At 42.5% G+C, this 576,716-nt stretch overlaps 3 protein-coding genes, 1 long non-coding RNA gene and 1 pseudogene across 8 annotated transcripts in view; 2 read left to right on the plus strand and 3 right to left on the minus strand.

The window, feature by feature from the left end:
- Nucleotides 1–199,082: 199,082 nt before the first annotated feature.
- On the plus strand, nt 199,083–348,103 carry PLXNC1 (plexin C1). Its single transcript, XM_030323379.1, has 31 exons — nt 199,083–200,162; nt 221,619–221,759; nt 233,672–233,806; nt 237,225–237,325; nt 258,113–258,227; nt 266,675–266,828; nt 270,273–270,360; nt 272,498–272,600; nt 272,742–272,843; nt 283,617–283,756; nt 286,457–286,636; nt 289,031–289,118; nt 291,674–291,877; nt 292,001–292,186; nt 293,991–294,093; nt 297,374–297,475; nt 297,780–297,883; nt 302,061–302,099; nt 302,339–302,463; nt 303,763–303,961; nt 308,872–309,018; nt 322,234–322,411; nt 324,905–325,008; nt 335,138–335,192; nt 337,643–337,674; nt 337,772–337,879; nt 339,019–339,182; nt 341,099–341,246; nt 344,123–344,263; nt 344,356–344,430; nt 345,619–348,103. The coding sequence occupies exons 1-31, from the start codon at nt 199,098–199,100 to the stop codon at nt 345,721–345,723; spliced, it is 4,731 nt and encodes a 1,576-aa protein (XP_030179239.1). The 5' UTR covers nt 199,083–199,097; the 3' UTR covers nt 345,724–348,103.
- LOC115519440 lies at nt 338,023–344,127 on the minus strand. The gene is made up of 2 exons (XR_003970515.1): nt 343,943–344,127; nt 338,023–341,334 (listed from the first exon to the last, which is right to left on the minus strand). It is a non-coding gene; the product is annotated as an uncharacterized LOC115519440 (long non-coding RNA).
- A 1,029-nt stretch (nt 348,104–349,132) lies between the features above and the next one.
- Nucleotides 349,133–471,204, minus strand: CEP83 (centrosomal protein 83). 3 transcript variants are annotated; one of them, XM_030323398.1, is made up of 17 exons: nt 470,720–471,122; nt 446,820–446,900; nt 434,605–434,878; nt 433,814–433,964; nt 425,446–425,538; nt 423,206–423,337; nt 397,640–397,891; nt 394,315–394,446; nt 387,953–388,067; nt 386,552–386,696; nt 386,289–386,438; nt 373,240–373,315; nt 370,299–370,456; nt 368,290–368,419; nt 353,563–353,666; nt 350,447–350,636; nt 349,133–349,502 (listed from the first exon to the last, which is right to left on the minus strand). In XM_030323398.1, the coding sequence occupies exons 3-17, from the start codon at nt 434,775–434,777 to the stop codon at nt 349,398–349,400; spliced, it is 2,106 nt and encodes a 701-aa protein (XP_030179258.1). In that variant the 5' UTR covers nt 434,778–434,878; nt 446,820–446,900; nt 470,720–471,122; the 3' UTR covers nt 349,133–349,397. The 3 variants fall into 3 exon arrangements, with proteins under 3 accessions (XP_030179258.1, XP_030179257.1, XP_030179260.1); XM_030323397.2 differs by lacking the exon at nt 446,820–446,900 and having other exon boundaries at nt 470,720–471,204; XM_030323400.2 differs by lacking the exon at nt 446,820–446,900 and having other exon boundaries at nt 349,412–349,615; nt 470,720–471,204.
- A 968-nt stretch (nt 471,205–472,172) lies between these two features.
- Nucleotides 472,173–477,557, plus strand: LOC115518775 (annotated as a pseudogene).
- An 82,171-nt stretch (nt 477,558–559,728) lies between these two features.
- Nucleotides 559,729–576,716, minus strand: part of TMCC3 (transmembrane and coiled-coil domain family 3) — a 60,628-nt gene continuing 43,640 nt past the window's right edge. For all 3 annotated transcript variants that reach the window (XM_030323402.1, XM_030323403.1, XM_030323405.1), the window contains exons 2-4: nt 572,355–573,271; nt 568,172–568,307; nt 559,729–562,941 (exon numbers count right to left, since the gene is read on the minus strand). In XM_030323402.1, the coding sequence (XP_030179262.1) occupies nt 562,639–562,941; nt 568,172–568,307; nt 572,355–573,271 (1,356 nt within the window). In that variant the 3' untranslated portion in view covers nt 559,729–562,638. The remainder of the gene's footprint in view (nt 562,942–568,171; nt 568,308–572,354; nt 573,272–576,716) is intronic.

The raw sequence follows: 576,716 nt of genomic DNA on the forward strand, positions 1-576,716 counted from the left end.
CACACACACACACACACACTCACCTAACTTTGCATGTAGACATTTGACTGTTTTTCAGAACTTTCTTAGATTCATCATGAATATAATGTTCTCCTCCTGATAATTTTTCTTCATAATCCATCTTTAAAATAAATTTGGCATTTTTCGGAGTTAAAGATTTTGAACTTTGAGCACCCACATATAATCAACTGATCAACTTGTGAAGACTGCTTTGTCTCTGAGGGAAGGAGAAGGAGTGCACAGAAAGATGAAAGCAGATTTCCTGGGGCCTTTGGCTCAATGTTAGCCTGATTCTCAGAATCTAGATTTAGGAGACAAACAAAATGTCAGCCTGGCCTCTGTGGTTTCCTCTCCATCCTCTCTCTTCTTAGAGGTCCACTCAGTCCTTGGAATTAACATCTGCCAATCTCAGGAGACTGTATAATTGAGTAAAAACAGACCCAAAGTGGCAACAGTAAGAAACTTGGAATTAATACATCTTTGGGGCCAAAATATTCAGCTTAGTAAATATAATTTGATAAACACTGGATATAATTTAATTAGGCATAAGGACAAAGAAGGGAAAAAATAAAGTTCTCCATTGTGAAGAGGGGCTTAACTCTGGTACACACTGGAACTAAAAGTATGAGGCCAAATTTGGAGACAGAGTCGAAACCCCTATGTAAGTTCAAGAGATTTCTTAGACTTGTCTTTTACTTCTACACACAGACTTATTTAGTGATCTTAAATGTCTGTGAAATCTAGTATAGATGGCTACACTTGGCTCCTATTGGAAAACATTCAAACCCTACACTTTTGACATGTAAAATATGAATGTTATTCAACCTAAATAGAGAAGGAAGGATATTCTTCTCTTTGCGTCAATGTGGATAGACCTAGAGGCCGTGATGCCGAGCAAAATAAGCCCAACACGGAAGGACAAATACTGCATGATTCTACTTACATAAGGTTTCTAAACTAGTCAAATTCATAGAAGCAGAGAATATAATAGGTGGTTGCCAGGGGCCAGAAGGAGGGGGAAATGAAGAGTTGTTATTCAGTGGATACCAACTTTCAGTTATAATAGATGAATACATTCTAGAAATCTGCTGTACAACATAGCGCCTACAGTTATTATGGTATTGTGCACTTCAAAATCTGCTCAGAGGGTAGATCTCATGGTACGTGTTCTTACCATATAAACAAACAAAGCCACAACAACTACAACACAACAACAACAACAACAACAACAAAGAGACAGAAGGAGACTTTGGGAGATGCTGTGTTGGATGTGTCTATGACCTTGACTGTGGTGATGGTATCCTGTATTTGCGTAGGTTGAAATTCACCAAAATGTACACATTAAATATGTGCACTTCTTTATATATCAATTATATTTCAATAAACCTGTTAAAAATTGATACTTCAACAAAAGGGAAAAATAAATAAATATGAGGTATGACTATAAGCTAAATGTAAAACTAAATTTCCTTCCACTCTTTATTCAAAAAGCATTTATTGAGAGCCTACTATGTTCCAGGTACTGTGATAGGCACTGAGGATTCAGAGACAAGTAAGAAATGTCCATACCTGGTCTCAAGGAGCTGGGGAAATTCAGAGAAGCACTCATATAGGGATAATGAGATATAATGGGTGGTACTGGCCATGGGGGATGGGAGCAGAAAGAGAGGGGTAAGTTCTAGGAAGGAATCACAGAAGTCTCTCCATGGGTTTCTCAAGACATGGTAGCTGCTTTCCCCAACGCAAATGATCCAGGAGAAACAGAGCAACCAAGACAGAAGCCCGAGGGTTCTTTATAACTAGTTGAGGAGTTATGTATCGTCATTTATGCCATATTCTATTGGTCACACAGATCAACCCTGGTGCAGTGTGGGACGGAACTACAAAAAGTTATGAATACCAGGAGTAGGAGTTCACTGGGGATGGTCATGGAGACTGGCTACCACAGTTCTCTAGAAAGAGGTAGGCAGAGGACATGAGTCAAATAACTGAGCCAACAGCTAATAACACCCATTATAGGTTTTGATTTAAAATGAATGGAAGCACATGGCTTAGGCTTTGGGGCCTAAACAGAACCTCTCACTCCTTCCTGAATCTAAATTTTGACATCTTAGTACCCTCTAGAAGGATGCGGGGGGGGGGGGGAAGATTACAAAATAACTAGTGATTTGATTTATCTCCCTGGGCCCTTGCATAGAGGAGTCAGAGAGTAAGAGAGCTGAACCCACATGCCCACACAACTGCATGAAACAGAGAAGAGAGAGAACCATGCCTAGGGACCACAACCTTGCCCTGGTCACAGGCTCTGACCACTCAGACTAGTGAGTCCTCTTCCCTTGGGTTGGGGGTAGGAGTCTAGGAAGAGGCAAGATGGCAAGAAGGAAGGAATTGAAAAATTCTTGTTTCCTGTGCTGAAGGCAATGTCATTGGGTAATGTCTGTCATTCATATAAGGGAATTGAAGTGTAGAAAGATTAACTAAAGTTAATGAAGCCTATTTCCAAGAAGCCATGAGTGAAAATCCCAACTTTCAAAATCAGCCATAGTGGTCATATTGGATCAAAGAGACCATAATTTCTGTTGATCTTGTCATGTACTCCTTTTTTGGGGGGGGAGGCATTTTTACTGTGTCACAGGTATTTAGGTTATACATTAAAATAACTGAAGATGCACTTTCGAGAAATAGAAACATGGGAGAGAACCTGGAATCATTTATTGCTACCTGTTCTTTGCAGAAGTAAGGAAATTGCCATCCCAAGAATTAATGTTTGGGAATGAGGCTTAGGTCTTTTTCACCCCAAGTCTGGTGTTTTCTCCTCTTTCTGCACTATGAAGGGGTTCCTGAACGTATGCTTCCTCCAAGACTGGTTCCTTTTCCCCAGCTGAGCAAGAAGAGTGCAGAGTATGGTAGAAAGAGCTCTGGTCTTACATCAGAAGCCCCATGTGAAGTATCAGCTCCATTCTGCATAAGTGTATATGATCTAGGCATGCTCTCCTCAGTTTCTTCTTCTAAAAAATGGGTATAGTAATATTTGCCAACCTCTCAGGATGGTTGTAGGGACGAAACGAGGTACTATTTGTTAAAGATCTCTGTAGGGTGTAGGTACTAGGCAAAGGTAGGGAATCAATGTTTGGAAATCTAAATCTGTAAGGTGTCCAGCTGCCAAGCTAAAATGGCCATGCCCTGGCTTCTTACATTTCACTACCTCCAGAATTTTTTTGACTCTCTATTCTTAGGCATTGTATCCCCCCGCTCCTTGTTTCCACTGATGGTGGTCCAGCTGAATTCTGGACCCCGAGTTCAAATACTGAGAGGTCAGTGATTCTGTTTTCTATGTGGGATGAGGTTTTCCCCTCCCCACAACCACAAGAATAAGCAGAGCATGTGAGTACTACTTTGGAGGGAAAAAAGCAAACCATCGTATCATTTAATAGGAATCTAAAAAGTTTTAGCTTCTTGAGTATGGATATTGAGACTGACTGGCAACTGCTTCTGCCAACAGTCAAGATTTATTATCATAGAAAATTATTTCAGTCCACAGAGATTCCATAGGGACCAGCGTATGGTCATGGGTATAATTAATAGCAGAACTGTTTGGGAAGGACATTAGCATTTATGCGGTGCTTCCCACACTCAAGGCAGAGAGTAAGGAGAGAGATTGGTGTCATTCTTGCTTTCCAGAGGAGGAAGATGAAGTTCGGAGAGGTTAGATAGTTGTTCCAAGGTCACGAGCTTATAAATGGTGGAGTTAAGACTTGAATCCAGGTCTTTGCACTTCCTATAGTCTCACACCAGGGAAGGTCCAAAGCATTTTGAATCTATTATTTACTTGTGTTTGAAAATGAGAGGGGCGCTTGGGTGGCTCAGTCGGTTAAGCATCTGACTTCGCCTCAGGTCATGATTTCATGGTTCCTAAGCTGGAGCCCCACGTTGGGCTCTGTGCTGACAGCTCAGAGCCTGGAGTCTGCTTTGGATTCTGTGTCTCCCTCTCTCTCTGCCCCTCACCCACTCACACTCTGTCTCTCCCTCTCAAAAATAAATAAATATTAAAATTTTTGAAAAGAAAAAGGAAAAGAAAATGAGAGATGTGTGGAGAAACACAGTAACTAAAATAGCTTAACCAATTGCCCAGAGTTTGGAAATGTCAGGTAAAAGCAAGGTCAAAACATTGATTAAAAATTTTTAAAAAAAAGCCTCACACTTCTGCCTCTTGATACAAGGCACAGATACACTTTTAATGACGGCTCCTTTTCTGACATTGTCCTCAGGGGAGATTTCAATTTAGGGCCATTAATAAGTGGAGGGTATAGAAAGTCATAACAAAATACAGAGGACCTAAAACAAGGATTTGAAGCCATGTCTGGCAAGAAGAAATTGAGCTCAGGAAGTTCTCAAATACATAGAGATTTATTTTGTTTCACAGCTTTTACCAAAAAAATTCCCAAAATATGTGGACTTCTAGGAAGCAGAGAAGTTAGCAAATTGCCAAGGCATTAATAGTCAGTTCTTGGTACTGTTAGAGCACAGTCTGACTTGCACATCTGACTGAAATATTTTCCTTAGCAAGCATACTCTTTCCTGGTAGTATTCTTAATGTTTCTGTTAAAAGGTGACTCATTCTTTTGGTAGTCTGGTCACTCTAGTCAGAAAAATAAGAATTTATTGAGCATATACTGTGTGTCTGTCTCTGACCTAGATTCAAGGAATACAAATGTAAACAGAATAGAATATATGCTAACTTTCATGGGGTTTGCATCCTGGTGGGAAAAGAGGTTAAGTCAACAACATGGAATTATAACATGTGCATTACAATAGGACTTAAACTGAGAACAAACTGAGGGTTGATGGGGGGTGGGAGGGACGGGAGGGTGGGTGATGGGCATTGAGGAGGGCACCTTTTGGGATGAGCACTGCGTGTTATATGGAAACCAATTTGACAATAAATTTCAAAAAAAATAAAAAAATAAAAATAAAAAAACAATAGGACTTAAAATGAAAGTAGGACAAGGTGCTGTGGAAATGCAAGAGAGAGGTATCCCACTCAGTCTTGGAAAGTCAGTGAAAGCTCCCTGGATAAAATGCCATCTAAGCTGAGGCCCAAAGGATGAATAGGAATTAATGGGGTTATATTAGGGCTCACAAGAGAAACAGAATATATATATATATGTGTGTATATATATATATATATATATATATATGTATATATATTTGTATATATACATATACACACACATTAATACATGAATATACATATATGAATATATATATGAATATACATATATGAACGTGTATATATGACTATATATGTATATATATGTATACATATACATATACATATTCATATATATATTCATATATGAATATATTACCAAAGGAATTGTCTCATATAGTTATGGAGGCCAAGAATGAAGTTATGGACGAGGACAACTGGGGGTATAATTCAGTCTGAGTTCAATAGGCCTGAGAACCAGGGTAAGTGTAAGTCCTGGTTGAAAGATGGATGTCTCAGCTCAAGCAGAGAGCAAATTCATCCTTCCTCTACCTTTTTGTTCTATTCAGACCCTCAGTGGATTGGAAGATGCCCACCTGCATTGGGTCAGTCTACTGATTCAAATGACAATTTCTTCTAGAAACATCTCACAGACATGCCGAAAAATAATGTTTCACCAGCTCTCTGGGCATCCCTTAGCCCAGTCAAGTTGACACATAAAACTGACCATCACAGGGGCTATATATTCAGCAGATGGAGGAACACATACAAAGGGATGAGGCAAGAGTGGAGTGTGTTTGGGGAACTGAAAGAGATGCGTTTTGGGTGGAGTACTGAGAGTAGACGTGGCTGGAAAGATGAACTGGGGCTAACCTTGCATACCATGGTCAAGAGTTAGGACTTTATCCTAACAAAAATGGGAAACCATCAAAGGGATTTAAGCATGATAGAAGACAATCAGACTTATGTTCTAGCAAGATCATCATTCTGTGTGTATGTATTTCAGAAAGACCTATTTGGTGATTTGGAGCATGAGACACAGGTTGGAGGACAAGATCAGAAGCAGGATAACTAATAGGCAGCAATTGTCATCATCTAAGTCAGAGATGGGGTGGTCTAGTCCAGGGTCACACCATTCGACCTGGAAAGAAGTAGATTCAAGAGCTCCTTAAAGGGTGGATTGAGTCTTGACATGGATTAACCATAAGAAATGAGGTAGGGACGCAGTCCAAGATGGCTCCCAGATTTCTGGGATGTATGGATGGGGATGCCATCTCCTGAACTGTATGCTGCTGAGGGAGCAGGTTTCAGAGAGATGGGGAGGAATGCCATCTAGGGAATTGCTGGAGGAGTGTATGGGACACCCAGGTGGAGCTGTCCAATACAAAGTAAGAACTATGGGTTGGAATCTGAGGAGAGAAATCTGAACAGGGGTTTTTTGAGACATTAGCAAATGGATGGCAGTTGAAGTCAAGACTAACATCACATTGGCAAGGCTACCTTCAGCAGTCTTGTCGTCAGAGAAGGTCTAGAAGCTCCCATTTTTTTCTTGGTTTGCACTTGTCAGACCACATGCATGTCATTAAGACAGACAGTCATTCTCAAGTCACTTTCTGTTTTTTAAAGTAGTCTCCCTGTGTCCCTAGAACTATTGGTTAAGGTATGTAGAGAGAGGCAACGCACACTTTATATATACATGTCCAAGGTCCTGAAGTGCCAAGCTGTGACAGAGTTCAGCTCTGGTTCCTCCCTGAGCTCTTTCCACTGCACTCAACTGCCTTGAGGTCACCCTTCCTGACACTTTATAAAGAATACACTCAATTCCCAGACAGCCATTATGGACTGCAGTTCATAAACCGCTAAAAGATTTCACCCAAGAGAAGTGCAGGGACAGCCTCTGCCAGGCTCAGTGGCTCTTGGCTCCTGCCGTCCTTACCCCACACCCTTGTCCTCAATGCAGCATTTCCCAGCCTGTGTTGGCCTCAGCACAGATTCACATGGCCCCTCTCTACCCTCAGCACATCTTGGAGAGAGGTCTTGGCCCCATGGCTCCTAGGCTCTGGACACATGGTCATTCACTGGTTGTAAGAGGTGGCCTGACCAGCACCCAAATGCTCAAAAGGTGGGAAGAGAAAGTTTTCCTGTTGGTCCAGGAAAGCATGGTAAATGGAGAAGAGATTTAAAAAGATCACTTGGGCTTAGGGCTTTGTTTTCTTTTTGTTTGTGAGCAGTGGAATTCTTTTTCCCAAGGAATTCTTGAATGGGACTCCAATTTATAAAATGGTTTTTAAAAAGGGAGGGGGGGAGCTGCTCTGATAGAAGCAGGAGCCCTGGGGGCGGAGCCAGCCACCTCACCAGATACGCACTCACCAGGGCCCTCTGCCCAGTGGCTTCCAGGCTTCTTGGAACACTTTGTGTTCCAGTCATTTAGTCCACGCCCTCAGGATAGTGGATGATACAGGAGCATGGGAGCATGGACTTTAGAGTCAAACTCCTCTGATTTGAGTCCGGTCAACCTGCTTATTAGGTGTGTGATTCAGGACAGGTTATTTCAATTTTCTGAACTGCAGTCATCATCTGTAAAATGGGGATTGTAAGTACAGAATTACAGTGAGGGTTAAAACAGAAAAAATATCTCAGGTACTGAGTACCGTGCTCAGCATTTAGCACATTCTCAACAAACAGGTATTATTATTGTTAGCTGTCAAACATTTGGATTTTTAAAGACAGGCAAGAAATTTGGATTTTTATTTATTTATTTTTAACGTTTATTTATTTTTGAGACAGAGACAGAGCATGAACAGGGGAGGGTCAGAGAGAGAGGGAGACACAGAATCTGAAACAGGCTCCAGGCTGTGAGCTGTCAGCACAGAGCCCGACGCGGGGCTCGAACTCACGGACCGCGAGATCATGACCTGAGCCGAAGTTGGACGCTTAACCGACTGAGCCACACAGGCGCCCCAAGAAATTTGGATTTTTAGAAACAGGCACGAAATTTGGATTTTTTTGTGAGACTCTCCTAATTTTTTAATGTAGGCAAGTAATTAATTTTTTTAAAAAAAGTTTTATGAGCTAAATAAGATGCCCTCTAGCAGTCAGTTTGGGGCCACTGGAGTAAATAGTTAATACACCATTATACATGGTACGTACTGTGTGGGATTAAGCACGTGTGAGGATGGGGCTCAGATGAGGCTGAATTGTCCACGAGGGGGAGGGGCAGGAGGCTGAGCAGCCAGGAGGGAGGAAGTGGCCCAGAGCTGTGAGTGGGTCTATGGGCAGGGGATTGTGGGTTGCGGTGGTTGGTAGAGGTTGGACCCTGTTGTCCTGCTGTGGGGTAGATGGGTGTTTCCGGGGGTGGTGGGAACATTCTCTTCCCTGGCCTGCCGAGATGGGACCAGGATTCACAAAGGAAAGGCTGACCCCAGCACTTCCGGGCTGCACTCAACTCGGGAGTTTCCACGTGGACCCAGACTCTATTTGAAATATTGATGCTTTGGTCATCATGGCATTATTATTTTTTTTTTTTGCATTAACTTTGAGCTTTTAAAATATCGCATTAAAATATACGTATGTCCGTTACTGAGTTTCTGGGTGTCCCCTCACATTTTGTGCCCAAGTCTAGCACGTCACTCCCTTCACCCTAGTCCTTGCCCGAAATCCCAGACCAGTCGTGGATTAGGGGATTGTCCATGCGGCAGGCTGGCTGTCTGAGGCCAGTGCTTGGAGCAGGTGGACTCTGGGGAATGCAGACTGATTCTGATTGTAGCCAAAGCAAACAGTCTCTAGGAAACAAAGCTACTGGAGGAGAGGAGAGGAGGAGCGACACATTCCACAGGCAAACAGGAACTGTGTCCAGAAGATTTATTCTTTTGGATTCTTGGCACTTCTTTCTCCAGTTCTTTGGTAAGGAAATGCACAGACTGATTTCCAGGGGATCAACTGTGACTCTCGCCTCCCCGAACTTGCAAACAGCCTTCCCCTTTGTTCCATTATGAAAGGTACAGAGATTCCATTCAGAGGAGCTCAGATGTTCAAGGAGAAAACTATTTCCCCTGAAGCATCTCTCCTCGGAGACTTCCATGAAATCCCAGCTCTGGGTCTGGAACTGCCTGTGGGGCCCAGCCCTGCAGCTTCCAGGTCAGGGCCAGATCTCAGGTCACTGAGTCCGTCTGGGAAGCCACAGGTCTGCGAGCTGTGGCTTAGTGCAGGCGGAGCCACTAGGGGAGCTGTCTCTTCTGTGGGGCAGGTGGCGGCTGGAACCTGCATCCACTCCCAGAAATCCCACCTGCCTTTGAACTGAAGGACAAGGCCTGGAAGTTTGGTGGAATCAGTAGGAGTTCTAGATGAGTTCAGCTGTTTCAGACATAGGAAAAAAAGAGACCGTGAGGTTGAACTTCATATCTTCCACCCAAATTAAGAAATCAAACTTTCCAGATAGGATCAAAGCCCCCTTAAACAACTTAAATGTCCACCTTTGGGAGAAAGGATATTATAAATGCAGGCATGTTCTAGAATATTCTACAGCAGGTAAAACAAATGAATCAGAGCTATGTGTGTCATCTCAGATAAATCTTAAGTACATCGTTGAGCTTGATTCTTTCTCCAGATGTTTCCTGGGAAACTGGAACTGACTTGCTCTGTGAGGGCTCTTAGCTTAGAATGGGACCTGATTGTCCCCACCTGCTTCTCTTCCTTCTTCCTTTCCTGTATTCCACCCTCCCCACCCCCAGATTCTCTTCTCTTGCCTCCTCCAATCTTGGGTTATATTCTTCCTGCCTCTCCTGTTTCTCTCCTCCTTTCCTCTTATTTTTTTAAGTTGTTATTTATTTTGAGAGAGACAGAGCATGAGCAGGGGAGGGGCAGAGAGAGGGAGAGAGAGAATCCCAAGCAGGTTGCAAGAGGCTGGGGACACACACACACACAGCCTGACTCAGGGCTCCAACTCATGAAACGGTGAGATCGTGACCTGAGCCAGAATCGAGAGTCTGTTGCTTAACCGACTGAGTAGCCTAGGCACCCCTCCTTTTCTTTGATCTTAATGGGAGAGGCCTGGGGTAGAGGTGTGGGAATGCAGGGAGGTGTGTGTGTGGGGGGGGGGGGTGGAAGTGGTTAACATGTAGCTCGTACCAGACTATATTAGGTGCCATGCACACATTACTTCATGGTCATTCCATTATTATCCCCATTTTAAGACTGAGAAGACTGAGACACAGAGAAGTTGGAAAATGGGCCAGAGCTCTGCAAGCGTGAGCAGCTGAACTGAGACTTGACTTCGGGTCAGAATCTAGACTCTAGCTCCTCCCATCTCCCACCACACAGCCAAGGGGCACAGCCTTTGCCTCCCTCCTGCTTTTTCTCTCCTTCCCTCACCAAAAACGTCCCATATTGCCCACTATTACAAGTACCAGTATTATTGTTACACTTTCTGTTACACATTTCAAGAATACCATAGGTTAGGGTTTATCAAATGCTTTCATGAACAAGATTTTATTTGGTCCTAACAACCCCTGTGAGGAAAGTGTGGCCGATATTAAGACCACTTTGTAAGTGAGAACCAGAACTCTGAGAGGCTGGGGACACCCTGCAGGCCATGTAGCCATGGGCTGATATTCTGTCCCTGACTCTGAGTCCCGGCTTCTGGTTACTCTGCTTCACCGAGACCCTCTAAAGCTGAGACCACTTGAAGTCAAGTGCTGTTCACTGGAGACACATGATGCTTGTGAAACCAAATCCTGTCTTTAAATTTTGATGTGTTGTCCATCATGGATTTTTTTGGCATTCATCTTGGGGTTTTTAAATATTGCATCAAAATCCTATTTCTATTATTTATGTGATTGCTGGGGTTATTTGGTGCCCTTAAATTTAGCCCTGGGGGTGATACCTTACTGTCCTCACCCTAGTCCCAGCCCTGTCTTTACCTCGTTCCAGAATTACCCTGTGTTTTTAATGAAGCAAGCATGTGCCAGTTGGTTTTATAACAGTGCCACATGGCTGCCTTTTCTGACCCGTCTCCCCAGGTCCCCTTCTGGGAAGCCTGTCTGATCAGAATGATTCCATAGAAGTCAGCGAGTACCTTTGGTTGGTGCAGGGACAATGATGCCTCAGAAAGAGGAGGACTGCTTTCTTCCACGGGGCCCTTGCTGTTAGTGGATGCTCAGTGCTTTGAGCTAGTTAGAATAATAAAGTTGTTTTCTGGGAAGGGACTATTTGGGAATAAACTTCCATGGGTTCCTCCTCCTGTACCCACCAGCCCCCACTCCCGGCTGTCAGCCTTTAGGGAAACAGAAGGAACAGCTTGATCAGGGTTTTTCCTAGAAAAGCCCTTCGATGGGCCCATTATGGAAAACCGAGCTGTTTTTTGTTTTCTTTGATTAATCACGCTGTCCTATTTCCCAAAGCGAATGTGGCCTTGGGTCTTCCAATGAGCACAGCCGCAAAGGAAGGGCCCAGGCTCCCTGGAGCGTGATAAGGACACCAAGACAGGGGGAGGTGGGGCGGGACACGTGTAGTCCTGTCCTTAAGGACTCAGCTCTTTGAGGAAGCTCAGGTTACCCATTTCCTTTGTGTTTTTTTCTGCCAGTGCAAAAGGAGAAACATTAGCCTTTAAAGATTTCTTTATAGTTCCTTGAAAGCTGGTGGGATGAAGTCAGCCAGAGAATTATATAACAGCAAAACTCATTTAAAGCAACAGTATCTTTCTATAGGGCTGTGGCATTTCATTGATCAGTCTTGGTCACTAATTATGAAGAAAAAGATGCTAATTTTGTGAAAAAAAAAATAGAGGGGCACCCGGTCACACACTCCCGCTTCCTTACCTTCTATTCTCTCACTGGAGGGATGCAATTCCTAGGGTGTTGATTAAAAAAAAAAAAAAAAAAAATCCTCTTCCAAGGAGGACAAAAGGAAATCATGTTCATTAACCTCAGGCAGCCACAGCATACCTAATCTTGTTTGAATTCGGAAGAAAAATAAGGAAAGAAAAAAGCTTTCTAAAGCACTCGTTTGTTGTAATTTAAGAGTCTTGGGAATTTTATAAATATTCAGCTATTTTTCTCCTTTCAGAGGAAGCCAGGCCCTTTGAGGTAGGGAAAGACTCAAGCATCAGATATTCTGCTGCTATGCTCATTTATGTGACACCTTTTACCTCAAAGTGCAATACCAGACGTTACCTCAACTGATCTCCACACTCCTCGCATTTGTCCTTCTCTCTCTACCCATTTTAGAGACAAGGAAACTGAGGCCCAAGCATTCTGTGACTTGCCAGGCACACACAGCTCAGCTGGAGACCAAATTGTGAGATCTCGTCTCTGTCTTCACCGGCATCACCCGGCAGAGAGTCCCCATCTCCTTTCCCCTACACCTGCCTTCCAGGGGACATGGAACAATCAATGTCTGGAGGTATTTTTGGTTGTCACAACTGGGGGAGGGGCGGCACAGGAGGAAGTGCTACTGGCAGCTGGTGGATGGAGGCCAAGCGTGCTGCTAAACATCCTAGGATGCACGGAAGGCTCCAGTAAATCAGTATCCGGCCCCAAATGTCGCTGGTGCCGAGGCCGAGAAGCCCCGGTCCGCTCCCTGCTCCGCATCAGAGGGAAATTCCAACCCCTGCGAGTTGCCTAGGTCTCCTCTGCCCAGCGACGAGCTTGGCCTCTCCCCTGCGACTGCTACAAGAGTTAAAGGCGCTGTCGAGCGTGCCCTTTGGCGGTGGCCAAGTGTCCCCTGCAGGGTTTACTGCGGGACACGCAGTGCATCAGCCGGAGCTGATGTGTTCTATAATTTATAGTCACAGGGCGTCTGTCTTCATTTAGCAGCAAGCCCGCTGGCAGCCGCCCTGCCCTGCCAGGGAGGAGGCGAGCTCCGCGGAGGCCCGCCCCCCCCCCCCCCCCCCCCAGCCAGCCACCAGCCCGTGGTATTTGGGGACGGCAGTGGCTCAGGGGCACCTGGGAATAGGCCGGCGGAGATGGCACTGAGCACGCGGTCTCCCCTTCCGACCCATCCGTCAGCGGCAGCCCCTGCCAGAAGATGGCCTATTGAACATTTCCAGGAATAGCGCTGCCAAGCCTGTCAACTGCTTTCTTGGAAATTCACTCAGTAAGGATGGCGGGCCTCCAGCAGGGAGAGCAGAAAGCCCGGCCTGGAGCGCGGCACTCAGAAATGGCAGCGCCTGGCTGCAGGCCTGGTCCTCGCCCCGGGGCAGGGGAGCTGAGCGCGCTCGCTGGGCCGCGGGGCCCAGCGGCTTCCGCAGTCATCTGGAAACGTTCTCAGCGCTCAGCGGAGGTGGTCACGCCTTGCGGAAGGCCCGGGGCCCTGCCAACCTCCTGCAAGTCCGTGACCTTCCCATGCCTGCTGTGTTTGTTCAGACAGCGGCAGGCAGCGAGCCCATCGGGCTGGGAGGTGAGGCAGTCCTTGTCCGAAGCGACCGCCCTCCACTTCATCTGGGGAGCCTCGGCCAGCGCTCCTCCGGTCAGCCTCGCTCCCAAAATAGGGCCAAAGGAGCATCGGGAAGGGGCAGGATTTTCTGCCCGTCCCTCCCAGCACTGTCCCCCGGGCACTCTGAAGATGTGGTAAATAAGAGGCAAAGATGTGACATTGAAAGAAAAATCTTGTAATTCACTCTCCTTCCCCTCCCCCGCTGCAGAAGTGACCTTTTCCCTTACAGAGGCCAGACGTTCCTGTTGAAGTTTCACCACTGCCATTGAGCCAGGCCTCACAGGGGAAGCCCCTAGTGGTGGTTGTGGTGATAGGAAGGAGGGGGACCCCGCCTAGGGGCTCTCCATCACCTGCGATGCGAGGAATTGCTAAGGGGCTGCCTCTGGTTACCTGGTCTGCTCTATTAGATGTGTAACATCCGGACAGGGGAATAGGTCTTTCCATTATCTCCAGTGGGGAGCGGAAGAGAGCGACCAAATGTTCTACTTTTCTGTGACTATTCAGACACACACACGCTCGGGCTGTGTCCCTGTGGGACATTAATGGTTACAACAATAGCTAACATTTACTGAGTGTCTACTCTGGGCCAGGTGGATGGGAGTGGGGGTACCTTATATATATTATCCCAACTGACGCACTATGTTGTATGTGTGTGTGTGTGTGTGTGTGTGTGTGTGTATTGTATGTGTATATATATATAGATAATATGTGTGTATATATAGATATATAAAATGTGTGTGTGTGTGTATATATATATATATATATAATTTTTTTTTTTACTATTTCCCTTATTTACGAGAAATCATGACCCCAAAAAGTTAAGGTGTCATCTCAAAGTCAATCGATTAGTCAGTGCTGGGGCTGAGATTTGCCTCAAGTGTACCTGACTCCCAGCTCACCATTCATCCCTGCAGTTGGACTGCAGAGTCCAAATCCCAGCTCACTAGCTGTGTGGCCTGGGGCAAGTTACTTAATCTCTCTGTGCATCTGTTTCACTGTCTGTAAAATAGGGATAAAATAGGACCTATCTCCCTGAGTTGCTGTGAGGGTTTAAGGAGTTGGTACATGTCAAGCGCTTCGAACCTGGTACTTCACTTCCCTGACTGCACCCGATCCTTCAAGAATTTTCTGAAGTAGCTAATGTTATTATCCTTACTTACATATGAGGAAACTGAGGCCCGGGGGGCTAATTAACCTGTTCAAGGCAAGTGGGAGAGCTGAGATTCAAATTCTGACGGGCTAATTTCCTAGCCTACCGTGGCAGAGTCTACCTCCAATCTGTATACTTCTATGCATTCATTCTGCTGTTTCTGTGTTTTGCAACTGGGGCATTGTGCGGGCACCATTTTTGCATACTTATACTCGTGAACGAGGTACAGGATCTTTCTTACAGCCACGAAATACTTATCCTTCATAATAGAAGACTCGTTTTTTTTTTTTTCTGAATTTGCTCTCTGTCGCTGTTGATAGTGACACTGGTAGTGAGGCTCAGCAGGCTGGGCGAGGCTATGCTGCAGTAACAATAAGCCCAGAAATCTCCATGATGAAGCAGCAAAGGTTTATTTCTCCCGTACAGAAAGTCGAGGGATATTTTCCTCCAGGCATTGACTTTGGGGTGCCACACAAGGCTTCCGTGGTCACAGCCAACTGAGAAGGAAGGAGTGGAGGAAGCACTCCCATTGACTACCATGGTCTGGCGTTGACACACGCCTCTTGTATTCACGGTCCACTGGGCGGAAGAGTCACGTGGCCTCAACCACAGGCAAGTGAAGAAGTGAGGGGGAGCACATGGATTCCCCCTGCCCCCTGCCAGAGCCCTAGTGGTCTAGGACCAAACCCAGCTTGTAGCCCCAAGTTAAGGACAACTGTTAGGAACTTTGTTAAACAGGTCATGAGAACCCTTTTCTTATTAATTACAGTTGTGTGTTTATTTGAATTGAAACCTCTTTATTTGTTCATGCAGTAAATGTTTACTGAGTGTTCCCTTTCTGCCAGGCACTTTTAGGCTCTGGGAATACATCAGTAAATGAAACAGAACAAAACCATTACCTTCATGGAATTAGCATTCCAGTAGGAAATGGGGGAAGGTAGATAATTACGCCGGAGACTAAGAAAGCAATATAATAAGTATTGGTATGTGTGATGGAGAAAGATGAAACAGGGAAGAGGTATCAGGGTGTGAGTGTGTGTGTATTGAGGGGGAACTTTTATTTATTTTTATTTATTTTTTTAAGTTTCTTTTGAGAGAGAGTGAGCAGGGGAGGAGCAGGGAGAGAGAGGGAGAGAGAGAGAACCCCAAGCAGACTCCGTGCTGTCAGTACAGAGCCAGATACAGGACTCGAACTCTCAGTCTGTGAGATCATGACCTGAGCTGAAGTCAAGAGCCAGATGCTCAACCAACTGAGCTGCCCAGGCACCAAGGGGGGCATTTTTAAATAGGATGGTAGGGAGGACCTTCCTGAGAAGGTGATCTTCGAGCAGATATCCGAAGAATGCAAGACAGCTCTGGGGTAAAAGCATTCTGGGAAGAGGAAGTAAGTGGTGCAAAGGCCCTGAGGCAGGACAGTACCTGGCACACCAGAGGATGTCAGTGTGGCTGAGGCAGAGAGTGGTAGAAGACAAGATCAGGAAGGGGGTGGGGGTGGGACCTACAGAGCCTTGAGGGCCTTGTGACCTGTGTAAGGACTTGGCTTTAAAACCTCCATCACCTCCTTATTGCCTTCAGGACCGGGTCCTGCCTCCTCCCACACCTCCCAATGCCCACGCTGTACTCTTCTCAGTGGTTCTAAACCTGGGGTGGCATCAGGATCCCCTGGGGGTTAAAACCAGAGTGCTGTGGTTCACCCTCAGAGTTTCTGTGCGGGGGCTTGCGAGTCTGCAATGCTAACAGGATCCCAGATGACAGTGATCCTGATGGTACAGGGGCCACACTCTGAGAACTGCACCTGCTCTGGGACAAGCAGCTCCCTCTCACTTCTGGGCCTTCCCACTTCCTCAGGAAAGCTTGCCCATGTTCCTGGACAGCGCCGACTGCATGATCCGTAAGGCCCAGTGCAAAATGAAAATACAGGCCCCTTGTTCCCAAAGTAGGTAAGAAAGGAGAGTTAAAGGCAAGCTATAAAGTTTTCCTTTGAAAATATTTTATTATTTATAAAACGTAGTAAGAATGGTAATGACATATGAATAACAATATAAATTTTTTAATGGCCCAAACATGTTTTGATGTCATCATTTTATTTTATATAAGACAATAAATAGTATGGATTAATATGATATCAAGATTTTTCTGGCTTACTTTCATACATATTCATTCATTAGGTCATAAGCATTTTTACTTTTACCAACTTCAATTTCAATTCATGCAATTGGAAGTTATATTAGTAGCCATCAGTAAATGCAAGGTCACAAAAACATTTTGATAAATTTAATCTTGACAGTTGAAATCTACTATGACTGGGGAAGGTAAGCATATTTTATAGTCTGTGACAACACTGGGATACATTTTCCATAAATTTTTTTGAACTGAATTTTAGTACATCAGAGGTAATGATTCCTATGGAACTTTTTTTCCAAAAAGAGTTAACTCTTCATACAAATCACTTGTATGTTCTGAGTTGAATATGTGAATTTATATTATTTATAAGCAAAAAATAAATACAACTTACATAGTATTTATCTTATGGAAATCATGTTAATTCTATGATTTTTTAAACAATTTTAATGTTTATTATTTATTTTTGAGAGAGAGAGAGAGAGACAGGGTGCAAGCAGGGGAGAGGCAGAGAGAGGGGACACAAAATCTGAAGCAGGCTCCAGGCTCTGAGCTGTCAGCACAGAGCCCCACATGGGGCTCAAACTCACCAACCACAAGATCATGACCTGAGCCACAGTTGGACACTTAACCAACTGAGCCACCCAGGTGCCCCTAATTCTATGGTTTTTTGATATACAAATTTAATATTTTAATGTTAATATTTCCTCTGACAATTCCTGCAGTTTTTGGAGGTCATACAAGAACCAAAAGCAGCTTCATGATTTTTATATAAATTCAAAATGCCTCCTTGTGCATTTGATCACTGTATCCTCAAATACAAGGAAAATTAATTTTTAAATTATCTTCCTTGTTATTGTTGGTTTATCTAAAACTGTGTGAAGATACTGTTCTATTCTGTTAATTAGGACAGTCTGTAAGAGTTTTTTTAAAAAATCCGCATCTAAGCCCATGGGTATTTGGTTTGCAATGTCGCACTAATTTTGAAACATAGAAATTCTAAAATCTTTGAAGAATTTTAACAACTCCTTGATATCCTTTATTGCAATGTCAGTGCAAACATCTGTTTTGTAATAGTTTGTTGACAGACTTTACTAGCTGAGCCCCAGCAGTTCCCGTCCTGGTACTCGGAGTAGACAGTTAATATTTGCAGGTGCTCTGGGGACGGGCTCTGGCGACAGACAGGCAAGCCGGTCTTCTAGGGTGCATCGCAGCGCTGCCCTTCAAGGGAACCCCTCTCCTCTCCCACGGCTTCCACTGATGCCCCGTACCCCCATCCACTGCACCTGCTGCTGCTGAAGTGGACATCGGTCTAAGGCCCAGGTCCCAGGCGGGGCCGCCCCTCAGAACGCCGCGGGCCTCCGACAGCCCCAAGTGTGCGCATGCTCACCAGACGGCCAGGCCAGCTTCTCGCTCTGCACCAGGCCATGCGTGTGGGCTTGAGCCTGCCGCTGCGTTCACCAGCACCTGGCACAGCGCCTCTTTGTGCATGCATGCTCCATTGTCCCTGCTGACTTCCCAGATTCAAAAATAACGTTATCAAGAATTTCAAGACTGCTGCGTCAGAGCATTAAACCAAGGACGGGGTCCCTTCTGAGTGGGCCCTGTGTGACTGCACAGGCCGCACACCCTTGGAGCTGGTCCTGCTCTGGGACCAAGTGACCTACGCTAGTTTTGCCCACGGAGCATATAGTACTATATTAACAACGTAGCGTCTGAAATGATTTAATGTCTGTCTTCCCCCACTAGCCGGGAGTCAGCAAACTCCGGCCCGCTGGCCAAATCCAGCCGCTGCCTGTTTTTGAAATGCACTTTTACTGCAGCAGGAGGGCACTCATTTGTTTACCTATTGTCCATGGCTGCTTTCCTATGCTGGAGTAATGCCACGAGGGGTGTTTGGCCCACAAAGCCTAAAACATTTGCTCTCCGGTCCGCTATAGAATTTTGTTGATATAGGATTTGTAAAATTCCTGAAGGCAGGAATCATGTCTGCCTAGAGTGCTGTATAGAGAATGATCAGTCAACATTTGTTGAAGAGAAAATACTAAAGAAAATGAATACATGAAGAGCCTCCTACTTTCCAAACGTAGTTTATCCTTAAAATATCACGTAAATTTGACGATACATTTTTTTTTGTTTTTATATAAAAATTGTGTTTAAAATTTCTTCCCGTACGGTGAGCTTGGCTCTCCAGGGAAATGTCAGGTGTTTGTTTTGTGGCTTGGCATACCCCTTGATCCACCGCCACGTACCTCAGCCTGGAGAAACACAGGCACTGAATATCATTCATCATTTAATAAATATTTATTGAGCAAAGCACAGGGTAAGGTGTCACGACAAGAGTGACACTAATTCACACTTGAGTCTTCCCAGTAAACCTATAGAGCCTATGGACCAAAAGAGAAAAGACTTGCAAATGTATGTTATACACAAATGCAAATATGTAACTACATGGTAAAAAGTGTTAAGGGCAGATGGAAATTTCTAGATCAAATGCTTTGGGCTCTCAGAGTCAGGACACATTCCTTTTTTGCTGTGAAATCAGGAGCGGCTACTTGCCAGTCAATTTGTTTGGTCTCAGATCCAATCCCTGTCCTATGCTTTGCTCTGCAGCACAAGGAGCTGACTCCTGCAAACTCCATTTCCCTGGCTGCCCTGCCGACTGGCTGCAGCTAGAGTCAGCAAGTGGGAGGCCACAGAGAAGGACCAGAGGGCTGGGGGAAGGGAGAAGCCAGGCTACTTCTCACCTCCCTCTGAGCCTCTTTTCTACCTGTACAATGGAAAAACCAATAGTATGTTTTCACAGGTTTTTTTTTTTTTAATTTTTTATGAGAATTAAATGAGATAAGGCATGCAAAATGTTTATCCCAGTACCCGGTGTGTATAACAAGCCTTTGAAGAACAGAGCTGTTATTGCTTTTAACCTTGCTTAGGTAAGTGGGAAAGAGTGCAGTGATCAGTTAGTGACGCCTGCTAAGAGTGAGGTGGGGGAAGTGGTGCCATGTGAGAGGAGGGGTTACCAACCCTGAGATTTAGGAGCCGTATTGTGGAGATAGACTTGATAGGGGCTGGCAAACGGACGGATAGACTCTTGTAAGGTGTTGGGAGAAACCTGAGAATTGGGACCATGATACCAAAAGTAGGCATAGACGACGCATGAGAAAGAATAGGTCTGGGGGACAAGATTATGGATCCGTTTTTAGACCAGAGTGTTGAGCTCTTTCCACTTGGAAACACGCGCGCGTGCACACACACACACACACACGAACCAAAAACCAATGATAAACTTGAGGATACCTCAGGCAATGTGGCTTTTTGACAGAGATAGACTTAACTTGCAGTGAGTTAGCGAAGAAAACCATCTCAGCAGCTACACATTCGGGCCTCATGGAGAATTGGAAAACGATTCAGGAAACCATAGCAACTCCAGCTACTGGAGTGCAGTCTCCTCTGAAGAAGAGAAACCACTGTTCTGTACGTAGCAATTCTCCCTTGCTCAAGACACCCTCTGTTTCTGCTTCTCTCTCTTCCCAGCTTCCCTCTCCCTGCCTGTCTCTGTGGCTATATTCACTGTGTGTTGCATTCAGGCTTTTAACAGGGCTGTGTGCTGACCCCGGGCCACCTCACGGTTTCCTCTTCAGGTCTGGTCCTTATCAGATGCCTTTGACTCAGCACGGAAGTTGTGGCAGGCACGGCGGCCTCCCAGTGCCTCCCAGTGTGAAGAGCCACGTTTCTCAGAAGGAGCTGTGTAACTGGCTTCACGGCCAGTCTGGTGTGGATACGGTTGAGTGACTTGGAGATGGCCCTGAGATCTCGGTGAGGCTGAAAAGTAAGATTGGGTCATGGTGGAGGGACCCCTGAGGATACTTAGTTACTTCTGATGTTCCACGTCTCCTAGGAAGTTGATCATTCCAGATCAAAATCTGTCTAAGATTTAGGACAAAGATGTCAGAAATTATTTAAGAAAAAGACAGTCATTTTAACGGAACCCAGGGAGTTAGACAACATATATCGAAGGGATCTTCTTGCTGCCCTATAGTCACTTGACTGATTTCTCAGAGGAAAAACTTAGAAATTGGTTTGGAAGGGTGGGTGTGGTGAGGTTAGAGTTTTCTTACTGCCTTGAGAGCTCAGGAAAATAAACAAAACAACCCAACCCTCTGTGATTCTTCCCAGAACTCTTCACATCCAAGACATCCATCTTCACGTTGGAACATGAGGGACCCAGAGCTTACAGCACGCATATTCCAAGTTGACACAAGCTCACTTACATGAGTGGCTTTAAAAACAAAGTGAGGAAGGAAAAAAAAGAGCAGAGAAAGAGAAGGCACAAAAACCAAGAGGAAAAAAAAACCCTGAGTGTTTTGAAAATCTATCCTTGTTGGAGACAGATGGAGCTGTGAGGGGCCGGGTGGCTGCCTGCTCTTAAAATCCCAGGTGTGGACGAACAGGATAGCTCTGCAGACATCCCCGAGAGGCGGTATATGTGGTTTTCTTTTAATCCTTAAGAGAGAAGTGCCCCAACATGCACCGTCTTTTCCTAAAACAACTTAAATTAGAAAGAATAAATGCCACAGACTATTGAAGAAGTGGAAAATTTTACGTGAAAGAAAAATTAGCCGGTATCCTTGCCTCTAACCATACCCCCTTATTATATAAGTACTTTTATCATCCTTATTCACAGGCATATGTAATTTTTATGTAATTGTCATCAGAAGCGTTGGGGCTCACCTAACAGAACTTCTGGGTCTGGAGCTGACGCTAGCATTTGGCATCTATGTGATGCCAGCTACTTAAACTCTCTGGGCCTCAGTTTTCTCATCTGAGCAGTAGGGATGATAATCCTACTTGAGGATTAGATGAGACTTTCCAGAGGGCCTGGTTCAATGCCTGGCACAGTCCCAGTCCATTGTAACTGCTGTGACTGTTCGTCATTAAAATACGACAGCTCTGTAATCCCAGGTTAGCTGGTGCAGGGGGGTTAGCAGGTTGTGAAGTCTGTGTTTGCCACCCCATTTTTTCTCTTTTGCCCGCAAGGCTGTGATCCCCAGTCTCCTTCCTCAAGCTGCCCCAGCCTCTGCCCAATCCAAGATGAAAGAAGTAACACACGTCGGTAGGTGAGCACCCAATATGTGCTGGAAGGACCCGTGCTAAGACTTGGGAAAACAAAGCAATAAAGCTAGCTGATCCCACAGAGAAGTTGCTGGGCTCGGGTGCTATGCCAAGTGCTCCATGGGCATCAGCTGAACCAGCACCCTACAAGGTGGCCGCCGTGGTTTTCATGCAGTTGAAGAATCAGTTTCTCAGCAAGGTTACTGTTAGGGGCTGAGGTGTGTGTCCCCAGAATTCATATGCTGAGGCCCTAACCCCCAGCACCTCAGCCTTTGACTATATTTGTAGATAGGGCCTTTAGAGAGGTGATTATGTTGAAATGAGGCTATTAGGGTGGGCCCTGATCCAAACTGGCTGGTGAACTGATAAGAGGAAATTTGGCTCAGGGATGTGCACACATGAGGAAAGGCCATGTGAGGACACAGTAAGGAGGTGGCCACCTGCAAGCTAAGGAGAGAGGCCTCAGAGGAAACCAAACCTGCTGACCCCTTGATCTTGGACTTCGAGCCTCCAGAACTGTGAGAAAAATCAGTATCTGTTGCTTAAGACACCCAGTCTGTAATATTTTGCTATGACAGCTCTAACAGACTAATATAGTTACATAACTTCTAAAAGCTTAGGGGGTATTCAGCCTTAAAAAGGAAGGAAATTCCACCACATGCTACAACACAGATGTACCTTGAGGACATTACGCTCAGTGAAATAAGCCAGTCGTAAAAGGACAAATACTCTGTTTCCACTCAGATGTGGTCCCTAGAGTAATCAAATTCATAGAGACAGAAAAGAAAAAAAAGGTAGTTGTCAGGGGCTGGGGGAGGGAAGAATGAGGAGTTATTGTTTAATGGGTATAGAGTTTCAGTTTTGCAAGATGAAAAAAGTTCTGGAGATTGGCAGTGGTGATGGCCGCCAGCAATGTGAATGTACTCAATGCCACTGAATTATACACTGAAAACTGGTTAAAATGGTAAATTTTATGACATGTATATTTTACCCAATAAAAACTTAATTTAAAAAAAGCTTGGGGGGGGGCTTCCACCCTGCCTAAAGTTCAGTCTCCCTGAGATCTTGGCTAATTGCTGTTGGAGGGATGAAGGAAGGGAGTTGGAGGAAGAGGGGGGGTGGGGTAGGGGAGACAGGACTCTGGGATGCAGAAGGCTGGCTTACTTTGGCTGCCCTCTCAGAAATGTGCCGGCATGCCCAGATGAAAACTGTCCTGGCCCCACCTGCTCTCAAATGCCAGAATCATAACGCATGCCCAGCACCTTTGCCTTTGTCAATAATGATGATAGAGGAGAACATGATTTCCAAATGTGAGGCTGAATTCCCTGAGGTTTTTTTTTTTTTTTTTCTTTTTACCTCTTTTTGTTTCCCAGCGTCTCCTGGGCCTGCTCTTGGTCACACACAGAAAGAGAACACATGCTCAGTAGTGGTCAAAGCATTTTTCACATTCTTCCACAGCAACAACAAATCAGAACAGCCTTTCCTTATAGTGTGGGTTTCCCACCAAACCTAAGACCTGAGGAGTTGGGGCCCCTGGTATCTGCCCACTGGTTTGGATTGGCTGGATCAATATGGCCCTAACTAGGGAACCCATTGGCATTGCACCCATGGACTCTGAGAAAGGCATATGATCTAGGTTCTCTCTCTCTCTCTCTCTCTCTCTCTCTCTCTCTCTCTCTCTCTCTCTCCTCTGCCTTGACCCCGCAGTGTGGACCCTCAAGGTTTGCTGTGTACTTAGTGCAGGACCTGTGAGTAATAAACCTCTATTCCAATTTATCTTGTGGCTTACCATCTGACACCCTGTGCTACACTTAACATATGTTCATTTAACAAAGTCATAGCACATGGACAGACCCAAACTGAAGGACACCCTGTAAGTGACCTTGACATCTTCAGAAAATTTCAGGGGTCATGAAGGACCAAGAAAGGACTAAGAAACTATTCCAGACTGAAGGAGACAAGACACAACCAACTGTAACTTGGTTCTGGACTGGTTTGTTTTGCCATAAAGGACATGACTGGGACAATTGGTGCAACTCAAATCCCCATTTGAGGATCAGATTGTAATGGTATATCAATATTTATTTCCTAACTTTGATGGTTGAACTGCGTTACACAGGACAATGTCCTTGATTGAAGGAATTACATACTCATTCAGGGGCGATGTGCCATCAGATTGGCAATTTTCTACCAAATTTTTAGGAGAAAGATAATTCTTTGTACTGCTGTCCAAAACTTCTACGAGTTTGTTTCAGAAGGAAAAGAGAAAGGAAGTGGTGTTTGGAAGTGAGTTTGGTTGGGAGGGAGGTCAGGGTCACTGAACTTGTTTTTCAGGTGGTTTTAAGCACAAGCCTGAGAATTTCAAGTTCAAAAAAGCTGGAACTTGAATCATCGCTTTGAGAGCTCCTATAGGGATCTTGGTGGAAATGGGATGGAGGGATATCAGATGAACAAGTTTGTACAAAATCTTGCTACTCAGGTAAAAGAACTGGCAATGATTCAGTATATAAGCTTTTAGGTGTGTGTGTGTGTGTGTGTGTGTAGAAGCTTCTTTTATATGCAAATCCCATTGTACAAACTGGTTATGACCTCACCAACTTAACAACATCCTTCTACAACATCATTTTTAAAGGTTAACTAGTATATATCCCATTGCATGTGAACTTTAATTTAGTTTACTAATTGCTACTGGGGTTGGATTTGACATTTCTTGCTCCGTGCCTTAGATTTTTGGCTCATACTGTGTCTTAATGTGAAAGGGGAAAAAAAGAAACAACTTGCCAGGTTCTTTCTGGGAGGACTTGTGTTGTTTCCCACTTTCCCACAAACAGAATCGGGCTGTGAGAAGGAAGTTTCCAAGAGTGTTTAAGATCCTACCCCTAAACAGATGAGCTGGGTTCAAATACTGACTCTCCTCTCACCACCTGTGTGAGGTTCGCTGGTTTGCCATTAACCATTAGCTAACATCTCTGTGCTTCAGTTTCCTCATCTGCAAGATGGGGGTGAAGTGAATAGTATCCATCTCACAGGGTTATTGATGCATTCATAAGCTGTGAGTAGCCGGTACATGGTAAGCGCCCATTGGCGTTGGCCATTGTTAATACTATGAATAGACTTAAGCGACAACTTCTGAGGTCTGCAGAAAGCTAGAAAGACATCAAGTTGGGCAATCTCCTCCCCAGAAAAGGAAATAGTCCTGTGTTGGTGGCAAGAAGTAATTATGATGGAAAAAACATTTTCCAAGGTCTGGAGCTGACGTGTACTCCTTGTGACATTTTAATCTCTGAGTAATACATTCCATTGCCTGCAGAGCTGTGATTTTTCAGTTTATTGCTTTTTCCTCTTCTCTCCTCAAACCTGGATTCCTCTTCCTCTCGGCTCCAGCCTGTCTCCAGCAACCATGGACTGTTTCTGGACAGTCCCCATTCTGGAGCCAGCTTCTTTACTCAACACAGGCAAGGAAGCCTGAAGCCCCAGAGTGGCACACTGCCCTCCTTGGGGAAAGAGGCCCAACTGTGAGCTCCATCTATCATGTCACCTTTCATGCTGGTGACAGCTGTGCAGGGCAGATATATCACTGAGACAATCTCCATTCTAGGGTTGTGCAGAGGGGATTCACGCGTGGGGCTTTGGAGTTAGTGAGCCCCGCTCTGGTTTTGTCACTCACTGTGACACCTTGAGCAAGTTCCTTAACTTCTCTGAGGCTTAGTTTCCTTATCTCTAAAACAAAGGGGATAAAAAGCATGCTGGGCTTAGAGAGTTTGGGGGAAGATTGAATTAAATTACATATATAAAACAAGTATACGGCATAGCACCTAGAGCATAGAACATACTCACTAAATGGATTACTACTGTTGTTTTATTTAGAGTTGAAAACACGGAGCCTCAGGGTAGTCATATTTATTATTATATTTTGCAAATGAGGAAGCCCCTCTACACCTTAGTGCTTTTCCCACTGCACATAGTGGCTCACCCCTCTGGCCAAGACTACCATTCCCCTGCCTTTTATGGTAGTAGAAATTTTAGATGGGCATAAGGGCTCCATTTCCCAGCATTCCATGTGGCCAGATGTGGTCACATGACTAGTTTGGCAAGTAAAATGTGTCTGGAAGTGACATGAAGCTTCCTGGTTAGGTGAATACAAGGGAGGGGTTTGCTTTTCCTCACCTCTTTCTCTCTTGAAATGACTACATGAAATTTTACATAAAGAGGATATAACCTTCTGTGTTGTTTAAGCCATTGTATTTTGGATCTTTTTGTTACAGCAGCCAAATCTGCATAGAGAGGGAGCAGCAGAGTTAAGGGTAATAGGACCTTGGCTAGGAGTCCAGAGACCTAGGTGTCCTAGCCATACTTCTCATTTGTCACATGACCAAAATATTCATTCACTTCCTCATCTTACAACCTTTAGGCGGCAACTGCACTTGACAACAGCAATACAGAGATAAATAGGACATAGACCAGAAACAACCAAATCCACCTGCAGCCTTGATGATGTTATGCATGTCAATCCTTGAGGGGAACATATTCTCCTATAGAGGATACAGATTCAGTTCCAGATACAGCCCGGGGCTCTCAGGTAATTTCTCCATGGGTCCCAAACCTTCTCAGGGTTCTCAAGTGGGTTCCAAATCTGTTAACATAGTTATAAAAATGCTCAAAACTTTCATAGGTACTTAGACACTTAATAGTTGCAAGTCCTTGGCAAGATATTGAACCTCAGCTCCAGTGGTTCAATGTCAAATGAAAGTAATGGTACATAAAGGATTAAATGAGAAAACACGGGTAAAATACTTACCACAACATCTGACATTTGGGAGACAATAAGTGATGATGAAGGTGGAGGCTTGATTCTTGGCTGCTCTGGAAAGCGGGCTGTGGTATGAGCTGGCCAAGGAAGGCCCTCTGAAGAGTGGTCATTGCCATTGCTCTGCCCACCATAGATGCCATGAGGGCTTAAATGAAGTTGTGTTTGTTGAAACACTTTTCCAAAAGGGTGATGTGGCAAGTGGGGCAAAGTCTTTGTCAACATTCAAACCTACAGCATTTCATGCTCCCTGCCTTGGTCCTCCAACTGTTTTCCTTGTCCTTGCCAAGATCCCATCTGATGATGCCTGCTGCACTGCAATACTTTGGTGTTACTTCTGAGAATTTATGTTATTGACTGATTATCATCTTGTCCCTACATTCATGGGGATCTGTCTATATACATATACAATTAATCAGAATTCAGGAAAAGGAAAAGTTTCAATCTAATCATGACAATATATGGCCTCTCTACATTTGGATATTCATAACAAGTGACCAATTTTTGAGTTCTAGAATGCTGACTTTCAATACAAGATATCTTGTACCATATATATATATATATATATATATATATATCCTATGAAGTAATGATTATTATCCTGATTTTATAGGTGATGATACTGTGATTCAGAATGATCAGGTAACTTTTCCCAGAGGCAAGGTCTACATAGAGGCAGGTCTACCATGACCTAAAGCTAATAAAGCTTAAGCTCAAGCCTCTCACTTACATAAGCCTCTTACAAGACCTGCTATTGATTTTGAATTCATGCATTTGTATTATTTTTCTTTTTTTTATTTAAAAAAAATTTTTTTTCAACGTTTATTTATTTTTGGGACAGAGAGAGATAGAGCATGAACGGGGGAGGGACAGAGAGAGGGAGACACAGAATCGGAAACAGGCTCCAGGCTCTGAGCCATCAGCCCAGAGCCTGACGCGGGGCTCGAACTCACGGACCGCGAGATCGTGACCTGGCTGAAGTCGGACGCTTAACCGACTGCGCCACCCAGGCGCCCCAGTATTATTTTTCTTAAAGAGCTCCCCAGATTATACAAACTTTAGGCCCTACAAAATCTAGACCTATCCCTACAGAGTTACACAGATGGTAAATATTGGAGCCAGAATTTGAACAGAAATCATTTCAACTGAGTTTATAGTCACTGTAATAGTTCATTATAGCTTGTTAAATAGTGCCATTGACATATAAGTTTGTGCCAGTAGGCCAATATTGGTCTATAAGGTTGGGATTGGAATGTCCCAGTGATATGCCCAAATGATATGCTGGGTAAATTTTATAAGGTCAATTTATTGGTATCAGCACTTCCTAGTACTGTCCAAGACACTACACTGTGATAATGACCATAATATCTTGGTTTCACAGGGCGTATTCCTTCTGACATGCAGTGATTACATCCATTTTTCTTATGGGGCAGAATCATCATTTCCATCTTCTAATTCCTAGTTGAGCCAAGGAAGCAAACACCTTAACAAGAGAACCAAAGCAGAGGATGAGGGGGACTGGTCATGAGCACATATGAGACACCTCTGGGAATTCCCAGATATGACTCAGTGGCATGCTGAAGGTACAGAGCAGCTTGCCTTTAAAATGTGAGTAATTCTTGTGGTGCCTAGGTGGCTCAGTTGGTTAAGCGCTGGCTTTGGCTCAGGTGATGATCTCACACTCTGTGATTTCGAGCCCTGCATCAGGCTCTGTGCTGACAGCTTGGAGCCTGAAGCCTGTTTCACATTCTTTTTTTTTTTTTTTTTTAATTTTTTTTTCAACGTTTATTTATTTTTGGGACAGAGAGAGACAGAGCATGAACGGGGGAGGGGCAGAGAGAGAGGGAGACACAGAATCGTAAACAGGCTCCAGGCTCTGAGCCATCAGCCCAGAGCCCGACGCGGGGCTCGAACTCACGGACCGCGAGATCGTGACCTGGCTGAAGTCGGACGCTTAACCGACTGCGCCACCCAGGCGCCCCTCACATTCTTAATCACCCTCTCTCTCTGTCTCTCTCTGCTCCTTCCCTGCTTGTAATCTGTTTTTTTTTCTCTCAAAAATACAGTGAACATTTAAATTTTTAATTAATTAATTAGTTAATTAATTAATTAAAAATGTGAGTAATTCTTCACTTGACTCCACTCTTTCTGCAGCCTGAAAACTTCTAATTGATCTCCTTCCTTCCCTCAGATCTTCCAGCCTCAGATTCCTTCATTCCTCTCCTCTGAACAGTCACCATCTTTCAGACTGAGGATCAGCATGGCAGAGGGATGTGGAAAAGGGGAGATGGTCACTCTCATCCAAAGGCACAGGAATGGGAAGATGGGGAAAGGGTGCATGGGGCCACCTTTTGCCTCCTGTTATAACTCAGGTCATTGTTGACAATTGAACTGAATGCTAATATTGCAACATTAATCCTCCTTTTTAGGATGGTTAACCAGAGAACTGTGGGATTCTCCCTCTCTCTCATCTGCTCTCACAGGGTCTATCCTGCCTAACAATCTCCCTGCATGGCTTAAATCACCTCCAGAGCTTCACTCACTGAAGAAAAACAAACACACCTTGAAGTTTCTGATTTCCCCTAATTTAACCCCGGGAAAAGTTCCATCTCCGCACCTTCACTATCAAGATTTTTCCTGTCTTATCAGTAAAATGCCATACAAGAACAGTAAAAACTGTGCCTCACATTCAAAACAAATCACTTGGTCTTAAGATATGGAGATGATGTTTTTCTAATCCCTTGAGAGTAGAGATAAGACTAATTCTGATTTTCCAGAAAGCAGGGTGAAAGTTGGCTAAGGAGATGGGCAGAGAACAACCTAAAGTATTCAAGTCCTGTGCCAACTACTCTAAGCTTGACAAGGGCATGTGGAGAAAAGGCAGACCTGCTTGACAGGGTCCACATGAGGGGGTCACACAGGTGAGGGGTCCACCTGTGGGGGTCCACAGGTGAGGGCATTCAGAGGAGACAACAGCCCTACCCCGGTCCAAGAGACCCATGGTGATCCACCAATGGGGGCACTGTTGTTCCACCCTCAGAATCTGAGACAGAGCTCTTATATAATATGCCAGTGCACAGAACAGCTTCCAGGGGTGGATTTCTGCCTATTTTGAGAAGAAGGCTTTGAAATTCTGAACATTCTACATTATAGATAGACCAACAATCTTTTCCCCCCACCTCTTTAACGGTCAAAATTTTATCAGTTAATGTGTATACAGAGGGAAAAATTAAGATGAGTTTATAATAAAAAGAAATAGTCTCTTGCCCTATTTCTCCCTACCTGGTCCTTTTTGTCCAGAAACCATTTCTCCTTTTAAATTTTAAAGTTTTACTTATTTATTTAGTTAGTTTTATTGTGGTGGTTATTGCTAATTTGCTATATTGCCCTTTCATGATTTATCAGCTTTACACATTTTACATTGACTTCTTATTAAGATGTGAGAGTTTTGCTCACTGGATCCCTTCTCTAATCCTATGACCCTTTATATATTCACATTACTATTTTCAGTCCCAGCTTTTGTAATTTAAAACACTACAACTGAATTTCTATTTATCTTATCATATCTTATCAGCTGAAGCCAATTCTTCCTAATTCATGCAAAAATTGGATTGAGGGTTAATGAGGAGGACAGACACCCATAGAATCAAAGAGGCTGAAGAGTGAAGCTTCAGCAAAGTAACGATTAGGGGTTGTTCTGGGAATCTAAGGTTGTTTTGAAAATTGATGCACTGTCTCTTTAAGGCACCACCCAATGTGAATTAATGGCCATTCTTAATTTACCAGGAAGAGAAAGTCTGAATGGCTTATATTGGGCCACATGCCCACCCAAACGTGTGGATTGACATTCTCATTAAGACTGCATGTGTTGGTTGAGGAGGAGAAATGACCCAAAGGAAAATTGAGGTGGTATTTTAGAAGATGGGGGTAAGGATGCTGGGTACTACACTCCTAGATTTGTAAGATATTATTAGTACATGGTCACCCTTTCCTTCCCATAACCTCTCCTCCCTTCCTACATCTCTCATCTGAATTGGCAGCTTTACACTAACAAGAGTTATTATATTTATAGTCTTTGCTGTGCATGCCCTTTGTTGGTTTTAAAAATTAAAAATCATTAAACAAACTTTACAGTATTATCTTTCTGGAGGAAGAGTAATGTGCTACGATAACAATCATCTAATAGTTTTTTAATTTTTCCTGGAATTTCTAATTGACTTAATTTTTTTATTTTCTGCCTTTATCATATGCTTATGTTCCTAAAATGTCTCCAGCATAGTAGCTACTTTTTAGACTATTCTTCCCCAGAGACCTTCTCTTGGCACTCTCCATTTACCTCCTCTGATTTAGACTGATTGTCTCCTGGGACTGATAATTAGCTGGTTTTTCCTTCCCTCCCATTCTCCTCTAAATTGGACACACCATTCCCTGGATCTTATGACTTCCTCTTTCTAGATTTAGTTCCTCATTTTACTGGAGCACATCTTCTCTAGTAACTCCCAAGTGAACAGTGGATAGCAGATAAACTTTCTGCATATAAAAAAATCTATTCTGCCATTATTATTTAATGACATTTTTTCTGGGATAGAATTCAAGTCAAAGACCATTTTCTTTCAGCATGTGGTGTTGTTGTACCAGTCTGTTTCTTTCTTGGCCATTTGTAGATGACTTCTTTCTCTCTCTGAAATTTTAGGATATTTTCTTTATCTTTGGTGCTCTGAAATTTCTTGGAGATGTGTCCAGGAGGGGATCCTTTAAAATTCACACCGTTCAGTGGAAAAACTCTTATCCTTCATCTTGGGAAATACGTTGGTATTATTTCTTTCTCTCCCTTTTCTCTGTGTTCTCTTTTTGGAACTCCAATGGGTCAGATGTTGGATTTTCTGCACTGATCCTTCATGGTGCTTATATTTTTTTCCTCTCAGATTTTAAGGAACTCATACCAAGTGAAGGAGACAGTGGTGCTACAAAGCATGAAAGCATGGTGCGTATAGTTGGATTGCTCACTCAACACGTTCTAGCTTGCCTTTCTCTGCTACGCAGACTGGAAAACTGAAACCTAACATTTCATAGACCACTTGTAGCTGGAGTTCAGGCATGTGGCCTGCGTTCTTCCAATGACATGTTCTAGTACAAGTGGCGGCAGAAATGATCAACATGAGGAGGCAGCCTTATACATGGAGGTTGAATAATCTGATGAGACGAGGGTAGAGGTGCCCAGTTCTGAGGTGGCTGTAGCCAGCCATGCCTGTCTCCTCAGGACACTTTGGGTGATTAGTGCTAAGGATCAGAAGCAGTAGCTGCCATGACTTCCCCAAGCAGCTAGTGTGATCAGGCTCTTCCCTGGCTATTATTTCTGGTTAGGTAGTATTGAGACCTGGTTCTTGATCTCTCCTCCAAATTCTGTGAGTCCATCCCCCCCCCCATATCCTTTAACAAATCTCTTTCTGCTTGAACCAGCCAGAGTGGGTTTTGTTGTTTGCATATAGAAACCTTGACACGGAGGTATGTACAGGAGACTATGGCAGAAGACACAAAGCGGACTTCCCTACATGAAATGAAAGGAATGATTTCACAGCATGAATGGCAACTGAGCAGAAAATTTTAGGATGAGTAGAAGTTTACTGAATGGACAAAGGTAGAAAGAGATCTCAGACAGAGGCACAAAACTGAAGGAGCTCATACATATTCACTTCGCCATTTATTCATTCATTAAATATTCATGAATACACACTATGTTCCAGGGACTGAGCTAGATTCTAAGTGTACAACAGTGAGTAAGAAGATAACCATGATTCCTGCCCAGAGTATGTTTGTATATTTTCAAGTTATGCATGTAGATCATGTTAACCTGTAACAATTTAGATACGAACGTCATAATAAAAAATTGTGTGTCCCTTTCACATTAAGTACTTGTCTCTTTGGAGGTGATGAAGAATATTCTTACCTGCCTTTCTACAAGTAAGTGGTGGTGAAATAATCCTCAGAATGCTGTGCTTAATTGGTTCTATCCCGGTGAAAATGATCATCCTTTCCTGAATTAGGTAGGACAGTCTTGTCTATCCTACTTAACCAATGTCCAAAGTGACATGTGTTGGTGCTACAGAAAATCAGAGCTATAGGATAGGCATTGAAGACAGGGGTACAATATGCCACTGCCAAGGCCTACTTTTCCATGTCAAGTCTCATGGGAAAACAGTCCAGTTGTGGAAAATCGAAACTACTCAAGCTGCCCACTGTCACTGCAGTCTCTTGGCTTTGTGTCTTGGATTCCAAATGGCCAAGCCCAGTCACGGCACGACATACATAATTGGGGACAACACATAATTGGGGCTGATGCTCCTAGATGAAAGGAAATTTGCTGCCAGCCACTTTCTGTGCGATAATGAATGATCTTTTTACCTGGAAAGATTGATGCCTTGGCTGGGCTTTTGATTCATGTAATGGCTTCAAAGATAATGTCGCTTCCTGATTTCATATTATTGTCTATAATATCAATTTCCATCCCTATTTTTCCTTGGCTTTTTCCCTTCAGGGAACTGGCGCAGTCATGTATTCATTATTCAAACTATGGGAACTGGTGGGGAGCCAATGGCAATGGCAATCCAAGAGGCAAATTCTAGATTCCAGTAGCCAGTTGCAGAATCAAATTGTCAAAGATTTCATTGCTGGGACATTTTGTGAAGCTGATCTATAATAATGATAATAGTTAATATTTAAAGAATGCTTTTGATGTGCCAGTAGCTATGATTAAGCGTTTATATGCATTTTCACCTTTAACCTTCTCAGCATCACCATGATGTAAGTATTCCTATTGTTGCCATTTTAAGATGACAAGGTTGGGGGTGTTCAAACTGTCAGCTAATAAGTGGCAGAGCGAAGATTAGAACTCAGGGTTATGAAATCTAAGGCCTAAGCTCAGAACCACTTCACTCCTTTGTCTCCCTTCGAGAGCAGGGGTTTGTTCTGACAATTTGTCTCTATTTGACATCATCCCTGGGATAGTTGGTCCAAAACTAAGATTTTCTTGAGCAAAAAAGGTTTCGTCAAATCATGAATTGAACTTAAGACCAATTAGTTTCATGTGCGGGCATAACCTAAAATGAAGCATTACCAGCTCCTCCTCTGATTGGCCTGACGGGCATAAATTTTGCCTAAGTTGCAAAATTTATAACTCTAAAATATGCAAAATTTATGCCTCTGAAATAGTTCGGGTTTTAACTCAATAAATGAAAGAAAGAGCAGTGGGACACTCTTAAAATTTAAATGGTGAATATATCCTCTCTGAAGTACCATAATGTTACAAGACGATGTTTTACAATGCTCGATGATAACCCATTGGTGTTGCTACTATTTTCATACGTACATTAATTTCCAAGATGTTTAAATGGCATATTACACAAACTCAGCTGGGTTCTGATCTTTAAAAATCTGGAAATGACGGAAATGGTTTTCTGGATTTAAGTGAGAACATCCTCGCTGCTAAAACAACCCTTTGATTAGATTCATTTCTAGAACTGCATTACTAACACATGGAAATGGTATAAATTTGCTGCTAAACCATCTGCAGATGGTAGGGGTTTTTTTCCCCCCCAGTAAACACCCAGGGGCTGTGATAGTGCTCTTCAGAACAAATAGCATTCAATTCTGTAGCTTCTTCATATTTTGCATAGTAATGGTCTGCTCACTGAACTGGGTCCCTAATTCTTGAAAATGAAGGCTGTTTAACATTAGCGCATCTTGAAAACTGAGAGCTTTGTTTCGTGGTGAAAAATGGTCGGTTTTCTACTGCGTCTTATTTGGCAAAACAAGGAATAGCATGAATCCGAAGAAACAAAGTGACAGACTGCTGGAATTGCAGGCTCCTAGGAGTTGAGAAGTGCATTGTCAGCCAGCCCAAACCTCTTCTGCAGTCTCTGAAAGACGCTCGTCTCCTGCATTCTGGCTGAATATTCCACTGATAAGGTCCTCACCACCCTGCTGGACAGTTCCGACAAGAGTTACGGAGTACCTGCTGTATGCCAAGCTCTGTGCTAGGTACTGGGGATTTGGAGGTGAACAGTTTACCCACGATTGTTCCCCTGGTCCCTGGCCTCATGGAGTGTATGGTCTGAGGGCGGGGCGAAGGTAAGTGAGCAAGTAGTGATGGTCTCTGTGGGCTGTTTCATTGTCTGTTGTTGAAGGGGGGGTATCCCAACCTAGGACTATAAGGATAGCTGAATACATGCCACTCAACACTGGACAGGTGAGGTCAACAGCAGTTTGTAAGTCACATATACTCACAGCCTGGGGGAGGAGGACACTACATGCCATACAAGGCCACAAAAAGGTTGCACTAGGAGACACAGTGAATCTTCAGGGCTGTGAGTGGCAAGATTCGTAGTATTGAGAAGGTGGGGTGCCCTTGGTTCCCGCAAGGAGATGTGATTGGCTCGTTTGAATTGTTCCATGAGGAGGCAGGGAACTGAAACCCACTAGTCAGAGAGAGGCAGGAACTACACCTGGGCCATTGGGTAAGGAGAGTCGTTCGGCTGTAGCAGCAGAGTGGGGAGGGGAGCTTGCCGGTGGGCCAGTCGAGGCCCTCCCAATTTCACCAGGTGTCCAGGAAGCACATATTGCTGAGCATCAAATTCAGGATCTACACAAGAGGGGACTCTTAGGAGGGTCAATTAAAATGTGACTTGGGGTTGGGTCTGGGGAGGTGAGGTCAGGGCAGACATTCCTAAGAAAGGTACACTTAAAACTGAGACCTGAAGAATGAGTTGGAGTTAGACATCCCCAAGGTGGCTTGGGGTGGGGTGTGTAGACGGAAAAGCACAGTCACACTGGGGTGAGAGAGAGCCTGGATTGTGTGTAAGGGAGGGTGGGATGGGGAGGGGGAGACTGAGACAAGTTAGTCTGCCTTCATCAGGCAGGCATGAAGAGAGAGCAGTGAGAGATGAAGCAGGAGAGTGTCAGGGGGTCAGTCACATAGAGCTTACCCATCCATAGCATCGGACAGGTAACCTCAGAGACCCATAGGAAGGAACTATAACAGGGTGGTGCAGACTGGGAGAGCTGGATCCACCAGGGAGACTCTCCTCAGCTCCAGACAGTTCTTTCCATGTGAGAGCATGTGCCCAGCGTTACCAGATGCCCTGATCTTCCAAGGGAAGCCTTCCATTTTGATTTGTACACAAAGTTTTCAAAATTATAAACATTGGCTTCACTTGAAATCTATAAAAGCACTGTGTGAGCCAGGCAAAACCTACCATCCCACAGGCTTCTGGTCTGCAAGCTCTAATGAAAAGCCTTGAAAGCCAGGAGAGAGTTGAGATTTTACCCTAAGAGCAATGGGGATCTATTGCAGAGCTTTGGAAGAGATAAGGGCAGGATTGCACTTGTATTTTAGAAGGATGGCACTTTCTGAAGACCAGATGGGAAGCTGAGATGGCAGTACCCATGCTTGGCCTGGGGGAATGTCTGTGAAGATGGAGAAAAGTTGTTTTCATGCAGGAAATATGCAGGTAGAAGCAATAGGCATGGATGTCAGGGGGAAGGAGTCAGGTCTCTGACTTACCACATCATCAGATAGAAAGCACCTTCTTACAGCTTCTAGATATTGAAGGCCACCAAAGATTCACCCTGAATCTTCTTCTAATTATTCCATATGTAGGGGGTGAGGTGAGTAGTAATTAATGGCATGGGAAATGCAAAATTCTTTCAGCCTAGAACTTTAAAACCGGAGCAAATATGATTTGGTGGGGGCGGGGGAGGGTGGCAATAAATTTACTTGCCCAGCCATAGGCCAAGCTTTAAATGAATTTTCATTTTCTGAGTTCTCACAAAGTGATTCAGGGACTGGGTTACCCCAGAAGTCTGCTGACTGCCATAGGGATTCCAGGCCATAATTAGAAATGTACGTATGCCATATACAGTTCACATTGTATGGTTAATTTAATTTCTTATCAGATGTTCATATGAAACTGAGGGTGGTAGGTTCTCTGATTGAAACCAAACACAACTAATTTAGCCATTTATCTATATTACAAGGAGTTGGGAACTTGATGCAATTGCCTTCTCTCAATAAATGCCCTTAATGGTATTTAGATTTTGCCCTCAGAATCAAATGCTGTGTGTTATGTCAGCCTCTCAAGCACAGGTAAATAAGATAGCCAGTGTCCTGCTTGGATGAAGGCGGGAAAGTGCCTTAAAAGGAATCTCTTTGAACTGCAAACTCCCAAAATGTGAAGGACAAGGGCAAATTTAGCAATTACAAATGGCAGTTCCTCCGCAAAGAAGATTCTTGGAGGTTTTCTAGAAAGACCAGAATCCCAGGCATTTATAGAAGAAGAGGAAGGATGAAAAAAAGTCTAGAGCACATAGGAGATCCTTGGCGTGTCCTGGGCCAAGCATGAAAACCAAACACACATCAGTGGAATCTCCTTCATCCTTAGAATGAAATGGAATCAACCCTAAGTGCTGATTATTTTTTATTTTTCTTATTTTATTGTGATGTTTTTCCTACCAAAATAAATTCATTGTAGGAAATTAGAAAATAGTTCATTATGAAAAACTAGAAAAGCAGATACACTGAAAGAGAGAGAGAAGATAAAAGGAAAGAAAAAAGGAAAGAAGGAAGAAGAGAGGGAAAGAGAGAGGGAGGAAGAGAAAGGTCCAGTAGTGTCACCACCCAGAGGTAACCACTGTGAATGTTGGATGTATATCTTTTCAGTGTTTTTTAGTGGATCCACGCAGTCTTTATTTTTTCCCAAGAATGGAATTCTACTCAATAGGATATTAGATATCAGTCAACCCACATAGGTAACTTAATTTATATCATAAGTCTCCATCTTCTTGGGGGATGGGGGTGTGGATGGAAATGTGATCTCAGTTCAGTCCCCCCTGCCAGATGCTCCAGGAGTGAAGGAGCCAAGGCGTCCGGGATCCCTCGGCTGGGTCCTCACTTCCCCCACGGCCATCTCCTTGTGTCTGATTCTCCATCCAGCAGTGTTCAGTTGTCAGTACGCACAGTGTGCCGCTGAACCCTTCCTTGTTCTAATTCCTGATTGTCCAGGGCCCCCTTCATTTTGGCTGTGGCTGTGCCCTTCTTGGGTCCTGCTCAGCCACAAAAACCTCGGGGAGCCTGTCTCGAGGAGCCCTTTTGATTTCTCCCCATGCTCAGACACATAGGTCAGTTGGCCAGGGCCCAAGACATGCTCCCTGGTTACCCAAAGTCTTCTCCACACACACATCTCTAAACCTTCGTGCTTCATCCCCTCCCCAGGCTGCGCCCAGGAAGAAAACGTGGGCTCGCCTTGGTCAGAGTTCTGTAAACGTCCATGCAGTCATGATTTCTCTGCTTGGTGTGTCCCCTCCACCCAACATCTGAAGAACATTTTGTTTTCTTCCTTCTCATGGGATCTTGCAAATCTGCTGTTCATGCTCTGATTTTTGTTGTCTTGTTACTCCTTTTGAGGGCTTAGCTTTCGAAAGAAAAAGTCAGGAGAGGGTCCCTGCCGTTCAGTTCTCACTGCACAGGCAGAACCTCAAAACAGCCTCATTTGAAGGGTGAAGGGGCCACAGGACAAAATTATCAGGAAGGTGAAAGAAGGCCAGCTAAAATTTTAGAGTCAGGTCACACCGCTCACGCTTATAAGACCCGAGGCACTGATTCCTCCTAACAGGACAGGAGCTTTTTAAGAGGAGGCATGGGGTGGGGGTGGGGTGGCTGTCCCTTGGCGGCTCTTTCTACGCAGGTCTTGTGGTTGTTGCTCTTGCCTCATTGGATGCAAACACAAAGGGGCTTCCCGGGTCCTGGACCTTGAGCCCTGGAGCACAGAACAAAGTACCCATCCATGAAGATCCAAGTTTTCTTATCTCACCTCGCACCCACTGTGGGGCCGGGGAGGCCAGAGAAAAGGATATGATCTCCTGGAGGGAAATGCACCTTCTAACTACAATGTAAAGCGGATTCATGCAACTCCCTCAGCCAGGCTCCTTTTATTTCCCTGACTTGGAAGAGAGGCTGGAGGTTCTTACTTATCTTCTGCCCCAGAAGGGGACAGTGATCAGGGCTTGCTCCTGCTCCAGCCTTAAAGTAGAAACCACAGCCTTGAGACTGTGCCAAGGCAGCCAATTAAGGTGTTGACGACACTTCTTAGGAATGTTTTTCTAGACGATTAACTTTGATCAAAAGTCTAAGCTTCTCTTGACCAGGCAGCACACATAGAAATCTGGGAGAGTCGCTTGGATAAGAATTCTCGCCTTTTGCCCACTTCTGCCAGTTTTCCCAGGATCCTGTCTGTGGGCTCTGGATTGAGAGGGGGTGTCCCAGTGGGTCTCATCCTGGTCACCAGAAACTGTAGAGGAAGAAAAATTTCCCTTTACCCTTTACGGGGAATGCTTAGCTGAGATCCCTTTATCTGAAGGGCACCTTGTAAATGGATAAGCTGATCTAGGTTAAAGGCTCTCAGCTGTGGCCACTGTAATTTGAAGGTTACTTTTGGTAAGCTTAACCTGCTTGGTCAACCTTAAAACAAAATTTGATTCACCTGAGCCCTCACAATGGCCGCCTCCACCTCAGTCCAGTTGAAGTCAGACCTGGTTTAAAGAAAGAAAGGCTCAGAGAAGTCTGGAAGCTTCCAAGGCAAAAGCTGCAGAGGATCTGAGAAACACTTCCCTACCCCCTCCTGGGGCAGCGGGCTGCAGGGCCTCAACAGGTACCCATGTCTGCTTCCTCCTGGGGGTTGACGGGCGTCTCCTTTCATTCCATCTTCTTACACCAGAACTGTTAAAAGATAAACTGAGGCATATTAAAAATTTTAAGAGTTTATCTGAGCAAAAATCAATTTGAATTGGGCTGCATCCAACCTAGCAGGTAGAAAGGAGCCCTGAGGAACTGTACAAAATGAATGACTTTCATAGGCAGAGGGAGCAGGCACAAAGAAGGTACACTAGGAAAAAAATCAGGTTGCTCATTGCAACGTTACTTTCCTTTAGGGGATATCGGGGGTCTATCGGGCAGATTATTTAACACTGTTTAGGTGAATCGTGATTAGTTAAGTTTGTATTTCTGGGAAAGCTAAAACTGTAAGTCTTGGTTTGGTGATAGGGGGCTCAGCATAGGCACCTCTGTTTTGGGCCTGTTGTCTTGTTTTTAACAGTGCTTAAATACGATTGCTTTGGGGCACTAAATTATTGGCACCATTATATTATTATAAATCATTTTTCATTTCCTTAAATGCCCTTTCCAGACATCTGTTGGTTTATCATTCTGGGCACAGAAAATGATGATCCATTTAGTGGCTGTTTAATGCAGATTCAGTCATTTGTCAGAAGATCAAAGCTTTTCAGAGCTAAGCAGCTGATAGATTAAAGGAAATCCTTATTTCATGTCGCATACAGTGTGACTTCTCTTTAAGTATCAGAAAATGGACATTTGGAATTTGTGTTCTTATCATAAAAATGCTGTCTTGCTTCTGAGAAAGCAAGTTACCCGGCCACCAACATATATTTGTACCAAGACATGGAGTGGGGTGTAAGTAGGAAAGCCTGTGATCTTTCTTTTCCTTTGTAGTGATCCTCACTTATGACTTCAGTGACTGTGTTTTAGTGTCTCCTCTATACCAGGTATGTGCTGAATGCTGGGGGCACAGATATGAGTGAAGGCCACAGGAGTCCCTGCCCTCCTATAGCCTGGCTGGGAAGACAGGCAAACGTGGAAGCAATTACCTTAAACTGTAGGGAGTGTTACAACCTGGGATGCTGGTAGAGAATAGGGTGGAGGGACGCTTACCCTGCCTAGACATCGGAGAAGGCCTCGATATGTGAACACCTGGGGGACAAGCAGAAGTAAGATACTGACAATGGCACAACATGTACTAAAGACGTGAGGGAGGGTATGGTTCCTAGCAGGAAGTGCATGGCAGTTCAGCCTGGCTGGAACAGAGAAGACGACATTGCCAAGAAGAGATGGCCAAAGGGAGGCAGTATCCAGATCACACAGGGCCTTAGGAGCCAAGGAGATGCTGAAACAAGTGGAGTTTGTCCTAGAATCTAGGGACCATAGGAAACCATTGGAGGGTTTCAGGCGGGAGACTCGCATGATTGGATTTGTGTGTTTGAAGAGTCCCAGGAGGGGACTGGTAAACCTGTGTATTGGTAAATCTGGAAGTCTCTCTGTAAAGCTGTTCTCTTTCTCTCTCTTTATAGTGAGTTATTACTTATACAAGGAAAAATGCATAAGTGTGCATATGCATTGAGCATCTCTGGAAAGGTACAAAAGGAAGGCACAATGGTTGCCTCCCAGAGGGGAGCTGAGGCCTGGGGGACAGAAGCAGGAGATTGACTTTCCACTGTGCACTTTTTTTTTTTTTTTTTTTTTTTTTTTTTTTAAATTTTTTTTTCAACGTTTATTTATTTTTGGGACAGAGAGAGACAGAGCATGAACGGGGGAGGGGCAGAGAGAGAGGGAGACACAGAATCGGAAGCAGGCTCCAGGCTCTGAGCCATCAGCCCAGAGCCTGACGCGGGGCTCGAACTCACGGACCGAGATCGTGACCTGGCTGAAGTCGGACGCTTAACCGACTGCGCCACCCAGGCGCCCCTCCACTGTGCACTTTTTAACACTTTCTGATTGTGGGTATGTTATCCAGTTAAAAAGAGTTGTATTGAGGAGTCTGGGTGGTTCAGTAGGTTGAGTGTCTGACTCTTGATTTCAGCTCAGGTCACAAATCCACAGTTGTGGGATCAAGCCCTGCAGTGGGCTCCACACTGAGTGTGGAGCCTGCCTAAGATTTCTCTCTCTCTCTCTCTCTCTCTCTCTCTCCCCCCTCCTTCTGCTCCTCTCCCCTGCTCTTGTACTCTCTCTCCAAAATTAAGAAAAAAAAAAAAAAGGAATTGTATTAAATCCGAGCATTCTGAAGAATTCTTTAAAGGGGATAGAATCCAGTTCCCAAGATAATGAATGGAAGAATCCCTTCTTCATTGTCCCTGACAGGTGGGAGTATGACTGTGTCCAATTTCAGGACTGAGCAGTCAAGTGTCTAAAATTCATTCTGACACAGAGCTAAAGTCCATATTCTAGAAAGCTGCTCCCTCCACTCCCCCTGACCCATCTACCTCATGTGGGTGCTGCTTCTTTCTTTGTGGTACTGAGGAAGCCTCTTCCTCTCTCAGTCTAAAACATTTGCAGAAAGCTATTGCAGTTTTCCATAGTTGGAGGTCACAAACAAAAACTGTCCACGCTGACAGGTAACATGAATGAGTAAAGCAGCCACACCAAGACCAAACAGGCAGTGCCCCCCTCTTTCCCTGGAGACCAGGGCATACAAGGAGTGGCAAGCACCCTGCCCAGGAGACTGAGACACAGCAGCTCTTCTCCAAGGAAATACTGTTATGGTGGAAAGAGGGCCAGATGTTGCCATATCTTCCCGGGGACATTAGAAACCGATAAATTTATTTTAAAGACCTCAACTTTAAAATGTTGACAACTAATTTTTTTTCAAACACTGTGCAAGCCCAAACAAAAATGTATATACAGCTGAACAGGACCCATAGGCCATCAGTTTGCAGTGTGTCCTGTCCTCTTTCCTCCAGGTACCATGAGAAGGTCTCTTTTTCACTGAGCCTTTAAATGGGGGACCTGATGCTATCTGTTGGTAGATAGTGTAGGAATTGAACTGAATGGTAGGACACCCAGCTGGTGTCAGAGGATTGCTTGGTGGTGTAGGAAACACATCCACACTGAAATTGGTATATTTCTTAATTTCTGTCACAGAATGATGTGCTAAACAGCACATAAACAGCCATAGACAGTAAGTAAATAAATGTTTGCTTATTGCATGTATTCCAATAAAACTTTATTTATAGAAATAAGTGGTGGGCCACATTTGGTCCATGGGCTATAGTTTGCTAACCCCTCAGTTAGAGAAAAAAGATGTGCCAGTTTTTCTTTGCCTCTCCAGATCCACTCTATAGCTTTTCCCACCCTGCTCTCTGTGCCAAGAGGCTGGCCTCTGCAGACTGTCACTCCAGCTCCTTGCCCTCTGGTTTCTGGTTAGGTTTGGCCAATGGGAGGCCCTGGAAAGAGGTCAGGAATGGAAAGAGAGGATGAAGGAATTTAGTGTCTCTACTCCCTCCCTTCTGGGCTGTGCTTTGGTAATGGCTGTGTTCCTCTATGTGTGGCCACCACTCTGGTGGTTTATACCCAGGGCCATGCCTCTCACCCAATCCCAGCAACAGCTCCCTTCCCTTAACCCTTCAGTCCAATGGGGTGGCAATGGTTTCCTACTGGTCCTAGTTCTGGGCACTTCTCCATCCCTTGTTGATTTCTTTACCATTGCCCACATCTCGTCTGTGGTCCCTTCATTAAACTCTCTTCAATTATCCCTTTGAGCGTGCTATCTCTTCCCTGCTGGGCAGTGTCTGAGTGTGTCCTTAGAGTGGACATTGAGTGTTTTTAGGCATAACAGTACTGATTGCACCCTCAGAGCCAGGATGCAACACATGATCTAGACATGGCCAATCAGGACACTGACTCACCCAAGCCACAGTAATTGGTTTCCCCAATGTTCACATGAACCCAGTTGTTGCAATTAGAGGGAATAACCATACTTACATAGGAGATACCAACAAGTGTTGTCTATTTCACTGATTTGAGCCTAGCAGAGCAGGAATTTGGAGCTTCCACTGGCTATTTTATGAAGCCTGAGGACAAGCTCTAACACTAAAGAAGGCAAAGTCTGGAGGTAACCATGTTTTAGTCCCAGGAAATGGATCCGTTCCTTGATGTTTTTGCCAATGAGACAGTAAAATTCCTTTTTTTTTTTTTTTTTTTTTGCTTTTTAAGCCAGTTTGAAATTTCTGCCACTTGCATCCAATACCATAACTTATTTAAAAAAACAAAAACCTGTGACCATTCTATACAGATTTTATTACACGCACTGAAGTATCTAAGTAGGAAACCAGTCCATTTTCATATCTGGATGAGATGCACACTAATACAGCATAGTGAAACCCACACTGGATTTCAGTAGTGACAGAAGCTGGAGAGTGGTAGCCATCAGCCCACTTCCAAAGGGAAATGACAGGAGAAGAGCAGCATCTTGGTGTTTATTGCCTTCCGTACCAGAAAGAAACCTCCCAAGCCATTGTCTCACCCACTTGGACACTTGACAAGAGCAAAGAGAGAAAACTCTTCATCTGAATGAATGGGAAGATTGGTGCTATTATTGGCAAGACAATGAGTTGCAGCCTGGCGTTTTTTAACAGTTCTAAACAAATTATGTATTTGTGCCAGTAACCAGCATAGAGACAACTGGGCATAATAAACATTAAGTCTCAAAGAGATCATCTAACAAATAACCTCAAATATCTTTTGTGGACTCCAAGGGTGTTAATTATACTAAATCTTATTCTATTCATGAATTTATTTAAGAATTTGTTGAGTGAATGTCAGCCTCACGCTGTACAAGGAGGGCAATAGTTTTTCATTTCTCATGCCAATTGTGGTTGTGGCTGCTCGAGGGGCTGTGTTGAGGACAATTGTAAGGCCAAATCTGGTTCAACCAAAATGAGTATCCTAGTCAATTGAAGGTATCTTCTGCAGAAGTGTGAAACAGGAGTACACAAGGTACTTGTCATCCCTGAGAGTTGAAAAGTGAATCTGCAGTGAGAAAGAGTAGATGTGTGATAAGTCACTTCGTGTCCATGTGCCTTTGTTTCCTCAGATTTTTTAAATAGGGGAATTGGGGCACCTGGGTGACTCAGTTGGTTAAGCATCCCCAACTCTTGATTTCAGCTCAGGTCATGATCCCGTGGTCATGAGACTGAGCACCACATCGGGCTCTGTGCTGGGCATTGAGCCTGCTTAAGATTCTCTCTCTTCCTATCCTCTGCCCCTCCCCAACTGATGCATGTGCTGTTTCTCTCTCTCTCTCTCTCTCTCTCTCAAATAATAATAATATTAATAGTGGAATTTATCCAAATAACTTATGAGGTTCCTCCTTGCTTTCCTTATGTATTTATCCATACTTTGATTTGTTGGCTTATGCTTAGCAGCTATGGATGAAATTTGTCCTTGTGTTTGGGGTGATCTCCTATCTTATGAATGTACAGAAGCCAGAACCTGGTTTCTCAGCTTCCTATGTAGCAGGAGTGTCACCATGGAATCTGGGCCCACCGATCAGACGTATCTGTTCTGAATTAGTTTGGAAGCTGGTGACGGCAAGAGATGAGCTCTGCACAGAATCCATCTGGCAAGGAGGAAGGCAGAGACCTCCACTTTGTTGAAGTGCAGTCACAGAGGTGGGAGTGGTAATGTCCAGTGCCAGACTGATGGCAGCCCCAGCCGGGGAGCCTCTGAAGGTGTCACTGGACCAGCTCTGTAGCCCAGGTGGGGGCACTGTTCCTACTTGTTTCTGGCACCTTCCAACCCTCCATCTTCGGGCCTCCTTTAGCAACCTTTAGCTGTTTAATTCTCTGTACAATTCTCTTTTACTGCTGCAATGAGCCAGAGTGGATTTCTTTGTTCTCAAGGAGCTCAAGAACTTATAATCAGGACTGAATGCCTTCAAACAGACATTTTTCTCCTTTAAACATGAAAAAAAAACCCACAATTTTTATGAATTATGAAGAGTATGCTTAGCTAATGGCTTACAAAATGTATCTTGTTGCAATTATCAACAAGATAATTATTGCAGATACATAAATGTATATCAAAAAGGGACATTAGTTCCACTTTTTCTCTTCATTAATCTAAGTACACTAGAGAAATGGAATTCTTTCAGTGTTTATGGTTCATAGTTTTATACTGAGAGAAAGACCCTTCTTATTCATGGCTTGTGTGACTTTCAAGAGTTTATAGGAACACCTGGGTTACATTTCTATAGGTTTCTTTGTTTAATTCTTATGACTGGAACTAAATATCTCATGATGACAGATGGCCACAGCCGAGACTCACTTGACTAATTGTCTTGACAAGGTTTCTTTAGAGGATTTGAAACTTACTCTCCAAAACTGTGTGTAAGAAAGACTACGTTGCTTTATTTTCTTTAATCAACTGAAATTTCACTTCACTCTCCAGCCTTCCATACTATTGAAAAACAGATGTTTAGTAGTCATGTCTTTTTTTTTTTTTTTTTTTTTTTTAGTGTTTATTTTAGTTTTGAGAGAGACAGACTGTGAGCAGGGTGGGCCAGAGAAAGAGAGGGAGACGCAAAATCCAAAGCACGTTCCAGGCTTTGCGTTCCAAGCTGTCGGCACAGAGTCCAACACAGGGCTGGAACCCACAAACTGAGAGATCATAACCTGAGCTGATGTCAGATGCCCAACCAACTGAGCCATCCAGGCACCCCAGTAGTTATGTCTTAAAATAGGCTAAAGAAGCTTTACCTCCTCCATCAACAAGCCATTCTTCCATTCTTTGAAATAAACAATAGATACTTTCTTGATGTTTTATGCAAAAGTGGTATTCATCTGCAAATTCAAGTTCCTTCCTTGGAACCTGATTGTTGCTCTTAAGCTCTTCCCGTATTGACATTTTGGAGCCTAAATGTTAGGGGCTTCTTCCTCCCCTTGTTCTCCTAGCCCTTCTTTCCTAGTAACTTACAAAACTCCCAGGATTTTACAGCAAAACTTAGGAGAAAAAACTTACCAGATACAACTTCTAGTACCAGCCATAATAGAAAAATAGGTATTAGATTTCCCTTTTACTTTAAGCAACTATAATGCTGGGCAAAACGTATGGAGTTGTGGTGGGCATTAGATGACAGGAAATAGAGGGGCATAATCTTTGAGAGAAGGAAAATGCACAGATGAACTTCCCATTCATCCCTATGAAAAATTCAATATGTAAAAAAAATCTGCCTGGGGCTATGTTGTAAATCAAGGCACAGAGGAGTGGGGCCCAAACAAACCACAGTGGTTTTCCAGGTAGAGAAAAGATAGATCAGAATTCAGGGATGCTGGGGCTGCCGGAAGTTTCAGTGTAGGGCACCTGAGAGAAGAGAGGGCTGGAATTTTGAATAAGGATCTCCTTGGGTCTTGGCTGGGTACCAAGCTATACATATTTAGGATGAGTCTTCAAGACGTCTGACAGAGAACAATTATTTGTGGGGTACAATCTGAATGGGAATTCCAGAGATATTTCAGTTCTGATAAACCAGAGAGTGAACCTCAGTAAAATCCCACAGCAATTAGTTGATATTCCAGAGTAATCAAATATTAGGAGTATACCACTTGAACCTTAAAGTAAGACAACTTTAGATCTGCCCTAACAAAGCCTAAAACCAAACCTCCACAAACCCAAGCTAAGCTGCAAATAAAGTAACGACCAGGTGGAACAAAACTCAACACTGACTAAAGGAAGACTCTCAACTACATAGCACATCCCAAAAGTCAAGCTCAGTAACAAATTACTCGATACACAAAGAAGCAGGAAAATGTGATACATACTCAGGAGAAAAAAATAGTCAATAGAAACAGATCCAGAGTTGACAGAGATGTTGGAATCAATGGCCCTGGGATTTGAAACAACTTTTATAAATATATTCAAGGATTTAAAAGAAAGTTGGACATTATGTATGAACCGAAGAAGAATTAAAACAAGGTTTTAGAAGCCATGAAAGGAAGTGTAAATTGTCAGAGTGAAAAATACAATATATGAAATAAAAACTTCACTGAATGGGCTTACAGTTTTGACACTGCAGAAGAAAAGGTCAGCAAACCTGAAGACAGATCAAAAGAAATTATGCAAAAAATTTCAAAGAATTTTTTAAATAAGCACAACCTCAGTGACCATAGGACCATACCAAGAAATCTAATATTTATAATTGTAGTTCCTGAAAAGCCTCAAACATCTCATAAACACCAGAAAACTATATCTAATCATATCATAGTCTACTTGCCTGAGAACAACAATGACAAAATTCTTGAAGGAGGGAAATATCACCTAGAGGGAAATGATGATAAGGGTAAGACCCTCTCATCAAAACCACTGCAAACCAGAAGACCATAGATTAACATTTAAAGGGCTAAAAGGAGGGGGAAAGACCTGTCAATCTACAAGTCTATGTCCAGCAAAAATATCCTTAAAAATGAAGACCTTTCTATATAAACAAATGCTGAAAGAATTCATTACATTAGACTGCAGCACAGGAACCATAAACATACACCCATCAGTCTGAAATGAAATAGTAACCATCAGAAAGATGGAGCTACATGGAGGAATGAAGAACACCAGAAATGGTGAATAGACAGGTAAATTAATAACATACTTATTTATAAATTTATTTAAAAGACAATTAACTATTTAAAGTAGAAATAATGAAGGAGTTTATAACACATGCTTGAGTAAAATATACATTAATAATAGAAGAAAAGGCAGAAGAAAGTGAAGGGAAGTATATAAGTATACTGCATAGATGTGAGATAGTATACTTTAATTCATAGAAGACCATAATTAACAATGTATATTGTAGTTCTTATTAAAAAATAAAATAGGTACAGGTAAAAGCCAATAGAGGAGATAAAATGGGATACTAAGAAATATTTGTTTAATCCAAATGAAGGCAACAAAGAAGGAAAAAGCAAAAAGGACAGACGCATCAACTAGAACACAAATAGCAAGATGATAGAGTCAAATCCAATGCTATAAATAATTACATTAAATATAGGTGGACTACACATGATAACCAAAAGGTAGAGATTATCAAGCTGGATAAAAGCAGGATCCAACTATGTGTTGTTTATAAGAGATACACTTTAAGCATAAAGGTACAGATTGGTTAGAAATGAAATTATGAAAAAAGATGTCCCATGCAAATATTCATTGTAAGCAAGCTAGATGGTTGTATTAATATCAGACATAGTAAAGTTCAAAGCAAAGAATATTGCCAGAGATAAACAAGGACATTTGATAACAGGGCCAATTTACCAGGAATATGTAATAATTCTAAATGTGTGCATACCTAATAACAGAGCTTCAAAATACATGAAGCAAAAACTGACAGAATTAAAGGGCTCAGTAGACAAATCCATAATCATTTTATCACCTTTCTCTCAATACCTGATAGAAAACATACACAAAAACATTCAGTAAGGATCTAGAAGCTCTGATGAACACTATGTTTTACTGACATTTATAGAACACTATGCTCAAAAACTGCGGAATACAGATTATTTGCAAATACATGTGAATCACACACCAAGATAGTGTACGTGCTGGGCCATCTAACAAGTTTCATTAAATATAAAAGGATTTAAATTATAGAGTTAGTTCTCTGATCATATATTTTAAGTTACAAATTAGTAACAAAAAGATATATGAAAAATTTTCAAATCTTTAGAAACCAAGCATCACAACTTCCAAATAACTCCTGGGTCAAAAAGAAATTATAAGAAAAAATTGAAAATATTTCAAGCCAGATAATAATGAAAACAAAACCTATAAAAATGTGTGGGATGCGGCAGAGCAGAGATGGAAGAAAATTTATACTTTTAAATACTTCATTAGAAAAGAAATGTCATTTTAAAATCAGTGACCTAAACTTCTACTTTAAAAGCCTAGAAAAAAAGAGCAAAGTAAACCCAAAGCAATCAGAAGAGAGAAAATAAGAACAGAAACCAGAAAGAACAGAAAGCAATTAAATAGATCAAACAATAGAGAAAATAAAAAGTTGTCTCTTTGAAAAGATTAACGAAATTGATATACCTCTAGCAAGACTGATCAAGAAAAAAAAACCCCAAAATTACCAATACGAGGAATGAAAAAGGGAATATCAGTTCAAATATTTCAGACAAAGGATAATAGAGTAATCATATGAGAAATTTTATGCCAATGAATTTGACAGCTTAGATGCAAACAAATTCCTTGACAAGTACCCATACTGACACATAAAAATAGAAAACTTATTAAAAATTATAATAAGCTATGTAATATAGTATATAATTTTATGTCCTATAATATATATCTTATGATAATGTAATAATTTATAAAATATAGTAATGAAAATCATGTAGTTCCATTATCTGTTAAAGAAATATAATTTATAGTTGAAACCTTCCCAGTAAGAAAATTCTAAGCCAAGTTTGCTCCACTAGTGAATTCATCAAACCTTTAAGGATGAAGTAGTATCTGTCTTATATGAACTCTTTTAGAAAAGAGAAAAAAAAGTGAATATTTTACAGCTCAGTTTATGAGATCAACATAACCCTGACACAAAAACCAGGTAAGGACATTACGAGAAAAAAAAAATACAGACCAATATTCTTCATGAACATAGATGCAAAAATCCTTACCAAAACATTAGCAAATGGTATCTAGTAATACAGAAAATAATATATCCTACTATTGGGTATACCCCAGAAATGCAAAGTTAGTTTCACATTTAAAAACTAATCAATATAATTCACTACTTTAACAGAATAAAGAAAAAAAGTGATAATCTTAATGCAAGAAAAAGCATTTGATAAAATTCACCCATTCATTATAGAAACTTTCAGCAAACTATGAACAGAAAGAAAATATGATAAAGGCATTTTATGAAAAACCCAACATGATTATGCATTACAATTGTTAGAATGTTCATAGCAGCCTTATACGTAACAGCCCCAAACTGGAAACTACCCTAATATCCACCAACAGGAGAATTAAGATATAAATTGCGGTCTATTCACACAATGGAATTCTAGTGAGCCGTAAAAATGAATTACTGATACATGGAACAACACTGCTGAGTCATAAAACATTGTGATCATTAGAATATGTAAGACACAGGGGCGCCTGGGTGGCTCAGTCGGTTAAGGGTCCGACTCTTGATTTCAGCTCAGGTCATGATGTCGCAGTTTGAGGGTTCAAGCCCCACATGGGGCTCTGTGCTGACAGCGCAGAAACTGCTTGGGATTCTGTCTGTCTGTCTGTCTGTCTGTCTCTCTCTGTCCTTCCCCCACTTTCTCTCTCTCTCTCTCTCTCTCTCAAAATAAATAAAAATAAAAGAAAATATATACAAGACAAAATTGTACGTATTGCATGCTTCTGTTTTTATGAAGTCTAAGACAAAACTATGTAGAAAACAGAACAGTTTTCTTAGTAGTGTTGGAATTAACTGAGTAAAGGCATGAGGGAATTTTCCAGGGTAAACGAAATGTTCTCTATCTGGATAGGAGTGTGGGAGTATGGGTTACAAGAAACTCCCCAAACTATACATTTAAGATCTGTGCATTTCATTGCATAAACATTATAGCTCGATAAAATAAATAAGGGGAAAAAATCTTTACTGGATATACCTCTGATCTTTGGTCTACATTGGTTTTCCAAAGCTATGTGGTCACATAAAAGCAAAATTTTCTTTATATCACATCAGAGGGGGAAAAAAAATCCCTCTGACGCCATCTGTAGGTGATTTCTAAGAAAACACCAATGGCTGGGTCACAGCCCTGGAGACCAATTCAACTGGACCAACTAATTCAACTGGACCAAATATTGCTTTTTTTTTTTTTTTTTTTTTTTTTTAACTCCCCAGGTGATTCAATATGCAGCCAGGATTGAGAATTGTGGCTCTAGATATTACCACTTCTCTGGGAGCTGGAGTTTAATTTTCATTCCTTATGGAACTCTCGGCCAGGCCCTCCGAAGCTCTATGTCATTGTTCTGTAGAGAAACATGAACAACTTAGGATTTGAAATAGGAAATGTAATACAGGGAATTGGTTACCCAGGTGATGGAAGGACCAAGAAGCCAGTGGAAGCCAGTGAGGCAACCCAAAGTTGCTAGAAAAAAGCCAATGTTTTGGTTTAAGCAGTCTAGCAAGAAGAGTTTCCCCTTCCTTAAGACAGAGTCAATCTGTTTTTTCTATCCAGGCCTTCAACTGACTGGATGAGGCCCACCCATGTGAAGGAGAACAATGTGCTTTATTCAGTCTATGATTTAAATGTTAATCTCCTCCAGAAACACTGTCACAGACATACACAGAATAATGCTTGACCAAATGTCTGGGTATCCTGTGGCCCAGTAAAGTTGACACATAAAATTAATCATCAGTTTCCCAGAGAAAACACTTGGAGTCATCCTTGACTTCTCTCTCCTATATCCTATGTCAAGTCAATTAACAAATCCCAATGGCTCTACCTTCAAAATATGATGAGCATTTGACCATATTTAATCACCTCTACAGCTACCATCCTCATCCAATTATCTATTGTCTACATGATAGCAATAGCTGTCCCTCTACTACTCTTGCCCTTGGATCCCATTTTCTGTCTATTCTTAATCCAGCATCAGAATGACAGAATTGAAATGTGTCGCTCCTGTCACTCCAGTGTAAAACCCTATAATGACTTCACAGATCATTTTGAATAAAAATGTCTCCCTGCTGCCTCCTCACCCCATTTCTTCCCATTCTCCCCATTGCTCATGCCATTTTGGTCACTCTGTCTCTTTTGCTCAAACATGCCAGCACATTCATCTCAGAGCCTTTGCCCATGCTTTTCCTCCTGTTTCAAAGCCTTCTCCTCAGATATAATTATGCCTCCCTACCTGACGTCCTGTAGTTCTCTGTTAAGCTACAAGGATGCCTTATTCAAAATAGTATACTCCGTTGCCCTTTCTATCACTGTCTGTCTCCATCCTCTGCATTAATTTTCTTTATAGAAGTTACTCTTTATAGTGGTATCTAGAACAGTGCATAGCACATTGACAAGCTAATTAATCTCAGAAGCCAGTCAAAGCTGTTGGCTTAACTATTTTGAAAAACTGTTACCATGGCAAGTTGCTGACTTTAAGCAAAAATCACAGCATTTCTCTAGAGGTAGCAAATTATTACTCTGCACACAATTATAAACCAGAATACTATTTACTAATTTTCCTTCCCCGCCAGGATTCTAGGAATCTAGATGTTAGGAAAGCCACAAACAAAGATAAATAGAGAGTGGGAGAAAATGCTCCTTAAATACCAGTCTTTAAATTGCTGGTATCTACTTCTCAAGCCTGGAGGTACAGCAGTCAGTGGGACCTGTGGAGTGAGTCTCCCCTTCGTGGGAGATGGGTAATGGAGGGTTCTCCCTTTGTACCCCCACTGAGCTTGAAGGGGTGCCTTTATATTGTACCCATAACAATAACAGCTGTTGCTGAATGAGCTTCTACAGCTTGCAAAGTACTGTGGTAGGCACTTTTAGCTCATTTGATACTCATTACAGCCTTAGGAATAATAGGATATTTCCTTGTTTTATAAGGTAGGAGACTGAGACTCAAGAAGTTACATCCCTTGCTTAGGTCACATACTAAAGACGGTGAAAACAGGATTCCAATCTAAATCTGTGTTATTTTATAACCCTCAGAAATCAGGGGAGCATTTCTTTTCCAAAATGTAGGGCAATTTCTTCTCATTTTAAAATAACATTTCTTGAGGATGCTGTGAGCCTTTGATCTCTTTTGTTAACATTACTGAGGACCTTCTGCCTTAGGATTCATGGCCTTCCCAGCATAAGACTGAGAAGATTGATACAGCCTGACCAGTGGAGTCTTAGAGGACATAATTAGCTCCATCATGGCAGCACCATGTCATGTGACGTGCAGCACATGTGATGTATGACATAGACCCAGAGCTATCCTAGTGGACCATGTGACGTCACAAGCTCAACTTAAATGTGTAAATTTTCACAACGCTTTTTATAGGTGGAGCCTTCTCTCCACATTAAGATGTCTTTTCATAATTTTCTCCTCAGTCTGGCCCTGCTCTCATCACCTTAATAACTTACACTGCAAAGTGAGCATCAAGGCCATGTGAGCAGAGATGGCCTCCTCAAGAATGCAAATGTAACATTTGTCCCAATTTAGAGATGTTTGTCTGTATCAGGCAGGGCTCATGTGGCGATGTTATCTCCTTAAGTTCTCTCAGTCTCTTGCTACACACAGCCTCCAGTCATCACCCTGGAAAAGCCCCAAGTGGATCCTGAGCCTCCAGATGTCTCAGACCCAAGGACATTATGGAGAACATTCTGGGTCTTCTTCAACATTGAGCAAACTCCAAAATTTATATAAATCCTAAATATTCCAGTTCTGTCTGTATAACCATACTATCTATGATCACAACAAAACATTTTGGATAAAAGGAATTTGACTTCCTAAAACATGATCAGGGCACCTTCCAGGGCAGCTAAGGGAAGGCAAATACATGCCAGGTTGGCTTGGTTATATACCTTAGTCCTTTCAGCTCATTCCATTTCCATTTGAGGGGTTCCATTTTTTTAAATCTCCACAACACTCGCTTACTTTTGATCTTTTTTGTGGATTACACAGTAGACATTTCCTCTCCCAGTAATTTGAACAGTGGAATGGGGTTATGATTCCCTCCTGGTTCTAGCCAATGGCTTCTGCTGACGACTGCTAGTCTGTTGGCTCCGCTTTTGTATAGTCTTCTGGGTTTTGATAGAGATACCCTGGCAATCAGCATCTTGTTTTCTGGAGGGAGTCAAGTTTGCTCACACCACTTCCCAGATTTAGGTTGGTCTACTCTCCATTTTAATCGCCGCATTCATGAAATCTTGCCATAATCATTTCTTTAACCTCTGCACAATTCCGAGATATTTGATTGTAGTAGCTGCCAAGGTTCTGGCTCATGCTTTAGTCATTCCCTGACTGTACCATTCTGAGACTCCTGGCTGCCCTTCCCATTTGCCTGCACAGGATTGGCATGCCAAAGCACTCTGTCTTATTTCAAGGATTTTTTTTTTCAGTTTCTCTGTAAATTTCATGCTAACCTGTTTTTTGTTCAGCTTCATTGCTTCTCTTCATCTAAAGTTTTTTTTTGTTTTTTTTTTTTTGTTTTTTTTTTTTTTAAACTTCCTACTTGTTGGAAGCTTGCTATCTCAGGACTGTCACATTTCATGTAGAAATCAGATTCTGGCTAGGTGCTCTGATATATTTCTTATAAATCCTCCCTGGTCTATTTCCCCTTCTCTCTATAACCTCCTCAGTTGATGTCATGTTTGGGCCACTTGCCCCAGGAAATGGGAGAGGTTGGATATGATGACACTAAGCAAGCATCCATATCGAGTTGTAGAATGACAGAATCTTAAACCTGGAAGGGTCCTCAAGGGTTGGTTAGTTTAACTTCCTTCCCAATGCAGGAAGTTAATCCACAGTACAGCATCTATAATTCCCTCCTCTTCTTGAATCCTTTCAAGTTAGTAAAATTCAATAGTTGGCTAGGTAAATTGCTCCCTTCTAATTATTGGAATTTTTTTCTTTCATTGAAGTGAACTCTACCTCCCTATAACTACGTCCCATTAGTTCTAGGTCTGCTCTCTGGAGTGATACGGAATAAGTAAACTTACTCTTTTAATATAATAGTAGTTTTTGCCATGTATTGAGTACTTACAAGGTTCTATACTAAGTATTTCGCACATTGTAATAATCAGGGTTCTTTAGACAGAAATTAGCTCTGACTGTTTTAGTTCTGTTTCACTACATAATAACTTATGTGCAAACTTAGTGGCTTAAGAAAATAAACGTTTATTATCTCACAGTTTTTGTAAGTCAGGAGGAATTCAGAAGCAATTTTATGGGTGATTCTGGGTCAAGGTTTCTCTTTGGGTTGTAGTCAGGATGTCAGCAGGACTTAAGTCATCTGAAGGCTTCACTAAGGCCGAGGAATCTACTCTAAGCTCCCTCACATAGCTACTGGCAGAGCTCTCAGTTTTTTGGGTTTTTTGTTTTGTTTTGGTTTGGTTTTTTTGCCATGTAGACCTCTCCATATGATACCTCCAGCATGGCAGCTGGACTGTCCTGGAGGGAGTGACTTGAGAGAGAGAGAGAGAGACACACACACAGAGAAGGAAGCCTCAGTACTTTTATGACCTAATCTCTGAAGTCACTGACAAGTTTTTAATACATATTTATTTTAACCTGATAGTTAAGATGAGGCTTCTGGGCAGAGGCAGACTAATTATTTCGTCTGGAATATTTTAATGGCAGTCCCCCTTTTCCCATTTCCCCCTTGGGTTGACAAGGTGAGAGGCAGTGGGCCCTGCACATGTTGGGGGGAGGTCTGTACCCCAGGAGAAGAACTCTGAAATTATGAATCTCCAAGCTAATATGGGAGCTGGAACATTTACCATCCTCCCCTTCAGAGAAAAGGGAGAGAACTTGGAATTTAATCTTCCTAATCTGGGTAGAAAGGTGTCTACACAGCAATGTAAGCATTTGGCTCCAGAGAAGAAAAGAAAGGTTTTATTATCCTTTCAAGAGGAGTAGGTGGCACCACCAAAAAGGAGACAAGTGGTGTCCTTCTGGCTCCCTTAGAATGTGAAGAGCAAGTGGCCTTGGGGGAAAAGAGAGAGAACTCTTGACCTTTACAGCCCTCCTATAGCTCCCAGTTGTAGCATTCAGACCAGAATTAGAGTCAAGTCAGGCTCTAACTGACACAGGGAATGGGTCAGGCTGAATCTGAATCGCAGAATTTTAGTGACTGAGGCCAGGCAGGGGTAGGCTCACGTTAGAAGCTGCTACAAGTCCTTGAAGCATTTGGAGTTAGTTACCACAGAACATGATACTCAAATTTTTCATCATTCAGTGGCCTTTCTCCAGCCACTCTCTGTTTCATCAAAGTCCCGCTGACTGTTGGTATTCAATGCTCCAGGCATAGTATGTCCAATGCAGAGAACAGTGGGGCCATTAAATACCTCCAGAAACTCTGCCTGAGGTGCTTGTTTGTGGGATGAATCAAACAAAGGAAGATTGTCCTGACAAGAACTTGGGTGTGGATTGAGAAATATCTCTGGGATTCACAGAAACATATCCAGTTCAGTTAAGGTCACCATTTATTGGACGTTTTTATATCCCTAGGTCACTGAACTAATTTGGGGGATGCAAACATGAACACCACATATATTTCTTGACATTTGAAGAACGCACATCCTTGATTCTCAACTCCTTCATCCAACCTCTCCACCAGTCCAACCACATCAACTTCACATGTGCACTTGGAATTCATCCAGTCCTCTCCCTCTCCACTGTCACCTTCCATGTCCAAGCCTCCTTCATCATTTACCGAAAGACTTCTGACAGATCCCCACCCCCTTACACTCCTGTTTGCCTCCAATTCTGTCCTCCCCACCACCTCCAGAACGTACTTTATGAAAAATTTAAATCACATGTTATACACAATATAAATAAAAGATCACTTTCCTGCATAAAAATCCTCCATTGTTATTTAATTCACTTTGAATAAAATTCAAACTCCCTACCAGGGGCCCCAAGTCTCCGTGGGATCTGGAGCTTGCCTCTTCTGTACTATTTTTTTCCATTCCTCACTCACTGTGTCACAACCACCCCAGCCTCCAGTGCCTGGAGTTCTCAGGCGTTACATGTCTTTCATGCCTCAGGGCCTTTGAATATGCCAGCTCTCAGCCAGAAGGCTCTCCCTTGTTCCTCTCATCACCCTAATACACATCCTTGCCCTGTTCTTTACATGATTAGGTCCATTTCATCTTCCAGGCCTTCCTCAAACATTCTGTTTATGCCATCTTATAATTCTCCAATCAAGGCACCACCATTTGTTTCCATCAGAGAATGCATCATGAGTTGTTAATTATATGTTGCTTGTTTATAAGCCTTCTTTCTCCACCAGGCAAAAAAGTACCTTGGAAGAAGAGACTGTACTTTGCTGCCACTGTGTACCTGGGACTTAGCACAATGCCTGGCCAACAGTAGCAGGTTCTTGCCAAGTGATAGTTTAAATGAATGTTTATTTGAATGATCATTTACATAATTTAAAAAATAAATTGTTAATTGGGAAACATGATACCTTTCTAAATGTTTATGAGGATTAAAATATTGTTGTGAAGGTTAAATGAGATATGTGAAAGCATTTAATATAGTGTGTATCATCCCCCTCTCCTCCCTCCCTCCCTTTCTTTTTCTTTCTTTCTTTCTTTCTTTCTTTCTTTCTTTCTTTCTTTCTTTCTTTCTTTCTTTCTTTCTCTCTCTCTCTCTCTCTCTCTTTCTTTCTTTCTTTCTTTCTTTCTTTCTTTCTTTCTTCCCTTCTTTCTGGTACTAAGAAGAACATGGAATTCTCTTGACTACCATTTTCTTTCCTGCCCGTCCTTTCTGCTCATGAATGTTAATTACGAAGAGACTTTATACCTAAATGAATCCTTTTCTTTAAAGGACACGGAATATAGAGGAAAGAAGGTTTTAATGATCTTTTAAAACCATCTGTAAAGAGCATTGCTCTGCAAAAGTGTTCAAGCCTCCTTATACCTGTGAGAAATTCCTAGACAAAGTTGCCATCTGGAATTCCTAATTCATTCTCAAGAAGTAAGGCACAGACCATACCAGAAGTAAATTTAGAAATAACAACAGTCACAACTAGTGCTTAATGAGCCCTTACATGTACAGGCTCTGTGCTAAGCATTTTACCTGCCTTGTTTCATTTGATCTGCCAGCAACCTGAAGAGGAATGTGCTGTGATTACCCCACTTTACAAGGGAGAATATGGGGCTTAGCAAGGATTCTAATGCAGGTCTGTCTGACTCCAGAACTCTCTGGCAATTTCCTGAGTAGGTTCCCATTTTTTATTCTTCTCTTCCTGTTTTGTACTTCAACCTGGCCCGAGTCAATGCCTCACCCTCTCTTGGCACAGCCTTTTAGGTTTCTGTGTGACAACCAGCCTGAAGAAGTGTACCTAGCTCTTTCATGAATTCTCCCTGCTTCATAATCTCCTCCATGGTCTTTCTATCTTCCTTTCTTGTAAACTATTCCACATTTCATAGATTAATAGATTAATCAATAGATTAATATTCCTGAGACATATTTTTGCATACACCTCAACTCAAAAGGTTTTATGGACTCCCCTGGCATTCAGTTCTGATTCTGCCTTTTTTTACTAGTTGTGTGACACTGAGTAAGGTAATGAATTTCTCTGATCTCCGTTTTCCTACTTCTAAGATGAAGATGATTGGATCTACTCTATTAGGACATTAAGGTTGGACAAGATTCTCTGTCAATTGGGACAGGCTAGGTTGTACTCTGATGATAAATGACCCCTCAAACTCTGTAGTTTTGTCCTCAGTCACGCTGTTTCTTTACCTCATGCCTATCTTCTTCACTTCGGGGCTCCAGCTGGTGGAGCATCCTTCATCTGAAGTGTTGGCAGATGTGAGCCAGTGAATGTGGGTGATTAGTCATATAATCTCCAAGATAAGGTAGAGGCCTACCGCTGGCGCTGTGTCTAACGTGTGGTAAATGCTGAAGAAATGCTTTCTTCTTGGTGCGTACCCTCAAGTGCAAAGTGTGCCAGACTGATGTCTAAATTTTATGTGCAGCCTGTACCTGCAGGGTGTGTTGAGTTTCGATGCTGACCATTTTACAGTCCTCTCTCAGTGGACGTGCTCTTTTGATTGGTTAAATTCTTTATGTTTCCTGCCTTCATAATCTGGGTGGGTTACTGTATCCATTTCCTGGGGCAGCCATAACAAATTACCGCAAACCTGGTAGCCTAAAACAACAGAAATTTATTCTGTCACAGTTGTAGAGGCCAGAAGCCTAAAATCAGGATGTTGGCAGGGCCGCACTCTCTGCAGAGTTTCTAGGGGAAAATGCGTTCTTTGTTTCTTCCAGCCTCTGGTGGCTGTTAGCTTTCCTTGACAGGCATCCCCATCACTCCAACCTTTGCCTAGGTGGTGACATCGCCATCTCCTCTTCTGTGTGTTTCCTTTTGGTCTCTTAAAAAGACACTTGTCGTTGAACTTAGTGTCCACCTGGATAATCCAGGAAGATCTCATCTCAAGATCCTTAAAGTAGTCACACCTTAAAAACCGTTTTCAAATAAGGTCACATTCATAGGTTTCAGGAATCGGGATGTGGACGTATCTTATGGGGGTAGCCACCTTTCAACCCACTACAGTTACCAAGTGAGTGCTGTCAAACATTACAAAATTCACGGCTCAGTTGTTGTTTACTGTTTGAGGATGAGGTTGATCTTACATAACCTTTTTCTTTCAATGATCAAGTGTTTTAGATATACCCAGAATTCAGTGAAAACATTTGTTTCCACGATAACACTTTGTGTCTCTGAGCAACTGCATAATGTAGGCCCACAATATCCACAATATCAGGAAAGCAAAAAAAGTAATAATGTTAGAAACAAAACAAAGTACCTTCTCCTTTCTTTATTTTTCTGGGATTTATGCTTCATCAGGTGTAACTCATCAGGTGTAAGTTTTGATAAAAGACACTCTATAGTTAAGGAAAAATAATCATAATTCCAAAGGACTTGACCTATAATTAATTGCATTTTTTAATGAACTATATTTGCCTTACTGATTTTTTGGAAGAAGAATTAAATGCAATTTGTATTCCTTGGGGGAAAAGATATACTTCATACATATATTTCCTTTTTTCTAGTACTTGATAATAGTTAATGAAGCACATTTTCCTGTTCACATAAGTTCTTATTCTTGGTGTAAAAATATATTGACATTTGCTGCCCCTTCCATATCATGTATAAGTGATAAAGGAAGGGCAAGAAGGAAAGAGGAGTAATTTGTTGTCATGGAAATGAATTAATACAAAGCTGGTGGTTTGAACTATCCTTTGAGATGCTCAGAAAGGGGAGGAGAAAGGATGACAACATTTCTATCACTGTGAAGCCTGTAATCTTGGAGAAATACTGACAAATATCTGAGAAGATTTTTGTCCCCTCTCTTTCCGTCCCCCTCACATGAGTATTCAGCCTTTGAACCTACACTGATCTAATAGAACAAGACAAGGCCCCAAGAGTTTTTACCCCTTCTGAGAATGGCATGGCCAAGTAGAATCAACATTCAGTCTCTGTCTTTCCTAGACAAGTACCACTCTCATTTAGATAAAAAGATCAAACATGGAGACATTTACATCAGCTCCCCTTCCTGCCCTGTAATTAGATTGACTGTACAACTTCCAGTGATGCTGCCTTTTCTGGGAATGACCCTAAATCACAGAGTTATCCCTGCTGTGGACTACTGACCCTGACTCCTACCATAAAGTACCATTAGATAGAGTACCAGCCACTGTTCAAAGTGGGACCTAACTCAATTTAGCCAGTCGTGGTCATTTGTCCTTCTGGTCTTGGTTGATTGGTCCAGGAGCAGACATCTGAGCCAAACCAGACCAACCAGGATCATTCCCCAGAACTTTCTAAGCTAGAACTGAGAAAAGATCATTGGCCCATTTTGGAGGTAAAGGTATGAAACATGAAATCTGGCACCCCAAAGTGGTCATGTTGAACACCTCTTCAAAGAAATCCTCTTAAGAGAATGGAGTGTAGTGTAGCAGATGAGAGATGGAGAAAATGTTTACTAGCAAAGCTCAAGTCCCCAGTTCAGTTGTTCCCAAGGTTTAGCTGCACTTCTAACCATTCCACAGTTATGACAATCTACCTGTAATAAATTCCCATGGCTTGACTTGGGTATTTAGAGATGGGTTTCTATACCTGGAAATCAGAAGAGCCCTAATATACTTCTTACCCTATGTGTTGTGATTAAAAGTGTTTCTCAGTCAAGTCCTATGCTTCTCAGGAGATACTAGGGGCTTGGATGACCCAAACTAATGAAGTCAAAAGGCTTTAAATACTGGTGCAGTATATGAGGCTGGCGGGGACCCTGGGAATTCATTACTGGGAATGTCTGTTTTGAACAATTTGTTCAGATCTGCTGAAGACCACTTTTTGTGTCAAACACAACACACCTAAAGGTTACCGACATTAAAAAAAAAAAAAAATCACCTACATCAAATGTAGGCAGTCCTTTGCCTCCACAGAACTCTTTGTATCTTGTATGTCTCCTACTGTACTTCACATCCACTATCATATTTTACTTCTGAAGAGCTCTTGGAGGTGAGTTGGGCCAAATGTCACCATCATTTTTTGAACAGGAGGAGGCAACTGCATTCCAGAAGGATTAAGTGTTTTGTTCAAGGCTGCTGAGTTAATCTAAGAGAAAACCAGCCTAAAAATTGGGTTTCTTGACTCTTAGAACTTTATCCCTGCTCTACCCACATTCTACAGAGAACAAGTAAGTCTTTTGGCTTTTTCTCTGGTTCTGAGTCTGAGGAGCAGAGAAAGGGGGCCGGGAAATGTCTCTCCAGCTGGTAGATGTAACAGACATACAAAGATCATGGGGGACATGTGGGCAAGACTAATTTTGCTACTTTCTCACAAAGTGAAATGGGAGAATTAGATGTGCATTGTTAATAGAGTGAAACAGATTAAGAGTAATGTGGGCTAAGGCCGAGGAGGACAGTGTGATCAGAGGAAAAGCAAAAAGTGTATTTCTACCATCAGTATATGTCTCAGAGAGGATGACATCATGACTGGGACCATTTTCCAAATTGGGGGAAGGGACTTCTCCTTGCCAGGAAGGCTGGGCAGGGCCCTCGAAGGCAGAAGTTTGGCTGCAGAAATTACTTGGCTATATTGTTGGGTGTGGCCAACTACATTTCCCCTTCAAACAGGTGGGAATCAGAGAGGGGTAGGGTTTTCCAATGGTTCTTCCCAGCCACATCCCTAGAAAAAGGAATCACGGAAACTCCATTAGCAGGGCAAGGAGACATAGCTGGAGGGTGCCTACTGCCAGAGATGAAAACAAAGTAGACCTAGGAATATACCCGGAGGCTCCTTTTCCTAGCTCAGAGCCCTGACAGGAGAAAAAAGCTTTATTAATAGTATTTGACTATGGAGCCCCCAAATTTTGGAAATGGGAGAAATGGGACTGCCTTCTGAGTGCTAAACTCTAACATCAATATATTTTCAATGGGATGTAAAAAGTCAGTGGAAAAAGAAAATGGCTTCCAAGGCCTTTGGGCCAGCTGGGAGCTGAAGGTGGGTAGGTGCAAAGGGAAGTGGTGGTTGTGACAGTCAACCGTGGAAACAGAAAAAAGATACAGAGATCAATGCGAGTAGTGTTCAAACCCTACCCAGTGGAGTATGTTGAGTATGCAATACCATTTCTAATGGTAGATGTACCCAGCCGTTGTGTTTGAGTCTTCACATCCTATCTGTAAGACCATCCCTGCATGAGGCGAATGATGTACCAGGTTAGTTTGCCCTGCTGCTCTAAATCTTTGGCTTATCTAATTCCCCCTAAACTAGTGTCACATCCAACAAGCAATCTCCTGATTATTCTCTAGGTTTTGTAGGGAAGGGATGTATTGATCCTAGAGACTTCAGATAGTCTTGGTACTCCTACAAGGTGGTTTCTTATGAAGAGTGAATAACTTGGCATTTTGATTTTTTACACCAGCCTCTTGATCATGAGCTTGCCCTGGGAGATTAACTGCATGGTGTGCTGACAATATCAAGTTTTGAGCTTACCAGACTAATTATCAGCCTGCTGATGATTATAAATTTGTAAGGTAACAAATGACACCCGCTAAGGCCATTTGGGAAAAGCCAGCTAGTCTTTTTATGGTAGGGTGCCCTGGTGTTGCTATTTGGCTAAGAAAGCACATTTTAAACTTTAACACAACACCTTTTGAGGGGGAAATAGGTACAGCAAGGTAAACATAGAGTCTTGGTCATAGAGGGAGGAAGAACACACAGCCTTAAGGTGGTGCTAAAAATGTTCATAGGATGAGTGTGGTGGCCACAAGAATGTGCCTCACAGACCTCCAACCACTGGGACATAGCTGGGACATGGACAAATCCATGTGGTATTTACATAGAGGCCCCAGTTCCCATGGGCTGCTCTCCACCAGTGACTAAGCACACAGCAATACTAAGGCAGGCCCTTTCCTGGGAATCAGGGGACTCCTCTGATGGCTGACTTTGGCATGAGAACTTCCAGACAGCCTTGCCAAAACTTTCGTAGATTGCATGGCAGTCTAGAATGTTTCCATCCAAAGTTCTTTCCCATTCTTCCCTCGGGGTCAGATTTCCATCATGCTCCTTACACATAAGAGTTTTGTCTTAGTATCTGTTTCTCAAGTGCCTTAGCTGAACACAGTGTGGCATGTACACAGTCAGGATCCTGGTAAGAAAGTGATGACACACTCATACTGGGACATGCTGGATAAAGTTTAATAAAGGAATTATTTTCAAAGGGTATAGAGAAACCACAAGGGGGAGTGTAGTTGCTCAGGGCTAGTGAGGCACTATTCCCCATCTTAGGCCCGAAGGAGGAAGAAGGAAGAAGGGGAGCCATTACTGGAATTCAGAGACCAAGAGGACTGTGAAGAAAGATTTGCCTTCTTGGAGCTGGAAACTCCATGAGGGAGGCTGCCTTCTGCAGGGCCCTCAAGGGGAGGATCTATAGGAGGCAATACTCTTGCCTCACTGCCCTCCTCTCTCTAATCTCTTGCTGATGCTCCCATTGTCCCAATTCAGTGGACAGCTGCAGGGAGGGTAAGCCTGTTGATGCAGTCTGTAGACACAGCATCTTCCTGATCCTGCAACTGGGAGAAAAAGGATGGAGAATGAGTCTGGAAAGGCAGGAGAGACATCTCCAGCAAACTGACAATAGTGAGCTTTTGTGTGACAGCAGCAAGCCTTCTCTCCAGGCTTCCCTATAGCAGCAATGGCAAAAGGGAGCCCCAACCTGGCAAATTAAAGTGCTCTGGTGCCATTTCCCTCTGCATCTCTTAGCCTCAAACTCCCCCATGTGGTAGCTTCACTCTCAGCCTAGTAGGTTGATAACCATATCCATTTCTGGTGTCATAACTTGTCCCCAAAATGTCCAGAGATAGAAAGGGTGATCCCTTCTCTTGTGCTGCAGGTAGGCACGAGGAAACCTTTCTAGAACCCCCCCTCCAGGAGAGTCCCCTAATGTACATGACTGCTCAGAACAAGCTGGGGGTTCTGTTGAGGAGGAGGAAGGAGGCTGCTACGTCCATTTCCTACAGAGAAAATGGAGCACTCTTTCTAATACACAAATCTGATCTTATCGTTTCCTGCCTAAAATCCTTCAATGGCTGTCACTACTTTCATGCAAAAGTCCAAAATTTTTATATATGTGCATACAAAGCCTTTTATGCTATGGATCATCTACCTTCCCAGCCTCGTTTCTCAGACTGCCCTCTATCCTGCAGTCATACTGGAAACGCTTGCATTTATACACTAAGCCAGGCTCTCCCCTCTATTGCTTACTTCTGAATGTCTACTGTGTCTTCTGCCTGAAGAACACTCTGCTTCTTCTGCCTTCCTCAGCTCTTTTTGGGGAATGCCACGTTTTTCTTGGCCCTGCCATGTGTCCATGCACCTGGTACTTTCCCCTATGGTATCTGGCTGTATTCAGATGACCAAGAGTCTCTCCTCCTGGGCTCTGTGCTCCAAGAGGGAGAAGTCTGTGCTACTGTAAGGAGCTGTCTGGTGTCCTAACTAAGAGCCCAGGTTCCAGCATCAGGCAGCCAGGATTTGGCTCTGGGCTTCACTACTCATAGTTAGTGATGTTGCGCAAGTAATTTAGACCTTCTGGGCTTCTGTTTCCTCATCTGTAAAGTGGGAACAATAATAATAACTAGTTTATAAGATCATTGTGAGGATGAAGTGAGATGATTCATGTAAAGCACTGAGCACAGTGGCTGCAGTCACAAGCAGAGAAGAATTAGTATTTGTTCTTCGTGAGCTTTTGTTGGTTCCTGCAGCGCATCTTCTCGTGTTCCGAACACTCGTGGATCCTCCTGTTCTAGAACTGGATCACCTCCGTGCTCACAAGGCTCTCATTGCAGGACACACCTGCTTCCACTCTCCCTACCTTTGGTTGTCTCTAGTTTTCTGGCATCTCCCCTATTTTTCTGATCTTTAGGAAGATTACACCAAGCAGTTCGATCATCTCATTGCAAAATGCCCGATTATCTGGCATGTGCTTTTTAATACATTCCTTACAGAATTCACTCCTTTTAGAAGTTAGTTTATTGGTGCAGATGTCATACCAAAACAATAGTAAATTAGAAAAGATAGATATTCACCCCTTCACCTCTGTAATAGCCCAGGTGTTAGCAGTCCTGGGCTCATGTGGCAGGATCAAGGGACAGAATTCTTCCATCATGCCACTTTTTCATCTCTAGAGAATCGTCCTTGCCCATATGGTTCAGATGGTTCATCACATCACCTCAGATGCCATCTAGGCAGCAGGAAGGAGAAAAAAGGAGGAGGAAGGCACGTACCTTCTTAAAAGTACAACCATGGACTTACAGATGTCATTTCTATTTATATCCCATTGGCAAAGACTCATTCACTTGGGCATCCCGCAGCAAAAGAGGCTGAAAAATGTAGTATTTCCATTAGCTGTAACATACCCAGCTAAAAATGTGCAGCTCCAGATCTTTAGGAGAAAAGAAGACAGATGTCGGGGCAAATGCTCCAGCACAGCTTCCTCTCTCTCTATCTCTTAAAGGTCCCTCCAATCTCTCAGATCTGAAACTAGAGAGTCATTTCTACTTTTTCCATTTCTGTTGCAGTCACTCACAAAAGGCCATTCTTATCATATTTTAATCTATGCTATTTTACATCTTAAAATATTTTGTATCAGTTTCTTTCTATTTCCTATTGCCATCCAAATACAGACTCTCATCAGCCCATGCTTTTATTCTCATCAGCCCCATCCAAAGGTCTAAACTGATTATCCTTCATGTCCTTCAGGAAAGGTCATAGTCAAACTCTGTCCATTGACAAATGGCATTGAACATAGTTTTCTGTTGCTCTCAATACAGATGCCCACTGGAATAAATATTCTGACCTTTGGTTCCTCCTTAGGAGGGCATATAAGGAATCACTGATCCTGCCACTTTGACTTTCTGCCCACATCCAGCCAAATCTCAGGGACCCTGGCTCAGCCCTCTTCCTTCCCAGAGAACTGTGGTCCACCAGTTTATATCATTTGTTTCGCCGCCTTTAGGGAGCTATGTTTTGCCATTTTGTCAATCCTTGATCAAACTACAAGAGCCTTTTAACTTGTTTTTCTGAGAATACCCTATCTTCCTCTAATCCATTCTATACAGAGCCAAATTAATCTCCTTAAAACACTGATGTCATTAAAAAAAAATCTCTTCTACTTTAAAATTTCTAAATGGTGGGTCATTTATCACAGCAGAGATAGCAAATGTGTGTTGCCTTGTTCAAGGCCAACCTCACTAATCAGGATGCTCTGTTCTGCTCTACCTAGATGAAGCTGTAAAATCCTTTTCTATAGTTGGTACTACCAGCTGATTGGAACTTGTATGGAAGATAAATCTTATTTATCACCCCTAGCCCTCAAAATTATTTTCACAAGCTGGACTTTAAGTGTGCTCCATCTCTGAATATTTATTGTGTGCACCAAAATCTTGCTGTTCAATATATGTAAACCCTGTTTCCTCAAAGATCACAAGTTCCTCATTCATTTTTTTTTTTCATTAAATTTCTGGGTTCTGCTCACAGAGTTGAGGCAGATACCTTTCATAGGCATTCTCAGGTCAAAGAGGAGATGTTGAAGGTGCTGAAGTCTGAGCTGATGGATGAAGGAAATGAAGTCAGAAGGAAATCTGAACTGTCTTCAAAAAAGGCAGTAGAAAGCTATAATTAAAAAACCGGTGCCAAGTGTGAGATCTAAGGAACATGGCAAGGTCACAAATGGAAAAGCAGAGCTCAGGAGCCAAAAGGATAGGAAGCAAGTCAGGTTGCAGAGTGCAAATTGGGATGAATGATTCACAAGTAAGCTTGTGGAAACGCTTCTTGGAATTGTCAGACCTGCCTCTGTGCAGGACCAGCCATTAATAGAACCATGCATGTGATACACATTAATGCATAAATAAGCAGAAACAGAAATCAAAATAATGCTGTCTGATCTTCTGTTGAAATGCTATGTTGAACAAGAAATATCTGTAGTTTCTCTCAGTCTCCTATCCCAGTTTACACACAAGTATTGACTTGGCAACTTTTAAATTAATGGTATCTTCCTAGACATCTTTAATATTGTATTTAAGCCAGAGTGGAAAAGGTAGCTCTCAATACATGCACTAATAATAAAGCAGACTTTGAAAAAAGTGGCAGATGGAAACAAGAAAGACTCCGCCCCAGGGACTTTTGCAGATTAGATCCCCATGAAGTCTTTGTTGCCCCTCTGCTCCTGCCAAGCCTGAGGGACAGGCTTCTTGCTGCAGCTGCTTTTGCAAAAATTAATGCCTTGCTCCTGCCAAGAAAGCAGGTGACAAGCTCAGCAGCTCTCCTTTGGTTTGGTTTTCTCCATGGCAGGAACATGTGCCCTGTGAGTAGGCATTTGTTTGTGTAATCAGTAGGACTGCAAATGCAAAGACAAGGAGATGAAGGTGAGTCAGGAAGGAAAAAGTGGCACCTGGGAGCGGAATAAAACACCAAAAAGCCAGGGGATGGGAACAAGGTCAGCTAGCATTCACCCATGTTAATGAGAGCAAGTTGACTCATGCAGCCCTGGGAACAGCGAAGATTGTTTGCATGTACATGATGAATCATCTGATGTATAAGTCAAGCCACCAGCTATAATTAATCTTGTGCATCAAAACAAATTTGGGTATTTTGAGCATGAGCTAATGAGATTGACCTGTATGATCATGCAGCACTTATAACTGGGTAAGCATGTCAAGGACAAGGAGGAATCTGGGGGTGCCCTTGGGAAGTGCTTTTCCTCGTGGCCTGCAATCTCACCCATATGGTGCTCCATGTAGGGTGTGAACATCGACAGTGGGTTGGACTGGATGGTATTTGCCCCACCCATGCTGCCCTCAATTCCTCCTTTATTTACAGTGCTATAACGTCCTCTAGAATACAAGGACTGTAAGGTATGCTTATGGTTCTTTCTAGTTTGCAATGGATTTTCATAACTGATTGTGGCATTTAGCATGCTAGAGTGACCAACTGCTGGTTGTTGTCATTCAAATTGGTAGTGGACATTTGTTGGGTTTTGGCAAGCCAGCGTCTATTCCACATTCCCTTGATAATAGTACCTGGTTCCTTGAAGATTGATTCCTCCTGATTAGAGACAGCTTTGCAAGATTACAGTCAAGGTGCCCTGCTCTGTCTCCACTAAGGAACAGGCATATGACCCATGGAATTCATGGGCTCCTTCCCCACACTTTTGATCTTGGCCAGGATGACAAACAGCCCAAAAAAGAGTAGACCCATTTTGTCCAGCAGTAGCTCCCAAGAAAGAAAGGTCCCAAATGGATCTTTATTGAGAGCAGTAGCTGAGTCTATTCTTTTTACTGTTTCATATCCTTCCCCAAATTTTCCTTTTGTTTAAGTAGGCAAGAATCAGTTTCTGCTGCTTGTAACCAAAAGCTCCTAAATGATACAGATTCATGTACCCAAAGTTTCTACTACAGATATTCAAGGAAATGGAGATTATTAGTAAACCCAGCAAATTGATTACATGGACATTGGTTACAAAAATGTCTATGTATTTTACAAGACTCATTACTCAACACCAAGTCCTCTCTTCCCTATCAGCAGTGTCTTGAAGTTTGTCTTCTGATTAATTTGTTGTTTATTTCAAATCCTTTATAGAATATTTCCCAAAGTATAATAAATGGGAAATATATCAGCTGAAACCTTGCTTATCAACAAGTATCTTTCACCCTGACAGGCCTTCTAGGGGTAGGGGTGTAGGGCTGGTAGTACTTAGTTTTCTTATAATGTATGAGGTATGTATTTAACTCTTGGGGTATGAAAAGACAGGCAATCCCTGTGGAAGAGAAAAACACAGCAAAACATCCAAAACACTCTTACATACCACTAAGTAAAAAAAAAAAAAAAAATGCTCCCAATTTATGGCACCCCATCCCAACATCAGAGATATTGCAAAAAATGCAAAAAAAAATGTTTTAAGGTGATAACTTTTGGTAATAAAAATAACAGCTAAATGTATGTAATCAACTACATGATAGCTCTGTTCCAAGTGTTTCACATATATTAATTAATTTAATCCTAACAATCTGATGAGATATATGTTAACACAACTAATATCCATAGTTAGCCAAACAGATGGCTTAGGCTTAGAATAAATTGAAAATGGAGTTATTAATGCTTTTACTCAAATTGACAAATTTGTGTTTTAATCAAAGCAACAAAATTTTGTGGGAAAGTATTGCTTTGATGTTTTCTTTATGAGATTAATTTCTAAGATGTAGCCTTGTGTCATGCTCAAAAATTCATTCTTAGTTTTGTTTCAATCTTTAGAGTTAAAAAAATATACCATTGTTTCTAATCCTTGTTCCATGAATCTTAAAAGGCCCTTGGGCCAAAAGCAATTAATATTTTATTTAATTCCCTATATGTAGTCCTGGTTGTGTAGGATTGAAAAGCAGTGTTACTAAGCAATTCTTTAAAAATATTTTGTGGAATACCACTGTGGAGATGTTGTGTTATAACCTGAAAAAAATCCCAGGGCTCAAGGAACCAGTCTCAACATGGTAAACATTCAAAGAAACACAGTTCAATAACCAGGTGTGATCACTATCTTTCCCTTTCTTGCATTTCTCAAAGAATGCTAAAGGGGATCCAGGTCATAATTCACAACATCATTTCTTAAGTGTTTCTTTTCTCATTCTCCTCCTTCTAAAACTGTCATGCATCTCAAGGCTTCCAGAAGACACTTCACCCTTCTTTTCTTGTATTCAATTCCCCCCAAAAACTATTCTGGGCACCCCCTATCATTATAGGCTGTTCTCTTTTCTTCCCCTCTCACTTTATTTTCATCATTTACAACTTCTTTTAAGAAAGCCCCAGCCCCAGGGTGCCTGGTGGCTCAGTTAGTTAAGCATCTGACTTTTGATTTTGACTCAGGTCATGATCTCAGGGTTCGTAGGATTGAGCCCTGTGCTGGGCTCCATGCTTGGGAGCTTGCTTGGGATTCTCTCTCTTTCTTCCTCTCTTTCTCTGTCTCTTCCCACTCCCCCTCTCAAAATAATGGAATAAACTAGAAAGAAAAGAAAGAAAAGAAAAGAAAAGAAAAGAAAAGAAAAGAAAAGAAAAGAAAAGAAAAGAAAAGAAAAGAAAAGAAAGTTAGCCCAGCCCCCTCTGATGCCATCACTGTTTCTTGCCCTTTTGGTTTTCCACCCTCTGGGAAGGACCATGAGGTGAATATCACATTAAAGGAGAGATGCTGAATACCCTTTGTAAGAAGTTTTCGTAGAGCATGTAGGTCAGGAAATAGGCGGAACATTTCCTTCTATGGTAATGATATTTTGTTTTTTTTTTTCTTTAATTTTTAAAAAATGTACTGTGGTCATTTATGTTGGTAAACATTAGGTACCTCTTGAAGATTTACAATCACGTTAGCATTTTAAAGGTACTGCGAAGTCTTATAGTAAAGAAGTCTATTTATCTTTGTTTTATCCAGTCTTTCTGAAATGTACTTAAAAATCTTCTTTCTCTCCCCCACCCCCTTCCACATACACATGTAAGTACCCATGAATGCCATTTTGGTAAAGTGGCCTTAAATTATTAAAAAATATGTAACAAAATATAAGTGTTGAAGTACACTTATAATATATACATAGAATGGTAGGATGGATATTTCAATGAGGACAGCAATAGTTTGAACGTGATCTGTACTTTTCACAAAACATGGAAAGTAGTGCCACATTGCCTTTCATATTGTAGTTGTGACAAGACAACTTGCCCAGAGTTGTCACCGGCTGAGTCTGTCCAGCCAATATTTGCACAGATACCAGTTGCAGATCTGGTTCTGAACAATAGTTGTCCTTGAATTTGATTTTGCCAAGATGTTTTGTGTTATTACCTCCCTGGGTATCTTGATTTACCTTGGACATCAGCCAGCTCCTGAAGCTAATGTTGGATATTAGCCCATTGGCCCATTTGCTATTACATAAATTTAATGTCATTGGGTATGGAGAGTATGATTAGATTGTAGATGGACTTGTCCATAGCTAGAGGTAATATGTACCTGGGCGTCTGAGCAAGTTTCCATGTGGGATCATCTGGAAAAGATTGGAAAATAGCACCTGAAGCCACACATGTTCACTTAGACATCCAAAGCATTGCATAGATTCAGACAATGGCTGATGGATAATTTGCAAACTGGTGAAGTTTTAGCTGGATCTGGTAATGTTGGAGATCTTTCCATACAAAGGTGTAGAGAGTTATCATTAACTTGAAAAAGACAATAGAGAAGCAATTCTTAGGCAATTGAGGAAGCAGATTTGAATATTATGACTCTTTTATTGCCTACTTTACTTTGAACTGTTGTTATCTAGAGCAATGCTGGAGGCCAAGATACAAGTCCATGTAATTTGTTTAAGGTTTGCACCGAGTCAGTATAAATGATTGCATTCACTAACATTTCCACATGAAATTCACTGGGAGTCATTGGACATCTTTAAGAAATATGCATCTAGAGGCGCCTGGGTGGCTTGGTCGGTTAAGCATCCGACTTCAGGACTTCGGCTCAGGTCATGATCTCACGGCCCGTGAGTTCGAGCCCCGCGTCGGGCTCTGTGCTGACCGCTCAGAGCCTGCAGCCTGTTTCAGATTCTGTGTCTCCCTCTGTCTCTGCCCCTCCCCTGTTCATGCTCTGTCTCTCTCTGTCTCAAAAATAAATAAACGTTGAAAAAAAATTTAAAAAAAAAGAAATACGCATCTAAAAAGTTATTCGACTTATACAAAATTAGGCAAAAAAAGAAAAAAAACCCATGTATGCAAAATATGCTATTGGTTATTATGTTATATCCATATATAATAATCAGTGCTATCTACAAAAGGTTTCCAATTCTCCTTCTGGACATGTGATAAGATTACATCTCTTTGTCCACTTTATGCTAAGTGAGGCCACATGACTAGCTTTAGCAAGAAAATATAGAAACAAATAACATGTCACTTCCAAGCAGAAACTTTGAAGACTAGTGTGTAATTTTCTATGGTCATTTTTCCTTTTGCCTGGATCCTGGAGTGAGTACAATATGGAATAGAGCTCATAACTGACCCACAATAGACACATATAGTGAGCAAGAAACGAAAAATGTTTTTAAGTCACTAAGATTTGTTAACTGTTTGTTACTGTAGCTTAACCCAGCCTATTTTGGCTGCCATACCACACAATGAAACTCTAGACAGTCCATGAAAATCACAGAATAGAAAAATATTAAATAATGAGAGTTTTAACAAACTTGTATTCAGCCATTGCAAACTATGAACGAAATGAGGGTTCCTAGGTGGATCTTTGGAATTTTGAAGTCGGAAAACATTCCATTAAATTGATACCTTTGTGGGTAGAGACTAAAAGTTTACCTTTAGGTTTAACTGCCTTTGGGGAACACTTTTAGATTCAGATCTGTAAAGTAACTAAACATTCTTTTTCCTTGAAAAACAATTCCTTTGTTCTGGGCTGGAGAAAGGGCATTGGACCACTCCTCCAAGAGATGGGGAAGCCTAGTGATTCTCTGCATTGGGGAACAAGCTTGCCCCAGCCACACAGAACCCAGGCCTCAAGCTGAGACCCTATGAGCCACTTGACCTAGTTGCTGGAGGGCCCGTAGTGCAGTTTGAAAAAAATAGCTGAGGAAAGAGTGTGTCCCTTCCTCAGGCTCCCTTTGGACCTATGAATGCCAGTTAACAACAAAGGACAGCTGACTGTAACAGGGCCACTAGGGAGGGTGCAGCCTGAGAGAAAAGCAATAGAAAGCCCTCAGCTAGGGTCATGGTTCAAAGCATTAAAATTCAGACGTCTCAAGGAGATACAGGGGAGACTCAACATCCACCTTCCCATATGTGTGTTCTCATTCTTCCCTCTAGAGGACAATTCTCAGCTTGCAAAATGCCTGAGATACGTTGTCATGATGATACAGCAGGAAAATGGACGTCTACGACTGGGCAGAACTATCTTTTGTGTTCTCTCTGAAGACAAAGGAGGGTGGGCGACAAGTTAAGAAAAGCTCACCACGGGAAGCTTTTCTCTGAGAACGTAAGCAGTCCCAACAGAGTAAAAGAGAAAATAATTATCTGGAAAAGCTATAATTAATAGTGTCAGATTTAACCTTTGTTCCAATATGAGAATGTCTGCCCTAAGACATCACCCAAGACCTAATGCTCTTTCTACAAGAAAGATTGTGCTTAGGTGTGGAAGTCAGGGCTTACCCCATCCAGTGCCCGCCTTCCCAGAGGATGGTGTTCCTTCTAAGGCAGCCTGCCAACGACCCCAATATTAAGCAGGGGTCTTGTTGTTCTGTCTTCTAGCTGTTACCAAGTTAGCCCTTTCTGTCCTGCCTCCCAAAAAACCTATTGCCAGCTCTGGTGCACATTAACCAAATGTAAAATGGTTACTCAAACCTGAGACTATGGTACAAAAATATTTAAAATACAAGTTGGAGAATCCATGTGATTGAGGTGTTCGTGTGAAGGAGTGAAGTATTCACGCATGTGCACTCATTGATGCATGCATGTGCACATGTGTGTACACAAGGAGGGGCGTGTGTGTTTCATAGAGAAATATCCATTCAAGAGAGCATTGACAGGGGCTCTGAGAACTTACAGATGGGGGTGGAAGTGGAAGTCCACATTTCAGTGATTTTTTTTCCTCCTTCACACACAAATGACATTTTTTCAAAAGTCTATTCTGTGAGCAAAAGGAGGAGGGACATATGTCAATGTTAAGTGCTTGGGAGACGAATTATGGAGCAACACTACCCACTTAACTTATCGCAGCTCTATGGAAGATTATAGGGTTTGGACTATTTCTGGCTACACCCGAGCGTCTTGTGAAAAGTGGAAGTAAAGTCGTTACGTGGAATGGGCATTTTATGCATTTAGTAATTTGTCTTGAGCAGAGTCTAGACACCCTCCCGGGAACGTGAGGCAAGGTAGTACTTTGCTACAACCTTCAGTACTATTGAAAGAAGAAAGGCAAAGTCCATCTGGGAGACCCTGTAGGTAACGGTCCCAGGAGTTCTTGGTTTAGGCACTGAAAGCAAAGGGAAAAACGCAATGACCTGGTGTCCCCATAGAGGCCGGGCCTCACCCGCAGGGGGAGAGGCAGCCAGAGCCAGCAGGACAGTTCAAGACCTCTACTAGATCAGGGCACCACCGATGTTCCTACCTGGGCAGACGGAAAACGGTAGTTTAATCTCTCTGAGCCTTGGTTCCTCCATTCAGCGAGTGGGCACAATCATTTTAACACCTGGAATAGCTAAACATTTAGGAAAAACTGCCTATGTGCCAGGAACCAGAGTACACATTGGATTCATTTGTTCTCCCTACCTCTTGTGAGGTAGGTAATATTTGTATATTTCATTGATTCTACGATGTTACTTTTTTCTTTCATTATTTCGACATTATCTGTTATCAGGATGCACCATGTCATTGATAAGAAAGCATGTAAGTCATGATTCGATTTATACTTTTAGTTCTTTTTTAGTGGCGCATAAATTGGTGGTATGTTAGATTCAATGAGGAAACTGGGGCCTGGCCAAGTCAAATAATTTGCCTGGGATCATACAGCTAAAAAGTGGTAGAATGAGCACTTTAATCCTTTAATCCAGGCTGTTTCTAGAGTTGATTTTCTTGTAACCATCTCCCGATTCCTCCACTTACTAGCTGTGTGACCTTGGGCAAGTTCTTAACCTATCTGTGCACCCATTTTTTCATCTGTCAAATGGTCATACTGAGAGTAACTGCTTCATAGGATCATGGTGTGGATTAAACAAGTTCATATAGGTAAAGTTCTTAAAATAGTGCCTGACATATAAGAGCTCAATAAAATTCAGCTGTTAGATTTGATCATTTTAGAGAGAAAGCCAGCATCACTTGTTATAAAGAGAAAGCAATCAGGAAAAAAAAAAGGATAAAGCTAGTAAAAGTATATGTTCACTAGCCTATCCCTAAAATCATCTTGGCCCCACAAAAGAGGTGTTTTCTGTATTTGGGGAAATGCATTTTTCTTCTCTCTCAAACTGAGGGATGAGGTAAAAGTGAAAGGGAAGAATAAACTGAGGGAGTGGTCATTACAGGCCAGGGAGAAGAGACTGGGGGAAAGGAAGGTGGGTCAGAGGCTTTGCTTGAAGAGGTGACCATGGCCTGTGCTGCATGAAACAGCAGCAGAACTGACAGGAGCTAACACGGGCTTTCATTCTGCAGATAGCAACCTATCAGTAAGTCGTAGGGTCAGTTTGGTGGGTCACAACCAGCATGTTTAGAAAGGCAAGGGAGGGGTGCCTGGGTGGCTCAGTCGGTTAAGCGTCCAACTTCGGCTCAGGGCATGATCTCAAGATCTGTGAGTTCAAGCCCCATGTCCGGCTCTGAGCTGACAGCTCAGAGCCTGGAGCCTGCTTCTGATTCTGTGTCTCCCTCTCTCTCTGCCCTTCCCCAGCTCACGCTCTGTGTCTCTTTCTCTAAAAAACAAACATTAAGAAATGCAAGGGAGGGAAGGGGAGTGAACACAAGGCAGGGCAAATATCAGAGGGCCACGTGCAATAACAATAAGCAATGTTCTATGAAACTTGGGTTTCAGTTAAGAATGAATGGATGCGTGTAATGCATTCTGTTGTATTTCTCTCTGTGGGTCTCTGTTCAACAGTTCGAAAGCCATTGGACTATAGTTGTGATTAGACATTGGCCGAAGAATAAACACATGGTGTCAGTTTAAAATCATGTGCTTTATATTGACAACTAAGAGCCCCCTTTCCACATGAGTGCAGCTTTCTGAAAGCACAGGGACTCTGACATATTATAAGACCCCTATGATACAGCCCTCCTTTCTACGTCTCTTTGCCTTGAGGAGACTCATTGCCCCCTACCCCATCCTGGGGCTGATTCTGCCTCTCCTTGGCTTGGCCTGTCTGCATTAGACCTAATTCTGGCCCCTGCCCACCACATCCCTCCTGATGTCCCACTTATCTAAAACCAACTTTCCCCAGGACGGAGCCACCTCTTTTTGATCCACAGAGCCTGGGACCTCCGCGCAGGATGCCTGGTCACCTTGGGAGGCAGAGATGCCCTCTTTTTTTTGTTTATATAAATGTTATTGAAGTATACATAACAAAGATGTGGAGAAGCAACACTCCTCAGGAGTGATATTAACTGAAACCCACTGGGGGCCCGAGTCTGAACCGCTTGATTTAACATTCAAATCAAGGGTTGGGCGGGAGTGTATCCCAAGCCAAGAACCATCTCTCAGATTAGAACTAGGTAACACAGCTATGCAAGAATAGGACTGTTCTGATTTGTATTTAAAAGTGACCAGTGACAAGTATTAAGTCTCCATCGGTCCCTGGATTAAATTAACATTGTTTTAAAATGTGCACATGCAAATTTCAGAATAACATGAGACTAAAATGCCTGCCAAAATTTTGGAAGACTCTTTCACTGGAACATAGAACAAAGCCAAGTGCAAATGGTATAAAGCTAGTCTCATCAAGATACAGGGCATGGCATTGGTTATCTCCTCTTTTCCTTCTTTTTTTTTTGAACAGTTATTAAGAGTTTACTATATCCGACACAGGATTCTAAGCATTTTATACATTTTATACAACAACTTTGCCAATAGAGTACTATTGTTATTCTCATTTTACATATTTGAAAACTGAGACAGAGAGAGGTTAAGGAAATTATCCGAAGATATAAAGCAACAAAGCCAAGATTGCCAGCCGGCCAATCTAACTAAAGAACCCATGTGCTTAATCACTATGTTTTCATTATTATTATTTATTATCATCATCATCATCATCATTAATTGTGTTCACCAAGTTGAAATTTTTAGAGGCTGGCAGGAATGCATTAAAAAAAACCCTCATTTCTTAGAAGGCATTAATGTATTTATTCATTCCCTTCAAACAAACTCTTGGTGTTTTGACTTGTATGTTTAAGTGTTGGCCAACTTTAAATATTTCATTTCTATAAATTTCTACTCCTTGCTATTTACCTATATTTTATATATATGTAATATATATAATGTATGTACAATACATATGCATGTTTCATATTGTGTTATATTAGTTATATGATATATATCCATTATGTATACGTACAATAAATTGTTAGGGTAGGTATTTCTGAGTAAATTCTCTGTTTCTCCTCCTTTCCTTCTAAGGTCACACGAGGCTGTACTATTTGAGCCACATGAATTTGTGTGTTTTCTAACTTAGTTTTATCTTTTAGGCAAAACAGTTACTGTTAATATCAGTTAACAGCGTAGGGAGGCTCCATAAAAAAAAGCACTGAAGGCTTATGTAAAATCGGAGGTTATTAGCCCATCTTGCAAAAGGTAATAAAATGCAGACATTCGCAGATTTATTTATTTTTTTTTTAATTTTTTTTTCAACGTTTATTTATTTTCGGGACAGAGAGAGACAGAGCATGAACAGGGGAGGGGCAGAGAGAGAGGGAGACACAGAATCGGAAACAGGCTCCAGGCTCTGAGCCATCAGCCCAGAGCCCGACGCGGGGCTCGAACTCACGGACCGCGAGATCGTGACCTGGCTGAAGTCGGACGCTTAACCGACTGCGCCACCCAGGCGCCCCGACATTCGCAGATTTAAAATATAGTTCATTAAAATCCTCCCAACATTGAAGAAAGTACCAAACCTGGACATCACGGAGCATGACAAAGATTTCACATGCAAGTATTCCCATAATGGCGGCATTTGAAACATAGCTACTTTTTGTAAGCCCGCGTTGTCTATAATTCAATTAACCATTATCTAGTGATTTCTTGTTGGTCATTATTATATAATTAACTTTCTCCCCTTAACTATTTATTCCTCTATTAATATGAAACAGGAAAAAAAAACCTTTTTTAACATTTTATTTTTTGTAATTTATTTTTTTATTTTTGAGAGAGAGAGAGCAGGGAAGGGGCAGAGAGAGAGGGAAACAGAAAATCCCAAGCAGGTTCTGTGCTATCGGCACAGAGCCCCATGTGGGGCTCAAACCCACCAACAGTGAGATCATGACCTGAGCCAAAACTGAGAGTCAGATGCTTCACCTACTGAGCCACCCAGGCACCCCAAACAGGAAAAAAAAATTAACTTCCCAGAAGATATTCCTTGTTATTTATTTATTTTTTAGAGAAAATTGATTTTTATATGAACATTAAAATTTTTCCCTGCATGTATAGGAATCTAATTATTGAATACATTGAGAAATGAGTGTCTTCTTAAGTTCTGGGAGAAATCTGGGCACAGGTTGGCAGCGGGCAGGGGAAAAGTCGGCTAAATCCCTGCGTTCTAAAGGGAGAAACACCAAGCTGTCTCCAGTCTTAGGCTGTGCCCCCAGGAACTGGGCTGGGAGATGACCCAGTTTCCTTCACACCCCGCTGCTGGGACTCCTCATTTGTACATTCATTTAGTGCCTGCAGCACAGTCTCTGGGATTTCTTTGGAGTTGGTAAACTTTATCTTTGGGTTTAGTTTTTTGAAATGACCAGTAATCAGTTGGGTGAGTCAGATAGGGTGAATCAGGTCAAGTGTGTTAAAACAAGCTATGACTTTGAAGTGACAGTCTGTCTTTCCTTTCTAGCTCATAAACAGACCTTGTAGGAATGAACACACTGGTTCATTAAGGTACACAGGAAATGGTCCAGGGAAAAGGGAAGGGAATAACCAAGGAAAATATTAATCTTTATGGCATGCAACCATGATTAGAACTAGTAAGGTTAACATCACCTTTTCGTGTTTGACTTTAAGGTTTATCAACAAGGGAAAAATGAGAGTAAGGAGCACATTTTTAAAATTATTATTTTAGAGACAGAGAGAGAGAGCAGGGGAGAGGAGCAGAGGGAGACAGAGAGAATCCCAAGCAAGCTCCATGCTCAGCTTTGACCCCAACACTGGGCTTGATCCCATGACCCTGGGACCATGACCTAAGCCAAAATTAAGACACTCAACTGACTGAGCCAACGAGGCACCCTAAAGGAATGCATTTCTATTTCCTCTAATGAAAGCTAAATTCTAGCACAACTGCAAATTCTGAAACGGAGAACCAGAAAGATCTCCTGTGTTCCACTCTCTTGTTAATTCCTCTTCCTCCTCCGTATTGAAGAATAACCAACCCAAATTGGGGGAAGGGCAATGGAAAAAGAAAAGGAAAGTTTAGTACTTTCTCTGTTGCCAAAAGTCACACATGATGTGAAAGGAAAGAATTAGAAAATAGAGAGAAAAAAAGTTTTAAACCTGGCACTGAGAAATCAACCCTGTTAGTATGTTTTGTTGTATCTCTTTCAAGATGTTTATATATCATAGTATATATAAATATATACTTATGTATGTACACATATACACACATATATATACATACACACATAAAAAATACACACATACTCCCTGATGATATAGTTTTGCTTTCTATTAACAATAAAACATGAATATTTTAATGTCAGTGTAATTGTAGATGGTTACTCTGTAGTATTTTCAGAGACAGATAATTTCTTTAACCAACTCCTAATCTTGGACATTTACATTTTTTATAGGTGTTTATTGCTTATGAATAAAATATGAGGTATCCCTACTTACACAGCACTAAGCATTTGTCCAATTTTTTCCTCCCTACAATGAAGAAAACTCTATTGCTTTTTCCTCCTCCTGATAGAAATTGAACAGTCATTGCCAAAAAAAAAAAAGGAAAAAAAAATCAAACAATACATTGAGGAAAAGACTAGAAGTCACCTGAAATCCACCTTTCTGAGAGAATTATTATTAACATTTCAGTGAACAACCTTTCCTATAATTCTTTATGCATTATGTACACACAGGTATATACATATACATATACATGCACACACACGTACACAGAAGGTGTAAAGAGGCATTTTTAAAGGGACTAGTGATATATAATTCTCTATACCTTAGCAATACATATAATGGATGGAAATTCCTTTAAGCCAAGTAGTATATAGAGGTCATTAAGTTTTAATTCTTGCATAATATTCTACTGTAAGAATTATTATAATTCATTCAGCTATTCTTTTATTAATGGACTTTTGATTAGCTACCAGCTTTTTATTATTAGATATAATGCTGCAATAATCATCCTTGAATATATACATGCTTATGTACTAGAGCATTTATTTTTATACAGCAGAATCCCAGGAGTGGGATTGCATGGTTGAATTGTACATGCATTTAAAATTTTTAATAGAGATCATGAATTGCCTTTTTCCATTTCCACCAGTGATGTCTGAGAGTGCCCTTGCCCTGCTCCCATCTCTGCTAATAATAGCTGCTATTACACTTTTATTTTTGCTTCTCTCATGGGTATTATCATGGCAATTTTAATTTCCATTTCTCTGCCTACTGGGGAAAGTTGAACATTTTATCATACTTGTCCTTCTGTCGATTGCTTATTCATATCCCCAGCCCATTTTGCTATTGGGTTGATTGTATCTTATAAATTGTAAGGGAGCTTTTCATTTAGTATAGATAGTAATTTTTTATCTATCAATTGAATTTAAAATATTTTCCCTAACTTGTTTGTCTAGTGACTTTGATTTTCTATCTCTTGCACTATAAATAATACCATAAAGCTTTACTACCTTAACATTTTATGTGTGTGTATATATATATATATATATATATATATACATATATATATATACACATATATATATATACACATATCACATATCCTGTCTTAATTTAAAAGATTTCTCCAATTCAAAGTACATATACTGAAAGTACACTAATTTTTTTCTAAAATGATTAGTATTCATTTTTACTTTCTACTCTTTATCGGGAATTTATTTTTGGAATTAATGTAAACTAGGGGCCTCAAATTAATTTTCTTCTAAGAGTATATCCAGTTGTGATGAGACTACCAATTAAATTTCTCCACAATAAAATACACACATATACACACGTGTGTGCATGCACACACACACACACACACACACACACACACACACTGATACCTAATTCTGAGTTCTCTATCATTTTTACTGATTTTTTGGTACAGTATTGTACCTGTACTGTACCAGGCTTTTAAGTAGTTTTAATATAGTATTTTAATGCTGCTGTTCTTTATTCATCAATTTAAGAGTATTTTATCCCATTCAGAATACTATTCGGATTCTACTGATGTTGCACTAAGTTTATATACTAACTTCAGGAGAACAGAATTTTTTATAATAAAGAGTATTCTTTTTCAAGAACATAGTATAGATTTCTATTTGTTCAGATCATATTTTTCCCTTCCAGTAGGATATTTTAAATATAAATCCTATTCTTTTCTTGTATAATTCATTCCAAACTCATGGATTTTGTCAGTATTATGAGTGGAATATTTTCCTCATTTTCATATGTGTGCTGCTCATATAGAAGGAGCTAATAATTTTATATCTTTATCAAATTCTTTTATCTGAGTTTATCAAATTCTTTTATTACTTCTTCTTGTGTTTTACTAGAGCTTCTTGGTGATAACAGGCAGGAAATTATATTATCAGCAAAAAACTTCACTTCTTTCTTTCAATATTTATACAGTGCATTTTATGTTTATTGCATTTAGTAGATTCTCCAGACAGTATTAAATAATAATGGTGATAGTAAGCATTCCTGTCTTGTTCTTTATTTTAATGGAAACAGCTTTAGCCACATGAATACAGACATATTAGTCACATCTTCCTAGTTAGCCTATGCTGCAGCAAAGCAACCCGAAATTATCCGGACCTTGAGAAACACAAGTTTATTTTTAGCCCACATTATATACTGGCTGCTAATAGGTTGTGGTTCTCTTCCATAAGTCTTTCTTTCTGGATCTAAACTAAAGGCAGAGTATCTGTCTGGGATCTGCCATGCTGCGATAGAAGAAAAAGAGTGATGGCCATATCATGAGATGATCCTTAATACTTCTGCCCAGAAGTGACATGCACCATTTCCACTCACATTCACAGGCCACAGCAAGTCACAAGGCCAAGCCTAATGTCAATGTTGTGGAAAAGAAGAACCCAAACAGGGAGGGCATCAAGTAACTGGAAATAATAATACAATCTACCACAGTCTGCCCCTGGGTCGGAAATATTTTCTTTCCTTCTTTCGTTCACAAAATAAAAACATCTGTTTTTCCCCGAGAAAAACCTTTAAAAAGTCCTAGCCAGTTGTGAGGGACGAGGCCATTCAAGATTTTGTAATAGCTCCTACATCATATTTGGATGTGGCTGCTCTGGATCTTGAAACGAAAAAATGACAAGAAAGAATGTATCCTCTAGTAGTCCCAATGTACGCTGGTGGAAACCAGAGATAGGACAACCTCTATTCACACTCGCCTTGGAAAGGGGGAAGAGTGGAAGGTACACAGCAGTCACCAATCTGTAGTAATCCTAAAATTCCACAGAGGAAATGCTGCAAGGACCTCAAATCCTGTATAAAGGGGAATTTCTTGATTCGTCCTAAATCTCTGCTCCCGACAAGTAGCATCCCAGGCCATTGCTCTCCATCAGAGAGGCACTGTCCTCTCAGAGTTCTTTCTATTTCCATTATTTCTCTTGGTCGTTTTTAAAGGATATTGGAGATTATGTCCTCCCTTGGGGCTCAGCACCTTTTTTTCCCCTCATCTCGCTCTCTGCCCGTAGAAGCTTAGAGATCCAAAAATTGTTTCAAGTCTTGAATAGCCAATGGCCACCATAGGTTGGTAGCTCTTTTAGCAGTACATCTCTCCCCAAAACGTTGGCCAATTCTCTCTTGACTTAATTTGGAGTATTTTGAGCTTATGAACTTCTGTAGGAAAGTCATGATACAGTCATTCTCCACTGAGCCATCCTTTCCAACTATGTGCTACCTTCACCGGTTCAAAAGCTTTCATGGAATGCTTGATGGCCCTAGTCTTGATTTGGTTCTTGTCACACAACTATCTTCGTTGGCCCTTGTTGCTCAGGGTGCTTCCCAATTTGAATTTATACCGGTTGGAGATAATGCACAGTTCCATTTTCCAATCATGCTTGCAAACCAGCCAATTCTTTCCTGAGTTGATCTCCTCCTTGTAATAAGTTGCCAAACCCAGACCATAGCAACCAGTACATACTAGTAGCATTTTATTCCCAAACTTTTCATATGAATTCATAAGCTCATTTGGTCCATTTTCTGCCTGTGGAGACACCACTGGCAATAATTCTGAGAATGTTTGGCCACTATATCATTCAGACCACCATCTTTCCAGCCTCTAATGACAATTTCCTTGCCATAACTGCCTGGCCCTGAGAACCAATGCCCCATATTTTAAGTTTTCTTTGTTGGTTCCTTTTTGTTTTGTCTGTTTTTGGCATCATTCTACTCCTGGTTGGAACTTTTTATTTAGCTTTTGCTATGATATGTTGTCATAATAAACCCCAAAATCTCAGGGGCTTACAGCTAACAGTAAAGCTTCAATTTTTACTTCCTAATATACAGGCTGTGGGTGAGCTGTGGCTCTGCTCTTTTGTCTTCTTATTCTAGAGTCCAGGCTAAGGATCCAGCTTTGCACTAACATTTGCCATCCTTGTAACAGGGAAAATAGCAATGACCAATTCACACAATGGTCCTAATGCATCAGCTCTACAGTGACATACATCACTTCCTCTCATATTCATTGGCCAAAGCAAATAAAATGGCCAGACCATAGCCTCATGATGTCATAATGTCAGTGGGTGTGGGGAAGAATAATCCTTTTGTAGGTGGGACAACAGATAATTAAGAACAAGAGTTTGATCTACCACAGCATGTCACCATTTAGATATGTATTGCTGCTAATTTTCCATGAATAATCTTTGTCATAATCTGAGTACTTTCCTTCTATTCCCATTTTACTTTTTGTGTATGTGTATGTGTGTTTTAAGAAAGTTTCTGAATTTATCCAAAGCCTTTCAAGCATCTATTGATATGATGGAATGCTTTTCCTCCTTTAATTTGTTGATTAATATTTATAAATTTTCCCATATTTAACTATCTTTAAATTTCTAGAATAGACTAGTGTTGATAACTGTGGACTATTTCTTGATAATCCAATGAATCCTATTTAATAAAATGTACAGTGTTTGCATCTGTATTCATTAATGTGATTCGTTGATCATCTTTTCTGGTTCAATTTCAGGCTTGGATATTAAAGTATGCTAGCTTCATAGCGTGAATTGGGAAGTTTTTAACCTGTATTTTTATGGATTGCAATAACTTACTGGAATTATCTATTCTTTAAATCTGTCTGGAACTCAGGCTTGAAATTATCTGATCCTGATGACTTTTAAAATCATTATTTATTAACCGTCTATCTAAACATTTCTGTGGTAATTTATCAAAATTTTCAATTCCTTCTTTGGTCACTTTTGGAAATTCAAAATTTATAAGACAATCTCTTATTTACTGTAGGTTCTCAGATATTTTGTCAAAGAGTTGCATGTATATTTTATTATAATCTTACTTATTTTGTATCTGTGATTATGTCTCTATTCCAAACTTGTATGATTTCACACTCTTTTTTTTTATAATCATACCTGTGAATTATGTATCTATTTTGTTGATAAAAATAGCTCTTGAATTTAGTTCTCCTTTTACCATTATTTTACTTTCTGATTAAGTAATTTCAGCTTTTGTCCTTATTCATTTTTTGTTTCTTTTCTAATTTCTTAAGAAAATACCTCCTTCTTGCAAATGTTTTATCTTCTTAAATAACAGACAATAGCAACTATAAATTCTTCTTTAGCAATCTCTCATTTCTTATGTTATAAATAGACTCATTTTAATTACTTTCTTGGTAGTTTATTATATCAATTTGATCACTGTCCCACACCTTTTGTCTTCAGACTCATTAATTAAACTTACATATTCCCTTTATGGTTCATCTTGTCTACTCCCATGATTTAAGCTACTACTTTTAAACTAATGATTTCCAAATCTCCCAGGGTCAGATATCTAACTTGCCTCAGGGACATGACCAGCTCAGTCTGCTTGACCTCATCAACATTTCCTTAAATCAACAATAACTATATTTTTCTCAGCGATAACTATATTTATTTGTCCCACCATCCATGTAGTTGTTCAAGCTCAAAAGTTAGGATTCATCCTTGACTCCTCCCTATTCCTCATACCCACATCCAGTCAAACACCAAATCCTGGTTATTTTACCTCCTAATAGTTTACCTTCATCCCATCTTTTCCATCCCTGCTGTTGCCACACTTCAGCTACAGCAGATTAATTCCTTCTTTCTGCTGCCAGCCCATTCCCACCCCAAGCATACCCTACAAAAACTCTAGATTGATTTATCTAGACTGTGAATCTCACCATATGGTGTCCTCACTTAAATAGCCCTCAGTGCTCCTTATTTCTAACACAAACTCAACATAGCCTATAAGGCCCTTTATATCCCTGCCTAAGAGAAACCCAATTAACAACACAAATAACTTAGTATGAACCATGTAATGAGTTATTATATTAATGTGCCTTTGTATTTAAAGAGATATGGAGGGTATTGGGTAGAGAAAAGGACTAACACTTATTCTCTGCCTACTGTGAACCACATCCTATGCCAGGGTTTTATCATCTCATTTAATCATTATAACATGCTTGGTGAGAGGGGCAGTTAGGAATGCTTCCAGCTGCAGGAATTAGAATATCTCACTGATGGCAGCTTCAACCACAAAGGCAATTAATTTTCTCATATTATATTAATATAGAAGTTGGTGTTTCCAGCCAGATGATGCCATCAAAGACTCCTAGACCCTTCCCATTTTTCCATTCTGCCATATCTAGAATGTTGGCTTTTCTTCCTTCTCTTGTTTCCTCTTAAGTGCAAGATGGGTAAGGAAACCCAAGGTTTCACAGAGAAAAGAAAAGGATGGGACACCAGTGAGCAATTCCTTTGAGCATAGCCTCTTTAAAAGGAAGAACAACGCCTCCCAGAAGCCCCTAGAGGGTTTCCATTTACATCTCATTGACCACAACTGGTCACCTGGTTACCCTTATCTACAAGGGAGATGAGAGAGTTTGAATTTAGGGAAGATGGGCCCAGGATAGTGGCTCCACACATCCCATTATCTCTAATTTACAGAGAGGTTAAGGTTGCTCAAAATCCTACTGATGGTAAATGTGGCTTCTGGATTGTGAATTGAGTTTTGTTTCCAAAGTTGGTACTGTCTTCTCTACACCAGTGCCATCTCTCTGTGTACTCTAAAAGTAGAATTTCAGATATTTAGACATTATTAAGGGACATTGCTTGGCACCTGCTGGTTTCCCAAAATCACACCACAGTATGTTCTCAGGCATTGGATAGAACCACCCTAGAATGTTCCAAAGATGAAACCACCCTCCTGACTCTTTGATGAAACCACATGTAAACTGTTCCCTTTGTAAGTGGAAATATTAAGGACTACACTAAGGCTGTCTTAGATTAGCCTCTGAAGCATTCAATATATTTAAACCTGTATGGCCTGATTTCCCTAGCCTTCCTGCTCCCCAGTTGAGAATCCTTGTCATATTTCATCATTTAGTTGTGAATAAGGTTTTGGACACAGTCACCTCACCTTTTGGACATTTCACTTGGCCTAATGAAAAGTTTGTAACTTAATTAGTAGTGAACGTTAAACCTTCTCTAATATAGCAAAGAAAAAACTTTCAAATACCTTAGGAACAGGTCCATTTCAACAAAGAATTCCTAAGGAAGAAAAATCTGCACTTGAAATTTTGCATCTGATGCTTCTTTCATCTTTGCCTTAATAAATGAGAAGCCATAGGCAATAGTCCAGTTTTTTGCTTTTATATGACTAGGATTCAAATCTTTTATTAGTTATTGTGCAATGGCTGTGACATCACCATGGAAAGATTATGACTTCAGGTCATAAGAAGTGGAAGAAGTATATATAAACAGTAAAAACATAAAATGTGTACTAATTCTAACTCCACTGGAAATTATTCTTCCCTGACAGTAATTTCCAGTTCTACCTGGTGAAAACTAATTTTCTATAAAAATGAAGCTTCAGACAACTTAACATTCAAGGTTGTCAAAAAAAGTGCTCAGGAACCTGTAGATGGGAATTTTTTTGCCATATCTCAAATCTTTTTTTGAAGCTAACTAATCTTAGTTATTAAAATGGACCAGAAAGACCCGCATCCATCAACAAAGCCTGGATAATCAAAAACGTTCATGCCATTCTCAGAGCACCATTAGGTTAAAAATTACTGCATTGTTTCCAGCCTTACTAATAGTTTTAATGATGTCCTCATTTTTCTTTCAAACTTAGACAATTTTCCTATAATGGAAGCGTATTACTGTTGGAGAAGTAAAGCGCCTTGCATGAAAATTTTCAGCTTTGAACAAGGGGCAGCCATTTTGTTAGTTTTTTCTCCCAAGATCATTCAAATGGTTGGAGTTTCTGTTGTTACATGATTTTTTCAGGTGAGAAAAATGTTAGAAAATACAATTAAAACAGACATATGTATAGTAGGTGATCATGAGACTCTCTGTAATGTGTGGTATGGGGATGAAAGAAATACAACATTATAGAAGCAAAGCCTTCAGCATTCTTCAAACTTAGTTTATGCCACAACAAAATGTTGCTATAGAAACACTAAATCCCCAACAGAATTCCTGGAAGTTAAAGATCTGCCTGCAGATGCTTCCAGATGCTGACTTGCTTGCTTGTTAAATAAAACTTAGCATTTATCACATGGGAGATTTTATCTCAAGACATACTATAAAAACTACCTAGGATATCAAGTACAGTGCTCACAATGGAGAGAAAAGTATTAATATAGTCTGGTAGATGTCTCAGAATTTTGGATTTCATGCCTATCGGCCAGATTGTTTTTTCTCTTTCCTCATCAACACTTGTGTAAAGAAGTAGCTCTAAAATAGGATTGACCCGGGGTGCCTGGGTGGCTCAGTCAGTTAAGCAACCAACTTCAGCTCAGGTCATGATCTCACAGTCTGTGAGTTCAAGCCCCGTGTTAGGCTCAGTGCTGACAGCTCAGAGCCTGGAGTCTGCTTCGGATTCTGTGTCTCCCTCTCTCTCTCCTGCTCATGCTCATGTTCTCAAAAATAAGTAAAAACATTAAAAAAATTAAAAAAAAAAAATATATATATATATATATAAAGAAAAAGAAAAAGAAAAAAAATAAAATAGGATTGACCCTTAATGACCAGATGATGGGTAATCACTCTGTTAATAAAATTGTTCATCCATGTTAAACAGGTTAAGTCTTTCTGAGCACCAGTGAGGAAATCACATTTTCCTGTAGACAGTTCAGGGTCTCTCTTTAAGAGTAATTTTCCCCTAGTAATTATACAGCAGTTTGCTCTCACAAAACGGACTGATTAATTAGGAAGCAGCTAAATGAGTTCTTTAGAAATGTCTAAAAATGTTCTTCTTTTCTAATCCTCCTCAATCAAAATGACAGCTTTTTTTTTTTAATCCCCTTACATAGTGAATGCATAACAACTACAGTGGAACTCAAAGAATCATCACTGGCCTTAGTTAAAGAAGGGATTTTGAATCATATAGAAGAGGACTACTCTATTCATGGTGTACTGTTGACGGATGTCCCCCACCATAGCCACCACCCACTTCTCTGCCTTCCTCTTATCGGGTTGTTTTACCTCATCTGGTAGCTTTGACTTCTATGGGAGAAAGCCAGCTCATCTCCACTTGGGCATTTGTCCTCAGGCTGTGAGCTCAGCCTTCCAACTGAGATAATCACTTCCTTCCTTGACAGCCCTTGCTCACAATCGCAGAATATCCATCCAACTCTTAATAAATGCATATAAATACAGTATAAGGTAATGTCAATTGTGCCCTTAAAAAGGGAGGAGGAGCCCTACTCCTGAAGAGTGGATTGTATATAGTGGTTTTCTTTCCAAAAGTATAGTATTGAAAGTGGGGACAAAAGAGTTACTTTATAGTGGAGAAAACTGATGAATTCTACTTCAAGCTAGGTAATCAAGGTCAACATCAATAATGATAAATCACATTAATAGTACGTACTTTTTAAAAAGCTTATTTATTTTGAGAGAGAGAGAGAGCAAAAGTGAGTGGGGGAGAGGTAGAGAGAGAGAGGGAGAGAGAGAATCCTAAGCAGGCTCCTCCTCACTGCCAGCTCGGAGACTGATGTGGGGCTTGAACTTACCCTGTGAAATCATGATCTGAGCTAAAGTCAGATCCACCCAGAGCCACTCAGGCTCCCCAGTAGTATATACTTTTGATATGATGTGATGAAAAATGGCACTTTACCTCTGTGGTCTTCCTCCCCAAAGCCTGTAACCCTATGCAGTCAAGGAAAACATCAGATAAATCCCAATAGTGGGGCATCCCATGATAAGCCTAACCAGTACTCTTCAGAACTATCAAGGTCATCTAAAACAGGGAGTCTCAAAAACTGTCATAACCAAGAGGAGCCTAGATGACACGATGACTAAATGTAATGTGGTACAGTGGGGCAGAAAAAGTACATTAGGTAAAAAAAAACTAAGGAAACCTGAGGAAACCATGGACCTCAGTCCATAATGATGTATTGATATTCATTCATTGTAAAGAAAGTAACACACTTTTGTGAGACATTAATAATAGGGAAACTGCATGCCAGCTGGTAAATCTCTATACTATCTGCTCATTTTTTTTTGTCGATGTAAAACTTCTATAAACTCTATTAATAAAAACAAGGGAGAGATGGGAACGACCGAGGCACCTGGGTGGCTAATGAGGTATACAAAGCCCAGTGTTTGCCATCATTGAACTTGGCACCAAAGTGGAAATTTGGGAGGGATGTGAGGCACCAAACTCCACTGGGGGCCTGGCCTGGCTGAGGTGGACTGGCCTCAGACGAGAATGAGAACCATGTGTTCTTCAACTCTGTAACTCTGTGCTTAGCTCAGCACATTTAACTTAAGTGCTGATGTTCATCAAATATCCACTATGCAACCGGCACTGCACTAAGTTCTTCAGGTACATTAGCTCATAGGTATCGACCTTATTGTACAGATGAGAGAAACTGAGGCACAGAGAAGCTAAGTAGCTTACCCAAGGATACACAGCTAGTAAATGGCAGAGCCAGCACTTGAACTCAGGCAGTTTGACTTCAAAGTACCATACTGTGCACTACCAACAGTAGGCACAATAAATACTGGCAATATGACATGATTTTCTGTTGTCACATCACACTTTGGGGATGAATCCTTCATTTTGAACATTTGAAATTCCCAAACTATGTTTGGTAGACCCAGATGATCTTCAACATCAGATTTACAGTTCTCGGGTTTGGCTAGGGGAAGGGGTCCCTAAAAGTCCATGGTATATGGCAATTTCTAATACTGCTGAGACATGGAGAAGAATCACCCTGCTGCGAGGCTGGATTGTGAGATTCTGTTTAATAGTAGTCATTTATTTTGGGAGTTCTCAAATCTAATCCCTGCAGACCTAGATCCTCAGATCTGACTTCCTTGACTGCAGCCTTCAGCAGGTCAGCATACTGATGGAGGAATCCTCCTCAGTGGGAGGGTGTAGGGGTAATACTAATGACAAATGTGTAATGGATTTCTTACCTTGATGCCTAATCAAAGTTCCCACAGTACTGGCTGCACAGTCATTAAATGGATATGAGCTCTAATTGAACACATCACCAGATGCTTTTCCTGTATGTTTAGACACCATGATTTACCCAGGACAGTCCCAGGTTATGACTGTTACCCCCACATAATTATTAACAATGCCCTCTTTCACTCTCAAAAGTGCCTGTTTGAATAACTTGTACAGCCACCATATCTATAACACAGAAACAATCTACCACTCCCAAGCTAAAAACTCTAGAGACCATGCCAGCTGCTGTTATAATATGTCTGTGACAGCTGGGCCTCTTGTTCCTAGAGCTTTGGTACAGTGAATTCAACTGAAAATAAGAGTGAAAGAAATCATGGTTTTCAGGGGTGTGATTATTCATTCACTCATTCCATGGGGGTAATGGTTTTGCAACTTGGGTAAATTTCAACTACATTTCTTTTGCAATCAGAGAGTGTAACTACTACAAAAAGCACATTTATTAAAAAAGAAATATACTTTGTGACCATCATCTGAGCTATAAACACTAGATCATTGCCCTTGAGAAGTGACAGATGGCATGATCCTCTATGAGGATGGTCAGCATGGTCACATGTGACGCTACACTGAGCATCAGGCATCAGTAGCTAGCCTGCTGGAACAGGGCCAAGGGCAGGAAATGCTTTAGTTCAAACCCCAATTGTCATTTAAATTTTTTTGCAGTTCTCATACTTGACATACATCCTAAATTTCTTTCCAGGGCTAATATACCTTGTCTTACACTGAGTGTACAAAAATTGATAGTTCTGCCACATCACCTAGCAACATACATCTCTTCTATAGTTCTTTCTAGTTCTCTTCCACCTAAATCCTTCTGCTCTGTCCATCTCTTTATCATTTGCCAGGTTAACAAACTCACTGAAAATTATGGAGTTTCGCTTCTAAAATCTTTTAAGCTAAGGGTCAGCTATTAATTTCTATTATTTTCTTTCTCTCAAGAAGTTTAAGATTTATTGTAATACTATCTTCTCCCCTGGTTACTAATGTGTAGCAGCCACCAAGAAATCCAAGTACACACTCAATTCTAAGCTTCAACTAAGGCTGTTAGTGAAGTGTTGTCTTCTGTGTCGTAAAGGCCTCTGCTGTTGACTGTAGCCAAATTAATTATAAAATATAGACCCAATTTCTAGAGGTGGAAGGTGGCTATGGTGGTGCAATTAGGTGATTGTACTTAATGCCACTGAACTCTACACTTAAAGTGGTTAAAATGGTATATTTTATGTTATGTATATTTTACCACAATAAAAGTTACAGATATGGAACACATCAATCAGAAGGCACTGGGAGACAAGGACCATACATGTGCATCCGTGTGTGTGTGTGTGTGTGTGTGTGTGTGTGTGTGTGTGTGTAGATGCCACCTGGCTTGGCTGAAAAAAATGGAAGTTCTCTCGGCCAAGAATGGAGGAAGGGCAGAAGTCCCTGGAGACACGTTTGCCCATAGTTGGGTGGTCTAAACATGCAGCGAACTTTTATAAGGATAGAAATGGATCCTGTCTTATGAGACCAAATTATTGGCTAAATGCTGTCCTAGAGCTGCAAAAGACAAAAGTGGACAGGCACCATCCTGAAGATGCAAATAGATGGTAAATCCATTCATTTATTCAACAAATATGTATTGTGCTCTTGCCACCATATTTCATCAGGTCTAAGACAATATGAATCACTGAGCCAGTTATGAAGTACACATGTGTTTACTATGTGAATTCCTTTTTTTTTTGTATATCTGAAATACATGTTTAAAAGCTCTAATATTATCACAAAATACCTTGAGTCCAGGTATGATGTAAATTTACTTCATTCACATAGAACCGAAACAGGAAAGGTGTATATAAGATCACAAACAAGCTTGGGAAACAAATGGAAGTTCTCGTTGCAGAATGTAGAACAATTTGGAGACAGGGGGGAAAGAGCAGTTGGCAATTAGACTGCACCTAACAATTTTCCTAGACAATACCTATTTTTTTTTTTGTATCAACTGTTTTGATACATTCAAGGAGAAGGTGGATGGCTGAAAAATCCTAAGGTCCTACAGAAAATCTAGACATGGCATCTTCTGATTCAAAACTCAGGGTTCCTAAAGTTAAAACAAGTACCTCTACAGAAATCTAAAGGGCTACAAATGCCCATAGCAATGGGCTCTAGCACATGAAGGTTGCTCAGTATTATATGTGTAATCCAAAATGAATCACTGATGACCTAATGATTAACTACATGGGGCTTTGATGTCACACAGATTGGTGAGTTAATTCCTCACTCACTTACTGGGGCTGTAGACAAGTTAAAGTTCATTCTCTCAATTCAGTCCCCTGACCTGTCATCCGAAGACAGCATTCAGTCTACCTCCTAGGATTGCTGGGAAGGTTGAGCAAGGTAATATACATGCAGCACCTACCACGTGGTGCTGGGCGCATGTTAAGTGCCAATAAATGTTAGCTGGTACTATTGATATACTTAGACATTTTTTATTTTTTATTTTTTATTTTTTTATTTTAGAGAAAGAAACAGCAAGAAGGTGAGAGGGGCAGAGGGAGAGAGAGAGAGAATCTTAAGCAGGCTCCATGTTCAGTAGGAGCCCCTCATGAGGCTTGATCCCACACCCCTGGGATCATGACTTGAGCTGAAATCAAGAGTTGGGTGCTTAGCCAACTGAGCCACCCAGGCACTCCAGAAATTTTTTTCTTATTACTGGTACTGGTAAATGGACACTAAACAAGGAGTCAGCCCTGGCCCTGACCCTAAGACAGCTGGGTGGCCCGAAGTCAGTAATCCCCATCTCTGTACCCCAGTTTCTTTAACTGTACAACTAATTCTCACCATTCTGTCCCTTTTAAGGGTGTATTCCCTCTCCTATGTCATCTTTTATATTATCCTTGCCTTTGCCTTCTCCCCCATCTCCTCACTCCTTCTTCACCTCTGTCCTGCTTTACTCTGTAAGCACTGAGGCACTTAGTTTCCTTCTCTCTCTGGACAACTACCTTCTTCTCTTAATCCTTCACTCTGCCATCATTTGTTCCTTCTTCCAAGCCTTATTCCACATGGCTTCCAGGATTCATGTTCTAAAACCCAGTTCTGATGACAGCTCCCTGAAGCCTGCAGAGCCCTCTTCCCAGGCAGGCCTCACTGTGCTCAGAACAACCATCCTTCCTCCTCTCTAGCAATGTTTAAGATCAGCTTTGAATGTCACATCTCCTTTCAATTCTCTGGGGCAAAGCTAGATTGTCTCTCTGTGTTCCCACAACCCTATGTACATGTGCCTTTAGAAGCCTTTACTATAGCGTTTTCTTTTAAATTTTAGAGTGGGGGGGGCAGTGAGGGACAAAGGGAGAGAGAGAGAATGAGAATCTGAAGCAGGCTCCACACTCAGCATAGAGCCCACTGTGGGGCTCAATCCCATGCCCCTGGGATCATGACCTGAGCCGAAATCAAGAGTCAGATGCTCAACCAAATGAGCCACCCAAGTCATTATAGTCATTCTTAATAGTGAAGTAGGATGAAACAAAAAATATGTAAAGTTAAGTATTTTATTTGCCTGTACAAGAACTGGAATGTAGTAGGTATTTGATAAGTATCAAAGAAAACTGTTAAGTGACACAATCAAAGACATGGCCCGATTATTTTGGTTTCAAACCCATTATTTTTCCAAGTAGAGAGGAAGAATGGAAGGGAAATCTGTAAACAAATGTTTGTGGAGAGGTAGAAGCCTGAGGTCCCCAAGATTTTCTGTCTCTCATTAGGTTGAATTGGAGTCTGTTAAACTATGGCTATAATACATCAGCAGAGAGTGCAGAATCTCCCCTCTCCTAGGGGAGACCAGTTAACAGATGACTATTGCAGTTTAGCTATGACATGATGGTCACTTCAGCATGCATAGTGTTGGGACTGGAAATGAGGAATAGACACAGCTGAGAAAAAGAAGGCAAAATGACAATATATTGGTGAAGTGATTGGATGTGAGAGTCTAAGGCATAAAAGGTGTCCATTCAAGATGACTCTTGGAACAACAGTGATGCTGGTGACTGAGATAGGGACCCTAGAGGAAGAACTAGGGGAGGTTAGGGTGATTATCCAGGGGAAGGTGTGATCACAACTCAAGGTATTCTTTGCATTCTCCACCCCCATCTGGGCAAAGAATGAGTATTAGTTGAATGAGTGTGGACCATTGATGGGAATCCATGGAAGTGTAAGTTGGAATTCCCAGTCAGATGTAATAGGTGTCTGCCTTCCATCCTTGAACTCTGGGCATTGTAATAGTGCTGAGATCTAGATTGGCTTCATTTGAGATGATACACTGTGAATGGTGTGACTTTGGACATGTCACTTATGCTCTCCCCACTTCAGAACCCTCATTGGTAAAATGGCAAAAATGATGCTTGTCTTAATGGTTACTGTGGGCATCAGAGTGCTAATATACTTGACGACATTTTATGACATATAAGTGATCATTAATATGTCATCCTAATTCACTGCTGAGCTCTAACCTTCTCCTCTGCTCGCCTCCAAAGCAGGGACACAGTGAAAATGAAGAATGGAATCTTGTGGTTGTGTTTCAGGGATTAAACTAAAGGTGGGAACAATTGTTTCCAAAATGTTGTTTTTTGTTTTTTGTTTTTTTTTTTTTCCACAAGCATCATTCCCTTCAATTTCTTACAGTTTTTGGCTAGCAACTATGAAGATGAACGTGGCTTATCCAATCTCAAAAAAACAATGTACTGACAAGACTTCTACCAAGTCCCCATAACCAGGGGAAGCTCCCAGAGAAATTGTGAAGCTGTTTTGCTGTTCCTTATCCCTCTGTGTCCCTGACTACCCTCATGGCAGAATGTGCTCTCCCTTCAAGGGCTCTGCTTCTCAACCGTGGATTCACCTTAGAATTAACTGGGGAACTTTAAAAAGCTCTGATGCCCAGGGTGCATCTCAGGCCAGTTAAATCAGACCCTGGCAGTGATACCTACGCATCAGTATTTTGTAATGATCCCCAGGTGATGCCAGAAGTGCAAGCAGAAGTTGAGAATCACCATTCGAGACATATTTGCATTTTAACCAGGTTAAGTTCCTAAGAACAAAAGGCATACAAAGGATAGAATTTCAGACTAGGGCACTGGCCACTTGAGCATGTAATTCCGGCTGGAGAATATGAGAATATAGGACACTATTATTTGTTGCCCTTCACAAAAGTCCGGTTTCAGATACAGTCCACCCAGAATCAGGTGGGGATTTGAGGCCCAAAGCAACCACAGTCTGAGCTTCCACACCCTAGTGTTTCTAGCAGGGCTGCTGGGGCTATTACTTCATGATAGAGAACGTGTTTATGAGAGGGACCAATAGGTCTAGTGGTTCCCACTCTGCCTGTGTCACTAGTCATTCAAAGCGTCAACTCCAAAGGAACCAACCCCAAGCAACCCAAACTCCTGTGGCTTATAAAGCCTGTCACAGTCTGACACTAGCTGGCCCTTCTAATTTAACCTCCCATTTTCCTCCTCACATACCTTGTATCCCGGTCACATCAGACTCATCACTAAAGCCCTACACAGACCCGTGCCAGTGCATATGCTGCTGTTTCTGTCTCCAGAGCTCTTCCCCAGCAAAGCCCCGCTCATCCTTCGAGAGGCCAATCCACCTAAATGCCACCTCTTCTATGAATGTTTCCTGCTCACTCCCACCCTGTGTTCTCAAATGCAGAAACCCCTCTGCTTCCCAGGGGAGAGGGAACATATTCTTCTTTCTTGCCTGTGTCTCTCCCCACTCTTTCCTCAAGGTGAGAGGAGAGTAATCTGGCTGGTTAGATTTCAGGACAGTGATTGGGTCAGATTCACCAGTAAGCATCAGTGAGTGTTTATCAGCATGTTAAAAGGTCATATGCCCAAGTATAAATAGCATAATGGAGTCAGATCACTTGAGTCTGTAGCTTGCTTATGCCATTTACATGTCAGGTGAACTTGGGAGAATTATTTGTTCCATTAAACTTGAGTTTTCTCATCATAAAATAGGGAAAAAAATTTCTACCTCATAAAATTATATATTAAATTATACTATTCATGTATGGTGTAAGCTTCTATTTCATTGCGTTTGTATCTTTTCCTTTATCATAACTCAAAATTAGAGAAATAGAGACACACTTAGCTTTCATCCTAATCAGGTTGCCCCTACTGTGCTTTGGCCAGGGCTGTCTAGCTGGCGTATCAGCAACTGTCCCCACCAAAAGTACCTTAATTATCATTTTTTTATTAGCACATTGCCCCTTGTTAGTATAGCTTCATCAGGAATTTTGTGGGAGGAACTAGGGTTAGTAGGACAAGAATTCCTGGATCATCGTTCTAGGTACTGAGATTCAGCTGAGAACACTAACAACAAAATAATACTCCACTCATATTCCTTACTTGGTCCTTTTACATATCTTACTATATAGCCCTTTCCATATGAATACATAGTTGTTTTCTTGTCTACTGAAGACACAGCATCCCCTCAATGTCCACTCAGGGTGGCAAAATGGAAGTCTAGAACCATCAGGGAAGAACTGGCTCTCATCTGTGATTTCCCTCTCCTTTTCTGTCTCATGTTCTGAGTCATTTCTTCAGCCCTTTCTTCTAGATTACTAATTCTCATTCCAGCTGTGTCTTTTCTGCTAGTATTTCATCCACTGAAGGTTTATTTCAGTCATTTTGTTTTTCTATTCCAGAAATTCTATTTGGTTCTTTTCTAAATGCTCCTAGTCTTTTTTGATAGTGTTATGTTACTTTCTTGTGCTTTCAATTCCACTTCTTATTTTCTTTAAATATTTTATTTTAAAGTTTGTTTGTTTGTTTGTTTGTTCATTTATTTATTTATTTATTTTGTGAGAGAGTGCGTGTGTGCATGACAGGGCGGGGCAGGGAAAGAAGGAGAGAATCCCAAGCAGACTCTGTGCTATCAGCACAGATCCCAATGCAGGGTTCAAGCTCACCAACTGTGAGATCATGACCTGAGCTGAAACCAGGAGTCAGACACTTAACCTACTGAGCCACCCACATGCCCCTATTTTCTTGATCTATTTTTAAGTTAATTTCTACATCCTATATCCGATAATCCCATTTCCTGAAGTTCTTGGGGAGGGGGTGTGGTCCTCCTCCTACTTCTTGTTTCTGCTGATTGTGGCAGATATAAAATGTTAGCAATTTTAGATTTGCAAACACAAATTTAATTGAGCCTTATCTATGGGAATCCTCTGAATCTTGGATTGAAAGTTTATCTCTCTAAGAAGGACTTTTTTCTCTTCTGTTAAATGCCTAAGAACATTATAAGCCTGGGGTCACTTTATATCAATTTTTATCTTTGGAATTTCCAGGACTAGGTAGTATAAATGTAAATCCAAACCCATGTGCTAAGACATCTATGGTCACTGATTTTGAGTGGATGTTCTTACCCCACTCGAACTTTTGCCAAGACAGAGGGGTAAATGTTTTCTAGCCTACTCTTCTACTGAGTGTGTGCCTCTAAGAGTTTCAGATTTCCATTGCTTCCTCGGTCTCATTTCTGACTTTTGCAGAGCTAGGATCTTGTTTTTGTCCCCATAGAGCCACTGAAACCTTGTTCCTTGGTTGTGAAGTTGGCAAATACCTTCTGAGCTTGGGATTTCAGCTTCTTGTTTTGGACCCCCAAGGATTTCTGTTACTTTTTTCATTTTCACCTTTGCATTTGAGAATACATTTATTATACTTTATCCCACTTTTCTAAGTATGTTGTAGTGGGAGAGCTTTCAAATAACCACTGTACTGCAGATAATGGAGGTTAATAATGTTATCAGAGAAATACAGGAGTTTTTCAATTCTGTTTAATGAGTTTACAGTCTTGTTGGGAGTTTATTTGGAAATATCTTTAGAAAGACATGAAGAAGTATCTTTAAAAGGTTGAGTTTCCCAGACACTATTCAGGTGGGACAAACATGACATGTTTCACTATTCTTCCAAGCCCCATCCCAGGAAGCATAGGCATTGTCACTGTTGTTTGGGTTAAGTGGATACAATACCCAGTTGAGCAGCAAGAACTTAGTGAAGTACATTTAAAAGTTGGAACAAGAAAACCACCTAAGAAACAAAAAAGCTTTTTGAGTAATAGAAGAGAGACTTTCAGGTGTCACTCAAACCAGGATATATTCCTTCCCCAACCAAAGTTGAGAAATCTATCATCTTTACATCGCAGGGGAAGACATCTTATAAGTAGTGTTTTTCACAGAAGGAGTCATCTGGCCAATAGCCTCAGAATGATCTCAAAAATGTGTTCGAAAATGTAGAGTTCTGATCTCCACTCTCAGATATTCTGATTCAGATATTCTGAGGTAGAATCTGGAAAACTTTATTTTTAACAAGCAGCCCTGGTGACTCTTAAGTACACTGCAGTGGGACAGGCCCTGATGTGTAGTGTGCTTGCCTTTAAAAGAGTATGTTGCCATAATTTGAGGGGCCCCACTGATTCACGCTGTGGGAATAGAAAGAGCCAAGCAGTAGAAAATCTGTTTCAGTCCTGGAGGTTGAAAGTCTCTAAATCTCCGTTGTACTAAAACCAAAACTTTGAACCATTACAGAGAGAGACATTACAGACACAGACAGACAGACAGACAGACAGAAAGCCCTCTGTAGTTATTCAGCAGGCTTGATCCAAATACATGCTCATCCGGACTCTCATGATGACAGACTTGGACCACCGTAGAATTAAAAGTGCCTAACAAGAGTCAGAGAAATAGACCCAGGACTATAAAAGAACTGCTGGAGCAAAAGTAAGACTGAAACTTCATTCCGCTCTCCTGGAGAGAATCTGTCCCCAGTGTAATCAGGAAGGGGCTGGTCACTAGTGCCACAATCACAGTGTATCTAAAACCTTGTGTTATTTGCTGTCTATTGTATACAGCATATTTGGTTTAACCATTACTTACCTATATACATTTCCTCCCATGATGGGATTTAATTCTTATCCCTAAATTAAGTCTTCATAAAACCCAAGCTAAAAGAATACCTTCTACAAAGTTTATACAGAGACACAAGAATCTCTGTCCTGTTGCCCAGAGCAGGTACATGTCACATCTACTGAAATGGTGCCCAAATAGGGACCTCCTGGAGCATTAACAGGAAAAAAATAAATGTTACATAACATGGAGTGTGGGAGGGGAAGAGGCACCCATAATCAATAGGATTAGGCAGAAGATTATATTTATAAAAAATAATTCCAATTACAATGGTTTTAAAGGAATGCCATTAAAATGAAGTGTTTTAAAGAGTGCCATGCATTTGGAATCATTTGGGGGAAAATTTGACACATGTCAAATGAAGAAGTCCGCCGTGATGCTGCTTTAAGCACAATTTTTGGTTTACAAATTACATGCCATTTTACAGACAACTAAAGAAACATGATCCAACTGTACTATTCTGTTACCCCATGTATTAACAGTTCCATATGGTTAACATCAGTCAGCTGATTTCTTTAGAAACAATTAAAAGTCTTGCCAGACACATAAGAAGAAACCATGTGAGCATGTTTCCTGCTGGCTGGTGACATTTCATCCCCTCCTCACCACTTTAGTCTCTAACAAATTACTCAGCCCACTGGAGCAGGATCCCTCAAAGGCCGGGAAATGACAGCCTTCATCTGAGACATCCTCTCTTACCACAACCCAAATTTGGCCTTTGGGCAAACAATAATGCAGGAAGAGATCTGTTTTGCTTCTGTGTCACCAAGTGACAGTGTTAAGAAACGAAGCCAGTACGAAAACCAGTTGGTGGGGGTCTTAAAATGCAGCACATCATCCAAGGTAAAGAATTGACAATAAATCCAAAGAGCGTGGACCCACCTTGGAATATTGGTCAGGATAGGCTAAATTTTGCTGCAGCAACATCCGTCCCCCAATCCTAATGAGCTATGATCATAAAGGTTCATTTCTCACTTGTGCTCTCAGTGAGGTGGAGGCAAGTCAACTCACCATCAAAACCATCACTCTGAGTTTGAGGCTGACAAAGAAGGAAAGCATAGACCTAAGATACTTGTGTCCTTGAGAAGGGGCTCTGCTTCCTGACTTGCTGTCCCCACCCCAATCCTGGGGAGAGGAAAAATGGAAACTGCAGGTGGGTGTGGGGGATCAGAATACAGACAGATATGCACATATTCCAGGACTGGGGGAGGGCGCAGACACAGGGCAAGCCTCGCAGTTCCGTGGCCCTGAGCCTTGCCTATGAACAGCAGAGACTCAGCAGAGGGAGGTGCATAAGGCAGACAGAGAGGTGGCCATCTGAGTAGACTCTTGATAGGAGGCCACACGGGAAGGAGGGCATATTAGTGGATGCCAGTATGGACAAATGGAGATGAAGAACAGCCACTTCCCCTCCATTGACCCTCCATCAATATTTCTGTACTTTGGAAGCCCCCAAACTTAGACACAACCTAGGGATTGGGGAAAGGTCCTCAGTTAATGGAGATTTAACATCTGCTTCTGAGCAGGAGAGACCTTTGAAATATAGATTTCATTCCTTCAACTTGATTCCTTCTAAAATTCCACCCCTCCCCTTCCTTGGAGAGAAAGCATTTGAGAAACTAAGTGTCATCCTAAAAGGTTGGTGTTCTGGGTAGGAATTCTATTCTTGAGAATTGTGGGTGATATAAGAAGACTCAAACAGAATCACCCCAGGCTCAGGCCCAAGCACCCTGCCTCCTCTGGTTCTTTCCACTGTTCTTCTGGCTCTGGTTCCCCACAGAATTTGGGGACTTCCTTCCCTGAGTACTCTTCATTTGTCTTCTGTGAATTCTCCACTCCATCTGTAGAGAGCCAGAAAGAATGGTACCCATGAAAAATCATTTAAGATCATACCCTGCTTATCTCTTCTATTTGATGCAAGGGATAGCGAGAGAAAACACTCAAGTTCCTCCAACTTCTCTTTTAACTCCTCACCACAAACCGTTTATTGTCCAAGCTGTGACTGTCAAGCCAAACCTTCCCTTGTAAGCAACATTGATTCCTGGGATCCCCTTGAAATTTTGTAAGAATCTAGGGGTTTGGGGAACCAGAGTAGAATTTTCTAGATTTGGGACGAAGTTGGAAGTGTAGCTCTTGGGGACTTGTGTCTACTGGTGTGATTACATGTCCAGAGATGAGGGACAGAAGAGCTCATGAGCTATTCAAAAATAAATGAGAAAAATAAAAACAATCCAGATAACTATTCATTCAGAAGTTAATTCCTGATGCCCATAATCACTCCATCCAACATAGACTAGGACCCTTGTGGTAGAAGGAGAGAACCAATCTTTTACAATATAATCAAGAAGCACAGCCTGAGTGAGACATTGGATGCTTGGTCTTTTGGTCCAGTCCTAACAAGTATTCAGATGCTTGTGTGATTATAAACCTGAGACCATAAAGTAAACAGTGGAGAACAAAAACAAAACATAGGTTTGGTGTGTGTGTGTGTGTGTGTGTGTGTGTGTGTGTGTGTGTGATCTCCATGAACTAAGGGAAAGCTAACAGCAATGTCAGTCTCAGGCACAGGGTAACTAGCTCCTAGTTACCTAGCTAACTAGCTGCTATTTGTTTCCTGTTGTCATGGAATTGGTTTCCCTTTTTTCTCTACCTTCTCATCTGCTTTTAACCTGCATGTCTCCTCCACCTCAAGGCAAATCCAAACTTGCTTTTCAACCATGGTTTTCACTCACTTCTAGTCTCTGTTCTTTTTCATCACCTTTTTGGGGTATGAAAAACCCTTACCCACTGACTCCCTTGTCCTCTCCAAAGGGAGTCTACTCTTCAGTCAACCAGCTCTGCCTTCTAGAAAAGCTGCTCTGTGGAACCAGAGTCCTATATTTACCTCCTGTGCCTGCTGTACCTAAGTACCACAACTGGGTGGCTTAAAACAACACATACTTATTGTTTCATAGTCTGGAGGCTAGAACTCCAAAACCAAGGTTTTGGCAAGACCGTGCTCCCTGAAATCTATAAGGGACAATCCTTTCTTGCCTCTTCCAGCTTTTTCTGATGGCCACCGGTCCCAATGTCCCTTGGTTTGCAGCTGCATTATTCCATTCTCTGCCTTTGTCATCACCTGGTGTTCTCTCTGTGTGTGTCTTCACGTGACATTCTCCTTTCTGCATGTGTCTCTGTCCAAATGTCCCTCTTCTTGTAAGGACATCAGTCATATTGGATTAGGGCAGACCCTAATGACCTCATCTTAACTTTGTGTCTTACAAGATTACATCTGCAAAGACCCTATTTTCAAATAAGGTCACATTCACAGGTAGCAGGGTTTAGAAGTTCAACATATGTTTTGGGGACACAGTTCAACCATCATAATCTCCATATCCCCATCTCTGAGTTAAAAACAAAGCGCCCTCAGGTGACCGAATCAAGAGAAGAAGTCAATGCAGGCCCAGGAAGGAAGCTAAAGGTCTTTAGTCAGGGAATTCTGGGAAGTTCCCAAAGAGTGGTTTAGAAGGGGAGGAATTGAGGCTCTTGATGGGAACATCCTCTTAGCCCATAGATACTGTACCCTGTAAGGATGAGCACAGCAGAAGGAAAGTCTGGAGAAGGACCACCCAAGTTATAGGACTGGGAGGACTGTGTCAACATCACTGGGAGCTTCTTAGAAATGTAGAATCCCAGGTCCTACCCAGACCAACTGAATCTGAATCTTTCTAAGAGGAGGGTAGGGTAGAAAATGTCTGGGTGTTTTCCAAGCTCTCCCATAATTCTTATGCACGCTGAAGCTTGAGAGCCATTGTTCTAAAGTTTGGGTCCCAGGGCAGAGTCCATCATTCCCTTCTAAGCATATAAGGGCAGTGTTAACCCCAAAAGCATCCCAATAGAAGATGTACAGCCTCTGCTAGGCACTGAAGTGATGGGGAGGGATGTCCTTATCTAAAAGGCAGCCCAACTCTTTGATGGAAAGATCTCTGGAAGCAAAACTGCATTTATTTTGTTGAGCAAAAATTGCATCTCTGAAGTTTCTACCTCTTAGTTAACATTACTCTTTGGAACTCCAAAAGAAATCTGTTCTCTTTCTTATGAGCATCCCTTGAAGGTATTAAAAATGAGCTATCATGTCCTCCAATGTCTACCTTTAAAAAAAACTGTGCTTTTTAATGTAGGAGAAGAAGGTATGACATAAGGGGGTATAAACAGAATTGAATGGAGGCATTGTTCAGTTTGCTGTTGGTGAAGACATTTGATTTGAAGCCTTAAATAATATTAAAGGAGAACATGAAGGATTGGGTTTTTTTTTTTTTTATGTTTATCAAAAAGGACCATACATTAGAAATGACCTTCTCAAATGACAGGAGAGATAAAGATCCCATCTCTTTTTTTCCAGATCCTTGCTCAAAGAGGTGAAAAAGTCTGACATACCTACAAAGCACCCTCCCAAAAAAATTTTTTTAGAAAAATTGTGGGAGATTTCGAAGTGGAAAAAAGAAATTACTGGATATCCTTCCCATGGAGTATGCAGGGATCATCAGATTCTGTAAGTGTGTGCATCATCGTTTGTCTTTGACTAGGCTCTTTATAGCCCTGAAGAGACAGAAGTAAACACATAGGGTACTGATGGTAATGTAGGCAGTCCTTGTCAGAGATGCAAGTTGTGTCTGGTGGGATGTTGTTGGTATCACTCTCTATATCACCCCTTCTGCTAGACTTACGTAAATATATATATATATATATATATATATATATATATATATATATATATATGCGGTACTTTTTTTTTTTAACATTTATTTATTTTTGAGACAGAGAGAGACAGAGCATGAACAGGGGAGGGTCAGAGAGAGGAGGACACAGAATCTGAAACAGGCTCCAGGCTCCGAGCTGTCAGCACAGAGCCCGACGCCGGGCTTGAACTCACGAACCGCGAAATCATGACCTGAGCCGAAGTCGGCCGCTTAACCGACGGAGCCACCCAGGCGCCCCATATGCGGTACTTTTGTAACACCTTGCTGCTTCCCTCATTAATTCATGAGTTAAATAAAGTCTTTGACGTGTGTTTATTTTTTTATTTCAATGGAGTCATGATTGTATCTTATTTTGAAAATGACCCTTTAACAATAATTTTTCTTTTAACTTACCCATCTTTCTACCCATATTTTGGCTTTTTGACCTGCATTCCTTTCATTCTGCCCCCACGTTGTAGATAAGGAAGCTCCTACGATTCCAATGTTTTTATCAGTGTGAACTCAGGAGCTGAGCTGCCTGCACTCAAAACCCGGAACCTTAGTCAAGCTACTTGACCTTCCTGTGCCTCAGCTTCCAAATATGTAAACTGAGGATACAAACAAGTTACATAAAGAAAGCATTTAGGAGAGTGTCTGGGTGGCTCAGTTGGTTAAGCATACAACTTCCTCTCAGGTCATGATCTCATGGTTCGTGGTTTCGAGCCCCTCGTAGGGCTCAGTGCTGACAGTTCAGATTCTGTGTCTCCCTCTCTCTCTGCTACTCCCCGCTCACACTCTGTCTCTCTCCCTTAAAAATAAAGATAAACATTAAAACAAAGTGTTTAGAAAAGTGTGTGGGGGCACCTGGGTGGTTCCGTCGGTTAAGCCTCCAACTTCAGCTCAGGTCATGATCTCATGGTTTGTGAGTTCAAGCCCCGCGTTGGGCTTTGTGCTGACAGCTCAAAGCCTGGAGTCTGCTTCCGATTCTGTGTCTCCCTCTCTGTGTCCCTCCCCTGCTCACACTCTGTCTGTCTGTCTCTCTCTCTCTCTCAAGAATAAGTAAATATTTAAAAAAATTTTTTTAAAAGTGTGTGGAACATATGAAAAAAAAGTCTGTTACTTTTATCACCTTTGCATCACAAGGACAGAGATAATGTCTCTCATTCTGGGACATCTTACAGATCCTAAAACCGTAGCTAGCTTCTCTGTTGCTTCTGTTAATGAAAACCAAATTCTAATTTAGGACTCTTGGTATCACTGCTTTCTCATTTTCTCCTCTGTCAGGATATTATTATCAAGGAGGGATTTATATCACAATTTTTGTCTGAGAGAGCTCAATTTTTTTTAATGAATTGATCAAATCACCACTCACCTTCATAATTGCCCTTCAGATACATTTACTTACTGTGTTTCCTTATTTGGAACAGCAAATTGTAGCAGCCCCCAGGAGCCTCCACTCAAGCTGAGGAGAAAGATCAGTTAGCACAGCAGAAGTGGAAAGACCATGCTATCTTTTAGGTGTAAGATGAGGGATCCCACATGAATGATCCCTTTGGGGGAAGGGAAAAGGAGTTTGTTTTAACTTCCTTAATCTGCTTCTGAACCACAAAGCTCCGTTTTCAGAATTCAGCTGTTAAGTTCAAGTTTCCAATGAAGGTTGTTCCTAGAATAGGATTCCAAGTCTCTGGTCCCGGTTGAATCAGTCAGAATGAGCTTTTTGTTGCTGTAACAAACAACCCTCCCACACTGCAGTGCCTTAAACAACAAAGGTTTGTTTCTAGTTCACACTGTATGTCCCGCACGTATTGACCGTGGTCTCTGCTCCACAGCATCCCCACCCAAGGACACCGTCTGACAGAAGTGCCACCATCCATAATGCCCCCAGACTCACGGCACAATGAAAAGAAGGTGGAAAATCACAAAGTGGCTTTTAAATATTTTGGCCCCAAAGTGACTAACATCACCTCTGCTCACCTGTCGTGGACATACCTAATTTCATGGTGGGGAATGTGCCTCTCCCATGTGTCCAGAATGGAGGGAGCGAACACAGTAATGCTTTCCCACACCATTTGTGGCTTCCAAGCCTAGACTGCCTTACCACCTTTGTTCTAATTTTCTAGCTTCTCCATCAGCATTTGGAACAGGATGTGTAATTCCATTTCACTCGGCTTTGCTTCTAACTTAACAACATTCGTAATATTATCTGAAACCTCAGGGGAGGAACTAAGTTCCTCAGCAGTACCAATTTGCTTTTTTAAACTTCAAGCTTCCTCTAAACAGGCGCCTTTGATATTGCCAGGAGTAAGCTTGTTTTTCCTTCCAAGTTCCCCCTCACCCAGCCCTTGCCTGGGTCTAATTGTAAAATGCATCTGGATGTTTTAAAAAGCTCATTATGTAAATGTATCAGAGTCCATATCTATCAACAGATAATTAAGAAGACTATATACATATTTATGAGTTTGCTTAATATTGCTTTAATGAGGAGATTTACTAGAAATACCAAATCAAGGAGGCCAGAAGAAAAATGATCCTAACAAAGAAGAGCACAAGTGTTCAGCAGTTCTCGGTAGTCCTGAGAGCTGTCAGAACATTCGAAGAACACCACAGACTTCCTGTTAGCCTACCATAAATGGTAGGAAGAAACTGGGGAAAGGAGTAGACAATGTCGCTCAACACACTGAAAATAAGACTATACTTTTTTTGGTTTCAAATAACAGCTATTCGAGGAGCCAAAGTCTTATGTTTCCAGCACCTGCAAAAGCAAGGTCACTGTGGGCACGTGGTCAGAAAGTCTGACATGACAGCCACCAGCTGATTCATAAACTACAGAGACAGAGCCACCACTCTAGCCCATATGGCTCTTCTGTGCAAATTAGAAAGAGGCATCTCCCAGGAGAAGAGGAAAACCTATGTGTCTCTCTCGCAGGCAAAACCCTACAGGTACGTGGCTGAGTGAGGAGAAGGTGCTCTGTGTGGAGACATGAATAACCTTGCCACAGGTAGAGGAAGCCTAGTGCCAGGACATAAAGCTAGGCAAGTGGAGCTAGGGCTAGAATTTGGCCTTCACTTACCCTGACAGCCAGGCCCCTTTGTGTACCACATAATCTGCACGACTCCAGTGGCAGCCTTGTCTAGAAAACTCCATGGGAGCAACTCTCACCAAGACCTGGCGTAAGACTAGGAACAGAGAACCCTTCCTCATTCTATCTACCAACTATCTACCTTTGGCTTATGCAAATGGCACCTCAACCCCACTTTTAGGTTCTCTCTATTGTACTTTTCTTCCCTGCCAACACACATTCCGTTAGCCAGAACTCAGTCATGTGGCTCCACCAAATTACAAAGAAAGCTGGGAAATGTAGTCTTGCTGGGGAACCAGGAAGAAAAGGAAAGTGTGTTTCTTGAACACATACCACTGTCTCTGCCACTGTCCACCTGTCTGTTCCCCCTCTGTTCATCCATGTCACATTATGTCCCTCACGTAGAAAGCACAGACCTCATCCCAAGTGAGACAACCTGAAGCCCATCCAATGACTGCAACCAGCTCCAGCACTAGGATCTCGAGATGTTGTGCAATCTTCTTCATCAGGTCTGGATGTGGCTCCCTGTGATCTGGTGACCTGTGAACTAGAGGACAAGTTGTCCTCTTGCACTACTCCCTACACATCAGTAGAGTAGGAACAGGATATCCAAAATTCAATCTCCGTTCAATAAAGGGAAGAATGGACAAAGCCGTCCTTGCTCACAGCCATTGTAAAGTTTCTTGATTTGATCTAAATCTGGTCTCTGGGAACACTGCCTTGTCTGTCACTCTCGCTGGCATGTCTGAGCCGCATGCTGACAAGTATGCTCTTCTTGGAGGCTCCACAGCTTCGGGACCCTGATTCCTTCTGGAGCAAGTTTAGAGGCTGAGATTATTTTACAAATTCAACAGTCAACAACTTTTTTTCTTTTAAATTCAGAATTTGTAATTTCTTTGGCTTACATATAGTAGATCTCTGTTTTATTTGCATTTAGTCAGTACTGTGTGTCAGGGACTACATCTGCATCCATTCCTAGATATAACTCCCAAAACTGATTTATATCTTTGCTTCCTTACACTTCCCAGTCAGTCTGTCTGTCTCTCACTCTCTCTTGTTCCTTACCCCCTTAAAGAGTGACACCAATCACATCTTCCCACATTCCATTGGCCAGAACTCATTCACATGGCCCATTTAACTGTGATGGAGGCTGAAAAATAGGGTCTCACTGTGTGTCCAAAAAGAAACAGAAATGGGGTTTAAACCCTTATCAATAGTTCTTCCTCATCTTGCCTGGGAGATAGTCATCCTGGCTGGCAGACTCCACTCAAAGCATGTATTTGGAGTAAAGTAAGGCATCTCCAAAAGAAGAGGGGTATTATTTCCAGAAGAAAACAGGATTCATAGTAGACAAAAAAATGGATCCAACCTTGATAGAGGTTAAATATTTAGGGGGGCAGGTAAGCCTAGAATTAAATCTTGGCTTCAACATTTACCAGCCTTTGGTGTCTATCAGAAGGTTAAAAGGGCTCTCTGGGCTTCAGTTGCCTCATCTGTAAAATGGAGATAATAACAGTACTTCCTTCAAGATTGTTATAAACTTAGACGTTTGTCACATACTTAGCACAGTACCATGCAAAAGGAAACAACAGTGTAATGTACAAGCCTCTCTGTCAGGGCACTCAGTTGTGCCAGAAATTTAACTTTATTTTCCTTTATCTGAACTTAACATCTTATTAAATCCCCCTTTCCTTCTGATAACATAAAGTTAACCTCAGTGAATTCATAGGTTCTCCCAGGATCTTTGTAAGTTCCAGGGAGCTAATGTGGATCCAAAATGGCAGGGGTAGGAAGGTAGGCATCTGCTCTTCCACGTTGTTCCTTGTCTATGGTGGCATCCACTGAGATGACTCTGCATATTATTTGGTTTTTGTTCTATTTGGGTCACAGCTGTGTTCTTGCTTCTTCCCAACCTCCAAGCGTCCGCAGATCTGCCAACTCCATGTGTCATGTCTGGGTTACTCCACTACACACAAGAAACACCATTGCTCAGGTTACCCTAGGACCCCAGAAACCTCTATGAGGTTGCCTTGGACCAATCTGTCTTGACTCACTGCACAGATATACCTTCTTTTTTCATGCCTTATTGGCTTAGGGACTTCCGGACTCTTCCCACCCCTGGCAATGAAGCTCAGGTCCTTTCTGTGCTTGGTTCTCCAAACCTGTCTGGGGATTCCACCACTCGGCATCAACCAATTCCCTTCTTCCTATGACTCTATTCAGAAGAACGTTCCCAGTAGTCTCTACGACTAAGCTGTCCAATATAGTATCCACTAGCCACATTTGGACATTCAAATTTAAATTGGTAAGATATGCTAAATTAATTATACCAGCCACATCTTAAGTGCTCAGGAGCCATATGTACCTAATGGGTGCCATATTGGAGAGCACAGTTTTTATTATAGAACTCTTCCATCATCCCAGAAAGTTCTATCAGACAACACCGGTCTAGGATCTCTTCCTTGTCTGGCCTTCCCACCCGCCTCATCTCAGAGTCTTTACCTGGCCCAGTGGAGGGACCTTGCTCTGACATGATCTTTCAGTCTTAGAACCATCCTGCATTATGTCTAGGCCTAGGTTTTGAAACCCAAAAGCCAAGAACTGACTCTTGTTCTCTGTCTTCTTTGGGGTCATCTCTTCTCTGAGTCATAGAGGTTGGGATGACCTTGTTACCAACAGAGTGACCAACTGCTTAAGTTTGCCAGGACTAAGAGGATCCCTGGGACATGAAACTTTCGGTTTGAAAATGAGGAAAGTCCTAGACAATCCAGGACAAGCATGATCACCTTCGTTACAAAGAGCCACAGGTTACCAAGGACTGTGGGGAAAAAACACCAGTCTTTGTATCTCAAAATTTACTTTAATTCTGGAGCTAATATTAATCCTGATGAGGATTTCACTTTTACCACCAAAGTTAGACTCGGGTATTATATTTCCTCCTCTCTTTCTAGAAGCCTTCTTGGTCCCCACACTCCTGCCCCTTTCCCTCCCTCATCCTGTGAATTCTGCAAATTTCACCAGTTCTACCTAGTATTTCTGAGATGCAGATCTTCAGATCACCTTTCCCCTTTCCCACCCTGCTAGGGGAACTGTTTGAGTGTCTAATATTTCACCCCTTTTTCAAGATAAAACTATTGATCCTGAGGTCATACAAAGAGTGAGCCACATAAAAGACTTCGGCAGGGCAAACTATGAGGGCCAGCTCCAAAAAACCCCTTTAGACATTAAACTAAGACCTTCAGTGGATTGTTAATAGCTACCTTTTGGCCCGTTTCTAACTCAGTAGTGACAGTTTCAAACACAGAAGCTATTGTGGAGCTCAGTCATGGAGAAGGGACTGCCACTTGCCTGCCGACTGCCTTGCCCCTTCCATCCTGTCCCTGACATATTCCTGCCCTGGCTTATTAGTTTATGTGAACTGTCTAAAAATACCTTGACAGTAGCAGCTCAGAGGGTTACAGAAGAAAAAGGAGCCATTCAGTAAGAAGACAAATGTTATTCTTTTGCCTGATTCCTTCCCTCAGTGAAATGCAGACCCATGGAGACACCCGTGGAAGTTCTGTTGGAGACTCTGACCCATTAACGTGATTTGTGCTGTCCTCTGCTCCTGGAAAGCCTCTTTTCCTCCATTAGCCTTAACCTGTGAGGTCCAATGCAAGTACAGCCTCATCCAGGAAGCTGCTCACGATTCACATTGACTAAATCATTTGTCTCTACTGCCAATATGACAGATTGGAAGAAGGAAGGTGTATTGTATCACCTCACCCCAGACTGGAAAGGAGGGAACTGGAAAAATGCGTTTTTAACAAACACTTTAGGTGCATTAAAAAAAAAGTTCTAGCAATACAGAAGTCACATGCCAAATTCACCCATTTCAAGTGCATGGTTTGATGGCTTTTAGCGTATTCACAGGTTTCTGTGACCATCACCACCATCAATTTCAGAACACCTTTGTCATTCCAAAAAGAAACACTGTCCCTTAGTTAACACCCATCTATTCCCACCACCCTGGCCCAGCCCTGTGCAGTCGCTCATCTATCTCTGTTTTTGTAGACCTGCCTTCTCTAGACACTGCATATACATGGTCCTTTGGGACTGGCTTCTTTCACTTAGCAGCACGGTGTTTCTTTTTATGCCTGAGTAATATCCCATGGTAGGGACACAGCACATTTTGTTTTCCCGTTCATCAAATAATGGATATTTGAGTTGTCCCGCCACTTATAATGTTGCCTATTATAAATAATACTGCTGTGAACATTTGGGTACAAGTTTTTGGGTAGACGTATGTCTTCATTTCTCATGGCTACATGCCTCGAAATGAAATTGCTGGGTCCCGTGGTAACTCTATGTCTAACTTCCTGAGGAAATGTCAGACCATTTTCCACAGCAACTGCACCACTGCACATTCCCACCTGTGAAATGGGTATGGGGTATGGGTATGGGGTTCAGATCTCTCCATATCCTCACCAGCACTTGCAATTACCTGCCTTTCTTTTATCCTAGCCATCCTAGTGAATGTGAAGCAGTACCTCATTTTCATTTTGATTTGCATTTCACTGATGGCTAGGTGCTTCTTACCTTCACTAAAGTTTGTAAACCTATGAAATACTGCCCCACAGCACAGTGATAGAGTTACCTGTCTTATGGCCCCTACTGGATAGTAAGCACACAGCAGGCCTGGACTGTGTCACATGCCTGCCTGTTTCCCCCCTCGGTGGAATTGTAGGTGTTCATAAATAAGAGCTAACGACTATGAAGGCTTGCACTGTGTCAGGTGTTGATTACACAAATTAATTCACTTAATCGTCACAACAACTCGATGTGGTAGGGACTCTCACTACCGCCATCTTGCAGAAGAGAAAGCCAAGGCATGGAAGAGTTAAATAATTTGTCTGTATTCGAACTCAGGTTGCACGATGCCACACTGTGGACTACCTGCCTCCTGCAGTAAATAGCTACTGCATATATGAATGGATTCACAACTCTGAAAAAAGGAGGAGAAAAGTGGGGGGAGACGAGAAAAGGCTACGGAGGCAGGGCTCACTCCACCATCCATTTGACTGAACAGCCATCTCACGAGCAACTGGGAGCTAGTGCTGCCTTTCTCCCATGAGCAACATCATGACGCTTCACAAAACCTCAATTCCTAGTGAAGGACATAGACAGTTTCATAGGCTTGGGTTTTTTTAAAATCTGACAGACACTAATCCTGAAGTTGCAAGCCCATCAGGAAGCATTTATGGTGGAGAAAGGAAAGAGAGACGTCTCTCATTCTGGTACAGACTTGGGAAAATGCATGCTATCCAAGTATTCCAGGGATGTACTGGCAGTAAGGTCAAAAGGGAGAAAGAAGTCTTTATAGCTCTGAATTGAGCTATTTTATATCAGATGTCTCCTTTTGAGGGTAAACATGCTGAAGATCAGCTTCTAACTGCCACCATTTTCTACCTCCTGTACAGAGTAAACCCCTCAGCATAACTTACCAAGCAGGGCTGCTGAACACCATCATCACAACTTAGGTAAATCAGAAAAAGCTACGCCTTCAGTATGGGCCAGAATGAATGGGTTGGTAAGCTCAGCATGGGCTGGATTTCAGCCCTCATTGGCCCCCTTGGCTGGGCACCATTATGCAGTGCCCAACCTGAGCAGCCATGTATGGTAGCCTGACTACCAAGCACCATACATTCCAGAAGGGTAGGTAACTCTCTGTATATTAGAGTCTAACCCTGGAGAATATGGGAATCTTGGTGATGAGGGAGCTGCTTCCCATAAATCAAATAATGGATTGTCAAAATCTCATAGCTCTTTATAATCCAGATGAAAGAAACAACCATGGGAACCAGCAACAAATGACTGATGGAGGCTTTGTCTGACATAATGGGATGTAAAAGCTGACTAGACCCAGGCATACAGAAGCCAAGCTAAAGCCATAGTTCAAAGCCAAACTCATTCATCTTGACTCTAGCAAGCCAGAGTGCCCTTGGAGTCCTGAAAGAATATGGCACCAACAAGGAACTGAAGGTTTGCAGCTCAGGACTGTAGGCAAGCTGCTTACCATGGAACCACACCAACTTCCAGCAACACATCTTGCTTCTCGGGCAGTTGATGGGGTCATCTAGGACACAGGCTTTGTGAGGTGGCCCCACAGAGATCCTGGCCAATAACCAGCCACCACCACCAAATAATGTCTGCCTCAAAGCATCTCCAGGAAGCAGGCCACAGAGGGGGGAGGGGAGGGCGGGTGAGAAGCTGTATGAGGCACTCAAGCATCTGTCAGAGGATGACAGGAAGCACCAGCAATGGCTGTTAGTGTCTCTCCAGTGCCCAAGCCCACTGATACACAACTCCAAAGAGTGTGGCTGGTGGTGGCTTGCTGAGGGACTGTGGCCACAGATGGAGTAGCAGTATTCAGAGACAGAGACAGAGAAAGAGAAAGATTATGCACGGGCAGCAAGGATGAGCTATATTTTGCAATAGGCAGCACACAAACACAGGCGCAAATCTAATAATGCTAATGGTTATAATAAATTTAAGAATTTATTATTAAAAGTTGCTAAACTTGTACTGTGCTCTTTACTCGTTTTATCTCACTTGCATTATGAAGGCCTACACAGCGGTCTTAAGACATGAGTGTTACTAATTTAAGCTTCTTATGGGTGAGGACACTGAAGCACAGAGAAGCTAAATAACTTCCCCAAGTTCATACAGCTTATAAGTACTGGAGCCTAGATATGGAGACCTATAGTCTGACTCTGAAACCCAAGCTCTTGACTGTAGTCCTGTTTTGCTTCTAAAATGACCAAATAGGTATTAAGGATATGAAGCCACAATGGGCCTTTGGAGCCACTGTCATACATACTGGGCATGTTGTCCTTCCATCCATCCACCCACCTACCCACCTACCCATCCACCCATCCACCCATCCATCCATCCATCCATCCATCCATCCATCCATCCCTCCATCCCTCCATCCATCCATCCCTCCATCTGTATATAAACACATACAGTTTTTCAAGGAATATTTATTTTGCTCTGCTCTTTGTATACATTGTTGTATTTAATGTTGCTAACAGCTGTAGGTTGTTAGGAACAAAACATGGTTCCTATCTATGGGAGATTGTTTCCAAAAATGGCTGCAATAATATCTTTCATCCCTCACATCTTTTGCAATGGGATTCTGTCAATCTTCTTATATACAGGTGGAACCTATTTACCCTCACCTTGAATCTGGACTGCTAGTGATGCTTGCTCTGCTCAGCAGAATACAGTAGAAGAGATACTCTGAGACTTCAAAGCCCAAGGTTTAAGACAACTGGTAGCTTTCATGTTTCTTACATCTCAGTGGCCATTTAATTAGTCTGACCACTCTGAGGCTTCCATGCTGCAAGGAAGCCCAACCTAGCCATGTGAGGGAGAGTGGCCGCATGAAGGAGCACCAAGGCACCAGACCATGGGGAAAGTCTTATGGACCTTTCAATCTGTATTAGTCAGGGTTCTCCAGAGAAACAGAACCAATGGCATGTGTGTGTGTGTGTGTGTGTGTGTGTGTGTGTGTGTATGTAGACAGAAAGATGTATATATAGAGACAGAAAGATATATTAAAAAGAGATTGACTTAGGGAATTGGTTCACATGATTATGGAGCCTAGCAAGTCCAAATCTGCAGGTTGGCCATCAGGCTAGAGACCAAAGGAAGTGCAGATGTTACAGTTAAAGTTCAAATTTATATGGTGTACAATTCCTTCTTGCTTGAGGGAGGTCTGGGTTTTGGTCTATTCAGACCTTCAACTGATTAGATGAGGCCCACCCACACTATAGAGGGCAATCTGCTTTACTCAAAGTCCACTGATTGAAATGTTGATCTTGTCTACAGCCATACCACCCTGAATATGCCTAATCTCATCTTAAATGTTGATTTCATCCAAAAACACCTTCATAGAAACAACAGAATAATGTTTCACCAAATATCTTGGTACCATAATCCAGCCAAATTGACAAATAAAATTAACCAACACAGAGTCCAACCCAACCACCAGCATAAGGCAGTCAAATGAGCCTTGCTGATACCATGTGGAACATAAGAATCAACCAGCTGAGTCCTGCTCAAATTCCTAACTCACAGAATCATGAGAAATAACAAATTCTTGGTTTTAAGCCACTAAATTTAAGGGCCATTTATTATACAGCAACAGAAAACTGACCCAACAGAACTCATAATTGAGTGACCTTAATAAACAAGTAAATAACCACACAGAGGTACAATTACATTTTTAATACACATTAGGATGGAAAGATCAGAATTGTTTCTTTATTGCATTTATTAAACACCTACCAGTAAAACCCCCATGGTGGTTCAGACAGGCACTGACAACACAGTCTTCCTTTTCCAGCCTCTGGCTTTAACTTGAAGTGATAACCAGGCAAATCACCTGAATCTTCTGGACCTTAGCTTCTCCATCTGTGAAATGGGCATGCTAGCACTCGTCCTCCCTGCCTCACAGGCTTTTGTGAAGATAAAGTGAGACAAGAAACAGAAGTGCTATGGTTGCTGAAAAGTCCTTGGCAAGCTACATCACAGCCAGATAAATGCTCCCTTGTGCTAAAATGCAAAATTGTTTTATAATTTATTGCTGAAATGGAAACATCTGGCTAAGGAAACTTGAAGGAAGCAGCAACCTTTCTGACCAGAGCAATTTCATCTAATAGCTGGTCTCTGGAGTCTCTTCCTTCAGCTCTGATTTGTCCATTGCTTTGAGTTGTATTTTGAAATATATGGGCCTTGCTTTTTTGGCACATCTGTTTTTCCTATTTTTACTTTTGACTAGAATACAGAAAGAAAACCTTGTAAGTGGTAAATATCCATTGTTGGGCATTCCAGCTAAACTATAGAAATCTCTCCATGAATCCATTCACTGATATGTCTTTTAATTCTAGTTATACAGCAAACTGGAGCGAGCCAGAATTGTATAGAATTTTATTAGCAACCTCGGCACACTGTGATTAGTCTACACATGAATGCGATTTCCACCTGGGTTGTGAACCAGCAAACCCAGGAGTCAAATCCAGCTATGTCTTGTCCCTGTTTGAAAACTCTTTAGTGACTCCTCAATGCCCTCTGTATAAAGACCAAGCTCTTTGGCACAACACTGATGCCTTCCATGATCTGGCTGTTGTTTCTCTCTCCTGCCTTGCCTCTCACCACTCACATCCTTGGGCTTCGTGATGTGTTAATACAGGTGTCTCCTCTCCAGCCTTTGCATAATCTATCTCCTTCTCTCTAGCGCACCACCCCCCTTCCATCTTTGCTTAACCAACTCCTTCAACCCTTCCTGTCTGACTTTAGATGACCTCTCTGAGAAATCTCTAAGCCAGCAAGACTGGATTTGCTGTCCCTCATCTGGGACGCCTTAGCATCTTACCTCTAAGGTAGTGGCCAATTATGATCCCCAGAAAGTTAAAGGCACAACTCTCATAAAGTACATCATGAGCCTATGCAAAGATTTTTTTAACTCTTTAATGAGGGAACCAGCAGGGTGATAAGGCTGGATCAAAGGGACATATAAGAACCTGATTAAGATGTAGCCAGTGGAAGAAAGAATGTTGGCTTCAGATTGCTAATTTAGACACTGAACTACATGTAATATAATGTCCTGTAGGCAATAAAATCATAATCCTTAGGAGATGTCTTTTCCCATGGACAGAAAATCATCTACGTCTCTGCCAGACAAAAATCATTTACAACTTAACAATTTCCTGCGAATTAAGATCTAATTTTTCAAGGTCTAGACCCTAACCAGTAGTAATCATTAGCCAAATTAAGGGTGTCAGATGGCCTTTGGGCTGGCCTATTAGACAATGCTTTAGTATGACATTGAAAGGGCACACAGTCGTCTTTCTGGATCATTCCGTATTTTTTGTTTTTTGTTTTTTGTTGTTGTTTTTTACCGGTGGCATTAACACTCTCCATTACAACAACTTGTTATCTTGTCTGAAATTCTCAGCAAATGGAAAGCTTGTCAGAGGCCAGGAATGTGTTTTGTTCACTCTTGTAGCCTCTGATCTTAGTTCAGTGCCTAGTATGGATTAGGCTCAGATAATTATTGTTGGATGAATTAAAAGGTTTTTTCTTTGAAGATTCAAGTGCTTTCCCCAAGAAGCTTATCAGTCCCCGTAGATCAGGTTACAGTGATCACAGACCCCAGCCCAGGAACCCCTCTCACCCCAGCCGCCTCCCTGCCTCCAGCAGCCTTAGCCCCTTAAGCATTTCTCCCACTTCTTACCACTGCATGAGCCCTAGCTGTCAGTTGGATGGCCAGATGCTCAAGGCTAGATGAAAGAAAGTCTCCTCTACTGTTTCCATTTCAAATCAAGGCAAATCAGGTGGTTCCCTGTTAAGGCCCCCTGCCTGTCCCCTGTCCCAGCAGGTTGGCTGGAAACCATAGCCTCTCTAGCTGGCTGCCTCCTTCCTTGTACTGTTCCTGAGAGCACACAGGCTGATTCTGTTCCTGGAGTCAGCTTCCCAGGGACAGCTAGTGGGGCTGCAGGCACGAAATGCATCATTCTAAAAGGTGTATGGGGCAGCCCAGGTTTCTCACGGATAATGAGCCTACGTAATTTAAGTCGTAATTTATGCACTTAAACACTTGTTGCCAGCAGGGATAAACTGCCCTGTTTGTGGCTTGTTTTCATTAGCACAGGAGGCAGGTAAAGCACCCTCAACCTGATGGGGGCGGGGCGGAGGCAGGCCTAATTTTTGGTCAGTTGGGGTCAGGAGACGTGCATGAAAAGGGGGAAGCAGGGGTGCCATGCACACTGAACACCTTCAAGTTTTGAGGAGTCTGAAAAGGTCTGGAAAAAACGGACTTGAAATAGTCTGAGAGTGACTTTATCACTTTACGTAACACCTGTGTCAATCTTGTGGGCACCTTGGAAATTTTTCAGAAAGACAGGGACTAACTGGGTTTGGACAAAAAAAAAAAACAACAAAACAAAACAAACAAAAAAACAAAACAAACAAAAAAAAAAAAACACAGGCAAGAGCTTGAGACTCCTTTGGCAAGTGGTGGGCTCCTGTAAGCCCCCGGGCACCGGTGGAAGGTGGACTGGGTGTGTGGAGAGAAAATTAGGAAAGAACAGTAACACGGCAGCAAAGGCTTTGTGTGTTCTTAGGAGCAGAGTAGATCACTGGAACATCTAGAAAGTGGGTGAAGTTTGCCTTTAGAGCTCCCAGTTTCTTATTTCTGGAACTTGTCCCTCCTCCAGGAAACCCTTCTCACACTATACCTTCTCCTCTCCCCCCTATGAAACCCTCGTATTAGCCATTTACCCCTTTGTTGTGAACTGAAAGCTAGGCTCGCTCGCTCTCTCTCTCTCTCTCTCTCTCTCTGCCACTCTCTCTCTCTCGCAGTGGGGTTCATACTTAAGCCTTTTCTCTTTGAAAAAGGAATAGAGTGGCCATATAATTTATCATCCATCTGAGAATATTTTTAGCACTCTTTAAAATTACCCCCAGAACAATAGGGATAAATCAGAACTGTTCCAGAAGAATTCTGGGCTAACTAGAACTAAGTTCATCCTAGAAATGCCAAATCTTGTCTTCTGTTTGAGGAATTGTGGGCATCACTGAACAGGTGGACAGAGGTCTCTGATTTTTTCCAAAGGCAAGGGTAATGGAAGGAAGCAGAAGGGAGTAGAGATGTGTTAGAATGTTCCTAATGGCACATAACAAAGTATCCAGCTATGTTGGCTTAAATTAAAGAGATTTATTTTTCTCACATAAATCACATAACAAGTGGTCCAGAGGGAGGTGATCCAAGCAGAATCAGTGGCTCATCCATGTCAGGGTTTCTCTGAGAATCTCTTGGTCCTCTCCCTCATTATTGCAAGATGGCTGCCAAGGCTCCATACATCGTGTCTTGACAAAAGCACATTCAAACATAGGAAGTAGATGCAGCTTTTCCTCTTAATCTCTTTCTTTTATCACAAAGTTTATATCTGCCCAGGATTCCCCCAGCAGAGTTCCCCTCTAGTTTAATTTACTGATATTGGGTCACATGACAATTTCCAGCACTGCAAGGGAGGCTGTGAAAGTGAGAACTTGCATTTTCTCCCTCTGTGGTGAGCAATGAATTCTGCTGGCCCAGAGAAAGGGTGAGAAAATGGCTGCTCGGTGGGCAACCAAGCTTCCCCTAGGCCCTGCACCAAACCTCACTGGGCCTGCCTAGAATATAATCTTAATCTGGGCTCTCCATGATACACAGAAAGTTCCAAAGCAGACAATGAAGTAATATGCCTGATGAGATCCTGAGAAATACCCCATTGACTGCCATAGTTCTTTCAGGAATGCTTTGTCTTCATTTATGATGGATTTTCTGATGCCCTTGGCTCCTAGGGCTTTATTCAGCTGGAAGTCACTGTCCTCCTGAATCTGACAAGTGATCTCCAAGTGGGGACTCTGTAATCTTCCCAGCATCTCTATGCAATGGGTGCCATTGTTAACACCATTTAACAGATGAAGAAACTGAGTTTTAGCAAATTTTGGTAACTTGCTCAACGTCACTAAATCTCCCAACTCCTTAGTTAATGCAAGTGAAGGGTATAGTACAGGTTTTGTGAATTATTGGTGATTTTACTGGTAAATTTGTTATTTATAATTATTATTAACACTTGCTCTTTACTCCCAAGTCCTTATAGATCCTGTGTGATTTTTTTTTTTCTCTTTCCTTTGTCCACTTTTCCCCTCAGCCACTATGCATCTGCGACAAAGGGATTATTTCTGTTTCTTGACTGTCCTGACCTTGCCCTGCTTTAGGACCTTTGCACTTGCTGTTTCTTCTGCCTGGAATGCTCCTGGCCCAGCTCCTCTCTTGTCAAGTTTTAACTCAGAGAAGCTTTCCCTAGCCACTCTAAGTAAAGTGCCTCTCTTGTTTTCTGTAATAGCACCTTAATTATTTCCCTCATTGGGTTTAACAATGACATTGTCTTCCTACCTGTTTATGTCTCTCCTCCATCCCCATCAAAGCCTCCCTGATATCAGAGACTTTATTCTTGATTTATCCCCTTTTGGCTAGAACAATGCCCAACACATAGTAGTTGCTCAATAAATTTGCTAAATGCTCACATGATTTTAAAAGTTGAGGCCAGGGGCACCTAGGTGGCTCAGTTGGTTAAGTGTCTGACTTTGTCTCAGGTCATGATCTCATGGTTTGCGAGTTCGAGCTCCACGTTGGGCTCTGTGCTGACAGCTCAGAGCCTGGAACCTGCTTCAGATTCTGTGTCTCCCTCTCTCTCTGCCCCTCCCCCCATTCATGCTCGCTTTCTCACTCGCTCTCTCTCTCTCTCAAAAATAAACATTAAAAAATTGGTTTTTAAAAAATTGAGGCCAAAATCCAAGTCTGAGTAGCTGAATAGCCTGTGGCTATAGAAACTATCTTAGAGCACAATTAGAAAACACTGGTCTGAAAATAAAAATAATAAAATAAAATTAAATAAATAAAAAAGAAAACATGGGTCTGATCTAACCCTTGCATTTTAACATGAAAATAAACATAAGAATTTTTCCCTGTAAGATTCTAAAGTAAATTAGTAACAGAGATAAGGAAAAAACATTGGAATTAGAAACTGAATATTCCATGTACAAGCCAAATAGCCTTTGAGAAGCCATTCAAGCTACCTCACCTCAGTTTTCTCATTTGTAAAACATCAGTTAGACAGCCTGCCTCACAGAGTAAGTTTGAGGTTTGCATGAGATCAGGGAGGCACTAGACTCTACCATGGTACCTGAAAGGAAGTGCTTGGAAACAGCTTCACTTGAATTCGATTGGCTAGTATCTTATTGAGAATTTTTGCATCCATATTCATCAGGGATATTGGCCTGTAGTTCTCTTTTTTTGCTGGGTCTCTGTCTGGTTTAGGAATCAAAGCAATGCTGGCTTCATAGAATGAGTCTGGAAGTTTTCCTTCCCTTTCTATTTTTTGGAACAGCTTGAGAAGGATAGGTATTATGTCTGCTTTAAATGTCTGGTAGAATTCCCCAGGGAAGCCATCTGGTCCTGGACTCTTATTTGTTAGGATATTTTTGATAACTGAGTCAATTTCTTCTCTGGTTATGGGTCTGTTCAAGTTTTCTATTTCTTCCTGTTTGAGTTTTGGAAGTGGTTGGGTGCTTAGGAATTTGTCCATTTCTTCCAGGTTGTCCAATTTGTTGGCATATAATTTTTCATAGTATTCCCTGATAATTGCTTGTATTTCTGAGGGACTGGTTGTAATAATTCCATTTTCATTCATGATTTTATCTATTTGGGTCATCTCCCTTTTCTTTTTGAGAAGCCTGGCTAGAGGTTTATCATTTAAAAAGAATTATTCACCATGATCAAGTGGGATTCATTCCTGGGCTGCAGGTCTGGTTCAACATTCGCAAATCAATCAATGTGATACATCACATTAATAAAAGAAAAGAAAAGAACCATATGATCCTGTCAATTGATGCAGAAAAAGCATTTGACAAAATTCAGCATCCTTTCTTAGAGCGACCCTTCTCATCCCTTCTCGAGCGACCCTCGAGAAAGTCGGGATAGAAGGAACATGCTTAAACATCATAAAAGCCATTTATGAAAAGCCCACAGCTAATATCATCCTAAATGGGGAAAATCTGAGAGCTTTCCCCCTGAGATCAGGAACATGACAGGGATGTCCACTCTCACCACTGTTGTTTAACATAGTGTTGGAAGTTCTAGCATCAGCAATCAGACAAAAAAAGGAAATCAAAGGCATCAAAATTGGCAAAGATGAAGTCAAGCTTTCACTTTTTGCAGATGACATGATACTATACATGGAAAACCCGATAGACTCCACCAAAAGTCTGCTAGAACTGATAAATGAATTCAGCAAAGTCGCAGGATACAAAATCAATGTACAGAAATCAGTTGCATTCTCATACACTAATAATGAAGCAATAGAAAGACAAATAAATACACTGATCCCATTCACAATTGCACCAAGAAGCATAAAATACCTAGGAATAAATCTAACCAAAGATGTAAAAGATCTGTATGCTGAAAACTATAGAAAGCTTATGAAAGTAATTGAAGAAAATATAAAGAAATGGAAAAACATTCTGTGATCATGGATTGGAAGAATAAATATTGTTAAAATGTCAATCCTACCCAAAGCTATCTACACATTCAATACAATCCCAATCAAAATTGCACCAGCATTCTTCTCAAAGCTAGAACAAGCAATCCTAAAATTTGTATGGAACCACAAAAGGCCCCGAATAGCCAAAGTAATTTTGAAGAAGAAGACCAAAGCAGGAGGCATCACAATCCCAGACTTTAGCCTCTACTACAAAGCTGTAATCATCAAGACAGCATGGTATTGGCACAAAAACAGACACATAGACCAATGGAATAGAATAGAAACCCCAGAACTAGACCCACAAACGTATGGCCAACTAATCTTTGACAAAACAGGAAAGAACATCCAATGGAAAAAAGACAGTCTCTTTAACAGATGGTGCTGGGAGAACTGGACAGCAACATGCAGAAGATTGAAACTAGACCACTTTCTCACACCATTCACAAAAATAAACTCAAAATGGATAAAGAACCTGCATGTGAGACAGTAAATCATCAAAACCTTAGAGAAAGCAGGAAAAAACCTCTCTGACCTCAGCCACAGCAATTTCTTACTTGACACATCTCCAAAGGCAAGGGAATTAAAAGCAAAAATGAACTATTGGGACCTGATCAAGATAAAAAGCTTCTGCACTGCAAAGGAAACAATCAACAAAACTAAAAAGCAACTGATGGAATGGGAAAAGATATTTGTAAATGACATATCAGACAAAGGGCTAGTATCCAAAATCTATAAAGAACTCACCAAACTCCACACCCGAAAAACAAATAATCCAATGAAGAAATGGGCAGAAAACATGAATAGACACTTCTCTAAAGACATCCAGATGGCCAACAGGCACATGAAAAGATGTTCAATGTTACTCCTCATCAGGGAAATACAAATCAAAACCAAACTGAGATATCACCTCAGGCCAGTCAGAGTGGCTAAAATGAACAAATCAGGAGACTATAGATGCTGGCAAGGATGTGGAGAAACAGGAACCCTCTTGCACTGTTGGTGGGAATGCAAACTGGTACAGCTGCTCTGGAAAACAGTGTGGAGGTTCCTCAAAAAATTAAAAATAGATCTACCCTATGACCCAGCAATAGCACTGCTAGGAATTTACCCAAGGGATACAGGAGTGCTGATGCATAGGGGCACTTGTACCCCAATGTTCATAGCAGCACTTTCAACAATAGCCAAACTATGGAAAGAGCCTAAATGTCCATCAACTGATGAATGGATAAAGAAATTGTGGTTTATATACACAATGGAGTACTACATGGCAATGAGAAAGAACGAAATATGGCCCTTCGTAGCAACGTGGATGGAACTGGAGAGTGTTATGCTAAGTGAAATAAGCCATACAGAGAAAGACAGATACCATATGTTTTCACTCTTATGTGGATCCTGAGAAACTTAACAGAAGAAACTTAATATGGGGGAGGGGAAGGAAAAAAAAGTTAGAGAGGGAGGGAGCCAAACCATAAGAGACTCTTAACAACTGAGAATAAACTGAGGAAGGGGGGGGGAAATGGGTGATGGGCATTGAGGAGCACTGGGGTTGAGATGAGCACTGGGTGTTGTATGGAAACCAATTTGACAATAAATTTCATATTAAAAAATAAAAAATAAGTAAATTAAAAAAAAAAGGAAACAGCTTTGCTTGAATCTCAGGCTGGTGCCCTTCCTTTCCACTATGTTCTTGTGGCCGTGAGTCTCTTCACACGTGATGGGTACATCATTGTCAACAGACAGGTTTAGCAAGGTGGGGTTCTTGCAGACTATGTTTCTCATGTGAGGACTATAGGAAACCCCAATAGTGGGTCTCTAATCATTCATTGTGAATCCCTGTTTCCAAGCTCAGAGCACAGTCTGCTGTATCTGGGGTCTGAGGCCAGCCGATGGAGGATGAACTGCCCCTGTACCGCAGCTGAAGCCATGATGGAGAATATGTGGAGATAGCACCTTGCAGAACCCAGTAACTTCCCAGGGACAGAACTAGCAACCTGATGTGTCAGCATTCTGGCGGGGTGACAGAGACCTGTGAAGGGGAGGAGGGAGTGGGGAGCAAGTCTAGATCAGCTTACTTCAAGGGAGAGGCGGGGTTTCCCCCGCGGGGTCCCCTTTGCTTTCCACAGTACAGATGGCCATTAGCTGCCAGCCCTGGTGAGGAGAGGCAGCTGCAGGTTTTGCATGCAAACTCTCCATTGTCCATCTTAACAAGCAGTAGGGGATTGGGGTCGCAGGCTGGGGTCTGGGTTTAAATGCTGGTTCTGCCTCTTACCAGCTGTGCTACCTCAAACATACAACCTTGACTTCTCTGAGCTTCAGTTTCCTCATCTATGAAATGGGGATAACAATAGCACCTACAGCAACCAGTGGCTGTGAGGTTCAGAAAGCTCTCTGCATAGTTCTTTTTTTTTTTTTAATTTTTTTTTCAACGTTTATTTATTTTTGGGACAGAGAGAGACAGAGCATGAACGGGGGAGGGGCAGAGAGAGAGGGAGACACAGAATCGGAAACAGGCTCCAGGCTCTGAGCCATCAGCCCAGAGCCTGACGCGGGGCTCGAACTCCCGAACCGCGAGATCGTGACCTGGCTGAAGTCGGACGCTTAACCGACTGCGCCACCCAGGCGCCCCAACATAGTTCTTGATATAAACCTGGGTTCGGTAAGGTCGGCAATTTACATCAATGTATACAGTTCTACATGGAGGGAGTTTTTAAAGTCAAAGAATGAGAGGTGGGGGGTACAAATCTCACAGGCAGGTAGCTTTGCTTTCTCTGCTCATCCTTTTCCATTGTGCAACCAAGAAGGCAGGCAAGATTCAGCCTGTACTCAGCCTTTATGCCCACTCCATTGCAAGACAACCTCGGGCTACAGAGTTGGAAACTTTATCTTTCACAGAAATCAGACTTTTGCATTTCAGCCTGTATAAATGGACCATGAGAACACCCCGCAGCCTGTATTTGCTGCATGTTTCTACAGATGCCAGCAAAGGACTTCTAGTAACGGGATCAGTAACCCAAGTAAGACTACTGAAAAACCAAGTCTGAATTTATCCCCGCCTGTCATGTGCTGGTGAACAATGAAAGCACAGTAATGGGAAACTCTGCCTGCTGTCTTGCATGTTTGAGCCAGCCCACCCCTGCGAGGTACTATTATTCGCACTGATATTAATAAATGCTTCTGACACGCAGGAAAGGTTCAGAGTGCTGGAGAGTTGCAAAGCACGCCAAACACATAAACTGACTGCCTCTGGCAGCTCACAGGCACGAAGGATTCAAGACAAGGCCTAAATGGCAGAAAACATGATGACTGGGGAGGGGTCATTGCAGGTGAGGCAGAGAGATCTTCCAGGGCTGTGCTGGAAATGCGAGAGACGAGGCTCAGCCCCCACTCTCTGGCCACTCAACTCATTCGAAGAGCCATTCTTGGAAAATCACTGGAGAGATGATAGAAGACAAGTGACAGTCCACTTTGTCACCTCGACCACCTCTCCTTGAAGGAAGAGGTTAAGATGTGTCCAGCCTTCCAGCTAACTGAGGTTGGGTTGGAGCAGGCATTGCTAATTGTTCCCCAGAGGCTACTCCTTCTTTCTTACTTTTAGAAGCACAACTTTCCAAGTTAAAAACAAATTCTGGGAAATAGGACTCCTCCAGCAGTAACTAGTGACCACCCATTCTAGACTCCATGGCAACAGGGGTAGTGACCTGGCTGAGCTCTGGCCAGTGGGTTGAGAGCAGACACCCTGTGTGCAACTTCCAAATCGTGCTTTTTTTTTTTTTTTTTTTTTTTTTTTTTTGTACGGAAGCTCTCTGCCTCCATTTTTTCTTCCTCCTCCTGTCACTGGCTGGGGCATGGCACCAACTGGAGCAATTGCCTGGGACTCAGAGAAGGAAGACACACAGTTAAAAATGGCAGACCTGGGGTACCTGTGTGGCTCAGTCAGTTAAGCATCCAACTTCGGCTCAGGGCATGATCTCGGGGTTGGTGAGTTCAAGCCCCACGTCTGGCTCTGTGCTAACAGCTGAGAGCCTGGAGCCTGTTTCAGATTCTGTGTCTCCCTTTGTCTCTGTGCCTCCCTGCTCTCTCTCTCTTTCTCTTTTTCTCTCTCTCTCTCTCAAAAATAAATAAACCTTTTTTTAAAATGGCAGGTCTGTCCGGCAGCATTCCATGCTACCAGCTCTAGACCTCTCATCTTCTTTGCTCCATTGGATGGAAGGAAAACAAACTTTTATCCTACTTGAGCCATGATATTTTGAGGTCCTTTTCCTACAGGAGCTTATCCCATGCCACATTCACAGGCCTGGCTTTGGACCCAAGCAGATGTTTACACATATCCCCTTCATCTCGCTCTCCTCTCTCCTTCACCCGCTGGGCTCCAGATGAACTGGGTGCTTTTCTGTTGCTTGAACTCATTAACTTCTTCCTCATCTCAGAGCCCTGTCCTCCAGTATTTATCTGCTGGGGGCGGTGGGGGAGTGGGGGCTGCTGTAAAAAAGGACCAGAGAATAGGTGGCTTAAACAACAGAAATGTATTGTCTCACAGTTCTGAAGGCTGGACATCCACAATGAAGGTGTTAGAAGAGTTAGTTCCTTCTGGGGCTGTGAGGGGAAATCTGTTCCAGGCCCTCTCCTTGCCTTGTAGATGGCCGTCTTCTCCCTGAGCCTCTTCTTATTGGCCTCCTTCTATGTGTGCCTCTGTCCAAATTTCCCATTCAGAACGACACCTGTCATATTGTTTTAGGGCCTACTCTAATGACCTCACTTTTACTTAAATACCTCTGGAAAGACTGTCTCTCTCCAAATAAGTACTATGGCTTAAGACTTCAACCTGTGAATTTGGGTGGCAGGGAACACAATTTGGACCATAATAACTCCACCTCTTAGAATATAAGCTTCTTTTATCTAGTACACAGAAGTATTCAATCTTTACTGAATTAATCAATATGCAAATATTCATAATTTTTATTATATCAACATCATTATCAAGTAGAAATATTTAACTGGCATTTCTATACTTCTATACAGTTGATATTAACATTTACCCGATAGTTAATAATTCATGTTAATAATAATATTGCAGAATCATGGAAAGATCCAAAAATGCAATTCAAATAATTGGACAAAGATTACACTCAGTTCAGTATAATTTTAATGTTGATTTTAATTTATTAATATAAAATTTGGTCATTCATAGATGGGATTTATAATAATCACCAAATATCAAGAATGTTTGTTTTTACTCTAGTCTAAAATAACTTGAGGGTTTAAGTAATGTGCCCAAAATAGGATTTTAATAAAATGAGAATAAAAACAGATAAAGTGGGATTAAGAAAAAATAAAAAAAAATTAAAAAGCAAATGTTCTGACCATTGGAGTCACTATAATTGCTCTAGCACATAAAATTATATTTAAAATTTGGGGCAACATAGTTGCAGATACAAACAATGAGACTGTTTGAAACACATCCAAGAGTCAGATTTATAGCAGTTTTTCAGGAGACAGAAGGTTTTTACCTTGTAGTAACTCAGAGAAATTTCCATAGGGCATAATCAGTAGGGCACAGCTGTCCTTGGATCCTTTAATGTCTTCCACAGAAGTTTCACCAAGAATTCAAACAAGGAATTTAGGCTGTTTCTTGTACCCAGCATTATGATAGTCAAGCAACAACATTAAAACATTATACAAAATAGATGAACATAGAGGAAGGGAAGCAAAAACAATACAAAAACGGAGGGGGACAAAACATAAGAGACTTTATTTTCATAAGAGACTCTTAAATACAGAGAACACACTGAGGATTGCTGGAGGGGCAGTGGGTGGGGGGAAGGGCTAAATGGGCAAGGGGCATTAAGGAGGACACTTGCTGGGATGAGCACTGGGTGTTATACATAGAGGATGAATCACTGGCATCTACTCCTGAAATCATTATAACACTATATGCTAACTAACTTGGATATAAATTAAAAAATAAATAAATAAAAATTTAAAAAAAAACATGATTTAGTGAAGGTAGTTTTTGAGGTGTGTGGTGTAGATACGAAAACTTCCACCCAAGAGCACTTAGAATATATACATGAATAAATAGATAAGGCATCCCTTATATCCTCTCCCCTAAATCCTGTTTCCATTCCACCGGGCTCTTTGCAGGAATGGGCTCAAGTGCAGTGGTCAAAGGAGTCAGACATCTGGAGTTGACTTCGGACTCCCCTACGTCTGAACTGTGTGACATTAGGTAAGTTACTTATGTATAAAATGAAGATGATTATAATACTGATTTTACATGTTTGTGGTGAAGATTAAATAATGTTCACAAATCTCTTAATACCGTCTCTGGCACATGGTAAGCACTCAGTAATGTTAGCAGTTAGTAGGAGCATATTCTTGGATCATAGGTGTGTATATATATGGGTGAGTGGTAGAGTTCACATTCCCTTATGAAAATCAAAGTGCTCATATGGTCCTCCTGCTTAGCTGGAAGACTGTTTAGTGGACGGCTTCGTGTTTATGTATAGGAAGAGCATAGAAGAATCTGTTCTGTTTTCACTGGAATAGCTTGATCTCTGATAAAAAACGGTGTGTTGACTCCATTGACAACTTTCCAACAGCAATACCCTTACTATAATCCCTAGTTTTATTTATTGGCATTTTATTCACCTGATTAAATAGAAAATAGACTTTAATTTACCCAACTATAATTATAACAAACAAACAAACAAAAAACCCTTTGTATAGATAACCCATTTGTTGTACAATAAAGAGTTCGACTTGCCTTTGTCTCTGGTTCCTGGGAGGGAGACTCGAAGTCCTTGAATTCCCCATGTAACAAGAATGTCTTTGTTACTCATGAGCCTATTGGGTCACACCTGAGTTTGAACTGAAAGATGAGATGACTCAGAATGGAAGTTAATCACCAGCAAGATCAACTATGTAATTAGAAGGTTGGGGCTATGAACCAACCTCGCCTCTGGAGGGAGGAGGAAGGCTAGAGATTGAGTTTAATCATGTAGCCAATGATTCAATCAATTATGCCTATATAAGGAAACCCTAATAAAAACTTTGGACACAGATGTTTAGTGGAACTTCCAGTATGCTTGATGAATGCATTGATGTGCCAGACAGGTGATGTGCCCTGATGCCCCGGGAAGAGGGCGCAAAAGATCTGCATTCAGGACCCTCCCAGACCTTGCCCTATGTATCTGTTCCTTTGATGGGTCCTGACTTGCATCCTTTATAATAAAACTAAAATCGTAAGTACAGCACTTTCCTGAGTTCTGTGACTCATTCCAGCAAATTATCAAACGTGAGGTGTTCTGAGAACCGCCCCCCCCCCCCAAGATTTGTAGTTTGTTGATCAGAAGTGCTGGTGGCCTGGGGCACCTGGCTGGCTCAGTCAGTTAAGCGTCTGACTTCACCTCAGGTCATGATCTCATGGTTTGTGGGTTCAAGCCCCGTGTCAGGCTCTGTGCTGACAGCTCGGAATCTGGAGCCTGCTTTGGATTCTGTGTCTCCCTCTTTCTCTGTCCCTCTCCACTCGCACCCTGTCTGTCTGTCTCTCAAAATAAATACATTAAAAAAATTTTCTTTAAAAGGAAAAGAAGTGCTGGTGGCCTGGGAACTGATGTGGGGGCAGTCTTGTTGGGGACTGCACCCTTAAACCTATGGAGTCTGATGCTAACTCCAGGTGGTAGTGGAAGAATTAAATTTCAGGATGCCAGTTGATGTCAGAATACCATCTAAAGGCCCCTAGGCCTTCAGAGCCCCTGGTCCTGTCTGGGGAATAAAGACCATGAGAGGATGTTTGGGGTCCTAAGAAAGGCCATCAGCAACCCCTCACTGCTCCCCCAGCAAGGGATCAGTAGAGCATGGCAGTCAAACACCCCCAACAACATCGCTTCTGACTCAGGTTTTCTGTTTATTGTAAGACAAAAATCCTTCCATTAAGAGGGAACTTGAGAAACCTTAAAAGATTAATGAAACAGTTTCTTTCAGATCACGGGCTCAAAGTAAGCCCATGTTTATGATGATGGAACATCGTAAACATCTTATTAATGGTAATAAATCACAAAATAGTTACTAATTTTTGTAGATTATACTAGTTATTTCCTTGCTCCTTTATGGCGTTTCCTACATATTTCTTCTCTCCCCTTTCTTCTGGTAAAGATTCTGCCTGTCTTCCATTCCTCTGTCACAAGAATGAGCATGAGACCAAGCCAGTCCAATCACACTCCGTGTTTTAGTTAAGGTAGGGCACTTGCTGTAACAACAGGCCTCCAAATGTACCATGGCTCAATTACATTAGAAGTTTGATTCTTGCTCACAAAAACAGTCCTAAGCCATCAAGATCATATTGGGAAAGGGGTGGTTTTGCTCCACACAGTAATTCAGAGATCAACTGTCCTTCGACAGATATTCACAAGATATCCCTGGGCATTAATATCCACTGATAGAATAGGACCAAGAGGATGGAAAATGTACATTGCTTCATAACCTCCATGGCCTGGGAGTTACACATATTAATTTTGTTCACATTCCTCTGATAAGAATTAGTTAAGATGAAGCCATGTAACTAATGGCCTCATCTGGATGCAAGTGGGCCTGGGAAATGAAGTCCTTGTCTGGGTGGCTGCTTCCCAGACAGAGCTCTGTGATTTGGAAAAGGGAGCATGAATCTTGATGGACTATTTAGCCATCAGAGGTTGATTAAAGGGTAGACTCATGATATGACCCAAACTGGGTGAACCAAAGAACACTTCTGATGTTGATATTTGAAAGCTAGGAGAAAAGAGAGATTTTTGTTTTGTTTTGCTTTGTTTTGGGTGGTCAGAGAGAATATCTGAATTTGGACATCTGCAGCCATGTTCTCTGCCATGAGGTGAAGGCATTTGCAAATGAAGCCAGGCAGAGAGGGAGAGAGACAGAGATCGAGAGACACACACACAGAGAAAGAGAGTGAGTCCTGGTGATCTCAACTTCCAGCTCTGGCCCCAGAGGCCCAGATGCCCATTCTTCCCCTTCAGTCTTCTGGGTCACCCTAACTCTCCTTCCTACCCACATGAGTCAGTGAATTCTCCTTTTTATTAGAGTTAAATTTGGGTTTCTGTCATTTGCATCATCCTTTGAGCGTCAGCTGTATGTCAGAAACTACAATGGGCATTTTACACACATTTCTGAATGGATCCCTCAAATGATCAGTGATATCACCAGGTCTATTTCCTAGATGAGGAAATAACACTCGGAAATGTGAAGTACGTAGGAGAGCAAGGACAAGTCTTTGTTGCAACTACTCCACTGCGTCCTTGTAGCACAAAAGTAGCAGGGACAAGAGTAAACTAATGGGTGGGGCCAGGTTCCAATAAAACTTTATTTACAAATCAGGTGGTAGGCTGAACCTGGCCTGCAGGTGGGTGTTTACTGAGGAGGACTTGGGGAGGCGGGGGCTGGGGGGGAAAGTGAGCAATGCTAACCTGAAAGTCAAGAGAACTGTGGTTTGGTCAGTAGTGAAATTGGTGACCTTGAACAAATCACCTGATGTCTGAGGTCTGTTGACACCAGTTCCCTTATTTATTTTAATACCTTCATCAGCCTTTTTATTCTATTGTGTCCATCTCAACGACCACACGCAGAACGCATGGAATTAATTCGTAATGGTTCCATTTTTAAGTTGGAACTCAACCGAGAACTACAAATGTATTTTAATCTTAACTTTGCAAAGTTAAAACATGAATTATTCTTTTTTCTTCACATACCCAGTTCATGGAAGGTGTCAGTCATTCTGTGCGATTCACTTCCTTGGGTGCCCCTGGGACGTGTGGGGGCACGGGCTCCACATTACATGGCCTCAGCCTGCTGTGCTGTGAAGTCTCTCAGTCTCTCTGGCCGCACTGCTCATTTCCCACTGCTGTCTGCTGTCATTTCTCCTCGCTGCTAATCTGCTCCCTAATGACTACTCATTGCTTAGATCAAGGTCCAAGAATGTGTCCTTGTCTGTCCCTGCTTCGAGTAAACTACAACTATGCCCCTAGAGACCCTTTCCTCTGACTTCAAAGTCAAGCTCTAGGTGCTGGGTATTTGGCATTCCTAGAAATATGATCCCAGGAAAGCAGGCCATTATTCAAATGCCTGTCTGTTTACCTATTTAGCAAAAAATATGATACTCAAGTCAGAAGACAGATGTTACAAACCACTCTCCCCTTAAGCGATTAGGCTTCCAGAAACCTTCAGCACGTGAAAATTTCCCATACACCCTGAAAGCCAATGAAAAGAGAGGCAACCAAAAGCTGAAGACCCCGTATTCTTCATCCTCAGGAGCCCCCCCCCACCCCCGCCACCGCCACTGCCTGGGGTTTTCTGGAGAACTCCCACACTTGTGTGTTGTCAACGAGATCAAAACAAGCATCAAGTCTCTTGGGGGATATGTAGAAACAGAGATCTGAGGGTTAGAATGAGTCAAAGAATGTGGGATACTAAATGTTCTCCCTCCCTGATAAAGGACAGGTCGCTGACAGACGAATTGTGTTTTGTAAAGGGCCAGACAGGAAAAATTTTAGGTGCTGTACTGTACATATGGTCTTTGTTGCAAATTGTTCTTCCTTCTCCGGGGGTTGTTTAAACCCTTGAAAAACTATTATTAGTTCCAGGGATGTAGAGAAACAGGCAACACTCGGCCCACAGGCTATAGTTTGCTGACCTGTCTCAGAGCACTGAGACAAGTCCTGGCTTTGCTACTACGTGCTATATGTAAGGGATGGTTAAACTAAACTTTTAAAGCCTCGCTTTGATCACCCATCAAATGAGAATACACTGGCTTGTTGACTGTGATGCTTTATCATGGTGCCTCACACATGGCGGAATTCAGTCCATGCGTGGTGGCCAGGCCTGCTATTTCCTGAATCATCGTGAGTCCGTTTTAACTGATATATACACATAATGGAATATTATTCAGCCTTTAAAAGGAAGGAAATTCTGGCCCACACTACCCCATGGATGAACGTTGAAGGATACTACACTCAGTAAAATACACCTGCCGCAGAAAGACAAATACTGTGTGATTTGTGTACTGTGTACAGGAGATACTGAACATAGTCAAATTCATAGAGACAAAAAAAATACTATGGTGGTTTCCAGAGGCTGGGGGAGGAGAACGGACATTTGTTTAATGAAGACAGAGTTTCACTTGTGCAAGATGAAAAGAGTTGTGGAGACGGTTGCACAACATTGTGAAGGTACTTAATGCCACTGAGCTCTATTTAAAAAAAAAAAAAAAAGTGGCATGTGTATTTTATCACAGTTTCAAAAACACAGAGACACATATCTCAGATACGGAAAAATAAAATGAGGGGAGCAGAGAGTATTGGGGGTGCAGTTTTAAACAGGGCCTCTCTTTCGGGCGTCTGGGTGGCTCAGTCGGTTGAGCGTCCGACTTCGGCTCAGGTCAGGATCCCACAGCTTGTGGGTTCGAGCCCTGCGTCGGGCTCTGTGCTGACAGCTCAGAGCCTGGAGGCTGCTTGCGATTCTGTGTCTCCCTGTCTCTCTGCCCCTAACCCACTCACATTCTGTCTCTGTCTCTCTCAAAACTAAATAAACATTAAAAAAATTTTTTAAAATAAATAAACAGTGCCTCTCTGAGAAGGAGATATCTGAGCAAAGACCTGAGGAAGGGAGGGAGGAGACCACATGGGTTTGGAGGGCGGGAGAGTGCTCTAGGTAGCCAGCCTACCTAAGTGCAAAGGCTCTGAGGTAGGAAGTGTGCCAGGGCACCCGCATCCCCCTTGTCCCCAAGCATACACTGGAGCAGATTGAGTAGGGGAAGATGAAACCCAAGAAGAGTGTCAGGGTGGGGGCCGTGGTGAGGGGACAGGTGCACAGGACTCACGAGCCACCAGAGGCACTTGACTTTTACCCTCAGGGAAATGGTGAGCCACTGTAGAGGTTTGAGCAGAGGAGTTACAAGAGCTGAGCTATATTTGAACAGAATCATTGTGGCCGCTTTGTTGAGGGAAGACCACAGGGACCAAGATTGGAGGCTGGAAACCCAGACAGGAGGGTCTAGAATCATTCGGGCCAGAGATGATGGAGAAGAGAGGAGAGTGCTGGCAAGGAGAGAATTGGTGGGATTAGGGGTATATTCTGAGGTAGAGTCAACAGGATTTGCTGCAGGATTGGACCGGGTGTTAGAGGGAGACAATGGACGACCGCTCCCAGGTGGGGCCTGAGCTAAAGCTGGTTAACTTGGCTTACGTGACACATCCATGTTAACAATGTCATTTCCATCTCATGGTCAAAGGCCTCATAGGGGTCACAATTGCAGGGCTCATGCCTGGGCTAGAATTCCACTTCTGGTACTCAGCAGCGTGGCCTAGGCCAAAGCCCTTGACATCTTTGAGCCTCAGTTTCTCTGTCTATTAATGGGGACACTGATGCTCAATACATCACTTAATGTGAGGACTGCGGCATCCGGTACACCGGAATTGGTCAGTAGTGGGAGCTGTTATTATTTTATCAGCACAACTGGAGTTGGAAAGTGGCCCCCAATGCTTTGTTCTCCACCATGAGTTCTTTTCCTGCTTTCTGAGCAGCTCCTAGCCCATCGATCGTTCTTGGGAACAGCCTTCCATTTTCAAACATTTTAAATATACTCTGTCTCACTGAGGAAAAGTTTTCATCAACGGACAGACTCTTTCCTAAGGGTCAGAAGGAGTTCTGGAGTGGGGGCATGGTTAGGGGTGCTTGGTGACAGGGGTAAGCCAGCTCTTTGAGTGACTTTTGTTTGGTATGGTCACCTTCTAAGCAGCAACAGCGTGCTTGGACCCTTCTTCTCCTCTGGCTTAAAGTGCTGAGTTGAAATGACCAGACCATTGAACATTTATCAAGCACAGCCTCGCGCTAACCAAAGATTTAATTCTAACATAACAGTATGCAGAACCTTTTCCTCTCCCTCTTTTCATAATTTAGAACCTAGACAAAGAGATGGGAAGAAATGCTGATGTCATCACCTAGCGGGCCATGTGGGCGGAAGGTAGGGTGGCAGGGGCTGAAAGAAAGAGCACTGCCCAAGGAGTCTCAACTCGCAGGTACTTCCCAGCTGTGAATCCCAAATCACAGCATCTCTGAGCATTAGAGTCTTTGGCCATAAAATGAGAATAACATCTGCCCCTGCACCTCACAGAGAATCAGATTCGAGAAAGCAGGTGAATATAAGGTGTCATAGGTCATGATATACAATATTTATCAAATTCAAGTGTGTAAACCAGAACCCCAACCATCTTCTGCTATGTCCCAAATCATCGTCTGTGGACTTCCTTCATTAGAATTGTCTGGGGTTGCTTAATAAAATGCTGAATTCTGGGGCCTGGTCCAGCCCAAGCCTCCCCCCACCCCCTCCAACAAGAAATTCTTAAATACAATGAAGCTTAGACCCACTAGTCCAGGAGTCAACTTTGATGAAATAGAAAAAGGGATAAAGAATAATTAAGTGCCCATAGATCCTTGGCATTCAGATAGGTGCTAACCTGTAATAGAAATGATGGACCTTATTCACCACGTTTGAATCTTCCCAATGGGTGGTACATAGAGTATCATTAAAAACAGCTGGATAAGGCCACGTGTCAGAATTTTACATAGGCAATGTGAATTGTTACACACTTCCCTTCTGAAGGGAAATTTTTTAATGTAGCATCTTGTTTTTTTAAAGATGAATTTCCAATGTTCTTTCCACGTGTTTCTTATGCCCCAGAACACTCAGCCTTGGCTTTTCTTGGTACTTGGCTAAGTATCACAAAATCAAGGACTCACTGCTTTTATGCCAGCATTTCAGAACTGGGCCCTTCTCCCGCAGCCATCCCATCACCGTGGCCAAATTAGCAATCACACCTGCACTATTGATCTGGGCAAGTGCCCAGAGGACGGCCTGTGCTGGTGGGGAGCAGGCCCTGAAGTTCCTGTGGCACAGCGACGCGGCAGGACCTAGATGCTTCCTCAAGCCAGATGGGCACCGGGAATTTCTAAGCCCTCAGCCTGCAATCTTTTAACCAGATAATAGGCCCATCAATTCAGCTGCCAGTCCCAAAGCTTCAGCTGGGCATCTCTCCATCTCCTCAGGAGACAATAAGTTTTGTGGACACACAGATGCTGCAGAGTCCATTTGGAATAAATTGAGCATGTGGCAAAGAGGGCAGAGGGATTGTAGGAATGACCAGCTGCACTGGGGGTGGGGGTCGTTCCTCACATGGTAGCCACGGCTCCTTTGCTGCCCTGATCCTGTGGTCCAATGTGGAATGACTGGGGACTTCTCTCCAAGGACACTGCGCATGCACACACACAGGCACAGGGGCAGCGCCCTGCTGCCCCTGGGGCTCGGCCATTTCACTGGCCTCTAGAAGTGAGGTGGAGCAGACACACTGCACACCAAAGCAGAGCCCAGAGCCTGGGGTGACCTTAGGAAGCTAATGCCTCTTCACTCAGATGACACAGAAGTCTTGGGAAAGATGCCAAATGTGTGCCTATGTCCAGGTTGTCTAGATATCTGGGAGCCAGGATACTCCAACGGATAGCTGGCTTGCTTACGCTATTGTTTTGGGTATTATTATCTTCATAACTGCCCTGGACCCACTCTGGAATACCCTTATTTTCCCTATCTAAGTTCTACCCATGCTCCTCAGGGCTCACCTCCTCCACGCTGTCTTCCCCGGGGCCACCAGAGACCTCAGTGACCCTGCCCCCAAGCTCCACGAGCTCCCAACAGTCATCTTCCTCATGTTATTCTGTGCATGTGACTGTTAGGTTCCCAATTAGATTCCATGGCGGGCACCATGCCTGGGTGTCCTTAGCCATCTCCCTCACCAGTTAGCACGATGTTCAGTCACAGCAGGTGCTTGCTGAATGCCTGCTGACTCATTAGCAAGGGCTGGGACATGGAAATAATCTTTAAAAACTAAGTTGGGTAATAGAATAGGCTTTATGAAAATAAGATACTACCTGAACGAATAACGAGAAACAAACTTTGGCAACAGGAGCGCGGTAGGATTATTCCATGATTCTGCACCCAAAAGAATGAGAGGTTGAGAGCAAATGAAAGTCCCTGGTGACATCAGTTTTGGCAGTCCCTAGTGGAAAGTGACCTTGCCAGAGCCCTGCTCCCTCATTCAGTCCCGGAACGCTTTCCATTAATGCTATTAACCCAACACAGCGGTCAGGAGCGTTGCAGGCCAGCCAAACACGCCCAGCTCCAATTGCTGAATCATCTCCATCTCATCTGCCCTTTCTAATATCTTCAAGAAGGAGAAGTAACAGAGGAGGAGAGAGGAGCACCAGGGACTATCCACTTTAGCAAACCCTCAGTAGGAAGCAGTCTGGCCCATTCCTTCCATCCCTGAGAACTCTTTCCATTAAAAATATTTCTCCAATGCAGCCATGTTTTCAACTTCTCATTGTATCCTCAGCCCAAAGGGAAATTTTCAGCTCTCCACCCCCGGCCACTTACCGTGAGCGATTCCCTTCTAAGGGCATAAGTCACTCTTTTCAGTGGACAGCTTGATTGCTTGACATCAGCCAAGAGACCCAGTAACATCCCGACCTTCTGAAAGACTGGATGATCAGAGAAGGCTTCCCTTGCTGTCCCTGGGACTCAGCATGATCAAGAGATGCAAAAGGACCCCAGGACTGAAGACGGAGGACAACACCAAGAAGGAAAGGGAAGTCAGCCATAACCAAAGTAGGTCAATTCAGCCTTCTCTGAGCTGGAAAATTGGAGCCAAGGGAATTCTATTATTAGGAGAGGCATGGTAACCTCTTCTCAAGGCAGGATGGAGGTGGGTTGCAAAGAAGGCTACACTGCCCCCTACTGGAGGCCTGTCAGCATTCAGCTAAGGCTTTCATTTATGGTGGTTGTTATTGCACACCATGGGAGCCATTATTATTATCTGAAACAAACAGCTGAGACCAGATACATCAACTAATCTGTCCAAGGCCACACAGCTAAGACATAGCACAAGTGAGGATGCTAAACCAGTGATAAGTGACTTAAAAGTTCATTTTCTTGCCATTTATCGTTAGAAATAATCTTTCCTCTTTGGACTCCGCCTCCTGCTCTGAGAGTTGGCCAGTGCTTCTCCCTAATGTGGTGGCTCTCAGAGCTAGCTATGTATTAAAATCATTTGGAGACAGGCTGTAGCCTGCCAAGTGCTCAAGCCCCACCTTTAGAAATTCTGATTTTAATTGATATGGGGTAGATCCTGGCTTAGGTAGGTTTTATTTATTTATTTATTTTACATTTATTTATTTATTTATTTATTTATTTATTTATTTATTTATTTTTGAGAGACAGAGAGAGACAGAGCACAAGCAGGGGATGGGCAGAGAGAGAAGGAGACAGAGGATCCAAAGCAGGCTCCAGGCTCCGAGCTGTCAGCACAGAGCCTGACACGGGGCTCGAACTCAAAAACCGCAAGATCATGACCTGAGCCCAAGTCGGATGCTCAACCGACTGAGCCACCCAGGCGCCCTAGGTAGGTTTTAAAAGTTCTCTAGGTGATTCTAATACATAGCCAGCACTGAGAATTCCTGCTCTAGCTGCAAAGAGTTGGGGGCAGAAACAGGTGGTCCCTCAAAACTAGGATGCACTGTTTAATAGAGAATAAGTTTGGCCTCACTAAAGAAAAATCACTCTTGAAGGATGTAGGCTCACTAGTGGAAAGTTATGGTTACACTCTGTGACATTGTGGTAGGGTGAATAATAGCCCTCCCCCCCCTCCCCCCGTCAAAGAGCCCCACGTACAAATACCTTACCTGACACGGAAAAGGGGCTTTGCAGTTGTGATTAAGTTAAAGATCTTGAGATAGGGAGATTAACCTGAATTATTGATGTGGCCCTGAGGTAATCACTAGGGTCCTAAAAGGGATGCAGGGAACTCAGAGAGGATGTAATGACAGAAGCAGAGGCTGGAATGGTGTGAGAAAGGGATCCAAGGATGTGGCAGCCTCTAGAAGCTGAAGAAGGCAAAGGAAACAGATCTTCCTCCTGGAGCCTCCAGAAGAAACAGCTCTGCCAATACCTTGCCGTTAGCCCAGTGAGACTGATTTTGGACTTCTGACTTCCAGATCTGTAAGAATAAATACATTCATATTGTTTTAAGTCACTAGGTTTATGGCCATTTGTTACAGTACCAGTAGGAACGAATACAGCTTCACTTGTCTGAGACTTGGTTTCCCCATCTCTAAAATGGGATCATCTTACTTCTGTAGGGTAGTTGTGAGGATGAAATGCATTAATTAAAAGCAGAATGCTTGGTACAGTGCCTGGCACACAGTAAGTGCTCAATAAACAGGGCTATTATAATCATGGCTAGAGGTCTCATGGGGCAGAGAGTGAAATCACGAAAGGAGATGTGAGAAGAGAGACACACCTAAGTGTCCCCAGATACATTTCTATAGGACAAGGGACTGAGGGGAAGGGAAAGCAAAGTAGCAAAGGCTAGTGCAAAAGAGCAAAGCAGCAGGCCTCCCCACCTTTGGAGGGTGCTCGCACCTGCCTGTTCTGAACATCTCGTCACATTCCCAGCACAATTGGGTCTACCCCCCACCCCCAAAAGTCAACTCCATCATGGTAAGGATTCACCCAGGGAAAGAGAAAAGGGATAAGAATCATCAAGACATCTACGAGGCACGAAAATACGGGTTCCCAGCATTACATTCACAGTCCAAATACAGCCACCAAGTCAATTTCTGAGCTTAAAAACAATTTCAAGTTCTTAAGTCTTTCCAAGAATAAAACATTGTTTTCTACTATTTTGTTCCTGTTGAATTATGTAAAGTCATAGGCACTCTACCACTCATTAGACTTGTGATCTTGGCAAAGGACTCATTCTTCTTCCTCATCTGTAAAATGGGGACAGAGATAACACCACCCTGTAGGGTTGGTTATTGTAGGCAATAAATGCTTTATACATGAAAGAGCATAGTACAGTACCCAGTACACTGTCAAGTGCTTGGCGAGTTAGCTGTTAACATTCTCATCATGGTTATTTTTATTTGGGGGGAAAAAGTGAGGATAGGTGGAGGAAACCCCCACTTAGAAGACTGGACATGAAAGACAGTAATTTTTAATATGCTTTCATCGTTTTATTCCATTTCTTTTAAGGAGCTACAAGAGACAGTGGTCCAAAATAAGAGCCAGATACAGCCACATATTCACTCAGCCAACATTTATTGAGTGCCTATTATATGCCAAGCACTTTTCTCGGAAGCAGGAACCTAATGATGAACAAGATCCATTCCCTAGCCTCAGGGAATGTCCAGTCTAGAGGTGTAAAAAGATATGGTAGATTTCCATTACAGACAGAAAGATACCACAATTGGGGTAGGTAGGGTGTGGTGAAGATGCGCAGAGGAGGGACCTAACCATAGATCTAGGGGAGGGGGCAACAGGAAGGGCTTCCTGGAAAAAGTGACATATAAGTGGCTGAGTAGTTGTTTCCCAGATGAAGGGATAGGGATATGGCGGGGGGTGGGTGGGGGGGCAGGGAGGGTGGTCACCAGCTCTTCTAAAGGCTTGAAGTCAAGAGCAAGTAGTGTTTTTAGGGAACTACAGAGAGTCAATATAAGCATGATATGTAGGGCCAGACCTGGAAGGGAAGGATGGTGAGAGATCTGGCTGGAGAGCTACGTGTCATTCAGACCACAGAGCAACTTAAGAGCCCTGATAAGGAGTTAGGATTTTAGACTGGGACAGTGAGGACCTGTTGAAAGCCTTTAAGCAGGACAGTTTTGCAATAAGATTTGAACTTTAGAAAGATCACTGCCAGGGGAGTAGTTGAAGAGGGACAAGATGAAAATCAGAAGATGAACTGGGAAGTTATTGCAATATTATCATGGAAGACCATGGCTGATGGCACCAAGGTACTGGCGGTGGCATGATCAGGGGTGGGTAGATTTAGAGATATCGGGGCAACGGAGCTGCAGGATGTGTGGCCGGATAAGGGAAGGGGAGACAAAACCTGCCTTCCGTATTTCTGACTTCCACGAAAGTTAGGAACCAGCAGTTTTGAGCGGTGAGTGATACGCTCAACTTTAGACACATTGACCTGAACACGCTGCAGTCCTTCAGGAGCTTTAAGCTGTAACGTGCAGTTGGCAGTTAGATGTGCATCTGGAGTTCAGGAGAGAGATTTGGGGTGAAGACAGATTTGAGCATCACCAGCCCACACAAGTGACCAGGGAGAGTCACTTTTACTCTCCCACTTTTTACTCTCTTACTTTTACTCTCCCTAGATGAGAGTAATGACCTAAGGTCAGAGAGAGGAAGACAGGACAGGCAAAAAAAGGAGACTGAAGCTCAACACCCCACGAGGAAAAGGACCAGGGGAGGGTGGTGCTTGGAAGTCCAGGAAGTGAGTGCTTCAGGGGCAGAACTGGTTCACCCTAGTGCCAAGTGCTTCACTGAGGTCAAAGGAGACAAGGACATGACATTGACAAAATGAAAACCATTACCAACTCTGGCAAGAGCGGTTCCTGTAGAGTTTTGGGAATGAAAAAGCCCAAAGGACATAGGCAAGAAGCAGGAGACAACAGGTGGAAAAAGCAAACAGGGACCTCTCTTTTAAGATGAGGACTTGACATTCTCTGGCAAGAACTTGATCTGAGAAGACGAGCAGAGAGATAAGGCAGTAACTGGAGGAAAGCAGGAGACAGAAGTTTTTCAACATATGAAAAGTGAGAAGAGTGAAATGCTGCTAATGTGGGAGAAGGGGAGAAAGGAAGGATCGAACGTACGTGGAGCCCCAACACTATCAGATTCCGTATCTGCAAACTCTCCTACGTAATCAAATCTATTCGTAACTCCAGAAGCAATATTTGCAGTGCTGACCATACTCATGCTCAGAGCAGGGAAAAGTTGGAGTCTCTCAACGCACATATCCCCAGCCGAGCAAGACAGCACTCGGCCTTCTTGCTTTCACTCCCGTACTGCAAATGAAGACTGCCATGTTTTTTGCAACTTTTGTGCTGTTTGTTAGCGATGTTTCAAATTGTTCCACCCGTGATGCTAGAGTGTTGTCTAGGGTTCCTAAGTGTGAGACAGCTGTGGTGTGCCCTATGGAGAAAACATGTGTGAGAGAGGCTTTGTTCAGGCTTGAGTTATGATGCTGTTGGCAGTGAGGTCAATGTTAATGAATCAACAGTATATATAAAACAAGGTGTCTTTGAACAGAAACACCTGTGAAAGTAGGTTAGGTATGGATTATATATGGATGTTGTAGCCAGACCCTCCCAGGCACCTAACCCTGTATTTTCCTTGGAAGCACTGGTTCAGGACTCACTAATTCAGTGTTCACGGTGACTTTATAGAACATAACTATTATGAATAATGCGAGTGGACTCAATATGGGTAGAAGGAAGGAAGTGATATCAATCAGAGGACATTGAAACTAACATGTGGGGAAAGAGAAAGAAGGTCTCATTTTGTTGTGCTCTTTCTACATTGTACAATCTATTAAGTTAAAGGGGGGGCTTTTTTGAGGATTTCCCAGGGAGTCTCAGATTTTACTTTTCCTGCCTCTTCTAGTGATGCCGAACTTTGTTTTGACCCCTACTCTAAGACAATGTAGTTTAATTTTTACTTTGTCCATACCTGGATCAAGGTGGAAGTTAATTCCAGGCAACTGAGACTTGACTTTACACAGTAATCTCCTTTTTATTAACTCATCTCAGCAGTTGGAAGCATTGGAAAACACTATAAAAACATTGCAAACAAAAACCCAAAAAACACAAAAAACAAAAAAACCTTTGCAACCAAATATGTATCCTGTGGGATACACTTAAGAACCTTTTTCTTCCCCTTTTCTGCCATTATCCTATATTAGAAAAGCAAATCTTCTCCACTCCCAAAGTGAGTTCAAATAAAGGGGAAAGCAGGGGCACCTGGGTGACTCAGTCGGTTAAGCGTCCAACTTTGGCTCAGGTCATGATCTCGCGGTCAGTGAGTTTGAGCCTCACATCAGGCTCTGTTCTGTGCTGATGGCTCGGAGCCTGGTGCCTACTTCAGATTCTGTGTCTCCCTCTCTCTCTGCTCCTCCCCTGCTCAAGCTCTGTCTCTCTCTGTCTGTCAAAAATGAATAAACATACGTGCATACATATATACGTTTTCAATGGTGCTGTGCACATTTTGAAGATGGAAGGGGGACTTCAGACAGAAGAAAACCAAGTTCTCCTACATTGACCAATCCTTGCTGGTCTAGATGAAAGTATAGTGAAGTTCTGATACTGGGGGAACTGACACCTCATATATTTCCATGTCAGGTCACAAAAAGTGGGTGCCTTCTGTTGGCAAGTATAGGGAACCACACTTACTTGACCCCAGTGATGTGTGATTTATGATTTATCAGGGAGGCTGGACCAAAGCTCACTTCTGTTCTATCTGGAAAAAAGCTTCTCTTAGCAGACCGACAGGGTAAACTCATTCAGTTTAGTATGGAACAAAATATGCCTTTCCTTGGCAGATTATAAATTTAACAGATTGGTAATACTAAAGACCTTTTTGATCTTTTTTTAATGAATAGAGTTTATTTTTTTAGAGCACTTTGAGGTTTACAGAAGACTTGAGCAGCAGCACCCCGAGTTCCTGTATTTTCCTTCTCCCCCTCGTCACACACAATTTCTCCTATCATTAGCATCTTGTACATCCAAATGCAGTACAGTTGTTACAATTGATAAACTAATATTGGCACGTTATTGTTAACTCTGGTCTGTAGTTTACATTGACTCACTCTTTGTATGCAAGATATCCTTTTAATACGTTTTAGAAGCCTGGAAGTCATAACAATAAAGCTAACCATTTATTGAGGCATTTCAGGGTCACAATACATCATTAAGTCATCCTGACAGTCCTGAAAGAGGCTAAGACTCTTACTTAAAGAAAAGGAGATGAGGGGCGCCTGGGTGGCTCAGAAGGTTAAACGTCCCACTCTTGATTTCGGCTCAGGTCGTGATTTCACATTTCATGGGTTTGAGCCCCACATTGGGCTCCGCGCTGGCAGTGTGGAGCCTGCTTGGGATTTTCTCTCTCCCTCTCTCTCTGCCCCTTCCAAGTGTTCGTTGGTTCTCCCCCCCAAAAAAAATAAATAAGTAAAACTTTTTTTAAAACCTTAAAAAAAAGGAAAGAAAAGGAGCTGAGGCTTCAAGAGGTGTGTGATTTGCCCAAGTTCACACAGTGATTAAGTAGGAGACACAAGACAAGAACCCCGGTCTTCTTACTCCTTTTCCAGTTACGCTAATGCTAATTTTTAAGGTGCCATTCTTAGCCTCATGTCTTTCTCAAATCCAAGTTTACATTTCTAAGCAGAGGATTACAATGCACACTGCTAGTATTTCCACTGAGGAGCAAACTGTGACAAAGTGAACAATATGGAAACTTAGTCAAAGTCTTGGCAGGGGAGCACACACACGAGCTAATTCATCTTTTGGGCTTAAGTATTCAGGGTCCATGCTTCCTGCTAATTTATGTGTCTGTTTCCTCTACTTTACGGGAAGCTTTGGGAGAAAAGAAACCATGTCTGTCTTTTCTCTTTTAATGTTCATCTATTTTCAGAGAGAGAGAAAACATGAGAGGGAGAGAGGGAGAGAGAATCCCAAGCAGGCTCTGCACCTGCTACAGGGCTTGATCTCACAAACTGTGAGATCATGACCTGAGTGGAAATCAAGAGGCAGTCATTTAACTGACTGAGCCACCCAGGTGCCCCCTGAACCATGGCTGTCTTGCTCCTATTGTCTCTCCATTGCTTATATTTACCTGGAACATAATAGTGCCCAAACAGCAGTTATTAAGCAAATACACGTGTGCATGCATGCACACACACACACACACACACACACACACGGGGGTGGGGTGGGTGGAGAGAGAGAGAGAGAGAGAGAGAGAGAGAGAGAGAGAGAGTTATATTATGAGGGATTGACTCATGTGATTATGGAGGCTGAAAAGTCCCACGAGCTGCCACGGGATCTCGCTCTCCCTCTCCCTCTCCCTCTCCTCTCTCTCTCTCCCTCTCGCTCGAGAGGAGCGGGAGCCCATGAAAGCTGGTGATACAGTTCCAGCTCAAACCCAAAAGCCAGAGAACCAGGGGAAACAATGATTAAGTCCCAAACCAAGTCCAAAGGCCCGAGAACTCGGTGTAGGGTAGGAGAAGGAGGACTTCTCAGCTCGGAAGAGAGCAAATTCACCCTTCCTCCACCTTTTTCTTCTACTCAGGCCTCCGACAGACTGGAAGGTGCCCACCTGCATTGGGGTGGGTAATCTTCTTTACCTGATCTACTGATTCAAATCTAATCTCTTCCAGAAACACCCTCACAGACTTGTCCAGAAACAATGTTTTATCACCTCTCTGGGCATCCCTAGTTCAGTCAAGTTGACACATAAGATTAACCATCCCATTTGGATACGGTCATCCGTGAGTAATAATAACCATACATAATTGTCTCTGGAATCCCTTTTGATATTCTCCCTTTTGCTTTTCTGGTGGTTTTCCAATTACTATTTCATATGGCCTCTTCTGCTTCTTACGATATGCTGGTCCTTACAATTTCAACCACATCCTGTAATTACAGGATAACGTGAATGAACAAATTTCCCAATCATTTTCTTTCCCTGCTATGTAACAAGGTTCAGACACTGCCTACTAGGCTGCTTCCAGCACTGAAATCCACGTGCACGTGGACACGTCGATGCGAGTAGCTTTGGCCTGGGACTTTCCCATCAGTATGAATGGCAGAAGGAGATGATGGCAGGAGCACCAGGTAGAGTCAGGAATCTAAGCTCTGAATCTAAGCTGTGTGTGCAGCTCTTTCGAGTAAATGGGAACCTGCTTCCTTTTGGTTCCTTAACCACAAGAGGGAGGTAATATCATGTGTTCCTAGGACACCCCCTAAAATGATCTTTTTCCCATATAAATGAGCAAACAAGGGATGTTAAAATGCTTGGGTATTTAATTAAGCTGTTTATTAGTTTTAGTAAACATTGACTCCAAGGTCCTAAAGCAAAGATTACAAACTGTTAACTTGGGGGACCATATCGAGTCAAAGAAGTGTTTTGTTCACCCGGCAGTGTTGTTTCTGAAGTTGGAACTCGGCTACTAAAATGTTTAAACTTTCAGAGACTTCACATTAAAATTCTACTTTCCTTTGAAAAAATCTGGAGATTTGGCACCCCAGGCCCACATTGCTGTTTGGCAACTACAGCCAGAGCCAACCGATGATTGCCTCCTGGTGAGGGCATTGGAGCCCTCTGGCTTCCCACAGCCCACACCACCTCCTATCTTATTACACCCAGTCTTTGCCACAGTCCCCACCACTTCCATTTTATTATACCTGCTCTGTTTGACTTAGTTATGTTACTCTCTGGTTCCTGAAGACATTTGAATTTGGCAAGTCATGTTTTATTTTATTTTTTTAAAAATTTTTAATGTTTATTTATGAGAGAGAGAGAGCAGGCAGGGGAAGGGCAGAGAAAGACGGAAACACAAAATCCAAAGCAGGCTCTAGGCTTTGAGCTGTCAGCACAGAGCCCAATGTGGGGCTCAAACTCACAAACTGCAAGATCATGACCTGAGCCAAAGTCAGATGCTTAACCGACTGAGCCACCCAGGCACCCTGGCAAGTCATGTTTTAAAGGGATATTACCCAGCCCATACTTGACTCCATAAACTGCAGCTTGATTGATCCTATTCACCTAATTCCAGAGAAGAAAATCCGTATTACTTGACAATCCGCTAGAACATTAGAACCTCTCTCTTCTATTCAGAACATTTTACTCACTATAAGGAAACCAGTCAAAAGAATATAATTCTAGAGCTAGAGGACATTTTACAGCTCAGCTGGTCCAACCCTCCTTAAGTAGCAGATGAGAAAACTGAAGTATCAGATGGTGAAGATGTTTGCTTAAAGCCCAAGGGCCCAGGACACCTGGGTGGCTGAGTTGGTTGAGCATGAGACTCTTGATTCCGGTCCTGCTCATGATCCCAGGGTTGTGGGACTGAGGACTGCCTTGGGCTTCATGCTGGGTGTGGGGCCTGCTTGAGATTCTCTCTCTCCCTCTGTTCCTCCCCCTATACTCTCTCGCTTTCTCTCTAAAACAAGAAAAGAAAAAACTCAGTGGCCCAATAGAACTGGAACCAAGAGGCAGAACTAAAGGCAGAACCAGCGTCCCAATGGAAAGCTTTCCAGGCTTCTCGTTCTATGGGAAGTCATTATTTGGCATTTTCCCTTTCTTAGTGATACATAAAATAGTGGCATAGCTATTTACAATGGTGTTTTAGAGCCAACATAATATGGTATTTAAAATCTAACTCAGGGGCACCTGGGTGGCTCAGTCGGTTAAGCGTCCGACTTTGGCTCAGGTCATGATCTCGCTGTCCCTGAGTTTGAGCCCCGTGTTGGGCTCTGTGCTGACAGCTCAGAGCCAGGAGCCTGTTTCAGATTCTGTGTCTCCCTCTCTCTGACTCTCCCCCATTCAGGTTCTGTCTCTCTCTGTCTCAAAAATAAATAAACGTTAAAAAGAAAAAAGAAAGAAAATCGGGGCGCCTGGGTGGCTCAGTTGGTTGAGCGTCCGACTTCGGCTCAGGTCATGATCTCGCGGTCCATGAGTTCGAGCCCTGCATCGGGCTCTGTGCTGACAGCTCGGAGCCTGGAGCCTGCTTCGGATTCTGTGTCTCCCTATCTCTCTCTGACCCTCCCCCGTTCATGCTCTGTCTCTCTCTGTCTCAAAAATAAATAAACATTAAAAAAAAAATAAACAAAACCTAACTCTAGACTTTTCCAGGCCCAATATAAGAAACAACTATTTAAACACAACCTCCATACTTTCTGCAGAATTATTATTTTGCATCATGTGTTTTAGGATTTGATGCCTCTAATACAAATCTGCCAAAATAAATCTCAGAGTTCAATGCTACGGAAGACACTTATATCTCTTACTGAATGGCCATGCCTCTCTTGCCAGATGGCCGTGGCCATGGAATCTTGTGAAACCAGCCAAGAAACTCAGAGATAAGTTTTGTGCTAAGTTGCGATAGTCTTCTTCAACCTAGGCTCTCCCTTCTGAATTTCCATTTACCATCTTTACCCTTGTTTGATCATAATGAACATGGTGCTGCTTTGTTCTTTCCAGAAGTGGGGCACAACTAAACAGATAGAATATGGATGTTTTATAGAATACACAAGCTATGGCTGACACGCCCTCTTAGATATGTGATTCTCAATCTTTCTTTTTGCATCTACACATGTGCAACAGACTCCCGACAATGCCATCTCATTACCCACCGTGAATCAGCATGAGGGTCAAGGGAAGAGGAAGCACAACATATTTGCCTACAGGAGCACATCAGAGTCCCTGAGTGCCGTGCGAAGAGCCCTTCGTGGTTCTAACGCATCTCCATCCCTGCTTTTAGTCATCTAACTATGCCCGGTATAGTGACTTACACATAGTCATGGCTTAAAAAAATTATACCTGAAGATGATTGAAAATAATATAAAGTTAGGAATGCAAACTTAGGCATTAACATTTGGAAGAGACCCTAGAAATGAATGGCTTGGAGGTTTAAGCTTTCTTTGCCTTTAGGTGGGGTCATGTTCGCTTCTTGTTCTCGCCAGTGAGAAGTGAACAGAAGTGCTGTGTGACAATTCCTAGAAATCTCTTTAAATGGAAAAGGTAGGCCTCTCTTGTTCCCTTCCTTCATCCTGCCACCTGGAACTCACCTAAGATGGTTAGGGCTTTATCAACTATCTTGGAACAAGAAAATGAAAGTCCTAGTTCAGAGAGTGGGAAACATAGTTGGAAGAATCCAAGTCTCTGGTGACTTTGTGAAGTTGCCCTACATCCCTAGGCTTCTTCCCTTCCAGTCCTCTTTTTTTGTGGAAGAATAAACGCTTGGGTGTTCAAACCACCATGTTGGGGTCTCTCGTACTATCCACCAAACACAGTTCTTCACTGAAATAGAATCATAAAATGATCTGTACAAGGTCATAGATCAGGGAAGGGATGAAGGTCATCAAATGAGCCCAGGCCTGGAGGTCAGAAAGACTCTTTCTGCTCTTTGCTATGATAGTTGTGTCTTTAGCTTGCTTCATGAATTTAAGTAACCCACTTAACCTCTATTTACTCAAGTTTCCTCATTTAAAAAAAGTAGAACTTCCTCCCACAGAGCTATGATGTCTGAATGACATACACATGGGAAAGTCCTTTGAGCTGGTGAAACCATTCATCTTTATTTATAGTTAGTTGTAGTAGTGATGCTCTATGGAACAATCCTTCCATTATCCCATTTCCTGCCAAATGGGTTCAATTCTAGACTCCCATGTCCTGGGCAGTGGTGTTGACATTAAAATGAAACCAGGGTGGTTAACAGAGCTAGAATTGTTGAACTGGAGAACAGAAGTTGGGAGAGAAACAGGCATTTAAAAAGTCTTCAAATAGAGAGGGAGTTGCAAAGAATGATCGGCTGTTTTCTATAACCCCAAGGATAGCCTGTGATTAGGAGAATAAGAATTTCCTAGTTGGGTACTGTTTTGGAGCTGGTTCCCTAGAAGCAGATATTGGTATTCTTATATGAGAGATTTCAGGATAAGGATGTAAGGAAGTTAGGGAAGCAGGTAAGAGCCAGGGAAGAAGACTAAAGATGTAGGCTCAGAGCAAGTCTAGCCTCAGCCCGACCCCAGAGGAAACTCTGGAGACTGAGTAGCACCAAGGAATCATGCCACTTCAAGGCAAGGGGACCAGGCTTGTATACCCTAGTATCAGTTGGTCACTGGTGCAGACAACTCCCGAGAGGGAGGAGGGAGCATAATCTCCCAAGCATCTCTCAGTGAGGAGGCCCCCACTGGCCAGGGACAATTCTTGAGAAACGGTGCAGCTGACATTGGATAGTGGCCAAGACTTAACAGCTGAGGGATGGGTGTACTGGCCCAAAGAATGGGAGCTGGTGGTGCACCCCAGGGTCTCCTATAGGAACAGAACACTGAAACACTAGAGTGGGTTATGGAGGAAGCATCTGACTATTTCTCTAGAGACACTTAAAAATAGAACCAACTCACCTGTCTGGCAGAGTCACAATAAATGGGTTTGCCATGAAGAGATGGGTGGATGAGACACCTTCACAGTAGATTATAGAGGGCTGCGTGTCTGTTTTCTGCATCCTGGGAATTCAACTGCAAACCTTGGAGAAACGAGAATGGGTGGGACTCAAGAGCTCCATCCGGTGAGTGGCCACAAACAGAGGAGAGAGATGAGCCAGGGATACATTTTCTCCTAATTCCTTCTTCTTTCCCCTGTAATCAGTGCCTGCTGTCACAGGCAGTTTGGAATGACCATTAACACAGCAAGCTCTATAGTCAACCCCCTCTTGGTTCAGCTCTTGGGCTAGTTAATTAAGTTTCCTAAGCCTGAGTTTCTCCATCTGTAAATAGGGACAGTTCTTGTGGCAGAGGCAGCTGACTGGTGCAAATTCACAGGGGAAGCCCATGGCTGCCCCATCAGTAGGAAACTACGTTTCCAGTCCCCTTACAGTCACATGTGTCTTATGCTCGCCAGTGGAATGTGAGTGGGAGCGATTGTCTCTCGTCAGAGCGGTTAAAAAGTAGACGGCTCCCCCACCAACTCTTTTTCCAACCAACAGCTGAAAGGAGAGAATTCTGAAGCCCTTAGAGGAGGGCCGAGGCTTAGGTGGAAGGAACCTCAGCTCCTACACTATACAGAAGGCTGCCTGCCCAGGATTACTCAGAAGAGACTGAAGCAAGGGAGAAATCAACTTTTTGTTACGTTAAAGCACAGTGATTGAGATATCTGTAAAGAATGTTAGGCCCCTCAATAATCACCATCCTCTTCTCTCATAAAGTACCCAAAAATGAACATAGAGTCTGGGTAAGGTCAACATGCTGACGTTTCTCAATATTTGGTTAAAGAATATGCAAATGGGGCTGAAAGACAAAGCCCATAGCCACTCTTAAAATCTGATATACAGAAACTCTGGGTCACTGTTGCTTAGCAACCTGGCAGATAATCAGCACTTACAATCGTTAGTTATGAGTATCAACGGAGAAGGGATGTAATTTTTTATGGAAACAATAAAAAAAAAGAAATAGTTAATTGAATGCTTATTGTGTACTACACAGTGTACTAAGAACTTGGTTATGTTACTCATTTGATTCTAACCATAAACCAATTGAGGTATGGATATTATTATCTCCATTTTATGGACAAGAAAGCTGAGGTTCAAAAGATTAAGTAATTTGCTGAGTTAGTAAGGGGCAAAACTGGATTTGAATCCAGGTCTGTTCAGCCCCAAGGCCTGTGTCCTTTCCTCTCTGCTACATAACTGGTTCCAAGGCTGCCCCTCAAAGCCCAAGCAAGGGCTCCAATCACTGAAGATAATCTAATCACTAAAAAGCCATAGCCAGATCCCTACCCCTTGGTAGATTTTTTTTTTTTTTTATCTCCCTAAAGTCAAAAGGCCATCCAAGATGGGAAGGTTGTTCTAAGCCATAATTTTACAGGTCATCTTACTGTGGCATTTTCCAATCTTGTCTTGATTTCAACCCCTCCCCATAAATCAGCACATCATGGAAGAAAAAGAACCAGAAAGCTTATAAGGGGCTGAGCTAGGAGGGATAAGTGATTTTTGCACCAAGTTTAAAGATGCTGTCCTCAGAGGTCCCCTCTGACTTCCCCTGTGAGCCCTTGGCTTCTGTGATTTTCACCATCACCCTTCAGAGCTGAGGTTTCTGGCTGCCAGACATCTCTACACAGGAGGGTAACCCAGATAGGCCCTTGGGCCAGCCCCATAAACCAGATGGAGACAATGTTCCATGTCACCCTGGCAACCTTCGTAGACCATGAGTATACCTGACACAAGGTGGCCCAGTGTGACAGACGGGGAAGACAGGGCTGGACCACTGCTGACAGTATGTGATGGGGGGTTTGGAGTTGGGGGTAGGGGCCTAAAGCACTGTCTCTTCCTAAAGATCAGGGGCACTGTTCTCCCCAGAGCAGACTGGACATGCCTTAGGTGCTCCAGGCTTTCCTATTCCGACATTCATACCTTTAAGCCTCCCCGGCGTGCTATACACACAACTTTGTGTCAAGGATAGGTGCTCTCCATGCTAGATTCTGATCTTATTTCTTAGTAGCAACTCAAGGCAAGGGGAACAAGGAAAATGTTATTGACACTCACACTTGGCATTTCACCTCGTGGATTTCTCCACAGCCCTGGGATATTTGAGGGTGTTATTGAATCACATTTCTCTTCACCTCTGGATTCTGAACCAATGGAGAAACAATACACGAGAATCAAAGATCCCAGGAACGGCGTTCTTGCCGAGAAAGCTGGTTTGAAGACTTGGTTGGGATCCAAGGCCAAAAGAAAAGTCTTTTCTTCCCCTCAGGATTGAAAGTATGCACCGGTCCCAGGGCGGGCAGCAGTGGGACCCTCAAACACAGGACTCGGCAGAGCTGGGGTCGGGGTGGGGGGGGCAGTGCGGATAATGGGTGGTGCTCAGCAAGATCCACTTCATGCACCCTCCCCACTTTCCCAAGGAAGACAAGAAAGAAGGGTCCCAGCCCTGTGGGGAGGGGTCCTCTATTCTGTAGGGATCGTGAGGAGTGGGGCACACAAGCCTGCCTCCCAACAGACTGCTGAAGACAAAGAGAAAGGATCTTCTAATTTTGGAGGCGGTATAGAAACCCTGGAAGCCCCTGAGAATGAAAGCCAATCTGGACTTCTGAATCAACCACACCATCTCCATCTGTCAGCTGCCCCGGGTCTCCTTTTTTACACCAAGAAGCTGACTAGCTTCGTAACTCTTGGCTGAATAGCTGAGACACACAAGCGTCTACTGATCCAAATTGTCTCTGTCAGAGTCCTCCAGCCTGCGCCCGATGGCTGTTTGTCTGTGTCCCCTCTCCTGAAAGCATTATGCAGCCCTAAGTGGAGCTTGACATTTCCAAGTATTGCTTTTCCTGAATTTGCTGCATTTTCCCTTCTTGGGGTAATAGATGGGCTGCTCTGCTTTCCTTCACTGCAGACACAGCTCTGTGGTCGCTGGAGCTCCAGAATGCATTAGCAGATTAGGCAGGGTGAAAATTACAACATCCTGGGCTCCACATGCTTTTCTGATTGGCGTGGTGTTTTCCAATCTGCTAGCATTTCACAAACAAAACATTATTTTAATTACTTTTGGCTATACTGGTGGGTCATATTTTTCCTCTGCCTTTTTTCCTCCTTGGTCCCAAAACCCCTATGCCTGGTCACTGCACTGTCTCCTATAATGACACACTCTAGTTACAAGGAGCACCATAGGAGGCCAAGGACAGGGCCTTTCTGGTCCCATTCCCCGGACCTCGGGATCTTAAGAAACTGTTCTGGCCTAGCATTGCCCTGTGAGGTTGTTTGGGTGCCTGAAGTGTCAAAGATATCTAAAATGGGCTTGACTCACCAGTTTAGTTGATTTGATTTTCTACCCCCCATAAATGACCTTTTACTGAAAATGCTTGTGCATTTCAAACTGAACAGTAGCCCAGGCAGGGTGGAAGGTGCCAGAAGAAGCCACATAAGTGCAGGGGTTGAATGCGGTGGGTTCTGCCTTGTTGTGCAACTGCTGTCTTCTTGACAGGCCAGGCTGCTGCCGGGGAGTCAGAGAGGGCCAGATCACACAGGAGCCAACAAGAATTGTAGGCAAATATCCTTAGGCTGAATACTTGCGATGGTTATCTTGAATTTGTCTCCCTTCCAGAAACTCCACAAAACAAAGAAGGATTTTACATATACGTGATCTCTGCTTCACAGATTTTTTTTCTTTTCTTCATTTTAATGAGGAAATGTCCTGTAAAGAGTCTCTAAAACACCCCCTTAGCCCACCCAAGTTCAGACCATTCCCGTCTCTCACCTAGATTGACCTCAGTTCTCCCCTCTTGGCTCTTGACCTCCAGCCCTCCCTCCCACAGCTGCCAGCTTCAGTCTCCTAGTGCCCGGTTTTAATCATGTTTGTCTCCTGGTTAAAACTTGTCGGAGGCTCTCCTTCCTGCATGGAGTACAAGTGCCCCAGGGCTGGTCCAAGATCCCCCATGAAGCAGCGCGGACTTAACTTTCTGAGCTTCGCCTGCTCCCCAGCACTTACCCTCTGCACAGAGTTCACTCCGCATCTGCTCAATAAACACCTCTGCTGTGCCTGGACAGCCCCCAGCTCCTTCTTCTCTCAGAATCCTTCCCTCCGTTCTAGGCCAACCCTAAACGCCACCTTCTTCCAAAAACCTACCCTGTCCTTCTGGGCAGACATACTTTCTTTGGGTGTTGATGGGGAAACACCATTTTCCATTCTGTTCTCCATCCGTTTGTGTGCTTGTCTCAGCCTTCTCTTTGAGGGCAGTTTCTCTGTTTATCTTGTATTCCCCTCAGCCCTGAGCACAGTGTCTTACACTTAGTAATGGCTCAATAAATAGTAATTGAATTGACTTGGAGTTGGAGTAGTCACTTTAGTAATCACGAGCACTGATCCACTATCTTCGCAAATATTTTGTACCCTACGTTCAGAAACGATATCCATTCAAAATGGCATCAAGGTGGGAAGCTTCTGCTCTCCAGTTTTTATTTTTTATTATTTTTTAATGTTTATTTATTTTTGAGAGAGACAGAGACAGAGAAAGAGCACGAACAGGGGAGGGGTAGAGAGAGAGGGAGACACAGAATCCGAAGCAGGCTCCAGGCTCTGAGCTGTCAGCACAGAGCCCGACATGGGGCTCAAACTCACCAACTGTGAGATCATGACCTGACCCGAAGTCGGATGCTTCACCCACTGAGCCCCCCAGGTGCCCCAAGCCCTTCAATTTTTAGAACAGCTTCTGTTTCTTTCATCAGATTTTAGGAGGCATAGGGACATGTGGGGGCTGGGGGTGGGGTGGGGAAGAGAGCCTAGCAACTTAGTGGCAATTTCAAGGGCTCTGAAGTTAGGTTTGAATCCTTGTTCCATCGTTGGCCACTCGTGTGACCTTGAGGAAGTTCCTCATCTCTTTGAACCTCAGTTTCTCACCTCTAAATGGAGACAAAACTACCTATTTGACGTTTATTTGTGAGAATATTAAATTAGAAAGTTTCTATGAAGCACTCATTCAGTGCCCAGTGTATAGCAAGTATAAATCATAATTCTCATAATCATCCTTATCCTAGCAGAAAATAAATTTCTATAATCATCCTACACTACTCATATTTTAGTCCAGAATCAATCGCTGAATCTTTTAACGGGTATATATCGGGTACCTAGATACTTACCCAGCATGCTACTGACTGTGGGGGCGAGTAGAGATGGAGATCCAGAAATCACATATGACAAGACTGTGATCTGTTTGAATGGACAGTATTGGCAATAAGAAGGTTTATTGCCCTGTGGAATCAACAGGTTTTCAAATGCACGTTGAAACGTAAAGATTTACTTAAACCGAGGTGAGTGACATATAATGTGACAATGAGAAGCCCCTGGGGTTCACTCCCTGCTGTCCTGACCCCAGTCAGCAGACAAGCATTTCTGTTGCCCTGGGGCTGCATGGGCCCCGCCCTCTGCAGGTGCCTAACCCTTCACACCCCCAACTCCTGCGCTTGGAAGTACCCCGTGCTTGGCTTAGCGCTCTTGTGTCATCACCTTGAAACTCTTCATACTGTTCTAGCAGGCTGCACATCTGCATGTTGTGCTGGGCCCCACAACTTACGTAGCCAGTCCTGCTTATAGGAATTGAGGGGTTATGCTGACTTCATTTTCTGCACATCATGTGCTCATAAATATTTCTGAAATGAGTGAATTTCACTTCCACAGTCGTATGGGTGACCAATGCTCATACGTCTGCTTTTACCTAAAGTTTTACACTTGGAACTTACAAAGTTAGGTACATCCGTGCCTCAGACTTTGAATTTTGTCAATAGGACATTTACAATCTTCTACAAAACCTCCATGCAGAAGAAGCAAAGAGAGAAGCCAGAAGAAGCTGGGTGATTTCTCCACCTCGGTGGTTAACACCTGAGCTCTTTTTATACATGTGGTATACATCCCATCACACTCCAACACACACACACACACACACACACACACACACACACACACACACCCCACTCATGGGCACACACACATCTTTTCCTGAGATTGTTTTGGGACCAACTGTCACTCTGAAGTAAACAAATTTATAGCACATATTTAGAAAGCAATTCAAGTACAATTTATGAAATCTGTTGGAATAATAGACAAGTAAAAGATATATTTGAAAAGACATTTCTTTGTTGTGGCAAAATACACATAACACAAATTTACCACGTTAGCCATTTTAAAGCTACGGCTTAGTGGCGTTAGGTACATTCACACCGTTATGCTACTAGCGCCACCATCCATCTCCAGGCCTTTCCACCACCCCCAACTCAACATCCAACAATAACTTCCTATTCCCCGCTGCCCCCCAGCCCCCAGTAACCACTGTCTACTTCCTGTCTCTATGAGTCTGACCACTCTGAGTACCTCGCATAAGTAGAATTGTGCAATATTTGTCCTCCTGTATCCATCTTGCTTTACCTAGCATGTCTTCGAAGTTTACCCATGTAGTAACACGTGTCAAAATTTCATTCTTTCTTTAAAATTTTTTATATGTTGATTTATCTTTGGGGAGGGGTGCAGAGAGAGAGGGAGAGAGAATTTGAAGCAGGCTCCAGGCCCTGAGCTGTCAGCACAGAGCTGGACGCAGGGCTCGAACTCACAAACCGTGAGATCATGACCTGAGCCGAAGTCGGAGGCTTAACCGACTGAGCCACCCCGATGCCCCCAAATTTCATTCTCTTTAAAGGCTGAGTAATATTCCATTGGCAGTACATACCACATTGTCTTTATCCATTCATCTCTCAATGGACATTTGGGTTGTTTCAGGTATATTTTTTAAAAGAAAAAGTCATAATATTCCCTGAGAGTTTTTAAATTTTACAACACGCAACATGAAGTTTTGACGATGGTGGTGGTGGCCAATTTGTCTCAGCACCAGTGAGCTAGCAGCCCTTCTTTCCCACACAGCCTGGGAGATCTTCTGTGATCACAAAGAGAAAGAAAGCTACCAGAAAGAAAGAGGAAAAGGTAACCTCTCTGGAGATAAACTTTTGGTCAAACCTGGGTTTATCAGCATTGTCTCAGAATGTCCATCAAATACATACACTCCCAGCAGGAACACGAGCCTTAATAAAAGGACACAAATGCGTTCACCAATGACATTCATCAATGTCAGAGTGACAGTCTTATACCACTGGAGGTCATTTCCACATAACCCAAATGAGTCCCACCCAAATCATAGAATTAAGTTTGCCTTGAAGCTGACATGGGCAAGTGAGATATGGAGCCTCTCTCTCATCTAGGAAAATTGTTTTTTCATACCCAGAGCTTGTGGTATATGTGGGATGGGGTACAGATTGCAAGAGTTGATGTAAATACTCACATCTGTGGCTTATCTGTTATGGAACATGCCAACCTTGTTACCCTATTAGATTTACCCGAGTCAATAAAAGGCCTCAACAAACCAAACAACAACCCAAACATTGAATAACAGTGTCTGCTGGAGTGTGGTGATAGCTCTCCTTCTTTTCTATGTCCCTTCATTTGTCACATATCCGTAGAGCACCTACTATTCATGTGCCAGGAACTCTTCCAGTCACTGTAGAAGTGAGCAAGATGGGGAAGGAGGTTGTACATGTATGAACAGTAAGCAATGAAATAAACAGGATGACTTCAGAGCGTGTCATTCCTACTAGGGACCTACTTGGGGACATGTGACACGGAGTGGCTATGGGAAAGGAGAGTCACTGTTGACCAGGGCATCAGCGAAGGCTGTCCTTAAGAGGAGAGCCTGGAGCTGAGACCCAAGGCTAATAGGAGTAAGCCATAGAAGGAGCTGCAGGGAAGGCTTTCCAGGCAGAGGAAATTGCAAATGGTAAGGTCTACATGTAGAAAGAGTTCGGTGTGTTCGAGGAGTGGAAAGAAGGCAGACAACCATGGCAGGACACAATGGTGGAGGAAGGAGGACCGTGCAGGCTCAGGGAAGGATTCCGACCAATTAAGGGAAGCTGGAGGTAGATGATGAGCAGGAAAATGACCGGAATTACTTATTTAAAGGAGTGCTCGTGTTGTAGCTGCCGGGTTGAGAAGGCAGCATGTGAGTCTCTGCTTTCCCCCTTCTTTCTTCTGGGAAGATCACAGGTTGCAGAAAGTTCAGCCTCGCCTCACCTTCACTCAGCAGGACCTCTGTCAAAGTCTCAAGCCAGATGCTCTGTCTACTGTAGCACGAGGCCTTCTGGAGGTGGCAGCCTGGGGGGACATCTGGATGCCTTTATCAGGAGCTGCCCTGACTCATTGTTGGGTCTTTTGTCTTGAGTATTCTGTTGCTTCATACTTGCCTTGGATAAAAATGGGGAGGAAGTTTTTTGTCTCCGAAAGAGCTCCTGAGGGAAATGACATGAAGGCCAGAGACTAGAAGTGCTCAGAGGGAAAATCGTGGCTGGTGGCCCTTTCTAGATGAGTGCACACCCTGCACCAAGGAGCAAGCAAAGGCAGAGGGTCATTTCCCAGACTCCTGGCCTGCAGTAGGCAATGATACTTTGGGGTGAGGGTAGAGTCGGCTGGGAGGGTGAAGCTTCATTACTTCCTTTTTGAAAACTGGCCCTCCCTATTCCATGTTTTCAATAGATGACATTCATATCCAAGGATCAGAAGAGAAATCCAATTTGGAAGTAGAGAATGAGAACTCTGGGGGTGGTACCTGAAGTCACAAAAGGGAATGAAGAATCTCAGGGCATGTATGTGGAATAACAAGGGAAGACCAAAACCTGATCTCTAGAGACATCAACATTTCATAATGAGCAGAGTAAGAAGAAACACAGAAAAGGGGAAGAGAGGGCCAGGGGAATAGGCAATGACCAAGGAGAGTGACAGTCTTTCAAGAAAGGGTGTGGCCAACAGTGCGAACCAGAAATCCAGGAGCCCCACTGCAAACGTGGCTGGTGGTTCAACCATTGGCTGGTACTCACTGTTACCCAGGCAACGGCATCCCGTTCTTTGAATAGATCTTGCTTTGTGTGTGGAGGTAAGGGGGTGGGGAGGAGGGAGAGGGAGATGTCAGAGGTATACGACACAGAACTGGCAAAGGTTTTCCAATGAAGATTGACCTCAGCAAAGTTCTGTAGAAATGGGCCAGTTGCCAAGATATTACAGAAGAACATATTCCAGACAGAGGAGGTGGAAGGCAACTGCCAGTCACCTAGTATGCCTGGACTGTGGGGTACGTGTGGGAAAGTCATGAGAGATAAGGCTACAGAAGACACCAGTGTGAGATGACAACAGGACTTCCGGTCTTATTAAAGAGTTTACATTTTCTTTCAAGGCAATAGGGATCCACCAAGACATTTTAAGCAGAGGGCTGTTATGATTAATTTTACATCTTGGACCGATCACCCTGGCAACAGAGAGAGGCTGTTGCATTCATTCAAGGTGAGAAATTACAAAAGCCCGTGGCGGTGAGGGTGCATTTGTGATATATTGGGGAAGATTTGTCAGGGCATTTTATACCTACTGGCAAAATTAGACATTGACACCCTAAGTCAGGCTCAATGACAAAGACTGCTAGTAACAGAATTTCCAGTAATTAGCTGGGCATGTGGCTCACCAAAATAAAAACTGCATCTCCCACCTGCCTTGTAACTTTAGGGGCCATGTGGCTAAGTTCTGTCCAATAACTTAGAAGTACATGAGTCTTAATCTGGGAACCTTCTCTGTACATTACCCACTACCCACCCTTTGCCCCTCTTCATTATCCTTTCCTCCTTCCTACTGAAAGTGATGACTGGAACTGGGGCAACCATCTTGGACCTTGAAAGGACCATGACCTTCAGAATAGAGGTCAAACATAGCAGAGAAACAAGACAGAAGGAGTCTCTGGGTCCTGGAGAGCTGCTTGGAGCAGAGCAGCCCTATCAACCTGGGAGCACCTACCTGGAGCACCTACCTTTCATGGTAGAGATAAACTTTTTTTAAAATCTTATTTAAGACACTGTTATATTAGACCTCTTTTAACTAATAAAGCTCTCACTTTTAGCTGTTCATAAAGTCCCAAATTCTGGGAGCCATTATTTTGTACCACCTCTCACCTTTTAGCATATTCCCCCTTTTGTCCTCTAGTGTCTTGTCTTTTTTTAAGTTTATTTATTTATTTATTGAGTGGAGGAAGGGGAAGAAAGAGAGAAAATCCCCAGCAGGCTTCCCTCTGCCAGCACAGAGCCTGGTGTGGGGCTTGATCCCACAAATCGTGAGATCATGACCCAAGCCGAAACCAAGAGTCAGGCACTCAACTGACTAAGCCACCCAGGAGCCCCTCTAGTGTCTTTTTTTGATCCTTGGCATTGAACACACAGGCCCATACCTAGTAAGTGCTCAATAAACACTGAAAAGGAGGAGGAAGAGGAGGAGGAGGAGGATGCGTATCCAGAACTGTCTTCTTGTTTTCAGACCTTGTTAATCATCAGATCGGAAGAAATTTGCAATGTAAATTTCATCACGCAAAATAGTTAATGCCTTGCCAAGCTGCACCCTTCCCAGGAGTGTAAATGAGGAGGGAGGAGACTCCAGAAAGACTCTGACTCTGGTTACCTCACATGGGGACGTGCAGCCTTGAAAACACTGACCCATCTGCTCCTGGGGCTTCCTGATTTGTAAGAGTTTGCAGCAGGAAGAGGAGGGAAGACAGCATCAGGGTAAACATGGAAAATACCTGTGGCTCAGATTCAGGAGAGGACTTCGGCTGACTCCACCTTCTCCCCAGAGCCCGTGCTTCTTCTTTGTGGTAAATATCTCAGTTAAAACAAATTAATGTTTCCTACACTTATTTGTTCAATATGTCTCCTCTACCAGAGCCCTAGTTCCACCAAACTCAAGAACCAACCCTGCCTTCTTCACCCTGGTACCTGAAGCACAGAGGTGCTCAATAAAATACAGGTTGAGAAGGGGAGCCTGGGTGGCTCAGTCGGTTAAGCGTCATGAACTCACAGTTCGTGAGTTCAAGCCCCGCTTCAGGTCTGGTGCTGACAGCTCAGAGCCCGGAACCTGCTTTGGATTCTGTGTCTCCCTCTCTTTCTGCCCCTCCCCCGCTCGTGCTCGCTCTCTCTCTCTCTCTCTCTCAAAAATAAAAATTAAAAAAAAAAACTAAAAAAATACTGGTTAAAAATAAATGAATCAACCTTTTCAGGCACAGAGGAAAGAGATTAACAATCAGTCAAGCTGTACATGGGAAAAAAAAAACCCTTTGCAAGTTTGAAAGGAAATTACTGTGTTGGTAGATAAGATTATTCTATGGATGAGCCCAGGTAGGAGTCTGGATCCGGAGCCAACTTCTTTAGTTCAATTCCCATCCACCCAAGTAACCTCTCTTACCCAGTGCTCCAGGAAATGCGAATGATTTTCAATATTCACTTAAAATCAAAGTGAACAGTAAGTCAACTGGGAGCAAGGGAACAGGCCAGTCAAAGGCTGTGCCCAAGGTCAGACAGAAATGAGTTTGAAATTATCGCCTGGGCCTGGGGTTGGGGGCCTGCCTGGACGAGGCAGGGCCCAGGGCTGAGGTGGGTGGGGAGAAGAGCCGGTCTGCCCCGAGGGGAGCGGGTACGGGGGAAGGGCGCCCCCTGCCGGGGGTGAAGGAAAAGGCACCCGCACGCGCGGCGAGGAGATTCCCCCCTCGGTCCCGAACCTCGGGAGTAAACGCCAACTTCTTCCAGCGAGAAAAGGTAGAGGGGACGAAAAACCGACTCAAACTCCTGCCGAAAAGACGTTCTTCACAAGCCTTTTTCGATCCTCCCCCTTACAGCCCCAAACTTCCCCCGCCTCAAGGGGAGGGACTGCGATTCATTGCAGATACTGATCGCCCGGGTCCCAGGAAGGTGGATGCTCCCCACTTCCCATCCCTCGAATCCAAAGAAAGAAGAGATCGCTTGGGACGATCCGCAACGGCAGGTCTTAACGGACCCGCAGGACCCTCGTTTGACCAGACACCTTCCCCTTCCTGAGTTCCTAAGTACAGGAGCAGGATTCCTGGGGCTGGGTCTCCGTTTAGGAAGAGGGACTGAGTGCGGCCTGAGCGCCTGGCTCTGGTCCTGGGGGCACACGGTGGGGCAGCCCCGGGATCGCCCAGGACACCCTTGAGGCTGAGAGTCGGGACCCCTGTGCCTCCAGGAGATGGCCCGAAGGCAGGGAGGGGCGCGCAGGGCCAATGTGGGGGCAGAAGCCCGGCTCTGTTCCCCGCCTCACAAGGCCCCCCATCTGGTCGCTCATCTACAAAATCCGGAGGCTGAACTGGATGGTGGCCCCAACCCTGGTAACTCCTGATCTGTTGTCCTTTTTTAGACCCAGAGTGTGTCAGTGGGGGGAAGTTGGAGAACAGAGGACGATTTGGAGCGTGAGCTAGAAGAAAACAATGGGTGGGACCCACTGACCAGCTTCTTTGACGAGAAAGGCTTAGAGGGCCCTCGAAGGAACTGGTCTCTCTTTATTGAATCGGGAGTGACACCTAGTGGCTCATCCGCCTCACCGTCACCGTGGTGCTCGTTCTCTCTGGAGCACTTGCCAGGCCCTGGTAATCGTGGCTAAAAGCTTTGGAAGCACAGGCTAGCTACCGCTGACGTTTCTTGGGACTTCCCCGGGCTCCAATCAACAGCCCTTTTCGTGCAGTATACGCAAATCTAATTTGAACGCTGCTCTTGGTCGAGCTGACTCGGGCGCGTCACTCACCCACAGGCAGCAAGTAGGTAATGAGCTGGCTGCTGTTCTGGGTGCTGGGGCTACAAAGAGGGCTAAACCTTGGTCCCGGCCCTCAAGAAAGTCACAGCCCAGCGGGGAGGGGGGCGGGGAATGGAGCTGTAAAGAAATATTATACTACATTGGGCAAATGTCAAGAGTGTTTTGTTGGAGGCGGTAGGGGTAACAGAGGTGGGCCCTCTGCCTAGAGGCACTGAGGAAGACAATAATCCTTGAGCCAAATTTTGAAGATTAGATGGTGTGGTAGGTAGAAGTCTACAGTGACCCCAAGGTTCCCAGCCCCCCAGTGTACACACACCTTCTTCCAATTATCCAAACACTGATTTCGGTTCAGCTGCAAGAGGGTTTGCAAATGCAAGTAAAATCCCAAATCGGCTGACCTTAAAATCTGGAAATTTTGCTTGGTGGGCCTGACCTAATCAGGCAACTTTTAAAAGAGACTAGTCTTGTCCTGGCAGAGGAAATTTAAAGCATGAAAAGAACTTATCATAGGTGAGATTCTCATCTGCTAGCTCTAGAGAGGAAGGGGACTACATGGCAAAGAATGTGGGCAGCCTTTAGGAGCTGAGAACAGAGAAACTGCAGAGAAGAGAGAAACTGAATTTTGCCAATAACCAAGGAGCTCGGAAGAGAACCCTGAGCTTCAAGTGAGAACACAGCCCCAGCTGATTTCAGCTTTGTGGGAACCTGAGCAAAGAACCAGCCATATTGTGTCTGGCTGCCAACGTCGTGGTAATTTGGTCTACAGCCATAGAACTTATACAAATGGCCATTTGAAAGAGGGGAACGGCATGGACAAAGGCTCCGAGGTATAAAGCAGCAGGTGCATTTGGAAAACTGAAGTCACTCAGGGTAGCTGAATGGGAAGCAAGGGAAGTGGTAAAATGTAATGTTGAGAACTTGGCTTTCCGTCAAATAAACCATGCCCTTGGGCTAGTTAACCTAGTTCTCTGTGCCACCGTCTTCTCAAAAGTGACATGGGGCTCATACTAGTAGTTAAGACAAAGGGTTGTTTAGTGGGACCTATGCATATGGAGGGTTCAACGCAGTCCTGAGATATGATAAGTGTTCAACAAAAGTGGGTAGTAATAGCCGTAGTAAGGGAGGATGGACCAGACTAAGGGGAGGCTAAGTAATGCACTTTCTTACAGTGTGGTCGGAGACCCCCTTACTGGGATTGTCTGGGGAGCTTATTAAAAGTGCAGATGCCTGAATCCTATCTTGAGTCCAGACGAAATCGGACTCTCTGGGGGTGGGGCCTGAGAATCTCCGCTTTCAGGAAACTTCTCGGGTGACCCTTATGAGATAACTAGGCCTTGGTAATAGTCCAGGTGAGAGCGAGTGGCTGACAGAATCAACCAGGGCCTCGGCAGTGGGAACAAGAAGACGGTAGACCCCGAAGGAGGTGAGGCAACTGATTAGGAGGGTTGGTCGAAGACAGAGGGCAAAGGATGAGCTAGGGACATTTGGGGGAGGTAGGTAGCTACATTGACTCAGATTGGGTCACAAGAGTCCCAGCATCAAGGGACATCCCACTGGAAAGTCATGTAGACAGTTGAGACGACTAAAATTTAGGAGGTAAGTTGGGGCCGGGAAGACAATTTTGAACATCCGCGAGGATGAGAAGTCATGGCGTGGTGCCTGTGGAACCAGACGGTGGTCAAGAACAGGACCAATCAGAAAGGCTGACTGCACGCTGCGTGCAGAGGGGTCCAGGAAGGTGGCCGCGACCAGTGTCCCTGGTCTCGGAGCAGTCCAGATACACAAAGTGTGAACGCACCCCAAGACCTAGCTACCAGCAGCCTACTGGCGGGATCGGTGAGGCCCATTTCAGCAGGTGAGGAAAGAGGAGGCCAGACCTCCCCAGGCAGGAAGTAGGAACAGTTCTTCAGAATTGTGGCTGTAAGGAAAAGGAGAGACACAGGGTGCGATCTTGAGGACACAGCCTTCCCCCGTAACCACTGGTGTGAATCTAGACACAGGGCCCACAACGTGGCTGGAAGCTGGGCAGCCCTGTACCCGCCGAACCCGGACCGAGAGGTTCTCGAAGAAGGGTGCCTAGATGCCAAAGGTTGAGGGTGCAGATACGTGTATCGGTGTGGGGCTGGCCCCATGAGGCAGGAAAGAGGAGCGGGGTGGAGACGGGCTTCACTCTCTGGAGAACAAGACAGGAAAGCTGAGGGCCCACAGGCTAAAGGGTCGCTGGGCTCTGTTGAGAGCCCAGCCGGGATTAAAGAATCAGAGTCTGTGCTAGTGACGGGTACCTGGGATGGCACCTGCCGTGATCAGCATAGAAAGCCCTCATAAGCAGCGGCTACCCCAGGGTTACCGTTATTGTTATTTTATAAGCCAGTTAATGGCCCCAGAACCCTCTGCCTGCTTCCTACCTCACACAGAGTGAGAGCCCAAGTCCTACAGTAGGAGCTGAGCCTTCCTGTGTCTCCCCCAGTCCTCTCTGCTCCGGCCACATGGGTCTTGGTGCCGTTGATGAAGCACGACAGACTTGCTCCCACCTCCACGCCTTTGTCCCTGACGTCCCTTCTCCCCGCAACGCTCCTGCTCCAGTCATCCCCGTGGTTCATTCCCTCCCTCCTCAGAACTTTGCTCAAATGTCACCTCAGCAAGACCCGCCTTGATCGGCCCAATTTCAGCTCGCAATGCCCTCGTCCGTGCCCCGGACCTCCCTGCCAGCTTCTCTGCTTTCTTTGGCCCCACAGCGCTTTCCACCACGGCCAGGCCCCGGGTTTTATTTTTCTGTCTACTGCCTATCTCTCCTCAATAGAACGCCTATCCTTTTGCTCACTGCAGTGAGCACCCCTCGTGCCTGGCATGTCGTTGGCGCTCAGCAAAGATGCGTCCTGCAGGAATGAATGATGCCTTCACTAAGGTCTCGGATCAAATGGCGCCTCTTCAGGGAGCGCCACGGCCACCACCTAAAACAGCCCTCCTGCTCACCCTGTCTATCTCTGCTGTTCGTTTCTTCAACAAGCTTATCCACAGCTGGTATCACGTATTTCTTTATTTGTTTGTTGCTCATCTCCCCAGCTAGATGTCTGCTCCTGGAGGGCAAGGATGTTGTTTCGTTCACGATCCATCCCGAATGCCTGTAACAGTACCGGGTACAAAGTAAGCACGTGATACATATTTAGTGAATGACTGTGTTATTATTATTATTATTTTTTACCATTATTACTAATGGGGGTATCGGAAAGCAGAAGGTAAGGAGCAATTGCCCTGTGGAGCGTGGACCAGGGCAGGAGGAAGGTCTTCAGGTGGGATATCCTAACTGCACTGACCAGTGGAAACTACAGGAGGAAACAAGGATCCCCCACCCCCAGCCTGGACTGATCTCTACCCCCGGCACCCTGGGCACCAAAAGCGTGAACTACACCACAAGCAGTGCCCAGAGTTTTCTTTTCTGTTCTCCTGAAGTACCTGGAACGGCACACTCTGATGCTCTATAAATACTTGCGAAGTGAGTGCACGGGAACTTCCTGGAACTTTAGAAGGCTCTGCATCAACACCAACATTTGGTCAGTCTATTCTTGGACGTGAACCAAGCAGCACTTCACTTTCAAAGTGAAATTCAGTTGCTAAGGCAAACTCTGGGGTTTTCCACCCAAAAGAGGAGAGCAAAGAAACAGAGCAGGAGCACCTGGGTGGCTCAGTCGGTCAAGCATCTGACTCTTGACATTGGCTCAGGTCACGGTCCCAGGATTGTGGGATTGAGCCCACATTGGGGTCCACACTGAACATGGAGCTTGCTAAGATTCTCTCTCTCTCTCTCTCTCTCTCTCTCTCTCTCTCTCTCTCCCCCACCCTCTCCTTCTGTCCTTCTGCCCCTCTCCCCTGCTGATTATCTGTCTCTGTCTCTCTCTAAAATTAAAAAAAAAAAAAAAAAAGATACCAGAGCCGTAGTGCCTGGTCCACTACCCACTTGGATAACCTCTTGTACCTCAGTTTCCTTATCTGTAAAATAAGGATAATAGTAATACCTACCTCATAATGTTGTTCCGTGAGCAGATGTCTAATATACCTATGCGTGTATATTTAACAAATACGTACACACACACACGCACTTTTTTTTTTTAACACTTCCTGGTATTATGCCAAGAACTGTAAAAGCTTTGAGAATTTACCCAACTTGTAAACTCCCAAGTTACCCTACCACTCTTTCATGAATGTTGGCAGATGACACAGACTCTGGTCAGAGGCGAAGGATGAAGGCCCTTACGAGTCACATCAGTAGCCATTGCCAGAGTGTCAGTATGTGTGCTGGTTTCCTGAGCCTGATTCACATGGAGTAGTGCAAAAATTACTATCTGCACATGCAGGGGGTTGCATTATCTGAGTGGAACCCTGAGCTTGGTGAGCCAAATATTTCACAGTTTGTTTCAATGTTTATTTATATTTGAAGGAGAGAGAGACACGGCATGACTGGGGAGGGGCAGAGAGAGAGAGGGAAACACAGAATCCAAAGCAGGCTCCAGGCTCTGAGCTGTCGGCACAAAGCCCGGCGCGGGGCTCAAACTCACGAGCCACGAGATCGTGACCTGAGCTGAAGTCGGACGCCCAATCGACTGAGCCACCCAGGGGGAGACAAATATTTTATAATGGGCAGTAAGCATTGCTCTTTGCTTCAGTGGGAGACACTATCTCTATCTTCCAAGGCCCTTTGCCAATAAACATCTTTGAAAAGATAATCTGGAACAGAAAGAGTCAGCGTCCCTGCTTATGGGATGTACAGAAATATAAGAGATCCATGAGAATTGTCTCCCAACAGTATGTGGTAAGAACTATTATTATTATTAATAGTAATAATACTATGGAAATTGTATCCATACAATATAACTTCCTCTTCTTCTTCTTCTTTTTTTTTTTTTTTCTTTTTGTGACTCTGAGACTGACAGAAATTATAACAGAGCAAACCAAGGTAGGGACTAAAGAAAAGTTACAAAGACTAATGGCAAGTCTTGGCATATGAGTTAATGTTCAGTGACTAGACTACCAAATGCACTTCACAAATGGGTTTCTGGGGGAAAAAACTGCTGTCAGCAATTGATTGTGATATTGGGCAAATGAGTTTGCAATTTCATGCTGAATAATCTATCACTCCATATCTTGGAAACTCAGGCACTCAATCTTTTTTGACAGGCAGCATGTATATTCTATTGCCAGGAAGGAAGGCGATTGTCAAATTTCTAATTTTTCTCTGAAAAATTAACATTTAACTCAAATATAAGATCTGGAGGAACACATAAGACCTTAATTACATAGCGCAATCCATGATTTGTGCTAATTAATAAGCTGATGAAAAATTCATTGGAATTCAGAGAAGAACCAAGGGGGAAAACTGGCCAGTGTTAACACTGAGTTTCTATAAAATGTTTAAGTCTTTCCAAACGGGCAGCCACTCCTCTGTCATAATTATAATTTAATCATTCACGTGACTATTTCATTTTGTAAGACTTTAGTTACACATCAGAAACTAGGCAGAGAGAATATTTCTTTAAACTTTGTGATTTCTAGGGGCATCCGGTGGTTCAGTCAGTTTAGTGTCCGACTTGGGCTCAAACAAGGTCATGATCTCGCGGTTCTTAAGTTCGAGCCCCACATCGGGCTTTGTGCTGCCAGCTCAGAGCCTGGAACCGGCTTCAGATTCTGCGTCTCCCTGTCTCTCTGTTCCTCCTCCACTCCCACTCTGTCTCTCTCTCTCTCCCTCTCTCTCTCTCTCAAAATTAAGATTAAAAAAATAATTTAAAAAAGAACTTTGTGATTTCTAGCAGTTATATTATACTAGCACGTTAGAGAGTTTTGAAGAAGACCAGTTCAGCTACCTGAGATAATGAATTTTTTAAAGATGCGAGAGTAGCCATCCGTTTGAATCCTGGCTTTGCCATTGACTGGCTGTGACCTCCAGCAAGTTCTTGGAGCTCTTTGAGCCTGTTCCCCGTCCAGGTGGAGGTGATAATGACGCATGAGGTTATGGTGAAGTTGAATGTTATTGCTGTGAACTAATCCCCTCCAGAATCTTGACCAAACCAGACCAGGAACCAGATGGAGATTGAAATGCAGCGGCTGGCTTGTTATCAGTACAGCTAGACTGGTTAATTAAGGTAGTACTTAGGCTGAAATCGGGCTCCCTGCATCCACTCTCCCCACCCTGGGGCCTGGCTGTGGGGCGGAAGAATCTGCACGATGACACCCAAAAGTGTCCCAGGGAGGGTGCACTGCCCCACACATACCCTTTGGGGAGCAGGAAAGACAGCAGCCAACGGGAGGCCTCTTCTTTTCTGTCCTTCGTTAAGATGTTCTGGCTTCTTGAACGTGGGTTGATGTGTTCAATTACATTCATTTGTTCACTTATCCCACAAATAACCATTGAGGGTGTTAGGACTTGTCAAGGGTACTTGCAAACCATTTGCAAACTAAATAGTGAACCAGGCTTTGGCACCTGCCTTCGTGCACCTTACAATCTTGCGTGCAGATGCACGTGCGATGAACCACTGCAGTTTTTCACCAGGAGTCAGGCGTGGAGATTATACAAGAAGCAAATCTGTCAAATGTTTACCAAAAGTACCTGGGCCGTACTAAGCACTCTAGGTCTTGGTGGCTGCTACTGCTCCTACAACGATTAGGCACCACCTTTTTGGGTTTGCATATCACAATACCACTTGGTCTATTAATAATTATTTCGTTAACTCACCTTCACCAGGCCCCTGAGCAAGTGTCTGTGAAATTACAGGCTAGAAGGGCTTGCTATGCTTATATGATACACATGAGAATAAAATCTGTAATTATTCAAATAAAACCTGACCATCTGAAGGCCTGCCACAGTCATCTCCTCTCCCAGCACACATGGAGAAGCCCTGTTTTATGAACGGCTTCGATCTCATTCCATCTGCCTGCAGATTTTAAACTGCATGCAGGCAAGCATCAAAGCCTGGTTTATTTTTTTAGTTTGCAAATAGTTTGCGAGTACCCTTGACAAATAGTACACCCTCAATAAGTGTTTGGGGAAGAATGAATGAATGGATGCATGTAATTGAATGCATCCTCTGATGTTCAGGAAGCCAGAACATTCCAGGGCAAAGAACAGAAAATAACAGGCAAATTAAGAATTGCAGTGAGCTGCCTTCTGCTTCTCCTCGCCTCTGCCTCTGGGATAATTGAACTGACCTGCCCTCCCAATTTTCTCTCTCCCCTGTCAACAAACAAACCTCCTGGCTTATTTGACAGCAAGTTGGACGGGGTTTAGGATGGAATGGATCTTGCAGATGTAATGAATCAGAAGCGGGACGCAAAAATCAGATCTCGGCAGCAGCAAGAATGCTCTCTGTTTAAAAAGCACTCGTCCCTTAGGCTTGAACAGATTAGAGGCTAATAATTTATGTTGAAATCCTGCAAAGCCCTCCATAAAGTCCTATGGCTTGTCCCTGCCTTCTGACTGACAGATATGAAAATAGAGACTGATTTGAAAACCTGAGGCTATTTAGCTAGAGCAGCATTAATTTCTCCATTAGAAACTAAGAAATGGGAGGGCGGGGAGGCCTCAGACACCACAAAGAAACAGATGTTGCCAGTGGAAGGCCACGCCTTTTTCCAAATAGGAAACTCACACCGGCTCTTCCAGCTTGAGTTAGCTTTCTGAGCCTCCAGGACCCCAGATTGGCAACAATCATTTTTTCCATGCTAGTTAAAATGCCCTTAAGCTACAGTCATTAGATTTGCTGGACAGCGGCATCATTCTGATGTTATCGGCTGTGTCTTCCTGTTTTCATGAATAATGTATAAGAAGGAGCTGTTAGAAATGGATTCTTCCATGGCTGACGGTATCGCCACCAGACAGGTCCCTGAATGCTCAGTCACTTCATCTGCAGCACCCACAAATCTCCGTCCTCTGCTGGCTACCTCCTGGCTGCCTGCCATGCTTGGAGAACCTTCCAAAGACACCCTATCTCCCCTTCTAACCTTTATACTAAGGAAACTGAGGTGGGGGGGGGACAAGAAGGGGTGCCCACCACCTTCCTTCCTTTTCATCTTTGCTCCATGTCAGAGGAACAGCGCAGGTGCTACTGATGCCAAGTTCATGGGTTTGATTCCTGGCCCTGCCCGACGTGGGCCGGCCAGCCTTGCTCTGTGTCCAGATGCCTGCTGAGAAAATGCTTCTCCTTGGGCATGGGAGAGAGCTGGAGGAGAGCCTCTGCCTGCTTGTTTGTGTCTATATTTCTCTCTGCTCGCATCTGTCATATCTTCACAAAGAAAAGGCACATCTTTCAGCCCTGCCCCTTCACTCACTCATTCATCCAACATATTTTTATTACCTGTGAACCTCTAGCGGAGGAGGCATGCAGCAATCAAGGATTATAGAAATGAATAGAAAATGAGTACAAAGAAGACCATCCATTGTGAGTGTTTAATAGAGGGAGGTAGCCGAGTCAGGGAAGGCAGTGAAAGGATGTAAGACTGAGCTAAGAGCTGAAAGATGGGGGCCTTAAGTCAATGGATAGAGTCCAGGCAGCAAGGATGGCATGTGCAAAGTCCCTGGAGCAGGAGGGGGCAGGGCCCCCATTAGAGGAAGTAGAGGGTGACCTGGGGGTCACAACACAGTTTGCAAATAAGAGCCAGGAATTCTCTGCCGCCTTTGACGTCTTCTCCACTTTCTCCTTCCCAACAGTCTCCCCCCTCCCTTGAAGTCCAAGAATTGCTCAGTCCTGGCTCTTCTCCCCCTTCCTGACTGTTCCTACCCTCCCAGGTTCATCCACCATTGCCTCTTTTTTTTTTCCTTTTTAATGTTTATTTATTTATTTATTTTGAGAGACAGAGAGAGCATGCGCAGGTGAGGGGCAGAGAAAGAGGGAGAGAGAGAATCCCAATCTACACTGTCAGCGCAGAGCCCAATGGGGGCTCAATCTCACGAGCCATGAGACCACAACCTGAGCTGAAACCAATTCGGATACTTAACCCAGGCACCCCCTACCCACTATTGCCTCTTAACTGTGGGCGTTGACGTAGAGCTTTGCCACCTCTCTGTGCCCTGGTGTCAGATACAGTGCCTGTCTTCTAGAAGGAGCCCAGTGACGGTGATGACCATTTATTGTTCTGAGTCCCAACTGAGACTTTGAAAGCATTCTGAATACCCAACACGGGAGTGGTTAAACCTTTAGACCCACGCCCTAGAAGGTCACACAGTCATTAGAAGTGATGTTTTTGAACACTAATGATCTTGGAAATTTCTCATGATATAACACGAATTTAAAGGCAGAATATAAGATTAATCTTAAAGCATGATCTCAATTTATGTGAAAAAGAATGCATATGCAAAGGAAAAGATTGGAAACCAGTTCATCAACATACTGATAGGGTGTCTCTGTGGGTAGAATCATTGGTGGTTTTCATTTCCATTTTCATACTGCTCCGTCTTTCCCTCAAATGGGTTAATTAATTTAATTCATAAATAATTTAAATCAGTTAACTTAATTGAACTAATAGTCAAGTACTTATTACATGCTCGGTGTCACTACCAATTCAATGATGGGAAGAACACAAACATGGTCCCTGTCCTAAAGAATTGCTTTCACAGGGGAGCCTAGGTGGCTCAGTCGGTTAAGCGTCCGACTTCAGCTCAGGTCATGGTCTCTGGTTCATGAATTAGAGCCCTACATGGGGCTCTGCACTGTCAGAACCTGGAGCCTGTCTCAGATTCTGTGTCTCCCCGTCTCTCTGCCCCTCCCTGCTTGTTCTCTCTCTCTCTCTCTCTCTCTCTCTCTCTCTCTCTCTCTCTCTCATAAATAAAACATTTCAAAAATTTAAAAAGAAAGAATTGCTTTTATAAATTAAAAAAAGTGTTTTTTAAAAACAAGATGGCTTAAAGACATCACTCCGAGAAAACTACCCAAAAGAGGCTTTCTCCTGCAGGTGTCAGTGGGGAACCTCCATCCAGCAGCGTGTTTATATCACCAGCTAAGGGTGCCAAGGACTGAACCTTGGTGAGTGTCCATTTGTCACTAGTGCCTGAGGCAAGGTGCTGCCGAGGACTCCTTCCTGTCGGCATCTGTTACTCTGCAGTGGACACCTCTGCACCACCACCTTATAAAATGTAGTCCCCCCTCCCTGGATGCTTGCAGTCACTTTATTCCAGCCGTCCTGTGGGTACGTTTCCAGGGATTTTCTTCCACTGGATTCCGGCCTCATAGATGAAAATGCCGCCTCCTCCCGCATCTGAAGCCAGCTCCACTACCTGTCACTTCCTAACGGCACCCAAAGCAGGGGCTGGGGATCAAACCACAGCGAAAGCATGAGCCTGAGTGAGCACGAAGACAGCAGAAGCCCCCAGACTCCCGCGAACTAAGAGTCCGATTGTTTTCACGCAGACTGTTTTTGGTAGTAGGGAGATAACAGGCAAATGAAATACGGGGAGGTAGGCAGAGGCTTTCCTAAACCAATGGTAGGGGTGGGGAGTTCTTTAATAAGACCACGGCACATCTTTGAACAGTTAACCCCCCAGGTTTCCATATTTCTTGTCAGGCGGGATGGAATTTCTCTCCCGTAGTTCTCTTGTTTCTCTTCCAGCCCAGCAGTCTTGTCTCCTCCTGCTTCTCCAACATTCCATCTTAGCCTTGCCTGAAATCATCCGTTTCCGAATGCCAGGGCTTCCTAATGACGAGAAGTGTATCACCTGCGAATGAGTTGAAGTGGTAGACAGAACGAGCAGTGTTAATTCCACCGGTTGTCTATTTTGGCATCAAACCTAGGATTTTATTATAGGCCATGGAAGCCCATGTTCTAAAAAGTACGTTCGTATATAGAGCCAATAAAGAGATAGAATGTTGAATAAATTGTGATGCGTGTGGCATGCAAATGTGGGAAAATCGGAAAACACAAGGGGAATTCTGCAGCAGATCCAAGGCGTCTCCTGGTTCGTTACAGTAACTCAGACGCAGACATTTGCATTAATTCTGGATCCTCGAAAACCTTTACAGTTCTGAATCCCAGAACCTCCTGAAGTCTAAGATCCGAGTTCTCAAGCTGGTAGACTTTGTCTCCATCAGGGAGAGGTGTTTTGTTTTAAAAAGCAGGGAATCTCGGGGCGCCTGGGTGGCTCAGTCGGTTGAGCGTCCGACTTGGGCTCAGGTCACGATCTCGCGGTTTGTGGGTTTGAGCCCCACGTCGGGCTCTGTGCTGACGGCTCAGAGCCTGGAGCCTGCTTCGGATTCTGTGCGTTCTCCTCTCTCTGCCCCTCCCCTGCTCATGCTCTGTCTCTCTGTCTCTCAATAATAAACGTTAATTTAAAAAAAAAAAATCAGGGAATCTCACACAAAAATGCAGATGTAGTGTCCTCTTTAAAAACTCAAGTTCCGGGGCGCCTGGGTGTCTCAGCCGGTTAGGTGTCCGACTTCAGCTCAGGTCATGATCTCACAGCTCGTGAGTTTGAGCCCCGCATCCAGCTCTGTGCTGACAGCTCAGAGCCAGGAGCCTGCTTCAGATTCTGTGTCCCCCTCTCTCTCTGCCCCTAACCCACTCACACTCTGTCTCTGTCTCTCTCTCAAGAATAAATAAGCATTAAAAAACATTTTTTTAAAAACTGAAGTTCTAGCACCTGGGTCTACGTCCCTGCATGGCAGTAATCAGGTGACCACAGGCCCCAGGCATCACCGTCCTAAGACGCAAGGTCCTATTGTCACTCTTCTGTTACTGGGGCTGCCCCAGGACAGAGGGTAAAAAGAGACGAGGTTTCTCTTCTGCTGCTTCTCACCCTTTCTTCTGTCTCCTCTCTTCCTTAGCAATCCAATCCACCCAGACATACACACTCATAAATACACCTCCAGGAAATGGCTGCAAGGGTAAAACTTCTGTCTTCTCCCACTTATTCCCATGGCCATCCTTGCCTGAATGGTGGCCCAGATTCAATGACAATTCCCAGCTTGATGACTCATTGCCTTTTAGCCATTTGATTGGCACAAGATCACCTGAAACTGCCTTATATGTTATTTTTGTGTTGCACGTGTGGTGGGGGTAAAAGTCTCATTTGCTCCCACTTCTAAGGCTTAAGGAAAAGGACACATGATTTGGAGCCAAAGTGGCTGAGTTCACATCCTGTCATTCGCTGGCTATGTGACCTTGAGAAAGCCATTTATCTTCTCTGGACCTCAGTTTCCTCATCTGTAAAATGGGGATAGTAGCGTCTATTGCACAGGATTTGTGTAAAGACTAAATGACTGGGGGCACCTGGGTGGCTCAGTCGGTTAAGCATCTGACTCTTGGTTTCGGCTCAGAGTCATGACCTCACAGCTTGTGAGATCAAGCCTCGGGTCAGGCTCTGTGCTGACAGCACAGAGCCTGCTTGGGATTCTCTCTCCCTCTGTCTGCCCCTCCCCCTCCCCCGCACGAGTGCACACGCACTCTCTCTCAAAAATAAGTAAACATTTTTTAAAAAGGATTAAGTGACTGAATATATATAAAGTGCTTACAATAGAGCCTGGCACACAATAAGGGTTGTAAACATGTGGACGTATTTTATGAACAATAGTCTTCCATTCTATGAACTGCCACTGGGAGAGCCTCTAACTCTGTACCCTAGATATGGTAACATTAGCCATATTTCTTTTATCCAGCAATGCCTTATTGCTGTCACATAAGTGCCAGGCACTACACTGAGTATTAGAAACACAAAAAAAAATAAGAGTGACTTCACCCTTCAAAAAGCTTCCTATCCCTAGTTGATTTGGAATCTAAGGTTAGACTAAATAAATATCAAATGACAATTGTTTAAATAATTATAAGGTTCAATTAAGCAAACATCATATGGTAATTATTTAAAGAAGCAGGAGACTTATGGAGAACAAAGAACTGAAGTATTCTAGATTCAGTCTACAAGATTCAGTCTTCCAAAGAGTTAAGAGACAAATTGGCATCTTGAAAGGTACCCCTACTGCCCGAACTTATGACCAGAGATTAGTGGAGGCGATCACAAGACGGTGACCAATAGTATGTGGTCACACACACACACACACACACCCGCACGGGCTCGGCTTGGGACCGCAAGGGGAATAGATCCCGGATTCACAGCAGCTGGGATCCATTCAGTTCTGTTTCTTTGTGTGACTGAAAGTTAATTGAATTCACTCTGCCTCAGTATCCCCGTCATAACGGAAGCATGTTGCGCCTTTCCTCGTTGGTACTGAAGTCCTTGATGATGCTCAGGGTGATAACGCATCTGGTAGGTGGTCGACCTGTTAGGAATGCAGTCTGAAGCGGGGGCGACTGACGTGATCACAGAGCTGGGCAACTCCAGAGGCAGCTGCAAATCCTTCTGCAATCGATATCTCAATCAACAACCAGTGATTTGTTAATTAGCATATTGAGTATCAGAATTATGTTTTTGTTGCTGAAATTAGTGACTTGTTAATTTGCATAACGCGTGTTAGAAAACAACTTTCATCAAAGTCAAGACGTGCGATTGGGCCAAAGTGGTTCAGAGACAACCCCACCCCCATCCCCACCCCCTCCCCCCCCACACATACCTGGAATGATTAGGGAATAAGAATCCAGCCAGGCCCTGAACCCTGGGATGGCACTTGAGGCTTGACCCCGAGTCAGTTTCTGGCTACTGGCATGGGGGATTTCTGATGGCACTAAGCCTGCTGGGAACCCAGGGTCCTGCCTCAGAAACCCAAAAGGATGGAGAGCTGGTACTTTGTCAGGATTGTTTCATCGAGGTTTCGTGCCTTGGCAGCTGAAGAAATTCTGTCTTAAGGTGGAAGCATGGCAGAATTTGGCTTGCAACTCGCCTCAGTTCAGCCAGGACATGAGGTTTGGGGAAAGAGCCAGCATCACCACCTGGGGCTCTCTCATGGCTGCTGTTACCACCCAGACATCTAAGTGCTGAGCCTGACCAAACTGGCCTAGTCTGTTCCCAAGAAGCGGTGCTCTGTGGGCTCCAGGGCCCTGCCCAGATGACCTCTTGGATCTTCTGGTGCTTCTCTTCCCACCAAGCCCTAATAGGCGGATCCTGAAAGGTTCACAGGGGTGCCAGCAGCTGGCTGGTGTCTCCAGGGGACTGGCATTGAAGGAAAGCTCTCTGTGGTTTTCCTCTGGTTTTCAACTGCTTTCCATTTCCTCCTGGCTGTTCCCGAGGGTTCAAGGATGGTCCTCAATCTCCTTGCTACCTCTAGTCAGTCCCATCCAGGACTTCCAAACTCCGGTCTTACCTACAGAGTGACTGCCACCAGTGCCTCCCAGTCTATCTCCAGGCTGAATCGGAGGGAGGAGTTGAGTCAGGCCAGAAAGAATACAGACGTATTCTAGCTTACCCAGGCCTGGTGCACTACTAACATTAGAATGCTGTTCTCGGACTGAAATCCGGCCACATCATGGAAAAGGTCAACCTCTGTTGACCTCTCAGAAGTTCTAGAGCAGTACTGTCCGATAGAATTTTCTGCAGTGATGAGCGTGTTCTCTATCAGCACCGTCCAATATGGCAGCCGCTCGCCACACATAGCCGTTAAGCATTAGACATGTGACTAGTGTGGCCGAGGAACTGAATTTCAATTTTTATTTCATTGTAATTCACTTAAATACCTACATGTGGCCAACGGCTACTGTATTGGGAAGCACAAGCCTAGAGCCCGGCCCCTCTCCCCAGCCCTCGGTACCTTCTGTCAAGTAAGCCCAAACCAGTCTGGTCTTATTATCAGCCTCTTTCTGCCAATCTCTTATCATGAGCTGAGTGGCCTGGCTCCCTCGCCTTACTTCAGCTCTCTGGAGTGTTCTGGGTTGGGCCGTTAAAAAGAGAGAACCCAGTGCTTTTCAGACACTCTCACTGCAGAGACAGACAAGAGATGAGGCCTCCAGGAAATAGGATATTTAAAGATATATACTGGCACTAATGAATCTAGTGGTGCTATTTATAGTAAACGTGCATACGTGTGCGTGTAAATACATCATCACAGTGCATCCTGCCTCAAGTTGAGCAAGAATTAGACTCCCCATTTCAAGGATGAGAAAATTGAAGGTCAGTTCAGCTGATGGGATCACATAGCAGGGAATGAGAGAGCTGGGACCAGAACCAGGTGTTCTGACTCCTCACTCGTGACCCCTGAGATATTTGAATCACCCGGATTAGAGAGGGAACACGGGTGGAAGAAGAGAGAAGACCGTATCACCCCAACAGATTGACAGTGTCTTAAATGGGGCTCTTTTCTTTTAGACCTGCAGAGAGCCCCTACCGGATATATTGCATATTGTTTCCCTCTCTAGTGTTACAGAAGCCCGATGAGTTAGGAGAATTTAAGTGGGCATCTGCCCTCCAGGCCTCCAGGGAGTCGTCTTGATCCCTCTTGCATTCGTACTGTTTTCTCAGGGATCTTATTAGCAAATCACTTCCCAGCAGGTTCTCTGCCCTTTGCACAACTCCACAGGGTGCCTTCATATACGATACACTATGCAACACAGTGGTATTGCTCTAATGGATGACTTTATTCCTGAATGGGACACACCAGGTTTCTTTCCTTCTGCTTCAGCTAAATTCATTTTCACGTTCTTTTCCTCGGGTGTTCCATTGAAACACATGTTAGGCTAAGGGTTCACAACCTTGGCTATTTATCTGAATTTATGGTGCTTTTTTAAAAAAATAATTGTTCCAGGTTTCATCCCTTGGGAAGCTGGGTGTGGGCTGGGCAGCTGCATTTTCTCAAAGTTTCCCCAGATGATTCCAATGCTGAGAGCTGAGACTCCTAGAACACTGGACCAGGAATCAGGACACTCATGTTTCCCACACGCGAGTCTCCGTGAGCCTGTTTCCTGTTCTGTAAAAGGAGAGACATGAGAGGTCTGCCCTACTTTGATTAGTTTTCAGCATGAGAGTTTGTCTGAGAGAATTCTGAAACGTAATCTGTGTATTTACGGTAATAGGGACCTAGTGGCCAGCAGTCGGGCCCCACCTACCAACAGGCCGGGGATTCAGCCGGTTGGTGACATTTCCACATGGGTTCTCATGGCCTGCTTGCCTCCATCACACCATGCTAAAAACGGGCAGAGGGTGGGTGGAACTCAAAATACTTTAACTAGAGTGTAATTGTGTGGGCAGCTTCCATTCAGCTAGGTAATTCTGGACAAATGGAAGCTCGCCTGCATGATGCTATATTTATTTCCAAAATAGCTGGTGAGAGCCCCCAGGAATTTTAGACATACATTTCAGTTTTATCTGTTTTGAGACCTTCAGGCCCTGGGATCAGAGAGCTCCAGGCATGAATCAGCAGGCAGAAATACACAGTTATTTGTGCCCAACCTCAGAGCTAATACTCAGGGTAAACCCACAGCCATTTGAGGTGGGAGCATTTTAATGAGACAAATCGAATGCAGGAAAGATGCGACCCCCTTAGTCCTCATTTCAAGCAACACGCACACATTAGATGCCCAGAATTAGGCTGCCATTAAACCCCAGCTGTAAACGAGTTACAGATTACATAACACTCCAAAAATGTTGACAGTCCTTGCTTTTGAAACTTCATGGTTTTACCTCTAGGACAAACAGATCTGTGCCATTTCCATGGATTACGATTTGTGTATTCAGTGTACCACAAATTGGCCATAGCAGGAGAAGAAATGTGTTAAAGATTATGATTTTGCAACAGATTGATAAAGATGCTAGGAAGAGGAAGTCAAGCTTTTGATGGCTCTGACACAACTCCCAAACTTCTTATGGAGCAAATCCAGATTCTTTCCACTAAGATAGACATTTTCAAATTATAACTTCTACCAAAATTACTATGAGAAATGGTTGTCAGGATCGTATCCTGGACCAAGAGAACCAGAAACTATTGGATGGGGGCTGAGGCATCTGCGTTTTTAAACAAGGGCTAAGACGCAGTCACCCAGTATGCCTGCAGGGAGCTGTTCAGAAGTATCAAAGTATGACGGGGTAAATAAACCAAGAGAAATCGCCATCGCCATCCCCATCTGAGCACCCCTGGAACACCTTAAGCTAAAGACTACTGGCATGAGAGGGACCCCAGAGATCCTCTGTCTTCCTGATGGATCATACGTTGGGTATCACTGAAGCACATTAGAACTTTGGATTTCTGACAGGATTGCCCAATACAGTTGTGCAAGATGAGCACTGCACAAGAGGACCACATCTAAAGGACCACCATTTATGGCAAACACAGTTGATGTGTGTATTTTTTACATCAGTTTTATGGCAGGTGGTTTGTGTGTATTGTTCCAACAAATCAGCCTGTAACAACGATTTTCCAAAAGATGTAAGCAAAGTGTCTCGAAGAAGGGGAGAGGGCTGTCCTTTGATCATTCATACCTAGGTGCAGTTTAGGCTCGCCCCAGCCCCATTCTAGTTCCCATCCACTGGCTTCTTCCCTGGTCATCCCTGGCCTAGAGGGAAAGGCTTCTTCTGCCTCTGGGAAGGCTACGTGGCTTTCACACCCCAGGAGCCTCTCCACCCACTCCAGGGCAGGCTCCGCGGGCACCGCTGGCCTTAACAGAAGGGCGGAGCAAGCAGCCTGGCTTCCTATTGGTCACTTCCAGCTGTTGCCATTTTTTTCCTTCTTTACCTTGTAAGAGCAGGAAACCTCACCTCCTCTTTTCTTCCCTTCCTTCCCTAAGTTCTGTTCGGGTCCTCCCTGTACTATAAACAGGCCCGCTCTTAGACTCCTTGTTCATTTTTTTCCTCTCCTTCATGTCTGGTCTTTACCTTAAAGACATCCGGGCCATTCTTGTAGCTCACCCCGGGTGTCTGAACCCTGATCAGGGATTTTAGGGTATTGTTGATTACCCTAAAACTTTGAGGTTTGGGCCTGTACTGCCTGCCTCCCAAGGAAGTATCAAAAAGGAAGTGTTTCTCAGCGAGATGATGTCTTGCACCTGCCCCTCGGCCTTCACAGCCCAGCTGCTGTCAGGGTAACCTCCCTTTCCATCTTCACACCTCTCTTTGTAGGCCAGATCAGAATGAGGAAGTCTGTGGTGATAGGGCTAGTTCTAAATTCTTCGGAGGTGAGCCACACAAATCCCAGGACCCTGGAGGGTGCTCTAAGAGGGTACAACATTAGATTACAATCTTTTTTTTTGGGGGGGGGATCACTTTTTTAAGTGCTGGTCTGCTTTTGAGAGGCAAATATCTCCCAGAACAAGCGGATGCCACGCTGGCGGAGGTAGCCTGGCCGACAGCAGGAGCCCTGCTACATTCATTTATTTCATTTGTGTACAACAGGTACGCTGATCATTCATTCACTGAGCATCTATATGTGCTGAGCATTTGCTGGGAGTCGAGGATAATCCGTAACACAGCCAGTTCCTGCCTGCGGGGGGCGAACACACAGTCTAGAGGTGGGGACAGTCCATAGATGGGTAAACAAAGAATGCCACAAGCAAGTACACACTGCAGGAAATGCCCTAAAGGGAACGAACCCTGCACTGAAAGAGGGAATCATATGAGGGGGCTACTTTAGACTGAGCCGGGGAGGGCTTGTCTGAGCAGATGCTGTGAGATCTGAAGAATGAGAGAGACCCAGGAAGCTTATTCCAGCAGCAAGGACAGTCGTAGGGAGACTATGAACTGAGAGCCTCCAGCATTTACGTTTCTACCCTTCTTTTTCTCCTCTGTAGGTTTCTTTCCATCCTGGCTCCTTTGTGGTTTCTCCCAGAAAAGTATGAAAGACCATTCCTGGCATACGTAATAACTGATACTTTTTAGTATCAGTTTTACTAAACCGGTATCTTTACTAGTATCAGTATTACTTTTACTAAAAGGTATCAGTTATTAAATATCAATTGCTCTTCTAAGTGTGTTTCGTGCATTAACTCATTTAATCCTGATGAAGAGCCCCACGACGTAGCTGCTGTTCAGGTCTCCAACTTTACAGATGAGGAAACTACACAAGTCAGTATGCAACCGTGGTCACTATTAATATTAAAATTAGTACTTCATTCAACAGGGACCTACTGAGCTTTGTCAGGTTCCTGGAAGACTTCATTTTATTCATTTCTGGCCTTTTCGCTACCCATTTAGACCCTCCCTACCTACCGGCTCGCCTCTTCTATGCGGCTTGCAAATTTTTGCTCAAGTTATTGGCGGGATATCTTTTGACACTGCTGATCAGGTTTTACACAAAAAAAAAAAAAAAAAAAAAAAAAAAAAATCAGTTGCTGTATGCTCCCTAGCTGGCCATACCTCTTAGAGTTCTAGCCAGTTTGGTAAATGTTTATCGAGAACCTAATTGTCCAGCATGACCCTAGATGTCAAGATCAGATCTAGAAATTCAAAACGGAGGAAAGAAAAGCGTGCACACAAGTAGCTGTAATAGACTAAGATCTATGCCCTCCTTGTCTTATCATTGAAATGCAAATGTCACTGAGGAAGTGATTCTCCAGCTGCTGATTGGGAAAAATAATGGCCTACGGTCAGGTAGACAACCACCCAGCAGCGTTCTTAACCTTAGCTTACTTTTATGTTTTATAAATAATAAATGTGTAGCTGGTCAAAAGCCTTTTCAACAGGAAGGTGTACCAACTCCATATTTGGGAATATGTTGCCCTTGTTAATCTGATTTGTCTGAGAATCAGACAGATGTCAGAGAAATTTGTCTGATGTGTCTGTCCCCCGCCCAAGTCACCTAGTGTTTTCCTAATTACCTGCCGTGTAGATGTAGATTTAGATGTCAAATTGATTTTTACCTTTAAAAACAAATTCACAGGTATGGAAGCCGAACTTGGAAAACACACCTAAGAAATGAAATAGTAATTGTTGAAGAACTGGCGCCTGGTATGTTTATTTCTAAGTTGGGAGGGAACTTAATTTTTGCAATAAAAAACTAGTGATCTGCCCTTGCCAACAGTGTTGGGACACTTCCCCTTGGGCTCCCCTCTCCTTCTCATTTAGGTGAGTCCTAAAATAAACAGGAAAGGGGAACTGTGAATGAGCCCCGTCCATTATTACAGCTTTTTGTTTGGGGAAAAAAAAAAAAAAGATGAAAATTTACAGGAGTTTACAAAATAATTTGTATTTTAAGGGGCACAAAGTTCCCCTCCCAGGGGGACCTGGACTCTTGCTTCATCCATTTTCAGTGCTGCTTCATGCAACGGATGGTCAAACTGCCTCCCTAGGTGGAGAGGGTGAACGTCTGCTTCCTGGGCCATTTTCTGCCTCTGAAATGTCCGCATTTGATGAGGTAAGAATACCACAGAGGATGTAAAGGACCCAACAACTACTAAATCAGCAGGAAACGTGGTAACACCCGTGTGAGACAACCACACTGCAAGGAGAGTTGATGCGGGTGAATTTTAAAAAGTGCGCCTGGGTGGCTCAGCAGGTCAGAATCTCGCGGTTCTTGGTACAAACCCCACCATGGGCTCTCTGCTCTCAGTGCAGAGCCTGCTTTGGATCCTCTGTCTCTCTCTCTCTGTCTCTCTCTCTGTCTCTCTCAAAAATAAGTATACATTTTAAAAAAATAAAATAAAAAGGTCTTTTCCAACTGGCATCCTGATAGGGGCCCATCCCCCTTTCTGTTGTTGAATCTAAGAACCTTTTTTTTTTTTTTAAGGAGCAGAATGCAAAATTGTAATGTAATTACTCAGATAGGCGGAAGATGACATCCTGGGCCTGTGTCCACTGATGACAGGAAAACACATGCTGACCCTGGTTTTCAACTTGGCCACCATGTGGTAGAGGGACCTTGGGACAACAGTTTTTAATCTGGGTCTGTGACCTTGGATCGAAAACGAAATTACATCTTCACTTTCCCTAACTGAAACTTAGCATTTCCCTCGATTATGAATGTAGGCAACAAATTAGAATAGTAACAGGAGCACCTGTGACTTTCTCACCAAGCGAAGCCAGGGATTTTTTTTCCAATCGCGTGGCCATTGCCATACACACCCGAATTATAGTTATCCCTACTTTGGATCATGACAACACGTTAGAGATGCTGTTAGGTCTTGTTATTTACAATATTACTAAAGAAGCACATCTGTTACTGTGTCAAAATGTTACTATCTCGTAACTGTATTTCAACATAATTGGCTTCCTTTGTAATTTTATGTATTTTCTTTTAACTGAAAAAAAATGTTTTAAAATCGAAAAACGTTCTGAGAAGCATCTATAGACTTCCGTGGACTGTCAAAGGAGTACATGCCCGCCCTCCCCCAACCCCCACCCCCAAAATATTGAGAACCTCTTAGTAGACTCTCAGTATTGTCCGCATTGCTTCAGATGACTTCAGTCTGATTGCCCCATTGCAAAAAACACAGCTTCCATCCGGCGCCGGGCCTATAAAATTAACCATTTCGTACATTTCACTGTGCCTTTCACGTGGTTTTAGTTACCACTTTTCCTCAGCGAAAACCTCAAATGCAGTACCATTGTGAAATACAGAATCGTTTGATCTTCAAATCACCGGCTAAAACTGCGTCAGCTTTCAGCTATTCAAGAGCTGACTATCTGAGCTGTGAATTACCAAGGTCCCCTTTTCTCCCTGGTTTCCTCTTTGGCTGTTTACCATGTGGTTCTTTTACTATGGGTCACAGGTGCACTGACAGATAGGCAGGGCACCCAGGGGAAATGACATTCAAATCTGACAATTTTCCTACATCATTAAGAAGTTGTGGATGGGTGGAGGTTGAAAGTGTTGATTATATTAAGATTTTGGATTACCTGCGGATTTTAATTACCATGCCACCCCTGTCCCAGGGCCCTCTGTCTCCCCCTGCCACTGCACTCCTGTGGCTCTAATGAGACTCTTATCAGATGCTGTTTTGTACTGTTGGTTATCTTTGCAGTGCACATGCTCTCTGAGTTCACGGAGCCTATGTTATCCTCTTAGATTGCCGCTGGCGCTTAGCAGACAATAGACCTGCCATAAATATGTGTGGTTGAATTGAATGGCTGTCTACTGTGCATATTTAGTGGGCCTTCATGCTTGAAGATGTGGTACTAACATGATTATTTTCTACCTTGGATTTGTTTAGACAACATCTATCCCACAGATACTGAACACTTACTATGTGCCAGGCATCATGGCTGACGTTAGAAACAAAGATGAATGTGATATAACCCCTTCCTCCAAGGAGGCTAGGGCCATCGGGAGACTCCATTGCAATGGAGTGTAATGACAGCAAAGACAGGGGTGTGAACCTGGTGTGTTGGTGGCCCCAGGGAGGGAGTGGTCAATTCTGGAGAACGAGAGAGAGCAAGCTAGAGTGGGAATCCAAAGAATGAGCAGGACTTGGCCAATGCAAAGAGGGGGCTGGAGACCTTCCTGGAATGGAGAACCACAAACCTTTCATCATTGGAGGAACAGAAATCACTCTTTACCTACCCATCACTCATTTCCTCCCCTTCCATCCTTCTTCCCTGCTGACAGAACTTTAGTTTCCTATCTGGAATGATCTGGGATGACCTCAAGGGAGGTATGCTCCTCCCCTCAGACCCAGGCTCAGGACCCAGTCAGGAGCCAACCCCGGTCATTCCTTTTCACTTTGCCAGTGATTGGTCTAATCTAGAGCGGACATGCGACCACATTCCTGTCAATGAAAACTATGGGGAAGTCAGCTCCGGTCCCTGCTTTGGATACAAAAGGACAGAGTCTTGTTGGAGAAAGCTAGCTTTCCCCTTCTTGGCTTGATATTTGCAAATGTGGCAGTTGTCTTTTGACAGCAGAAAGATAACAAGAGCTTGAGGGTTCTTTGATTTTAACACGGAATGGCAACCAATACTGGCAACTGAACTCCTTGTGTGCAAAAATTTAACCCCCATTTTTCTCTGCTACAAGTAGTTAGATTTTTTTTCCTTTGTAGCTAAACACATCATAACTGATTTAGACAACTTCCTCTCACTATTTTTCACAGGTCTCCCTGATGGGTAACAATGAGATCACATGATTCATACTCTTGAGTTTTACCCACTAAGACTCAATTCCTTCCTTCTTCAATCTCTCCAGTCATCTTAGGGAGACCCCAGCCAAGCGTCTTTGAGAATGTGGCTTCCTCCCTGATACTCTGTGTCACCCCTCATGCTGCAACAGTATTCTATGCAAAGGTAGGAAGGAGGCCCTATTCTCTGCCTCCGTGTTCACTAAGTCACTGACCCCACAGTGGTGTCAACGCCTTGAATATCATAAGCCTTGGTCAAAGTACACCTTCCAGCTCCTGCCTCCCCCTGCTCTCTGTTGGATAATGTCTGAAGAATAGGAAGCATACTGTTTTCATCTACTTTTCTTTGTGTCTTTCCACAGAAGCCTAACATCAACCTCTTCCTTTAGACAGAACAAAACAACAAACCCCCAGGCATATCAATCCATACCAAAGGATGCCTCAGAGTTCAGGTGCACTGGCCCCACACAACTACTCTCCAATGAGCTCAGCTCAGAGTGAGGTTACGTGTGTATATGAAAGAATGGGAACATAAGATTTCAAAGATCGGCAGGCAGGGATCTTATATATCAAGCTAAGAAGCGTAAGCTGTAATTTCTAAGCCGGAGCTTCCCCCAAAGTATGCTATATGTGTACTCTCTCCGCCCTTGGGACTGCTGTGCAGAGCCTGGCAGCCAGAGCCCCTAGCCCAGTTAACCTCCAGCAGCAAGTGGCCTCGTGTGGGTCTAGGAGGGTAGAAGAAACACAGTGGAGCCTCATGGGGCCATGACATGAAAAGATTGTAAAACGATGAGGAGTCATTGAAGGATTTTTAAAAAGAAGCAGTCTAATGAACTTTCCATCTTGGAAGAAAATGAGAGGGCAATGGATGGGGGTAGACGGGGAGCTTGGGACCAGGAATACCAATTCACCTAAAACAGCCCAGGTTTGAAGTAAGAACAGACCAAATTATGGAGTAGGAATGAGAAAACAGAAGGGACCTGGGATATGAAAAATCTTAAGGAGATAAAACTATTGGACTTACTAGTTGATTAGATAGAGAGAGGGAGGGAAGTATCCGAGATGACTTCCAGCTTTTGGACTAAGAACGTGGGTGGACAATGGTGTCACCAATATTGGGAACATGTGGGGGAAAGGTATGGAAGAAAGCTGGTTTGAGGTGCATGTGGAATTTCAAGAGAGGTGACCTCTAGGCATTTTGACATATAGATCTAACACTGAAGAGATCACTCTGGCGTAGAGATTTTAGAGTTTCCAGCAGGTAAGTAATAGGAGAAGCCCATGGGTATTGGTGATATTGACCAGGGAAAGTAGAACAGTGAGAAGAGACAGAACGGTGACGAAAGCCCTAATCAGCGGGTCAAAGGACAGTCCTAGTGGGCCTCAATCTCTGTCTCTTTAGTTGTCTCTTCTCTGCTTCTCTTTGAGTGCTGGCCTCATTGTCTACTTTTCCAGACTCAACTTTTCTACTAGGCAGAGAACAAAGGCAACTGGTCGCCCCAGATTAACCACCTCAATAAGAGACATTTTTTTCTCCTACCATCCATATAACAATCCCAAGATAGAACTCTGATTGGCTTTGTTTGGATGATATGACCCATGCTTAGACCAAACACAATGGCAAGATATGGAGCACTGGGATCGGCCAGGCTCGGTCATGTGCCCACATCTTGTTGGGAATGGGGTGCAGGGGCAGGCTCTACTACCAGCAAAACAGGGATGGTAAAGCTCTCTGGGCAGGTAAAGATAGTCACCATGATCCCCTCCATATCAACATTTAAAGAGGTAGGTAGAAGGAGGGGAACCAGTGATGAGACAGAAAAATGCCATGTCAGAGTAGATTATTAGCTTTAATGGAAGCCAAAAACTGTGTCTTCTTCATATGTGTTTCCTCCTTCCACCCATCCTCGGGTACCTAGTGCTGTATGCCTATAATCAACCAGTGTGTATAGAATGAATTTATAAGCACTCCACATGATAAGTAGTGGGGATTTGTCAAAAGACGTAACAAAGACTAGCACCCAGAAATCAGAGTTGGACATTACACAAAAGCACATTTGTGCTTTGTAGCTGGCCACTACTGACAAAGTTATTAACCGATTCTCTGGAAAGAGACGATTTTTTTTTTCATGATTTGGATGAAGGTACCATATCGATTTGCGCCAAAATAGTTACAGTTGAGAATTTGATTGGGGAAGTGTCTTGTGGAAATCAGGTGGTGGTGTTTGAAAGGATGTTCATTTTACTGCTCTGTTCTAGGGCTGACTGTAATTTCATGCTGCATTTGCAGGCCGGCAAGCAGACACCTTAATTACTGCGGATGCCAGATAGAATGAGGAGTGCTAATCAAATCTTTATTAATTGGTGACATACTTCCACCTTTGGGGAACAGATGTTAGGAAGGAATGGAAGCTTGAAACCATAGTACCCAGCAACTCCCCTCAGTTAGTGGTGAATGTGTATTCATTTTTATTAAGTACCTTTCATATCCACTAGGGGGAATCCTAGGGCACATCAAAACTTGGCATTTCTATGTGTAATGGAATGATATACCCATGAAAATGTGCTTGTCTGTCAATGGGTGTGTCCTCCACAGTGTAAGAGTTCAGAGATCTGTCACGTTATCATATTTTCCAAACATGAGAGTCTATCATTGAAGGTGTGTTCAAAAAAATCAACCGTTTAAACTCTAACTGGATATAGAAGGGATCCAGTAACCATCTTAGATGAAAGTTTTTACTGTAAACAGATATTTCTAGCATAAGAAGGAGAGTTTTTATTTGTTAGAATCTTTGCTTATTAAAAAAATAGAAAATGCTGAATCTATGCCCTTTCAATTTGAAAGAGCTTAATTTTAAATACCTGTTAGACACCAGTGTGATCTTAATGCTCAGTGGAGTTCTTAAAGTATTATTGGCACTCAGTTGATAATTATTATAATTATTATAAGCTTGTCTAACATAATTACAGTATAAGACTCTTCTCTTTCAACACAAAGCCATTTTCAAACAAAGTTTGAAAGGTGCCGTAAATGAACAAATAATCCAAATACAATGTTCAGACTTACAGTCAGTGGTTGTTCCTCCATATTGTCGGTAATATTTGTGTGGGATATTGCTTTTCTCCTTTTGTGTTTATTGTCTTTAGCAGAGATCATCAACTCACAAGTTGATAAATATGTACTGTGCATTTGCCAGGTTAAGTCATTGTACCTGGGGCTGTGGGTACCCCCAAAGAATGACCCCTGTGCCTAAAGAATTCAAAGTCTTTAGTGTACAATTCAACAGATGTTTCTTGAACATTGAGTCTACCCAAGGCCCAGTAAGCTTCATAGGGGTAGAACCATCAGTTTAGCTCACTGCCATATCCCCAGGTGTCAACACACGTTTAGTGCATGGTAGGTTCTCAGAAGGGATCTGGTAAAGAAATTAGAAAGTAAATGAACAAAGAGTTTAAAGCATAAAAGAAAGTATGGAGAGAAACTGAATTAGATACTATCCCTGACCTCAAGGAATCTACAGTGGAGTAGAAAAGCTATATCCACAATTAATGTAGGTGTGTAATGTAAATTGCAAGATTTAAATGCTATCATAGACTGGCAAATAAAGTGTTATCCCAGGTGAGAGGAGGAACCAAGTGGAGGAATCAGTTCAGTTAAACAAATTCAACAGGCGAGTCTGAGTACAGTGCTAGAATGGAACCTGGCAAGCAAGAGATAACTCATTCCCATTCTGGAATAAATGAATGACCATTTACTACACACCAGGCCCTGTGCTCCTTCCTGGGGGCACAAAGATGAATCAGAACTTGATTTCTCTTCTAATTAAATCTTTTAAGGAACTCATAGTCTTGTAGAGAGCTTCTAGTACACTTATAAGGTAGACTCCCAGGAGGAAGTGGCTTTTAAACCGAGCCTTGAAGAATGAATAGGGGTTTGCAAGACGGGGAAAAGGGGAAGGATATGTTAGAGAAAAGTTACACCCCTTCCTCTTAGAAGTGTATAACACTGGGTAAGTTATTTGTCTTCTTCCAATTTCAGTGTTTTATGCTGTAATATGAAGATAATAATATAAATATCTTGTAAGGATATTGTGAGTATCCAATGAGAATTGTTTGCATTTCAGCAGACTTGGTATAGAGTATCATATTAAAAAAATTATTGTGTAATTTTTGCCTTGGATCTATTAAAATGATATACTATAGTCACACACCAAAAAAAGTATAGCAGGGGCACCTGTGTGGTTCAGTCGGTTAAGCATCCAACTCTGGATTTCGGCTCAGGTCATGATCTCGTGGTTTGTGAGTTGGAGCCCCACATGAGGCTCTGCACTGACAGTGTGAAGCCTGCTTGGGACTGTCTCTCTCTCTCTCTCTCTCTCTCTGTCCCTCCCTGGCTCCATCTCTTTCTCTCAAAATAAATACATAAATTTTTTTAAAAAAGTATAGCATATGCAAAATCGTGGAGGCACGAAAGGGCCTGGCTTGTTTAAAGAATATCCCACTGCTAAAAATGAAAGACAGTACCAGGTATATCCCCAGCTCCTCAGCGTAAAGCCCTATATATGGAAGTCCCTTAGTAAATACTTGCTGTTTTTGATAATGATGGTAAGGGCCAAAAGATGAGCATACGTCCTAAGTGCTGGCCAAACCCAAGTAATATGCTCAGTACTAAGCATGTGCCCAAGAAATGCGAGTTAAAATTCCTTCCTAAGGATGGGATTTGAAGTGGGCATTATGAGCTAAATTGTTGCCCTCCTCTCCCGTATTCACATGTTGAAGTCCTAACCCCCCAGTATTTCAAAATGTGACTATATATGGAGACGGGGGTCTTTGATGAAGGAAAAGGAAGTTGGTCAGGGTGGGTCCTAATCCAGTATGACTGGTGCCCTTGTAAGAAGAGGAAATTTGGACAGAGATGTGTACAGAGGGAAGACCATGTGAAGACACAGAGAGAAAAAAAGGTCATCTACAAGCCAAGGAGAGAGGTCTCAGAAGAAACTCTGCTGACAAGCTAGTCTCAGACTTGAGGCCCCAGAACTGTGAGGAAATAGGTTTGTGTTGTGTAAGCCACCCAGCCTGTGGTGTTGTGTTTTGGCAGGCCCTAGCAAACTAATACAATGGGTTGACGTAGCCTTAGACCCCTGATATCTGATAACGGTAATAATAACAATGATGGTATTATTTATTGAGCATCTCCTGTGTGCCAGGCTTGGAAACCCAACGGGACGGCCAGAAGATCCAAGAGCCCAAGGCTACATAATTATTGGGTGGCCTGCCTCGGGCCACAGCCAGCCTACAGAGTCTCTGTACACAGCAAAAGCATCTTTTCCTTGGGACATACCTCACCCCGTGCCAGGGAGCAGGGCTCGGTGAGCGGAAGAAGGCAGGCTGGAGTGCATCCTAGTGGGTGGATTCCGGGGATCCTCCAGCCACAAGAGGGTCTTGACCCAGCCTAATGCTGCTAATTGACCTCAGAAGAGCTCTGTCTCTAGTCCTTATTCAGCAAGAAAGCCAACCTGCTGGGACCACACACCTGTCCTGTTGCCAGCCTCCCCTCCCCCAACCCCAATCAAAGAGACTGACAAATCTATCTTTGATTATTGGACTGTGAATGTGAGTGTGTGTGCCTTTCTTAAAGCTCCTGAATGTTCCGAATGTGCAGCTTTCATGGTGGGCAGAAAAAGGCCTCTGACAGTGTAAATATTTAATCACCATTACGAATGTCCAATAAATGAAGGGAGTTGGGTTTCAAATTGGCTGGTTCAGATGATTAAAGCACAGAAATCGTAGCAGGGTAAAAATAAAGTACCCTCAAAAAAAAGTACCGTCTTTAGAACTCAAGATGATTTCTATTTCTACTCCACCGAACGCTGTGTGGGTCACCTGTCCTTGAGCCAGGAGGGAACGGAGAATATCCAATTTCTCTTTAAAGGTTAGTGGGGGGTGGCACGGGCGAGGTCTGGAGATGAAATTTGGCAATCTCTTAATAATCCTGTTTCGGTTAATAATGAATAAAAAGGGAATTTCTCAACTGTATTGAAGGGACGGCTGAAGCTCTCCCTTAAGGAGAAATGTCTAAAAAGGAAAAAGCAGTATGTTCAGTTTCGTGTCTTGTTTGAAAATATACTTCAAACGTGCAGCAGTGTTTTAGAGATCATAACCACCCCCGTCCCCATGTCACCTTCTGAACCCTAAGCTCCCGGTAGTTCCTGGTTTACTTGTAAGGTAAAGCTTTCAGCTTTATGATTTAGCTGGAAAAAAAATATGATCCTACCCAGTCGAGTTTCCGTTTGTCTGTATCACCAGGTTGAACTTCGTACAGGACAGTCTGTGCAGAGAGAAGAAAAGTGGAGCTCTTCCACTGCCAGATTGGGGGAGAACCAAACATTTGGAAAGACTAGGAGTTCCATTGTGCCTAGCAGTCTCCCATGCGTTCCATCAATGGACAAGCAGAACGTCTGGGTTTAAACATCATTCTAGGTCACTTCTCTCTCCACGTTTGGAGGGATGTTGAGGTAAGGTTCTGACAGGAAACAGGGAACACATGCAAATGGGTACATTAATGAAGGGACCACGGCAGATGTGTGGGCAAGATGAAGGGAGAAAGGAAGGGCTAGTGACAGAGGAAGGCATGGGCTCCCACAGGCCTGAGGGTCAGCGAGTGGTTATTACCCAGGGAAGGCTGTCCACAGGATCTGTAGCCTTCAAAGGGACACAACCAAGGCCAATGAACACAGCCACGGGGAGGGAGCTGGGAGGAGAAATATCTGGGCATCACCCATAGCCATCTACCTCTGGATCTCTTGCTGGGACCTCCCGTTGGCTGAACCCAAACAGAAGCCAAAAAAGCAAGGGAGATGCCCATAAACGTCGAACTTCCGGGCATAAGCAGGATGGGGAAGCGTGGGGAAATGGTATGTGCAGAGAAATGGAGAACATCCAGCACAGATGGGGAAGAAGATAGAAATAGGAAGGGTTAGGGAAGGCGCAGAAGGCAAGGTGAATGCTCAGTCTCCCATGGGATTTGAACTTGGCATTCTGTGCACGAGGCTGCTGGCGTCCGGGAGATGCTGTTTGGACTCCCGTACTCCCAGTGCCTTCCTCAGGATGGGTGACAAGTGGGAATGTTCTGACCACGGAGACCATGCTGAACTTCCCAACAGCAATGATCCAAGCACAAAGCCAATGCCAGTTGCTTCTTGCCCACCTTGGTGGAAGCATTTTCTAGGGAACAGCAAGGGTGTAAGAATCCGAAGGGAAGCCAGCTCGGTGGTGAGCAGCAGGCCCCTCACTTCCCAGTCCAGAAAAACTTTATTGTCAGCTCAGAGCATCTCCCTCTGTCAGAATCTCAAGGAAATGGAAGTATGAGTGACTGTGAAGTTATCTGTGTGTTTATCTTATCGTCTGCTATTCATTTCAAGAGTTTGAGTTATTATTAATACGAGGGCCTGGTTTCTGGCAGCTCTTCTCTTTGAATGGGTTTATGCCAAGCTGCCAGTTATCAAAGGATTCGGGGCCCAGGATCATGTTAGCGGGGAGCCTCAGAGCTGTGATGGCAGAACAGAGACGCAGGAAAATACACCGTACTAAAAGGGGATCAGCATTTTGTGTCCAGTCCTTGATGCCCTTTCGGCTCCGTATTTCAAAAGAACTGCAAGGAAAATGCGAGCAGGGACAGACTGAAATCTTGTGAAAATCAGACAAAAGCTGGTGACCGGGAGATTGCTCAGCACGTTACACAGGTTCTGCAAATCTGAAGAAACAATTCACCAGTGATTTTGCGTACTTCACTCAGGCGGTCTGGGAAAACACTGGGACGGCTGATGATTTGCCACATTTTTGCTTTCAACCAGTAAGGGTCTCAGACTCAGTGGTTACACTGATAATTTTTGTGAATGTTTGGAGAAAGGGCTGGAGAGAAACTTCATGACACTGAGTGCATTACCTGAGAAATGAGTTACTAGGGTGCCAGGATGGCGTCTCTTAAAAACCAACAACATTTTACACCCTCTCTATAGGAAATAGCTCATTTGTCCCTAAAGCTGACTGAAGGCTGGTATTTAGCTGAAAGGAAGTCATTGGACCTTGAGTAAAGAATTGCTTATTTGTACCTCCAACCCATTCTCCCATCTACCGTTGCAACTCTGCTGGTAAATGACCATGAACTATTAAGCAAGCCATGACACAGGAAAGAGGACAACAGTAATGTTTGGGGTCAACCAGAATTCCATCACTTTAACCAAAGGCATGGGGCCGTGTCGCCAAGCATAAGAATGCTCAACACTTGCCTGGGGCCATGTTGGGTGGGCAAGAAGACAAGCATTGTGTTCCTTCAGTCACATCTTAACTGTGCTGCATTTGACTGACTTTTCATGGTGATTGAGTTGCATTCAACTCTTGTCTCGGCGTCAATTCAAACTTATTAAATGGCCCTTCATCTTATCTGCTTTCAACCATCTACTCATCAGCAGACGGGGAAAGGAGGCTGGCTCATTTCTTTTTCCTGCCAGTCACCAAAAGGGGCTGGGAGCTTTGATAAGGGCCTGGATGTGGAAGACCACATAGATTTGAGCAAAGCTGTGGAGAAGGAAGTGGCCTGTTTTAAGTCCTAGAAGGACAACACTGGTACTATTCGACCCACTGGGCATTTCCCAAATGCTGCCAAGGGGTTGTAGCTCCTTGTACAAGGCAGAGAATTCGTTGACCACTAGAACTAGTATCTTAGTTGCTTTTGATCTCTGCCAGCCCAGTCATCCCTACAGATCACTGTCAGATAATTTTTTTAAGTCAGAAAGAAAACTGAAAACACCAGTGATAGCCATCTTGTGACTGTGACCAATCGCCTACCGAGCAGCTCTTAATGTCCTGAGCCTCAGCAGGAAACCACTGAATCTATAAAGTCCTGTCCAGCAGAAATGAGTCTGATTGTGGATGGTCTGGTTAACCCAGATTGCCTTAGATGCCTGAGGGAGTTGATATTTTCTCATTATGAAGACTTTCCCATCTACTGAATGCTACAAATAAAACTGCTCGGAATCAGTCTGAACTGCCTGTTTCCGTGGTAGCAGGCCTCTGTCTGGAGGATAAATCTGCACCATCTTCTTTTTCTCTGGGTTTCAGCCAGTTGTGTTACAAGGAGTTCCGAATGTGCCACGAGTGACGCCCACCAGGATGGGCTCCATCAGTTGGAGAGGAAAGCTTTGTTGCCAATGGGACTTGCCCCCTTGGCCAGGCGCCAGCGTCCAGGAGAAAGCCATCAAAGACAGAATCCACATGCTTAAATATTTATTTTTGTTGTTCGTGTTTCCCACACTTTTCAAATGTGAACTTGTGTCCTGAAGGTGGAGCTTTAGTACACAGGAAAATTGGAAAGGGGCAAACATGTTTGTACAAAATGGGGTAGAATCAGCAAAGAATACATTTATATGCTTCCTAGTCTCCTGCATTTTTCATGCCAAAAAGTAGGCACAGATTCTGATTTCTTTCACCATGGGCGCCTGCATCCAATTAAATGGGAAGAAAAAGCAGCGTGCTTTCAAGAGTGGGGCTTATGGTCCCGTGGAATGGTGAGAAACTGTAGCCATCAAAGCCATTTATACCTCTTGCTGGTAGTATTTTTAAGATGTCTCTTTCTCAAAACGAGACAGCAATGAATTGAGTAGTGATCAAAATGCTGCCCGATAGAGTATGCTTAATCCAAATAGCTCCCAAGATGGTCGGCCACTGATTGTACCAACTCGGCAGGACTTAGAGAAATTGCTTGGTTACTAGTGAAGTAAAACTATCTCTGGAATGGAATTGAACTGTTGCTTCTCAGCACATAACAACACTGCCACAGCCGGTTCATGACAGCGGTGGAGATCATCGCCTTCTTCATCGCTCACAGGGAAAATTGTCAAACTGCCAGCACGTAAATGTCCTACTATGCGGTGACGGCTTCTGTGAGCTCCTGCAGATGTCTCTCACGTACCGCTTTCCCCATTTCCAGCCGTGCAGAAGTTCTTAAAATATTTCTGGTGGGCAGGGATTGGGGGAGTGAGGCCTGATGATTCTGGAACAGAGACGGCATCTGATTTGCCTAACGGCTCATCTCCTGGTGAACATCGGCCTGGCGTCCCGGCTCTTTCCCCTTCCTCCTCCACTCCTACCGGTCTCCCGGCCACCACCACTGCAGTGGAAAGAGCCACCTTACAGCTCACGAGATTATTTACTGCCCCGCGGGTAGGCAAAGACAATGTTATCCAGTTGCAAACGAGGAAATTACGAAGGGATCGATGACCACTCTGAATCCAGAATAGGAGAGCCGCCGCTGGAGTGATCCGATCCTTTCACTGCACGTCAAGGGCAGAAACTTTTCTTTGTCTTCTGCTTCTTACCTCACCTCACCCTCAGCTCCTCCAGCCTCTCAGAGCTCCTTCTCCTGCCTTATCCCTCAGCACGGGGCGGTGACGCGATGCACTACTGTAGACGTTGAAAACCTGCAACAGCTGTTCCTTCAAGAAGGCTCAGCATCTGGAGGAAGCCCACTTACCCCGTCCCCCCTGAGACAGATTCCGTCTAGAGTTGGGGAACCAGGAATGGAAGGGAGAGAGGGGATGCAACCAGTTACTCTCCCTGGGCCCTCTGGTCTGGAAATAATCAGGGAGGGGACAGAGATCTGTTTGCAAGGATGCATAAGGGTCCTCAGGTACACCATCTGGATCATCTGCCAGACTCTAAGTGTGCTGGTGATGCCATCGGCCGCCTCAGGAAGCTGGGAGGCACTCGTGCCTCCTCTAGGAAGCCCCTCCTGCGGAATCATGAACGGACACCCAGGTGTGCAATGATTCAGACATTCGCCGTGCTTCACAAATTCTTGCTGGCTTTGGAGGCACCCCTGGGCGAGGTGGGGAGACCTCGGAGGGTCCAAAGAAAAGAAGTGGGAAAGGATGAGACAGAGGGAGAGCCTCTAGGGAAATAGGGTACCTGGCTCTAAGATTAGAAGGCTGGGCTGGGCAGGGCAGGTTGGAGCATTTAACTTGGGGACCTTTTCAGTTCTCACCTGCGGAGGATGATCTCGCAGCGGTATCGAATGGGCCACAGGTGGCGCTCGGCTAGGGCGGGATGGTAAAGAAGGGGCCCTGGAGCTAGATAGGGATTCGAATCTCACCTCCACTGTCAAACCAGCATTAGGACCCCGGCGGAATTCCATAACCTCTCCATGATCATTCTCACTGCTAAACGGGAGTGATAATAACAGTCACTAATTAAAAGGGTTATTAGGGTATTAAATGAGTCTTAGTCCATGTGGTAAATTTGGAACAGCACCCGGCACACAGTAAGTGCTCAATAAACGTTAGCCAGGATCATTAAGGTTAGATGGTGAGTAGAACTTTCTAAGCACTAGGTCTGAGAGCCTGGGACTCCGTTGCCAAGGGAGATGAGAGAACCTTTTCAAATATGGGAGCTCTGGCCCCGGGGATTGTCCAGAAGCGGAGTCTTGGCGCCTGCCTTTTCCTCACCTCACTCCTGTGACCAGGGGAAACCCAACCGCTGTGGCAGGGACGCCTTGGTCCCCTGAGCCTCCCCGGCTCGTCCACGTCTCCCGCGCGCCTCCCCTGGGCCTCCCTCCCGCCGCTCCACACCTGTCAGCCTCCCCGCAGCCTCCCTGTGGCCTGAGCCCTGGGCCTCAGCTGCAAACCCTCGGCGCCCTGGGTTCTGGCTCCCCGTGCATTGCGTATCCCCAGGCTGCTCTCGTAAACAAAACCCGAGCGTTGGAGCAGCCCCACGGGCGGACGGGCGGGCGCGGGAGCCCGCTTGGCGTACTGCTAGCGCGCCCCGGGAGCCCCGGGAGAGCCAAGGGGCGATGGTGGCGGCCGCGGCGGCAACAGCAGGCTGCTCAGCTTTGTTATGAATAGATGAAAGAGGCCACCTACACAGTAACCCAAATTACGAGACCTTCCTCCTCCCTATCTCACCGAATCAAGAGGGGAGGGGAGATGGGCGTGGAGGGAGGGCGGGCGGGCAGGAGGAGGAGGGCGGAGGAGGAAGAGGATGAGGAAGGGGGCCAGTTGCATCCCACTTTCACAATGGGAAAGTGAAACGCACAAGCGCACCCAACCTCTCCAGCCCTCCCCGCCTGCCTCGCTCCCCTCCGCCCGTCCCCTCCCTTACCCTCCGCGCCTCCCCGCGAGCGCCAGCGCTGCACAGAGGAACTCTCCGGAGAAGGAGGGCGAGGAGGAAGCGGCGCCGGAGCGCGCAGGGCTTGCCGCCGCCGCCACCGCCGCACAGGCTGCCGGAGCGACCCCGCCGCGTGCCGCCCTCCCTGCTCTCCTTCCCGGGTGAGCCGCGGGGATGGGGCGGCCGCGGGAGCCCGAGCGCGCGCAGGAGCCGCCGCCGCCGCCGCCCGCGTCTCCGTCGCCGCGCGCCTGAGTCGCCGTCGCCGCCGCGCGCCCTGCCCGGGGGCGGCCCCCCCAGCCCCATGGAGGTCTCCCGGAGGAAGGCACCGCCGCGCCCCCCGCGCCCCGCCGCGCCGCTGCCCCTGCTCGCCTATCTGCTGGCGCTGGCGGCGCCGAGCCGGGGCGCGGACGAGCCCGTGTGGCGGTCGGAGCAAGCCATCGGAGCCATCGCGGCGAGCCGGGCGGACGGCGTGTTCGTGGCGAGCGGCAGCTGCCTGGACCAGCTGGACTACAGCCTGGAGCACAGGCTCTCGCGCCTGTACCGGGACCAGGCGGGCAACTGCACGGAGCCCGTCTCGCTGGCGCCCCCCGCGCGGCCCCGGCCGGGGAGTAGCTTCAGCAAGCTGCTGCTGCCCTACAGCGAGGGGGCGGCCGACCTCCAGGGGCTGCTGCTCACCGGCTGGACCTTCGACCGAGGCGCCTGCGAGGTGCGGCTCCTGGGCAACCTGAGCCACAGCTCCCTGCGCAACGGCACCGAGGTGGTGTCCTGTCACCCGCAGGGCTCGACGGCCGGCGTTGTGTACCGCGCGGGGGACCAGAACCGCTGGTACCTGGCAGTGGCCGCCACCTACGTGCTGCCGGAGCCCGAGACCGCGAGCCGCTGCAATCCGGCGGCGTCCGACCGAGACACCGCCATCGCCCTCAAGGACACGGAGGGACGCAGCCTGGCCACGGAGGAGCTGGGCCGCCTCAAGCTGCGCGGGGGCGCGGGCAGCCTGCACTTCGTGGACGCCTTTCTCTGGAACGGCAGCGTCTACTTCCCCTACTATCCCTACAACTATACGAGCGGCGCCGCCACCGGCTGGCCCAGCATGGTGCGCATCGCGCAGAGCGCCAAGGTGCTGCAGTTCCAGGGCCAGGCGGCCCTCGACTGCGGCCACGGCCACCCCGACGGCCGGCGCCTGCTCCTCTCCTCCAGCCTGGTGGAGGCCCTGGGCGTCTGGGCGGGTGTGTTCAGCGCGGCCACCGGCGAGGGCCAGGAGAAGCGCTCCCCCGCCACCACGGCACTCTGCCTCTTCAGGATGAGTGAGATCCAGGAGCGCGCCAAGAGCTGCTCCTGGGACTTCCAGACGGCCGAGCAAAACTGCGTAAGTCCTGCCGCCGGGACGCCGAGGGGAGTGCTCCCGGTGGGGAGCCGCCGCCAAGGGCGAGCGGGAGGGAGACCAGGTTGCCATTTACCAGGTCTGGGATTCACACGGCCGGCTGGCGGCCAGCGAGCCGTTTTCACGGGGTCTCGGAGACCTTCGGCTGCTCTAGAGCACAGCCAGAGGTCCCCAGAGGGAGCGTAAACGGCGAGGTGGAGAGGGTAGGAGTTTGGCTTAAAACTCTAGTGACTGTATCCCAGTGTCATCCTTCTCTGTCCAAACGACGCTTGTTTGGGGCTGAGCCGCCGCAGGCAGCCTACCCGCTCCCTTCCCTAATCGCCTCCCCAGGTGTACGGGTGTCAGCAGGCGTGTGGCTTGACCCTTCTCAACTCGGTTGCCAAACACAGCGCCCTGGGCAGAGAAGTCGGTGAACCCAAAAGGCATGCTGCCACACCCCAGCCGTTGCGCACCCCCCTCCCCGCAACACATGTGATGTGGTCTGAAGAGTTGGTAGCCTGCTCAACCTGGGTCAGTGCTGGCCTGGAAAAGCGGCCCACGCTGGGTGGAACGGAACCGTCAGCCTGACCTAGTGCGAGGGCGGGCGGGCGGGAGGCTGTGGCTCTGCCGTGGGGGCACTGTGGTCTCTGGGGGGAGAGGCAGGGGAGGTTGAGGTGGCTTTGTGGATGAAAGCTTCAGCCGGGAGGGAAGCAAGGCAAGATGTTGGGGTGCTACAGGCAGCTTCTGGGCTCCACGTTGCCGGTGGAGACTGTGGGGCGCAGAAGCACCACCCTTGTGTTGTGTCCAACCAGTAAGAGCACAGGTTTCCCCTGGGTTCTCAGGGCAGCCCCAGCTTGACTCTGGAGATTGGCAGCTCTTTGACTGGAAAATAAAGCCGCGGTTCAAGAGGGTCCAGTTGATGGGGATTATGGAGCCATTGTGCACTTCTCAGAGGCTGGTTTCCTTCCAAGGCTGCTGGCACATCGACTCCACATATGGCTCCTGAGAGGGGAGCCTGCTGAGAGCCTCCTTTATAACTGGACAGAAATCAAAGAGCAGAAATTAACGGCTACAGGTGTTGCCATTGTTTTGGTATAAAATGCGTCAGAGAGGAAGGGGAGAAGTCTCCCCTTGGAAAATGTGTTGTATTGATACATTGTTGCATAAGCACACAGGAGAGCCTTGGCTCTAAGGTCTGTTACTATATGTAGGGAAAGACACTCTCACCCCCACCCCCCCACCCCTGTCTCTGAAAAGCACATCTCACCAAATATTAAGTCCTATTATTCAGGGAAAAAAAAAAAAACTGAGGTCTTTTGCAAGGCTCCTTAGATGGTCATTTGCTTTTCTCCCTCCTTGCCTGTCGGTTGTGTGCTGGGACACACACATAATGCCTTTCTTTAGTTACTGGTATAATTTTTTTAAGCATAGATAACAAATGATGCTCCCTGAATGCCTTCATCTTGCCATACACATATATTCAACATCTATTTTCATGAGAGCTTTATAATCTGAGAGCTCCAGTTTGGCAGAAACCATTTCCTTCTACTCCTCTGTTGAAAGACTTGAACATACCCGCCCCTCCGCCCCCCAGACGTTACTTAGTGCCAAGCTTCAGGCATACTTGGTCTCTGGGGTTAATGACAAGACAGCTCAGAGGCCCACAGCAGGTAATAACAGTGGAAGTCCGAGCTTTGCCATCTGACAGCTGTGTAGATGTGTGGAGCCAAAACATTTCTCTTGACTGCCTCTCTCTACCCGTTGGGTCCTGGAGGACTTAGTTCCCTTCCAAACCCAGCAGACATCCTGAGTGCACTCGCTCACAATCCACGTTTTGGGGTGGTCAGGTCTTCCTACTTGCTCTGGGTTGAGGAGGGAAGGGGGTGGGTCAGAGCGCTGTTTACCCATCTTCGTGGGAGCTTCCGGGAGAGAGGTTCCCTTGGAAATCAAGCCAGGGGTAAAAACCTGCAGCCAAAAATCTGGGGTTGGAAAAATAAATAATTAAAAGAGGTCCCTCCGCAGCATTTCTTGCTGCTGCTTATCAAGAACTCCCAGTGTGCTCAGAGCGGGGTGTTCTGAAAGACAGGGTCCCTACCTCCTGAGCTTGTCATCCAAGTTAAATAATATACTCTGCTTCAGACAATAGCATGTCATGGCTGCACAGGTGGGAGCTTGGAGTTTTGCATTTATTTTTTCATTTCAGTAAATTCCTTGCTGCTAGTATGCATTACAAAAGCCTTAATGGAAGTGAATTTCAAGAGGGGTTTGAATGGGGGGGGGGAAGGAAGGTAGTTTTGATGAAAAAGCTGACAATTTTTCTAACCTATCAAATAGGCAGATAAGATACTCAGTTCAACAAATATTTGTTTGACGCCTGCCAGTGTAAGCAATGCTCTGTGCTGGGCGCTCCTGATTTTGCCACTGAAAGGACAATGGCAGGTTGCAGCCCCATTTAATGGGGTCATAGGATCAGAGTGCCCCTGGTTGTCACTCAGAACAATGATGTTATTTGCTTGCCTTGGCTGTGCATTTCATTTTCAGGTTTTGAATGTATTTTGGAAAAGGCATGCTGAATTATAGGTGCCTAAAACAAGAGACTGACTTGAAACACTCTAGAGGGAGCCTCAATAGATTCCAACAGCAATTCTGCAGAGCAGACACAGTAATTTTAACAGTAATCCACAGGCAGTGAGGCCCGAGTGGCTGGATTTGCTGCCTTCTCCTCTCCTACTAGATGGCTCTCTCTTATTTTCCATCTTCAATCAACCACGGGGAGCAGAGTGACAGGAGCGACTGGGTTGCGTTTTCTCCTCTTAAGTCAGTTGCTTCTCCTGCTAAGGATGAATTTACGAGGTGCTTGTGCAATGAGTGAGGAACATCCCCATTTACCTGATGAGGAAGCCCAAGATCAGTTGGGTCACTTGCTCAAGGTAACAAAACAAGTGTCTGAGCCTCCCAGCTTAAACTCGAGTCTTGAAATGTCTACTTCTACATTCTTTCTACCACTCGAGTGCTTTTCAAACTTTCCCTTGAAAGTCCTAATTACAAAGGAAGCAACCAGCCTCCCCTACCATGGGGGGGGGGGGGGTTGAGGCTGGAGGCTGCCCTTTGAAGTGTTCTAAAACTTTATGTGATTTTTTTTTTCATTCTGTTCCATAACCTCTCTGTGTGCTTGGGTTAACCTATTTAAAAACATAGTAAATGCGGGGCGCCTGGGTGGCGCAGTCGGTTAAGCGTCCGACTTCAGCCAGGTCACGATCTCGCGGTCCGTGAGTTCGAGCCCCGCGTCGGGCTCTGGGCTGATGGCTCGGAGCCTGGAGCCTGTTTCCGATTCTGTGTCTCCCTCTCTCTCTGCCCCTCCCCGTTCATGCTCTGCCTCTCTCTGTCCCAAAATAAATAAAAAACGTTGAAAAAATTAAAAAAAAAATAAAAAAATAAAATAAACATTAAAAATTAAAAAAAAAAAAACAAACATAGTAAATGCTTTAAATTCTGTACAAATTAATTAACTTCCTCCCCCTCTGAACTCCTGCTGTCCCTGGCACACCAATGTACTCCTAGAAAAGTGTACCCAAGTTTTCAAGTCTGCTTGTTCCTCAGGTACTTGGCTCCCATATTTGGGTCCTGGAGTTGCCTGTGGTCTAAACATGGCGGCCACTCCTCGTATGGACACCGAGGGTAGTGTGGTTTTTGTTTTGTTTTTCATACTGTCGGCTAATAGGACTGACTTTTGTAGTTCATTCTACCCCTTGTGGGGAGACACACCCCTTCTTCCATACGTAATTCCAAAGCCTGATATAATTTAGCTGTCACACAGACAACCACAAAACACTCGCATGCTCTCCAGCAGATGGTAACACAAGATACTTCTAGCCATCACGTGCAGAAGTGATGTCCCAGGACCACTCAGCAATGCAACCTTGTGCGTTGCCTCTTGACCTCAAAATCCACAGTCTTCCTGTGATGTTTATTCCTCCCTGTAGTTTCTGTGACGATCCTGTCTAGCCATTTTGCAATTTGTAGACGAGACGGTGAATTTTACCCCTGTGCACGCATCTGAAATGCAGGGGTAGATTTAAATAAACCCAACACCCGGTTGGGGGGGGGGGGTGGGAAGCAATCATAGCTACTATCTCCTGGGTAGTTACGATGGCCAGGCTTTGTGCTAAGCGCTTTACATGCCTTGTTTTCAGTTGATTTTCACAGTCTCCCAATGGGGCAAGAGCTGTAGTTATTATTATGATTTTATAGGTGAGAAAATTGAGGCCTGGAGAGTTTTGGTTCAGTTCCACAGCTGCTAAATGGCTGAAGATTTAGGACCTGGGTGGTCTGGCTTGTGGACCTGAGCTTGTAAATCACTGCCATGGGTAGTCCAGCACCGTGCATGTTGGGTTGTGTAGTCAATCCTAACACGCACGGAGCAAGCCAGGCCCTTGCAACTGCTCTGATAAGATCAGCTGTTTGTGGACATAAGACACGATAGGACAGAGGACCCTTGACTGTGAACTGAGTTTCTGGATTTTCAGACCGAATGACCAAAAGTTCAGACCCCGGGGGGGGGGGGGTATTAGCTCCTTAGCTGTCATTCTTTATATTCTAGACCGCTTTGGCATTCTTTATATTCAGACTCACAAACGACGTCAGAGAAACCAACAAGGCCTCCGGGGGCTGCTCCCAGACACGACGTAGCTCATGTCCTGAATCCCGAGATCTCAGCCTGTTAAGTCTGGGTTACAGGCACTCTGGTCTTTATTAGCAGCCACGGTTAAAATGTAAGCCCCAGAAGGTCAGGAACGTGTAACCGTTTGTTCTCTGTTGAACCCGGAGTACCTAGCATATAGTACCTGACATGTCATTGGGGCTTGAGAAATATTTGTGGAATTAATAAATGCAGGGTCTCGGAGCATCATGTTGGAAATGTTTTCTGTGCTTAGCAACATTCTCTTCAGTCTGGCCACTTCATACTCCCTTAACTATTGGCTTTGTCTTTTCTTTTTTAAATTTTTTAATGTTCATTTTTGAGAGAGAAAGAGAGTGAGCGAGCACGAGAGAGGGAGACACAGAATCCAAAGCAGGCTCCAGGCTCTGAGCTGTCAGCACAGAGCCAGACGGGGGGGGGCTCAAACCCACGAACCATGAGATCATGACCTGAGCTGAAGTTGGACGCTTACCCGACTAAGTCACCCAGGCACTCCAGCCATTGGCTTTTTCTTAATGTGTGCATCAGGGCCCCTCTCTTTCCTAGTCCTAAGCTATCAGAGATCCTTCACCCCTCCAGCTCTTCCCAGAAAACCCCATTTATTGGAATAGCCCTTCCTCTGCTCTTATCAGTCTGCAACTTTGACCATAGAAACCCAGCATGGTTGGCACTTCTATGGTAAAATGTAATAACATCTGTGATCATGCCTTTCAGTGACAGGAGGAAGGGGCCTTGTGTTACAGAGCAATGGTTCTCAAAGTATAGTGTCCGAACCAGTAGCATCAGCATCACCTGGGAATTTGCTAGAAATGCACATTCTTGGGCCCCACATCAGACTTACTAAATCAGAAACTGGGGACAGGATTGGCAATCTGTTTTAACAAGCCCTCCAGGCGATGCTAATTCACACTCAGGTTTCAGAACCACTGTGGTAAGGTGACACAATTCTCCTTGTCTCCTGGCAGAGGCACCTGGAGTAAGAACTTGTCCTATTTTTTCTGTTGCAGTTTTACTTAGGGCCGTATAAAGTGACCAGCTCATTCCACTACCCTTATATTCCTTATGCTTTTCTTATTGAGGGATGATTAACGTAGCATTATATTATTTTCAGGTGTCCAACATTGATTTGACAATTCCACACGTTAGTGAATACCACAATAAACGTAATCACCCTCTGTTGCCATACAATGTTGTTATAGTATTATTGACTATATTGCCTCTGCTGTGCTTTTCATCTCCGTGACTTATTTTGTAACTAGAAGTCTGTACCTCTTAATCCCTTTTATCTATTTCACCCATCCCCCAACCCACCTCCCTTCTGGCCACTACCAGGTCTCATCCTTTTTTTAATAGCTGAGTAATGTTCCATTGTATATGTACCACATCTTTATCCATTCTTCTATCAATGGCCCCCGGGCTTGCTTCCATATCTTGGACAGTGTAAATAATGCAGTAAACACAGGAGTGCATATAGCTTCTCAAATTAGTATTTTCATTTCCTTAGGGTAAATACCCAGTATTCCAGTAGAATTACTGGATCATATGGCAATTCTATTTTTGACTTTTTGGGAAACCTTCCTACTGTTTTCCACAGTGGCTGCATCCATTCGCATTCCCACCAACAGTGTACCAAGTTTCCTCTTTCTCCACATCCTCGCCAACACCTGTTGTTTGTTGTGTTTTTGATTTTAGCCATTCTGACAGCTGTGAGGGGATATATCGCTGTGGTTTTGATTTGCATTTCCCTGGTCGTGAGTGATGTTGAGCATCTTTTCATGTGTCTGTTATACGCCTCCTACTCTTCTAATTGCTCAAAGCAAACACCTAGAAAACCTTCTAAAACCTTTCCATTTGGGGGCTTGTAGTCTGAGTCTCAAGAACCTAAAGGTCACAGTTTAATTAGCTCCTTCACTCTTGTATATAGCAGTCTGTTTGCATTTCATTCCAGAATGTGGTGGGGATTTCTAGAGCCTTCCACTCTGCTGTACATCAGAACCAGTTCCACTGTTGAAACGTCCATATTGAAATTCTCTGAGGATCTACTCTTTATAGCTTCAATCCTGGTAGGAATTTCTATATTAGGCAGAGTCGGTTGCATGAAAGAAACATCCGCTTAAGCTCAAATAAGGGGATGGGGGTCTTAGTGGAAAGAACTATGTGGAATTATGTGGAAATCTAGGAATAGGAGCAGTACTGCGAAGTGGTTACATGCACCGGCTGTGGAGCCAGGTCAGTTGGGACCAAGGCTGCTGCGTATGAGTTTGGGACCTTAAGCAAATTATTTAACCTTTCTGTGTCTCGGTTTCTTTGTCTATATAGAGGCATCGTATTTGATTCATAGGGTTATTGCCTGGATTAAGGAGTTGATAGGTCTTGGATTGACACTACCTGACCCATCGTAAATGCTACGTATGCATTTACTGTCGTCACCATCATCATGATTAATAGCAAATAGGATGGGCTTTCCTTGGAATTGGAAGGAGGGTCTGGACCCAAGGCACCTGGCAGAAGCTCAGCGGCAGGAGGTGATAGAGGCTCATTCTAAGGTTTCACTGTCAGCATGACTTAGCACTGCCACTTCCCTCTGTCCTGCTACCAGATGGCCTCCTTTTCCTCAAACATCTGCCCCTCGCACCCTCCACCCGAATGCTACAGACTGCTTTGATACCCACTCCGCCTCTTGATGGTATTTAACCCTCTGTATTGGCTACTCAGTGGCAACACCTTTCTGTATTATTTATTCAAATGACCAAGAAAGAGATAGCGTTGGGGTCCAACTCAACTTTTCACGTCCGATTAGAGCCCTCATTCAGAGTAGGAATTTCTTGTCCTCGGGGGATATACTGCCCCTTGGTCTGGTCAGAAGAAGGGGATCAACATGGCCCCCAGAAGGCCCAGTGGGCAGATTCCCTGAGAAAGGAATGGTGAAAGGGCCACATCATGACCTCCATGTTGACGACAGCAGCATGGCATCATCTCTGTCTCCCTTTAAGCTTCTTGATGTTCTCTGTCTTCCCTGAACATGTGGTGTGGCACATAGCTGATAAAGACTGAGGTCTGCTCTGAGAAATCCCACAGTCTGGGGGGGGAGGTGGGGGCGGGCAATTTGGAGGCGTTACGGGTCTGACCTGTTTGTGGGAGCGGGAACGTGGTAGTATTCAGTTTTTTGCTTCGCTTCTTGTGAAATGTGCTCATAGTTTTTTTAGTTTTAATTTTCTATTTTGATGGAAGTGCTAATTTTCATACTGTCACAGAACTCAGTAGAATTGCGACCTTTTCTTCCCCACAATCTGTGGTTGAGTTTCATACTGGTTTGTCCACCTAATCATTACAGATACCGTTCTCCTTGGAGGAGTTATGGGGATTTGACCCCAGGAATCCCAGCCTCCCTACCCTGGCCAATGCTGTCATGCAGAGGTCAGCACACCTCTCCTGCAAAGGTCAAACCGTCAATACCTTAGGCTGCACCTGCCACACACAGTCTCTGATGCACTTGCTCAACTCTGCTGCTATCGTGTGAAAACAACCATAGACTATACATAGAAACAAATGGGACAGCGTTCCAGTAAAACGATGCACACTGAAATCTGAATTTCATATAATATTCGCTTATGAAATAGTCTTCTTTTCATTCCCCACCCACCCCCAGCCATTTAGAAATGGAAAAAAAACATTCTTAGCCCCTGGGCCATTAAAACAAACAAACAAATGAAAATGGGCAGTGGCCAGATTTGGCTCCCAGGTGGTAGTTGCCCATCCCGCCATTATGCAGAGGGTGAGTGTGAAACAAGCCTTCCCAATGCCAGGAGATGTGGTGAGAGAGGTGGCAAAAAGAAGCTGTGGGAGCCCCTGGAGGGAGCGTCAAACTCGGGCTTCAGAGAGGTGATGCCGGAGTTGTGTCTTGAAGCCAAGTGGAGGAGGCAGGGAAGGGCGTTCCAGCGAGAGGGAACAGCTTGGGCACAAGCAGGACGTTGAATAAGCTTGTGAGCCGCAGGTAGCTCACCCTGGCTGGGGAGTGTCCAGAAACGAGTGTGCAGGGCCAGATGGCCACAGGCTTAAGGAGACAGGCCAAGACGGCTGGATTTTATCCTGATGGTTGGTCGTTTTCAGACTTTCCAAACCTGGTCTTTACCGTAAATCTTCCCCAGGAGCTCTATACGAGAAAAAGGTTGGCATCTCATCATTGACCTGCTGTTCTGGGTGAGACCGATGGCCAGGTGCTGGGACACAGCGTGCAGCAGGGGTCGGGAGGTTCTCTGTAGCCTGCGTACCCCACCCCCATGCCTGTCCCTGAGGCATCTCAAAGGAACTTGTAGGATTCTGCTGAACAGGGTGTGAAAACCATGGCTGCGGCTAGTGGAGGACAGGAGCAGACAACATGCAGACATGATCTGATGGTGTTCCACATTGAGCACGCAGAAGAATGGAGAGGCAAAACAGCTGATGAGAAGGACACTCACTGGTTCAATCGAATAATTTCTTGAGTCTCTGTTGTATGCCTAGCACTGTGTGAAAATATTTGACACTGGTAAGTAGAATAGACAACATGTAGCAAGTAAAGAAGTTCTTTTTATATTGAAATGATAGCACCTATAGAGCACCTACTGTGTACCCAGTGGTGTTCTAAGCATTTTATAATATTAATAGAATATTAACTCCTTGAATCCTCACCACAACTGATGAGGTGGGTAATATTATTACTTCCATTTTACAGATGAGGAAACAGAGGCACAGGTAGAGATTAGGACTGCATATGAGCTAAGCAGGTGTTGGGGAAGGTTCTCTTTAAGGAGGCTGAGGGGACACCAGGAAGATGAGAAGGGACGGTTGTAGATGTCCCTGTGGATAACTGGGCTGCAAACACTCCTAGCACCCTGGAGAGCCCAGAGGGGAATGGCTTGGTCGGCTTGAAGAACGAGGGTAGCGTGGTTGAGTCCTGGGGAGGTGGTGAGGGAAGAGGAGAGGGGAGGAGGCCGGAGAAGACGGCAGCAGCGGGATCCTGTAGGCCTCACAGGCTACGGGAAGGAGAGGATATTGTATTCCTTTTTTTTTTTTTTTTAAGTCTATATTTTGGAGAGAAAGCAAGTGAGAGCAAGGGGCAGAGAGAGAGAGAGAGAGAGAGACAGAATCTCTGCACTGTCAGCATAGAGCCCCACATGGGGCTGGAACTCACAAACTGTGAGATCATGAGCTGAAACCAAGAGTCTGACGCTTAACAGACTGAGCCACCCAGGCACCCGGAGAGGATGTTTTCTCCTCAAAGCATGGAGGGGCCTGGGCAGGGCAGTGAAGTGATTGGGTTTGAACCCCTAGAGAATGGCCATTCTGTGGGGCATGGATGGGAGGTTGGCACTGGTGGAAACAGGGAGACCTGCAGTAGGCTCCTGAAGTCGTCTGGGCAGGAGATGATGTCGCCTTGGTCTGGAGGGCTGATGGTGAATATGGAGAGAATCCCGCGGGATTCTGTGGATTACCAACTGAGGAGTGTGGATAATCTGAACCCAGCTGGTGGCAGTGACGGTGGAGAGGACACAGAAAAGGAAACAGCTTTCTAGGAGGTAGGAACAGAGAGGTTTCGGTGACCAGTTAGAAGACAATTCTGTGTTGGTTTTGAGATGCCTATGGGACACCCAGGAGGAGCCGCCAAGCAGGAAGTTGGCAGTGAAATTAGGGATTGGGGATGTGCGAGGCTCTGTTTGGGGCTCAACGCAGTGCTATTTGGGCTGTGTGTGCCTTGAGGGGTGGGTGACTGGGTCTGTCTCCCAAGCATCATAAGACGGTCTCACACTCAGTGGGCCCTCCATAAATGTTCATCAAACTGACCAAGTGTTCTCCATTTGGTGGAGAAGATGGTGATTATAGCACAGTGAGCTAAGAGTTTCCGGGAGGGGGTGACACTGGAGCTGTGTTGATAGGAAGCCAGGTGGCCCAGAGGGAAGGGCATTTCCCTTGTTCCCCCGTCAACCCCCCACCCCCACTCCTCCAACCTGGTCTCGGAAGAGTCCGCTAGAGAAGCAGATTCTCGAACACGCCAGCTGTTCCTAATCATTGCTCATTGACATCTTCCTGAGGCTCCTTTTTCATCAGTGACCAGTCTTAAAAGTCGTATTCCAAGTGCTGACCCTTCTTCTCTGAGGCACCAGGAAGGGTACGTGGCCCCAAGCAGTCAGCAGTTGTAGGTGTCCTCGAGACCTCCTGTGTATAGCAATATCTCTGTGTCCTCTACCCCAAGGGCTCCTCCCTCCCATGGAGCCCATGTGCTGTGGACTTCTGTGAAGCATGTAGATTCTTCTCAGAACAATGGCTTTAGATGCATAAAACAGAGAATTACAACATGAACCGATTTTATTGATACAAAGATATCTCAAATGGTGTTTTTCAATTTGAGGTATAGTAATATATCTCAACACACTAAATAGCAAGATCTAGCAGCAGTAACTACCATAATTTCAAAGTAGAGATGAGCATAAATGATATTTTGAGATCTCTGAATAACTATAAAATGATATGGATATATCTGATTTCTTTTGGTGACGAAGTCACAGGTTCAATTAATACTGTGTCCTAGGCACATGAAAAGATGCTCAACGTCGCTCCTCATCAGGGAAATACAAATCAAAACCACACTCAGATATCACCTCACGCCAGTCAGAGTGGCCAAAATGAACAAATCAGGAGACTATAGATGCTGGAGAGGATGTGGAGAAACGGGAACCCTCTTGCACTGTTGGTGGGAATGCAAACTGGTGCAGCCGCTCTGGAAAACAGTGTGGAGGTTCCTCAGAAAATTAAAAATAGACCTACCCTATGACCCAGCAATAGCACTGCTAGGAATTTACCCAAGGGATACAGGAGTGCTGATGCACAGGGGCACTTGTATCCCAATGTTTATAGCAGCACTCTCAACAATAGCCAAATTATGGAAAGAGCCTAAATGTCCATCAACTGATGAATGGATAAAGAAATTGTGGTTTATATACACAATGGAGTACTACGTGGCAATGAGAAAGAATGAAATATGGCCCTTTGTAGCAACATGGATGGAACTGGAGAGTGTGATGCTAAGTGAAATAAGCCATACAGAGAAAGACAGATACCATATGGTTTCACTCTTGTGTGGATCCTGAGAAACTTAAACCCATGGGGGAGGGGAAGGAAAAAAAAAGGTTAGAGTGGAAGAGAGCCAAAGCATAAGAGACTCTTAAAAACTGAAAACAAACTGAGGGTTGATGGGGGGTGGGAGGGAGGGGAGAGTGGGTGATGGGTATTGAGGAGGGCACCTTTTGGGATGAGCACTGGGTGTTGTATGGAAACCAATTTGACAATAAACTTCATATATTGAAAAAAAAATACTGTGTCCTGCATTCATAATGAAAGGAAATGCTACATTTCAGTTGGAGTTAGCTAAAATACAGTTGACCCTTGAACAACACAGGATTGAACTGTGCAGGTCTACTTGGATTTTTTTTTTTGATAAATAAACATAAATGTTTTTCCTTATGATTTTTTAAATAATGTTTTCTTTTCTCTAGCTTACTTTATCTTTTTTTAATTTAAGTTTTAGTTAACATACAATGCAATATTGGTTTCAAGAGTAGAATTGAGTGATTGATCATGCGACACCCAGTGCTCATCACAAGTGCCCTTCTTAGTACCCATCCAGCCCATCCCCCCCCCACTTCCCCTCCATCAACCTTCAATTTGTTCTCTATCATTAAGAGTCTCTTGTGGCTTGTTTCCCTCTCTTTTCTTTCCCCCCACCTTCCCATGTGTTCATCTGTTTTGTTTCTTAAATTCCACATGAGTGAAATCATATGGTATTTGTCCTTCTGATTTATTTTGCTTAGCATAATAATTCTAGCTCCATGTCGTTTCAAATGGCAAGATTTTATTCTTTGATGGATGAGTAATATTCCATTACATGTATATATATGTGTATATGCGTGTATACACACACACACACACACACACACACACACCCCACATCTTTATCCATCCATTGATCGATTATCATTCATCAGAACATTTGGGCTCTCTCTATAGTTTGGCTATTGTTGATAGTGCTGCTATAAACATTGGGGTGCATGTATCCCTTCAAATATGTATTTTTGTATCCTTTGGTACATACCTAATCGTGCAATTGCTGGATCATAACGTAGTTCTATTTTTAGTTTTTTGATGAATCTCTATGCTGTTCTCCAGAGCACCAGTTTGCATTCCCACCAACACTGCAAGAGGGTTCCCCTTTCTCTGCATCCTCACCAACACCTGTTGTTTCTTGTGTTAATTTTTGCCATTCTGGCAGGTGTGAAATGGTATCTCATCATGGCTTTGATTTATATTGCCGTGATGAGTAATGTCATCTAACTTTATCTTAATACAGTATATAATATATATAACATACAAAATATGTGTTAATTGACTAAGGCTTTGGGTCAACAGTAGGTTAGTTAAGTCTTGAGGGAGTCAAAAGTTATACACAGATTTTCATTGGCACAGGGTGTTGGTGGCCGTAACACTTGTGTTGTTCAAGGGTCAACTGTAATTTATTTGTTTTTATCCAGTTCCATGTATTCTCTGAATTGTATCCATGAATTATAGATATCCATGGAACCCCTCCTCAAAGCATTCATTTCAGTCACTAAATGCTTCCGAAAACAGTGACAGGAAATGTAAAGTGCTGGAGTTTCTTTCAAAAACTCATTCCATTGGTTTTGTTTTATAAGAGGGGTTTATTCCCGTTTGTATTTTGCAGATCAAGCGCTTGGTCAAGAGCGAGTGCTCCATAAATGATGGTTGGGCTGGCGGATGGCAGATAGGTAGACAGGTGATGGTGGGTGGAGAGAAGCCTCGGGCAGGTTAAATCATCTGCCTAAGACTCACAACTTATGAGTGATAGAGCTTGAACTTGAACCCACATTTTCTAAACTCTAAATTTCTTCTTTCTGTTCTTCCATGCTACCATTATGCTGTTTTTATTTTAAAGAGTTAACCCAGTGTGAAGCCATGTTCATAAATTATGCTGTTCTAATAATGAAAAAAAAAAACAGTCCAATTATCCTTTTTTGGTCAGAGAACACCTAAAGTACTTTGTTCCTATGTTAGAGCCATATTTTAAGTAAACTGACTCTGTAGACTGCCTGCAGACCGAGACGGCAAGAGACCCAGAAATTTTCTCTTACGACTTGTGGATGAACTATGGATATAAAATTTAGAGAAGGCCGAGATGCATGATAGTGGGAGGTGTGGGGTAGTTTAGTACTGCTCCCGAAGGCAGAACCAAGGTCAAGTGTTTACAAGGACAAAATTTGGCTCAACTGAAGAACTCTCTAATGATTAGACCTACTTAGCAATGTACCAACATTGCCTGGTAAGGTATTGACTGAAAGAATTCAAACATTGATCCATGTGTTTATTCATGCATTCAATAAACATTTATTGACAACCTAGTACATACCAGATGCCTAGGTACATGCCGCCTTCAAAGTATGGAATCAGATAAACTGTTGTTAGAGCTTAGAGTCTACTGGGAGACAGATCACAAATATAATTTTAAAACAATCTTGAAGTAAAAAGTGGAGTGCTAGGATTCATAATAACTGGGACAAGGATGGAACGATCTATAGTTATGTGTCCACAAGGAGGTGACTTTGCATTTGAAACCTGAAAGATTAGAAAGACCCAACCTCAGGGGAATGAAGCGTGAGGAACTAGAAGTAGCATGTGCAAAGGCCCTGAGGCAGAAGTATGGTAACGTGTTAAAAAGCCTGAAGGAAAGTCACTGTGGGACCTGAAGTGGAATGGAAGAGAGGGGTGGTAGAATGTGAAGTCGGCAGGGATGAGCTCGGGTAGGATCTGGGGAGGCACTTGGATTTAGTTCTAAGTGTGATGGGAAGCCAGTAAAGAACTCTAGGCAAGGGAGTAACACTGCTTATTTTATATTTAAAGGGTCACTCTGACTGCTGGTCAAAGAAAGACTGTGGGTTGGAAGGGAGAGACCAGGAGGCTCTTGGAGTAGATCAGGAGCAAGATGGAGGTTGCTTAGACTGGGTGGAGGCCGTGGAGATGGGGAAGACGGATGAGATTGTTGGCGAATCTGGCTGAGATTTTTCACGTATGGCTGTGGGGGAGTGGTGGAGAGCATGAGGCTGAGGGTGATTGGTGGTGCCTTTCATCATGATGAGGAAGGCTAGGGAGGAACAGGGTTGGAGGCAAGAAACATCTAGATCATCATTTTCCGGCAACTCTGAACCCTTGTGATAGACTGCCGTGGCTCTCAAGAATGATTCCGTTTATTTGGTATGTAGAGATGTGGGGGACGGAGCTTTTGTACTCGTCAAATGATGGGATGGGGGCACTATTGGCCTTTTCTGGACAGGGATCAGGGATGCTAAAAGTCTCGTATCGTGCAGGACAGCTCCCATAATGAAGAAATATCCCATCCAGAATGCCAGTAACTTCCTCATGGAAAAACATTAGTGGACTGAGAGCTTTTCAAGTCTAAGAATGTAGAAAAATGTATTTTTCCCCCCACACTGTCAGCCATTCATCTCTTTTTGTGAATTATTTGAGTCAGGTTCTTTTCATAAGTAATTGACTGAAATTAGCCACAGGGAGCAGATGGAGATTTCCCTGGAGGAAAGGGTGTAAGCAGGAAGAAGGAAGGCTAAATCTTGGAGAGCAGGACTTTGCTGGTGGGTAGGGCTTTGAGACTGAGGGACACTGAGGGCCTTGAAGGGAGGAGAGAAGGAGGAAGAGCAAGTGGGAAGGTGCAAAATTCAAACTTGGCTCTCTGTTTCCTGTGGTTCCACTCTGCGCTCCTTGATGCTTGCTGGTGTAGAGGCTGTCCAGCTCTTCCCCTAAACTTCGCTTCTCCATCCCTCATGCACACTTTGAACTTTTCCTTTTGATCATTTGCATCCCCAGTATAAATTCTTCCTTCAGATGATCAGAGAGATGCCGTAAACTTAGACTCCAAGCAACGCTGCATACTCTAGAAGAATACAGAAAAGCAACAGGAGTCCCAGTGGCTAATGGAGTCACTATCTTGGGTGAAAAATTGTTCTTTCCATCTCTCTAGCTTCATAAAGGTTGTTTTCTTATTTTCACATGCATAGTTTCATGTGGGCCTCACAGCAATGCTAATAGGCTGGGCATATGTGTTACTGTATTCATTTTATAGATTTGGTCATTGAAGTTCAGGGGCTTCCCCAAATCAAGCAGCCTGTAAGGGATAGAGTGGGAGGAGAGAGAGAGTGCGCATGTCTCTGGGCACGTGCACAGAACTTGAGTGCAGGGCTCCTACTAAGATTCCCCAACTGCACGTGGGCCCCTGGTAAGTTATGGGAAATGGTGAAGAAACTGTTCAACGTAAGTGGATGCCAAAGGAGAGCGGAAGACAAAATTAATTGCCCAAGAGGCATTTTATCAAGGTATAAGTAGTTGATAGGCACGAAGTTGGTATTTTCCATAGCCCCATAAGGAAAAACCAAAAGGAGCAAGTTTTTTGTTTTTGTTTTTGTTTTTGCTTTTTTAGCACATTGGGAATAAAAGACTTAACTCTTGCTGGGTCCCTAACACTTGAGGCCCTACTTTTGTGCACATTTCCTGCAGCTGTCCCCATAAGAGCTGCAGCGTGGCTGTGAACACCCTGCAAAGGCTTGATGAGTCAAACCATCTTTCATATGGTGGGAGCAGGGCCTCAGCGTTACCCAAGTCCAGAGGGTGCCACTCAACCCTAGAATACGTGACTGGTGCCCCCTGGAGTTGTGCGGCACCCCCAGGGAGTGTTTACTGTCGATGAAAGGTAGTATAAGGGTACTGCAGAGAGGTCGAGCTGTTTCCCCTTGTGATAAGCCCACTACCTGTACACACACACATACGTGCATATGTGCACGTGCACACGCACACACTAGCACTCATGCCTTCACAGTAGCCTTGGTTCCACTTTGGTGTATTGAGCTCAAGCCTCTCTCTTTTTTCTTTTAATTAATTTTTTTAATTTATTTTTGAGACAGAGCAAGCACGTGAGCGAGGGAGGGGCAGAGAGAGAGAAAGGGACAGAGGAACTGAAGCAGGCTCTACGCTGACAGCAGAGAGCCCAATGCGGGGCTCGAACTCACAAACCGTGCGATCATGACCTGAGCGGAAGTCGGGTGCTCAACCGACTGAGCCCCCCAGGCATCCCCCCAAGCTTGTCTCTTTTTGAACCCAAACGCTGAGACGAAGTAGCTTCTTCCTCAAACTGGGAAAACTTTCCCTTCTAGAGAGGGCTAAAGCATGAAGGCATGACGTTATGGTTAGACATGGCAGACGGCAGAGAAGCACAATGACAACTCTGAGGGAACCAAGAAAGCCCAAAGGGGAGACAAGGTTTAGAGCTAAATCAAGATTGGATTTTGTCATGAAAGGCAGAACTGGCAAAAGCATCATTACAAGGCATTAACCTTGTTACACACAGACGAACAAGCAGAGGCTGGGATTCAGAAATAAATTACACATAATAAACTAGACAGAATAGGCTGAGAGCAACATTAGTGATTATGCCCTAAGGGGAGAGAAGGGCAAGATAGAAAATAGGCCAAAAAAAAGAGTAAGAACAATCTCTGGACACAGGGGGCCGACTGCACTATTTCACCCCTTTTTTGGCTTGACTCCCTGGGTATTAACTTCACTTTTGTGAGGAGGTTTCTCTGAAGGCTGTCTTTCTTTTGTTTTCATTTGCTGAAATGAGCATAAGAAACCCACTCAGAGGGCCCCTTTTTCCATTCACAGGGACTCGTCCGTTTCTGTGTGTGACTAGCACAAAAGAATCCATTTCCATTCAGCTAGAACAGCCCTCAGAGTTTACGTGAGGTCCAAGCCTGCCCTTTCCTATTTCCTTCCAGGCCCGCGGTTGTAATTGGCTACACGATCCTGACTGTGGCCAACGTCCTCTGTGGCGAGAGGAACGAGCACCCAGCCAGTCCTTGGTCCCTCATACTTGAGGAAAAGCTAGAGTCTGGTGTCGCGTCCCACATGACTCTCATTTCTTGCGCTGACTTGCTTTTGGTTGCAAACATCAGAAAGCCAACTCGACAGGAACTTAAGCCATAGCATCTATTGTTAACCTAGCAGAAAGCTTAAAGGTTGGAAGCTGCGCTCCGTGGTGTCCTTAAGAAACCAGAGCCTTCACTTTCCCCTGCACCAATTTTGGCACGTTGATTTTCATCCTCCATCTTGAATCTCGTGGAAGCAAAGTGGCTGCCACCACCCTGTACACAGTGGCCTCACACAACAGATTTCAAAGGGAGGAGATACGGGGAGTGGGTGAACAGGGTCTCCTCGAGAGCTTCCTCTTATCACGGAGGAAATTTGTTCCCAGAAGCCCCTCCAGTGGACTTCTTCCATCTCACCAGCCCAATATGGACCACATGGCCACCTCTAGCTCTAAGGGATAGGAAAGCAGATCTCTGGTAGTGGGGAATGGGATAACCATGTGGCTTGGACCAGTCACAGTTGTCCAGGCTTGAGTTTATTGCTACCTGAACCAAATAAGGGTTTTGTGGCAAAGAAGGTGGGAATAACCGCCTCGAGTGTGGCGGCCACTGTTCGTGTTTGAAAATAAGGTAACGAGGGGCACCTCGGTGGCTCAGTCGGTTAAGCGTCCGACTCTCGGTTTCGGCTCAGGTCATGATCTTGCAGTTCGTGAGTTCAAGCCCTGCATAAGGCTCCACGCTGGTGATGTAGAGCCTGCTTGGGATTCTCTGTCTCCCTCTCTCTCTGGCCCTCCCCCACTTGCACTGTCTCTCTCAAAATAAATAAATAAAAAGTAATGTGAACAAATACGGAGTGTGTATTACCATGCACCGAGCACTGTCCTAAGCTTTGCTGGGGCTTGTGTACGAAGTCATTCTCACCACTTCCATCGTATAGAAGAGGAAACCGAGTCACAGCGAGGTTAAAGTGCCCCCACGTTAAGTAGCTGGAAAGTGACAGAGCCAGGAATTCAATCCGGGAGGTCTGGCTCACTCTACTATCCCTATTAGGTAAGGTGATAAAATACTCCAAGTAGCACACGGTAAGTACGTGCTACTAATCACAGCTAGTTATCAGTTTAACCCCCCAACAGGGTTAAAGAAACCGCCCGGGCCACCCAGTGGGTGCGAACTGAGCTTGAACGCAGACCTAAGCTCTCTAACTCCCTAGTCCCAGGCAGTTTGTTTATGTCACTAGCTCCCAAGTTCAGAAACATTGATTTCATGGCTCTACTAACCTGTGCTCCTGATCCAGGACTCCATTTGGAAAACTAGTTATTTTTTAAAATTTTTTTTTTCAACGTTTATTTATTTTTGGGACAGAGAGAGACAGAGCATGAACGGGGGAGGGGCAGAGAGAGAGGGAGACACAGAATCGGAAGCAGGCTCCAGGCTCCGAGCCATCAGCCCGGAGCCCGACGCGGGGCTCGAACTCACGGACCGCGAGATCGTGACCTGGCTGAAGTCGGACGCTTAACCGACTGCGCCACCCAGGCGCCCCTGGAAAACTAGTTATTAAGGAATGGTCAGAACTCAGGGAAGGACACTAGAAAAGATGGGATGGTAATTTGGAAGCAGCTTTTCTTCTTTGCGCCCTTACAGCTTTTGAGCCACTTCTGGTTTTTTGGAGCCAGTCTTTCACAAGCAGAATATCCCATCCAACCTCAGCAAAACTACACGTCATGTCATGGTCCTTGGCTAATCAGAACGGCTGCAGTTATTAAGCACCTACTGTATACCAGCGGTAGGCATACACTGTCCCATTTGTCCTTGTGAATAATCAGTTTACAGCCATAACTTTTTCTGTGCCATGGGATGAGGGAGAATGGCGTCCTCCAGCCATAGATAGTGGTAATAGAACTTTCGAGATGCCCAGGTAGATGACACCCAATTCTCTGAGTTAGCCTCTCTGCAGTGACCAAATATTTATTTATTTATTTTTTTTTTTTTTTTTTTTTCAAAGGCCACTGTTGTAGAAACGTATTTAATGAAAGGATAAACTTTTTACTGTGCATTAGATTTCAAAAGGTTGTAACACAGCACGTAGTCTGCAGTGACCAAATATTTAATAAGTGGTCAGCTGATCCTAACTTTGAACAATTCTGGTTTTATTTTAAAGCAAGATGTGTGATGTGGTTTTGTTATTTTTTTCAATCTAAAGGTCATCCGATTTTTCTTTTTCTGCTCATAGTCATGAGGCATCCTTATCTAAACAGTGATCTATTGTTCTGATTCTCAGACCCACAGAGATTTTTTTTTTTTTAACTTCGATTTTAACAGGACAGTTCCTCATCTTCCCCGACTGCATGAAAAGCATCTTCTAACAGGAAAAAAAAAAAAAAATCTCTAATGGGCTTTCCAAAAATCTTCTTAAACTGAGTTCACTATGGAACATTTTATGCAAATAAGTCACTCTCTCTTAGGTTATGACATCTTTCCCTTGAAAAGTGATCACGGCATTGGAGAAATCCTCACTAGCTTATCTTTTCTCCCCAGCGTAACTTCAACAAAGAAATATAGACGGCGCTTTAAAGGCTTCAGAAATCAATTTAGTCCATGAATCCATTTACTTTAGATGTTAATGAAACTTGGTGGGTTTAAAAATAATGAATGTTTAATAAGACATAAATTGAAAGACATAAACACTGTCAGCAATAATATAATGAAGTTAATAAGTCTTAGCCTCCCCCTGCTCACCTCCCCTCTCCCCAAACAGGGCGATTTGAGGAGTTAACGGTGATGCTTACTGGAGTTTGCCAGCTCTCCCATTGGCTAAAACTGAAATGTGGGTTTGGAAACCTTAGTACAATTGGGAACTGAGCTCTGGCAGATAAAGTATGCTATCACACTGTGTTCAGTAGCTACAGACAGTAACGGCTCGCTCTAGCTTCATATCTTCCAGAGATTTGTGTAACAAACTCAGTTTCCTGTCGTTGAAGGCAGGAAGCAGCGTGAAGCGCTTTATGCCTTTAACCGAGAAAGAAAAAGACATCTTGGTCAACACTCTCTCTGCCCTGGGTTTAAAAAGGGGCTGTATTTAATGATCAGGAGCAAGCATGTGATTATACGTGCTCAATGCTCCAGACCATTTAATGCCTTCGGGTTGGAGTTCGGCTTTTTGTTTCCTCATCAAGAGCATCAGCACCAGGGTCCAGTCCTTCTGCTTGGTTCCTCTTTAGCTTTGTGGTTCTGTCCTGCCCACCAGCCTTGAGTGTATCTTTCCCTTTTTACCCTCTGAATTAATTATCCTATCTTTGGGCTTTACATTGTATCCGTCTGGTGAATCCAGAGTCCCTCCTGTCTGCCCAATGGGACTGTCTGCCTCGCATTTTGGGAAGTGGCTTGTTTAACCTCACAGAAGCCAATCCCTAACTAAAATAATTTGTTGCAGGATCATGCAAACAGCCAAGCATAAGACTGTCTCCCTCCCAATTCAGCAATGGGCTCTTTCCTTGGCAATAAAGTGGAACTCGGTTTGATGTATCAGCTGGGGGAGTGTTAAATGGATGGCTAGCTCGCTGCTGGAAATCAATGCATGTTAATACATAGGAAACCAATGGCTTTCCATGGGTTGGGCAAGCATGGTGATCCCACACATAAAGGGGATAAGAGGTTGCTCCTGGGGATCTTGTCTAAGAAAATGTATTTGGGGCTCGAGTAGGATCCTTCCCAGGTGGGCATGAGTAATTATCACTGTTAAAAATTATCTTTTTTTTTTTCCATTTGTGCGTTTGTGTGCATGTTCAGAAAGAAGGGGAGCAACCTGAAAGAGTCCAACCAATCGCATCATCTACCTTGATCCATTCCGACCTGACATCCGTTTATGGCACCGTGGTAATGAACAGGACTGTTTTGTTCTTGGGGACTGGAGATGGCCAGTTACTTAAGGTTGGTTTTCTGTGCCTTCTTCAATGTCAATTTTAATAGTGATCCATTTTGTGCTTTTTAATTTATTTTTTAGTGTTTCTCGGTTATACACAAGCTCATACCAACTGCTTTGTGAACTGTTCAGAGACCCTCAGAAATTACCAGAAAGAGACTTCTAGAAATCCGTATGTGATAGCCTCCCTAGCCGTGTAACAAAGCACCAGCCACCTTGCTTCCCAGGAGCCTGCCAAGTTATTCTCCCCTTCCTTACTCATAAGCTGCCTAGGTGAGGTAAATAGGGGTCTGGCCCTCACCCTACCCTGGATCACCTTCCTAAGACCTTTAACCTTTTAGTTCCTATCTCCTTTGTAGTGGAAATATACAAAGTACCTGACTTCTCCAAACCTCAAACAGATGAGGGATTATAAGACTTAAAAAGTAGAAAAAACAGGTGTTCCTTCCCTCCAGCCTATTTGACACCCACAGAGGGGTTTTGTTTTCTGCCCTTTGTACCCACACATACCATGGAGAGGTTAGAGACCTGAGATCCTTTGAGATTCCCCCTGACTCGTATCTCAGAGGACTATTTTTCCCCCCACTGTAGAATGGGTATACCACTGGACAAGTTGGGATTTTTATTCCCTGGGCAGGGAGGGGGAGGCAGTTGGGAGGAGGAGAAAATAAAATCAGGAACCTCTAATGACTTGTCTGGAGTGATATAGTGGTTATCTTATCAATTTCATCAGGCATTTATTGAATACCTCCGGGGGGGCTCCACCATTATTCATGGCTAGAAACTGCACTGTCACCCTAGGCTGACATTCCTCTGCCTCCCGGTAGTCGGTTGATTTCCTGTCAGTCCAGGTTCTAAATTGAGTACAAATAGATTTGATTTCTCAACTGATCTCCCATTGACAACTAGCTGTGTGACTGTAGGTGAATCGCTTAACCTCTCTGAGTTTCCCTTTCCTCATCTGTAAAATGAGATTGTGCTAGACAACCCAGAAAACCCCTTTCTCTCCTGTACGGTCTCTAATTCTGTCTTCTGTGCGCTTATCCCGCACTCTAGCCAAACCTCTTGGCTTGTCCCCCGATGTGCGTTATGTAGTCTTGTTTGCCTACCTTTGTTCACACTGTGCCTCCTTCTGGGATTGCTTGCTTGCTTGCTTGCTTTTTTTCTCCCCCTATGCTTTACTGAATCCTATGTATCTATGCTTTGGCTCGGCTCAAACTCCACCTCCTCTTTGAGGCCTCCAAAGCCCAGAGTGATCACGTTTTCCCCTCATCTCCTGAAACACTCATTATCTGTACCATTCTGTAGGCCCATTACAGATGCCTCGTGTTGATCCCCAACCTTTTCACTCGTGTTTGTCTTGCCTTCCCAACTTGATTTTAAGCTTCTCAAGAAGGGGGTCCTGAATTCTCACAGCCTAATACAGTGTTGCGTGCCTGGTAGGCATTTGATTTAATCTGTTTTCTTTGGAGGAAACCCAGTAACATATGGGAGGGAGTTTGTTTGTATACACATTCTTTTAAAATATACATTGATCATCTCTCCTGTTGTGTTAGCTTTATTTCCTGGGGAAAGGTAAACACCCGTCAGTCATTCTACCCAAGTGGCTTGGTGCCGTGTGATGACATCTGAAGCGAGGCCAACCTGGTCCGGCAGATTGGACCCATTAACCTGGCAGAGGAATTTGCCATCAGTCTTTACGGGGCCTCCTCACCAATTATCTCTTCAGATTTAGGATATTTTTGATGAGTATTTTGACAGGAACACTGTTTCCCCAAAGCTGAGCCAACCAAACTGTTACATGGTAAGTTGGAGGTGAAGAACACTTGGCTATAAATAGTTCCCCATGGGACAGGCTGGTTTCGCCTGTCCTGTTTGCTCACCCCAGCAGTTTGTGTACAACGGGCCAGTTTTTAGTGATGTTGTGACACCAGAGGGGTGGGGCCAGGCTGCAGCTTTAAGCCACCGAGAAAGAGGTGGCTGACCAAAGTCTGGTTTCCTCAGCATCTGTATGGGGTATACCTTCAGAAGCCATGCCTGTGGCCTTGGTGTTTGTTTGTTTGTTTGTTTGTTTGGATTCAAATAACAAGGGCAGGTTGGTTTATTGTTTTGGGACGGCTGACATTGGTCTGGTGTTTCCCTTGTGCCAGTCACATTAAATGTTTTAACTCACTGAGTCCTCTCCATGGCTCAGGAAGATAGTTCTGTGATATGTCCCATTTTACCGATAAGGGAAGTGAGGCCCAGAGAAAGTGGATGATTTGCCCAAAGTACGCACGGCAGAGCAGAGATCTGAACCTGGAGTGACTTCAGAGTCTGCACTAATGTCCCCTGTGCTCCACTGAGTTTTGTGATCTCTGCCCCAGACATGCACAACCACTCCCCTCAGCGTTCTTGGGGTTGGGGGGCAGGGCGTGGTGGTGAAGGGAAGCATGTTGATAGGGATCCATGGAGGGGAGGGGACAGTGGAACCAATACTCCTGGGGTGTGGGTCATGGTTTTTAGAAGCTCCGGGAAGCGGCACCTGGGTGGCTCAGTCGGTTAAGGGTCAGTCTTCACCTCAGGTCATGATCTCATGATCCATGAGTTCGAGCCCCACATTGGGCTCTGTGCTGACAGCTCAGAGCCTGGAGCCTACTTCACATGGTGTGTCCGTCTTTCTCTCTGCCCCTTCCCCATTCATGCTGTATCTCTCTCTGTCTCTCAAACGTGAATAAACGTTAAAAAAAAAATTAAAAAAAAAAAAAGCAGCTCCAGAAAGGATCCCAGTTCTGGAAGGAGGCAGACCATCTGACTGAAGGGAATGCCTCAATGGCATGATAACTTCTTAGGAGTTAAACCCTCCCCCACCTTTACTCAGGAAGGTCCCTTCCCTCAGGAGGAAGTTTTGAGGGACAAATTTGAACTGACTTAGCCCTGCCAAGCTGCCTTGGACAGCCCAGTAATTCCCAAGACTCCCCCATGTATCCTGTGTGCAGATTCTCGGATGTAACCCCTGAAATAACCCAGAGTCCCGAGACCCAGGACCATGTCGATGATTGAGAAGGCACAGATAATCCCCGAATCCCTTTGTTCAGAAACTTCAAGCTTCTCCCTTGCCAGACTTGTCACCAGAACTGTTAGAAAAGACGAACATTGATAGACACAAGCTTGGCTTCTTAAGCCACAGAGTGGAGATACTAATGAGCCCCACAAACAAAACCCAACCCGAGGCAGCCAGTGGGAGGAGGAGAAGAAAGAGGGCTTGGATCACCCACAGCCTGACTCATCAGTTTCCCAGTGATCAAGAGTTGGCAACATGTTGACAGACAATAGGCACTGTAGTATACGACTGGTTGGATGAGGGGCAGAAAACAGCAGTTGGGGGCCAATTGCTGGGGTTTTTTTCCACTACACAAACGCACACACACTCTAACTTAAGTCTCTGAAAACCTCACAGAATTTTAACATAGTTCGATGCAATTTTATTATTCTTTTAAAAATTTTTTTGATGTTTATTTTTTGAAAGAGCGCATGGGGCAGGGGTGGGGCGGGGGGTGGTGGGTGCAGACAGAGGATTCAAAGTGGGCTTTGCACTGAAGGCAGAGAGCCCAGTGTGGCGCTCTGACTTGCGAACTACGACATCATGACCTGAGCTGAAGTCGGACGCTCAACCGACTGAGCCACCCAGGTTCCCCTGTTTGGTGCAATTTTAAACATCGGGTTATTTAATTTTTTCTTATTATAAGAGTAATATATGTTCCTCGAGAAAGGTGCAAAGTAGCAGAGGGTGAGGGAAAAACAGGAAAAAAAAAAATACCCCTCGCGGTTACCAAAAGGCACTGACTGCTATCAGCGTTTTTCTTTTTCTTTTCTTTCTTCTTCTTCTTTTTTTTTTTTTTTTTTTGCATAGTTAAGGTCAGACTCTATCCAATTTTGCCTCCATATTTTTCCTTCAGTTATGCCTGTATTAAAATGCTATGGCAAACTCTTGGTTAAATGGTATTTTTAAATAGCTGTATCATATTCTCTTGCGTGGAAACATCACATTGCACTTAGGCCGAGAGATCGAATCACTTTCAAAGCGTCTTTAAAGACCTGCACTTCTTCCAGGCGATCTGCCACTGCCTCCAAAGGTAAGGTTTTCCTGAGGAAGAGTGGAAAAACTAAAGACTTTACAATATGCCAATACCCTCACTGCCCTCTTTCTCCTGCCTTTATTCCTAGATGCTTTTGTAAGATTTTTGAAACATGGTAGGAATTTAGAACTTGAAAGCGTCCTTTTCACAGTATCTCGTCTGTCCCCTTATTTTATTGACACGTGACCCTAATGGTTGTGAGATGGGTTGTGTCGTCACTTTTTCCCCCCTGGTTGTTTCCTCATTTTACTTCCTTTCTGATCATGATTGCATGCTATACTTTCTCAGTGGTCAGCGTCTCCACTGAGATCAGCTGAAAGAGGGTGGCCACGCTGAACTCAGCCGGCAGGAATTCATAACTCACGTGTCGCAAGCCAGCACACTGCAAAGCGTACCCGTTTTTATAAACACATGCGAATCCTTGTCCAGATTGTGGGACAGCCTCTCGTGTGGTTTGGATTCCTTTGAGCTGACTGTGTCGCATACAGAAAATTGTCCTTATTTCAAGGGCAGAATTGAATATTTTCAGCTTTTCCAGGTGGTAAAATAAGTATTAATGGAATATGCATGAAATTTGAAATTTGTAACTTTATGCATGCCCATTAGCCTTTCTTGTAAGCATAAAAGATAAGGCAGCAGGCGAGGAATAACAACAGCGAACGTTTCTGAGCTCTTACTGCGCGCCGGCCATTGGAACCAGTGTCTGTATGGGTTAACTTGTTTAATCCTCATGAGTCCGTAGTGTTACCAAACCTACTTTATAAATGAAAAAAATGAGAGGCTCAGAGGGGTTAGGGAACTTGCTCAAGGTGATGTAAACTGAAGCAATCTGTCCCCTCTCCAAACTGCACTGATAATTCAAATGCACTCTGTAGGGCTTGGTAGAATTTGTGGAACTGTGTTTTGTTTTGTTTTTTTAAATTTTCTTTCAAATATTAGAGTACTGGGGTTAATACCAAGATGCAAGCATTGAGGTTTTTTGAGAAGAGGCCCTGGCTTCTGTGGTTTTAGTTTGTTCCTATTTGGGGACGGCCTCCTGGCAGCCCAACAGAGCCCAGACTTCTGTATTAGAAGGCAGGACTTCCCCCGCTCAGGTCTGCAAGTGGGTCATGGGAGCCCCTGAACCCCCTGTGGGACCCCAGCTTTTCCCCCCGTGGGTTCTTTGGGAGTAAATGTCGGAAATCTGGGTTCAAGATGATTTTTGGAATGGCTCTTGTAGGAGGAGGCCAGTGTTGGGTTTCTCCAACATCCCTAGGACCAAAGTGGGTTTCAGGGTACTGGGTGCCGTCTCACACATGTCCCTTCCCCATATCATCAGAGAAGCACTACTCACATGCTTCGAGTTGGGACTGGCCATCTATGAGGCCCTCAAAACTTATTCCCACTGGTGGCTTTCATTTATCCAAACCGTGGAGCAAAATTGAGACCAGTTCTAGAAAGTTCTTCTGCATGGAGGTCTGCCTTGATTCTGGTTTTCAAGTTTTCAAATGAAAGGAAGAGATAACAAAAATAATAAAATATTTTATAAGGACAAGCTTACTATTTATATTCCCACGGAATGTTCAAATAAGGAAAAGGAGGCCAACCCAGGACAGGACCTGGGGCCGGAGGTAGGGGAGTGGGGATGGCTAGGCTGAAGTAATAGACCAAAAAGGAAAAACAGCAGGAAATGGCCTCCACGATTGGCTGTTTGGAATGTCATATGAAGCTATTTCAAGTTCACCTCCATCTCATTCATTCTAGTTTGTGAGTTAGCCGGGACTCCCCAGTTTAGAGCTCTTTCTGCCATGTCCACACCGACCTAGAACTTGTGGTTCAAGCTGTATGCTTCTCTTGCTACTTACACTGAAAAAAATAGGTTGGAAATAAAAGAGGAGTTTGCCTCAATCTTTATATTTCACCTTTTTACTCCTAACGACTCAAGCGCATTGAACACTGGTGGATAATTACCTTGCTTTCTCGTGTGTTCGTGTGCGTGGTTTAGGCCTCCTTCACCACATTTCTTAGAAACTGTTTATTAAAAAAAAAAAAAAATGAGAAGATTGGCTTGGATGCCCTTTAACTGGTTAACCCCACAGAGTGAGGCCTAAGGAAAGAAATTTGGAGTATATGTTTCAGCTTTTTGAATACCCGTGGCTTTTCCACATCATGGTAATAGTAAAGGAAAGAAAGAAAGAGGCTTTTGTTTAATTTTTCTCCCCCCGACCTCGTTTTCCTCACCATGCTATTCTTTCCGTGGGTGGTGTCGAACTTGTAACGTAACTAACTGTCTGGTGTGGAAGTCTCACACTCCACACGTTTCAGGACTGGAATTGGGCGGGTTTTTTTTGTATGCAACAAAAATCCCAAGGCTTGTTAATAGCCTACCATGAGGCTTCAGGAAGATGTCAACAGGAGCAATATGTTGACACAAACTGGAATTCTCCATCGGGGAAAATTTGTTTTCTACACAGGCTTCAGCTGGAAAAATCTGAAGAGCCCTATAAAATCTTGAATGCTAATAGAATTTTTTTTTCATTTAATAAATATTTATTGGGCACCTTTTATGTGCCAGACACTATTCTGGGTACTGAGGATACAAAAGTGAATAAACCAGACAACCCCCTTGCTCTCATGATGGGGGGGAAAAAAAAAGATGGAAAATAAGTCACTGAATTAATCAAAAAAGCCATTTCAGACAGTGAGTGGTAAGTGCTATGGAGGAAATCGACTGATGGGTAGAGAATGAGGTAGAAAGGCAACCAGGGAAAGCCTCTTAGAGGAGGTGACGTTTGAGACTTGAAGGATGAAGGGGTAGATAAGAATATGCATGGCAGAGGCTCAGGGTGACTTCAGATTAGGTCTGTACTAAAGGGGCATTCTGGAAACAAGAGATAAAAATCCACATCATGCCCAAGGGGTGTGTGTGAATTGGATGAGATTCTTTTATACAAAACTCAACCCATTTTGGGTTTCTGTGACTCATTGTTACTTCCTGCATCGCTTCACAGATCGTGTTCTTTTTCCAAGGCTGCCCAGCTAAACCGAGCTGAGGAAGGAACATTTCCCGTGCTCCAGTCTCGCTGGCTTTCTTCTCTGTGTTGATGTTGACATGAATGTTGCAGTTAGAAGATCCAAGTTTTGCTTTGATGCCCCTGGGCTGGGCTGTGGGGATGGGGATTGGAGGGGTAGGAGGTGATATTAATAGAGATCTAGCAAGGAAGAAAGCCATGTCTCTCCTGTCCTGGAGTCATTTGAGAGAGGTGAAGGCCCCAGTGGCAGAGACCCCCAAGCTCTCCATGTAGCATGTCTGGGCCCCTTGTGGATGAAAATGAAAATTTCCTGTTGTGCTGTCCTCAGGGTTATGGAGATCATTCTCTGCATATGATCTAGCAAAAAGAAAAACAATTTGATCCACTCACACTCACTTTTCACATTTAAATCTTGTGTATTTATTTAAGATAGTACATTGACATTGTTCAAAATTCAAAAGAACCAAGAGAATATACAGAGAAAGTCACACATTCCTGACCTCTGGGGCAACCAGTGATATAGGTTTCTTGGGTATCTTCCCAGAGATAGTTTATAAATGTCTGCAAGTAAAAGGGGGAAGATGGCCTTTCCCCCATTTTATCAAATACACAGCATATTAAACATGCTATATAAGTATATAAGTATGTTTATGTAACATATAAACATATACACATGTACACAACGTAATGTATTAAACATATACACAAGGAGCTTTCTAATTATTTTTACAGCTAAATAGTATCATATTTGTTTGACTATGCCTAACCAACTCACTGTTGTTGGACATTTAGGTTGTTTCAACCTTTTGCTAATTTGTGATGCAATAAATATCCGTGTACATATGTCATTCACCATACATATGAGGGGCTGTGGGGTCTAAGGGTATGCTTTATAATTTTGATAGATAATGCCAAATTACATTCTAGAGAAGTGTCACTCCCACTATCGATGAAACATAATTTAAACCCAGCATCTATAGTTATCAGGACAAGCTTTCAGTGTAAGCCACTCTAGGTAGCTTGTTTAGGAAACTGGTTGGTAAACCCCAGGACATAGTACACTTAAGAATTTTTTTTTAACACAATAAAGGCTTCCCTGCCAGAATTCAGAGTTCCAGAGAAAATACCGGTGCCTCGTCTCCCGGTAAATCGGAGTTGCCCCAAACTAGATCTTCATAGCCCTTCCCCATCTACATCAACCATGTTCCAAGAATAAATAAAAGAAGTCCCTGTAAAAACTGCAGCGCAGGTCCTGACTCACTTAAGACGCATGAGTGGTGGTGTTTTATAAATTAAGTTTTTATTTTAAAGCAAATCCCAGACACTATCATTTCACCCCTACATGTTTCATTACACATCTCTAAAAAATGATGGTCATTTTCTTTTTTTTTTTTTTAATGTTTATTTTGAGAATACATGCCTGCAAGCGGCAGAGAGGGAGGGGGAGAGAGAATCTGAAGCGGGCTCTGCTCTGTCAGCATAGAGCCCGCTGCAGAGCTCAATCCCACAAACTGTGAGATCATGACCTGAGCCAAAATCAAGAGTCCGGCACCGCAATGGCCACTTTCTTAACTAACCATACCCATAATGCTATTATCACAGCAAAAATATCAGTAGTTCTTCAGCGATATCTCATAGGAGCTTATACAATGAAATCTTCCTAAGTGGCTCGAGAGTATCTTTTGAAAATGACTTTTGTTGAGGTTAGAGTGGGAGAGAGCCAAAGCATAAGAGACTCTTAAAAACTGAGAACAAACTGAGGGTTGAGGGGGAGTGGGAGGGAGGGGAGGGTGGGTGATGGGTATTGAGGAGGGCACCTGTTGGGATGAGCACTGGGTGTTGTATGGAAACCAATCTGACAATAAACCTCATATATCGAAAAGAAAAAGAGAAAAGAAAATGACTTTTGTTCAAATTGGTATCTAAGCAAGGTCCTCAAGTCAGACCTGGTTGTCCTGCCTCTCTCAATCTGGTGTAGCCAACTCCCATCACTGCCACTGACTGATGGAGGAAATGAAGTCTGTGGTCGAATGTCTCATATTGTGGATTTGGCTGTTTTCTTGCTGCCTCCTCCTCTTTCTGCTTCCCAGTGTTAAATGAAAGGTCACACTAAAGGCTCAATGAGGTTCAGGTTCGGTTTTGTTGGCAAGAATGCTTCATAGGTGGTTCTGCCCAGGGAGGCCTTTAACACGATGAATTCTTCTGGACAGCAGCCTGTCTTCTCTTGAGCGTCACTTGAGAACATTTTTATCAAACATTTTTTAACTGGCTTCCTGTTTCCTCTCTCCTCTATGACCTCTTTTCTAGCACCAGACCAACTGAATCTCAGTTGATTAATAAGGAACGTGAATTAGAGATGGGAAGACAAGAATCTGGCAAGTTCACGCTTGGGTGGTGCCAGCCTGCTGTTTCTCTTCATTTGTAGTTTTCAGTAGGCCAGTGTTGTCCAGTAGAACTTTCCGTGATGATGGTAATGTTCTGTATCTGTACTTTCAGCATGGTAGTCACTAGCCATATGTGGCTAATGAGCACTTGAACTGCAGCTAGTATAACGGAAGTACTACATTTTAAATTTAAATAGCCACAGGTGACTGCTGGCTACCATACTGGATGGTGCAGCTATAGTCACTTTTTTTTATTAAAAACATTTTTTAAATGTTTATTTTGAGAGAGAAGAGAGAGAGCATGCGTGCACGAGTGGGGGAGGGGCAGAGAGAGAGAGAGGGAGACGCAGAATCTGAAGCAGCTCCAGGCTCACAGCTGTCCGCACAGAGCCTGACATGGGGCTTGAACTCATGAACCGCGAGATCATGACCTGAGCCAAAGTCAGACGCTCAACCAGCTGAGCCACCCAGGCGCCTCTATAGGTGCTTTTAAACTACTTGAGGCACAGACCTTTTCCACCTCTACTGGGACCTAAATGGTTCTATTCCTTTTTAAAAAGTCCTATTTTAGTTACTGCAATTGACTTTTACGAGCTGCTCCTGAATTCAGTGGCAGTTCACGGGCCCCTAGTGAGTTACTAGTTGTACCAAATCTACCTGGACTTAACCCAGAGCAGATGATGGAAGAAAGTCACGACCACAAGACAAAGTCATACTCAGGCTGGGAGCAGGGACTCATGTAGGAAGATGCTGCCTCTGCCAAAATGATAAGGACTCTTTGATAAAGTAGTAAATATGTATTTGCCATCAGGATATGTGGTACAGGCTTCGTATTGCTTAGTAGATGCGTGAATGTAGACTTTGTCTGAAAAGAATCTCAAGGGCCAACGTTTCTTTTAAAACCATGTGCCCAATGTAACTGCCGTCCTCAGCAGTAGAGACACAAGTGTAGATTTTACGTATGGATGTATTCAAACTGACAAAATATTGAACACCTTCGATTTTAAAAGTATCGGGCAAGGGGATAGGTATAAAGATGATTAAGATACAGTCTCTACTCAAAAGGAGCTTACCATCTAGCAACATTATTATCTATTGTGTATTTATTATGTGCCACGCACCTTTTACAACTCTCCTTTGATCCTGAATAGTTGTATATAGGAGAGGCATTATTAGCCCCGTTTTAGAGACAAGGAAGTTGGGGAAGGTTAAGGTACTAGGTCAAAGTTAGCACAGCTTACTCAGCGGAAAGAGTCAAGAGGCGCACCTGGGCTCAAGCGACCATTCTGTTTCTCCAGGGCTATGGTGATGGTCTGTGATGCAGCTTCAGGCCCCTGCTTCCAACCTGCCCCCTTACCATGTCACCTCTCTGCTCAAACCCTACAGTGGCTCCCTCTCTCTCACCCGGAGTAAGAGTGAGATTTCTATACACGCCTACAATCACCTACGTTGCACACTTGTTACCTCACTGCTCTCTGCCTCACTGGTTCCGCTCGAGCCACACTGGCCACCTCAGGTTTTAGGGCCTCGGTACCAGTGAGTGGCTCTCGCAAGAGCACGAGTCACCCAGGCATCTAAATGGCCTGCTCCATCGTCTCCTGCAAGTGTCTCACTAAATGCCACCTCTCAGTGAGACTTACCCTGAGCACGCATCCTGATGTCCTTACCCCACTTTATTTTGACTTACATCACCTTCTAATAGGGTTTCTAATTTAATTATTGTTGATTGTCTGCCACTACTCCCCTACACACACACACACACACACACACGGTATATGAAGGTAGGTTTCTCCCTCCACCCCTCCCCCCCATTTGTTCGCAGCCATTTTCCAAACACCTAGAACATGCCAGATACGTAGATATTTATCGACTGAGGTGCATGAAACTCATGTAGGCCCAATTTCAAGGCCACGCTTACATTTTATATGTAAACACATACCTGCTGTTTGGGCCTTTTAAGTTGTCCTGGTTACTTTAAAATGTGTGACTGCGTAGAATCATATAGGAGAGTCAGAGTAACACATGCAAATATATGTCAAGCCGGCTTCCTTTAGTTTGAAGATCACTTGGCTTAATACTGACGAAGCTGTCACCTGTAGCTTCTCATAGAGCCAGATGTGATAGGGAATTGCGGGCTTGGAGCGTCCACACGTGAGGATACTGCCCCAGCACTGAAGGGTGGCTTCTGTGCGCGCACACGCGCATTCACATGCGTGACCATGCTTGTTCTTCCCAGCCTCGTGGAAGACTGAGACACAAAAGGATGATTAAAGAACATGGTACCTCAGCCAGTATATGTAGTGAGGAAAAGAGCGTGTGGTCTTAGAATTAAGCTGCAACTCTTGCCACCCAGCTATTCAAAGTATTTAATAGAAATCTTATTTCTCTTTTTGAAAAAAAAAAATAGGTTATTCTTGGTGAGAATTTGACTTCAAATTGCCCGGAGGTTATCTATGAAATTAAAGAAGAAACACCTGTTTTCTACAAACTGGTTCCTCATCCCAAGAAGAATATCTACATCTATCTAACAGCTGGGAAAGAGGTAGGCGAAAATACTGGGTACAGCTTCTGACTTATGAATAAAAAATTGTTTAATTAACGTCATCATCTAGTAGTGAAGCTTTTACTTTGAACTATCAAGTTTAAACACTGCTGCAGGCTTCGAGAAGACCTTCAGTGGTTCACAGACATGGAATTAAAAAAACCTTCCTGTCAGTAAGTAAGCAAGAAATATTACCTATTTAGACAATTTTATTATTGGCTATATTTCCAATGCGAGGCTTTTCAGAGGAGGGTGTGCTTGCAAATGGGTGCATAATCAGCAAGGTAACTGAATTTGCACATTTATTGTGTGGGCACTGAACGGTTAGATGCATTTATGAATATACCCAATGGGACTGGCTTTGGAATTGGGGGTTAATATCAGGCCACAGTCTCATGCACATTCATGAACCAGGAAATATATGGCACTCACCCTCCCTCTCTTAATTTATCTGGCTGTTTTAGTTTTTCTTCTTGCTTCTGCTTACTCAAATAAAAATAATAGCTTTTTATAGTTTCTTCATTTTTATAAAGTACTTCCACAGAGGAAGAAAGCTAAGTTTTATTGGGTCCCTACTGACCACGTACTGGTTTCGTCTCTCTTAGATGCAGAGTTGTGTCTGTACGCACAGCTATAAAAACAATGTTGATGAAATATGCTACCAAATTAATGAGATAAAATTACCCTTGCTTTGTATATCAAGAGCCTAAGACTTGGAAAGGTTAAATGATTCAGTCAAGGAGATCTATCTCCTTGATATCTTAGGTTCATTCTATTTTATATATATGTAGGTTAGGCCTTGTCCAGACTGGGACATCAATTCTGTCCTGACATCAAAGCCTGTGATAAATGAGATCGAATCCCAAACTTGTGAAAACTAAGCAGCCCATTCTGGCACGGTAGTTCGGACCCATGGCCATTGGGGCAAACAAAGTGTGAAGAAGAGAATTCAGACTTGTGGAATTATCTAATGGAATAACAGATGCCTTCGGTCCAACCCCATTTTCCATTCTTTTTATCTCTCGTTCTAAGGGGAACAGTGATGACAGCAAGCCAAATGTGCTGTTGCGGTCACACAGTAGGCACACAAGCACATTGTCGTTTCCAGAATTCCCAGAATTGCCCTTTGCACGTGGAAGAGTCGTTATGTCAAAATGATCTCATTGAGATGAACCGTGGACCTGCCTGACGTTGGTAGACCAGTTGTTCACCATGCAGAATCTTCCTGAGCAGCTTGTGTCCCCGTTAAAACACTTTTTATTCTGTTTCTTCCCTGGGCTTCCCGTATTCGCGAGATTTTTGTCTACTCAACAAACTGCATATATTAAGTAACTATTCCCATTCCCAGGCTTTATTTATCAAGGGCATCCGAAAACTGCCAGCCGGAGAACGCGCTGTGCTGCCACACAGAGCTGATAAAATTCCAGCCCAAAGCAAAGACACTTGAAGTCTTGCTTAATCCGTGCATGTTTCTCCATTCAGCTTTTTGAAACATTGCAAAATGGCTCGTAAATTCTCGTTAGCACTTTCCTCCAAACTCAAGACTGTAAGCTGGGAACCACTGGAGAGCCACGGATAGCTGACAGGTCCTCACTTTCCGGAAGATAAAGAGTTCTAGCCTCTGGTCATTCAAAGCCTGAAGCCCTAGGGAGGGTTTTTGACTGGGCATCAAAGCTGGTTATTCTTACATTCTTCACCTAGGTTTCCTGCTGGGGATCCTATTAGTAAGATTCTCGTTGAGCCAGCATAACCCCTAGACAGGCAAAAACCTAAGGAGGATCCTTTCCTAGACTCTTGGGGGGATAGTAACAGCCAAACGAATACGCCCTGGTACATCCATGGAATACGTGGCCGCTAAAAATAACCATATGAAGATTTATGCATCGCTGTGGAATAGTCACTATTGTGTGTTACTAAGTTAGGGAAGCAGGTCCAGTGTAGTACTAATTGTGTTCTCGCTTTTACAGAGAGAGATGTTGTTTGTGTGTTTAAGTACAGCGCGTAATGGTTCTCATGGAAAGTTCTAGAGACTCCTATCCCACTAAGTGTTCTGAGCCAATGTGGCCCTAGGAGAATATGTTATTTAGTCTACCCCGCCTGGAGTATCATCATGCTCAGCATATTCAAAGGCTCTCAGTAGCCTCCTAGTAAGGAAATCTGTTTGCCTTTTAAGTGTAAGGTCTCACATGTTTGTAGGGCTGTGGAACCTTTGCCTCACACAATAGCAGTAGCCAACATTTATCGAGCGCTTAGTATCTGCCAGACAGTGAAATAACCCTGTGGAGTCCGCAGCACGGTCACCATTTCAGAGTTGAGAAAACAAGGTTAGAGAGACTATGTGATATTTATGCACCCCCCCCCCCCCCCCAGAATTAAAAAGATGTTTTGTGAGCTACAGGGAAATCTCCACATTCTGGTTGATTCTGGCTCAGGCTGGTGGTCTGCCCCCGCATCTTTCAGCAACATGGAGGACTGAGAAATAGACGGGTCTGTCCTCCATGTAGTCAACTTAGAATTGAACACTACTCCCCAGGATAGCCTATTTTCCTCACCAACCGTTTCTAGAACGCTCTGTGTTTCTAACCTTTTAAAGAAGTTACTTATACCTTCTAGCATGTACAGCTTCCTGGCTTAATGAGTTCCACAAGTTTCCTTACTACCTGCTGTGGGATTTTGCCCGCAGAAAATGCGCTGTGTGGCACTGAGGTCCTCCCCGACTCCCGCCACCCTGCTTCCAGGCTCTGTCTGTCTCAGATGCCCGGGTCTGCCCAGCACGGGCGCCTGGTCTGTGGGTTGCTCTTTCCTGACAACTGGAAGAGGCAGCTTGAGGGGCAGGCAATGATTTGAATACTCCCCCTGTTTCTTTTATGCCCGACTCCAGTTGAGGGAAGGTGAGCAAACGAGCCAGGAGCTGAAACAATGGAGTTACCCTGACAGGGGTGTGGGATTCACCTCATTTCCGTGTCCAGCGTCAGCCTCGTGCTGACACGCCTGGGTCAGCGTGAGCCTTTACGTCCCCAGATGCTCATTTCCAGAGTGCCACTGACCACGCATTTAACTGTCTTTGTGTGAAGGCCAGGTGACCTGATTCCATGATCCCTTGGGAAGTCATTATTAGCGGATCAGACCCACCTGAGAGAGCAGTTAAAAATACAGATTCCGAGGCCCGGTCCCTGACCTGCCCAGCCCGAGTCTCCAGAGCAGGGACGGCAGGCCATCTGGGAACCTGCACTTTCCAAACCTCCCCAGGGGATTCGTACCCCGGAACTTGAGAACCACTGCCCAACGTCCTTACAGAGGCATTCCGAGTTCAAGCTGACAAATGTGCTCTCTTTGTGGCCCGTTATCAGATGAGGTGTTGTCGTTTTTGTGGCGGTGCTTAGAATTCCGTCTGAGCTGCTGTCATCTTCATTTCTAGGTGAGGAGAATTCGTGTTGCAAATTGCAGTAAACATAAATCCTGTACGGAGTGTTTAACAGCAACAGACCCTCACTGCGGTTGGTGCCATTCTCTGCAAAGGTATTTCCTGAATTCTTTCTCACCAGCTCACATTTTCGAGAGAGAAAAAAAAAAAGTGTCATGCAGCAGAACACTTGTTGCCCTACTTTGACGATCCGTGCCAATGACCTGGGGGAGCCGATCTCTTCGCCGCCTGAAATATCAGTGCGTGATCCTCATTAATTCTCGGAGATGTTCCCAGCTGGGCCAGTGCGGCGGGATCATTTGACCCGGACCACTCCGGGTTACCCGACCTGGGGGTGGGAGCGGGGTGGGGACAGGACGCCAGGAAGGATAGCCTGGAGCTGCCGATTCTGCTTGTACTTTCTACAGAGTTCTCCAAGACTCCAGAGAGAGAGAGGCAAAAGGTCTCCCCTCAGAGGAGATAAAAGAATAGGGATGTTTGAAAATTTCCCACCAAATCCTCGTAATGTCACGTACTCGGATGGCTCAGTGGAAGCCTTATTATTGATGATGCTGTCTCCTAATGCGCGGTACAGCTGTGGGCCTGCTGTACAATCTCAGTCTCCAGGCAGAATGTGCCCAGCCTGGTCTTGAATTACGATGTTCACGACCCATCCAGGCTCTGGGGCGACTTGTAAGCGGCTCCCTCGCCATGGCAGCTCCCAGCGTGGCTGGGACCGGCCTGGTTGGATTCGCTGTTGCCATGGCAACCCAGTACTCGGGCTCCCGCTACAGAAGCAAGGAGGAGAGTGGCGGAGCTGGAGCTCAGGCAGGGGGAAAAAAAAAATACCATAACGGTGGCCGTCAGTTTGGTGCTTTCCGTTTTGAAGGGTCAAAAGGGATCAGGAGGAGTGGAACAGGTGCAGAGAAGCTGAAGGCTGAACAAGGGGCGGTTTGGGGAAAGCAGAGGGGACGGGGAAGAGAATCTGGGGAAGGAAGCCCAGGGCAACGAAGGGAGAGGGCGAGGCTACAATATAAGCGAGAGGTTCAGGAAACAAACTAAAAATGTGGGGATGGAATTAATTAAGAGTTCATGGAGGAAGTCAAAAGCTGAGATGCAGCAAGACGCATAATTGCCCTTGCCTTTTGCAGCGCTTCCTCACGGGGCTGTTTCTGTCAGAATCCCTGGCAGACAAAGGAAGCGGGGCCAGGAAAATTCTCATGAATAATTGTAATTGGGTAGGAACGTTTTCTTCCCGTCGCTTGCCCAAGTCTAGAGTTTAAGAAATTAACTGATCATCAACAGCATTTCATTGTCACACACCCACTGAGCGGTTCCCCCGTACTCTTTCCGACCTGTTTCGTCTATGTGCGTTTCCCACCTATATTTGTAGGGCTCCCCCCAGGCGTTAATTCGGTGGCGGTGGCAGTGATGAACTAGCCACGAGGAGCTCGTGGCTGCTATATGGCAAACACAGGTCTGGAGTTCACAGGCGATGTGTCCAGGCTGGAGAGATGAATTTGGGAGTTAGACATGTCTGGAGGGAGCTTACAAGACCAGACGAGGGAGGCCGTGTAGATTGAGGGGAGAAGCAGTTGGGGAACCGAGCACTGAGGCGGTGCCGTGTCGAGGGGCCAGGGAGGCAAAGAGGAAACAAAAATGGGGAGGGAACAGCCAGAAAGGGAAGAGGAAAGACCGAAGAAGGTGGTCTCCTGGATGCCAAGGGAAGAAAGAGGGGAGCAGTCCCCTGTGCCAGATGGTGCAGAGGGGCTGGGCAAGGGAAGTGCGCTGACCCACTAGACTCAGCAGGTGATGACCGGTGACCATGACAAGGGCAGTGTGGCAAGCGATAAAGCTGCAGGAGAAAATGATGAGGGAGCAGAGCAGAGACCAGTCTCCAGAGGAGCTTTGCCGAGGAAAACGGCAGAAAAAGGGAGCAGACGCTAGAGGAGAAAGTAAAGTCCAGAGAATTTGGTTGTTTTTGAGGCGCGTGAAATAACCCTGCGCTATGGGTCTGTTGGGGAAGTTTTAGTAAAACAATAAAAGAGAGAGAGAGAAAGAAGAGGGGTTTGCACCGTGCTGTCTCTCGGCAGATGAGAGAAAATAAGATGTAGCACACTGGTGGGGAGGCAAGTTCAGACGGGAGGTGGACAGGTGGTCTCGGGATGGAAGAGCAGGTGAAGAACATTGGGCCCGGGAGCAGGTGGGTGGTGCAAGCGTGTTCAGCCTCAGTTTGCATCGCTAACGTCATTTTCGGGGGCTTCAGGCCCGTGAGAGTGAGGCGGGGGAGGAAGCGCTGGAGGTTTGGAAGGCGAAGGGAGAGAAGGTAGGAGATCGAGAACGGAGATGGGAACTTAGAATGATCGCTGGGCAGCAGGAGGGCCCAGCTGAAGCCAGTGGTCTTGCTTTTGAAGCGAGAGCAGTCAGCAGGGTTTTGCTTCCCAAGGCCGTGTTCAGCCCCGCTGGTGTGGTCGCAGAGTCGGGGAGGGCTAGATTTAGCAAGGTAGGGCTTTGCAGGAAATACGTCAAGAGGGGAGGGCGGGGCCTGGGAACCGAGGGGGTATCCGAGCACTGGATGGTGGTCTTGACATGGATGTTGGTACTTAACATAGGGGGCCCTGGGCTGTCAGCTGGAAGTACACGCCGAGGCGGGGAGTGAGGGATGGGAATAGGCGGCAGGATCTGTGCATGGGAGGTTGTGATTGGATTTAAGACTCACTGGGGCTGGGAAATGGTAGTTGGACTGTGGGAGAGTCATGGAGGGTGGTGGCGCTATCGATTATGACAGTGTACCTGAAGTAGGATGGGAAAAAGACTGCGGGCAGAGAGGGGTCAAGGAACGGAGGTAGTGTTAGGAACGGGAGTGTTAACGTCAGTCATCTGTGTGGATATTGCAGTCGGACCGTGGGAACAGGGTTGGAGTCGGTGAGAAGCAAGATAGTCCAGAAGAGGAAAGAATTGGCAGGGGTGGTGGTGGTCTATAGATGGTTGCAACAAGGAGGGCTTTGCGGTGGTGGGGCGCACTGGGCGGGGGGCACGCTTGGAAAGGAGGAGGAAAGACGAGGCATCCAGAAAAGGCAGTGAGACACAAGCAGGACGCTTAGGATGAGTAAGAGGAAGCAGCCAGCCCCTGAGCTGGCTTCGAGGAAGCTGTGTCCCCAGGGGAGAGGCTGGTTTCAGTGAGCACAAGAAGGTAAGAGGGAAGATCAGAGAAGAGGTTGAAGACACCGGGGCATGTATTGATGACGGGCAAAGAGTGCTTGTCTTCTGTAAAGCTACTACTACCTGCTTCCCTGGTTCTCCTCTTACTCCCTCACCCCTGTCGTAATACCCTCCTAGAGGAATGATGCTTTTATAGTCTAAAGCGGGTCATGTCATTCCCCAGGTTAAAACCTGCACAGCCTTTCTCTCTTAGAAGCCAGTCTGACTGTCTTACTGCCAGGACCTGCATACATCATCTGACCCTTCCATGGTTCTCATGCCTCTCTCTCCTCGGTTCACTCTACCCCACCGCGCTTTCTTTCTGACTTAGGAATATGTCGGCATGTTCCCACCTCTGGTACTTTTGCCCTCATTGTTTCCTCAGTCTAGAATATTTTTCCCCAGATCTTTCCATGGCTGGCTCCTTCCTGATCATCCAGTTAGAAGTGGCCTCACCTCACTCATAATCACCCGTTTTATTTTCATCATGGCCCCATCAGTGTCTGAAATGATCTTATGTCTCTGCTTTTCTTTTTAAAATGTGGGTTCCATGAACATAGGTACCTTGTCTGTCTTGTTCACTACCATATCCCCAGAGTCTAGAACAGTGCCCGACACATCGTAGGTGCTCAAAAAATATATGTTAAGTGAATGAAGTAGATTTTTAAAAGTTTTTTAATGTTTGCTTATTTTTGAAAGAGAGACAGACAGAGCATGAACAGGGGAGGGGCAGAAGGAGGGAGACACAGAATCCAAAGCAGGCTCCATCCAGTCTCTGAGCTGTCAGCCCAGAGCCTGATGCAGGGCTTGAACTCGCAAACCGTGAGATCATGACCTGAGCTAAAGTCGGATGCTTAACCAACTGAGCCACCCACGCACCCTGTGAATGAAGTAGATTGCGTGATTGAAGAGCTCTCTCAGTGGCAGGTTGAGACTTACGCATTAAGTAATATAGAACATTCTAGACTGATGGTCCTTCCCAGCCACATCAGATCACTCAGTTTCAGACTGGCTTCATTCTGGCCTAAGACGAAATAAAACTAAGCCTCAGATCTGTGACTCATATTGAGTTCCCAGTACCATTCAAAATTAGGAATTCTAAAGGGGGATGTTTTCTTATAACTGTAGAGCATCCCACTGTGTTTATTTTAAATGTCACAGATTTATTTAGAAAAATAATTTATTTTCTCTTTTGAGAAGGTTGAGCTTTCTTGCATATGTGTCTAGAAAATGGATTTGTTGAGAGCGGGGGGTGGGCAAGGAAACTATCTTAACTTCCTTTTGATCGGGTGTTAAGAATAGGCATCCAGTGTAAGCAGATAAAAAGCAATTAGATAAACAATGAGCTCTAAAAAGTCTAGTATTTTATTGTTGGAACCTCAAATCCAACCTGCGCTGAATTTGTGTGTGTGGGTGGAAAGTGAATTTTTGCAGGCTGAGTATCTGGGGTTTGGAAGCAGTTTCTCAGTTTCTCCCATATTGCAAAGCATAGCACATGTGTTCAGTTACGGGTTTCCACAAAACTGGCAATCCTGAACCAATGAACGAGTGAGGTTCCAAAAGTTCATTTGCAAGTTTGTTTGGCACTCAGAATGCATTTTCCCATAGAAACAATGTCATAAATTAAGGACTCAGTCCCAAGGCAGCCCACAAAATTCAGTTTATTTAATTTCAACAAATATTTATCGAATATCTACCAAGAACCCCATGTGGCAAGTGAGCTAGCTGGAGGCTATTGAGGGAAATCGGATGCCATTCTTGGCCTTCAGGAATTCACATGCTAGCTAGGGAGACAGCCGTGTCAACAGCCAACACTGATTCAGTCATATGTCCAGTTGACAAGTATTTATTGAGCACCTATGACGTGATAAGGCCTGTGCTAGGTACTCAGGTTATAGCTCTTTCTTGCCTACACAGAGCCTGCAGTCTAGTGAGGGATGTAGACAATACTCCGGTGATACTGCATTGACCAATTCTTCCTAAAAGAAAGAATTAGAAGAAAAGAGCATTTGTTTTTCTTGCTCATGGGTCAGCTCCAGTGGGGTGGGGTCGGGATGCCCTCTGCCTCAAGCTGCAGGTTGAGAGGATTGATTCAGGTCTTCTTCACACATCTCTCATCCAATGCACACGGTTCTCAAGGTAGACCGCAGAAGTACAAGAGCCATGCTAAACTATGCATCACATTTGTCACCTCGTCTCATGTCGTGTTTGCTGATACTCCACTGGCGAGCACACCACATAGCCAAGCCCAACGTCAATGGGGTAAGGAAATCTCCCCCACCTACTGTCGTGCAAGGGAGCCAAAGGTTATGGATGCGTCATTCCAGTGCAGCAGATACTGAGGCGTTGAGCGCAATAATCTGGTCAGTCTTGACAAGTAAAAGAGTTACCATTTTACCAATAGGTAGATAGAGTATCATGAAGGTTAGCCCAGAGGCAGTGGAGGATTCCATGGGGGCACATGAACATCTAACCCAAACTTAAAAGTAAGGGAAGGTTGGGGTGCCTGGGTGGCTCAGTTGGTTGAGCGTCCGACTCTTGATTTTGGCTCAGCTCGTGATCCCAGGGTCATGGAATCAAGCCCTGAGTTGGGCTCCGTGCTGAGTGTGGAGCCTGCTTAAGATTCCCTCCCCCTGCCCCTCTCTCCTGCTCATGCTCTCTTTTGCTCTCTCTCTCTCTCTAAAATAATAATAATAATAATAATAATAATAATAATAATAATAATAAGTAAGGGAAGGTTTTCTGGAGGAGGGAATATCTAAGCTGAAGTTGAGCTGTGAGCAGATATCAGCCAGGTAGAGCAGAGGCAGGTGACTGGCCGAGGGAACAGGTGTATCGAGGCCAGGAGCTGTAAGAGCACCCGTTGTGCTCAATACAGTTGGAGCACACAGTCTGGTGGGGGTTGTTGAGAAAGTGGCTTGGTAGGCAGGAGTGGCCGAGCACTGGCCTTACAAGCCATGTTGAAGAATGTGCATTTTCTCGTAAGGACTTTTGGGAACTATTGCAGAGCTTCAATTAGAAGAGTGACCAGATCAGCTGTGGGTTTTAGAATAAGCGTCCTAGCGCAGGATAGCCTGGAAACGATCTGCTGGACGCTGGCAGATCACTTAGAAGGTGGTTGTAAACCAGCAAGAGACTGGGGTCCAGCTGGAGAAATGATAGTAGCAATGGAAAGACGTGGCTGGACTCTAGAACTATTTGGAAAATAGAATTGACAGGACTTTTTGATTAATTAGATCCCCCTTGAGTTTGACACACTCAAAATAGGGCCATAAAATGAAAAATCAAATATCGAGGTGGCCACTGTTTTTCTGGAAGATGTACTTTTTCTCCCTCAATCTAAGTCTTCATAAAGGCAACAAAGAAGCGATACCTAAACATGCAATGGATTCTTACTGTGTCCCAGGGATTGGACCAGGCACTTGATTGGAGCCCAAAGCATGGGCACTTGGTCAGAGGGGGAAGGACTTTGGAGCGATGGCAGAGCTAAGTCTCGGAAGGTGCAGTGAGGCAAGCTACTGCTCTTTTCCCAGCGACACCGTAACCTCGGTGTTGAGATGATAAGGGAAGGGGTATGGGCATCTGGCTTGGGTGACCAGATGGACAGGGGTGTCACTGCCGAACAGGAATGTAGGAGGGGTAGCCTGTTCGGGATGCCCAGCAATGCAGGGGGTGGCTTCCACTCTGGAAGCAGAGGAGGAAGTCAGCCTGCTTGGGATTAAATCTAGGCTTCTTTGTGACCTGCAGCTTCCTCGTCTCCTCTGGGTCAAATCTCTTCCATAAAGTAGGGCTAGTAGTACCTCACAGGGTGGCCGAGAAGATCCAATCAGATAATGTTCATAAAGCCCCAGGCACAGCGCCTGGCTCTTAGTGAGCACTCAAGTAACATTAGCCATTGCGATGGTGGAAGCCCAGAGGAGGGAGCCATTAGTTGTAACCAAGGTCGGAGAAGGCTTCAGACAGGAAGTGGCGTTAAAATTAGGCCTTGAAGCCTGAATGAACTTTCACCAAGGGAAGAGAGAGTGGAAGGCATTTCAGGTAGAGGATCCAACATAGGGAGAGGTCTTTTGAGGGAGCGGCGGATTAGATATTACCCCCAGAGCGCTGGTTCTGGAAGGCAGGAAGGGGATGGGGCATTGGGTGGGACCAGGATGTGAAGGGCTCTGAGTTTGGACTTGATTCGCGGGTGCCGGGAACCTGTTAAAGGATTTTCAGCAGAGGATTGGCATGATCATATTTGTGGTTTAAAAAGATTATCCTAATGGCAGCATTCAGCATGAACCGCATTAACTCAAGCAGCAGCTGTATCAGACTTCCCAATGGTACCCCTCCCAGGGTACACTGTCTTTTGGTATATCTCGTAATGAATGAGTTTATCTCCCCGTTCTTCCCGAGTCTTCTACCTGGCGGCTGTTTCTTCAAATTTCATGTACCTCCCACCTCTCCCAGCACCACCATGGCAGTCCACTTGCTCTGGTCCCCGTCCCCCGATGGAACCATGGCTGGGTCCTCTTCCGAAAATGGGCCGTGCAGGAAAGGACGAGCTTGTCTTCGTTGCCCCACCTGTCATGCCCCATCCTGCACACGAAGTATATAGGGTAAGGCTTTGCTAAGCAGCAGGTGTGTTAACTATAGGGTATCTGTAGTTCCCCTTGAGTATTTGTGTAAATCTAATACTTGCCCACACTCTTCTCTATGTTTCTTCCGTATGGACCAGGGGAAGACCTCCAGGCAGCCCCTGGTAGCAGCTTTCAGGTTCGCAGCTGCTGGTAAGAGAGCATTCCTCAGCGTGGCCTAATAACACCACTCTGTGGCCGGCCCCACTGTCAGACTTTCTAAAAGGCTGGGGGAGAGGGGAATTTTTTTTTAATGTTTACTTATTTTCGAGAGAGAGGGAGAGCATGAGCACGAGCAGGGAGAGGCAGAGAAACGGAAAGGGGGGCAGGTACAGAGGATCCGAAGCGGGCTCCATGCTGTCAGCGGAGAGCCCACGGCGGGGCTTGAACTCACAAACCACGAGGTCACAACCTGAGCTGAAGTCGGACACTCAACCGACCAAGCCGCCCATAGGCCCCCCAGAAGGGACTTTTGAACACAGGAGAGAAAAATCAGACTGCTAAACATATTTGTCCCCAGCACCCCAGAGCAACAAACAAAAAAAGAGTTAAATGATTTGCCTATGGCCACCTCCAGTCCCTTGCATTCCTCCCCTGTCTTGAGGTCTGCCTCCCCTCTCTCCTCCTAGAGACATTCCTCCCTCGAGCCTCCCCGGCCAATTTGTAATTCTAAATGGCCATAGACTGTCACTGCCCAGAAAGTTGACTGGGGCAACCCATGGAGTTCGGTAGCCCATAACCCCACGTTTGTGAAGTCTCAGTCCCGCTGCCCCCGTCTGTATCTGAGAGGCGGGCAGTGTGCAGCGGAGACGGCCGTGAGGGCTGTTCGCAGAGGAGCCGGTGGGACTGCGCCCACTGACCCTCCCGCAGGAAGCGAGCCCCCACCCCAGCCCCGGGTCGGAAGACAGAGTCTGCAGGGAGCGTGCAGGGGGAGCGTGCTCCTGCACTAGATGCTGATGCTGTGCCTCACGTTCCACGCCGTGCTCCAATCAGTCCTCCTGCCACCCTGGGAAGTAAGTGCGAGTGCAGTGTGCCCGGGAGGGACAAGCAAACCACCTGAGCTTGTGTATTCACTTCCGACTGCTGCTGTGACAAATGATCACAACCCGGGTGGCTTGGAACCGTGCTGACAGCTCTGGAGGTCAGAAGTCTGCTCTGGGTTTCCCAGGGCTCACACCTGACGTGTGGAAGGGCTGTGTTCCCCCTGGAGGCTGTAGGGAGGAGCCTTTTCCTTGTCTTTCCTGGCTCCCGGAGGCAGCCTTCCTTCCTGCCTTGGCTCCTGGCTGCGTCTTCAAAGTAGCATCTTCACATCTCTCTGGCTCTGTTTCCCTCGTCACGTCCCTTTCTCTCACCCTGACCCTCCTGCCTTCTCTTGATCCCCTTGTGATTACTTTGGGCCCACACAGGTAATCCAAGATAATTCTCCCCCTCTTGAGATCCCTAATCCCATCTGCAAAGCCCTCTTAGCTGTGTGAGGGGACATTTTCACATGTCCCAGAGACTGAGCCATGGGTATCTTTGGGGGCTGTTACCCTGCCTGCTGCAGGGTGTACAAGCTGGTACCTTCGCCTCCCACTGTAGGGAAAGGGAAGAGGAACGAGGAAGGGACGTTATCCCCTGTGGCTGTGGGAGGAGAGGGAAGAGCCTGGTCCAAATGGGCCCTTCATGGATGACTGGCTATGCCCAACAAGGACCATGGGAGCCAACCTGACATGTAGAAACCCTTCCACCTTGAAAGGGTAAGCGTCCATGCTTTCATTTAATGGGTATTTATTGAGCACCTAGTATGTGTCAGGTAGTGTTCTAAGCACTAGGATTCTCCAGCAGTGAACGACAGCGCCCTAAACCTTTGCCCTCGGGGAGGTCCTCCTAACAGGGTGTTCGATTCCTGCTGCCTTACCCAATGACCACACAATCAGCGGCCTAAAACAACAGAAACTTCTCTCTCACCCTTCTGGAAGCTAGAAATCCAAAATGGAGGTGTCCACAGAGCCATGTTCCCTCTGAAGGCCCTAGGGGAAAGTGGTCCCTCTCCTCTCCCAGCTGCGGGGGGCTCCTGGTGTTTCAGGGCCTGTGGCAGCAGAAATGCAATCCCCGCCTCTCACCTCTGTGGGTTTTTCCTCTTTGTGTGTCCAAATCTCCCTCTCCTTTCTCTTCGAGACAGCGGTCACTGGATTCCTGAAACCCAGGAGGATTTACTCTTGAGATCCTTTAATTACGTCTGCACAGACCCTATTCCCAAATAAGGTCACCTCCTGCGGGTCTGGGTGGACCTGAATTTTGAGGGAATGTTGTTCAACTCCCTGCATGAGGGAAGAGGGACAGTGTAAAAATAAATAAGGAACTAGCATGTCAGATGGTGAGCAATGTTATGAAGACAAATCCAGCAGAGGACAGGGGAAGGAAGCGCTGGCTTGGGGCAGAACAAGTTGCAGTCTGAACGGGACTCCAGAAGCCCTCACCGAGCGGGAGGGTCTCAGCCAAGACCTGAGGAGCACATTCAGCTTTGGAGATGTTCCCCCCCACCCCCCATCAGTGGTTACGGCCACACCTAACTGAGTGGCCAGGAAGACAGTTTGAGACCAAAGTTTGTTGTAATTCTTGATTCGTTCCTCCTTTCCTTCCGATCCGGGATGTGTCACTGTGCAGTGACACTCCTTTATGGTCCAGTGCGGCTCTAATGACAGCGGTAAGGATAATGATGGGATTTGGGGGTGGCCCTTCCTTCTTGTGTGAGGACCCCATTGTGCTGACTAATTGTGTAGGAGCACGTAGGACAGCTGTCCGTGGGGTGGAAACAGTGGGGAGAAAAGGGGAATACGTGCTTCGGACCTCGGGGCGTCACTGAATTCCCCTGGCAGACGCCCAGCCCAGGCATCTGGGTTACGGAGGATGCTGAAAGGGATCGGGGGGCCCTTCCAGTGGTGCAGAACACCCCCCCACCCCCGCCGGGTTCTTCATCAGCTTTGTCAACTGGGAGGAGCTGTGCGCAGATCCTACTTCTTTCAAAGCAGAAGGTGGAGAGGGGATGAAGTCATTAAGGGGCGCAGCTCTTGCTACCCCGACAGTTGACAGAGGTCAACGCAGGGAGAGCGTTCACCTGACTCAGAAGCCGGTTTTGCTTGGAAAGGGCTGGCTGCTGAGGTCGTCAGAGCTCAGCCTCCAAACCGTTACCCGCACCGTCTCTTTAATTGATGTTCTCTGTCTTGGAACAAGTACCATTAAGGAACGCCCCTTTTAGTAAATACATGTTTTAATGGAAGAGATTTTTTTTTTTTTTTGAAATGACCTTATCTCAGGCAGCAGGCACTTTCATAAGTATGTATTGATTGGCTTTTAAACATTCCTCAGATGTTTTCACTTGTCTTTGTGACCTAGTACATGTCCTGTTCCCAGCAACTCCTCCACCTTCAGACACACCGTTCCGATCTTCGCTGGAAGCCTTCCAGGCCATCTTTCGTGTTTTTGCTTTTGTAACGTTCTGTAAAGCTTGGGCGCTTATGTTCTGCTGCACAGAGAAGGGAGCATGGCATTCGGTATTGGCCTCAGGGAGATGGGGTTGTTAGCGTTGCCACCTGCTTACTGGCGGGGACATTGAAGCCCAGAGAGGGAAAGGAATGTGCCCCCAGCTGCACCGGGAATGTGTGGACAAGTAGCTTTGAACCCAGAGCTCCTTGACTCAAGAGGCATCCGTCGGTTTCCTATTTTTACTTCCATGTTACATATTTTAAAAATACCTCCTTAAACTCTTCAGCTCATGGTTTGCGCTTGGGAATAAAAACACCAACTTTAGTACGCGCATCACCTACAAAAGAACCACATGGGGTGAAGGCTACAAATCCCTTTTGTGTGAGTGTTTCAGGCTGCAAATGTGTTTTATGTGCGCTAAACAGCTCCAAGTTTCAAGACAAAGGCTGGTTTTCCACCATGCCAGTTAACAGGCCAGCCCAGCGAACAAAAATCAATGAAACACCTTATGCTGGTATCATGGAGACATAGTCAAGAATTTTAGTCACTTGAAAACTGAATTCTTAATCCAACTCAGCCAGTGCTTGTTGAATACCAGCTGTGGGTCAGGCCCTGGACCAGGCCCTTGGGGGAAACAGAGACGAATGAGGCTCTGCCCCAGAGAAGCTCACGGTTAGGGCGGGATGCGCACACTGACCAAAAGCCATCCGTCCACTGTGGAAAGTGCTCACAGCCGGGGCTCATGGCATGGAGAGACCCCAAGGGGCGCCTTCATATTGGGGGGAAGGAGCATTATGATTCAGAATCTTCCAAGAAGCCTTGAACTTTGCCTCCTTACGTAGGAAAGGCGTGCTGAGTGTTGACCTGCTGTATGTGGGCAATGCCAGCGGGCAGTCTGGGTAGCTTTATTGCCCCGGTCCCTTCTGTTTGTTTACCTTATGTTCTCCAAATTTTTGCCTACAGTCTGTTTCATTTGCCCAAGTGATAAATATACCAACAGCTACTAATATTCGCCGAGGCATTGTTGTAACAACTCCATGAGGTAGAACCTGTTATCATCTGTGTATCTGCAGATGGACAGCCTGAGACACAGAGGGCCCGTCACTTGCCCGAGGTCACTGCTTGTAATTGGCAGAATCACTCTCCCCTTTGATTACTAGCCGGTCTGGTGTTTAATCAGTTCCTTGCAGAGACCAACCTCTGTGTGAACTCAGGGTCCTGGCATGTGCTGTTCCTTGTGCCTGGAATGGAATGCTGTTCCCATCATTCCTGATATGGCTGGATGGTTTTCATCCTTGAACTCCGAGCTGAAATGCCATCTTTCTTGACCGGTCAATCTAAAGTAGTTCCTTTGTGCTCCTTTTTTTGGTTTCTGCAGAAGACTTACCTGAATTTTAAATTATTTTAAATTAGGGTTTGCTTATCTGGTTTATGTCTGTGTACCTCACTGGAACATAAGCTCGTTAACAGGGGTACTTTAACCGGCTTACGCAGTGATGTGTTTGCAGCACCTGCTGTGGTGTTTGGTGTCTGGGGGGCCCTCAGTAAATATTTGTGGTGTGGATGCCAAATATGATACTAGACCGAGGTGCCAAGGTGAATGAGCTGGGCCTTTCCCTCGATGACCTACAGTCTGGTGGGAGAGAGAGGCAATCAGCAACCAATCCTATGTGCTGTATATACCTGGAGCCTACGTAAGGTGCCACAGGAACACAGAGGAAGGAGCGACTGCTCTGCCTAGAGGTTGGGCAAGCAATCATGGGGCAAGTCCCATCGAACTAGCCTTGAACAAGGAACATAATTGCACCAAGTATATTCTAGGCCAAAGGGCACTCTGGACCATGGGAACAGCATATGATAGGAAGAAGCAGGCATGTTAGCACCGCATGTGTTAATCAAACAGACAGACTCACCAATCCACAGTTGCCTAGGGATGAGTTTGGAGAGGAACGCAGGGGCTAGATCCTAGGGTCAGGTTATAGACTTGGACATGGAAACATGTGTTCTAGGCTCCTAGTCATAAAAGACACATAGGTCTCCATAGGTGGAGGAGTTTAATGTAGGCAAAAGGGCGCCATTGAAAGTTTTTAAGTAGGAAGTACTATGATCACTCTGTGTTTGAGAATAACCTAGATGCCCATGTAGAGGCTGACTGGAGGCACTGCAGGTGGGAAGGCAGGAACCCAGGTGAGAGGTGATGGATGAGGGTGGAACGTGGGAGATAGCCTAGACGGATGCTGAGAAGTAATAGGTCATGATCAACCGAGTATGAGAGTTGAGAAAAAAGCCAAGAAAGGCCCAGGGTTTTCTATTTTTTCCACTATTTGATTAACTGCTCATTAACCAAGATCGGGCAGTATTTCCTGGCGTGCATACTAGAGCTTCTAAAAAGCTGGAAGATCATTCATTCCTGCCTTGGAAAGTTACAAAGTACACCAGCATATTCAAGGCTCTGAGAAGTCCTGCAGCAGAGAAATTAGTTTAAAAAAAATTTTTTTGACCAGTGTCTCCCAAACCTCGTAACAATAGAACCCTACTTCAACACGAACACCCAAAACAACCCAAAGAACACATTTTGAAAAATGTCAAGAAGTGAATAAAACCTGTATTTTCCTATATGGCCCTGCTCTGGGAGAACCTGTTTAGTTTTATCTTGGCACTTAACGATGTTGCTATCCTGAGAAGCCTTTGGAATCCCTGAGGAATTTGGCACAGGAGTAAGAGGACTGCTGAGACCCATACCGCACCACCTGACCTCTCTGCACGGCAGTTTCCTCATGCTTGACGTGGAGCAGATAATACCTACCTACTTCCTGAGGTGGTTGTCAGGATCAATGAGTTGATTTCCAGAAAGCCCTCAGAGCAGTGCCTGGCCCTGCTCTGGTGGGAAGGGCTCAGTGTTAGCTTTTGTAGGAGGCCATATAGGCTCATAGATGAGACCATGGACGTGGGAAGCTACACTGCCTGGTTTTTGTATCTCAGCCCCTCCACTTGCTAACTCTGTGACCTTGGGAAAGCAATATGGTGCCTTCTGCACCTCAGTTTCCCCCATCTGTAAAGCAGGGACAATTCTGTTCTTCATAGGTTTGTTACGAAGAAACAATGAATCAAATCATGTGAAAGAACGTGGCCTGGAATATTAGATGTTTTCATTTAAAAAAAAAATCTTCTAAATTGTCTCTGTTATTAGCATAATTTTATCACGTAGGTTGCCTTTCAGCTCCAGTGATGAAGATCCAAGTTTTCAGCTTCCCCGGCAAGTTATTTTGATCTTGCATTTTGACATTCCCTTTTCCTGACTCCGGAGGCCTTGAATTCGGAGTGTAGTTTTGCCACAGTGACATCCTACTCTCTTCTGTTCAGTCGAGTTTGGTTTCTTCATCTCGTGGACTGACAGTGTCCATAAAAGCCCCCCAACCCTGGGGACCACCTGGGTCCTCCTCTGTGCTTTTCCTAAAAATGCAGACATCTGTTTCATATCACTTAGCAGAAGACCTTGGGATGCTCTCCTGGCAAAACCTTCCCCCCATGTGGACACAGCCTTCCGTCCCCTGAGAGGCTGGATTTGTTTCCTTGTGAAAAGTTTTCTGATATTATATCAGTATAGAATCTTTGGAATAGGTCACACCAACCCCACATTCCAGCCAATGACCTGATGCTTAGTTATCAGTTTCCTTCAGGGACTGTCTGCTCTTGGCGAACAATTAGATTAGGGGATGCTGATGAAATTCGAGTGGCAGGAAGTAGAAGTTACGTTTCTGAGTTCAGAGTTTCTATTTCAAGGTTGAGTAAGTGGGCTCTTTGAGGACTGAGGCAGGGAGGATGCCTGCTCCCCCGCACCACCCCTTCTGGAACCTGCCGGGCGCCTTAGGGGTCTGACTGTGAAATTGAAGATCCACTTGATTCCTCTGAGTGCTACAGGTGGAAGGACAGGGTCTTAGGCTGTCTCGGGAGGAAGGGCCATGGCACTGTGTTGCCGATTTTGACCTTAGGAGTGGACGCCAGGGGCCCGGCAGGGACATCAGGTGTAGTAGGATTTTTCTTAGGGGCGGGCAGAAGTCCTCCAGGGCTCACATGCTTTTTGCCAACTTTCCTATTAGTGGCTTCAGTTTTATATCACCCGGAGTGAGTGTGATCATGGTGAGGTCTCTGAAGCGATGGGTTATTTTACGTTTCGATACGAGATTTTTTTTTTTTTTTTTTTATCAGAAGGAGGAGGCACAAATTGGAGAAAAGGGATCTCCCTAGGAAGGGGCTGCTGGCAGTCAGCCCCATCTGAGCCCTGGGGACTCGCTGGCTTGAGGCCAGGACACTGGGCCAGGACACTGCGGTCACAAGAAAAAGTTCCCTCCTAAATTCTATTAGGAGTTTGGAGAATTTTTGCACAGTGATAAGCTCTGGGTTGCTCTTTGGGCTTCGCAAAAGGGAAAAGTCAACTCAAAGACCATTAAGTATTCCAGCATGTTGCTGACCTAGTTGGATAGTCGTACCTCAAAAAGTAGGTGAGGCAAGGCTCCCTCATTGTCCCAGGCTGTCAACTAATGACAGAAGAGCTCACTTAGATGCCACATTTCACTTTTATACTAGTCTTTCAGTGCTTACATGTTTGTAACTTAGATTTTAAAACTCGTATTTACAAACACTCCTGTAACTTCAGTGAGACTGAATTGTGTGATTGAAGCTCTCTGCTTATGATAGTATTTGTTATACCACTTAATTCAGGACACACATAAAAGTAGCTTTCAATATATTTTTATATTATTTTACGTGTTTTTACCTGCAGTCGTGTATGTGACTTTATCTTGGTAACTGAGATGTCATGCTAAGGACCAATAAACTCTCACTGACCAAGAGAAAAGAGAGAGAGAGAGAGAGACAGAGAGAGAGAGAGGAGAGAGAGAGAGGAGAGAGAGAGATTCTGGCCTAATAGAGTCAGATTCCAGGGTCCCCCAGCCCAGCCCAGCCCAGCCCAGCCCAGCCCAGGGGCCTTTCACCTGCCTGGAAACTTCTCCTTTTCAGAGGTAGGTCTCCCTGTGCATTCTGTTGGCATGAAAACAATTTAATAATTTAAATCATACCCATTAAAAAAAAAACAGAAATGCTGTATAAATATAATACTGTAGTAATAAATGTAAAAGTCGATCCAGCTGGGCACTGTTCCCAGACTACCAGCTGAGCAGAAACACAAGTAAAGTAGAAGAAAAACTGCTATATAATGCAAATGGCTGCAATCTCATTGTTTCCGGCTACACTTTATTGCAAATATATAGCATCCAAGGTTACATTACGGATAAATAGGTTTTGTGGGCTAACCTGGAGACCTAATCACTGTTTATAACATTATTTCTACGGGGAGGGGAAATGTGCATTCCACATGACAAACAGATGGGTAGCGAGCCGATTTGGGGGGCACGGTAGATTTGTAAAATGGGGGCCTCCTGGGATTTTAACCTGTAGATGGATGTTTTGTATTCAGGGCTAGTGACAGATGAAAATCAGGGGAGTTGCAGAATCCCCCCTTCCCCACCCAGTCCTTGATGTCCTCTCACCTAGAGACTCTGTCTGACCTTCTTTAATCTCTGATCCTGGGGGGCTCGTCCTGGCGCAGCCCCAGCCCCCAACCACTGTTGAGGCCCCAGGAAGCCAGGGGGATCTCTGAACATCTTTACCCTTTCACACCTTACTACGCGGTTGTCAGGATTCCTAGGAGGCCGTGCAACAGAGTGGCCAAGTGGGTGGCTCTGGAGGCAGACTCGTGTCGCTTGTGGCTGTGTGATGTTGGCATGTTTTTGCACTTCTCTGAGCCTCTGTGTCACCCCTGCAGAATGAGGTGGCTGTGAGGACGAAGGGGGAGTACTACTTGAGAGCACTCGGTCCAGCGCCTGGTCAGGGCAGTGCTCCCTCCTTGCAGGTGCCTGGGGTAGTTATTCTGGGATATTTGGGTTTAGAAAGATTTCCAGGAGTTCAGGAAGCAAACCCATACTATGAAAATACTTTCTGAATTCCAAACAGCAAACTTAGAAACAAGTATCTGGAACCTTTCTGTTCAAGATTTGAAGCCTAGGGGCGCCTGGGTGGCTCAGTCAGTTAAGCGTCAGACTCTTGATTTCGGCTCAAGTTGTGATCTCATAGTTCGAGCCCCACGTCGGGCTCTGTCTGCACTGTTAGCCCAGAGCCTGGGATTCTCTCTTTCCTTGTCTCTCTGCCCTTCCTACGCACTTGCTCTTTCTCTCTCAAATAAATAAATAAACATAAAAAAAAAAAAGAGTGGAGGCCTGGATAGGTTTTGAGCATACTTTATAATGAGTTGGGGGTGGGGGAGGGGTGGCTCATGTACTTATAGAGTTGAGTGAGCCTTATCAAACTCTTATTATTTTGAATAGGTTAAGCTTTACAGCAGATTTCATAGTGCACTAGTAAGAACGAGGCTTTTTATTCTTTTTCACTAAAGGATTTCCACATACGGTGTTTTTCACCTAAGGAAAAAAATTTTTTTTAATTAACTTTCTGGTTTGGGTTTTGCTTTGTTTTGTTTCTACAGACAGTCTTTTCTTTGCATGTGAGCAGCTTCTATTCCCTGACTGGCAAATAGGCTAGTGTCTGCATAGTGGCCTTATCGTGTGGGCATGAGATGCAGCTAGAAATAAGGACGAGAAAAAGAAAATAGTGATTGGGAATCTTAGGACTTTTGGGTGGACCCTCCCCCGTAGAGGGTGGGGCAGCAGCAATAACACAGAGTAAGGGAAGCAAATACATCGCTTGCCAGTTTCTCCAGAATGTGCTCATTGTAATCCGAATCCAATTTTCCTCTGATCTGTGGCCTGAAGAAATTGAAATGAAGCCACTTATGAGATCAGCCTACCTGAGAGCACCTCGTGAGGGTCAGCCTCACCAAGAGTTGTGCCCCACCACGAGATTTTAAATTTCATCTGGGCAAAGGCTTACGTGTCTACGCGCCTGACCGTTGCTTTGGTGATACACAGGAGTAAGAATGACAGCTTTCAAAAGGGATAATTTCAAAACACCTGGTTTTGTTTTACTAAAACGTGGGGGCCCCAAGATCTGCTCCCCCTCCTTAAGAAATTCGAATGCGTGGGTAATGTGCTGTCATGAAGGTTTTATCATCTGCAATATTGGAGAAGCAATAAGATACTGTTGTTGGTTGACCATCTGGTTGTGCATTCTTAGTGTCACGGTTTGCTGTTTTTTTTTATATATATTTATTTATTTTTACTGTTAAGCAAGAAACGGGAGCTTCGAAATTTCAGAGGTGTCTTAAAAATAAGAAATTTATGTTGAGTTGCTTAACATGGTTGGATTTTGTTCCTACCTTACACAAAATAGGAAGGAAGAGGTTCATTATATATTTTTTTCTTTTTTTCTTTTTTTTTCCAAAAGATAAACCGATCAACTTCCAAAAGATAAAACCTCAGCTCTTAATTTTCTCCCTCTCTGGCCCCGGACTTGAAGTTTTAGCTTACATTAAATATAGTCTGTTTATGGTAAGTAGGAGTCAGACCTAAATTGTAAGAGAACTTGAGAAAGAAAAATCACCAGAAAGAACCTATAGAGATTTCATATTTCATCCACCCATTCAAAAATATTTATTGAAGCCCAGTATTTGCATATCATGCTGACAGACACTGAGGGATTTGCTGAAGAAACATTAAAAACGTTCTCCCTTCCTTTGAGGAGCTTAGAGCTGACATGGGGAGAAATGACACCGGCATATGAAACAGTTAAGTTGTAATTCAACACAACATATGATTAAATACCAAAATGTGTGGCTCCGACAAGAAACGCTATAGGAGTTCAGCAAAGGGAGTGATAACTCAGTGGCACCACTGTGTTGTGCCTACAAATTGGCAAATCGCAGCACTATTTGTATGAAATATTTTACACTTGTTTTTTTGGCAGCCTTGGGCCTTGACTTCCAGGCAGCATTAAGAGCCTACGACAATATTTGTACTCCGGTCTCTCTAGAACTGGCTTTTTGTTTTTGTTGTTCTTAGAGACAGAGGAAGCGCCTTATACAAACTGGAGTGCCCCTGAGAGGCAGGTAGTTTTTGGCAGTCCTAATCTCTCTCAAATACAAAATAGAGAAACCAGCCTCATCATTCTGTTTTTCAGTCCAGCCATACTTGTCCCTCTGTGGCAAACGCCCCGTGACACCGACAGGCCGTTGAATTTGAACTTAATGTCCGTGACGGATGAGCTAGCCATCAAGGGTCGGATAAATTTATAGCTGAGGAGAACCGCTGTTGAAAATCCCCACGGTCAGGGTGTTGGAGAAGGAACTGCCACGGATGTAGGGGAGTTTGGACACCAGTGGGCTCTTAGCAAACAGGGTTCCCCAATACTTGCTCAAAGCATTGTGCTTGAGGATGATGTTTAATGAAACTCGCTGGCTTCCTGTTCTATTTTTGTCATATTCAAATTAGCGCAGAGCTCAAAGACGAAACCGTGGGGCCTAAATTCTTACGAATTAAAAAAGGAGAGAAGAGGAAGAAGGAGAATTGAAATGCTTGTGAAGTCACATACCTTTTGGGGGACCACACCCCACTGCACTCCGGTCCTTTCAGGGACTCCCCACAGATGAATGTGGTTATCATTTGGTTGCTTTTCGATCTCATGATTCATGAATTTTCCATTTCTTTTCAAACTTACTGACACTGGTTCTCCCCTGCCCCTTCATTTTAACCTGAGGCCTTGGGGAGGCTTAGATAACAGAGATGTCTTAGTCTCGCCTGGATGGTATTCAGTGGAATGTTTGTGGAATTCAGCACCTTTGAGACTAACATGACACTTGGTGTTCATTCTTTTCGTCTGGTTGGCGGCCCTTCTGGTGAGATAGGAGTTCCCAAGTTAGCATGACCTAGAGTGACTAAGACATCGAGCAAAGGACCGGTCTCACCCCTCAGCTCTTGGTCATGTATATCAAAGGAGTTGGCCCTGGCTACAGCTTAAGATTTATCTGGGGCTTCCTGTGAGCTGACAGACTTGAGACAGTGGCCCTGGAAAGTGTTGCACCCATATCTTTTGATATAATTGGGTTTCTGTCTAAATAAATGTCATGTAGCAGATGGTTATGGAATGGCTTATCACATTCTTGGGAGGACTCTGCCCTTGAAATATTTATATTTAATTATCATACAACAAAGCACAAGCTAGCTTTATTATTTTTGTAATAAAAATTTGCACGGTAGGTTGATATTCTGGGAACAAATCACAAACCTAAAATTTATATGATCTGTAAACCCCTTCTTGGGCTGTGCTTTGCAAGGTTTTTCTGGAAGGGAGCTCTTTAATTTTAGAATCCGCGAGAGGATATGCTTTGGATGTATTTGGCGATGTCATCGTGAGAGGTGCCTCGGGAGTCTAAGTTCAACGTGTTGTCTACATTTCAATGTGTTGTTCCCTGCTCATAGACATGATGGAAAAACGCTCTGCTGTTGGCCTGTTGCTTTTCATGGTTTTAGCATCATGTTCCTATTCTCACTCGAAATCGATAGTCCTCTCCACAAAGCCTGGCGTTCTGCACTGAAACCAAGTATGAGAAACTTTGAACTAATGCATGTGTGGGGTTGCTGTTTTGTTGCCTTTTGCTTTTTCTGATAGGTGTACCTTCAAAGAAGATTGTGTACCTTTAGACAACTATGAAAACTGGCTGGATATTTCATCCGGAGCTAACAAGTGCCCTCAAATTAACCTATTTCGAAGCAGTGAAGATAAGGTAAGAGGAAAGACTTTCATTTGTCTCTGTTGTCTCACTTTGTACAACTAATGCTCGCTTCCTGCTGTGTGTGCAATACCCACGAGTGTTAAGTAAGCCGAAGTAAGGGAGCCCATTCGTTTCGTTAACTAACACTGAGGGCCCAGCAGATACCATACACACTGCAAGGTGCTAGGGAAATAGCGGAGAACAAGACATAGCGTGAGCCTACCCTCGTGGAGTTTGTCATCTTGCAGAGCTGAAGATGACCCTCATTAGCTGAATCTCAAGAAAAGGTGGACTATCATTGTGGTAGAAAAATATACTGATTAAAACAAAAAGAAGAAGAAAAAAGTTCCAATTCATGGTCAACAAGATTCCTTAAATGTGACTTAAGTGTAGAGTTTTGTTTTATGGTCCTTTTCCTAATTTGCTCAGGCTTCTCCTGATCGCTAGCTTATGTGCATGGCTATATGAGCGGTATCGGTCGAGAGAGCGAGAAACCAATACGGGCAAGGAAAATTGCAAGTGGGGTCCCCTGGAAAGCCAGTGGGCTCTTGTTATGGCCATGCTGCCATGGGCAGCTCTTCAGTCCTGTCACCGGATGAGAGAAAGGAAGCAATGAGGGGCATATTCAAGCATTTTCTGATTCACAGCCATCCATACCCTATGGGAAAATGGAATTCCTGCCTTGTAATCTCAGTGGTGCTATAAGGAGACATTTTCTCCCTAATTATAGTTCTTGAATTATGAATAATTGTACAGAATCCCCATCAGCAGTCCGTTGACCTGTCTGTTGAGCTCACTCTGTTTTATTTGAATGCCACATTAACAAGGAAATGGGCCACTTTCTCTTTTCCTGTACACTTTGCCATTTCAAATAGCAAGAACCATACCACTTAAGATGATTTAACATTTAATAAAGGAGAGCCAGAGCATTTAATGAGTGATAAATAATAAAAGAATAAAGCTTTCAAGTCATAACTGATCAGAACTCACAGATTTAAAGGTATTTGGCTGTTGTCACTTTCTATTGTCTTCCAGCAGGTGGGTGGGGGGCAGTGAAAAAAGAACTTGGAAAGCCTTCATCCAAACCTCCACCAGCCCTGAGTCAGAGTGAAAAAACTGTGTGCAAAAGATGCTTAGGCATCTCAGCATAGGTGTGGTCAAATTTTTATTTCTCTTAGCAGTCCGAAAAATAGCTAACTTGGGTGCTGATAGAGAATGATAAAAAATATTTATGTATGCCATGATCTTTGAATATACCCAGGACTCTGATAAATGGTTAAGATCACCCAAGATTTGGGGTGCCTGGGTGGCTTTTCAGTTAGGTGTCCGACTCTTGATTTTGGCTCAGGTCATGATCTCACGGGTGTGAGATCGAGCCCCATGTTGGGCTCCACACTGATAGCACAGAGCCTGCTTGGGACTCTGTCTTTCCCTCTCTCTCTCTCTCTCTACCCCTACCCCGTTCACACAAGCACACTCTCTGTCTCTCTCAAAATAAACACACATTTAAAAAAAAAAAGATTACCCAAGATTTTTTTTTTATCATTTTGAAAATTTTAAGGGTGATAACTTCAGCTAAATGTAGTAAGGGAAAGCAACTTGTTCATTAAATAAAAAATGCTGCTTGCATAATTTGCTTACCTATCTTTGGGTTCCCTGGTATAACTTAATCGCCATTTCTACCTAGTTTGGAACATCACAAAAAATGTTTACCACCCAAACAACCACTAGTGCTTTCTTCTCTACCCTGAGTCCCACTATGGTTTACCCAAATCCCTCTAGAGCCTTCCCACACAACCATTACCTCGCTCTCCAGCTACCATCACTCTCAAGGTAAAGGAGATAAGAATTTAGTAATCTGAGTAAAGTTCGTCATTGAAACCAACTTTGGACTGATTATTTTAATAACGTTGATAAGATGTGTGATGCCATCTCTTAGTCATATTATTTCAAAATGTGTCCTATCGTCACAGTCATCTGTGACTTACATGAAAGTCCCAGACCTTTGTTAATTTAAATAATACCCCGATCCTTATCTACAGAGACGTCAGTCCATAGCTCAAGTCAAAGAGTGTTTGCTAGCTGCCCATCATATGCCTTTGTAACATTCTACTAACGTTCTGAGTACAGAAAGACCCCGATATAATGCAGAGCCTCTGCTTCCAAGAAGCATCATCTCTTTACACAAAACAATTAGAAGACTGTATATCCTCATCCTCATTACAGAATCGGCATTAACAAGAAATAATTGGAGCAATTCCAGTTGGCTTGGAGGGATTTCGTGAGGTTTTGTTGAGCAAAAACAGCAAGATGCAGAAAAGTATGTGTAGCATGATCTTGTATTGATCACAAACTCAATATATGCTATTGATGTATATAGCATATATGATATGCTATTGATATAGCATAATCTATATATGTTTATGTCTCTATGTGATTATTTGAGCATGGAGAAAAATACAAAAGAATTCTTACTAGGTCGTGAACATGGGCTCTCCTGATGGCATGACAGATGATGTGGTGGAGAGGGAAGGCCAAGACAAGTAGGGGGGAAAAAATGAAATTCTCACATACACAAACACAAACAAGCACGTATGACATCCCATTTTTGCATTATGTAAAACTAGTCGTATACCTATAAAGAGATTTTAACGTTCAGTAAAAACAGCTTGTACTAATAAAAACAGAAAATATATAGACATGCAAGCATTTCCCACCAGCAGTAGGATTCCTAAAGGAGAGACACTGGAAACATTCTTTTACAAAGCAGAACGAAAACAAGGAGTTCCACTGTCACTGGTAAAACCAACATCATGTGCAAAGTTGCGTCTAGTGCAGCAATACAAGAAATAAGTAATAGAAATAACTATGGGACCGGAGCAGATAAAAAATATCACCATGTGCTCATCTTCCGTGGTTGTGTAGCTTTGAAACCTAAACAGAGTAGCTTTTAAAATGATTCAAACGAAAGTAAAATAAAAGTGCCAAATGTTCGATAAACATTCAACTATCGATTACTGTACACGAGGTAAAAGAGTTAGTGTCCATTAGTAAAAGGTCTCATTCATTAAAAACAACCAGAATACTCAGCCATCAACTGAAAGAGTGAGGTATATACCCTGTATTTTAAAATCACTTTTACTAGGAGATACATGTTAAAGACAACTACCAAAAAATAGCAATTTGGGCTATGCAACAGCTTGCCTCAATTTCTTTTTTTTTTAATGTTTTTTTTTTATTCAGTTTGAGAGAGAGTGTGTGTGTATGCTCATGAGTGGGGGAGAGAGAGAGGATCCCAAGCAGGCTGCACGCTGTCAGCACAGAGCCTGATGTGGGGGCTCAGTCCCACGAACCAGGAGATCATGAGCTGAAATCAAGAATCAGGCACTTAACCAACTGAGCCACCCAGGTGCCCCCTAAGCAATTCTTTCTAATAATAATTAGATAGTGGGACAGTGGTCTATCAAGGCTATTGATAACTCATGACTAACTTCATCAATTAAAAACATAAGCATAAGTAAAACAAAAACACAAAGCATTCTCTTGGAAGATACAACAAGCATCCTGAATATATCCAGACACATACTATGTTGCTGGGCAGGAAGTTATCATAAACGTCATTTCTTCCTCAACCTAGTTTCTAGATTTCATGTAATCCCAGTGAAGATTTGAATAGACTTTTTCTTAAAAGTAATATAAAAGTCAACTGAAATAATATGAACTGGTCAAGAATATCCAAAATGTATTTTGAAAACACAGAAATTTATTTAAGCTAGATCATTTCCATATGATTATAAACATATACATAGCAATAATAACTCAACCCATGATTCTGTTTAAAAGTAGGAATACAGGGGCACCTGGGTGACTCGGTTGAGTGTCCAACTCTTGATTTCAGCGTAGGTCATGATCCCAGGGTCATGGGATCAAGACCCATGTTGGGCTCTGCGCTGAGCGTGGATCCTGCTTGAGATTCTCCCTCCCTCCCTCTCTTTTTCTCTCTCTCTCCCCCCCCACCGCCCCTTCCCCCTGCTCTTGTGTGCTCTCTCTCTCTCTAATTAAAAAAAAAATCTTTAAAAAAAAAAGGACTGGAGATCCTAGGAATAGACAAGAAAGCTCAGAAATAAATGTAAAAATTGTAAAGATCAGGTATCATAAAATAAGAGGAAATAAAAGAACTTTTCCCAAAAGGCACTAAAATAATAGACTTCAAATATGGAAACATAATTCACATTTTAAATTAAATACAAAAGTAAAATTTAAACTAAGAAATCCACATAAAAAGCCAAAACAAAAAAAACCCAGAAAGTAGAATGGAGTACCTGATAATTGGAAATAAAATTTTCTTAGCTCTGAAGCAATGTAGTATGTAATAACAAAAGAAAAATATTCATATACTTGACATTTAAAAAAAACCCATACAATAAAAAAGATAACTAACGCACACACTTCAGGAAAACATTTGCAATAGGCAAAATATTAATTGTAAGATATTAAAGCTAGGAGAAGTTAAAAAAAAACTCCAAGACACCAAAAAAGTGGGCAGAAAGAAGCATATATTCTCACAAGAGGAGGTTTAGGGAGTTAGGCATAGTTAAGGAAATATGTTCAACCTCACTAGTTATCAAATAAATACAAATTAAAATGATAAGATATGCTAACACCTAGTGTTGGCCATGCCAATTAGCACAGCCTTTTTGGAGAGCAATTTGCTGTGATGTTTCCAAAGGCATAAATATATTCATTCTGCTTGAAGCACTAATTCCAGTCTTCAAATTCTGAAGAAGTAACTTGAAAGAAGGAAAACCAAAAGAATGCAGAGGCCATTGCGGTAGCTTTTGTAGACTGAGAAACCTGGAAAGAACCGATCTCTTTGGCAGTAGGGGGAGTGGTTAAATAAAATAAGGTCTGTTAACCTGCTAGAATGCAGTGAGCTCCCTGGCCCCATGGACATTACTAGCTAATTGACATTCAAACTTTCTGTCTCATCTGACTCTTTGTGTCTTCCTTCCCTCTTTATCCAGCTTTTCTGGAGAAGGAGCTGTCCGCCTGGTAAGGATTCCCAAGTTGGCTTTATTAAGCCAAGGCATCAGCTATTTCTCTGTACTTGCCTGGAACCCGCACTCACACAAAAATACCTTCACCTCCCTGACTGTCCTCTTCTTTCACTACATTTGAAAAAACTTGCTATTTTCAAGATCAACTCCAACCTGGCTTCTGTTCCAATATTCCCCTGAGACTGTTCCTGCTGGGGTCACCAGTGAACTGCTTGTAGCCATTCGGTAGACGCTGTAAGTCATCATCTTACTTGGCCTGTTGGTTGCGTTCTTGAAATGCCCACTTCCATTGCCACCACCCCCCCGCTCCCCCCCCCCACACACACGGCATACCCTATCCATGCTCTCTTCCTTCTCTCTGGCCATGCCTCAGCCTCCCTTGCTGGCTTCTTCTCTCCCTAACTCTAAATAGTGGAGTTCAGACCCCATTTGGGTTGTTCCTGTCTTTAGCTCTATACTTTGTCTGTAGATAATTTTATCCATTCCCATGGCTTTATATATCATCTCTATGTTCTTGTCTCCTTTATCTTTAGCCCAGATTGCTCCTCTGAGCTTCAGGCCCATATCTAACTTGACACACCTCTTCATCATTATACAAGTATCTTGAACTAAACACATCCAAAATTGAAAGCTTACACTTTCCACCCAAAGTCTGCCCCTGCCTTTGTGTGTTCCATTTCAGTACAGGGTACTCCCCTCCATTTTTCTAACCAAAATCCTCCCTATCCACATGCTCTAATTCCAGTCCTGCCCCACGCGACTTCTAAAGGATATCTTGAATCAGTCATTGGTTTCCGTCTCCACTGTACCATCTTGGTCCGGGCTTCTATCGTCTGTTGATGATCTCTTCATACCCTGTGGCCCTCTGGTTTCTGAAGCCACATTTCTGCTAGACTATAAGCTCTTTGAGGGCAGGGACTATAGCTGTTTGGTTCACTAAAGTATTCAACACCACATGCAACATTCAGCACATGTTAAGAGCTTGATAAATATGGAATAAATAAAGGCGATGATTACTGTTACCTAAAAACTATGTGAGAACTGGAAGGAAATGTGAAATTTTAAATCTGGTGAGAAACTGATTTCAAAAAAAATTCTGATTCTGTTGTAGTGTTTGAGCAATTAAATGAATTTAAGGCCTATATGTATACAGGATAGTAGGTGATGTGACCGTATGCTAAGATATGTGAGCGGATATAAATGCTGGGCTGAAGAAGGCACCATGAATAAGAGCTCAGCCATTTGCTACAGGTGAGCTAGTGGGAGTGGATTGGAGTTCGTCCCCGTGCTCAGGTCTGCTAGAGGTAGTTGGACTTTAGTTCAGTTGAAGCTGGTTCATAAGAACTTGCCTTCTCCAGCAAGACTGTATGGCTGAGAAACAGAATGTTTTGAAAATAGCAAGATGGCAGTGACCCCAGGACTAAAACAGACATAGCAAGCTTATTTGAAGACAAGACAGCAGAGTTTGAGCTGACCGTATGGAAAGTCTGGGTGAAGGTCAGAAGTATAACAGAAGATGGACATCTCCCAGGCTGTCCGGAAGTGTAGCTCTTCGTGGTAGGCAGTAGGGTTTCCAATTCCTCTGCTCCCGTCTTCCTAATGCTTAGCTAGCTCACCTTTCCACCAGATCCCTTTCCTGCACCTGACGCAAAAGGGGTCCACCATTGGCCTATTGATTCCTTTAATTTCCTTTTTTTTCTGACCTTCATTTTCTTTTTTTTTTAACTGAAATATAATCGCATGCGACATCGTGTAAGTTTAAGATGTACAACGGGTTGGTTTGATACATTGATGTATCGCCATATAATTACCACCATAACATTAACACCTCTATCACATCGTGTAATTAGTATTGTCTTTCTTGTGGTGGGATGATTTTCCTGTTTCAACATGAGAACTGGCTGCCTTGTTTCTTTAGATAATTCATTTGGGAAAAAGTTGCTTTAGGGGAAATTTCAAGATTTTCTTTTTGTGTCCATTTGTGTGCACACACACACACAGCCTCCCGCCCCAAAACTTTAATCATATGTTTGATCACAAATAAAACCTTAGTGTTAAAAGTAGATTTCGGGGGCGCCTGGGTGGCTCAGTCGGTTGAGCATCCGACTTCAGCCCAGGTCATGATCTCGCGTACCGTGAGTTCGAGCCCCGCGTCAGGCTCTGTGCTGACAGCTCGGAGCCCAGAGCCTGTTTCAGATTCTGTGTCTCCCTCTCTCTCTGACCCTCCCCTGTTCATGCTATGTCTCTCTCTGTCTCAAAAATAAATAAACATTAAAAAAAATTTTTTTAAATAAAAATAAAAGTAGATTTCGTAGACCACCTTCTTTAACTATAGTAACATTACCAGGAAGAAATAAAGAAATGAAAAATGTAACTTAGTCCCTGGGAAATCAAGATATTCTCTTAAATAAACCCTGGACCAAACAGAAGCAAATTAAAAAAACAAAAAATCATGTGTTGTATGGGACTACTTAATACCACAAATACATAAGACCTCCCGAAATTGATGCATGTGGTTAGTACAATTCCAGTTAAACTCATAAGCTCCTCACCCCATTTGAATAAAATAATCTTAAAGTTTCTGTGGAAGAATAATGTCTAGGAGATGCTAAGGAAATTGGGAAATTAAAGCTAAATAAGTAAAGGTTTGCCTTTTCTGATGTTAAATATATTTAAAGTCACAGTAGTAAAAGCTTGACATTGTAATAGAAGTAAATCAATAGATAGTTGAAACAGAGCAGAATTCAGAAATAGATTCCAGATATAGGGTAATTTAATATATGACAGAAGTGGTATTTCAGTTCAGTGGGAAAAGGAGGGTATTTTTTTTAAGTAAATGGTTATGACATAGCTGATTAACCATCTGGATGAAAATAAAGTTTGGACCCTTACCTCATACTATATACAAAAATAAATTCCAGATAGATTACATATATAAGTTTAACAAACAAAACAAAGATGGCGAAACAATTTCATATTTGTCTACAAGCTAAAATTTGAGAATAACTTTATAACCAAGACAAAAACGCTGCTTTGATTACATAAAAACATGTCATGTGGAGTAAAAGATACCACACATACAAGTTGCAAGACAAACAGTAGATTAGGAGAAAACATGTGTCAGAAATAAGACAGATAAGGATTAATATCTTATACTATACAGAGAGCTCTTAAAAATGATAAGAAAAATATACACAGAGCCAAAAAGTGGTCCAAGAATATGAATATGTGATTCACTAAAGGGCAAATCAAATAGTCGATAAAGCGTCTCTTTCTTTACATCCGCTGAGAGATTCTCTTTCTCTGGCATGTCAGAGGGCGAGTTCACTTGAAGCTCTAGGATGGATGGAGAGGGAACAAGAACAATGACGTGGTTCCTGAATTATCTTCTTCCCCACACAGACTACAGTGACTGTGGTCGGAAGCCTCCCTCCGAAACGGTCGGAGTGGAAGTGCGTGGTGAAGAACTTGGACACGGGCAGGGAGCTCTGCAAGGGTAGAAGTCCGCCGGGCAGGGTCTGTACCTGCAACATGCCCACCAGAGCAACCTACAAAGGTAAGTGGACCCTGCTCTTTTTTTGTTTGAAAGTGAGGAAGGCAAGAGAACCTCCTGAGTTCAGATTGCCCAGGAAGCAAGTTGAATGTCAGGGGATTTATATATTCCCACCCTTTAGAAGACTTGCTGTCTGCTTACCTCCTGCTCTCCCCTCGGTTTTGCTCACCTCTGCCCTACCTCATCCCATGATTCCAGGATCCCACTCTGACGTGTGACTGGAGAATGACAGAGCAGGGTATGCTGGATGGGAGAGTGGAGAAGCTGGAGACCATTGGACTGACCCTACCCAAATGGTTCAGATAATTCAGAGATCTGAGAGGCTGGGAATGCCCTTGGTGAGATGAGAAAAGAGAACAACCAATGTTCTATCATCTTAAGATGATTGCATTCATGCAGAAAGGAAGTATTTATTGAATATCTACGATGCGTCGGGCACTGTGCTGGGTGCCAGGGATACAGTGACCGAACAAGATAGACGTGGCCCTTACTCACAGTATTTGTAGCCTATTGGAGTAAAGACAGACAAAGGGCTCATTACAGCGTAGTGTGTAAATGCAGGGGATGTACAGAACCATGGGAAGCACAGGAAAAGGGCACCTAACTGAACCTGGAGGGTCGCTGAGGGGACAAGGAAAGCTTCCTGGAAGATGAGTAGAGTTGAGCCAAAGGAAAGGGGGAAGAGTATTCCAGGCAGAGACCAACTAGTGTGATGGTTAGAAAGAGAGAAAAGGCTTTGTTTGAGGAGCCAAAAGAGGCTCTATATGGTTAAGGCAAATGGGGTAGGGAGAGGTAGAGAGCAGAGTGATAGAAAATGGATCCCAGGGCGCCTGGATGGCTCAATTGGTTAAGTGTCCAGCTCTTGATTTTGGCTCAGGTTATGATCTTATGGTTTGGGAGATTGAGCCCCGTGTTGGGCTCTGTGCTCAGAGTGCGGAGCCTGCTTGGGATTCTCTGTCTCCCTCTCTCTCTGCCCCTCCCCTGCTTGTGTGCTCGATCTCTCTCTCTCTCTCTCTCTCGATCTCTCTCTCTCTCTCTCTCAAAAAAAAAAAAATTAAAAAATTAAAATGGATGGCCAAAGTGGAGGATGGCTGGAGGAGGGAAGGAGAGGGTTCTGAAAAAGCAGATAGAAGAAAAGCTGTTGCAGTGATCCGGGTGAGGGTGACAGTGAGGGCTGGCACAGAGTCAAGCGGGGTGTAGAGAAATTGGTACATTCCAGAGATGGTGGGGGGCTAAAGTGGACACACTGAGGATTCACGAATCCCTGTGGGCAAGAAACACTAGAAGTAAGGTCACGTTATTGGTGCAGGTCTCCTAAAATGGGTGAACATCACAGTGGAGAGAAGAGCTGGTGTCACTCAGTTAATCCCCAATCCCTCCAAAGGGAGTTTAGTGTGCCAGACCAGAGACCCAAGCTTACAAATCTCAGCCACTGGGCTCATGGTGCTGGTTTGGGATTGAATTGCTTGGAAAATGATTCCAATTCTCCACTTTTCTTTGTTTACACTGTGCAGCCTTTGTGATACGCTTCTAGTTAATTTTGCTCATTAAAATGCAGCTCTTGCTCATGTGTAAAATCTGCTTTCCAAGTATCGGAGATCACCCGGTAAAGCTAAGTTGGTTGCTTTTAGGGCCTCCATCAGTCGCACTCGACCTTTGCCCGCCCTTTTCTTTGAATGCCTTGCATGTTCTGAGCCGGCAAACAAACTCACTTCCCACCTCTTGCGCTCAGCCGGTCAGTGGTCATTGCCAAACCTCTGTCTCTGCCCTCACCCCTTTCATCAAATCCTATTGCCCTTCTGCTTTGAAACATGGGAGGGAATGTCACCTCCTTCATAACAATCCACGGTATTTCTGGCACCCTCTGAGGTCCCCACAGTCACCCCCGTCTTGGTAGCCAGGTGCTGCATGGAACTCAGACCACTCTCACGGGATGTTTCCTTGTCTGTCCTATCATTGTTGGGTTTTTTTTTTTTTTCACCTAATTCACTCTATGTCTTCCTGAATAACTGTAAATGCTACCAGAGCAGAGATCAAATATATTAGTTTCCTTCTGATATTTCCCAGTAGTGTTTTGTGTGTAGCTGACACGAAGAAAATTACAACTTTTCCTGGTGTTCATCATTGAACACTGGAACGTATTTTCGCTGGGAGTCTCTCAGGCTTACTGTCCATATGTCCATTCTACTAACATTTACAAGTGGCTGTGCAAATGCTCTTGCTGAGAGGTCATGCCAACCCTCCAAACCTCCTTGTCTTTACAACAGAGGGTTATCACACTTCACATGTAATCACTTAATGTGAGCAGAATTCGATGTGGCATCCTGGCTTTTAGCATGAATTTTACTGCCGTAGAGAAGTATCTTCCCAGACTTTGGGAATCACACACTAATAAAATTTCAGTAAGGAAAGTAAGGATGCCAACAAACTTAGGCCACTTCTTATTTTATCAAGGAAAGCCTTCATTTTTAAAGTATCGTCCTTGGTCTCCATTAACTCATAAAAGGAAGATGATATTGTCCCAAGATGGAGGACAGCGAAAACCTCACTGAGCACTGTGCTTGGGTGCAGTAGGCTTTGAGAGGTGCTGTCCAGGCTGCGGCACCCAAACCTGGCTGTCTACCGATCATGTCATGGGGAACATTGCCAACCACAGAGTCCCAGGTACTCCCCAGGTGTGTTACATCAGAACCTCTAGAAGCGTGGCTCTGGAATCTCTATTTTCATCAATTTCTCAAGTGATTCTGATACACAGCTGGGTTTGGGAACCACCTTGGATAGAATATGTAAGTTAAAGACCTACAGGAAATAGGACGTTTCTCTAATGCTGATTCAGCACGGTTTTTATCTTTCTTGTTTCTCTATCCTCTTGAGGGTGTTCTAGCCAATGAGTACGTTTTCAAAAGCAAATAAGACAACTCTGATGGTTGATTTGGTAACAGTTGACTCCAAGCGGATCATGGATCCCAGCCCATGGGAACCACGCTTAGGGTTTGTTAGGCAAAGGTTGGTAGCGTGGATTTTGCTGAAGGTACAGGATTTGCTCTCTAACATTTCTGGTTATCGTGTTCTAGGCAGTTCTTGCTTGGTGACTTGTTTTATTCTTATGCTGTGGCCAATTGCAGGCTGAGATAGTGATCCCGGGGAGAGTATGAGATGTAAATGGGCTGTAAAATGGCTTTTTTTCCTAGTGATTATCCGTGGGAGGCTTGGAACACAAGGTGGGCCCGGGTCTGTTTGGAGGCTTGTGCTGTGCGCTTGGGCTGCCTGACGTGAATGGCCCACGGGAAGGAACCACATACTGATTGAAATGTTAGCAAACAGCTGGCACCCCCCCCCACCCTCTATGCAAAGGAGGCAAAAATATTTATTTTTTGCATTTACAGCTTTGCTTGACGATAGCGGGACGCCACCATAATTGACATTTTTTTTCCCCCTTTGCTCCAGATGTTTTAGCTGTCAACGTGACGTTCTCCTCCGGTTCTTGGCATTTATCAAAAAGATTCAACTTTACCAACTGCTCATCATTCAGAGAGTAAGATTTTATTTGAAATTTAAGTATTCTCTCATTGGTTTTAATTTATTTATATGCTTTACGCCTCCATTTCCTAAAGAACTCTTTTGCGGAGTAGAACTTTCTAAAGTGCCTTTTGGAGCATGGCCTGATGGGAGATAGAAGGGGGAGATCGGAGGGCCCCTGAGCTAATAAGCCGGCTCGTTCAAGTCCTAATAAGTAAGGTGAAGCAGCTAAGGAGCAAACAACTGTGCTTAAGTGTTGCTACCAACAGGGAAATGCGTTTTCCCCAGACGGACAGGCACTCTGAAGAAAATACAGCAGAAGGGGTGCTATGTTCCCCCCTGAGCCGAATGGCTTTGGGAATTTGAGTCAGGGGAGAGGGTGTGAGCATGAGACCAGGGAAATCATCAAGGAGAAGGTCAAGATGAACTCTCTTTCATCGAAAGAACATGTTTGGGGCACCTGGGTGGCTCAGTCCATTGAGCATCTAACTTCAGTCGGGTCGTGATCTCTGTCCCTTCCCCCCTCGCTTGCTCACTCTCAAAAATAAATAAAACATTTAAAATTAAAAAGAACATGTTAGCTCTGTTCCCCCACTTTTTTATGCCACCTTTTGCCCTGTTGGGCTGTGTACCTCCCCTGATTTAGGGCCACGCCTCACTCCTTGCTTCTCAAGCAGAGACAAGACAGGGAGGAAATGTGTTTCTCAGATGCATGATTTTCCAGTTGAAAGGTGGGATGGAGGTTCCCATGGAAACAACGGGAAGCTGTGTTATTAGTGATTCTATAGCTCGTTCAGTGGTTTGATTGACCAACTATGTGGGTATTGAATGTTTCTTTTGGCCTGGGAACCACTGTTGCCGTGGGGAAAATGAACTCAGACTCAAAACTGGGTTGGAGGGCCACTCTACAGCTATCCAAACAGGGGCCTCTGGACCTCATCTTTACCCTGGGGTACTCTGAAAGAGGGACTGAGTTCAGTTGTTTCTAACAAATAAACTGAATGAATATAGCGGGGGTGGGGGGGAGCAAACTTGATACAGAAAGCCTCAGAAGTCTGTGAAAATAGGAAAAGAGGGGGAGAGTTAACAAAAAAATGTATCGTTCAAAGAGAGTTGAAACGTAAAGCGGGTCCCCCATCCCCAGTGTAGAGGCCAGGCGGAAGGAAGTGACTTGCCCTGGGGCCCACAGTTAGGTAATTAAGAACCAGACCTCAGACCCACAGCTCCCCAGAGGGTGAGTGTGCCCTTTCCTTGAGTACCTGGTCCCTTAGTACAACACTTAGTACATTACACTTAGTATACTCGCACCTAAGGGGCCGCGATGGGAATGCAAATCACAAGCCTGCTTCTAGCTCACTTAGGTGCCTGGATAAACACTCCCATGAGTCTGCAGTTTCTATAGGTCAGAAGCTCCGAATGCTTTGACATTTCTTGAAGAATCTGTGAAATATGAATTGTGTCTCCTCTCCCTACACTGGCCCTCTCACTGTCCCAGGCCAAGTCTTCCCCTGGCCTCCCATGGCTGTGTTTCCAGACCAACCTCAGAGTCTGTTTTTATTGTTCCTTCAACTCTGATTTTCTACAACATGCTTTTCAAGTCCTCTACTGTTATCCTCACATGATAGATTATTTGATGAGTAGACACAGTTCTTCCTTAATTTGGTTAAAAAGCCAACACTGGCACCCTATTCCCTCCGCTTGCCAGGTGACACTTTTGGTCTCGCACCTTCCAGGCAGTGGGGGTGTTAGTTACAGCTCTAGGGAGTGAGGGCAGGGCGGGGAAGGTGAGTCTCCAGAGGGGAAACTTACCTGAGGGCAGACAAATAGCAGAACTGGATTCAGAAACAGAGCCAGTGGGTTCCTGTTATCCACCAGCACAGCGGGTGACCCTGGCTTCAGGTTTCCATGGCAACACCCCCAAAGGTGTCATGACAGTCCATCAGCCCTGAGGGCTGCCCAGAGCAGGGCACAAAGTCGGTGCTCTATCCTCAAAGGACTGTCCTCCCTCCCCTGGGTTCATCCTACTCTGTCCAGGGATTTTTTTCTTCTTCTTTCTTCTTTTAAATGCTTGCACCCTGCATCACGGAGGGAAATTCTAGGGCATGAACATTTTCCTAAAGATTTGGAATTAAGTTGGTTTTCCGTGTTGCCAGATGCCCAGCGTGTATTGGAACTGACTGTGCTTGGTGTAAAAGTGAGAGAAAGTGTATCCACCCCTTCACAGCTTGTGACCCATCTGATTACAAGACAAACCAGGTAAAGTGCCATTTTTGGTATTACAAGGTTGAACCAGAAATAAGTGTTTGTGACCGCCCAGTCCCAGTCTGTCTTTTGTGTTTGTTTCAAACTCTAAATTTCCCATCTGTTTGGATGTTGAAGGGATATTCTTCATTTCAGGAACACTGTCAAGTTGCTGTCGAGAAACGGGCACCATCCAAGACTGCAGGAGGAGGAAGGTTCACCGAGAATAGGAGTAGTAGAGCCAACCCGGGCTTGCAGGTCAGACCCTAGTTTTGTGCTGATCGTGGGGGAAAAAAATCCCCTTTAGATGACAATAACAACTCCTCACTGCTCTGGGTTCCTTTTAAAAATTCCCTGTTTGACTTTCTACAAAAATTCCCTTTTCTACTTTTGATTTTTAACCAAGTTTCCCTTAATTGGCTCAATACATCAAAGGCTGCACACTCACATAAAAGAAATTAAAATTCTATAATTATGAAAAATGATATTGTTCCAGGAGGAGTGAAATTTTAAAGGTGACTTTGTGGCTCACTCAGGAGGAGTTAGAAGGAAGCATATAACACATAGCACTGAGGGGACTCCGATTCGAACCACGTATTACAATTGTATTCCTGGGGGTTATGTGGGGTGAGGGGAGTCTACGCAAAGTATACAAACTAACCTCATTCAGATTGCCCATCTTTACGTTATAGAGATGATCTAACCCAGAGTTAATAGTGCCAAAACAAAGAGTTGTTGCCATATGTGTGTGTATACATATATATGTATGTATCAACCATATATATATATCCATACATCCATATGTACATACATATATACACACACCCACATCTCCCCCCATTTCCCCCTGAATTTTTTTCATGGAAAGATATTTTCCATGAAGTTTCCTTGGAAATTCCTCTTATTTTCATCATAGTAAATCACCAGGTTCCACCAACAGACATGTTTGGGAAAAAAAGGACATGACCATGTAAACGTTTCTGGGCAGAAAATAGTGGCCATGCTTAGAATGACTGGCTTCAGTGAGTTGACAGAAGTTAATTGAGCATGTGCTATGTGGTGACAAACAAGAAAGGGTAAGTTGTCGATCTTGTTAATCGGGAGGTCTAGCAGGAGCAGACAAATTAAAAACAGCATTTCTTTTTCTAAAAAAGTCTTGGTTTTCTATTTCATGACTAATCTGTGGCTTCGATGTATCCATTTGCTGTTATTTAAGGTCAAGTGCCAATATAGATAAGTAGCACATTTTTCATCGCTACCGAAAAGTTGATGGTAACTTCAGGTGAATAACTAACAGGCAGAGGGAACGTGAATCATGATGTATTATGAAGTTAATTAAAGGCGTTAGAAAGGCTCGGTGTGCCAATATCTCCAGATTTGAAAAGTCTTTGAGGTTTTATTAAGGGGTGGGCTTCTCGTCTCTTACCATTGGCTTATAAAACAAAGGCATAGTGACAGGTATTTGGATCAAGGATCAAGGAGGCGGTGACTTTTTTAAAAAATTAAATTTATCCTTTGTTGTCATTTTAGTTGGGTTTTTTTTTTTTTCGATTTTAGTAAAGCACACCTAACACAGTTTACATCTTTGCCACCTTTTTTTTTTTTTTTGATGTTTATTTATTTTTGAGACAGAGAAAGACAGAGCATGAACAGGGAGGAGCAGAGAGAGAGGGAGACACAGAATCTGAAGCAGGCTCCAGGCTCTGAGCTGTCAGCACAGAGCCCGACGCAGGGCTTGAACTCATGGACCGCGAGATCATGACCTGAGCCGAAGTCGGACGCTTAACCGACCGAGCCACCCAGGCGCCCCCCATCTTTGCCACTTTTAAGCGTACAGCTCAGTAGTGTTAAATACCTTCACACAGTTGTGCGACCATCACCACCAACCATCCCCAGAACATATTTCATCTTGCAAAACTGAAACCTCATACCCATTAAAAAACAACTTCCCGTTTTCTCTTCCCCCACCCCCAGCCCCTGGCAATCACCATTCTACTTCCTCTCTCTATGAATTTGATTACACTAGGGACTTCATGTAAGCAGAATCATACAGGATTTTTCTTTTGGTCATTGGCTTATTTCATTTAACATAATGTCCTCCAGGTTCATCCATATCAGCATGGGTCAGAATTTCCTTATTTTTAAGGCTGAAATATATTCCACTGTGTGTGTATAGTACATTTTGTTTTTCCATTCATCTGTGGATGGACACTTGGGTTGCCTCTATCTTTTGGCTATTGTAAATAATGTTGCAATAAACATAGGTGTACAAATATCTCTTGAAGGCTGTTTTCAATTCTTCTGGGTATATATCCAAAAGGGGAATTGCTGAATCATAAGGTAATTCTATTTTTAATTTTGGAGGAGAATGCCATGCAGTTTTTCATAGTAGTCTGCCATTTTAGATTCCCACCAACAGTGTGCAAGCATTCCAATTTCTCCAAATCCTCTCAGCTCTTGTTATTTTTGTGTTACTGTTGTTGTTGTTGTTTTAATGGTAGCCATTATAAGTGGATATAAGGTGGTATTTCATTGTGGTTTTGATTTGTATTCCCTAAAGATTAGTGATGTTGAGCATCTTACAATGTGCTTGTTGGCCATCTGTGTATCTTCTTTGGAGAAACGTCTATTCAGGTCCTTTGCCCATTTTTTAATCAGGTGGCTTGTTTTTTGTTGTTGTTATTGAGTTATAGGAGTTCTTTATATATTCTGGATATCAACATCTTGTCAGACACATGACTTGCAAATATTTTCTCCCATTCCATAGGTTGCCTTTTCACTCTGTTGATAGTATCCTTTGATGCACAGAAGTTCTTAATTTTGATGAAGTCCAGTTTATCTCTCTCTTTTTTTTTAATCTGTGCTTTCGGTGTCCCATCCAAGAAACCATTGCCAAATCCATTGTCATGAAGCTTTTCTCCCATATTTTCCTCTAAGAGTTTTATAGGTTTTTGGTGGGTTTTTTTTTTTTTTTTGATGTTTATTTATTTTGAGAAAGAAAGGGCAGGGGAGGTGCAGAGGCAGAGGGAGAGAGAATCTCAAGCAGACTCCATGCCCAGTGCAGAGTCCAACGTGGGGTTTGATCCCACCAACCATGAGATCACAAGCTGAACCAAAACCCAGAGTTGGACAATCAACCGACTGGGCCACCCAGGAGCCCCAAGAGTTATATAGTTTTAATTCTTACATTTAGGTGTTTGATACATTTTGAGTTAATTTTCATATATGGCATAAGGTAAAGGTCCAACTTCATTCTTTCCCATGTGGATATCCAGTTCTCCCAACACCATTTGTTGAAAAGACTGTCCTTTTCCTATTTAATGGTCTTGGCTCCCTTATCAAAAACCGTTTGGCCAGATATGCAAGGGTTTCCTTCTGGGCTATCTGTTCTGTTCCACTAGTCTGTAGGTCTGTCTTTATGCCCGTGTCACACTGTTTTGATTACTGTAGCTTTGTAATAAGTTTTGAAACCAGAAAGTGTGAGTCTTCCAACTTTTCTTTTTTAAGACTCTTTGGGAAAAAATTAAACTTTTTATTTTGAGGGAATTGTAGATTCACATGTACTTGTATGAAAACAAGAGACACCCTCGATATCTTTTGCCCACTTTCCCCCAATAGTAACATCTTGCAAAACCCATAACACTATATCACAACCAGGATATTGACAGTGACAACAGTCAAGGGACAGAACAGCTCTATCACCACACTCCCTTCCCTCCTCCCTCCCACTCCCCCTTTCCGATCCCTGGCATCTACTAATCTGTTCTCCATTTCTATAATTTTATCATTTCAAGGAGTCTATTTAAATGGAATCATCCAAAATGAGTCCTTTTGGGATTGGCCTTTTTAATGCAACATAATTCTCTGGAAATTCATCCAAGTTCTTTTATGGGTCAATAGTGTGTTCCTTTTTATTGCTGAGTGGCGATCCAGGCAATGACTTTTAAAATTTCTTTTATGTTATAAAAAAAGTCACTGCATCCTGGTTTCCTGCATTGTGTCTCCCCATTCCTTTTGACCTTTGACACCATGTGGTTAAAGGAACTGGCTGAAAATAACCAAAAGCCCAGGCAATGTCTTTAGTGCTGCTGTGTGAATGACCCTTCTTTCTTTGGAGAAAGGTATTTTGTTGATCCTGGAATGGTTTTTTTTTAACATGTGGCTTCGAACAGAATCTTCTCGATTTGGGTTCATAGGGAATGGAGTAGTATTGATCGCAGGAGGGATTTCTCATGCTCTGGCATACACCAGTGTCGTTCCTTGTCACGTGGATATGTAAATCTGCGTTTCCAGTTCGGGTCTTGTGTTGGCCTCAAATGAAGTGCTGAACACTCTTCCTAACAGAGGAGCCACTGAGAACTTTCTCTCAATGCATCTTCCCACGTCACCTATGTATCGAGTGCTTCCTGTTTGCCAGGCACTGGAGACAGGAGATGTGAATGGTGCAGACACGACCTTAGGCTTCATGATGCTGAGCTGGGATTGGCTCTTGCTACACATGTGTATTGAGCACCCAGTAGACACCATTATATTGAGCTTCACGGGTACAAAGAGGAGGACACAGACGAATCAAACACATGTGTCTCTGTCAATCTCAAGAATCTTATACATAAGTACACAAGTAAGAATATAAGATAAAAAAAAAAGTACTAACATAGGAGAAGTACCAGAAAGTACACAAACCCGGAGAGGCTCTCTGTGCCTGCAGACTTGTCTTAGTCATTCCTGTTTATTTAAGCCCAATGCCTGGCAGCTAAAAACACTTAATCAGTGTGGTTGGTTAGGGCTTTGATTGATGGATGGATTGATAGACAGAGATGGCATTTCAGCCAACCGTTGAGGGACGAGACACATGAAAACAGAGGAGTGGGTGTTCTAAGCAGAGGGGCCAGTATAGGTAAAAGTATAGTGGGTTGCCAGAAAATTCCAGGGCATCTATTATAGGAGACCCCACGTAATTGAATTGCCTGGAACAGAAGGATGCAGGAACCTGTGGGACACAAGACCTAAAAGACCCCGTGGCCTGAATCTCTGGGGTCTTCCACACCAGGCATAGGAGTTTTGGTTTTGTTCTTCAGCAGCAGTAGGGTGCTACTTGAGACATTTGTCTTTTAATGTATGCATTTGCTCGTCCAACGACACAGTATTTAGGACATGGGGTTCCTGGTGTGATCACGGTTTGGGCCTGCTGCCCTCACAGTGTCACGACCGTATCCTCAGTCTCTTCACCTGACCTACCCATACGTGCTGTCATTTATCGGGAGGGGCTGCATTAAGGAAAGGTACCACCAAAAGAGGGAAATGAACTCAAAACCCTGGGTTTGCCCTTTGGATGGGAAGTATTTTCGGCTCTGAAGGCTGGTCTGTCTCAGACGGTTGGCCCTGTCGCCCGGCACTCACCTCTTTTCCTTCCTTTCCTTAAACAGTCTTCTATCTGGTGCCTCCACCTGCTGTGAGAAGAGGTGGCTGCCCTCTCTTTCCTGTTCTCAGAGAAAGGATGTGAAGATCGATGATACAGTGTGGCTGTAATATGTGTTATTCCTTGCAGTGTGCTTGTCTCTCTAGGGTGGAAATACGCCCTACGAAGCCACGTCTCCTGTTCTTGGGGGATTTACGTTCACGTGGTTCTTACTTTTTCTTCCTTGTACCACCTCTTCTTATCCTCCTCCACCTCTGAATGTGAGTTTTAATTTCTCACAGGTAATCCACACTGACTCTTGCAGAGACCTTGCCTCTAAAAGTGAAATTAAGTTTAATATAGACCTTGTGGAGTAGCTTCTATGGGCGTAGCACGTGCGAGGCGCTGTGGGATTCACTTGCAATTGTTCATGTACCCGTGCATTTAAAATGTGGTTGTTGAGGGGCACCTGGGTGGTACAGTCGGTTGAGCGTCTGACTTCGGCTCAGGTCACGATCTCACAGCTCGGGAGTTCGAGCCCCACATGGGGCTCTGTGCTGACAGCTCAGAGCCTGGAGCCTGCTTCGGATTCTGTGTCTCTCTCTCTCTCCCCTCCTCTGCTCGAGCTCTGTCTCTCTCTCTGTCTGTCTCTTGCTTTCACTCAAAAATAAATAAAACATAAAAAACCTTTTTTTAATAAAATGTGTTTATTGATCACCTGTGTGCTAGACAAGTGATCACAATGTGTGTCCTCAAGGAGCTTACACTGTAGAACTTCTAATATTTTGGAGGAAGTAAAATTCATTTTCATGAAGCAGTTGAGTGCGTATGTACATCAGAAGAAGATGTAAGAAGGAGTTCCAGAACGTACTAAATTAAATAGTGGTGGCCTGTATTTGTTGAGCCGATGCTATATCCTGAGCTCAGAATATCTGTTTCTGTAAGCCTCACAATGGACCTATTTTTTCCCATTTTATAGATGAAGAAATGTTGGCTTATAGAGGGTAAGTAGGTAGTAAATAATAGGCAAGAGATTTGAACCCAGGCAGTCTGACTCCAGACTTTAACCACTTTAACCACTACTCTCCATTGTATGACCTCAATTGAATATAAACAAGTATTAAATGATGTATTGATGGAAAAGGTCAATCTGGAAGGGAGAAAATTAACATTGGCTTCTCTTGGCATCGGTGGTGCCGACATGGGTGGGGCGACCGGCTATGAAGGCAGTGTATTAGTATCGAAGCCTCCAGAGGGGAGGGGAGGTCAGGGTGTGGTCAGAGTGGAGGATTCAGACCCAGGCCAGGCTGGTATCCTCTCCAGGACGGGGAGAGGAGAAGAGGCTCAAGATGGGAAACTGAGGCCCGTAGGAGAGTGGAGCAGCAAGAACCACGTGCTGACTGGAAACTCAGCAGAGGGGTGGATTTGGAGTGGCTGAGCCTAATTCGCAGTCAGGGGTCTCTGTGGAGGGGAGGAGTTACCTGCCCTGGTCTTGGAGTCCCGGTCACCCAGCCCAGTTCTGCGTTGCCACATTCAAAAAGTTCAGTGGCCAAGAGTGACGCCTTTGTGGAGTGGCCTTGGCGGCCCCACCTCAGGGTCCCCGGGTCAGAGAAATGAGCCTTGATCTCTCAGCACAGGACCTTCACAAGGGCCATCTCAGTTGCCGTTCTGACCCTTGGTCCTTCCTGGGACCAACTGGAGGTTACGTCCCAAGTTTCCTGGGGCCTCTACTGGGGACCCCATGAAGGAGCGTTCACCTGGGGGCCGAGCAAAGCAGACAGAGGACCATGTTGTTCTATCTAGTGCTCTAATTTTTCTTTGGTGGCGTTGGATTTTCTTTCCATGTCTCACCTCCTTTTATACTTTGCCCATCACCGCTGCCGGTCACTGCTCTTTTCAATTTATACATTTCATGAATACATTACTTCCATCCTTCTCAGTCATTAATAAAGATGTTAAATAATTCCGAACCAAATATTCACCCCTGTAGGGCCCTACAGGACACTTTCCTTTAATTAGTTGTGCTACCTTTCATCTCTCTAATGTCCTTTGGTTTCAGATTTCCAGCTGGTTTTGAATCCATGTGACTTTTTATGCGGTCCTGTTTGAACTAATTTCACCAGTGAAACTCTGAGAGACGTTTTACTGAGTGTCGATTCAGGTCCAGGCCTACAGAGAGCTTTGCTATATTCAGATTTTTTTTTTTTAAACAGATTAATAGAGTACAATTTGGTCTTAATAAACTGAGCCTTCCTAATGCACCTCTTTCCCATATTCTTTTCAATCATAGCAGTATTTTCTCCATTAATGTCATGGTAATTTGAATTGTGTTGACGTCAGACTTCACAAAAAAAGTACTCTTACTGTCAGAAGCAATCCTCTTAGACCTTTTCAGAAATAACTATTTCTTAGTGGTTGTGCTGTTTCCAATATCTTAGAATGACTTTGTTTTCAAAAAATAAAAATAGCCGGGTATTCTGTAACCAGTTTCTAATGTGCTCTCATATACAAAATAGGGAGTGATCTAAACTCATGAGCGACCAGGTTCGTAGGACCTTGTTAAATAATTTACAGTTGGGCAGCCATTTAGAAATAACTCTTATGTCTTTAAAATGTAGCTGACAGGAAGTAGACTATTCTGAGGTTAATCGCTGGACAACACAGGTTGTGAAGGTTGCTGTCAGAGGCATTTTGATTTGACATATGGAAATTCTTGGACCTAAGATGAGGGCAGGATCTCACTGTAAGGCTTTAAGGAAGTGTCTTTTCGGATCAAACTAGATTGTGTTTTTAAATTAACCCCTTCTGTGTGTCAGCTCCTGGGCCCGCTGCTTCACGCCAGGCTGTGAAATTAACTCTTGATTAAAATACAAAATAGATCTACAGTAAGCGTGTGAAACATTTGTCGGGAGATCATTCTTTGCCTTCTGTCTGTAGAGGATTTTCAAAAACCTTTAGTAGTAAAAATAGAAAATGTTATATTTCTAAGAATTGTTGCAGGCATACAGGACAGCCATATAGCTACCCTCTCGTTTTCTTTTTTTCCTTGTACACCTGCACAGTTGATTTGATGAGGTCCTCTTGGTGGCTCTTTAACTCACTTATTAACATTAAGAGAGGTTCTCCAAGCAAACAAAGGACAACTAATCGGACCCTCTTTGCAAATAGACTGGAAGCATCGGCTTTCAAGAGACAGACCGGGCTGGATTTCATCGTAGACAGCCAATGGAAACTTCTCTAAACAATAAGGTTTAAAAATAAAATCCTTTTGAAGTAGCAGGGCTGTCTCTACTCAGGGAGAAATAAGAAGTTAATAAGGCAACGTGGTGGGTCTTCTGATGGTGTTTACAGAACCATTTAAGGAGCAAAATATAACCCCCTGAAAATATTTTTTACATTAGTTATAAGGCTCTTTTTATCCTCTCCTGAGAGTAGAGAAGTAGCATTTACTTGGGGGTGTTCGAACATCTTGCTTGAGGAGATATCACAGTAGAAACACAGGAATCCAGAAGGGCTGTCCGGAAAGAAACGTGGGGCTCTCGGCCGACTTGGATGTGTATGTGAGTCTTCGTTGGGATTCACATAAAACAAAACGAAACACAGTCCCATCTTGCCTCCTTAAGAAGGGCAGTGGACTTGTACTGTGCAAGGGTTGGCACATTTTTTTCTACAAAGAGCCAGACAGTGAATGGTTTAGGCTTTGGGAGCCCCGCGGCCCCTGCCACAACTATTCTGTGCCTGTAGTGTGAATGCAGCCGCAGGCAGTACGTAAATGAACAGGTGTGGCTGTGATCCAGAAAAACTTTCTTTGTGGACACTAATATCAGAATTCATGTATTCTCACATGTCATGGAACATTATTACTTCTTTGACATTTTTTTCACGGGCCATCCGAAGGCAGGCGATGGACTGGATTTGGCTTGCTACAGGCAAACACCTAGCACTGTTCTAGGGACCCTGTACGTGTTCAATAAATACTTGTTCACTTAGCTGTCACCATGTCAGAGCGAAGAGTAAGCCTTCTGCTATATAGCACACACTTGACATTTGCAAGGGATTTATCTTGAAGTCTTTGCTAATCCCCCCATTCCAAGTACCACTCATGCAGATAATTTCCCCCATAAAAGGCAGTCAAGTATAACAGAATAATTAAAGTGACCCTTTCAGACCCTTCATGATTCTATAAATATGGGACTAAAGTCCTCTACTAAGTGATTAAAATAAATTCTGCCACCGAAATCAATTCTCTGTCACCTTACATCATGGCTGTGATGACATTAACGATGAATTTACCTCAACCTGCAGAACCAATCCATAGTGATAATGAGCGATGGTGACTGCTCTACCATATAGCACGTGTGTTTGCTGAAGAACAGAATAAAACATCCCTCGCAGCAGAAGGGGCAGCCCAAACAGCCCGGCAAGTCCATCATGATGAGCATTACACATATAAAGGAGCAGAGAATATGAGGCTGCTTCAAGAAGCAGGCGGTAGACAGGCGTTGGGCACAACTGATGCTCTCCCAGTGCCATAGCGGCTTCCTCCTAGATTTTAGCCTCTACGTGGCTACAGTTGGCATCTGTGGCTTAGCCAGATTTCACGTGATTATGCGTCTCTGGACTTGGGGGTTGTCTTCAAATGTCAAGAGTGTGACTATGAAATGCACTGGTGCTGAAGATCTGTATTTTATATTGGCCGGAGAGAATTTTTCTGTCCTGTTTTAGTCACCATATTATAGAAGAATACAGATGTGCTGGGGAGTGGTCTGTACAAAGAATAACAGAATGATCAAAATGAGAGATGGTGACATCTGGAGAAGAAAAGTGAAAGAAATCACGATTGTCTTGTCTTTGAAAGGAAAGTGATTCCTACCAGCAAATAAAGCCCCCCCCCCACTCTTTTTAAGGAGAATTTAATCAGGCTTTGCAAGGAAAGAAGTAAGGTGCAAAAGTCTACATGATATGGGGCCTCAGGGAGCAGGTTATCGCATGGGAAATTTTCGTGATAAAGAAAGACCTGATAAAGGTTATAATGGGTGCCGTGGAGAGGAAACTGTTGACCACAGTGGTTTGGGATCCAAGTACTTGGTATTAGGTGACTGAACAAGTTGATTTCTGGAGGTTTTCCCCTGCAGTATACCCCTTGATTCAAATAGCCTAACTGGGGGAAAAAAAAAAACTGAAAAAAAATAGACACTGCTTTCTTGGGAATTAAATTTATCCAGAATAACATTTCTTCCAGCTTAATGATAACTCTTGTTGGCCTATCATCAGTGGATTCCTTGTCTTTTTCTTCATTTTGTTATATTGTGAGCCTCCAGAGGCCGTGAGCATGTTTGAGACACCAGTGAGATCTCACTCTTCAGACAGAATGTCAGACTCTTCAACTGCATTTTCAACTGTCTTGTGAGACAAAGACTAATTGGTTTGACCTCATGCTGTCGCATGTTGAGAGACATGAATCTTCAGCACTCTTCCTTGAATTCATTGATTTCATTAAACACTGTCTGCTTGTGTTTGCAAAATGTCGTAATTTCCCAGTGATTTCTTCGAACTGCAGCGCGTAAACAGGTTTTTTGGAACAATGCCACTTCTTCGCTTTGATCTTGTGTGTTAATCTTTATTTCCAACAGGTCTTCTACGTTAAGTCCATCGAGCCACGGAAAATATCAACTTTAGGGAAAAGTAACGTGATCGTCACGGGAGCAAACTTTAGCCAGGCATCCAACATTACAATGATCCTGAAAGGAACCAGTACTTGTGATAAGGACGTGTGAGTTGAAATCATAGTAATTTATCCTTGGTAATATAGTAAAAAGCTTTCACTTACGCCAAAAGAGTATCGTTGTGATTATAATCTTTTCAAAGTATTGCCATGTGCCAAAGTGGGCAGTTCATCTACATATTTGTTATCACATAATTTAATAAGTAGAATAATTTAAACACCACTTTGGAAGCTAACTGTGAGAAAATCTGTCCCCTCTAAGCCCCCAAAGCCTCAGAACCCACTAATTTCAGGATGTTGCCTCTTTGAGGTCTTGATTCATTTCCATTACCAGAATCAAGTATTTTGAGTAACAGACATCATCTTGAAGCTGATGCACTTAGAAAAATAGTTGCATACTTAGGAATCTGATGGAAAACTATGACAGCTCTTCCGATGTATTACCCAAAGCTGAAAAAAGAAACGTTCTGGCATGTTCTATTATTCCTTGTAGCCTTCTCTTTACTGGATTGGTCTCAGTCTCAACTAATAACTAAATGGAACATATATTAGTAGTTTAAAAAAAAAAATACCAAACACCCCAACACAGATATCTGGTCAGTGTACCATTTGACCATCATTATTTCTATGACTTCTTTCCCCCTAACTTGTCCTTTCAACGAAACCTGGAGAGAGAAAAAAAAAAAAATTTCCACGTCTCACTGACACCCTTGTGCAAATCTTACCCCCAAAAGAGATGTAATAATAATAACACAACAGATAATTTGAGTTTTCTGCTTGCTAGCTTTTGTAAGTTTGGGTTGATTTGAAGTTAGAAGACATTGCAGTTTATATGAAGTAGAATACTGGGCTCATTCTCATCATGGGAATGCATCAAAGACAATCTGCTGAAGCATGGTGTTTTGGGTTTTAACTACTAAAACAGATTTGCACAGCATTTTAATCTGCCACACTTATTTACTGAATTTTCTGTTTTAATTCATTTGCTGCATATAACTGCCATCCTCTTCCCCTCCTAACAGTAAATTTAGGATGTCTGTCATCTTGATGGAGAAAGCTGTTCGTTGGTAGCTCCACTCTGTTTTGCCATTTACCAGAATTATCAAGCACACATTAGCGGCTGTATCTATGCGGCATAGGTGTTTTGGTACCGTTGATCCTGGCTAAATACCTTCCTGCGCAAATCTTTCATTTTGTGTTGAAATCTGTGAAGTTAGACACCTGTGTGTTCACTGAAAGGCAATCACCTTCACTGGCAAATAAGCCGGTTTTCAGAGCGTTTCCCTATTTTTGACTCTTTATGCTCTCATTTCAATTCCGAATGTGTCTTGAGATACTGCAGTTATTCAATTAAACGACTCAGAGACCTTTCTGCATGTAGCATTTCAGTAACCACATCAGAGTGGTGAACCCAAGTTCACAAGCAGTAAACATAATACCCGGTTAATCCTATATCTGAGTTCATGCCGTAATCCCACACTCCTTTAATATGGTATTTTTCAAACGCCTAATTATTCTGAAGGGAAAAATACGAGGATAATAGTGGAATGACCCCCATTTCCACCTCTCTCCTTCCAAAATTTATAAACAAGTTTGAATTTTAATGATTAGCCATTTTACGATGAATTTCCTAGAGCTTTGCTCTGAATGTAAAGCTTAGGATGTAAATCTCACATAGTGTAAATGCACACTGACTCAGATGCTTTTTGAATTCGCCTTATGTTAGGATCTATTATTACTACTTAAAGGATATGTGCATTAATGTTAATAATCATGTGCATATCCTATAAGTAGTAACAGTAGATTCGCACGTAGCATAATCATGCTGAGAATTATTCAGCACAACCCAGTCTTAGTGATCTTTTGCTTTAGAGGGTCATTGTAGACATGATGTACTAAGGAAGTGCAGGTTACAGAGGGAATGTTGTAGAAGACTCTGCTTTGACTCCCGAGGGGCATCAAGGGCATGCCCTGTGGATGTCAGGAGCACCCAGGATATTCCCAACTAATTTCTCGTCTAGACCTCCTTGGGAGGCAGCTCGGCTCTGGTGCTGATTGACCCTGAGATCCCTGCGCTCTTGGCATGGACTTTGGTCACGGGCACTCTGTTCTTAGAATGGCAGAATCCCCATCTCTGCCTGGGGCGGAGTTCTCCCCTTCTACCGTCTAACTGGGACTTCTTTTTTCTTACGCTTTTCCTTGTGGAAATTTCCAAGCATACCCAAGAGACAAGAGCGCGGTGAACCTCTCCGTACCCGTCCTCCAGCTTCCAAACTTGCCAACATCTTGCCAGTCTGGTTTCATTTTTGGAGAGGAGGGGAGCATGGGTAGCTGGAGGTTTTAAAAGCACCTCCCAGACACCATATCCCTTGACACATACCTACTTCAGTGTATGTCTCTCACAGATAAGGACCGTGCCATTCTCAAACCCAACAACGTTAACAGGAAACCCTGCACAGCCCATGTTCCACTGATAGGACTTCTTAAGGGAACTGGTTACATCTCCTTTCCCCACTTCTAAGGGACATTTGCAAATAAAAACATACAAATGAAAAAAGAAAGAGGAACCCTGCCCCAGATGATCCCCACCGTGGTAAGTGGCCCCTGATGAACCCGCACTTACGTGCGGCTGTTCTGATAGTTTGTGAACTGTTGCGGTTCAAGTAAAATTCGTACGCCGTCATGTTCGGCACACAACTGTGCTCCGTGTCTGTGTCACTTACGAGTTGTTTTTCTGCCCCTTTCTAGAATACAGGTCAGCCACGTGCTAAATGACACCCATATGAAATTCTCTCTACCGTCAAGCCGAAAAGAAATGAAGGATGTGTGTATCCAATTCGATGGCGGGAACTGTACATCTGTGGGACCCTTGTCATATATTGCTCTGCCTCACTGCTCCCTCATATATCCTGCCACCACCTGGATCAGGTGCTTTCTAGACTCCTGTCTTTCTGTCAGTGTGTTTAAAGGGGCCATGTGCGTAAAGATCATGGGTTTTCCACAAATAAATACAGAAATAATAGTCCTATCTAAATTCCTCTCCCGGAATTCCCCTTAGGATTTATTCCTAGAAACCAAACATATTCCTGACCAGCAGATTGCTTCCTACTGTCACCGTGAATACTGGGAGCACGTCCTGCTTTACTCTGAGCTGTGGCTGCCAGGAAACTCACGGCTAAAACGTTTGCTCGCACTCTGGTTTCTCTTCAGGTTGTATGATCTTTTGCCTTTCACAATGGTCTTTGAATTGTGGCATCCATTCTTAGCCTACCTTTCTGATACAAAGGTACCACGCCTCGCTCCTGCCCATGACACTGAGCTTCTCTCTTCCATCTTTCATTTCATAATGGTTTGGGTACACTGTTTTGAATTATTTGAGGAGATATCGGGAGCTATCGAAATGAAAAGCAGTATCTACATTTCGAAGATACTCCCTGAGAGAGATTGACATTCTAAAATAAACTCTTCCAGATGACTCCTATATATTAAAAAAGTAAAATAAAAACAGTCCTCTGACTCGTTGAATTTTAAATTCACATTCAGATTTGGAATATGACCCTGACGATAGTTTTCATAATAAGATATTTCACCAACACAGCATGAAACTAGTTTTCAAAGTACTGTCGAGATGAAACTATAGATAAACTTTTTTTTTTTTTTTTTTTAAAGAAAGAAAAAGCGCAGGAGAAAAACGCTTCTCGTATAGTATTGTTACTTAAGATTAAGTCAGAAGTGGATGTCAGGGTTGGTTTCTTCTGAGGCCTGTTCTCTTGGCTTGTGGAGACATGGTCACCTCCTTGTACCGTCACATGGTTTTCCCTCTGTGACTGTCTGTGTCCTAATCTCTTTTTATAAGGTCACCAGTCAGATTATTGGATTAGGGCCCACCCCCGTGATCTCATTTCATCTTAATTACCTCTCGAAAGAACCTATCTCCACATGCAGCCCCATTCCAAGGGACTAGGGGGTCAGGACGTCAACACTTGTGCCTCTGACAGTGGCACGAGAAAAATGGAAATTCCCCAACCAAGCCTCTAGCATTGCACTCCCTGCTCTGGGTCTAAATCCTTCCTATCAGTCAAAGCGAGCCTTGAGGTGACAGTCCCCACACGCCTTGTGTGGTGTATCTAGTAGTTCAGTTAATCCTCACCGAAGGAATAGCCCCTTTAGCAGATGGGGAAACCGAGCATAGAGCATTCAAACAACCTGCCTGGGCTCCCAGGCCGTCTGGGTCCAGGCTGCGGTGTTCTGAACCACCAGTGTTCTGCTTTGCCATAAAATCAGGCTTCCTTATTATTTTTTAATTGAGGTATAGTCGACATATAACAGTAGCTTCAGATGCAAACATAGTGATTGTGTGAGGCTTCTTAATGTCCAGTCACCTGTGATATTCTGTGCCTGCGTCTCTGAGGTCTGCCTGGCCAAGAATGTGGCTCGGCAGTCTGGCCATTGGCAGAGCACGTTTTCTAGTAACGACGACAGGCTGGCATGAGGCCAACTCGACCCTTCCCCCCCCACCTTGTGACTGGAGGTTCAGGGCTTAATGTCTTCCTTCTGCCCTACACAAATTGGCCTGCCCAGGCTCACCTCCCGGTCTTGTCATCCTGGGCCCGGCTGGTGAACAGAGCTGACCTTCCCAGGCTCCTGTCCCCTGGAATGACCTACATGAATGGGGGTGTGAGGGCAGCCGGAGCTGGGGACAGCTGTTTATTTCATATCTAATGACCACTTTGCTTATATGTGATTATGTGCTGAGAATATGTGAAATCATTTGGCTTGGTTTTGGAGAGAGGGAACGTAGCTGTTATTTATATGGTCTACCAAATGGGAATTTATAGTTTTAATGTCATTTATAATTTTACCTTGTCCAAAATGTTCCCTATCTCCCTAAATAAAGTATAATTGGTAGGTTGGGAGTTTGATTTTGAAAATTGTTAGATTGAAGGATCTTAATATAGATTAAACAGCAATCAAACAAAATTCTGTTTAGTGAAACCTTTTCAAGGTACAGCTGATGATCTGATTAGATGTGGCAACATGATATAATAAGACTCAAAATTCTGTTAAAGAATTTGGGCATTTTCCTAGAATTAAAACCAGATCTGACCTGAATTTTTATATTTATGTATCTTGAAAACTACGCATTTGTGGTCAGTGTCATTAAAAGATGTCTATAATCGTCCTGCATTTGAAATTAAAATGTATTACTTGGCTCTAAATATAACCGGGTTTAATGTGTGAATAAAATGGTAGATTTGCTCATAAATGCAAAATTCCTGTATGTTTACTATGAAACTCCTATTGTTGCTTTTTTCTTTGCAGTGGTGGTCAAAATATAACCATCCTGGGCAGAAATTTTGACGTAATTGACAACTTAATCATTTCACATGAGTTAAAAGGAAACATAAATGTAAGTCTTCAGCTACCTTGTAATAATAGTAATTTTCAAGGATGATTTTGTTTTCATCACACTAACATCTACTGGGAAATATCTTTTATTTCTGTGCCTTTGTGATATTACAAGCTTTTTCCTGTTGGATGGTATACACCATCTGGGCCATAATGGAAATAATAAGACCCTCTCCTTGTGGTTGAGTATTTCCAATTGTGGCACAGAGGAGAGAGGAACGAGCCTGGGACGACAAGGCCTTCCATTTCCTCCACGTGGGCTTTGCAGGGAGGCAATTTAACACGACCACGTTTAGGACTGTGTGTGACCATGCCTTGTGAGGGGTGAAGGCGAGATATCTAGAAGAATAGCATTTTTGTGCAGACGTGGTGGCAGGGTTCCCATCGTACTGAGAAAGCCGTGGTTCGGAGGCCAAGTGACCTGCGTGAGCCCCCAGAAATCTTGTCATGTACTCCTGCTCCTGCCATGGTCTGGTTTGGTCCCGTTCCTTCCGACCTCGCCTCCTCTGACTTTGCATTTCCCCACACAGGGGGTCTGGTCTCTGGCCCTTGTCCAGTTCTCCCACCGCCACAAGTCACACACGGGCCTCGTCACACAAAATGATGGATTGCTCAGATCTAGGTTGGGGCCTCTGAGTGTACTTCTAATTTACTTCTCAGATGCTCTCTCCCACTTTCTCTCCTTCCTTAATGAGACATGTGAAGGTAGCAGCCTCTCCTGCCTGACCACTTCCTGCCACAGCTGGAAGGTCTGCCCACGCCACAGACCTGGCCCTGTTTGCGACCAGTATGGGTTCAGGCCTAGGTGCAGATGGCCTTCCCGAGTCTTCCTTACGTCCCTGTCATACACGCATCCACGTCCTGACATAGCCAGAGCCAGTTCCGGGCCTTGCCTCGTATCTGATTCCGGGCCACGTCTCCGTGATGTGGACACACGCACCATTTTTTTTTGTTTCATAATATTGCCAGAAGTGTGAACAACAGATCTAGGGCTGGAATTTGGAGAGGGGTTCAAGGGGAAGGGGGTTTTGTTTGTCCAGATCTTTGCATCAGATCTTCCCACCTATGGCCTCGTCCTACCCTGTCTTTTCTTTTTTTTTTATTTTTTTCTTTTTTTTTTTCAACGTTTATTTATTTTTCGGACAGAGAGAGACAGAGCATGAACGGGGGAGGGGCAGAGAGAGAGGGAGACACAGAGTCGGAAACAGGCTCCAGGCTCTGAGCCATCAGCCCAGAGCCCGGCGCGGGGCTCGAACTCCCGGACCGCGAGATCGTGACCTGGCTGAAGTCGGACGCTTAACCGACTGCGCCACCCAGGCGCCCCCTACCCTCTCTTTTCAACTGCAATATTAGAAAGTAAATAACAAACAGGAAAGCTTGTCACCTAGCAAATTTTTTTTCACAAGTTTTATTGCCCCCTTTTTTTAAGATTTGATTTTTAAGTCCTCTCTACACCTAACGTGGGGTCGAACTCACAACCCTGAGATCAGGAGTTGCATGATTCATGGACTGAGCCAGCCAAGCGGCCTTTATTGCTCTTCCTTATTTTTTTTTTTTTATAAATGTTTACTTATTTATTTTGAGAGAGAGAGAGAATGTGAACTAGGGGAGGGGGCAGAGAGAGAGGGAGAGAGAGAATCCCAAGCAGGCTCTGCACTGTCAGCACAGAGCCCGACGCAGGGCTCGAACCCATGACCCAAGAGATCATGACCTGAGCTGAAATAAAGGGTTGGACGCTCCACTGACTGAACCACCCAGGCGCCCCATATTATTGTTCTTCTTTAAAACCTTTACCAGTCTCTTTTCCAGCAACTTTCTCTGCCCGTCTCTCTGCACACCTAAAAATGACCGTATTTATGTTTTGTATAAATAAACCTGTAAAGCAGGCCACACTTTCTGCGTTGTTTCCAGTCTTCATGCTCTGCATTTTCATGGGGGGGTCACGTTGTCCCTTTTGCTTTTGTTTTCCCCTACTTCTCATTAGATCTGCAAAGGCTTTGCCTCCTTGCGGCCAGTGATTTCTGCTAAGTGTCGCTGAAGGCTCCTCCACAAGGAGCGATGCAGTCGGTAGTGTACATGGCCTCACTGGAGGACAGTCCCCTCCCTGCCCACATTTCACAACACGCCTTGAGGGCTCGCAGCGCGCACAGACCCTTTGGTGCAAAGTCTTCCTCTTTCTCTAGCCTCCTTCTTCCTGTGCACCCTTTTTCCATTGCATAACCTCCTGGCTGCTTTCATTATCACTAGTAATGTCCACAGTGATAGGAGCTAGCATTCGTTGAGTACCTACTGTGTGCCAGGCACTATTCTAAGCATGTTTGCACATGTAATCTCCTTTAATTTAACCCCCATCTCGTTTAACAGGCCCTCATCTCATTTAATTTGATTTTGGGTTAATTCAGCCCTGTGAGGGGGGAGGTGGTTTCACTGTCCCCATTTCGTAGATGAGACATTGGAAGCACAAAGCCATTCAGTTGTCTGGGTCGCCTCTCTCCTAAATCCTAGGGCTAGGACTCAGTGACAAAGTTGTTAAACTGCTCTTTTCTCCTCCGTCAGGTCTCCGAATATTGTATGGCGACTTCCTGCAGGTTTTCAGCCCCCAGCTTCAAGGGTTCGAAAGCGCGGGCCAACGTCACCGTGAAGCTGAGAGTCCAGGAGACCTACTTGGACTGTGGGAGCTTGCAGTATCTTGAGGACCCCAGGTTCACAGGGTGTCGGGTCGAACCCGAGGGGGACACAGAATTGGAAGTGAAAATTCAAGTATGTTTCTCACTTATCTCGGGTGGGATGCGCCCCCTGCCCTTCGCGACTGGCAAGGTGTGCTCGTGTCTGTGGGTTCCCTCGTGCGCCCTGATTTCTCCATCTCCTCTTTGCTCTTCACAGAAAGAAAACGATGACTTCAACATCTCCAAGACAGACATTGAAATCACCCTCTTCCATGGGGAAAATAAGCAATTAAATTGCAGTTTCGAAAATATTACTAGAAATCAAGATCTCACCATCATCCTTTGCAAAATTAAAGGCATCACGAACGCAAACAGCATTGACACCTCTTCCAAGAAAGTCCGTGTGAGTCATCTGCCAGCCCTACCTATTGGTTTTACCTCAGTTGGGGCAGTTCCTTGGTTAAACAGAAGCCAGAGTGGAATCTGCCGTGGATCTTTAGATCTTCACTTTAAATAGCAGATAAACAAAGCTTGTATTGCGAGCACAAGCATAATTCCTACAAAATAGCTGGCAGAATCCATCCATGTGCCTATTGGAATGTCAAAGCATTGAACACACCATTGTCTATAATACTAATGAGTCTTGATAGCTTTTGTTCTAGCCATGCATTTGGACTGTAGCATCTGCAGGCGGAATCTCTAGACCACTGACGAATGAGCTGTCATTCTTTCCCCAAATGTGGCAGTGACATGTCTTAGCAGATTCCCAGCATGCTCAAAGCAGCATTAGATTCTGATGGAGACCAGATAATCTATGTGTCGTGGGCCACTTCCTCCACCACAAAGGCACACTTGCAATTCATCTCTCCCCGACATATTTGAGGGTCCCATCACGGTTATATTTATGTCCCACAATAAAGATGTGAGACCCTTGGGAGAGGAAACATATTAGAAGTCTGTCTTTATGGTGTTCATGCCATATGAGGCTCTTCACAGTCTATCCCAAAAAAAAAAAAAATGCTTTATGACCTGTAGTCATAAATATTGAATAAAGGTCAAGGAAAAAGAACATCAGACTGGAAGCCAAAAAAAAAAAAAAAAGATGTGTTCATGTTCCAGCTGCACCGGCTAATAGCTGTGTGGCCTTGGGTAGGTCACTTGGTTTTGCTGAGCCTCCCTTTGTCCATCTGTATGGTAAAGAGGGTAGTAATTATTATAAATCAAGAGCACCAACTGAGATTACAAGTGCTCCCACATGTCACATTGGTTGAGAAGAACGGTGCTAGTATTCTTTGTTCATGAAATGGTTCCAGAGTGCCTATACTGAGATGGGGACACAGCAGAGAGGAAAACAGACCCCAAAATTCTGTCTTTGTGGACATTACCTGAAGAGTCATGTAGTGAAGGAAATAATTTAAAAATGTGTTAGGTGGTGGTGATCACCATTGGGAAAAATGAAGCAGCGGGCAGTGATGCAAGTTTTACAATGGTGGGCAGAGAAGGTCTCTCTGGAAAGATAACATTTGAGTAAGGACCTCAAGGAGGAGAGAGAATGAGCCATGGGTTCTCTGGGGTGTGGAGGGTTCTAGATAGATGGAACTGCAAGCTGCAAAGGTCTTGAGTCTGGAGTCTGCCTGGTGCATTTGAGGAACTACGAGGAGGCCAGTGTGGCTAGAGCAGACTGAGCAAGGGGAATATTCCAGAAGGCTGTAGAGTTAATGGAGGGAGCAGGAAGAGGTAAAAGATGATTAGGACCTTGTGGGCCATAGCAAGGGCTTGGTCTTGAGCTCTGGGAAGCCACTGGAGAGTTTTGAGCAGGACTGCCGTGAGCCTACTTAAATGATAAAGTGCATTTAGTCTTCGTGACAAACTTACGAAGAGACAACCCCACATCTCATTTTAAAGATGAGGAAAGTAAGGATCGGATGGTTAAGTTAAACCCCTATGGCAAAGAGGACTAAATTCTAAAATCTCCAGGTGTAGTCCAGTGTACCTCAACTGGCATATCTGGAAACTGAGGCACAGTGAATGTTCTCAATGTGCTCAAGATCACATAGCTAATCTGCCCGCGGTGGGACTTGAATTCATATATCCTACCTAGCTCGTCACCTCTTTTTGCATCTTGGGGAAAATGATTTGGAGGAAAAAGGGTGTATATAAATATGGCACCCAACTCAACTGAGTCTAATGACACTCTGTCTCATCAGGTCAAACTGGGAAACTTAGAGCTCTATGTTGAGCAGGAAACAGTTCCCACCACTTGGTATTTCCTGATTGTGCTTCCCGTCTTGCTCGTGATTGTCATTTTTGGTAAGTGTCCTGTTTGATTTTGTCAGAGAAATGACTCCCTGAGGCGTCTCATCAGGCGGCAGACTCTCAGCTTTCAGGGGCTGTTTGCTTCAATTAAGTATTAATGGATGAAAACCCAAATCACAACTTTGGGGAAAGAATAATAGGTACATGTTGAGGGCTTTCTAGACATTTTTTTCAGTATGCCTTATTAATACAAAGCTGGATTACGAAGATGGTATCTTGGTGCTCGAGAAATATAGTCCACTCCACTTCCCCAATATTGTGAACTGTGATGATGAATGGCCCATTTACGTTACTCCTTCAGAGTTGCTCTGGCATTCTGGACTTTCAAGATCTAGTCATCTCCTCCTGCCTCTCACCTCGCCAGTCACCAGCCCCTGCTCCCACCCCAGCTCTGCGTTTCCTGGCGGAACTGTGTGTTAGGAGTGTGGTCTGTACTGGGGCACCTGGGTAGCTCAGTCCGTTAAGTGTCCGACTCTTGATTTTGGCTCAGGTTATGATCTCACAGTTCTTGAGTTCGAGCCCCACGTCAGGCTCCGCACTGATAGTACGGAGCCTGCTTGGTAGTCTTTCTCCCTCTCTCTCTGCCCCTCCCCGACTTGCTCTCTATATCTCTCTCAAAATAATAAAAATAAATTTAGAAGTGTGATCCGCACCATCTATTCAAGTGTCCCAAGGCTCATCCAAGCACAGAGATCCATGGTGGTTGCTCACTGGCTGCCAGTCTGTTTTGTTTGCTTAAAATTAGGTGAGTCACCTACGTTGTGCACCTGAAACCAGTGTCCTTGTATGCCAGCTATACTTCAACTTTAAAAAAATAATTAAATGATTCACATTTTTTAAACAATCTTTTGAAAATTTGAAAGACCCGGATCATTGGGTCTCCACGTGTCCATAGCTCCAGTTACTGGAGCTGAGTAGTAGCTACGCCTTGAGAGAGGGCATGTGGTCACTGGGGTTTTGCCACAGTCTCGCCACCTGGGCCACGTGACTCATCTGTGTACCTGGTCCCTGTAGTCGTGTAGTGTGTGGCCTGGTTCTGAGCTGCTTTTCGTCTAAAATCTGTGTCCTCTCGTCCTTCTTAGAAACAGAACTCTCCGACACCGACTAAGCGCGGCGCACTCCTTGATTTAGCACACGCATTGCCTTTCTGACACCTTCTGTTAATAGTTGCCAATGTTTCTTTCCTTCCATGCACTCCTTCATTCCTTCATCCATCCCTCCGTCCATTTACCTTGTGTCTACTGAGCACCCACTGCGCAAGTCTCTGGAGCTGGAGAGAATGAGTTAAGGCCTGGCCCTTTCTCCCAGCTGGTTCTGAGTCCAGTGAGGGAAGGACTCCCGTGTGTGATGAACTCACCCAATGGAATGAACTCATTTTGCAAAGACCCTATTTTGCCCTGTTGATCATTTCAGCTATTTTCTAGTGCTTCGCCCCCAGTTGTCCACCCCTATTATATATCGGGAATCCAGAATTGGGCTTGATATTTTAATAAGGTCCTGGCTGGTACTCGCTTCAAGTAAGAATACTTCTAAACGCTGAGCTCTATTTGAGACTCCGCCAGTGTGAAGCAGCAGTAGATAGAACAGTCTCACCATAGAGTCACCTCTACTTGGTGACTTACTAGAAACCTCTGATCTCTTCCTGTGCTCTTGTGACTCATCACTCCTCTCAGTTTGTTGTAGAGATTGTTTATGCTCTTGACAGTGAAGGGGGCTCAGTTTGACACATGGCTTTTGGCTTCATCAGCATCTGCAAAGCCCTTTAAAACTCTCATCCCCTTCCACGGGGCTCCTGGGTGGCTCAGTTGGTTAAGTGTCCAACTTTGGCTCGGGTCATGATCTCACGGCTTGTGAGTTCGAGCCCCAAATTGGGCTCTGGGTGGACAGCTCAGAGCCTGGAGCCTGCTTCGGCTTCTGTGTCCCCCTCACTCTCTGTTCCCTCCCGCACTCACGCTCTCTCTCTCTCTCTCTCTCTCTCAAAAATGAATGAACATTAAAAAATTTAAAAAAAAGAACTCTCATCTCCTTCTTACCGTGATTCCTGGGCACCATGTGTCACCAGCAGCTGGAACAGATGTGAAGTGTACAAATATCTTAGCTCATTGGTCACATCGTTAGTGAAAACATGAAGCACACCCGGCTGAGGCCTGCCACCTGCAAAACCTCTCCACTGTGGCTTCCCCTGGAGGTGTCAGCCATGAAATTCCCACTGCTTGATGGACGTGGCTGCCTCACTCCCTGAGCCAGCGTTGCCCAAAGTGTGGCCTGAGGAACTGTAACCCCAAGTCACACTCCTAGAAAAAGGGGTTCCGTCGTCACATAAATTTGGAAATCACTGCGTGTCCCATCCTTATTTTGAAGATACACAATGCATGTTATGATTGACGCTGTTGACTTTGTGGAGAACTGTATTGAGTTTTGTTTCCTCCTGCATCACTCACATCGACTGGTAGTGGGATCCTTTTATCATGAAGTTTCTGTTAAAGGAGGAAACCCTTTCCAGAATAAGGGTGTAGCCGACAGTTGTTGGGTATTGTTTTTAAAATACAACTCCTGAATGCTTTCTGTGAGTTACTCCTTATAATCCTGTCAACGTCAGGATGAGGCCAGCACTTTGACAGATGAGGCAGCCAGCCACAGAGATGCTAAGGAACTTACCAGAGGTCACACAGCTCATAATTGGTAGAGCAGGGACGTGGACTGAGCACCAAACCTGTTCAGTGCGCTTCTCTGCAGCACAGTTAGAAACCAGATGAAATGGGGAAAGAAGCAATGTCCCAGATCCAGGGGCTCATTGTGGACGGCTCACCATGTCACCCAATTTGATCTATGCAACTTTGACTTATATAGCTCGCCGTCGATCTGTGGTTTCCTTCTACAATTGCAGCTCCACTTTATTTCTCCAGGGATGTTTAGAAACATTAAAAAAAAAGAATGGAACAATATACGTGGCCTATGGCTGTAGGGAAACTTGGCTCATTTCATTACTTTTCAGCCAGCTGGGATCTTTGGTTACAAGTGAAGGTTATTTGATTTAGTTTTTACTATTAAGGTGGGTAGTTCTGTGTTTTCCTGCTGCATTTTAGCATCTTCCTCCTCAGAGTGACCCCTTGCTGGGAATGTTCCTTTTGATAAATTCCATCTCTTAAATGCTATTCTTTCTCTCTCTTCCTGTCTCTCTCTCTCTCTAAAAGAAATGTCAAGGTTGGTTTGGTTTTCCTGTTTGTTTTTTGAGTTAACATGTCAATCTGATGCTGGATGTCTGTCTCCTCAGCGGCCGTGGGGGTGACCAGACACAAATCGAAGGAGCTGAGTCGCAAACAGAGCCAACAGTTGGAGCTCCTGGAGAGCGAGCTCCGGAAAGAGATACGTGACGGTAGGCTCCAAAATTTTATTTGTAGAAAAACAAGCCTTTTTTTAATCATTTTTTTCTTTTTTACCCTTAAATGGAGCTGGCCACAGTAATGAGAACTGTTTGTATAATAGAAGACATCTGAACAGCAGGGTCTAGGCCTGGCTTTGTGTTTTATTTCAGCTCTGCTCTGCAGCCAACCAAGTAATTATCTATTGTTTCGTCTTTAATGAAAACCAAGGTCATACTCCGTGTTAGACAAAACAGCAGAAGATCTTATCCATTGTTTGTTGAGTTAAAATATTGCTCTTGGGATTCTGTTTTGCAGGCTTTGCTGAGCTGCAGATGGATAAATTGGATGTGGTTGATAGTTTTGGAACTGTTCCCTTCCTTGACTACAAACATTTTGCTCTGAGAACTTTCTTCCCTGAGGTAAAAGAGCATTGATCATATTCCTAAGGTTGAGTCTTGAATAATAATGAAGGTGCTTGTTGCTATTGTCAAAATGGGTGTTTGCTTCCAAGGCAGCTGTAGATAACGTGCTTGGTACAAAATAATGGCTCAAGTTTGAGCAGAGCAGGGAGCAGGACAATTATTAATTGGATTGATGAGGATATAAAGCAGTGATGGGTCACTGACAATTATTCTTTGTCCAGTAACAAAAACCTAGGAGGGACAGAAGTTCAGAGTGATGATTTTTGCTTTATTTTACTACCCGTTTAGAGCTGAATTTGTAGCTGGGAAGCCCGCTAGTTTATTTAAAAATCAATAAATTGTGGGCTGGCCAATTTGTTGTGTTTATCTGCATGACTTCTGTTGCAGCTACTAGATTATTCACTATTACTTCTCAATTGGAAATGAAAAGAACTATGGGCCGAGAGGGAGAGAAGTCGACATGTGTAGAATTTGAGTTGATAGCAGCCATTTTTAGCAATGTCGAGTTTTTATGGTTCTCTTCAACAGTTGTTCTTTGGCTGATCAGTCCGTATCATCCTCATTTAGTAGAAATAGTTGCACGAAATGATTGATTAATCTGTTCTGGGACTCCGAGGAGTAGTCTACTTTAACCCTTTGGGTTTTCAGTCTCACTCTGTTCTAACGCCTCCATCTTCTCCCCCACTCACTCAGCCTTCCTCCTTCACACTCCCAAGTCTTGGGTGAGGTACACTCATCTGCCTGCCATCACCTCCACATCCTGATGCCCCCACTTCACCATGTTGCCCTTTTTTGTCCAGAACTGGTGACCACAGAGGGGCCCAACCTCTGGAACATCAACACAGACAATCATGTTTGACTCTAGATTTCTAAACAAAGCCAGCCCAGAGCTTATATCACCTTACCAGAGCTTCTCATCTACATTTGGCCAGAAGCCTAGAGTTCAGAAGCTCAGACACATGCAGTAAGCAATTTCCAGTTTCTCTATAATTCTAGAAGCAGACACCATGATATGTGATGCTGTGTCTCAAGGTTGGGATACCTCCATAAAACACCCGCCATATTTTTTTTTTTGGTCCAAGCCTTACTATTGTAAATCAAGAAGGCTATAAATAAGACCTCAGTGTTTTGTGCTTGTACAATATATTTTTTAAACTTCTCCTCCAGGAGTACCAGGCACCCAGGCTTGCATTTGCCACCTCATCCATCCATTTCTATGGCAGAACACCACCTAGGGAGGGGGGTTCAATTCCCTGAATCAGGATGACTATGCAGGACATCACCAGTCCTATTCGCCAGCTATCTGAGATCCCCATTAAGAATTTAATAGCAATAAAATAACAGAGATTTCTACCATCAACATGAGGATTGTGTGGGCTTTTACAGTTAATGATTGCTCTTGAGTGCTGAAGGGAGTAAAACTGTGACCTGAAAAAGAAATGGCCCTGTCTTCTAAATTCGGTAATCAAGAGCAAGATAAGTGATGAATGCAAAAGACACTGTTGCAAATTGACTGTTTTGGAGGGCAGGCGGGGAATCCCAGGAACAATGCTGTATTATTTTAGAAGAGAGAAACAGCTGACCCTTGAACAACACGGATTTGAAGTGCACGGGTCTACTAATACATGGATTTTTTCTTCAGTAAAACAGTACAATCTCATAAATGTATTTTCTCTTCCCTATGATTTTCTTTTATAGCTTTTTTAAAATTTTTTATTAAAACCTTTTTTAAAAAAAAAATTTTTAACATTTATTTATTTTTGAGACAGAGAGAGACAGAGCATGAGCAGGGGAGGGTCAGAGAGAGAGGGAGACACAGAATCCGAAACAGGCTCCGGGCTCTGAGCTGTCAGCACAGAGCCCGATGCAGGGCTTGAACTCACAGACCACGAGATCATGACCTGAGCTGAAGTCGGACGCTTAACTGACTGAGCCACCCAGGCGCCCCTTTTTATAGCTTTTTTTTTTTTTAGGTTTATTTATTTTGAGAGAGCATGTGAACACACATGAGTAGAAGAGGGACAGAGAGATAGAATCCCAAGCAGGCTCCATGCTGTCAGCATGGAGCTCCACACGGGGCTTGATCTCACAAAGTGTGAGATCATGCCCTGAGCTGAAGTCAAGAGTCATACACTTAAACCGACTGAGCCAACTAGGTGCCCCCCTTCCCTATGATTTTCTTAATATTTTCTTTTCTCTAGCTTATTTTATTATAAGAATACAGTTACAATACAAAAAAAAAACATATAAACTGTGTTAATCAATGGGTTATGTTATTGGTAAGGCTTCTTGTCCACCAGAAGGGGTCCACCCCTTGTGGACTATTAGTATTTAGGTTTGGGGAAAAAGTCATATGCAGATTTTCGACTGTGCAGAGGATCAACGCCCCTAACCTCCTCATTGTTAAAGGGCCAACTGTAGTTGCAAGAAGCCAAACTGATTTAACTCAGGGTTATGTATAATCTTGAATGGCAGTTGGGAAAGACATGAAAGCCAAAGTCGGGAGGAGTCACTACAGGAGAGGACCCAGAAAAAACAAGGATAACTATCAGAACCCTATAAAGACCCAAGTTACAATTGAATTTATAATAAAAGATATAGAGAACCAGAAGATCATAGTCTTTGATCACAGTCTTTGAACCAGTTGAAATATATTCTAGGCTGCAGATAAGTCCTGTGTCAATTAGGCCCTTTACAGATCTATCCAGGAGCCACATCCTCTAGGCCTGGAGGTTGGGTGTTGGATGAAAAACGTGAGTGGTTAACACCTAACAGACAACAGTAGGCAAAACCACAGGAAATTGTTCACAGAGCCCAAGGTATTACCTGGTTCTGTGCCCTGCCCTTTGGTTTTTGGCTTTTTAAAGCCTTTGTTTTCGTTCTATTGACTGGTTTGTTTTGCTGAAAATAGGAGAAGAAATAAGAGTGAGCAGTGCACCCTACCTCCTAGAAGAGGGAAATTTAAATGAAGAGAGGAAGGAACCTTAGAATACAGGGAGCCATCATGGCATTTCCCTATTTAAGGTCAGGAATCAATCTGTTTAAACTGTCCATATAAAGTTGGTTCAGCGGAAAAATGTTAGGAACTAGAAAATGCAAACCCAAGGTCTGATTTTTCTGCATATTACTAGAGGAGAGTATGACCAAAATAGTTTGAGGTCTTCTGCTTAGGCTAACAAATTTGAAACTATAAAGCAAAAATCCTCTGCAGAAGAAATTTACTTTAATGAGGTATAAAAATAGCCTAAAGTTTCAAATATTACCCCTAAAAAAGAGGAAGAGAAAAACCTGAATATTCAAGTTTATATTTTCATTCTGTTGACTCATTTGAAGTGTTACTCGGCATGCTTTTAAAATTTAATCATTTAATTCCAATCAGATTTATGACACATTAAAAAAGGAAACTCAAATTTAAAATTTCACATCCAGGAGCCACACAGCATAGCACACAAAAATAATTGTAGAAACCGGCAGAACAGTAGCCTTGCGGTCTAGTTTGCCATAAATTAGTGACAAAAACAATAAAAACAGCTGCCATAGAGAACTTACCGTGCACCCATTCGTTTTGTTTTCACCCTAAGCCTAGGAGGTGGGAATCAGGAGTGTCCCCATTTTGCAGATGAGGAAAGTCAGACACAGAGAAGTTACATAACTTGCCCAAAGTCAAGTGAAAAAACCAGGACAGGAGCCCAAGTAATTTGGCTCCACATCCTAGCTTTTAACCACCCCACTCAAGCCCTCTCCAGTAACACTGTACATTGAGACAGTAGATACGACTGAGCTGAGACTTGTAAAAACTTACCGAGACGACTCCATATTTATCCTTAGAAGGTAAATTGCTTGAGGAGTGGTCTGCACGTTTGCACAATCTTGTTTACCACTTCTTTCACTTTCGAGTCAGTTCTTTTAAAGTGTGAGATGCCTTCCTCTACCAAAAATGGGACTGATGCAATAATCATTCTTCGTCTTAGAGGCTTCCAGAATCCACTGGTGCTTCTGGAGAGCTCAATAATTATTTATTATGTATCAGAGGATGTACAATGAACCTAAGCCCAGAGGCTCTTCAGATTAGCAACCAGTGTCTCTATTAAAACGGACTTGGGTATTATAGCAAAAATACACTATTCATTTCCTTTGGATGTTATGAATAATAAAAGTGTCTCCTTCCTCTCAGTCAGGTGGCTTCACACACATCTTCACTGAAGATATGCATGTAAGTCTATAAGTTTTCATCTTTAGCCCATGATTGCCTTTCATCATGTCCTCTTCCTCCTCCTCATCCCCATTATTGAATTTTTGTGAGTTTTTTGGAATCATGAATTCAATATTAAATAACCTATCATTTTGGGAAACCCATTGTGGATCTATCTTCTAACTTTAATAAGTTTATATATTCATATCATATCATATCATATCATATCATATCATATCATATCCATTTGTTTTTTCCAGAACAGAGATGCCAATGATAAGAATGAAAGTCTCACAGCCTTGGATGCCCTCATTTGTAATAAAAGTTTCCTTGTTACTGTCATCCACACCCTTGAAAAACAGAAGAACTTTTCAGTGAAGGACAGGTATTGGTCAATTTATTTATATTTTGAAAGTCATTAAGTAGGGGAAATAAAAACTCTTGAGCCCCTTGTTTTATTTCCAAATCACAACCTGAACTCGGTATCTTGAAAATGTGGATTTACCTATAGAGGCTGTCTGATCGAAGGGTCATGAAGCCATGATTGCTCCATTTCAGATATCACGCAACCTCAACGCAAATTCTGTTTTGGAAGACGCACACACACACATATACTCCTCCCACCAAAACAAACAAACAAAAACCCTGAAAAACCCAACACCAAGAAGAAAACATGAGTCCTGAATCAAAAAAGCAGAAGTGTTATTTTCTGTTTCTAAAAACACCTGAAAATTTGGGAAAGATGTTCACTTCTTGTTTACCACTTTAATTTAAAAGTTTAAGTGCTAGAAACACATAAAAAGTCCTGGAATTAACATTGGTGCCTGGTTTTTATGGATTGAGGACAAAGGTGGTTGACCTAAGACATTATAAGTGCCCACAGGACAGCACCCCATCGCCCTTTGGCTTCTCTAGAAGACACCATCAGTGTCAAGCCCAGCCACAGCTAATAGTTAACCTCATTAACCAAGGCTCTTTTTTTATGTGCTTCTTTGTCATCTGTATACCTTCTTTTTTTTCTTTCAATTTTATTGAGATGTCATTGACATACAGCACTGTATAAGTTTAAGCTGTGCAGCATAATGATCTGACTTACATGTATTGCAAAATGATAACCACAATTAAGTTTAGTTCGGATCCATCATCTCGTACAGATACAAAAAAAGTGGGGGCGGATGAACTTTTAGGATTTACTCTCTTAGAACTTTCAAACATACCATACAGCAGAGTAGCTGTAGTCATCGCGTGGTACGTGACATCCCTAAGCATTTACTTCTCTTATAACTGGAAGTTTAGACCTTTTGTCCACCTCCCTCCAATTGCCCCTTTGTCCCCCACCTCTGGTAACCACAAATCTTTTTCCGTGAGCTTGGTTCTTTTTCTTTCTTTTTTTTAGATTCCACATGTAAGCGAAGTCACATAGTATTTGTCTTTGATTTTTTCATTGAGCGTAATGCCCTCAAGGTCCATCCATGGTTTCACAATGGCAAGATTTCATTCTCTTGTATGGCTGAACTGTATTCGGGGTTGGGGTGGGGGGTGTTTGTGTGTGTGTGTGTGTGTGTGTGTGTGTGTGTGTGTGTGTGGTACGCAAATATACCACATTTTCTTTATCCATTCATGTGCTGATGGACAGTTGTTCCAATGTCTTGAGTATTGTAACCAGGGCTCTATTTTTAAACAGGTGTCTGTTTGCCTCCTTCCTGACCATTGCCCTGCAAACCAAGCTGGTCTACCTAACCAGCATCCTGGAGGTGCTGACCAGGGACTTGATGGAACAGTCTAGTAACATGCAGCCTAAACTCATGCTGAGACGCACAGAGTCTGTGGTTGAAAAACTCCTCACAAACTGGATGTCGGTCTGCCTTTCTGGTTTTCTGCGGGTAAGTGTCCTATCCCTTGGCCGGTCAGAGGTAAGACAATAGGTGGTTATTTTTAGCAGATGCTAATGCCTTTGCCAGGGTAAGTCCTGAACACTCCATGGTGTCAGCATTTAACCTCTTTGAGACTTGGTCCTTGGCAGGAGCAAGTGGAGGGGAAAATAAGAATTGTTTTTGCTGTAATCTATGTAAATGTGACTCATTTAGAATTTCCTCAGGTAAAACTTTTTTTTTCTCTTTGAAACAATTTCACTGTGGTAAAAACAATTAACATGAGACCTATCCTCTTACCAGATTTTTAAGTGTGTAAAACAGCGTTGTTATCAGTAGGCACGATGTCGTACCACAGATTCCTAGAACTTATTTGTCTCGTGTAACTCAATTTTATACCCATTGGCTTTGGGTATAAATCACACCGGTAATTAACAACCAGGGCCCAGGCGGTCTAGTTAAGAGAAGAGACTGAGGGGACAGAATATTTCAAATGCTGAATCGAGCACGTGACTCGAAGGGCCTCTGAAGCATCTTGGAAATACCCGTTTACCTACTAATACAGGAAGCTAATTACACTCCATTCTAACCAGTCCTTCCACACGATTCTGTTTGTTTAGCAAGTCTCCAAAGAGCCGCCCGCCCCCTGAGTTCCAGTTGGAGTTGCTGTCTGAATGTGGTTGTAGCCTGATTGAGTCTTAACATCCTTTTGAATGCAAAGTTTGTGCAGACTCCAGTGGGTCAGAGCATGGGTCCTGGAGCCCGCCTCCCGGTCTGCATCTGGACTCCCGTCACTTACTAGACGAGCCTTCCGGACCTGTCTCGGCCTTGATTTTATAACCTATAGAATTGGAGGAAGAGTATTTTAGGGCTGTTCTGAAGCCTGGATGAGAAAATGCATGTAATTGCTTGTCACCAAGTAAGCACTCCATAAATGTTGGCTGTTATTATAAAATATTAATAGGAAAAGAAGAGTGTTCTGTTGAACCCAATCTTCGTTCAGCCCTCTGAGGCCCCTGTACAGAAGATTCTTAACCTTCTTTAATTTCACCAGCCATCCAGATTCCAGCAAAACTGCATAATTGTGTATTTGTAGCTAGTTCCAAAATCTAATTAAACTTTGAATAAGATACACTGTTATGCCACAGGTTTTAACAGTGCTACTTAAGTTTAGATCCAAAAGCAGCACTTTAAATAGACTGTGCTTAGTTTAATGTTTAATGCAATCTTACAAGTAGATGCACAACGTTTTTTTCTTGTTGTTGTTTTTTTCTTTTTTTAACCGATGCCTTCCTCTCCCAAGGCGCTACCCATTTATTAAGATTAATGAAATCTGCCGCCTTTTCTGTTTACTTGGTATAAATCATTATACGCTTTGGGGAGGTGTTGAGCAGTTACTTCTGGGGTGAATGTTTTTGCTTTCGACCATCTTAGCCTCAGCCACAACCACATCTAGACAGAGGCGGCTGGCCCCACACCTGGGTCCTGGGTCTTAGTCTAAAAGGCAGGCTCCTGCCCCACCACTGAATCACAAGCCCTGGGGGTGGTTTCCAAGCTTCTCCAAGTCATTGCATGCGCCTAAATTTGAGAATCCTACGGTAATAGAAACAGCCCTGGAGTGGGAGTCTTGGGTAGAAGCAGCAGGTTTGGGCTCTAAATTCATGTCAGCCCCAGTTAGCTGTGCGTCTCTGGGAATGGTACGTCTCACCTGAGCAACTGTTTTCTGTCCACTCCGTAGGGGGGCACGGTCACTGGTTTTAAGTTTCTTTCCAGCCCTCTCTCCTGGGATCTGAGCCCTCAAGTGTCAGTTGGAGCCTTGTTTTTGCTCCCCTGGGGACTTAAAGAGGTGAGGGTGTTCCAAAAATCTGGGCGCTAAGCCCAAACGGCTCCCTTGAGCAGAAGATTCTGGGTCAAGAATTTGCAGTGCTCATTCAAGAGTATGTCGAGCACTTGAGACGGTGAGGGCCGTGCACACACCAGGAGGAAGTGGCAGTGAGCTAGTCAGTGAGGCTTTCATTCTCAGTGGAATAATTCCCTGTGCTGCAGAGGGTCTGACGTCCCACATCAGAAGCCCAAGGGGGTGGGGGACTCTGACAGCCTTGGTCCTTCCACCCTGCCCCACACCCTGTTGCCCGGATGCCACTGGCTCTGTGACCCCCCGGTGACTTCCTCCTCTCCACTTCCAGGGCTCCGTGAGGGAAGTATTCCTAATAACGGCCATATTGGGTGTGCCAGACATCATGCTAAGAGTTTTGCTTTCTTTTTCTCGTGGCATCCTCTCATTTAACCCTGTGAGAGGAGTATCTTGATGACCATTTTGCACACGAGGGCATTGGGGCACACGGAATGGATGTGGCTCTCCTCGGACCCCACAGCTGGTTTTGGGAAAGCACCAGGGTTTGAGAGCTCTTCACCACCCCGCTTACTGCTTCCCCAGTGAGGTGGGTACCGCAGGCTTACGGGAGGATTTAAGGATAGAAGGAGATCACAGGCATGAAAGCCTCTGGCTCAGCCAGGGCCAGCGTCTGGTCTCACAAAGAAAAGGAAGGTGAAGGGGCCGAGCTTGGTTCCCATCACAGGAGTGGTTCCGGAAGGTGCACTCCCCCACAGCCGGCTTTAACCCTGGGGAGCTGTGTTCTCTGGTCCCATAAGACACCTAAGCCCCCAGCAATTGTGACTAACTTAGAACTTGTGTCCGATAGTGACGGAGAGGGGGCGCCTGGGTGGCTCCGTTGGTTAAGCGTCCAACTCTTGATTTCAGCTCAGGTCACCGTCTCGCGGTCCGTAGGATCGAGCCCCATGACGGGCTCTGTGCTGACAGTACGGAGTCTGCTTGGAATTCTGTCTCTGCCCCTCCCCCACTCTCTCTCCCTCCCTCCCTCTCTCTCAAAATAAATGCATTTTTAAGGTGATTTTATTAAAGCACGGGGATGGGACCCATGGGCAGGAAAAGCTGCCAATAAACACACATTTTTAAAAAATAGTGACAGGCCTCATAGTTTTCTAAGCCAGATACATGTCAGAATCCCCTGGGAAGGTGTTAAAACCACAGATGCCCAGGCCTCAACTCTGGAAATTCTGGATCTGTAGGCCTACAGTAGGGTCCGGGCATCTGAATTTTTTACATGAGCCCCAAGGAATTCTGGTGACGATTACCCAGGTTTAGAACCCTGGGTGTGGATAACAGTGTAAGGCAAAATATTACTTACCTCCGTCTAGCTGCACTCTGGAGAATTCTAGGGAACTCCTGACTCCAAAGCCATGGAGTCCATAGCTGCCCTCCAGCCCCGCAGAGCCCACTTGACCCCTAACCGCAGCCTCTGTGGGCACATCCAGCCCACAAGGCTCGTAAGGACACTCACCCCTGTCTCTGATGCGTGCTGGAGGGAAAAAGAGAAGTGGAAGTTCTAAGTTTGCAGCCAGGACATTACCCAAGGGGACAGAGGGAAAGAGAAGAGAGCAGCATTGTTGCGAACCATGAGATAAAGGAAGTTTCCCAGAAGAATTTAAATGTCAGGTGCTAGTCCCCGCTCTTTCCCCACCTGGGAAAGTTTTGAACATTCCAACTGTGTCCTCCACTAAGGAAGAGACTCCAGGACATGTCAGCAGGGAAGAGAAGCGTGATAAAGGGAACCCATTGGAATGGATGGTGGCAGAAGGGGACCAAAGGAAACCCTGGGACTGGGGAGGGCACATGTTTTTGCAGGGAGTATAAAGGATGGGATAGGCTGGCGGGCGGGGTGAGATCCCAAGAATCTTGAAAGAGGTCTTTGTTTACCTGCTCAGGGGAGAGCAGGGGAGAGACCCAGTGGAATTTCTCCTTTTCAAGCCGGGCTGTGACACTGAACGGTAAACGGGTGCTTCAAGCCTTAGCCACTTGGCTGGTATCCTCATCACCAAGGCAGTTTGACTTCCAGGTTCCTGGCTCTTCCTCTCCCACGTTTGGTTACTGTCTGTTGATTGTAGACCTTGATTGTTTAGCAAATATGCTACTGAGGACCGGGGCTGCATGCTCTGTGAGGCTGAAATGGAAGAACACACCAGCCTCCCACTTGAGCCGCTCAGAGCCCACGCAAGCACAGTGTGGCTGCAAAGTGGAGGCATTTCAGTCCCCCTGAGGGTGGCAGGTAGCCCCTGGTGTAGGCACAGATGCACACGGCAGAAGTTGGGAGCAAGAAGCAATCGGGATGGGCTGAATTTGGGAGGAAGGCCTTAGAGCTATGGTGTCGGCTCTGGCCCAGGGAAGGGAGTTAGGGTACACGAGTGGCCCCACACCAGCAAAGGCAAAGGGTGCCGGTACATGTCCCACCCGCAGCTCTGCAAACCACAGGGTGCTGGCCGGCACCAGGGGAGAAGGGAGGAAGGCTACCGATTGTGATAACTGAAGGCCACTTCCTTCATGAGAAGCTCTTAACACCAAAAAGTACCCTCTTGGCAAACGTACAAAATGTTCTGACATTTATTCTGGTTACCAGAGCTAATTATCGTGTGTGCGTTCTAATGCCGCTTATTTTTGGTTTGCTCAGAAGGGCGATTCAATAAGAATGTAAACAAAGCTTAGGCCTCTGCATCTCCTATAGGCATTAGCCAATATGAGCATCCGTCTGCCATATAGAAGCTTAAACGTCATAGAACCATCCTCTGAGAACTTCTTGCTGCTGTTGACTGTAAATTCTGTGTGTGTGTGTGTGTGTGTGTGTGCGCGCGCGTGCCTGCATATGTGGGGAGAGGAGGCGCTTCCTGAGTTTTGCACCCAATCCTGACTGAAGCAGTGTGTATTTTCTTGGAGTCTCGTGTGGATTGTTAGAAGACACCGCCTCCTGTCTCCTGTCGCACTGCCATAAACTGAAACTTTAACTCTTTGGAAGAAAGTACAGTGGGTTCTGCAGACCGCTAACTGTCGCCTTTGTGTCTCTTCCCAGGAGACGGTTGGAGAGCCATTCTATTTGCTGGTAACGACCTTGAACCAGAAAATAAACAAGGGTCCCGTGGATGTGATCACTTGCAAAGCCCTGTACACCCTCAACGAAGACTGGCTGCTGTGGCAGGTTCCAGAATTCAGTACTGTGGTATGTTGGTGGTGAAGCCTTCCTTCCAGACTCGGAAAGAAGCCTGGCTGGGAGTTGGATGGTGGGGTGGGGGGTAGGGAGGGGGTGGGGTCACTTAAAATGAAGCAGTATCATTCCTACTGTGGGAGGCCTCAGACGATGAGTTAATTAAAAACAGTAGTTGATAAACTATTAACACGTGTTCACATAATAGGTTTTAATTACTGGGATGGGGGTGGGGAGACTTGTAATGATGCCTGGGGTGCTCATCAATTTCCAAAGATTTTAATATCAGGATAGCTTATAGCTTTCAGCGTCGTCAAAGGAAATGCAAAGTGCTCCCTATTCAGCACTTATAATTGCAATCAGAATTTCTCAAACGGCTCTGCTCTGGAAGACAATGTGTGAAGATGTATTTCAACCAAATTGAGGCCGTCTTATTTTAGAACGATAACACAAGACAAATTCCACTGTGTTCCCCATGCAACATGACACCCTTACTTTATTTTCATGGATTAGTTACAAATGTTTGGTGTCATGCACTTAATGTTCTGTGATCTCATAGATATTTTTAGAGGAACGCTGTAAATCACTCCAGGAAGATGACTGCCTGGCTGCTGGAAGGTTTCACCCAGTGGAGAACTTCCTTTTCGCCCATCCCTACCCCCCACCACCCTCTTCTCTTCCCTTCCTAAAGGAAGAGAGACCGATTTCCTGCACGCTCACAGGTTTTAGAGAAAGGGCCAAGCCCGGCAAATACCTCCGAAATTACTTAGGCATTTTCTGCTCGTGGAGACTGGGGAAAGAGGTCGCCGTCATTTGGTTTTGATCTTCAGCTTCATGGAGACTCTGGGCTTCTTCACAATCTCGTTAGTGGAGGAGGAGGAGAAAATGATGGTGGGGTTTTGGTATTACTCAGTCAGGGGGCTGAGTCTCCTGTGGCTTAGCTCTGGACGGTGAGAACCATGGTATCATCCTGGAAGAATTCCTTCCCTAATTGGAGAAGGCACCACGTCGCTGTGGGCTGTGTTATGGTTACATCCTCTGGTGGGAGAATAGTCCACAGATCCGCTGCTTCTTCGAGTTCTAGGTCGCTGCCCCATGCAGCTTACCCTGCCCTGAAGGCACCACGCCCGACTGCCATCCACAAGGCAGGAGGCTTGAGCAGAAAGTCAACATTTCTCAGTGTTCTGATTTCCATTACTACAACTGTCTGTAGGCAAGAGGCGAGGGGCAGTGGCTCTCAGATTTTAACATGCATCAGAATCCACTAGAGAGTTCATCAAGCACCAGTTGCAAGGCAGCACCCCAGAGTTTCTAATTCAGTAGGTCTGCGGAGGGCCTGGGATTTTGCATTTTTAAAGCGCTCCCTGCAGAAGCAGCTGGTCCCGGACCCCCCAGGAGAACTGCTGGTATAGTGATGAAGAGGCACACACTGTATCGTGCCTCTGCCCCTGCGTGACTCGGGGCAAGTTTCCAAAGCTCCCTATGCCTCAGTCTCCTCAGTGGAGATGACAATCATGGTGCCTGCCTGTTTCATGGGGTGTCGCAAGGGTGCAGAGTCAGTGTTCTGTAAAGCACTTAGGACACTGACTGCTGTGTGCGGGCCGTGTAAATCTGTATTAAATTTAATTCACCCCTCCCCGGGCACTTGTTAGAAACGCAGATCCAGATAGGCCGATGCCTGGGCCTCCCCTCAGGACTGATTAAATCAGAACTGCTAGGGACAAAGCCCAGGCACGGATAGACTTTTTTTTTCAACACTCCAGATAATTCTAATGTACATCCTGCTCGGAGAGGGCAGGGTGTTTTGGAGAACAAAAACTTTGTTTGCATCAGGGCCTGTCGACACCTTCCCCTATGACTGTTTGAAGACGGACCCAGGGCCTCGGTCCTACCCCCAGGGATGTTCATGCTTTCACTTTGAAACATTTTCCAGGCCCCACGGATTCCCAAAGAGAAAGGATTCCCAAAGAGAAATATCTGTGAGCGTGTATAGGTTGGGGGAAATGTAGCACTGATTTAGTTTCATGAAAGCATGAACCCCCAGCAGGAAGGAGAGGGAAGGAGAGGACCCAGCTGGGAGTGGGGAAGGAGTCAAATGCCTGAAGCAACTTTGGAGGTTTGAGTCCTTTCTAATGTTTTACATGGAAACACTTTTTCCGCCTTTCATTTTGAAACGTTATTTATTTCACAGTCAATTAAGACCATGTGTTTCGGATTTGTTAACTCTCAACTCTTCATCCAAATGTTTCTTGATGTTGAAGGGATTCATGTTGATTCTTGGATTCTCTTTTCCTTTATAGCCCCTGGGGAGAAGGCTAATGGGAAATTATGAATTTAGAAATCCAGATAGATCTTTCTTTTCAAATGCAGATTTGCCAGTAGATAGGAACTGGAAAAGGGGTAGACCGCTCGTTTCCAGGGGCCTTGCCTTTAAAAATGATTTTTACTCCCTTGTATTGTACCTGCCCCAACCTGTTTCATGGTGGATGGTTATATTAGAAGCTCCGGAGAAGGCCCATGATCTGGGCTATGCTTGTGTGACAAAATGTTGGCAGAAGGTCAATATAAAAATTTAAGGTTTTTCATTTCCTTTCAGGCAAGTTCCCCCAGCCTTAACCATCGTATTATAATTTTCTTCCTTCCTCCCTCCTCCTCCCTCCCTCCCTCTCTACTCACCTTCCTCCCTCTTCCCTCCCTCTCCTCCCTCTCCTCCCTCTCTTTCTTTCTTACCTCCCTCCTGACCGCCCCCCCCCACCCCCGTCATGTACACCCAGTGGTTTGAGATCTTGATTTTCTAAATTTGCCTGAGGTGGTTTATGTAATTGAAAACCAGGGTATGCTGAACAAACTCGATTCTGTGTGTGTGTGTGTGTGTGTGTGTGTGTGTGTGTGTGTGTGTGTAAATTCTTTCAAGGAAAGAAAAGTCAGAGAAAAAAACAAGAGCAGCCACACGAGCAACTTGAAATGACAGAGCCTGGTGCCACGACAGGGACACATTTAAAAGGGGCCCCCCAAACTCCCGTTTGGCTAAGTGCTCAGAAACACAGCACCTCATGTAACAACCCGAGAGTTAGGTTTCACACCTCTAAGATTAGGATGTGTTCTCCCTGAGGTCTGGGGTGTTTTCTAGAACACAAAGACATCCTGCCAATTTCTCATATGTGAAATCATTCTACTAACAAATGGGCTCTGAGAGGCAATTCTTTGCTCACTGCAAAAATTCCTCTGTCTTTGCTCAAAAAGCCCCATACGGCCATACTTACTCGGGTATCACGGGAAACATCCTTCTCTATCAAGGCATTGCAGGCTGGCGTTCGATGAAGAGGCTGCCCCACACACGGTCACCCCCGTGAATGCCAGCATCGAGCCGGGTTTGCGCACATGCAAACTTCCTCTAATATCAGGGGATTCAGGTTTGACAGCTGGAAGAGGAATAAGCTTATTGCTCCGTGGTTCTTCCCCCTTTACAACATTTTAGGCGTGTTCAATTTGCTGCTGGAGAACCTCAGGCCCACCCTGAGATTGTGGGCTGTGCTGTGTCCGTGTCGAGAGAATGATTTCAGAGCAGATCCCCTGAAACTTTGGGAGCGCGAAGGAAGGCATGAAGATTTCAGTTCTAGGAAAGTGCACCACATGGGAGAAAGGACATTTGCTTCACTTTCAAGAGGAGATGAGAAAACCCAATAACTCGTAGCAAAGTGTGCTGAATTAGCAGGAGAAGGTTGACTTGTAATCAAAGTTAAGCGAGAAATGGTTTTTTGAACTCTTAAACCCAGGAAATGAGCCTGCCAATCTGCTGTATCTGAGAGATAGCATCTTGGCACCCTGGGAAACAGTGCTCCGACAAACATATTATTGCCCTCGTTCTCATATCTATGAGAACGTCTTTAAGATTATTAGAAATTCTTAGAAAAAGTACAGATACATGTCTATAGAAATCTTAATGCCTCCACTACGGTTTATTGAAGACTTATGCCAGCCTGCACCAGTCTGCCTTTTTGAACCCAGTAGTTACCATTTTGGGGACAATCATGTTTAATAAAATATCTCATATGTAACGGAGTCCCGGCTATCTCTGGTGAGAATTTCACATCTACATGCTTCCTTTAACACGGTGGCTCTCCCCACCACTCCCTAACTCCTTGTGTTCCATTAGTTTGTCCTTTCAGAAGATCCATTATCCCCATAATTAAACAACCCACTGTCCCGATTAAGTCATTCTGTGTTACTTCAATTACATCCCATTGTTCATTAAATCCTGATGTTTGCACTTCAGCAATCTTGTTTTTAATACTCCTAGCATTTGTGGAGAAACAGTGAAGTTAATTAACAATTCTTGGGCTTTTTTTTTTTCCCCTTTTGCTCTCTACCGTAGTGCAAATCGTTTCCATTATGACTTGCAATAATACCGAAACCATTACTAACTTCGTAGTTACTGTTCTGAGCTTCCTGATCAAAGAAGTGAAACCATTTTTTATAATCATTTTAGGTAAGTCATTCCCCAGTTGATGGCAAGAAGTGGAAAATGAAAAACAAGCGTTAAATGAGTGCTTTAAATGACTTCCCTCTTCATACCCTTTCCTCTCACACCCATAATCTTGGGATTAGAAAATAATTTAGTTACCTAAATACAAAAGTATTTAATTTTCTTCTTTATGGCTCAAATGTGACTCTGCGTTGTTAAGGATCCTTATTTATACTTGTACTCCTCAGGGAACGGTCACGTTTATAGCAAATCACGGTGAAGAGAAAAGGCATTTTTTTCAGTATGTCTTTTTTTGACATCGGCAAAGTCAGCATTCCATTTGAAGTTACCATTGTCTAGAGCGGGGATCAGCAAACAAGAGCCTGTGGGCCAAATGTGACCCTGCTGTCTGTCGTTATAAATAAAGTTTTATTGAAACGCAGCCATGCACATTCATTTACTGTCGTCTGTGGCTGTTGTCCTGCCTATAACTGCAGAGTCGGGTAGTTGTCACAGAGACCGTATAGGCTGCAGAGTCTTAAATATTTACTGTCTTGGCCTTTTACAGAAGGTTTGCCGGCCCCTAATCTAGAGCTTGACATAACAGAGAAAATAATAGAGAACTGGAATCTGCCTTCCCCCCTGACCTCCAAAAGCCTGGGTCTCTTTCTTTTTTTTCTGGGGACACAGCGATGGAAATGCCTCACCAGGATCCATAAATCTGAAACTCGTGGGGTCTTCGCCAAAACACAAACCGTGAAATACTCATATTAAGCCTAAAATACCGAAATCAATCATCTTGGGCTTCGTCAGACAGAGTCTTACTCGATTCTATCGTGAACAAATGTTAGCAAATGCTGGCAAGTACAGAAACTTTGAGAGAGAAACTTAGATTTGAGGAAATTTTCTCCATTAATTTTTTTCTTCAAGATGGAAAAGGCCTTCCTCCCTCTTTTTCTGTTGGCGGCGGGGGTGGGGGTGGGGTGAGGGGTGGTGGTAAAATACCATGATCCAGGAAGCTTTGGGCTCTCGGTCTTTGGGGGAAGGAAAATGAGGTAGAGGGGGAGGTAGGGCAGGCAAGAGCAGCACCAGAGGGGGCATCTGGTAGCATGTCTCGGGGCTGCTGACTCCAGCTTAAGAAAAGCCTCAGATCAGAAGCTTTGGAGACTTGCTCTTTTAACTCGTGGCTCACATTTCTTCTACTGGACTTCTGGAAGTAGTTTTCTTCTTTCCTACCACATCTCTCCTCTAAACTTCGGTTCGGTGTGGGGCGCCCGGGCGGCTCAGTCGGTTAAACGTCCAGCTTCGGCTCAGGTCATGATCTCACAATTTATGAGTTCGAGCCCCACGTCGGGCTCTGTGCTGACAGCTCAGAGCCTGGAGCCCGCTTGGGATTCTGGGTCTCCCTCTCTCTCTGCCCCTCCCCTGCTTGTGCTCTCTCCAAAGTAAATAAACATTAAAAAAAAGAAGAATACATAAAATTCAGTTTGGTGTAAGAACCAGACTTTTGACCTTCATTTGGCTCTCAAATGAAATTAGATATTTTATAGTTTTATTTAATGAAAGCCATTATTGGCCTAAGCCCTGTTATGATAAAGTATTTTTTAAACGCATTTTTTTAAAAATTACCTTCTAGGTATTATAAGGTATCATACAAGGATGTAGCAACATCCCTCCTTGTGAGCCAAGAATGTGGGTGAGGACTTAATGAGGTAGCTGGATCATCCTTTCCCCACCAAAGTATGCAAAAAGCGTGGGGAAATGCCTCTTCCCGGGCCTTCGATTCATCTTCCCAGCCCCCTGCAACCTTATTTTTTCTATCTCCTTGGTACCTTAACCAACCAGGGTGTGTGAAGGAACGGTGGGTAAAGCCACCCGTGAAACACGAATGTGCTGGTCTGTCTAGGTGCTGTGTACCTTAGCGCCCGAGGTGTTATGTCGCACGGTGCCCGACAGGCGGGGCTTAGAGTCTGACAGTCTTGGGGGTGAATCCGAGCTCGGTCACTTTACTAACAGGCTGTGTGACCTTGGGCAAGTCACCGGACCTCTGTAAACCGTTTCTTCATCTATTAACAGGTGATCATGAAACCTAGCTTTGTATGTTTGTTTTGAGGTCTGAAAAGAGCATGGGATGTCTAGCCATCATACCTCAGAGCAGTTCCGTCATTTATTTGTAAGAGTTTTCCTGTCTGAGCCGTTTCTCTTGTCGATGGTAAGGTCTGCGGAGCACAGTGTCCTCTCACCATTCTTTCTGGCTGGTCACTCATTGTCGATGGGTGACGGTTTTTGGATTAGCTGCGCTACGGGCAAGGTGACCGCTAATCCCTCTGTCTGTGTGTTTAGAATCTATAGCAGACGACATCCCGCCAGACAGATGTGAACGGAAGACCACAATGATACATCTGAACAACTAACTACCTAAAGGCGAGGGAGGGGTGTGGTCGGGGCTGGCGGTTCGCGACCTGCTTACAAAAGGACGGGGTCCTTCCGTTCTGGTCCTTTCTCTGGGTTCTGGGCCCATGCATCTTCCAAACACCCTTGCCCTTCTAACAGCCCTTCTTGGTGATAGGCACGTTGCTGAATCCATCAGAATGCAATTCTGCTGCAGGAAACAGAGAGCCAAGCCACCCGGGGCTTAAGCAACAGAGAAGTTTACTTCTGTCCCTCAAGAAGTTCTGGGGTGCACAGTCTGGTGCTGGTGGGTGCCTCTGCTCTGGGACGTCCTCACAGACCCAGGCTCCCCGTCTCTCATCCGCAGCCCACCTCATGGTCTAAAGTGTTGGCTCACCCCCGCCCAGCCTTCTGCCACGTTCCAGCCAGCAGGACAGAAGTAGGGCTGTAGAAAAGGGGACAAGTGGCCACCAGCCGTCTTTTAAGGAAGTTTCCCAGAGGCTGTCACGTTGCACATCTGCTGAACCTCATTGGGCAGAACATAGTCACCCGGCCACGCCCGGCTGTGGCAGAGGCCGGGAAAGGTCATTTCTCCTCTGTGTGGACGTGAGCTCCATACAAATGCCTGGAAAGTGGTACCTTTCACCAGCCCGTGGCGTCCTGCAGGTTGAGTGGGCTCCATGGGGCCCCATGCCAAGCCAAGCCGAGGAGGTTGAGCCTCCTCTGCTGGACTGTCTGTCCAGCCTGTATGCCCTGAGAGCATCTATCGAGATCTTCAGGCACATTGGGACTGCCCCTCGACATTTATCACCTTGACTGGTGGCCTTTTGGCTTTGCAGTTAAGAGAATGGTCATGTCCTAGTGATGACCCCCAGCAGCTCTGAGATTCTGGACACATTTCTGAATCTCTCTCTCTCTCTCTCTCTCTCTCTCTCTCTCTCTCTCTCTCTCTGTTTCTTCATCTGCTAAGTGAAGCTAATAACAGTGTCCACTTCACTAAGCAGTTATTAAATGAACAGAGCAGGATTAAATGAATTAGCAAAGCGTTTACGACAGCTCCTGATAGTAAATGGTAAGTGTTCAACATGCTACATGTGAGCGCCGAGGACGATGGTTAGAAACCCGGAACGGTATTCTCTTCTTCAGCTTTTGTTTCCATAAATAATAACCGAACCCCTCAGATGGCAGGTGGTGGTTTTGGAAAGGCAAACACAGTTCTTCAAGTCCTCCACCCTCCATTCTACCAAAAGGAAGTGGGACTCTTCTTCTCGACTTCCTGACCTCGTAGCCTGACTAGAAGATTGAAGCTTGCTCCTGGCCGGTCTAGTTAGAATCGAAGCCCAGTATGTCACGGTGCAGGGGCCTCCTCATGTACCGCTGCCCAGGCAGCTCCTTTCCAGACTCCGTTCAAATGCCCCTTCCTCCACGCAGTCTTCACTGATTTCTCACCCTTTGACAAAGCTCCTCCAAGCTAGAGGTAACCTCTCTCTGGACCCCCAAAGCACTCCGCCCATACCTACTGTTTTCTACATGGTAGTAGAATTCATTACGTGTATCTCACAATTGTTCTCTTCGTCTTTACGTACTTCCCAGTCAGGATCAGTGCCAGGCTCTACTTTGTATCCTCGGGAATGCCCTGAACACCATGTCCAGATGCAAAGTAGGTGAGGGTCACTGAGCAGATTTAGCAACCTCAGTATCAACAAAGAGAGCTCTGTCAGGCTGGGTACGTTCGGCTGTAAGTAAGAGAAAATCCGAATAAAGGTGCTTGAAATAGTAAGGACGTGGAATTGCATTCTAGAGCAGAAAGTCAAGAGGTGAGCAGCCTCAAGCCCGGGCCGTCGGACCCATCAGAGTCACCATCTGTGGGCTCCTTTTGTGCCTCCTTCCTAGTCACAAAATAGCTGCCACAGCTCCAAGCACTGCTCTCCCCTTTTGTTGAGAGTAGAAACCCTTTCCCTTTATATCTCACTGGCCGAAACTGGGTTACATGATAAGACACCACCAACCATATCCGTTGTCCTAGCTTTGTTGACACATTTATGCCAAAGAAATAGGGAAAGCCAGAGCTGTTCAGGGACAGATTTCTGGAGAAAAGACCAGTGTAGATTTTAGAGCCCGTTAGCCTTCCGTGGGTATTGAAAACTAATGGTCATCCCGTAGATTTGGACCATGCTTAGTTTACAAAACATTTTCATATTTTGAGGGCACCTGGGTGGCTCAGTCGGTTAAGTGTCTTGACTTCCACGCAGGTCATGATCTTGCCGTTAGTGGGTTCCGTGCTGACAGCCCAGAGCCTGGAGCCTGCTTTGGATTCTCTCTCTTTCTCTCTCTCTCTCTCTGCCCCTCCCCTGTTGCGCTTTCTCTCAAAGATAAACATTAAAAAAAATTTATTTTTTTTTTATTTTGAAGGCAGGATCACCAAAGGTTTAAGAGTGCCTGCTTCTGCCATTTTCCTGCTGGGTGATTTGGTGCAATTTCCTAGCCTCTCTGGGCCTCAATCTGTCATCTGTAAAATGGGAATAATAGTAGAATCTATGAGATAAGGTTTCTGTGTGTTTGGCACACAGGAAGCACTCCTTAATTTACCATTATTAGGTCACTATTTAGTGACCCTGTCACTCCTCTTAGATAGAAACAATGAGAGCGTTAAGGCTCAGAGAAGCTAGAGGACTTACCCACGCACTCACAGCTGAGTACAAGATCTGACCCAGATGGTCTGATCCTGTGCTCAGGGCCCTCAGCCCTCCTGCGTTTCCTTCTTGAATTCTCTGTCAACACTTACTGAGTGTTGCACCTGGTGGCCGAATAGTGTTTCAAAGGTGATGCTTTGGTCTGCCAAACGTCCTGTGAATCTTCTGAAAACAAGGACTATGTCTAAGGTCTCTCCTACACCCCAGCCCCTAACACCAAGTAGGGGATAGGGAAGACTCTGGTTAAATGGGTTTGTGAGGGGAGAGATGGCCCTTCCATGGGGGCTCTTTCCTGATGGGGAACAAAGGCTCAGTGTGTGCTGAGCCCAGGGGGGGGTGAATAGGTAGGGCCCACTCTGAGAGCCCCCCGACTATACTTAGACTTCGGGAAATTGCTGTTGGAGCAGTAAGCGTTAGCAGCATAAAAAATCAATTTGTGTCCGAATTGACGCTCAGAATTCCCTGTGGCCTCTATAAAATACCATTTTACCTTTTTTCCACCCATCTAGCTGTGGAGGCAGTGGCAGATTTACATTATTTTACATCCAGTTAAGGTTTGTTTTTTTTTGTTTGTTTGTTTTGCCTCCTCTTGGTTATGTTTTTAAGTAGAACATTTATTGCTTTACCTGTAAAGAGGTGTTTTTGTTAAAGACAATAGTGCCCTTTAGGTAGTCACAGAGTGTTATTTCACAAATACCTATAAAACTGTTAAGCTGGGATCGCTGGAGCTCTGATTAAAAGGTGCTTTCTAGTTGTCTTTATCTTCGGAAGCCCTGTGAAATGGCTTAACCACCCTTCTTCCCACTGTGAGCAGACCAGCTTGCACAGAAATAAGGGAAGACACGGGCAGGTCTGCTTAGACTGTAAGGGCAAGGTCGGCATTTACGCCTCCTGAACCCTCATTTGTGTTGGGGATCTAGCTTCGGGCTTTGCTTACTAGCTTGCAATTTTTGCTTAGGACCCAAGACAGGGTTTCTGGAGGCCCAGGGTTCCTATGTGGTGGGCGGGACCAGAAGGCAGGAGAGAGGGCCCAGGTTGGGGGTAGGGGAGGAGGGACCCTGGAGCTGAGTAGCTCCTGATGCCCACTCCTGGCTCTGCCACTTACGAGCTGTGTCCCCAGAGCGAGTTATTTGACCTCTCTGTGCCTCCATTTCCTCGCTCAAAAACGGGGATCATAACACAGCCCCGTAACCAGGATGTTGGGAAGGTTAAAAGACGCGTATACTTGGCAGGGTGTCAGTAAGGTGACAGCTGAGAGTGGCCACCAGTAAGTGCCACCAGTAAGGTGGCAGGTGCTGAGAAAGGGAGGTGAGGGAGAGGACTCTGGCACGAGGGTGGCCACCCCGGTGGCTTCTAGATTTTCCGCCCTGCACATGCCCTCTACAGCCTTCTCGCTCGGCCAGCATTTCCGGGCAATCTGCCTCCCTTCCTGCCCCCTGGAGCTCCCCGGCCCGGAGGTGCCCTCTGTTCCAGGAAGAAGGAAGCTGCCAGGCGCGTACTCAGGGGTTCAGACCGCACTGCCTTGGTGTTGATCACTTAGTTGGGACTGGAGCGAAGTTCGCCCCGGTGTCACTGCGCGCGGGAGTGTGGGGCAAGGTGTAAAGGCCCTGAGTAGAAGAGCTGCCTCTGAGACCACCCCACGGTTGGCAGAGCCCCTTTCCCACGGCCACGGGGCTTCTGCCCTTGTCCCTCCGGAGCGCCCACCAGCCAGACCCTGGTCTCCGTGCCCCGCGGGCAATTCGGTTCGTCAGCACAGGAGCTCCAGGGCAGTTGCCACTGCGACTCCCACTCTGCAGGGGAGCAAACTGAGGCACAAGAGGCGGCCCCTAGAGTGGGTGCTCGGCCACGCTCCGCTTGCAGGCAGCACGCTCTTTCCGCCGCTGGACACGGAGCGGGTACGGAATCAGAGCCCTGGCCGCCGGGTCTCTGAGTCTCCGCATGAAGGCTTACTCACAGTGGCTATAATAAGACTTCGGATGAGTTGCATGAAATAACTTCCCACTTTTACCATCATCATCGTCCTCATCCTCAAACCCTCCCCAGGGCCCCAGCCCTGTGCGGAGCCTTTGATGTGCATCATCCCATGTAATTAACAATGCCGGTACTGTTGTTATACCCATTCCCCCCCCCTCCATTTTATTACCTTTTAACGTTTTTTTAATTTATTGCTTTTAATTTTTATTAATGTTTGTTTCTGAGAGAGAGTGCGAGCGGGAGAGGGGCAGAGAGAGGGAGACACGGAATCCAAAGCAGGCTCCAGGCTCTGAGCTGCCAGCACAGAGCCTGACGCGGGGCTCGAACTCCCGAAGTGAGTTCATAACCTGAGCGGAAGTAGGAAGCCTAACCGATTGAGCCACCTAGGTGACCTTACTGTACCCATTTTAAAGTTGAGTGAACCCTAAGGATCCCCATTCTCTCCTTGTGTTTTCATTAAAAAAAAAAAAAACAAAAAACACTTCCATTAGTTAATCATTTTACATTCCCTCATTACAGCCAGGTTCAAAAACATTAAGTAACTGAGCATTTCACACCATACCCTTGATTCTGAGATTACCAAGGTACCTCAGAATCTAAACTGTATGTGATGCTAATGACAAGACGCTCTTCCCTGAATCTGTCCCCCCAAGGAGCTGTAGTAGGTAAACGTTGTTGTGTTAGATGTGTTTGTTTGTTCTCAAAGTAAACCCGAAATTGCTTTTAAATTTGTTTTGAAATACTCCCTCGTTCTGTGTTTTCACACACTCACAAAGCCCTTCCCTTCCCCCATCAGTCTGATTCTGAGGCTTTGCTGCATTAGGAGAATGTGAACTGGCACTGAGACGTAAGCAATGAATGCAAGCGTACTAGTACAGGGTGGGGATCTCAGGGTTTTAATGAGGGCTTGGGAAACTGAAGATCTTGAAAGTGGACGGGGAGATAAATGTTATTGCAATTAATGCTGCATATTAAAAAGTAACCTCTTCAGCATAATCAATACGGGGACCTCCCTGACCTTCCCTGTCACCTGGAACTTCACTTCTGGGACTCTGTGGTACTGTTAATAAAAAAGACAATCGGGGCGCCTGGGGGGCTCAGTCGGTTGAGCGTCCGACTTCGGCTCAGGTCATGATCTTACGGTTCGTGGGTTCGAGCCCCACATCAGGCTCTGTGCTGACCGCTTGCTCAGAGCCTGGAGGCTGCTTCAGACTCTGTGTCTCCTTCTCTCTCTGCCCCTCCCCCACTCACGCTTTGTCTCACTCTGTTTCTCAAAACTACATAAATGTAGTAAAAAAAAAAAAAAAAAAAAGATAATCACCAGTCTGCCCTCATGTACTGTGGAACCTTTCCAGTTTTGGGGTTTTTTTTGTTTGTTTGTTTGTTTGTTTGTGTTGTGTTTTGTTTTTGAAGATGAAATTAGAAATCACCACTTCTAGAACATATATGTGTATATGTATTTTACTCCCGGATATATTGATTCAATGCTTGCTCTGTAATGAGAGTTTTAACTTTTCTGTTTTCCTTTCCATTATCCCTGAAAAGAATGGATTATGGAAAAAAGATTAAAGTAGTATAATGGGACACAGTGTTTGCTAATGTGCTGTCAGAGGTATTAGTGGGACTCACCAAGGTTTGTGTCTTTTATGAAAGCCTTTCAGATTGCAATTATCTAATAGACTTGGAAACCTGTTTGTATTCTTGCAGGCATTAAACGTCGTCTTTGAAAAGATCCCAGAAAATGAGAGTGCAGACGTCTGTCGGAATATTTCAGTCAACGTTCTTGATTGTGATACCATAGGCCAAGCCAAAGAAAAGATTTTCCAGGCATTCCTAAGCAAAAATGGCTCTCCTTATGGACTTCAGCTGAATGAAATCGGTCTTGGTAAGGCAAGGAGGGAGCTGTTCTGTCCCAATCCCTGATGAGTGTCTCTTCCGCCGGCTCTCTCCCTCCGTCTCTCCCTTTCCCCCCTGCCCACAGCACAGGCTTCTGTTTGTTGAAACTTACGTGGCCTGGGGCTGTTCCCAGAGGGCATGTCTGGGGGCCAAGAGACTGTACTGCTTTCCCAAGAGCATGTACATGATTTTTTCCTAGGCAGCGTTATCCTTCAAAGATGCTGGAGTTTTGTTTTGGGGTTGTTTTTTTTTTTTTTTTACAAAAATATTATGTTTGTAAATCAGATTCATGAGATTGGTAACCCTGAGACTGAATGGATTCACCCTGCGTCAAGAAGTACAAAAAGGTGTAAACCCCGCGCCCTGTGTGTGTGTTGCATTTCACATTGGCATTTGATTTGTTTGTTGTGTGTCATTAGCGGGTGGCTCAGACTCTGGGTGTTAACTGAAGCACACTGGAAAGGTCATCTTCGTCTCTGCTAATCGCGTCCTGCATTAAGTATATTCTCCATCCTCCCCAACACGAAGCAGCATCTGCTATGAATTCATTTTCGGGCTCTACTGGTCTACTGCAAAGGAGAGCATATGCATGAGCGCTCTAACAGGGCTCCGCTCCACTCAAATGTTCATCAACATTTTAAAGTTGAGCTCCCCGCAGCCCTCCCAAGAGACTGTCGTGGGATTTTATAGCAGATAATGGGACAGGCAAGAAGAGTAAAATCACAGCAGTGACAGACAGCGTAACAAGGTTTATCTCCCCTCAATGTACAGTCGTAGCCTCCACGAAGCAGGCAATTAAAATCATCCCACCTGGCTCTCCAAGCCAAACCTCCTGCTAAGAGGCCATTTAGAAAAGCCTGGAGGCAGGGCCTGGCAAGTTGGGGTGAAACAACGCAAGCGTGCAACTACAGGACTTGGCTTCAAAGAAGGGACTAAGGCACCTCTCTTCTGCCTCTTTTCTGTGTCCTTCTGTTGGGTGGACTGTTGGGCACTTGCAGACCATTTTCGCTCATTTGGTTAGAGGCCGGGCCAAAGAGGCAGCCCCAGACGGGAAACCATCACCTGACCTGGACTGTCAACTTCCTTCCCTACCTTTGCAAAAGTGTGGCTCTGGCTGCCAAGAGCTGGGCACATGGAGCCAACAAGCGTGGGGAAAACAGTCCAGTGGCCTTAGTCCTGCCAGTGCCGGGTCAGCAGTAGCAACCTCTTGCTGTTCTTGTGTTTGAGCCCATCGGTTCTTCCTGATGTAGGAAAGTGGGGAGCAGAACAAGTCTACTAGAAGCTTCTGATGGGAAATGGGAACGCTGCATTCCAGCCATGTCAGGCTTCTGCATGTGTGATGATCTTGCAAACTACCTCCAAGGCTGGCCCCAGAAAACGAGGGCAAAAGCCTTAGAACCAGCCATAAATTGTATAGAAATCCAATACCGGAAGCAGCTGTGGTTAAGACTGCTTCTAGCAGAGGCTCACAAACTCAGATGCCCACAGGGGCAGGAACTACCATAAATAGGGGTGTTGGCCCATCTAGGACACTGGGAAATGGCAGGACCCAACTTAACTGGGGGGAAAGACATGCCATCTAAAGGATCGGTGCCACTCGGCTTCAGCCAGTGATTGCATGCGGGCCTGTGTGGTCAGTATTATCCGATGATTCCGTTGTTTGTTTCTTTGTTTTTAAAGAGAAATCAGTCCGAATTTTTATGTGCAATCTCCTGCCTTGACTGCTGGTGCCTTGGTGCTGAATTGACTTTGAATGTTGGTGCTGAATAAGTAAAACGTTGTGTAGGTTCACACACAAAAATACACATCTGTGGGCCACATTCTAGCTCCAGGGCACAAGTTGGCAATGTCCATAAAACAGTTTGAATGGTGTGGCTTGAGATATTAGCCCACCAATGCACCCCCACCCAAGGACCTACAGAAGATAATTCACAATGCACCTGCTTGGGAACTTAAAAATTTGTTTTGGGAATTTTTTGAAGAGCTTAGTCCCTGTAAGGATGCATTATTTTGTTTCCATTGGCTTTACTTCCAGGCTTAGCCTCGGAGTACAAGCTTCAGGGAAAGGTAGTCTTTTTTTCTTTTTTTAAGTTTATTTATTTACTTAGAGTGAATGAGCTAGGAAGAGGTGGGGGTGTAGAGAATCCCAAGCAGGCTCCACATGCAAGCACAGAGCCCGATGCAAGGCTTGAACTCATGAACCATGAGCCGAGATCTTGAGTCAGATGCTTAACCAATTGAGCCACCCAGGCGTCCCCAGGGAAATGTAGTCCTAAACGTCAGAGCCCTAAACACAAAACAGAAACAAAACTCAGGCTACCAGTCTGGCTCATATATCTCCAAACTTTCAGACACACATTAACCAATTTATCTAAGATTTATTTATTTATAAATAATAATTGCTACCATTACAGAATAGCATTTAAACTTTCTCACTTCAATTTCAAAGGAGAACAAAATGCACTCTTTTTTTTCTTTTCAGAGCTGCAAGTGGGCACACGACAAAAAGAACTTCTGGATATTGACAGTTCATCTGTGATTCTCGAAGATGGAATAACCAAGCTAAATACCATTGGCCACTATGAGGTAAGAGCAAGGCTTAGCCCCCAACATCTCCTTCCCCAGGCCCAATCCTGCCTCGATAGATCATCTCCAGGTAGTACCCCGGCAATTGTTTAAAAAAAAAATTATGGGACCCCCACCATTTTCTGGCAGTTTGCAGATGGCTTGTTTGCAGGTCAGCAGTTTTCTTTAGTTGCTCATTTGGAAGAGCCTGGGCATTACTGTGTCTCGTGGTCAACAGTTCCCCCCCTCCCCAAGGCCTTCGATTTTCATGTGACTGATCAGTCTCCATCCGGCAGTTTGGGTGGGAAACTTCACCTTACAGGTCTCCACGGTGTTCAGAGAGCCACATAACCTTTGTGTGGGGTCCTTTTTTTCTGAAGAAGTCCTACATTTCCTGTTCATTTGCAATATTCAGTAATACATCCTTTTTTTATGTTTATTTTTGAGAGCCAGACAGAGAGAGCGAGAGCAGGGGAAGGGCAGAGAGAGAGGGAGACACAGAATCGGAAGCAGGCTCCAGGCTCTGAGCTGTCAGCATAGAGCCCAATGCGGGGCTCGAACCCACAAACCCATGAGATCATGACCCGAGTCAAAGTCAGATGCTTGACCGACTCAGCCACCCAGGTGTCCCCAGTAATAGCTCCTTTGGCCCCTGACCCACATGCTGGGTGAGTGCCAAGGTGGGTGTGGGGTGCACATGACCTCTCAGAGATCCGAGAAGCCTACATGGCACGAGAGAGAGAGAGAGAGAGAGAGAGACAGAGAGACAGGAGGCAGGGAAGGTTCTGGAACACACTGAGATGAATACTGGGAGTCATTCAGCAACATTATCCAAATCTTTGGTGAATATCTGCTAGTGCCGGGTTGCACACAAGAGGAACAAAGACCAAGTTCCTGACTTCAAGGAGCCTACCACCCCCGGGAGGGGATGAAGAAGGGGGAAGACAAGTATGAGGCAACACCTATGGTGTAAGAGTGCTGTGGCTCAGAGCATCAGAGAAAGCTTCTTGGAGAAAGCTGACTAAGCAGAGACCTAAAGAATGAGTACTTTCCCGGTCCGGGATGGGGCACCAGCACACCCCACAGGGAAGGGAGAAGACACATGTTCTTCCACACAAAGACTTGCAGCTGCCTAAAACTTGAGATGGGGGGGGGGGGTTGGCAGTGAGAGCCAATAATAGCCGATGCGACGGAGGCCTCACTCTGTGCCAGGTGCTGCCCTCAGCATTGCCCCTTACTCTGGCTTAGTCCGTCCCATGTATAGCAGTCCTATGAGGTAGGTGCTGTTACTAACCCTCTTTATAGATGGTACACTCAGGGACGTTTACCAGCAGCTAGTCAGTGGCAGAGCCAAGATTTGGACTCAGATAGTTGGGTTCTAGGGTCTGTGGCTTAACCAGTACCTGCCAAAGCCTGACTGAGAGGAAGGCAGAGAAGTGGGGAGGGAGGCAAGAAGGGGAGATAACGGATTGTACAGCCCTATCAGCTTCTTCAGGAATTGGACTTTTGTCCCAACAATAATCCCAAGAAGCCACGGGAGGATCTTAAGCAGGGGAGATTTGTGTCTCAGACATGCCTGTGGCTGTGTCTGAAGCATGGTTATAAGAGGTACAAAGCTGGAACTAGGGAGACCCTTAGAAGCTGTCACTGGAAGAATTTCAGGTGAGGAATGATGTTGGTCAGAAATGACATGGTGGCTCTTGAGATGGACACAAGCAGAGGGACTCAGAGATGGGCAGGAGATGGGCACCATAAACCATGCAGGTGGGAGAGTCCCTGGGTGAAGGAGCAGCCAAGATGGCAGGCGGATGCATTGATGCAGTTGGTCTTCCAGAGACGGAGGAAACAGCAGGAGCAGCTTCCCAGGCCACTCGGAGAGTAGGTGCCTCCTGTCTTTCATGCCTGCGAAGTCCCCAGGAAATGTGTTTGCACCGAGAAGGCCTTTGGACCCTGCAGGCTCTCCCCTCTCCAGGGAGGAAGCAGAGACCATTCTTGAGCAGAGCCTGCTGGGCAGTGGCCAGAAACAGAGGACACCCTTTCCTTGGGCTCTTTGGCTAAGTGGTTCTTAGAACTAGTTTGGAAATAGCTTCTTTGGGTGACACCTGGGTGGGCGCCACCGGAGCCTTTGCCGGAGAGCATCCAGTAGAGAGAGCCACGGGGTAGCGACTTGCTTTCGTGCTCACCCTCCCGCAGCTCAGACTTTCCAACCTTGAAGTCATCTTGCCAAGAGCTGTCGGTCTCAGCTTTTGGAACTTGTAAAAATCCCCAGGGGGCTTTCTGAGCGTATGTATGCCTGTGAGCCACACTCAGAGAAGCTGTGCTCCAGAGGGAATTTAATGGATAGGAGGTTAGAGTTAGGGGTGCTGCCTGGCAAGTGTAAGAACTTAGGGGCTTATCAGGGCATCAGTTTGAAGTTCAGGCTTGCAGCCTGGCAGTCACCTTCCCTCCGTGTTGTCTGGGTAGCGAGTTTGTCTCGGCGGGTTTAGAAGGAACACCACCACAGACGCCCTCCTTTGGTGCCCTCCTTTGGCGAGCTAATGTGCTTGTCTTGCTCAGCTGTGCCAGGAGGGCTGGGCCACCCTGATCAGGCTTTTTTGGAGTCCCCTGGCGACCGTGTGGCATGAGGTGGACCACAAAGGAAGGGGGTGTGGCCACTCACTGCCCTTCAGAGGGAAAGGCAGGATGAGCCACTCCAGCAGGGAAAAGGAAGAACCACCATAGCTGTCTGCAAGGCCAGGGGGAGGGCTGTCAGGAGAGATAGAACATCAGTCTTCACTGGAGACATCGGCCGTGCTAGACACCTATCTGCTTAAGGATGATAATGAAATTAATCCGGCCTGTAGTCACTTCCCGTCCAAATGATTTATTGGCTTCATACCCTAGCATTGCCACATGGTGGTAATAAATGACAAGACTAGGACACAAGGGCTTAAAGGATTCTCCTTATGTTTAAAAAGCTAAGCCGTAAGGCAAATAAACTCAGAGAGCTTGAAGGAAACTGGGGAGGTCATCGGCCCTGTGCTCTCCATGCCTGGACCATCTCAAATGCCCTGTTTTTCAAAGACAGTTCAGAAAAAAAGTATCCACCACTACCCTCGGCCACCGAACTCTATCCCCAGTTTAGTAGTTCCCCTGCAGATTCAAAATTGGGAGTAATTTGACAGGGGTAGGCTGAAGCTCACTTTTGTGCTTCTGTTAAAAATTTTCTCCTGGAGCTTACTTTTCCCTCCAAAGAGACAAGGTGCTAATTACCACTCTTATTTACTAAAGCACCCTAGTTTGAGTCACTGCAAGTACTTGAAAGCAAACAACTGTATTTCATTTAAAAATAGGGTCTAACTCGGAATTTTAAGTGATTCAGACTCATCTCCCTCCAATTAGCCCAAATTACTTAGGTTTTAAAGTTAATCTTTAGTGACGGCCAGTTCCTCCTACTATCTAAACAAAGTCCCGTTGCTGGAGTGGAAACCTGGTTCTTCTCTCCTGTTCTGTCCTTAGGGCAAACAGACTGTAGCTGATTTCCTCTGAATGATTTACTGTCCAAATATTTGAAGAACAGGTTTCTAGAGGGGATCTGAAGGCACAGCAAAAATATAGCATCTCATGGACCAGATGCAGCCTCCACAGCCCCAAATTGCTGGCAATGCTCTGTCATCTATAGGATGGCATCCTTGCCAACCCTGGGCGTTGCCAAGATTGCTTTGCATAGTGATGACAGCACTGTTCATGTGCATAAGCACAATTCAGGTTCACAATCCTATGATGAAGGTGCTTTTATTACCCTCGTTTTCCATCAGATGAGTGCAGAGGAGGGTGGATTTCTGCTACAGTCTCCTTCCGTCCCGTGCAAACAAGGGGTAAAGCCAGCATCTTTACAAACACATTAAGCCAGAGGCATCTCTATCCCCTATAATTAAATCCTCCCCAAGTGCTTCCTTAACTGGCCATCGCTGAGTGTGCCTTTCCTATTAAGGAAACTGCACTGTGTTTTGGAGCTGATAAGATCAGTTGTGTGTATGTATGGAGAGGTGTCTCTGGGTCCAGGCTTTCTTCCTCTCCCCTGCACCTCCGTGTGACCTTTTGCTGGACGGTGTTATCACACTTACACCCCGCAATAGGGTGGCATCGCATATACAGAACAGGTGTTGTGTCCGGCAGGAAATGCCCTCTATAGACTTCGCCTCACATTCTGAACCATGAGGTTCTGAGGGGCAGAAAAGACGTTTAAACCACTGTGGTGTTGAAGAACGCTCTCGTAACAGGTGCATGCTAATGCCGCAGTGGTCGTCGCCACCACTCAAGTTGTCATTCAAATGACATGTAGAGCTCATAGGGATGTTCCAAAGTGTCTGCTAGGTAAAGTCAGCGGTCCGTCCAATCAGGTGTGTCATCCATGACACTAAAATAAAGGGATTTGACCATCTCTAAAGGTCTCTTGCAGCACGAATGACTTTAGACATTTATTTATTCATTAAACAAGCACAGAGTGCTTCTTGTATACTGGGCACTGTTCCAGGGGCTCTTACAAATAGCAGTTCCTTTAGTCCTCTGTACAGCCCAGTGAGGTAGATGGATACTATCATTATTCCCATTCTAGGGCACAGGGAGAGGTTCCGCGTAGCTCTTCTCAGTGATGCCCCAAGGCCGGAAGCAGATGAAACAGCAATGGCGCTGGAGACATGGCTCTTCTCAGGGCCGGAGAGATAGGCTTGGTTCCAGCTGGGCTTGTAGCCCATGCCTCCAGCCTCTAAGGCAGCCTCGGCTAGGAAGCTGGGCCAAATGATGAAAAATCCTGGTAGTTACTTTCTCTGATGTCATATCCAAAAAGGTAACTTCTCTTAAAATCTTCTGATGAAGCTCATGTCTGTGAGCTTATCAAAATCCTTATTTTTAATTCTACTTCAACATAATTTAAGGCCAGTGTTCCTTGAAGATGACAACAATTGCCTTCTTCAGATAGGAGGCCTCTTGCAGGCATCCAAGAGCTCACCACCCCAGCCCAACAAAAGCAGGGGAGTGCTTAAGGTTCCCAATCTCAGGCACACTTTTAGAGAGCAAACTGGCTCCTAGAGGACGAGGTCTGGTTCTGACAGTCCTCAGAGAGAGTTTGCTACTGGCCCAGGCTGAATTCCAAGTACCCAAGGAAGACGCAAGAGCCCTACTGGCATTTTAACTAGTTGGAAGCGTCCTTTAGAGCTCTGTCCTGGGTGTCAAGAACCACATGTATGATCTGATATGTGTGTTGGGAGTGTTCTGATGGGGCCCCTTCCAAACACGCCAATGAACACTGAACCTCCTTTGCTAATGGACTGAGCAAGGTTATCCCTCTGGCCCTGAGAAACAGGATTCCTTTATTATCTGCCTCCAGCCTTGGGGTGTCAGTGAGAAGAGCTAAGGGGGTAGGTGGGGAAAGCAAAATTGATGAGTGGTTGTGGGGACAATGCTGGTTGAATAGAGTTCTGCTTTCACATAATACCATTTTAGGAATGAGGGATACCAGTAAGGGTTTCCATGTGGTGATGTGTATTGGTTACTGTGTTTTCAGTTTTTTTTTTTTTTTTAAGAAAAAAAGTATCACAATATTTCATAATTTTCCATACAATTCTTAGGCTGAAATTCCAGCTTTCCTCTTAGACTAAGCAATATGAAATCACCAACATTTGACCATTTCTACCCATAAAAAATGGCAGTTTTGTAAGACTAAATATAAATTCAATCTTATATATCTAGAAAATCTATCCTTACGGAATTTTCTTCAACTCATGCCACAAGGATAGGGTTTTGCCACAGAGAAGTCCCACCTTGGCTTGCACGTGATTTGCAGGATGTGTACCTCCTGCTGATTTCAGGAGCGATTTTAAACTGTCGACCTGAGTCCGTTTAGCCTTGTGCGGTCACAATTCCTAATTCTGATAATGGAGGAGTCTACAGTTTTCTCTACCTTGTTCCAACATGGGCCAGTCATCATCGAAGGGGTATCGCCGCCTTGTCTCATTGAATCCTGGAGCACTGTGAGACTGGGAGGAATTTAATTTGAAATTGCCGTGCGCTACCAGTTCTGCTCTGGGCTGGAGAAACATTGCCGCTGCAGATCCATCTAGTGACATTAATCTTTCTTTGATTTAATTTGGTTTTCATTCCCAAAGTAGGGGCCCAGAGGCCGCTCCCTGCCTCACAGGAGTACAGGAGGATTAATGAGTCACTCTCAGGAAAGCGTTTGGAGCTCCTCAGATGGAACAAACAGTATCATATTTTTAACACTTTAGATTCTGTGGCACTTTTTCAAAACGGCATTTCTGTCCTTAACTCAGCAGCAGCTGACTTGTGCAAAATAGAAAATGGAAACCTTATCCCCCCACCAAACATCTGTAAGTGAACTAGTTTCTGCCTTACGATGGTGTTAAAGTGTCACGTGGGGGGAAATGTTCCAGCCCCAGAGCAGCTGTGAAAGTTAGAAATACACTCACACACACATGCTCAGACACACACACACAACTCAACCACTAATAAAATGCTTTTACACTTGCTCTCGGGAGATAATTTCAGAATAAAATTTCCGTGGTACAAGCTGCGTGTGCGCTATCTTAATGCCTGAGCACAGTGCCAGCAGTGAGTCCTTGCCAGCTCTCGAAAAGACATTTGAACCTTTGGCAGGGCTGCTTATCGGAAAGCCCATCCGTGGTGTTTGTGATTATAGGGTAAGGGTGCTCACGTTTAGCAAAACAAAGCGTCTGACGGTAGTGGAGTATTGGCTCAACACTCAACAGGATCCATTTGGGATTCATTCTTTGACAATTACCCAGAATGAATCACCAGCTTCCTTTTATAAAAAGATATTTATTGGCTTAGAAACAGAGCATACCCAGCTCTTCATGGGGAGGAATTTTAGAACTATGTTCAAACATTCTCATAAACTTGGTGTCTGAGTGTTGCTAAGAGGGTGCCTGCACAGAGTGTTTACTTTAATTGCATCAAATGTGGAGGAGAATGGAAAAAGCAGCCAGAAAACAATGAATGGCTCAAGGGGAAAGAGGAGGAGGTTTGGTAATAACAGCAGAGTCGAAGAATTCAATAAGAGTCCAAGCTGGAGACACTTTTCAGAGACCTGATGGCCCAGCCAGCCTCTGCCCAGTGTTCCCCCTCCCTGCAAGATGTGAACACCAGCAGTTGGAGGCCTCTGGTCTAAACTTAGCAGCTGGCTAGACACAGCTGGCTGGATGGCTGTGCTCAGGGCCTCTGCAGGGCTGGCTCTCGCCCCGTGTTCCCTCCTCTGTGGGTGCAACCTGAAGATTAGACCTTAATCCTTTGGTGCTTGCTAAGCAGGTTTGTACACTCTGATAACCAATGCGCAGCAAGCCAGAAGAGAAACTCCAGGTTTCTACTTTTTTCCAAATGGAGGAAGGCTAGGTCCAAAGTAGTATTAGAATTCAGACCAGACTGAGGACTTCAGAGTGGAGGGAAAAAGCACTCAGCTGACCATGTTCCGAAAAGACAGGGTTAATCCTCCCTCCATAGTCCCAGAATGAAGGCAAGGATTTGTGTATCCTTGACTTGCCTCTCTTCAGGGTTCCTTTGTCTTACATTTTTGTGGACTAGCCTCTCAGAATAATTTACTCCTCACAAGAAGTGAGGCCTGCCCCCTGCTTCTTAGCATCTAGTCCCCTTGGCCTCAAGGGCGCTTCTTCCCCCAGTCGGTCGTGGGGGAGGGCCGCGCTGGAGGGCCATCCGGCCTTGGCTTCCATGGTCCTGAAAGGCCTCAGGTGAGAACTCCTGACTTGATAGACAAAAGAGGGTATGCGCGGGCCTTGCGGTAGTGTGTCAGTGTGGTAAAGGCATTTATTTGTCAAATTGTGTACATTTAAAATCTGTGGCAATTTTTTAGCAGCTCTATTGAGATATAATTTACATACCATAAAGGTCACCTTTTAAAATGTACAATGCAATGGTTTTTGGTGCATTTGCAGAGTTGTGTAGTCATCACCACAATCTAATTTTAGAACATTTTCATCACCCCCAAAAGAAACCTTGAATTCATTAGCAGTCACTCCTCATTCTTCTGACCCCTGCTTTAGGCAGCTAGTAATCTACTTTCTGTGTGCATAAATCTGTTCTGGACATTTTATCTAAATGGGATCATGCAACATGTGGTCTTTTGTGGCTGGCTTTCATCTAGTATAATGTTTTTGAGGTTCATGTTGTAGCATGTCAATACTTCTGTCTTTGGTGTATGGCAGTTTTTTGTAATATATTCACACAATAATACAAAGTAATTTTAAAACGACTGAATTGCTTGTAGCTGCAACAGTGTGGATACACATCACAGACCTTAAGATGACCCCAGGAAGCCAGACCTACACACACACACACACACACACACACACACACACACTCGTAGTTGACCCTTGAACAATGCAGGTTTGAATGGTGCAGGCCCACTTACATGCAGATATTTTCCAGTAAATACAGTACAGTGCTGTCAGTGTATCTTCTCTTACGATTTTAATACTTTTTTCTCTAGCCTTATAAGGATACAGTATGTAATACATACAACATACAAGATATGTATTAATTGACTTATTGGTAAGGCTTCCTGTCAACAGTAGGCAGTTAAGTTTTGGGGGAATCGAAGGTTGTATGTGGAGTTTCAACTGTGCAGGGGGCGGGTACCCCTAACCCCCATGTTGTTCAAGGGTTAGCTGTACTATATAATTCCATTTATATGATGTTCAAGAACAGATGGAAGTCAGAATAGTGGTTATCTCTGGCTGAGGATGGGGTGGTTATTGACTGGGAGGGGATAACGGGTACTTCGTAGGACCTTGAAATACAATTTTTATCCTCACGTGAGTAGTGGTTACACAGGTGTATACTTAACATTTATTAAGCTGTATACTTAATATTAGTGAATGTGAAGTGCTTTCCTATAAGTTATACTTAATTGTAAAGTTTTTATTTAAAAGTATATGCAATTTTTATGATTTTGCAAGCTTTTTAAAAATACGATATTCCTGGGCGCCTGGGTGGCGCAGTCGGTTAAGCGTCCGACTTCAGCCAGGTCACGATCTCGCGGTCCGTGAGTTCGAGCCCCGCGTCGGGCTCTGGGCTGATGGCTCAGAGCCTGGAGCCTGGTTCCGATTCTGTGTCTCCCTCTCTCTCTGCCCCTCCCCAGTTCATGCTCTGTCTCTCTCTGTCCCAAAAATAAATAAACGTTGAAAAAAAAATTTTAAAAAATACGATATTCCTGCAGAAAAGAGAACAAATCATAAGTGTACTAGTGGATGAATTATCAGAAAGTGAGCACACCCTGTAACTACGACTCAGGTCAAGAAAGAGAGCATTATGGGTACCTCAGAAGCCCCCTCCAGGCCCCTCCCAATCACTAACCCCGCTCTCTTGTCCAAACGTCTAACATCATAGTTTGACTGTTTTTGTGTTTGTTTTAGCTTTACGTGATTGGAATCACATAGTGTGTATTCCTCTGTGTTGGGCTTCTTTGCACCTTACCACGGTGAGGTTTACCCATGCAGCGTGGAGCAGTAATTTGCTCATTTTTCACTGCTTTATATTCTGTTGTATGGACATACCCCAAATTATTTATTCATTGATGATATGTGGTTGTTTCCAGTATGGGGCAATCGCATATAGTTTGCTATCAGGATATGCACTTATTTCTGTTGGATATATACCCGGATGTGAAATTGCTCTGTGATACGGTAAACACCAGCTCTAGCTAACACAGCTTTGAACACCTGTTTCAGCATTTCTGAATACAGTAGGAACCTCAAAAACATAGTGGCCCAAGCCTCTTTTGACCTCTGAGATGCTGGGATACTTCCTAACACAGCCTTGTCTTCCCCTCTGCCCGGGCTGGCCCACCTCCCATTAGCCCTATGGTGTGTTGGCTCCCCCTCTTCCAGCCTCACTGCATCTCACTGCCTTGTCTATGTCCTTCACAGGACTGTGAGCTCCTTGAGGGCAGAGACAGTGTCTTCATCACCATTATAGCTCCAACTTCCAGCACATAGAAGTTCTTGATAAATATTTAATAAATGAGACAATGCCAAGATCCAGCCAGCCATCTAATTCCTGGATGAAGTTGAGAAATGTATTAAATTTTGAAAACTCATATATTTTTTATCTTTGCTTTCAGATATCAAATGGATCCACTATAAAAGTCTTTAAGAAGATAGCAAATTTTACTACAGGTAACCGATATAATGTTAACCTTTTGTTCTCACCCACTTTTATATAAAGTATTGTTTTTTGCCTCTTTCAGATGTATTGTCACAAAAGTGAGATTGAGTTGTTTCTATGTAATTCTCTGAAATTGGAGAAAAGCCATTTTGATCTGTTTCTATTCCTAAGAACGTGAGCTTTGCAAAAAAGAGGACAGGAACCAGTAAATAGCAGTTGGCCAGACTGCTCAGCAGAAAGGAAGTTGCTGCCTCTTGACAGCCCTGAACTCAGGGCAGAATCTCAGCCTTCCTCGCTCTGTTCCAACTCCTCAGTAGGATGGGGGCTAACAGAGAAGACCCCTCTGGCAAACTGAGAGGGAAGCCGGTAGATAATCACACAGCCCTGCAAGCACTGAACAAACAAGATAATCCACTTAGAAATCCAAATCTCCTTGCGATAGCAGCTGCAAAATTCCCAGAAAGTGGAGTGAGACAAACTAAATGGGGAGCTTTTATGGGAAAGTCAATGGGCTAGCCTCTAAACTCTCTACCCACCTCCCTGATGGTCTCAGGAAAGGAAGGCATTGTGACGGTGCCTTGAGAAATTCCCTAAATCCCAGTCTAGGTTTGTCTCCAGAGAAAGGATACCCCAGCTAAGACACTCTGACCCCAGCCCTTGGAAAGTTTCTGGGCCTCACCAACAGCACTTTTCACACATATAACTGGAGGGGAGGCTTCCTGATTCCTAGATTCAATACTAGGAGCGGCCTCACAGGTCCCAATACCTGGTCAGTACAAACAGAGAATGCAGGGCCCCCAATTAAATAGAAAGGATAATTTGGTAGGTTGTAGGAAACCCCTGTGGGGAACCTCACAGTCCATCATTAGATCTGGCTATTTAGTGAGAGAAGCCATCTTGCAGAGGGTGGCTGCCATTCTGGCATAGGGAATTGGTGTCCTTGTGTTATAAAAAAGTAGAACTTTGTATTTTAAGCTTCAAAGATCGGGGATCTCACATTTGGATCTCTTCATGGAACCTCAAGGCAGTCAACGTCTCTGTTTCTTCCCTGTCCAGTTCAGCTGAGAGCCATTATTTTGATCACTCTCCTCCTAACCCTTCACCTTCTCCTGTCCCTGTCCCCTATTTACTACCCTCTCTGTCGTGTCCCAGCCCTAGATGAACCCAATACTAGCCTTTCCTAAACCTATATCCAGGCAGCCACTGGAGGAAGGTACACAACAGCATAGCTTGGAGTCACTATAATTTCATGGTGCCCAACATGACTGGGACCCTCAATGCAGCCTACACCCACTAAATTTCTCTAGGTAACTCTGTGTTCTCCAGAATTCTGCCTTCTCTCCTCAAAGCTCTGACCTACATGGCTCTATCAGCAGCAGACTTGATCCTGTACGTCACAGAGAAAACAGGAATCAGAACTCCATCAACATCTAGCACCAAACCTACCACCCTACCTGCATCTGCCCATTTCTTCCTGTGCTCCTTCCCACCCCCACCAGCATTCCAGGATTTCCTTCCTCTTATCCAAGGCCAGTCTCTCACCTGTGTCTTCAATCCCATCATTTCCAACCTTCCAAGCATTCTTACACCACAGACAATCTTCTCTCACCTAAATTTTCTATACCTCCCCACTTTCTACAGCTTTTGTTAGTGTTTCAAGGTATTCGAGTCTCCTTCATCTTCAAAACAAAAAACCTAGTCCCTTGATCCTTCTTTTCCATTTACCATTCCCTTTACTACCACATTTCTTTCAGGACTGTCCTCACCCTGTGTCACTGTCACACTTGCTCTATAAACTCCCAACTCATTGCCCTTCTTTCAGATCCCAGGAGGGGTCACGTTCCTTCCACCTTAGGGTCTTTGCACCCATTCCCCTTCTTCCATTTGCCTGGCTAACTAGTCATTCATTTAGGTTCAGCTCCAACACCCCTTCCCCTGAAAGACCTCCCAGAGTAGGGCCGGCCTTTGTCAGTTACTTTCTTAGCATATACTTCTTCAGGAGCCTTATCACAGTTGTAGTTAAATAATTGTATAATTAATAGTATGAAGTCTCTCATTGGCTAGGATGTAAATTCCACTGGGGTGGGGGGGTAAGTAGGTCTGTGTTAAGATTGCCTTTTGCCTAGGAGCCCCTGGCACTCAGTAGATGCCCCCAGGTACATTTGTTCATGAGTGGGGCTTGAACCTCTCCTACACACCCAACAAAGGATCATTCAGCCTGTTTTAATACTTCCAGGAATAGGGAACCTGCTTCCTACTCCCTGGCCCGTTTGGTCTTCACGTTGTTAAGATCTTAAGATGCAACAGGGAAAAAAAAAAAAAAAAAAAAAAAAAAATAGCTGTGAAGAGCTCAAGTAACCTCTTCTGTTTATAGCACAAATGGGGCATTTTATGAGAAGGCCAATTAGCCCGTGGTTGTTTTTTTAATAGACTGTTTTCTCCCCCTTTCTCTGGCATTCAGATGTGGAATACTCAGAAGACCACTGCCATTTGGTGAGTTCAGTCTTTCTTGTGCTTGCCGCTGAACTGGATGCCTTCTGTAGCATGAACGGTCTCCTTGGGTAACGCTTCTAGTCTGTCTTCCCTTTAGATTTTACCAGATTCGGAAGCATTCCAAGATGTGCAAGGAAAGAGACATCGAGGGAAGCACAAGTTCAAAGTAAAAGAAATGTATCTGACAAAGCTGCTGTCGACCAAGGTACACTTAACTGTTCTGGGAGTGCTTTTATGGCTACCTTGGGGGTGTATGATGTGTTTGACTTAATTTCCACTGAAGTGTGAAAATGTTACAAATCCCTTGTGCCTTCTAGCAAAGCAAAATGAAAGTTTAAATGGTAAACACTTCCTACCCTCCTCTTCTTTTTAGAAACTGCAAAGATAACGGCACTTTACAAATTTTGGCTGTAGTATCTTCAATCAGGGATTTAATATTGTTCCCAGTCCTTTACCCACCATTTCACTATTGTTGTTTTTTAGGTTCATGGTGTAATTATTCGTATTTGTTCTTATAGAGGAGCAATAAAACTCCCTTTGAATTGCAAATAAAATGAAGGGTGGGGTCAGTGACGGCAAACCTACTAAATCTTTTTTTATTCTTCCACTTTAAAGTTAAGAATTCTGTTCACATGTAAAAGTGTCAGATGTGAAAGCTGTTGGAATACCAAATCAGAAGCAAATTTTACTTTATCTGGCTTTTAGTGAGATTAACAGAAGTCTGTGGTGATCCTTTTTTTTCCCCCTGAAATGACTAGCAATATAAATGCTATTATCTACACCTGGCCCTGGTCTCCTGATGGGCATGCTTCTTCAGATTATAGCAGAGGGTATGCTGAGAGCTCAGTAAATTTGTTTAGTGGCTAAAGGACAGCCAGAGCCTCTTGATTTTCTCATCTGTCCCACAGAGATCTGCCTATTTGTCTTTTGTAAAACACTCAGATGCTTTGGAAAGTAGAGAATAAAAACCTCTGATGGAAATACATGCAACAGGAACAATTCTGGGAACTGAGCAACATTGAGTTTTTCTAGGCTGAACATAACTAATAAAAGCTAAACATCCATGGCTTCTTGATCTATGCACGTAGCCCTACAACTGACATTTCAACTGCTGGAGACTTCTACGATACCCTCATTGTTGACTAAACCTAAACCTGGGCATGGATTTTCAGGATGCTTGACCCACATGGAGTGTTGGCCTCATTTGATAATTTTACATATTTTCTCTTCAGGTTTTTTTTCTGTTTTGTACATCATTTTCTCTGAACTGGCATTTCATTTTCTATTGTATGCAAAACTGCTACCCTATTTTTTAAATCTCCCACGTCTGATGCTCTCTTTCAGGTGGCAATTCATTCTGTGCTTGAAAAACTTTTTAGAAGCATTTGGAGTTTACCCAACAGCAGAGCCCCATTTGCTATAAAATACTTTTTTGACTTTTTGGATGCCCAGGCTGAAAACAAAAAAATCACAGATCCTGATGTCGTACATATTTGGAAAACAAACAGGTGGGAACAAACAGTATGTGATTACTGACTGTTTTCAAGAATCTGGGACAGAATCTTAACCAAAAGGAGGGCATGGATAGTTACAGAAGGATTCATTATCCCTAGATCAGAATCTTTTGGCTTGGTAAGCTATCATGTCAAAGCAGATTCTTCCTCTCTTACTATTTTTAACAAGAACAAAACCCTTCCTATGCTGTGAGCCTATTCTTTAGGATAACATAAACAAACCTTATTATCTTTAACGCATGAAAAAGACCTTGTAAGGAATGTTAACCTGACCGGCAAAAGATGAGAAATTAGTATTTTGTGGTTTTATTATATAATTTTCCATTAGAGAATACTTAATCCCTTTGCAGTTACCAAACTGTCTGAATTCTGATTCTACATAGACATTTCTGCTTTTATTTGAGCAAGTGCAGTACTCAGATATCATGAGAATTAGCCAAAGGTCTGTTTTGTTTTCTAACGTTTTACCTGGTTGCCTGGTAAGGCATCCAGGTTTGTTCTAAATTTCTCCTCAGTAAAGAAACAGCTCATTACCTCTATTTGAAATGTTCTGTGTATGAACTGAGTAAGACTCGGTGTTAAGACATGATAGAACTTTCCGGCACAATCGCAAGCCCTCCCGAACACTGAGGGCCCACAGACCATTTTAAGGAAGTATTACAAGCTGAAGTGCCAGAGCTCTAGGTCTCATCTTCTCCCATTGAATCCGGGTCTGTCCCAGCATCTACCCTGGCTCCCTCCCATCCTGTGCTCTAGCCTCTTAATCCCAGGTGCTGCTGCTGTAGGCTCCCCTTTTCACTGTGAAGAGGGTGGCATCTGAGCAGGGGCAGTAGCCAGGACAGCAGAGCTGAGGAGAGGCCCAGCATCCTTACGATGGAGGTAATTTGCTAGGCCAGAGTTGAGATAATGGAAGGACTCTGAATGATTCCCAAGTTCATATTCAAGTATCTGAGTACCTACTATATGCCAAGCACTGTTAGGTGCTGGAGATGTAACAGTAAACTGAACAAAAATCCCTGTTCTCAGAGAGCTTGCATTCTAATGGGTGGAAGAGATGATAAATAGGTAAATTAGTAGTATATTAGAAGGTTAGTACAGTGGACAAAGCAGAAAAGAAGGATAGAGAGTAACAGGTCAGTGGTCAGAGAAGGCCTCAAGGAGATGATGACATTTGAGTCAGGTCTTGAAAGAGGTGAGGGCATACACCTTGAGACTGTCTGGCTGAAGGCAGTTTCCGGAAGATGGGCAGAAGTCCTGAGGTGCAGCCTTGCCTGGGATGCATGAAGACCAGCCAAGAGGCCCACGGTGGGTTGGAATGAAAAAGGTGAAGAGTAACAGATGAGGACCCAGGCCCAGATCACGCAGGGGCTTTATCCCGAGGGGGATGGAGAGCATAGAGGGTTCTGAGCAGAGGAGAGACCTGATCTGACTCTGTGTTAAGATTGCTGATAGTTGTGGGACAACTGAGGCTGACAACTGAGAGCTGGGGGACAACTGGGACAGTGGGACAGTGGCAGTGGGACAACTGAGAGCTGGGGGCTAATAATGCAGGCGGCTTAGGCCAGGGTGTGGCACTTAGAGGGGGTGAGAAGAGGTCAGGTTCCAGACACGTGATGAAACGTTTTCATGGGCAACCGTCACCTGCTATAATCTAGAACTACCGGGAGAAAATTCTCGTCAATGGCCACCTTTGAATTTCTCCCGTTCTAGTCCTCCCTTCAGTGGCGCTTGTCAGTTTAACCCTTTCTTGTTCTGAGTGGTGCTGCCATCTGTTGCTTGGTATATTTGGCAAAGCAGACTTGGATACTTCAATAACAAGGGCAAAAACGTCCATATGCAAACTGTGATAAACAGAGCATCCGCCTCCTACGAAGGGCTATACTTGAAAAGAGATTTCTCTCTCGGAACAGCCTTCCTCTTCGCTTCTGGGTAAACATCCTGAAGAACCCTCAGTTTGTCTTTGACATTAAGAAGACACCACACATAGACGGCTGTTTATCTGTGATTGCCCAGGCCTTCATGGACGCATTTTCTCTCACAGAGCAGCAACTCGGGAAGGTAAGGCCTGGTTTTAGTATCTCTTAACATGTCATCCTGTGAGTCTGAAGCATTCTTTCTTCTAAACAACTGGTCTGAACCACAGCAGCTAAAAAGAAATAGTCCATGGTAGTCACTGAAGATCTGCTTCTCTTTAAAAGCTGTCCCATTTACTTTTAATCTAGTTTTTTTTTTTTAATGAATACCAAAATAGACTATTATCCCCTTTCTACTGTAAAACTGTGCCTGTAAATACCTTTACCACAAATTATAAACTATAAACCCAAAGTGAAACTACAGAAATTTGCTTAGCTAAATTAATCCCATCTGAATACAGCTGATCCTTGAATAATGGGAGGATTATGGGTGCCAACCCTCCATGTACTTGAAAATTATCTGTAACTTTTGGCTTCCCCAAGACTTAACTATTAATAGCCTACTGTGGACTGGAAGCCTTACTACTAATAGAAAGTCAAAATAACATGTATTTTGTACATGTAATATGTGCTATATACTGTATTCTTAAATAAACTAGAGAAAAGAAAACGTTCAGGAAATTGTAAGAGAAGACATATTTACAGTTCTGTACTATATTGAAAAAACTCCACGTAGAGTAAGAGCCGACCCACATAGTTCAACACCATGTTGTTCAAGGATCAGCTGTACACCTAAGAGTCTATTTGAATATAACAAATTGCTCATGGGTAAGAAAATCTTGCCTGAGATTTCTACCACCACCAGTTTGTCAATTCATAATCAAAACATCAATATTGTTTTTCCTACGGTTTTCTTTGCTGAGCAAAAGCCTCAGGAAAGCAAAGAAAGATAAAAATACAGAGCAAACTCTGAAAGGGATGTTTTGGTCTTATTCGAGCACTCCAAATGTATTAAACTGAGCAGTATCTGTACCTAATGGATTTCAGACAGTCTTTCAGTGCTGAGCAGTGTCTCCTTGGTATATGGAATTTGAGAGAGTGCCTGGGGCGAAATGTGGTTGATGTTTCACAGGTGCCTCAGCTTCCTAGTCTGAATCTAAACTCACCCTCACCACGATTTCTGCAAAACACACCTGTCTTTACTTTTGTCTTCCTAGCATCGCCTGGTCTCTCAAGGTAAACTCCTTCCCATTATCTTCAACGCCTTCTTCTTCCTCCCTTCCCCTAATTGGTTACTGCCCACTGCCATCTCCAAAATGTCTTTTTTCTCATTCTTTGGCCCTATCCTTTCAGCCCCTCTCCACCCATATAACTGCCTCGGAACTGGTCTCCTTGCCTGTGCTGTCTTTTTGTTTTCACTGTGTCTCAGGTTATCTAAAGCTTAAATCTGATCTTGTCTGTCTCCTGCTTAAAAATTATAAATACTTCCCATTACCTGCCAGGTGAAATCTTCCCAGTACCACACGGCTCTTCCTAATTGGGCTTCAGGTCTCTTTTCTGGCCGCCTCATTTTCTTGCAAATTCCATATACCTTCTACGCTACAGCTTTACCTTTCCCAAACTTACCATGAACGTGTTTTCGTATCCCTTTCCTGTCTCATAACCCCTCTCTTCTAGTAACACCCTACTTATTCATTCATTCCTTCAACAAACCTGACTTCTTAATGTGTACCAAAAACTATAGGAGCCTATGATCAGTCTAAATATACCTGCTTTGTGAACTTTCCAGCTCCATTTCCCATGCCCTTTCTTCATTTGACCAATGCAACAAAAACACACTGGAAGACACTAAAATGCTTAATTTATTCACAGTAAAAAATGGTTAACTGACTAGCTGAACTATACCTTATGTGGTTCTTGTGATTACTATGTTCTTGGTAGTTATTATTACCCTCATTTTATAGATGAGGAAATCAGAACATCAGTTCTGGGAGGCCACAAGTCTTGGTGATGATCCCTGATTTGTCCAACTCCACAGCGCTTTTCTTTATACTCTGCTACTAATTACTGGTATCACAGTAAGCACTGTGTTAAGTTTGTCTTCCCAAGTAGATTAGAAGCTTCTTAAGGGCAGGTACTGGTCGTCTTTGACTCTTTACATTCAGTGCCTGCCACAGTGCCTAGCTAAATACATTTACTGAATGAATGATCACAGGATTTGTGGGTTTCACTTAAACTTGAAAAGTGCAAAAAAATCTCTGTAATATCTGTGTCAGCATCCTTCAAAATGATTCAGCCATTGATATGGCTATTCATGCCCTCAATACATTTAAAAATGTACTGGGACATTAGCCCTATCATTAACTCAGCTATCTTCCCTGAGTAGGAATTTTTAAACTTTTCCCTCAATTTTTTATATTACAGCTATTACATAAAAACATTCAAACTGACAGGGAACTTTTGTGAAGTCAGACATCAGAGCCCCCAGCACTAATGACCATGTACTTCCTTGAGAATGCTAGAAGATCTTTATAATCTAATAAAAGGGATAAGCAGAAAAATCCACCACCGCCAACTACTTACCACTTTCATTGTTACATAAAGGGCTCAATCAGACCTACAATCAAGTCTTTTATAAATGCCAAAATTCACTGGTGGGTGAAGATGAGAGCAAATGTTTTAATTCAGGCTTTTTACAACCATTAGTAATGAACTATGACTGAAATAAGTTCCGTTGTTACAGTAACTCAAAATCATGCAAAAATAATAATTTTAGCTCTTTTATGAGAGGAAGGCAGAATATATTAGCATTTAATTCGCCTGAAAAGAACAGTGACTCACCAGAACTATCTGGATAGCAGTCAGTCATTCAATCAACAACACTGATGAAGGCCCACTGCATGAAAAAGCTTTGTTACTAGGAGGTCGTGATAGTGCTGGAGGTTCAGCTACATTGTTACTATTATAAATTCCCCATGGTGTTTTACTCTTGGCCATGGATGCTTGTTTTTGTTTTCGTAGGAAGCACCAACTAATAAACTTCTCTATGCCAAGGATATCCCAACCTACAAAGAGGAAGTAAAATCTTATTACAAAGCAATCAGGGATTTGCCTCCATTGTCATCCTCGGAAATGGAAGAATTCTTAACTCAGGAATCTAAGGTATTGCTAGAAAGTAGAAATAAGATAACATTTGTTACTTCTGTCTTGAAAAGTCATTTCAGAATCTCTCAACAAGGCTTTCTTTCTTTAAGAAACATGAGAATGAATTTAATGAAGAAGTGGCCTTGACAGAAATTTACAAATACATCGTAAAATATTTTGATGAGGTAAGATTTTAAATAACATTTCAAAAAATTGATATGAATCAGTCGCCAGGATTTGGTTGTAAAGCATTCTACCGGTCTCAGGACAGCTCTGGCATCCCTAATGGCCAGAAAGGGAAGCCAGGGAGCCTGTCTGAGATGGGGGATCCTGGCACCAAGCCAGACCCTGCACGTGGCTGTCCCCTTACGGTTTTATCATGCTGCCCGCCTTTGGACCAGCCTGAATTTACATTTGAGTTCATGGGGTCTATAGCCACACTGACTCAATATAACTTTGATGAGTAAGTAGTGGTCCTATTAAATAGGGCCAGCTTATGCTTGATTGTAATCTGCTAAAATGAAAGCTAAGCTTGTTAAATTGCCTAGATTCTGTGTTCAACAGGTATATGAAAGTATAACATATTTCTAACTTAAGCAACTATTTCAATAAACCATTCTCCTTTATGATTAATTCTCCTTAATCTGGATTTTTTTCTTTGGGAATTCACACAGACACAGTCATCAGATGCGCTGTTTCCAAATATATGTTAATTCCCCCTTCCCTGATTCCCCCCCACTCAGTCATGCTGGGACAGGCTATCCATGTCACTGGTGAGAATAGCTCACCAATTCCATTTGCTACTTGAAGATCAAGTGAAGCGCTAAGGTAGGGTAGAGGCAATGAGTTCCTTAAACATGATAAGCATCCCTCTTTCCAGGGGCCAGGGGTTAGAAGGGAAGCACTGGGGAGGGGAGGAGGGGAGAGGAGGCACTACACTGCCCAGGAGGGGAGGGGAGGGGAGGGAAATATTCAACTCTGACCAGGATGCCCCTGCCTGCTGCATTTAAGAAGAAATACTTGCCTGCATGTTGGCTGCCCAGAATGCTTGCTGTGCTTGGAATGGCTGTGACATAATGCATAAACCAGGGCCTTGGAAGTCTGGCCCCATATTTGTAAGCAAATAGTTGGTATTTCTTGCTAGCTTCTATTTTAAGCCAAAGTGTTGTTGATCCTGTGATAATGACTTAGCAAAACAACTTGCAAAGTGAGTATGTAAATGATCGAAGAAAATGTTGGCATCTGTTTCATACAGATTTTTACCACTCACGGCATCAGGAATGCAAAAAAAAAAAAAAAAAAAAAAAACCCCAAAAATCGAAATCTAATGCTAAGATCACAATATCTAAAATAACTGTTCTAATTGTCAACAGATTCTAAATAAACTAGAAAGAGAACGAGGGCTGGAAGAAGCTCAGAAACAACTCTTGCATGTAAAAGTCTTATTTGATGAAAAGAAGAAATGCAAGTGGATGTAAGCACTCTGGGGACTGGCTTAATCTGGCAAAATTCTTCAGACGACTTGGGAGCAAAATGGCTACTTGAGCTACTCTGTGTCGTTACTTTTTAAAGTTTGCACATAGGTTCCACTTTGAGCACTGTCTTTTAGAGACGGAGGCACATGCACAGCTTTTAGAAAGCATACCAACCTTGTGCCTGTGCATATACCGTAGGAACCTTTCTGTAAATAGAGTTGAAGTGGTTGTTGCAAACAGCCTCCTTGTTTACAGAGAATACAGGGCCAGTAAGCAAGTGTCAGTATTGTAACTACAGTCTCCACTTAAGCACAATGATGTAAGTGGTTTTGTTTGAAAACTACAGTTATGTAGCACTTGTGACTACACTGCACCTCTGCAGAAAGGGGACACTGCCAATGATCAAAAGGAAATGTGAACTGAGTCATTTGGAAACAAGGTGGAGGTGTTAGGGCAACCTCGAGGATTTGCAGCATTGAAACTTTCCCCAGTAGTTCTTGGAAAAGCTGACCGCAGAATTTGGTAGTGTGTACACTTAGCATTCGTGAGCGTGTGTGTGTTTTTAAACCAAAAACTGACAGTGTTGCAACATTGTTGAAAGGGCTCGTGTTTTTCAGTGGTCATGGACTGCACTCCATCAGACTCACCTCCGTTTCACTAAGGAGCTCTAAAGCAAGGAGAGTGAGGAGGCTTTATTTAAATGCAACAGCATTTTACTCACTTTGTCCTGATGTATGTTCCCTTTTTTTTCATTTTTTCATACTAAATGTATTTGATAGTGGACATGTTGGCTATTGTAAAAAAAAAAAAAACAAAAAACATTATTTCTGTCTAAAACCTTGGATCAAAACTATCTGTAGAAGAGTAACTCACTCCCCTAATCCTACGTTTCTGTACTTAGTGTCTCCTTGCTTTAGATTTCTGGTGAACCCTGTGGTTATAAATACTTGTGTGTGATTTAAAAAAAAACAAAAAAAAAATTTTACATTTCATGAAATTGCTGTTCACACTGGAGTATTATATATGAACATATATATATTTGAGGCCCAAGGCCTGAAAAATATTAGTATACAACTTGGTATCTTAGTCTTACTATGTACTTTTTGAAAGTATTCCTCACAAGAGAAAGAATTCAAAATACTCATTTTACTCATGCCTTTCTTTTTAAAGAACTCCCTGTCCAGTTCTACCGTAGTCTTTTTATTGCTGATTTTTTATTCCTGAATTTTTGCTGCTCATGACCAATTTTAATACCACTGTGTTTTCCTATTAAAAGTAAAAAATGTGATTGGCAACTCTCAACTTTCCTTGTGGCACCTTTTACCCTTGGTGCTCCAAATCCCAGATTAAGGAAAGACATTTTTTCAAGTAGCAAATAAAACACTCATCATATAGTCCTTAAAATCATTTACCAACACTGTATGGGATATCAGGAGTTGAATGTGAATTTGTCTTTGAAAATGAAATTCTTGTTGCTCCTCAATATCTGGCAAAGAGTAAGAGGTGATACCTCAACAAACTGATCAAATAAGCAGTCACTGCCCTGATAGGTACCTTCCCAACCCCATCACTTTTGACCATTGTCGGTCCAATAGACACACCTCAAAAATACTACCAAATAGGTTACTTACAAGTATCAAGGTGAGAGGTCTGCTCCCCGCGTGAGGCTGCCTCAGTCTTGATGTGAAGGCGTTCGTAAGAGAATAACAGGAGGACAGTTGAGAGCCAAGGGTAGGAGAGTTGCCCAAAAGACTTCCCCTTCTTTAGGGTACAGAAATGCTATGAAAAGGATCAGCTACAGCTTTATCTACGTGTTTAGTAAATGCTACGTGAGGATGTCCCTGTCCAGCTCTCTGGCACAAGAGTCCCGTGTGGAGCCTTACCTCCTCTTCCAGGGGCTATGCTGCTGGGAACTTTGGGCAAGTCACTTACCTCTTTGTGCCTCAATTTCTATATAATATTTCTAACCTACCTCACTGAGGTGGTGTGAAGATTCACTAACGTATGTAGCGTGTTTGTCAATCCTCCAGTGAAAAGCACGATCTAGACCACATCTTGGATCACATTAGCCAAATACAGTAAATGGCCAAATTAGATGTGTGCTGAAGACAATCAGTCACTGGGTCTACATTAAACAGCAACCAGAGAAACAAATGGCAAACAATTTCTATTTTCAAGTTTCTTTGCATATTTTTTTGGTGCAAACAATTCATTTATAAACTTTTTTTTCTAACACTAGTGTCTACAGCAGCATTTAAAAATTCTGTTACCTTTTCCGTATTAGGGATTTAAAGTCTATTTCTTATTGTATACCTGATTGAAGCTGTACTTGGAGATGAATGTTTTAAATGTCTATATCCAAAAATAAACATTTTGATGTAAAGGTGGCCTGTTTCTGTTTTCCTTCAAATGTTCTAGTTATAATAGATTTTTTAAATTCTAAGTGGCCCCATGGAAATTACTTTTCAGCAACAAGGTGCCACTGCGTCTGTGAATAAGCGGTTCTGTAATGCAGCAACTGACTCCAGTTTCTTTGACATGGTATTAGGCACTGCTCCTCCACTATCTACCTGGACCTTTGATCCTAAAGACTTCCAGATAATGAACATTCCACTTAGTTTGGAGGATTTGAGCTTTGCCTTGTTGATGTGAAGTTATTGCAGCAGACTTCCTTAAAAAGAGGTTAGGGATGCACAGAGATAAGACATTTGTAATAATTCGGTTAGATCCCAAACAGTAGGAGGCAACACTACCGCTAAGGGACCCCAGTGGGTTCAAGTTTTACAATGAATAGCCCTTGTTTTACACAACTAATTAAATCATAGGATTTAATTATTTGTACTTTGTGGTTTTCAGTTAGAATAGAAAATAACATTGAGATTTTTCTACATTGCTAAATACCAAGTGTATGCTCAAAATTAAAAGACAATGTAGAAAAATATTTATTAAGTTCTTTAATTATATGCACACAGCTTTTAGAATGGTAGCATTATATATTTACACGTCTTAACGTTTTTGTTTTTTTTTATTTTAAAAGTTATTTATTTTGAGAGAGAGAATCCCAAGCGGGCTCCACACTGTTACTACAGAGCCCAATGAAGAGCTCGAACTCACAAACAGTGAGATCACGACCCAAGCTGAAATCAAGAGTTGGACGCTTAACTGACAGAGCCACCAAGTCGTCCCGAAGTTTTGTTTTTTAATGCTGCCTTTAAACTTTTTTCTTTTTTTTCAAGAACGAGGTTTAGACCTCTTGTATACGGTAAACTGCAAAATGTTTACTGCCCGTTACTGCCAAGCATCTCAAAGTGGCAGAAGGAATCAAACATGGGCATATTCCAGGTAAAATGCCAAAAAAAAAAAAATTCAACAAGTGAAGTTAATAAAATAATTTAACAACTTGATTCTCTAATTTTTTTTTTTCTTTTCTAACATTCTCAAAAGAGTTGTCAATAAATATTCTAAACATCTCTGAAGGGGTTTTAATGTTTCACTTATCCTGGGTATAATCCTAAAGTCCTGACACTGATGCAATGTATCATGTAGCTGGTACCTTTTCTTGAGGCACAAATGTTCTGGCAAACAGGAATACAGTATCTAAATGCCACATACGTTAAAACTTCAAGCTTTATTGAGTCACAGTGATTTCATCCCTTTTGATCTTTTTTCCATGAACATCATTCCCCAGGAGATCCAAGTTCCTCTAGTTGCTTCCTTTGTGTTGTTTCTAGTTCTTCTAGTCTTTTGCGAAGTAGAGAGAGTTCCCTTTGATGCTGTTCCTCCTTAAAAGCACCAAAAATGAAAAACAAACAAAACAAAAAAGACAGAAAAATAGCTGGAAAAAGAACTGTTAGGCAACAGCCTCGGTGCCTCTTTTACTCAGGCCCTAGAAGATCTGGCAAGGAAAGGATAACCATTTCAGCAATCTAAGAACACAGCAGTATGGGCTAGACTACTAACTAGTCCTTGTTTCTCTCCCACCTCAGGCTCTAGCCTTAAGCAAAACACAAAGTCTGTTCTCCTCTCTAGGTGTAAAACTCACCAGGGAGTAAATTAGAAGAATACCAATTCAGGGCCCAGGCATACTCACTTGCCTATTTTCTAACAAGGCTGGAGTTTAATAGCAATTCATTATAAATAAAGCACTTGGTCTGAGATTCAATTCAGTGACTAAAATCTTTGGTGCTTACAATATTATAAAATATAACTACTTATTAACAGTTAATCTTTTGAAAACCATCCAATCAATTTGATTCCTTCAGTATCTCAAGGACCTGATACAGTAGAACGAGCCCAGAATTTGGAATCAGATGTATATTTGATAGTCAACTCTGTCACTTATTACCTATGACCTTAGGTAAGTCACTTCCCCTCTGACTCAGCTTCCTTATCTATAAATTGGGAATCATAACACCCTTCCCTCAAAGTATTTTCCATTAGGATTAAATAAAATATCATATGGAAAATGCATAGTGCGGAGTGTTAGTAAATGCTTAGTAGTAGTTGAGTGAGTCAAAGACCCATGGATTAAGTTTTTTCTTTTCAGTTGCCCAGTAGATTTCACTTCTAGCAACATCACTAAAGGATAGAATAGATTCAAATCCACTTTGTTTCTCCCACTAATTTCTATGGTAAAGAAAGATATGAATGTTTAACTCTGAATTTAAACAGGTAAAAATTAACAGAAATGTTAGTGACTTTTTTTCTGTAACATAAATGCTCATACCTGCATATGAGGAGGAAACGACAAGTCCATGCCTGGAACCATGGCTGATGACTGAACACTAAAAGGATTGATGGATGCTGTTGGAGGTATGTTAGGAACCAAAATTAAACTTCGAAATTCATTATGTCTTCTCTGTATGTCCTTTAGTCTTTTTTGAAGCCTTGTATATTCTTCAAATGGAACATTTTGTCTTAAAAAGAAAAAAAGTGTTTCTGTTCTTTAATACAGTTATACTGTATTGAAAAACAGGATGATTCACAGAATATAATTTTAAATTGGAAGAAAAGGACTTCAAAATTCTAAGATTTATCTGTATATAATACATACATAAAATTCTATTTATCTAGAAAAGTAAACAGAAACATGACATCTTAATCACATGTATAACTGTTGGCATTGCAGGCTATCAATTCATTTTAAAGTTTTACTTGCCAATTAATCAAAGATTAAAAATCTTTTGATACTTTTACTTTCACTTGCACTCCACTCCCCCAACCCATGAATCCTGAAAGTGTGCCTTATTTTACAGAAGGAATCAAATAGGAATAGAGAAAATACTACGTTGAATCTTAGGACATTGCCGTTTTTATAGGTAAAATATGGTCAAATATATGAAATTTCATACTGTTCAACCTAATTTTTAAAACCGTTGCTAATGACAGGGATGAAGCTACCCAACTTTAGGGAAAACTATTTGGATGAAAAAGGTAACTTTTCAGGCCTTGACATATCATCACCTTTTTGGACATGAATTTTCTGACCATCAACCACATCAGTAATAAAATATAGTCTTCAAAACCACTCAAAAGTCTAGATGATCTGTGCCATACTCACCCAATCTTGAATTGATAATATTTCAAAATTAATGGTTATAGGAGACATAGCAAATTGAATTTTGTTTTAGAATGAATTTGGTGGCTTCTTACTTTGGAACACAGTATTATGAAATTGGCATGAACTCCACAGTCTATAAACTTCATGTGTTCTAAAAAAACAACTGTTCCCATTTGGTAATAATTACACTCAAGAATGTCCAGTGCACATTATAAAACATCAACAGCCAATTTCCATTACAGAAAAGTCTGACACTTTCTAAATGCTGAAAGGCTACCACTAAAATTAGCTGAACTTGTAAAATTTTTATTTATTTATTTATTTATTTTTAAAGTTAATTTACTTATTTTGGGAGAGAGAGGGAGGAAGAGAGAGAATCCCAAGCACGTTAGGCACTGTTGGTGCAGAGCCCAACATAGGGCTCAATCCCACAAACTGTGAGATCATGACCTGAGCCAAAACCAAGAGTCAGACACTTAACCGACTGAGCCACCCAGGCACCCCAGAAAGTTTTTATTAACTTCAAATAGGCCCTACAATGCCACTACTACTGAGTCAGTAAGGTAAATTGTCTCTGTTTAAAAAACGCTAATTATGCAGATTATTAGCTATGTTTGTAACGTAAATGAAAATCCAGAATTTAGGCTCAATATGTTTTCACACCAAGAAATCAAAAATCTTGATTCACAGTTCTAGCCACATTTGGGAACTATGCAATGTTGCAACTATCTTGTTTCAGTATTAAGAACTCACACCACTCCTGGCTACCAAAGCCAGTGACCTTTCCTATGAGTCCCAACCATAACAAAATGCCTGGCATGTGTTTTGGTTTGAAGGGATATTCAGCCAGAAAAAAATAAATAAATGAATAACAAGGATAATGAACTAGGAATATAATAAAAAGTTTTAGAATTCTTTTAAATGTGGGGCGCCTGAGTGGCTCAGTTGGTTAAGCACCCGACTTCAGCTCAGGCCATGATCTCACGGCTTGTGGGTTCAAGCTCTGCATCAGGCTCTGTGCTGACAGTTCAGAACCCAGAGCCTGCTTCAGATTCTGTGTCCCTCTCTCGCTCTGCCCCTCCCCTACTCATTCTATGTCTGTCTCCCTCTCTCTCTCTCTCTCAAGAATAAATATTAAAAAAGAAAAAGAATTCTTTTAAACATATATATTTTCTTTATTTAGAGAGAGAGAGAGAGAGAGAGAGAGAGTATGTGAGCAGGGTAAAGGCAGAGAGAGAGGGAGAGAGAATCCCAATTAGGCCCTGTGTGCTGTCAGCATGGAGCCCGATGAGAGGCTTGAACCCACGAACCATGAAATCATGACCTGAGCCAAAACCAAGAGGGTAACCCTCTTGCACTATTGGTGGGAATGCAAACTGGTACAGCCGCTCTAGAAAATAGTGTGGAGGTTCCTCAAAAGATTAAAAATAGCATTACCCTAACGACCCAGCAATAGCACTACTAAGAATTTATACAAAGGATAAAGGACTGCTGATTCATACGTGCACATGTGCCCTAATGTTTACAGCAGCACTTTCAACAATAGCCAAATTATGGAAAGAGCTCAAATGTCCATCAACTGATGAATGGATAAAGAACACATGGTATGTATATATAATGGAATACTACTCGGTGATGAAATATAATGAAATCTTGCCACTTGCAACAACATGGATGGAACTGGAAGGTATTATGCTAAGTGTAATAAGTCAGTCAGAGAAAGACAGACATCCTATGTTTTCACTCATATGTGGAATTTTAGAAACTTAACACCATAGGGGAAGGGAAGGAAAAATAAGTTACAAACAGAGAGGGAGGCAAACCATAGGAGTTTCTTAAATACAGAGAACAAACAAACTGAGGGTTGATGGGGGTGGGGAGTTGAGGGGGGGAGGCCAAGGAAAATGGAAGATGGGCATTGAGGAGGGTACTTGTTAGGATGAGCACTGGGTGTTGTATGTAAGTGATGAATCATGGGAATCTACTCCCAAAGCCAAGACTACACTGTATACACACTGCATATTAGCTAACTTAATCATTAAAAAAAAAAAAAAAAAAAAAAAGCCCAACATTGTTACTCTAGGGAATTGCAAATAAAATGACAATTAGTTACATGTTCAAAAAAAAAAAAAAAAAACAAGAGTCGGATGCTTAACCAACTGAGCCACCTGGGCACCCCTAGACATATATTTTGAAAGAAAACAAAGTGCATTATACTCAGAATCAAAGCTCTATAATATTAAAGTCACTACATGGGATATGTATTTATACAAACACAGTACCTATTTAACACCTGGTTTTCTGTTTCTAATTCTTCTCTCTTTGCCTCTAAGATTTCTACTTTCTCCTGCAGTCTCTTCAATTTGTTTTCATGAAGGGATTTTCTCTAGAAAAAAAGAAACAATATGGACAAGTACATTAATACAAAATCTCCTATTTGAACAAAATATAGAGAGAATGTTTTACTCAACAAGAAATTTTACTTAGAGATAAGTATTTTCAGTGACTACTAGAAGAGAAAAGATTAATAGATAGGATTCTCATTCAAAATTGCAAAGATAATAAGCTTCAGATGTACAAATATGAATGCCAAACCAGAAAATGGGTATCAATAACTAAACTGCTGCAAATAAAGTATCTAAAAAAGGAAGGAGTCAAATTTTACTAATGAGCTTGCCTGTCACCTGATAAGGAATCACAAGTTCTTTATTTTCCCCAAAGATATGTGTTTTTAAAAAGAACTAAAAATTAAAAATTAAAAGCATGCTTACCATTAATAAATTGCTACCAAAGCAGCAAAAGATCAGAAGCTTAGATTATGGATGCGTCTCAGTTTGAAAGTATGCCTTTTTAAATATTAAAAAGAAAAAAAACTTAAACTTTACATAGGGAAAATTTTCTAATATGGAAAAATCAGTGTATAATGCAAAAGTAGTACATTAAAAAATTATTTTTTTCATTTTTGTCAAGAGGCTATTTTTTTTTACAGAAAAATACATATAAATGTTGCAACTCACTTAGTAGCTATAGACCTTTCAGGTATGCACAGAATGTAAATATAGAGCAAAATGTGAAACCACAAAGCAAATGCTGATACTGTTACCTCATAGGTCAAGAGCATGGCCATACCACAAGTGCCCCTACCCTTCCTCCTTTCAATCTCTGTTCCCTTCTGTCCTCTGAAAAGGTAACCAATTTACTTCTAAAGCTAATTTTGCCTATTTTTGAACTTCATCTGAACAGAAGCATAGTCTTTTTCAACTGTTTTACAAATGGCTTTTCTTTCACTCAGATTGTGAGATTTACTCATGTTATTGCTTACAGGAATAGTTCATTGCCACATGTTGTATTGTACTTACGAATATCACATAGTTGAATATATCTACCCAGTCTACCACTGAGGGCCATCTGAGTTATTTCCAGTTGAGAAATAATACTGCACTGGGCATTCTTTCTCATGCTTCCCATTGCTTGCCATCCTCCAGCACCCTAAAAGGTTGCCTCCTGCCTCCCACTTTCTACCCTGGCAAAGGAACTACTCTTCCGTCCTTAACATAAGTATATACTTATATGTTTACAGGTAGTTTAGGACTCTGTCTATCCACCAATCTACCCATATCAAAAAAAAAAAAAAAAAAAGCAATCATACTATATACTCTTCTGTATATGGGTTTGTTTGTTCAATATGTTGTCTAATTGACTAAGCCATTTTATTGTATGGCACAGTTATTTTCCATTGTTATGTTGTCATCCATATTATAAATATACAACTTATCCATTCTCTTTTGATGAAAATTAGAGTTGTTTTAATTTTAATTTAATCTGAATAAAGTTTCTATGAACATTCCTAAACATGTTTTTGGTGGATATATGTACTCATTTCTCTTGAGTATATACTCAGGAGTGAGTCACAGCTTTAGTAAATACTGCTAGTTGTTGTTGTTGTTTTAAAATTTTTTTAATGTTTATTTATTTTTGAGACAGAGAGAGACAGAGCATGAGCAGGGGAGGGTCTGAGAGAGAGAGGGAGACACAGAATCCAAAGCAGGTTCCAGGCTCCAAGCTGTCAGCACAGAGCCCATCACAGAGCTTGAACTCACGGACCGTGAGATCATGACCTGAGCCGAAGTCAGACACTTAACTGACTGAGCCGCCCAGGTACCCCAATACTGCCAGTTTTCTAAAGTGGTTCTATTAATTACATGCCCACCAGCAATATATGATACAGCCACTATGGAAAATAGTAGGGTGATTCCTCAAAAAATTAAAAATAGAACTACCATAGGACCTAGCAACTTATACACAATGGAATATGATTCAGTCATAAAAAAGAAATCTTGTTATCTGTGACAGTATGGATGGACCTTAAGGGCATAATGGCAAGCAGAGAAAGAAAAAATGCTGTATAACCTCACTTATCTGGAGAATCTAAACAAACACACAAGCAAATGAACAAGCTCAAAGACATAAAGAAGAACTTGAGGGGCACCTGTGTGGCTCAGTCAGTTGAGTGGCCAACTTCAGCTCAGGTCATGATCTCGTGGTCCATGAGTTCAAGCCCTGCGTCAGGCTCTGTGCTGACAGCTCAGAGCCTGGAACCTGCTTTGGATTCTGTGTAAACCCCTCTCTCTCTGCCCTTCCCCCACTCATGTTCTGTCTCACTCTGTCTCTCAAAAATAAATAAATGTTAAAACAAATAAAAAAAGAAAAAAGAAAAAAAAATTGGTGGTTGCCAAAGGCAGGACACAAGGGGTGGACAAAACGGGTGAAGGAAGTCAGGAGATAAAACCTTTAGTTATAAAGTTCCAGGGATGTAATGTACAGCATGGTAACTATACTGTGTTGTGTATTTGGAAGTTGCTAAAAGAGTAAATCTTAAAAGATCTCATCATGAGGGAAAAAAAAGGGTTTTTTTTAACATGTATGGCGATGGATATTAACTAGACTCATTTATTGTGATCATTCCACAATAGATAAAAACATCAAATCATTATGTTGTCCAGCTGAAATTGACATGTATATGTCAATTATACTTCAAAAAAAAAGGTTGTTAAACGTTGTAATAGCCTAAGAAGGCAAGCATAGCAAAATGATTCACATGAGTAAATTTAGTTATTATTCATAGAATTGCTAGAATAGGATAACCAAAAAAAATAACTGTTACTTGACCTTTTTTCCAGCAATTTTTAAATTGTACATATTAACAGTTTGATAGATTTGTATTTTTATTCATACACAATTATGTCATATGTGAATGACAATTTTACTTCCTCCTTTCCAATCTTTATAAATCTTTTATTTCTTTTCCTTGTCTTATTATACTAGCCAGCACCTCCAATAAAATGTTAAAAAAAAAAATGGTGATAATGAACACACTTGCTTTGTTCCTGAACTTGGATGGGTGGAGGGAAGCATTAAATATTTAATCAATAAGTATGATGTTAGATGTAGGACTTTTATAGGTACAAAAATCCCTTCTATTCCTATTTTAATGAGTTTATCATGAAAGGGTGTTAAATTTTGTCAAATTATTTTTATGTGTCTGTTAAGATCACAATAGTTTTTTTTGTTCCGTTACAGTGTTGAGTTATACTAATCAATTTTGAATATTAAGCTACCTTACATTCCTAGAATAAACCTTACATTTCATGATATATTACAATTTTTATACATCATGGGATTCAGTTTGCTAATATTTAAGATTTGTATATTTGTTTATGGTATCTCTTTTTTTATAATGGCTGTGTTGGGCTCTAACCTTATAAAACAAGTAGGGATGTTTTCCTTTCTTTTCTATTTTCTGGGAAAGTTTGTGTTAAGAATGGTAATATTTCTTCCTTTAGTATGTGGAAGAATTTATCAGTGAAGCCAAATGAGCCAGGCATTTTCCCTGCAGAGGTTTTAAATTAAGGATTCCATTTTCTTTCTTTCTTTCTTTTTTTAATGTTTTATTTTATATTTGAGAGACAGAGAGAGAGAGAGAGAGAGAGAGAGAACATGAGCAGGGGAGGGGCATAGAGAGGGGGACACAGAATCTGAAGCAGGCTCCAGGCTCTGAGCTGTCAGCACAGAGGCCGATGCAGGACTTGAACTCATGAGCAGTGAGATCATGACCTGAGCCAAAGTTGGACGCTTAACCAACTGAGCCACCCAAGCGCCCCAAGGATTCCATTTTCTTAACAGATACTGGACTATTCAGATTACCTAATTCTTCCTATATTGGTTTTGTTAAGATGTTCTTCAAAGAATTTGTTCACTTCATCTAAATTGCACAAGTTATTTTTAAAATATTCTTGTTGTTTTACTATCTATAAGAGGGGCTGCCCTGCCTGGCTTAGTCAGTAGAGCATGCAACTCTTGATCTCAGGGTTGTAAATTTAAGCCCCACGTCGTTGAGTGTACAGATTACTTAAAAATAAAATCTTAAAAAAAAAAAAAAAGAAAAAGAGATATAGTGATACCCCTTCTCCATTCATCGTATTGTGCATCTGTGTTTACCTGCATACCTACCTATTTTGTGAGCAGTTAGGAAAAAATGAATCTAAGGCTCTATCAATTTTACCAATCTTTTTTTTTTAAATCAGCTCTTGGCATTTTTAATTTTCTCTATTATATATTTTGTTTCACTGATTTCTGGTAATACCTTGAAGAAGATGATGATGATGATGATGTTCGCAGTTAAATCTATCCACTAAGTTCATAATTCAATTATTGTGTATTAGTTGTAAACCTGCCATTTATTTAACAGTTTTGTTTTCTGGAGGAATTGTCAAGCTTTTTCTGTTGTTTTCTAAGCATATAACAACAAGGTAATTTTAAAGTCTGCATCTGATAATTCCATTTCCCAGATTCCCTATGGGGAGTCTGTTTATATTGGTTATTATTTCTCTTGATTTTCGATGTTATCTTATTTCCTCATGTAGCTGGTATGATGATGATTTATAAATAGTTGGAGCAGCTTTAGGTTTACAGACAAATTTAACAGGAAGTATAGAGTTCCCACATATTCCCCCTTTCACAGTTTCCTCTATACTCTTAACATCTTACATGGGTGTGGTACATTTATTAAAATTAATGAGCCAATTTTGAAACATTATTATGAACTAAAGTCCACAGTTGACATTAAGTTTCACTCTTTGTGTTGTACAGTTCTACAGGTTTTTTTCCCAAATGCATGATGTCATGTATCCACTATTATGATATTATACTGAATAGTTTCACAGCCCTACAAAACTTCCTGTTCTCTACCTATTCATCCCTACTCCCACAACCCCTGGCAACCACTGGCATTTTTTTCTGTCTCCATAGGTTTGCCTTTTCCAGAATGTCATATAGTATATAGAAATTATACAGTATATAGTCTTTTCAGACTGGTTTCCTTCATTTAGCAATATGTGCTTAAGGTTCTGCCATGTCTTTGCATGGCTTGACAGCTCATTTCTTTTTATCACTAAATAAAAATATCCATTGTATGGATGTAGCACAGTCTTTTTTTAATCCATTCATCTACTGAAGAACATCTTGCTTACTTCCAAGTTTCTGTGTTTTTGTGTGTGTGTGAACATAAGTTTCGACTCATTTGAATAAATATCCAGGAGCATGATTACCGGATGGTGTGGTTTGACTAAGTCTACCTTTGTAAGAAACTACCAAAGTGTATTCCAAAATGGCTGTACCATGTTCCAATTCCACACAACGAAGGAGAGCTCCTATTTGTTCCATATCTTTGCAGGATTTGGTACAGTCAGTGTTTCAGATTTTAGCCATTCGAATAGGTATGTAGTGATATTTTTATTATTTATTATATTTTATTTATTTATGCCTATTTTAAATTTTTTGTTATATATTTAAAAACTGTGGAAATAAAGTCTATAATGTTGTTTTCCCTTAAAGTAGATTTACATTTGTTTCTTGCAGGCAGCTACAAACACTAACAATTTGGGTATATTTAATCTGATTATGAGGACTGACATTATCTAAAGCTACACTTCAATACTTGCAAGGGCCAGGCTATTTTTTCATTCTTAGTCTAAACATAAATCCCTCCCCTTCAGTGTCCCAACCCAAAGCACTAGCATACTTGGATCTGAGATCCTCTCTCCGGCAGATTCTGAATTCCAATTTTTGTTCCCCAAGCTCTGTGAAGTTGTCAAAAGCTTTGCTTCACTTCTCAGCCTCTCAACTCCCTCTTCTAGAATCAGCAGTTTCCTCTAAGGAAAAAGCAACCTCACATGCCATGCTCACCTCTCTCAATTTCTCACCTCTCCAGGAGCTTGGCCTCCTAATTCTTCACTGCCTTCCATGGAGATATTTTTTTTAAATACTTTGTCTGATTCTTCTAGTTTTCATATGGAGAGTTGACCCACATATTTCCTAGTTTGTCATTATCAAAAGCATAGGCTCCTTTTAGGTATTTTAGTCCAATTAGTAGCATTTTTTTTAAGTTTATTTATTTTGAGAGAGAGAGAGAGAGAGTAAAAGTGGGGCAGGGATGGGGAGAGAGAGAGAATCCCAAGCAGGTTCCACACTGACAGTGTGAACACAGAGCTTGAACTCAAGAACTGTGAGGTAATGACCTGAGCCAAAATCAAAAGTCAGATGCTTAACTGACTGAGCCACCCAGGCACCCCAGTAGACATTTTACAGATGGAAATGCTTAATATTTCATTACTGTATGATTGTATAAACTTGCAATCTTAGAATCTGGTTATTTTTCTCCATTTTTATTGTTTATTTAAACTGTAATACAAAATTTTTTATTTCATCACCAAATCTTAATCAAGTATATACACACACATACATATATACACACACAGAGTGCACATTTAATTGGGCCCTATGTTAACTATAGGTAATTCAAAATATAGGGACTTCTGAAGGGAATTCCAGTCAATAAATACCAAATCACGAGAAAGGGCTTTGTAGAATGGATAAGAAATGAAATAGGGAAAATGTGTACTACTACAGGGATGTGGATTTGCCTGAAGGTTCTCCAGCAAGGGACTGATAAGTAAAAGACATTGTTTTGAGAAGTCTGATACAGCATCAGTGTATGTGACAGACTCCAAAGTTTGCCTCTTACAAGGCACATCTGGAGATAAGCTTGAAGACAGGGTTCAGGACAATGCTGTCCTCATCCTCATCTCTGTAAAACAACCAACCATGTACTGAGCACTTTCAGTTGCCAGGAAATAGCTAGAATGCAGTAAAAACACTGGCTGGTTAGTTGACTAAAAGACCCAATGAATGCCTTAGCCTCTATCTCTATAATCATTTCTTTGCATACATTCTCATTACCTTGACCCAAGTCTCCCTCTTCTTCAAACTCACCTGGAAAAACTCAGACCCTTATTAAATACAACTAGACTGCATGCCTGGACCTATGCAACTAAATGAAGTCGGCAAACACACACACAACTGTGCACTGTGTTACCTGACAGTCCTTCTAATTTCCCTCATCTAATCACTCTCCCAAACTCTTACATTCCTTCACAACTTATTATGTCTCCTCAGATCTCTGACACCTGCACTCTTCACAATCTGAGCCAAAGACCCAGATTCTTTTTTGCACTGAGAAAACTGTAGCATCAGGAGAAAATTTCCACACATCTATCGATTTATCAGAAATTTATAAACATATATTTTGCCTTTTTTCCAGGTATAATAGATACACTGTGTTCTTATGCCTTCCACCTCTGAATTGCTGCTAAAGAATATTATCCCTGCAAGTGCCCCCCTTTCTTCTGCATCATCAATTTTCCCCTTGCTACTGAATCACTCTATAATTCACCCCACCCTTAAAAGAACTCTTTGATCTCACAACCCTCCCTAGCAATCACCCCAGTTCCCTGTTCTTTACAACAAAATCCCTTAGACAAACTCTATCTTCCACTTCAATCTGGCTTGTATTCCTTCTATTCCACACAAACAACTCTTGACAAGCCACCAACAATCACTAAAAAGCCAAATGAATTCCTAGTCTTCATATTGCTATTTTATCATCTTATTCTCAATGTCATTCGATACAGTTGATCTCTCTTTTTTTTTTTTTTTTATTTAAAAAAATTTTTTTTTTTAATGTTTATTTATTTTTGGGACAGAGAGAGACAGAGCATGAACGGGGGAGGGGCAGAGAGAGAGGGAGACACAGAATCAGAAACAGGCTCCAGGCTCTGAGCCATCAGCCCAGAGCCTGACGCGGGGCTCGAACTCACGGACCGCGAGATCGTGACCTGGCTGAAGTTGGACGCCCAACCGACTGCGCCACCCAGGCGCCCCTACAGTTGATCTTTCTTGAAGCACTTTTCTTCACTTGGCATCCAGTACCTTCTTGGTTCTCCTACCATCCTGGCCAGTCCTTCTCAGTTTCCTCCTTTTCTTCTCAACTTCAAAATTCCTCAAAGTTCAATCCTCACTCTTCCTTTACTTTCTAGATGACCTCATTTAATCCCTTTGCTTTCAATACCATTTATGTGATGATGGCTCCCAAGTCTTTATTTCTAGTCCAAAATTCCTCCCTGAACTCCTGATTCATGTATCCACCAGACTACTGAACATTTCCTATGGAAGTCTAATTGGGTATCTCAAAGAGTTAACATGTCCAACAAAAGCATCTTTATTTTACTGCCAAACCTGTTCCTTCTAAAGTTTTTCCCACTCTATTTTAACTAAGCACTCATACTCAACATCTTAGTCATCTTTGATTTGTATTTTTCCTGCCCGACAACTATTGTAAACTCTACTTTAAAAATATATACAGAATCTGACCACCATTCCACAACAAGTTCTCTATTCCAAGTCACCATCATCTTTCACCCTGGACTACTAAAAAGTGGTCTTCCCGAGTCCTCTTTGTCTCTCTACACAACAGCCAGAGGGTCTTCTAAAATATAATGCAGATTATATTATTTTTCAATTTAGAACTCTCCAGTGTGTTCCCATCACATTCAGAATAAAAACCAAAGAATAAAAACATCATCAGGCCTCACTACTTCTCTCCATTCCAGCTACCTAGTTCTCTCTCCTTGTATTCCTTCAACATACCAAGCAGACTTCTGTCTCTCTCTCTCACTTGCTATTCTGTCTGGAACATTATCCCCCCATATATAAAACATGGCATTCCCCTTCCTTTTCTTCAGGTCTCTGCTCAATGTTACCTTAATCAGAGAAATCTTCCCTGATTACCTATTTAAAAGGCATTCTCTTTAGTTTTCTCCTTAGCACACATCTCCACCTGACAAATACTAGTTTCTTTACTCTGTCACCCACCCACTACAATGTAAGCTCCTCAGCACAGTCTCTATTTCTGTATTCCAGTGAACAAAACTACCTGGTACATAATAGACACTCAATGAATTTGTTGAATATGGCTAAATGAATACAGTGAAACCTTGCAGAAGATACAGCCTCAGCTAGGACGTTAGCAACAGGAATAAAAAGAAATGAGGTGAGGGAAAAAAATGCAAGACACATTGTAAAGAAAGAATTCACAGGCCCTCGTGACTGTACTGGGTTGAAGAGTGTCTCCCAAATATTTATGTCCCTGGAGAACCTCACAATGTGACTATGATATAAAAAGAAATTTATTTGGGGCTCCTGGGTTACTCAGTCGGTTAAGCATCCGACTTCAGCTCAGGTCATGATCTCACGGTTTGCGGGTTTGAGCCCCATGTCCAGCTCTGTGCTGATGGCTCAAAGCCTGGAGCCTGCTTCAGATTCTATGTCTCCCTCTCTCTCTGCCCCTCCCCTCCTCACACTCTGTCTCTCTCTCTCTCTCTCTCTCTCTCTCATAAGAAAATGAACATTAAAAATAAAAAAAAAAAATTTATATGGTCTTTGTCCTGGGTTTCTAGCACAGACCTCCTAAAATCCTTGGAATTTCCTGAGTGACAGGCATGTCTTTTGTTATTCATAACCAGCGTTTTCAATCATACCTGCATTTATGCTAATGAGGTAACTTCTGGTCCGGGCCCCTAAAAAACTCAAAATGGGGTTGTCATGCGAAAGACCAAGTGATAAAAGAGTGGGAACTTTCAGCCGCATCCCCCTACTCCCCATTCTCCACTTCTCAGAGGAAAGGGGGACTGGAGATGGATCTCTATAAAAACTTTGCAACAAGACCCAGAAGTACCCAGATTAGTGAACACATTGATTAGCTAGGAGGATGGTACATTCAGAGGGCATGGAGTTTCCATGCTTCCCCTTCCATACCTTGCCCTATGCACCTCTTCCATTTGGCTGTTCTTGAGTTGTATCCTTTATAGTAAACTAGTAAATGTAAGTAAAATGTTTTCCTGGGTTCAGTGAGCTATTCTAGAAAATCATCAAACCTGAGGAGGGGGTCATGGGAACCCCCAATTGATAGCCAGTTGGTCAGAAGTACAAGTGGCCTGGGACCTGGCATCCGACATCGGGCAGTCTTGTGAGACTGAACCCTTTAACTTGTGGAATCTGATGTAGTGTCAGAATTAAACTGCACCGCTGGACATCCACCTAGCTGGTGTCCAGAGAATTAGAAAATTGGCTGTTGGTAAAACACTCCAGAGTGACCTTACCTAGAAAAAGGGTCTTTACAGATATAATCAAGTTAAGATGAGGTTATACTGGATTAAGTAGCCCCTAAATCCAATATGACTGGTATCCTTATGAAAAGAGGGAAATGTGGACTCAGAGACAAGACACACAGGGAGAACACCAGACGAAGACAGGCACAGAATGAAGTGATATGCTTACAACCCAAAGAACACCAGAGATTGCTAGCATCCACCAGCAGCTAGGAGAGAAGTGTGGAAAAGATCCAGCCTTTGGAAGGAGCATGGTCCTAGGGGCATCTTGATTTTAGACTTCTGACCTCTAGGATTATGAGATAATACCTCTCTGATGTTTGAAGCCACATAATTTGCAGTAATTTGTTACAGCAGCCCTCAGAAACCAATAGAGTGATTGCCTACATCTGAGGGAAGGGAGCCCTCGGGGTCAATCAGAGGTTTGAAGCCTAAGTGATAGGAAGAATGACATGCTACTGAAAGAGATGAAGAGTTCAGAGGGGACACTGGCTGTAAGGAATAATTTCAATTTTGACTTTAGCAGTCCAATGCCATCACAGGATTGCCAAGTGGATGCCTTGGTGTTAAAAATATTCCAACACAAAGGAGCAATAGAAAAATCAAAAGAACACTAATACAAGAACCCAACCTGGGATTCCCCTTTTACCACCTTCTAGCCAAATTCAACGAACTCTTCAGTAATCATACTAACCAACCATTTATCTTGGATACCTTTCTTTTCCAGTGGCTTCTACAACACCACACTGTAGCTTCCACCTCTATGACCATTCCTCTACTAAATCCAGTTCTTCTTTCTAAGTCAATTCGATTCTTAGTCCTTTCATTCCTCAATCATCTTCAAAATCTCAAGTGTCTAATTCTTTATCTCTAATCTGAATTACTGCTCCCCATGGTGTACATCCCATTATTTCTAGTTATTTACACAGCACCTTCACCTAAGAGTCTAGGACACGAGTCCAGGGATGCACTGTCATGCTTCAGATCTGACACGTGTTTAGTAGAATATACCTTCTCTTTCTACTCAACTGACATGTGTTCTTCACTCCATTACGACAACTCCATTTATATACTCTCACAGCTAAAACATGTCATATTTTCCCTTTCTTCTTTAGCACCATATCCTGTAAATCTTCTCCTTCAGAATAATTCTAAAGAGTCACCTTTCATCTTCATTCCTCTATCACAAGCCGAAATTCCACACTTCTTACCTCATTTTATCACAAGAGCTTCCTAACTGGCCTCCCTGTCTTCAGGCTTTCTTCGCTCTGACGCTCTTCTCAAACTTTAGGGTCTATACAGATCACCTGGGAGTGACTATTAGTATTGTTTAGGTATTGCATGTTATCTTCTCCAACTAGATTATATGGTCATCAAAGGCAGGAATTAATCATGGCTTCTATTTTCCTCTAAGTGTATAATAGAACGCTAGGCCACCCAACATATTCAATAGACACTTTAGAAGTTTAAGACTATGGTTCATGTCTTTTCCAAAAAACATTCATAACCATAATTTAACCAAGAAAAATTTCAGAGAGATGTACCTTAGAATAAAAATAACAAGTTGTCATCTCAAGTGCCTTAAAAGGAAAAGGACAACTCACTGTGCTCAAACCAAGAGATCTCTCTTCTTACTCACACTTCAACAATGTATAGAGAAAAATATACACAGAAGCCAACAATCACAGAAGGGCATCCTAACTCAAGATACCTGGTCAAGTTCTTCCAAACAAATCAACAAAGTAAAATATCATTACACAAAGATTCTATCTAAAAAGACTTAACAGAAATGACATAAGCTTTGTGCATAGGAGGTTGGAGCTGTAAAGAAACACACTCAGACGGCAATGAGGCATCTTTTCTAGCCTGGGGAAAAAAATAAAGCTGCCACTCTCCAGTTATAAGAACCACTCACAGGAAAGCAACTCTAAAGGATTATGATTTCTGCTCTAGAGTTAATATTTTGTGACTTGCTTTAAGTCTTACAACATAAGAAAGTTATGATTTTTGTCACTTAAAGAACCTAACAAGTCTATTGCACTCCTATGAATTATATTTATATAATCTTAGAGCCAAATTTTTCATATAGAAGCATTATCTTTAACTAGAATGGAAAGAGTCTGACTTAAAGAAATTCACTTCATAGCGATTATTCTGCCACGAGAAGTAAGACTCATATGGGTACAATGAAGAGAAAAGCAGTCAAGTATTCGGGAAATTGGGAAATTAAAAGAGTAACAGCGCAGAGAGAACAAAGGATTAAGAACAGAAAGATGTAAATTTTAGTCATGGCACTGAATCTTACTAGTCAAGTAATCTTGGCTACCTACCACTTCAGTTTCCTAATCTGTAAAAACTATCTGAATGCTAAAATTCCTGAGCCCTAAAATTATATGTACTCACAGATTTTTTATAGTATTTCTATGCCACATATATTGTCTATTTTTCTACTTTAATTGATGTAAAGTTGTAAGCCTCTAGGAAAGTGTCCCACGCGGTAAGACAGCTCTGGGTCATAACTACTCACTGAATTGAGCTTAACAATTTCCTATGACTTCAAATCATAACCCACAGGTCACATTTTCAAAAGTGATATGGATATTCCCGATGTTCACACCCATCATTTGGCAGGTATTTCAATAGGAAAAAATTCACCCCAGGTCACAATACTGATGAAAGGCTGTTTTGCAGATTTCTTAAATTATCACCTCTTCCCTTCTTACTAGTATCTATGATTAGCTGGTAATCTCTCTCACCACTGGATGTCACTTTTGCTCCAACAGAAGTCAACCCAAACTAACCTCAATAGTAATTAGAATCTGGTTTCTATGATGCATAACTCTAAAACCTTAACATAAACATTTCTCTGTGAAAGATAAAATCAGTTCTTATAATTTCTACTGATTTTTGGCTAAAATCTGGCTTCAGATGCTTCTAGGCTTCAAACAGTACTAGGAACCATAAGTGAAATTTCTAAGATCATCCCAAGCCATAAAACACTTCACTGAAATTCCACCAATATCCATGCACCGCTCAGTCCTTGTATGGCCAGAAAGAAAGAGAAGCAGCACACATGGGAGGAAATACAAACAAAGACAGTGTTTATATTCAAGTATAAAACACTGAGATTCCCTTTTCTAATCTCAATGTTACACTACTTCCAGCATTATGAGAAGAGAAAAGCAATATTCAGAAATCAAGAAAGTGGGAAAGCAATGACTTGGAGACTTCTCGTACTGTCACTCCAACTATCAGGATGCATTTGGCAGTTATATCCAATAACCATAAATAGGTGTCTAGGAACTGTGTCTTTGGTTTCCAAATTCAGAATATGTAAATGATATACAGTTCTCTTCTCTTATGCAAATATGAAAAGCTAACCTTTCCAATAAACCCACAAACATTAAGATACTAGTGTGCCTATGAGAAGTGCCCTACTCTCATCTCAGATGTTCTCATCTTCCCAAAACAAATGCCATTGCTAAATGAACTTATCATATGGAGACATAGTAAATCATTTACGGTACTTTTATGCTACTCCTCACCCCCAGCTCCATGCACATACCAAATCTTGTTGAAAATAAGTACTGAATCACTGCCACCATGAGTCATGGTTACTGATGGGGCCATGCTACATTCCTTGGGTTTGCTGAAGTAGGAAAGAAGTTGTAAACCACTGACTTAGATGAATCATCTGATTACATTATATCCATGACGCTCTGAACTATTTCCAAGAAAACATATGGAGAAAATATGCCTACAAAGGTGAAACTTAAAAAAGACCACAGCTGGGGCATCTGGGTGGCTCAGAGGGTTAAGCATCTGACTCTTGATTTCCGCTCAGGTCATGATCTCACAGTTTGTGAGATCCTGGGATACTCTCTCTCCCTCTCTTTCTCCTGCCCCGTGATTTCTCTCTCTTTCTCAAAATAAACAAATAAACATTTCAAAAAAATAAGATCACAGCTGCGGTAACTATCATGGCTACTACAGAAGTCAGGGGGAAGCCTAGTTTCTCCTGCTAGGGCAAGGAGATACTCCTATATTCCTGAGTTGGAAATAAAAAATCATTTTAGCCAAAAAAAAAATGTTACAAGTATTAGTTAAGCACAGTTGAAACAAACCTAATCATCCTGTAAATTTAAGTGCAGAATGAGTTAATAACTAAGACTTATAAGGGCTGGTCTAGAAACTTTATCAATGAAAAAACACTGTGGGAAAATGCATGACAGCTCTGAAAAACCGACTTGAGCACAAAATTTAGAAATAAACCTGTTGAACAGTTTGCATTTTCCCAATTTATCCCTGCAAGGTTGACAGCAAAATGTCATGTTTAAATATCAAATTAAACATACACTAAAATCTCAGTTTTAATTACATTTTATTCTCCCAGAATAGTTAATTATGTTTTACTCTATAGAAATCACTTTAATAAGAACCACTTGCCTTTTTCTGGGCAATTGCAGCTCGCTGCAGTTTTTCTTTAGCTTGATTATACTTTTCTTCTCTGTCAGTGAGACGTTCCTGAAATTTATGCTTTTCTTCCAACCACTGTATCTGTTTCTCTTCCAAAGTCCTGTCAAAAGAATGTATGCAAAACACAGACGGTAACTCTTAAGATTAAATAGACATTATCCCAAGTAGAATCAAACGCTGTACCTGCTTCACCACATCCTTAATTATCCAACTACAGGCACTCTTGCATGGCCAAGTATTTGCTTATACTGAGTACTTCTCTGAGTACTGAGTAAATGGTACTCAGTACCATTACTGAGTACTTCTTCTGAGCCAGATGCTGTGCTTAGAACAGTGTGTGTACTATGTCATCTATTCTTCACAATAACCCCTTGAGTTAGGGAATACTATCATCTCCATTTTATAGATGAGAAAACTAAAGCCTAGAGAGCAGTTAATGAATTTGCTTAAAGACTTACACCTAGTTAACAGCAAGACCAACACTTGATAACCAGCTTCGAATCATGATAACCACCATGCTATAAAAACTAGGTCTAGCATGGGTGATGGGTACTAAGGAGGACACTTGTTGTGATAAGCACTGGGTATATGTAAGTGATAAGTCACTAAATTCTACACCTGAAACTAATATTACACTATATGTTAACTAACTAGAATTTAAATAAAAACTTGAAACATTAAAAAAAAAAAACTGGGTCTAATAAAGCTGGTTAAAAATCAACCGAGGTATCAAGTCTTAATGCAGGATGTTTTCAGACTAGACTAAAATTCATATAATGATATTTTAAGGTACCAAAACAACCTACATCTTTAAAGCTCTTCTGCACACTTTGCATAATTTTTAGTATCATTACTATATATAGGCAGTACAAATGAGATTTATAAATCCTGAGACATCAGATTATGTGCCTAAGGTCATATAGACTTAAAGTGTTTTAGCTGGGACCAAAATCATGTTCAACTGACATGTCATCCAGCTATTTTCTGCCATGTAATCTTATGAATAACATTCAGAAACCAATGATCAATTACTTAAATTTGCTAGCTAAGTTGTCATTAGAATGCTTTTTGTCTTAGAATTTTAACTGCATTTTAATCAAACACTTCAGGTTCCAAGATATAAATTTCCATTTTTTTGCAAAATAATTTGGACCCCATGGAATGTCACAACACATTATGGACAAATAACTTGCTTACTTTCTTTTCTTGAAATTCAACTGCATGTGTGAAACCACAGACAGTCTTAAAATATGAAATAATGAGACACTGAAGGGAGAAAATTTTATTTGGCAAAGTAGCCTTCAGAAGAGAAAATCTGAAAAGAATTATGTTTTGTAGATTCAAACAAAAATATAATACTAACATGAAGACAAAGCAAATACAAAATAGCAGTTTTCTATCATATCTAAACAAAATTTTCCAGAGAATGTAAGATCTTGAACATCACAAAAATCATCTCCTTGCCAGTTTACTATATACACTGTCTACTAGTAATAAATTTCAAGACCAAAAAATATAAACAAATAAATGAGCTTTTCAAAGGGAAAATCCAAGGTATTATAGTTCTAATTCTAGGAAGTAAGTTTTGCATATCACAAAATTTCTTTCTGTTCTCTGGCATTCAGAAGAATAATTTAGATATTTGGAGTAAAAAATGTATTAATGTATTGGTTTACTCAATGAATAAAGAAGGGTTTCTTTGATGGTTTTCAAAAGAACACGGTGGACAGACAGAATTTGTTAAAAAAAAAAAAAAAAGTCTTCTGCCCTAAATGCCCCCTTTTTTAAACAATTCAAGAGTCCATAAAGGTCATTCTCTAGAAATAGAAAGTACATTACCTAATACCATTGTATACTGTCAAAGGGTATTTGTAACTAGCTCCCAAAACACATTCAACATTGGAATCGTCATTAAAAGAACTACATATAACATAGCAGAAAGAAGAAATAGTTTGTACATAAAAAAGAGCAAACTCTACCTTTCAACTTCTAGTTGTGCTTTCTCAGCTTGGCTTCTTAAATTTCGGCATTCCTGTTTTAACCTCTCTACCATTTCCTTCAGTATTTGGTTTGAATTCAGCAACTCATTCTCTGACTGTCCAAGTGAGGTCACTTGGATCTGCAAACTACTGATTTGCTTAAAAGAAAAGAAAGAGAAACATACAGCCACGTATGCAATAACGAACGTATGGGAGAGGCACAGGATTGTAAGCATCTTCCTTCACAAATCCTCCACCCAACTGATTTGTCCTAAGGACACCTGGAAATTAAATGATAAACTGCAGCAGCATTAGGATCCAATAGCATAGTATCATTGCCTAATATAACCAGAGTCTATCAAGAACCCTATTCCTCAATCCACTAAGTCCTCTCCTCTTCCTCCCAAAATAAGCAGACCAGATGAGCTACTGGGAGTAGGGAAAAGGATTGTAAGAAGGGGAGAGTAGGGAAGTGAGAAAGGAGAATGCAACCATTAGAAAGTCTCCACTGAACTTCCTCTACCTCCTAGGAAAGAACAGGTTTTAAAAGCTCATCAGCTGGGAAAGCTGCTAAGGGAATCTGTTCTCCCATTCCCATGTACCCTATGATCAGCAACTCTTCCGGGAGTTCTGTTTTCTAAATAGTTTGGAATCATTAATACAGAAAGGATCACTCTTACATTGTTTTTAACTGGTTTCTAAGCATTCCATATACCCAGTGTTGGGTGGAAGAGAGATATTCTAAGAAACCTAATGAATGGCAAGGCTTCCTTGGCCTCTAGAGCCATTTATCAAACCATGAAATGTCACTCATGCTTTTTCTCCATCCTAATGTACTTTTATCTGGGAGTACATTTTCTCATGAAAAGTAACTAATTATCTAGTTAAAAATTAACAGGCTAGGAAGATAAATGGTGATTTTTAGTTATATCCAAATAATCTTCATTTGGAACACAGTTATACCTACTTCCTCCACGAGCAATTTTACTCTTTTTTGGGGGCGGGGTGGGGAGCACAAGAGTGCACACACAAGTGGGGAGGAGCAGAGAGAGAGAGAGAGAGAGAGAGAGAATATTCCAAGCAGGCTCCACGCTCAATGCAGAGCCTGACATGGGGCTCAATCTCATGACCCTGAGATCACGATCTGAGCCTAAATCAAGAGTTGGTCACTTAATTGACTGAGACACCCAGGCACCCTCATTTTGCAAATTAACAAATCTTCATTTTCTTTCACCTTTTCTTACCTCTTAGCCATTCTCTCAGAGGAGCTGGAAGCACAGAATCAAGAGACTCAAGAGTCAAAAGAAACCAGATTCTTTAGGCAATAAATTAAATAATTCCAGCCCTTCCTGGTGGTAGCAAAGCCAAATAAGACAGGACTGTATACAACCAAAGAACAACTGACCAAATAAAGTAAAATGATATGTCTCAGATTTCTACTTTAGAATAAATTTCTCCAGGAAGAGCTACTCAGTCTTTATTTAATTGGAGTTATAAAAATTAAATCTGTAATACAATTGATTGAACAAGTAACCCTCAAAGAACTTAATACTTCTCCACATCTAACAAATGACAGCCCAATGCCAATGATACTAGATCACTTCTCTCAGAGTATCAAACACTATGTCCTCCTAGCTGAGACTTAGAAACCACAACTGCATATGCAAAGCAATGCCAGCTAGCTTGCAAGGATAAATCCTAAAAATGGAATCCTCTTTACTTCATAACTTTAAACAAAAAAGAAAATGGAATCCAGGAAAGAACACTCTTCCATGTTTTGCCCATATAAGTTTTTCTTAAACCCAAATAACTTCAATTAAAATATAAATTTCCTTCCATAAATACAACTCTTAGATTTCACATTTCACAGGGATATAATAAGAAATAGTTCATAGAATAAGCAATATAAAGTTACAAGTCAATCCCACAAGGAATTTAAAATCTAGATGATCTTTCTAATCAATTTTTAAATTCAGAATATTAAAGTAGTGTTCCTTAAACTATAATTTAAAAAAATTCATTATGGGTGACAGCATATAAAGACCTCAAGAAAAACAGCAGTTAGCAAAACCAGCTTACTAACTAGAGCTTAAAGAGGTTTAAACAATTTTATCTTCGTCTATCAACCTCACCAACACATATCAATGTAATGATTATATTTTCAGAATACTGATATAGAAAATTCCAAAAGATTCAAAACAACACACAAGCAACCCAAGTACCCATCCACAGATGAATGGATAAAGAAGGTGTGGTATATACACAAGACAGACTATTACTTAACCATAAAAATTTTGAACAAAATCTTGCCATCTGCAACAACATGGATGAATCCAGAAGGTATAAGGCTAAGTGAAATAAGTCAGAGAAAGACAAATATCATACAATTTCATTCATATGTGGAATTCGAGAAACAAAACAAAGAAAAAAAAGAGAAAACCAGACGCTTAAATACAGAGAACAAATTGGTAGTTGCCAGAGGGGAGATGGGTGAAACAGATAAAGAGGATTAAGAGTATACTTACAGTGATGAGCACTGAGTAATGTACAGAATTGTTGAATGATTATACTGTACACCTGAAACTAACTGAACACTGTAGGTTAATTATACTTCAATAAAAAAAACCAAAACTTACACACATACACATTCAAAATACAGATTTAAAGAAGCACTTAAAAAAATAAAAGCAAGGCGCGCCTGGGTGGCTCAGTCAAGCGTCCAACTTTGGCTCAGGTCAGAGATCCCCCAGTTTGGGAGTTCGAGCCCCACGTCGGGCTCTGTGCTGACAGCTCAGAGTCTGGAGCCCGCTTCAGATTCTGTGCCTCGCTCTCTCTCTGCCCCTCCCCTGCTCACACTCTGTCTCTCTCTGTCTCAAAAATAAATAAAACATTAAAAATAAAAATAAAAAAATAAAAGCAAAATGTTTGCTAAAATCATTACCTGTTTCAGGTCAGCATTTTCATTTTTTTCTTTCTCTGCATTTTCAATATTCACAATTTGTTGCTGAAGTTTTAACCTAAAAATGACAACCCAACAAACACATTTATTAAGAAACCATAGTTCCTATATTTCAATGAATTAGACAATCATTTTAGAGTACCCGTATTGACACCAGGTGTTGTGCTTGTTAAGTGGCAGATAAAAGTTTGATAAAGATTTTGACTTCAGGAAGGTGTGTTCACATGTAACTAAGATGTATCAAATTTCTGCTTTTACTGTGGAAAAAATCTACAAACTTCTGGCATAGAGAAGATGAGAAATCAAGTAGGTCTAGGAAGACAAGACTACATACATGGAGATATAAATTTGATGGGTATGATTTTGATAAACGCGGGGAACAACCTGAACAGCCTTTGGTGGGAGAGTGCATAACGTGTCACTAAGGCATCAGAAAGTGGTCTAGTGCGGGCAAAGCCATGTCTGTGATCACACAGCTTACACAATGCTTTCACCCACACTGCTACCTCACTTTCACTTATCAGACTTGGAGCTCCTAAATGTATCTCTAATGCCTATTAAGTCTCCCTGTTTTTAACTGCAGTAATTTCTCACAATAACTCCATGAAAGTAAGCAAAGTTATCTTTATTACTTCAATTTTATAGATAAAGAGATTAAGGCTCAGGCCCAAATCACATAGCTACCAAGCAGCCAAATGAAGACAGGACCCAGGTCTTCTAACCCAAGTAAGGGTTCTTCTCCTACTTATTATGCTGCAATTTTACTGATTTAAGTTGAAAATTTAAAAGAAAACTATCTAGTACAGGACACCATAGTGTATTCTATAAAATATATTATGAGTTTTCATCCCTGAGATGAATGCTTATACAATGTGTGTCCTTTTCAAAGGAATGATACATTTTTAACCAGAACCTTAAAACATAGAGCATCTCTGGTAACCAAATAACTAACCTCATAAGAAAGACTTTATGCTAATAGGATAGGCCAATATGTGATAGGATATGCCCTCAACTGCTCCCTTTTTAAAATCCTTCAAACATTTACCTCAAATATAATTCATTTGGCATTTATTATTTACACTTTGGCATTATTAGCATGTCTTATCAACCCAGGTAGAACTGCTTATTGGAAAGACGACATTCTCAAGAGCCTAAGGCTGTGCTTGAAATGTTAACAAGAATTCAATAAATATTTGTTGATGGAATGAATGAACCAACCCAAATCCTGGGTTAGACACTTAAATGTGTAAGGTGACTGGACAATATGACACGGAAGAAACCGTAAGACCCAATGCTTCCTAAGATATTTACATACAAATGCTAGAAACAACGGATCTAAAGGAAAGGGGAGTCTTGCTCTTACTTTGCTCCTTTAACAGTACCAGTCATACTCTTGTTTCATAATTCCAGCTACATTTTTACTCTCCGAAACTTTCTCTGCATCTCACCCTTAAATGTTTATGGATGTCATTAACTTGGTGCTTCTAGGTCACAGAGTTAATAAAGATTTCTTTCTAAAAATCATGAAGACAGAAACAGAGGAGAAAACACTGTGGGTCCTAGCTCAGGTCCAGAGTTAAAAAGTTAGGTCCCAAGTAAATCTTAGCTCTGGTCAAGATTTTTAATACACCTGGTAACAGGAAGAAACAAGATCCTGTTAAGAAAGCAATGTGGTCTGAATGCTTTCTAAATAAGTTACGTAGGTATGAAAGGAAACAATGCCCTACAAACAAAAATTGAAGCCAAAGACTATCATGAAAACATGAAAAGTAAGAACATCATTATGGTAGACTGTAAGAGGTGACAAAGTCTTCTTCAGTTCACTTCGCTAGAGTTGTGCAGTGTTAGAATCTACAACCCATATGGCAGTTTTTTAGAAGAAAATTAGTCCACAATTTAAGATCATTACAATTAGGATTGTAAGGGATTATGGAATTTAACATAAATAAAAATTAATAGAGATGATTAGGGTCTAGAAATACATTCAGTGGTCTTAACCTCAGTAACAAAAGAGTTCAGTACAAATTATTTCAAAATGCAATGCTGCAGACTTAGGAATAAAGTACAGTACCTCTTTTGATGAGAAAGTTTTGACTATTTAAGGTAGGTCACAACAAATCAAAAGAAATCAAGTCTTAAAGTAGAACTAAAAAATACAGAAGAGAGTGCAATTAACTAACTTCCTTCAGGGTATCAGTAAAGGCTACATAAGAGAAATGCAGTTTGAGCTGGACCTTGAAGGCAAAATAAGAGTCTGAGGTAAAGAAATTAAAGACATAGATGAAGAAGATAATCAGTGAAGCAAGACTCTAGAGGAAGCAAAGGAGATGGGAATCAGAACACTTGAGACGTAAAGGGAGAAGGGATATCTTCATTAAAATAGAAAGGGAGGAGAGAATAGATGAGGATAGAAATTCTCAGATAGTGAGAAGTTTAAAGAATTTACATCTAGGAGCTTTTGCTCAGGTACAAGTGAGAGCATAGGTAAACAGTGGACAAATAGATTTCAAGCTAAATGGGAGGCAAGGGAGCCAGGTTAACAGAGTGGAAGAAAAAAAAAAAGTATAAGAACTAATTTTGCTATCAGTTTGACTATCAAATTTTAATGCCTTCAGTAAGATTGAAGTAGATAAGAGGAAAAAAATAGGTATTTGAAATATCAGTTCAAAGGGATGACAAGGTCCAAGAAATGGCTAAGTGTAGGGGCTGCTAAAGTTGAATAAAGATAAAGAATATAAGAGTTAAGATAAATTATAAGGCTAAGGTGGATCAACAATATGAATGGTGTCGTCACAAAGAACAATGACAAAGGATAGAAAATAGTAACAAATTGAGCTAGACAGAAGTCAAGCTCTTCATTGACTGTTGGGGAACATCTTATAGGTTGGTCACTGAGAAATAAATAGGGATAAGATGGACGCAGTGAAGACCAAAAGCAAAACCATTTTAACCCAGTTCATCAAACAATTGTCTGGAAGCAAAAGTGGGTTCACAAATATGGATTTTCCTTCTTGTTCCCTAGTTGCAGGACAGACGAAGGGAAGAGTAATTCCACTTAAAAGGGTTGCCAGGACAAGGTCAGGTTTCAGTGAGGGCATATTTTTTTAAAATGTGGAGACTGTGGGGCGCCTGTGTGGCTTAGTCAGTTGGGTGTCCGACTTTGGCTCAAGTCATGATCTCACAGTTTGTGAGTTCGAGCCCTGCGTCAGGCTCCTGCTGACAGCTCAGAGCCTGAAGCCTGCTTTGGATTCTGTTTCCCTCTCTCTCTGCTCTTCCTCTGCTCATGCTCTCTCTCTCCTTCAAAAATAAATAAAAACTAAAATAAAATAAGGAGACTGCAATATATATACATATATATACATATATATGTATATAGGTAATGGGATAGATTTCAGAGGCTACAGCAAAAATTATTGAAAGGAGAGATTTAATGGATTGGTCATGAGGAGAAATCAAAAAATGAAGGATGAATACGTTGTTGAATGAGCAACTATGAGATCAAGTACTTTATATTTTTAATGTAATTATGGAAATAATGGAAGCAGAAATTGTAGACAGACCACAGGGCCAAAGTACAACAGAGAACGGAGCTGTAGAAAAGTTGAAACAGAAACAATAAGAATAACAGTGAGATGGAGTCATTCCAAATTCTCTTCCAAGAACAAGTAGCTAATTATGATGATTATTGCCTAGGTTTTCTGCGGCAGGCAGCTCATGTGTGTCATTTCAACATTCAACAAATATTTACTGAGTACCTACAAATGCTAAGCCTAGTCCTAAGTGTTGTAGATACACCAGAGAATAACAAAGACAGAATCCCTATCCTTAAGGAATTTACAGTCCAATGGCACTATCTGATTTTTTTAATGATGGAAATGTTCTATAATTTGTACCATCCAATATGATAGCCACTAGTTACATGTGGCTATTGCATATTTCAAAAAGTACAACTGAAGAACTAAATTATTAATTTTTTTACTTTTATTTTTTACATGTTCACTTATTTTAGAGAAAGAGAGAGAGTGGGAGAGGGGCAGAGGGAGAGAGTGGGAGGGAGAGAGACAGAGAATACACTGTCGGCGCAACCCAATGTGGAGCTTAAACTCCCAAACCATGAGATCATGACCTAAGTCAAAATCAAGAGTCAGACACTAAACCGACTGAGCCACCCAGATGTCCATAATTTAAACTAATTTAAAATTAGATTTAAATAGCTATATGTGACTAGTAATATCATATTAGGCACAAAAGGTCTAGTCTAACTTCTAGGCTTCATTTGATGTCAGCCTCTATTATCAAGGGAAAGCAATAGATCAGGCAAGCAAGAAAAGTTGTATTTGTGATTTCTCTATTTGTCAAAGATTCCAGAACAAGTTTCCTGAGGAAAGCAGTTCTTATGCAAACCCAATGAAAACAAGGTTATTGCTTGAGAGCAATGGAAACTGACTCTGGCCATTATTAGCAAAAAGAGACTTTCCTGGAAAGATATGAAACTCACTGAACCAACAGGAAACTAGAGAACCGGAACCAGGCTAAAATAATTGACGAGAATCACCAGCAAGGACAAACTGTCTGGCCCATCAAATGTTGCCACATATTCTTCTATCACTTACTTTGCAGTTCATATCTTGGAACAGAACTTGTTCAACTGGCCAAGTATAAGTCCCCTGCTCCCCACTAAGATGATACACAACAGATAATTCACCTAAAGATAGACTATATACAGAAAGAAGGTATATAAAGTAACCGGGTAGCTTTTTTTTTTTTTCTTTAATATTTCTGAAAAAAAGAGAAAGCCACAAATGTAAAATAGAGCTCTGGCTTTAAGCAATGTAAAAGATCAGGGATTCACTACAGGATAATCCTAAATGATCAAATTCCCTTTCCTTGAGCTAGTGATTGCTGCTATTTCCCCAACACACCTCCCCCTCACTTGTAATAACAAACTGCACATACCCTTCCACAACCGCCACTTTGAAATAGGCATAAAACTTGGGCTGAGTCAGAGTACCTTATCCCCCTGGCCACAGTGATGGGCTCAGGGATAGGTAAGTGAACCAGGCCCAACCTCTCTTCTTGATTTTTCTAACTTAAAATCATCAAGTAAAAACCCTGTCTTCTTTAATCTCAAAAATAAAGTCTTGACTTCACACAGACAGCAGTTAAGAGAGAAACTTAAGAGTTAGAAGAGGAGGGAGATGAAAGTAGGGAAGAAGTCATCTGATCACATTTAAGTTTCTAGATCCAGGTGTTCATGAGGCTAGTACAAACCCTGTCCTTTCCACAATTTATGTCCACTAAAAATGACCCTTTCTTCACCTGAGTTAGTTGGAGTTGCATGCTTCAGAATTAAGAGTTGACTAGATACTATCTTATTTAAAATACTTTTAAAAATATTTAAAAATTTTAAATAATGTTTACATGTTTTCATTTACAGGTAACGTTACAAATTTTGCAAACTCATTGTGGGGTGGGGTAACCTTCTAAAATATAGAATACCATTAGAATAATAATTTTGTTAGTCTAGTGAAGAAACCACTTTAAATAGGATAAGAGACTAGTATGTAATTAATAACTTAAAGCATCTGCCAAAGCGGTGATTAATCCTAATCAGAACAGATATTTGTTATTTGTTAATAGATGGATACTTCTGCTTTACAGGATTTAGACTTTTCAGTTCATTAGCAAGACCTTTCTCTCTATAAGTAAAGAATTTAATTTTGGGGGCAACTGGTTGGCTCAGTTGGTTAAGCATCTGATTAGGGCTCAGGTCATGATTTTGTGGTTAGTGAGTTTGAGCCCTCTCTGCATCAGGTTCTTTACTGTCAGCACAGAGCGGATTTCAGATCCTCTGTCTGCCCCTCCCTCTCTCCCCCTCCCCAACTCGCATTCTAAGTCTTTCAAAAATAAATGAACACTTAAATTTTTTAATTTGCGACCTATCACAAATTCTAAGACAAAATGAGATTATGATTATTTAACGAATGACCAAAATAGACCTGGTTTATGTAGCCAGACATTTATAAATCAGAATTGCCATAGGAAAAACACAATTGTAGACCATTAAAAAAAAGTCATGTAAATTTCGCAAATTACTCCTGCTATATTTTATGTTGATTATGTCCCTATTTTAAAATAAGTTGGGGTCGGGGCGCCTGGGTGGCGCAGTCGGTTAAGCGTCCGACTTCAGCCAGGTCACGATCTCGCGGTCCGTGAGTTCGAGCCCCGCGTCGGGCTCTGGGCTGATGGCTCAGAGCCTGGAGCCTGTTTCTGATTCTGTGTCTCCCTCTCTCTCTGCCCCTCCCCCGTTCATGCTCTGTCTCTCTCTGTCCCAAAAATAAATAAACGTTGGAAATAAAATAAGTTGGGGTCAATTACACATTATAAATGAACTGGAGAAACTGAAGGGAAATTTAAAAAAATTATCAAAGTGACTAATGGGACAGAAAATGATTTCTATTAAAGAAAAGCTAAAGAAATGAATGCTGTTTTATATAGGAAAAAAAGAAAAAAAAAACCTAAGGGCCAAATTCATTAGTGTCTGCAAGTAACACAAGTTTGCTTGACATTTATCACTATGTCAATAGAAGCCAAACCAGGAGAAACAGGCTTCAATTCTCACAGAAAAGACCCTAAGTGGTTAAATGGTGGGACCATAAAGGGATAACATTAGGGTGGCGTTTTCCTAGGGAGAGTGTCTCTCTCCTTTCTAGAGATTGTCAAGGAGATAACCAACCAAAAAACACCTTACCTGTCTAGAACAGTTAAAAAAATAATGTACTCACCTAAAAGCAAAGCATAGGACAAAATTGGCTCTCGAAATCCATTACAGATTTATGATTCTAGAATTATTACAGCCAACATTTAAATTAATCATTCATAAAACCTGACATGAGTAAATAATACATATATTTCTACCTGAGGTAATTCTTTCCTGAGTAATGAGAATAATATAACACTGTATGTTAACTATACTGGAATTTAAATTTTAATTTATTTTAATAAAAAAAAACCAAAAACCCTTGTCCTGAAACATAACCTACACCTTAATGAACATGATTTTTAAAAACCTCTCAACTTTAATCTATAATTATGAAGTCATTTATGATTTTAGAAATTTAAAAAGCAGATATAGGGACTTCCAGGTAGCTGAAGATAACAGCAGATATCTAGTTCTGTGCTATCCATACGTCCTGCAAAATAATACAAAAAAGCAAAAACAGCAAATAAAGCCACACAAAACCACATCCTTTCCATAACTGGAAGACAGAAAGTGCCCAAACTTCAAAACATTTTTAAGCAAAAAGACGAAAATAATTCTAAATCCCAGCAAGGGAACATTCATGCCCCTGCCTGAAAGTCTTTGCTGTGAGCATGGGCTCCGTGCATTTAAATGAACTTAATTCATATGTTAAAATAAAATGATCTCTAATTTGGCTCCACAGCAAGACCCAACTATATGCTACACATACAAGACACATTTAAAAAAATGAAATGATTCAGAAAGACTAAAAATAAGGGGGTGAATAAAGGCATTATCAGGCAAATGGAAATAAGAAAATAGGAGTAATGAAGGGCGCCTGGCTGGCTGGTTGGTAGCACATGCAAATCAATCTCATGGTTGTAGGTTTGTGCCCCGTGGTGGGTGTAAAGATTACTTAAAAATAAACTCTAGACGGAAAAAAGAAAGAAACAAGGAAAGAGAGGGAGGGAGGAAGAGGGAGGGGGAGGGGGGAAGAGAGGGAGAGAGGGGGAGAGACAGAGAGAGAGAGAGAGAGAGAGAGGGAGGGAGAGAGGGAGAAAGACAGAGAGAAAGAAAGAAAGAAAGAAAGAAAGAAACAAAGAAAGAAAAAGGAAGGAAGGAAAAAACAGGAGTAATGACATCAATGTGGAATTCAAACAAATGACATGAAACGACAAAAAGAGAAGCACTTTTAAATGCTATAAACCACCATTACAACTAAGATGTAACTGTTATAATAATCTATATACCAAATAATACAGCAATCATCTTTTTGAAGAAAACTACAAGAAATGCAAGGAGTCACAGACAGATACATACAAATAACAGGAGACTTACTCTTATAATTGAACACGTTCCTTTCTAGTCCTTATGTAACGAGTAACAAAAACTGATGATGTATTACAGGTGCAAAGTGAAGTGTAAATTTTAAAAAGACTCACTTTAGAGCTCCTACACGTTTAGTGTTGACATGTAAAATTGTCTCCTTAACTTTTTCGCCGTAGGTGTCTCACTTGCTTAACCCTAGCCCTGGCCTTGATACATTAGGTCACAATGAAAACATTACAGCATTTCATAAAGTAGAAATAATAGAAACAGTACTCTGATTTCAATGCAGTGAAACTAGAAATTAACAAAGTAAATAAGCAAAAAGCCCTCCCACCTGGAAATTCAAAAACCTTGCTACGGACTGAACTGTGTCTCCCCAAAATTCGTTCTGTTGAAGTCTCAGATGCAATACTTTAGAATGTGATTGTATTTGGAGACAGGACCTTTAAAGAGGTATCTAGAGTTAAATGAGGTTATCTGGGTGGGTCCTAATCCCTATGACTGGTGTCCTACTAAGAAGAGGGAGAGGTACTAGAGACATGCACACAGAGGAAAGGCCTTGTAAGGACAGAGCAAGAAAGTAACCATCTATAAACCAACAAAAGAGGCCTCAGGAAAAACCAAATCTGCTAACACCTTGAGATCTCAACATCTAGAGTCCAAACTTCTAGAGTCTAAAGTCCAAACTTCTATCGTTGAAACCATCCTATCTGTGGTATTTTACTATGACAGCCCTAGCAAACTATTGATTTTACCTCATATTAAACAATTCCACCTTCTATTAATACATCTATTAATTTTGGGGTGAAAAGGAAAATGCAAATTGAATTAGAAATTCTAAAAAGTTAATGATAATTAAAACACTACATGTCATAATCTATAGAATATTTTTAAAGCAGGGATAAGAAAAAGCTCACGTGAGAAACTTCACCAATAAAAATGAAAGAACGAGGGGCGCCTGGGTGGCTCAGTCAGTTAAGCGTCTGACTTTGGCTCAGGTAATGATCTCACAGTTTGTGAGTTCAAGCCCTGCGTTGGGCTCTGTGCTGACAGCTGGGAGCCTGAAGCCTGCTTCGGATTCTGTGTCTCCCTCTTTCTTTGCCCCTCCTGTGCTCGTGCTCTGTCTCTCTCTCTCTCTCTCTCTCTCTCTCTCAAAAATAAACAAAACATTAAAAAAAAATTTTTTTTAATGAAAGAACAAACACTTGTTGAGTTAAATTCCAAACTCAAAATTTAACAAAAAAATGAACAAAGTAAACTAAAAGAAAGCATAAGGTATACAACATGATCTTAGAAAACTCTAAACATCTACAAAACAGCTAGTAGAAAACATATGACTTTAGTAAGGTCACAGAATTCAAGGTCAACACATAAAAGTCCACTAACTATATTTCTATATGCCAGCAATGAGCAATTAGAAAGTGAAATTAAAAAAAAAAAACACTCCTATTTATAATCACATAAAAATGCTAAGAAATAAAATGTAACACAAGCATGACATATTCAATGAAAACTATAAAACTCTGATGACAAAACTTAAAGATGATATAATTAAATGAGAATATAGGCCATATTAATGGACTGGATAGACTCAATATTGTTGACACGACAACTCTCCTCAAACTGACCTACAGATTTATGTAATCCCAATCAAAATCCTAACAAGTCTTTTTGAAAAAGGTGACAGGCTGATTTTAAAGTTTATATGGAAAGGCAAAGGACTTAGAAGAGCCAAACAATCTTGACAAAAAAGACCAAGGTACAGAGGACTTGCACTACCTGAATCACACTTGTGATACAGCCACAGTAGTCAAGACAGTGTGATATTCCTGTCAAGATGGACAAACAGACCAATGTAAATAAGAGTCCAGAAACAGACACATTTATATGGTCAACTGATTTTCAACAAAGGTACCAAAAGAATTCAATGGAACAAAAGACAGTCCTCAACAAATGATGCTGGAACAAGTGGAAGTTAAAAATGAACGTCAACCATCACCTCACACTACAGAAAAATTAACACGAATTGGACCAGAAAACCTAAATGTAAGAAACAAAATATTAATCTTTTAGAAGAAAACATAAGAGAAATCTTTATGACACAAGATTATGAAAAGCTTTCTTTGTTTCTTTTTAATTTTTTTTTAATGTTTATTTTTGACAGAGAGACAGAGCATGAGCAGGGAAGGGGCAGAGAGAGAGGAAGACACAGAATCCGAAGCCGCCTCCAGGCTCTGAGCTGTCAGCACAGAGCCCAACAAAGGGCTCGAACTCACAGACCACGAGACCATGACCTGAGCTGAAGTCGGACGCTCAACCTACTGAGCCACCCAGGAGCCCCTGCAAAGCCTTCTTTCTTAAACAAACAGAGCACACAAAAAACACAAACAAGAAAAAAATGATAAAATGGACTTCATCAAAATAAAAAAAAAAATCTGTTTTCAGTAGACACAATTAAAATAAGCAAAGCAAGCCACAGACTGGGAGAAAACATCTGTCAAACATGAATCTGACAAAGTACTTGTATGCCAAATAAAGAGCTGTTATAACTCGATATGAAGATAACTCCCCAATTTTAAAAATGGGCAAAATATCTGAACAGACACATCAAAAATCCACATTACAAGATGCTAAATAAACATCTCCAGCCATCTAGGAAAATCAAATTAAGACCACAGTGATATATTAGTACACATCCTCTAGAGTTAAATTAAAAAGATTAACAAGTGTCAGTCAAGATGTGTTAAACAAATGGAACTGTCATAGGGGAACTCTCATACGTTGCTACTAGAAATGAAAAATAGCGTAACTACTTTGTACAACAGTATTGCTATATGTTATAAAACAGCATTGCCATGTGTCATCACTCAGCAAAGTCATTCCCAGATATTTAACCAAGAGACAAACATATGCCCAAAGATTTGTACATGAATGTTCGTAGTAGCATTGTTCATAATAGCCCCAAACTAGTAACAATCCAAATGTCTGTCCATCAAAAGGAAAAAGAAAAAGCAAATCACATTACATCCATATAATGGAATACCAATCAGCAATACAAAGTGATCAACTATTGCCATATGCAATAACATGGATAAACCAGGGGATGTCTAAGGCTGGGGATCAGGGGAGAGGTCAACTGAAAAGAGACATGGGGAAACTTTAAGGGTGATGGAAGTGTTCTATGTTTTTACTGTGGTGATTACATAACTTTACACAATTACCAAAAGGCATCAAGCTGTACATTTTTTAAATGGGTGAATTTTATTTTATGTACATGAAACACTAATACAACTATAAAAACTTTATGGCAAAAAAAAAAAAAACACACAGAATCAAGAAGCAGAAATTAATGAGGTAGGAAATAGAAAAACAGTTGACTCCATAAATCAAATTCCTAGTTTAAAAAACTACCGAACTGTATGCTTAAAAATGACTAAAATAGTGAATTCTGTTATGTATATTTTATCACAGTAAAAAGAATAAAATCAACAAAGCAATAGCTGACTTGATAAACAAAGAGGGGAGAAAAAAGGACAAATACAAAATAAGAAATGGTCAAGGGAAGGTGCATTGAAACAAATTAAAAAATAAAAATGATATTGCAGATCTCTATGAAGATAAATCTGCAAACAAAGATGAAATAAATAATTTCTTATGAAACACAGATGATTAAAACTGATCCCAATAGAGAAAGAGAGCCTTAACAAGTTGTTTTCTATGGAATAAACAGATACTTATTTCAGAAGTTAAGGTTGTTTCAAGATTACAAAATCCATTAATACACAATATTAATAATGTAAGAGAGGAAAAATCATGATTATCTCCAGAGATGCTGAAAACCTTTGAAAATTTGCAACACCATACCTATTACTGCTACTGTCATGTTTGCCAAATGATGTTTTCCTATTTCCATTATTCTTTCTACATTTATTAGTTGGAATTCTCCTGAAAAAAGCTTTCCTTCTCTCTAAATATTACACATTAGGAGTGCCTGGGTGGCTCAGTTGGTTGAGCATCCAGCTCTTGATTTTGTCTCCGATCACGATCCAGTCATGGGATCGAGCCCTGTGTTGGGCTCTGAGCTAAGTGTGGAGCCTGCTTGGGATTCTCTCTCTCTCTCTCTCTCTCTCTCTCTCTCTCTCTCTCTCTCTCTCTCCCTCCCCCCTCCCCTCTTGTGCTCTCTAAAATAAAAATTTAAAAATAATTACACATTATATCATTTGGATCCATAGATTTTTATTTTATCCTATGGACTGTAATCTTTTATTATAACTTATTTCATTGCTCAAATTGTCTCATATTTGGCCAATGGGTGCTAAAATTAGTGGAAGAACGTATTATGCAGAAGTATGATGAGAAAATTTACATAGTCTCAAGATATTTCCCCATAAGATAATTATATATCACAAAGAGGAAAAAACAGTCACTTTATAATGGAAAAATCTGGCAGACATCACCTTAACCAAGTGATCAAAGTTAACATCACCGGTAAGGGTAAGGTAAGGGTAAGGTACAAATAATATACCTCCTGATATAATGCACTGAGGACACAAGACTTTGACTTTGGTATTATTTTCGCTAAACATGTTACAACCTGAATTTAATCACAAAGAATTTAAGACAAACTCAAACTGAGGGGTGATCTACAAAATAACTGGCTAGCACTCTAAAAGTAAAGGTAATGTGTGATTCTGGATTGGATCTTAGACCAGAAATAGACTATCAATGGGATAATTGGTAAAATTTGAGTAAGCTGAGTAAGTGTAATATTTATTTTGTTTCCTGATTATATTGATGTTAGTATCTTAGTTCTGATGATTGTAATATGGTTATGGAAGATGTCCGTTTTTGGAGATCTCCATGAATTCATATGGAAATCCTCTGTATGACTGTTACAATGTTTTGTGAGCTCTGAATTTATTTCAAAATGAAGTTTAAAATATATATACGTATATATAACCTAATACTCTGAAGTTCCCTTCTGGCCGACTCTTCTGCCATCTGTGAAGCTCGCAATTTCTCTTCACACTGATCCTTTTCAGATTGTCTGCAGACATCATGTTCCACTTTCATTTTTTCTAAATCCGCTAATCTGTTCTCAAGCTCTAGCCTAAAACAACAGATGATAATTATGTTAGAAGAACTACAATAACGATGATATGACAGCAAAATGTTTTCATTTACAAGAAGACTGAACACAAAGTAAGGTAATTAAGTACTTACTTTTCATCTTGTAATATCACCAGTTTTTGATAACCTTCTTCCTTGGCAGCTTGTACTTTACGTATTAATTCACGATCCTTTTCGACTAGGAGTGCTTTGTGGTGTTCAACAGCTGACTTGAGAATTTCATTGTCTGACTGTAACCCTAACATTTTTTGAAGGAAAAAAATATGCTGCATTCAATGTTATTAAGATGAAAAGTCATAACAGCAAGCATCCATAAACTGATTAAGACAATTAAAAGAGCATAGAAAGTGAGTCTGGATATACATTCTCGAAGATCTTTAAATCCTTATTGATAAACCTTATGAAACAGACTAAAACTCAGAGCTAACCATCCTGTCTATTCACACACACTTTAATAAAAGACTATATTTACTCACTTGACTCTTGAGAGCTGGGGACATCAACCCAGATGATATCAAAAGAGATATATAATACTTCACTTCTAAAAGGGTTCTGTAATCTTAGCCCCACAGATAGCATCATCATAAAGCTGGCTGGAAGTAGTATAAAAAAATCACAGAAACCTTCAAAACCTATCATTCTAACAGAACTGTCAGGTTTCTGGTAGAAATATAAATTAGAAACTTTCAAGTTTATCCAATGAATTCACAAATTTTCCTTGTATTGATTTGGCAAGTATTTTGCACATGGAATAACTAAAATAAATTCATACCTAACTCAAGTTTAAAAAGAATGCAGAACTAAATCATAAACTCTTGAAGTTCCTAAGAAACGTTACTCCCTAACTCTATGGAAACCCATCAATCAATATCAAATAGAAATAAATGATGAAAACACTAATTCATCATAAACTCTGTCTGAAACTACAGACATCAGTTCAACTAAAGACCCACTTGAGGAAAGTTACAGGCCAAAGGTAGCTTATTTAAACACCTTTTAAGAAAAGTCAGGGGCGGGGGAAAAAAAAAGGAAAGTCAGAAATAGCATAATTCTGAGGAATCATGAAGAGAAGGGCATTCTAAGACTAAAGTGGAACTTAAGCCTAGGCTAAAGTAGGCTCAATAACAAGCCTACTATCTACATAAAAAACAGAAATTGGGTCTGAAACCCACCTATCTTCCTTACATTCTTTGGACTCAAAACGGTCTGAGACTAATAATCACATGATCTCAATAGATTCAAAATTATAAACCCAGAAAGTATGGATTCCCATTTGTAAAGTCTCATTTAAGTATTAATCAAGTAAATGACATAAACATAAGATTTTTTTTTAAAGCTAGATCACAAAATGAACATTCAACATAAATAAAAATAATCCATATGTGCTCTAAGATTAAAATTCAGTCTGAAAATAAAAATTCAGTTTGATCTACTTTAATAATTTGAGTTTATATGTAAAAATAATAGTAAAAAGCATGGGAAATCATATATTACCATTCAGTTCACTTTGAATCTTATTCCTTTCTCTTTCTAGCTCACTCTTAGCTCTTGCTGCCTCCAGTTTGATGTCTGTTATTTCTAGTTTGTTTGAATGTTTAAGTTCTTTTACCTGTTGATAATCAGAAATTGAAATTACTATAGGCCATTAACTGTTACCCAAAAACATCAGTAGAAATGAGAAAATGTTTTGGTAGCAGGGTATACAGTATAAGTATACCTTCCAAGAGAGAAGGTGCTTCAGTGCCCTGAACAGTATTTGGTATTAAGAAAACAGTCTTTTCCTAACAAAACTCAGTTATTTCTTTACAGATACCTGGGTGGGGGTCATCTGGCTTAATCTTGCTTTAAAAGGCTTAACTGCAAGTACCTAAAATCCAGTAGTCAATGACTGGCTGAAACCTCCCTTTAAAAAAAGTGCTGGTGACATGAAGCCTTTCTAGGTATAAGGAACAGCATATAAAAAGTTATATAAGTGTAGCATTACACAGTATGCTTGGAAAACAATGAGCAATGTGTTATAGTTAGAGCAAAGGAAGGTATGAAATATGTGGAGTGGCAGGAAGTAAACTTTATATGCCATTGCAAAGGTCTGTGTATCCTGTTAGCTACTGAAGGTGGCACAGTCAACTTTGTTTCAGAAAATTAACTCTAGATGCAAATTAAGATTAAGAAACTGAAGGTAAAGAAACAATTAAGAGGCAAAGGATTGATAAAGGGGACAAGAAGGAAGAATTAATTGAATTCGGTGATTAAACAATGTGTGTGTGTGTCTGTGCGTGCGTGCATGTGTGTGTGCGGCAGTGGGTAGAACAAATATAAAACCTATCTAATTTAAACTTTTACTGCCCAAACTTGATTCTTTTAAAGCCCTGAGTGAATGGAAATAATTGTCAATATTTTCCATATAATTAACCTATCACATACCAGTTTTTAGTTTTCAATGAGACATCCCTTTTGAAAGTTGAATGATTCTAGTTCATAAAGTAGTATTCATTCATTCATTCATTCAATATTTACTGAGCACTTATTATGTGCTCTAGCACTGTTTTAGGAGCTGGGGTTACAGAAACAAACAAGAAAGCTTATTAGTCTCTTCCAATTATCTGCACTACTCTCTAACATTTTCCATATCCTTTCCCTATGGTAAGGTGCTTCTAAAGTTAGTCTTATAGTTAATCCCATAATAAAGATTTAACCAATACAGACATAAAAATTAAACCTGTATGCTGACATCTTACACTAATGCATGAAACTACGAAATAAGAGTAGAAAACCACAAATATATACATGCCAAATATGTAAAACAGAAGACGGTGGGAACAGAAGACTAAAGGATAATTTACTTGAGTGCAACAGAAATCTATAAAAATTAAAGATGGGAGTTAGAAACAAATCAGTAAGAGCTCCTAGAGCTAAAGAGGGGAAGAACAAGAAATAGAAGTGTCTTACCAAAAGAGATTCCATCTATGAAAGGTCTTAAAAACATTATAAGGAATGGTTTGGCCAAAATCCAAAGAAACAGACAAGCAAGTACTGGGCTACCTTTGTACTGCTAACCACATTTAAGATGCATGCTTCCAAATTAACTTATCGATTTTTTAAATGATACTACATAAAATGAATACAGTGTGCTGACATAAGGTTTTTAAACATTTCTGAAGCTCTTTTCTATGAAAGCAAGTCTCACAGAAACTACACGAAAGCAGCTAAGAAACTGCATTTATCTTGATAACTTAAACTTTCTGTAGACTGGGCTTTACTATATTATAATTTCATGGACAGAATTTAAACCATAATCGTTTTAAAATTTTGGAGAAATATAACTACAGTGAAAATCCAATTTCTGTAACAAATGAAATTATAGCCTGCTATTATATACTAACTGTAAAAGGTTAAGAATGACATAGCAGTTAATTAACAAACCACACTGTAGCCTCTCTAAATAAGAGGTGGAAAATTACAGCCATCTTATTTTGCATAAACTTGACTCATTTCAACAAGAACTACTACGAAATCTATAAAAAAAAAAAAAACTATTTCTTAATTCATTTCACCCTGAGATATACTGAAATGAGAAAATATTTTTCAGCTAAACTATAATTATTGAAACTGAAAGAATTCTAGACAGGAAGTCAAACAAGTGAAGTCTGTCTTCAGGCCTACTTTTATTATTAAACTAGTGGTATATGCTCAAGCAAAGTATTTGTCATCTCGCATTCACATTTATTCATCTATGGACCTATATGAGTTTAAGCTTTCCTTTAGTGCCACATTTCTATGATCCTAACGTAATGAATGCACTTATACTAGTAGTAAGTATTAACTTCCTGAAAATATATTAAAAGGAATTATTTTATTTATTAAAAATGAGAAACATATCAATATTTATTACATAGCTATGACAGTAGCACATTCTGTAAGTAATCTGAACCAGATCCCAACTAGTCATAATAAACTTTTCTTTCTGACTCTAAATCTCTGGTTCTTCACCTTCTTTGTGATCAGGTCTCAAAAGCCCAGGAAAACTACAGATCTTTTCCTAAACAAAGTGTACAATGTTAAAATGTTACATATAATTTCAAGACATGTAGAGTCTTCTAAAGCTCCCTTGGGCTAAGGTACCCTGTTTTTCCTTTTATTTTTCATAATATGTTTTCCATGCTAGCCTTCATGATGCCAATTTATTTAATGCTTTTGACACAACAGGAGCCAAGAATTCAAAAAGTACTACCCAGTAAACTTTAAGAAATATAAACAGTGGCAATAGTTTTACAGGGATTCAGAATCTGTTAAATTACACATACACATATACACAAAGACATGGAAGAAAATAATATATGTAAGCAAGAAAAATATAGTTGTAAAAAATGTATTACTCAAGAAGCTCCTGATGCAAATTCCAAAAAGATGTGTGTACTTAAATTCTGATATTTTTCAGACGTCTGAGATGGTGTGACCTCATTAACGTAGCTAATAAGGATAAATGTGTGTGATGATTTCCTTAAAACTGTATTTATGTTACTGGCATTCTAAAGATCAAATACTTCCTGAGGTAACCACAATTTATCTCATTGAATGTGAAATATCTTTAAGGTCACCATTTGCAGGCCATCTTTGGTAATACTTTTTAATCCAAGACACTGATAGTCATACGGACATAATTCTGTTCAAAACCCTAACATTTACAAATTTGAATAACTTAGACAAATACACCCCAGGTGCTCCTTTGCATTGCAAACAACCATTTGCTAGAGTTGCAAAATATTGATGAAAATTTCAAGTTGCAAAGAAAACTGTGACAATCGTGTTTGAAATATCATTCTAAAATTTATCCTTCCAATGAAATCTTTTTACATGCATGATTCTAAGTGAAAATTTGGTTTGTCTAAAGCTGAAGGGTGGTTTTTAATATGCCATTTATATGCAAAAAATGCAAGTATGCCTTTAAAAAGGCAACTCTTAGCAATACTAGAATTGGAAGAAAGGCATGAGAGAACTTCCTAAATTTACTTGTGTTTTGCATCTATTTCTTTGTATACTCTATCATTGTAGAAAGTCAATGTATATCTCTCAATATGTACACATCTGAATGTATAAATAATCTATTTAGGTTAATCAGGAAGCAATTGTATTATTAATTTATTTTCCAGTAGGGCTTACACAACTTTAGGAAGCTGAAAGAGTTCTAGGGATGTCCTACAACAATGTTTCGTTTCGTGTATGAGGAAACTTGCCTAAAGTTTCACACACAGTTATTGATACAGTGAGGAAGGAAACTAGTCAATGGGTTCACAGTTCTGTGTTCTATCATTTTCTTATTTAAGGACATCATTGGTGTAAAATCACTGCCATTACTTTCATCACCAGCTACTTATTTACTTCATTCAATACTATCATTAATCTTAGAAAAATCCTGTAAGAGGCAGGCATTGTTCCCACTTAAAAGTTGAGCAAATCAGAAGTTTACATAGGTGATGAATGAGATAAATGAGCCAGGATCAAAAGATAGATTTATCGGATTCAGAGCCCACAGACTTTTCCACTGCACTTCAGTACCTCCTCCAAAATGACCAATTTTGGCTAGACTAGAAGACTACACTTGAATCAAAGTATTTCAACAATTAAAAATCCTCTTGCTTAATTTTCACTTCTTCTGTCTAGCATCAGCCATGTGTAACGAATTAAATGACACACCGGCTACAAAACCACTTTGTAAACTGTAAAGTACAAAAATTCAAACAAAAATTTTAAATGTCACTAGATATACAATCTGCAAACATGAAAGAGTATGTGTTTGCCATGGAAAAAACTGGGTAGACTATCTCCCAAGGGAGGCATCTAATACATCTAGTATTATGGTTTATGGACTTTCAGGCACAGAAACGACCACTCTCAAGGTTAGATTCACATTAATAAAGTTTATAAAGACTGATCTATAAAATCAGAATGTCAGTTACAGTAACTGTGAGAAAAAATTATAATGGATATTAGAACACTCTAAGTCTAAAGGACCAGCGGGCATTTTCTCCCTGTAGACAAAATTACATTGGAAGTCAAATAACAGAAAGTTGTTTGGTGATCATACAATCAGAACAAATGGAATGAAATGAATTGCTATTTTCACGCTTACTAATTACAACAGATGGGTATATTCCTTTCCACAGTAAGAATTATCTCTTCAATGAGACTAGAATCCTTACATCCTACTCACTAAAATTCAATCTTCCCTATGTCATAAACAGTGCCTAAGTCTTCTTAAGTAATTCCTTGGCCAAGGAATTTATGATGAATACATTACTTCTTTAGATAAACTCATTTCTATTAGAGGCTACAGTAAATTCCTTCTGGTCTGGGAGCCATTTTGTTTTTTAAGGTAATTTTACCTGAACTCTGCTCTGATGGAAAATACTTGATTGCATGGATTCAGAAACCAGACTTATTTCCTAGATTTTAAAATACCCCTAAGTACTACCATTAATAATAGCTAATATTTGCGGTGATTATCTATTAGACATTTTGCTAAGTGCTTTATGCATAATATTGCATTTAATCTTTGCCATACTTTCTAAGGTAGATATCAGCCTTGCTTTATAAAGAAAAACACTAAAATTTTCAGAGAGAAAGTAAATTGGCTCAAGGTCACACAGTTAGTAAGGAAAAGAAATGAAAGCTGAATCTAGTCTGTCTGACTCCAGAGCTGATGCTGTTATTCACCACAGTTTTCTACAAGATACTTTTATCACTGCTATCCTATTTCTGGTTACCAGATTCCTCATATATACTGCATGTGAGGGAGAAAAAACTAAGTTCCCGAGAAAACTTAGTATATAAAAGATGTGCAAACCATTATATATATTCTTTTAAAAATAACATAAATGCAGGGGCACCTGGGTGGTTCGGCCAGTTGAGCGCTTCAGCTTTACCGTTGGGCACGTGAGTTCAAGTTCCAAGTTGGGCTCTGGGCTGACAGCTCAGAGCCTGGAACCTGCTTCAGATTCTGTGTCTCCCTCTCTCTCTGCCCCTCCCCTGCTCGCACGTGCATACGTGCACACGCTCTCTCTCTCACACACAAAAAAAATCAACATTAAAAAAAAACTTTTTTAAATAACATAAATGCAGACCATGCTGCTGTTATTAATTTACTCACTTAACAAATATTGAGTGACTTTGTGTCCCAGCACTGTTCCAGGAGCTGGAGATACAAGGAATAACAAAAGCAATGTCCCTACTCTTAAAGCTGATATTTGGCCGAAAGAAAAGGGGGTGGGAAAGGACACGAGAGACAAAAAATAAACAAATATAAATATATATCAAATGGTGTTAGGAGCTACGAAGAAAAATAAAGCAGATAAGGAAGACAGACAGTGAGGCAGGAAGAGGCAAGATGGTATTTTACAAAGTGAAGAGAAGGCAGGCCTCTTTGATAACGTGCCGTGAGAAAGCAATCTATGAGGACGTGAGGGAAGACTACGTCTGGCAGGCAAGTGCCAAAGCCCTAACACAGAAGTCAGTAAGAGTGAAAAGAAGGCCAGTGAGGCCGGAGCAAAGTGAACAGGAGGGAAAATGGACTGTGAGGCCGTGGAAAGACTGCAGAGGCCAGATTACGCAGAGCTCTGAATGGGCAGAGAGTTAGGGGGCTATTATAAAAATCGAACCTCAAGAAATCATGGCTTAGACAAGAGTGGTCACAGAAGAGGTGGTAAAAATTGATCACATTCTGAATGTACTGGAAGGTAGCATGAAAAATAAAAAGAGATCTCGATACAGAGAAGTAAAGTATTAAAATACAAAATTTCTTTGCCATTATGCAGTATCAAGCATTCTAAAGAATGAAGTACAAACATAAGATGACTTACTTTACTGGTCAATGTATTTATTTCCCGTTCAGCTTTATGCAATTTACTAATTAAAACAGTATTTTGTTCATTGATTGATTGTAGCTCTTTTTCCAAGCGTTCAGCCTGTAGTTTAGCTGACTGTTTTTCAGCCTTTAATTAAAAAAAAGTTTTTTAATTTATTCATAAATGTTGGAATTATATAAAAATAAGCACTATTTTAAATATATGTGTAATCATACTTGCCCCAACTACTCAAAACCTCATCAATACTAACATGCACCAAAACAACAAGAGTTTCCTCAAAGTAACTGGTAGAATTAAAATGAATGATACTTGCTCCAGGAAATATGTAACAAGAGTATCTACACAAATGACATTATCAACAGCCACCACCAAAATACAACTCATAAACTTCTCTCATGAGAGTGTACCTCTGTGTACTCACTTGACACCTATTTACTCTTTTTGCTGACATAATTCGAACAAACATTTTTGGGGGTTTCAATGCATCTCAGAAATATAAAAGTATATTAGAAAGTAGAAGAAAGGGCTCATTTGCAGTAGTAGGTGAGAGCAAAAAATCTGAAAATCAAGGGAGATTAAAAAAAGAGAGATTTAAGAATTCAAAATTCTCAATCTGGAGCCTCTGGAAGTATGAACAAAGAGCTCAATAGCTCTTGATCCCATCACATAATAAAGATTCTTAAGTCTGTAAATTTTCAAGAAAATTTCTGGTTGGTAACATAGTACTCTTTAACTTGAAAATGAAAACTAAATGCTTTTTAAAAATATTTCCACTCAAAATAGTTAAAATGTTTGACATTTAAAAAATAAGCTTCACGGTTTTATAAGATCTCATTTCCTATATATCTTAAATACGATAAGCATATATTCAGGGGCACCTGGGTGGCTCAGTCAGTTAAGCGTCTGACTTCGGCTCAGGTCATGATCTCACGGTTTGTGGGTTCAAGCCCCATGTTGGGCTCTGTGCTGACAGCTCAGAACCTGGAACCTGCTTCAGATCCTGTGTCTCCCTCTCTCTCTGCCCCTTTCCTGCTCGCCCTCTCTCTCAAAAATAAATAAACATTAAAAATAAAAATTTTAAAGAGCATATTCAACAAGTAATTCAGAAAAAACTATTTTCCTCAAATATAAAATGATAGTCTTTGGGCAGGCACAATGATAGCCAAAAAAAAAAAAATCAAAGAAGAAAAAATGCTTCTTCTCATGTGCTTATTCTCATTTCATCTGACAAATGATAAAATTAACTCTTTGAAAGTGTCACAAATGAACCTCCCATCTTTTGTAATCATTGAACTTGTCCTGAAAATCAGCACTCCAAATGACCTCAATAAAAAGCTCTGCATTGAGATCAAACACTGTATTCAATTGCAATCATCCACTTACTCAGTCACTATAAATACATTAATACTGGAAAGGTAGCAACATAAAAGTCTCATTCTGAACTGCCTCATGTCTAAGGTCCAATGATACAATTTTAGTTCAGGAAACCAATAAATACTGTCAGAAGCTTCATCAAAAAATAAAAAGATGACTTCTATTCTTCAAAACATATCAATATTTTGGCTGTACCCAGTTTTTTGGCTGAAAAAAAAATCACTATTTTGCTAGATGCCCACTAATTCCCTACAAGTCTAATCATTTCACAACTATTCTAAACACACACACACACACACTTTGGATTGCTCAAAATAAATCAAAACTAGTTTTTGATTGCTCAAAACTAGTATATTTGCTATATGTTAGACACTAAAAACCAGGAAAAGTAAGCATACCTAAACAAGGTGGTTAAGGGATCCAGAATATGTCACCGTGGCATAAAAATTATTTTGAGATGAAGGCATTTGATAATCAATAGACACAGGAAAAGGTTTTTCCCCCAAACTTCTCTCTGCTACCAAAAACCAGAGCCACCAAAAAGAATTATAAATCCCCTTGTCTGGGTTTTATAGCCAGTGAAGACTGACTCCTATTTAGGGAGAAGGATAAAAAAATCACCTTATACAGACACTGTCACAAAACTGTCATATCTCCCATCTATTTTCCTAAGGGCCTGTTTATCTTTCCTAAAAGTCATTTGTGTTCCCCTAAGTGCCTTTTCTCCCCGTCTCGTTTCCCTATTAAGATGGTATGCAGGGTCACCTGGGTGGCTGGGTCAGTTAAGCCTTTGACTTCAGCTCAGATCATGACCTCACAGTTTGGTTCAGGAATTCAAGCCCTGCATCAGGCTCTCAGTGCAGAGCCTGTTTCAGATCCTGTTTCCCTCTCTCTCTGTCCCTTCCCTGCACTCTCTCTCTCTCAAAAATAAATATTTTTTATTTTTATTTATTTAAAAAAAAATTTTTTTTTACATTTATTTATTTTTGAGAGGCAGAGACAGAACGTGAGTAAGGGAGAGGCAGAGACAGAGAGAGACAGAATCAGAAGCAGGCTCCAGGCTCTGAGCTGTCAGCACAGAGCCCGACGCGGGGCTCGAACCCACGAACCGTGAGATCATGACCTGAGCCGAAGTCAGATGCTTAACCGACTGAGCCACCCAGGCACCCCCAAAATAAATATTTTTTAAAAGGATGACATGCAAGCCCCAAATTCTAGCACTTTGAGCCACATTTTTTCTGTGAACTCCTGTTTACTTACATAAATATCCATCTTTTCTCTTGTTAATCTATTGTCAGTTTAATTCACAATCCCCAATCACTGAACCTAAGAGTATAAAGAAAGTTTTCCTCTCCAACAATGGAAACCAAGAATTTTCATAGAAGAATACCTCTAGGAGTACCAGCCTAGCTCTGCCAGCTCTTATATTTCTCTAACAAACTCAGGAAAATAGTTCACTAAAGACTTATATGCATTAGTACCAAGTTGAATTGTATTACTCTGGCAAGAAGCTGTCATAAGATATAAAAGTATGGTATTTTTATTTAAACACGTCTTTTGATTTTAATACCTTGAATCCCATGTAAGGAAATAACTATCCAGGAATAAATTGTTCCTTCTGGTTGAAGATGACTTTAATCCTCAGAAACTCAAATTTTGAAAATTTTGCATATTCTACTCTTTGGCATTTCAAGGGTTAAATCATTTTGGCTAGGTATTTTGGCTCCCAAAGAATAAATAATCCCTTTGTAAATGTAGTAGCATAGCTATTGCTTATGAATCAATAGCTTTCTTCTTTACAAAAAGAATCTATACTCTTGGGACTCTACAAATGCATCAGCATTAGATTGGTAAGCATACATTTGTGCTCTAAAAATCAAAGGCTTGTCGATTGCACTTTCAAAAAAGTATGCCATACTCTACCGGGAAGCAATTAAAATCTTACCTCCAGGGATCTGACTGTAGCCTGTGTCTCAGCCAACTGCCGTACCTGAATTCTTTGGACATTTTCTACCTGAGCACCAGAATTTTCTTTTTCAGCCCTTAATTCGGATACCTCAGCCTCTAAGCCTTTTATTTTCTGACATAAATGGACTTTTTCTCGAACGAGTTGTTCCATTCGTTTGCTGTCTCTTGTGGGATCAACACTAAGCAGTTGATTATGTAGTTCTTCTTTATCTTTCTCCAGTCCTGCAATCTAGTAATAATTTGAAAGAAAGCACAGAATCTTAAATTAGTGAATTTTCAGTCATGAATATGCTTTACACATCAGTAAACTAAAATTAAAAATTACACAATATGGAAGTTGAGGTGGTGAAAGCAAGTACAAAGGATAAAAACCTAAAATGTCACATTCTTCATTCTGTACTCAGCATGACTCAAATGTGAGGGCAAGGACCTTGTCCTATTTTCCCTCTATCTCCCCATGGTGTCTTCTAAGCACAGGGCTTCATCAGTTGCTAAAATTCAAAATTATAAATAATAGTATAAAAGTAATTAAAAATATGTCAAGTATTTTACAATTCATCAGAACATTATAAAGGGTTTATGCAAGATCAATATGCTGATTGCCACTAAGCTTTTCCTCGCGTGACAATACTTGAGCTTTGTCTATACTAATAAAATTATCTATTTCAAGGCCACTTAATTCACAAAAAAGCTGCTTGTCTGTGTAAATACCTACAAATGTGACTGACGAGAGTTTTAAAATGATAGCTGAGAGTTTATTTAGGCCCTAGTTGCACTGATGGCCTAGTTCTTAATTATTAGATTCAAGAAAGACCTAAAAATTATTACTCCAGGGTATGTGGAAAAGTCATGGGAAAACAGGATGAACAGAAACACAAGTGGTCTTCTCATTCATACCAACCCTCACTGCCGGACCCCCCAGGCCTCCAAATCACGGAGTTTCACACTGCTTCCTAACCTCAGAGGCACTTCAGAGGCCCCTCACCTCCAGGAATCAGGGGCCAAGTTATCAGGGTAAAACTCATTCTTTCTCTTCCCTGATCTCCCCAACCACCATCACCACCAAATCTTTGTTAGCCAGAGCAACTCCTCTTTTTTAGTCTCTTTTTATATATGGGGTTTCTTCATGTGATTCAACTGAAAGGAGCCAGCTCTTTAAAGAAAAAAAAAAAAAAAAAAAAAAAAAAACCGACTGCTCTTAACAATACTAGAGGTTGTCTGTAGCCAGGATGAGCCTAGAAGTCTCACTCTAACCCAAAAGGACTTAAAGTAACACTCTGCAACATGGGCGAAAGTGACCCAAGAGATGAATGATGGCTCACTTTGTTACTAATGAATCTAAGAAGTGTGAGAGCTCCACCACAGAGCAGAATCTGTTTTCCTCATCTCTAAAATGAGAGTATAGACTGAAGACCCTCAAAAATCATTTTCAGTTTTAACATGCAGTGATTCCAATTTGGCTTCAGACACATTGAATTAAAGATGTCAATGGGAAATACAGGTAGAGCTATCTAGCAGGAAAACACCATTTTTTTTCCCAGAAAATAAAATTCATCATAGAAGGCAGCTATAAAATTCAGCCTCAAGCCTAACTAATTTAGTGTCTCTTTCCTATTTTTCCTCCCACCCTTTACATATAAACACTACCCCCCACAAGTTTGGTCCCTGACTACCTTTTTCCCTCCATATTCTCTGTGTGACTTTGTGCAAGTTACTTTTTCACTTTGGCACCAAGTAAAATGAAGGTATTAAGCTGGCCATCTTTGAAATACCATTTAGCTTTTTGCATGAGGTAATTCATATACAGTTTTAGTTTTAATGTGCTATACCAGAGGTGTGGTGGCTGGCTCATCTAGGTCAAAGTCCAAGTGGAACTCAAGTTCAAACAATGGTGCCCTTTACTCAGTATTTGACCAAGTGCCAAGCTAAGTGCACTAGACATAAAATTGCATTTAGTAACAGTAACTTCTCTTGTCATCTTCATTTTACATGCAAGGTCAGACAGCTAATGTTCTTGACCAGCATGTTTCCTATATTATTGCTCTCTCCAATAGTTTTGAAAGTCATGTGCGTGATAGCTGAAGTGATAGTTCAAACTATGGATGAAGCTGGCTAATAGCATAGTCCCAATTAGATCCCACAATTGTAACTCCCAAACTAGAGCTCACTATCAAATCATCCCTACGAAATCTGGTGATCATTGCCTTCTAATTTCTCTATTCGTTTATTCATTCATGTAACAAATATTTATTGCGCATTTACTATGTACTCAGGGCTGTTCTAGGTAGTAAGGATACATTACAAACCTAGCAGACAAGCAAATAATCACAAAACTGTGCCACCAAAGAGCTTATATTTAATCACTGCTATGATACTGCCCTTGCCCTAGTCATCAGGACATAGATCTTAGACATATCCTCAGCTTTTCCCTTTTCCTCCACTCTCAGTCAGATTCACACTTAATCTTTCTTGATAGCCTTAATCTGTTGTACTCTCAATCCTTTCTCTAAATTTCCCAAAGGCTTTGTTTGAATTTCTCTTTTATGACATTTATCCAAATTTGCCCGTATTGTTACCCTACATTTACTTTATTCTCTTCTAGAATATAAGCTTACCTGAGAGGAAACATGACGTATTAACCAATTTTACTTTTAAAAAATTGTTGAAGTAAAGGAAACAACAGAAACGAGAAACAGATCTGGGACTAGGAACAGTTGTTATCTTCTTTTCAAAGGATGGTCGTACCACTCTAACTCACCAGGAGTTTCCTCTCCGAAAAAGGAAAAAGGAGTCTATCTAATTGTTCCCTCCATCTCTGTTTTTATGATCTTTATGATGCAGCATAGAGTAATGGTTAAGAATACAGGTTCTGGAATCAAACAGCCTAAGTTTGTTTGTTTGTTTAGTATTTTAAAGATATTTCTCTACCGTCTTTGGACTTATATTATTTCCAAAAGGAAGTCTGTTGTCATTCTTACTTTTATAACTTTTTCCTGTTTACATTTTTTTTTTAATTTTATTTTTAGATGATGGTAGGTTCACATGCAATTGTAAAAAATACTTCATGGGGCACCTGGGTAGCTCATTTGGTTAACTGTCTGTCCAACTATTGATTTCGGCTCAGGTCATGATCTCATGGTTTTTGAGATTGAGCCCCGCACTGGGCTCTGTGCTGACAGCGCAGATCCTGCTTGGGATTCTCTCTTTGCCCCTCCCCTGCTCACGCCTGTGTTCACTCGTGTGCACTCTGTCTCAAAATAAATAAATAAATAAATAAATAAATATTAAAAATATAATAATAACTCAGAGTTTCTGTGTACCCTTTACCGTTTCCCCAACTGGTAACATCCCTCCTCTTTTATTTTCTGTAAGACATGTATAGAACTGGTTTTCATTCTTCTTTAAACACTGTGTAGAATTCTCCAAGGAAACCATTCTTTTGGTGAGTTTTTAATATGAATTAAGTTTCCTTAATAGTTATATGGCTATTCAAATTATTTCATATGGGGTAAGTTACAGTAGTATCTGCCTTTTGAGCCATTTTATCCATGTTTGTCAAATTTGTTTGGGTAGAGCCGTTCACCAGATTACCTTATTAACCTTTTGATGTGTGCAAGACCTGTAGTGATAGTCTCGGTTTCATTCCTGATATAGATAATCTGTACCTTCCCTCTTTTTTTTTTTTTTTTTTGGCAGTCTTGCTAGAGGTTTGTCAATTTTATTAATCTTTTCAAAGAAACAGCTCTTTGCTACACTGATTTTCTCTACTGTTCTTCTGTTTTCAATTTCTGCTCTTATCTTTCTTATTTCTTCCCTCTACTTATTTTGGGTGTATGTTGATCTTTTTCTAGGTTCTTAAGGTGGGAGCTTAGATTACTGATTTGATATTTTTCTCCTGTTTTCTAATGAATGCATTTAGCACTATACATTTTTTCTCAGCAATACTTTAGCTGTATCCACATTTTCATTCAGGCTAATGTATTTCTTAAAATTATTTTTTATTAATATGTTTTCATTGAAATTTCCTCTTTGACTTATGAATTATTTGAAGGGTATCATTTCATTTCCAACTGAGGATTTCCCTACTATCTTTCTGATATTGATTTCTAGCTTGATTCTATTATGGTTAGAGAATTCATTTTGTATAATCTCAATTTTTATAAATTTGTTGAGGTTTATTTTATGGCCCAAGATATAGCCTGTTTGGGTATACCCTTAATAGCCACTTGAAGAAAAACATGTTTAGGTGCTCTTGTTGGGTAGAGTGTTCTATAAATGTTGATTGGATTCTGTTGGTTAATGGTATTGTTGAGTTCTACATCCTTACTGATTCAAATTTTTTTTATCAATTGTTGAAACAAGGGTGCCAGATCTCCAACGATAATTATGGATTCAGCTTTTTTTTTTTTTTAGTTCTACTAGTTTCTGCTTACTGTATTTTGCAGCTCTGTTTGGTTCATACACATTTAGTATTCCCATCTTCATGACAGACTGACATTTTCCATCATTATATAATCTTCCACCTCAGATACTTTTCTTTGCTCTGAAGTCTACTTTATCTGATATTAATACAACCACTTATGTTTCTTTTATTATGAGACATATAATTTTCCATCCTTTTAATTACTAACTACCTATATTGTTATTTTTCAGGTTTCCTATAGACAGCATATAGTTGGGTCTTTCATTTTTAACATCAACTCCATCAATCTCTTTTAATTTTTATATGTACACCATTTACCTTTATTGTGACTATAAATATTTTATGGCTTCAGTTTTTTTTTTTTTTCCTATTTCTTGTTCTAAGTTTGTTTCCTTTTTCCTGCCTTCCTGTGGGTTCCTTGAACATTTTTTTAGGATTCCACTTGATTTATCTATAATTTTCTGAGCATATCTCTTAGTATAGCTTTCTTGGTTGTTGCTCTGGGAATTACTTAGATATACCTTATCATAGCCTACTGGTTTCATTTTACCAGCTGAAGTTATAGTTAGAAATTTTACTTCTCTTTATGTCCTTTGCCCTTGTTTATAATTGTCTTAATTTCCAGTATATACATTTAAAACCACATCAAACAGTACTATAACATTTGCTTTAACCATCAAACAAAATTTAGAAAACTCATTCAAGAAAGGAACAATTATTGTATATACTCATAGTTTTGATTACTGTGTTCTTTTAGCCTTCTTGATGTTTTGAGGCTAATTCTTTTACTGTTTTCTTTCTGTTTAGAGAATTTCCCATAGGCATTCTTTTGGATAGAACTACTGGCAACAGGTTGTCTTAGTTTTCCTTATTCTATGAATGTCTTGATTTATTCTTCATTCCTGAAGGACATTTTTTGCTGGATAATTATGAGTTGTTACTTCTTTCCCTTCTGCACGTGATAATGTTGTGGCACTTCCTTTTGGCCTCTATGGTTTCTGATGAGAAATGTCTTGGTATAGTTTTCCCCCTTTAAGTAAGGTATCATTTCTCTTACTGCTCATAAGATTCTCTTCCCTGTAGTTTTTATAAGTTTGACTATAATGTCTCTTAGTGTAGATTATTTTTGTTTTATCCTGTTTGATACTCACTCAGCTTCTTGATTCTGTACGTGTCTAGCATATTTGGAGAGTTTTCAGCCTTTATTTCTCCAAGTACTTTTTCAACAATGCCCTCTTTGTCTTTTCAAGGACAAAAATCTTAGATCTTTTCTTATAGTCCATAGGAACTTATGGCTCTCTGTGTTATTTAATACACTTTCTGTAGCTTGTTCAGACTGGGTAATTTCTAATGTTCTATCATCAAGTTCACAGATTCTTTCCTCTATCCCCTCCATTCTGCTGTTAAGCCCAACAACTGAGGGTTTGTATTTTGTTTTGTTTGGGGGGGGAGGGTTTGATAGTCATATTTTTCAGTTCTAAAATTTTGATTTGGTTCTTTACATTTTCTGTTTCCTTGTTAAGACTCTATTTTTTCCATTTGTTTCAACTTTATAATTATATAGTAAAACATTTCTACCATGGCTGCTTTAAAATCTTTGTCAGGCAATTCTAATAATATCTCTATCATCTCAATGTTAACATCTATTGTCTTTTTTAATGTAGTTTGAGATCTTCCAGGTTCTCCGTATGACAAGTGATTTTCTACTGAAATTTAGATTTTGGGGGTATTGTATTAGGAGACTCTGGATCTTATTTATTTTAGCTGGCTTTTTAGAACATGGCTCTGGCAGAGAAAGGATTATTACCTCTCATTACTACCAAGTGCATGTAATAGTCCACATTCCCCACGTTAGTTTTATGATACCCAAGGGTGGGGAGAAGCTCCTCATGACACCCATGCTGGGTAGAAGTAGGAGTTCCAGCTCCTACTAGGTGCATGGATAGCAACCTAGATGGCAGGGATAGGAATGACTTATTGCTCCCCACGTGGCCTCCACTGACACCACAGAGTCAAATGTGGCTTCCATTAACACTCCAGGGCTGGACAATACTGAAAGTCCTGATTTTGTACTAAGTCTTTTCTGACATGACCCAAGCAGAGATGGGAGGGGAGCACCTCATTACTGCTAGTTGAGGCAGTGGAAATCTAGGTTCCCAATGTTAACTCTAATGCCAGTGTGGCAGGAAGGTGGAAGCCCTAGTTATTGCCAAGTGTGGATGAAAGTCCTGGGTCCCTACCTTGCCTTTTCTGGTAATCATCTTGGCTGAAAATTAGGTCTCTCCATTATAGCCTGGGGAAGATGGAAATCTAGGTGCTCCACTGGCCTTTGCTTGTTTAGGTTGGGATGGGGCTGCTTTTTACTGCAGTATTCTAGTGCTTTGCCTGGAGAGAATAGCCTCTGATGGGGCTTTTGACTGTCCATGCGAAACTGCTAGGTTCTTCAGCATCAAGTCTAGAACATGAGGCAAAATGAAAACCCAGGGAACATACCAGTCAGCCCTTGGATCCCAAGGTCCTCTAGCTTGTATGCCTTTTCTCCGTCTTTCAGCATCCTATGTTTGTTTTATGTATAATGTCCAAAGTTTTTTGTTTTACTTACTAAGACGAACAGGGAAAAGTACATTTACTCCATCTTTTTGGGAGGTCTTCTGGGTGTTTTGTTTTTTTTTTTTCTGGGTTCTTTTTAAGATTTACCGTCTGTCACTAGTTAAGTACATTAAGTAATATGAACCAATGTATCCTTGGTATAGCTTTGTGTTTTCTGTGCATGTGTTTCATTGAGAGTCTTGGATCTGTGAATTTATAATTTTCATGACATCTGAAAACTTTAGCTATTATTACTTCAAATGTTTTTTTTCTGGGGCACCTGGGTGTCTTAGTCGGTTGGGTGTCTGACTTCAGCTCAGGTCATGAACTCACTGTTCATGAGTTTGAGCTCCACATTGGGCTCTGTGCTGATGGCTCAGAGCCTGGAGCCTGCTTCAGATTCTGTGTCTCGCCCTCTCTCTGCCCCTCCCCTACCCATGATCTGTCTCTCTCTCAAAAATAAATAAATATTAAAAAATACATATTTTTTTTCTGTTCTTCCCTTCTCATTTTAAAACTTGAATTATCTGATGTTGTCCACTATGTGTTAAGTGTTTTTTTTTCCCCTATACTTTTTCTCTCTATTCCATCTTAGAGAGTTACTTTTGCAAAATCTTCAATTTAGCCATTATCTTTTCTAACGCAGTGTCTAATCCACTTCCAGTTTATTTTCCACTTAGACTGTTGACCCTTGAACAAAGCGGAGGGGTGGGGCACCAACCCCCATTGTAGTAAAAAGCTCATGTATAACTTTTGGCTCCCCTAAAACTTAACTGCTAATAAATAGCCTACTGTTGGCCAGAAGCCCTAATAATATGAACAGTCAACTGATACATATTTAGTATCTAGTTATATGTATATATACTATATTCTTAAAATAACCTAGAGGAAAAAAATGTTAAGAAAATAATGAGAAATATATTTATAGTACAGTACTCTATCAAAAAGAAAATCTGCTTATAAATGGATCTGTGCAGTTGTTGTCCATGGGTCAGCTGTATTTTTGAAGAGAATCTTTTCTTAAAAATGTCTTCCATTTTTCTCTCATTATGTTCAAGGTTTCCCCTAACTTCTTGAAGGTATGATTTAATGACTTTGTCTACTAATTCTGTAATTTCTAAGTCTGTTTCTGCTGATTGATCTTTTTCTTCATTATGAAATAAATTCTCCTGCTTCTCTGCAAGTCCAGTCAATTAAAAAGTTTTTATTCCATGCTCATGGATTGGGAGAACAAATATTGTTAAAATGTTGATACTATCCATAGCAATCCATAGATTTAATGTAATCAAAATATCAATCACATTTTTCACCCAGCTAGAACAAATAATCCTAAAAATTTTATGAAACCACAAAAGACCCTGAATAGCCAAAGTAATCTTGGAAAAAAAAGAACAAAACTGAAGGGATCACAATCCCAGATTACAAGATATCCTACAAAGCTGCAGTCATCAAAGCAGTATGGTACTGGCACACACACACAACAAAACACAGATCGATAGAACAGAATAGACAGCCCAGAAATAACCTACAATTATATGGTCAATTAATCTTAAACAAAGGAGGAAAGAATATGCAATAGGAAAGAGACAATCTCTTTAACAAATGGTGTTTGGAAAACTGGACAGCTACATGCAAAAGAAGGAAACTAGACCACCTTCTTTACACAAACACAATAATAAACTCAAACTGAATTAAAGACCTAAATGTGAGACCTGAAACTGTAAAAAAAAAATCCTTGAGAGAGACAGGCAGTAATTTCTCTGACATCGGCCATAGCAACATTTTTCTAGATATGTCTCCTGAGGCAAAGGAAACAAAAGCAAAAATAAACTATTGGGATGGCATCAAAATAAAAAGCTTCTGCACAGCAAAGGAAACAAAAAAACTAAGACAATCTATGGAATGGGAGAAGATACTTGCAAATGACATATGCAGTAACGGGTTAGTATCCAAAATATATAAAGTATATATACAACCTAACACCAAAAAACCCACAAATAATTCAATTAAAAATGAGCAGAAGACATGAGAAGATATTTCTCCAAAGAAGACATACAGATATCCAACAGACACATGAAAAGATGCTCAACATCATTCATCATTAGGGAATGCAAATCAAAACCACAGTGAGATACCACCTCACACCTGTTAGAATGGCTAAAATTAAAAACATGAAGACACAAATGTTGGTGAGGATGTAGAAAAAAGGAACCCTCAAGCACTGTCAGCAGGAATGCAAACCGGTGCAGCCACTGTGGAAAACAGTATGGTGGTTCCTCAAAAAATTAAAAACAGAATTACCATACGATCCAGTGACAGCACTACTGGATATGTACCCAAAGAATATGAAAACACTAATTTGAAAAGATATATGAGCCCCTATGTTTATTGCAGCATTATTTACAATAACCAAATTATGAAAGCAACCCAAGTGTCCATTGATGTATGAATGAAGACGATTTCATGTGTATACACACACACACACACACACACACACACACACACACACACACACAATGGAGTCTTACTCAGTCATAAAAAAGAATGAAATAGTGTCATTTGCAGCAACATGGATGGATCCAGAGGGTACAATGCTAAGTGAAATAAGTCAGAGAAAGACAAATACCATATGATTTCACTCATATGTGGAATTTAAGAAACAAAACAAATGAACAAGAAGAAAAGAGACAAAAAAAAAATAGACTCTTAACTACAGAGAACTGGAGGTTACCAGAGGGGAGGTGGGGGGGGGGGTAAAATAGGTAAAGGAGATTAAAAGTACACTTATCATGATGACCACTGAGTGATATACAGAATTGCTGAATCACTATATTGTACATTTAAACTAATATAACACTGTAATTTAATTACACTGAAACTTTTTTTTAAAAGTCTTTATAAAAAAAAAAAAAGGTCTTTGCATTTTAGAGCAGTTTTAGGTTTACATCAAAACTAAGCAGAAAATACAGAGAGAGTCCCCATATGTCCCTACCCCCACATACCCACAGCCTCCACCACTATCAGCATCTCACATCAGAGGAGTAGATTTGTTACTACTCACAAACATATAGTAATACACATTACGACCAAAAATTTATAGTTTACATTAGGGCTCACTCCTGTGTGGTACCTTCTATGGATACTGACAAATGTATACTAGCATGTACCCACCATTTTAATATCACACAGAATAGTGTCACTGTTCTAAAAATGCTCTGTGTTCCACCTGTTCATCCCTCCCTCTCCCCTAATCGCTGGCAACCAATGATATTTTTAATGTCTCCATAGTTTTCCCTTTTCCTTAATGTCATATATTTGGAATACTACAGTATATACAGCCTCTTCAGATTGGCTCCTTTCACTTAGTAATATGTAATAAAGGTTCCTCCATATCTGTTCACGTCCGGATGTACCACAGTTCATTTAACCATTCACCTACTGAAGGACATATCCATTGCTTTGCAGTTTTGGCAAGTAGGAATAAAGCTGCTAGAAACAACTGTGCACAGGTGGTTGTACAGAAATAAATTCTCAATTCTTTTAAGTAAATATCAAGAAGAATGGCTGCTGCAACTCACGGTAAGATTATGTTTAGTTTTGTAAGAAACTGTCAAACTGTCTTCTAAAGTTGCTGTACCATTTTGCATTCCCACCAGTAATGCTGGCAAGTCCTTTTGCTCCACATTGTCACCAGCAATTAGTATCACCAGCGTTTTGGATCTGGCCATTCTCATGAGTGTCTTGTGGTATCTTGTTTTAATTTGCAATTCGCTAATAACATACATTGTTTAACAACTTTTCATACACTTATTTTGCATGTATATATCTTCTCCAGTGAAAGGTCTATTAAAGTGCTTGGCCTATTTTTAAACTAGGTTTTTTTCTTATTGTGGAGTTTTATTAATCCTTGGTATAATCTGAATAACAGTCCTTTATCATGTGTTCCTTTAGCAAATATTTTCTACCAGTCAATGGCTTCTCTTCTTAATTTCCTTACAATGTCTTTCACAGATGTTTTAATTTTAATAAAGTCTAACTTCCCAATTACTCCTTTCATATATCATGTTTTTTGGTATTGTATCTAAAAAGTCATCACCAAACCTAAGGTCATCTAAGTTTTCCCCTATGTTATCCTCTGGTAGTTTGATAATTTTAAGTTTTATATTTAGGTCTAAAAGTAGAACTACTTTTAGTTACTTTTGTGAAAGGTGTATGGTCTGTGTCTAGATTTTTTTTTTTTTTTTGCATGTGCATTTACAGTTGTTTTAGTACCACTTGTTGAAAAGACTTTTTCTCCATTCTGCCTTTTCTTCCTTATCAAAGACCAAATGGCTCTATCTGTATGGGTCTGTATCTAGACTCTCTGGTCTGTTCTATGGATCTATTTGTCTATTCTTCCGCCAGTAGGACATAGTCTTAATTATAACAGCTTTATAGTAAATCCTGATGTCAGACAGTGTCAGTCTTCTGACCTTGTTCTTTAATATTGTGTTGGCTATTTTGGGTCTTTTGTTTCTCTCTATACACTTCAAGAGCAGTTTGTTGAGATCAACAAAGTAACTTGCTGACATTTTGACTGGGATTGCACTGAATTTATAGACCAGGTTGGGAAGAACAGACATGCTGACAGTGTCTTCCTATCCACTATCCATTTATGTAGTTCTTTAATTTTGTTCACCAGTTTTGTAGTTTTCTTCATATAGATCTTCTACATTTTTTTTCAGATTTGTATCTAAATATTTCCCTTTGGGGGATGCTAACACAAGTGATACTGTGTTTTTCATTTCAAATTCTACCTCATCATTCCTATTACACAGAAAGTGATGGTCTTTTGTACATTATCCTGCAACTTCACTGTAACTGCTTACTAGTTTCAAGAGTTTTTTGTTCACTGTTTCAGATTTTCTACATAGATAATTGAGCAAAGTTTTATTTCTACCAAATTTGTAAGTCTTTTCTTTTCTTGTCTTACTGTATTGAGTAAGACTCCCAGTACTGAAAAGGAGTGGTAAAAGGATATCCTTGCCTCATTGTTTCCTCAGTGGGAAAGCTCTAAGTTTCTAATCATTAAGTATGATGTTAGCAATAGGGTTTTTGTAGATGTTCTTTAACAAGTTAAGGTAGTTCCCCTCTCTTCCTAGTTTGCTGAGAGTTTTTATCATGAGTGGATGCTGGATTCTGTCAAATGTTCTTTCTGCATCAACTGATACAATCATTTGATTTTTCTTTTTTGGCCTGTTGATGTGACAAATTACATTAATTCATTTTGTAATGTTCAGCCAGGTTTCCATGGCTGGCATAAAACCTACTTGTTGGGGCGCCTGGGTGGCTCAGTTGGTTAAGCGTCCGACTTCGGCTCAGGTCATGATCTCACGGTCTGTGAGTTCGAGCCCCGTGTGGGGCTCTGTGCTGACAGCTCTGAGCCTGGAGCCTGCTTCCGATTCTGCGTCTCCCTCTCTCTCTGCCCCTCCCCTGCTCATGCTCTGCCTCTCTCTGTCTCAGAAATAAATAAACGTTAAAAAATTTAAAAAAATTTAAAAAAACATACTTGTTCCCAGTGTGTTATTCTTTTTATACAGTATTGTATTTGATTTGTTAATATTTTGTTCAGGATTCTTGAAATCTTTGTTCATGAGAGACAGTGGTCTATAGTTTTTGTTTTGTTTTGTTGTCTTTGATTTAGATATTAGGTTGGTTTAGGTATTAGGTATCTGGCCTCTCAGAATGAGTTAAGAAATATTACCTCTGACTTTATTTTCTGTAAAAGACTGCAGAGACCTGACATAATTTCTTCCTTAAATGTTTTATTAGGAACCCATAACTTATGAACCAATCTGGGCTGCCCAGTCATTTTTTATTAGATGTCAGACATTGTGAATTTTATGGGGTTTTGTTTGTTTGTTTCAGTACTAGATACTTTTGGATTCCTTTACATACTTTAAAATCTTCATTGTGTTATGCTTTTAGGTTACTTAGAAATAGTTTAATACTTTTAGACCTTGCTTTTACACTTGTTAGGGAGAACCAGAGTACCCTTTAGTGTGGGGCTAATTTGGCTTCACTACTGAAGTAAAACCCTTCTGAATCTTCTACTCAATGCACCATGCATTAAGGCCTTTCCACTCTGATGGACATAATATGGGCCAATTGTAGAGATTATTTCATTTTTTTCCTTCCTTCAGGGATCACTGCCTTGTACTACATGCTTTCCAGTCTGCACACCACTGTTTCCCATATTCTGTGTCAGTTTTTAGTGAAGGCCTTAAGAAAAATTCAGTCCCTATTATGGCCAGAAACTCCCAGACTACCTAGATCTGAATCATGGTTCTACCACCTACTAGCTTTATAACCTTGGACTAGTCTCTCATTGCTTCATGAATGTTTTCTCATAAATGAGTGTTTCCTCACTTATAAAATGGGAACAATGATTATCTAATTCCTACATATGACAGAATTCAAATAAGTATATAAAATGACTCTCAATAAAGTAAGTATGAATTTACATCTTCCCTCTATGTATTTCACTTCTTCAAATTCTACAGTTTGTCATTTACAAATCTGAAATCTATTTTAAAATATCTGCTACATTTATTTTGATAATTAGTACTATGATTAATGTTGCCAGGTACTAACAGTAATAATACCATTAATTTGAGCATTTACTGTGTCAGGCATTATGGTAAATATTTTGCACATGATGTTTCAGGTTCTTAGATCTCAGTTTTTAAAATCAAGTTAGTTCACCTTTTTATATTTCTACAATTCTAAGTTTCTCCTCTTCCCCTTTATGTACTAGAATTAATTTTTCCCGAATTAGTGATGGAATACAAAAACATTTTGTCATTTATTTTTTTTACTAAGAAAGTAACACTTAAATTATTTACAAATCTGAAGTTCATATTTTAATCCAATTTTGGATATTATGGTTTCCTTTCCTTATACCCCTACTTTCTCCTAGTAAGAGAAAGATAGTCACAGGGAAAAAGCAATTCTCAGAACTATGTACTTACCTCCAGACACAGTAACAGAAAGATTAGGGAATGAGGTTCAAGAACTGTAGGGAAAAGAGCTGATGTTCACTATGTCTTAAAAATAATTTTACTCTGGGGTGCCTGGTTGGCTCAGTCGGTTGGGCGGCCGACTTCAGCCTGGGTCATGATCTCGCAGTCTGTGGGTTCGAGCCCCGCACCAGGCTCTGCGCTGGCAGCTCAAAGCCTGAAGCCTGCTTCCGATTCTGTGTCTCCATCTCTCTCTGCCTCTCCCCTGCTTGCTCTCTCTAATAATAAACATTAAAAAAATTTTTTTTTAAATAATTTTACTCAGACTGAACAAGAGAATAGGGATAACAAAACACATGCTGTAAGGACACAGAGTGCCTGCAAACAGAGCAGTCAGAGTGCTAGGAGTGAGATGAAGGTGGGAGGCGCAGGAAGTAAAATGAGAGATGCCTTGGCACTATTTACATGCTTTCAAGTACAGACCTGACACTGAAACTCCAGCATGCTAAGGACTCAAAAGATGTGAGTACATGCAAATTCAAACGATGACAATAGCTGGAATTTACTGTGCTAGGCACTAGGTACTCATCTAAGCACTTTACAGGTCGTAATTTATTAAATCGCACAGCTCCATGAGATAGGAACTACAGTTAACACCATTCTACAGATGAGAACACTAAGGCACACAGTTCAGTTCAGTCAGTTCTCAATGTCACATTAAATAAACATCTTAAACATTAAAAATTTTAGATATAAAAAGTTTAGTTTTTGAGATATTCTAAACTGCATCCACACAGAGAATTTTAATGAGTAAAATTTCACAAAGCCCTTCTAAAATGTTGCAAAAGTCAATCCCAGAGAATTCCCACTGTGAGGTAATTTAGTTTTAATTTGGGAGATTTTTGCCTATTGTAACATGGTTCATAGTAATCTGAGAAGGCTGCAAGTTAGAGAACTTGGAATATTTTAGATAAAGGAGCCATATGGGCCAACTAGGACTTCAGAACATACCAGGACAAAAAAGAAGTGTTTTAAGATACATGTGTCAGGATAAAGAACAAAACGAGGAAATCACTGTCAGTTCTGTACTACCAGTGTTGTAAGAAAAAAAAATAGCCTGTGGGGGCACCCTGGGTGGCTCAGTGGGTTAGATGCCCAACTCTTGATTTCAGCGCAGGTCATGATTTCATGGTTTGTGAGATCGAGCCCCACAGGGACTCTACACTGACAGCACAGAGCTTGCTTGGGATTCCCTCTCTCCCTCTCTCTCTCTCTCTGCCCCTCCCCTACTCACTCTCTCTCGCATGCACAAAATAAATAAATGAACATTTAAAAAAAAGAGGCCAGGAGTCAAGAAGGCAGAGAAGTAGGGAAACCAGAATTTCCCCCCTCCCTCAAATACAGCAGTATTGCAGTCAGAACACTTGGAATTCCAGGAATCCAGGATACAGACTGATGAAAACCTATCCACAGGTGTACAGAGACAGCTTGGTAGGACAGAGCTGTGTGTTTGCGAACTGGGAGAGATAAAACAAGTGTCTCAGTCACAGAGTGGGGGAAACCCCTTCGGTGGAGAGACAAAAGGAAGAGAAAGGGTGTGGAAGTGTGGGGTTGTAATTGGACAAGAGAAAAACCTCTCCAGACCATGCACCAGAGAACAAAAGGTCCGGAGAGAGCCAGTTTCTACCTTGCAAAAGCCTCAGGAGCGAAGATGGGAGTTTTCAGAGTTGTGCGACTTTCTCCGGACCAGAGCTATGTGTACATGGCAGGGAGGGATGCCAGCCCTGAGGCTCCATAGTGATCTCAGTGGAAAGGGGAGATGCACTGGGAGAGAGCAGTACCTTCCCTTGAGTAGTACTGTAGGAAGGGGGTATATTGCCCCTCCAAGGACAAAAGACCCTGCAGGTGCCAGCCAGAGGCCCCTTGATGACTGGGCAGAGTGGCACTATTTCAGAATCCGGCCCGTGCAGAGCAGAATCCTTAAAGATATCAGGTTTGAGTCTCAGCCAAGCACCTAGGAGGCAAAGAAGACTGTGGCCCAGGACAAGCCAGCTGGCTGTGCGGCTCTGGGAGGGCTGCCTGAACAGCGTGGTTTGAGATATCTGGGCGGGGGAGGAGAAACTGGGGTGTGGTCATTTTTCTCCTCATCACCAACATGGTGGGGTTTCAGGGAACAGGACGGCAGACCCCAGTGGAGGCAGGACCTGCTCACACCAAACCCTGCCCCTCCATACCTGGTAACTGCTTATCTATGGAGTGAGACTGACAGAAGCAGACAGCCTCTCCTCCAGACCAGCACAGCCACCGGATCCAAAGCACCGACAGACAACTGTCCTGCAGTTTTGCATTTTCTAATCTGATTTTTGGTCAATTCTTTTTATTTGTATGTATGATTTCTTTCTTCTTCTTCTTTCTCTGTTCTGGTTGTTTGTTTAGTCAGGCATTTTTACTCTATTCTTTTTACACCTTTTCCATATCTCCTTTTTCTTTATTTTCCTCTCTCTCTCTCTAAATTAAGCATTACAGTTTCTTTGATTCTCTACCTGGTCTTTTTTTCTTGCCCCTCTCATTTCTCTCTTTGTATGGGATAAGGCCTCTTCAACCCCCCACCCCTTTTATCATTTTGTCCAGGGTTACTTCAACGAACAAATCAAAGCACACCTGGCGGAAGGTCAAAACCACCTCTATGAAAAGGGAGATCAAGCAACCAGAGACACAACAACAAAGTGCATGCAACACACTCCAAAAACACTTCCTAAAGTGCCAGGCCCTGGACAGTGTATGACCCCTTTTTAATATAGTAGTACTCACAGGTGCAGGACACACAACAAGGTATTAAAACATGTAAAAGACAGAAAACCAGCCAAAATGATGAAACCAAAGAATTCTCCTCAAAAAAAAAAAAATTCCAGGAAGAAATAACAGCCAGAGAGTTGCTCAAAAACAGATATAAACAATATATGTGAACATGAATTTAGAATAATAGCCATAAGACTAATAGCTCAGCTTGAAAAAAGCATAGAAGACAGCAGAGAATCAAGTGCTGCAGAAATAAAAGACCTAAGAAGTAGTCACGATGAATTAAGAAATGCTGTAAAGGGGCGCCTGGGTGGCTCAGTCAGTTGAGCGTCTGACTTCGGCTCAAGTCATGATCTCGTGGTCCAGGAGTTCGGGCCCCACATCCGGCTCTGTGCTGACAGCTTGGAGCCTGGAGCCTACTTCGGATTCTGTGTCTCCTTCTCTTGGCCCCTCCCCCACTTGTGCTCTGTCTCTCTCACTCTCAAAAATGAATAAATGTTAAAAAAAAAAAAATTAAGAAATGCTGTAAATGGGGGCACCCAAGTGGCTCAATCAGTTAAGCATCCCACTTCGACTCAGGTCATGATCCCATGGTTCTTGAGTTGGAGCCCAGTGTGGGGCTCTGTGCTGACAGTTCAGAGCCTGGAGCCTGCTTCCAATTCTGTGTCTCCCTCGCTCTCTGCCCCTCCCCCACTCACAATCTGTCTCTCTCTCTCAAAAATAAATAAGAGAGAGCCAGTTTCTACCTTGCAAACAGGCTTAGGAGTGAAGATGGGCGTTTTCAGAGTTGTGCAACTTTCTCCGGACCAGAGCTATGTGCACGCTTGTGTGCCTTGCGGGGAGGGGAGCCAGCCCTGAGGCTCGGTAGCGATCTCAGCAGAAAGGCGGGCGCTCTGGGAGAGAGCAATACCTTCCCTTGAGTACTGTGGGAAGGAGGTGGCAGTATTCCAGAATCTGACTCTCTTTCTCTCAAAAATAAACAAACATTAAAAAATTAAGAAAAAAAAAGAAAAAAATGCTGTAAATGAGATGCAAAATAAACTAGATGCAGTGACAGCAAGGATGGAAGAAGCAGAGGGGAGAATAGGTGAAGTAGAAGATAAAATTATGGAAAATGATGAAGCTGAGAAAAAGAGGGACAGGAAATTATTAGACCACAAGGGGAGAATTAGAGACCTAAGTGATTCAATGAAAACGTAGTAATATCCCTATCACAGAAGTTCCAGAAGAAGAGAGACACAAGGGGGCAGAAAGTTTATTTGAACAAATTATAGCTGAGAAGTTCCCTAATCTGAGGAAGGAAGCAGACATCCAAGGCCAGAAGCCACGAAGAACTCCCTTCAAAATCAACAAAAACTGATCACCAATATATCATAGTGAAACTGGCAAAATACAAAGATAAAGGGAGAATTCTGAAAGCAGCTAGGGACAAATGGGCCTTAACCTACAAGGGTAGACACATAAGGGTAATAGCAAACCTGTCCACTGAAACTTGGCAGGCCAGAAGGGAGTGGCAGGAAATATTCAATGCACTAAATAGGAAAAATATGCAGCCAAGAATCCTTTATCCAGCAAGGCTGTCATTCAGAATAGGAGAGATAAAAGCTTTCCCAGACAAACAAAAACTAAAGGAGTTCATGACTACTAAACCAGCCCTGCAGGAGATCCTGAGGGGAACTCTGTGAGTGGAAAGTAGCAAAGATCACAAAGGACCAGAGACATCACTACAGGCACAAAAACCTACAGATAACACAATGACACTAAATCCCTAACTGTCAATAATCACTCTGAATGTAAATGGACTAAATGACCCAATCAAAAGACACAGGGTATCAAAACAGATTAAAAAAAAAACAAACAAGATCCATCTATATGCTACCCGTTAGAGACTCATTTTAGACCTGAGGACACGTAAATATTCAAAGTGAGGGGATGGAAAATGCTACTGGATGTCAAAAGAAACCCAGAGTAGCCATACTTATATCAGACAAACTAGATTTTAAACCAAAGACTAACAAGAGATGAAGAAGGGCATTATATCATAATTAAGGGGTCTATCCATCAAGAAAAGCTAACAATTGTAAATGTTTATGCCCCCAATGTGGAAACCCCAAATATATAAATCACAAACATAAGCAAACGTATTGATAATACTGTTGTAATTGTAGGTGACTTTAGTACTCCAATTATAGCACTAGACAGATCATCTAGGCAAGAAATCAATAAGGAAACAATAGTCTTGAATGATACACTGGACCAGATGGACTTAACAGATATATTCAGAACTTTTCATCCAAAAGCAGCAGAATACACATTCTTCTCAAGTGCACATGGAACATTCTCCAAAACAGATCACATACTGGGTCACAAAACAGCCTTCAACAAATATAAAAGGACTGAGATCATACCATGCATATTTTCAGATCACAATGCTATGAAACTTGAAATCCACCAAAGAAAAAATTTGGAGAGCCTCCAAATACATGGGGGTTACAGAACATCCTACTAAAGAATGAATGGGTCAACCAGGAAATTAAAGAAATTATAAAATATATGGAAGCAAATGAAAATAACACAAGAGTCCAAACCCTTTGGGATGCAGCAAAGGCAGTCCTAAGAGGAAAATACATTGCAATCCAGACCTATCTCAAGAAGCAAGAAAGATCCCAACACAGAATCTAACCTCACATCTAAAAGAACTAGAAACAGAGCAGCTAAGAAAACCCAAAGCCAGCAGAAGAAGAGAAATAATAAAGATTAGAGCAGAAATTAAAAATATATAGAATCCAAAAAAACAGAACAGATCAATGAATCTGAGAGCTGGTTCTTTGAAAGAATAAACAAAATTGATAAACCCCTAGCCAGACTTCTCACAAAGAGTGATGACCCAAACAGATAAAATCATGAATGAAAAAGGAGAGATCAGACCCAACACCACAGAAATACAATTATTAGAGAATACTATGAAAAATTATATGCCAACAAACTAGACAATCTGGAAGAAATGGACAAATTCCTAGGCACTCACACACTACCAAAACTCAAATGGGAAGAAATAGAAAATTTGAACAGACCCATAATCAGCAAAGAAGTTGAACTGGTTATCAAAAATCTTCCAACAAATAGAGAGTCCTGGGTCAGATTGCTTCCCAGGGGAATTCTACCAGACATTTAAAGCAGAGTTAATACCTATTCTTCTCAAGCTGTTCCAAAAGATAGAAACAGAAGGAAAGCCTCCAGACTCATTCTCTGAAGCCAGCATTACCTTCATTCTCAAAGACCCCATTAAAAAGAACTACAGGTCAATATCCCTGATGAACATGGGTGTAAAAATTCTCAACAAGATACTAGCAAATCAAATTCAACAATTTTATCGAGAATTAATAAAAACTCTCAAGAAAGTCAGGATAGAAGGAACATACCTTAACATCATAAAAGCCATATATGAAGTGCCCACAGATAATATCCTCGATGGGGAAAAACTGAAAGCTTTCCCCCTGAGATCAGGAACACGACAGGGATGTCCCCTCTTACCACTGTTGTTTAATGTAGTGTTGGAAGTGCTAGTCTCAGCAATCAGACAACAAAATGAAATAAATGGCATCCAAATTGGCAAAGAAATCAAACTTTCACTTTTCATATATGACATGATACTCTAAATGGAAAACCCGAAAGACACCACCAAAAAATTGCTAGAACTGATACTGAATATAGTCAAGTCGCAGGATATAAAATCAATTGTACAGAAATTAGTTTCATTTCTATACACCAATAATGAAGCAACAGAAAGAGCTATCATGAAATCGATCCCATTTACAAGTACACCAAAAACCATAAAATACCTAGGAAGAAACCTAACCAAAAAGATAAAAGATCTGTATGCTGAAAACTATAGAAAGCTTACGAAAAAAATTGAAGAAGACACAAAGAAATGGAAAAACATTCCATGCTCATGGATTGGAAGAACAAATATTGTTAAAATGTCGATACTACTACCCAAAGCAATCTACACATTCAATGCAATCCCAATCAAAATAGCAGAGCATTCTTCTCAAGCTAGAACAAACAATCCTACAATTTGTATGGAACCACAAAAGACTCCGAATAGCCAAAGTAATGTTGAAAAAAAAAAAAAAAGCAAAGCTGGAGGCATCAATCCCGGACTTTAGCCTATATTACAAAGCTGCAATCATCAAGACAGTATGGTACTGGTACAAAAACAGATACATTGACCAATGGAATAGAATAGAGAACCCAGAAATGGACCCACAAAGGTATGGCCAACTAATCTTCCACAAAGCAGGAATGAGTATCCAATGGAAAAAAGACAGTCTCTTCAGCAAATGGTGCTGGGAGAACCGGACAGCAACAGGCAGAAGAATGAAACTGGACCACTTTCTTACACCATACACAAAAATAAACTCAAAATGGATGAAAGACCTAAGTGTGAGACAGGAAAGCATCAAAATCCTAGAGGAGAAAACTGGTAACAACCTCTTTGACTTTGGCTGCAGCAACTTCTTACTAGACATGCCTCTGAAGGCAAGGCAAATAAAGGCAAAAATGAACTATTGGGACCTCATCAAGATAAAAAGCTTCTGCACAGCAAAGGAAACAATCAATAAAACTAAAAGGCAACCAAAAGAATGGGAGACGATATTGCAAATGACATATTGGATAGAGGGTTAGTATCAAAAATGTATAAAGAACTTACCAAACTCAACACCCAAAAAACAAATAATCCAGTGAAGAAATGAGCAGAAGACATGAATAGGCACTTTTCCAAAGAAGATATCCAGATGGCTAACAGACACATGAAAAGATGCTCATCACTGCTCATTATCAGGGAAATACAAACCAAAATCATGTTGAGATACTGCCTCACACCAGTCAGAGTGGCTAAAATTAACAACTCAGGAAACAACAGATGTTAGCAAGGATGTGGAGAAAGAGGAACCCTCTTGCACTGTCAGTGGGAATGTAAACTGGTGCAGCTACTCTGGAAAACAGTGTGGAATTCCTATAAAAATCAAAAACAGAATTACCCTATGACCCAGCAATAGCACCACTAGGTATTACCCAATGGATACAGGAGTGCTGATTCATAGGGGCATATGTACCCCAATGTTTATACCAGTGCTTTCAACAATGTCCAAATTGCCCAAATGTCCATCAACTGATGAATAGATAAAGGAGATGTGGTGTGTACACACACACACACACACACACACACACACACACACACTGGAATACTACTCAGCAATGAAAAAGAATGAAATCTAATGTGGATGGAACTGGAAGGTATTATGCTAAGTGAAATAAGTCAGAAAAAGACAGATATCTTATTTTTTACTCATATGTGGAATTTGAGAAACTTGATAGAAAACCATAGGGGAAGGAAAAATAAGTTACAGAGAGGGAGGCAAACCATAAGAGACTCGTAAATAGAGAACAAACTGAGGGTTGATGGGGGTGGGGGGTTGAGCAGGGAAAATGAGAGATGGGCACTGAGGAGGGCACTTATCGGGATGAGCACTGGGTGTTGTATATAAGTGATGAATCACGGGAATCTACTCCCAAAGCCAAGACTACACTGTATAAATCTGCCAAAAATGAAACATAGGGTATTATTGTGAATGCTATTATAAACTACACTGAAAATCTAACACTGACAATAAAATAATTTGATTTAAAACAAAAAAGAAAAAGAAAAAAGAAAAAAAATAGCCTGTGGTAATAGGGACCCAGAAAAATTCTTTTTGTCACAGGAAATTGAGCATCTTATCAGCCCAATAACAGCCAAGGTAGAGCTCAGTCTGGAGAGCCTGATGGAAAAATCTCAGGGACCTGTCATTGTATATTGCCACCCTAAAGTTTTTTATATGATGCAGTGCTCACTGCCCCTCTCTCAACATCATACTTCCTCACTGAATTACTCTTGCTTCTTTCACTCTTTCAGTCAACCAGTATAATCACCTGTACCTAAAACCCTTTGTATTGTTCTTCATTACTATTTGCAGAATATAAAATTAGACACAAAATAACATAATGAAAACACAGCATATCACTTTAAACAATGCCTATATAGGCAACTTCAGAATTGCATCTGTAGGTAGTCCAGACTTAGTATGTACTTACAGCCAAATGCATTGAAAAATCATGACATTATCTTATTCATAAGATAAAGACATCTACTTTAATACATTCTTTGTAATTCAGAATATCATGAGGGAAATGTGAATCACAGGAGGCCTTCTCATGAAAACACTAACAGAATCTTCCTATTCATATAAGCACCAACACAGTAAAGAATATTCAGTCACTTCTTTTACCTGTAGAAGTGAAAATGCATAGGTACTGTGTGAATCCTTAATTAACGCAAGAAAAGCCAATTATTTTTAGTACAAACTAATATATTTTATGCCAGTTTAAATTGTAAAATTGGAAGATGGCAAGAGTCGTCTTCACTTTGAAGTTTTACTCCTGTCTCCTGATCTACAATCATATCACTAGGTTTTACTATTCTTGTATATAGAAACTGGAGTATAAAGTGATGGAATGAAAGAGCATATCCAATTATCCACTAATTAATACTGTCCCTCAATAATCAATTGGGAAGTAGAAAGTACTTTGGTCTTATTGGAAAGTTTTACTCTTCTAGTCTCTGTTAATTATGGCTTCTAAGCTAGCTGTTTATCTTCAGATTTCTAACAATGTCCTAAGACATTTAAACTAGGAAAATTAATGACACCACCGACCCCTTGAAAATTTTAGTGAATATTATTTGATCTTTCAAGGGTGAAAACTAGATTAGTCATCAGATTTCAGATGCAGGTTTCATTCTTTAGAAAAACAATAAAACTAAGAAAATAGAGACTATAAATAATCACTACCAGATAAACATCAATATTAGATTTGAAATGCAGAGTATAACATAAAGCACCAGTATCCTTAACCTCAGTGGTTACTCTTCAATACACTAAACCTACATTTTAGGCTGGAAATCTTTAATTCCTATTTTCCACAAGAAAATTTTTAAATGTAATTCCTTTAGGTCTGTCAAAATTACAGATGCAAAACTTTTCATCATCATAAGGAGTATAGATTGACAGATCTCTTGACAAAATTAGTTGGTGGATGGCTCCTAATTGGTTTGTCAACTTCAAATCACTGGTAATTTCAAACTTTAAAAACTGGGCTGATAGTTGGGGTGCCTGAGCTCTACTGTAAACTTGGCTGTTGACCTTCTATGAGACTTTGCTCAAGTTGCTTATCTTGTGCTTCAAGTGTCCTTTTTTTTTTTTAGATTTTCTTATTTTAGATTTTAGATTTATTATTTTAGATTTTATTATTTAGTCGCATGCTCTACTGACTAGGCCAGCCAGGCACCCTTCAAGTGTCCTCACTTTAAATGGATAAAATAATACAGTCCTGTCCTATCTCACTATTATAACAAAAGTAAGATTATATGTGAACAAAGCATTTAAAGTTGTAAAGAATTTTTTAATAAAAAAGGCTATTATATAAGTATTTATAGTTTTCTAGTACTGTATCATCAGTGGACTCAAACGATCCAATGTTCATAGAGCTTCTTACACATCAAACAATCATGGAACAGTATGCTCATTGATTAAAAATAGATCAGTTTGGGGGCGCCTGGGTGGTGCAGTCGGTTAAGCGTCCGACTTCAGCCAGGTCACGATCTCGCGGTCCGTGAGTTCGAGCCCCGCGTCAGGCTCTGGGCTGATGGCTCAGAGCCTGGAGCCTGTTTCCGATTCTGTGTCTCCCTCTCTCTCTGCCCCTCCCCCGTTCATGCTCTGTCTCTCTCTGTCCCAAAAAAAATAAATAAACGTTGAAAAAAAAAAAATTAAAAAAAAAAAAAAAAGATCAGTTTGATCCAGTTAGAAATTGGTTAAGGAAGGTGAGTATATTCTAATTCTTAATTCCAAATAAAGACAACAAAATAAATACATAATGCAGATGTGTTTGTACACAGAATGTTTCACATAATTGCAGATACCAAACTTTTTTTTTTTTTTTTTAACAAATTCAACCAGCATTATCTTATTTGAATATAGCAGGACAAAATTGGTATTTCTTTCCATCCTGAAAAAAATCATGTAAAAACTACATAAAGAATGATAAACACATTATCTCGTTTTTGGCAAAATTAGGAGACAAAACACAAAATTAGTAGAAAGGCTGCCCAAACAATAGTGATAGAGTAGGGGAACATGCTGTAGGCAGCAGAAAGAAAATTCCGCAGTTGTAGATGTCAGAAAGAACAAATTTCACTTCTTGAATGTGATGGGCACACCATAAAGTATAAATCCCTTATTTCTCTCAGTAGAAACAAGGTACATGGGCTGACAGTCGGGACTCTCCTGGATGTGGTTTGGTTCCAAAAAGTAGAGGGGGACAGTGACACATAAAAAATGATATAAACAAACTATATTTGTTAAAAGAAGTCTGTCTCTGTGGCTATGGGAGAAAAGGGACTGTCTATGTGCATTGACTGGGGCAAAATAAAGGAGGAAAAAAAGAGGAAAATCTAATAGCCAAAAAGAATGTTCACACACACAAAACTGTTACTACAGAGCAGATGAAAATCATGCCAAATACTTCACCATTAATTAATGAAACTTAATTATGCAATCAACTCTAACTTGGATTTACAAAAAACAAAATTTTACTGTCTAGAAGGATAATAACTTAAACTAGTATAGTCACTCACCTCTGATTCACATTTTATTTTTTCTTCTTGTAGAAGACGTGCAAATTCTTCTTTCTGGTGTTCAAATTCTGATTTAAGAAATGTATGTTCATAGCGGAGTTTATTATATTCAGTTCTATACTTTTCCACTTCCTAAATTAAAAGATTGCAATTTATGACAGACAAGTTTATAAATGAAATTTGTACTTACTCCAAAAATCGCTTTTGCAAATATAATTTTAAATTGCATTATATTGAAAGCCATTCTAAAAAGTAAAAAATAAGCTTAACATAAGTATAAATAAACCCTGAAAAAAAATTTTATGACAAGAATCCTATATACAGAATCAGTACATTCTTAAGAAAGTGCCAATAAAGCAAATTATCATTCAATTAACCTTATTTCCTCACTGATTCTCATAATAATAAAAATGAATAGCACATCAACACTTTTGACCTCTGGGCTTAAAAAACTAATATTTAAGAATGTAGTACACCTTTCAAAACATAAGTAATTTTTAAAAATTAACTCTACAGTAAAATAGAAAATAGCCTCCTGAAAGCCAGACAGGATGAATTCAAAGTAGATAAAAGATTATTTGAATATTTAGTACAATAACTTAAGGTTCAATCAAATAGTACAATGATAGGAGCGCCTGGGTGGCTCAGTTGGTTAAAGATCTGACTCTTGATTTTGGCTCAAGTCATGATCTCAGGTTGTGAGATCAAGCCCCTTGGAGGGACCCACACTGGGTGTAGGCCTGCTTAAGGTTCTCTTTCCTTTTATCCCTCCCTGCTCATACACATATGCTCACTCATGCCTAAAAATAACAATAATAAATTATATGTAGATACAATATGTGTTATATATAATATTACAATGATAGTTCAACACACCAGTCTAAAGAATATATGTAGTACCAACCTTTCTAACCAGGAATACATGCAACTCTCTGGTATGCTTCCAATTCTGCTTACTAACACTACAAAAGTTGCCAGTATTCTAAATTCAGTAACAACTCAGGCAATAGAGAAGATGAAGGAGATACTATTTCAATATTCATCAGGTAATTAAGTAATAAGAATGCCTCCTAAAATACTCAGATCACTGTAAGTCTTTAGCTGAAAGATTTCTCTAAGCCAGTTTACAAGCCAAGAAAATGGGTTTCATGATTTTATTAGAAACATACTTTTTTTTAAGGTTTTACTTAACTTGATTGCCTATTTTAAGTCTAAGTGGCTTTGTTTACATCCCAAAATTAAGTCTCCTCTCAACCGTAATGCTTTGGTTATCCACCAGGAGGATATTCAAAAGACAACTTTATCAGGCCAATAAGCCATTTATAAAAGTGGATTCTACAACTGTTTCTGTGCAATGCAGCATCACTAAACTACAACTTTCCAAACGGATTCATCTGGAAGGGGACAATATTCATTTGTTATGTATAAGTCCTGGTCTATTTGTTAAATAAGGTTGCATATATAAGTTGTCAAGCATAGTACTTAATATACGTCATCTTTTCCTATTCCATTGATTAAACATTTAGTCATATTATACCAATATCTCATAAAAGGAAGGAAACCTTTCAATCTAAAGGAAAACTGTAACAAATTTTTATTTTTATGAGGTTGCATGAAATATACTCTTTCATTCCACAAATATTAATTGAGCACCTACTGTATGCCAGGAACCATTCTAGGAACTTGGAATATAAAATCAACCAAACAGATAAAGGTTCCTTCTCTCATGCAACTTACATTCTAGAGACGGTAATATACAAAATATAAATATTATACATCATATGAGAACATGATTAGTACTAGAGAAAAATAAAAAGTAGAGCAGGGTAAATGGGGATCCAAAGGTCTAAGAAGTGATGGGAAAGGCAGGAAGAAAATTAAATGGAAATACTAGTCAAAGTTGGCCTCATTGAGAAAGTGACATTTCAATAAAGACTTAAAAGAGAGGAGGAAGTTGGCCAAGAGATATCTGGAAGGACACTGTTCATGTCACAAGTAAGAGCTAACACAAAGATTCTTGATTTGCTCCATTTCTGGAGTGCCAAAGAAACATCAAAGAAGCCAAAGTGGATGGAGGAAAGGAAGTCAGACAGATTATGGGACCTCATCTTGTGCAGCCCTAAAAGTAAGGATTCTTGAGTTAGAAGAGGTGCTACTGCAAGGCTTCTAAGAAGGGGGATAATGGTTTTAATCAGTCACATAAAGACAAATGCACAGTTCCTTCCATATAAATTACTTACTTCATCCAGACTCCTAAAACGTTCCCTCATTGGAGTTTCTAATTCTTGTTGTATCTGGGCTCGTAACAGTTCCAACTTTTGTGGAGTTAACACCTAATATGTAGAGAAATATAAAACAATTCTAAATATGAAATCACAAATATTAAATCAAGAATTCACCAAGTTTCAACACCTAAATAAAACAATAGAATTCAATTCATAGAAATTATGCAATATACTTAACTTTACAGTAATCACTACATAAATAGAACCATTATTTGAAACAATACTTTAAGATCACAATTTCAGGGCCTCAGAGATGTCAAAAATCCCATTAACATGAGGTAAAGATACTCCCTATTATTACTATGACTGTTGAGAATAACTATGTTGGCAGCCTAGGTTACCATGCATGATACAACAGCTAACTATTTTCTAAAGCAATTAAAATAAAGGTGTAATAATTTGGTATATCACAGAGAATTCTTAAGACTTTTTTTTTTTAAGTTTATTTCTTTTTGAGAGACAGAGAGTGAGTGGGGGAGGGACAGAGAGAGAGGGAGACACAGAATCCAAAGCAGGTTCCAGGCTCTGAGCTGTCAGCACAGGGCTCGAACTCACAAACCAGGAGATCATGACCTGAGCCAATGTTGGACACTTAACCAACTGAACCACCTAGACGCCCCTTTTCAGATTTATTTTTTTTTTTAATTTTAATTTTTATTTTTTATCTTCAGACTCCTTATTTTCAATCAGAAAAGGCTGATTTTTACTCTGGCCACCAAAACAAGGTTCCTCCCTATTATAGCTCTCTGATAGAACTCAGATTTTAGGAAGTAATTACGTATTTAAGTAAGTTCTGTAAGGGCAAACACAATCTCTATTCACCATGGTGTATTTCCAACACCACACACTACTGCCTGGCACATAGGATCACTCAATTATTATTTCTTGAAAGAATGAACGAATACTGGTTATAAAACAAAAACCTAGTTTATATTTACATTAATCTCTGAAAATGAAGAATACTCAGTTTAATTCATTCATTTATTCATCAATACTCCACACAGCCCAGAAACTTTCCAGAATACTTACTATACATAGTATTCTGCAATATATTATATAATCTACATAACATGATGTTCTAAATACCTTACATGCATTTACCAATTTATTTAAACCTTGCAATGATCCTCAATGTAGCTATATTATCATCCTTTTTTTACAGAAACTGAAGTATACACAGAGCCTAACTTTCTAAAGATCACAAAAACTCACAGGAAACATTTCTAACTCTGTAAGAAGTTCAAATTCTCATATGAAAAATAACTTATGCATACAAATAACTACAAAAATAACCAATATAAGCTCATCAAACAGGTAAAAAGAGAAGATTTTATGTATAGAAACAGTGCCACATCAAAGGAATAGGAAAACTAAAGCTTCAATAGAACACAAAAACTAAGAATGGATAACATTTTAAATTCCTTGGGGAGAAAAATGATCCTCAAAGTTAAGCTAAAGGCATTTTGAATTGAACCACACTAAGCACCGTAGACAATTTAGAATCCTGGATCCCTGTGCATTAATACTCTCTAGATACTATGATGATCAAGGCCATGTTGAAACATTTCCAAATGCCACCTAGCAGAGCTGCACCCTGGCTAGGAACAAAAGGGAAGGGTACAGAGTAGAAAATTCCTAGGTATGAGGTTTACACTCTTATAATTTACTCAGTATTCAGTAGTACTTTTAAAAAAAAATGTTTTTTACTTAAAATGAATATAATTACATAAATAAAATAATTGAAACAAAAAGTATTAAAAACCTAAGTCTTTTTTACTTCAGTCATCCAGTTTCCCTCTTAAGAAGCTATCATTGCTAGTTTTTATGTATTCTTCTTGAAATAATATACAAATATATACACACACACAACTTTTAATTTTTACATAAAGAAAGGCATGCTATACATATGTCTCTGTGCCTTGGTTATTCACTGAAGGTATTCAAGCTTAAGAATGGCATCACCATATCTACATTTTAGGAAGAAGCAAAATGGATCAAAACCTTTGGCAGGAGAAAACTGGTGACTATGGGGGGAAAACAATTTCAGTGAATGGAGTTGGGAAACCAGATAGAAAGCTCTTGTTACAATCTGGTTTATGATGTCAAGAGTCTGGGTAATAGCATCAGGAGTCCAAACTGAGAAGAGGTGGTAATTAAAAGGAACAGAGTAATAATAGATAAGCCTTATTTGATTCCTGTTTCAAAAAAACCAACTTTAAGCAAGCAAAACTGTGGGAAAATGAGGGAAATGTCAACAAAGATGCAATATAAAAAAGATATTAAGGAATAAGTACTTTTAGGTATGATAATGGCATTATGACTATGCTTTTAAAGGAGAGATTGCCTTGGGATGTAATAAAGATACATACTAAAATATTTTGAGTTGAGATAATATGATTTGTGTCAAAATAATCCAGAGTGGTTCAAGGACAGAGCAGGGATGTCAGAAGATAAAATAAGACTGGTTGAGAGATGGTAATTATTGAAATTATTGATGGTGGGTGATGGGTATGTGAGGATGCAACACAACCACCCTCTCTACCTCAGGGCTTGTTTGAGACTTCTGTAATTAAAGGTTAATTAAAAATAAAAGTGCTTCCACTTCCAACAGATGGCATAAAAGAAATCAGATTTATTCTCCTGCTAGAATAAAAGAAGAGACAAAAATCCGTTTTCAAGACAATGGGCCTAATAAAGCAACAGAGATCTCTGAGAGACAAACAACAACGAAAGTAAGCTTTGAGAATGCTGCCAGGCCACAGGAAGAGATATCCAGGCAATGTCTGATGGTGGACTTTCTGACCTAAGCAAATGGAACTGAGAATCCAGAAGGAGCAGTGTGGCAAGAGTCACAAGACAGGGTACCAGAAAAGAGGGTGGCACACAAAATTAAGAAGACCTGCAAAAAGTCCCTGTTGACTCATTCAGTAGAGTACCCCAATCAGCACATGCATGTGAAGAAAATATTTAATTAAGGCCAGGAAAAGAACAATCTGAAAGAATTAGATGGATAAGTAATCTGAACTCAAACAGAGGTATGAATAGTTGTTTTTCCCACAAGTCAGGCTGAAAAACTTCATTTCACTGAGAAATGAGTACTGAGAAGGTTCTCAGTATTGACAAATAAGGAGCACTAAACATTAACCTGCTCTCAACCAATCTTAAAAGCAAGACTCAGAAAGATGAAACTGCTTCCAAGTAACTGTGTCCCAGAACAAAGCTCAAGAGTATTTACCAGAATACAAAACCATCTAGTATTCAAAATAAAATTAACAATGTCTAGCATCCAAAAAAATTTATCAGACATGCAAAGAAGCAGGAAAATATTACCCACAATTAACAAGAAAATCAACCAACCAAAACCAACTCAGAAGTGATACAGATTTGAGAATTAGCAAAGACATTAAAAGTTATTATAATTGAATTCCATGTGTTCAAAAAGCTAGAGAAAATATTGAACATGTTAAGTAGATATAAGGAAGGTATGAAAAAGATCAAAATTGGACTTCAGATTAAAAACTACAATTTCTGAAATGAAAATACACCATACGGGATTAATGGCTGCTTAGACACTGCAGAAGAAAACAGATCAGTGAACTTGAAGACATGACAACAGAATCTATCCAAAATGCAACAAGGAGACAAAAAAGATTGAAAATAAATAAACTGAGAGTGAACTATGGTAGAACTTTCAGTAGCCTAATAATGGGATCACCAAGGAGATCAAAGAAGGCAGAAAAAACTTTTTTCTGAAGTATAGTACAACAATTTTCTATATGTGATAAAAACTATAAGCCCATAGACCAAAGAAGCTCAATAAATCCTAAGTACCAGAAAGATGAACTACAAGGCATGTCAATCAAATTGCTCAATATCAGCAATAAAGAGGAGGGCCTGGCTGGCTCAGTCAGTAGAGCATACAACTCTTAAAATCAGAGTCGTGCTTCAAGCCCCACATTGGGTGTGGAGCCTACTTAAAAAAATAAATTCAGCAATAAAGAGAAAATCTTAAGAGCAGCCAAGAAAAAAAAGACTCACTGCATACACAGAACAAAGATAAGAATGACAGCAAATTTCTTATGTGAAACAATATCTGTGAAAAGAGAGAGCAATACCTTTAAAGTACTAGGGAGACAGTCAACCTAGAAATCAATACTCAGCAAAAATACCTTTAAAATCAATTATTTTTTGATATATAAGAGCTATAAAAAATTCTCACCAATAGATCTGTACTATAAGAAACGTTAAAGAAAATCTTTAAGAAAGTAGAAAAATAATACAAATGGAAATATGGATCTACACAAAGGAGAAAAGAACACCGAAGCTGGTAACTACACAACAGTCTTATGATCTACAAGCTCTCTGATAAAAGTCTCTGTAAGATTTTTTTTTATCTCTTAAGAATCTTCTAAAAAACAAGCACACACACTAAAAAAAAAAAAAAAAAAAAAAAAAATCTATCCTCCTCCCTCCCCCCACGAAAACACACATAGAGTTAGAGAGTTTTGCCCATGCTATTTTAGGAGGAAAGTATGCTGTGTCTTAGACTTCTAATGGAATACTGCCACCACTTGTCTCAAAAGAAATTTAACAAAAATGTGTCATTACCTATATTAAATCTGTATTATACCAACACTTGTTATGTTGATAAAAAACAGACCAATTATTTTCCAAAGAATGTTTTAACTTAAGAAGGCAAATATTGCTGTGCCAGAGGTTCTTAACAAGTTAATGACAAACTGAATAATGAATTTTGCTGAGCTTCCTAGCGGCCAAATAAAATGGGAAAAAACTGGCTTATAAAGTTTCAATTGCCTGGCAGCATAAAGAAAGCACATACATTTCTGGTAAAGTAACTTTTAAAATTTGTATCAGAAAATATATCAAATAACTCATATTAAAAAAAAAGGTTTGGCTAACATGGTACATAACAATAACAATAGCTAACATGTTCTAACTACTTATATATCAAAGCACTGTACCAACACTTCCTATGCATTGTCTCATTTCATCTTTACAATCATCCTAAAAGTCCAACACTATTACTATTCCCATTCACTACAACTACACCAATGAGACAGAAATATTCTGACTGTCTTTTCTATCACTTTTCTATAAAAGCCAAAGGGGTATTAAATCTTAACTCAGAAAAGGCATTCTGCAGGTAGACAAGATAATACATGTTTATTCTGAAAATCACCTTTCATAAACATTTATTAAAATATTTCTTGCTGATTCTACTTTGTTGAATTGACTTTATTCAACCCACAATTTGTACAAATTGCAAACATCCATAAAGCAAACAGCTACATTGCTTCAACATGTGTATATAAATATAGAGAGAGATCTTTCTTTAGCTTATTTTTGCCAGATACAGATCATATAGAAACCAGTTATGTTTATCTTGAAAAACAGAAACTTTACCAGATAAATTATATTTGCCAATGAACATCTGGGAAGTTATCACATGGAGAAATGTCCTAAGTTATTTTGTGTAGATCCAAGGAATAGCACAAGAACCAACAGAGAGACCACAGGGAGGATGATTTAATTTCAACATGAGCGGGAAAATATTTAACACACTCCAATCCATAAATGGAACTGGATCACTTTAAACATTCACTGGGTTCTCTTGCACTGAAAGCAATGAAGCAGAGAATAAAAATCCCTGTGTCACAAATGTTCTAAAAAGGAATTCTGCTTTGGATAGTGTGTTAGTTTCCTAGAGCTACCATAACAAAATACCACAAACTAGATATCTTAAAACAACAGAAATTTATTGTCTCACAGGCGAGAAGTCCAAAATCAAGGTGCCAGCAAGGCCACACTCCCTCTGAAAACTGTAGGGAAGGATCCTTCTTTGCATCACTCTAGCTCCTGGTGGAGTGCTGGTGATCCTGGCCATTCCTTGGCAGTTGCAGCACTTGGATCTCTGCTTCTGTCACTATAGGATTATTCTCCCCACCTCCCCCACTGCCCTCACCCATGTTTCTGTCTTTGTGTCTGTTCTCCACTTCTTCTAAAGACACCAGTCATACTGGATTAAGGACCCATCATCCTTCAGTATGACCTCATCTTAACTAATTACATCTGCAAAGACTCTATTTTCAAACAAGGTCACATTCTGAGGTACCGAGCATTAGAAATTCAACATACCTTTTTGGCAGACACAATTTAACTCATGACAGACAGGAAAAAATGAGAGAATTATCTAAGATGCTTAAGCTTTAGGTACATATGAGAGAAGAACATTGTATTATATATGAACAGAACATTTCCAATTCATTCATTTGTTCTATTTACTCATGTCATTCATTTGACAAATATTTGCTACTATAAAATATATAAATATAAATATACTTGAGCACTGGAGACACTCTGAAAAAAGCTCCTGCCCTACGGAGGCTGCATTCAAATAGAGTAAAAATGGCCATCATTTATGAGTATCTATCTATTCTGTCAGACATTGTACTAAAAATCTACATGTTGTCTCATTAGTCTTCACAACAACCTGTTAGTTAACAACTTTTACCCTCTTTACATGACAAAACGAAGGCATAAAAACCACTGTTTGTTGAAGGCCATCATCTCATTGGTGAATTGACCCATTTTTGGTTATAAAAATGACCTTTTTATCTTAAGTGACACTCTTTTTGTCTAGAAGTCTATTTTATCCGATACTAATATAAACACTCCAGTCTTCTTAAGCTTATTGTTTGTATGCACTTGGTACAAATAGCATGTCTAGAAGTTACTCTGAAGAAACAGAGTAATTATATCTGCAATGCCTAAAGAATACGGATTCTCATTTACGTAGGTCTCTGACTATTGCAGAACAAATTAATCCACCAGTTCTATAGGCTTGAATTACATTTCCCTACTCAACTCCTATTTCTGAGGTTTTTATTTGTTTAAATGTCCCAAATATACCTAGGAATGAAACAGCACAGGAGAGGCTCCAACCCAAGCTTAATGGTGGTGTTTCCAACAACGGAAGATTTCAAGACACTGAATGACCAACTTTTAACACTGCTGTCAAAGAAATCCATGAATTGGGTGATAACGCCATACTTACTAGATGAAAGGTAGCTTTTTACTCTATCAACTTACAATTCCAGTATTAAAAATACCTTATTATTTGTGCCAAGCACTTGATAAGCAGAAATACACAGTTGGTGTCACTTAGAGATTAAATGAATACAGAAGAATTATCACTGCTAATATCTACTAATTTGAAATTTATGGTAAGTTTGACTGGTGCTATAGTTAAGTTTGCTCTGGTCTATTTTCTAGGCAAATGAGAAATGAAACTATAATCAGTATTTCAGTATCAACTATTTTTTTGCTTTAGAAACACCATTTACCTTCCATTACACACATAAATTATGTGCCCATATTGTTTTCATAGTCTTTTAAGTGGCCCCTTAAAAATAACTATCAGTCTTGTGAACTATACCTCAATAATAAAAATAATTTTTAATAAAAAATAAAACCTCAAAAAAACCTATCAGTCTTTTTTAAGCTCAGTTTCAGTCATAATACTTAAAGGAAAATTAGTAAAACTTTAAAAAATACTCTTTAACTCTGAATATTTATCAATTCAAACCAGCCTTTCCCCTAATTATTCTGAATAGCACAATACCTAAATCAGAACAGATAATTTAATACAAATTTGCATAAAATAACAGCTTCATGGTTAAACCCTATGTGGTAGCTAACATTCTAGAATATATGAAAGAATATTAAATTATACCACCTGGAAATACAGCAAAATACTCATTAAGAATACAGGCAGAACTCACCAAATTTACCAGTATCTGACTACTTTTGTACCATAGGCACAAAGGGCAGGCTTCCCCAAGATGGGCCAGTTGGCATGAAGATTATTTTGACTTCAAAGTAATCAAAACCCCACAGATTCAGGAAAAGCTCTTTACTTCTCCCTCAACTGCCTAAATTTAATTGGAAAGGAGAACCTATACCAAGAGGAGAGCTTATTAACAGAGGTTCCTCTGTTAATAAATTTGACCACTTAACAGGGCAACCTTTGTCTTCCAAACATCTCCTCTCACCATCCTGACAATGATCTTCTTTCCCCTGTATCCCCAGACTTTATGGGTCTCCCTAGCTCAGGATGTCACATAAGCATCCTGTTGCCTGCCTTTGGAATTCTGTGTGTGTGGATTCTGAATACTTACCAAACTAAATTTGATTTTTTGTTAATTTGTCTCATATCCATTTGATTCTTAGTCCAGCTTAGAAGTACTTTGAGGTGCAGAGGAAATTTCTTCCCAATAGTACTCACTGAAATATATCTTCTTACCTGCAGTTTCATTTCTTCTAAGTCTTTAGTTTTCTCTACTAATTCCCCTCGTAGCTCTTCAAGCAGCAGCTGAAATTTTTCCTGGTGAGTTTGCTTTTCATTTAATAGGCGCTTGAGTTCATTTTGTGACTTTATGTACTCATCTTGCAACCTGATTTAAAAAAAAAAAAAACAACTCAATTTTAAGGATATCCTTTACTTTCTAATGACCTTACTTTATGTAAAATCAACCAACACTACAGAACAAGACCTTATTCCATTAAATTCACAAACATCTTTTCTTTATAGAGTTTCACTTAATTATAAACACTGTAGTTTATAAATATAATTTTACTTAAGGGGCGCCTGGTGGCTCAGTTGGTTAAGCATCTGACTCTTGATTTCAGCTCAGGATATGATCTCACAGTTCATGGGTATGAACTCGTGTCATGCTCTGCACTAACAGTGTGGAGCCTGCTTGGGATTCTCTCTTCCCTCTCTCTGCCCTCCCCCCACCCTCTCTCTTTCAAAATAAATACAATTTTACTTGAGGGGGAAAAACACACTTAGCCACCTAGATACATTTAATTTTCTAGGTCTTGCTACTTTCAAAGCAAGACTTTTATCAACTCAAAAAACACTTGAGATCATGGTTAGTTTTGAATTAACTAATTTTAAAGTGAAAATTTTACTATTAAAAAGTTTTAAAACTATATACTGCAAACTAACAAAAATATACTGTATGTTCCAGAACAAATTCAGACAAAAAAATATTTAATAAGGCCCCTCACCTCCAAATTTAAGCAATTTACCTTGTGTGTTCAGCTTTAAGAGTCTGATAGTTAGTTTTATGATGTTCACATCGTAACCTTTCATCAATTAACATTTTTTGCACCTCAGACTGAGAATATGTCAGCCCACTGTCTCCACCAGGAGGAAATGTGGTGGGAAAAGTGTCCATACTGTTAAGTGAGCAAATCACCATGTAAAAGTAAGTTCTGGCTTCCTTATTGTCTTAGTTTTCTTTTCAAGAGTATTTTCCACTTCCTTCTTGCTAAGACAGACACTCAGGATACCAAATTATACCTGCACAGAGAAATGAACTTGGTTAGTGATGAGTTAAACTCTTTCAGTGTTACAGTCTTTTTATCATTTCTTGTTATTCAACTATCATTTCTATAACAAAGCCCAATTTTCAGATTTCTAATTGTTCATAAAACAAAAAGAACAAAGTTGAATCATACCTTAACAAATTTTCTTTACTTCCACACCAAGCTTATGTGACCATCAACTTCACATCTTCAAGTACTGACCTAACTAGAACTACCAACTTTTCCAGTTTAGGTCCTCTTGGATTCACAAACCACAGATAGTTCCTGAAGCTACTGGGGTAAACTTGAAAGAAAGATCCTAGTACAAAATCCACACTGTGAAATCAGGGGAAAAACCATCTGTAACTTGACAAATGGCTAGAGAAAATTATAATGTTCACAAAGATGACCTTCAACAAGTAACTATGTCTGTGATTAATCCTACAAAGGGTCTTTTATTTGACACAAGGTGAGCTGTACTCATGCTATTGACTCAGAAGAGAAATCAGTCCACACATAAATGTTGATCACCTATGTGTTTGCGCTGTACTATGAACAGGAGACTAAATCACCCCAGCTATCCCCAAAAGCACTGATCCAGGATTATGAAAGTAACTAAATGTTTGTCTAGAAGTAAAAAATAAGGACAAAATGTTCTTATTGTAAATAATTAAAAATGAAAGTTTTAATCAAAACAATTCTGCCCCCTTTAGCTTTCTTAATCTTTGTCAAGACTATTTTATCTTTCCCTAATAGCATCTCCACTGGTCATGGGTTATCATGAAATACCTTTCCTTTCTACAAGAAAAGGTCTTTAGCATACACAAACCAATGGCAAATTACTCAGTCTCTCTTGTATTATACCATTTCTGATAAATTAATGTGATGTCTGCATATTACCTAAGATGACTTTTAAACTAAAATAAAGTTACTTTGGTTTCCTGTCAAATCACATTTTAACAGAAGGAAAGAAGTCCTTCAAGAAAACTTCACATATTATTCATGTTAAATATGCAACAGTGCACTGTTTGTAGCAGCTACCACAGTATTATCCTGTCAAAAGTATACATGTGTCAGGGAATTAACTAACTGGATCATAAAACTGGCACATAATTTTGAGTCTGCTTTTTGATCCAAATTAATTTTTAAGAGATAGAAACATGCAATGTTAACTTATCTCATACTTTCTAATGATACCACCAAAAGGCATTATAAGGCTTTAATTTTAATTAGCTAAAAGCTTAAACTACATAAGAAAAAACCAACAGCTACCCTTTAATCCCACTACTAGTGAAACAAAGGTTTCCAAGATAAAATGAATAATTTTATTTTCTATTCTAGTTGACAGCAAATATTCTAACTCCTACGTTAAAATGGAAGTTAAGGGTGGCTCAGTCAGTTGAGCGTCTGACTCTTGATTCCAGCTCAGGTCATGATCTCATGGTTCGTAGGTTCGTGCCCCACGTCAGGCTCTGTGCTGACAATGCTGAGCCTGCTTGGAATTCTCTCTCCCACTCCCTCTGCCCCTCCCCCCCCCACCCATGTGCACATGCATGCGTACCTTCTCTCTCTCAAAATAAATAAACTTCTAAAAAAATAAAATAAAATGGAAGTTAAGTCCCCATAGAAATAAAATTCAATAAGACCTGGATATTTTAGGAAAATAGAGTTAATGATTTAAATTCTTCCCTTCTGGCAGTAAAATCTACTACAAGTAGTTTTCAGGACTTCACTAATTGCAGGATATCCATTTCTTAATCAGCACAACCATTACCTTGTTAACCTTAAAAAACAAAAATAAAAACAAAACAAAACAAAACAAAAAGCAGTGTTTCTTCTTCTAGCTGGTACAGTAAAGTAGCATCCAGGTACAAGGTCAAGTCCATCTCTTCCTGTTGGGTCTACAATTGGTAGGGAATGAGAGCTCCCCTTGCTGAACCTCCCAACTTCATTTTAATGAGGTTTCCCATTATTAGTTTTCATAACCTCATCTCCAAATCTAGTTCTGTTGCAAATGTATCTGTATTGCCCTCTGGTATTTTCTTGACTCAAAGTTATGAACTCCTGGGTTTCATCTGCCAATAGTCTTTTTCAGACTTTTCTCCTCTGTTAATTTCAGAATCACAGAAAATTATCTGCTTATTTGCCAAGTCTTACCAAGGTCAGAATGAATTTTTTATCTGTTTTTTGGTATTTTGCAGATATACTGTCCTCCAGTTCAGCAGTAATCAATTTATCAATGAAAATCTCGGAAAATATAGTTATGGTAGTCCTCCAAGAAGATATCTAGTAACATAGACAGAAAGGCCTCATAAAACATAAGTCTTTCTCTGAACTTCAAAAGTGGTTCCACAATTCTATATTCAAGCTTACAAAGAAACAACTTCTAAATTTCATTCTAATTATATAAGGAGGCTTTTAGCAAAAAACAAAAATCCCAATTAGCTAAACACTGTGGGAAGTGTTTTACCAATCTCTTATACCAAGAAATCTGAAGATAGCCTTCACTTCCAGTAATAAAGGACTAGGTAATTTAGATCATGCTTCCTGCCTAGGACAAGAAAATCTGGACATATGTTTTAAAAATCTGCTTGAAGACACTGGAAAACTAACAACAGAATAAATATTTACTGAAATGGGAACAAGGGAAGATGTGAACGCAGAAAGAGGAGACTGGAATTTGGGACCACTGTTCTCCTAGGGGCATTTGCCAGTTCCAGAGACTGGGAGACTGAATGCCTTCTGACAGTCTTCGTATTCAAAGACACAGACTAGAACAGCAAGGAAAAGGCCTGGTGAACACCCCCCTCCATTTTGGATACAGACTTTAAAGGCTTACCCTTATTATTGCTACTAAGGGTAATTCAGGTGAATTATATTAGAATAGGCTGCAACTTGCTCTAAAAAACAATTTTACAAATAAATATGACACAATAAAATTTTTTTTAGAAATTTTAAAACTCAAGTCATGGGAAGATAAGAGAACATGAACTAAAGTCACAAGAAGCAAAAGTATTTAAATAGATAACATGAAAGCCTCACTATCAGAGTTGTCAGACAACGATTCTAAAAGAAATTTTCTTATATTAATATTACGTATAAGACAATAGGAAACAAGGTTGAGAATCTTGTAAGAGAATTCAAAACCATAGAAAGAAACCAATGTAAACTCTAACACTGAAAAATTCTATAACCAAAAGTAAAAACTCAATGCACAAGCAGCATAACAGCCAAGATAAAACATACTTTAAGAAGGAATTAGAAGTTAAAAGAAAATATTCAAGATAAATTAGGAAGAGAAACAAGAATGAAAAATACAAAAAAAGGAAATAAATACAGAAAATAAAGTTAAAATGTCATTCTAACAGATATGCCATTGAGTCCTAGAAGGAGAGAGGAGAGTATAGAAGCAATACCTGCAAAATAAATAGACAGGTAAATAGATACTTGAGAACCTCCCCCAAAAATGTTCTAAAAACCCCAAAGACATACATAAAAAGAATTCCACCTACATCACATTAAGAAATCTGCACCTAAGAACATCACCTTAAGATCTTCCTAAAGAAAAAGGGAAAATCTTAAGATCAGTCCAGAAAAGAGACATGTCTTGAAAATAAGCAATAGAACTGACTTCAACAATGAAAGCCAGAACACGATACCTTTATAGTGCTGAAAGAAAATAACTGCCAAACTAACATTCTATAAATATAGCAAAAAAAAGGAAAATCTTTAGAGAACAGTGGTAAAATAAAGACATTTTCAGACAAATGGAACAAATTCATCCCAGAAGATGCACAGCAAAAGAAACAGTAAAGGAGTCTTCCATACACAAGGAAAATTACCTTAGATGTGAACTGGACAATGCAAAAATAAAGATAAATGAAAACTGGAAATATGCATAATTCTAATTGGACACAGACTGCATAAAATAATACCTTAGGATTTCTTAACAGATATAGTCTTATAATACATAAAGAAATGGCATCTAAGTCAGTAAAGGTAGAATTACAAGTGTTACAGAGCCCTTGCACTGTATAGGAAAGGCTAAAAGTATCAATGAATATTACACTTTGAGAAGTCAAAGATGCATGATATAATCACTAGGAAAGGGGTGGGAAAATTATAGCTCATGAGCCACATTTGGCCTGTATTCTTCTTTCGCACAGTCCCAAGCCAAGAATGTTTTAAGAGCTTAAAAAGAAAAAAAAGAAAAACAATGAATACAGATGAAAAAATCCTCAACAAAATATTAACAAGTTGAATCCAATAATGTATAAAAAGATTTACACATCATGACCAAGTAGAATTTATTCCAGGCATGCAAAGCTGGTTCAACATTTAAAAAACGTCAATTAACTTAATCCATTACACGAATAGACTAAAGCAAAAAAATCACACGATCTTATCAATAGATGCAGAAAAAGTACTTGACAAAATCCAATACCCATTCATAATTTTAAAAACTCAACAAACTAGGTATGGAGGGGAACTTTCTCAACTTGATAAAGAACATGTATAAAAACTCTACAGCTAACATCATAGAGGTGAGAAAATAGAAATTTTTCCACTAAGATCAAGAACAAATAAAAACGTCCCCTCTCACCACTTCTTTTCAATATCATAATGGGAAGTCTTAGCTAATGTATTAAGCCAAAAAAAATAAAATAAAACACATACAAATACAGAAGGAAGAAATAAAACTGTCTTTCTTTGCACAGGACATGATTATCTGTGTAGAAGATCAAATTTTAAAAAAATACTCCTGGAACTGATAAACATTATAGCAAGGTTGCAGGATAGAGTTAACACAAAAAAGTCTATCAGGGCACCTGGGTATCTGAGTCAGTTAAGAGTCCAACTCTTGGTTTTGGCTCAGGGCATGATCTCATGGTTCCCAAGTTCAAGCCCCCCAGCGGGCTCTGCACTGACAGTGCAGAGCGTGCTTTGGATTCTCTCTGTCTCCCTCTCTCTCTGCCCCTCCCACATTCTCTCTCTCTCAAAATAAACACATAAACAAAAAAAGTCTATCGCTTTCCTATGTATCAGCAATGAACAGAAGAAATTTGAAATTTAAAATACCATTTACATTAGTACTCCCCAAAATGAAATAGCTATAAACTTAACAAAACATGTACATTTTTTAATATGAGGAAAATTACTAAACTTTGATGGAAAAAAAACAACAACAAAGAACTAAATAAATGGAAAGATACTCTATGTTCATGGATAGGAAGACTCAATACTGCCAAGATGTAAGTTCTTCCCAACTTGATGGATAGATTCAATACGATCCCCAAAAGTTATTTTGTGGATATCAACAAACTAATTCTAAAGTTTATGCACAGAGACAAGAGACACAGAATAGCCAACACAATATTGCATAAGAACAAAGTCAGAGGACTGACACTATCTGACTTTGAAACTTACCATAAAAGCAAAAGTATGAGAGCGTGATATTGAAAAAATAACAAATAGATTACTGAAACAGAAGAGTCCACATATAGACTAAACTATAGTCAACCGATCTTTGACAGAGGAGCACATGCAAAAGTAATGCACGTGCCAAAAAAAAGTGGATCTAGGTAGATGTTATACCTTCCACAAAAATTAGCTCAAATGTACATAAATATAAAATGCAAAACTATCAAATTCCTGGAACATAACAAAGGTCCCTGGTATGACAGTGACTTTTTAAATACACAACCAAGGGCAAGATCCATGAAAGAAATAACTGGTGAGTTACACTTCATTAAAATTTAAAACTTCTGCTCTGTGGGGGCTCCTGGGTGGCTCAGTCAGTTAAACATCTGACTTGGGCTCAGGTCATGATCTCACGGTGAGTTCGAGCCCTGAATCGGGCTCTGGGCTGACTGCTCAGAGCCTAGAGCCTGCTATGGATTGTGTGTCTGCCTCTCTTTCTTCCCTTCCCCTGCTCACACTCTGTCTTTCTCTCTCTCAAAAATAAATAAACATTAAAACTTCTGTTCTGTGAATGACACTGTCAAGAGAATGAGAAGAGAAGTCATAGACTGGGAGGAAATATTTGAGAAAGACCTATCTGATAAAGGACTATTAAGCAAAATACACAAAGTCAGACTCAACAATAAGAAAACAAACAACTGAATTAAACAATGGCCCAAAGGCCTTAACACACCTCTCACCAAAGAAAGTACACAAATGGCAAATAAGCATATGAAAAGATGTTCAACAACATAAGTCATTAGGGAATTGCAAATTTAAGCAATAAGGTACTACTAAAAACCTATCAGAATGGCCCAAATACAAACAATGACAACACCAAATGCTGGTGAAAATGTGGAATAACAGGAACTCTAATTTATTAGTCTTACCATATAGTCCAACAGCACTCTGTGTTATCTACCCAAATTAGATGAAAACTTACATTCACACAAAAAAAAATTGCACATGAATGCTTATAGCAGCTTTATTCATAATTGCCAAACCTTGGAAGCAACCAAGATGTCCTTTAGTAGGTGAATGGATAAACTGTTGTATATCTCAACAACAGAGTATTATTCAGCCCAAAAAAGAAATGACCATCAAGCCACAATAAGATGTGAAGGAAACCTTAAGTGCATATTACTAAGTGAAAGAACCCAATCTAAAAGGGATACATACTGTTGAATTCCAACTATATGACATTCTGGAAGAGATGAAAACGTACAGCATATAAGATTTTTAGAGCAGTGAAATTATTCTGTAGAATATTATTATCACAGAATACATGCCCACATACATTTGTTAAAACTCAGAATATACAACACCAAGAGTGAACCTTAATGTAAACTATGGACTAAGAGTGATAGTGACATGTCAGTATAGGTTCATCAATTGTAACAAACATAGCACTCTTCTGGGAGATGATGTTCTTGGTGTTAATAGTGGGGGAGGCTGTGCATGTTTGATGCAAGGGGTACATGGGAATTCTCTGTAGTTTCTGCTCAATTTTTATACAAACCTAAAACAACTTTGAAAAAGGAAAGAAAGAAGGTAGAGAGGGGAAAAAGAACACATAACAGAAACTATATATGGCCTGAAGAATCTAAAATATTTACTTATCTGATTCTTCATATTAAGTTTCCTGAACCTATCTGTGGGATAACCACCAAGAATGCTAAACGGGTGGAAAATTTTTAATTACTCAAATCACTCTAATAAAGGGTTTCTCAACCTTTACACTACTGATATTTTAGACCAGATAATTCTTTGTGGGAAGGAGGCTTTCCTGTACATTGTAGAATATTTAGTAACATATTCCTCGTCTCTACCTATTAGATGCTAGTAGTACTCCTCCCCCCAGTAGTAAAAAACAAAAGGTCTCCACATTTTACCAAATGTACCCTAGAGAGGCAAAAATCACCTCTGTCCTTCCTTTGAGAATCACCCCTCCATTAAGAATTCTATTTATTTTTTTAATGTTTATTTATTTTGAGAGAGCAAGCAGGGGAGGGGCAGAGAGAGGGAGACACAGAATCCAAAGCAGGTTCCAGGCTCTGAGCTGTCAGCACAAAGCCCGACACAGGCTCAAACCCACAAACCACAAGACCATTCATTATCTGAGCCGAAGTCAGACGCTTGACCAACTAAGCCACCAGGTGCACCAAGAATTCCATTTAAAAGAAGGCAAGCAGGGAGATAAGATGGAACATAAATAAGCAGGAAAACAGAAACAGTTACACAATAGACTTAGACACATATCATTAATTACTCTAAAGTAGATAGATTAACGCTTCAAATAAGAAACATAAAAAAATATCACCCAACTATATATCTTTTTATATGACTTTTTAAAACATAAGGACATGAAGACTGAAAAAAACCCCAAAAATATAATTAAGCATTAATCTAAAGATAGATGACAGAATTACATTAATATCAGATAAAGTAGAATTTAAGGTCAAAAAATAATAACAATCAACAGAAACAGTACAGTAGATGAAGTAAGACATTTGTAATGATAAAAGATTAAATACACCAGAAAGGTATGACAATTTTATACACAAATAAAGTAGAAGGGGTCAGAACTACAGGGTAAATAGATAGATTCAGAATCACAGGGGTATAATTTAACCACTATTCTTGGTAACCAGTAGAAAAAACACAAAAAAGTAATCAGTAAGAATATAGACAACTTAATCAATATAATTAACCCACCTGACCTAACATATATAGAAAACTATTCCCAGAACTATAGAATACACATTCCTTATAAACATACATGTCACATTTATAAGTACTGACTACATGCTGGGTATTTTTTAAAAATCTAAAAAAAATTTTAAAAACAAAATTATACAGACTATTTTTCTGGCCACAGTGCAATTAAACTAAAACTCAACAGAAAAAAGTAACTGAAAAGCTATATATGCCTAGAAAGAATACATTTCTAAACAACATGAATTAAAGAGAAGGTCACAACAGAAATCAGAAAATATCTAGAAGTAAATGAAAACTGATAAGACATCTTAAAACTTTTGTAATAAAGACTTCTGCTTCTGGGATGATGGAGCAGATGTATATTTCCCTATAGAATCCCACTAATACAAATAAATGTCCTGAACGGTATACATATATAAAACAACTCTCAAAAATGGAGACCAGCAGCCAAACCGGCTAAAAACCTCAGAACATCAAAATTGACACACAGGTGGGTTCCCAGGGATTCCTTTTCATATATGATCTCCAACCTGGAGCTAAACAAGGTGGCAATGGTTTCAGACTTGGGGAAGGGGCAAAAAAAAAAAAAAAAAAAAAAAAAAAAAAAAAGGCCTTAACAAAAGCCTGCTCTCTTAGCCAAAGAAAGAAGAAAGAGGAAACCTAGCAAGACGAAAATGTTTTAGACAATAAAATCTACTCCAGGAAAATACTACAGAAAAAACTGTGACTCCACCACCAACCGTGCCAGCAAAGGCCAGATTGTTAGGAGGTACTCTAATATCCTGCCAGCTTGCATGGTATATAAGAAGGTCAACAAGGAAGTTGGGACTTTTATCCCTGCTGAGTGGTAATAAAGTCCCACGCTTCTGTAATGTCAGTGGAGACTACGCAGGAAACCTGAACTTTCCACCCTACCAACAGTAAGGAAGAGCACCTACCTCACACTGTTGAAAAGCCATCAGATAAGCGCGCTAGTCGAGAGTTAGGTCTGGCACTACCACTCAGTGGTAACAAGGCTACTCTTTCTAGGGTGACAGTGGGGACCACCTGAGGAGCCAGAACTCCATGGCACCCAGTAATAATGATGATCGCCCACAACTCAGGTGACAACAGAAGCCAACAGGGGAACCAAGACTTCTACCCCTTATCTGGCAATAGTGGGGCATTTCCCCCCTTTCCTGTGCCAGAGAAGTGTCAGGAAAAGCCAGAAATAGTAAACATCTCATAACATAATACCCTACGTGTCCAGGTTTCAAAAGAAAATCACTAGTCACACCAAGAATGAGAAAGGTCTCAAACTGAAAGTAAAAGGACAAGTGATGGATGCCAACACTAAGAGAAAAAATATGTTAAAGTTATCTGGCAAAGATTTTAAATAAGCCATGCTAAAAATATTTCAATGAATAATTACAAACAAGCCTGAAATAAATTTAGAAAAAAAGACACAGCAAAGAAATACAAGTCTCAGCAAAGAATAGAAGATATAAAGAAGAACCAAGTGAAATTATAGAACTAAAAAATACAATGACCAAAATAAAAATCTAAGGATGAGCTCAAAGGCAGAAATAGAAAAGAGGGGTGCCTGGGTGGCTCAGTCGGTTAAGCATCCAACTTCAGCTCAGGTCGTGATACACAGTTCGTGAGTTCAAGCCCCATGTCCGGTTCTGTGCTGACGGCTCAGAGCCCGGAGCCCTGCTTTGGATTCTGTGTCTCCCTCTCTCTCTCTGCCCTTCCCCTGCTAATGCTCTGTCTCTCTCTCTCAAAAATAAATATTTAAATTTTTTTTTGATTAAAAAAAAGAAATAGAGAAGAAAAAGAATGAATTAGAAGACAAAGCAACAGAAATTACTTAACCTGAATAGAAAATAGATGTAAAAAGTAACAGATGTTCAGGAACTTGTGGGACTGAAATAAAACATCCATCATTTGTGTCATTGGAGTATGATTCCATTTATAGTAATATCCAAAATAGGTAAATCGAGAGAGATAGAAAACATATTGATGGCTGCCAGGGACTGAGGGAAGGGAGAAAAAGTGACTGTTCAATGGATACGGAGTTATCTTAGAAGGTGATAAAATGTTTGGGAACCAGATGGAGGTGATAGATGTACAACACTATGAATGGACAAAATACCACCGAATTCTCTACTTTAAAACATTTAATTTTATGTTATATGAATTTTGGCACAACATAAAAAAAGAAACCGCAAGCTAGGAACTGAAAGGCACATCAATTTTAAAAAAGATGTATACAAAAATAATACACCAAACACTCTACTTGATTCTAAAATCTCTGTGCCGTCCTTTTTTTTCTTATTACTTTTTAATGTTTATTTATTTTTGAGAGAGAGACAGAGGATCCGAAGCAGGCTCTGCACTATCAACACAAAGCCCAATGTGGGGCTTGAACTCACTAACCATGAGATCATGACCTGAGCCATAAGTCAGACCCTTAACCAACTGAGCCACTGAGGCACCCCTGTACCTTCCTTTGGAAATACGATCAAGACCAGGATGTCCATCATCATCAATTTTATTCAACAATGAAAATAACCAACAAAAAATGTGGAACAAGACAAAGATATAAAAGGTTAAAAAACTGGGAAGGAAAAATAAAACTTCCTTTACATACAGATTGTTCTAATTGTGTATGTAGAAAATCCAGAAGAATTTATAGAGAAATCATCAGAAGAACTTGGTGAAGACTGCTAGGTGGATGAATATAAAAATTAACTGCACTCTACGTGTCAGCAATATTTTTAAAGACATTTTAAAAGCACCAAAGAATATCAAATACCTAGGCAAAAAGATGTGCAAACCATTACACAGACACCCATTAGAGAAACTAAAAAAGACCTATATACATAGAACTATGTACCATATACTGGAAAACAACATTCTAAAGATATAAATTCTCCCCAGATACATGGATGTAATACCAATCAATATCCTAATAAGCAAGGGTGCATGCATGTGTGTTACGTGTGTGTGTGTGTGTGTGTAAAATTTAGCATACTGATTCAGAAATTTACATGGAAATACAAAAGGCCAGAAATCTTGTAAAGAACAGCAGAAACTATTTTAGAAAACAAGATAGGAGGACTGGATATCAAGACGTTACAAATCTACAGTTATTAAGACACATCGACCCATGTAAGACATTTAAGAACAAAGGTGGTTTTGCTAATCAGTGAGGAAACAGAAGTCTGCAATAAAAAGGTGCTGGGACAACCAGATCACCTTATGGACCTGGGCCCAACTTTGCATTATGCACTAAAATTAACTGTAGTTGTACTGAAGCTCTAAATGTGAAAAAGCAAAACAAAAACAAAAACAAAAACAAAAACAAAAAACAAAGTTACTGGAATACAGGAGAGTGCTTTCAATAACCCATGGCAGGAAAAAAAAAAAAAACATACTAAAAAAGCTAAAAAGCAATTTCCTGAAAAAATAAGATTGAGCAACTTTTCTCTGTTGATGAGCCATTTGGATGTCCTCTTTTGTGAAAAGTTTATTTGAAACTTTTACCCAATTATTTCTCTTGAATTATCTTTTTACATAGTAATGTGTAGGATTTCTTTTTAAAATTAAAATCACATTGAGAAAACCAAAACGATTGACCATAACAAGTCTAAAGAGAAGGAGAAGAAACAAGTTGTGGTGTAAACTGGTATATCCATGTTAGAAAAAAATGAGCACTACTCAAGTTAAAGATGTATATATACTATGACTCAATAATACTTCTACTTGAAACCTACCCCGCCAAAATGTGAGTACAAGTACACCAAGAGATTTCTGTTGTAGTTACTGCTCGTAACAATACTATTCCCAGATGAAACCTAGAAAACAAACCAAATGTCCATTAACAGCTGAAGACACATATTGTGACATAATGAAACTAGCACTTTACGACAACGAAAATAACCTACAGAAACACTCTACACAGGTGAACTTCAAAAATACTGTGCGAAAGACAGACAAAAAAGCACACTATTCTAAACATAAAGTTCAGAAAAAATTAAAAACGGGCAAAACTGTAGTATTTAGAAGATACATGCTTAGGTGTGTTTAGGTTATAAAACTATAAAAAGAAGTGATTAACGTAAAAGTCAGGACAGTGTTACCAGAGAAAAGGCCATCAGTGTTCTACATTTTGATCTCTGTTGTGGTTAAATTGGGGGTTTGCTTTGTAAATCACCCAAAGGATAGTTTTTGTGCACTTTTCTGCTTTTTATAATTCACAATTTTTTAAAACATTCAGAATTTCAAATTCTAAAATTCAAAGTTTTAAACGTTCACTCAAAGATCTGGCTCATATCTCAGGCTTTGTCTCTTCCTTCACTCTGAGGGAGTTGGCAGTGTTCACCTCTAGCGGCTGATCCAGTGGGAACGCCACGTGTACCTCCTTGTATGTGGCCCAGCAGTCTTTCCCTCTGGCTCCCTTCCAATTTCCTCTCCCATCCTGTCCTAATAGAAGTGCTAACATTCCTTTCCAGTAATCAGAGTAGCCTTCTAAAGTTCCTTTGTAGGTAGGGGCTCCAGTCACCTGCTGCTGAGACTAATGAAGATGTGGTTGGCTCTTTAAAAAAAAAAAAAAAAAATCTGACTCAATATCATCAAGGATCCTGGTCTTTTTCATTGAAACTGCGTGCAGAAAATCTCATTGAAGGGGGAGATCCCACACACCACCACTCATTGCTGTTTACAACCCAAACAGAAAGAAGCTTATTTTGCTACCACTACTCCAACAGGTGGAAACAAGATTTACTCCTTGCCCATCAACAAACCAACAAGAACTACCACAACTCCCCCAATGAAAAGCTACCAAAGCCCCAAACTCTCATTCCTCTCCTTTCTTTCCAAACTACCCCTCCCAAGTCCCTCCTCTTCTATATAAAAGAAAGCTCCTTTCCTTTGTTCTCTGGACTTGCTTACAGTTTGCCATAGTTTGTATGTCCCAAAGTGCATTTCCTCCGCTATCCTGAATAAACTCATTTTGCTAGTAAAACTGGCTATTTTATGTTTAAAGTTGACACCATACTTCTGCCAACATAACCTGTTGGCTTAATTCTCTTCATGGTTGTGAAGCTACCACATTTTCAGACATCACATGGATACACAATAACATTCACAAAACAGACAATTTCATCAACCAATTCTCTTTTGTTTAGCCTTTTTGTTTTTAAAGTAATATTTACACATAATAAAATGCGTAAGTATACAATTCCATGAGCTCACAAAGGAAGAATCCCAGAGTATTCTATTGTTTAAATATATTTTGTTGGGGCACCTGGGTGACTCAGTTAAGCATCCAACTTCGGCTCAGGTCATGATCTCACAGTTCATGAGTTCAAGACCCGTGTCGGGCTCTGTGCTGACAGCTCAGGGCCTGAAGCCTGCTTTGGATTCTGTGACTCCCTGTCTCTCAAAAATAAACATTAAAAAAAAATTTGTTAATAAAAAAAGAATGACTAAAATAAAAAACATAAGACACAACAAGTGTCGGTGAGGATGTGGTGAAAAAGGAATCCTCATGTACTGTTGACAGGAATGCAAACTGGTGCAGCCACTATGGAAAACAGTATGGAGGTTAGTCAAAACTTTAAAAATAGAACTACCATATGATCTATAATTGCACTTCTGGGTATTTACCCAAAGAATATGAAAACACTAAAAGGATATATGCACCCCTATGCTTATTGAAGCATTATTTACAATAGCTAAATTATGGAGGCAGCCCAGTGTCCATCGACAGATGAACAGATAAGATGTGGTGTGTATGTATGTACATATATATGTATATATGTACATATATAATGGAATATTATTCAGCCATAAGAAAGAATGAAATCTTGCCATTTGCAACAACATGGATGGATTTAGAGGGTATAAGCTAAGTAAAATAAGTCAGTGAAAGACAAATACCATATAATTTCTCTCATACGTGGAATTTAAGAAACAAAGCAAGTGAACAAAGAAAAACAAAACAAAAGGCAAACCAAAAAACAGACTCTTAAATACAGAGAACAAGCAGATGGTTAGCAGAGGGGAGGATGAGGGGGGAATGGGTAAAATAGGTGAAAGGCATTAAGAGTACACTTCTCGTGATGAACACTGAATAATACATAAAATTAATGACTCACTACATTTTATACCTGAAACTAATATAACACTCTATGTTACCTACATTGGAATTTTTAAAAAGTAAAAAGAAACTGGTGAAATTATTTTTTTAATGTTTATTTTGAGGGAGAGAAAAACAGATAATAAGCAGGGGAGGGGCAAAAGAGAGGAGATACAGAATCCAAAGCAGGCTCCAGGCTGTCGGCAGAGAGTCTGATGCAGGGCTCTAACTCACGAATCATGAGATCATGACCTGAGGTGAAGTCGGAAGCTTAACTGAGCCACCCAGGCGCTCCTGAAATTTTTTAAAGAGACAAAATCTTTTTAAATTTTTTTTGAAGTTTTTATTTAAATTCCATTTAGTTAACATACATTGTAATATTAGTTTCAGGTGTACGATACAGTGATTCAATACTTCCATACACCACTGGTACTCATCACAAACAGTGCACTTAGGTCTTTAATCTATTTTGAATTTATTTTTGTGTATGGCATAAGAAAGTGGTCCAGTTTCGGGGCACCTGGGTGGCTCAGTCGGTTGAGCGTCCGACTTCAGCTCAGGTCATGATCTCGCGGTTTGTGAGTTCCAGCCCCGCGTCAGGCTGTGTGTTGACAGCTCAGCCTGGAGCCTGCTTCGGATTCTGTGTCTCCCTCTCTCTGCCCTTCCCCTGCTCATGCTCTGTCTCGAAAATAAACAAAACATTAAAAAATTTAAAAAGTGTTCCAGTTTCATTCCTTTGCATATAGCTCTCCATTTTTCCAGCACCACTTGTTGAAGAGACCATCTTTTTTCCATTGCATGTTCTTTCCTCCTTTGCCAAAGATTAATTGATCACATAATTGTGGGTTCATTTCTGGGTTTTCTATTCTGTTCCATTGATCTATATATCTATTTTTATGCCAGTACCATACTGTTTTAATCACTAAAACCTTGTAACATAACTTGAAGCCCAGAACTGTCATGCCTTCAGTTTTTTGTTTGTTTGTTTGTTTTAAGAGGTTGCTTTGGCTATTCAGGCTCTTTCGTGGTTCCATACAAATTTTAGGATTGTTTGTTCTGGCTCTGTGAAAAGTGCTGTTGATATTTTCGTAGGGATTGGATTAAATGTGTAGATTGCTTTGAGTAGTATAGACATTTTGACAGTAGTTGTTCTTCCAATCCATGAGCATGGATTGTCTTTCCATTTCTTTGTGTCATCTTCAATTTCTTTCATCAGTGTCTTATAGTTTTCATAGTGTAAGTTTTCACCTCTTAGGTTAGATTTATTCCTAGTTATCTCATGGTTTTGGGTGCAATTATAAATGGGATAGATGCCTTAATTTCTCTTTCTGCTGTTCCATTACTGATGTATAGAAATGCAACAGATTTCTGTACATTGATTTCGTATCCTGTGACTTTACTGAATTCATTTATCAGTTCTGGCAGTTTTTTGGTGGAGTCTTTCAGCTATTCTCTATAGAATATCATGTCATCGGCAAATAGGAAAGTTTTACTACTTTCTTACCAATTTGGATGCCTTTTGTCTTTTTCTGTTGTCCCACTGCTGTGACTAGAACTTCCAGTACGACGTTGAATAAAAGTGGTGAGAGTGGACATCCTTAAGGTGAACAAAATTTTCCAGAGTTTGAGTATACATGCCAATTCCAATCCTGGCAGTGCCAAAGTGAAAGTGGTCGGGAGCACACCACCACCAAGAGCAAGTGGAGTGGTTTCTATACAGAAGATATGGAAGGGAAGGAAGGAAATCATGTGATGGATATGGCCTAAAGATTGCCTTATTCAGGATAGCCTAGCTGGCTGGCCGTGACTGGTTGTTCATAAGTTTCATTTCCTCACATTCAAGTGCGTGGATTCTGGCTTATGTTAGCTAAGGGCATTAGAGCCACCTCAGTCTAACAGCCTCCTCATTTAATTACTTTCACACAGTCTTTTTAATTTTAGCAATTCTAGGAGTTGTAAAGGGATAGCTCATTGTGGTTTTAATTTGCATTTCCCTAAAGCTCTTCTCTCCCACCCACCCCCTGTATTTAATGGCCAAAGATCTTCTTCATCCAGGATAAGATCTGTGCTTTAAAAATGTTCACAACAAAAAACGTTTACTTTGCAACTGGTAAAACGAGACAGTGATTTGTGTATTAGAAACAAATACAAATCTACAATTTATCTCATGTACTGACTACTGGTAGCTCCCTGAACATACACTGCTGTTTTCTACCTCCATGTCTTTGCAAATACTAATTTCCTTATCCAGAAGGCCTCTTCTATCCCTCTGTACTCTGGTCTAGTGAATTTCTCATCAGCCTTCAAAACCCTGTTCAGAAATGTATTACTTCCTCCATTAAGTACTTCCTGACTTTCTCAAATATAATTAGGTAACTATTCTATCTTGTAAATGTACATGTATGTATATATAACACACGCAGTGTAACTGCTTCCAGGCAAGAAACAGGTCTTACTCATCTTTACAATAACCCACACACAGGCACATCATTACCTCAAAAATATCAAATGATTATATTCACCATTCTAATGTTGCCTTGCTCTTGATTCACTTTCACATCCATTTTCAGTAACTGAGGCTTCCAGACTGTATTGGGCTTAATGCTGCCCCAAAGGAAGATAAGTCACTTCTTAATCTCTGTAACCTATGAATATTACCTGTATAGTGAAAGATGGGATTAAATTAAGGATTTTTAAAGGAGGAGTTTATCCTGGATTATATGGGTGGGCCCTAAATGCAATCACATGTATCCTTGTAAGAGTGAGGCAGAGGACGCTTTGAGACTACAAAGAAGGAGGGAGTGTGACCAAAAGGGCAGAGATGTCACCCCAGCCAAGGCATGCCTGGAGCCACAAGAAGCTAGAAGGAAAGGATTCTTCCCTAGAGCCTCTGGAGACAGTGCTGTCCTGGATTTCAGTCTTCTGGTCTCCAAGCTGTGAATGAATAAATTTTTGTTGTTTTAAGCTACCCACTATGTGGTAATTTGTTACAACAGCTACAGGTTAATTAATATACTGGCTTTCTCTTCAGTCTATTATTCATAACAAATTTTACCCAAACACAAAATTTCTATCACAATTTTAAATTCATACCATAATCAAGTTTTTCTGATTTCAATACACATTTCAATTACTTATAGAATATATCAATGTTATATATAAATGAATAATGTTATAATTAAGAAACAATTCTTATTATACAAAGTTTGCCAAATAAAATCACAACACAAATTTTTTAAACATTTTAAAAAATTTTAACGTTTATTCAGTTTTCAGAGACAGAGCATGAGCAGGGGAGGGGCAGAGAGAGAGGGAGACACAGAATCTCAATCTGTCAGCACAGAGCCCAACGGCAGACTTACACTCACGAACTGTGAGATCATGACCTGGGTCGAAGTCGGCTGCTTAAACAATTGAGCCACACAAGTGCCCCCACAATGCAAATTTTTTAAGCACATGGTTCAAACCAAACTTTTTAAAAAATGTTTATTTTTGAGAGACAGAGAGACAGAACACAAGTGGGGGAGAGGTGGAGACACAGAATCCAAAGCAGGCTCCAGGCTCTGAGCTGTCAGCACTGAGCCCAACGTGAGGCTCAAACTCACCAACTGTGAAATCATGACCTGAGCCCAAGTTGGGACGCTTAACCAACTGAGCCACCCAGGCACCCCCAAACCAAACTTTTAAAAAAGAAAGGTTTAACAGATTACTTTTGATCAGTCTATTAATCAGGGAGCACTTATTAGATGAACTAGTCTCTGTGAAAGGCAGTTTTTTAAAAACTCAGCACAACTCTTCTCAAAATACCTCATCTTCCTCTCCTTACAACTATGACTATCATAGAACCATACCTTCCTACCACTTCTTTTGACTAGTCCCAGCTCTACAGACATACCTATGACATTCTTTTGCACAGGAGCTGTATTTCTTAAGCAGTGGTACAATGTCTGCTCAAAAGGATGGAAATTCCAAATATTCCAAAAGCACAGCTGCTAATGCTCATGGAAATCTTCCAAACACATTCCCTTAAAAAGCACATGCTATGCCTTTGAACATTTCAAAACAATGCTTTAAATACTACATGCCCCTAGAGTGAATGCTGTTTTTTAAAAACATTAAAAGTCTAAGGAGAACTACATGAGGCATTACTTCTCTTACAACAAAACATTAGAAATTAAGGTCTTTAAAACCCAGAGAGACTACCACACTAGTCACCCAAATAGACTACGGATGGCCATCCCAGGGTGTCTTGTATACAAAAAAAGTCACAACTTGACACCCTGCCAAAACCTAAAGTGCAGCTGGGAAGAGACCCTTCAAAACCCTGGTAAGGTGCCAGGCCCCTTAATTGTGATTTAGAATGAAACAGGAGGGCAAGGAAAGAGGAAGGGAAGAAGATATGTATTAGAGTGGTTAGCAATCAACCACCAAGCACTCTGAATTAAAATGTTATTCTATTCTTATAATTGCACTGTCTGCTTCCACACAGCTTAATTCACACAAAAGAATTCTACAAAATAGGATTTAGTAACCAGTCAACCTCAAATACTTAGAAGTTACAAAAGTCTCTGAAAAGTTGTGATCTGAAAACCAAAGATGACTGTTGCCTAAACCATACTTCAAATTCATTTTAATGTTCCTTAGTGTAGGCTCTCTTGCATATAACACGGGACTTGCCAAAAGATTTATGAGCACTTAATACCTTTGTGTGAGCTGTAGAGGCTTCTTTGCTCATAGCCCCATATGCTGAAATAGATAAAGCTACCACGTAGCTTGTAACACAAAATGAAGGCTATCTACTGATCTGACAATATATCCTGGAAATTATTTTTTAAGTAAATCTGAATTATTTCCATGAGATTTATGCCTTAGTCTGAAAAGTTAAATAAAGGAAAAAAGTTGATTAAGAGTTCAACATTTTTGCTCAGGTTAACATAAACATTCTCTTTTTCATCTTTGAGGATCTACCAAAAAGAAAGTATAAAATTTCTCAGAGCCAGAAAAGGTAAATAAATAAAAGTCATCCTCAAGACAGAGGTTAATTTTAAAACCGTATCTTTATTCATTCATCAGTTGATGGGCATTTAGGCTCTTTCCATAATTTGGCTATTGTTGATGGCGGTGCTATAAACTCGGCATTGAAAAAGAATGAAATCTTGCCATTTGCAACAACGTGGATGGAACTGGAGGGTATTTTGCTAAGTGAAATAAATCAGTCAGAGAAAGACAGGTATCATATGTTTTCATTCATATGTGGAATTTGAGAAAATTAACAGAAGACTATGGAGGAAGGGAAGGAAAAAAAGTAGCTACAGAGAGGGAGGTAAACCATGAGAGACTCTTAAATACAGAGAACAAACAGAGTTAAATGGGGTGGACAGGTGGGGGGAGTGGGGAAAACGGGTGATGGGCATTGAGGAGGGCACCTGTCGGGATGAGCACCTGGTGTTGTATGTAAGTGATGCATTACAGGAATCTACTCCCAAGGCCAAGAGCACACTATATACACTGCATGTTAGCTAATTTGACAATAAATTACATAATAAATAAATAAATAAATAAATAAATAAATAAATCCCTATCTTACCAAAAACAGGGGGTGGGGGCAATTAATACAACCAGCATTTATTGAGTGGCTACCACACCACATTTACTGAGTGGTCCACTTACACAAAGAGAACTCTGAGGGGGATACAGAAATATGCAGACCATCAGGTCAAGCCAACTTCTTAGCAAGGAAGAGCCTGCCTGTATTAAAAGTATTACAGACACTTTCTAAGTGTCTATTATGTGCTAACACTGTTGGGTACAGGGATACAGTAATAAATAAATTAAAATCCTTGCCCTCAAGGAGTTCGAGTTAGTCCTTGAAACCTACATGTTAACCAACACTTGCTGACTGAACAAGGATAAGAGAAAATTTATTATTTACCAAATCCTTTTTGTACTTAAATTTTTTTGCCATGTGCATATATTACCAATTCCAAGTAATACATGAATTCAGAAAGTTTTAAAAGTATAAAGCAATGTAATATATTTATAGGCAGTATGTGTACAAAGGGAAGACAGGCCTACTTCCACTAGAGAGGCTGTCCAGGAAGATTTCACAAAGAGGGTGATCCTGAGATAAAACCAAACACGCAGAGAAGAAACATCAAGTATGAAGGCATGGAGATGGAAAACAACTTTGTGGGTAGGGGATAGTGAGGTGGGGAGCAGATGAGCCTAGAGAGGTGGGCCAGGGCCTTGAAGGAAATGTGCAGGAGACTGGAGTTTATCCTGGGATCTAGAAGAGCCAATGCAAAGTTTTAAGCTTGTTGGCAGATGAGGGACAGTCCAGGATAGTTTCAGATTTGTACTTTAGAAAAATAACTAGGTTATCCAAGGTGTGTAAAATAAACTAGGTGGGCAGGGAGATAGTGGGAATCCTAGAGAAAATAAGATCAAAAGGCTGGGAAAGTAATGATAAAGATCTGAACTAAAACAGTGGTAGCAAGTAGTCAACAGGGAATGATCTTGAAAATAAACTTGGAGTTAGAAGTAACAGAAATTAGTAGTTAGATATTGATACTCATCTCCCTCAAAAAAAAAATAGAAATAAAAGCTATTTTAATGTTATTAATTAAAAGGCCAACCAGAAAATCAGGGAAGAAAAAAAAAATGGAATCCAGTGAAAGTAGAAGAAAGGTTGCTTCAAAGATTACAAGTACTCATCCTCCATGTAAAAAATGAATCAAGCACAGGAACCTTTGCAAAAGCATCTTAGTAAATGCAAATACCATCATAGTACAACACTCAAAATATCTACCTTTCTTCCGTAGAGATTTCATCAACAGAGGGGTAAACACTAACGCTTGCTCTGTCAGGAACAAAGACATAAAATAAGTATTTTGTTCTTTAAATGTCCACCTCCTGTAACTCCTCATTCTTTCCCTCAAACAATCATCTCTATAGCAACATACTTTTAAGAAATTCGTGGGTGGAAAGCATATGTTTTTGCAAAAATATGAGAACTCAAGAACACGACTACTCTATTTTTCCCTTTAATATAAGAGATTCACAACATACCCTAAAAGATAACTGCAAAATATGGAACAAAAAAAGACTTAAAAATGTGAGGAAATGTAAAAATCGGTATTGCACATGCTTATATGGAAATTCTTTTTATATGTTACAATGACACCTTGTGGTAAGGCTTTTTAAATTATATAACTTACCTTGGAAAACATTTTTACACCAGAAATATAATAAAACTGTTTTAGAATATAGGAAAAGACCAAGATCATATGCTGAGGTAGAATAAACAGATACAATGATCCATTTGGAGAAATAAGGTAATAGAGGCTCTTCAAATATTAAAAATGGAACTACTGTATGATCCACCAATTCCATTCTGGGTATTTATCTGAAGAAAATGAAAACACTAACTTGAAAAGATACATGCATCCCCACATTTGCTGCAGCATTATTTACAATAACCAAGATACAGGAACAATCTACATGTCCATCAATGGATGAATAGATAAGAAAATTGAGCAACAGACACACATACACAATGGAATATTATTCAGCCATTAAAAAAAAGAATGAAATCTTGCCATTTGTGATAACAAGGAGAGACCTCGAGGGCATTATGCTAAGTGAAATAAGTCAGAGATAAACAAGTGAATAAGTGAAATAAGTCTCCTCCTCCCCCCAACATGCACAAACACTCCAAACCATTAGACTGGTGGTTGCCAGAGGCAGGAGATGAAGAGTGAGAAAAATGGGTGACCTGGTTTTGTTGTTTAAATTAATTGAATTTTTAAGAAAGAAAAAAGGGGCGCCTGGCTGGCTCAGTCAGTGGAGAATGTGACTCTTGATTTCAGGGTTGTGAGTTCAAGCCCACATGGGTTATAGAGATTACTTAAAAAATAAAATAAAATCCTAGAGAGGGAGAGAGGCAAACCACATGAGACTCTTAAATACAGAGAACAAACGGAGGGTGGATAGGGGTGGGGAGAGGGAAAAATGGGTGATGGGCACTGAGGAGGGCACTTGTTGGGATGAACACTGGGCACTGTATGTAAGCCAATTTGACAATAAATTATATTCATAAAAAAATTAAAATTAAAAAAATAAAATCCTTAAAAAGAAAAGAAAATGGAGGACAAAAAAATCAAGCTTTAAAAAAACATCATGATATACAGGCTAAAGCAACTATAAACTGTAAGGTATTATACTATTCCCTTCAATTAAACTAAAATTATTAGTGTTTCTTATATGATGCAAAAATAAACTGCTTTTGAAATCTGGGGCAAAATTTGTAAGAATGGCAGCCCCTTTACATGAGAATATTGACACATGGTTTATGAAGTATGAAAATAATTTTGTCATTACTCCTTTCTTTTCAATATTACATTAAAAATTTCAATCTTGATTAATCCAATAATTAACAGAATTTACAATCATCTTTCATCAAGAGCTTATTTACTAAACCATGCCAAACACCGTAAACATACAGAAAGGTTAATAACGCAGTTTGCACACAACCACCTTTATAAATCTCTGAAATATTCTTCTCCCCTAGCATCTACAGTACCATGATCATCTCCTAGCTCTTTGACTTCTGTCTCTTCTTTGTTCCTGTTCTCCCAGTCACCATGAGAAATCTCTGATCCACTGCTGCCTCTCTCTAAATTCAGTCAAGTTGCTTCTCTCACACTTCATTTTTTACACCTATTTGAATGACATTCAAATTTACACCCACATTCCGAACACAGCTCATAACTCCCACTCTACTCACATGTCCCATCCACAATGGAAGCTGAACATAAGAATTCAACTCATTAACTTCAAATTTCCATCTGCCTCCTTTAAAAAAAAAAAAAAAGTTACCACTATCATCTCTGAATTTCTTAGTACACAACTCATTCCTCAACTTCCATTAGTAATAAATTATTAATCTTGCTAATTCTTCTTCATCTGTCTCTTTATTTGAATCATTCTTCTTCTAGAACCATCACCCTTGAGGGCAAAACCTCAAATATTTTACCCTTGGTTTATTTTAAGAGAAATCTCCTAAACATGTGCCAGATTTTGGTCTTTCCTCACCCTTACATCGCCTACAAATATCCACCAGGACAATCTTCCTCATATACTGTGTTCATCACTGTAACTACTATTATAATCCTTCCTATTTACTGGATGGATCAAATCTAAGCTTCTCAGCCAAACTCACAGTCCTACATTAGCCAACTGTCTGTCTATATAAACGCAAACATTTCATTTTGCTGCCTCACAACACTCCTTTGCTAGAGCCAATTAAGTTTGCTTTACAGTCCCTCAGACACATTATTTATTCTTGCCTTCACAACTGTGTTCATATAGTTATGCCAAATTAAAATGCCTCCTTAAATCTCTTCAATTAATCCACAAATCAAGGTCAGAGTTAAACCTAAAACCTTACAGTCTAAACATACTTTGAGTTTATAGTTACTCTGAAAGTAAACATAAACAGGGGTGCCTGGGTGGCTCAGTCAGTTAAGCATCCAACTTTGGCTCAGGTCATGATCTCATGGTTTGTGAGTTCAAGCCCCGCATCAGGCTCTGTGCTGACAGCTCAGAGCCTGGAGCCTGCTTCAAATTCTGTGTCTCCCTCTCTCTCTCTGCCCCTCCCTGCTCACCCTTTCTCTCTCAAAAATAAATAAACATTTAAAAAATAATAATAATAGTAAACATAAACCTCTTTCTGCTTCACTGGTTTCTGCCTTCCTTGTGCTTACCTCAGAATATTTATTCTGTATTCTATCACATCTGCACTTTTCCCCTCTAATGCTTTATAATTATGTAAACTGCCTTTCTAAAGAAATTAAGTTTCTCAAAGAAAAAACAATAATCGTCTACTCATCATCAGAGAAATACAAATCAAAGCCACACAGAGATACCACCTCATGCCAGTCAGACTGGCTAAAACGAACAAATCATGGAAACCACAGATGCTGGCAAGGATATGGAGAAATGGAAACCCTCTCGAAATGTTAGTGAGAATGCAAACTGGTACAGCCACTCTGGAAAAGTGTGAAGGTTCCTCAAAAAATTAAAAATAGAACAGCCCTATGACCCGGCAATAGCACTACTAGAAATTTACCCAAGGGATACAGGAGTGCTGATGCATTGGGGCACATGTACCCTAAAGTTTATAGCAGTGCTTTCAACAATAGCCAGATTATGGAAAGAGCCCAAAATGTTCATCAACTGATGAATGGATAAAGATGTGGTTTATATATACAATGGAATACTACTTGGCAATGAGAAAGAATGAAATCATGCCATTTGCAGCAACGTGGATGGAACTGGGAGGTATTATGCTGAGTGAAACAAGTCAGTCAGAGAAGTACAGATATCATATGTTTTCACTCATATGTGGATCTTGAGAAACTTAACAGAAGACCGTGGGGGGAAGGGAAGGGGAAAAAAATAGGTACAAACAGAGAGGGAGGGAGGCAAACCACAAGAGACTCTTAAATACAGAGAACAAACCGAGGGTGGATGGGAGGGTGGGGGAGAGGGGAATATGGGTGATGGGCATTGTGGAGGGCACTTGTTGGGATGAGCACTGGGTGTTGTTTGTAAACCAACATGACAATAAATTATATTAAAAATTTTTTAAATAATAAAAAAGAAAAAAAACAATAATCCTCTACCTTTTGGGTCCTTTTCATAACTCCCAATTGCAATAAACTTAATGACAAAAGTGAACCACAAATTTCCTGTGATATGAATCCTACTTTCCCACAGGCTTACAATGTAATTTCAAAGATGAAAAAGGATGTCACCAAGAACACTGTTTGCTAATCAATTATGCATGCCTTAAACAGTTATCCATCAAGATATTTCTGCCTGAAAAATAAATTCTGGAGTCAGTCTGGTAACCAAAAGCCTTAAAAATGAACATAACCTTTGACCTAGCAATTCCACATGTAGGAATTAATTCTAAGAAACTAATCAGAGATGTGTACCAACATTTGTGTTCAAGGACTGCTTTCATTTATCATTCAGTAAACACTTACTGAGTACATACCAAGGGCCAAGTAGAAGTGGAAGATAAAATTAGGTCCCTGCCTTCATGGTGTTTACATCACAGTGCTGTTTATTATGGAAAACAGGCTATTTTCTAAAAAGTGTGTTTAATAGAAAGTTATACCATATTCATGGATCAGATAATAATCCCATTGTTAAGATATTGCTAAGATGTTAATTTCTCCCAAATTCAATGCAATGCCATTTAAAAGCCCAGCAGACTTTATAGATATTAACAAGCTAATTCTAAAATTTATATGGAAACAAAAAGACATGGAATAGCCAAAACAACTTTGGGGAAAAAAAAATGTTGGAGAACCTGCACTACCTAACTTCATAACTTACTAAATCCAACAAAAATCAAAATTGTGTGGCATTAGCGTCAACACAGACACATAAATCCATTAAAAAGAGAGTAAAGTTCAGAAACAGATTCAAACAAATATGGCCAATTGACTGACAAAAATGTAAAGTCAGTTCAATGGATAGGATAGTCTTTCCAATAAATGGTCCCGGGACATATGCAAAAAATGAATTTTAAGTTGTACCTCACACCATACACAAAAGTTGACTCATAATGTATATATAAACACAAAACATAAAACTATAAAACTCTTAAAGAAAATGTTGGAGAAAAGTTTAGTCATGGGTTAGGTAAAAGATTTCTTTAAATTGGTTAATTAGAACTTCTGTATTTAAAAGACACCATAATGGGGGCTCCTGAGTGGCTCAGATGGTTAAGCACTCGACCTTGGCTTAGGTCATGTCTCCCAGCTCGTTGGTTCGAGCCCTGCATCAGGCTCCATGCTGACAGCTCAGAGCCTAGAACCTGCCTTGGATTCTGTGTCTCCCTCTCTCTCTGTCCCTCCCCTGCTCATGCTTCTCTCTCTCTCTCTCAAAAATAAATTAACATTAAAAAAAAATTAAAAGACACCATAATGGAAATGAAAACAAGACTGGAGGAATAATTTATACATATATGTATCAAAACATATTATATACATATAATACATATAAACATATATCTATCATACTGATAAAGGACTTGCATCCAAAATACGTAAAGAATTCTGAAAACTAAATCATAAAAAAAAAACTCAATTTAACAACATAAAACTGGCTGAAAGATTTGAGCAGACACCATGCCAAGAAGACACACAAATGGTTAAACACTTGAAAAGATGTTAAATATCATTAGTTATTAATGGCATGCAACTTAAGAACACAACATAGGGGCATCTGGGTGGCTCAGTCAGTTAAGCATCAGACTCTTGATTTCAGCTCAGGCCACGATCCTGTGAGTTTAAGCCCAACATCAGGCTCCCCAATAGCAGAGAAGCTCTGCACTGCCCCTCCCCTGCTGGAGCTCTATCTCTTTCTCTCTCAAATAAGTAAATAAATAAATAGACGTTAAAAAAATGTTTTTTTAAAAGAACACAATGTAATACTACTATACACCTATTAAAATGGTTAAAACTTAAAAGGCTAATATTACAAAGTACTGTCTAGAATGTAGAAGAACTGAAAGTTTCATAAACTGGTGGAAATATAAAATAGGAAAATCATTTGAGGAAATCATTTAATTTTTAAGAAACTGACAAATATTACCATATAATCTAGCCATTTTATTTTTAAGTATTCACCCAGGAGAAATGAGAGCATGTCTATACAAAGACTTCTACACAAATATTTATAGCAGCTTTTTTTGTGAGACTCAAACACAGGTCCATTAAGAGGTAAATGGATAAACAAATTGTGATATATCCATACAACTGAATACAATATTCAATAAATATGAGTTATTTACCATGAATGAATCTCAAAATAATTATGCTGAGTGAAAAAAAATCTAGGAAAAAAGAGTGCATTTTATATTATTTCATTTATATAATTCCAGGAAATGCAAATGAATCATAATGCCAGAAAGCATAACAGTGTTTGCCTGGAAATAGGAAAGAGTGAGCAGTTGGAGGGGGTAGGAGCAAAAGGGAAGGATCATAAGAAAATTTCTGGGGATAATAGATATATTTAATTCTTGACTGTGATGATAGTTTCACAGGTATATATACATATACATATATATATCAAAACTTTAATTTTAAAAATGTGCAATTTGTTATTTATCAATTATATTTTAAAAAGCTGTTTTTAAAAATAAACATTGTGAACCATAAGGAAAAAAACTTTCCTAAAAGTAAATTCTAGGCCGAAATGTCAGTTAAATTTTTCTTTAAAAAAAAAAAAAGAGAAAAAGTTATGAAAGAATACTTAACATCAGGAGATGTTTGTTACATAAGTAGAAAACACAGACCACAAAATACTCTGGTATATAATCCTTATTTTGTAAAAAGCCTATTTACATAACTATATATGCATAAAAAAACAGAGAAGATAAACAATAAAATATTAAGGAAGACCTATGGGTGATAGGTGTGATTTTATTATGTCTGTGCATTTCCTGCACATTTCTTATTTTACAACATAAAATATATGTATAACCAGATGGAAAATGTCAACTGAAAAAAAGGAGGACACCTCAAAGTCTACTTGATGACCAAAGGAGGAGGAAAAAAGTCTCCCCTTTGCACATCAGAAAAAGTGACCAAATATAAAAGAAAATGAGGCTTGAAGTCAAAGCCTCCACTTCAAGAAATAACCCAGAATTACTGAAATTCCATACCTTTCCACGTAAGTTTATGCAACACTCAAAAATGTATTCAGAGACAACTGCTTGTTGTCAGCCCCAAATCCATACTCTACAGAACTACCAAATCTAAAACAGCAGTATTCAAACAGTTCTAGTAAATATCTTCAAACTAAATCTTATAGAACTCCAATATTTAGAACATACTAGGTCTTTTACTTGTGTATATTAAACATAAAAATTTTAATTCAGAAGATTTTATACTGAAGACATATCAGATCTTTATTTCCGTATCAGTTAATATGCTGGAAATCTCTAATATTTTCAAATCCAGTTTACAGCACATTTGGATATATTTATCTTTTACTGTACCTTTTAAAATAGTTGAAGATGTAGTTAAAAAACATTCAAATCAAATCTTGGTAGAATCCTGAAGTGCTTCCCACTCAACAGTTTTGCAAAATTGGTCAATAACGGTTAATTCAAGCTTATTAATACAGTATATAAAACCTCTCACAATCTGGACCCTCTTTACCCTTCCATGCTCACAACTCCCTGATTTGTGCTTATACCCCAACAAAACTAAATCGCTTATAGTTCATTGAACACACCATACATTTGCTCACCTCACATGGATCCCTCTGTGGAATGCAATCTCCTAATCTCACCTTTCATTCATTTTTATATTCAACTCAGTCACTACTTCCTTCTGAAAGGCTTTCCTAGATGCTTCCCTTTTTCTTTTCCTCTAATCCATTCTGAGTTAACGGTCATTGTGGGTCCTCCATAATGCCATGTATTTATCCATATCAATTTATTCACTTCACTATATTATAATCAGCTATTTGTGTTCCAATCGCCTGCACTAGACAAAAACCTCCCTGAGATCAGAGATTATGTCTGAGTCATCTTAATACCCCCAAAACCTTGCATAATAGCTGGAACATGGCAGGTAATCAATGAACACTTGTTGAATGAATAGTAAGCAGTTTTTCCACTTATCAAAAGGACAGGAAAAGCAAGAAACTGCATAGGTCTTGGGGTTCCAAAACCCCAAATGCTTTATAATTTGGCGCTAAAGGAAAATCACGGAATTTAAGTCAACAAGTACATTTAGAGGACAAATAAATGCCTACTATTGTGCAAAGGATTATGAGTGATATTAAAGAAGTATGGATCAAGTTTTACCCTAAGAGTTCCACACAGAAGCAAAAACCATATGAGGAAATGAGCAGGTTGATAAATCCTCTTCACAAAACAGCCAAATAACCATTTTAGTGATTTGGAATTCAATCAAAAGCATTCATCAAACTGAAAAGTGTTTATTCATGAAAACAACTAAACTCTGGATAAGAAGAACATGAGTTTACAGCATTCTTACCTTTGGCTACTCCCATCTCCTCCCACCTCTGTCACTTATAGGAGTTTAACAAGCTATGAGGCAGAAGGTTCACCACCACTACTGGAGCTTAATCTGTTGATCTGCTACACTGTCAGTTGAAGTGGAGACTTCTGTGGTAAGTTAACAGTGAGGGCCAGTGGCACCTGGAGCCTGAGGCTGCAGGACTCTATGCGGCAAGCAACAAACTGGCATACTAGCTGAGGATTTTACAGGAGTTCTGGAAGTTTAGACAGCCATGGAGGGGCTTGATAAACTATTTACGAACGCAGCTTAAAATAAAACTGTGGACTAGAGACTGAAGGAGGTCCATGCCACTCACACATCCTTGGACAGCAGAGCTATCTATCCTTATGCACGTGGCAAGAGAGGCTGGTGCAAAGTAAAAGCCAGGGCAAACTTAAAAATGACCTGTGTCTGGGGGCGCCTGGGTGGCGCAGTCGGTTAAGCGTCCGACTTCAGCCAGGTCACGATCTCGCGGTCCGTGAGTTCGAGCCCCGCGTCAGGCTCTGGGCTGATGGCTCAGAGCCTGGAGCCTGTTTCCGATTCTGTGTCTCCCTCTCTCTCTGCCCCTCCCCGTTCATGCTCTGTCTCTCTCTGTCCCAAAAATAAATAAACGTTAAAAAAAAAAATTTTTTTTTAAATAAAAAAATAAAAAAAAAAATGACCTGTGTCTGAATGTACTCCCTCATAATCATATAAATCATCAGCAGTACTAGCCATATTAGTATCAGGCATAGCTGTATTAGTTCAAACTGAACACAACTTTTGACCAATCCTTGGGTGAACACTAATGTATGCAGACACAGAAAGTGAGGTTTAAAAAAAAAAAAATCAATAAAACCAGCAGATGTCATAACAACCTAATACAGGGGAAACAGACTTTACAAATTTAGACCAGGCAAGTTACTAAACAAACAGAAAAAAAATCAGCCTCCAAAAGAAAAGCCAAAATATAGAGTTGCTTCAAAACATTATCTAAAATGCCCAGTATTCAACAAAAAATTAGAATACAAGAAAAAAAAAAACTGTGACCCTTTCTCAAGAAGAAAAACATCAAACAGAAGATGTCTCTGGGTGTCTCCTAATACTGGATTTGGCGAACAAAAACCTCAAATGAGCTATAATAAATATGTTCAGAGAACTAAAAGGAAAGCATCTTTAAAAAACTCAATGAAAGTATGATGGCAATGACTCAGATGGCTGAAAATAGAGACAAAAATTGCTTTTGAAAATGGAAATTCTCATGTTGAAAAGTAGAATTATTGAAATAAACTCATTGGAGGGGCTCAACATCAGACTTGAGATGACAGAAGACGGAAGAAATGAACCTGAAGATCAATAAAGAAGTACCCACTCTGAAGAACAGAAAGAAAAAATAAAGAGAAATGAACAGAATGTCAGATTCTGCACAACAATGTAAAGCATGACAACATATATATAATGAGAGTTCCAGAAGAGGAAAGAGCAACAGTGGTGGGGGGGTGGAGTTAAGAAATAATGGCTACAAATTTCCAAATTTGAAGAAAAACATTAATTTATCTATCCAAGAACACAAATAGATCAGCACCAAGACACACCACAGTCAAAATGCTGACAGAGCACACACACACACACACAAAAAAAAAAAAAAAAACAAAAAAAACACCCTAAAAGGAGCAAGAGAAAAATGACTCATCATGTACAAGGGAACAATGGTATGATTAACAGCTGGCATCCCATCAGAAATGATGAGGCCAGGAAAAGAAACCATGGAATTTAAAGAAACAAAAAAGCTCTCAACTAAGAATTCTGTATTCAGCAAAACCATCCTTCAAAAACGACACTGAAATCAGTGAAATCAAGATAAAGTCTTAAGAGAATTTGTTGCTGTCCAACATGCCTTAGGAGAAATACTAAAGGAAGACCTCCATGCTGAAAAGAAGTTACTCCAGAAAGTAACAAATCCACAGGAAAAAAAATAAAGCATGCAGAAAATATAATTATATAGGTAAATACAAAAGATTCTAGACATATAATTGTTCTCATTACTTTTCTTCATTTCCCTTAAAAAAATAAGATTATATAAAGCAATAATTAAGGTAGTATTTGGCTGGGTTTATAATGTGCATAACTGTAGTATGTATGACAACAATAGAACAAAGAGAGAAAAGATATATCGAAGTTTCCATGATTTACCAGAATTAATTTAGTATCATTCTGAAGGAGACTATAAGTTAAAATGTATTATTACTACCCCTAGAGCAACTAATATGAAAATAACATATTGAAAGAAATGAACAAAATAATTAAAACAGTTCACTAAAAATTAACACAAAGTCAGTAAAGGAGGAAAAGAGAAGAAACATAAGACAAACAAAAAATAACAAAATAGCAGACATAAATCCAACAAAATCAACAATTATATTAAATGTGAATGGACTAAATACCCCCATTCAAAAGGCAGAGAACATAAGACTGAATTTAAATAAAAACAAAAACAAAAAACAAGACCCAAATGTATGCTGTCTTTAAGAGATATATCTTAGTGGGGAGCCTGGGTGGCGCAGTCGGTTAAGCGTCCGACTTCAGCCAGGTCACGATCTCACGGTCCGTGAGTTCGAGCCCCGCGTCAGGCTCTGGGCTGATGGCTCGGAGCTTGGAGCCTGTTTCTGATTCTGTGTCTCCCTCTCTCTCTGCCCCTCCCCCGTTCATGCTCTGTCTCTCTCTGTCCCAAAAATAAATAAAAAACGTTGGAAAAAAAAAATTTTAAGAGATATATCTTAGATTCAAAGACATAAAAATGTTAAAATTAAAGGATATAAAAATAATATACTAAGAAAACTAGAGTAGCTATAGAACTAAAATGACAAAATATAATTTAAAACAAGAAATACTATTGAAGACAAAGAAGACTATTTCTTAATGACAAAAGTCACTGCATCAGAAAAACATATTATATACATCTAACAATAAAACTCCGAAATACATGGAAGCAAAAAAGGAAAATTAAAAAAAGAAATAGACAATACAACAAAAATAGTTGTACAGTAAAATGATACAACAAGATAAAAAATCTGCAAGGATATTGAGGACTTGACAAACACTATCAATGAATTTGATATAACTGACAGAACACTCCACCTCTAAACTGCAGAATACATATTCCTTTCAAACACACATAAAACATTCCAATAAGCCATATGCTGGGCCACAAAACAAGTCTCAGTGAATTTAAAAATACTGAAATCATGAAAAGTACATTGTTTGACCACAAGAGAATCAGAGATCCACAAGTGAGAGAAATCTGGGAATACTCTGAAATATTGGTAAATTCAACAACAAATTTCTAAATAATCCATGGGTCAAATAAATCACAAGGAAAATTTAAACATATTTGAATTGAATGAAAACAAAAACAGCATATCAAAATGTATGGAATGTAGTTAAAGCAGTGCTCAGAGGGAAATGTATAGCTTTAAACATCTATCAGAAAAGAAAACAGGTCACAAATCAATAATCTAAGCTTCCACCTTAGGTAATAAGGCAGGGGCAGGAGGGGGGTGGGGAAGTACACTAAGCCTAAAGCAAGCAGAACAAAGGGAGGAAAATGTTAGAGTAGAAATCAATGAAGCAGAAAATAAAAAAATAATTAAATAAAAAGCTTGTTCTTTAAAAAAAAAAAAATGTAATGTTTATTTATTTGAGAGAGAGAGAGAGACAGAATCTGAAGCAGGCACCAGGATCTGAGCTGTCAGCACAGAGCCCAAAGCAGAGCTTGAACCCACAAACTGCGAGACCATGACCTGAGCCAAAGTCAGTTGCTTAAACAACCGAGCCGCCCAGGTGCCCCAAAAGCTGGTTCTTTAAAAAGATCAACAAAAACTGGGGCACCTGGGTGGCTCAGTCGGTTAAGTGTCTGACTCTTGATTTTGGCTCAGGTCATGATCTCACGGTTCATGGGTTTGAGCCCCATGTCAGGCTCTATGCTGACAGCTTAGAGCCTGCTTGGGTTCTATCTCACTCTTTTTCTATCTCTCCCCTGCTTGCTCATGTGCATTTTCTCTCTCTCTCTCAAAAATAAACAAACTTTTTTAAAAAATCAACAAAACTGACATACTTAGGCTAGATTTATCAGAAAACAGAGAAAAGATACAAATTACCAAAATAAAGAATGAAAGACAGAACATCATCACCAACCTTACAGTATCTTAAAAGACTAAAAAATATGAACTTTGTATCAACAAATTAAACACTATGAAACAGACTAATGTCTAAAAACACACGTTATCAAAACTTAAAAAGAAACAAAATCCAAATGGAACTAATATAACAAGTGAGGAAATTGAATTAGTAATTAAAAATATTCCCACAAAGAAAAGCCCAAGCCCACACAGCTTCATTGGTGAATGCTATCAAATAGTTAAAGAAGTAACAGCAGTCCTTTGGAAACTATTTCAGAAAAAATAGAGGGGAAAACATCATGCAACTCCTTCAATGAGGCCAGGGTTGCCCTGATAACAAAGTTGGACAAAGGCACCACAAGAAACCAATATCCTTCATGAATATCCTTCATGAATATAAACACAAAATTCCTTGACAGGATTTAGGAAAGCCAAATTTAGCAACATATATAAAATTATACAGCATGACTAACTGAAACTAATCCCTGGAATACAGGATTGAGTTAACCTCTGAAAATCAATTAATGTAAGATACCATATTAAAAGAATAAAGGACAAAATCTATATGATCATCTCATTGGATGCCGGGCGGAAAAATTCCAACAAAATCCAATACCCATTCGTGATTAAAAACTCAACAAACTAGGAACAAAAGGGAACTTAATCTAATAAAGGACATGTACAGAAAACATTAAACTTCCCATTCCCAAGTTCCAACTTCCATTACCAATAGTTTGTTTCCAAAGAAGTCATTCAGTCTCATAGCGCCTCAAATGTTCTCCGGTCCTTTCTTACATACTTAAAAGGTTACAGCACTCAAAAGAATCATGAAAAAGTGCTCTGTAAACTACCTGCCATACAGTCATGCCAATTCTACCATTAAAGGTTCAACAGGTGTTGAAAGAGTGAGGTTACTGGCTTAACCAAGGCTTATAAACCACTTGTGAATAGTGTTTCTATCTCCGAATAAGCTGCTATTATCCTTTTTTGTTTCAAATTCCTGAATATAACCTGCACACTTCATCTGGTCAGAAAAGAAAATGTTCAGAATAAAGGAACTACCAGACATGCACTGTCCTAAATAACCAAAGGATAACTCAAATCCATGTGCAACTCTCTGGAGAGTCCTGCATGACACCGAAATTCAAAACATTCTAGTAATTCCACACAAAATGAGTTTGAAATCAAACCTCAGTACAGAAGGTGTATATTAACTGTAACCACCTACAGGCTAAACCCATGAATTTACACAATTCTGAATCCAGATAATTGTAGGATAGACACATTTAATTATATTCTAGTTGAATATTAGACTTGTTTACAGAGATGTTGCTTGGTAACAGAAGCACTGCTTTAACGACCTACTCAGTTTTAGATCCACGCAAGTACTCTGTGCTCAGGCTAAACACTATCAACTATAGTATATATAAGAAATTAAGAACAAGTTTCTTGCCATTCTAGACATCTTTGAGCTTTTACTGAAACAGCTTCATAATAACCTAACTTAAGGCTTTAAACATACGTGGCAGTGGGCATTTTTAAAAGCTAGGTACCTATGTATTATGGGCAAAAGCTGCACAGTAAGGATTTATCACAATGTTCATTTAAGCACGGCACTCATTTACATAGTGCCAAATATCGCGATTAAAATGGTCTGCAGGATCACAGAAAATGGTAACATAGTTTTTCCATGACAAATTAAACTGGGGCTACCACAACGGGCAGCCAGTTAGTAAACTGGCTACACAAGCACCACTCTGGGGTGCATCAAAGAGCTCCATAAAGGGGCGCCTGGCTGGCTGGCTCAGCCGGGGGGGGGGGGGGGGGCATGCTACTCTTGATCTCTGGTCGTAAGTTCCACACACCCCCCCCCTTGGGTGTAAAGATCACTTAAATGAACTTTTAGAAAAAGAATTTTTTCAAAAGCTCCATAAAGAGTTTCACGAGCACTTAACTGGTACAGAACAGGTACCGGGGGAGCATGCTACTCTCGATCTCCGAGTCGTGAGGTCCACACCCGCCTTGGGGGTAAAGATAACTTAAATGAACTTTTTAGAAAAAGAACTTTTTTCAAAAGCTCCATTAAGAGTTTCACGTGCACTTAATTGGTACAGAACATGTCTCACAGCCGACGTTTCTAACAGCCGCTCCAATTACTTTACAGGAAAAGTAGTAACAACAAAAACTCAAGGGCAAGTTGTGAAGAAAAAGGGGAGTATTCCAAAACTACGGACAACACAGCGTCCCCATAAAACGAGGTTACGTACCAGACTCACACACAGTCCTTGCAACGTGCGCGCATAAAACTTAATAGCGCCCGGTGCTGTGGCCACACTTGCCACCGGGGGACACCTGCACAGCTCCAACCACCGGCACCCACTCAACTCTTCTCGCACGGGCATTGAGGCTAAGGGATGAGGTCCCACACGCGAGGTGCTGGCCAGGCCGGCAGCCGCTCGCGGCGCAGGCTGAAGAGGAAAAGGAGGGCCGAGCGCGCCCCTAGAGCTCCGGACTCCAGGGAAATCTGAGGTATCCTGGGAGAGCTCCGAGGGCGGAGAGGGCGGCGGCGGAGAAAAGCTTCGCTCCACCTCGGTGGACGGGCTTTCTGCGGACGGCTGGGCAGCCCAGTAGCCGCCGACCCGCGGAAACACCACCCTCCGCCCACCACCAGCCGCCCCTCAAGCCCAGCGGAGCCTAGTGGGTCCCGAGACCTGAGAGCGCGCGAAGCAGGAAGTCCCGCCCCTACGCCGACGTCACCGACGCCGCAGACGTCGGCCGCAGCTAGCGGCCGTTAGAGGGAGGAGGCAAGCGGAGCCGAGGCGGGAGCGGCTGCGGTCGACGGCGGGAATGCCGGGGGCGAGGCGGCGCTACGGTACGCCGCTGGCGGGGACGCGGAGATCCCGTGAGCCGAAGGGAACCGAAAATCCGAGACCGGGCACTTGCTTCATTGAGCCAGCGTGAAGTGCGCGGTTGAGCGCGAAGCCGATCTCCCTTGCCTCCTCGCTACGCCATGTCTGGGGGGGTGGGGGGTCTTCCCCTTTTCTCGCTACTCCTTCCTTCTGCGGGTTCTTACACTCTTGCCTCTTTGAGGGCTCCAATGAGGTTCTGCTGCCACGTCCTCCTGCCTTCGTCCCTGATTGTGTAGATTTAATGGGGACTGGAGTCGCCTGCCTGCAATGTCAGTCTTGGGGCGTCAGCCCCGGAGTGGGGAGTCGGCTCAGCTTGCCAGGAGGGCTCAGCTTGCCAGGAGGCAACGGCCAGGTCAGGACCAGGGCGGGGGGGGGGGGGGGGGGGGGCGGGGGATGAATCCTTTCCCCGCCCCTCGCGTTCGCCTCCAGATCTCACCTAGTCCCGTCAAGTCAGGACCCACGGGGGTAACATTGTGAACCATTTGCCTTAAGGTTGTAAACTAGAGTTGGAAGAGAAGGTACTAGTTTTTGAGAGCGTCAGTTATATGCCAATGGCTGAAAATGAGGTAGGGTTTCAGCCTTTAAGAATACGTGGTAGAAGAAATAGGCACTCTCCCTTGGTTTGGGGTTTCGGTTCTCACTGCATTGTGAAGCACAGCCTATTTTTACCCTCAAGGGCAACATTTTCGGGCTTTAGTCATGATTAGAAAGACAACTGAGATAAGGACCTTTTTTGTTGAAATGAGGAAAGAGGAGCCATTAGATGGAACACTGAGTTGGGTCATGGAGTGCCAACATATGGATCAGAAAAATGTGGGCTATCGATAATATCAGTGAACAGGATATGGAATCCAGAAACAAACTGCTATGCATCTACGAGTATTTAATAATAGTAGCTCACATTTGCCGAGCATTTAGGTGTCAAGTACCAGAACACTTTCAAGTTTACGGTTGAACCCTAAGATAGCTGCAATTATTATCTCGATTTTATAACGTTACCCAGAGCCGTTACTGTTGAAGCCAGGAAGTCTGGACTCCAGAAGTCTTGCTGGTAATCAGTAAACTATATGCTACAAATCACTGCTAAGTGAGGAAAAAGATCATCTGAGAAATAAAGAACCACTGGAGAAAGGCTTTTTATCTATCTCCTTTGTCAAATAAATACCAGATGAATCAAAAATTTAAATGTACAGAGTGAAGCCATAAAAATACTACAAGAAAATTAAGGTGAATCTTTTTAATATTGAGCTGAGAAAGACCTTTGCTAAGTATAACACAAGAACCAGAAACCAGGGGCGCCTGGGTGGCTCAGTCGGTTGAGCATCCGACTTCAGCTCAGGTCATGATCTCACGGTTCCTGAGTTCGAGCCCGGCATCGGGCTCTGGGCTGATGGCTCAGAGCCTGGAGCCTGCTTCTGATTCTGTGTCTCCCTCTCTCTCTGCCCCTCCCCCATTCATGCTCTGTCTCTCTGTCTCAAAAATAAATAAACATTAAAAAAAAAGTTAAAAAAAAAAGAACCAGAAACCATAACAGAAAAAAATTGGTAAAAATTAAACTCATAAAGATTGTAATAGTCTATATACAATTAATGAACGAATGGAAAATAAATTTGTATCATGTGGGAAAAGGAAAAATAGTCCTAATATACAAACAGTTCATTGAATATCAACTTTAAAAACACCACAATAAATAAAATTAGCAAAGGAAATCAATAGGACATTTTTAAACCAAGAAAAAGAAACTTCTAATTAACAAATGAAAAGATGTTCAACATTCCAAACAGATCCTTTTTGTCCATCAGGGTACATAGGGATATGGGGTTACATTTAACTATATTGTGTACTATTGGTGTTAAAATTGAAATTGGGACAGTCTTATTTACCAAAATTTCATTAGCCTTTGCCCTGAAATCTCATTTCCTAGTCAGTTCGTTCTAAAGACGATAACAAAAAACAAACAGATGTTCCTTACTCCCTTTTTTGTAATAGTTGTTTTAGAAACAACATAAATGCCATCACTAGGACTCTAGTTAAATTACAGTGTGTGTGCACAATGGAATTAATTAAGCCATTAAAAACAATGATATAAATATTTACATGAAAATATGTTCATAGCATATAGGTTCCCCCCCTGTAATAAAACAATATAAATTAGCAGGAACTGTGTCATTTTGACATGAATATGTATGTGGATATATGTGGATATAAGGATGCAAAAAGATCTGGAAGGATGTTGGCCAAAATGCAAGAGGTTTCTATTTTGTATTTTGGACTTTTCTATCTTGTTTGAATTTTTTATAATGTATTTACCATTTTTACACACACACACACACAAACTTATTTTTAATTAAGGATATGCCAGTAAAAGGGGATCCAGTTGACTGTAGATGCTCATAGGTAGATGACCAATGTGAAGTAATTATATTTGGGATCTAAATTCTCAGCTTTTAAGTGTCATGATTCTGACTTCCTAAATTTTTAGGCCTGGGTATTCTTCCTGTGTGTTCTCTGTGTACCTCTCATGGTATTTGTCACACTGAATTGTAATTCCCTCTTCTTTCATAGATTGTTCCTACAATATATACCCTTTTCTGCCATATTTATATATTTATTTTCCCGATTCAATATGTGTCATCTACTTTATTTTGTATGCAGAAAATTTAAGTTTAATGTAGTCATAATGCTAATGAATTATACAGATATTAAAGGGATAGTTTCAATAAATTTGACAACTTAGGTGAAATGGACAAATTCCTGAAAAAATGCCAAAAAAAAAAAAAAAAAACTGACACAAGAAGAAAAAGAAAAGCTAAATGGCCTAATATCTATTAAAGAAATGAAATTTCTAATCAAAACTTTCCTACAAGGAAAACTCCAGAGCCAGATGGCTACTCTAGTAAATTTTATCAGACTTTTAAAGAAGATAAAAGTATTAATCCTGTACATTTCAGACAGCAGAGCAGGAATGAACACTTGGAAACTCATTTTATGAAGCCAATATAATCCCGATACCAAACTTGACCAGGACATTTTACAAGAAAATTACAAACCAATACCCCTCATGAATATAGATTTTTAAATTCTTAATGAAATATTGCAAATTAAACCTTGCAGTATAAAGGATAAGATGCCATGGGCAAGAAAGATGAGGTTTAACATTGAAAAGTTAGTGTAGTTCACCACATTAACAGAATGAAAGAGAAAAACAAAATGATAGTCTCAGTAGATGCAGAAAAAGCATCTGACAAAATTCAAAATCCATTCATGTCAAAAAACCTTCAGCAAGTTAAGTATAGAAAGGAACTTTCTCAATATAACAACAATCATCTTTGAAAAATGTAATAGTGAAACACTAAAAATTTTTCCCCTAAGGTCAGGAGTAACAGAAGACAAGAATATGTGCTCTCACCACTTCTATTCAGGGTTATGTTGAAGGTCCTAATCAATGTAATAAAACAATAACAAAATGCATCAAGATTGGAAAGAGTTGTGCTTCCTGATTTCAAAACTTACAACAAAACTACAGTAATCAATATAACTCTAATGCCAAAAACATAGATATGTAGATGTAGATCTATAGATCAGTGAACTATAATGCAGAGTCCAGAAATACACCTTTACATTTATGGTCAATTGACTTTTGACAAAGGTGCCAAGACAATTCAATAGGGGAAAGAAGAGTCTTTTCAAAAAATGATTTTGGGAAAACTGGAAATTCACATGGAAAAGAATGAACTTGGACTCCTATATATATATGCAGATGTTAAGACAAATCAAAGATCTGAATGCAAGAACTAAAACTAAAACTCAGAAAAAAACAGCCATAAATCTTAATGGCATTGGATTAGGAAATGGTTTCTCAGATGTGACACCAAAAACACAAACACCAAAGGGAGCAGGGGGGAAACAGGTAAATTGTACTTTATCAAAATTAAAAATTTTTTGTGCTTCAAAGAAGACTATGAAAGTGAAAAGACTGCATCTCCTGGTGTTCCTCTCAGGCCGAGCCCTGGCCCCTCACCTGCTCTGCTCCAGATGAAGTGTGAGCACTGCACGTGGAAGAAGGGAGAATTCTGTAAGTTGGCTGATGCCAAAATATTTCTGAGTAACTTCCTGGTATGTGACAGTTGCATGACTGGAAGAAGGGATCCAGGTTTCCCAACAGAACACCAAGGACTTCTTTTGAATTCTGAATCTTAATAAGAAATGTGATACCTCACAGCACAAGGTGCTGGCAGGGTCAGTGTGTCCTAGGTCTCTGCTTTATTTTGCTGCTAAATTCTGCCTCAGTGTGACTGATACATCTAGAAGATTTTATGGCTTCCTCAAAAGTCTTAGGGTGCACTGTCTTTGATACAACAACTGCCAATGGAGTTCAGCATCCTGGAGAGTCAGAAAGAATCTGCCTCAACACCACCAGCACAGTGAGGAAGAGCTGGCATTACCCAGGCTCACCTCCACCAATCCCAGCTGGGTCCCATACTCAGAGCACTTGCTGTCACCACCCCTCCCCACCTCTGCACCACCAAGTCTCCTCAACAGATCATGGGCTCCCTGGTGAAGGATTACTTCGCCAGATGGCAGAACCTGTCCCCAGACAAGATATTTCACATAATTGTGGCCCCTTGCAAAGATAAGAAACCAGAGACCCTTCAAGAAGATTTTCCTATGGCTTCACTTGGTTCCCAGGGTGCTCACTGAGTATTAACCTCAGGTGAAATTGATCAGATGATGGAGCAAGGTGACCCCTTGGTGAAAAGGTGCTGCCATAGACACCGATGCCTGAAGGAGGAGAAGGTGAGGCACTGTGATGGGCCCAGCTCCAATGGGTACCTGGTGCGCATCTTCAGACACGCAGCCAAGCAGCTGTCTGACAACATGGGGAGGACACCTGCTGCACCCTGAGGAACAAAGACTTCCAGGAGGTCACCCTTGAAAAGAATGGGGAGGTTCTGTTATGCTTTGCTGCTTTCAAAACATCCAGAATATGGGTCTCAAACTTAAGAAGAGCAAGCTCCCATACCACTTTGTGGAAGTGCTCACATGGACCAGGGGGTGTTTAAACAGCAGAGGCTAAGCCCAGACCGTGGATGGGCATACAGAAAAGGCACTGCTGCGGCACATGAAAGGCTTCTATGCTGACATCCCCATGCAGCCCCCCAGACGAGTGCCCACATGCAGCAGCTGTACCAGGAGTGGCTGAACAGGGCCAACTCCCCCAGAATCCAGGAAGCCCTGCACACTGTGTGCCAAGGCCAGGGCTCCCTGCCATCAGCTGAGACATCAAGTGGTCAAGGTGGAGAAGGCTGGGAAGCAGGCCCTGTCAGTTGCCCAAGGAGGGAGGAGCAACTGAGTGTGGGCATCAGAGACACTAAAGGAAAACTGCTCGGCTTCTCAGTTACTACGTTAGTTTTTCAGAATTCTCTACCCTATATTTGTTTGTGACTCCCTCACGCAGTTTGATTTGGTGCTATCTTTGTAATATGTGTGCGAGTGCAATATTTTAACATGAAACAAGGACTGCCCCAATTGAAGTATCCTTTTGTCTTAAGACTGAAAAATGGCACCTGTGTAGCTCAGTTGGTTATGCGTTTGACTTTTTGATTTCACCTCAGGTCATGATCTCACAGTCATGAGCTCAGGCTCTGTGCTGGGCTTGGAGCCTGGTTAAGGCTCTCTCTCACTCTCTTGCTCTCTCTCAAAAAAAAAACAAAAACAAAAAAAAAGCAAAAAAAAAAAAAAAAAAAAAAACGACTGAAAAATATCCCAAAGAACAAGAATGAAGACACACTACTATCTTTTAGGCTTAAAAAAAAATCCAAAAAACGTCCTGTGAAGAGCTAAGACCTCCCCCCACCCCGCCAGAAGTTCAGATTCGTGTGTCTCAGAGAGATTTGATGTGGAAATGAAGACAGGAGGCAGGCAGGCTGCAGGGGCCTGTTGTGGGGCCACAGTCCACAGTCTGCCTACTTTGCTCTTATTTTTACCTACTTGCATTACTCCTGAAAATGTTTTTGTCAGAACATGAATAAATTGCAACCTTTTGGAATTGAGAGCTTATCTATAAATCTGGATTTCCAGCTTTTCTGGAACAGTGGTCCACATTCCTCACTACTATGGTTTCCAGAGTGCAGTGGCAGCCTCCTTCTGGGACCATACCTCTAACTCAGAGGCCCTGTGGGTGCTGGTGGCTTAGGCCCCAGACTTGCACTTTTACATTCAGCCTTTAAAGTGAACTCACCTTAAGGCAGGGGAAGTCTGGCAAGGCTAACAGGCACTACAGATAGAAGGTGGAGGCCGGAGACAGGCTGCCCACTTAGGCCAGGCTGTGTGGTCAGGAAAACAGCTATCTTAGTCCCTCCCCTGTGGGGTTAGCAGCAGAATGTGTCCTGATCCTGCTGTGGTCCTGCCTCTCCCCTACCTTGCTTCTTTGATCCTGCAGCCTGCGCAGGAGGCTGTGCAGAAGAACCTTAAAGAAGAGAGAACAGTTTACCCACAAAGAGAAAGGCCTAGTGAGCAGCCAGAAATGTACAGAGTCACAACACTCTGCATCAGAACTCATCCCTGAAATGAAAGACATCTGAGAATGGCCTGCAGTTGGTTTTTCAAAGCACTTGGATTTTGTTAACCTGAGCGATGATGTTCTTCCTGAGCCCTCCATGCTCTAAAGCCTTAGCAGGCTCAGTTTCCTTCATCATATTCTGTATCATATTGTACCTGTAAACCTATCCAAGTTGATGGCTGGATATTGTGTGAAATTGTATATTTTGGGGGCACCTGCCTGGCTCCATTGGAAGAGTATGTGACTGTTCATCTCAGGGTTGTGAATTCAAGCCCCGTGTTGGGTATAGAGATTACTTAAATAAAAACTTTTTTTTTAACTTTTATATTTTTTTCTTTCAATCTGTTCACAATCAGGTTTCATCCTCCATGGTAATTGATATAGAATACAGTGGAAGAATATGGAAGAAAAAAAGTGAAGAGACAACCTACAGAATGGGGGGAAATATTTGAAGATCATATCTGATAAGGACTTGTATTCAAAATATATAAAGAACTCTTACAATCAACAATAAAAAGACAAGCTAATAAAAATGGACAAAGGATTTGAATAGGGATTTCTCCAAAGAAGATGTACAAATAGCCAATAAGCACATGAGAAGATGATCAACATCATTTGTCATTAGGGAAATATAAAAACCATGATGAGTACCATTTTACACCCACTAGGATGGCAATAATAAAAAAGATGGACAATAACAAGCATTCGTGAAAATGTGGAGAAATAGGAACCCTCATACCCTAGTGGTGGGAATGTAAAATGGTGCTTTGGGAATAGGTTGGCAGCTCCTCCAGAGATTAAAACATAGAGTCACCATGTGACCTAGCAATTCCACTCCTAGTGAATTTGAAACACAGCCATACAAACATTTGTATACAAATATTCATAGCAACACTATTCATACTAATCAAAAGGTAGAAACAACCAAAAACCCATTAGCTGATGAATGAATAAACAAAATGTAGTATATCTATGCAATGGAATATTACTCAGCCATAGAAATGGAGTACTGATTCAAGCTACCACCCGGATGAACCTTGAACACGTTATGTGCCAAGTGAAAGTTACATAATGTATGATTCCATTTATATGAAATGTCCAGAATAAGCAAATCCATAGGGAGTAAGAAAATAGATTAGTAGTAGACAGGGGCTTGGAATGGGGACAACATTAGTGAAAACAAGGTTTATATTTGGAGTGATGAAAATATTTTGATATTAGATAGTGATGAAGTTGCACAGCTTTGCAAAACCACTGAATTATACACTTGAATGGATTTTATGGTATGTGGATTATATCAATAAAAAAATTGGAAAGAAGTAAAACTGTAGTCACAGACAACATGATTGTATACATAGAAAAGCCTATGGAATATGCAAAAGAGCTACTAGAACTAATAATTTAGCAAGTCATAGGATACAGGGTCAATATACAATATACAAAAATCAATCCTACTTCCACATACCAGCAACAAACAATTGACAAATGAAATTGAAAGCAATACCATTTATAATGTATCCAAAAATATTAGAAACCTAGGAATAAACATGACAAAAAATGTGCAAGACCTCTGTACTGAGAACCACAAAACATAGTGGAGGGAAATTTTAAAAGAAATGGAGAAAAATGCCATATTTATAGATAGGAAGACTCTATCATTAAGCTCTTCATTCTTCCTAAACTGATTTGTACATTCAGTCCAATCCCTATCAGAATTCCAGCAGGCTCTTTTTGGATTTTGTGGGGGGTTTTTTGTTTGTTTGTTTTTTGGGGGGAGCATTTTTTTAGGCATAGACAAAGTAATTTTATTTTTTAAAAAATTTTTAAACGTTTTTATTTATTTTTGAGACAGAGAGAGACAGAGCATGAGCAGGGGAGGGGCAGAGAGAGGGAGACACGGAATCTGAAGCAGGCTCCAGGCTCTGAGCTGTCAGCACAAAGCCCGATGCAGGGCTTGAACTCATGGACTGTGAGATCATGACCTGAGCTAAAGTCGGACACCCAACTGACTGAGCCACCCAGGCGCCCCTAGACAAAGTAATTTTAAAATTTATCTTAGGGGTGCCTGGGTGGCTCAGTTGGTTAAGCATCCAACTCTTAATTTTAGCTCAGGTCATGATCTCACCATTCAGGAGTTCGAGCCCCACACTGGGCTCCATGCTGGCAGTGGGGAGCCTGCTTGGGATTCTCTCTCTCTCCCTCTCTCTCTCTCTGCCCCTCCCGCACTCACCCTCACACACTCTCTCTAAAAAATAAACTTAAAAAAAATTTATCTTAAAAGCTGAAGGACCTAGAGTAGCCAAACAATATGTAAAAAGGACAATGTTGTAAGACTTATTACCTGATTACAAGATTTCTATAGAGTTACAGTAAGCAAGATAGTGTGTTACTGCATAAGGATAGGCTAGTAAATAAACAGATTCAAGTCTACAAATAGAATGCCACATATGCAGTCATTTCATTTTTTACTAAGGCACTAAAGCAATTAAATGTGAAAGTTGTTGCTGTTGTCTTAAAAAATACTGCTAAAACAATTGTATATCTATTCGCTTTTTTTAAAAAAAGAACTTAGGCCCTATTTAACTCCACATACAAAAATTAATTAAAGATGGTTCAAAGGCCTAATATAAAACCCAGACCCATTAAACGTCTAGAAGAAAACATAATTATAACTCTGGAGTAGGTATATATTTCCTGCATGGGGTACAAAAGGCACTAATCATAAAAGAACAATTTGACAAGTTGGACTTCCATCAAAATTTAAATGTCCGTTCTTCAAAGACAGCATTATGCCAAAGGCTGGGAAATATGCACCACCATGTATCTAGCAAACGACTTGTATCAAAAATATAAAAACTCCTACAAGTTAATAAAAATTAAGTTATGAATAATAACTCACTGTAGCTAATAATATCTCAACAAAGTGGGTATAGAAGGAATGAACCCGAACATAATAAAGGCAATATATGACAAGCCCACAGTTAACATCATACACAACAGTGAAAAGCTGAAAGATCTTCTTCTAAGATCAGGAACAAAACAAAGATGCCCACTCTCAGCACTTTTATTCAACATAGTATTGGAAATCCAACTAGTAATGAGAAAGTTGCTAGGTGCACCCATATTCAGAACAAACGCAGATATAGGATCCTGAGGGATAAATCCAAACTGCAGAAAAGCCTGGTAAGCTATCAAACAACAAATAGATTTGTCTACTACGGCAGGTAAATGAAAGAAATAATTGCTATAAAACTGAAGGCTTTGATATTGTGGAGCTAACAAAGTTCACATTCCAAGTAAGTGGAACAATGAGGTCCTTAGAAACCTAATAGGAAATTGTTTCACAAGTTTAAATTTAAATGAAAAAAAAAAAGTGAGAACATTTGGAAAATTTGAGCAAGAAAAGAATGCTCTAGGATATGGGGATTCTTTGAATAAAAAGCAGGCATTCCAGTATTGCTTTTTACATTTAATACTTTGTTGCCAGAGCCAGAAATAATGTAGAGGAATAAGCTTGTATTTCAGAATGTCAAGGGAAAAAAGTTATATGTCATATGGCTCAGTGGTAGACAAAACTATTTTTGTCTTCTTAAAATCTCACATACCTTCTCCTTTTCTCCTCTCTTCTCTCCTTTCCTATTTCACCATTCTACTTTTCCTTCTTGTTCTCTTTCATCCCCTTCATATTTTCCCTTTTTCCTTAAGGTCAGGTTTCTCAACCTTAGTTTCCTTTTTGACTCCTGAAGGAGACAAGATATTCTTTTCCTAATTGCTCCCCTGCTCCCTATGAGATCTTAAGCCACAGATATCCTTTACATCTGTTTATACACTATGGCTCTTTGGAGGGCCACAAACAATTCTAATATCTCAGGTTTTTTGCCCATCAAGAATTCATGCTCCACATAATAAGCTCGTTTAAGGGAAGGACAATGTTTGGTTTACCACTGTATACTCTTGTGCTTGATATAATTCTTGGGACATAGTAGGGAATCAATAAATAAGGTGAATTGGGTTAAAAGTGAAAAATGACCTCTGCTACAAATTTATCAGTTGACTGAACTAATATTCTTGGATCATTTTTAGAATGTGCTACCTACTACTGATTACTGCACAATACCTCCACATTCCAAGAGTGTCTTCCTTGTGACTTGATGGAAACTTGGAAAGCATTCTAATCACAAAAGCAGTGCATTTGCAGCCGATTCCAAGGGTGGGTTACTTAATACAGCTAATTTAATATATCATAACTGATTTTTCTTTCCTAGTTTCAGTTTCAGATACTGATCACTTCCTAAATTTTTCACTAACTTCTGATGCTATATAGCCTCTCTGGTACTTATAACCCATTATTCAAGTTTGTCAGTTTCAGTTGAGGTGCAAGAATTCGAGAATGAAAAGAAGGTAAAGGCACTGTAGGAGAGGGAGAAAAGAAATAGAGGTCATTAAACTTTTCTGTTTCTTTTTCATCTGTAAGAGCTCTTCTAGCTCTAGGATTCTGTGATCCTGATGGTTATGCTTTGAGCGGTTCAGAAAGCATTTTGGCAATCTGTGGAGATGTCACTAGTTGCCTCAAGATTAAGGTGGCAGTGCTACCAGCATTTGTGGGTGAGGCCAGGGATGCTAAACATCCTGCAGTACATGGGACTTTGGGCAGTTCAGGTCCTCGGAAAAGAGGACACCAGGACAGAATTAGATGTGCAAGAGATTTATTGGGGAGAATCGCTGTTAAGAATAAAGGAGAGAGGAAGAAGTAGGCCAGGCGTGCCTTCAGACTGACGCAACTCTGCTACACATGAAAGGAGAGAGGGAAGGAAGCAAGGTTAGGTAGGAAGAGCCTCAGGCTGCCACATGACTCTGAGAAAGTCTTAGCCAGGCTAATCGGGAGCCTAAGAGCAAAAACAGATCCCCATTTGACGTCCCAATCTGGGCAGGCATGGCCTCCCACTAATACCATCAGTGGGGAGAAATCAAGGGAGGTAAGGCTGTAGCATAAATGCTGTGGAGAATTCCCAAAGTATGGCACTAAAAGACTGTCAGCTAACCACACGCCTCACTGCAGGCACTCTCGCTCTCTCACTCTTGCCCTCTCTCTGTCTCTCTTTTATTTTAGAGATAGAGCATGAGCATGGGAGAGAGACCGAGGGAGAGAAAGAATCTCAAGCAGGCTCCACATGCAGCATGAAGCCTGACAAGGAGCTCAATCCCACAACCTTGGGATCATGACCTGAGCTGAAATCGAGAGTCAGATGCTCAACCGTCTGAGCCACCCAAGTGTCCCTCTTTTTTAAGGAAAACAAAATGACACTTTACCCAGAAACCTTTGCCTGTAAAGCAAGAGAACAAGGTGATATAAACAAGAACATCATTTGAAACATGCCAAGGTGATTATTTTGATGCTTTTCCTTTCTTCTTTCTTTTTCTTTTCTAGGTTAAAGTTGGATGCAGAATAAATCTGGGGAGACAAGGCTTGAGATTAGAGATCCAGCATGGAAAATACGACGAATTAACTTCCTGGGCTACATGAGTATTCACATTTCTGAGTTACAAGGGGTTTGTTTTTTCTTTTGACCTCAAAAGACATTTGGGAACTTTGGGAAAACTACGTGGCATCTTTTAAGTTTTGCTTATGATTGTCAAGAGGGATAGCCTCAAAATTTAAAAGAGGTGGCACCGTCTGGCTTCCAGTATCAATAACCTTATCACAGATCCACCCCTGTGGTTCTTGTTCAGACTTTTTGAGGGTCCCACCTCACTGTCAACCTCATTCGCATTCATAGTTTTAACATTACAGCTAACCATTTTTTTAGTTGATGGTTTGCAAACCTTTGCAGATGATATGAAATCTTCATGTCAACATTAACAAATGTTTTACTAGTTTCTCTATTTGACCAGCAGGTGCTTCTGAATAGGCCAGCTTGGGAGGAAATGTCTTGGCATAATTCTTAATTTGTATCTTGACTTTTAGAGGTAAACTAATGTCATTTTTAATCGCTGCTGGAGGCATTTTGTCAAAGGGTTCCTTTTTGGTTCCTTCATCTTCATCATCTGCTTCATCTTCTTCATAGATATCATTTCCTGATATTTCTGTAGCTTTAAAAGACTTTGCATCTCTTATTTCTTATCCTCTTCATGATTTCTTCACTTCTGTTTTTCCTTTCCCGTCTTTCCAGCAGGTTCTCTCTTGAAGATCTGAGCCATGCATCATATGGCCACCGTAAAAAAAACCCTTATACCACACTGACACATTTCTCCACTCATGTTCTGGGAGCAGCTCTTCTACGATTTCTCCAGATTCTGTTCCTGAGCTAAAGCTTAGAAGAAGGAGATTACTGGGACAAACTACACCCCCATCACTCAGTCGGTCTCAGGGCCGCGACTACTCCTCATTCTCCTCCTCCACTACCCATTCCACATCCTACTCTCCTTTGCCTGTCACCTCTGCAGGTCTCAGTGGCTTACCTGGGTGTGACTCAAATCCTTATTTCTTATGAGAATGTATTGGTAATTATACCCTTCTCAGGCAGGGGTTCCTGCACATGTCCTTCCATAGTTCTAAGTACGTATCAGGAGACCTTCAAGTGAATCACCTAGGGTCCACATGTATTTTTCCCTGTCCATTATGTGAAAGCAGCCCTTCCTCTTCCTGTTGATCTAGGTCATTTACTCTTGCCAAGATGGGGACTCCTCTTCTTGCCTGCTGGTGGCTGGACACAAAAAGTCCAAAGTGCCCGAACAGTAGCCATAGTTTACAGGTCAGTGGGACTCTTGTTGTGTTCTCTGACAAAAAAAAAAAAAAATGCACTCATTTTGGGGGACCAGAGTTGTGGGAACAGGAAGCACAGTCTCCCAATGACTCATTGAGATGCTAAGTGGGGCCACTTCTGCTCCCTCCATCTTTTTCCTGGACCCATATTTTCTTCCTATTAGGGGCATTGCCAATCAGAGGTCTCTGATATACTGTATACACTGCATCCTGAAGGATGGCACTCAATCCTTGTGGACTGTTGCCTCTAAACTGGCACTGCGGCTGTGCCTTCAGTAGGTTGTCTAGTGCTCTTATCAGGCTGTCTGCTTCTGGGTAGTGCAGTAGGTGGTACAACCAGTAGATGCCTTGGTCATGAGCTTCAAACCCACATCACCTTTCCTGTGAAGTGGTTCCCCCGTTTGGATGCTATGTTGAGTTAGATCCCGTGCCAGTGGATAGGCTCCTGTAAGCTCCTAGAGAGTAGTACGGGCTGAGGCTCTGTAGGCAAAATAGGCAAACCCATACCCAGATAGGTGTTTGTCTCTGTGAGGATGAACTACTGGTCACTCCAAAATAGAAAGGGCTCAGTGTTGTTGACTTGCCACCAAACGGCTTGTTTATATCAAGTAAAATGCCATATCAGGAGCTTAGCGTTGGTCTCTGTTGCTGGCAAGTTAGACCTCCAGACAGAGAAGCAGCTAGGTTGGCCTCGGTAAGTGGGAATTCACGCTGTTGGATTCATGTGTAGCCTCTATCTCTGCAAACATTGCCATTCCACTCGTGTGTCCATTGTGCCAGTTTTGGGGTAGACCGTGACAAAGTGTGGCTAACATCGACTAGTAGAATCTTTGTATCTACTTGGTTGTTCCACACCTTTTTCAAGGTTGATTCTTTCCGGTTGGAATAAACATGGGATGCAGAAAGCTTCACCCTTTGCGACCACACTATTCTGTCTGTCCTGTCCACATGCCTCTACTCCAGAACTCCTTGTCTCCAGTCTCCCAGTCTTTTCTTTCAAAGTCCTGACCAGCTGACCAGGCCATTGCCACTGCCCAGGCAACCATAAAAATTCTCATCACAGGTACTTCTCTCATACAAAGTGGGTGGCCAGCTATACTGCTTGAAGCTCTGCCCACTAGGAAGATTTTCTCTCTCCGCTGTCTTTTAGGGACACCACTGAATATGGCTGTCATGTGCTGCCATCCATTTTTTAGTTTCTACCCACATATCAAGCCAACCCATTCATAATCAAGCTTGAGCTTTTTTCTTCTCCCTTAGCTGGCCATACAGCCTGAGGGAGGGGTGCTGGTATAGTGGGTGATACGGGAGCTGGACTACTAGCTTATGCCGTTAACTCATGCCTTGGGATGCGATTTCGAATGCATCATTTCCACGTTATGATGAACTGCTGTTGAGCCCATCAACTTTATGATTGGGCTTATCTGACAGAATTCAGCTCATGGTGGTACTTCTGGACTTGGTGCCTCACAGTCAAGCTTTCTGCCTCCACTGGGGCCCAATACCAAGCCAGTGGCTGTTTCTTGAGAGGAGTAAAATCTTCTGCTACAGATGGCCTGGCCTTGCTCCAAAATCCCAGAGGACTATCTTGTGATCTCCTACTGGGACTTGCTTTAAATTCCACACTGCTGCAGAGCCCATTGCTGGTGTAGGCTTCACTTAGAACTGGCAACCTTCCATGTCACCCAGGATATGAGCCAGAGTGGTATTCCGAGGTGTGGAATTTGTGCTTTTGGAACCCAAAGAGGCCCACCAGGCATTGTGCTTCATTACAGTACGAGATGCAAGATACAGAAGTTTGTCTTTTACTCTGGAGGGGATGCCTCCACATGCCACTGACTGTTGGACCTCTAAAATCATTACTGAATCTTCTTAGGGTTTATCTCCCACCCTCTGGACGCATGTGTCTTACCAAGTCCTCTAGCCTACAAGCCAACTCTTGCTCTTCCTAGTTAACCAGTATATCATTGGCATAACGTATCTGTAATGGTCTACAGGGTATCCAGACAGTCCAGATCTCTTCAGACTGTATTACAATAGAGGGTAGAGGAATCAACATAGTCCTTGGACAAAACTGGAAATAAATATGATCTCTTCCACATGAATGTGTATTGCTTCTCAGCCATATTTCTGACTGGAATATAAAAGAATGCATTCACCAAATCAGTGGCCACATAACCACGTACCTGAGGTTTTCTTAATGTACCCTACCAATGACAGCATGTCCAACACAGCTTGAATTGGAACTACTACTTGGTTAAATTTGCTGTGGTATTCTACATTCACCTATTAGCGCACAGTGGCACTGATCACCACCATCAACCCTGGGACACAGTATCATTTTTGATTATGTTAGCTGGCGTGGGGAACGATTTCAAAGGAAGTGGCCTTCCTCACGTGAATCCATGGTGTGGTGGTGACACTTTGGATCTTCACTTATCCTACTTCTCTCAGCAACGAGGTCCAAAGCTCCTTGAAATGACTGGCATTCCCCTTCCCCCATGGTAAGTGCCCTCCTCAAGTAAGTGCCATGGGTCCCTTTGGGGAGTGATGAAAAATCATCACAATATATACTTTCCACAGTGTTGTAGAGTCCTTCTCGTAGCCACTTATTAAGTGGACTCCAGATCTGAAAATTGGCTCAAATTCAGGAACCGAGCACATACCCTGACTTTTTGAGATAACTGCCCCTCCATTCTTGCCTGCTGCTGATTATAGATGTTAAGCTGCACCCTTATTAACTGCTTACCTATTTTGACCCTACGGTAAGGTGACCATCTTGTCCAGTTTTTTCTAAGTTCCAAGAGAGGTCTTCTTGCTCTCACATGTAGGCTTTAGCTGTTTGTAAACAGCCCTCAGTTTCTCATTCTCTCTCTGCATGGTATCAGTGCGACTTAGGAATAACTGGCCAACTCCACTGCTTTCTAAGCATTGCTCTCCCCATGTCTTTCAAATCCCCAGAATGTCACACAGGCAAGGATGTCCCCACACTGGGAGAAGACTGTAGTTTGTTTTGTTTGACCTTTACCAGTTGTTTCGCCGTTTTGAAAAATTACATCATCAACAGCAACACTGATATTTGAATCACCAATACGATATGCCTGTATCTGAATTTGTGTATATATCTCATGTATATATATGAATATGCTTTCTTAGCCCTTATTTCAAAATGTAAATATAAATAAAATTGCTATCAATATTCCCTTGAGTACTGTTTTCTCTAAAATCTAAAATCACTTATTTTAAGCATGTGGAATTCTCCACATTCCCATGGAGGAATACAAAACAGTATAACTTCTGTAGGCAGAATTTGGCAATATCTAGCAAAATTAAAAGTGCACTTTTACCTTTGACCCAGAATCGTACTTCTAGGAATCAATTCCAAATAAAACATGACAAAAATATCGAATTATGAAAATGCGAAAATATCAAATTATGAAAATATCGAATTTAAAAATGAATATTCATTACAGTAATATTTTTTTATGGTATGAGACTTCTCTCAATCCAAATGGTCACCAGTGGCGGATTGGTTTAAATACATTGTAGTAAAGCCACACAGTGGAGTATTATGCAGCTGTAAAAAGGTAATAACTCTATACGTCGTTACAGAATGATCCTAGGACATGTTAAGTTGAAAAAAAAAAAAAAGCAAGGTAGAGAACAGTGGTATGTAGTGTGTTCCTTTCATGTAAGAAAGGAAGGACAAAAAATAAAATCCTAAACTTTCTTCAGTTATATTTTTATCAATTCTGATACTATTGTTTGGAAACTAGCTCTATGCGTACATACAGATAAAGCAAGTAAGTGATTGTTAGTATCATTAAAGAACTATGAATTTTGGTGGTAGAGGAACGATATACAAATATAAAATCAAAGAAGTAAAATTTCTGTAATCTCACTGTAATCTCACACTTAAATTAGAAGCATTAGTATGTTCTTAAGATATAATTTTCTCTTTTAAAATGTGTATTTCCTAGCTCTTTCCACTGAAAAAAAAGCCTAAGAAAACCAATCATTGCAATGAGTCCTCCTACCACCCAGGTTATGATTTAAAAACTTATTTCCCTGTAAAAGGAACTGGAGAATAGCAGATTATGCCACCCTAAAATATGCCATTTAAGAGTAAGGATGGGGGCGCCTGGGCAGCTCAGTCGATTTGGGCTCCAGTCATGATCTCACAGTTCGCGAGTTCAGGCCCTGCCTCACGCTCCACACTAACAGTGCACAGCCTGCTTGGGATTCTCTCTCTCCCCTCTCTCTGCCCCTCCCCTGCTTGTGCTCACTCACACGCTCTCTGTCTCAAAATAAACTTTAAAAAAGATAATTTTTAGCTGAAGATGAGAAAAAGGAGAAAAAGGAAATATAAGACAAGCTCTCTGCCCTTTCCCTATTTGCCTAAAAGCAGGACAAAAACTTGTAAAAGTGTTCCCTCCCCTTCTTCTCTCCCACCCCATATACCAGGAAAGGCATCAGTCACCAGAGACAACTCCAGACCCTTACCATCCCGAAGAAGGCACCAGAAGTATCATATGGAATAATCTCTGCTAAAACTAGCCCTTATCTACCATTAGTTTCCACATAAGGACCTTCCCACAATTTGCCACCCTTAGAAGCCCAAAGTCCTTTTCCTTTGTCTTGTCACTTCTCTACAAATTATTGTTCTTTTCTAAGATGCTACAAATTCTAGCCAGTCCTTTTGAGTTACTCATCGCTGAGTACTCCCGCAAGGATGGATGTATGATGGCACGTTTTAATAAGCTTGTTTGTCTTCCTCTTGCTAAGCTATCTTTTGTGTAAATTTGCAGGGCCTCAGTCGATAAGCCTATGACTGGAGGAAAATTCTTCCCTATAGAACCATGTCTCCTTTAAGAAATAGTTGACTCTAGGGTTGGGGTGGGAAATATAAGATGAGCCTGAAGTATCTTTTCATACCCAAAAGCAAGGAAGTCAGCAAAGGCTGTTCAAGTTGGGTTGGAAGAACTCAGGAGCCAACTTGAAGAGGCTCCATCTGACCAAAAATGAGCCCACTTAAGCATCATAATGAATAATGACTGAAGGGAATTAAAAATATCAAATACATTAAAATCCACGAGCGCATAATGACACTCAAAAGTAAAAATTTGTAGTGTAAATTTATTTGGAGACTAATTTATAAAGTCAAAGGAATTCAAGTGAGCATTTACATTGCTTTTCCTTGCAAATTGTATTTCCTATATGGATATGTGAAGAAATTTTTTTAAGATTTTATTTTTAAGTAATCTCTACACCCAACCGTGGGGCTCAAACTCACAACCCTGAGGTCAAGAGTTGCATTTCTTTAGATTTCAAATAATAAATGCAGAAAAAAAATTATAAAACTTAGGATATCACCATTTTGCATCTCTTCATGAAATAACGGACCAAGGTAATGATTATTAGGGTCTGCTGAGACCATTGGTAAAAGGCTGCTAGGAAACTCGCAGAGGACAAAGTATGCTGTCAACACTTGAACCCACAAATCAACCTTTATATCAGAAAAAGAGAAACAGCCAGATATTGATGTGTTTTCTGCTATGACGCAATGAAAAGGGCATGACATTACCTGTGAAATATTCCTGCCCCCCCCCCCAAAATCAAACCTGAATATCCTCAAGCCTCTAGATCTAACAGCCAGATTATAGTTACTATTACAGAGATAAAAGGAACATGACAAAATGACAACAGAGCGACGCAATCAGCAAAATTCTGACTGTAAGAAATTATGTGACAAATGACCCAGTTTCTTCAACAAATAAACGGTAGGAAACAAAAAAAGAGCAGAATCATTCCAGACTGAGAGATTTAAGAGATATATCAACGTAATGCAATGTTTAAACTGATTCAGACAAACAAATCCATCGTAAAAAAAAAACATGCAGATCTGAGAAAATTTTAAACTCTGAATATATTATAGTCAGGAATTATAGTTAAACTTTTGTTAAGTGATATAGTGGTATGTGATTATGTTTTTTTAAGTTAAAATAATTATGAATGAAACAATACATCTGGGTACTATCTGGGATTTGCCTTAAAATAATCTGAGAAGGGGGGGGGCCCTGGGTGGCTCATTCGGTTAAGCGTCTGACTTTGGCTCAGGGCATGATCTTATACTCCATGAGTTCGAGCCCCGCGTCGGGCTCTGTGCTGACAGCTGAGAGCCTGGAGCCTGCTGCGGATTCTGTGTCTCCCTCTCTCTCTGCTCCTCCCCAGTTCGTGCTCTCTCTCTCTCTCTCTCAAAAATAAAATGGACATTAATAATAAAAAAAACTTTAATAAAACACATCTGAAAAGGTGGGGATGTGATCCAGCCCAATAATTCTCAAACTTTAGCGGACCTACAAATCAACTGGAGAGATTGTTAAAACACAGATTCCTGGGCCCTACCTCAGAGATTCTGATCCAGCAGTCTGGGGTGAGTCCACTGAATTTGCATTCCTAACAATCTCCCAGGTGACGCTGATGCTGCTGGTCCAGGGGTCACATTTCATTGGTAAGGATGAAAAAGATTGGTTATTGGTAAGTGATCACTGATAAACCTGGGTATTAAACGTTCAGTTCCTTTTTTTTTTTTTTTTTGTAATGGGTAAAGTCTATACCCATTGTGGGACTTGAGCCCGTGACCCAGAGATCAAGGGTCATATGTTGCACCAACTGAGCCAGCCAGGTACTCTAAGCACGTAGTTCATTGTACTTAATATGATTCTGAACCCAGTTCCAATATGCGTATGGTGGGGAAGGGTGGGCTTCCCACATCACCAAGCAATTCTCCAGGTACCAGCTGAATGACCTACAGTTCAACTCAATTCTGACACTATCTACCTGGAGACAGCATCAGATTCCACGAGTTCAGGGGTCAGTCCCACAAGACTGAGTCCCCTACTCGATCCCCTTTAGATGCCAATCACAAGCCTAGGTTATCACCTGTGCTTCTGGCTGACAGGCTATAGATTGGAGGTTCCCAGGACCCCCTCCTTGGGTTTGATGAATTAATTTGCTAGAGCGGCTCACAAAACTCAGAGAAACTTTTTTTATTTTTATTTTTTATTTTTTTGAGAGAACGGGCAAGCAGGGGAAGGAAAGAGAGTGAGAGAGTGAGAGAGAGAGAGAGAGAGAAAGAGAAAGAATCCCAAGTAGGCTCTGTCAAACACAACTCAACACGGGGCTCGAACTCATGAACCATGAGATCATGACCTGAGCTGAAACCAAGAGTTGGACACTTAACTGACTGAGCCATCCAGGCACCTCTGAGAGAAACTTTTTACTTGCTAGATTACTGGCTTATTAAAAAAAAGGACATAACTCAGGAATCACCAGATGGAAGAGATACACAGGGCAAAGTATGGGGAAGGGGCACAGGGCTTCCTTGCCCTCTCCAGGTGCACCATTCTCCCCACATCTCCACGTGTTCAACTCTTCAACCAAGACAGAAGCTCTCCAAACCCTGCCCTTTTTATGGAGGCTGTATTACATAGACAGGACTGATTAAAATCACTGGCCATTGGCAAGTGATTCACCCTCCAGCATCTCTCCCCTCCCCAGAGGGACTGAAAGTTCCGACTCTCTAATCACATTAGTTCCTCTGGTGACCAGCCACGGTCCTCAGGTGTTCTGCCACAGTCACCTCATTAATATTAACAAAAGTCACCTTTACTGCTCTCCTCCCTTCAAAAATTCCAAGGATTTTAAAAACTCTACGCCAGAAACCAAATATCTGTGTATATGTGTACGCATGTGTGTGGATTGCAATATCACAATACTATTCCCCCTACTTTAGCATATGTTTAACATTCTCCATAATAAACTTTTTTCTATAAAATCCATATGCCAACACCTGACATCTTCTTTATGTCTGCCAATTTTTCCCAAGAATCTACATATTGCAGTATGAATTTTTACTATAAAGTAACCTCATTTTATTTATCCTTTATAATACAGTTAGGGCATTATATATGTATATACATATGATATACAGGTAGGTTGCATTCTATATGTGTTCTACTTGAGGATGGTAAAGATGCGTTACAAATGTTTCTTATAAAGTGGAAACGCTGAGTCCAATAAGGGTGAAAACTGCTAAGTCTAAAGCAGTCTGTGGAAAAATGAAGGCTGTGGAGAAAAGCGAGCCCTGGTGTCTGAAAGAGGGGGGCTTCAGTGGTAACCAAAGCAGAGACTCAGACCCACCAGGATTTCATTTTCCTAATAAAGAGGCTTAACTAATCTGAGGTATACCTGAGTCCTCCCAGGATGTGTTCCTTTTCACCATTTGGGATTTCCTGACTATCCAAGATGGGAAAATGCATCTGGGAAAGCACATTGATTTTTCTCCAACCAGCAGTAGGCTAGTGATTAGCACTCCAGGAACTTGTCCGAGAGCTCCATTTTCACTAAATGGCTGTCCAGCACAGACAAGAATGCAGCTGAGATCCGTTTGAGAAAGACAACCTAAGGCAGTGGCTGCACTTTGGACTCGTCAGGGGGACTTGAGAAAATTCGGATAGTCCAGATCCCACCCTCGGAGATTCTGACTTAATGATCTTGGGTAACTCGGCATTGCAGAGTTTACACTACCCAAGGGATTCTAATACGAGAGCAAGACTAAGAACCACTGCTCTAAGACTGAAGCAGTGGTTCTCGAACTTTAGAGGGAATCAGAACCATCTGGAGGGTTGCAGGTCAAGAGTGGGGCCACATCATTTGTATTTTTGAACCTCTTCCCGGGGGGGGGGGGGGGGGCTGGTGCTGCTGGCCCAGAGGCCTCACTTGGAGAACACAAAGCACTCTACCCCATACCCTAAGCACAACGGTTGTCTCAAGGAAAAGCACTTGTGCAAATGAATTGCTAAACTTGTCACTTTTTTTTATAGAACACCATTTTTACTTGAAAGAATGCTGACACAGTGGCTATTTAGACTTGGGTATTTAGGAGACGTTTTCTCAAAAATAAAGTGAGCCAGTCGCTTCAAGGAAAACAAGTGACGATATCAGATGCCAATGACAAATTCTAGGTTTCAAGCGAAAACTGAAATTTGGAAAACTTGTATCTACCATAATGAGTTTGAATACATACCAATACTTAAAGATTTTCGCAGGAAAATTGGTAGTGATATTAATGAATGTGATTTGGGGGATATTGTATAATGAAATGTGTTAACATTTGGAGAATCTGTATAACCCGGTGAACCAGTATTTTCCAAATGAACAGTGCATGTTGCAAAATCACATATGGGTGACAGAACCATTCAAAGAGCAAGGTAGGCCAACTGATTTTAATGTAACAGAATAGTGTATGGTTTCAGATTCCACACTGCAACCAACCTTTAAAAACTACTTCCTATGGAGTTCTGGTGTAGTACATATATCCACAGTTCGCTGGAAAGACCACTAAAATACCCCCACCCCCTTTTCAACTATATATCTGTATGGGGCCAGATTTTCTTCGTATACGTTAACTGTAGGGGTGGAAAACCTATCCCTTTTTTCCTTCCACATTCTTTGACTGGCCTAATAATTAAATTAACAAGAAGACATTAACAGGAGAAAAACATTAATTTTTGTGCTTATAGGAACCCACAAAGACTTAAGAGACTCTCCAGCAGTCAGGTAACTGAGGCTTATATACCATTCTGAGCTAAGGAGAAGGGGACCTCAAAAGGGAAGAAGACAATTTCACAGGAAGGTGAAAAGAGCAGATGTTTGGTAAACAAATGTCTGCCATGCGGTGCAGATAAGTCTTTTCGATCCAGAAAGTTATTTTTGGTAATAGCTGTCCTCCTGGTACAAGTCCACTATCTAAATTCTTTCAGGCAGTTAAGGGGGAAGAACAAGATCTTCCTGAGTCGGTTGGGTCTTGATTGTTTTTAGGCCTAAATAATCCACATGCCAAAGTAGCACATCCTAGGGCAGCCTGCCCTGAACCCCCTCAAGCCAAGGTGACATATCGCAACAGACCCAATGCAGAATCAGATATGAGAATCCCAGTTGCCTCCTATTAAACTGGACATGGCTCAGTTGGTAGAGCACTGGACTCTTGATCTTGGGGTTGACTGTGAGTTCAAGCCCGATGTTAGGCATAGAGCTTACTTTAAAAAAAATAAATGGGGGGCGCCTGGGTGGCTTAGTCGGTTAAGCGTCCGACTTCGGCTCAGGTCACGATCTCGCGGTCCGTGAGTTCGAGCCCCGCGTCGGGCTCTGGGCTGATGGCTCAGAGCCTGGAGCCTGTTTCCGATTCTGTGTCTCCCTCTCTCTCTGCCCCTCCCCCGTTCATGCTCTGTCTCTCTCTGTCTCAAAAATAATAAAATAAACATTAAAAAAAAATTTAAAAAAAATTTTTTTAATAAATAAATAAATAAATAAATGGGACTTCAAAGAGATCTGGGAAAAAAGTGAAATAATGTCACTCTTCTAATTTCTTTTTGCTTTGGCAAAGGATGTTTCATTTTCATAAAGTTTTATTTAGGTTAGGATGCAGTAACTTTATTATTATTATTTAAAAGTGAATTAATAGATATTTTTATGAATTCTCAGCTTTAATTTCTAATAATATAAGTATTACTAGATATAGGCCATAAACACATAAGCTCATCGTGGTCCTCAATAATTTTTAAAAGCTTTAAGGGAGTCTCGGGACCAAACATGTTGAGAATGTTGTCAAATTCCAGGAATGTTCTATTTCTTTACGGTGGCTACGTGACTGTGCGTTTTGTGGCATGTGGTTATTTCTTAAAATATGTATAAAAATGTTATGCACTTTTGGAAATGTTATATTTCATGATTTTTTAAATTGCTATTAAGGAAGCTGCCTCCTTGTTTAGTAGAAAGAGCAAGGCTTTGGAAATAAAAATTCATGATTCAAGTTCTCTTATCTGTTAATCTGTTGCATGGTTTGGGGACAAAAAAGAGAGAGAGAGAGAGAGAGAGAGAAAGTGGCAATCCCAGCTTCTGTAAAGCATGGAAGTGCTTTATAAACTGTACGTTGGCCATTATTATTACTACAGAGTAGCAACATGTATCAGTTGAAAAGTTTCTCTCTCCTAATGAACCTGCCTGTGACCTTTAAGCCAAATGTTGACTGCGAATTCCTTAGTGTTTTCCGTTTTCAACTTCCCGAATACTTGGGGTTAGATTCGTTGTGCAGTCTTATTAACTCTATGGTAAGTTTAGTTACAGATTACTTCTCCTCCAAATGGTATTTAATTTCTTGATTTATCTTTTTTAAATGGCCTCAACTTACATGTGTCTCAATATCGTCAAAGACCTCAACTGCTTTGTGGAAAAAGAGAAAGACAAGGAAATTTCACATAAACAATAAAGGGATACTGACAGGAGGCGGGAGAACACGGCCTGTGTGGGTCCTCTTCCTACAGGTTTTGAGGCAACGTCTGTGGCAATCGAATTTCCTTCTTCCTGCAGCACATCACCCTCAGATAAATAAATAAAGCACAGGACTTTCATTTCCAGGCAGTTGTCATAGCAACTTTTGACTATCCAGAGAAGAGGAATTCTCATATCTTAAGCCCTGACTCCAGAAGAGCCAAAAAGACACAAAGACTAAAAGGAACATTAAAGAATGATTTGCAAGATGTGATGAAACTGGCTGTCTGTTATTCAGAACTTTTCCACTAAATATGTATACTTTTCTTCCCGACATATATTTCCCCTTATAGATTTCAGAACTCAACAGCGTTAAGACTAATAACAGCTACCATTTATCATTTATTATATGCCAGACACATAGAGCATTACATACATTGGGGTGTTTTTTTTTTAAATACTCACAACAACACTGTAAGCGTGGTACTATTTTTGTCTACATTTTACTGACAAGGAAATTGAGTTTGCAAAGAGAGATGAAACAATTTACCCAAAGCCACACAATAGGTGCTCAAACGTACAGCCTACAACACAGTTGAGCGCTTGCGTAAACGTTTTCTAGTTTTCTGGATTTCCTCCTGCTTTACAGATCGAATGCTCTGCCAGCTCCTTTGTTTCTGCCTGATCGGTAAATGCCCGCATGTCCAGGACTAAGGTCTGTGCGCTCTTTATCCAGATGATCTCTTCCAGCGCCACAGCTTGACATGCCTTCTATGTGCTGGTAATTCTCAAATGTATATATCCCACCCCAGACATCTCACATGCATTTCGGACTCATGTATGCAATTGCTTGACACCTGGATATCTGATAAATATATTAAAGGTAATAAATCTTGCACAGGTCCTGTCCTTCAGTCCTTCCTGTCTCTCTAAATGACAGCATTGTCCACCTAGATACTCAAACCAAAATCCCTAAGAGTTCTTGATTTCTCATTCTCCCTCACCCCCCACGGCTAATGTAGAAACAAATTAGTCATATTTATACCCAAAATTGATCTAAAATCTACTTCTCTTTTTTTTTTATGTTTATTTATCTTGAGAGAGAGAGAGAGAGAGAGAGAAGGAGCACACAAGTGGGGGAGGGGCAGAGAGAGAGGTAGATAGAGGATCTGAAGCAGGCTCTGGGTTCTGAGCTATCTACCCAGAGCCTGGAGAGAGCCTGACACAGGGCTCGAACTCATGAACCATGAGATCATGACCTGAGCCGAAGTCGGCGCTCAATCAACTGAGCCACCCAGGCGCCTCATGCCAAAACTTCTTTTAACTACCTCCTTATTTTTAGCTTTTCAAGATGATTTCCAGGGGCGCCTGGGTGGCTTAGTCGGTTAAACGTTTGACGCTTCAGCTCAGGTCATGATCTCACAGTCCGTGAGTTTGAGCCCCATGTCAGACTCTGCACTGATAGTGTGGAGCCTGCTTGGGATTCTCTCTCTCTCCTTCTCTCTCTGCCCCTACCCTGCTCATGCTCTTCCTCTCTCCCAAAACCAATAAACTTTATTTTTTAAAAAAGATGATTTCCAGTTATATTATTTTGTCGTAACTCTAGACTGTTGCCTGAATCTCCCAAGACCCTAAGTTTGAGATGAGGGGAGAGGAGATACGCTATGATCAAATGGAAGTGGAAGGGTCCCCGAACAACCACAAACCTACCTTCTCCTGCAAACTCCTTCAGCTTTTGGGGGTGTAGAACAAAAGACAGAGGCCACTACAGCACAGTGTTTACTCCCAGGAGTGAGGGTTCAATTCCTTGAAAGAAAAATACATATTTCCCCATTACATCCTTCCACACCAAGTTCCCAAGGTGTTCAGGAAGTTGTCTTGGAGCAAACATTATTCCAAAATGTTAACTTTAAGGGTAGAATTGACATTGTCTCTCATTTTCACTCATTCATTATCGGCACTCAAGTTATATGTAAATAACTTATGAACAAGGATAACAAAAGGAAGGCACAGGGTACCAAAACCTGAAGCATCAGGAGAGCAGCCTGTGGAAACTGTTAGATGGAAGGGAGGAAAAACATCTTTTTCCTGCGCCTTCTAAGTTCTTGGGGGGTTGGGGGGGGGGGCTTGTGAGAAGACAGATTAACAACAGAAAAGCATAGAAACACAGTTAAATAAGTTTTACGTGACACAAGACCCCTCATAAGGAAATGAAGACCCAACAAAGAGGTTACACCTGAGTGTTTTCATGTTAGGTTTGAGGCAGTGCGGTGAGTGGAGGGGAGGTGTGGCAAGACAAAGGGTATAGGCTTGAGGGACACTCAGCAAGGCCAGTTCATTCAGATTCCTCCACGTCCCTTGTCTTCAGAGACAGGATGCTCCTTTTCTTGAGTGTGGGGAAGGCATACGAGGATTTTAATGAGGGTTTTATGACCTGCTTCTGGAGAAGGTCCTTCCTGCACAAGCTGTTTCTCAAATTTCTGCAGCTTAAAATAGACAATAAGCCAAGGGGCCATATCTTGCGTTAGCACGTTCGACCACATCATGGGTGGTTCTCACAGCTGAGCCCTCCCTACTGACCCAAAATTGGTTGGAAAGTCCAGTCCCTTAGAGGAGGGAATAGGCAAAAGGATGTTCTTCCACACAGAATACAGCTCCAATTTATACAAGTTTCCAAAGAGTCTGAATCTCAAATACCTCCCTCTACTTCTGGCACCAAAAAGAAGCATGCCAAGACCTGAGAGAAATAATTTGTTATAATTTGCATGTTAGTTGGCTTTCAGGAAGCTTGGCTCCTGAGCCTCTTAAATGTCAAGGATTTTAGCATTAAAACACTTAGCTTTCAACACTTTAGAAACTCTCAATGCTAATGTTTTTGTTTTGTATTTTAACTAACAATTCTTTGGCTGAAGTTTTTCATCTTCAAAGCACTTAACTTCCTAATAAGTTAAAAAAAAATTGCAGGGGGTTGGAAGAGTTGGGGCCATAATAATAGGCTGAAAATTAATTTTACCCTTGACCTTGATATTGACTTGCTGTGACCTTGCAAAGATCATTTATCTTCCTGTGGTTTCCATTGTTTCATTATAAAACATAAAAAATAATGTGCATGTTATTTGGGGATCATTGAAGAAAATGGACGAGTCTAGATTATTTGTAGATGTACTCAAATCAAATCCAATTATGTAAATGCTATTTTTAAATATCTTTCTAATTCAGTACTTTGTGATTTATAAGTTTCATACAGTGAAAACAAAATCTAATTTGATAGTTTGTCAAAATCTAATATCTCTAGTTTCCTTTCAATTAGGGTGAAAGAGCCATAGTAAAATTGAAATAATAAAGAATACAGAGTTAATTTTGTGTCTTCTTGCACTGCACAGAACCATGCCTCCGTCTGAAAAGTTCTTATTACTCAGAGTTCTATTCTCATGCCCATGACCTTGGATCTACAGACACTACAATTTTATTTTTTTAAATTTTATTTATTTATTTATTTATTTATTTTATTTTTTTATTTTTTAATTTTTTTTTAATATATGAAATTTATTGTCAAATTGGTTTCCATACAACACCCAGTGCTCATCCCAAAAGGTGCCCTCCTCAATACCCATCACCCACCCTCCCCTCCCTCCCACCCCCCATCAACCCTCAGTTTGTTCTCAGTTTTTAACAGTCTCTTATGCTTTGGCTGTCTCCCACTCTAACCTCTTTTTTTTTTTTTTTTCCTTCCCCTCCCCCATGGGTTTCTGTTAAGTTTCTCAGGATCCACATAAGAGTGAAACCATATGGTATCTGTCTTTCTCTGTATGGCTTATTTCACTTAGCATCACACTCTCCAGTTCCATCCACGTTGCTACAAAAGGCCATATTTCATTTTTTCTCATTGCCACGTAGTATTCCATTGTGTATATAAACCACAATTTCTTTATCCATTCATCAGTTGATGGACATTTAGGCTCTTTCCATAATTTGGCTATTGTTGAGAGTGCTGCTATGAACATTGGGGTACAAGTGCCCCTATGCATCAGTACTCCTGTATCCCTTGGATAAATTCCTAGGAGTGCTATTGCTGGGTCATAGGGTAGGTCTATTTTTAATTTTTTGAGGAACCTCCACACTGCTTTCCAGAGCAGCTGCACCAATTTGCATTCCCACCAACAATGCAACAGGGTCCCCGTTTCTCCACATCCTCTCCAGCATCTATAGTCTCCTGATTTGTTCATTTTGGCCACTCTGACTGGCGTGAGGTGATATTTGAGTGTGGTTTTGATTTGTATTTCCCTGATAAGGAGCGACGTTGAGGATCTTTTCATGTGCCTGTTGGCCATCCGGATGTCTTCTTTAGAGAAGTGTCTATTCATGTTTTCTGCCCATTTCTTCACTGGGTTATTTGTTTTTCGGGTGTGGAGTTTGGTGAGCTCTTTATAGATTTTGGATACTAGCCCTTTGTCCGATACGTCATTTGCAAATATCTTTTCCCATTCCGTTGGTTGCCTTTTAGTTTTGTTGGTTGTTTCCTTTGCTGTGCAGAAGCTTTTTATCTTCATAAGGTCCCAGTAATTCACTTTTGCTTTTAATTCCCTTGCCTTTGGGGATGTGTCGAGTAAGAGATTGCTACGGCTGAGGTCAGAGAGGTCTTTTCCTGCTTTCTCCTCTAAGGTTTTGATGGTTTCCTGTCTCACATTCAGGTCCTTTATCCATTTTGAGTTTATTTTTGTGAATGGTGTGAGAAAGTGGTCTAGTTTCAACCTTCTGCATGTTGCTGTCCAGTTCTCCCAGCACCATTTGTTAAAGAGACTGTCTTTTTTCATTGGATGTTCTTTCCTGCTTTGTCAAAGATGAGTTGGCCATACATTTGTGGGTCTAGTTCTGGGGTTTCTATTCTATTCCATTGGTCTATGTGTCTGTTTTTGTGCCACAAACACTACAATTTTATATGAAAAGATATTTTTAACCTTTTTTAAGTTTATTTATTTATTTTGAGAGGGATAGTGCGAGTAGGGGAGGAGCAGAGAAAGAGGGAGAGAGAAAGAATCTCAAGCAGGCTCTGCCCCGTCAGCTCAGAGCCGACGCGGGGCTTGAACTCTGGAACCATGAGATCATGACCTGAGCTGAAATCAAGAGTTGACCCACCCAGTACCCCTATATGAAAAGATACTTTATATCACAAGCAATACAGACCTCACAAAACCATTGAAACTGTACAATTTCTCCAGTAAACAAAGAACGCAAACTAAAATCAGACAACTTTTACACCTTGCCATTTGACAAGTATCTCAAAAGTATGGTTTTCAGCATTGGCTAAGGTGTAAGGAAACAAATTTTCATATACACTGATGGGAGTATAAACTGGTAAGACCTTTTTGAGGACCAATTTAGCAATACCTATCCGAAGTTTCCAATTTGTCTTTGGACAGCACGGTGTTACAAACATACAACATCGAGTATCACTGGGAAGGTAAAGGCGTCAGAACACTTCGACACCGCTGGTGGGAAGAGAAGCTTGCGAGACCAGTTTGGAACATTGTGTGATCAGGCTGAGCATGTGTGTATCTTATGACTCAGCAGTTTCACTCCTGCGCGTGCAGTCAAGAGAAACCCTTGCAAGGTTCATATCCTGCGGTAACGCCAAGAAAGCTGGAAGGACCCCTACTGTCAATCAACAATGCAATAGAGACATAAACCCAGCAGTGAAAATGAGCGAATTACATCTACTGGCAACCACAGGGGTGATCTCAGGAACGTTGTGTTGTGAGGAAATAGCAAGTTGCAGAATAATGTATACAGCACAAATCCACTTGTGTGAAGTTCGGAAACATGCAAAACCAATTCATACGCTGCTTAGAGAAACAAATATATGTGGGGAAACTGAAAACAAGATAATGAGAGACATAAATTCAGGGTAGCCATTTTTCCCCTGAGGTAGAGGAGGGCAGAGGAGGATGGAGAGGGGCTCACCGGGGGCTCTAAAGGTAACAAAAATGTTTAATATTTTTTCCTTGGTGATAACTTAAGGATGTTTGGTGATAAGAGTGCTTCTTTTTACTTTATAAATATTTTTTGTATCTATTCAGTGGTTAATTAAACACAAGTTAAAGAACTTAAAATTCCAGAAACCAGTGATAGTCAACATAAATAGAATGCTTTTGCTTATATAAAACTCTATACCTTGGGGTGCCTGGATGGCTCAGTTAGTTAAGCATCCAACTCTTGATTTCAGTGCAGGTCACAATCTCATGGTTCGTGAGATCAAGCCCTGCATCAGGTTCTGCACTGAGTGTGGAGCCTGCTTGGGATTCTCTCTCCCTCTCTCTCTCTCTCTCTCTCTGCCCCTCCCGTGTTCTCTCTCTCAAAATAAATAAATAAACATTTTTTTTAAAACCTCTATACCAATTACGCATATAAACAGCATACAAAGATGTCTGCAAGGTCATGCACTGATGTATTGGTCATATTATCACCTAGCGATTGAATCTGGATGGACTTTGTCCATTGTTTCACTTTACTATGTTGGCTGTTTTGTTCCTATAAAGACAATAAAGCTGTTTTTTAAAAAAGTTACAAGTATTAGGATACTCATCAGAGTATTATATATAAATATGTTATATGTACATATTGTGTTGTAAAGAATTAACCATATGCAAAGAGAGGTCTGGCCTTTGTTTTTAGCTTCTGGGAGGTAACCTCTAAGCTCCTAGAATGTCCTGCCTGCTAAGGGTGCCTTTGCTTACTTGGGGGCTTTGGGCCACACCATATCATCTATGCTAACACTGAATCAATGGTGGGGGCCTGGAGCCCTATGCAATCAGCTCAACCTCTGAGGTGCTAGAAGCTAAGGTCAGCCATGCAAGTAGTAAACCACATCTCTGTGATCAAGCCCCAATATAAACTCTGGACACCAAGGCTCAGGTGAGCTTCCCTGGTTGGCCACGCTCCATGCATCTTATCATGTGCATTGTTTCTGGGAGAAGTTAAGGCTTCCCACACCTCCACTGGGAGAGGGCAACTGGAATATTCCCACTTGGGACTCTCTTGGACTCTGGCCCATAAGCCTGTTCCCATGGTTGTTTTTAATCTGCATCCTTCCCCTGTAATAAACATGAGCATAACAGCTCTCAGTAGTCCTGTCAGTCCTTCCGGCAAATTGTTGAAACAGGGTAGTCTTATAGACCCCTGAACTTGCAGTTGCTATCAGAAGTGAGAGTGGTCTTGGGGAGTCCCAAACTTTGTTCATAATATTATATATTATATATTATAACAGCAAAACCAACAAACAAAACCTTGGAAGCCACCTAAATGTCTATCAATAGAAAATTAGTTAAATGAATTCTGATAATATCCACACTTTAGAATATTACTGCCATTAAAATCCTATAAAAGAATGCTTAAATGATACATTAAGAAACAAGTACTTGGGGCACCTGGGTGGCTCCGTCGGTTAAGCGCCCGACTTCAGCTCAGGTCATGATCTCACAGTGGGCGGGTTCGAGCCCTGCATTGGGCTCTGTGCTGACAGCTCAGAACCTGGAGCCTGCTTCAGATTCTGCGTCTCCCTCTCTCTCTGCCCCTCCCCTGCTCATGCTCTGTCTCTCTCTGTCTCAAAAATAAATAAAAACATTAAAAAAAATTTAAAAATGAAACAAGTACTAAGACAATAAGATTTCTTTTTTAGTGAAGTGTGTGTGTGTGTGTGTGTGTGTGTGAGAGAGAGAGAGAGAGAGAGAAAGAGAGAGGGAGGGAGAGACAGAGAGATTCTGTGAGGGATAAATCAGACACAGATTCTGCCTCAGAGTCCAATGAGAGCTATTTTTTTAGGCTGCACATATATTTATCCAAAATCTCCTGAGTTCCCTGTACCTGTACCTGGCAGTCCCTTCTTTAGCGAACTTCTTTCCCTTTTACACAAACCGTGTGGTTACAGCTACATTACCAAGTTCTTCATGGTCCCACCCCCCTGCCCTTAGTTAGTCCACAGCAGGCAACTGACCTAAGTTGGGCCTGTCACGGAACCCTACCCCCTGGCCACAGCTGACTGGTGAGGAACAGGTGAGTAAATTCCACCATAGAATTCTTTACAACTGAAGGTAGGAAAAAGCACTTGTCCCCACATGGTGAAACTTAGGAACTGCCAGTGGGAGTCAAGCTAGGAAACAATTGGCATTGAGAGAAAATACTCAGAGACACGCAGTGAAGACAGTGAGAGAGTCAAGGTCATTTTTTTAAGCTGGATCCAGTTTTCCCGAGACACAACTGCTTCCCCTCCCTTTTGCCGTATGGTTATAGAACCCTTCAGTTACCTGACTTACCTTAGTACCTTTCCAGTGGGTTTCCCTTTTGCTTCGGTTTTTTGAGATGGAGTTTTGTCACTTGCATTTAAGGGTCTTAATTAATAAGTACATTGGCCGTGTCAGAAGCATCGTATATCTTTGACTTCTCTCTCTCACGTCCCGCATCAATCACCACATCTTGTTTACACCCGCACTTACTACCTCTCCAGCCACACTTCTCTCCCTCTCCACTGCCATTGCCTCTGTTCAGGTCACCATCTTCTCCTCCTCCTCCCCTTTTTAATTGCAACAGCCTCCTAACTATCTTGCTATTCATTAATTCACTTATTCGGCAAATACGTGCTGAGTGCCCAGCATATACCAAGCACTTTTTCAGATGCTGTAGAGATAAGCAGTGAACAAAACAAAGCCCCTGCCTTCATGAGGGCTCTATTGTCATAAAATGATACAGTTAATATACAAACACGTGCGTAAAATAGTGTCTAACAGTGATGTGTTATAAAGAACCAACGGTCCCGTATTGCAGTAATGGTCCCCAACATGTCTTAGGTATTCCTCTCCCACAATGACTCTGGCTCAACTTTAGGACATGTTTTAGCCAATGTGACATTACCAAATGTGGTGTAACCAGGAGCTTAAAAGGTGTTCTTAGGGGTGTGTGGGTGGCTCAGTCGGTTGAGCGTCTGACTCTCGATTCTGGCTCAGGTCATGATCCCAGGGTCATGGGATCAAGCCCCGCGTCAGGCTCCACACTGAGCACGGAGCCTACTTGGGATTCTCTCTCTCTCCCTCTGTCCTGCTCAGGCTCTCTCTCTCTCAAATTAAAAATTAAATGAATACATAAATAGGTCCAATTTGTATATTGGACTTGCTTTCTCTTGCTTTGAGAACACTTCTGCTACCATGTTGACAAGTTCCAACTCTCCCAGCCATTCCAGCTGTCCTCACTAAGATCCTACAATATGAGGAGAGTCACCTAGGTCATCCAGTCCCAGCCAAGCCAGCCCCTGCCAAGAGAACTTCCCAGCCACCCCACAAGATGCTAAAAGGATAATAAACATTTCTTGTCTGAAGCCAGTAGGTTTGGGTATGTCTTGTGACATAGCAAAAAGCTAAATGCAAGAGCATTATAACGGAAGAGAGGGTGATGGGAAGTCACGGAGACTTCTGTGAAGCTTTGAAGAGATACCATTGGAACACAGAGTTGAATGAAGAGAGGGACTGAACCATTTGGGTGGCTGAGGGAACAGAGTTTCAAGTGGAGAGAATAACATTCCAGGTGGAGGGAACAGTATGTGAAAAGAGCTTTGAGGCGGCAGCAATGTCTGGCGTGTTTAGAAATAGTAAGTTTGTCAGAATAACTTGAGTTTGGTGTTCCAGGGCAAAGAGCAATATGAAATTAGGTCGAAGAGGTGGCTGGGGATGCACCACATCCTACGTAGGTTTTGCGCTTTGGTAGGTCTGGCCAAACTGTCTTTTATTAACGTTGTAACAAATCGCCATCCCACTGGTCATATGTTACTTGCAATTAGCAAACAGGGTTATCAAGCTATTTGTCTTTGCCAATCCGATAGGTGAAGAGATGGTTTTAATTTGCCTTTTACTGGGGCGCCTGGGTGGCTCAGTCGGTTAAGCGTCCGACTTCAGCTCAGGTCATGATCTCACTGTCCGTGGGTTCGAGCCCTGCGTCGGGCTCTGGGCTGATGGCTTGGAGCCTGGAGCCTGTTTCCGATTCTGTGTCTCCCTCCCTCTCTGCCCCTCCCCCGTTCATGCTCTGTCTCTCTCTGTCTCAAAAATAAATAAACGTTAAAAATTTTTTTTTTAATTTGCCTTTTACTTACTATGAGTGAGGTTGAGTAATTATTCACACATTTCAGAGCCAATAGTACTTCTTTTCTGTGAACTGCCTATTTTTATGCTGGGTGTGCAGTCTTTTTGTAGTTCTTCACCTACTACGAAAACTAGGCTTTTGTCGGGGATTAGACCGACGGGGGCACAAGGGTAGGCAGCAGACCTGATTGGAGGTTGGAGGCTACTTTAATGCTCCAGGTGAAAGATGATGGTGGTTGAAGCCAGAAATGGAGGGTCGAGGGGTACCTGGGTGACTCAGTCAGTTATGCATCTGACTCTTCAGTTCACCTCAGGTCGTGATCTCACGGCTCGTGAGTTCCAGCCCCACACGGAGCTCCAGGCTGGGTCAGTGCAGAGCCTGCTTAGAAGTCTCTTTCTCCCTCTCTCTCTGCCCCTCCCCCCATTCACACTCTTTCTTTCTCTCTCTCTCAAAATAACATAAACTTTAAAAAAAGAAATGTCCTCAAAAAAAACTAAAAAATAGAACTATGACCCAGCAATTGCACTACTAGGTATTTATCTAAGGGCTACAGGTGTCCTGTTTCAAAGGGGCACATGCACCCCAAGGTTTATAGCAGAGCTATCGACAATAGCCAAAGGATGGAAAGAGCCCAAATGTCCATCGATGGATGAATGGATAAAGATGTGGTATATATACAATGGAGTATTACTCGGCAATCACAAAGAATGAAATCTTGCCATTTGCAATCACGTGGATGGAACTGGAGGGTATTATGCTAAGCAAAATTAGTCAGTCAGAGAAAGCCAAATATATGACTTCACTCAAATGAGGACTTTAAGATACAAAACAGATGGGCCTAAGGGAAGGGAAGCAAAAATAATATAAAAACAGGGAGGGGGACAAAACATAAAAGACTCTTAAATGTAGAGAACAAACAGAAGGTTGCTGGAGGGGCTGTGGGAGGGGCGATGGGCTAAATGGGTAAGGGACATTAAGGAATCTACTCCTGAAATCATTGTTGCACCAATGTAAATTAAACAATAAATAAATTGTAAACACACACACAAAGAAACGGAAGGTCAAGATGGTGACAAGTGGTCAGTGTCAGGACAGTATCATAATAATATCTAATATTCATTGAAAGTTTATTCTGTATTAGGCACTGTGGTAATGGCCCTGTGAGCATTTCCTCATTCTACTTTCCTAATAATTCTATGGGGGAGGTGCTATTTTCTTCCATGTACAGAAGCCAGGGAAGTGGATTTGAGTCCAAATCCCAGGAATTTCCCTGCAATGGCGCACTCCTTACAGCTTCTCCAGCCTGTTGTCCTACAATCCATGCTCTCTGCAGCCGAAGTGATCTTTCTAAAACGCAGGTCTGGGGGTGCCTGGGTGGCTCAGTCGGTTAAGCATCTGACTCTTGATTTCAGATCAGGTCACGATTTCATGGTTCGCAACACTGAGCCCCTCATCAGGCTCTGTGCTGACAGCGTGGAGCCTGCTTGGGATTCCCTCTCTCCCTCTCTCTCTCTCTCTGCCCCTCCCCTGCTTGCATGTGCACACTCTCTCTCTCTCTCTCTCTCTCTCAAAATAAAGAAATAAACATTTTTTAAAAATAAAATTAAAAAATATGTAGATATGTTCTTGTCATTCTCTTGCTTAAACGCCTTTAAGTGGCTCCCCAAGCCCGAGGCAACCAGAGTCTACAGAGCTGTCCAGATGTGGCCCCAGTTTCCTGTTGCTGCTCTCCTGCCCTGCACCCTTCCAGCCCCTGACATGGAACTGCTCCCAGCCTGGAGCCCACGGTCCTGCACGCCACCCTCACACCCAGTGTGGGGCTTCCATCAACAGCATCCTTTTCACTTCCCACTTGCTTCCCCAGACTAAGTCCCCCCGTCCCTCAGTCTCAGCTTAGACATTAACTCCTTTGGGAACTTCCTGGATTAGATGGTCCTTGTATGTTTCCCCCAAGGGTCCTGCAATGGCCTCTTCGCAGGACCCAGCATGCCAGCACCCATAACTCTGCCACAATCTCTCCCAACTGCACTGTAAACCGAACACACACAATGCTTGCTTTCCTCTTAAATATTTCTTCCATACAATGATTTTAAAAGGCAAAAAGGTTGACATTGCTCATACATCAAAGTATAAAACTGTATACACAAAAACTCTCTCTCCCCTCCTCCCACCTTTCCCCATGCACTTAGTTTTCTTCAACACGTAGCTTTTATAGTTTCTGTTTATCCTCCTGAAAAATGTTTATGCATATTCAAGACCACGTGTGTGTATTCATTTCTCCTGCAAACATTTCACACAAATGGTAGCATGCTATACACATTTTTCTATACCTTTTTTCACTTAGAATGTCTCGGGGATCTTTCTCTATCAATACACAAGGAGCTTCTTCTGTGCACGTACATGGGCTGGGGGGGGTGGCAAGAAATAGATTTTGTTCACTGTTATATTCCTCATTGCCTCGTCAGAGGGCCTAGCACATGGCAGGAGATTTACAAGACTGTTGAGTTGACTTGAATTAAATTACAATACAGGAAATTGATAATAATAAGTGCTGAGGATATCCACATGACTAATACACAGTAAAAACATGCTCATCACCATTATTCTGCAGGGACATGTGAATTAAAAGTGGTGAGGGGCGCCTGGGTGGCTCAGTTGGTTGAGCATCTGACTCTTGATCTTGGCTCAGGTCATGATCTCATGGTTTTGTGAGATCGAGCCCCACGGTCACTGCAGAGCCCGCTTGGGATTCTCTCTCTCCCTCTCTTTCTGCCCCTCCCCCACTCACTCATGCGTGCATGTATGCTCTCTCCCCCTCAAAATAAGTAAATAAATAAATAAACATTAAACAAAATTTTTTTTAATAAAAAAATAAAAGCACCGTGAGAATTTACTACCCATCCACAGAACGGCTAAAATTTAAAAAATGAAATATCTGGTAAGAGCAAGTGTTAGAAAAGACATGATGCACCTGAGGCTCTCAAATGCCACTGGTGACAATGTAAATCAATGCAACCACTTTGGAAAACTGTGAAGAAGAAGAACTACTAAAGTGGGACATACGCATGAGCTATGACCCACAACTCTATTCCCAGGTGTATTTCCGACAGAAATGCTACATGTGTTCACCAAGAGACACATACAAATAAGCACACAATAAAGGATTAACGTTGCCCAAAAAAGGTTTGGTCTATGACCAGCTCCTAGGAGGTAACCACTAAGCCCTTGGAATGTCCTGCTTTGAGCCACACCAGAGGGTTGATGCCAACAACGTGACTTATGGTTAGGGCCTTGGGCCATGTGCTATCAGCTTGACCTCTAGAAGAGCGATGGACTAAGGACAGCCACACGTCAGTCACCACGTCTTCATAACCTATCTCCAATAAAAGCCCTGGACGCAAAGGCTGGGGTGAGCTCTGCTGGTTGGCGATAATCTGTGCCTGTTGCCACACGCCAGTGCTGAGAGAAGTAAGGGCTGGGAAAGGCCAACTGGAAGCCCCCGCCGGAACTTTCCTGGAATCTGCCCTGTAAACCTATTCCCACTGCTGATTTTAGTCTGTATTCTTTCATTATAGTAAACCGTAATGATGAGTACAACAGCTTCTTTCCTAGTTCTGTGAGCCCTTCCAGTGGGTTGTTGAACCTGAGGGTGGTCTGGAGGGGGTGCCTCCCCGATAGCAACAAGAATGTTCATAGAAGCATTATTCATGATAGATAAAAACTGGAAACAACCCAAATGACCATCGACAGTAGAATATATACATAAGCTGTGATGTGTTCATACAATGGAATTCTCTGCAGGAAGAAAATAAAAGTACAAGTACATATGACAATATGGGTGAATCTCTCAAACATAATATTAAGCAAGAGAAGCTACACAAAGAAGTACATATGTATGATTTTATTTATAGAGGGTTCAAAAACTAATCTATGGCGACTGAAGCCTGAATAAGGTTGCCTTTGGACTGGAGGAGAGAGAGGAGGCAAGCTCTTCAGTGTCTTTTCCTATAAGGCGCTCCTCTTGGTCATGAGGGTTCCACCCTCATGACCCAATCACTTCCCAAAGGGCCCACCTCCTAATGCCATCACCTCGGAGTTAGGATTTCAACATATAAATTTGGGGGGAGGGATACAAACATTCAGCCCATAATACTGAGAGAGGGCACGGGGGTGTTTCTGGGGTACTGGTAATGTTCTGCTTTCTGATCTGGGGGGGTGGTTACATGGACCCATTCGCTTTGTAAAAGTTCATCGAGCTTGACACATGACGTGTGCACTTTTCTGTACGTATATTATACCTCAACAAAGTTTGCTTTTCTACATAGTCAATGTACAGTGTCAATGAAAGAAAGAAGGAAAGGGTGAGATGAGAGAGCGAGGCAGGGGGGAGCGGGAGAGGCACAGGGAATCCCTCTCCTCCCTCCTTGTCCCCCATTCCCTGAGGGGGGGGGTGGGAGGAAGGGCAGTGACTAATAGTAAGGGCCCGCAAGGAGGCATAGTCACTGGAATTCTCTGCTGGACAGGCTCACAAAATGGTACAACCACTCTGGAGAACAGGTTGACATTTTCCTACAAAGTTAAACATGCACTTACCGTGTGATCCAGCAATCCCTTCCAAGGAGTCGCTCAAAAGAAAGAAAAACATGTGCACATAAAACCTTGTCTGCAAATGAGCAGCTTTACTCACGAGCTTAAAAAAAACTGAAAGAACCAGGGGTGCCTGGGTGGCTCAGCCGGTTGAGCATCCGACTCTTGATCTCAGCTCAGGTCATGATCCCAGTGTCATGGGATGGAGCCCCATGTCGGGCTCCCTGCTGAGCGTGGAGTCTGCTTAAGATTCTCTTTCTCCGGGCACCTGGGTGGCTCAGTCGGTTGAGCGTCCGACTTCAGCCAGGTCACGATCTCGCGGTCCGTGAGTTCGAGCCCCACGTCGGGCTCTGGGCTGATGGCTCAGAGCCTGGAGCCTGTTTCCGATTCTGTGTCTCCCTCTCTCTCTGTCCCTCCCCCGTTCATGCTCTGTCTCTCTCTGTCCCAAAAATAAATAAACGTTGAAAAAAAAATTAAAAAAAAAAAAAAGATTCTCTTTCTCACCCTCTGCCCCTCCCCCGCTCGCGTGCCTGCACTCTGTCTCTCTCTCAAAAAGAACAAAAACAAAAACTGAAAGAACTTCAATGTCCTTCGAAAGGTGAATGAATAAATGAACTATGTGTCATATACATCCACATTACAGAATACTACAATTGTATTCAGCACTAAAAAGGAGCCCGCACGAACCTGGGCAGATCTCCAGCGTTATGCTAAGTGGAAGAAGTCAGACTCAAGGGGCTACCCGCTAGATGATTCTGTTTATATGACATTCAGGGAAAGGCGAGACTTCAGGGACAGAAAACAGATCACTGGTTGCCTGGGGCTGGGGGTTGCAGGAGGGGTTGACTACAAGGGAAATTATATTCAGTTCTCTACAAGGGAATTATTTGGGGTTGGCTATGTTATGCAATGGGACTATGCTGCTGGTGGCAACTGAGAGTGTTTGTCGAAACTCAGAATGGTGCACAACAAAGAATGACTTTTGGGGCGCCTGGGTGGCTCAGTCAGTTAAGTGTCCGACTTCGGCTCAGGCCATCATCTCACGGTTGGTGGGCTTGAGCCCCGCGTCGGGCTCTGTGCTGAACACTTGCTCAGAGCCTAGGCCCGCTTTGGATTCTGTGTCTCCTTCTCTCTCTGCCCCTCCTTCCCTCACGCTCTGTCTCACTCTGTCTCTCAAAAATAAATAAATGTAAAAAAAAAAAAAAAAGTTTTTAAAGGATGAGTTTTAACCGTATGTGAAGCATACCTCAATTAACCTAAAAAGATATATAAAAATGTTCAAAGTTTACTTTAAAATGATAATAGGTGCCACAAGAGACATAAGGACGAAGCACAGAATGTGGAAAATTCATTTCCAAGTGAGAGTATCAGGAAAGTTTCAAGGAAATGTTCATACTGAAGCCAGGCCTGGAGTGTGAAGAACACCTGGGCAGTTACCATCTTGAGGAACTAACTTCTTTTCTTTTTTCTTTTCTTAATGTTTATTTATTTTTGGGAGAGAGAGACAGAGACAGAGTGCAAGGGGGGGTGGGCAGAGAGAGGGAGACAGAATCCGCAGCAGGCTCCAGGCTCTGAGCTGTCAGCACAGAGCCCCACGCGGGGCTTGAACTCAAGAACCACTAGATCATGACTTGAGCCAAAGTCGGAAGCTCAACCGACTGAGCCACCCAGGTGCCCCTTGAAGAACTAATCTCTAAACACGTATTTCTAGGAGAAAATATCAGACAGAATCATATTTCTGCACTTTTGCCATTAACACCTCCCCCAGAGACACAAGCCGACTAAAATCTGAGTCACTTAGTCTGATCTACACGTAACGACAGGCCAGTCACACTGACTCTGGTTAAGAAATAGTTCGGGGGCTCAGAGAAGTAGAACTCTCGGGTCTCCAGGGAACTTCCAAGCTTCCTCCACAATATTGGCCCCTTGAGAGTAAGAAGGAATGACCCATTAACAATAAAAGCTAATACTGTTTTTTCAAGTTTATTTATTTATTTTGAGAGACAGAGACAGCATGAGTGGGGGGGAAGGGCAGAGAGAGAGGGAGAGACGGAGAATCCCAAGCAGGCTCCATGAGGCCAGCGCGGAGCCCACGCAGCGCCAAACCCACGAAACTGTGAGATCCTGGCCTGAGCCAAAACCAAGAGTCAGGTGCTCAACAAACTGAGCCACCCAGGAGCCCCAGTAAAACCTAATACATTGCCCTTACTATGTGCGAAGGCCCTGCTCTGAACTTTTATATATATAAATATATAATATAATATTAACAATCATATATATGTATAAATATATTTTGTATGTAAAACCTGTATGTTTAATATGTATGTTTAAAATAATGGATATGCAGGGGCGCCTGGGTGGCGCAGTCGGTTAAGCGTCCGACTTCAGCCAGGTCACGATCTCGCGGTCCGGGAGTTCGAGCCCCGCGATGGCTCAGAGCCTGGAGCCTGTTTCTGATTCTGTGTCTCCCTCTCTCTCTGCCCCTCCCCCGTTCATGCTCTGTCTCTCTCTGTCCCAAAAATAAATAAACGTTGAAAAAAAATTTTTTTTTTAAATAATGGATATGCAATACATAAAATATATATAATTTATCCCTATAGAATGTAGATAGATAAGCATAATCCCTCCTCGCGGCAGCGAGGCGCCTCGTTGATGATTTTGTTATCAACCTCATTCCACCGATGGGAGACTAAAGAACAGCTGCTCAGGGTACAGAATTAATGAGGGCGGAGCCAGAGCTCAGGCCGAGCAGCGTGGCCCCGGGGCGCCCAGGGTTCTAGCCCCTCTGCAAAGACACACGCCCGTCAGGCGAGATCCCGCGTGTGAGCCCTCGCTCTGGGCCTGGCGTGGAAGGAGGCACTCGCGTCCCACCCCTTGCACAGGTGCGAGCAAGAGGCCAGAATGGCCAGGAGACGTCCCTTTCTCCGCGGGGCTGCCGCGGCCCCCTGGGCGACCAGCGATGTCTCCGTCAAGCGCGAAGGAAGCCCGCGTCACCAGGCTGCCCGGGGCAGTTCAGCAGAGCTGTTCACAAGCGCTAACGTGAGGCAGCCAGCCTTCCTTTGCACCCTGGCTTCCCCCTTCGGTAGCTAGGAAACCTGGATGGAGCCAATGACTTCTTAACCCCCCTCTGCTTCTGCTTCTTGATCCGTAACAGAAGAGAAATAAAACTACCCACGGAGTAAGAGAAATAACACAAGTAAAAACTTAGAATGGTGCCAGGCCCGGTCAGTGCTCCCAAGACGCTCTTGTGGCTAGACTGCTGCTTTTTGCAGACGTTTCCCCTATCGTCCTGAGACGGTGAAGGCCATCTTTTCTTCCCCCAGCTCTACTGAGATATAACTGATCTACAACATTGTGTAAGTGTAAGGTGTACAACGTGTTGATTCGATTCACTAATACACTGTGATTGACCACAGCAGTGGCTAACACCTCCATCCCATCCCATAATTACCTTTTGGTGTGTGTGGTGAGAAAATGTAAGCTCTACTCTCTTAGCAACTTTCTTTTTTTATTTAATGCGTATTTTATTTATTGTTGAGAGAGAGAAAGAGAGCAGGGGAGAGGCAGAGGGAGGGAGAGAATCCCAAGCAGGCTCCACACTCAGCACAGAGCCCGACGTGGGGCTCGATGCCACAAACCAGGAGATCATGACCTGAGCTATAACCAAGAGTCGAACACTTAATCGACTGAGCCACCCAGGCGCCCGTCTCTTAGCGGCTTTCAAGTATATACTACAGTATGATTTGCTGTAGTCACCATGCTGTGCATTAGAGCCCCGGAATTTGCTAATCTCATAACGGGAAGTGCGTACCTTTGAACCAATCTCCACCTTTCCCTCACTCGCCAGCCCCTGGTAACCTCCCCTCTACTTTCCGTTTCAATGAGCGCAGCCTGTTTTTTTTTTTAAAGATTCCACACATACATGAGCGAAAGCCACCCTTGCCCTTGCCCTGGACCTTACCTGCTGTCTCTCCCTTCTCTGCCTCTGTCACAGGCCTTTTCCTGTCCTGCTGTCATTCTAGAGGGGCTTCCCCCCGGCGTGAGCCAGGCCAGCGGTTTTCCTGGTGACTTCCTACTGCCGGCACTTTTTCTGTTTTCTGGCTCTTGTCGTCTGCTTCAGTTCATAAATACAACATTAAAAAATCATTGGCTCCTCGTCTTTTCCCACCTCACACAGCTGCAACGTGTCCCCCAGGAACAGGAGTCTAGGCCCAACTGCAGGCTGGGATAAGGAATAGGAAAATGACTTCTTTTGTGGTAACATTTTACTCGATGCCGTTTTTAGGAGGGGAAGCCTGTACTTTCTGTTCCCTGCAGCGTTGTGTCAGGGCTATGATTTCAGGCCTTTTCAAGACCGCCAAGAGGCCTGACCCATGTGGCAAATCTCTAAGTCAACTTTCCTACAGTGCACCACTGCTCCGGACTGGAGTTATTTCAATTCAACTTTCTCCCTGACCTGGAGGAAGACAAACATCCCAGCGTTGCTGTAAGTGTTCAAACTAAGTCCCGGATGCTGCTGATGAGAGAAGGATGTAAATAGCAGGGGCCGGGAGAGGAGCTGGATCCTCCCCTAGGTCATTTGCACATTGTCCGATGTACGAGAGGGAGGAATTGGGAAGAACCCTTTGAACCTGCAAGGATGTCCCCAGAGTCTGAGTTTTGAAAAATTCTACCTCTTCCTCCTCCTCATTTAGAATCTCCCTGCTCCCTAGGAGGCAGATAAAATCCCTTAACTATCTCCGCGTCTCCCCTTGCCTTCCTCATTGTCAAAATCAAACCATGGGGTCTTTAGAGAGTCTGAAAATTCCATACATTTACTTCCTCAGCCTCCCTTGCAGCCAAGCACGGGCATGTGACCTAATTCCAGGCAATGGAATGTGGGAAAATCTGACAGAGGGCATCTAAGAAAGGTTTCTTTCCCAGTGGGAAAAGGAAAGAATGGCCTGTCTCCTTGTTCACTGGACAGGTGTCTGCCTGCACGGGACATCTTGGACGCATCTTGTCCTCATCCCTTCCTTTAAACGCAGGGCCCTTCCCCAGGGGCCAGGCCTCACCCTATGCCCAGTCTTAGAAATCCCAGTTACTTTACCTGTTATCTCAGTAACTCAACAAATGTTTCTCAAGCACTTACCTTGTGCCATGTTCTACAGGGTAGAAGGCAAGGCAGACAAGGTCTCTACTCTCACAAAACTTGCGCCCCTCGTGGACGGCCCCCGGCACAATACCATCAATGGTCCCCATTTTGTTTGTTTCCATTTAGGGGCCCCCCCATCCCCGACACAACACTTCTGAAGTCAGACTCACTCCCTTCTCTCCAAAACTGACTTCCCTATTTCTGTTAGGTAATCCTAGGCTCAAAGTCATGACATTGTCTTTATCTTTTTGTTCACCCTGTTGCTAGCATACTTCATTTCTATTTAGCCATTCACTCTACCTCCACCGAATGCCAGGAGCTTGAGCTCCAAAGATACACAATGCACACACACACAATCACAACACAGTGTAAGATGTGCAACAGTAGAGGTATGTCCAAGATGGATGGCGGTGGAAAATGTCTTGACCCTTCCATGGGAGCCAAGGAGGGAGCAAATAGGGAGAGTATGAGGCAACCGAACTGAAAATGAAACCTTGGATAATACTAATATGTAAAGGGCAGAACAGTGTCAAATGCAGCAGAGAAGTTGGCTGATGAGAAGACCCAGGAAGGAGTTTCAGTTTTACAAACTAGGAGTCATCCTGGTAAGAACAATTTCAAACGGAGTGGTGGGTTGGTCTGGGGTAGGCAGAAGAATGAATGGAAGGGAGTGAGGTTTATCCTCAGAAAAACCACCCTCCCTTCCAGAAACACCATCTTGATTTTCCTTTGGGACCACCCCTTCCCTCTCTCAGACTCTGCTCGGGTGGAGCCGGCCCCACCTCCAGATCCAGAGCCTCGCCAACTCAGACCACCACATACGCACAGCTATGGAGATTTACTCAGGGATGGGCTCGTGACCAAATCCCAGCCAGTGAGAGGTTGGCCGCTGGAGCTCTGAGGAGAGAGGTGCTCTCGGTCTACACCAGTTCAAAATGCAGGCGCTCGTCTTGTTAGAGCTGGACCACCACACTAGTCCTTTGACTGGTCCCCTTGCCTCCTAAATCTTCATACTGACCAAAGCTCCCACATTATTCAAAAACGTTTGAGCACCCATTATTAAGTTCCCGGCACCTAATGCTTCCTACTCTACAAGGTGGATCGAATCTCCCTTTCCTTGCACCTTCCTGTCATCAAGGCTTTACTTATCTTTCCTCCTCCTGGGTTGCCCACCCCTTTCCTTGCTACATTCAGACCCTTCTCATCTTTCAGTGTCCCAGTTCAAATGCTGTCTTCCCTGACTCTCACTTGGTTTCAATATGAATTGACAGCGATTTTTAGAAAACATGATTGATTGTCTGGCTTTATTACCTCTCAGTTTACGTGTTAATTTTTTCCTCTCCCAAATTACCTCTGAAGGAAGTTGGAGACAAAGACCGCGTCAAAATTATTGGTGTACTGTGTAGCATTTATGACAGGGTTCTTCTGCACAGGAGACATTTAAACATTTTCACAGAATGACTAATAGACATTTCCCAGTTTGGCAGTGGGTGGCAGGAAACGGAGATGAATGTAAAACTACGGTTTAAATGATGAGAAGGCATGTGGTCAGAGGCAAGAGAGGGGACAGCATTGAATGGATGTGAACAGCCAAGAAGACAGAGTTGTAGGAAGTCAAACTTGACAAGGCAAGGAGGTAAACCCCATACACAGGGCAGGCGCCATGAGGGCGCTGACCTGGCTGAAGGAATCAATGCAACCATTGCCTTCATCAGCAAGGTCTTGAGCAACTCCAAGTGCGTAGAAGGTGGGAGAACCCTTGGGAGTAGCTCTCATTGGATTTAGGACACTTTCTCACTCTCTTCAACTCTCTCCAGAGATGCTATAGGAAAATAAAGGAAAGCTCCCAAAAACAGCTTCACAAGGAATGTGGAATCATAATGAATAACTGCTTTTTTTTTTTTTACTTTTTTTTAAAGTTTATTTATTTATTTTGAGAGAGGGTGTGCGGGAGGGGAGGAGGAGCAGAGAGAGAGAGAGAGAGAAAGAGAGAATCCGAAGCAGGCTCTGCACCCTGATGCGGGGCTCAAACCCACAAACCAGGAGATCATGACCTGAGCTGAAACCAAGAGTCAGATGCTTGACTGAGCCAACCAGGCGCCCCAATAACCATTCTTCATAAGGTCCCAGAAGACTTCCCCATTGTAATTCTCACCTTACTTGTGATTCCCTTTTCCTGAAACATTCTCTTCACTGACCTTTTTGTGGATGTACTCCTAATGGACGGGCCCTTCCCTCTCAGTCTCATTTGCTGGGTCATCTCCATCTCCCTGGCCTCTGAGCAACAGAGAACCCCAGGCCTTCATCCTTAGGCCTCTTCTTGTCTAGATTTGTTCTCAGGCCCCAGAGGATCGTATCTAGATGCAGGGCTCTTATGAGCTGATGGCACCAAATTATGTATGTCAAGCCCTAACTTGTCTCCAATCCCTTGCCTTTTAGACTTGCATATCCATTGTCTATGCTATATCTCCACTTGGAGGTCTAATAATCATTCCAAACTTGGTATGTTCAGAATTAAGTTTCAAACACAAATACCACCACCATCACTACCACCAAATCCTGCTTTACCTGCCTTCTTGGCCATTGCTATTAATTATGACTTCATGCTACCATTTCTCAGGCACAACTCCTTGGGTCACCCTCACCTTTACTCTTTCTCATACCTGACGCTCAACCCATCAGCAAATCTGGGTGGCTCTGCTGTCAAAATAAAGCTCGATTCTGAAAGGTCCCATCCTCTCCACCACTACCACCCAAACCCAGTCCGTTTTCCTCTAGGCGATTATAACACCCTTGTAACTGGTCCTTGTGTTTCCGTCTTTGTTGCCTATAGTCTCTTCCTTCAAAGCTTCCGGAGTTATCCTTCTGAAATGTAAGTAAAGGTCTAAACCTTCCAAAGCTCAAAACCTTCCAATGAAATTCTGACCCATGCTACAACAAGAATGAACCTTAAGGACATTACGCCTAGGGAAATAAGTCAGATATACAGGACAAATATTGTATGACTCCACTTAGAGGAAGTAGCTAGGATAGTCAAATTCACAGAGACAGGAAGTAGAACAGTGGTTACCAGGGGCTGAGGGGAAAGGAAATGGAAAGTTATTATTTAATGGGTAGAAACTTTCAATTTGGGATGGCGGAAATGTTCTAGAGATGCACAGTCATGATGGTTGCACAATAATGTGAATGTACTTAATGCCACTGAACGGTATACTTAAAAATGGTTAAAATGATACATTTTATCCAAAAAAATTGTAAAGCCACCAATGGCTTCCGATCTCATTCACCATCAGATCCAGAGTAAGGTAAGGACCAAAGTCTACAAGGCTCTACGTCCTTGGGTCCCTGCTGCACCTCTGACCTCCCGGCTACCCCTCTCTGCTCCCGTCAAACTGACCTCCTTCCGGTTTCTCAGTCAAGACACAGACACTCCCACTCAAACACGCCATGCCCTGCCCAGCACTGGGACCCTTGCGTTTGCTGTTCTTTCTGCCAAGAATACTCCCCCCTCAGAAGTCCACGTGGTTGTCTCCTTTACTTCATCCAGTTCCCGGCGCAGATGTCACCTCAGGCGCAGCAGTCCCTCACCAAAGTGTCACCCCATCCCACCTGCATTGTTCACAATCCCCCTACCCAGCTTTATTTTTGAAGCACTTATCAAAACTGACACTTTTTTTTTTTTTAATTTGCTCAGCTATGGTCTGACCGTCCCCATTAGAATATAAGCTCTCTAGGAATAAGGATGTTGTCTGACAGATTGCAGTTTCCTAGAACAGTGCCTGACATATAGTAGGCTCTCAAAATGTATCTGTCAGATGAATAAATGAGTTTTACCTATGCTCAGCAAGTGCCAAGAGATGGCAACTAAGAGATTATTTAGATGGTTCATTTCCAGATAAGTAAAAAGGGTTCTCTTAGAGGAGGTGTGCCAGATCCAGTTGCTTTGTGGGTTTTGTTTTCATTTTGTTTTTCTAGTTGTGAAAAACATGTTCGTTATCGAACATTTGGATCACACCAGAAAGCAAAGAAGAAAAAGAAAGCCCCTCACACAGTTCCTGCTACTGATATTAGAAAGTTTCACTCAAGGAGCGCCTGGCTGGCTCCGTCAGAGGAGCAAGCAACTCGCTCTTGACTTCAGGGTAGTGAGTTTGAGCCTCACATGGGGTGTAAAGATTACTTAAATAAGTCAACTTTAAGAAAAAAAAAGTTTCATTCGAGTTTTTTAACGTATGTGTTTTATGCATTTTTCTTAGCCTGGGTGCTCTGCGAAGCAGAAACAAGTACTGAAGTGTTGACGCTGTATTTGGAAAGTCCAAGTTCAGGGTTGCGGGGTGGAGAGAAAAGGGAACGTGAGGCAAGAGAGATGTAAAGTAATTCCCTGTGAGGCACTATCCTGCTGGCCACCACTTCATGACAAGTCACGATAGAGTCCAAGCACGCTGCTGGGCAGATGTGTTCACACGGCGTGAGGGACTCTGGGAGGTTTGCAAAGGTTTGCATGTCAAAGTAGTCCAAGGAATGGAGAAACACGGGAAATAACTGCCTCACTCCTTTCTGTCTCCTGAGTCCTATGGATCAGGCTTCACCATGTGGGACTAGCTTTCCGTATCTTCCAACTTACATCAAACATGTGAAACCAGATCCCATGTCTCATGGTGTGACATTTCAACAGAGTCTGGAAGTGAAGAGGCCACTTAGCGTTGTGCACCGACCAACAAAGAGAAAGAAGGCAGTTGGGAGATTTTCAGAAGTCACACAAGATTCGTATCAAATGCAGTATTTTAAGCAAAATCGGGACCCTACCAGCCACACAGGTTATTTGAATCATTGAGATATAATCCACGTGCCACAAAATCCACCCTTTTCAGGGGCACAATTCTGTGGTCTTTAGTGGATTCACAAAGTTGTGCAACCAGCACCACCATCTAATTCCAGAACATTTTCATTAACTTGAAGAAAGCCCCATATCTATCCGTGGTCAACCCCCATCCTCCCTCCCCTCGGATCCCCGGAAATCACTAATCGACATTCTGTCTTTATGGGTTTGCCCACTGGGGCCATTTTCTGTAAATGTAATCACACAATATGTGGCCTTTTGTGTCTGGCTTCTTTCCCTTAGGATGTTTCCCGGGTTCCTCCATGCTGCAGCACGTCTCAGTGCCTCATTCCTTTTCATGGCTGGGTAGTATTCCATTGTGAGGACAGACGCCTTCCAACTCTCTATTCACCCACTGATGAAAATCTGGGTTGTTCCACTTTTTCGACTATTATAAACAATGTCGCTACAAACACTCACAAACAAGTTTTTATGTGGACATGTTTTTATTTCTCTTGAGTATATACCTAAGAGTGCCATATTTTCTTAGGTTCGGTTTTTGGCATATTTCTCCTTGTGTGTCCCAAACCGAACATCTAAAATGATATAAGGAGATAGCTCTGGAAACCCCAGGTTTTGCTGGTGTCATTGCTTCTGATTGCTGCTGTTTGGTGAGTTTCTTTCTTTTTTTTTTTTTTTAATTTTTTTTTTTTAATGTTTATTTACTTTTGAGAGATAGAGAGTGAGTGGGGAGGGGCAGAGAGAGTGGGAAACACAGGATCTGAAGCAGGCTCCAGGCTCTGAGCTGTCAGCACAGAGCCCGACATGGGGCTTGAACTCATAAGCTCTGAGATCATGACCTGAGCCGACGTCAGACGCCCAACCGACTGAGCCACCCAGGCACCCCGCTGTTTGGTGACTTTCTGATCTCATTCCCTAAAGTCCGTCTATTTTGTTGGGTGTGGTCACGGCAGTGTCTATTTAGCTTAGTGGTCAAGTTCTTTAAACGCCTGGAACCAATACATCATCCAGTTTTTGCTGAGGGCCTCTGTGTGCATATTGAGGGAATGCTTTCAACACTCAGACAGTGGAAGGGCAATTTACAACTCTGTCTCAGCTTTCACATCCTGCTTGCACAGAGCCTTCAGGTTAAGCAGATGTGAGAACTTAGGCCTTTCTATGTCTCCCTGAGCACGCACACAGGTGCTCATATGCACAGCCACATACACGAACACAGCCTCCTAGACTCCCAGAAATATTTGAAGCTTTTCAAAGTCCCTTATGGGCACCTACGCATCTGGACATCTCATTCTCCAGATTTTCCTTTTCAGCTTTTTGGTTAGCCTATTTGTTTGCCCACTGTTATCCACCAACTAAGGCACCCATCGACGCTAAGCGTCATCTCTGATTGTTCTTGACAAGTGCCCCTGGAGAAAGGCTGTCCGCACTGGGAGGCCTCTGTGTCAAGTCAAATAACGACACAGTCTTGTGAGAGGAGTCTTCCAGGGAACCACCAGACAGGTCAAATAATAACATTTCTCTGGGCATGGGTCTTTTAAGGAGCTCCAATCCTCTTCTGCTCCCTCCGGTGGCTACCAGGCTGCTGGTTTTCAACATGACAGTGGGGTGTTCGTTTTCAAGGCTACCGAAGAACTGGGAAGAGCAAGATGAGAATAGGGCAAATTAAAATGCCACAAAGCTCACTGTTTTTATTGCAGTCCAATCATTTTTCTTGAATTAACATTCTCTGGTTGATTCTGACAATTTTGCCAATTTTCTCATTGCTTTTATGAAAGAGAGGATTTGGGACATCTTTACTCTGCCATTTTCTCTGGCATCACCCGTAGAGGTTTTTTTTTTTGTTTTTTTTTTCTAAGTAAACTCTAGGTCCGATGTGGGTTTGAACCCATGACCATGAGAGTTGCATGCTCTCCTGACTGAGCCAGCCAGGGACCCCCTCCCCCATACAGGTTTTTTTCACATTAAAAAAAAAGTTTATTTACTTATTTTGAGAGCGAGAAAGAGCACAAGTAGGGAAGGGGCAGCGAGAAAGAGACAGAATCCCACGCAGGCTCTGTGCTGTCAGCGCACAGCCCAATATAGGGCTCAATCTCACAAACCATAAGATCATGATCTGAGCTGAAATCCAGAGTCAGATGTTCAACTGAGCCACCCAGGCACTGCACCTATATAGTTTTAAATATTAATTTATTATTATGTATGGCCATTTTCCATATTCTTAATCTCCCAAAAAATGAATGTTAACATATGCATAATGTATCATCTTATTGATGATACATTCTTTTTATACTGAACTTTATATTGAACTTTTAGATTGTTTTCTATTTTGCCTCTCTATAGATAATACTTTGGTCATTTTTTTTTTTTTTTACTACATCTTGGAATCCTTTCTTAATCTAAGTTGATGGATACAGGAATATGGGGCTAAAGACAATAAACATTTTTAAAGCTAAGTCAAAAAGTAATAGCCTCAAGTAACACAAAAGCTAACTAACAACTGGGATGTTTATTACTTGCGTAACCAAGAAGTCTGAAAGAAGGTAGGGAGACTCAATGAAGTAGTCAAGAAATCAGACTCATTTTTTTTTTGCTCCAACACCCTCAGAATATTGACTCTTTATCTATGTGCTTGCTGCTTCTGACGGCAAGATGGCTCCAAGTTTTCTGTTGTCACACTAGCAAAGTTCAGGAAAGCACAGGTGTATGAAGCCACAACAGGGAGAGAGACTCCTCGTAAACCACCATCTCTAATTAGGAAAGAAAATCTTTCCTGCAAACCTCCTAGCAGAATTCCTTACGGGTTATCTCCAATGTGTGTCACATAGTCATCATTAACTGTTAGGGAATCTAGGAAAACAAGGATCTGGCCCCTTCCAGATTCAATCATGAAATAAGAGGTTTGTTATAGCTGCTGAACAGTCAACTGTATTGGAGAGCAAAACTCACAATAGTGGGTGTGTGACCAATCGCCCCAACCTTAAGAGTTAGAAAACAATAAGCATTTTTTTTCTTGTTCACATCTTGGAACAATTAAAGACTGGCTGAACTAGGCTGGGTTTGGCTAGACTTGCCTATGGGTTGGTTGCATGTGTGGTCATTTTGTTTGTTTTTGTTTTTACCTTTTAGTGTAAAATAAAATATAAATAAAGAAAACAATGCAAAACAAATGTATACCTTAGTGAATTCTTATAAGACAAACACCCCTGTAACTACCACCCAGGTTAAGAAATAGAACTTTGCCAGTTCAATTCCTTCTACCAAACTCTTAAAGGGTGCCTGGCTGGCTGAGTCAGTGGACCATATGACCCTTGGTCTCAGGGTTGTGAGTTCAAGCCCCATATTGGGTACGGAGCCTACTTTAAAAAAGGAGCGGGGAAGCCACCTGGGTGGCTCAGTGAGTTAAGCATCCGACTTCGGGTCAGGTCATGATCTCAAGGTTTGTAGGTTTGAGCCCTGCATCAGGCCCTGTGCTGACAGCTCAGAGCCTGGAGCCTGTTTCGGATTCTGAGTATCCCTCTCTCTCTGCCCCTCCCCCTCCCTTCAAAAATGAATAAACATTAAAAAAAAAAAAGACAAAAAAAACCCCCAAAAAACAAAACAAAACTCTCTCTAGTCACTTTGGTTGCCTAAAGCTTGTTCTCTGATAGATTCCTCAGGAAGTACTCATAGGAATAATATTCCCTAAGTTCCTGCATGTTCTTAACAGCTTGTCTGTGCCCTTATACCTGAATGTCACATTTTCTTAAGTATCCAAATATGCTATTCCATTTTTTTTTCTGGCAAAGTATAGCATCAAAAAGTCTGCTGACAATCTTCCTTCCTGTATAAGCCACGTGTTCTTTTGGCCTAGATGCCTAAAGAGATTTTTCTTTTTTGTAATGTCCAGAAATTTCACTAGTATATGTCTTAGTGTTGGCCATCCACTTCAATATTTTCAGATGCTTCAATATTTTCAGATGCATATGTGCTCTTTTAGTAAGTACTTTCAAATCTATTTTATTTCAGAAAACTTTTCTCGAATTCGAGCCGAGAGTATTTGTTCAAGTCTCTTGCCTCTGTGTCCTTATGTAGGGACTTCTGCTCACCGTATTTTAGATCTTCTTGTCCTGTATTCATTCAGTAGTTGTGTTGTTTTTCAAATCTTTATCTCCTTCTAGTTTTTTTTATTTTTAAAATTTCCCTTCTTTTCACTTTTTGTTCCTCTTAAGGCATTATCTGTGTGTCTATTCACTGGATTCCTCCATTTATTTTATTTCTGTATTCTTCTTGATCTCTGTCCCTTCAGTTCTGAGTTTCTCTATTTCTCATGCATTTTTTCTTTCATGTTTTATATCATTTTCTTCATGACATTTCTTAGTGCCTTTTAGCTCGTTTTGAAATAGTTAAATTTCATTTTTCCTTTTTCTTTCTCATTTGTACAATGTTTATTTTTTTTTAATTAATTTATTTATTTTTGAGAGAGAGAGAGCACAAGCTGGGGAGGGGCAGACAGACAGAGGGACACACAGTATCTGAGGCAGGGTCCAGGCTCTGAGCTGTCAGCACAGAGCCTGACATGGGGCTCAAACCCACGAGTCGTGAGATCATGAGCTGAGCCGAAGTCGGACGCTTAACTGACTGAACCACCCAGGTGCCCCTAATGTTTACTTATTTTTGAGAGAGACAAAGAGAGGCCGAGAGAGTGGGAGGAGGGGCAGAGAGAGAAGGAGAGAGAGAATCCCAAGCAGGCTCTGTGCTGTCAACACAGAGCCCAATGCAGGTCTTAAACTCATAAACTGTGAGATCATGAGCTGGGCCGAAGTCCAATGCTTAACTGATTAAGCCACCGAGGCACCCCTCTTTCTCATTTTTTTAAGCAAGTCTTTCTGCCTGCTTTCATTATCTGGAAGGATATTATTCTCATTTTTCTTATGATAACTTGGCATGAGATTTGGTCTCAATACATTTCTGTTGCTCATGTTTGTATGAATTAACTATGAACTTTTAGAAGGAAGCTTTGTTCAGGATAAGTTTTCTGACTGCATAAAGTTACCTATTCTGTTGTTTTTCACATAGTGCAAGATTTGTAAGATCTTCATGTCATGTTCCCCTCTTCCTCTTTTACCCGGACCTTCTTTCCTTCATGTCTACAGTGCCTTTTCTGTTCCCAGCAGTATCCGCAAGGAAGGGAGCCCCACCTGGTGAGTTTCCAGAGTTCACAGGGGTTAGACTGCTCCAGACTTTCAGACCTTCCTGCGGCCCCCTGCACTCACGTGCTAACTGAAGTAGGCAAACAGTTTCAGCTGTTGTTCTAAAATTAGCCTGCTGAGCCTTCCAGGGAATACCTCTTGGATATTTTAGGGGGATTTTGTTCTCCAGTTTGTTAGATGCCCCGCTGCTTTCTTCTGCTTCCTCTTGCACAGATGCTGATACCATGCAGGTCTTGTGCTTGTCAATGACTTATCCTCAGCTGCTTGGTTCAGAGTTCACGGGGACACTTTCTCACCTGGTTTTGTTGGAAATGTCTGTGGATTTCGGTTTTGTTATTTAATTGTTCTGTCTGCTTTTATATGGCGATTTGGCGAGTTCTAACACTATTCTGCCACCACGAGTTCATCTTCCCCAAATCCACGTGTTCACTCTGGGGCCCAGGCTGAGGGGCGGGTATACCCAGCGGCTGTGGGGCGGGTATACCCAAGAAGCTGCATGTCTTGCAGAAATGCAAGAGCACAAACTTGAAAGTGGAGGATGCTTAGACCTCTGTTTGCAGCACACATTTGTTAACACTCCTTTGGCCAAAAACAGCCACAAGGCCAATCGCAACATCAATATGCAAGAAAATATACTTTGCTTCTAGGAGAAGGGACTACAAAATCATGCAAAGAACCGTGATGAGGAATTGGAAACAATAATGCAGTATCCCACACCAACCAACGGCATCTGCCCCAAAAGCTTTTCCTAAATCTTGCTAAAGTGCTTTCCAGAAATGGTTTGTCAATTCGACTTCCATCCTCAGGTATGACAGTGCCCCTCACACTACCACACCCATCATTATTGACTATCTTTACATTGTTGTTAATTTAGCAAGTAAAAAATGTATGTGTGGTTTCATGTTTGGATTACACTTCTTTCACTTTTGTGAGGTTTAGTATTTTGGGTATTAGTTTCGTAGCCATTTCTCTTTCCTCCTTAATGACTTGTCTGCTCCTGTCCTGTATCTATTTCTCTAAGGCCGATGTTGTTTTTCTTGTTGATTTATAAGACCGCGTTACATACTAAAGATTTTAATCTTTATCTTTCATATTTGTTACATGTATCTGTTCCAACTTATCATTTCCCTTTTGTATCATTTATCTAGTTCTGCATAACGAATTGCCTTAAAACTTAGTGTTCTAAACAAAAAAAAAAAATTTACTATTGCTTACAAATCTGTGAGTCAGCAGGATGTATCTGATGACCTGGGCCAGGCCGGGCTGATCTCTGCTGGGCTCGTTCATGTATCTGCCATCACCTGGTGGCACGGTTAGGGAACAGGTGACCTAGGATGATGGTCTCAGTCACATATTGGCTGCTGGCTTGCTGTCACTTGGTGCAACAGGGATTACTGGGTCACGTGACCACCATGCCTTTTTATTTGTATTGTTTCTTGGTATGCATTTAAACTTTTTATATATTCAAAGTCATCATTTTTTTCCTATGTGATTTCTTTATTGTTGTCATGCTTTAAAAGTTATCCCCCAGATCCAAGGTCTGATAAATACTCACTTAAGTTTTCTTCTACATCTTTGTTCTTTCATTTATTATCTTTAAGTCTTTAATCTATTGGAAATTGTTGCACGTGAAGTAAGAATTTAAATGGTTGTTTTTCCACATGTAGTTAACCAATCATCCAAGCACTGTTAATGGAATAGTCTTTCCTTTTCCCATGGATTGATGATATCACCTTTTATCACAGAGTGGATTGTGATGCAGTCCTTGGATCTGGTTCTGGGTTCTTGCCTTTGCTCCACTGATGTGTCCCTCATGGTTTCTTGCATTGCCCAAGTCTATACAGGCAAAGGGTGGAAGGAACTCAGGGCTGGGTGAGTATCGCCATTTTGTCTGCAAATTAAGTTCATCCCGCATCATCCTTCAGAAGCCCAGGATTCAAAATGAGCTCTGAAAGTTCAGGAGAGAGTCACGGGGGGATCGATCCAGACCTCTCAGAGACCAGAAACCTTTGAGCAGAGGGAGGGCACTTAAGATGAGTTTGTCCTAACCTAGCACTTGTTGTGAGAACGGAAGGGCTATAATTACAATCCTGATCAGAAGAGAAATGCTTGGCTTTTTCCACCATTATCGGAGGTACCCAGAATGCTCCCAGAGAGCCCTGTGACCACTACATGCTCGAGATGTAACTGCACTGTGTGAAAGCGCAGGCTGCAGTCTTCCACCTGTGGCAGAATATATAATATTTATTGATTTTCCTCTGAGTAACAGGTTTAGTGAAGATTGCCAATTCTCTGGGGGGATAAACATGAAATAGATTCCCCCACCCAAAAATCTATCAGTTATGCTCTGTGAAACCTCCCTTTCCCACTGAGTAAGCAGGCTCCATTTGCCATATATATATATGTGTGTGTGTATGTGTGTGTGTGTGTGTGTGTGTATCAGTCTGATCCTATAACTTCTCATCATTTTAGTTATCAAAATGATTTCTCCTCAGTTATTAAGATTCAGCTCTGTTCAATTTAAAATTTCAATCTTCTATTTGATTCCAAGCCTTCCTCCTTGCCTCTAACGCAGGCTAGGCTGCAGGCTTTAGGGGAACTGGGGGTGGGGAAGGGAGCGAGGACATGGCCTACTGTCTCCCGTTCCTCTCCTTCCAGCTTACCCCTCTGGCCCTGGGAAAAAAGGAAGAAAAGGCAAAGTTGAGTCTGCCCTTTTGGGATCGCTCGCGCTGACCAAGAGGCCCCAGGGCCGCCCCTGCACTCAGTGGCAGGCAGCTTCTGGCAGTCCCTTGAGAAAGCCATCTTCCTCCTCCCGCTTGCCCCCCAGCTGACAGCCTTGTGCAGCATTTCTCCAAGGCGCACCTCTCTGTCCAACATGTGGCCATCTTCCTGCACATCTACAGCCCCCCGACTCTGGGGCCTGTGAGCAGAAGGACCCATCTATATTCTTAACCAGGAGCTTGAGAGGCTAATCCCACTCACCTCACACCATCCTGTTACATTTTCATCCCATCAACCTCCTTCTGACCCCAGCCCCAGGTTCCTGCAGATCTCAGAGTGGCACAGCCCTGGACTCTGTACATCCATCTGGGCTCTTGATGCCTTAAACGTCTCTTAACATTTACTTTATTACACTTATTTTGACGACTTGAGTTGTGAAGTAGCTCGTTATAAGATCCTAAGATTCAACAGAGACGTGCAGTCACTTTCCTAAGACCCCCCACCAAATCAGCACCATCCTCAGATTAGAAGGTACTTTCAGGGTATTGGACCCAGGTTTTCCCCATCAGGATAGGACTGCTCAGGCTTCCAGAAAGACAAGAGCTGAGAACCTGGGCTTTGCTGTCAGACAGATCTCAGGCTGAGTCCTGCATGAACTACCTCCTTGCTGGGCAATCTTGGACAATTTACTGAACTTAGTTTCCATTTCCTCAACTGTAAAATAAGAAGAATAACAGTATCGATGTTACAGTTTGTATCGCTGAAATGAGATCATGCGAGCAAAGCCCAGTGCCTGGCATCTAACGAGTTCTCATTTATGGTCGTTGTTTCATTTTGGCTTTTGTTTCTGTTGTTTTAATTCAGGGGTAATTGACATAGAACTTGGTATTAGTTTCAGGCGTACAACTTAATGATTAGGTATTTGTACATACTGCCAAAGGGTCACCACAATAACGTCTGTCACCATACATAGTTAGTTTTTTTTCCTCACGATGAGGACTTCTAACATTTACCATGAGGGGGCGCCTGGGTGGCTCAGTCGGTTAAGCGTCCGACTTCCGCTCAGGTCATGATCTCACGGTCCGTGAGTTTGAGCCCCGCGTCGCGCTCTGTGCTGACAGCTCAGAGCCTGGAGCCTGCTTCAGATTCTGTGTCTCCCTCTCTCTCTGACTCTCCCCCGTTCATGCTCTGTCTCTCTCTGTCTCAAAAATAAATAAACATTAAAAAAAATTTTTTTTAAATTTACCGTGAGCAACTTTCAAATATGCAATACGGTATTATTAACTATAGTCATATGGTAGTTACTGATGTTCTAAATCAGGAAATCTCCTTGAGCCACCGCTAAATCCGAATACGTCCAAATGCCGCTGCCTGGCAGATGGTTGAGTCATGCATTATCGGGGGTAAGTCCCACTCAGGGGATCTGGTGCTTTGCTGTTGCCCTTTCACCTCTGTGGGGACGGTTCCACGCAGGTGGTGACACAGGCTGGGAACGGGTGCGAGGAGGGGCATCTGTGGGTTGGTACGTGTGTGCAGTCACATTAATTTGCCCAAAGAAAATTATTATTTATGTTTTCCAGTTGCAGAGACCACGTACTAGAAAACTCTTAAGGTATTATTTGATGTTTCTTAATACTTAGACCTACTGCTTTATGACAAATTGCCAAGCAGTGGTCAGGAGTCAATTCACATTGAAGAAGAACAAAGATTAGGAGACTATTGACCCTTGAAAAGAACTCATTCGTGGGATGTTCATTATTCACATTGCATCCAGTCTCAACCCACCCTCTGGGCTTCTTATTTTACATTTATTTCCAGATTAATAGCCCAATTAGAAACCTATTGACTAAGGCCGGACTAAAGGCAATGACCCTTCACAGCTGCAAGCTCCCTCTTTTCAAACCACCCTTAAAACCAAAGGCAAGTAGCATTGGCTCTCCCATTCCTGGGCTAACTCTGCCCCCTAGTGCTCACTCACACACTTGGGCACCAGCAACTGAGAGTCGCCTTTGTTATTTTTTTCCTCACAGGACGGGAACAGAGAAGGCCTGTCATCCCCACACCCGGTCTTTTCCAGCCCCTAACCCCCCTCAGTCTGTTCTGTGTAGATAATCAACCCAAAGGCTCAGATGTTGTTTCTGTCCTGTGTATTTGAAAGTAATTTAGCACACCAATCTTCTTACGTGTTAAAAAGCATTTCTCAGCAGGTTGGTGAGGATAAACCTCCGTGGGGGAAAGGGAAGGAGAGCCGTGATCGCTCCCGGACCTCCCCGGGGACCGGGGTGACGCCTGTAGCCAGGAGGTAGAGCCCTGGGCAGGCCCCTGACCCGTTCTGAGGTTTGGTTTCCTTGAGTGTAAGACGAGGGGAGGAGGCCCCACAGTCTCGCGTCTGTTGCACAGGAGAACCAGGTGATGATTGTGTGGGAAGAGGGCTGTGGCTTTCAAGCCCCGCTCTTGGACTAGAAATTGACCTTTGTCAGCCTTGAACTTCCCATCTTACAAAAGGAAATGATGACTTGCCCTGATAGTCGCACCATTTACTTGTGAAGGGTAGCGAGTCCGCAGTGCTTTGCTGGGCACATTCCAGCCGCTCCCACTGGGTGGTCAGAGGGGGCCGCTGAAGATGCTGATTCTCACTAGTGCCGGGCAGGGAAGGAGGGTGGGAATCACAGACCTGCATTTCTGATGGCGTCCTGGTGAGACTTTGACGTCCCACTACATTGTGAAGGCCAGGGGTGTAGTGGAAAAGAGACCAAGGGCCAGAAGGTCTGGGTTCGGTCTCCGCGGCATCATGAATTTTGTGACTTGGACGAAGTAAGTCACTTCACCTTGTTGGGCCTCAGTTTCCCCGTCTGTAAAAGGAGGCAGCTGGGCAGGGGATTCTGGAAGGGCCCTTCTGACTATAGTATCCTGAGAGTCTGAGAGAAAACAGCAAGGCTCTGAAAAGAGTAAAATCTGCTCAGCATAGGTCTTACTCCTCGAACCTCCTAGAAGAAAGACAGAATGTTAATTATTTGAGCAGCTAATTTTTCTGCAGCACTTCGGTGTGTCAGGTCTTGATCTAAGCTCTTCGCTTCCACGAACAGCTATCTGTAGAGTTATCTTGGTACAGAAATTATTAATGTGCAATTAATAATTAAGTGCTTTGGGGGAATGATTTCTAAATAGGAGCCTGATCAATAAGCCGGTTGTGGCGGGGGGGGGGGGGGGGGGGAGGGGGTGGGTATCTTCAGCTAATGAAGGGGGCTACTCCCTGTCTCTGCTATGAAAAGAAAAATGTCACCAAACATTACACGCAGCCTGAGGGGTACGCGTGGAGGGGGAAGGGGCTGCTGTTGCCAGGCAACTAGCTCCTCATCACTAATCATGTGCATAAAAGCCATGGGTCTTCGTTTTCTGCGCAGCTAGTGGGCCTCTCCCCCTTCTCCCACCCCCTGCTCCCCACAGCTGGCCTTCGGGCTCTGGTTCCAGACACTTGGACCTTGAAACAGGCCCAGGACCCCGTCAGTAATCCAGGGCGGGCTCTGCTGCAAGAAAGCAAAATGCAGAAAGATTCTTTGTGTCCATCTTAGAGGAGAGGAAGGCCCAGCACCAATATTCCAGAACACCCTTTCCTCCACTACAGCCTTTTGAGTGAGCCATCACCCCCAGAGGCTTGCTCAGATTTGAGGGAAATCCCTTTCTGACCCCCGCATTCAAGGAAGGCTCTTGCTGTTTGCCATGCGGATGCTGAACAAACACGTGGGTCCCTGGGCTAGCTTTCAATGCGCTCTGCAAACACTTCTCTCTGGATGCGGCCAACCGTCCAATTAGGCAAGCTGTAAGCCTCTCCCTCTGGGGATTTGTTGTCTTAAAGAGCAAGGCCCCAGTGTGACCAGAGAATTTACAGAGCACATGTCCTACAGAGAAAATGCTCCCGCTGGGGCCCGGTCACCTTTCGGAAGAGGAGTGGAGAAGGCTGTTCCGTCCACGGAGTGCACGGGCAGGGGAAGAGCCGATATTATAGTAGGCATTTGCATCCGTTTCCTTCCAAAGCACACGGGCACTCTAGGAGGACGGAGGACTGTCTGTGCTGTGGGGAATTGGGTTGTGGCTCTGGAATTGTCAGAGGGCTGCTTTGGTCGATTTCACAGACAAAAGTCATAATAAGTATTGACTTAAAAGATCGCAGCCCAGAATGTGGAATGTACCGGCCCATTGACCTGCCCCAGTTCTACAGCTGTTCCGATCAAGTGTCTGCAGCTCAGAAAGGGGACGCGTCTCCCTCAGGAATCCCGGAAGCGTGGGCACCACCCCCCTCAGGCCAGGCAGGCTGTGCCGCTCCTGGAGAGTGGTTGATGTGGGGACAATTTTCAGCCGTCTGTCACGGTCCTCTTCTCTCTCTCTGCTCCAGTCACACTGACCTCCCTACTAGTCCTCAAAACACCCCTTGTCGGGCCTTGGCACTTGTCCCCCGGATGCTCCTACCCCAGGTCCATAGATGACATGACACCTTCTCTGATGCCACCCTGTCTACAGTAATAGATCTGCCATTCCTGCTTACTCTCTCCACATTCCTTTTTTGGTTTATTTTTTTATTTGAGAGAGAGAGAGAGAGAGAGCACGAGCATGAGTGGGGGAGAGACGCAGAGGGAGAAATGGAGGGAGGGAGGGAGGGAGGGAGAGAGAGAGAGAGAGAGAGAGACAGAATCCCAAGCAGGCTCCACACTCAGAATGAAGCCTGACACAGTGCTTGATCCCACGAGCCTGAGATCATGACCTGAGCTGAAATCAAGAGTCAGACACTCAACCGATTGAGCCACCCAGGCGCCCCTCCACATGCCATTTTTTTTTTTCAACGTTTATTTATTTTTGGGACAGAGAGAGACAGAGCATGAACGGGGGAGGGGCAGAGAGAGAGGGAGACACAGAATCGGAAACGGGCTCCAGGCTCCAGGCTCCGAGCCGTCAGCCCAGAGCCCGACGCGGGGCTCGAACTCACGGACCGCGAGATCGTGACCTGAGCTGAAGTCGGACGCTTAACCGACTGCGCCACCCAGGCGCCCCTCACATGCCATTTTTAATATTCTTCAAAGTACCTGAGTCCTTCCTTCCTTCCTTCCTTCCTTCCTTCCTTCCTTCCTTCCTTCCTTCCTTCCTTCCTCCTTCTGTCCATTTTACGAACTCCTGCACCCCCGACATCTGCCACAGTGTGTGTCCTGCAGCCAGCCCTCCACTAGCATCTACAGAGTCAGTCATGGACCCTGTGGCTCCATTCCGTTCCAGGAACGCATGGGGCTCTCACATCCTCAGCCTCCAGGTGCCCGGAGCTCCTCTCTGGAGGAAGTGCTGTGTGACTTTCTGGTATACCTTTACAGATATTTTATGTTGATCCAAACAAGTACACATACAGAGCCATATTCCTCCCATCCATCCTTTGGAAAACAGTAATAGTGGAGGACTTTACATTTCTACTACGTCTTGCTTTTTCCACTCTGTGTATCTTGAAGATCGTTTCAGATCAGTTTGAATAAAGCATCCTCATTTTTTTTCTAAGGCTGAGGAATATTCCGATGGATGGACTATTCCGATGTACAGTCATTTATCTGGTTCCCCACAGATGGATATGTAGGCTGCCTCTCGTCTTTTGTTTCGGCAGAGTGTTGCAAATAATGCAATATATGACACACTGCGCATATGCGATCACATCCAGAGGGTAAATTCTTAGGAGTCAAACTGCTGAGTCAAAGGGCATGGCACTTGTAGTTTGGATAGATACTATCAAGCTTCTCTCTACAGACATTTACATAGCACCTGTCACACAGCACAGAGCACATGCATCTACACCCCTGCCAACAATCTATGAGGGAGCTTATTCCCTGCAGCCTCACCAAACTTTCTTTTATCTTTGCCAACCAGAGAGTTGAAAAGTGATATTGCAGTGCAATCTCATTTTGCATCTTCTTACTGTGAATAAGGTTCACCATGTCTCCATCTAAGAGGCGCGTGGATTTCCTTTCTCAGGAACCGCCCGTTTTTCTACTAGATGGTTGGTCTTTGAAAAAACAATCGATCAATAGGAACCCCGACATATTAGAAAAATTCATCTTGACTGTGATGTAAGTCACAAATATTTTCCCCTATATGTCATTTGCCTTCGGATAAAACCATAGTTTTCTGCCTTACAGATTATGTGTAGTCAAACGCATTCATATGTACGTGTGAGAGACTGCCACCTTTTTTTAAATTTTGTTTTTTCAACATTTTTTATTTATTTTTGGGACAGAGAGAGACAGAGCATGAACGGGGGAGGGGCAGAGAGAGAGGGAGACACAGAATCGGAAGCAGGCTCCAGGCTCTGAGCCATCAGCCCAGAGCCCGACGCGGGGCTCGAACTCACGGACCGCGAGATCGTGACCTGGCTGAAGTCGGACGCTTAACTGACTGCGCCACCCAGGCGCCCCAAGACTGCCACCTTTTAGTTTACTTTTTAAATACTTTATCATGCCATTATGTGTTTAGCAGTATTCTTGGAAGCTGCATCTTTTATTGGTTATTTTTAAAGTGGTGCTTCCCAGACGGGGTTTCAGGATATGCTCTTAACTCTTGATGACTTGAGACGCTACCCTATTCCTTGAAGAATCTCGAGATTCTGGGGAAGTGCCCAAACCGTGATAACCCTCATCTGTTTGATGTTGGCTTTTAGAAATCTCTGTTGCAGAGAGTGACATTTTTTTGACTCTTTTTCAGGATTCCCGAATATACCACCTGTTTCGGTCTTTAATCATCTCTCGGCTGGTTACAGGTGCAGAAGGTTGAAGCAGCTGGAAAGCATCTGTTTCCAGAAAAAAGGACCCCCTCCCTCATGCCACCTCCTTAACACACCAAGCAAAGCACACACCATGCCCCCGCTGTCAGCTCAGTGGGCCTGCCCTCCCCGCACCTGGCTTTTCCATGTGCTCTGTCGTCAGGGTCCCCCACTCTCTCCCTCTCTCCCTGCCGTGACTCCTCATTTGCTGGCCTCCGCTCCAGGCAGGCTGGCCTTTCCTATCTCTTCCTTGTAGCCTGTGGGTGGGGCGGGGGACTCACCCAGCTTTACTGGGGCCTGAGTAATGTTCATTCTTTTAAAGAAGATGAATACAGAGTTACCAGTACAAAATTAAATACGAAAGTAAATAGAAGGAGAATATAACAAAAACTATAAAGTTTTAAAAGCTGGAAAACACCACAAAAACACAAAATACAGACAAATTACGTATTAGTTTGTATTAATTGTCCGACATGCTTCTAAAATACTTTTTTCCAAGGCGCCTGGCTGTCTCAGTCGATGGGGCATGCAACTCTTGATCTTGGGGTTGTGAGTTTGAGCCCCATGTTGGGTGTGGAGATTACTTAAAAATAAAATCTTTAAATAATAATAATAAGAAGAAGAATAAAGTAAATTAGGGTCACCTTGGTGGCTCAGTCGGTTAAGCGTCTGACTTCAGCTCAGGTCATGACCTCGTGGTTTGTGGGTTCGATCCCCATGTCAGGCTCTGTTCTGACCACCCATAGCCTGGAGCCTGCTTCGGGTTCTGTGTCTTCTCCCTCCCTCCCAGCCCCTCCCCTGATCATGCTCTGTCTCTCTCTCAAAAATAAACATTAAAATTTTTTTTAAATAAATTACTTTTTGCCCCTCCTTTTTGGCTTCATATTCTTTGTCTGTTAATATGATGATAAGTTTGAAATACCATTATCCATAGGAAGCATAGACTTCAGTCTTTTTTCTAGCAGGGCTGATCGTCTAGAAAATATACTTTAGCATCATAACATGTTATTGGCAGTGTCTTGCTAATACATAGCCCAACATGTTAGAGTGTACGAATCATGCAACTTCACATGCAGACATACTCACTGTTGTTTCAATCTTACAGAATTAAATCCACAGGAATCCGAGGAAATTCCATTTTTCACAATTTCCGTCAAAAAAGAAAGGCATGCATAGTATGTTTATATGGCTTTATCTGGTATATCCCTGACAGGGGAGAATTTAAATTTTGGCCAGAAGACAAAAATTCAGTCCCCCTTTTTACGGTTCTACGCATCTGATAACTGGAAGGATTTTTCCACGGACCAACAGCTGGTCCTACGTTTCCAACCTGTTTCTCCTCCGCGCCTCACATATTTCTGGAGGCCACCACTGTGGGACACATTGATATCTGAGACCACCACTAGCCCTGCACCTTGTTGTCACCAGGCCGGGCAAGTCAAGGCGGCGAGAGTCTTCCTAAACACCACTCCGACACCCTGCCAAGAAGCAAACTTAAGGAAACAACTGGAGGCCATAGAAATCTATTGCATTTAATACACAGTAAATGTGTCCTCATCTCAATTTCCCCTTTGGTTGCTTTCAAAAATGCCCATGGTCACAGCAAAGCGAGGGAGAGGGAGGATTCAACAGGGAGGAGGCTGAAATGGAAAGAGACTGATGTGGTCGTCATAACTTGCAACTGATGTACCTCCTAAAAATTGTGCAGAAGCACACGAACACGACTCCCAGCCAGGACCGCGGCGGGTCTCCTGTGAGTGAGTGGCCTGAAAGCTTACACTTCCTTAGTTTCAAGACAGGGGCACTTCTGTCCCTGCTGTCTGGCCCCACCCCCACCCACCGCCCCACTGTCTGGCCCTCATTCAAAATAACTTATGTACGTGTCAACATGGTCTTGATCTCCAGGGACAGAGACCCAAAGGAAACAAACTAAACGGAGGATATACCGATTCCTGAACTGCCGGCCCCAAGAACAACCGGAACCAGTCCTCTCCACCTGTCCTCTCTCTGCACCTCACTTTCCATCTCGACAAGTACAGAATAAAGCTTCACCCTCACGGAGGCTTGATCTCCAGCAACTCCATACTTGAATTGCATCGTGTGGCCACCCACCCAAGGGAAACTCAGGCTGGGACTCAGCCTGGGCCAAGTTCAAGGGACTCAGGCTGGGCCGGCTTGCCTCTCTAGCACTGTGGGGGGTACACCTAGTGGGGAACATCCCCACTAGACGTTCAAGGTTGGAGTAGGGAGGAAGGGAGGGGTGCTATGGTAGACAGGACAATGGCCCCTCAAAGACGTTCAAGCACCAATCCCTGGAACTGAGAATGTGTTTCCCTACACGGCAAAGGGATTTTGTGAATGTGATTAAGTTAAGGATCAGGGCTTTTTGTTGTTGTTGTTTTGTTTTGTTTTTTAAGTAGGCTTCCTACCCAGCAAGCGAGGCTCACCCACTAGGCCTTTTCTCTCCTCCCTCCGAGTCCTACCCTTCTGCAATGGGGCCTGTGTCCCCTGGATTCATAGGTTGAAATCCTAACTCTCGGAATCTCAGGATATTATATTTAGAGTATGTGGACTGTATGTGGAGAGAAGATCTTTAAAGAGGTAATAAAGGCAAAAATGGGGTCATACCAGTGGCCGGTAGTGCAATGCGACTGGTGTCCTTATAATGAGAGGAGATTAGGACGCAGACACGTACAGAGGGAAGAGATACAGAGATGCTGGTAGAAGACAGCCATCCCTAAGCCCAGGAGAGAGGCTTCCGAAGAAACCAACCCCGCAGACACCTTGATCTCTGACTCCCAGCCTCCAGGATTGTGAGAGACGACATTTCTGTTGAAGTCACCCGGTCTGCAGTCAGTATTCGTCATGGCAGCAAAACCAGGCACTGCCCTTCAAGGCAGCGGTGAAATCCTACCCCCTTTCTCACACCGCCTTTGGTTAGCCCAGCTCACGGTGCGGCCATTGTCTCCCCATTGTCTCAGAAGGCCTGGAGGCTGAGAGTCGCCAACAGTTTAACACCAGGATCACAAACCCTAACGCCTGCGGGCCAGGAAGAGAACTCACAGCGAGTGACGAGTGACGTGGCTAAGTATAAGGAAGCCATAGAAAACAGTTCCCAAAAGTAGCTCCCTCCTAGTCAATCCTGTCTGCCTTTACTTTTCTCACGTCCCACTGAGGACAGATACAAGAAACGTTCTTCTCTCTTCCTGTCAGAGCTGCGGGTCAAAGTGGCAATGGGAGGGGAGCTGGGCACCTGTCCTCATCCTCGGGTCCGGGAGCCTGCGAGGAGGGGCCGAGCTGAGCTGGCACATACACCCTGCCCTGTGCAAAGGGCAGCCGCTGCTCAGCTCCAGCCCGTTGTCACCAGGGGCCAGTACAGGTACCAGGGCTGCTAGAATTTTCCAGGTTTTCAAAAGAAGCCGGAAATCTTGGTTTAAAACAAAAACAGGAAATCTGATTTTTAAAATACTGACAACTTATTCAAAAATCTCTTAAATCTCTGCTACACCTGTCAAGGATGGCTGCTCTCAAAAACCAGAAGTGTTGACAAAGATGTGGAGAATTTGGGGCTCTGGTGCATTGTTGGTGGGAATGTAAAATGGGGCAGCCACTGAGGCAAAGAGTATGGAGCCTCCTCCAAGAATTAAAAATGAGACTACCAGATAATCCAGCAACTCCAGTTCTGGGTATATGCTCAGAAGAACTGAGAGCAGAGTCTCAAAGATATCTGCACAGCCATGTTCAGAGCCGAAAGGTGGAAACAACCCGTGTGCCCATTGGCAGATGAATGGATAAGCAAAATGTGATACATATACACACACACGTACACACATACACAATGGAATATTCTTCCGCCTTAAAGAGGAAGGAAACGGATGACCACCTCCATTTCAATGAATACAATATGGATGAACCTGGAAGACATTCTGTTAATGAAATAAGCCAGGCTTATTGTTTTATTTCCCAAAAAGACAATACTGGGATCTCTGGGCGGCTCCGTCGGTTGAGTGACCAACTCTTGCTGTAGGCTCAGGTCAGGATCCCAGGGCCATGGGATCGGGCCCTGTGTCAGGCTCTGTGCTGGGCCACTCTCTTGGGACTTGGGTCTCTCTCTCTCTCTCTGTCCCTGTCCCCTGCTCATGCACTCTCTCTAAAAGAAAAACGAAAAAAATTGGGGGCGCCTGGGTGACTCAGTCGGTTAAGCGTCCCGGGTCACGATCTCATGGTTTGTGAGTTCGAGCCCCGCATCAGGCTCACTGCTGTCAGTGCAGAGCCCGCTTCGGGTCCTCTGTCCCCCTGTCTCTGCACCGCCCCCCACTCTCACGTGCTCTCTCCCTCAAAAATCAATAAACAGAGGGGAAAGTGGGTGATGGGCAGAGAGGAGGGCGCTTGTTGAGATGAGCACAGGGTATTGTATGGAAACCAATCTGACAGTAAACTATATTAAAAAAACCCCAAAATTAATAAACATTTTAAAAAATTTAGAAACAAAATTTTTAATTTTTAAAAATTAAGGGGCGCCTGGGTGGCGCAGTCGGTTGAGCGTCCGACTTCAGCCAGGTCACGATCTCACGGTCCGGGAGTTCGAGCCCCGCATCAGGCTCTGGGCTGATGGCTCAGAGCCTGGAGCCTGTTTCCGATTCTGTGTCTCCCTCTCTCTCTGCCCCTCCCCCATTCATGCTCTGTCTCTCTCTGTCCCAAAAATAAATAAACGTTGAAAAAAAAAATTTAAAAATTAAGAAAAAAATTTTTTAATTTTTAAAAATTAAAAAAAAAAAAGACAAATACTGCATGATTCAATTTATAGGAGGTCCCTAGAGTAGTCAAAATTATAGAGGCAGAAAGTAGAGTGCTGGTTGCCAGGGGCTGGGGAGGGAGGGGAGGATGGGGAGTTAGTGTTTAATGGGACATAGTTACAGTTTTGTGAGAGGAAGAAAGTTCTGGAGAAGGATGGTGGTGATGGTCGCACCATGAATGAACTTTATAGTACTCAAGTGTACGCTTAAATAGGGTTAAGACAGTGAATCTGATGCTATGTTTATTTTATCAGAATAAAAATTTGGGGGGGTGGGGAGATCTTTGCCCGCTAGAATTGTTATTGCCAAACAAGACACATGTAAGGGCTAGATTCAGCCCACAGGCCACCAGTTTGCAAGCTCTGGTTTAACACTTCACTTTTTCCAGTTGTTCCATGTGTTCACGTCTTATTTACCCAGCTAGAAGGTACTAGAAGGTGAAATTCTGTGGAAGTAGGAGCTGTGTGTTAAAGTCCTTTCCTATCCATCAGAGCAGGTGCTCAGGGTTCTGCAGTGGGCAAGTCACAGGTGCCCTGCCAAATATCTGATCACACACACAGACACACACACGCACACCTACTTAGCATAAAGTTGTGCAGCACACAGAGCGGTGCCCAGAGGAGGCTGCACCATGGAAGCTTCGGAGTGGAGAAAGCACAGCCTTTGAAGCAGTGAAAGGAAATCTGAGTAAGATGTGGAGACGGTGTCAGAAGAGATGAGGCCGAGAGGGTGAGTGAGTCAGAAAAGTGGGCCTTGTGCGTTGCATTGAGGAGCCTCACCCCATCCCAGTGGGAGGGGAGGGCACTGAAGACCCTTCAGCAGGAGGTGACAGGACTGGATTTGCTTTTGAGATTAAGTCATGAGAACCAGAGCCGGGAACTCACACTCAGGAAACAGCTAAGCGCCCCTCAGCTACAGCCCTCCGGGGCCTCGCCTGCTCGTGTTCAGACAATGAGGAGGTTGGAACCCGGACAAGCCTGAGGGGCTTCAGTGGGAGGGGCGACACTTGAATGCATGCCCCGTTCAGAGCGGGTTGCCGTGTGTGTGCGTGTGGATGCGTGTGTGTGCCTGTGCTTGTGTATGTATGTGCACATTGCATGTGCATGTGTGCGCTAGAGGGGGAGGGTATGGATCTCGGCAAGCTGACCGTCCACAGGTTCTGCCTATTTCCTTCCTTTATACCTTCGCTAACGAGTTCCAGCCTGGTCAGTGACGGAGGTGCAGCCAACAGATCATCTTTGCACCCCCCCCCCCCCCCCCCCCCGGCCGGGGAAACCTGGAGGAGGTATTTACTGAGAGCCCTCGCTTTAACCTGATCCCAGACACCAGTCCCGAGCACTCAGTAACCCGTGGCAACCCCTAGAGGCTGCTACAGGCTCAGTTATGAGGATGGCTACCCAGGGAACCTGTGGGTTCCCCAGACACCGGAATGGCTGAGCCGTGGGGATCGCGGGGCGCGATCCCGAGCTGCCTAGGCGTGCGTGGAATTCTCGCGCCGACGAGGTCTGAAGGGACAAATGCCCGTTCCCCTAAGACCCTTCTCTGAGGGAAAGATAAATCTTAGAAGAAATGATGTGAACAAACAGGATCCTTCTCCGGTGGCCAACATGTATTCACTGTGCACCGTTTAATAACTGCACGTTTATTAAGGGTATGTCTCTCACTTTGCTCACGGGCAGTTCTTCCAACACTGGGACTTGAAACAGTTTCTTCAGAAAGGACCACAAGTAGCGGTGCCTCATAATGACTGGAAAACTGGAAAACACTGGCCAGAGCAGCCACGTGGAAGGGGCAGTTTGGGAAGTGGTGAAGTGTAGGGAAGGACGGGGACAATTATTTTTGGAGGTCTGGTGATTAGGAACCAGGTGGCCGCTGGGCTGCCGGACCCAGGGATTTTGTACTTGGCGATGGAGGCTTCACTCTTTCTTCCCAATCTTGACCATTGGTACAAAGGCCAGGGTGCCCCGCGATTGTCATCAACATATACTCAAATCAAGATGCATTATGCATATGAACAGGGATGATTCCAAAGGAGCCCAGAGCTCTGCACTGTCCTTTCTTCTCTCCTTTCCCTGCTCGGGATCTCATCTTCACACCCCGTCTGCCTGTGGAACAACTGGGATTCTGCGTGAGGCTTCCCCTAAGCAACCAACAGCAGCCACCAGAAACATCGATCGCTTCAAGACAAGTCTCAGCCCCTGCTTCCAACCAGATCGCTACTCCAACACCCCACGCTGGACTTTAGACCTCGGCGCGGGAGACGGCCGTAGCCCCTGCCTGACACGGGGCGGCCCTGCTATCGATGTCCCATGGGTGACCGAGAGAAGTCACCTAGAGGTGCGCTGAGAACAGAGAAGCTCAGTGAGATGGAGCCCAAGAACGTACCCCCTCCACTTGGGAGAGAAGGGTTCCATCCTCCCTGAGCCCCACATTCCACGTATTCTGCTCCCAGCCTACTCTCAAATCACCCATTCTCTGGGCTCCACCGGACCCCCTCACCCCACCCACTCTCCAGGCTCAAGGCCTGCACGCTCAGCCAAAGCAGACCACTTGCTGCGCCTTAAGCTAGTGCACACATTTCTGCCTCCACCCACACATTTGTTGGAGGCATATGCCATGTGACCATTCTGACACACGTCACGTTTCATGTGACCATTCTAAAACACCCACCACAAAGGTACTCAAAGTGCGGCTTAATCTTAAAACTTAAAAGTAGTCCTGAGTGAAAAGGACAAATGAGGGATCGGATGAGGGTTCATACGGAGAGATGGATATGTTATCTCTTGAACACACTACTCAGCAACAACAGCCACAAACTCAATATTTAATCATTTGTTTCTTCCCCCAGCTACCTAAAAATATCCTTCACGCCAGAATAGCTGCTTCAGGATTGCCACATTAGTATGTCACAAGTTTGCTCACCCTGTTTTCTCCAGCTTCCCGATCCCTGAGTCAGTTAGAAATGCCTTATGGCTTAAATAGTGGCCACCAACAGGGACTTAAGCAAGAGAGATATTTATGACTTCGCATCACAAGAAGTCTGCAGGTGGATGATTCTTAGCATTGATTCAGCTGCTCAGCAGAGCCAGCTGACAGGGTCCCAGCCTCTTTCCATTTTTCGACTGCCATCCTTAGCGCATTAGCTATGAGTTCTCACTCTTGTCACCTCATGGTTACAAGATGGCTGCCACAGTTCCAGGCATCATATCTTTATACAAGGCATGGCGGGGGGGGGGGGGAGGAAAAGGAGCAGTAGTTAAGAGGCTGTTACAACTGTCCTGGGACAAACTGAATCACAACCAACCTAGTGGTGGTTGAGATGGAAAGAGGACAGATTTGAGATACACTTAGAAGGCAGACGGGGCACCTGGGTGGCTCAGTCAGTTAAGCATCCGATTTAGGCATAGGTCACGGTCTCACGGTTCATGGGTTCAAGCCCCGGGCTGGCTCTGTGCTGACAGCTCAGAGCCTGGAGGCTGCTTCGGATCCTGTGTCTCCCTCTCTCTCCGTCCCTCTCCACTCGCACCCTGTCTCGCTCTCAAAACTAAACAAACATTAAAAAAAAATTTTTTTTTAAGGTAGAATTGGCGTGATTCAATCGTGGCAGTGATGAGGAAGATGGCTTCGAGGTTTCTAGCTTGGGTGATAAGGTAGATAGTGGTGGTGGTGGTGATGGAAGGAACAGATCTGGTGTAAGGGAAAAACAGTGATCTTGGTGTTTTTAGTCTGGTGTTTTAGTTCGAGGACCTCTAACATCCAGGTATAGACATTTTGTAGAAAACTTAAAAATGAATCTGTAACTCAGAAAAGAGGTAGGTGCTATGTAATTGCGGTAGTATTTGTCACACTGGTGATACCGAAATCACGCAGAGTGTGTAGAAAGGAGGTGGGTTGGAGGTAATGGGGCCAGAGATCTCTGATATATAGAGAAGTAAAAGGAGACCTGGGGGGCAGGAAATTTCCTGAAGGAGGACAGAGACTCAACAAACAGGAAGAGATCTGCAGTGTTGAGTGATCCAGAGCTGTGAAATATATGCACTGGTTTTGGCACTTCGATAGCTGATGACCTCGCTGAAACCAGTTTATGGGAGGGAGGCACACTCCCTACAAACTCTATAGGGGGTTTGAGACATCTTGGGAAATGAGGAAGTAGAGACTATTCCTGTTGGGGGCTTTTTAGAAGAGGTATTCCTCTCTGTAAAAGGCAAGTAGTAAGGAGAGCCTGCAACATCTATTGTGCTTTTCTGTGTGACGATGTGATGGCTGGATCTGAGGCAGCTATCTTGTGACCAGTGGGGGAGACATTGTTGATACACTGAGGTTAGCAAAGCAGAAGGATGGCATGAGGTTGGTCCTTGGCCTTCACTGAGCTGATGAACTAACCTTGTGGACACTTACCTCTCAACTTCTTTTTAAGTGAGAAAAATAAGAGGTCCCTGGGTGGCTCAGTCGGTTAAGCGTCCGACTTCGGCTCAGGTCATGATCTCGCGGTTCGTGAGTTCGAGCCCAGCGTCGGGCTCTGTGCTGACAGCTCAGGGCCTGGAGCCTGCTTTGGATTCTGTTCTCTCCCTCTCTCTCTGCCCCTCCCCCACTTGCTCTTTCTAAGAGAAACATTTAAAAAATTTTTTAAAGTGAGAAAAATAAGTCCTTGTTGGCGAAATCACTTTTACTCTTCTTGTGAATGGTGTGTTCAGCACGCTGTTCATGAGATGTGATAAAAATGAACTTTATTGTTCCTCACCATCCCTGGAAACTACTTAGCGGAGGTCGTATCTCCATACTCCTAGATGAAAACTCTGGCAGGTCCATGACTTTGTCCTCACCCTTAGGTGACAGACAGTCTGAAGTCACTTTCAACAGCAAATGCAGTCACAGTTCTGGAATTCAAATGGCCCAAGATTCATAAAAATCCCTGCACCTGATTCTGCATCAAATCTCCCCTCCGCCACCAGGCTAATGTGAGGCCCAAAGCCTGAGGTGGAGAGGGGCACAGAGCTGGCTTCTTTCTTTTTCTACCTCCTGCTTCTCCTCCTCCCACTCAACTCTTACCTCTACCAGTCTTCTAGGGTACATTGGTCCCTTAGGATGTGGGGTGGTCTTTCCTGAACAGGTACTGCTGTAAGCTGGCTGAGGCTCTCTGGGCCAGGCAGATGTGAAAGCTTCTGTGGGCTCTTAGAATATTCCCGTCTCTGAGGGTTCTTCTCTGTACTTCCCTTGACCTGAGGGGATGCATTTGTCCTGGGGTCTCCTTCCTCAGTCCCACAGGGATGCTGTGCTCACCTCTAGCTTCCTTCTGCTGAGATCCTCCTACCCAACACACACACACACACACACACACACACACACACACACACACACACACACTGGCTCAATCCAATTCATATACCATGCCAGTTTCCCTCCTGTGTGGCCCATTTCAGACCGAGGGAAAACACTGGGCGTCCTGTGGCTGACCCCAACACAGCCCCCTCTGTCTGCCAGCCACAGGCCTCCTGAGCTTTCCCACTTGTCAGTCAAAACTCTCGAGACCTGCTTTAAGGTGAGGGCGGTAGGACCCCTACCCCAGGCACTGCAGACGGAATCCGAAGGAAAAACCATTCAAGAATGCTCTGTCTCTCCCTTCTCAATCCTTTTGGGTTCCCCATTCCAGGAGTGGTTCAGGAGCTTCTGGAGAAGTTCTCAATCATTCTCTTTGGAAGTTCTGCACAGGATAGCCTGGCTTTGGAACTTGACCTTTTGTATTCTTGCTCAAACTTCTGGTTTCACCACCCGCCTCCAAAATGCTTATTAGAGAGAAAAATTAACCTCTATTGTCTTAGCTAAGAATCTACTACCCCGGCCTGGAAAGCAGCCAGAAGCTTCGCTGTGCTGAGCGGCTCCGTGACTGTCCTGACACAATCAAGTCAAAGCTGGTAATTTATAAGGGTAAAAAGTTGTAAATGTCCACCAACAAGAGATTAAACAAGTGAAACATGTATATGATGGAAAATGACTCAGCCATTTAAAACAATACTTTGGGGGGCGCCTGGGTGGCGCAGTCGGTTAAGCGTCTGACTTCAGCCAGGTCACGATCTCGCGGTCCGTGAGTTCGAGCCCCGCGTCGGGCTCTGTGCTGACAGCTCAGAGCCTGGAGCCTGTTTCAGATTCTGTGTCTCCCTCTCTCTGACCCTCCCCTGTTCATGCTCTGTCTCTCTCTGTCTCAAAAGTAAATAAACGTTAAAAAATAAAATAAAATAAAACAATACTTTGGAAGTATTCAAATATAGCAACATAGGACGATGTTTCTATTTTGTTAAATTAAATATATGCAGGGGGAAAAGACTAACAGGAAATGTGTAAACATTCAAAAGGTCAAAGTTCAATTTGGTTGAAAAAAGTAACACGTATATTACACACACCCTGAAAGCAGAAAGTAGCAGGGCAGATCCAAGGCCACCATATCTGCAGCTGCCTCCGGGGAAGGACCTGGGTGGGAAGGAATATTACTTCTAAAGTTTTCAACCATATACAGATATTCCTTTTTCAACTAAAGAAACCATAGTTTGGGTTCTTTCAAAAAAAACTTTGACATTTTTGGAGGAAAAAGGATAATAACTTTTTTTTTCTCGGTGGAAGAGAATTCCTAGACATTTTTTAAAAAATCCTTTTCTTCTTTTCCTCTCTATTTCTAAATCATTATGTATTACTAAAACACACACACACGATACGATTGCTTCCCCTCTCCCTGTTCCCTTCCCGAACAACTGAGCTCTAAAGCCATGCGTGATGGATGAGCACAGCAAGGTGGGGATCCTCCGGGGCCGGGGTGGAAGGCGCAGGGTGTGGTTGCAGAGATCAAGCAGGATGATGAGGATACAGTATGGGGGTAGACTGGTGGAGGTAATGAGACTTCAGAGGGTCGAAGAGAGCTTCCTTGTATTTCCCAGCCTGCACAGGGAAGGGAGGGCATCCATGCAGTGGGGCGACCCAGCCAGAGTGTCTTAGTAGGATGGGAGGGTAGGCCAGCGGAGAGGCAGCTTGGTGATGAGCGTCAGGGCCCCAAACCACCCACGTGGGTGGGGGGAGGGCAGCAGAGATGGAAATGAGTTACACGTAGGGGCAGGCAAATGAGGGAGAATATTAGAGGCAATGAAAACCAGTGTCTCACTGGTGGAGAAGGGAGTTGCAAATACGAAAAGGAAGAAAATGAATAAATTCAGGGGTGTTGGATTGGGATCAGAGGTATTGGTGTGCACCATGGTTTTTCAATATATAGATAGATGCAGAAATAAGCATCGAACTAACTGTGTAGCTGTATGAATGTATAATAAACAGAGACAGATGTTGTCTTAGCTTGGGATGCTATAAATAAAATATCACAGACTAGGTGGCTTAAACCATAGGCATTTACTTCTCAGTTCCAGAGTCTGGGAAGTTCAAGAGCAAGGTATGACAGACCCCTGATGAGGGAGCTCTTCCTGGCTTACAGGCACCACCTTCCCACTCTGTGCTCAACTGGCTTTTCCTCAGCACAGCCATGTGGAGAGAGAGAGAGAGATCTCTCCTCCTCTTTTGATAAGGCCACTAATCCCATCATGAGGGCTCTACTCTATGACCTCATCTAACCCTAATTACCTCCCAGAGACACCATCACATTGGAGGTTATGGCTTCAACATATGAATTTGAGGGGATGCAAACACTCGGCCCATAAGAGATGTATGTGTATGTACATATATCGTATCATATCATATATCATATCATTATACACAAGGTACATATCCATATACAAATGCTACAGGGATTCCCTCTTTCTGTCCAATGAGTGGGCCTGGAAGGGGTGATACCTCAAAAGCAAAGAACAAAGCTAGTACCCAAATCTTGGCTTCTAAATACTATTTTCCACTAAAAGAAACGCAGATGCCTCACAGAAATGACCATTTCCAGCTCTGGGAAGGGAAAGCACAAAATGAGCCTGGAACAGAAAGCAAGGTGTGGTCAAAGAATGACGAGGGCCGTCAGAAGGACACAAAGACAACTTGAGTGAGTCCTCACTAGCCAAACAGGGGGCAACATGTCATTGCAATGAAGACTAATACTCATGGGTTATAAAACTTTGAATAAAAGAGTAAGTCATGATTCCATACTGATAAAATAAGTGAATAAATTGAAAGTTTGATGAAGACTAGGAGGAACATAGTACCTCCCCAAAAATACTTATTAATTACCAAGGAGGGGGGGAATCCTGGCAGACACCCCCCCCCCTTAAACCAGTGATCAAAGCAAAATCATCAGTAATGGGATAAACCAAAATAGTGGCCCATATGACCGGGCACGATAACACAGTGTCATTTCTATGATGTTCTTGCCAAAGATGGATAATCTGAATCTAATCATAAGGAAATATTATACAACATAATTGGCCTGTAATGTTCAAAAATGCCAATGTCTGTTTCAGACAGAAGGAGACAAAAGTGAATGCAACTCATAATTCTGAATGGGCCTTTCAGACTATGAAGGACATTATTGAGACGACTGGTGAAACTTGAATGAGGTCCGAGGATTCGATGTAAGTAATATATGTTCCTAATTTCCTGATTTTTGATGGTTATATTGTGCTTATGTAGCAGAATATCCTTATCTTTTTTTTTTAAGTTTATTTATTTATTTTGAGAGAGAAAGAATAAGCAAAGGAGGGGCAGAGAGAGAGGGGGGACAGAGGATACAAAGCAGGCTCTAAGCTGTCAGCACAGAACCTGATGCAGGGCTTGAACCCACAAACCGTGAGATCATGACCTGAGCCCAAGTCGGACGCTTAACTGACTGAGCCACACAGGTGCCCGGAGAATGTCCTTATCTCTAGGAATTACAAACTAAAGTATTTGTAGGTGATTGGACATCAGATTGGAAACTTATTTTCAAGTGGTTTGGGAAAAATATAATTTTCTGTACTAAACAGCCGACTTTTCTCTAATTTTGTGATCATTTCAAATTAAAAATATTTTTAAAAGAACCAATAATTTATATATATATATATATATACATATATATATATATACACATATATATATACATATATATATACATATATATGTGAATTAAATATCCCTAAATACATGATATATATGATTACATACTACATATTTTGTTAATGCACTGATAGCATATAAATATACTACATGTGGGGACACCTGGGTGGCTCAGTCGGTTAAGCGTCTGACTTTGGCTAGGGTCATGATCTCACGGTTCACGGGTTCGAGCCCCACGTCAGGCTCTGTGCTGACAGCTTGGAGTTTGGAGCCTACTTCGGATTCTGTCTCCCTCTCTCAGCAACCCCCTCTTAAAAATAAATGAAATATTAAAAAATTAAAATATATATATATATGTCACACACACACACATACACACACACACACACACACACACACACACACACACACTACGTGTGGAAACATACAGTGCTGGGACCCGGAAGCAGAGGGGGACCTCCTTGTGCCAAAGGGGAGGCGGCAAGCCCTGAGGTTCTGGAGAGGTTCTGGAGAGGTGGGCTGCCCTCAAGAGGGCTGTATGACTGCAGCTGGAGGCCGCGCTCCTCCTATAACACCTAGACACCTCCTTCTGAGATCAAACCTTCCAAACATCCTAGAAAACTCAGAAATTCAAAATGTCCAATATTCTGCCTCTCTGTCCTCAGAGATCGCTGAAATCCCAGAGACTCTCCTATTTCAGGATCCCCGACACATGCCACAGACGGCCTGGGGCTCTCGGGGTGGCCCCGTTGTGGCTCGAAGGTTGAGAGTCAGACAGAGGAGGGTCTGAGTTCTAGCTCCAGCACGTCTAGTCTGGTGGGTGCTTCTTCCCAGGGCCCTGGTGGGGCTGGAGTCACAGAGCCCGTAAAGCCCCCACCCCACCCCCCAAGCCTGGTAAATGACAAGGTCAGTGAACAGGAACTATTTTTCTCTATCAGCTAAAAGTTTGTGTCTCCTTGTTTCAAGTCCAGAAATGTGGTTCACAATTCAGATGAAAGTGAAAAGAGCAAAAGCCAGCCTGGGGCTGGGCTCTGCCATGTGCTCTGTTTTTAGCCAGGGTTGACTTCGGACCCCAGCAGGGTTTTATAACACATTCTTTATGGTTCCAGACTTTCTTCTGGGACAGGGTGAGGTACAGGGAGGGGGAGGGGAAGGTCAGGTATCGGGGAAAGTGACACCGAAGGGAAGTTTTCCTAGAAGTGCCACTGTTCTAGCTTGATATCCTCAGCCCTTTGCACTGGGAAGAGTTTCTGGTGGAAAGTCTGAGTAAACCCAGCCCACATTCAATAATATTTATTGAACACTAAGTGTCTAGCGACGGCAGATAGAGAAAGAGACGCAGTTGCAGCCCAAATGCTCACAAGAGTGGGGAAGAAGGGGCACCTGGGTGACTCAGCCAGTTGAGCGTCTGACTGATTTCAGCTCCGGTCATGATCTCACGGTTCACGAGTTCAAGCTCTGCATCGGGCTCTGCACTCACAGCACAGAGTCTGCTTGGGATTTTCTCTCTCCCTCTCTCTCTGCCCCTCCCCCCCCCTCAAAAATAAATAAATAAACATTAAAAAAAAAAAAAAAACACAGAATGGTGAGGAAGGAAAGTAGCCCCACTAAGAGCTTCCATTTTTACGCTTGAGGCTTTTGAGCTCAGCGCCTCTGTTGAACACCACCCACGTGCTTGGCCCTCGGTGAGGTCCCAGGGCGGAGAGCCAGGTGGGTAGGATATGGCTCAGCCATGAGGAGCTCACCATTTATTACAGGAGAGAGACTGACCCAAACACCTCCCAGCATTAGGATAAAGGTGTTCTCACAAAGCATTCCCTTGCAGAGAATGGTGAGGTGGGGGGAACCGTGAGGGGGTCTGGAAGATCACAGGCAGAAGGGGGCGCTCGCGCATTGCCCGGGGGAGTGACACTGCCAGCTGGGTTCATGGGACCTGTGGGGAGTGGGAGGTGGGAGGATAGGACGAGGCCACAGAGCGCGGTTGGCTCTGGTACCCTGAGGACCTTCCTGGGCCCCACTCAGAAACTCAGACTCGACCCTGTGGGCAGTGGGGAACCACTGAGGGTTTTTTTTTTTTTTTAATTTTTTTTTTTTAATTTTTTTTTTTTCAACGTTTATTTATTTTTGGGACAGAGAGAGACAGAGCATGAACGGGGGAGGGGCAGAGAGAGAGGGAGACACAGAATCGGAAACAGACTCCAGGCTCCGAGCCATCAGCCCAGAGCCTGACGTGGGGCTCGAACTCACGGACCGCGAGATCGTGACCTGGCTGAAGTCGGACGCTTAACCGACTGCGCCACCCAGGCGCCCCCCACTGAGGGGTTTAAGCAGAGGGACAACGTGGTCCGATTTGCATTTTAGAAAGATCACACTGGCAGGCGCATGGGAGATGGCGCTGGGGTGGGGGGGGCGGGCAAAGCCAGACACCGGGCGTACCATTTTGGAGGCCGTTACAACTGTCCCGGGGAGAAATAATGGCGCCCGGAACCATGGCGGTGGCAGGTAGGGTAGACTGAAGTGGGCAGTTTGGGGGGTTACTTAGAAGGGAGAACTGGGGTTGCCTGGGTGGCTCAGCCGGTTAAGTGTCCAACTCTCGGTTTCAGCTCAGGTCATGATCTCGCTGTTCGTGGGTTCGAGACCCACTTTGGGCTTCATGCTGACCATGTGGAGCCTGCTTGGGATTCTCTCTCTCTCTCTCTCTCTCTCTCTCTGCCCTTCCCCTGCTTTCTCTCTCTCAAAACAAGTAAGTAAACTTAAAAAATATATAAGGGAGAACTGACACCACTTGGTGATGCTGGTGAGGAGGATGGGCGGCTCTGAAGTTTCTAGTTGGGGTAGGGGAGGGGGTGGCAGTGGTGCCTTTAATGGCAGAACAGAAAAAGCAGATTAAAAAAAATTTTTTTTAATGCCTATTTATTTATTTATTTATTTTTCAACGTTTATTTATTTTTGGGACAGAGAGAGACAGAGCATGAACGGGGGAGGGGCAGAGAGAGAGGGAGACACAGAATCGGAAACAGGCTCCAGGCTCTGAGCCGTCAGCCCAGAGCCCGACGCGGGGCTCGAACTCACGGACCGCGAGATCGTGACCTGGCTGAAGTCGGACACTTAACCGACTGCGCCACCCAGGCGCCCCTGCCTATTTATTTTTGAGAGAGAGAGCACATGTGAACACACGCGCTAGCGGGGGAGGGGCAGAGGGAGAGAAATGGGAACAGAGGATTGGACTCGGGCTCTGCACTGACAGCACAGATTCCCTAGGCGGGGCTCAAACTCACAAGCTGTGAGTTCGTGACCTGAGCCGAAGTTGGGACACTTAAGTGACTGAGCCCCCCAGGTGCCCTAGAAAGAGCAGATTTGATGCAAGGGCAAAAGAATGAGCTTGGCTGTATACTCTGAGGTGCCCTGCAGAGACCCATGTAGAAACGAAGGACAGGTAAGTAATTGGAAATACGGTCTGTGGCTGAAAACAGAGGCAGCTACTCACTGCACGAGATGGCGGTTATTAGTCAAGGGGATGGCAGCCGAATCATGGGGGTCCGTACAGAGGTGCAGGGACACAGAGCAGCCGAGGAAAACCAGACAGTGGTCAAGGGGTAGCAGGAGACCCAGAAGAGGGGTGGCAGGGAAAGGCTCAACGGGAGCACAACGCTCCAGGCCGAAGGCAGCCTCGCAGCAGCAAACGGGAAGGTACGGGCTGTGATGTCGGTGCCAGAGGAGCAGACAGGTGTTGGGTCAGTTCTGGGGGCTGGATGAGGTTTTAGTAGATGAAGAAGTCTTGGGAGAGAGGAGTGGAGACTATTTCTTTCTCATTTGTTTTTCTTTTTGTTTATTTTTGAGAGAGCGCGCGCAAGGGAGGGGCAGAGAGAGAGGGGGGCGACAGAGGATCCGAAGCAGGTTCCGGCCCGATAGCTGTGGGGCTCGAACCCAATGAACTGTGAGATCATGACCTGAGCCACCCAGGCACCGCGATACTATGTCTTTAAAAGACCCGGTGGTGAAGGAGAAGAGAGATGAGGAAAGGCAGGATTCAGGTCACACGGGACCTGGTGACACAGGAGCAGGCAGGCAGGGGGCCTGCAATGACAGTGATGAAGGGGAGCGGCGGGGAGCCGCGGAGGGAAGTTAGGCAGGAGGAGTGGGCCTCGTGAGGGAGAGCGAGTAGGGAAGGGGGCTCCAGAAGGGAGTGTTGTCCTTGGCACTTGCTGTGGGGGAAGGCCCCAGGCCCCAGCGGGACCCACGGGCCTGGGCTCAGGTGCGGGGAGCAGCCGGCCTGAAAGGGGGGCAGGGGCGTGCCTGGGCAGGGGCCACGGGTGGGGGGTGCAGAGTGAGGAGCCCGCAGGGGAGGCCGCGTGTGCGCTCAGGGCTCAGCATCCTGCCGAGGGGTTACTCACTGCTGACTCAGACCCAGGTGCTCATTTGCATGTTGTTCATGTCAAGCCAAAATGAGCAGGGATACCAGGGGGGCATCGCATCCCCTTTCTGAACAGAACCGCCCCAGATCTTCGAAGCGCTCCTGTGGTGCTGAGTCTCTGTGACTTAGACATATTTCCTTTGTAAAGGGCTCTGTTCAGTCCTGCCCACGTGGCTGTCTGTGAAATGGAGCTGAGGGGAAAAAAAAAACCACTCAGGAAGTTCATTTCCTCCTTAAGAACACGGAGGTAAAATTTAATTTTAGGTTGAATGCTCCGAGCATGGCCCTTCCCGCTGCCAAATATTTTCCCTTATCATCTATCTCCTCCCCCAGAATGTAATCAGGACGGGAACACTGTTTTGTATGCCTGTGCCTAGAACGGTGCCCAACACACGGTAGGTGCTTGACAAACACAGGACGTGACTGAACGTCTCGTTCCAAGCACTTTCTCTAAACCTTGCAGCCCTTAGGCACCTCACAGTTTAGGAAAGACTGACTCTGAGAGGTTAAGCGTTTCCCTAGGTCAGGGCACCTGGGTGGCTCAGTCAGTTAAGCGTCTGACTCTTGGTTTCGGCTCAGGTCATGATCTCACGGTTCATGAGTTCGAGCCCCGTGTTGGGCTCTGTGCTGACAGCGTGGAGCCTGCTTGGGATTCTCTCTCTTCTTCGCTCTCTGCCCCTCCCTCCCACTCTCTCTCTCTCTCTCCTTCAAAATAAATAAACTTAAAAAAAAAAAAAAAAGCCATTTCCCTAGGTCAGTCAGACTGCAGGGAAGGGGCAAGTCCCTACCATTTCAAGCAGGACTTCCCACATGTGAAGCAATAGTTCAGAAACTACTTATGAGTTTATTAGGTGACTACTCCTGTGAAACCTATTCATGCTAACCCAACTCTGACAAGAACATCCCTGACAAGAACAAGCAAATGGACTGATTTCCACTCAAATATAAATAGCTTCCAAGGGGCTGAAATGCTCTGGCCAGCTGACTAGCTCAGTCTGTCCCAGTAGGTCAGGCCTACTAAGGAAGCCAGACCCCCCCCCATCCCCCCAGTGGCTAGGAGCCCAAGCGGAGTTAAGTACTCTCGGGGAGACCGTGAACCAGCCCCATGAACTGGACACACAGAAGGCCCGTGGCCATTGGCCAGTCGGGGTGCCTGCCTCCACCAGGGCCAACAGCACACTGCTGGCCACTGGCCACCTAATGGGAGAGCCAGCCACCAGCCTTCAGCCCCCTTGTGTCCTTCCAGCTCTTCCTTTCAGGGAAAATACTTGAGCGACCAAACGATACTTAGGCGAAAATACTGAAAATACTCAAGCGACTGACTCATTCCAGCTCCATACCGGTTTTCATCAATGCTCTCAGATAATTACATATTGTTGACAAGGGGAAACCCTACACATAGCAGGAAGTCACCTTGCAACAATTCTGACTGTAGTGTCTGGGGAAAGGCACCTCTCTGTGAATCCGGGCCTGTGTTTGGGTCCCTGCTGGCTTGAGCCACTACGCAGGGGGGTGTATGTGTCCTGCCTCTCACCTAAATTTTGGGTGTCTATCTTGTATTTCTGTTCCCTACAGCTAGAGGGCTTTGATTTCAAACCACAGGGGGAGCATGATGAGCAAATAGCTGTCAAAACCATTTTGGGGCGGAAACAGCCAATGGAAGGTTCGGTAAGCATCACTGCTTGTAAGTGGACAGTCCAAGAATCAGAGAAGAATCCAGGCCCCTGAGAGTTTCCTCGGTAAATGGAGTCCCTTAACTGTTAGTACAGGCTTTGTTTCTTCTTCTTTTTTTTTTCCCCCTCTACTACTCAGTAGCTTATTTTCAAGCAGAACAGGGGGAAAAAAAATCCAGTCTCCAATGCCTGGGCCAGAGCAATCACCAGCAAAACAGCTGTTAACATGGCTGACGCTCATTCCTGTTAACTGCTTTAGTTAAGTTAAAGGACTGGCAGGAGAGAAATTCTGGCTGGCTGAGCAAGGAAAAACATTTCAGAGGTAAGTCACCAAAGACAGTAGCAGATGTCATGGAGCACAGAGCAGAAGCTACCAGGGACTTGACCGTCTCAAAGCAAAGCAAAACAGCTGATAAATACTCAGCCAAGCCAACTGCCAATTATACAAGAAGCTCAGGAAGCCAGAGAGGGTGTGAGTTTATTTTATTTTTTTTACTAAAAAAAATTTTTTTAATGTTTGTTTTTGAGAGGGAGAGAGACAGAGCATGAGTGGCGGGGCGGGGGGGGGGGGGGTTGCAGAGAGGGAGAGGGAGACACAGAATCCGAAGCAGGCTCCGAGCTAGAGTCCAACGTGGGGCTCAAACTCACGAACCGTGAGATCGTGACCTGAGCTGAAGTTGGATGCTTAATCGACTTAGCCACCCAGGCGCCCCTAGAAGTTTCTTTAATTAACAGTTCACCCTTCTCTTCATCCACAGATCCGTCAGCCCACGTCTCTTCAAAGATCTAGGATGTTGCTTCAGGTAACTGCCCTCCCCACAGGGAGCCAATCATGCACTGTTGCAGTCTTAGGGTTATAAGTGGCTCCTAGGGTTCACAGGAGCCGGGAGCTAGTGAGCTAGAGAGCCAGTCGTTCAACCCCTTTTATTATGGTGCAGGGTCATGGCGACCAGGATAGGCTCCAGAGACGCAAGTGTGGGGCTGAACAGACAGTCCTGCCATTGCTCGTGGCGTGATGCTGCTAGTCATGTAGCCACTCTGAGCCTGTTTCCCCATCTGTGAAGCAGGGATAATAGTACCTCACTTAACGGGTGATGGAAAAATTACATGTGATCTAACAGGCAAAGCCTTTGGCACACAGCATCGTACCCAGCAAATGCTCAAAGAATGGGAGCTGTTCTCCCACGTCTATGGAGGCCCAGAAAGGTGCTGTTGGGTATCGCCATGTGGGTCCTATAAATTTCTACATCTCACGGTCATACCTATCAGAAAGTAACTTTGTAAGGAGAATTTGCAGATAAGAAAAGCTATTATGTAACGTTGTTAGGCTATAACTTTGTCAAGTTGTGGCTATGAACATCCTCAGGCATTTGAGGATGAACAGATTTTTTGTTAGGAGTCCATACGTTACTCAAAATCAGAGAGCACTGCTTTATCCCACAGCATTAGTATTGTTCAGTATTAGCTAGAACCCACTAAATTTTTCTTCCATCTCCATCTCTTTTTTAAGGAAATACAGACTTTGTAAAGCGACATTTGGGACTATGCTGGGCTGGACACACACGTACTGTAATCACTTCCGTGTTCTGTCTTTACCTCTTCAGATGTCAGATAACAACGGGTGTGAAAACAACAGTGGACCCTGTAAGATTTCCAGAGCCCATGCACTGTTTTCTAGGGCAGGGAATGGGCTGATCTATTACGGGCTCTCCCATCATCTAAGAGCTCTAGTTCTTTTGTCCGTACAAGGCGGTTACTGGATGACCGGGAAATTGCTCACGGCCTGCAGCTGACTGGAAGCAGAGGGCTAACCAGGCAGGATCAGAAGCAAAAGCAACGAGAATCCCGACTCCCTCCTTCACCAGCGATGACCTTGGGAAAAGCACGTGTGTCTGACCTTCAATTCCGTCTATATAATGGGGATGACGGTGTGCCCACATCACAGGACTGGCTCAGGTGAGTTACCGCACTATAGAAGGAAGGTGCTTTGTAAACACCAGAGCACCAGACAAACGAGAAACCCCACTAGCCAGACTGCTTCAGCCAGAGGACTCTGTTCACCGTGCTCTGGTCGTGTGCACACCCGAGCAGCGTCCGCACGGCCTCTCACTCCAGCTCATCATGTCCTCAGCATCCTCCCACATCCCCCCTTTCCATAGCACCGGGACACCTTTCCTAGCATTCCAAGCACCGTGAAGAAACAATCCTTCTCTCTCCCACACATCACACACCAGCAACTTTCTATGGAATAGACGTCAGTTAGTTTAAAAATGTATTACAGGTGGTGGGGCCGGGGGGAGGGATGAATAGGTGAAACACAGAGGAATTTTAGGGCAGTGAAGCTATTCTGTGTGTTACTTAGTAGTATGGTCGACACACCCCGTTATATATTTGTCTATTCCCATGGGACGTCAAGGAGTGAACCCTTGTGTAACTATAAAGTCATGAGTGATAATGATGTGTCAATGTAGGTTGTAGGCCGTCATTTTAACAAATGTACCCTGTGGGTGGGTGGGGGGTGACAGGAGGGAGGCTATGCATGTGTGGGGCTTGGCAGGGGGCAGTATACAGGAAATTTCTGTACCTTCTGACCAGGTTTGCCATGAACCTAAAACTGCTCTAAAAAGTAAAATCCATAGGGGTGCCTGGGTGGCGCAGTCGGTTAAGCGTCCGACTTCATCCAGGTCACGATCTCATGGTCCGTGAGTTTGAGCCCCGCGTCGGGCTCTGGGCTGACGGCTCAGAGCCTGGAGCCTGTTTCCGATTCTGTGTCTCCCTCTCTCTCTGCCCCTCGCCCGTTCATGCTCTGTCTCTCTCTGTCCCAAAAATAAATAAACGTTGAAAAAAAAATTAAAAAAAAAAAAAAGTAAAATCCATTAAAAAATTGATTTCACACACACACACACACACACACACACACACACACACACCCCTACTACTGAGATGGGCTCTGACAAATATGAAAATTTAAGAAATCTAACTCTTTATTTAACATCAAAGCTAACATCAAGTGTTTATTTAAAAAAATAATGGCACCTGCTTTGAATAGGGTGACAGTCTACGCAGAATTTACAATTTTAGGCTGACATGAAACTATATGGTATCTCACCAAATGGAAATTCTAGAAAAGACCTCACAATAAACATTCTAGTTTCCATTTTCAGAACTGCTAACTACGGCCTAAACATATCTTAAACACAGAGCACGTTTTGTTGAAACATTTCTCTTAGGACAAACACAGGAGACATGTTTTAAATAAATTAAAATTGCAACACATAAATTATTCCTAAAACAATCAAGATACATTGCTTTCCAGCTTCTTATAAACAGAGAATTGTACTGACTTTAGAAAATTATAGGTTAGTTCTGCTTTTTATCTTCTGGGTTACCAAACTCTTGTTAACTGTACCTTCTTTTAGCTTCATAACCATTTTTGATGTAAATGGCCAATATTATTCTTTTCAGTGATTTATCCTTTTAGACCAACTCCTTCCTTAGCACGTGTGTTAAACTTCTTGAAACATTTCTCTCCAGCTAAAGCCCTGAATCTTAAATGCCATTTCACCCTACTCCTGGCTCACTCCTCAAAATTATAGAAATATGCAGTAGAGGTTGTTTAATCACACATGCTCATTTTAATAAGCATACCGAAATGCTTTTCCAAACCAATACAATCATACTTAGATTCCACACAAAGATGTTCCTATTTGATGCAAAACAATTTGGTATTTAAACTTCAATCCAAAAGGACAAAAATAATTAGTTGCTTGAGGGACTCCAATTCCCATCACAGTTATTGATCCCATAATTAAACCTGATATGCTGGAGAAAAGGCAGGGCAGTAAACATACCTAGCAATATTCCAATAAAAACAAGAGTGACCAAGTAGAAGGGCTAATTCCCACGGATGCTAATTGATGGAGAGGGATAACCGCGTTTGGGCCGTAATGGAAGCGGAGATCTCAGTCTGTCAACAGTTCATACTCATCACGTAAGCAAAACCACATGCTAGAAACCGGGGGCTGATCCTACTCTCTGTACAAAATCAGCAGTGGAGTACTTTTATTTACTGCTTCACTGTGGTTTGAATTGGGGGGGGGGGGGGCGGTTTCAATGTTTTGTTCTGGCTTGATCATACTCAAAATGTAAACTGGGATAACTGATTCCAATACCCACATAAGAGGATTTTTACATTTTTGTTTTGCCCTCAGTGAACTATCATTATCTTGGTGATCATGAAAATAGTATGTCACAAAAAAATCCTGTGCTAGAATGCAATATCCAGTATCTTTTTTTAATTTTCATGTTTATTATTGAGAGAGAGAGAAGAAAAACAAGCACGAGTGGGGGAGGGGCAGAGAGAGAGAGGGAGACACGGATTCCTAAGCAGAGTCCTCAGCACAGAGCCCGATGCAGGGCTTGAACTCATGAACTGCAAGATCATGACCTGAACTGAAGTCGGCACTTAACCGACTGAGCCACCCAGATGCCCCTGCAACGTCCAGTATCTTAAAGCACTAAGTTTGCTGAGTGAGCAGGTGCCTGACCATCCCATGACTGGCTTCATCTTTACTACGAATGAAAGGTGGGGAAAGGGATTAGCGGACTTAAATGTAAATTAAATAACCAATTCCATGATATATCCCAGTTGGATCACTATTTTTAATTGAATAACATATAAAATTTTATTTAATCTTACCCTTGTGCGGGAAAGGAAATACAATGGGAGGGTTTATTCCTTAAGAGAACAGTAAACCACAGAGGGTAAAGGTCTCCTTGGAGTGTATCAACTTATTAAAAAGCTTCATGAACTTTCAACAAGACTCTAAAATAAGCATGCCACGTAGGTTGAGCACACCCAAGTGAAAACAAAGTTATCTGACGTCTAACGAGAACTGGTGGACAGATTCTGTGCAAAAGAAGGCATGATCAAATGGGATGGTTTAGACCCAAGATTTCAGAGCAGAGCCAGTTTCTAGCCGCTTCTGTTAACAGCTCCAGACTGGAGGGGGTGGAGTGTGTGGCTTTCCATTTCCTCCCCTACTTCTGCAGCGGAGAGGAGACACGCGGATGCAGGTCTGGGAAGCGTCAAAGCGAATGTCGAGTGGAGCGTGGTGGCCAGTGAAGCAGGCCCACGTCCTGGGTCCTCCCCTGCAACCCTTAACCTCAAAGGGCTAGAAATCTCCCTCCCTCTCTCTAAAAAATAACAGCAGTATCTACATCCGCCACAACCTCTGGCATATGCAAAGTGCCTCAGAAAGATGCGCAGAAACTGAGAGGCGCCCACCAGGACCCAGGGGTGGAAGCTGCATCCAGCCCTCAGCCGAATGGAGACTGACGCCCACAGGTGAAGGAGAATGCTGGCCATTAAAATACAGAAGCGAAAGAAAGCACACCGTTCTTTCTCCCTCCCAATCCTGGATCTGGAACTCTTTTCTGTCCCCTGGGTTTGATGGATCACAGTGTATTTACAGCCAACTTGGCAGAACAAGGGCGAGTCTGATGGTGGAAGGGGACACGGCCATGAGATGGGGGTAGGGCTGCTGACTCCGTCTTCCCTGAATCCAAGATGCTTAACAGCCAAAGATTTCATGAAATGATCGTTACTGTTTTTAAGAAGCTTGAGTCCAGAATTAGATAGTGGGGACAGTTGAAGAAGTTTGTGAATTTACTAAAACCACTGAACTGTCAAGTTAAAAGAAGAAAGCTTGAGTTGTCTAAGTCTCACACACGCTGGACTTGTACCAAATGCTCGACTGTTCCACTCTCTCAAACCATGGCGCACTGTCACATTTTTTTTTTTTTTCCAGGAGATTTCCCCAAGAGCAGCTGTTCGCAAAATATTGCACTTAATTTAAATCCAGGCTATTTGATGTTTTCTGGAAGAAAATGTACACTAACATACATCTTTACGCCTTCAGAGAACAGAGCGGATGGCAGGAGGCAGGACTGAACAGCCGTTTCCATTAAAATCTTCTAACTTCATTTTCAGTAGGTACAGAGAGAAAGAGATTTAAAGGGGAGTATCATCTGGGCTGAAAGTAGTGAGCAGAATCCCTCAAACAGGTTGAGGATGTTAACTTCTGAATGCTTTCACCTCAGGGGAAGAAGCGCGGCCCCTCTATTACCTGGGCCCTTGTCTCCAGGAAGATCCCGAGAGGTGACAGACAGCCTTCGCTTGGACACTGGATCAATCTATGTGATTCCGGCTGGTCTCACAGGGTCACAAGAGGACCTTCTCAGTTTCCATCCAGGTCGACTGCTCCCCCTGATCCGACTGCCACCCCATTAGACCACACATCCTATTTCCCTCCTGCTTCCAGAGCGCCTACCTCAGTGCACTTTCGCTTTATAAAAGTACAATTCTGTTGTCGTAAAGAAAAACAAAAACCCTACGACACGAGCATCATTTGTTTTCATTTGTGGAGTGAGATTTGCGATCCCTCGCAAGCCAGGGAATAGAGTGAATCACATCCTCACAGGGGGTCTATCACCATTAAGATGTGCTGAAATACAAACCTCCAGAGTAGTGCTTACTGGACCCTGATGTTCAAGCCGTGGCTTGATGTGGGATTTGGAAGAATTTCTACATGCTTGAAGGCAAGGCATTCAACGGCCACTTCAGATAAAATCAATGTGTGGCTCCCTGGATGTTAGAAGGTGAAAGCCCCACTCATAAATCTTCGCATCTTACCATTTAAAGTGCAAGACAAAACATCTAAGTTAGACGTCTGATGGATCAACAGGCGTGTCGTAAGATTTCCGTGTCACTTGTGAGTCACGCACGACTGACCGCTATGGACACTGGGAACAGGTGGGGCCTAGGGTCCTCTGGACAAGTGGACTGGATGACACAGGATTTTCTGTACTTTCAAAGGCCACGAGGGTTCACCATGGCCAATGCGTGTACTTCCCCTCCCCAAGTCCTGCTACATCCTTGCTGCTAACGACTCAGGGAAAAAATGCAACCACAAGCAACAGTGAAGCTCGACTGTGATAGAGACTTAAGAGAGAGACAGAGACTTAAAATCCCTTTTCTTCTGGATCATTAATTATGTCAAATGCTCAATAACCAGAGGCTGGCCATGCTGGGCTAGTCAGGTGGGCAGAAGATCTGGTGTGATTAAGGCAGTGAGCGACGTGGGGAGAGCTCTGAAACAGATTCACATTCGCTAAGGATGGGGACTGAGCCGGCAAGTACTACCGTGTGAAGGGAACTGTAGTTATTTACAACGCACAGCCCAGGCCTGGTCACCTCTAGTCAGCACAACCCCGTTCATTTGAAAATTTGGTAGGATGCACAGTTTTCTTTAAAACATAAATCTGAAAGAACCTGAAGACAGGAACCCGCGGCTTCATCTGGGTATTATGATCCTTTCTATGGCACACAGAATATGGTCCCAGTTTTTACAAAATATCGCAAGAAGAGTCACGGCGAAGAAAGTGCCGAGAATGTGGAAGCGGCTCTTCATCATGGGCGAGACAAACTTGGCAATGGTAGACACACACACTAGGATGACAGTCATGAAGGCCAGGATCACGTTTATGCACCTCCCCAGGAGCACTTTGGCATTCACGGTGTCTGTCTGCAGGACTTGCTGCTCTTGCTGGTGGAGCTCCAGCTTAGAAATGCGAGTCTGGCAGGATTCCAAGGCTTCCTGTGGGCAAGAGGGAGAGCAAGGGTCACACGCTGTCGGGACCATGGGCAACACGTGAGCACATGCTTGGACGTGCACGGAAGCTCCCTGGCTCAGGACACTCGATGCTGAGGCAGCTTCAAACAGCCAAGCTGACGGTGACGATGATGACAAAGAAGGGAAACGAGAATCCCAAGGCTCATTTATTCTGTTATTCACGGACAGAACGAACAACCATAAAATACCATAAACGGGGACTTACAGTTAAGTATTTTGAAATAAAGCACATAAACTACTGGCATCCGTTGGTATCATCAGGACCAAACCAGAGGAGGGGTAGGCCACTGTGGGACAGGCGACTACCCCCAGCCATGGAGTAGGTGGTACCTGTTTCCACTGCTCAGTGGATGTATGCATCCACTTATATAGACTGTGGAGGATGAAGGGAGAAGGGATGGGGACAGGACTGACCACGGGCGACTCGGCTCTCACTTGCTTTCTGAATGCTGTTACTCAGGACACTACCCACTGCTGCACATCCTTCCCAGAGCTCGTTCTTTCTAAGGCTTCAATCGCTAAGACACAGAGGACCCCAAGTGTCTCTCTGGCCAAGTCATCTCCTCTGAGTTTGACTCATGTATCTACATGGCTCCTTGACATCCCCCTCTGAGCTTCTCAGAAGCACCTGGAATGCAACATGTCCAAGTGTGGATTCACATACCGCACCCTCTCCTGCACCTGCCATCAGTCCTGTTTCCCTTCTGGTGCTCCCTTCCTCGGAAAACAGCACCTGGCTCAGCCGGTTCCTCCCACCAGACACTCATTTCCGCTAATCCGTCCCCAGCCATGTCGATGCAACCTACAGCATCTATCTTTAGGGGCCCATTTCTCTCCCCTCCCAGTCTCCACCCCCCCCTGCCCCACTCACCATGCTCTGGCCATGCTGGCTTTTTAAAGTTTGGAAAAGGAGCATGTTCGGGGCCTTTGTACATGTATATACTGTGCCTGAAACGTTTGGTTCCCCACTCCCTCCCCTCCTCACCGGTGGATCTCCCTCCCCTCTCAGGTCCCACCTGGGAAGCCGTCCCTGCCCCATGGGACGATGTGAAGTTTCCCCCAGCCCTCTCCCCCAACCAGAAGACCACAGCTGCACAAGAATGGGGACTAGGCCACCTGCTGTTACCCCAGCAAAGGGCCGGCCATGCAGCAGGGAGCAGACAGGCGCCAGGAAGGAGGCATGAGGCTCATGAGAGGAAACTCTGTGCCTCTTGGGAGAACAGGACCTGACTAGAGGTGGTACAACGAGCCCCTTTTTAGTTCACTAGCCTACTGTCTAACTCGTTTACCAACATGTGCTTGCTTGGTTACAACACAGCCATCTTGTCAGGTTTTAAACAACCATAACAGCTGTAACACTGATCCGCTTTTCTTCCGCTAATATACTCTATGGGCCAAAGAACAGAGTTCTCTGTTACTATAGTAACTTTCATGACATGGGTTACCAACAAACAGAGAAGGTAAAACTCCTTCAGATTTTCACATTCTAAAAAAGCGCTGGCCTCCTAAAAGAGCAGGCACGTGCCCCAGAGATCACGAATTCTTTTCAACTATTTGAGCTCACGGTCTCCTCTTTTTTAGACGCGGCAGGGAAAAGCAGACAGAACAAGACAAAAGACCAACATTTTTGGCAAATTCATTCATCTTTAATTGGGTACACACGTTACATATATAAACAGACTAATCCCAGAACTGAATTCCTTGGAACTGCTATCAAATTTTTTACCAAAAGAAAGATCCAAGAAAACTAAGTAGTGAGTTGCAAGGAATTTTAGTTACAGCACCCACTAAGTGATGGCCCCGTGATTCTTAGCGCTTCTTTGAATCCAGTGTTTAACTTAACTGGGGACAGGGACAGAGAACTGACTGAATTATCCTTAAGCCTGTTTTAATTGGGAATTCTAATAAAACAAAACTCAATTTCTTAAAACAGTAAAACCCTTGCCTCCCTGTGGACAACAGCCACCCTCACCTGTAGCAGCTCTTCCCACTGTAGAACCCTGCTTGTACGAACAAAACAAACGCGAACTGAAGACGAACTTGAGGGGGCCCGATTGTGAAAAGCCCCGAGGAATAGGGCTCCTCACCAATATAACAGAAAACACGGCCGGCATTTATTTTTTGACTGCCTGCTATGCGTCAGGAAGATTTAAGTACTTTATGTATATTATCCATTTAATCCTCCTGACAGCCTTTTGAGGTGAAGCTCACTGATGAGATTTCCATTTTACAGATAAGGAAACTGAGGCCCAGGGAGCTAACTTATCCAGAGTCACACGGTAAGCGGTAGAGCCAGGACTCTCACTGTCTGAACAAAGAAGACTCTATAGTCACACACACAGATGTCCTCTTTGCATTTGTGAGCTGGAGACGAAACCAGAAAAATGTTCAAATGAACTACTCTATATAGTGAAGCTTGCTTTCTGAAGTCCCTCACTTTATCTTACTCGTTCATCTTTAAAGTATGTTTTTTTTTTTAAAAAAGAAAAGGAAAAAAAGAACACTAACCCAAACTATCCCCTAAATAAGAAAACCACATATTTAGACATAATCCAGTGGCATCCCAGGCGTGTTCTAAAAACAGAATGTTTTAATAAAACTGACTGCACTGTTCGCCCTGCAACACTTACTAACATTTAAATGGGTCACATTCTTTAAACCAGTCAATGGTGATGCTAAGTCTCCTAACCCAGAGCAAGGGCAAAACCTCCCTAGTGTCTCCCACACCTCGGTCCTCAGAGGTAGAAGGTTTCCCACCAGCTCCGCCTGATGCTCTGGATCCCAGAAACATCCAAGTAGACGCCTGGGATTGGCACAGGCTCACAGCCTGCGACACAGAGAAGAACAAAACGTGGGCAGCTGAAACTCCAGCTCACACACTGTGGGGGGAAAAAAAATCTCCCTTTATATGTTTCAGTTCTCTCCCTCATAAAGTATGGCTGGAGAAAACCACCACTGCCTACAAAGACAAGTCGTAAAAATGGAGCTGAGCACTACTTGGAGAGTGTGCTTTCTTGCTTTTTAATTATTTTTTTTTTGTAAAGTTTATTTATTTTGAGAGAGAGAGAGAAAACAAGTAAGCACGAGTGGGGGAGGGGCAGAGAGAGAGGGAGACAGAGAATCTCAAGCAGGCTCTTTCCTGTCTGTGCAGAGCCCGACGTGGGGCTCGAACTCACAAACCGTGAGATCGTGACCTGAGCTGAAATGAAGAGTCGGATGCTTAACCGACTGACTCTTCATCTCGGCTCAGGTCACGATCTCACGGTTTGTGAGTTCGAGCCCCGTGTCGGACTCTGCACAGACAGGAAAGAGCCTGCTTGAGATTCTCTGTCTCCCTCTCTCTCTGTCCCTCTCTCCCTTTCTCTTTCAAAAATAAATAAACTTTGAAAAAAGAAAAAAAGAAGATCAATAGGAATGTAAATTGCTGCAGCCACTATGGAAAACAATATAGAAATTCCTTAAAAAATGAAACCTAGAACTCCCTATGATCCAGCAATTCCACTTTTGAGTATATACCCGAAAGAAATGAAACCAGTTTCTAGAAGAGAACCCCCATATTCACAGCAGCATTATTTATAACAGCCAAGACACAGAATAACCTGAGTCCATCAACAGATGAATAAAGAAATGTGGTACACATATACACAATGGAATATTATGCGGCCATGTGTCACTTGTGGATGGACTCTGACGGCATGATGCTAAGTGAGGAGTCAGACGGAGGAAGACAAACAAGCTGTATGATCTCACTTATATGTGGAATTGAAAAAACAAACACTCATAGAAACAAAGAACAGATTGGTGGTTCCTAGAGGCAGGGGTGGAGGGTAGGGGAAATGGGTGAAAGTGGTCAAAAGGTCCAAACTTCTAGTTATAAGATGAGGATGTAATGTGTAACGCAGATGACTACAGTTAACAGTACTGTATTACGTATTCGAAAGCTGTTAAGAGAGTAGGTCTTAAAAATTCTCATCGCAAGAAAACAATGTGTTAATTATGTGAGGTGATGGATGTTAACTCAGGCGATCATTTTGCGTGCGCTCGCTCGCGCTCTATATATAAATCATTATGTTGTACACTTTAATGCAAAGTTGTATGTCAATTATCTCAGTGAAAGTAGAAGAAAAGAAAGAGACCCTCTAGTAGCAGGGAAAAAAACGCACTCAGGAAGACTAGGGCTGTTTCACTACAGTGCTGCCATCACATTAATCCCGAGACGTGCTTTTGTTTACACTGACTCAGCAACCCCTTCCTTCCTTCCTTCCTTCCTTCCTTCCTTCCTTCCTTCCTTCCATCCATCCATCCATCCATCCATCCATCCATCCAGATCTTACCGATCCCTGCCAAGTCCCACCCTTTCTGGACATTCATTCACGTTCATTATTCAAGGACTGTCCACAAAACCTCATCCAAGTCACTTAACCTCTCTGCCTTAGTCTCCACAGCTGAGAAATGGGGAAAATAGTAAGAACTGCCCGAAAGGGTTATTGTAAGGAGGAGCTGGAGAGAGAAGGGAGACATGGCAAGTGCTCTGCTAACGTATGGTATATGGTATGCACTCAAGTCCTTGAAATTCTTACAAATATCCAAGCTATTTTTAGTCTACAGATGAGCAAACATATCCAAGACTTGCTCAGGGTCACATAACTGGTAAATGGCTGACCTGGGACTAAAATCTAGTATCTGACCGCAAAATGACCAACCGTCCCACCAGTTCATAGCTTGTTGGGCACTGTGTGTCTGAATCCTGTGGCTTTTACTGTCTGGATCACATAATTTGGCCCCTGTTCACGTTTGCTTGAGCCGTTTGGCAGGTTACCCAATCCTGACTCCCCATCTAGTCAGTAAGCTTCCTGAAGGCAAGGTTTGCCTCATATTTAAAAAGTTTTGCAATTTTGGTAGGGGTGGTGGAGGGGGCGGGGAGGGAGGAGAGGTTATAGGCGATGGGCTTGGGTAGATAATAAATATTTGTTAATCAAAATAACTACACAGAGACTAGCCTCTTTACTCAGTGACACCTAGAACACGAGCTAATGGGGTTAATAAGGTAGAGAATGTTTGTGCAGAGAAAACATTTTGCTGCACGTGCCAGGAATCCTGTCGGGTTTATGGGATAATGCATTTAGAGTTCGTTGAACGACTTAAAGGCTGGGAAGAGCCCGCGCTGAGTGCCTGACGGCGAAGGGAATGGTACCTGGATGTCCCGTGAGCGCTCATAGGCCTGGTAGGCCACCTTCTCCTCGATGCTGGCCAGCTCCTGCTTCAGGTTGGCTGTCTCGTGCTGATGCAGATCCGTCAGGTCGTGCAGCTGGTCTTCCAGTCGCTCGTACCTTTGCAAAGACAGGAGCTGATTCTGAGTGTGACACTTCAAAGGTCTCCTGGTTTTCATTCCCCAGAAGACTATGCTTCCAAAAGAATACGTCCAGCTACAGGGAACATGCTTTTGGCTAACCGTGAATTCCAGCTAAAAGCACTGGTCTCTGTCACATTACCTTCTGCGTCCTCACTCCTGAGGTTTCACACACACCTAAGTTGGCTTCCCCACCTCATCAGACAAGCTGAGAAATGGGGAAAATAGTAAGAATTGCCCAAAAGGGCTGCTGTAAGGAGGAGTTGCGGTGACGACACAACAGGCCTGATGCACTCACCAGTGCCGGTCAACGGACAGGGAGGGCTGTCTGGGGTCCGGCTCAAGACAAGGACCTGCTGGTGTCCCCCCCACCCCCTTCTGCCTGCACAGCGCCTTCTGGTTCACAGGCATGGCTCTCAAGCCCAGAGAGCCCGTAAGGAAAGAACCAACTTCTACACTAGAGTTAACTCCATTTCCCAAGGCATACTCTGATTCTGAAAACATGCTTCAATTCTTGGAACTTAAAACATTAAACTCATTAGAAATTATAGGGAGCCTGGGTGGCTCAGTCAGTTAAGTGGCCAACTTGTCATGATCTCAGGTCATGATCTCATGGTTTGTGAGTTCAAGCCTGGCGTTGGGCTCTGTGCTCCCTGCATGGAGCCTACTTCGGATCTTCTGTCTCCCTTTTTCTGGCCCCTCCCCCACTCAGGCACTCCCTCTCCCTCTCTCTCTCTCTCAAAAATAAATAAACTTAAAAAAAACATTTTTAAATAAAGAAATTATAAATGACTTACAAGTGGCATTTCCAAAAGTCCAAATCTTAAGTAACAGAAGAACAAAGATTGTCATTCCCACCTCCCATTTCCCTCAAAGAAGAGGGATTTGTCTTATATTTGAAAACTTAGAATGTTTATTTGAAAACAGGAAGCACTATTTGGGTAATGCATTAGCCTGCAATGACTTCTATCAATGTCAGCGTTAGATGCTTATATAGGTCACCTGACAGAATCATATGAGAGAGAGACAGAGGGAGGGAGACAGATTATATGTCAATTATACCTCAAGAAAAAAAGTGAGATCAAAAAGTAATTTCATGCAGGGGTTCCTGGGTGGCTCAGTCGGTTTAATGTCCGACTTTGGCTGAGGTCATGATCTCACAGTTCGTGAGATTGAGCCCCATTTCGGGCTCTGTGCTGACAGCTCAGAGCCTGGAGCCTGCTTCAGATTCTGTGTCTCCCTCTCTCTCTGCCCCTCCCCCACATGCTCGCTCATGCTCTCTCTCTCAAAAATAAATACACTTTAAAAAAAGTAATTTAATGAAGATTTAATAATTATTCTCAGATAGGACTTCATAGGTACCCAATGTTGGCATAAACGCCTTTTAAAGATCTCTTACAGCAAACAATACAGTCAGAGGCTAACCCTTGGACAATCACAAACATAACTACACGACAAATGAGGAAACTACCCTAAATTTATATAAGTAGGTATTTGTGAGTTGGAATAAAATTTGGATCTAAAGAGTAGTATATCCCGAACTATTCAGATGGAATTGAAGTATTTTCTGGAAAACCTGTGACTCAAAAATAGTTATGTGAGAAAGACACTAGAGTCAAAGATGTATGCTGAAAGTTTTAAAAAATGGTTTCATAGAATATAAGAGCTGAAAAAAGCCACATTTACAAATTAATACATTTAAAACCATTTTGAGATATAAAGTATGTAAGTTAAATTTAAAGTTTAACCTTACAATATGTAACGGGCTTTTAATATTTTTTTAATTTTTAAAATTTTTATTTATTTTTGAGAGAAAGAGAGACAGCATGTGAGCTGGGCAGGGGCAGAGAAAGAGAGACACAGAATCCGAAGCAGGCTCTGGGCTCTGGGCTCTGAACTGTCAGCACAGAGCCTGATGCAGGGCTTAAACTCACGAACCACCAGATCAGGACCTGAGCCAAACTTGGACGCTTAACTGACTGAGCCACCCAGGTGTCCCATGGGCATTTAACTTTTTCTCTACATTTTTATAAGTTAACATGTTCGTTTTGACTAAAAACAAAAAAACAAAACAAACAACCACAATTTTGGGGGCGCCTGGCTGGCTCAGTTGATAGCAAGCATGTGATTCTTGATCTCAGGGTTGTGGGTTCAAGCCCCACACTAGTACAGAGATTACTTAAAATCTTTTTTTTTTTTTTTTTCCAACGTTTATTTATTTTGGGGACAGAGAGAGACGGAGCATGAACGGGGGAGGGGCAGAGAGAGAGGGAGACACAGAATCGGAAACAGGCTCCAGGCTCTGAGCCATCAGCCCAGAGCCCGACGCGGGGCTCGAACTCCCGGACCGCGAGATTGTGACCTGGCTGAAGTCGGACGCTTAACCGACTGCACCACCCAGGCGCCCCAGATTACTTAAAATCTTAAAAAAAAAAAAACAAAACAAAAACTTTGGGGAATCTTTTTACTGAGAAATAGTAGAAAATCACTTCTTATTAATATTTTTATTAATTAGTTATAGGCACATAAAATCTAGCCTATAAATACCTTTTAGAAGTAGCTAATATAGGGGTGCCTGGGCGGCGCAGTCAGTTAGGCATTGGACTCTTGATCTCAGCTCAGGCGATGATCTCCTAGTTCGTGGGTTTGAGCCCTGCATGGAGCTCTGGACTGACAGCGTGGAGCCTGCCTGGGATTCTGTCTCTCCTTCTCTCTGTCCCTCCCCCACTTGTGCATGTGCTCTCTCTCTCAAAATAAACTTTAAAAAGATGAGCTAATATAAAAAAAATAAAATTAGCTAATATAACCCACAAGATTTGAATTTATACTTTACTCTTAAGATTTCTTTTGAAAACTCTTTATTTATGGTGAAAAGTTTAGTGAGCAAAATATCATACATAAAAAAAATGTACACTAGGGGCGCCTGGGTGGCGCAGTCGGTTAAGCGTCCGACTTCAAACAGGTCACGATCTCGCAGTCCGTGAGTTCGAGCCCCGCGTCAGGCTCTGGGCTGATGGCTCGGAGCCTGGAGCCTGTTTCCGATTCTGTGTCTCCCTCTCTCTCTGCCCCTCCCCCGTTCATGCTCTGTCTCTCTCTGTCCCAAAAATAAATAAACGTTGAAAAAAAAATAAAAAAAAAATGTACACTATATAAAAACTTGAAGATTAATGTGCCAAAGAAAATCTACCTTGTTGAACAATGCAGTGATTTCTTTTTAAAATGGTTATTTATTATTTTTGAGAGAGACAGAAACAGAGAGCATATGCGTGCAGGGGAGGGGCAGAGAGAGAGGTAGACAGAGGATCCGAAGTGGGTTCTGCGCTGACCTGATGTGGGCTCAAACTCACAAACCGCGAAATTATGACCTGAGCCGAAGTAGGACGCTTAGCTAACTGAGTCACCCAGGTTCCCCAACCATACAATGGGTCATTTACTTGACAGTTATCATGGAGGAAAATAAAATACAGACCTATGAATTAGTGTAACAAAACTTTATGACAGAAGTCTACTGGAGCTTAAGAAGGAACTCCATGTGCACATGTGCACATGAGCTACGGACTATATAGCGACATTTTAACAGACTCACACAACTCTCTCTGAAGTATCAACCTGTACGTCACAAACTATAAAGTTTAGAATCACGAAGTATGGAAAACACTACTGATTTTAAATGTTTTTTGGGGGGCGCCTGGGTGGCGCAGTCGGTTAAGCGTCCGACTTCAGCCAGGTCACGATCTCGCGGTCCGGGAGTTCGAGCCCCGCGTCGGGCTCTGGGCTGATGGCTCAGAGCCTGGAGCCTGTTTCCGATTCTGTGTCTCCCTCTCTCTCTGCCCCTCCCCCGTTCATGCTCTGTCTCTCTCTGTCCCAAAAATAAATAAACGTTGAAAAAAAAAAAAATTTAAATGTTTTTTTGATCCACATCCATATTCATGGAAAACACAACCACGAGCGTGTCACTTCCAAGCAATCTCTCTGCACTTAGTAGGTCATGCTTCTAGAAGAATTCCAAGAGAACAGTCTGACATACCTGTATCTTTCCTCTTGCAGCGTCTGAGAAATAAAACCGTATTCTCTCTTAAACTGCACCTTCAGCGCCTCGATGTCCTCGGCCAGCTGTGCCTGGGTGTCCTTGATCTCCCTCAGCTCCTCCAGGATCATGGTGAGCTTGCCCTGGCTGTCCAGCGTGCCGGCTCCGCTGGCCCCGAAGGACTGGTTCCCGTTACTGTCGGCGGAGCCCGACGTGCCACTCGAACACTCGTCATCGCTGCCGTACTTGGGTTTGTTCACAATGGTGGCGCTGCCCCCATAGGCCCGCGGACTCCCTTCAGGCCTAAATTCCTCCAGGGAATTTTTTAAGTGAGCAATGTTATCGGCGCTGCCAAACTTATTCCGGATCAGGTTGGCAAACTCCCTGGACTTATTGAAGACGAACACGGGCGGGGTGAGGGACACGCCCGGCATGCCCGATTTACCGCACTCCGTGCCGTGGGGAGCAGTTCGAGACTTTGCGTGGGCATCTTTCAGGGAGTGCGGCACGTCCTTCAGGTTGTCTTTGGCAATGTCCTTTGCGCTTCTGGAGGCTCCATTCTGCTCGATCTCCCTGAGCTTTCTATGATACTGTTCTAACTTCTTCTGAAGCTGGGCAATAGAGTGAGCGGACTTCTGATTCTTCTTCTCAAAGACTTGCTTGATGCGGCCCGCCTGCTGCTTGTCTGCGCTGTTGACTAGTTTCAGATACTCTGCAACATTGCCGTCGCGGGACGTCTGCTCGATTTTGATCTGCTCTGTCACCTTCAGAATTTTTTGTTTCAGGCTGTCCGCACTGAGTTTGACCTTGTGGAAGTCCAGGATGCCATCCGGTACGTCAAAGTTGAGGTTGGTGTCGGACCCCCCTCGGCGAATGTTCAGGGGCAGGCTTAGGGTGTTCATGTCATGTCGCTCTACCTGAAAGACACAGGGAGGAAGCACTTGAAGACTTGAAGGCAAAGGCACAGTTACTGTGATAGAAGCTGTGCACACACTACAGACATACTTCAGGTCCCAGATCTTTAAACTGCAAGTATTCCTAAGATAAAAACTCCCTACTATTCTCCCAGTTGAACAGAGGACAGCCCAACTCCTTCCTGCATCCATGTGTACTATGAGATTCAGGTTTCCCAGGGCTTCCAATGTTTTGTCTGATTACATGTAATTGTCAGTTGCCAGGGTGGGAAATGCATAATGGGACAAGGTTACCCTCAGTCCTAGTTTCCTCAAATGCCCAGGTAACTAGGGTGCCTGCCATGCTCCACGCATGGTGAATTTCGACACTGTGGGAAATGCATCCAGTTCAGACCTCAATCACTTAAGAAGAAGAATGAGGGAAAAGTTCCAGCAGGTACATTCATCATCAACACAAGAAATTATTTTCTTGCTGGAATCATTAAGCAGATGTGATGGGATAATATGATGCAAGATTAATTTTACTGAGTAACAGGACAGTGTGTACAGGTGGAAATAACCCAACCACAACGGAAGTGATTACAAAAAAAAAGAACAGCAAGTGATAATACCCTGTGAAATGGCTTTCTCACTCAAGGGCCACCTGGGGAAGAAGTGCAAAGTATCACTGAGCACCACAGGTTTGTGCCGGGAAAGGGAAAGGGAAAGGGAAAGGGAAAGGGAAAGGGAAAGGGAAAGGGAAAGGGAAAGGGAAAGGGAAAGGGCAAGGGCAAGGGCAAGGGCAAGGGCAAGGGCAAAGGACAAAGGACAAAGGGAAAGGGAAAGGGAAAGGGAAAGACGAAGGGAGCCTGGATGCCAGGTACCATGGATATGTGTCTTGTTTGATCCTCCCATGCCAAGTAAAGACTATGTTAAACCCATGTATGTACAAACTGAGACATCAAGAGCCAGGATTTGAATTCAAGTCACCCTTATGGGGTTCTCTGTCTGTGTCAGGACACTCTACCAAGGTGTCCCCAAAGGACTAAAGACAAGCCTTTGCAGAGTCTGAACACAACCTCGAAAGATTTGTAACCTCTAAACTGAAGCATCTGATTTGTCAAGTTAACTACCTCTTGATTAGAATAATCCCTTGATACAGAGTCTCACTGGAAACCAAATGGGAGACAATATTCAGCACAAGTTATTTTTTTTTAAGGAACAGTAGGCAGAAATAGCAAAATATTAATAAGATATTAACACACCTCACCCTGCCTAAGTGACCCAGACTCGAATGTGTTCATTTCCAACAATGAAGTATTAACACTCTGTCCCATGCACAATCCTGCCCAGTGCTTTCTCCCAGAGAAGGGAGCCCAATGGCATAGTGGGACACAATCCCAGGCTGGTGAGTCAGTCCTCCTACACAACTTACAAAAGTTTGTTAACATTATTTCTTGGCCCCTCTCTTCCAACACACAATTTTGCTATGAATAAGAGACACTGGGTGTTTTATCTGGCAGAAGAGTGTCACATAGGAAAGGCTGGAAGTAAATAAATGCCAAGTCACTTGTAAGACTAGAAAAAAGGAGAAAGGAATTCTGACGTCACCTGATCAAGACAGACGGGTGGGCGTAGGGAATAAAGAAGGTATGGGATAATCATCTTCAAGTCCTAGAGAAGACCAGAGGGAGCTCAAGGAAATTCTGTATCTATGGCTCACTAGTGAACCCAAACAGGAATGGGTTCAAATGACATTAACAGAGAATGCACTAAATCTAGAAAATGTTTATCTGGGGCAGACAGGGTAATCTGTGGTAACCACACAATCAGGAGCCTACAAATTTGTATCACTGCAGGGATTCACTGATCTGATCATGCTTTTCTACTTCTCAGAAACTTTCTTTGGTTCCCCAAAGCCTCCCAAATTGAATAATACAACCCAGCCACTATAAGGCCCTAGCTTACCTTTCAGGCCTCACCTTGCACCTAATGGATGACATTCATCTCAAGTGAACCTTACAACCCAAAGTTCCCAGAATGGAGGGGAATGTCCTATGGATTTTCTCATATGAATGATATTCACAATGCCTGCCACCCATCCACTTCTGGTTATCAAAATCCCACATATTCCAGGGGCGCCTGGGTGGCTCAGTCAGTTAAGCCGCTGACTTTGTCTCAGGTCACAAGCTCATGGTCTGTGAGTTCAAGCCCCGCGTAGGGCTCTGCACTGATAGCTCGGAGCCTGGAGCCTGCAGCCTGCTTTGATTCTCTCTCTCTCTCTCTCTCTGCCCCTTCTCCACTTGTGCTCTCTCTCAAAAATAGATAAACTTAAAATTTTTTTTTAAATCCCACATATTCTTGAAGCTCCACTTAAAATCCCACTTATTCCACGAAGCTTTCCCTAGTCCATCAGAAAGCTGCCTGTTCTTTCTGTGGTCCTCCATGGTGCTTTCACGGTGCCACGTGACTCATCCTGGCATCACTCATCTATGGATTTTAACCCCCCCCCCCAATCCCGGTTACAGGCTCCTTTAGGGAAGAGACTTGTCATACCTACATCCGGTCTGTAGTGCTAGCACTGTCCCTATTCACAGGAGACTATCGATAATGTTTGCCGAACTCAGATGACATCATTCTTTATTCCAGGAGAGTCACTCCGAAATCACTTAAGTTATATTTTAATAGAATCAAGACAGTGACCTTGGATGTTCTTCCCATACAGACCTGAAAATTTCAGGCAGAGATGTTTTCCCCACAGCTGGGTAGTAAGTTCTATACCATTTCAAACAGGTTCAACCAAATGAAAACTTTTCTGGGGCACCTGGATGGTTCAGCAGTTGAGCGTCTGACCCTTGGTTTCGGCTCAGGTCATGATCTCACAGTTCATGGGACTGAACCCTGAACCTGGGAGTTCTCTCTCTCTCTGCCCTCTCCCCCACTCGTGCTCTCTCCCAAATTAAAAGAAAAAAAAAATGGAGATTTTTCTGACAATCAACGTGCAGCAACACAACACAAATACAAATAAGGATTTTTTTTTTTTTTTTAAAGTAGGCTCTAGTCCCAGTGAGTGTGGAGCCCAACACAGGGCTTGAACTCACAACCCTAAGATCAAGACCTGAGCCGCGATAAAAAATGAGATGCTTGACTGACCAAACCACTCAGGCACCCCACAAATAAGGACTTTTAAACTTTGAATGAAGTATAACTTACATACAGAAAAGAACACATTTAATAATAAAACTCAATACTCAATGAACTGTCACAAACTGGACATACTGTATAACCGTGACCTAGTAAAAAACAGTAACAACAACAACAACCAGAACCGAAGCTCCCCGTGCCCCCTTCCATCACAAGTACATCACCCCCATCTCTAGGGGTAACCGTGAGCCTCATCTCTAAAGGCATGCATTAGTTTTGACCAATCATCATGCACTCTTGTCTTTTTTGCTCCACTTTGTCTGGG

Source organism: Lynx canadensis, chromosome B4 (genome assembly GCF_007474595.2).
Source record: "Lynx canadensis isolate LIC74 chromosome B4, mLynCan4.pri.v2, whole genome shotgun sequence".
Lineage (NCBI taxonomy): Eukaryota > Metazoa > Chordata > Mammalia > Carnivora > Felidae > Lynx > Lynx canadensis.

Bases quoted from the DNA above. Each gene is read 5' to 3' on its own strand.
- PLXNC1 (XM_030323379.1), top strand. From the start codon at position 199,098: ATGGAGGTCTCCCGGAGGAAGGCACCGCCGCGCCCCCCGCGCCCCGCC. The intron at 272,601-272,741 runs GTAAAGTGCCAT...TCTTCATTTCAG, and splicing joins CTGATTACAAGACAAACCAG to GAACACTGTCAAGTTGCTGT. The intron at 341,247-344,122 runs GTAAGGCCTGGT...TTGTTTTCGTAG, and splicing joins CAGAGCAGCAACTCGGGAAG to GAAGCACCAACTAATAAACT.
- CEP83 (XM_030323397.2), bottom strand. From the start codon at position 434,777: ATGGTGATTTGCTCACTTAACAGTATGGACACTTTTCCCACCACATTT. The intron at 425,539-433,813 runs GTAAGAAGATAT...TCTACATATTAG, and splicing joins TAGAAGAAATGAAACTGCAG to GTGTTAACTCCACAAAAGTT. The intron at 394,447-397,639 runs GTAAGATTTTAA...TTTTAATTAAAG, and splicing joins CTACAGTCAGATCCCTGGAG to GCTGAAAAACAGTCAGCTAA.